At 46.5% G+C, this 487,587-nt stretch overlaps 19 protein-coding genes and 1 long non-coding RNA gene across 35 annotated transcripts; 10 read left to right on the top strand and 10 right to left on the bottom strand.

The window, feature by feature from the left end:
- Nucleotides 1–313: 313 nt before the first annotated feature.
- Nucleotides 314–49,300, top strand: DENND4A (DENN domain containing 4A). Of its 3 annotated transcripts, none has more exons than XM_058033169.1 (33): nt 314–397; nt 9,082–9,167; nt 13,740–14,072; nt 14,627–14,876; nt 15,925–15,994; nt 17,557–17,726; nt 18,408–18,646; nt 20,510–20,576; nt 23,646–23,704; nt 24,337–24,481; nt 25,032–25,207; nt 25,669–25,769; nt 27,060–27,278; nt 27,525–27,670; nt 30,719–30,852; nt 31,715–31,850; nt 32,389–32,595; nt 32,692–32,820; nt 33,090–33,234; nt 35,139–35,258; nt 36,694–36,834; nt 37,702–38,789; nt 39,562–39,772; nt 40,527–40,621; nt 41,394–41,569; nt 41,689–41,835; nt 42,292–42,502; nt 42,742–42,996; nt 43,504–43,621; nt 43,776–43,802; nt 44,280–44,442; nt 45,313–45,377; nt 45,603–49,300. In XM_058033169.1, exons 3-33 carry the CDS (start codon nt 13,765–13,767, stop codon nt 45,737–45,739), a joined length of 5,655 nt encoding a protein of 1,884 aa, XP_057889152.1. In that variant the 5' UTR covers nt 314–397; nt 9,082–9,167; nt 13,740–13,764; the 3' UTR covers nt 45,740–49,300. The 3 variants fall into 3 exon arrangements, with proteins under 3 accessions (XP_057889152.1, XP_057889150.1, XP_057889153.1); XM_058033167.1 differs by lacking the exon at nt 314–397 and adding an exon at nt 802–978; XM_058033170.1 differs by lacking the exons at nt 314–397; nt 43,776–43,802 and adding an exon at nt 802–978.
- A 951-nt stretch (nt 49,301–50,251) lies between these two features.
- SLC24A1 (solute carrier family 24 member 1) lies at nt 50,252–64,953 on the bottom strand. Its single transcript, XM_058033529.1, has 9 exons — nt 64,033–64,953; nt 62,628–62,687; nt 62,023–62,131; nt 55,727–55,810; nt 53,410–53,510; nt 52,592–52,795; nt 52,140–52,229; nt 51,146–51,312; nt 50,252–50,501 (listed from the first exon to the last, which is right to left on the bottom strand). Exons 1-9 carry the CDS (start codon nt 64,951–64,953, stop codon nt 50,252–50,254), a joined length of 1,986 nt encoding a protein of 661 aa, XP_057889512.1.
- A 3,269-nt stretch (nt 64,954–68,222) lies between these two features.
- INTS14 (integrator complex subunit 14) lies at nt 68,223–80,087 on the top strand. The gene is made up of 12 exons (XM_058033490.1): nt 68,223–68,455; nt 68,553–68,827; nt 70,051–70,158; nt 71,950–72,105; nt 73,095–73,213; nt 73,634–73,776; nt 74,510–74,602; nt 75,074–75,218; nt 75,472–75,605; nt 75,708–75,826; nt 76,204–76,269; nt 77,113–80,087. Exons 2-12 carry the CDS (start codon nt 68,606–68,608, stop codon nt 77,362–77,364), a joined length of 1,557 nt encoding a protein of 518 aa, XP_057889473.1. The 5' UTR covers nt 68,223–68,455; nt 68,553–68,605; the 3' UTR covers nt 77,365–80,087.
- Nucleotides 78,107–89,724, bottom strand: HACD3 (3-hydroxyacyl-CoA dehydratase 3). Its single transcript, XM_058033491.1, has 11 exons — nt 89,609–89,724; nt 88,927–88,969; nt 87,823–87,896; nt 85,778–85,942; nt 84,361–84,412; nt 83,887–83,997; nt 83,143–83,270; nt 82,532–82,644; nt 81,940–82,046; nt 81,019–81,150; nt 78,107–80,085 (listed from the first exon to the last, which is right to left on the bottom strand). Exons 1-11 carry the CDS (start codon nt 89,693–89,695, stop codon nt 80,009–80,011), a joined length of 1,089 nt encoding a protein of 362 aa, XP_057889474.1. The 5' UTR covers nt 89,696–89,724; the 3' UTR covers nt 78,107–80,008.
- Nucleotides 89,725–91,390: 1,666 nt separating this feature from the next.
- Nucleotides 91,391–116,275, top strand: DPP8 (dipeptidyl peptidase 8). The gene is made up of 20 exons (XM_058033489.1): nt 91,391–91,430; nt 93,438–93,707; nt 95,240–95,352; nt 96,245–96,418; nt 97,246–97,414; nt 98,603–98,713; nt 99,055–99,183; nt 100,589–100,650; nt 101,702–101,802; nt 103,123–103,300; nt 104,500–104,659; nt 105,411–105,490; nt 105,879–106,031; nt 106,539–106,674; nt 107,432–107,577; nt 108,059–108,205; nt 108,607–108,759; nt 110,625–110,767; nt 111,437–111,548; nt 112,104–116,275. Exons 2-20 carry the CDS (start codon nt 93,449–93,451, stop codon nt 112,224–112,226), a joined length of 2,649 nt encoding a protein of 882 aa, XP_057889472.1. The 5' UTR covers nt 91,391–91,430; nt 93,438–93,448; the 3' UTR covers nt 112,227–116,275.
- A 16,457-nt stretch (nt 116,276–132,732) lies between these two features.
- Nucleotides 132,733–219,608, top strand: IGDCC4 (immunoglobulin superfamily DCC subclass member 4). The gene is made up of 20 exons (XM_058033488.1): nt 132,733–132,841; nt 161,945–162,274; nt 169,019–169,160; nt 174,180–174,313; nt 189,959–190,093; nt 192,639–192,794; nt 193,322–193,732; nt 194,433–194,597; nt 195,591–195,728; nt 197,160–197,330; nt 197,907–198,140; nt 202,367–202,474; nt 202,752–202,935; nt 203,568–203,695; nt 203,901–204,071; nt 204,573–204,710; nt 205,202–205,307; nt 206,221–206,455; nt 213,357–213,521; nt 215,107–219,608. Exons 1-20 carry the CDS (start codon nt 132,733–132,735, stop codon nt 215,632–215,634), a joined length of 3,888 nt encoding a protein of 1,295 aa, XP_057889471.1. The 3' UTR covers nt 215,635–219,608.
- A 3,820-nt stretch (nt 219,609–223,428) lies between these two features.
- On the top strand, nt 223,429–318,739 carry IGDCC3 (immunoglobulin superfamily DCC subclass member 3). The gene is made up of 14 exons (XM_058033499.1): nt 223,429–223,549; nt 233,393–233,698; nt 279,856–280,000; nt 282,622–282,752; nt 287,196–287,333; nt 293,413–293,571; nt 300,882–301,047; nt 309,798–310,045; nt 310,582–310,746; nt 315,461–315,649; nt 315,904–316,008; nt 316,998–317,136; nt 317,339–317,546; nt 317,639–318,739. The coding sequence occupies exons 1-14, from the start codon at nt 223,483–223,485 to the stop codon at nt 317,801–317,803; spliced, it is 2,331 nt and encodes a 776-aa protein (XP_057889482.1). The 5' UTR covers nt 223,429–223,482; the 3' UTR covers nt 317,804–318,739.
- On the bottom strand, nt 318,732–353,905 carry LOC131089004 (uncharacterized). The gene is made up of 3 exons (XR_009115205.1): nt 353,838–353,905; nt 352,572–352,639; nt 318,732–320,024 (listed from the first exon to the last, which is right to left on the bottom strand). It is a non-coding gene; the product is annotated as an uncharacterized LOC131089004 (long non-coding RNA).
- Nucleotides 353,906–354,330: 425 nt separating this feature from the next.
- PARP16 (poly(ADP-ribose) polymerase family member 16) lies at nt 354,331–359,599 on the top strand. Its single transcript, XM_058033711.1, has 6 exons — nt 354,331–354,522; nt 355,418–355,555; nt 356,329–356,535; nt 357,605–357,776; nt 358,124–358,265; nt 358,888–359,599. The coding sequence occupies exons 1-6, from the start codon at nt 354,331–354,333 to the stop codon at nt 359,030–359,032; spliced, it is 996 nt and encodes a 331-aa protein (XP_057889694.1). The 3' UTR covers nt 359,033–359,599.
- A 2,344-nt stretch (nt 359,600–361,943) lies between these two features.
- LOC131089141 (gonadotropin-releasing hormone II receptor-like) lies at nt 361,944–368,231 on the bottom strand. Of its 3 annotated transcripts, none has more exons than XM_058033705.1 (4): nt 367,859–368,231; nt 366,128–366,640; nt 365,660–365,861; nt 361,944–365,386 (listed from the first exon to the last, which is right to left on the bottom strand). In XM_058033705.1, exons 2-4 carry the CDS (start codon nt 366,632–366,634, stop codon nt 364,980–364,982), a joined length of 1,116 nt encoding a protein of 371 aa, XP_057889688.1. In that variant the 5' UTR covers nt 366,635–366,640; nt 367,859–368,231; the 3' UTR covers nt 361,944–364,979. The 3 variants fall into 3 exon arrangements, with proteins under 3 accessions (XP_057889688.1, XP_057889689.1, XP_057889690.1); XM_058033706.1 differs by having other exon boundaries at nt 366,128–366,637; XM_058033707.1 differs by having other exon boundaries at nt 367,787–367,872.
- Nucleotides 368,232–377,913: 9,682 nt separating this feature from the next.
- On the top strand, nt 377,914–389,049 carry CILP (cartilage intermediate layer protein). Its single transcript, XM_058033703.1, has 9 exons — nt 377,914–377,991; nt 379,492–379,615; nt 380,441–380,524; nt 381,295–381,348; nt 382,812–382,997; nt 384,106–384,420; nt 384,527–384,635; nt 385,074–385,231; nt 385,827–389,049. The coding sequence occupies exons 2-9, from the start codon at nt 379,558–379,560 to the stop codon at nt 388,379–388,381; spliced, it is 3,519 nt and encodes a 1,172-aa protein (XP_057889686.1). The 5' UTR covers nt 377,914–377,991; nt 379,492–379,557; the 3' UTR covers nt 388,382–389,049.
- MTFMT (mitochondrial methionyl-tRNA formyltransferase) lies at nt 384,205–399,002 on the bottom strand. Of its 3 annotated transcripts, XR_009115209.1 has the most exons (11): nt 398,873–399,002; nt 398,230–398,442; nt 397,728–397,850; nt 396,818–396,920; nt 396,192–396,267; nt 395,553–395,644; nt 394,937–395,018; nt 394,545–394,627; nt 394,014–394,232; nt 392,148–393,078; nt 384,205–384,233 (listed from the first exon to the last, which is right to left on the bottom strand). XR_009115209.1 is itself a non-coding variant. In XM_058033710.1 (10 exons), the coding sequence occupies exons 1-9, from the start codon at nt 398,995–398,997 to the stop codon at nt 394,032–394,034; spliced, it is 1,098 nt and encodes a 365-aa protein (XP_057889693.1). In that variant the 5' UTR covers nt 398,998–399,002; the 3' UTR covers nt 391,235–393,078; nt 394,014–394,031. The 3 variants fall into 3 exon arrangements, 2 of the variants coding, with proteins under 2 accessions (XP_057889693.1, XP_057889691.1); XM_058033710.1 differs by lacking the exon at nt 384,205–384,233 and having other exon boundaries at nt 391,235–393,078; XM_058033708.1 differs by lacking the exons at nt 384,205–384,233; nt 392,148–393,078 and having other exon boundaries at nt 393,792–394,232.
- A 4,131-nt stretch (nt 399,003–403,133) lies between these two features.
- SLC51B (solute carrier family 51 subunit beta) lies at nt 403,134–409,404 on the top strand. The gene is made up of 5 exons (XM_058033715.1): nt 403,134–403,292; nt 406,648–406,747; nt 407,428–407,568; nt 407,976–408,066; nt 408,778–409,404. The coding sequence occupies exons 2-5, from the start codon at nt 406,708–406,710 to the stop codon at nt 408,989–408,991; spliced, it is 486 nt and encodes a 161-aa protein (XP_057889698.1). The 5' UTR covers nt 403,134–403,292; nt 406,648–406,707; the 3' UTR covers nt 408,992–409,404.
- Nucleotides 408,781–414,131, bottom strand: RASL12 (RAS like family 12). Of its 3 annotated transcripts, none has more exons than XM_058033713.1 (6): nt 414,073–414,131; nt 413,104–413,220; nt 412,969–413,025; nt 411,824–411,897; nt 411,550–411,740; nt 408,781–410,793 (listed from the first exon to the last, which is right to left on the bottom strand). In XM_058033713.1, the coding sequence occupies exons 2-6, from the start codon at nt 413,210–413,212 to the stop codon at nt 410,409–410,411; spliced, it is 816 nt and encodes a 271-aa protein (XP_057889696.1). In that variant the 5' UTR covers nt 413,213–413,220; nt 414,073–414,131; the 3' UTR covers nt 408,781–410,408. The 3 variants fall into 3 exon arrangements, with proteins under 3 accessions (XP_057889696.1, XP_057889695.1, XP_057889697.1); XM_058033712.1 differs by having other exon boundaries at nt 413,104–413,306; nt 414,073–414,113; XM_058033714.1 differs by lacking the exon at nt 414,073–414,131 and having other exon boundaries at nt 411,536–411,740; nt 413,104–413,417.
- Nucleotides 414,132–414,275: 144 nt separating this feature from the next.
- Nucleotides 414,276–417,483, top strand: KBTBD13 (kelch repeat and BTB domain containing 13). Its single transcript, XM_058033704.1, has one exon. It carries the CDS (start codon nt 415,700–415,702, stop codon nt 417,080–417,082), a length of 1,383 nt encoding a protein of 460 aa, XP_057889687.1. The 5' UTR covers nt 414,276–415,699; the 3' UTR covers nt 417,083–417,483.
- A 2,270-nt stretch (nt 417,484–419,753) lies between these two features.
- On the bottom strand, nt 419,754–432,210 carry UBAP1L (ubiquitin associated protein 1 like). Of its 3 annotated transcripts, none has more exons than XM_058033748.1 (6): nt 432,125–432,210; nt 427,962–428,116; nt 425,962–426,714; nt 424,851–425,060; nt 421,814–421,915; nt 419,754–420,937 (listed from the first exon to the last, which is right to left on the bottom strand). In XM_058033748.1, exons 2-6 carry the CDS (start codon nt 428,091–428,093, stop codon nt 420,803–420,805), a joined length of 1,332 nt encoding a protein of 443 aa, XP_057889731.1. In that variant the 5' UTR covers nt 428,094–428,116; nt 432,125–432,210; the 3' UTR covers nt 419,754–420,802. The 3 variants fall into 3 exon arrangements, with proteins under 3 accessions (XP_057889731.1, XP_057889732.1, XP_057889733.1); XM_058033749.1 differs by having other exon boundaries at nt 427,962–428,113; nt 432,125–432,198; XM_058033750.1 differs by lacking the exon at nt 419,754–420,937 and adding an exon at nt 422,576–422,604 and having other exon boundaries at nt 421,825–421,915.
- On the bottom strand, nt 431,534–435,908 carry PDCD7 (programmed cell death 7). The gene is made up of 5 exons (XM_058033751.1): nt 435,197–435,908; nt 433,982–434,120; nt 433,416–433,652; nt 432,714–432,801; nt 431,534–432,346 (listed from the first exon to the last, which is right to left on the bottom strand). The coding sequence occupies exons 1-5, from the start codon at nt 435,884–435,886 to the stop codon at nt 432,229–432,231; spliced, it is 1,272 nt and encodes a 423-aa protein (XP_057889734.1). The 5' UTR covers nt 435,887–435,908; the 3' UTR covers nt 431,534–432,228.
- A 190-nt stretch (nt 435,909–436,098) lies between these two features.
- On the bottom strand, nt 436,099–455,336 carry CLPX (caseinolytic mitochondrial matrix peptidase chaperone subunit X). 3 transcript variants are annotated; one of them, XM_058033523.1, is made up of 14 exons: nt 455,214–455,336; nt 451,517–451,677; nt 450,043–450,160; nt 445,608–445,762; nt 444,686–444,845; nt 443,476–443,517; nt 442,822–442,998; nt 441,515–441,679; nt 441,124–441,212; nt 440,415–440,579; nt 439,507–439,806; nt 439,295–439,387; nt 438,961–439,067; nt 436,099–437,913 (listed from the first exon to the last, which is right to left on the bottom strand). In XM_058033523.1, the coding sequence occupies exons 1-14, from the start codon at nt 455,281–455,283 to the stop codon at nt 437,823–437,825; spliced, it is 1,893 nt and encodes a 630-aa protein (XP_057889506.1). In that variant the 5' UTR covers nt 455,284–455,336; the 3' UTR covers nt 436,099–437,822. The 3 variants fall into 3 exon arrangements, with proteins under 3 accessions (XP_057889506.1, XP_057889507.1, XP_057889508.1); XM_058033525.1 differs by having other exon boundaries at nt 437,825–437,913; nt 438,911–439,067; XM_058033524.1 differs by lacking the exon at nt 443,476–443,517.
- A 1,057-nt stretch (nt 455,337–456,393) lies between these two features.
- Nucleotides 456,394–467,098, top strand: SPG21 (SPG21 abhydrolase domain containing, maspardin). The gene is made up of 9 exons (XM_058033292.1): nt 456,394–456,465; nt 459,366–459,459; nt 462,810–462,971; nt 463,760–463,840; nt 464,445–464,590; nt 465,032–465,140; nt 465,581–465,688; nt 466,050–466,190; nt 466,484–467,098. Exons 2-9 carry the CDS (start codon nt 459,397–459,399, stop codon nt 466,604–466,606), a joined length of 933 nt encoding a protein of 310 aa, XP_057889275.1. The 5' UTR covers nt 456,394–456,465; nt 459,366–459,396; the 3' UTR covers nt 466,607–467,098.
- A 251-nt stretch (nt 467,099–467,349) lies between these two features.
- Nucleotides 467,350–479,915, bottom strand: ANKDD1A (ankyrin repeat and death domain containing 1A). Of its 4 annotated transcripts, none has more exons than XM_058033287.1 (15): nt 479,663–479,915; nt 477,207–477,310; nt 476,485–476,583; nt 475,819–475,917; nt 475,269–475,373; nt 474,934–475,032; nt 474,418–474,516; nt 473,183–473,281; nt 472,741–472,839; nt 472,423–472,521; nt 471,748–471,846; nt 470,385–470,480; nt 469,191–469,392; nt 468,365–468,496; nt 467,350–468,122 (listed from the first exon to the last, which is right to left on the bottom strand). In XM_058033287.1, exons 1-15 carry the CDS (start codon nt 479,913–479,915, stop codon nt 468,061–468,063), a joined length of 1,746 nt encoding a protein of 581 aa, XP_057889270.1. In that variant the 3' UTR covers nt 467,350–468,060. The 4 variants fall into 4 exon arrangements, with proteins under 4 accessions (XP_057889270.1, XP_057889274.1, XP_057889273.1 ...); XM_058033291.1 differs by having other exon boundaries at nt 476,449–476,583; nt 479,663–479,850; XM_058033290.1 differs by lacking the exon at nt 473,183–473,281 and having other exon boundaries at nt 479,663–479,847.
- Between the last annotated feature and the right edge of the window lie 7,672 nt (nt 479,916–487,587).

Here is a 487,587-nt window from a genome sequence, read left to right as displayed (position 1 = left end):
GAGCCACATCTAAACCCTTAAGCTAAACATCCAGAACTGAGGTAAGACTGAATTCAAGCTCAAAATTGTATGGTTGGAACCTATCCCTAATCATCACTTTGGTATAAAATTAGGAAACTCAGGGTTGTAATGGACAAGGTACCAGAAAAGTAGTATTTATTTCTGTGTGGGCACAGGCAGGACTCGTTCTGTTGCGCTCAGCAACATCTTGACACGCTGCACTAATCTTAGCTGCACGCTCTTAAAAGATTATTTTTGTCTCGAGTTCTTTTTCTAGTCTTTGATGCAACAGCCTGCTGCGGGTTACATCAAGCCTGCAGAAAATCCCTCGGTTTTCTCATCCCTTGTTTTCCAGACAGCCGGCACCTCCTCCGGGTCCAGGCGACGGGCGCCGCAGGTGAGCCAAATCCCGGCCTATCTGGGCCGGAGATTAATTTCGGTTTAAATTAAAGATGCTGTCTAGATTAAAATGCTGAGGTGGGGGGAGGCACAGTCGAGCCCGTGGTCTGCGCGCTGCGTTTTGGGCGCTTTCGCTTAGGGAGCCCCGCTCCCCCCTTCATGGCTCGGAGCCGCCGGCGCCGCGTTCCGTGAGGGGGAAGGCGGGAGCGGAGGGGCCGCGTTCCGTGAGGGGGAAGGCGGGAGCGGCGGACCCGCGGTGCGAGGGGGAGCGCTCAGAAGGAACCCGGTGGGCGGCGGGGCACGGCCGCTCCCCCCTCAGGAGCCGCGGGACCCGGCGGGTGCCGTCCCGCGCCCGCCCCGCCGCGATCACGGGTCGCCGCCCGCCTCCCCCGCCCCGTGACAGCCAAGATGGCGGCGGAGGGGAGGGGGGATCCCGCCTGAGCCGCCCACACGGCGGGAGGCGGCGGGGGCGAGCCGGGCTCCGCTGGGATGAGATAAGGGCGCGGGCACCGAGCGCGCTGCCCCCCGAATCCCTTCACCACCCGCTCCTCGCCCTGGGGAGCGCGGCACCCGCCTGAGGTGAGCGTGGCGGGGCTGTCACCGCCGCGGGGCGCGGGCCGGGGGGTTCTCCGAGGCGATGCCGCGGGTCGGGCGCTGCCGCGTTCCGGGGCCGCCGGGGAAGGGGCGCGGGGCTGTCAGCGGGGGCGGGGAGGCCGGCGCTGGCGGGCCGGGGGCTGAGGCGGCGCGGGGGCGGCGGTAACTTTCCGCTGGGCCGCGGTGGGAGGGGGAAAACTTTCTCCTTTCTCCTTGTGCCCGTCGGCTCGAGGCTCCCGCCAGCCCCCGCCGGGCCCGAGGGGCTCCCCGAGCGGCGGGGCCGCGGGGCCGGCCAAGCCCTCGCCGCCGACCTGCCATGTTGTACGGGCTGCACGCCGGCGGGCCGGGGTGTGTGCGTGTCCCCGAATCCGCGGGCGTGTGCGCCTTCCCCAAACCCTGTGCGTGTGTGTGCCTTCCCCAAACCCCTGTGTGTGCGTGTCCCCGAATCCGCGGGCGTGTGCGCCTTCCCCAAACCCTGTGTGTGCGTGTCCCCGAATCCGCGGGCGTGTGCGCCTTCCCCAAACCCCTGTGTGTGCGTGTCCCCGAATCCGCGGGTGTCTGTGCAGTCCCCAGAGCCGGGTCTGTGCCTCCCCAAAGCCCGTGTGTGCGCGTTGCCCCGATCCGCGTGTGTGTGTGTGCGTGTCCCCAGAGCCATGTGCGGGTTTTCCGCGCAGCTCCGCTGCGTCAGCCGGAATTGCCCGGCGCTGCTCAGCCCCACGGTGCGCCTTTCTGTCCCGGCTTTCCCTTGGGCAGCCTGGGTTACCCTATACCTGGCTTGATGCAACGCGTTGGAAGCGGCCGTAGAAATCAGCCCTGGCATTTTTATCGTCGTTCTGTCATGAGGTCTGCGTGTGGCACAAGTTGCTGGCCAGGGAATGATGGCATTCAGTAACTTCCCAGTGATGGTTGCTATTCCGAAGTTATTCCAAACAGGCTGTGTTTAAAAATGTGCCGCTTCTACTTTGCTAAAAATGAGGTCTTGTTTTTCTGCCTAGTACTGAAACTTAATTTTTTTGAATTAACTTGAGTGGAAGTATGGTGTTCTGGGCAGCTTTTTACTTCATTTCACAATTTTTTCTGGAACTGTTGCTCAACTGGAGGTTTCCGTAAAAAGTGTTACATTACAGTACATAATATTTCACTTTTTGAATGATTAAACACAAATATGTTATCTTGGCAAGTGTCTGGTGGTTTAGGGGTACTAATTGAGTTAGTCTAGCCAAGAAAGGTCAAGGGGGAGTAAATGGATTATTTCTAGTTTGTGTGTCTAGCATGCAAGTCTTACTTTGTAAGAGTCTCTTGCTTTTCTCATATTTAAAAAAAAAGTCTTATATTTAGAGTACTGGAGAAACTTCATCTAGCTTTTAGAGTATTGAGGAGTCTGTAAGTTTATTTAAAGTGAGCATTAAAGTGGAGCTCTGGTAAAGGGAGCTGTTTTTTAGGGGCTATCATGACTTGGCATTGAAATAGTTTAATTATCAAAAACAGAGCATTAGAGTTTCTGTGGTTTGCTTCAGGAAGGGGAAAATTGCATGGGACCTCAAAGACAGAACAAAAAAGATTAAGCTTCTCTACAGCCTTAAGAGCTTCTGTGATGTACATGTTTTACTTGTGGAAATGTTGTGCTCCAGCTGGATGAGTACTTTCCTCAAGTTTGAGTGGCTTCTGCTCCTTTGGAACAGGCTTTACCCAATGGCCTCTTCTAAAAAGTGAATTTATTGGAAAGCAGCACAAAATAGAAGATCTACTTCTGCAAGCAGTAAGACAAAAAGCACCAGGACTATTTTCTTTAAACAGGGACTTATTTAAAAATATTTTCCCAGTATTTGAGATTTTCATACCTCTGAGTATTGATATTTTTTGTAGCCATATGGTTGTAGGTTTGTGTTTCAGCTCATTCTGTATGACATAACCCCAGTATGGTGCTTAATGGAATTACTATATGTGTTAATGGCAATATTAGCAGTTATCTAGTTAATATAGCCAGAGTTAATTATTAGTTAGAAAAAGCACAAATATTGACATAGCCTGGCACACACTCTAGGGCTCAGGTGCACGCAGCTGATGCAGGTCAAGCCTTAGAAACAATGTCAATAACCTGCTTCTATTTCAAATTTGTGCTTGAAAGGGAAAGTAGAAAGGTAGGGAGTAAAGCCAGCTGGTCCCTAAGGGGTGTGAGGTTGTAACTAATACAGCTGTTCTGTGTGACTCTGACAGAGCTGTGGGCACCACCACGCCAGAAGCCAGTCTGTCAGTGTTTAATCTGCAGGATTTTGCACTGAGGGTTTACTAATTTCTAGGTTAATTCCTGCTGTAGTGTGTGATAGCTGGAGAAAACTGTCTTGTGACTCTTCAGGGAGGAAGACAATTCCTCAGCCAAGCTGGATGATAATGGGGTTTGGTAACCTTGAGGTTTTAATACAAGAAGAAGAAATTTGCAGCGTCACTTAAATATTCAACATCCTTTTTTATTTCCATCATGCTCCCCAGCAGCTGAGTTGCTGTTAGTTTTGCAAGTCATAGTAGGTTGAAATGCTTTTTATAACTCTGGCTGCAGAAACATTTGTGCTTCCTGGCCAAACACAGGCAGGTTGGAATGGGAATAGCACAATAGGTACTTAGTCAAAAGCTTTCTCAATCTTAAATTTATTTCCTGAAGTGAAGACTTGCAGGAAGCCTTTGTTCCGTTTTTTGTCCTTTCCTCAACTTTGACCTGAGTCTTTAAATATGGTGTTGATATGACCAGAAGTTTGGAGGCCAAATGTTGCCCAGTTGAGGTTGGATTAAAAAATAAAAAGTCAATATAGCTTTGTAATGTTGTTCAAATTTCTGTTTGGTGGTTTCCAGCTATGTTGCTGTGTGACAGGGTCCTAGTGGTAAAGGTTTTGATACACGTGTTGCTGTAAAACTGAGGTATTTTCTCTGAAGTTTCCTGGAAAGAACCGTAATACTGAATAATACTAATAATGAAAGGAGCAAAAAAAAAAAAAAAAAAGACACTAAAATAATTTCTTTATGACTGCCTTGACAAAGCATGATGCAATTTGTGATGATTGGTGTATTTCCAGTATGTTTATCTTGCTTGTTGCAGTGTTTTAATCAGTTTCTCTGGGATGTATTCAAACTTCAAACTTTTGTTAAGCTGACTCATAACAAATCCAAACAAAAAAAAGCCCAAAATCCAAATCAGGCTGTTCCCTCCCCACTTTGCAGTCCCCCTCCAAAACCAAACCTGTGAAAATGTAGGACCCTTGAAGAAAGTTGAGGTTGAGCTTGCCCTCATGCAGGGGTGCAGGTGTGGTGGGCTCAGCTTACCTGTCCCTTGTCCTTCTGCTGTAGCTGCACTGGGTGGTGACAAGAGCACAGAAAATGCCCTTGGTCTCCTCACTTATGCATCAATTCTGTATGGCAATAATATCTGCTACTGCAGACACAAATTGTGATACAAGTTTTTGGCACACTAAGAGCAGCAAATCCTGTGGAAGCTAAAGCCAGCTATGCCTTATTTTAATTGATGACAGCCAACAGGTAGGGGATGAATATGTGTAAGCTGTGAAGGCATCACTACTGTTCAACTATTGTTACAAATCAGCTGTTTCTAGCACTGCTACTGACCAGTTAATTACTTGAAATTAATGAGGCTCTTTGCTGTATGGCATAATAATCCTTGGATGTTTTCTGCTGTCCTTCAGTTCAGGTTTAGTCTGGTTTGAAAGTTTGGTCTGTGGCTGCTCTGGAAATAGGCTGCTGATGCTTATTAATTGCTCCCACAGACTCCAGAGTCAAAATTAAACCATGCAGGGCAGTGATGCCCAGAGGTTTGATCTATAACACTCATTTCAGTAGCAGTGTGTGATGCAGAACTAGCCACTGGTAGTTCCCTAAAGAGCTCAGAAACAGTACCAGGAGGAAATTGAGAAGTGGAAATGAAAGACTTCAGAAAGTGTTGGCTGGCTTGACTATTTTAAATGGTGTATTTTTACCTTTTCAATATATTAGATGTAAAATATATTGCATTATCTAATACATATATGAAAAATGTCCATGTGTCTAATGGGTATTTTAGATAATGGTTACTGTGGAGGCTGATACAGAGTGAACTAAGTAATAATGGCAGGGGAGTGAAAGGAGGAGGAACTGTGGTCTAAAAGTGGGATGAGAAGAATAAGGAGCATGTTAGAAGTTAGCCAGTTATAGCCTCCCTGTTTAATATTTACCATAAATCTTGAATTTTAAAAATCTGGGTCAGGGAAATCATTATTACTAATTAATAAAGTTATTTCAGTTTGGCGATCTGAAATGAAAGTGAGCAGGCAATAAGTGTGATGTGTAAGTACATGTATGTAAATAAATAAAGTCCCAAGAGATGGCCTCCACCTTGTGTGCAAGCTTTATGCAAACACAGAGAGGGCTTTTGTGGGCTGGACTCTTGAATTTTGGCTTTGGCTTGAGCTTCAGAAGAAACCTGTGGGCCTAAAGAGTTATTCTCAAAATTCCTAACTTCAAGATCAGGATCAGCAGTAGTTACCTTGGCATGTCATTGCTCCTCAGCTAATTTATGGTGATTTTCTGGAGGAGACTCTAGTGTTGTTTTTTATTGCTTAGCTGGCTGGGAAACTGTCCCAGCAATAGGTGGTAATTGATTGATGTATTTGCAGCTGAGCTGGTAGTGGTACTTGCACACTTATTTTTCTGTGGAATAGATGCTGAACATTTTGGTAAGTGGATGTAGAGATTTGCTGGTGAGAGAGGTTTTAGTGAGGTTTTCCATTAAACCTTTCCAGGGGGCTCCAGATGATCTGCAGGCAGCAGTTGCAGTCTGTCCATGGCTGTCCCTGCCTATAACTTGCAATGTGGTTGGGTCCCGTTTTCTCATGTTACAGAACATTTTTGCTGGCCAAAGGAAAAAAAAAATCACAAAAAACGTTCTAAGTCTCTAAGTTGTTTTTAAGTGTTGCAAAAAGTGTTAGAAACAATCCCCACCTGTCTTTTCTTCTATCACATCATGAATTCAAAATTTAATTTGGATAGAGAATGGTTTCAAAACAAACCTGAGGTCGGCATGTGTGTCCAAATGCGGCAGGGTGAAAGCAGGTCACTTCTGTCACTCTTGGTTGGTGGGGTTTGACATTTTCAGTGTCAGGTTTTGGGTTTGAAGCTCAATATTGGAAGACTTTCTATTCTCATTTGCCTTTATCTACTGTGTCAAGAAAAATAAAACATTTTGTTTGGGGAACTTCTTTTATAAAGTTGTTGTGTAGTAAATAGTTATACAAAAACATGAACAAGCTGCTCTGCTGAACTCTGCTTTGGATGAAGTAATATTTACATTTTATAGTGCTTATTTTGGCTGTCCTCCCCCTGATTTTCTACAATTTGTTTTCTGCATCCCTCCCTACAAACACAGTTGTATTTCAGAAATCCTTTCCATTCTTTGGTGGTGCCTTTTGGCCATAAATACTGTAATCTAGAAAGAAAAGTGGGAGTTTTCAAACTGGCCCTACTGAGATTTGTCTCTGTCATGAATCTTGTGGGATACAGAAACATCTTTCCTGAATTTTTGTAGGCAGGATTGAATTTCACAGGATTTTTCTGTGGCACAACTGAAATGCTTGTTAGACCCTCTTAATAAATGCTTTTATTTGATTGAGACTACAAACAGCACTGAAAAACAAACAGAGTGTTTGGTGAGTGAGGGAGAAATGTGTAGGAGATGTGGGACATGCCAGATCTCACCCTCAGGGTGAAGTCTGTTCCTTCCTGCCTTCTCCCTGGCACTCACTGTGTTCCTCCTGTGAGCTTTGGTGCTGTAGGTGTCCAGCTCCTGCTCGCTTAGATTCATCCTCCTGAATCTAGATTAGCCTCTGAATTTAGGCCTAATCTTTCTTTATTCCTCAGCACTGCTGAGCAAGTCTGCTTGTCCCTCAGTTCTTGGCTCCATTCCTGTTTTCTTCTCCCAAATTCATGATCTTTTGTTTTGTCCCTGTGCTTTTATCCAGCACTTTGCTGTTTCCCGGCACCTCTTAGAGATCCTTTGTTGCCAAGTTTTCTGAGCTCTCTTGATTATCCCCTCAGCTGTTGGATCAGAGATGTAAACCATGACTTGGTGCAGATGATTGTGAATGGGCCTGCAAAACACTTGGTAGCATTTCCAGTCCAGTGATGCAGGACAGAAAAATCTTAGGTTTTCTCTTGGGTTATTGTCGATTTTCTTCTTTTCAAATAAAAATTGATGCAGTCAAAGGGAGTTTAGTGGAGGCTGGTGGCGCTCTGAGAATTACTGTATTGTCTAACATCCCTGAGTGCAGATGTGTGCAGTAGGCTCTAAAAAGTAATGCCATTTATCACTTTAGCCCTGTTTTCTCTGTTGCTGTTTTTTGTGGAACTGTAGTAGGAAATGGGAAGAAGAAGTCCAGACATTGTCCTACTAAAAATGAAAATGCTGTGAGAAGTTCTGTTTGTATTTGGGTAATGATGTAAGTCCTTAGCATTCTTGTTTCTTGAAGAAGTAGATCCTTTATTTGATATGTAGAGGACAAGAAACTAGTTGTAAATAAGTTCTGCAAGTAATAGAAAATAGACCTGCAAGTACACTGGCAGCAGTTCTGGCTGTGTTCCTTGTGATGCCTAATCTATATTTTTTTGCTTTCATTTAAGTCTCCTCACTGGTTTTCCAGAGAGCTGACTAGAAGAGAAGCATTTGAAGTGTCCGTGGGGAAATTAATCATGTGTTAATGCTGCCTGCTTCTTGGGCTTTTTTCAGCTGTGCTTGAGATCTGCAGGTGATCCCAAAACTTCTAATTTCTGGCACTCCTGGAAGCTTGATATTAATGATTGTATCGTTGGAGAAAATCCTGTTGTGCTACTCCTGCATTCTCTCTTTGTAGTCTTGAGTGGAAATGTTCAAAGTCAGATACTGGAAAGTACCTGGCTGTAAGTGGGGCAGGTCCATGGTGCTGTGTGGGCTTGAAGTCACTGGGGCTGGATTCACTCTGGGCTGTCAGAGCAGTGAACTAACAATGCTGATTGTTCCTGTGAGATCTTGAAGAAGTGGCCTTGTAGATTGGTGTTACAAACAGGACCTTGAACTTTGTGATCCCAAAAATACAATTCTGATAATCTAATTCCCCAGATTTTTCCACTTCAAGAGTGGAAGCAAATCTTTCATGGTTTGCATCAACCCTCCTGAGATGTGTTTGTTCCCAGCCTCTCTTATGTTACACTGTTTGCTGCAGTCTTCTCACCATTCTCTTCTGAGAGTGTTCTACAAGTCTTGGGGGAATAGAAGCTTCCTTTAAAGAAAGTTCACTTTTGACTGCAGCCTTGCTGGTGCTAATGACTTGTTCTGGGAGCCCTCAGTGCCTCCAGTGAGGTGCTGTCCTCAGTCCTGTGGACTTTGAAGCAGCAAAACTGCTGCTTCAGAATGCTCAAGGTAGCACTGGGCTTGCAAGTTCCTCAGTGTGAAACACAAGTTCAAGCTGTCTGTGGTGATACCCGTGTTTAAGACTGGCCATGGTGGTGTTCACCACATCTGAAGAAAAATTCTGAATTGTGGCAGTAAAGGGCGAGAAGACTGTATCACCCACTGCTGGAGGAGTTAGGGTAAGGTGACTCGCTGACAGATGCTGATTGTGGAGTAAAAAGGATCTGCCTAAATATCTGAATCTTGCAAAGAAAAATGGTTTGAAGTAGATTTTGAAAGGTTCTTGGGCTGAGAGAGCACTTTGATAGCTGGCTAACACCTAGGAATGGACACAGAAGGTATTGATTGTCAGAAAATAATGGAAGAGGTGAAGTAATTTGAAGTGGCTGGCTCATCTCTTCTTTGATTAATTTTGATTTAAAGCATTAAGTGTTGTTTGCATTCTTAAAATATCAACCCAGCATAAAACTTGATATTTTGTTTCTTGGCTTTAAAGTCTGGTTTAATTTACTTTTTTAGTGAAGTGATATGTAACCTTATCTTAGCCAGGAGTCCTACAGCAAACCACAGTGTTCATTTCATGTGACTGGTGCAGTGAAGTGTGCAGAAAGTAAGTTTCAACAAATGTGTTCATTGTTTGATTCTTATTTTTACTGTTTCTATAGGGAATGAAACTTTAACAAGAAGTCTATGTTAAAGCCTGGCTGACAGCAAGAGAGGAAAAGTGTAGAAGCAATGCCCTGATGAAAAGGTAGGGAACACATTGGTAGAGTGGGCAAAAGGCTTGTGTTCTGCCTTGGGAATTCCTGTGAAATTAGAGGGCTGCTGCTTTGTACCCAGGATCGTTTGCTTGCTGTGAAGAAAATATTGAGGGGGGAAAAAGGCTTGTCTGACAGTTTTGCCAGGCAATTTTGGCAGTACAGAGCTGGGGTGAAGTGTTTTTGTTGTGTAACTGCAGTTACTCCCATGTCTTGAGACGTTGAGCTCCCATGTGATTTGTGTGGTGTTATGTCTGAGAAGTGGTTCTGAGCAGCCAGAGCAGGACTGACTGATGCAGTTAACTTCACTTTGCTCCTGCCTGCCCAGCTGACACATCTCTCTGGGCTGGTTACTTCAACAGCCTAGTGCAGCAATGCACAGATGAGATGAGATTCTGGGGGCTGTTAGAACTTTACTGGCAATTTTTAATAATTAGCCTCTGATTTGTGTCTCTGTTCATCTGCTCTTCATGTTCCTTCAAAGGAAGTAAGTTCTTCGAGTGTTATTGTATAATAAATATTTAAAAAAATAAATCATCAGCGTTGAACTGTTTTAAAGAAGATTGCCCTGCACTCATTTCCAGTGCACTCTAGGAGACATTCATTGCTTGCTTACACATGGAACCTCTTTGGAGTCAGGATTACAAAGTGAAATATCACCTGGTTTAGACAGCAAAGGGATCTAATAAGGAACTCAAATTAATAAGCAATTTAATATTCTCAAAGGAACATGCAGGAAGGAATGAGAATGACAGCAAGGCAGATGAAAAGATTACAAAGCAGTTGTTGTATTTGTCTGCCAGAGGTGGACTGGCAGAAACTCTTTTAAGGGAGTCAGAGGGTCCTTACTGCTGCCTGGGGAAGTTGGCTCCTGGAAAGAAACTGGTGTGGCTGGAGCAAGTCTTCTGGTCTGCAGGCAGTTCTAAGTTATCTCTGCAGAATTCTGTGGGGAGGAGCAGGTTGTAGGGATTAGATCAGTACATTTTTCCTTGCAAATGTTGTAGTGCATGTGTAGTAAACTGTACTTGGTGAGGCATCGTGCCTGTTCCTGCTGCACAGATGGAATATATGGCTCATCCACATCAGTTCTGGTCATGTGATGGGAAAAAGCTGATGTGTGCTTTCCTCTTATAGTATTTCAATGAGGAATGTGATCTGTTCAAAAGGCTTGGACACTGAATGAATTACAACAGTGGTGACAAGCAGCAAAAATCCTCAGTTAGTATTTCCTGAATGTTTATGAAAAAATAGGATGTTAGAAAATTACATTGAATAAACAGTAAAGATGTGTTTACTCTTTGTCTTTCAGCAAAGTAATCAAGCTAATAGTTTGTGGATCTGAGAGATTATCTGTTTCTCCTGATCCTACATTTTTAGAAGTTACAAAAAGCTCTCTCATCTATATAGTCATGATCTAGAGTGTGTGTGTTTAATAATTTTTTTACACATGTCTTTATTTGCAGGGGTATTTTGATTCTTTCTGATCTTTATGGTGTTTAATTTACAGTCGTATTAATTATATGACATCCATTAAAAATCATTATCGTGAAGTGGCTCAAAGACCATATATTGCATTAATTTCCAGGGACTTTTGTAAGAGATTATGGTTATGATCCCATGGCATTGCCTTCAGTGTGCAGCCCTTTGTCCCCAGGTTACTGAAATGTAGAGAAGCTATGGAAGCTTCTCAGTGTGGCACTCCTAAGTTGAATTTCACCTGGAACTAGTTGTCTCAAGCAACATTCTTCTGCAGTGTGACTTTTTCTGCTGTGTTTTTCATGTTTGTTTGGCTTGGGAGTGTTTTTGCCCTCAAAGATGACTTGCAATGTGGTGAGATGTTATAGGGAGATGAGTGAGGGTAAAAAGATTACAATATGGAAGTTGTAGGGAAAAATCTGTTTCTCCCTGATGGAACATGAGCAGCATTCCTGACCTCCCACACAACACAACCCCAGGGGTGGAGTGGAGATCGCATGGCCAGGCTGTGTTGAAACCCTTGCAGAGGAGAGAGCTCCTGGGTTTCCTAGCTGATAGAGCCACAGAGCAGCTGTAAACCAGGGGAGAGAAGGAAAGAAATCTCTCTCCTTGGACTGATGCCTGTCCCCATCCCAGGGTTATCTCAGGTGCTGTCCTGAGATTCACACCAGCAAGGCACAACCACCAATCACTGAGTAAGATACACAAGTAAAATCACTGTGGAGTGGCTTCATGGTAGGAGTTTCTACAGAAATTCTCCATCAGTTTATGTGAAGTGCTCTTCACAGAAGGATTATTTGTCACTGAGTTAGCTCACAGTTTATACCTTCTTTCTAGGGTCTATAGCATAGAGTTTGTATAGATCTGCTCTGCCAGTACCCGATATTGAAAATTTGAGTATCGCAGTAGCTCTAGTAAAGTCTAAGTCAGCCTTAGACTACAATACCACTCAAACGTTTCTTTTTTATCCCATTTTTAGCTGTATGCATTTGTACTAAAAACAAAAATAATAAAACCATTGTAGAATCCCTGAATGGTTTAGGTTGGAAGGGACCTTGAAGATTATCTCATTCCCCCCCTGCCATAGGCAGGGGCACCATCCACTATCCCAGGCTGCTCCAAGCCCTGTCCACCCTGGCCTTGGACACTTGCAGGGATGTGTAAATATGAAGGGATAATTCATCATCAGCCAGACCTTTTTTTCCCCTCAGTTCTGTAAAATCTGCATTAAATTATGAAAGTCTTGCTGACTTGTGTATTACGTGCTATAACCTTAGGAAGCAAATTTATGTGATAGCAGGTGTTTGTATGTAGGGGATTCTAATTTTAACTATCTCTAAATGAGGAGAGCTTGTCCCAGTTTTTCTTGAAAGTGCTTTTGGGAATAAAGGAATGTTTGAATTTAGGACTTTTGGTATGAACTTTATATGGAATAATGGTGAGGTTTAAATAGTGTAAAGGTATGATTCTTCAATATGTTTTTATATATATGTACATACACATGATTCTGTTTATTTGTAATGCTAAACTGGAGTTTAATAATTTGTAGTGATTAAACTAGAGTAGGGCTGTTAATACACTGGAGTTATAGGTCCTGCTTGCAATTTTAACAGCCATCATTTGTATAATTTTTGATTACTAAAGTGTTTAGTAATCAAAAATTACACATAATTTCATTCTAAAAGGCATACTGAATCACTCTAGAAATCAGTGTAGTTCTGTGAAATGGTGCCGGTAAGAAAAGGAAAAAACCTCAATGTTACAATAGCTATAGTGTAGTTTCACAGAGCACTGTTAATGTCACAAAATACCTAGAACTTCTCTCATATTAGCTGAAAGATGTCAGTGCTTGGTCTTATGCCAGAGCTTAAGGATGCTTTGTTAAACATCTCCTTCTCTGCATGCATTTGTTCCCAGCCTGCCTGGGTTTGCTGGAGCCAGATGGACAGAAAGATAATAGGCAGCATATGCAGAGGTTGAGTTTGTGTGTCTTGAATATATCACTCAGGGAGGAGTTTGAATTTGTAGTTATTACTTTCATATATATGCTGAGTAACATATTCCAGATGTGTTTGAAATAACTGGATGTAGGTTAAGCTAAACTCAGTTTTGTAACTGCCTTCTCTCTTCAAACACAAGTTGAAGTTATTATCAGACTGTTGCTTTCCTGTATATTGGTGATTGCTTGCCAGTAATCACGTTTGTTAAAGCGTCCCATAGTGCTTATTAGCCATATAGAAAAAGAAAAGATAATTTGGGGGTTCTTCTTGGCATTTTCTAGAACAATGTGAATAAGCATAAAATAAAAACCTGTGCCCATTTCCTTGCTATGTTAGAAGCTTCTCAAGCCAGTCCAGCAAAACACAACCAACCTACAAAATGAGAGCAGGAAGAGGGAATTGCCTCTCTTGTGCTGGTGGATGAGGTTGGTAGGGGTGACCAGGCACAGCCTGCCATTCCTCCTGCTTGAGCAGGGGCTGGTGCTGGAAATCTGAGGCCAGCTTGGAACAATTTGATTAAATACACATTATCAAACTGGGACATAATTTTCCAAATTACCAGTAAGAAATGTCTGAATTTATTATGTTTGAGCAAAAATCCTGGTCAAATCCAAGAGTCATGATGGCATGAAGTTTGATAAGTCTTAATACTTGCTACCTAGAGGAAAGAATAAAGGGAGATAAAGCAATGGGAATAAAAGTTACCTGAAAACTGAAGGCTTCTGTCAGCCATTCAAACTGTTTTAAATTCTGATTGTTCAGTTTCAGAATGTCAGCAAGCTCTTGAAACTCCTGTGTGGTAATAGTTTCTCTTGCAATAAAATTCTGCACCCAAACAAAATTAATTCAACAAAAGGGAGTCTTAAATAGCTTGTCTGGTTTTAAAAGTCTGGAACTTGATGACAGTAAACTTCCTGAAGCTACTCTAGCAGAATTCCAGTGCACATGGGCGTCTTGGAAAAACATTTTTAGCCTATTTCTCAATGTTCACGCGAGAGCAGAAAGCATTTTCTTTATTTGCAAGCTATGATTTTCTGGTTTTAAAAATAGCCATAACTTTATCATTTCTGACCTGTATTTCTTTCTTAGAAGCTGCAGCACCTTGTGATGGAAGATGGAAGACAAAGGGGCCCGAGTTGCTGATTACTTTGTGGTCGCAGGACTGACGGATATCTCAAAGCCCCTGGAGGAGGAGATCCACTTCAATGATGCCTGCCATAAAATCGCCAAGCCGAAAGAGCCCATCACAGACGTGACAGTCCTCAACAAATCCCTGGGGGAGGAGGTTCCTCAGGGCTATAAATGCATAGAGGTCACTCCCTCGGGCCTGTCTGCAGATCTCAATAATGGCAGCCTCGTGGGACCCCAGATATACCTTTGCTATCGCCGAGGCAGGGATAAGCCTCCACTCACTGATTTGGGGTGAGTGCTTTCCACTGAGTGCTTTTCACTTTTATTTGACTAAGGAACAGATAAGGCAGCCTTACGGAAATGCCATACTTGTTAAATACAAGGGAAAACTATAAACAGGAAGGTATTTGTTGACTTGAGAATACTGTAACCCAGTATGGAAGGGAAAATGCATGCTGAGTGGGTTTTAATGACAAATTTAATCCTTCCCATTCTGGAGTTTTCAAAGCCATTTATAATTTTTAATGTTTGGATTCGGATAAGGTGCTTAACCTATTTAACACAGATTGGAAAGAGATAAGTTATATGACATTCTTAGGATCAGGCAATGAATCTTTAGTAGAAGTGAAAATAACACTATTTTGCAGTAAACAAAATGTAAAAGCAATTATACATGAGGAAAACCAGTATAGTTTCATAATGAAGCTTTTCTGTTAGAATACAGTTGGAGATAATGTGACCTGAACTTGTCAGTAAAAATGTTTTGTTCAGCAATGAGACAAGAGCTGTGATTAAAACTCAAAGTGTTTTTAAAATGTGACTTTTCTCCTTCCCCTTTTACCTAGGGTTTTATATGATGGGAAAGAAAGGGTCAAGCAAGGCTGTGAAATCATTCAGAGCACCCCGTACGGGCGGCCGGCCAACATCAGCGGCAGCGCCTCGTCCCAGCGCGTGTACATCACCTACCGCAGGGCTGCTGAGAACATGACCCAGAACTCCCTGGCTGTCACAGACATCTGCATCATCATCCCCAGCAAGGGAGAGACTCCTCCACACACCTTCTGCAAGGTGGACAAGAATCTGAACAACAGCATGGTAGGATTCAAAAGCTGGGCTTTGAACACTTGGTACTCACTGATGTGACCTTTGTGGAGTACTTGTGGCAGCTCTTGGAGTACCTGTGAAAAATCTTCATAAGAGGTCTCCAGAGATAAATCAAATATTGGAAGAGTTGGAGGATTGCATTCCTTTGTTCCTACTTGGAACAAAGCCTTTCTGGAAGCCTTAGAGCAAATGTTTGGGTTTTTTTAATGCTGACTCCAGCATCTTTCGATTGGTCCTTTAGAACCTGTTGTGTAGCTGTGTGTAACTGGAGGTTTTACAGATGTGGCTGTTTCTGACACTGCTTTTACTGTTGTGGTGGGAATTCCATATCTAGCAACCAGCTTCTGTTTTGTTTTCCAACTCCTCCCTTTGCCTCCAGTGCTATTTTATAAATGTTTTTCTCCTCAGTAGTTTCACAGACTTCTTATTTAAAGAAAGTTGTAGTGAGTGATGTTGGAAGCTGTTGACTATAAGCACATTTAAATGTTTAATATGGTTCCAAAGCCTGACCTGCTAAAATACTCAGGTTTCATACAACTTTGAATTGCAGAACTGAATATTTAGGTGTTTCCTGGTTAAATCTGCAGCCCCATGTGCTGGCTCTTGCAGGGTCCTCAGAAATTGGTGTGCTGAGAAGGATGCTGACTGCTCTGCAAGTGGGATCATGTAAAAAAGATCAAGATCGTGGGAATTGATTTGTGCTTGCTTTTAAATAAATGCCTGTAGGCATTAGCTAGTGGATTTTTCAGTTCTGATAGTTGCCATATCTGGGTTGACTGGGTTATGGGAGTGTGCTGTCTTTTGGAAGTTGTTACACCTTTCTCCCTTCTGTAAAAGCTCTGTGTTCCCCCTATGGGTGCTGCTCTTTTCTTGTTCTTTCCTTATGGCTTTCCTTATTCCTTATTTTCATGTCCAGAAATTGAGAATTTAAATATTTATAATTATCAACATTGTTATTAGTTATAGTCAGTTATACTCTGTATATACTGTTGTTTGTTATGCTCCATCACTTAATCCAGTAACTTCTTTTATTTTACAGTGGGGCTCAGCCGTCTATTTATGTTATAAAAAGTCTGTGGCAAAAACCAACACCATATCATATAAAGCTGGTATGTAACTACTGTGTAGCCTTTTTTATCTTCAATTCAGAATGTCCAGGCTCATTTGTCATGTAATACATTTTGTACTAAAGAATTGACACTATCTAGCCATTATTCAAAAAGGAATCTTTCCCTAAAGAATTCTTTTAAAATCATGTCAGAAAAGAGGCCTTAGAACTGGGTATCGTGACCATGCTGTTTTAAAATTTGTGTTTAATTTGGAAGCTCATGTGTGTTTTGATAGGATTCTACAAACCTGGGTGTCTCCCATCTCTGTGTGTGTTACTGGTAGCTGTCTCTTAAGGACATGTGTGTATAAGCAGAAGAAAATATCACAGAAATTATTTGATGCATTTTCATGATTGCTTTCTTTAAGAAACATTTTGAAGAATCCTGCAGACTTCCACACTGCCTCAAGCATCATTGGCACTGAGCTCTTTAAGTATTTTTGGATCGTGTATCATCTTTATTTTATTGTTTTATTTATAAGACAGAATTAGATTTGGTATGACTGGTGAAACGTGTTAGCTTTGCATTTGTTGTTGGGTTTTTTTTAAACCCTGATTTTGTTTGGCACACGAGTCATGAGCATGATTCACACTGAAGCTTTAATCCACTTACATCCCTTCTAGAGGCTGCTCTCTGTAAACAGCAGTTCAGGACGTACTAAAGGGTGGACAGTACATTTGTAAACAAATCAAAATTTTAAAAGGCCTCACATCTAGTGATAGCTTGCACAAGATTTTGATTCTTGCCGTGAAGGGATCCGCTGCCCTTTTTGGTTACAAATTTTTATTGCTTATTAATATTCCATTTCTGTTAGAATAGTGTATAGAGATTGTGCTGTCTAACAGAGAAATCCTAAATCCTTTGATGCAGTATCCATTCTCAGTGTGGCGTCCCCTGGGCTGGCAGTCAGACAGGATGGATTGCTGCAGCCTCCCCTTGTAACTGAGGACCTGTGTGCTAAAAGCCTCTGCTTCAGGTCTTCATGTTTTACAGCTGTGTTTAAATAAGCTAAACACAGTGGCCTGGCAGCACAAGAGCTGAGTCCTCAGCTGAGGTGGATCAGCTTAATTGACTTGATTCTTTTGGTATTAAAAAACCATCTAATAGCAAACATACATTTTTCAGGGAATGTTTGTTGGCCAGAATTAATTGGTGTTAGAATTGAAAACATCAGTCTTTTTCCTCAAGTATTCACATTACCTTTTTTTAAACTAGATTTTAAATCTTTGCTCATACTCACGATGAATGTGAACTATTATATAATAACAGGTGAGATACACACAGCCTGAAAACAGGAAAAGATAAATCAGTTATGAATAGTTTCTAGAATGGAAAGTAGGATTTCAGTGTAATGCTTTAGTCAGGTGATTTTCCTTAGGTTATGGGGGCATCTGACCCTTCCAGCTATTCCCTGTGCCTAATTATTTACACCTTGACTCATCTTCTGAAGTTACTGTGTGCTCATATATGAATTTTCTGGCAATTATTTTATGGAATGAGCTATTGCAAACCTGTTTCTGCTGGCTTTTCTATAACTGCTTCTTTGCTCATTCTATTTATAGGTTTAATATGCAGATATCCTGAAGAAGATTATGAATCATTCCCATTACCAGAATCTGTGCCTCTTTTTTGTCTCCCTATGGGTGCAACGATTGAATGTTGGCCATCTAACAGTAAATACCCTCTCCCAGTTTTTTCTACATTTGTACTAACTGGAGCTTCTGCAGAAAAGGTATTTTGAAACCTTGAAAAAAAAAGTTATTAATTTAATTGAAAAACTCAGTTGTTTATCTATTCAGGATGATGATAATGAATGTTTTCATAGAGGAGCTTGAATCTATTCTCTTTGGCTTGATTCCAAGACTGCTTTGAAGAGTGACTTGCAGTAGTTCAGTTGATCATAAACCTGAGCTCCTCTGCGTTCCTGTTAGCCTGTGAAACTGGAGAGCTGTAAAATTGCATTGCATATACATGCAAGTAATGCTGTTTTTATTGCAAGCATGGAAACGACCTTGCATGTACATACTTGTTCTGAAAAGTAAATTGGATGTCAGGGGATATGGCTTTGAGTTGTGTGTAAAGGATTCTTAAAATAGCTTTAAAGGCAATTGGAGGAGCAGTTGACTGCAGTTGTACTCTTTATAATCATTATGTTTCTCTCAAATAAATTGTTTTGTAAATTGCTCTTTCTCATATGATATTAAGTGTTTTAATTAAATAATGGGCAGTCTGGATTTTCACAGCCATTAGAATATTCCAGAATGGGTTGCTTCAAAGGATTGCCATCTTTTGCATTGATGTATCTTTTCAAACAGTAATGCAGACTGGATTTTCTGTGTGTTTGGGGTTTCTTAGACTGCTTTGAGGAACGAGGCAGAATTACTGACTTCACATCCACAATGTGTGTTTGCAGGTATATGGTGCTGCTATTCAGTTTTATGAACTGTATCCTGAAGAGAAGCTCACAGAGAAACAAAAATCTCAGCTGGGATTAGCAGCTGCTGTCGAGGGCAAAGACACGTGCAGAACAGTGCAGACAAATAAATGCATCTGCCTGCTCTCTCACTGGCCTTTCTTTGATGCTTTCAAGAAGTTTCTCACCTTTCTGTATCGTTACTCCATTTCTGGGCCACATGTCCTCCCCATTGAGAAGTAAGTCATTTCCAAAATTCATAACATTAATTGCAGTTGAAAGGAGGGTGGGTTTTTTGTTCTAAATTTCCTGTAATATCCTTTTTACTGTACTCAAACATTAAATGTAATGGCTGCACTTTTCTCCTTTGATTAACGTATCTTTACCTACTTTCTGAAAAAGTCTAGATTTTTATTTGTGATTTAAGTGCCTGCAAAGGTCTCTGAAAGCTCTTTTAATTAGCTTTGCACCCTTTAGCCATAGTGATTACAAAGAGCAAGATTATAAATCCTTTCTTAATCTTGCACACATCAGGTTAGGAGAATTAAATGAGTAGATTTGCATTTTTTCAAATGCCTATTTGTATTGTAATGAGAGATGAAAAAGCAGATTGAATATCTTGTATTTGTGATAAATAAACTTAATTTCTTTCTCACATAAAGGATTTCACATTACAAAATGCAGAGGAAATCCTTACACCAAGAAATGGTCAATACTTGCAATTGATATGTAATGCCATGTAACATTTCTAGGATAATCTAATCTTTTAATGCAGCAGATTTCAAATACACTATTTACTTTTCTATTTTATTACACATCAGTTTTTTTCTGCTTCAATTTAAATATTAACTTTCAGGAGACTTTGACTATGTGGATTAAGTATTTCTTGTGATTGCTTATCCCCTTCATTATTACAGTTCCCATCACTGAACTTGTTTGAAAGTTCTGATGGAGTAAACTTCCAATGATAAAAACGTGTGTGTGTATATATATATTTGTTTTGTTTTTAAGCTCAGGAGTTTGATGTTTTAACTTTTGAGAATGAATAAAATAAGTAGGTATGAGAAGTCCTTTATCAATTTGGATTTTATGGGTTTATTTGAATTTCTCTGATTTGTAAACTGATCAGTTTGCTGTGGGTAATTTAAACATAGGATGCTAATGTAGTATCCAGCCTACTTCCTTTGGCTGTTTTAATGATGATGAAGGTTTGTTTGTGCCTGAACATTTTCAGTCAGCCCAGCTGCTGCCAAGAGCAGCTTTCCCTTGTTGTGTGGCATGTTCCATACTTTGGCCACCATCTTCATACACTGCTAATAAAATAAGACCCAAATCAATGCTTATTTCTACATTTGTCTGAATTTCTTCCAAATGTAGTTGCCTGTGTCATACTACTGGTAACATTTGTAGAAATCCTGGTAAAATGTGTGCTATAAGGTGAAATTTAGGATGGAATACCTGTTTCTCATGGGTTTTTACCCCATGTAGCTTCTTTTAATGTGGAAGTGTCTCTTGTGTAGAATTACACTTCTAGAACTTGTGTAAGTTTAATCAATTCGTGAAACTGAGAACTTTGTCAAATTCAAAAAACATTTTTCTGTGTTTGTAGTATGTGTAAAAATTTTAAAGCTTTTTCATCAGCAATTTTATATAACATTTTGTATTTATAGCTGAAGAAAATGGATGAGCTTAATGATTCTCCTTGATATTCAGCCATGAATATTTTTTTGCAAGTAACCAGTTCTAGTCTCTGAGGTTTAGTGCTATTTCAAACTCTGTCAGAAGTAGGATTTTAAAATGGGGCCGTGATGTTCAAATATCAATATTTCTACTAATAAAAAAAACCTTGTACTTTGTCAGTTTCAGAAACAGAGTTTGTATTCTGAGAGAGAATCTGCCCTCCCATTTTCTTGTGACCAGTAGAAAAATAGGTTTTCAAGGTCAAAATATCCCATTAGGGTTTAGGTGCTGGGATTTTTGCTCTGGTTTCTGAGTATGTGTCATTTTTATATAATAATTTCTCTTACTGTCAAAAATTTTGTCTTGAGGTGAAGTAGTTTAAGCTTAATTTCTACTAAATCAGTATTTTTCTTTTCCTGTAGACATATTTCCCATTTCATGCATAAAGTACCTTTTCCATCCCCTCAGAGGCCAAGAATTCTAGTTCAGGTAAGTGTAATTTTCTTTAATAACTGTGTCTAAGGTGAAGATAAAGCAGGTTAATAAATGGAAAGTGTAATTTTTGCGCCCAAATTATTTTTGTTCAGGATTTCTTTTTCCTAAATTCATATACATAATATGAGACTTCTGTTTCCAGTTTAGTTAATGACTTCAGTGATTTATAATAAGAAGCTGGTTAGTGAGCTCAGAACTTTAATTTTTTTTCAGAGTATATGGAAATTACTGAAAGACTACTCCAAGTCAGCATCTGGTCTGACTTTTGCAATAGCTTTAAAACTGTTTTCTTCTTGCTACTGTATGAAGGCTGAGTGTAAAATAAATAAATAACACTAAAATGTGAATGAACCAGATGTGAAATGTGCATCCATGATTGCCCCTATTCCCAAGGGCTTTGTGCTCTCAGTGAGGGCTGCCAGAGCCACACCCAGTTACAGCCCCTTTATCAAACCTGGCCCTTGCTCTGTCCTCCCTGCAGGGCTCTGTGGGAGGGGAATAATCACAGGAATTGCTACCTGCTCTTTGAAATCTCAGCCCTGTCACTGTTGGTAGGAGAGAAAAAATCCTGGTCTCAAGGACTTCTCAAGTGTTATTAAATCTCTATATTTCCTCCTAAAGGGGCAAAATGAGAGGTGTTAAAAATTTTATTGCAGAGAAAAGAGCTCTGTTGCAGTCATAGTATTCTACCAATTGTGGTTTTGATTAAATAGTTACAAAATGATGCTATTCTCTGTTATTACTTGTATAACATAAAATATAGAGAGCCCTGTGCAGTTCTGAGCCTTAATTGTGTAGCCCATATGGTAGTGAAGTCTTTCAGAGCAAATACAATCCTGGGTTATGTCTTTATAGTACTGAATATTGAAGATCCTCTTTAGTGTATTCTAAAGGGGTGATATTTATTACTCTTACTGGAAAGGGATTAGAGAACATTTATACTGAAACTGTATTGGGCCCTTCTCACCCTTTTCTTATGATTTTAAGGTTCAATTCAAAACCAAGCATTTTTACTTCTTGTTTTAGATTTGGGGTTTTTTTAATTCATATTCAATAAAATGTTTGTGCTAGGAAATACTAAACACCTATTTACAGAGATTATAATTGTGTTTAGAGAAAAACTTTTAATTTTTTTGTCTGAAGTTTAAGGGAATTTAGTCAAAGTATATATGGGTTTATATCCTGGAATGAAGTCTGAAGATCTAGTTATAAGTGATGTGAAAATTATGTCTGTTATACCTTATTTTCAAAATGTTATGTGCATTAAATTAGTACAGCCTTAGGAGCTGATAGTACAGATGGAGAAAACACTGCTTTGACAGTAGGCAGTGGTAATTGAGATCTGTGAATAAATTCTTCCTTCCAGCTGCTTCCAGGGACTTAAGTTGTTTTAGAAACTGCACTGAATAAAATCACAGGTGATTGTGCCTTAGACATCTCCTCAGAATTAGTGTGGGAAATGCCTGCATTGAAAATGGCAAGCTTTCAGGAGTCCATTTCTCTCTGAAGCCTGTTAATGGAAAATGTGGTAGTCTTTTGCTAAGCAATTAAACTTCTAAATCTCAAAGAAATTATAGCCATTAGTAAAACACTCCAGAATGTTCCTATTTGCCAGCTTCCAGCTGCCAGTCTTGATGGGTTCCTTCTGACCCAAGATCTTTCCTTCTGACCTGAGATCTGCTGGACTCTGTGCTGCATCCCCTCATTGCACAGAGGTTGCTGTGCTAATGTGTCACCACCTGCAGACTTCAAGAGCACATGGAAAAATGTTTCTTCCCCTGGGGAAGGGGGGTAATAATTGCCCCTCCTGCCTGAGGGAGATGTGCCCCTTGAATAGATGCTTCATTGTGTTTATGTGCTTTTGCTGGAGCACAGAAGTCAGAGAATGTCAGGCTGATGCTTCCTTTCAGAGGGTGTTTATGAAGGTTTGCCTCAGGCTGGAAAAATGAGTCCTCTGAATTCTGCCACTGCACAAGCTAATGGTGCTGGTGCTCCCAGGGTGACTTACTTGACGAATCCAGCCTGTGGTGTGGCCATCCACATTTGTCAGGGAAGTGGGATGTCAGAGGTGCAGGGAAACAATATTGCAGACTCTCCTTATTAACTCCCTGTGTTTGGTGGCTCTCCAGGCACAGCATTAGGTGACTTTGAGCTTCTAAGTCATCAGTCTTGTCTCCTGGCTTCTATTACCTGGTCACCTGCAGTGGGTCTAAGGTGAAACACATTCAAACCTGAAATGTTACTAAAAATGGTCTGCACTTGCAGCTCAGTTGTACAACTTACTATGGCTGAGTTATTACTGCTTTTAAACAACAGAAAATGCAGGAGGATTAATCCAGCTGGTATCTTGTTACTCTGGATTTACTATGACTGGAAACATCAGCTGGGCTTTGATAAATTAATTGTCTATTGCTATTTTTGTACTTACCTGAGTCTTCCTATTCATGCTGAATATGTGAATGATTTGCTTGATGCCATGTCACTGTAAGAAAGAAATGTGATTTAGTAAGATATTCTTGCATCTTCAACTAATGCACATTTTAAAGATTCTATCAGAGCTGAGCAGTTTCTACCAGCCGAGGGCTTAATTCTCTCTCACATGCCTTCTGAAGAAAATATAGCTTTACATTATGAGCTGCCATCTCTCCCCTTTATGAATTTTTATCCCTATCTTTACCCCTAAATCCAGAAAGAATTCCCCCCAGCTCCTGAAAACTGTATATGAAATATGGGTTCTCACAGCCCTTAAAGTACAGAAGGCTTCATTTTTCAGCAGTTAATATATTCAAATTTTTGCAGCATTAGCTAGTTTAAAGTCTTCTTTATGAATATGCAGTGTATTCAGTCCTGGCCAAGAAAGGAAGATCATGCTTTGCCCAGTTTTTACTAAAAGATCCTGATGCATATCATTGCACAGCACTTCTTAGAGGGATACACAACTGGGGTATACAAAATTCAGCTTAATTTGGATTATTTTAGTGTTCTTTGTTATAGTTGTGTTATTTCTGATAAAAATTTCCAAAGTTCAGAATAGAAATAATGTATTTTAAAATCTTTTCCCAGCTATCTCCACACGATAACTTGATTCTTAGCCAGCCTGTGTCATCACCACTCCCACTAAGGCAAGTAGCAGTATCTTGTTAATTCTCAGAGGTATTCTGATTTGTGTTACAGAAAAGATTTGCTATTTTGAGTTGCAGTTGTGTAAATTAACTCACCTTGTCTGGTGCCTTTGGAAGCTGGTGGATCTGAAGTTTATTCATGTGATTAGACCTGCACCCTGACAAGGATACACAATTATTAATGCATCTGGTTTCAAATAATTTTAGTGGTTCTTGAGGAAGAATATATATTGTTAGATCCCCTTTTTAGGAGTTCATCCCTGGGCTCCCAAGATAGTTCAGTTTTGTTTTGGATGGGAGTTGAAGGAATTCTGTTACTGTCTTGACTTCCACGTCTCAGTGCAGGAGACTGATTTAAGAAACACATGTTGTCTCCCTGTAAATTGCTTCTCAGAAAGAAAAATTGTTATGCCTGTGTCCTGAAAATAGTCTAGACTGAGTCAAGTCTCGAGGAATCATGGTTACTGTTGGGAAATAACTGTTCCTCACTGGACAGTGAAGTGTGCCAAGTATTCTACCAAGTAATCTTCTCTAAAAGAAAGATTTGCAGATTTCCATTTATTTTATTATCAAACATTTATTTTTTTTTACTGTCTCTTGTAACTCACCGGTGTGTTTATGTCCTGTAACAGTGGTGGCAAGTTTTCTACACTACTTCAGAATTTAGGACCTGAAAATGCAGTAACTCTGTTGGTGTTTGCTGTGACAGAACATAAAATCCTCATCCACTCATTGCGACCTTCTGTCCTCACAAGTGTGACAGAGGCATTGGTCTCTGTAAGTACCAGCTTTTAGTCATGCACCTGTAAAAGGACAGAAAGAATGCTTCTGAGATAACATCTGGATTTTGTATTAGTGCTGTTAAAGGTTGCTTAAAAATAAGAATTAAAATAAAGATCACTAGAGAGGAAAATTGTTGTTGTAACAATATCCTATGAAGATAGAAGATAAATTGTTGTTGATTTTTGTGTAAATATTGTAAATAAGTGTTTGATCATCATAGTGCATTAAGTTAGAGTTCCTGATTTTCCCAACTAGCACAGTGTCTGTTCCTGTGGAATTTTAAATGCAGGATTTTCCCTGCCTGTCATCACTAAGCATTGTTTGCTGCCTCTATGTGCAATCTGTGATTCTGAAGAGCTGTTTCCTACAAACTGAATTTTAGAGAAAAGAGTGAGGTTTCTAATTAATAATCTACATCTAAGATTCTCAGTAATAGCAATCTGCCATGGTAAATAATGTTGAAGTTAGTGAAGTGTGGTTTGTTCCTGCATAGGCTGTATTGCACATGTTTAACCTGTGGTTTTGTCTCTGCATGTTTTCCAAGATGATATTTCCCTTCCACTGGCCCTGCCCATATATTCCCCTGTGTCCCTTGGCCCTGGCAGATGTGCTGAGTGCCCCGTGCCCGTTCATAGTGGGAATTGATTCCAGATACTTTGATCTCTATGATCCCCCACCCGATGTCAGCTGTGTTGACCTGGATACCAACACAATTTCTCAGTAAGTTTTCATCAGCAGTTTTTATTCTCTGTATATTTTTTACTGCTTTCTCTTTTCAAAAGCTAAAACTGGCTTTTTGGCAAAACCTGGAGGGGTGTTTTAGTTTTTCTTTCAACTTCTTTTCCTTCTGTCTGTGCCAGTTTAAGTAATTAGAGCTCAGAACATGGCATGAGTGGTGGTTGCTGGTGCAATAACAGGTGCCTAATACCATTAATCCATCTCTGGTGAGTTGTAACTGGATTGATTTCAGTTCTGAAGAGTGTGGCAGTGTAATCATCACCCTGAAATACGGGGCACTGGTTGGATGGCTCTGATCAGATCTCCACACAGTAAATCAAATTTGACTTTGTTAGTTGGTTTGCAATCCTTCTCAGTCAAGTTTTAATGGAGTGAAACTTCCTTCTCTGGTGTGATGGAACAACCTCAACACATTTCAGTGAATGGCTTGTTTTTTTTTCCAGAACTGGAGACAAGAAAACTATTGCATGGAAGATCCTACCAAAGAAACCTTGTAAAAATCTGATGAACACTTTGAATACTTTATATCAGCAACTGGCAGAATGTGAGTGGGAAAGTACATAGTAAACTTTACACTGGGCACAGTGTGCCACAAAAACAGATAAATGTAGCTATTTAAATATGTTCCAAAGTTATCAGTTCCACTAAATATTTATTTTTACAGAATAGCAAAATCTGTGCTCTAAATCCAGAGATTAGAAACTGTGTGGGGAATTCTGGGACAGAAGAGACTTCACATATATAACTATACTGAGGACAATACTCAATAGATATCCGTTCCTATGAATGTTAGCCTCATTAAAAAAAAAAAAAAAAAGCTGGATAGGGGTGGTTTTAGTGAAATTCATTAAAAAAAAAACCCACTTTTTTAAAAGGCTCTTTATACAATCCTAGCTGTTGAGCTCGCAAGAATTTGTGTCCTGATTATAGCTTACAGAAACAGTTTATTGGGATATGCTGCACAAAGAAGTGTATAGCTGATGGGTGGTGAAAATTATCTGATGCTTCAGAATTTTGATACATTTTTCTGCAAGGGCTTTTTAGAAAAAATTCTAAACCTTATGTTCTGTATGTAAAAATAGAGTGGTAATGAACTTAAATCTTATTACAGAGTAGGTTGCTTAAAAATGATATCGAGGTAAGGTTGGCTGTAATTATATGATGTGGAAAGACAGTGACAAAATGATCCTTTCACTTTCCTGAGATGTTATTAGAATGTTACCAAACTCTGTGTGTAGCAGTGAAGTCTCAGCTAGAGTTCTGATGGCTTTAAAATGTTGATGCACATACTTAAAGAGCACAGGTTTTTGTAGAGCCACATTTTGTCTGTAGCAGCATTTTGCGGTGCTGTGTTTCAATGGCTCCACTTTGCCTCTTAAGTGGTGATTTTCTGTATATGTCAGTAATGAATGTGCATTATCTGCTTTTTGAAATGAAAGGCACAATCAAAAAAAATACATCTCATCCATGTGTTTATCCTGAAAATATGCTTCTTTAATCAGCTCCTGTCTAAATTTTTCCATGGTTTTACAAACAGTTTTCTTTGAGGGCTTTTTAAAGCTCTGTCCTCACTGGTTCCCTGGTACTGTAGTAACTCCTGTGCTGAGCAGGCCAGTGCATCCTGCTTTTGGTGTTAGCCACAGATACATGAGGTACAGAAGGTCAAGTTGAATCCGCTGTCTCATGTCCTGAGTGAATTTGGATATATTTTAACCTATTTTAAATGTAATGGAGTTCACTAATCACTGAATCTAGTAAATTAAAGAGAATATTTTTGGCTAGTATTGAGAGGGGGGAAAAAAATTAAAACACTATAATGTTGTTCTGTTTACAGTGCAACAGCGACCAAGAGAAGATGCATTAATGGAATTGGCAATGAATGATTATGATTTTAATTCTGGGAAGAAATTGCATCTGTTAGATTTGGAGATCCAGGAAGCATTTCTCTGTTTCATGGCTTCAATCCTAAAAGGTTACAGGTCTTACCTCAGGCCAATAACGGAGGCACCCTCTGAAACAGCCACAGATGCAAGTTCTCTCTTTGAACTACAAGGTGAAAAGTTATAAATTTGTTTTGTTTGTATTAGTTTATTATTTTATATTCTCTTTTATCTACAGAATAAAACATTGGCATGTTAGTGTTGTAAATGGTGGGGGAAAATATAAGTGAAGACAAAATTGCACAGTAGTGGCAAAGATTGCAGGAAGCTTTTTGCACTTGGGTAGAGCTACCAGTGAGTTCTGGTGAAGGCTTTTCCCTTCTGTGCATTCTGACAGTGCTGCTGATTGCACTTTGCAGGGTTCCTGAAGAGCAGAGACCGTTCCCATCAGAAGTTCTACACCCTGATGACCAAAACCCAGATGTTCATTCGCTTCATTGAGGAATGTTCTTTTGTCAGTGACAAGGATGCCAGCCTTGCCTTCTTTGATGACTGTGTGGATAAAGTAAGCAGATCTTGGTGTGCCTACAGTGTTTAACTTCTGCTGTTGTCTGCCTATCTACCAAAATGCATTTGAACTGCAAGTTTGTTTTTGCTTTTGTTTTCCTATTTTCTCATCATTGTAGCCATTTTCCTTTTTTATTGGGCTTCATTTCCTTTTTTGCTTCACATTCTTGAATGTAAATGAAATACCATGAGAACAAATTAGAGGTGCTAATTTTCACTGGTATGTACACTTCTGAAATACTAGCTTGTTGTAAGAAGTGCAAGAAGGAGAACTGAACTGAAACCCAGAATCTTACATCCCTATTTTGGTGGATGTTTTAAGAAGTTCCACACCTTGTTGCCATCTTATTGGTGACCTGTACCGCTCTGTTCTGGGACACTGCTGCTTAAGCAGGGTGCAGTTGTCTGGGATTTCCTGGAAAGTATGTCACCTGCTGTTTGTTCCTTGGGAATTAATACTGAAGACTGATAAATGCTGTTTACAGTTCCTGTTTATGACTTTTTTTTCCATGGAAGTGCAGAAGAGCTAAAAGGAGCTGTTTTGAAAATAAGCCTGAAAACAGTGAATTTTAAGAGAAATGTGAAAGCATGAATAATGATATTTAAGGCTCTTTCTGGTTTTTGCTAGTCTCAATATTTTAGTAGTAACAGTTTTCAAAACTCTGTTTCCCAGTTCTATAGTATGATTTGCAGGTATTCATGGCTTGTAAATGGAATTAGTTACAAACATTTCTGTAATGTTGAGTCAATCCCATAGCTCTGTTAGAAACCCTTCATCACATAGTGCTTGCTTTGCCATGTGCCAATTTGTGCATGAAACAGGAGCTCTCCTGGACAGAAATAGACCCCAGTGACTGAACTGCTGAGCAGCACTTGGTTTCCTCTGTGCTGCAGTTTAGTTCTCTGGCTGATGTTAAAAAGGATGTTTATTCAGAATGCAGTGACTGTAAGTGTCAAATTCTATCTGATGCATTTCATTTTATAGAATGGTTTGTGAGGGTGCTGGAGTTGATGCCCTAAACTAAAGTTATCTTGTCTGGGAACTCAGACATCTCTTTCCAAAAAGTCATGCTTAGGTTGCTGATGTCACTGTGAGACTGCACATAATCTGTGGAGCTGTTGCAGCTTTCACCTTTTAGAAAAGGTTAAGTAGCCATTTGTACAGCTGAAACAGAGACTTGTCTGTCCTAGTGCCAGGTATTTTGCTACTTGATGCCCTGGACAGCTTCTTTCCACTATAAAAATGCTCGTGACAGTTTGGTGAGAGCAAATTTTCCAGAATGCACGTACACTTCCCCAGCTTCCATTACTGGCAGTGAGGATTTTATTCAGGTTTATTAATGGGATGGCTACTTCTGTGCCAGGGATAAGAGTGGGGAAACTGTGGCACTGGCATTGCAATGATTTAAGGATTTGCTATGGCTTTAGAATTGCTTGTGAAACTGGATATTCACTGACTGAGGGAGCAGGTTCCCATGTAGGATTTCTTTGAACAGTGATATATTTGCCTCATCCCTTTTCTGCTTCTCCTCCCTGATTTCTCCTTATTTCTGATATTCTTACCAGCAACATACAGAATCAAAAGGTGGAAGTATAGCAAGGGCTGCTGTACCAACTCAAGCTGTAGCCAAGACCAGATATCAAAGTTAAATTGTTCCAGTAAAGCCAATATTTATATTTAATCTTTTATTAGGTGAACCAGTAGTTGACAGGGTTTTGGATGAGAGAGTGATGTCATCAGTTGAAAGGTGATACAGTGCTTTCTTCTGGGTAGTTACAGACTACTGCCTTGAGACAAATTTTATGTATGTGAAATTAGTTATCTATAAAATATCAACTAAGCCCTATCTTAAATAATTTGTGAGAATAGTTTAAGATGAAGAGTAATCTCTTCTATGTTATTTGGTCCTAGACAAGCAGCAGATTGTAATTGATTACCCATTTTGTCAACTGAAAGATACAGTGTAATTGTCTCACAAGTTTTCATTTTTCCAGGAATTCAAAAATTACCTCAATTCAACACACATTTAAGCTACTGACTTTATTATATTTCACTAGTAAAACTTGTAGCTGTGGGATTTTTACATCCTTAGAAGTATTTAAATTGCAAGTAAGGTTTCGTTTACTGCTCCTTCTCAGGAGCCATATGTTCTTGCTACTTGGCTGGTTCAATTTGCTAATGCTTTCCATCTGTCTCATGCAGCAAAATGTGTAATTAAGGACACCTCTTTGTATGTTTATCAAACTTTAAATATTCAAGAATTTTACTGAAACTACTTGATATATTTGCACCTCACTGGAGGGAGAGAACTGTGGAATATGCTTCTTTTTATACATTAACTCTCTGTTGCCAAATTCTTAAGGCATAAAAACATGCATTCTTGGGTTCCACAGGTTGCTTATTCATTTCTTTGAAGTATTCTACCATTTGGCTGTCATTTGGTTGCCATTTAAACCATTTAAGTAATTTAAATTAGAAAAACAAAGCTGTGTCTGTCTCCCTTAAACTTCAGTAAGGTCACACGTTTATATTTCATTCTCTTGCAGTGCTTGTGTAGTTCTGCAGTCTCTGCAAACTGTCAAGACATTAAGTGCTGTGAGGTGACTGCAGTTGTGGATGGTGCTAGTAGTAGCTTCTGTATGCATCAGACAATTTGATAAAGCTTGGTATTGTTTTTAGTGGTTAAAAGAGAGGAAAATACCTTATTTTCATATTTAAAATTAAATTTCAAGTTACTCCTGCTGTTGGAAGCATAGTTCTAGGAATGGTTGTGTTCAGAAGGATTAATCTCTGCATACTCCTTAAAATATTTACCTGGAAACAGGCAATTCAGACTATACCATTAAGCACTCATTATTGAGTTGGGATGAAGTTCACAAAACCAATGCCACACTTATTATTGTCATTGTAACTTTGCAAGGTGTCCTTTCATTAAAGTGCTACTCTTTGAAGCTAATGCAGACTGTCCTGTTGATCATACAGCTGTTAACAGCAGAAAATGCAATGCCTCTGGTAACTACTTTTTCTTTTACCTTCCTCCTCCAGGTAGATATGGACAAAACTGGGGAAACACGACTTATAGAGCTGGATGAGTCCTACAAGAGTGAGCACACAGTTTTCATAACACCCCCTGAGATCCCTCATCTGCCAAATGGGGAAGAGCACCCTCTGCAATACAGGTAGCCTGAGGACACAGCAGGATGCCAGCCAATCCTAACAGCTGCCCTTGTAGAGTCTAATTTCTAGGTTTTTGTGAGAGTCAGCAAGTACAGATTTTTCCTGTCCCTTTATGTTGCTCATGTAAAAGATGTGTGTGAAATGGCTGTTGTGGCAGTTCTTTAGAAGTTTTAATTTTGTGTGTACACACAGAAACAATAATAATTAATAAAGCTGGTAATGATCACATTTCATTGTGCTGCCTGTTGACACCTTTTAAGCTTAAAGTTGAGATTAGTGGACCCAATCTTCCTTTTTTGTCCTTCTGCTATTACTGATAATGATACAAACTGTGGATACTCTTTGGAAGGAGAGGGTACGTGTCAAAGAATTGCTGAAGACTAGTGTTACTAATATAGTAATTGTGTCAGAGGAGTTTGTTAGTTTCTTCATTATTTCTGAGAAATATTTCCATATCTAATCTGATTTAATATTTTAGATAGTTTGATATTGTTCCCATTGATTTTCATAAGCCTCAGTCATGTGATGCTCACTGGGGCTAAGCCACACAGATTATTTTATTTTATTAACTAGAATCAATACTAATGCATTTGACACATTATTTAAAGAAAATGTTATGACAGTAAATATGTTTGTCAGTTTAAGTTGCTAACCTGAATAACAGGTTGAGTCTGTTTGTGCAAGCATATGAACCCATGCTGAGGGATTAGTGAACCACTTCTGTCAGAGATGTCATGAAAGGTTTACTTTTGTGTTTATTTCCTGGGAAGCCTCTGGTGCAAGTGTGTAGTTGATTTCCTTTGCTATTATGTGATGTGTTTGCTTTGGAGCTGACTTACCAGAATTGACACTTTTGTCTTACAGTTATAATGGATTTCCAGTATTAAAGCTAGAATTGTTTGAACGACCTGAAGGATTTCTCAGAGCACCAAATAACAAACTGTCCTCAAAAGCCAGTAGCCCCAACAGCCCATCACCAATGTTCAGAAGAACTAAACAGGTACTTGCTGGTGTTCTTGGCATGTGAGGTGCTCTAGAAGGGGACAGCTTGAGTTTGGGTTGTGACAGCTTGACTGGCTGTGCCTGCAGCCTGGTGGTTCTTCAGTTCTTCACTGATCTGGTGACTGTAAGGTCACTGTGTAAACTGTTTGGATGTGCTTCTTGCCTGCACCATACAAGGGCCTCTGTACAGGTTGTTGCTTGCTGTGCTGTCCCTGCCCCTTCCCCTTTCTTCACACTGTTCTCCATGAATTTTCCATGTCCACTTCTTGACTGCATTTCCCTGGCCAGGACCTTGAGGGACTCTAACTTTCAAAGTAATAGAGATTTAAAGAAATGCAAGGGTTTAGCAGTGGAATATTGCACAATGACTGTTGTTGGTGTCACTCTCACTGCTTTCATATTCCTTTCCACTTTATTCTATTGTTAATATTACCGTTGCAGTTTCCATAAATATAACAGTACATGTTCGGTTTTTAACGTGTAGCTTTGTGTGATGTAGATATAAACATACACAAATAATCTGTGTTTCTTTCCAGGAAATTAAATCTGCCCACAAAATTGCCAAGAAGTACTCCTCCATCCCCCAGATGTGGTCCAGGTGTTTACTCCGTCACTGCTACGGCCTTTGGTTCATCTGCCTCCCTGCCTATGTGAAGGTCTGCCACTCCAAAGTCAGGGCTCTCAGAACTGCCTATGACGTGCTACAGAAAATGCACACCAAGAAAATAGACCCACCTGACGAGGTAAAGCAGCCCCAGCTGCAGAAGGAGCCCATGGGGGCTGCGTGGGGTGAGCCCAGGGCAGTGCTGGGGCCCAGGCTCACAGGTGTGTGTTTGCAGGTGTGCTACCGCGTGCTGATGCAGCTGTGCGGGCAGTACGGGCAGCCCGTGCTGGCGGTGCGCGTGCTCTTCGAGATGCAGAAGGCTGGCATCGACCCCAACGCCATCACCTATGGCTACTACAACAAGGTGTGCTTGAGAGAGGATGGGGGGGACAAAAATGCATTTTGATCCAGGCAAATAGAAGGGAGAAAAATTACAGAGCACTTCAGGTGTGGTTCTGTCACTTCTTGTGAGTTGGAGAAACCCAAGACAGAATCATTTTGTGGGTTTTGGTTTTGTAGGTTTAGAAATCTGCTGTATTACTGCCAGTGTAACTCAGTCTGAAATTTAATCTTCTGTTTTCACACCTCGCTGTTCCTGAAGATGACGACTTGATTTTGATATTTTCAAAATAGGCTGTTTTGGAAAGCACCTGGCCTTCAAGCAATCGAGGTGGCTATTTCCTCTGGATGAAAATACGAAATGTTGTCTTAGGAATAGCACAGTTTAAAAAAGCATTGAAAAAGCTACCAGCAAGTGCTGCACATACATCTGTTTCTGGTAAAGTTTTCACATCCTTCTGGTTTTTTTATTTTCATGCTGATGAGGAAGTTTATTTCAAAAATCTTTCTTTTATGAGCTTGATAAAACTGTTTTAGAGAAAAAAGGCAGTAGTTCCTGTGTAATTTTTAAAAGCAGTCTCCTTTGCCTTTGAATCTGAAATAATCTATTCACTTATTATATCAGCTATTTATGAGACAAATGGAGACAAAATATGAAACTGAAATTTGTTATAATTATCCTAGTTCATCTAATAACTAGTCTTATAATTGGCAGAAAATTTTGTCCAGCCTGATTGGCAGAAAATTTTGTCCAGCCTTGCTTTTTTAATTTTCCCCTTTTTTTTATGTTAGCTGAGAGGCAACTAGAACTAGTCCTTGAGTTTGCAGTACTGGTTGCAGGTTCTGCCTACCACCTGCAGTGATCATGTTTGTTTTTATTTAGAATATAAGTAAAATATGTGAGGCTGTAAATTTTGGGGGTTCTTTCCTTTTCTTTCCAGTGAAAACTTAGGTAATGTGAGCATCAAATGGTGATATGGCCATGCCTGTAATTGGTATTTTTTAAAGGTACTGCTTTCCATGGTATTTATAACTTCCTGGTAGTAAAGTACAATAGTACATTGTAAAGTAGCAGCAATGCAGTTTAGTTTAGGGCAGGCTGACCTTGGAAGACCTTTACAACATACTTTTATAAATGTATGTGGGTCATCTGACTCAGCTTTCAAAGTCCTTCCATCCAGGGCTGTTCTGTAATTCCAAATGTGTACAGATAAATCTTTGCCCTGACAAACAGAACATATATGATGGCCTTATGGCTCGATTATTTCTCTGGACCCCAGAGACTCCAGTCCTATTTCTGGCTCTATCATTAACCTCATGGATGGCCTTGAACAATTTTGCTTTATTTCTGCCTGTTCTTCATGGAGTTGAGCTTCCTGATAAACCACTTCATTGAAAGGCAGCCATGCAAAGCACTGTACAAGAGCTTAGCAATGTTGGTTGCAACTCAGACTATGTAAACCAAGGAAGTGTAAATAATCTGTAATGAAATAACTGTCACTTATATAATTAATAGCATTTGCTTTTGACATCATCTGACTTTTCAAGATTACTTTGCATGAAACCTCACAGCTGGAATGTGTGCTGACTCCTCAGGAAATCCAAAAAACTCCCATAAATTCCAGAATATTTTCTTATATTTACCATAGCAACAAGGTTTTTACCCTGTCTGTTGCCATTCAGTGCAGCCTCTTTAGGGAAAAGAGAGAAAGAAACTTTTAATTACATTGGACCCTCTTGATCCTGGAGAGGGACCATATTAATTATACCTGGGCAGTGTTTTGGCTTGAGAATGACCAGATAAGTGGCTTGAATGTTTGCAGGGGGTTTTGGAGTGATGGTGGTTAGTTTCATTTTAATCTGTTTTTGCAGACAAACCCATGTTTGCCACCGCATTGTTTAAATCTTTTTATCTAGAGTAAAACCATGTGAATCACATGCATTAACATCTCTGTTAACATTAATGTTTCTGAGAAACATTGTACACTAAAATGAAACCATATTTAGATGCCTCTTGTAGCTCTTGAAAAGATGTGACCTTTTGATCAAATAAACCAGGCAACAGAATTAAAATCAAACAGTGCTCTAGTTCAGTATTTAAAAAGAAAGGTTGCCCATTACCCCTTTAATTTCATCCTCTAAAGCATCACTTTAGTTTATACTCTAATAAGCCAATCCTTTTTTCTTTTTTTTTAATTTGGTGGTAAAATGTTCATTGTTAATTGGAATGTTCTTGATAAGAGGCCTTTGAATTACTGTTGGTATTCAATTTATTCCCCTGAACAATGTCACACTATTAAATGCCATAACTGTCTTTATTCTGATGGTGCCCTGCACTGATAGGGGGACTTTCAGACACTGCCAATAACACATCACTCAAAGAAGAAGCCAAGCAAGGGAAAACTTGTCTTCAAGACATCCAAGAACAAAAGGAGGACAAGAGGGAGAGTGACTCCAGTTCGTGTACGTATCTTGTGAATACAGATATCTGGTTCATTGGGGATAAATAAGGATTCCAGCAAAAGCTAAGTGGGACAGCTGATTCCTCACAGTGAGTGAGTGTGATAATGCCAGTTTATGCCACTGCCTGAAGTTCTTTCTCTAAGTGTAATTTTCTGGATGTCTAATGGTTTCACTTGGAAAATTACAGTTCTTTTTTCTCTCCTGTTTCAAATAAGTGATAATGGGAACATAAAGGCTTAATGATAATTATAGCCTAATGTTTTTGTCTTTTAAAAAAATGAAATTGCCTCATAGGCATAATCTACAGAAAAGCATTTTCTACCAGTCTGGTTTCTTTATAAATCCTGTAATAGGAGAGCAGCTGAAATTTTGCAAGTCTGAGAAGTCTAAATTACCCAGCTCCTTGGAATTCTCAAAGTTTGGGAGATGTATCAGAATTTCTTCAGGTTTTGCATCTGCTGCTCTTGTTTCCTTCAGCTGCAGTTGAGCAGCATCAACTTCATGCAAGTACATAGAAGATCAGATTGTGTAGTAAAATGGTACGAGCACTACAGATTCCCATGTATATTCATGGAAAATACCCTTCTTAGTAAATGTTCCCCTAATAATATAATTATGTACATTTTTAGTGGACTTTCTGCTACTATTTGGGTTAACTGTCCCATTATCAAGTGATATAAAAGTCTGAGGACATATGGACTAAGTTCAGTGTTTTTACCACAATCTTCCTTCCAGCACTAGTATTTTTTCCTTCAATTTTCTTGAAAAGTTGTCTTGCCCATGATCATGAGAACATATATGTAAGATTACAGACAAGTTATTTAGGTTTAATAAAGCTTTTGAGGATGCAGAAAATGAATTTTCCCTAATTTATTACTTTTGGCCATAATTAAGGCAAATGTAGCCCTCTATAATATGATGTGCTAAAACATTTTGCACTTTTGAAAACAGCTTGATAATATTAAACTTGTCTGAAATCCTTTAGAGAAGTAATTCTTTATTTTGGGTAGTCACCTGCAATGGAGTTTTTGTTTCATATGTAAAAGAGTTGAATATAAATAATTCACATTTACTTCATTTCTCCTGTGTAGTCCTGGGGGAAATGAGATCTGTGTGAAGCTGAGCTCTTGCAAAGGCAGGAGAAAAAATACTCTTACACTTCTTCTATGCAAAGGTGGTCTTAATCTTTACAACCACAAGATATTTTAGAATTATTTTTGGGCTCTGTGTAGCAAAGCTTATGGAACTTCTAGCTTTTGGAGCATTCCAGAAGTAATGCTGAGAGTTAAATTTCCATAGTGAAAACCTGTGCCTCATGGGATGAGTCAACAAGGTGCTACTCAGTCCTCTGTGAGGTGTCCACTGGGTAATGGGGACTTGAGGTTTAAGGGATGTTCCTTGGATTCTACAAAACTCTGTCCTTTTCTGCCTGCAGTGTCTGAAGTGGAGAGCACAAAAGGGAGTGGGGACTGCCTGCCCAAGCTGAATTACCAGAACTCTGGGAACGACAAAGGCACTTCCAGCATTGTGCGGCTCAACGGCACCATTGACAGCACCGTGGCACAGGGGAGCAGGGGTGAGTGCAGGGGGAATACACATCTGTCCAGTCTGTTACTCATGAGTTCTGAGGAGTGCTCCTAAGTCCTGTTGTCCACTAAACTTGCAGTATTTTATTGCTGTAATAGCAGTGGCTGATGAAAAGTGGGGGAGAGTGTTTTGGTTGGAGTCAGCACATGCTGTGTCAGGAGAACGCATGGCAATATTCTGCACTTCCAGATTTTCTTCTGTTCTTTGCTGTAGTTTAGCATCTACTTACAAAATACCAAAATCTTGGGTTTTTTCATATAATCTCCAGCAAGTAATTAATTCCTTCAGGATGAACAAGGGGTTTCTATGCAGTAAAATTAAAAAGACACTTTCAGACATTTTCATGAGTCTTTAGTAATGTCAGTTCTGGTTATTATAATACTGTCAGCTATGCTTGAAATATTATAATGTACTTTAAAGTCTGCATCTTTATGCTCTGGCAAAACAATGGAGATTTCTCTGACAATAATTCCTTTTGTTTGCTCTGTTTCGTAAATCATGAAGTTAGAATGTGATGCTTTTTTTTGCAATTTCCTTGATACCTGTGCTATCCTTAGCTTTCAAACCTTGTAGTAATGTCCCCAAAAGAGGGAAGTAAATACAATGGAGATCTGATGATGTCTCTCAAAATGATCTTTAGGTTCTATGATTTTATTCCCTTTTAAGTGTTTTATTGTCTGTCCCTTCCTAAAATTAGGATGGTCAGTTCAGTATTTCAACCTCTAGCACAGCACAGTGAATTCCATCTCTGTGTTGTAAAGTGCTGGAAAGATGAGACAGATTTGCATTCTTCTGTACTTCATTCAGTTTTCTTGTACAGCAACAAATAAAGCACCTTGTTCCATTTGTTTTTCAGAGAGTTCTGTAGGGTTGCTGTTTACATCATCTTTTGAGGATGCCAATGAAGCAGAAGTTATAAAAAGCAAATCCTTAAGAAAGAGACATAAAAGTGCAGTGGAAGCTGACTTAAGGGAGATGCCCTGGGAAGGCAGGAACCGGAACCTGAGTGGGGATGGCTTAGTGGGACTCATGATGAACAGAATCAACCAGGAAGCAAACCCTGGAGAAATGGTTGAAAAACTGGGAGCTGATGCCAAAATTCTATCTAGTGCATTACAGAAAAGCATAAGGCCAAAAACTCTTAATATCAGATCTTCCTCTTTAGAGTCTAAGAGAGAAAGCCTGGAGAAAGAATCCAGTGATGAAGATGCAGCCTTTGATTGCAGTTTTACAGATAAAACAGAGTCTCCTGTTATCTTTGATCTGGAAGACCTGGATGGAGAACCTGAAACACCTACAGCAGTGAAAACTTCCAGTGAAAAATCTAAAAAATTACAAAGGAAGAGCAGCTTTCCAGTAAAACCAGTTGAAAAAACAGATGTTGAAACTGGATTTGATCCATTGTCTCTGCTGGTTGCTGAGACAGAGCAGCAGAAAGAGGAGGAGGAGGATGATGATGACAGAAGTGTCTCTACTCCATCTGCAAGAAGAGATTTAGCTGAAGAAATAGTCATGTACATGAACAACATGAGCAGCCCTTTGTCCAGTCGTGCCCCAAGCATTGAGCTGCAAAAACCCTTTGATGACAGAAATGCCAATAAAAGGAGCCCAACCATTATCCAGCCTTGCAGGAGGTCCAGCCTTCCCCCAAACTCCCCAAGGCCACCCAGCCTTACCAAATCCAAGAGCTACCACGCAAAACATGAAGAAAGGCCAAGGGACAGGCTTTGGTCTTCCCCAGCTTATTCCCCAAACAGCCCAGCCAAGGAGCAGGACACAAGCAGTGCCCTGACACTTGTGTCATCACCCTCGTTCAACCTGGACACGCTGCTGACTCCCAAGTTTGATGTTCTGAAAAGCAGCATGTTCTCTGCTGGAAAAGGAGTTGCAGAGAAAGCAAGCAAGTGGTACTCCAAATTTGCAATGTATGCTGCATCTGCAAAGGTAAATGTTTATTAATAATTTAAGGAAAAAACTTTGTAAAGGTTTAATTACCGACTCACATGTGATGAATCCCTTGCATGACATGTCTCCTTGTCGACTGGGTACATTAAGTTGTTTAATCATGTTTGGTATACCAGAATCCTGATTTTAATATCCTGAATAAGATTTTAGTCTAGGTTGGGTTCTGAATATATTTAATGGGAGAACATAAGTGTGTTGACAGAACAAAGACTGCTCTGTCTTCCCTGTTTAACCTAAAGACGAAACACTAAATAAACAAATACTGGCTTGAAGTCTTTATTGCTCTTATGAGTAGGGGGAAATCTGGTTGTATTGGTTGCCAAAATAATTTCAAGCTAGTTTTGATCTGAAGTCATTTGTTAGAATGTTATTTGCTGCTACCAATTCAAACCAAAACTACTTTTGTTCCCAGTCCTTGGAATGGAGAGAGACACTTGCCTTGTCCATCCTAATGTATTCCTACAGCTGATGATAATTCTTGTAGGAATGGAGTGAAAAAATTATAGGATTAAAACGGTTATGATTTCACTTAGTTATTTTTGTTAGGCGAATCTTTAAAAAAGAATCCTGGTGTGGCTATTTAACCTAGAGAGGGACTTGCCTTGTCTTGCATTAGGTCTGATACAGGTCTGTGATCCTCCAAGGAGGGGAGGGTCATGCCTGGAATTTACTGGGACACAGAAGTCTGTCACTTTTTTGGGGAAAAATGTTTGCTTTCCTTTTGTTTTCTCACTGTAACTTCTTTTCTCAGGATCAAAATTCAGACCGAGCAAGTGTTTCATCTCTCGGAGCTCTGGACTCAGAATCTACTTCTCTCACTGATGAAGATGTCTGTAATGATTTTGAAAGTGCTTCTCCTCAGGAGAACACCACCTCAGAAATTAAGGGAATTAGCATCAGCAAGACAAGCCTGGAAAGCTCAGCTTCCCATGACAGCTCAGCTAAGCAGTTTGACCAGTGTGGTAAGAGACAGCTTTTGCATGGCATTCATCAATCTGAGCAAAAACATTCCAGTTTTAAAACTTGTTCTTTCATAATTCTCAGTTTAGGAACACCCTAGGCATTAGTCCTTTTTGTGGAAGAAGTAAATTTTTCTTTTACTACCTGAAAACTTTTACTCAAATGGGAAATCTTTTGAGTCCTTGAGTATTCATGTAAACACCGTAGTTGTGTAAGTTGTACAGCTCCAGAAAACATCCATAGAAACATCCTAATGGTAACTTCATTGGTCTGGTTCTGTTTTCTAAAAGTAGTAAAAATACTTTTTAAAATCTGTTATTTTCTAGAAGCCACTGTGGAAGCTGATTATCAGACAGACTGTAGATTTTTTTTCTAATCTGTGCTGGGTAATTGATCATGACTGTTGTATCACTTTCTGATATAATTTAGGGTACAAACAGCACTGCTTGCCCTTCCCTAGGTTTTGTCCACACAGAAGGTGTGGCTATGAATTAAAATTTGTTTCCAAGGTACCAACTGTTGGTTACAGAGAAAAGTGAACATATGGAAATAGTTTGTTTGTAGCTTTTATTTTTGCCTTGGTTGGTGCTGGGCAGATGGCAGCCTCACACTCCACAGTTCCGTACCAGTGTATCTCATTTGTTGCATCTTCCATCACACATTTTATTATAACTGCAGTATTGTTTGAGCAGAAAAACAGGGTGCTAAAAATACATTTTATGAATAACTGGTACTTTGGGTTTCTTCTGTTAACAGGTTCTCTTTCCAAGTTCCCATTACCTGACAAATCAGAGCTGGTGTCTTCCTGCAGCACCAGCAGTACCAGCGTGTTCCAGAACTATGCCATGGAGGTACAGGATGATCTACTGATTTAATTGATGGACTTGGAACATGTCTTTAAATATGAATATTATCTGTATCTCTGGTGAAGTTCAAAGCTCCAAACTAAAGCACTGAAAGACAGATGGATATTTCTGTCACAAAGTAGATTTAATTTCAAATCCTGCTCTAGAGAGATCTTTATTTCAGTCACATCTTTTGGTCCTTTAAGCTCGAGTTCTCAAGATTTTGCTTTTGGGTGCAATTGAATTCAGGTATCTAAATCCCTTGTGGAGATAAATTTGTTCAAAGTGAAAATAGTAAGTGAAGTAGCCCTGGACATTTAAAAATGCAGAAGAGAGAAGTGGCTACTTCTTGGTGTAACTTCTAGTAAGAGAACTTTTCACTGTTAGGCTGTTTGAGGTGGCTCTTCATTATCTTCTTTGGTCCCCCCTTTCCTCCACTGGATTTAGGTTAATGACTATTCATATGCATCTTTTTTTTCCCATTTTTATAATACTGACAGTCACTACAAAAGCATATTTAAATACTAATCATAATTTATGTAGCTGCATAAATATTCCTTTACTTTTATGCTTGCAGATTATAGATAACATGTTATTGTTAATATTCTTAAACAGCTGGTTGATTTTAATCTGAGAAGCAATTAAAGCATGAACTTGTATGCAAGTGGGAGGAATATTCATCAAAGGGCAGAGATTTTGGCTGTAGTTTTAAGTGCCTTGTGACACAAAAGTAGCTTTGGGAACATGTTCTAGAGGGTTCTGTTCCTGCCCTGTGCAGGTCCTCATCTCGAGCTGCTCTCGGTGTCGGACTTGTGACTGTTTGGTTCACGATGAAGAAATCATGGCAGGCTGGACAGCAGATGATTCAAATCTCAATACCACGTGTCCCTTCTGTGGCAATTTATTTCTGCCTTTTTTAAGCATCGAAATCAGAGATCTGCGGCGGCCTGGACGGTAATAACAATATTGGAATTTTCCTCAATTTTAAATGCTCATATTGGGATGTGGGTTTTTTTGGGATTTAGGTTTCTTGGGGGGCTTTTTTGGATGTTAAGCTTTTGCTTTCCCTGCAGGTATTTTCTGAAATCCAGCCCTTCTACAGAAAATATGCAGTTCCCATCCCTTTTCTCCAATCAGAGTGGGAAGTCCTGTAACACCACAGCCACTGTTGGCCTCACTACATCCCTGATGTCTGTCCAAGAGGATATCAATTCAAATAGGTAAATGTGCATTTCCTGCCTAGGAATTCCTCAGCTTCTCTGTGCATATGCATGTATTTTAATCAACTGAAATAAATTTGTTATATTGTTTGAAAAGGAGAGATTGATTTGTGAGAGGATCTCTCTGCTGCCTCTCCCTTATCTCTCATCTGCCCACATCATACTTTCTCTGCCTGATATGCATCATTTCATCCCTAATACAAAAATTCATGTTGGTATTTGTAATTCTGCAAGTTTTATGAACTCTTTAGAAGATGTTTGTGTTCTTCATCAGTGCAAGAGGGAATAAAACTTGCACTGTAACACAAATGAGTGTGGTGACTGACAAGGCAGATTTCAAACTGTCAGGTCCATTATTTCCAGTTTATTTCTGTCTGTCTGTGTACATGTTGGAGCACTCACAGTAAAACAAAAAGCTGAGATTCTTTTTTCTTCTTTTTTTTTCCTCTCCTCTAGCAAATCCAAGCAACATGACAATGTTTATGCCAGAAGTATCCAGATCCCCTCAGGAAGAAGGCAAAATGCCTCTGGGTCAGAATGTACAAGTCACCCTGTAGCAAGGAGCATCAGTACTTTTGGTCCTTTGGAAGAAGACGAGAAGGAAAACCAGAAGATCAGCCATATCATTCCTACTGGTAGCCTGCCTGCTACTTTGCAAGGACCAACTGTGTGTAGTTTTTCTACCTTAAGTCATTTTTTCATGTTTGCCATCGATTAGAGATGTGTAACAGCATTAACCTTCCTCAATTGCAGTAAATGCTAGGTTGTATTATTTAAACTAATGCTAGTTGTAGCTTTTAGATGTTGTTGTGTGTCATAGGGAGCAAAAGCATTTATAAGACCTTGTAAAGACAGTTATTTTCATTACATTAGTTACAATTGATGGCATGTTCTCTGTTCCTGCAGGATCCCTTGAGCCTGGAATGGCGCTTGCCTAGTCCTGATCCTATAACAGTTCCTTACCTCAGTCCTCTCGTGGTATGGAAAGAGCTTGAAAGCTTACTTGAAAATGAAGGGGATCATGCAATAACAGTGGCAGACTTTGTAGATCATCACCCCATCGTGTTCTGGAATTTGGTGTGGTATTTCAGGCGCTTGGACTTGCCCAGTAACTTACCAGGATTGATACTTTCTTCAGAGCACTGCAATAAGAACTCCAAGGTATGGGATCTGATAGGAAACACAGACACGTGAGAAATGGCTGCTTTCCCAAGTAGGAAATCATTACATGATTGAGTAACTCTTGGAAATTTGTCATGCACTATGCTGAGCCCAGTCCTGAATTGGTAAAGAATGTGTCAGCTGAGGGCAGATGCTCAGAACTGTGGAACATGTGCTCAGCAGTCCTTGTGGGGGGCCAGTGTTCGGCTCTTACTCATCCCACTGTAATTTGGGATCCTCGGTTTCAAGGGGGATAAGTTGCTAGACAGTTTTGTTGCTATTTGAGTAGCTAAGCAGTAGAAGGAGGAAGTTGAGATATTAGGGCTGTAGAAAATAGGCAAAACACTTGTTTGTCATGTCACTGATTATCTCATTAAGCTTTCTGTATGTAGTTTTAATAGCAAAGCTTTTTACCATGAGACCTAGAGACATGAAGATACATGTTAAATACAGAATTCCTCTGTCATGACTTTGTAATAAAATGTTTTTGTGCATTCTCTGGTTCAGATTCCACGGAACTGTATGTCAGAGGACAGTAAATATGTTCTTATTCAGATGCTATGGGACAATATGAAATTGCATCAGGATCCAAGGCAGCCTCTGTATATTCTGTGGAATGCTCAGAGTAAGTTTTGTTCTGTGTGGATTTTGGTGCTCTTTTTTAAGAACAATTTTCATTTTGAACAACTGAAGCATCTGTGTTGAGAAAAGATGTCTTTGTGGATTGTTCACACGAGCTACAATAGTGATTTTTGATCATACTGCTTTTTGTCTTGCAGGTCAAAATCGCACTCTTTTGTTTGAGAGTGAGTGTTAAGCTTGGTGTTGCTATTCTCAGTTTGGGTGACTTGTTTTGGGAGGGAGGCTGCTTCTGTGCTTAGCAGTAAACTGCTTGAACAAGTTTTACTTTTCCAGCATTTCTGTTTCAAATCATTGACTGGTATTGCCAGTGGCTTTTTTTTCACTGGGATGGGAGGAATGAGAGGGAATACATTTCATTGATGTTGATCATCCATTTAGCTCGTGTTCTTATTTTTAGAATTTGCTTACTCAGAGTTTTGTTGCTGGTATTGGATCACACACCTGAAAATAGCTCATGGCCCATTGCATCCATTGAGTTTTTTATGTGCTTTTTGTGTTCTACATTGATAATTTTTGACCTGATGTTTTATTCACTGCATACATGTCAATATTTTCACAGATTTTGTGGCCTTTTTTTTACAACTCTGTACTTGCTACACAAAGAATTTGTTTATTCTTACAGCCTTTCTAATGTTTTTCAGCCCAGAAGTACCCAATGGTCCAGTTATTGCAAAAAGATGATGACTCCTTTAACCAGGAGCTCTTGAGGAGTATGGTGAAAAGCATCAAGATGAATGATGTGTATGGACCAATGAGTCAGATACTGGAGAGGCTCAACAAGTGGCCACATGTTAAAAGACAGAGGTAAGACAAACCAACGTGCCTAGCTGGAGCAGAGTTGGGCAATAATCAGCTTATTAAGGTGAATGATATTTTCCTAGTGTGTTTTTTTTAAAGAAAAAAACCCAGTGTTTTTCACCAGTGTTTTCAAAATTTATCACTCTGGTAAATTTTTTTTATGGTAACTTCCACAAACTTAGTTTTTACATTTTTTTACTTTTTCTTCTCCTTCTCCCCTTTACAGCCACCTCTTTTTCTTACCTCTGAACAGTGGGAACTAGGGATCGTGTATATATCTGTATATTTTGTTATTGAATGTTATTTATAAATTAGTAGGTGTTTTAAAATAAAAACCCTACACTTGTTTCTAGGGTGTACAGAAAAGGAGCTAAGAGAAGTTATGTTTCATATTTAGGCAGGGGTATTTTTCCATTAGCAGTGGAAATGGTGAACATTAATTTCTGTGAATTTTCATTTCTTGCCTGGATTTACTGATTTATACTAGGATATACAACAGGCTTGTCAACAGCTGGAGCACTGACAAGGTGTTTATTTGCTTCTCTGCCTGCTTTTTCAAGCTAATGTGAAAATGCAGAAAAGCAAATTACTTGCCAGGTTAAATTTTGTGGAATTTGGTTGAGTGTTTAAGTGCGTGTTTCTCTCTGCATGCACTTGGTGCAGCTTCCAGGGGACCTACCATGGGTGATGTCCATGAGGAATCCAGGGCATTCCCCAGAGCTCAGAAATTATAATATTTTGGAGGCACAATCAGGAGTTATGTTCAAAATGCCGTTTTTTAAATAAGTTGTCTTTAAATGCTTCAATCTATTTTTAATAGAGATGGTTTTGTGCTGTATCAGTGCAGTATGTAAATTGGGGTTTTTACCATTTCAGGAGCCTTTACAGAGAAATACTGTTTCTTTCACTTGTTGCCCTGGGAAGAGATAACATTGATATAGGTGAGTTCTGCCAACTATTCAAATGAGCACAGATGATGAATTTATGCAAACTTAGTTGTACAGCTTCCAGAAAAAAATAATCTGTAGATTAGATGTGTGCCACTCTGTGATAAGTGCCAAATAAAAAGGACTTTACAGATATTTTGTGCTGATAAATGCAGCTGTTGTGGCATTTGGGTGGTGTTTTTGAGCTTGCTATCTGAAGTTGTTTTTCCCTTGCTGCAGATGCTTTTGACAGAGAGTACAAAATGGCCTATGATCGTCTCACCGCTAATCAGGTGAAGAACACTCATAACTGCGACAGACCACCCAGCACTGGGGTGATGGAATGCAGAAAGATTTTTGGAGAACCATATCTTTAAATGTACCTGGCTAAAGAGGTGATATCTATGACGTATCCCTGTGTACAATAACCACTTCAGTCACAAGGAACATCTCAGTCTTCAGTGTTCAGGAATGTGCGACAGACTGCGGCACGAGGCCTCGGGAAATTCGGCCTGGCTGCGGTTGTGGAGATGGACAGAGAGCAAAATGGGCCAAATACTATTTCCCTGTCCTTGTCCTTTCTGCAAATCAGTGTGTGGAGAGGCAGGTTGTAAACAAAATCAGTTCTCTGACTTGGGACGACATATTACAGCTCCCTTTAAAAAAAAAATAAATTAAGTAACAGGTGGACAGAAACAATGCACTGAAACTAATGTGAGCGAAGGAAATTCTTCAGAATCTATTGTTTACATAGAATATTCATGATGTTATGAAGAGCATACAAAGTTGTATTATACATATTTTAAATTGTTTATAGTAAGTTGATATTTTTTTAATTTTTTTAAATTACTGGAGTGAATTTTAAATGGACTTGCTGCAGAAGCAATACAGTGCTTATTTTTTTTGCAGTACACTGCTATTTATAGTAACTTGTCCAGTTACTTTTTGAAGAGTGATTTGTTTTTAAAGCAGAATAGAAAATGTTAACCTTCACCTATACAGTACTGGAGATCCAGGATTTCTCTCATGCACACTTGGAAAACATGTTACCACAGCAGTCAGAAGGAAGGTATGGTAAATTTTGCAAAACTCTAACAAATACACTGATGTCTCTGTGAAACACTTCTGTAGAAATCTCCTCTTCCTCTCCTGTTCCCTTCCCTCCCCACTCCCTAGGAAAGGGAAACCACATTGAAGAGTCCTATGGATTTTGTTGTGGAATCAGCCCATCTCAGCTGTTGGCATTTGTTGGTGTGGCTCATTCCAGATGTGAGCTGGAGCAAATGCCAGCCTGCAGTGAGTTCTCCATGAACACGCAGCGCTCAGAGTCTCAGAGGTTGTGTTTGAGGCACTCAGTACAGCACCACATAATGCCTATCCAAAGCTGCTAACTCAAGTACATCCAGCAAACTTGCCACAGGGAATTATAGGGAATGTAACTTACTGGGGCGTATTGAGCTTAGTTAAACATACTTGGAATGTTCTGTCTCTATTTCACAGAAAAAACAACTTTTTGTTTCCTTTGTAGAAAACTGCTATATCAATCCTTGTGGTGGAGTCATGGCTTTTGCCTCATGTTTTCTTGTTCTAGACATTTAAAAAATGTTCTGTGCTCTCAGTCACGTAGCAACTCCTCACCAGAAGGTAGGCTACAGGGAAAATATCAGAAGTCTTGCATGGAGGTGGGAAAACAGACATTGAACTGTATAAAACACCCCAAACAAATTTAAATCATGCTTTAACAAATAGATTTATTTTAAGTAATCTTAATTATTTTCCACGTCTAATTTTAGTTGTTGCTGTTATAATACTTCCAAATATTCAACTGTTACATTAGATTTTATATTGCAGTCTGCCTACCAGTAGGTGTTTTTAAAAACATCTTTAGTGTGCAAGTATAATAAACCAGCAATACTTAGGCAGAAAGGTGATAAACTTTAAAGCTAGATTTACTTTATTAAGTGAAATAGAGCAAGCCTTAATGGCTTAAATGAAAAGTAATGCTGCTATGAATATGAAGCTCTGTAACCTCCTCCCAGACCTCTGTAAAGTTGTAAGAAGAAGCTGCCCTAAGAAAGGATTTCAAACCTGTAGAGCTGCAGGTATGTGCTGATGATAATTGCAGGATGTAGTCTTGGATACAGCTTCCATCAGGTAATGCCTCTTCTCTAACGTGCTGCTAATTATGTAGCTGACCTTCTTGAACGTATCCCCCCACCTGAGGTGGAGCTAGCAATGCTACACTTACAACATCTTTCACATTTAATTTATTTTAACAATTTATGATGCTCTTTTTGTACTGCCACGCTTGTACAGTACCCTTGTGCATGAAATGAAGCTCCTTTTTTCACCCAGGTACAAGGTAGAGATATCCTCTTCATTCCTCTGAACTATTGTGAAATAAACAGGCTATTTTTGAACACATTCCCTGTAAGTACCCCTTAGTGTGCATGGCTGCTCTGTACAGTAGGAATGCTGCATTACCATGGAAATCTTGCCTCCAGTAGTTGCTGTACTTAAGCTCATAGCTGGGTGTGCTGTGGAAGGTCGTGTTCCCAGCTCCCTGCAGTTCTGTTTCCCATTTGCCACTGGGGCAGCCACTGTTCTATAGGATCTTCAAGCCATGAAAGGAGAGAGAGCAAGTGCTTTTTCCAGAGCTGCCGTGGGGTGTTAGAGGGGCTGAGCTATGACCCAGCTTCCCACTCCCGTTCCGGGGTGGCCGAAGAGCCGAGCCCGGTCCCCATGCCCAGGACACGGCACAGGGCAGCACTGTCACACGTGGCCCTTCCTCCATCCTCGTCCCAGCCTCCTTGTAAGGACTCCAACTGCCTCCAGACTTATAACCCAACCAGTCTGACTTCTTTCCAGCATCCCCACACTGGCAGGGGGTGGATGCTGCCCTGGGAGCAGGGCTGTCCGTGCAGCCCTCACACAGTCCCTGGGTCCTGCATCCCCGGCACGGCTCTGCTGAAGCGCTGCCAGTGTTAATTTGGGTGTGCTTTGAAATTATGCTATCATGTAGTAGCTCACCAAGTGAAATCATTATACTTAATGAATTGTTTTATAAAGTCTGTTGCAAGTCAGTCCACTGTAGAAATGTATAAAAACAGAGTCAGAATAACAACATACTATAAGTGGGAAATTTTCCTCATTCAAGTCACAATGTTCCAAACATATCCTGAGGTCGATAATTTTTAGAGCATCATACAATTCAGTGTTGAAACAGTTTTCAAATCTCATTTTCCTTTATTAGAAAAGCAATTTGACTATATTTTCCAATACCACAAAGATGAATAAATAAAATATTTGAGACATATTTTCAATTTAAAATTTTGTATGAAGTTAATTTTCTCCTTTTGTGTACTAAATAAGGCTTATGTCCAAAACCTGAAACAAAGGTTTTACATTTGCAGTGCAATATATATTTTGCTTTACTTATGGTTCCACTGGAATAATTATTGGAGATGAAATACTGAAATGTGAATAGAAATTGTGCTGTTTCTCTGACACTGCTGTGTCCCATTTGAGAAGTCTTGCTGTTGGCACAGTTACAGCCTGATGAATTTGACTTCCACTGGCAAATTAAATGATTTGTATCCCAAGAAAGAGAAAATTCCTGCATGTAAAGTCTTAGTGTAACAAATGGGAGATGCAAATAGTAATAATAGAGAGGGGTATTTCTGGATATTATCTCACTGGGATTTAAAAATGGTACTTTGTTAGTCTGCAAGCAGCACTTTTTAAATGAATGGTTGTAGATTTGTAAATATGTAATGTTTAAATTTTATTTACCAAAAACCAGTATGTTGGATGTTTGCTTTGGTTTGTAGTTCCTTTAAAATATGCAAAGTCAATGTTCACAATGTTAAGGTTTTTTTCTGTCTCATCCCAAAAAAAAAAGACGTTTTACAGTGAGTCAATAAAAAGCTTAAAATCTTTCTGGTTATTTTCATTAACATTTTATTAGATTGATTAGAGTGACAGAAATGTCTGCAACTCTTAACCACATTGTGTGCTCCCATGAGGTGTTAACAATAAACCTCTCAGGTTTGGTGATGTCATTGGCATTTTTTCATCTTGTCTATGTAGAAGTCAGTGTTAACAAGAGGAATTAGTGCTGGGTAAATAACCTGTAACTGTCAGAGATTAGTGTCAGGATGAAAACAAACCCCCAGCATTCAACTCCTTTGTTGTATTTGATTCCTGGCTTCAGTTTTGATTGGGAGTAATGTGCTGTTCTAACCCCTGAGCCTTTCAGTCTTTTTTGCAGCAAGACCCAGGTGCCATCACACCTGTACCAGTGGCACTTTACAGGAGTTTTAGGCACTGCATTGCAAGATCAGGCACAGATCTGAAAGGAGCTCAGTGCAGTTTGAGGGAGGTCTCTGCTGCGATGCAGTCTGAGTGTCCACACAGGGATTTTAAGCAGAGCAGTTCCATAAAGACCCAGCCACATCAGTCTGATTCTCCTCCCACTGAAGTAAAATTCATTGGTTTCAGGGAGTTTGGACAGTTCACTGACTAATTTTGAGCATGTTCCTGAAAATTTCCTGCCATGAGTAAATATTCTGGTGAGTGAAAATCAGCTCCTTTACCTTGAGAGGATCAGCCATAGTGAAATTTTCATGCATCTAAATTGTATCGGCCTTTCCACGAGTGCCTGAGTGTGTGTTATTTAATATTGGTCATTTAATACTGTTCTGATCCTAAAGAAAAACAGTAGAGGCTGACACACCAGTTAAGATGATTTATTTTTTAGCATGTTAAAGGAATCTTATTTTCAGTAAGTTTGTTACAATTCTGGTTGCTTTTTTTCAGTAGAACAACTGCTACCTCAGCCCCCTTTTGATGTTGCTGGATCCTCACAGCCATCTTGAAGTGTCCACATGTCATACAGACACTGGGCAGGATATTATCTTGTCCTCTAACATCACACTGATGATCAGAAACACAAAGTAAAGAGCAAACATGGTGAGCCCCAGTAATTTGTTCATTTTCCATTTACAGATAGCAATAGAGATAATCACAAACAGGAGCATGAGGAAAAGGAGAACAATTGCACAAAACAAACCATTGCTGCTGACTGCCACAGGGCTGAGGCCATTGAAGATAGAAAAAAGGAACCAGGGAACTGGTAGGCTGCAAGGAAGGGAAAAGTAATTGAAATAAATGTTTTAAGGCAGTTTGTTATCTGCATCATAACTAAGCAATTTTTCCAAACTGGTACAAGGGGAAAAATGCATTATTGTATTCAATATAACTCAGCATAAATCTAAACTGGATGTTTTTCCTGTCAAAAATACATTTGGATAATGCTTGCACTATCATAATGCAATCCAAGAGTAAAAGGGTTTGAAAATAATACCTAAGAATTAAGTGCCTTGGTGAGCTATAATAAAGAAATGTCCTGATGGTTGAGGATGGGAGATGCAGGCGCTGATACTGACCTTCCCCAGGAGATGAATGTCTGAGTGACCAGGTAAGGCTCCTGTACAACTTGGACATTAGCCAAAGATGTCTTGCATTTTTGTCTTGAAAAATTGGTAATTTTGTGTTGAATGGTGATTTGGTTAATTGGGTGAAGATAGTGGGCTGAGTTACAACAGTTTGTCTTTCCTGGTTGGGTTTGGATTTGGGTTGGGTTTCTTCAAAAGGAACTGGTTGCTCAGCTGCCCTTCACTTAACTACAGCTAAAATGAAATTAACTGAGGCACGTTGGTTTCAAACCTGGTAACTTTGTGTTTCAGAAGAAATGCAGCTCTTGGCATGGCCCTGGTACTCACCCAACAGTGATGTCGAAGATGTTGCTGCCCACAGAGCTGGACACAGCCATGTCCCCCAGGCCCTTCCGGGCCACGATGACACTGGTGATGAGGTCAGGGATGGATGTGCCTGCTGCCAGGATGGTTAACCCCATAATCTCCTCTGAGATCCCAATTGTCTCACCAACCTAATCAACACAATGTTGGGTAGGGCTTTAGCAGTGGAACATGGAGTGCAATTGCTCTGTGCAGTGTTAGGGTTTGTGCCATACTTGAGTTAAAATATTCCAAGTCCCATAAGTGTGGCAGCATTTTCCTGATTTATAGGACTAATAATTTCCATTTTACTGTGTTTGTTGGTTCTGGGTTTGCTCTGTAGTTTAGGAAATCTGACCACATTGATGCCAGCACTGAGCCAAGGTCAATTTTCCTGTCCTCAGTCCTCCTCTTCTGGATGTTGTCTGCCTTTGCAAATTTAACATCAGTTGTGCAAGATCTAAGGGCCTTTGGAGATGACAGCCCTTGGATTTATGGAATGATCAGATCTACTGTGCATGTGCTGTATATCACTCAATACAGACTGGGGGGCTGTTCCTACAAGATGGAAATGTTATTTCCCAGAATACAAAGTGAATATTAAGATGGGGGAGGGAAGAACATTTAGCATCTTCCAGAATCAGAACCTATATTTTCCTAGAATTTTAATTAGGTAATGGATAATTATGTTCTGCACAGAAACATTCATTAATGAAAAGTCAGAATTAAGATAAATCTTGATGGTGCTTTTACTGATGCACAAACTCTGTTAGAAGCTCTCAGAAATGAATGCATCTTTGTCAAATCAAAAAAAGGACATCGAAAATTCCCTTTTGGGTTCTAACAAAACAAAGTTTCTACTGTTGTGATGGATGACTGCAGCTGTAATTCATCAGATAAAATGTCACAGTAATACTGTCCCCTCACTCCATCTACTTGATCTGAAATGGGGATTTGCAGGAAAAACAAAACCTCTCACCTGGTGAGCCCACCACACCATGAGATAAGAGAATGCCGCAATCCAGAGGATGGATCCAAAAAATGTGATGACAAAGAATTTTTTTGATTCCTGTTGAAATCAAGTTTGGAAAGAAAAAAGAGAAGTTTCAGGGAAGTTAATAGTCCCCACTGAAAACTATTCACCTGAAACACTTCACTGCAATTGATTGCTTAACTTGGCCCCTGGTCTCTGTTTGCTCTTTTTCAGCTTGATTAGGTGACCTGTAGTTGCTAGAATTTGTGGTTTATTAAATTAAGTCTGGAATGACATTACACTGCAGCTGGGGCTCCTGTCCCACTCCCTGCAGTAGTTACAGCCCTTCAGCTATGCAAAGACTCCAGACATGGGAAAATGGACCCAGGGACTCTGGCCCAGAGGAAATCTGTAGCTCAGTTCATGACTCCAGGAGCAGAAGGAAGGTGGATTCTTACCGAGTTTCTGACATCAGGCAGAGTGCTCCAGAGAGGAAAGACAATGGGAAAGAGGAAGAGGTAAATTGCTTGTTTTGTCCTTGATTCTGGCCATTCCAGAGACAAGGGCTCATCGTTTTCATCACTCTCTGTGTTGTCACTATCACTGTCCTCCTGGCTCTCAGAGCTGCTGTCATCTGAGGTGTCACTGCTTGATGGGGGGGGCTGTACACAGAATAAAAAATCAAAAAGCCAATATATTTTCACCCAAGGAGCAGAACAAGGAGCTGCAGTTACTCACTGTGGCCTCACCTGAGCAGAGCTCACATTTGTAACCTGCTGAGGGCAGCCACAGCTCTTGTGGGACAGGACCCAGGCACACCCCAACCCAGCACCTGTGTATTGTTAACTAATGGGCATCCATTAATTAGAACCACCTTTTAGAAACAAATATTTCATGTCCTTGAAAAAAACTTTTATTCATTGGAACTGCCCAATCACCCAAAAGGCATTTGGGGAGCAAAACAGAACAGTCTGCTGGTGAGCACAGGACAGGCAGGTGCTCTTATCTCTCCTTACCCTGGAGTACCCTCAGAAGAGTCACTTGAGGGGTCAATACTATCCAGTATCACTTGGTGTCATCGTTTGGACCCAATTTGTGTTTGTAAGCCAAAGTGTTTCAGCCAGCATCTTAGATTACTACACACAGAGCCTATTTATAGATGGCAGTGACATGGGCTGGGTCCTGTCCCAACAGCTCTGGAGAGGGAAGGGAAGGAAAGGACATGAGAAGGTCAGCCTGGGTGGGCACTCAGTGCCTGTGCTCCTGATTTGGGTACCTGTCCATCCTGTGGCACATCTGCCTTCTGTGTGTCCTTGCTGGGCTCAGACTCAGTGGCAGGAGTCACCTGGACGTTGCTTGGTGCTTTCTTTCCCTCTTCTGCAAGAGCAATAAGAAGGAATGCTGGTTTCAGTCATCCTGGATGAGTGCCCAGCATATCAGGGATCACCTTCCCTGTGACCAGCAGAGGGTCTCAGCTCCCTCCCACAGTGGTGGCATTTCAGGTTAAATACCCTCAGATTGCTTTGGTTTGTTGTGTGTCCTCCCTGACTGCTGTGATTGTGTTTAGTAAATCTGGGCAGAATCTGGCCCACCTGGAACAGAGTGAGACCTTGGTGCTCCTCTGACCTTCATGCAGAACTGCTGTAAGGGGCAGGGAAATGCTAATTACCTCATTTACAGCTGATGGGCATTTCTTGGTTTCTTTCTGGATTCTGAAGTTTGTATTAAAACCATCCTTAAAACCCAGAAAGGATGTAAAGCTTTGCTCCTCAGGTTTCCCCCAAGCTCCCCCCTCCCTCTGTAGAGCACAGCATTCTCCAGGGACCTGATACTCTTCAAGGCTTCTGAGAAATGACCAGGATGTGCTGCCAGACTTTAATCCCTGATCTTTTGGTGGGTATTCAAAAGCAAATAGGAAAGTGCTGACACATGCAAGGAAATAACTGCAATGTCCTGCTGTTCCTGCATTAACCTGCATAGCCAAGAGGAACACAGAAACCTCTGTGGGAACAGCAGAAATATGGATAACACGGAGCAGGGATGAGGGAGTGAAGTCAGTGTGGTATTTATAGCACACACCAAGAATTTACTTGGGTTTTAAACGGTGTTTCTCTCAAATTTGGGCTCATTCACTTCTGTGAGGTGCTCAAGTGCCTGGGTGGTGTGGAGCTGGCACTTTCCACACCAAAGTTTCTTGGTGTTCAAAATCTTCAGCCTTGCTGGCAGCACAAATCTGTGTTGTAGCACAGGTCAGCTCTGGCTCCACAGCAGCCTTTGTGTCAGGAGTGACTGACAGAGGGCAGGTTAAATGTTGGATTAGAAATGCTTCCCTCTGAGGGTGGTGAGGCCCCAGCACAGGTTCCCAGAGAAGCTGTGGCTGCTCCATCCCTGGAAGTGTCCAAGGCCAGGTTGGACAGGGCTTGGAGCACCCTGGGATGGTGGAAGGTGTCCCTTGGCAGGGGTTGGGATGGGATGGTCTCTAAGGTTCCTTCCAACCCAAAGCACTATATGATTCTGTGATGCTGTTAAAGGAAGTGTGGGATCTCAGCACAGCAGTCCTGATGTGCAGAGTCACTGAGACAACCCTTGGGGGGCTTGGAGGTCCTGGAATGTTGCCAGAAGTATCTGGTGGCTGGACTTTGATCCTGCACAGGGGACGACACCTGTATGAGGATGGGAGGATCACACTGGGATAAATGGTGAAGGGATAGGTTAATTATAGTGTGAAACACAGGTTTTAGAATTTCAGTACAGGGGGGTCTAGAGAAACAAGATGGAGGAATTAGGGCGTGTCCTGTCCTTCTTCTTCTTCTTCTTGGCCTCCATCTTCTGTGGTGGTGGTGGCACTTTGGGATTGGTTCTTACTAAAAGTGCACTTGTCAATAAGGGTGAAAGGTATTGGGGAAAGTAGGTAAATATCTTATACGTAGTTTTGGGTATAAAGATAGGTGACCGCCCTGGGGGCTCTCAGTGTGCTCATGGCTGGCTGCTGTGCAGACCTCTGTCGGGCCCAGAGAAAATCTTGTAGATAAAAACTCATAAACACTGGAGACCGAGAAAAAACCTGAAGACTCTTTTTGTCCTTTGGAGCATGGGCTGTCCCAAGGCCATCCCGAGCCTTTCCGGGCCATCAAAAACAGCCGAGAACGGGACAAGGAAGGGTGCACAGGTCCTTGGAATTGATACAGACACAGTGTCGATTATTCCCTCTGGAGGAACCTTCTGTGCCCTTCTGCAAGCATGTGAAGGTACTTGGTTTTAACCAACACCTCATTTGCAGGGTCTGCCAAAGAGCAGCAGCACCCAAGTGTCTGCAGTGCCCTGCTTTCCCTCCTGCACTGTTCCATGGCCATTTGCAGTCCACCCTTGCAGCTCTCCCTGCCCTGCCTCACTAACAGCTCCTCTGGGGATGGCTGCGTGCATCAGTCGATTCCTGCTGCATTGTTACAGCAGCCATCTGTGCCCAGAAACAGCACAAAATTTGTGTCACACCCCAGAGTTTCCTTGCCTGCCCTTGGGCTTTGCGTGCTGGGAAGGGGTGAGGGCTTGCAGTGCAAAACAAGGCAAACAGTGCTGGCTCTTCCTGCACTCACCTGGCTGGGAGCCTTGTCCTTCCAGGGTCTCAGCCTTGACCTTGGCCAATTTGCTCAGGGTGTCAACCCTGTCTTTAAATTTTGCTGTGGGTGAGAAGGACACGATCATCAGGGGCTGTCACTGCAAAGCCCCCCTGGCCCTGCCTCCCCCAACACTCACGAGCTCTTGCCCCCTTCCCCCTGCAGGTGCTGCCCCAGGGGTTGTTCTAGCTGTGAGCTCAGGTTTGGCTGCTGCTAGGTGCTCATAGCTGTTGGATTTAACTGCTTGGTGCTACAGCAATTACACCAGCAATTTGACAGAACTATTTAAGGAGACTATAGAGTGATGCCTAAAGCTTTTAGCTTTTATATTTTCCAGATTCTGTACTGCATTAGTACATAACTCTGAACTTCATATACAGTGTTATCAAGTTCTCTTTACAGTTCAGACAAAACTCCTTTTCCAGCCCCAGAACCAAGGATACCATTGCAGCTTCAGGCCCAAAAAGTGCAAACAACAGCAAACTGAGGAGAGCAGCCTGGGAGGATGGGGCTGCATAACCTGGAGCTGCAACTGGATAATTAACTCCAATATGGAAATGGACCAAAACTTATGAAAGTGTGGAAATGTGTGACCTGCTGTCCATCTTGGGTGTAGCCATGGCCAGGCTCTTGTACTGCCCAAGGTGTATCCTTTGAAGGCCTTTTAATAAATCCCTACTTTATTCCTTTAACACTGTCTAGCCTCTGTTCTAGCCAGCCTCTCAAGGCATCAAGAGGAATGAGAAATCCTTTTCAGGTCAGTAATACAAAGGATATCTGTACTTCATAGGAATAAAATGCAGAAAGAACAGACGGGGAGTTTCAGTGCAATATCATCATGATCACAATGGACTATTGATTTTTTGCCTAGGCTAGATTATGAGCAAACTAAAAATCACACCTTCCTCCTGCCATGTGGCTGTTGAAGAGGCTTTAGGGTGCTGCTTACAGCCTAGGCACCTGAAGGGAATGGAAAATAAACACCTTTTGTGTTCCCGTTCCCTGGAAAATGATTGATTTTTCTAAGTATACACAAGTGTCTCCTGCTGGAGCTGTTCTAAATTCCTGGTATCCAGGTTCAGCATGGTTCAGGCTGTCTGAGAGATGTTCTTCACCAGCACAGGTCTGGTGCTCTATTTCTGGGACTGCTGAGAGATTCTTCCACTGTGAACCAAGCTCTGCCTTACTCAGCTGAGCTGCTTTTTTTATTGATTTACAGTGAACTGTGGAACTGTGTGGCTCTATAGTTGTTTTTTACTCAAATGTCTTACTGCTCTCAGTGAAAGTGAACAAGAATGGGCTCAAAGAAAAGCCCCATTTTGCTCTAATCTCTGTCCTCTGTTGAGCTGCACACACAATGACTGAGGGTCACTGGGTTTGCACATGGGCAGTAGCCACAAGAATTGGCCAATGCTGTGTTTGGCTTGTGTGCAGGGCTGTAAAATAATTTTCTCTGAAAGTTTTATCACACTGATTTAATCTACTGTGTTGTTGACTATGCACCCAGAAGGTGCAGTTGTCATATTGCCTCAAGGGTGGGGCCCTACCATTTTATTAATCACTGTGACACTGAGATAATAGAAATAGCATGTCCAGCCATGTGGGCAGAACTATTGTTGTGAGCTGAACCTTGTGAAAATCAGTAACTTCTGCTGTATGTCCAATAACTGGGCCCAGGCCAGACAGGAAGACCTCAGGGGACAAGTCCTACACTGGTGAGATTCCTGCTGCTGTCTGACAGAAACATCTTTCACCAGCTGGGATTTCCAATGAGCACTGGAATGGTTGGACTAGGATGAAACCATCATGGAGTACCAGAATGGTTTGGGTTGGAAGGGACCTTAAAGGCCAATCCCACCCCCCTGCCATGAGCTGGGACAACTTCTACCATCCCAGGCTGCTCCAAGCCCCATCCATCCTGGCCTTGAACACTTCCAGGAATCCAGGGGCAGTCACAGCTTCTCTGGGCACCCTGTTCTGGGGCCTCACCACCCTTGCAGGTAAGAATTTCTAATCAAATGATAATTTCTTCTCCTTGGAAAGGCTGGCTGGGACTCAAGAGCCTGACTCTTCCATGCTCCTTGTCAATACTGAAGGTCACTGGAGGGGATGTGAAATGTTGGCTTCCTTCCCCCTGTGCTTGTGCACAAGCACATCCCTCAGTGCAGGGGTGACCTTTTGCTCCCAGTCTCCTCTAAGCACTGGGCAATGCATCTTTCTGTTTGGCTTTTCCCTGAAGCTGCTGCAGAAGCTGCAGTCAGCAGGGTCAGGCTCAGCCTGAGATTATGGAAATTCCAGCTCCTGGCTCGCTGCCCTCAGCCAGGCCCCAGGCTGGGAGGAGCCCGGGAGCATCTCTGTCAGGATAAACAGATTAGGCCCAGGCCACTGGCCAGTTCTCATGAGATCAGCCTCCTTTAAAAGGGTGGTAATTCCTCTGGCACACAATTCCTGCAGGAGGGACTGAGACTGGAGGCAGAGCTGGCTCTAAGCTGGCCAGATCTGCAGGTCAGCATGGGGAGGAAGGATGTCCATGGGCTGTGCAAGGCAGTGTCCCTCTCAGTCCCCTGGGCCATTCACTGCTGGCTGCTCTGTCCCCAGGGCTGAGAGCCCATCACACAGGACATGTCTGTGTCCAGTGGCCCTGAGAGGCTCTCCAGGAGAAGTCTTGTCCTCTGAACTGACAGCATCCAGGGTGGACTTCAGGTAGCAGCTGAGCTTCTACCTTGAATTTGGCTCTTACGTTTAATTCACTCTTTGGCTCTAATATTCACTCTAACAGGACTGGCAACACAATCAGCAGGGAGGATTTTTTCTTTACAGTTTGGCATGAGCCTGAAGGATTTGGAGATTCTGCTATATAAAAGTGGAAGTATAAAAAAAGTCTTGTGATTCCTTTTTGCCCTCTGGATCTGGAATGCTAATGAAGCAAGGAGAAGCTGTAGCTGCATTCAGCCTTCTCCAGCCTGCAACAGTGCCCATTGCTCTGGTCTAATTTTCAAAATCATTACCCTGTTATCTGGGGCAGAGTGAGGGCACACAGCTCTGACAACCTCTCTGCTGGAGCCTTCTGCTTCATTCAAAAAGAAATGTAGGTTTCTGCTTTGTTCCCTGTGTGACTAGAGTTTAAAGAGTCTGGTGGTAAGGCTAGAGGTTCAGAAATGAGAGGGTTCCTGAGCATTTCCAAAATCCTCACTGCCTTTACTTCCCCAACAGTTCCCTCTGGTCTCTAATGGGATGATCTGGAAAAGATCTCACGCTCTTCTTCTACTCATTTTCACAGGAACTGGGGAAAAGGACAAGAGAACAAACTTGCTAGAAATTCCTAATTTAAAAAAAGGCACATTGAAGGTAAAAAGTTCTTTCAAAAATATAATTCAGGATGCCATGTAAATATTAGAACTTCCAAAGTAAACGCGTAGTCTCTCTGAGACAAAGACTTAAATAATGATACCTTCCTAATACAAAAAGAAATAACTCCACATTCTGAACTCAATCCACTCTTCAAAAGAGAAATTTTGTTTCACACAAGGGGTGTTGCAGCTTTGTGTTTCACACTCCTGCATTTCCAAGACTTCTTTCCCTGATATTTGGGATTGGAGGCCCAGTGCTGGCAGCTTTTCAATGTTTTGGGCCTTGCTGCCCTGAAACCACTTCTGTGCTGCCCAAATAAAAAGCAAGGGCAGCTGAAAGAAGGAAACCCTACAGAATCCTGATTGCAGCAGGTTCAGTGAGGAACTGCTGAGCAACTGTTGGCAACCTTTTCCTTCTGTTGAGTGTTCATTTCCACAGCCTGTAAGTGCTGATGCCACAGGCCTTGGCAAGAAGGAACAAGAGCCCTTGAGGGAAGATATATTGCTTTGGGATCATCTTTTATGTGGCAGCCTAATTACAGAAATGTGCCTGGTACAGAGAGAGCTGCACACCCAGCAAAGGGAGGGACAGTGTTGGAGATCCATGGGAAGCAGGCACAGCTGTCCCCAGGGTCCCACAGGGCTGCAGGGCTGTTAACACAGGACGAGGAGCTATTGACATATCAGAACACAAGCCCTCATGTGCCTTGCAGGGTCAAATCCTTTTCCAGATCCTTCCTTGGGATGTTATTCCATCTCTTTGGCCAAGCTCCTCAAGGCACTTAGTTTTCTCAGTCTGTGCATAAATTCCTTTTCTCCAAACTCTTTTCTTTAGGTAGGAAGTTATCAGATTAAGGAGTATCTCCTACAAGACACACAGGATTTGACACATTGGCTCCTTGATTTTTGAGTGCTGAGCTGTTGTAATATCAGTAATTTTATTGTTATATTTTGTAAGGTGGTGTCCTGTTTCTCACAGCCTTGAGTGGAGCAGGCATGTAGCTGGGGCAGAGGTTTTGCCATTAGCTCAGTGGCGTTATTAAAGTAGAGGCTCTGGTTTATAAAACCCTTCAGGAGAGGCTGTTGCAGCCCATCCCCGCGCGGTCCCTGCAGTATCAGGCACAGATACACACGGCCACACTCCCATCTAGTGGCTGCTGCACACACACAACTCATCCTGCCGGGCCGCCGGCGCAGGCTGGATATCGGGAAAATTCCTGCACCCGAAGGGTTCTCAAGCCTGGCACAGGGAGTCACCATGCCCGGAGGGGTTTAAAGGATGTGTGGATGGGGCACTGGGGGACACGTGGCCTTGGCAGTGCTGGGGGAACAGTCGGACTTGATGATCTTAAAGGTCTTTTTCAAACTAAATGATGCAGTGATTCTATGAAATGAGTAGGCAAGTTCTCTTTGAGAGAAAATCCAAACTGGTCGCCAGGTCCTGTTTATTCCATAGTCACAAGGCCTGGGAGCAGTAGCCTCTTCAGCAAGGCCAGGGGAAAGCTCCCTGTTCTGGGCTGAACTGGCTGGGGCTCTCCTTGGCCTTGGCTGCCAACCTCAGCCCCTCAGAGCTCTCCTGCTGAGGGGTCCCAGAGTTTCACCAGGGCACCAACCTGGATCAGAAAGCCAAACTTGTGGTGGCCTTGGGTGGGCAGATACTGCACAGAGACATTTAGAGGTGTGGGATGAGAAGGTGCTGGAAGGTTTTTGAGTGGCAGCAGCCCCTCAATTCTGGCACGTTCTGATGCTCAAGGCAATGGCACATCCTCTTGGAAGGTTTTGGGTCTATGCTGGTGCTGTTGATACAACCTTTTGGAGGCACAGGAGGCAAGGAACAAACCCTGATGAGTCTGGCTCTTGTTAGGCTACTGCTGATAACACATTGGGTGCCTTCACTGGAATCTGTCAAAGCAGACACTGATCTGCCTTGCTGTCCTCCTCCAGCCTCCTTGTTCCCTTGATCAGTTTGTGCAGCTGGGATTCTGATCTGGAGAGTCCTCTTTGTAACCTCTGTGAGGGACACGAGAGGTGTTGATCTGCTTAGCTTCAATCTCTCTTTGAATGAGCAGCAGATAATCTCTTTAGAACAAGTAGGGCAGTGGAGGGGTGGGGCATGTTCTGGGCTAGGAAAGAAAATCTTAAAGATGTTTTTTATTAATGTGCTTCACCCCTTTGAAAATAAACCTCCACAGTGTGATTGGATTAAAGTTAATATAAAGCAACACATTAAAAGGCTGTGTACAAACACCCTGGTCTGTCTGGAGATGAGGCTTCCTGGGCAGTTTAAAAGAGGTTTTGGATCTGAGCTGGTCATTCCCTGGCCCTGGGGAGCTGCCCATTGCCTGCACAGGGCTGTGGGCACACTGTGCCATGGCAGTGATGATTGGTGGGCTTTCAGAGGTGTCAGCCTGAATCACACAGAATTGGCCTCACCATCAGGATTAGAATCTCAGCTGGGATTTTAACCACTGTCAAAAAGAGAATTCCTCAAGGGATTTATCCTCTTTTTGTGCTGCTCTTTCAGGGCTGGGATGAGGTCTGAGCTAAGAAGAGGAAGATGGGATGTGCTATGGGACAGGGGGAGCCTTTAACTCACATTAACTGCACTGCAATCAGAGAGACAGCAGAGATAGAGGATGTCACCACTTCCAGGGATCCCAGCAGCAGCTGCCACCACAGCAGTAACCAGCTGGGCACAGGAAAAGCAGACATGGCAGGACCAAAACATGAGGTGTTTGTCCTTGGCAGCCACGCAACTGGAAGGGGCACATCCCACTGTCACAGAGCTCCCTGCACCTGACACCACCTGTGATACTCAGCTGCACCCCAAGGGTGAGTTACTGACCCCAAAATACTGATTGTATTCCCAGTGAAACCATTCAGGGCTGTGAAGCCAAGGCCCTGTGGTGTGGAGCATGCACTCACCTTCTGCCAGGGGGTCCAGGGTGTGGATCATGAGCTGGACGATGGTGCCGCGCATCTGAGAGTTGTGCAGGGAGGCCGAGCTGCTGCCCCGCTGCAGGGCTGGCCCAGGCTGTGGGAAGGCACAAAACCACTCAGTTCCAGCTTCTTGGTCCTCTACACCAGACAAGGCCTCTCCAGGCCATGGGGCAGCAATTCAACAGCAACAGAGGAATCAGTGCTCAGTGTTTGCTGAGCAAAAGAGAAAGGACAGACCCCACCAGCTGCTGCTATGACAGCCCAGGAAGAAATTTGGCCATGAAATCAGGTAAGAAGAGTCACTGTCTGAATTTCTATATGACTGTTTTATAGCAGAGAATGAGCAGCACTCTTCTAGTTAAATCCACCTGGGAAGCCTGAGCTGTCTCTTAAATTTTGTAAAAATTCCTTAAAGGACAGGATTCTGCCAGGTGTCTCCTTGAGCAAACTGTGGCCATTGTGCCTGATATGGTACAGGCTTTGGTCCAGGTTTCTTGACACAGGAGTTGACACTTTTATTTATGACCTGACATAGGGGAGAGATTCAAAATACCATTACTTCAGATCCCTGTAAAGTTTCTTAGACCTACCTGAAGCTTCCTCACATCTGGTGGCTTCGTTGTTCCATCATCTACAACTGCCCTGCTTGTCTGCAAGTAATGAAGAACAGAAATGACCAATCACCTCTGCTGCTTCGAGATCTAATGATCCTCCAGGCTGCTGCCTCTGGGGAAGTGGCACAGCTGACACAAATGTCCATGGATGCTACTGAAAGAGCCAAAGCCATGAGCCTCCTTAAACCCATTGGCTTCTGAATAAAGCAGGATTCTACCTAAAGCCTCCCAGCGAGGATGCAGGCACCTGAGGGCAGACTCACAACTGATTCCTGTAGCTACAGACAGACCCAGACTGCATCCCCAAACATGTGTATCCTTACTCATTTTCCAGCAGAGAGAAGGTTCAAAGACAGGGTTTTTTTACAGTGATTAGCATTACTTTCCATCATTTATAATTTCTGTGATTAATTTTTCCCAAGGGATAGGTTCAGCAGCTCTCTGTCATGCTACTAAACATTAGTGAGAGCTCTCTGCAAACTTCAAGTGCAGGGCTGGATTCAATCTGTGATGTTTGGTGATGTCCACAGTGATGTGTGTGTGTCACTGCAGTTTCTTGCACATGTATCCCACTGAAATGTAACCCAGGAGCTTTCAGGACTCCCAGCTGTGAGGACTGGCTGAACAACAAACCAGGAGTAGGAAAGAGAAGGAGTTTCTTGATTCTGCACCACTTCAGCTACCCTGACTTTCCTTATCTGCTTCCTTCCTTTCCTTAAATGATGTGGAGTGCCAGGATCTGAAGGTAAAGCATGCTTGAGGGCCAGGGACACATCTGACTAGCAGAGCATGCAGTGCCAGGGGAGAGTTTGAAATCTGCTGCCATGGAATTGGGTTTGGGCACTTCAATCTGTGAATGCTGCCCAGGAGAGCAGGCAGTGGTTGCTAAAGCTGCCAGATGCCTTTCTGTGCTGCTGATCAGGTAAGGAGTGATACCACCAGCATCCCAGCAACACATCTGGCTTCAGAGAGAGAAAAGAGAATTTCCTCCAACATCTCTCAGTTGCAAGAGGCTGGGACAGAAGCTTTTTCTACCCTGTGTACCAGAATTGTCCAACCTTATTCCCAGACCAAAAATGTGTTTCTGCAAGTGTTCTTGCTGAAACTTCTTTTGAACAACAAAGTAAGCAAAATCCCACACACCTTTGAAAGCAGCCAAGAGATATTTAGTAATTGCACAGGCAGAACTCCCTGTTAGTGATGGTCTCCACTTTCTTAGATCTCACTAGTTTGGATTTCCCCCATTTTAAACCCATAATTATTGACCAGTACCTGCATTCTGAGGTTTGAATATGTGCTTTGTGAAGGAGATGCAGTTTTTCTTTGTGGTTTACACTAAAAGTTATTTCCAACTTGCCCTCTGAACTCTAAGGACACCAACCTTCCGCATATGCTCTGCTGATGCTGCCTGCACAGCATTTAGCTTCTTTTTCAGCTCCTGCTTCACCCATTGCTCCAGGAACACGTTATGTTTCATGGTGAACACGTATGTGGCATAGGCAGTCAGTAAAAGGAGGCTTTCCCACCAATCAATGACACTGTCTAGGAAAAACAGGATGAGCATCAGTAAGTCTACAATGTAGAATGTGATGTCTCTAAATAAGGGCCACCATGTCAGGTGGAGTATCTGCCTCGAGAAGAGGGCACAGGTGCCAATGACAAAGAGGATATTAAACACTGCTGAGCCCACAATGGTACCGATGCCGACATTGCTGTGTGAGATGAAGACACCTATGAGGGACGTGAAGAGTTCTGGTGCTGATCCACCTGCTGCCATGAAGGTGGCTCCAGCCACATCTTCAGAGATCTCCAACTTCTCAGTGATCACTCCCAAAGCAGGGACAAAATACTCATCACACACTATGGCCAAGGCCACAAATACATACATCATGCCAAAGATGTGAAGTACAACCCACCCTTGCCTGCGTTCTTCCACACTGAACAGGTCCTGGGGATATTCTCCTTTGGACTCATAGGGTGGTTTTTCATCTGGGGAGCTTTCACTGGAATTTTCTTGCTGTGGTGTTGTGCCCACTGACGTGGTGACGGGCACAGCTGGCTCAGGATCCACATAGATGCAGTGCCTGATTTTGGGTGCTGTGCCATTGCCTCTTACAGCAGTCTTGTTGCTGGGGAGGTCCCTGGAGGTCACTTTGGCAGGGTCCGTGGGCTGGGGGGCTCTGTGTGATGCTGGAAGGGCAGAGGGGCTGGACTGGAGCTGGTAGAAGGAGAGGACCAACACTGTGGCAAGCAAGAAAAGGATTCGGTTCCTCCGTAGCCGCCTCCTGCGTGGTAAATGCATTTCCTAAAGGTTCCAAACTCAGACCTGTGTCCAGAAGCCACTGAAGACTTCACTTGGTCAGCAGTTTGCTGATCTGGAGCATCAGGATTGGAACTGCAAGCACAATTTCTAGCTGATCTGGAGCATCAGGAGTGGAGCTGCACAGCACAGAATGGGGAATCCTGCAAAAGAAAATCTAGTGTGAAAAACAAAGTACTGCAACTTTCCAGCATTTGGGCAGCAGCCCTTCACTGACTGCTTGTCTATTTTTCTATAAAAAGAAATGGATTTAAATGAGTAAAGAGAGATCTAGATCCAGATTTCAGTCTATTTATTAATATGACTGTAGGCTATGCTGATTAATAATGAAAGGTTTGGCTTAAGAGAGTGGAGTTGGCTGAGGCAGTCCAATCCAAGCTGAATTCTGGTTCCACCAAATGCCCATATCCAGGAGCTGTTAAGGACTGCATTGAGCAGAGTCCAGTTGTTATTCTGCAATATTATCAATTGGGTCAGTGTGGTGCAGGAGGAGTGGATACGGCTTCTGTCAAGGAACCAAATTTAAATTGCTAAAAATGATGCTCTGAAGACAAGACCAAGCTGTTCAAGTATCCCTGCTAAACCAGTTATTCACCAAAACAACCTCAGGGGGATGGAAACTGGTTTAGATGTGATGCTGCTCCATGGCTTTCCAGCCTTTCACTCTCCAGGAAACCATCCAAGGGTGAGGTTTTTCCTTCAGTTTGAGCAGAGGGTGAGGAGAACGTGGTTCTAGTAAAACTGGGGGTGCTGAGCAGCCATTTGTTTCTATGACTACATCTTTTCAGGGCTTTCTGAAATCAGAACTGGCAAAGTGGAATTGTAATCATACCTTTTATTAGGGGGTAATTAGCATATCTTGCATAATTATGTGAACAGCATTTAGAAAGGGGGAGAAATTGTAAATGTCAGAGTGACAGTGCTTGCAGCTGTGACAGCACAGGAACAAGGATTTGGGGCTGGACAGAATTCACTCTTCAGCACTGCTTGAATGTTTTACCTTAGAATGACACTCTTCATAGATTATTTTTTCCCCCAGAGTGGGCATGTTACATTATTCTTTAGCTGTGAATCATAGTTTTCTAAACCATTCTCAGATAAGCTCTTCATGCAAGTTATCACACAGTCACCCTCTTGCATAACACCCAGGGAAGTTAACAGCCTAAATTCCTTGCAAAACAGGCAATGTTAATTTAAATAACTGGGAGAATCACTAAGGCAACTGTAAGAGAGGGTTATGGGAATGCCTAAATAAATAGATAATACAAGCTTTGCTTTTCATACATAAAAAGAAAATAAACATACATGTGGCAGAACAGCACAAGAGGTATAACAAATTGCATGTTAAGAGAAAATAACTTTCCCTAACAAAGACAGGAGAGTTAAAAGGTAGAGAGAGAATACAGTTATGCACACACTCCTATTTTAAAAGCTCCAAAACAAGCTGCTTAAAAGATGTTTTGCAAACAGAAAGAAATCCAAAACTAGGATCAGTTCTAAGAGCTCTGCAGCCTTTCACAACTCCTGACCAGAAGAATTCAGAATTGTTTCTCTAGTCTTCTAAGTTTAGGTCAATTCCTGATAAACTCCTTTTCTAACCTCCTGTCTCAGTAACACGAAATCCAAGCAATCACACAAAGCTCCCCAGCCTACCTTCCAAAGGTCTGTCCAGGACGAAGGGGAGTTCCAGAGGCTGGGTGTAGTGCTGGAAGCTTCTTTGGTACTTAACAGCCAGATGGGAGATGCTGTTGCAGAGAGAGGCAGGTGAAAATGATCCCATTTTCAGGATGTCTCCTCTGCTGGCAGAGTCCCAAAAGAAGAGCGGGTCAGGTGTGAAGGACATGTTAGTGGAGGAATTCCCAATCCAGTTTAATACCCACAGCCTCTAAGAAGATTAAATAGTATTGTATAGATTTGGGTCTATCTCTGAACCTTTGTCTGCTACCACAGGTTATTCTCAGTGTGAGGACAGGTGATTATCCCCTTCACAAACTCCTGCACTGAAGCACCAGCCATGGACACGGATCACCCTCACGGCCCTGGCAGCGGCTAAATCACATTTACAAACACTTTTAAACATGGAACACTTTGAGGCATCTCCTGTGGCTGACAGGCCAGATGCCAGACAAGCAGCTCTGCTGGTCTTTGCCACAGTATGTGACCATTTTGCAATGCCAGAGCAAGGTTTAAAACTCATTGTCTGCTGGAAAATCCCTCAGGGCCTGTGCCAGGAGCGCTGAGGCAGAGGGAGAGAGCAGGGGCCTGGGACTCTTCTGTGGCACTGATATGGTGCAGCTTCACAGGGGAAGAAATAACATCATCTCTAGCCAAGGATTTAACAGCCACAGCAGTCTAATAGTCAGATTTATTGCAGGGGAATTAGAAATGTGTGATTTGATTTTGGGTCTCTCATGGCGAGAAGGACATCCAGGTGCTGGAGGATGTCCAGGGAAGGGAATGGAGCTGGGGAAGGATCTGGAGTGGTTGAGGGAGCTGAGAGAGCTCAGCCTGGAGCAAAGGAGGCTCAGGAGGGACCTTGTGGCTCTGCACAGCTCCTGACAGGAGGGGACAGCCGGGGGGTCAGGCTCTGCTCCAGAGAACAGGGACAGGAGGAGAGGGAACGGCCTCATGTTGCAGCAGGGGAGATTTTGGTTGGATATTAAGGAAAATTTCTTTGCTGAAAGGCTTGTTCAGCATTGGAGCAGGCTGCCCAGGGCAGTGCTGGAGTCCCCATCCCTGGAGGGATTTAAAGCTGGATGGATGTGGCACATGGGGACATGGCCTATGGTGGCCTTGGCAGCGCTGGGACAATAGTGGGACTTGACGATCTTAGAGGGCTTTTTCGGCTAAACTATCCTGTGCCTCTCTGATAATTTTAAAGCAAACTGTTGTCTGAACACACAGTTTCAGGAGTACACCCCAGTTTTGCACTGGAGTTCATTGCCTCCCGCTCCCCCACTCCCACAGGTGCAGAAGCGGGAGAAGGAGGCGCACTGCCCAGCCGGGATGCTTATCCATAAACTCTTCTCCACACATAGCGGTCATTTGTGGCGCTATTTTACGTGGGCACCACATTCCCCCAGCACGGCCATCCCACATTCCCGCTTCCCACGCGGGGTCAGCCCTCACGGGCGGACTGCGTGAGGCGCGGCCCTTCCCGCCCGGGCCGCGCCATCCGACCGGACGATTTCCGTGCCGGACGCATGGTGGCGCGGCGGGACGGGGTGTGCAGCAGCGTTTCCCTTCCGCCGCCGCCGCTCGGCCCGGAGCGCTCCGAGACAGCCCCGCTGAGGGCGAAGGCTCGCGGGGAGGGCTGGATCCCTGCCCGACCGCCCTCAGAGCGGCAGCGCTGCGCCCTTTCCCCAGCGAGGCTCGGCTCCTGCCGTCTCCAGGCCTCGCGCTACGCCCGGCTGGAAATGCCGTGCGGGGTTCAGCGTGCATTCACCTAATCCGTGCTCAGCCCCTCGTTCTGAGGGGGACAAGGGTAATTGTCGCTCCTGCCCGGGCTCAGCGTGAGGGGGAGAGACGCGCGGCTCCCCAGGAGCAGCTTTGGTGGTGATTTGTGCCTTCCTCCCCTGCAGGCAGCTGATCCCGGCCGAGCCCGCCCGTGAGGGCGGCCCAGGGGCGGCTCGCCATGCCCACGGTGGTGGTGGTGGACGTGTCGCTGTCCATGACGCGGCCCGTGTCGGTGGAGGGCTCCGAGGAGTACCAGCGCAAGCACCTGGCTGCCCACGGGCTCACCATGCTCTTCGAGCACATGGCCACCAACTACAAGCTGGAGTTCACGGCCTTGGTGGTGTTTTCATCCCTCTGGGAGCTCATGGTGCCCTTCACGAGAGACTACAACACACTCCAGGTAGGGCGTATGAACACTAAAGCAGTAAATCGTCGACATTTTTAAAAATCAGCCAATTGTGCCATCAAAACAGGGTGAAGTTGTGTGATTTGGTGTCATGCTGTGCACAACGTTGTGAATTGAGTGAGTTTGTCCTCATTTTAAGGGCAGGTGAAATCAGTGTGCTTTGCCAGTTGCACTTTGCAGGTGATCACTGAGGTGTGGCTCATTGGTTCTGAAATGGAGTGGAGGTAAAAATGGGATGGAGGGAAGGGCTGCCTGATGAAGCTCCCCAAATGGGTCTGTAATGTCCCTGTTTTTATGTGTGGTTGTTGGTTTGCTCTTGGTAAACAATGCAGCTGACAGGACCATTTAGAAAGGCTTTGGTAGAGAGAAGCTGCTGCTAAAAGTGTGTTGAGGTCAAAACAGTGCAAGAGTGAGAATGAGTGATTTTAGGCCTCAAAGATGGGGTGGGATTTGGGAGGAGGAAATGGGAAGTGGAAAGTCCAAGAGGGAAGTTTCACATGAATGCAGAGTAAGGCACTGGAGCCTGTGAATCCAGTAAAATTTGTACATTTATAGCTGACCCGCACAGGCAGGGGGAAAGGACACATTGCTCTCACAGGGCACCATGGTTTGGGTTTGTCCATTGGGCAAAGAGATTTTTAAAGCTGTTCTCTGTTATGTTTGCAGTTTAGCAGGAGAGTGCCAGTGCATCCGCTCTGATTAATTTTCACTTCCCTAAGAGTTCATTTGAGGAATTTTACAAGCCAGGAGCCCAACCAGCTCCTTTAGCAAGTTCATCTCACAACTGCACCCTGGTGATGCTAAGTGTGAGGTTTTAATTTCTAAGAGGAAAGCTGGTTTATGGATGCAGATGTGAGTTTTGGGTTTGTCACTCTCTCTCTGCCAAAGAGTTTTTGGAAATAAACTCCTTGTGGTCTCTGCTCTGACACCTGGGAGGATTTTTCTCAGCTAAATGTTTCGTGTTAGATGTTGCCTCAGGTTTTCACTTTTTTAAGACATGCAAAGGTGTTTTTTCACTGTTAAAGAGCTGTGCTGATAATATTGCAGTTAATAATATTAATACAGTTAATATACTACAAATAAATTAATATAAAGATAATATTAATACAGTTGATAATATGTTGATAATATTGCAGTTCCTTGAAAGGCAGGAGTGCCTGCTGGTGTGCCTGGCAGGGATGCTCCCCCAGCAGTGACTGTGGTGTTTGTCTTTGCAGGAAGCCCTCAGTAACATGGATGATTATGACAAAACCTGTTTGGAGTCGGCGCTGCTGGGGGTTTGCAATATTGTCCAGCAGGAGTGGGGGGCAGCAATTCCTTGCCAGGTAAGGCTGATTGCTCTGGTTTAGGTTTAGTTCACTGCATGTTCAGTTATCCTTGGCAGGGAGATTGGAACTTGGTGATGTTTAGGACCCCTTCCAACCTGAAGCATCCTGTGATTCTGTGATTGATTCTGTTCCTGTGAGTTGCACATAGAAATGTAAATGTAATTTGAAAGTTTGGAATGCTCTCAGGCATGCTTTGTGCAAAACCACAAAGAATTAGTATTTTGGCTAAACCTGCAGTATGAACAGAAGGTGAGCTTTATAAAAATATTCAGCAACAAATAAAAAAAATGGGGCTGTTTCCTGCCCAGTGTGTTCTTGTGGTGCAGTGGATTGTGAAACGTGGCTCAGGAGCACTCTGTGCAGGCCTGGTGTCTGATCTGGATGCAGTCTGCTGTCCCAGGAGCCTCAGTGCATTTGGAAAGGGTGTAGTCCCACATCAGGAGCCTCTCCCTTCCAGTCCTTGATGGTTTCCAGGGCTTTAACAATCCCAGCTCTCAACCAACAGTGTGGGGCTGCTGCTGCTGTGTTTTGATCTGACTTCTCTCCCAAATGAGTCATTTGCCATGCAGCTGCTCACAGCCCCCATTCAGCCCTGCAAGCTCTCAGCCTTCCAAATCTGCTGCCTTTTATGGCAGAGTTTGCCATAAAACCCTTGGTTTTCTCAGACACTTGATTTAAGTTCAGTAATTTTGCAGCTCAGTGAGGTGGGGAGATGCCTGAAGCAATATTCCTAAAGGAGAAAAAGGATAGAGGTTTATTGGTGAGGCGCTGCTTCATCATCCAACATGGACAAAGGGCACCCTGGGACAGAAAAGAAAACAAACAACAAGAAAGATGTGAAAACCAGACAGAGCTTAGATCTCAACTGTTTTGTGTCTCATTTGTGCCATAGCTGATTTTACTGGCACTTCAGTTGCTGGGTGGTGGAGGGCACTGAGGAATGAACTGTGCAGCCTTGGAGTAGTGGAAAACATCACTGGTGAGCACCAGTTCTGAGGAGACACTGAGAGAGACTGAGGATGCAGGGAGAATACAGATCTGGATGTAGCAATTACACGTGGAGTTTCAGCTGGGTTTGATTTTCCTTACCTAGCAGCCAGAAGTCATGCCTGCTGTTGCCATGCAGCATTGAAGGAGCAGCTCTTTTACTCCTCTGGAAGCTGGGTCACAGCTGAGTGTAAATAATCCCATTATTCAGTGTAATTAGTGCAGGTTTCCACAGGGATTGACTCTGGATGTGCAGTTGAATGAAAAAGTGTGGTTTTGATATAGTAATTCTGCTGCAGAATGTGAGGATAATGCAGCTGTATTTGCAAAGCATTAAGATCACTCAACTTCCACTACAAGCCATGGAAACATCACCTTTTTTGAGGTTTCTGTGGCTTGTAGTGGAAGTTGAGTTGCTCTCCAGATTTTGCAGAAGAAATCCAGAAAAGAGGCTTTATCATTCATCTGACAATAAACCTGGAATCCTTGAGTCCAGCAGCAGGAGGCCTGTTTTTGGCTGTGTAGCCACTGTGCTTGTAGTGTACACTTAAATGTATGAGATTCAAATGTTGGTGCAATTACCTAATGCCAAGAAAACACTTATTTACCATGCACATTGTGTAAACCATGAGGGTTCAGTCTTCAACTTCTCCTTGATGTGGGGCTCCTTCTGGAAATTTTGCCCAGCTGGGTGGAGGAAACCTGCTGGGATAGGGAGTTTGTGTGGGAGCAGGTGCTGCAGGAAGGCCCCTGCAGGGTGCGCGGTGATGCTGGAAGTGTCTCACTGTCCCGGTCCCGCAGGTTGTCCTGGTCACCGACGGCTGCCTGGGCATCGGCCGGGGCTCCCTGCGCCACTCCCTGGCCACGCACAGCCAGCGCAGCGACAGCAACAGGTTCCCACTGCCCTTCCCGTTCCCGTCCAAGCTCTACGTCATGTGCATGGCCAACCTGGAGGAGGTGATGGCTTATTCTTTGTTGCATTGGGAAATTGTTGGTCCTGTCTGAGCTGACGGCCAGTTGTGTTGATGTTCCCGTGCTTAAGGTTTAGTTGACATTCTGGTGCTTAGTTACGGGTGAAAGAGAATTAAAGGTTTATTATTGCACTGTTATTATCTACTGCTACTGCTTTATTACCATAGTCTTTATAAATCATGTCAGTTTGTCCCTGGGGAATATTATGGGATTTTAATGTCTCTGTTTATATTACTACTGCATTAATCACATTGAATGCTTTTGGGGCTCTTCTTAATCTACAGTTAAGTTCTTGAATAAATTACTTGTGCTGCAAAGATGCTTAACACTTAAGACACAGTAGCTGTATGTAGAAATGTGAGAGGGGAAAACTGAAGTCTCCAAGCCAGTGTTCAAAACACCTTCCCTTAGTTTTGAAGGAAAGGTGTCAATTTTCTTCCTCCTTTCTCTTTCTCTTGCAAATTTCAATCCCAGCTTTAAAAATCTTCACAGGAGTTAGAATTCTGCTGCATAAACATTTGTTTAAAAAGAAGCCTATTTGACTAATATTCATTAGATTGAGTTTTATTAATAGCATTGCTTTTGATTTGACACCTGTATTCTTGTGTCCTTCACAGAAGGGTTTTGTGCTTAGGCATCAATTAGATATCTCAGCTTCATGGTCTCTGTCAAGGATGATCCTTTTGATTAAGCTGGTGGATTGAAGCACTGTTAAGGTCTCAAAATAACTGGGAAAATATTTAAAATAAATATTTAAAATAAATCATCTATTTCTGATAAGTAATAAGAGAACATTGCCTGGGAGACAAAGAATGTTGGTTTATTTGGAAAGGAGAGAGAGAACAAAAAATCATGGGAGCATCCAATCAGATGCTTTTTGCTGTGTTGTGTATATTTTCTTTAAAAATACTGGTTAGTACAAAAGAGAATAAAAAGAACACTCAACAAAAATATTTTCCTTTCTTTTTCTTCAGCTTCAAAGCACAGATTCCTTAGACTGCCTGGAACGGCTCATTGATTTAAACAATGGGGAAGGGCAGATTTTCACCATTGATGGCCCCCTGTGCCTGAAGAATGTGCAGTCCATGTTTGGGTGAGTGCACTTGTAGATAACAGACTTTTGGGAAGGTCCCCAGTTGGTATCTCAAAAGAAAAACACAAACAATAAGAAATCTGATGGTATGAGATGTTCTAATTAAACTCTTTATTTTTATTTTTTGATCTTGTTAACTGTAATTTCATCTTGGCCTTCACTAGTTGTGGTCAATATTTATTTAGTCATTGTAACCAAACTGTGGCATCTGTTTATGCTTGGCAGATAGAAGACAGTAATTTCCATAATTATTGTTCATTTTCCATGACTGGGATAATGCTGCTTTGTTTCATAATTTAGCAACATTAGAACTATTGAATTAACTGTAGTTAAAAAAGGTTTGGGAGCTAAATTAGTGTGCCTTAGACAAACTATTTTCATTTAATATGTATTATGTTTTCCTTAATAACTGTGTTCTAGAAAGCTAATAGACCTGGCTTATACACCATTCCATGCTGTCCTCAAGTGTGGCCACTTAACATCTGATGTGCAAGTATTTCCCAGACCAGAGCCTTTCATTATAGATGAGGAAATAGACCCCATTCCTAAAGCAATTAATACAGGTAACAAATCTTTGATTGCTTTTTTACTAAAATCCATTTGATTTCTGCCCTTTCGCTACCACCTCTCATCCCGTGGACTTCATCCATTTCATCCACTTTGTCTCTGCAAGGATCAGTCTCCAATTGTGTAATTTTTTGATGTATGTGTGACACCAGGGAACAAAAATACCATCCTGCTTCATCCATGTGGGGTGCAGTAAGGTAGAGGCACTTTCAGAGCCCAGGGTGACAATTTCTAGGGGTAGAGTGTGGGAAACAGCCACAGGCTGCTTTCCATGAACACCCTCATAAGCTTCAGTGAAGACAAATTATTTAAAAGAAAAAAACTGTGCAAAGAAAAACCTTCCCAGCCCTCCCGTTAGTGGACACAGCTCCCATGAGCAGCAGGTATTTGCTTTTTCTCTTTTGGAATTTGTAAGACAGCAGTGGATTGTGTGCATTGTAAATATCAAGGGGCTCAGTTCTGTAACTGTCCAGCAGCACAGCTCGTGGGCAGCAGTTAGCAGTCTGTGTGTGCTGAAAATCATCTTCAAAAGTTGTGTGTTTTATGTATTTCTAACTTATAAACACCTTTGCACTCCAGTTCAGTATGGGTTCTCTTGTGCCACCTTTAGGCATTGCTTCAGAAAACCTGGTGGTGGTGATGTTCAGTAGCCTCTGAATACATTTCAGTTATTTCCAATTATGACTTAAACTGTCTTAAATCTGATTTAAATCTGTTATCTCCCTGCAGATCTAGAAATTGTTGGGTTTGTAGATATTGCAGACATTTCCAGCCCTCCTGTCTTGTCCAGACACTTGGTACTGCCCATTGCACTTAACAGAGGTGAGCAAGTTGGGTTTATTTCAGCAAAAACTACTTTAAGCTTCCCTTGTAATGAGGTTTGGACAGGTTTAATGCAATCACATATTTGTGTGGTTGCATTAAAATTAAAACCTTGACCACAAGCTCTCTTGTTTTACATCCTGTGTTCTTTGTGAAGTTCATAGAGGGGCCAGGGTCCTTCCAACATCATTATTAATAGAACATGCTAAACATACAGTTCAGAATAATAATGAGCCATGAAATACGTGGTGCAAGATTAATATTTAATGCCCTTGAGTACAATGCAGTGGAACATTTATGTATCATTAGTGTGCCACTTTGCCCAAGCAGTTCATTCTGCAGCTGTTTGTTCTACAAAAGTATTAATTAACTCTTGCAGGCAGACAGTAAAGGGTGGTGTCATGGAAACAGATCTCTTGTGTTTGAATTTATTCTCATGTTTTCTCTTTGTTTGCTTTGATTCTTCCCCAGAGGGGGATGAGGTGGGACCTGGGATCACAGATGACACTGAAGATGAGAATTCAGCTAATCAGATTGCTGGGAAAATCCCCAACTTCTGTGTTTTATTACATGGCAGCCTGAAAGTGGAAGGCATGGTGGCTCTCGTCCAGTTGGGGTATGGAGCTGGATGTCTGCCTGAAAAATCTCTTACTTTGCTCATTTAGGCTTTATTTATAAATTATGCTTATTTATATCTGTATTCTGTGCAGAACTCTGCACTGCTAGACTAAGCTGTGGATTTTTAATTGCAGATTTGTTTCTGTCAGTACAAATTGCAAACATTGAGCCTCCACACAGTGAGAGGGAGGCACATTCTATGCAGAGGGGTGGAAGATTTTCAGCCTTTGAGGGTTTGCTCTTTTTCACAGGCCAGAGTGGTATGGAATGCTTTATTCACAAGCTGATAGCAAGAAGAAATCAAACCTCATGATGTCACTCTTTGAACCTGGTCCTGAGCCCCTCCCATGGCTGGGGAAGATGGCACAGCTTGGCCCCATTTCAGGTGCTGGTCACACTCCTCTGAGTAACTCTTAAACATGCAGTGCTGTGTGAATGATCTTGGCAATTTTTGGTTGCTAAGTCTATCATTTATTTTTTCTCCCAGATGCAAAAGAAAATCCTTATGGAGAGGATGACAACAAGAGCCCTTTCCCTCTGCAGCCCAAGAACAAGCGCAGCTACGCTCAGAATGTCACTGTGTGGATCAAACCCAGTGGCCTGCAGGTAGTGAGCCAGGGTGTGCTGCTTTACCTGGAGCAGCAGGAGCCATCTCAGCAGGAACTGCAGTCTGTGCATGTCTTGCCCATTTAGAGTAATTGCTTTATTGCTTTTCTTTCATTTTTATAAACACTGCCTCTTTACAATGTCATGATTAAAATGCAATCAGAAAGCATAGCTTGTTTAATGAGAGTTGTGTCTCCAGTGGAGCATCTGGCTTGGTTTATTTGATTTAGTATAATTACCAGTTATGTTTCAGCCTTTGTGAGCTGCAGTTTTGTCAATGGTCAGGATAATTTATCCCTAAAGAGTTGGGGGTTGTTCTGCAGCTTCCCCCAGAAGCTAGCAAGACTTTTGAATTTTTTTTTTCTTCTTTTCTGCAGACAGATGTACAGAAGATCTTGAGAAATGCAAGGAAACTCCCTGAAAAAACACAGACCTTCTATAAAGTGAGTAACATTCCAGGGTGGCCAAGTTTGATCCACAGTGATGGTGATGCATTTGACAGAGGAACCACAGTGTGCTCTGTTCAGGCTTGCAGTGCTCTGCAAAACTTACAGGCTGGTTGGGTGAGACAAGGGGGTCTCATTTCAATGGTCTGGCACTACATTTTGTGGCACAGATGTGTCATGTCCACAAGTGCCCCTCATGACCTCTGCTACTTCCATGGTGAACTTCTATGCTGTTGTCCAGGCAGAAATGAACAGGGATCAGAGAGGAATAGGAACACAGATGTCATTCTGAGTCTTGAAAATGTCTCCTCCATTTTATCTATAACTGAGGCAGAGAATGACAAAGTTCCAGGCACATTTGGCCACACCATAATGATCCATAACCAGACTAGCTGGAGGTAATTATTCCTCTTGCAAGCTTAGTGCTGAAGCAGTTTGGTATTGCAGCCTCCAGAGACCTGAAGAATGAATATCCTGCCTAAGTGCACTAAGCACTGTTCAGTTTATAGGGAAGAAAAATCAATGTATCTACATTTGACTGGACACTGTGGTCAAAGGCAGCAGTCAGTCAGTGAAGCCTAAGCTGGAGCCCTGCTGGGACACAGACAAAGCAGGCAGGTACAATAGCTGAATGCACAAAAGGAAGAAGTGGAGGTTTATAGGAAAGGATCAAGGGAAGACCACTGTCATCTTCAGCCCTGATTTTCTATCATCCATGAGCAGCTGAGCACTTTCCAGCAGCTGTACTGTGAGTAACATCACCTTTAAAAACAGATACAAGAAACCCACGTTTGATGTCGAGGCTTGGAGTGGCTTTAAAAGGGTTCTGTGTCTTTGCAGGAGCTGAACCGTTTGCGGAAGGCAGCTCTGGCCTTCGGCTTCCTGGAGCTGCTGAAGGGCGTGGCAGACATGCTGGAGCGGGAGTGCACGCTGCTGCCCGACACCGCCCACCCCGACGCCGCCTTCCAGCTCACACACGCGGCCCAGCAGCTCAAGGTGGCAAGTACTGGGGCCTCAGAATATGCTGCCTATGATCACAACATTGCTCCTCTGCAGACTGACTTTTCCAGTAGCAGCACTGAGAGAATGTGAAGTCTCCATTTTGGGAGCTTCTCTAGATTAAGGCTCAAGCAGTTCAGATTTTCTTCTGGCCTGTTCAATCGCTGTTTGAAGAACTTCCTATCCAAATGGGGAAGTTTTGCATCAGTGTTCTCTAAACAAACGTAGCTCGTTTGTGGTGGCTGTTAGTCAGACCTGGAAACTGTGGAAAGTGTCCCAAACCCAGTGGTGGTGTTGGATGATGGGTAGAAGTTATTTAGTACATGTGAGGAGAGAAAAAAAATGCCATTGGCAGCTCTTGGATTTTGGCCTCCCCAAAATGCAGTTACTACACAACTGAACTCGCTGGTGAAAATATCCTAAAAGGCAGCTACTACACTTTAAACATCAACTTGATTAGTCCAAAGAAAGGTGTGAAAAGCACCTTGCAGGATCAGATACAAAACTGATTTTGGGGCGTTGGCCCTGACTTTATGCCCAACTTGACAGACTGTTTGTACTAAGCATTATCACTTGCATTGCAGTGCTTATGCTTCTGAAAGTAACTTGATCTTGGGACATATGTTTTTTTTATTTGCATAATACAAATAAAGAGTAATTCTTCATGAAAATTTAAGTTGGATTTGTTCCATTTTCATAGTGGGCGGTGTGGCCCAAAAGGCTGACCTGGTGAAGGCTCAGGTCCCAGCTGTTTATCTCAAGTTAAATATCAAATTATACAACTTCTCAGGAAGTTGTATAATTTGAAAGAACAAACAACTGAACTAAAACAAAATTTGGTTGTAAATCTTTATTAATAGAAACACATTCTTTCTGAAGGACTAAAATTCAGTAGTGTAAGATCCATGACAGCTTGCACTAGGTACCACAGTTTCACTGATGAATACATACGGATTTCATAACAGAGGTTTAAATGCCCAGAGAAGAAATCAAAGTATGAAAGTGATCCTTGCTGTTCTGTTACTCAGCTAATTCAACCCTTTCACATACTTCAAACATAGGTACAGTGTGTGCTAAGTGAAATATTGTGTAAATAGTGCTCAACTCTCCTGAGTAAAGTAGGCTGTGCTTCTCCCAAAGAGAAGTTGTATCACGCCTCTTGTTGACAGAACACAATTTGTGAAATGCAGCGTGGAGCTTGTACTGCTTCTATGTTAGTCTCATAACACTATTTCATTTACAGTAACAAGCACTGGGTCCATATCACAAACCTTCTGCAGTTTGTTACTTTTAATATATATAAAATAATTTTCTGGAGGGTTCATATTGTTTTGCAATAGAAAAAGATAAATAGTAACATGGCACTAAGCTAATCTCAGCTTGTGTCTGTCCTGGATTGCTGGCATTGCTCTGCAGTGCCTGAGGCAGTGGCAGTTGGGAAACAACCTGTTCATAACCACAGTGCAGTTTGAACTAAACTTGCTGTACCTTTCTAAGCTGGGTTAAGGAGGCCAGAGGAATCTGGGATCAGCTACAGGAGGCTCAGTGTGAAGAAGGACATGCTGAAATAAAGTCAGCTGAACCAGAGGTTTCCAGGTGAGCCAGCAGATGACCTGAAATGTGGGGGGAGCTTCTCTTTAGTGGTGGTGGTTAAAGCAAGCAAAGAGAAAAGGGTCCTTCAAACCTGCATGGGACCTCCCTTACTAAGATTTGATATGTGCTATCTAAATAATACAGTTTATTTGACCCCCCTGTTCCATCCCCCCAGGAGCCAGTCAACCACACACACCAACTTCTCTGCTGCACCCCTAAATGCAGGTAGAAGAGTGACTTTGCTGCCCTGCTGAAGGCTGTAAATACAGGAGCCACAGCCCTGGCAGGATGGATCAGAGGGGCCCCATGTCCCATGAGAATTCCCCATTCTCCCTTTGCATGGGTTGGATGGAGTTCTGTTGGGATTCACATGCCAGGGGAATGCTGGTACCTATGTTCCCTTGTTTTGTTACATTTCAGTGCTTGCTCTACCAACCAGGGAAGCATTTCTGCCCTCAGTGGCAGCTTCCTTTCCCTAATGAGTGGACAGGATGTGTTGCTACAGGAATACATATTGCTATGGTCCACACAGAGCTCCTATTCTGTCAAGGCTTAACTAGAAACAGACTAATTTGTAGCATTTAAATCAGCATTAACTACTTCCAGTTTTAATTCTGTACTATCAATAATGCTGCAGAAGAAAAGGGGGGTTATATACTGAGCAAGTTTATCCCAGTGGCTGATAAACACCCAAACACTGCACAGTGGCCTCAGACTGTGCCTCCTCCTGCCATCAGGATGCCTCCCAGGAACAGCACAGGCCAGCAAAGAGCATATCCCACATCAGAAGCCCTATCTGCATGCAATATTGAAAGAGCAAATCTCCAATTAAAAGATAAACACTATTTCTAGTTAGTGCTGCTCCACTGATTATAAGCATATCATATGCAGATAATAGGATTTCTTTCTAATATGCTGGTTGACAGGATACACGTTTAAATGTTCAATGGTAAATGCCATGCATAGATGATGGAAAGGGAACAAAATCCAATATAAGGGAATGTTACCTGAATTCACTATGAAATCATGAAATTTAGCGTGGTCATTTCATTTTACAAAATTCTTGCATTACAGTGGATAAAACCGTAAGAATTAGAGGCTTATCTTGTCCCCAAGTGAGATAAGAAATCATTGCAGTCCTGCTTCACTTCATCTTTCTCTTCTTTGGTCCAAGGTGCTGTTTCCTTTGCTTGTAGAGGTAACGGTAGTTTACAAATACCCCTGGGAAAGAATGAAGTGTTTAGGTAGGACATCACTGCCTCTTTTTATGCTAAATGGCTGTACCAGATCTAAAGGAAAAATAACAGAACCCAACTAACCCAACCACCACACAACAAAATAAATTATTTAGGGGTGTGTGTAGCAGTGAAAGCTAATGCAAGTATTGTCTGGCTGGCTGAGGCAGGACTTGCTGCTCAGGTTGTTTGGCAAAGAGCTGCTTAGAAGGTTTGTTTGTCACCTTTAACATGAAGTTGTGACACCAGCTGTGCAGAGCTCAGGAGGATGAACCAGGTATTTCAGAGTGAAACTCAATTGAAGGGTGGCTTTAAGCAATGTCTGTGAGCAGGAGAAATCTAGTGAAAGTTCAGTTTAAAATTCTGGGTTAGATTGTGGTGAGTTGTGGATACCCAGCGTGGGTGTGGGTACCAGGAATTTAAATTGTGTTTACAAATTAACACCAGAATCCAACAATGTCTCAAGCAGGTTTTCTTCTTCTTTTCTTTCTATTAAAAGAGAGTTCTATATTTTTCCTGGGAAAACATGAAATCATGTTGCATTTGTTATTATATTGCAACATTTAACTAAATTAATTTGAAATTATGTTTAGATTGCCACTACATAATTCTAAAGCTCAAATACCTCCTAAAAGGTGAAACTAAGTATACTATGGTTATAAATGCATGTAAAAATTATTTCTTTAACCCAAGTTTATGCTGCTAATTTGTTACCAAGATCACCTTTTTCTCATTAGGGGTGTGTTCCCCTCAATCACTGACAAATTTACATGAACAATCCACAAGGATAACACTTAATCTCAAGCAATTTTGTGTTGCCATGGTCTCCAAGATGCAGGAATTTCATTTTCTTTGACAAATCAAGTTATTCAGGGGAAACTTTTTATTTCAATACTGAGATATAGAATTAAATACTTACCTAAAAACAAGGCTATAAGATATATTTGAAGCACAAATGGAAACTGGATTGTGACATTCAGTGGATTTGGCAATCCCAGGCTAAATTTCCCTGTTTCACTGAAGATTGGAATGGATTGAACAATACAGACAGCTGAAAGCAGAAGGCCACCATCATTACCAAGTACAGATAAAATGTATAATTACCCAGCCCACACCAACTATTTCAGCATAGTCCCTTCTAATTTGCCAGTGCTGATTAATGACAGCAATTTTGAAGGTGTTGAACATGCAGGAGGGTGGGAAGCACCTGCCTGAGGGGGTGCAGCAGGGAACCTTCCTGGTGAGACTCTGTTCTCAGGCACAGCTGCAGCGCCAGGGCCTGTGCCAGCAGGACTTGCCATCCAGAAATACCCCCAGCAATGAAACAGGCACACTCCTCCCCCTGCCTGGTGTTGGGCAATGCCCAAAGCTCCTCCTGGCTCACAGACACGGGTTTGCAACACAGGAATAACAGGAATAAGCCCCTGCCTGTCCTCTGCAGTCATTTACAAGAAATATCAAGACCTGGGAGCTGGTGTGAACCCAGGCCAGACTGAGCAAGTCAGGCCCAGCAGACAACGCTTTGGTTCAGCAGAGGGAAGTGAGCACTGGCCTCCTGTGCAGCTTGTTCTTATTCCATTTCTTCGTGCAACCCATCATTGCCTTTACTTCCCCCTCCAGGAAGAGAGTCTTTCCTCCAAAAGGAAGATTTACATCAAATTGAAAATAATATCTGATTCAGTATGAAAGACAAAATGCTTATATTTGGTTCACCTCAAAGCAAATCTATTTATCTGTTGCTCTATTTTACTATTTTAAGTCCAGCTGCCAAAAAAAAAAGAAATTGAGCTATTTTCCCAGCCTTGAATTCATTATTTAGTAAACTGTTTTAAGGAGATACCTTCTGCCAAGCCCCCTAAGGGGTAGAGAGGGATCCAGGCAGTGTAACGGAGCCAGGTGAGTGGTTTCCATTCAATTCCAATGCAGGAAAGCATGTAATAGGGATACCTACAGTGTGAGGAGAAACAAACACTTTAAAATGGTAACTACTACTAGAATTGGTCTTGTGTATCTACACTGTGTGCTCAACACAATTCCCAAATGACACCAGAATATTCAAGGCACTGTCCCTGTGGATGATGATGGACACACAGTTATTGGGCAGTTTACAGAGCTCAGGCCATTCTGAACACAGGCATGAAGGCAACTGCCTGGTTGCCTAATAAAACCTTCAAAATTACTTTGGTTCAAAGATAAAGGCCTCATTTAACAATGGAAATTCAAAGCATCAAAGAAATAAACAACAGGGCAGTATCACTTCCAGACTCCAGCCCTGCCTCAGCTTTTGGCAGATGAAGGAAGGCTGTGAACAGTCCATGACTCAAGGGCCCTCTGGGGCCAACTCTTCCAAAAAATACAAAGATCAAAATCTTCTTTCTCAGGAACAACCACTTTGTTCTGTGCACACTTGGTAGGAGGAAAATCCCACCAACCTGAACAACTCAATGATACTCCAGAAATAAAATATGAAGAACACCACAGGTTTGCTCTGCATTTCCTCCAAGGTTCCAAGGATAACAAACAAAACGAAGTTTCTTCCAAATATCTATTAAAGAAAAACATATTAAGGAACATTTACTCTTCATCAGAAGGAAGGGCAAGTCCTTGCTGACAGAAACACAAGATATCTACTCCTCACACTTCTGAGCATACAACTAACTCACAGCTGAGCTGTGACCTACTTCTTACAAGTAAGAATCTTGCCCTGTATTTAGGTCCAATCCAAGGGATCCAGTCTCAAATCAGCCATCTAATTTTTATGCACAACAACCACAACCAGGATAAAAAGGGCACTGGCACCAAATCAAAATCATGTACTTTTATCAGCTTCTTGCTTTCGCTGTCCTGCACTCCCTTACCCAGGTGATGGAAGGAGACAGACAGCCTGTCACAGCCAAGGCATGGGTTCCTGCCTTGTGAATAAGAAATCCTCCAGTCCAGTGCCAGGAGTTTGCATCACTTATTTTAGGAGAGTCTCAACACTTGTGTAAAATAAACATTTACTTTAAACATAAGTGCAAGGAGAAGAATTTAGAAATACAACCTGCACTATAGAAGGGATCAGCGGTGATTTGACCAGTCCTATTAGTGAATTCATGATCTCCATTAATGCCAGGGTCTGACAGAAATACATCATATCAGAAATAGTGTGAAATGTGTCATAGAAGGAATCTGTAAGACACAGAAAACCAACCATTTTAGAACAAATGAATTTCCATGCTCAGGAAGCCGGTGCAGCAGCACAGCTTGTGATAACAGGATTCTAGCTGTTTTTGAGAAAAACATGATGCATAATTACATAAGTTCTTTACAGGCCTTATCTTGAACTCACAGCAGCTGGGGCAGAAACACTGCTCCATTTCACACACAGAAGGATCAAGAGCTATTTCAGTAATTGCTTTACAAAAATGGAAATAGTGCTGTACCTCAACAGAATGGATTGTTCTTGCTACAAAAACAAAATATTCTGTCCAGATCATTTTCAAAAACATTAACATTGCAGTCAGCGAGACATTTTGCTTCAGCTGATTTTGTTAGAAGTGATCCTGGCAGAGCACAAGTATCATTCACAGAGTACACAGCTGTGACTTACAAGGGGACAGTATTTTCCTGCCCTTGACACTTTGATGACCTTTGAAAGGCTTTCATTGTGCTCTTTGGCATTGCACTCGTGGTTTAGTTCCTAAAGATATCTCCCTTTAGATTTTGCCATTTAAAAGGTCTTAAAAACAACACTGAAAATCAACTCAAACCCTCCAATATAAATAAAATAGTGTTCATTACTTGCCTTTTCCTAAGATGAATAGTCGTACTGTCATGTTCACAAAAATCCAAGAGAATCCCAAAAACTGTACAAGATTATACATGACTAGGTATCCCTTCTTCAGGTGTTTGAAAGCTAAAATCAATAATAAACACATCAGGTGAGCAGAGTGCAATGGTAACAGAGCTGCATACCAGGATTTCTGAGAATAAAGCTTATAAGGAAAAGGGAAGTTATTGATTGTGATAAAAGCACTGTTGGGTGCACTGGGGGTTCTGCTTTTGCCATTATCTGCCAGAACTCCAGAACTTGCTAGTCAGATTTTTGACATTCCTTGGAAACTTCAGTCCATTTTTATTAAATTTCTAATAGCTCACAAAACAAACATCCCCCTCCAAGATACCAAGCCACTCAAAACTCCTTAAGAGTCAAGGTTCACAAAGTGTGAACAAACTTCCTAAATCCCACTTTACCCATTAAAAATATGCAGTTACTTACGGTCTTTTGGGACTCTGGATTCTATTTTCATTTTGTTAATCTTTTCTTCTTCCTTAAGATGAAGGATAAGGTTTTAAAGACTTACTGTAATTAGCAAGTGATTTGTTAACTATACTACTGCAAAGCTGGTGGGTTTAAAACTCAGCCAAGCACTCAGTAGCTAGAAGGTTTAAATTTTCACCAGCATAAACCAGAACATTCATCATCCAGAAATTATAGTACAGTAAAAGCCAGAGGGTGTTAACCAGTTATCCTGCCCTCACCATGTGGTTTGTTCTAGTAATTAGATGCTTTTGCTGAAAGAGCCTTGGCTCTCTCTGTTAATTCTCAGTTATGACTGTGCTGTGTCTTACATGATCCACCAGCAACCTGAGGAGAACAAAGAACATCCAGCCCAGGTTCTCTGCCTGCCTTTCCCAAAGCTCCTGGGCCTTGGCACTGCAGTGCCCCTCTCTGCTCCCTGCTAAGCTCAGAGGGGAACAGGGCAGTGTTTGTTGCAAAAAGGATTTGCAGGAACGTGGTCTGTTCAAGCCTTTTCCAAGTCCATCTTGCACCTCCCCACTCAGTAAGCTGCTCAAGCTCACCAGATGGTGGGAGTGCACGAGCAGGGCCAGCCAGGGGCTCAGGAAAGCCTCAGCAATCCCTGCTTCCCACACAGACAATGTCCAGGACTCTCTCCTTTGGGCTCCACATGGCAGGGTGACATGATCCTCTGTGGATCAGCACACCGGGCAAGGGGCACATGCAAGGAGCCAGCACACAGCCTCCAGTTCCAATTCTAACCAGAAACGTGCCTATTTCCAAATCCCCACTTACAATTTGAACCACTTAACTAAAAAAGCTGGTGTTGAATGGTGGGTGCTGCTGCCTACTACCTGTTCCCAACAAACCTCTTGTGTAGAAAAGCACGTTGGGTTAACATTCAGGCAGGGCAGTCAGATCCCCACACAACACTCACCACAGCTGGTCAGCGAGAGAGGCAAGAAGGGCTCCTTTCTGCAAGGGTTTATTCCAGCAGAGTATATCACATGTGGCTGAAGGGAACCCGGCGAGAAAGAGGGCAGCCACTAGCGCAGGCAGCTTAAGAAGGGGAAGGGGTGGGGGGCGGAGATAAGGGCAGGGCAAAGGGGGTTGGTCTCCTTAGCCACCAGTGGTACCAAGCCAGTGAGGGGACAGGCAAAGGGGAAACCAGGGGAAGTCCACGTGGGAGTCTGTCTTTTCCTCCCAGGAGGACTCGTCTATGGTTAGAGGAGAGAGTTCATGGGATGCTACACTTAACCAACTCTATATAGAAGAGCAATAACAATCAGCATGCCAGGAACTCCTGGTAAATGAAGAATGCAGGTTCAGGCACAGGAGAACAGCTGCCCTTACTTTGTAAGTGGCAGCACAAGCTCCAGGTGCCCACAGGACTCACCTTTTCCTTCAGCTCCATCTCAGCATCCGACTCGTCCAACCAGCGGTCGAAATCGGGCGCCAGGAAGAGCGGGCGCTTCTCCTGCTTGGTCAGCCTCTCCCACCAGTTACTCTCCTTCTTCTGCACAGTGATGTTCACCTGCCTCTGGGTCATCCTGCACACAGGCTGGGGGCAGACACATCAGCAAAAGTCCAATGAAACAAGCTCTGAGGCTGAGTTGGTAGCCAAGCTCCCCTTATCAAGGAGGCAGGGATGACACAACTGTGGTGGCACAAATGTCTCTCTGCCAACCAAGACATGGAAGCAAAGGGCAGTCCAGTTGAAGATGGCAGCTGTGATAGCTGCACAACTTGATGAGCAGCCTGCCCATATCACAGCACCACTGCATCCCACCACAGAGCTAGCAGAGACCCCAGTGCCAGCCTTCTTAGACAGACCCCTGATCTTGGCTTTACACCTTCTTGCACTTAGTACTGTGAGCCACCCACCTCCTATAGCCAGCAGTAAAAATAACACTGCCAGCAGCCATAGGTACTTGTCTAAACAGGGGACCCCAGGTGACCCCTGCTGCCCCGAGAGAAGGAGCTAAGAGCCTTAGGGAATTCCTGGACACAAGGTGAGCTGACAGAGCAAGCAGTGTGCTCACTGCCACCCCACAAGGCCTCTCCACCTGCACAAAGGCAACCCAGAACCTCTCCATCCTTACAGTCCATAGCACTGTCACCTTGGAGCCCATGGCACTGTCACCTTGGAGCCCTTCTGACCCCTGAGGCTGCTCCACATGGCACTGCCTGTCAGACCAGCTGAAACTGCTGCACAAGCTGCACTCCTAACTGAGCATGTTACAGCAGCTCTGCTCTGTCAAGGCTGCCTGGATGCTCCTCAGACATCTGAAGGCTGCTGCTGTAATTTACAGCTACTACACCTCATCCTTGCCTGCCACAGGCTCCATTTCTCACTGCTGGCACCAGCAAGGGGAACTCATGCTGCACATCAAAACTAAAGGAGAAAAACCTGGACTGTGATGCTGCCTGGTCCTGACCATCTGTAGTTACAGAGTTCAGTCTGTTCTCCAGTCCCTCCACAGTGACTCAGAGTGACAACTTTTGGAAGGAGGCTGCTCTGCAGAGACAAGGACTTGCCTTCCAGGCCTGGCTCACAGCAGAGCCTGTGTCTGCCAGCACAGGAGACAGGCACAGGCAGAGACAGGCACCTCTCCCACACTGTGGGCCAGGCAGATGATAAGGCAGTGACCAGACCCTGGAACCAAGAGCTGTTCACTGTCTGCCACTCCACACCTGGCAGGAGCCACACCAGAAACATGCCTGCTGACAGAGCCTGGAAATTTCCCCTCTGATGGTCTCCTTCCCTTCTCCCTCCCTGCTGAAGAGCAGAGGTGAACGGTGGCTCCCAGTCTGACTGGAGCTATCCCAAACTCAGCCAGGAATAAGCAGCACAAATCCTGCCCCAGGAGCAAAGCCCAAGTTCTCCTGTGCCCCAGGCTCTGAGAGTGGGGACAGACCTCACAGCCACCTGTGAGTAACACAGAGGGACAGCTCCTCCCACTCACTGCAACAGGGATTAAGGAAAGACTTCTCCAGCAGGAACCACAACATACCACAGCCTAAGAAATCTGCTCAAGCCAGAAACAAATTCTCCTGATTTTCTTCTTTTGTCCAGCTACAAAAGAAGCCATGAAACATCATACTAACTGCACAGTGTTCCCCTGAGCTCCAGTCAAGGTTACATCAGACAACACATTGCCAGATTCTCCCACTTTAAATCCTTAAAAAAACTTAAAACTGCTGTGGAACAAGTGACAAGCAAGTGCTTACTCAAGCTGGTCCATGCAAGCAGCAGCTCCAGTGAGGTGATTTGCATTAAAACAAGACAATGGCACACAGGACTGCCACAAAGCTGGCTGTTACTGAGTTAACAGAAAAATTTGAACAGTACATTGGGAACTTTGTGCACAGCCATTTCCCTTTCAAGTTCTTCAAAATTTATTTTTTCTTTGCAAGAACTAGAGAAGTAAAAATACCTACCTTAGGCTCGACTGGCTCGAGGAATTCGATCTCAAATTCATATATGTTGTCTCCTTTGGCACCGTGACCCTGGGCTAAAAGACAAGAATTGACAGTCAGTGTGGTTCCACACACTCCACCTGCAAAGGATGCTTTGGACACAGAAATATTCAGCACTTACTCACAGCACTTTCTTCGTGCTTTCCTCAGAGGCAAGAGGAAACCACACAATTACAGGGAAGACACCAAAACCTTGCTTGGAGGGGCAGATGCAGGAGTCAGCAGCTAAAGCTGCTGCAAGTCTGCCCCACGCTGCAAAAGGGTCCCTGCTGCAGGAAGCCAGCATGTCAAATTCCCAAAAGAGGGGATCAAAAGGCTGCTCAGGGATAACTCAAACCCAGCAGAAAATCTCCTGCTGGGGGATCCAGCCTCTGCACAACAGAGCACCCAGGGAGATGGGTGCTGCTGGGTCAGTAGCAGGGTGATATTGGGAGTCCCTCCCAGCAGCAGAAGGGCACTTATCAGGGTTTGTTATCTCCCACATTGATCCCCTCCCCAGAAAGGCTCCAAAACTGCACACTGTGTACAATTCCCACCCTTCCACGCTGTAAACTGATCCCAAGGAGAACATGATGTGCAACACCCTCCTATCAAATGGCCTGGCTGTGGCTCACCGAGGAGGCAGCAGCTCCTAATGAGACATCTTAAAAAATTCTGTCCAGCTGCAAAAAAAACATCTTTCAGGGCAAGATCTGCTTTAGTTTCCAAATGGAGCACTAGTTCCTGATGTGGAGGCTTGATAAGAATTGCACACAAGGTCTTTGTGAAAGGAAAAATTGCTGTGAGTTATCTCCAGGGTTTGGCTGGCCCAGGATGGGAAGGATATATGGAAATTCCACTGGTATTTAAATATGGGGAGGTTGGGGTTTTCTTGTTAGATAAGATAGGGCCTGTTGTGGTTACCAGGGCTGGAACACAGAGGTCTGTGGGTGGGAATGTGGCAGATCTGGACATGCCCAGCACAGTGGCTCCTGCCACTGATGGGGACCAGGCACCCCGCCATGGGGACAAGTGGGACAGCCCTGGGCTGGGGGCCAGGCTGAGACCCCCCGATGGAGCCCCTACCTCTGAAGTGCAGGACATTATCGGTGATGGTGATGTCCGGGTTCTGCGGAGGGAGAACATGCATTAGGTGACAGCTCACGGGGTCAGTGCACCCACCCGGGGGGTCCCCACAGCCCTGCCCGGACCGCCGAGCCCGCAGCCGCTGTCCCCGCGGGGATCCGCAGGTCAGCCACCTGGGGGTCCCGCAGGTGCTCCCCGCCCGCAGGTGATTCCCCCGCAGGTGAGCCCTTCCAGGTGCCCCGCAGGTGATTCCCCCGCAGGTGAGCCCTTCCAGGTGTCCCGCAGGTGATTCCCCCGCAGGTGAGCCCTTCCAGGTGCCCTGCAGGTGATTTCCCCCGCAGGTGAGCCCTTCCAGGTGCCCTGCAGGTGATTTCCCCCGCAGGTGAGCCCTTCCAGGTGCCCTGCAGGTGATTCCCCCGCAGGTGAGCCCTTCTAGGTGTCCCGCAGGTGATTCCCCCGCAGGTGAGCCCTTCTAGGTGTCCCGCAGGTGATTTCCCCCGGGGTCCCCCAGGTGAGTCTCCCTCCTCACCCAGTTCCCCACAGGTGTCCCCGCCCGGCGTCCCCCAGGTGTCACCCCCCGGGTGTCCGCAGACGTCCCCTCGCGGGTGTCCCCAGGTCAGTGTGCCCCCCGCAGGTGCGTTCCCCCGGTGTCCCCGGGTGTCCCCGGGTGTCGCGGCCGTACCCGGACGTCGCTGAGGTCCACTCGCAGGAAGAGCTCGCGGTGCCGCTGTGCCCAGTGCACGTGCGGCCGCAGGCTGGGCCCCGCCATCGTCCCGGCCCGCACCGGCCCGCGGCGCCCCCGCGCCTGCGCACTCCGACCTCCGCCGGGAGGGCCCCGCGCCTGCGCGCGCCGCGGGGGGCGGGCGCGGCCGCCATGGCCGGGAGCCCTCAGGGGTTCCGGGCCCTTCTCGGTGGGAGTCCTTGAGCCACAGTGTCTGCTGGGCCGGGAAAGCCCTCCCGGATCCGGTCTGACCATTCCCCAGCACTGCCGAGGCCACCGTTAGCCATGCTCGCATTTACGCGGCTTTGAAATCCCTTCAGGATGGGGACTCCACTGTTGTCCCGGGTAGCCTGTGCCACAGGCTGTTCAACAGCACTTTCTGTGAAGAAATTTTGACTGATATCCAAACTAAACCTCTCCTGGCACAACTTAAGCGTATTTCCCTTGTCCTGTAGCGTGTTGCCTGGTAGAAGAGACTGACTCCATCCCAGCCATGACAGGAGAGGCTGATAAGAATTTAGCAAATAGCAATCCTGCAGCTGTGCAACCTGTTTCAACTTTTACACTGTCATTATTTTGTGCCCCAGAACTTTCGGCTGGCCCAGCACTGGCACAGGCTGTTCAAAGAAGCTGTGGCTACCTCATCCCTGGAAGTGTGAAAGGCCAGGTTGGATGAAGCTTGGAGCAACCTGATTTTGGCGGCCCTGCCTATGGCTGGAACTGGCTGAGCTTTAAGGTCCCTTCCGACTCATAATTCGACCATTCTATCATAATAAGGCTAAAAAAAGACAGCATTTCCTTGTTATTTTCAAAAAGCCCACCACTCCCTCCTCAGCAGCTCACACAAGGGCCCCTTACCCACAGCCATCCTCATTCCAAGAGCAAATCCATTCTCCTTCAGCCCCATCCTGCCATGGCCTCTCCCTGCCTCAGGGTTTCCGTGTGAATCTCTGCTGTGGAGACAGCAGGTCCCTGGCCCACCCTGGCCCTGCACGGAGGATTCCACCCTCTGCCAGCCCCTGGTGCTGTGAAGCTACCACAGAAGGTGAGGTGAGCTGTAGCAATGGTCCCAGGGGCTTTATTTGGGAACACAAACCCCACAGACCCTTTGGGGCAATGTGTGGGGAAAACCAGCCCTCAGCTCCCAGTGTTACCCCAAGCTTCCACCTGCACGTGAATTTAGGAGGGAGCACCCGCAGAAAGTTATTTTTTCTGGTTTATGGGGATTCAAAAAACATTTTCCTTTGAAAAAAAAAAGGGACTGTCCTTTGCAAAGGGAAATTTGGGGGTAGAACCATTGGGTGGGGGCTCACTGCTCTGGATCCTGCAGTTGTTTTGGGGGGCTCACATTGCTGGAGCCTGAGTGTGTTTTGGGGGTTCACTGCACTGGAGCCTGGATGTACCCAGTGTTTAATACTCCTTATTACAGCTGGGAATTTCTTTCCCCTGTGGGAAGCATATCAGTGTGGAGGTGGCAGCATTTTTTGGGCAGGACAAAACCGCGGTTTTTGAAACTGCAGTGTGTCCCTGTGCACTGGGGGGTTGCATGACCTGCCTGTCGTGCATGGTGCAGTGCGTGTGTCCCAGTCGCTGTGCAAAGGTCCCCGTGTCCCACGTCCCGGTCCCCGCGCCCCGGGGGATGTCGCATCCCCGCCCTTGTTCCTCCGGGCCGGGAGGCGGCGCCGTGCCCGGTGCGGCGCGGTGCCCGTGGCCGCTCCTGGAAGCGGAAGCGGCAGCAGCGGCCCGGCAGGGCGGCTCGGCAGCAGCGCCGCCGCGGAGCTCCGTGAGTACTGGGGGAACCTCGGGGGCCGGGTAGGGGGCTCCGCTCCGGGGAGGAGCCCTGGGGGCCTTGGGACTCCTGAGGAGGGCGAGAGGAGGCGGCTTGACCCGGGGTGGCCCCCCTTCCGCCCCCGGCCAGGCCTGGCCGCCGCCCCTGCCGTGGAAGGATCCCCGGGTTCTGCCCGCCTCCATGCCGGGATCTGTCCTCGGCCTTGGGGGCGCCCCGGGATGTGCTCCTGGCCGTGGAGGCTCCCCCGGGATCTGCCCCTGGCCGTGCAGGTTCCCCCGGGATGTGCTCCTGGCCGGGGAGGGCCCACCGGGATCTGCCCCTGGCCGTGGAGGGACGCCCCGAGGTCCTTTGTGGGCTGTGCAGGGTCCCGCCGGATCTGTCCCCTGCCGTGGAGGGAGCCCCGCGGTGTGCCCGCCGCACCCCGGGACCTGCCCCGGCCATGGAGGAACCCCCGGGAGCATCCCCCGGGCTGACATTCCCGTGCCAGGTGGCCGTTCCCACTGCCATTGGCTCGTTAACGTCTACTGCTCTTCGGTTTCTATCCCTTTTCCTGCGAGATGTAGGTCGGGTTAAGAAATAGCAGCATCTGGGGGTAGGTGGGGAAAGGAGGTTCTTTGTTGGAATTCTTCAGATGAAACGAGATTTGCAATTCAGGTTTGAAGGTTCATTGTCAGCTCCTGACGCTGTCTCGAGCACAGCACTGCTCAGTGCCTGCCTCGGATCCTTCTTCCATTTGGACAGGGCTCTTTTGTTCTGGATTTTTGTGCTGTAAATAGTGTGAGCAGAAGAAAAACCAGTGTTTGTTTTGTTTATGTTGCCAAAGGTGAAACTAAGCTATTTGTGTTAAGATGGGTTTGTGTCAAGGTGCAGATCACATCTTTTTCACTCCTTTGGGGAGATGTCTCAGCTGCTCTGGAGAGCCATGGAGGAGCCAGTCCAGCAGAAAGCTCTGCCAGCTGCCCAAGCCTGTGCCTTGAGCTCCAGCAGTCCTCAGTGCCTGTTTGCTCGAGGGAAATGCTTTATTTAGGCTGTGTTAGTGTTTTCTCAGGCCAGCATGCTCTGCCCCAGCAGCATACACAACACTTGTGCAGTCTTTCCAGGCTATATATAGACACCCCCTCCCTGCCTTTGAGGATTGACAACCCTGCACCTTGGGCTCTCCAGGAATGAACTATGTGACAGGAGTTCATAGCTCGGATCCTTTTGGAGCTGCCCTCAGCTCTGGGATTTACAGTGGGAGGACTTGGTTTCCTCTTGCCAGACGTCTGGGCTGACAGTTTCAGCTCAGATACACTTTGTAAAGCCCTGCAGGAAGAGATATGTGCTGAATTAACAGCCTGTTGGGCAGATAAGGCTTGTGTTGCAGATAAATCTGTTTGGGAAATGCTTTTTTCTCTGTGTCCCCTTCTGGTATTTGTAGCTGGGACAATGTAATAGTGGTGATCTCTGCTAGACCCTTCTGAACTTAGTCTGAAAGGAGATACAAACAAACCCAAGAAGTTATGGGAGAATAATGGGAATAAGGACAAGCTGCCTAAGCCTGTTGTGTGGCCTGATGGTTCCAGATCAGCCACCAGTGTTATTTCTTCTGAGCCGTTGTGTGTCCCAGCTCTTGCTGCTCTCCTAATGATCCCCTCCTCTGGTATCAGTGCAGTGAGGTGATTTGTGGAGGTCTTGGAGGGAAAGAAGCAGGTGGGAGCTTAAAGGGGAAGAATTTATCCACTTCGTGACCTAACATGAGTGGTTGGTATGTGTGGGCACGGGAAACACAACAATAAATCTGTGGCTCCATGAAGTTTTTGGTCCCTTCTGAAAGGCTGGGTGGTGCCAGCCTGTTTTCCAGAGCAGAAAAATATTTCCTAGTTCTCTTCCTTGTGCTGTGGGTTTTATTCCCCATGTGAAAGGATGGTTTTCTTAAAGCATTTCTGCCATGGGGAGCATTTTGGGAGTGTGCAGTGAGGGTTTGCTGGAGCTGAAGCTCTGCTGCTCTGTTTTTTCCAGAAACATGCAACATGGCAGCAGCCATGGAAACTGAACAGCCGGGCCTGGAAATCTTTGAGACTGCGGGTCGTGAGGAGCAGGTCCCGAGGGAGGAGCAGCCAAAACTGGAACCTTTCTATGTAGAGAGGCATTCCTGGAGCCAGCTTCGGAAACTGCTCACAGACACACGGAAGTATCATGGGTACATGATGGCAAAAGCCCCTCATGACTTCACCTTTGTGAAGAAAAATGACCCCGAAGGACCGCATTCCGATAGGATCTACTATCTGGGTGAGCTGGCTGTGGCAGTGTCACTGCAGGGCTCTCTGGGATTGACTGTTCCTGACAGCTGGCTGTTCCTGGCAGTTAAATCTAAAGGGATTCCATGCCACACTTGCTGGTCAGAAGTCATGATTGTGATTGTAATAGCTCATTAAAACTTGTGAGTTCATCTCCTGTGGGAGTGGCATGATTGGAGGTGACCCATTAGGCCTGGAAAGGAGCTGGGAAATGTCCTTTGGGGCATGTTCCCAGGCTGGAAGTCTGTTCAGTCCCTTTTCTGTCACTCCAAGTCATACTCTCTCCAAAAGCTGTGCAGGAGCTTTATCTCCTTTCAGAGATAAAGAAGCCTTTGCAGAAAGGTTTATCTCTTTTCTCTTATTACAGCTGTTGGGTGGAGCCTTGTTCTCCTTCAAAGCTTTCTTCCAAAGCAGAGATTTTAAGTGTAATTTTGAAAGTCCTTTGTGCCTCAGCTACCGATGGAGCAGGTTTTCCAGGAATCCAGTGGGGAATAAATAGCAGCATAGGTCAGGGGCAGCTTAAAGAGTAAATACTTTTCTCAACATTTTTGGTCTTAATAATAAAAAACTTCATGTAGTTTGTTCTTGGATTCAGTGCCTCACTTGTGCATTGTTTCACTAATTAATGTTCACTTGATAGAAGTGATTTGGCACCATAAGTGATACTGTGAGCAATCCTCTGAGTGGTGTTTTGGAGCAGGTCTTGTGGTGGGGGAATGCTTTTGTCAGGACCTGCAGTAGCTGAACATAAATCCATGAAAACCTGGATTAGAGAGAGAAGCAATGGCTGAAGCAGAGGACTAAGAGTCAAAGCCATTTTCTAGCCCCAGTGCTTGTCACTTAGGCTACTTGCTTAAGCTCAGGTTTGTGATTCACAGAGTCTTTGCATGTGCTGTGCAGTGACATAGTCAAAAAATTGCTTCTCTTTTTTTTTTTTTTTTTTTCACAAGATGGGGGTCATAATCCTTGGATAATGCTGAGTTCAAGCACATCATGGGTGGGTTGAAGTTGATTCCCCTAGGATGAGCTCTGCTTTCCCAAGTGCCACTTCCTGAGCTATAGATCTGGCTTGGCCTTCCCTTGGAATACTCCTGGCTCTCTCTGGGCTGATCCTCATGTGTCTGGGCAGGAGCCTTCAGAAATCTGAATATCACTGAGAGAGAAGAGCAGGACAGGGATGTTCAAACCTCCCTAAAGGTCACAGTCTGTGTATCCCAGACAGAGGGATTGGCACAAAAGCCCTCCTTGATTTATAAAGCTTATGGAGTAAAAGGGCAGTAAGAAGCACAGAGTGCTTTGAGCAGCATGGGGTAAGCCTGGGTGTCATTGTTCTCTGCCTTCTGTGCTCTGTGACTTGCACTTTTGTGAAGCAGGGAATTCCCAGAGTGAGGCTGCAGTGCAGAGACCATCAGTACTTCTGCTGGTAGGAAGGGCCTGGGAAACTGTTCCTGGGCATCCTATGAGAGTGTTTGGGTTATTAACAGAAAGCTAATATACTTTTTTTTCATCTCATTTTCACAATAGCAATGTCTGGGGAGAACAGGGAGAACACGCTCTTCTACTCTGAAATTCCCAAAACCATAAACAAAGCTGCTGTCTTGCTGCTTTCCTGGAAGCCTCTTCTGGATCTTTTTCCGGTGGGTCCTGGTTTCTTTCTTGCTTCAAGCATGTGGGATTTGGGGTTTTCATAGTGAAAATTTGAAGTTTATTGTCTTAGAAATGTAAAGATTCTCCTTGTACATGCGAGGCGTGCAGCCATCCCAAAATGAAGCACAGTTTTCTCCTCAGTGTTTAGAGTTCCATCCCCTCTGTGTGCTGGATGATTCCTTTGCTGGCAGAGATGACAGGTGCTAATTTGCATCAAGTCCTGTGCTGTGAGATCCTGGGGATTGCTGAAGGAGCCTGGAGTCTCCAATCACTTCCCTGCTGTCTTGCAGGAGAAGTGATGATTCCCCCAAGGATCAGTCAGTGGCTCCGTGACTCATGCTGGAGCAGAGGATCCCTTTCCCACTCACTGGGATGTGGATTCCCTTTTCCCTGCTGCACATAGCAAGCCTGCACCATCCCATCCCATGCACCGTGGCAGGCTGGAGGAGGTGGGACAAACCCCACATGGAATGAGGTGGATTTTTCCCCGTGTTATTTCCCGGGGCTGTCAGCCAGACGTGAAACTCCGGCTGTGCTCTCCTCCCACCAGACCAGTCTCTGCATGTCTGTGAAAGTGAGCAGAGCCTCTCCTGCTCATTCTAGAAATAACAGACCCTCAGTCTGAGCTTTCTTATACCAAGCAGTACTGGGAATAATGCCGGCCTTGCTATGGTAGGAGTGGCTGTCAGTTTATATTTGTGTGGGATCTGATCGTGGCCTACAGCTACGAGTGCTGATGGCAGAGGCAAAGCAGGAGTGGGCTCCCAGCCGGCAGCAGGATTCTGGAGGAGGAGGAGGATGTCTGCTCAGCCATCTGCTGCTGGAAGCAGGGTAAGGCTTGCAGAGCAGAGGTGTTGATTGGGCTTCTCTGCCTGTTTTCAGGCCATCCTGGACTATGGGATGTACTCCCGGGAAGAGGAGTTGCTGCGGGAGAGGAAGCGGATCGGCACCGTTGGGATCGCCTCCTATGATTACCACAGAGAGAGCGGCACCTTCCTGTTCCAGGCAGGGAGTGGGATTTATCATGTCAAAGATGGAGGCCCCCATGGATTCACCGTGAGTTTCCTCCTTTGGCTTGGAGTGAGAGCAAAGAGCAGACCAGCAGCAGTTATTGCACTGGCACAGGAAGTGACCTTGATAACCCTGGAAACAGGGTTATCCACAGGGGTGTGTGTCCATGGTAGTAGATACTCAAATGCAGGGCTATAAGAAGTGGTAAAATTGTGGCAGCAGGGCATGACACCAGATTGTTTGATTTTTCATGACTAGCAGTGTCCATAAAAAGCAACAAAAGGCTCTGTGCTCTTTCATGGAGTCAGACATCGCATCAGAGACAACTTTTGTCCCTGGGCTGCAGTTTCCAAGTCACTGTTCTGTGGTCAGTGCTGAATGTATTACACCATTTTTACACCATTTGACTGTACAACTTGCAGAACAAGCAGCCTTCACTCTGCTGAAGCTGGCCTTCAAAGCTGAAATTATTATTATTATTAAAGCCTGGTGTTTGTCTAACCCTGTTGTCAGGGGTAATTTACTGTATCTTGAGTTGCTTTTAGAGGACAAGGTTGCATGTTCTGCCGCCCTCTCTTAGGGTGCTGTTTTTAAGAGAGTGCCAGGCTTCTCTACACAAGCTCCCCTCTGTTTTGGGGCTGATCCTCAGCTCTGGGGAAAGAGGCCTGGTGGGACCATAGCAGAGGCACAATTTTCCCTATAAAATATCTGCACAGTATTTTTCTGTGTGTGAAGTGGATAGATTTCTCTCTAAACATGTATTAGAAGTCAGTGTTCCACTGCTGTGGTCTTCTGAAATCCAGGTTACTCAGTGGTGTGTTCCTGTGTTATCATATCTTACTGTGTTTCTTTTTCTTTTTCATTCCAAATAGCAACAGCCTTTAAGACCCATTCTGGTAGAGACCAGTTGTCCAAATATCCGGATGGATCCCAAGCTTTGTCCAGCTGATCCAAATTGGATTGCATTTATCCATTGCAATGATATCTGGATATCTAATATAGAATCCAGGGAAGAAAGGAGGCTGACGTTTGTGCACAATGGTAATGCATCCTCAATTAAATCCCTCTACCTCCTCTGCACTTGTTCTTGCTAGACTGCATTGAGCAATGGCACTAAAGGTTCTTCTGAAATGGGGGCAATGGCCACTGTTTTCCACCTTGTTTATCACATTTATAGACTTCCTGTAGTGCAGATACTGTGGGATGATTCTTTTCCCTGCTCTGTGCAATCTGGCAGAATGAGTTGTTTGTTGGATGCATATGGAAGGGCTCTTCTCCTGAAACACAGCACATTGCTTTTCACTGGAACAGCCTTTTTTGTGTGGAGGAGCTGTGGGTGGAATAGAGCTGGAGGAAAGTTTCTGTCAGTGAAACCAGGCTGCAGAGACTTTTAGAAACAATTTAGGCAGTTTCTGAATAGCACTGGGGCTTCTGCTTGCCCCTCATACTCAATAACTTAGGTTCTCACTTCTTACCCTCTTCAACTGTGTTTTAGGCATTTATCCTGGAAGAAAGAAAATGGGAAATTGTGGATAAAATACTTTTAAAATCAATTTAATTTTGTATTTAAACTATATCATTTAAATTTTAGTAAATTGAAATTTCCAACACTTCATAATAATGCTTTAGACTATTTAAATGCTAAATATTAAAATATTATGTAAGTACAGTAAAAATAAACTGTAGCAATGACTCCTTCTCAGATGATAATTATTTATGGAGTGCTGCTAAGTTACCTCCAGGGTAACAGGAAAAATATTGAAGCCCTATGGATATGTCATCCTGTTGAGATGTTATGTAAGTCTGTTACTTTTGGTTCGTACAGTGAATGAAATACTGATGCTTTCACTTTTCTGAATGTTTGTGTCTTCAGTTTCAGTCCTTCAGAAAGGTTTGAGGTTTTGATTTTCTTAAGTTGTAGTTCCAATTCACTGAACTCAGGTAGAGAGAACATTTTCTTTCCTTGCCTAATTGAGAGCCTGATTAGGTAGAAGTAAGAAGAGAGAATATCTTTCCTTTCCGAAAAGAAGCTGCCATGTCAGAGAGGATTAAATCCTCCCTAAATACATGAACAGAGAAGGCTGGAAGCAGAAAACAAATCTGCTGAGAAGTCAGATTTATTATCATGTACTTGTTCCCTGGGGGTGAACTTGGGCTGTGTTTGGGATAATGCAGAACTGGTTTGGTTCTGCAGCACATCATGAACTAATTCTTTGTGTCTTTTTTTAGAACTGGCCAATGTTGAGGAGGATCCAAAATCTGCTGGCGTGGCTACTTTTGTGCTGCAGGAGGAGTTTGACAGATACACTGGCTACTGGTGGTGCCCAAAGGCTCAGCCCAGTAAGTGTGGGGATCCAGGGTGTCTGACAGGCCCTGTCCAGTGCACAGCTCTCTCTTGCTCTTACTTACCTTTATGCAATTCAGAAACTGTCTCCTTTGGAGCTGTCTATATCAGTGGGCAGATTACAGGGGCTTTGTGAGCACTGGGGGGAGAGGCTCCCTTCTCACAACAGTGGTGGGAGTTGTAGGAGTCTCAGTGTTTTGCTTAATGAAACATGAGTCACAGGCTTTATTGGGTTTTTCTTCATCCTTCCAATCAGCTCAGGCTCCTGAGAGAGTATTGATGCCTGCAATAACTGATAATTCTGTTCTGTAATTCTGTAATGTTAATTCATTTACAGCACTGGATGGGGGTAAAGTTCTTCAAATTCTTTATGAAGAAAACGATGAGTCAGAGGTGGAAATTATCCATGTCACATCACCCATGCTGGAGACAAGAAGAACAGATTCCTTCCGGTACCCCAAAACTGGTGAGACCCTGAACTTACACCCCTGTTTTATTCCATGTGCCTGACAGCAGTGACTCTACAAGCCTAGAGCAGAGAAGTGTTGAGTAGTCTTTGAATTGGTGTCTAGGTGGTGCAAATGTGTTTGGGGAAGCTGCTCTGGAGGCTGGGTGAGTCACTGGTGACTGTGCTGATACTGAGGGCTCTGGGTGTCAGGAGTTGGCAGGAACCCTCTCTCATTGTCACTGTTTGAGCCACTCTCTGGGATCCTGGACGACCTGAGTTGTTGAGGAGTTGATTGTCGTTACAGCCCTGTGTTTCTGGGGGAACAGCTCCAGAATTACAGCCTTTTGGGGTTTTGGGAGGGTTTCTGTTTAGTTGCTGGCAATGCCCTGGCAGTTCAAGTTCTGGAGGACTCTGATCTCCAGGACTGCTCTTGGACTTTGAACAGCAAACCTATCCTGGTGCAGCCTGCCAGGAAAACCACCTGAGGTCACATTTGCACACAGGTGGGTGGTCCAGAGGCTTCAGCAGTGAAGGGCTGAGGGCAGGCTTGAAGTGGAGTGCCACTGGAAGCAGGGAAGTGGGATTTAAGCAGACCTGCTGAGGGCTGATTCACTGTCAGATGTGGGGCATGTTTGAACAGTTCAACCTTTTGAGATGTCCCGCTGTCACAGCAGGACACATTGCTCAGGTAACAGTGGTTTGCTCTCTTTCCTCGCTCCTTAAATCTTAGTAATTGGCTGACGTTCTCAAGCTGCAGAATTCAGTCATATCTTGTCAATTCCCCAATTCACTGGAAAAGCTTTTCCTGATTTACTGCTTGTATCAAGGATAGAGGAAGGCTCAGTGTGAGGCTGGGAAGCAAGAGGTGACACCTTGTGGTTTTTTGGTGTTTGTGAATGCTCAGATTTCTGAGAGTATTTTGCCATGGCTCTATATAATGCAAAGAAAACAAGGTAACAAAAGCCCAAATGCCTCAAACAATATGTAGCTTTATTGTCATAATGGCACTGGTGATGGCAGTAGGGTTTTAGGTGTTTAGTTTTCACAGATGCTCTTTAGGACTGGATCACTTTCTATGTACCACCTTGGAATAGCAGCCAAACAGTGAACCAAAGCTTGCTCTGCTATCCCAGTCACTCCTGAGCATTTACATCCTCCCTGGAAATGCATCCACCGACTGTGGGAGAGAGGACTCACTGGGACAGTAGTGTGACTCTTGATCTGTTTGCAGGATTACATCCTCTGGATCTCCCCACATTTGCAGTTTCTTTTTTCCCTGCCTGGTTCTGTGCTATCTCTCAGACATGCAGGCTATTTGATCCAAGAGCATTCTGCTGTTTGCCTTTTCCAGTCCTGTATGAATAACACCACAATAATACACAGCAAACAATTGATGCCTGACTGTTAACATCTGTTTTTATAGGTACAGCAAATCCAAAGGTCACTTTCAAGATCTCTGAAGTGACAATCAATGCAGAAGGCAGAGTAAGTCTATGTTCTGTTTGTTTGCCAAATACATTTAATTGCTGTGATTTTACTCTTTTTTTGTAAAATTAATTTTCCAGTTCAATACAGAGGAACTTTCCTGGTTGTGATGGCTTCCTGGCTTCTCTGGGGGCAGTGCCCTTGGCTCATCTCATGTGCAGATACTCAGTGTGCAGCAGTATTTCTCAAGGCTGTGCTTTTCTTCGCTACCACTGGTGTGTGAGCTCAGCTGCAGAGCAGAGTGTTGTAGGTCTGGGTGGTTAGACCTTCTTATGTGATTGGTCTCTTGATTGGCTGCAGGTATTGGGAAAATTGGATTGCAAATACAGTATGTCACCTTACAAAAGCATGAACATATGGGAAGAGATTGAACTTTGCTTTTGCCCTGGGATGTTTTAAACAGATGCAGAAATTTCCACAGCACAGACCTGTCCAAGATCTTTGGACAGATGGGAAATTAATCTTATCAAACAGATACATTAGCAGCCATAAATTACTGGAATTCTCCCAACTCTTGAGCTACTTCAGCCATCAGCAGTCACCTGCTGGGATAGTGATGCTGGTGTCAGCCAGTACAGGCAGGGAAAGCCTTCAGGACCCTTTGGGTACCACTGGGACTTATTCCCAAGCCCAGCAGGGACAGACTGCAGCACTGCTTTTCATGGATTAGAACCACATTGATAACTGGGTGTCATGCAGCATGTTCAGCATCTATCCATGCAAATCCTACAAAAGAGCTCGGTACAAATCACCTCCCCTTTACAGAGGGGATCTGAGAATTCAAATGAGTTGTGAGAGATGAATGATGGGTTTGTGAGCAGCATCCAGATTTCTCTGGTCCCAGCCCTGGCTGTCCTGGCAGTGTGCAGCTCTCCTGCTGTGCTGGGGTCTGGCTCCAGACGGGGTTCAGTCCCCTGTGGTGCAAAGGCTGAACAATCTAAATTGCATGAGCTGCACAGAGAAAGTCTTCTGTGTCCAGGCTCTTGTCGTGCATGAAAAACTGGTTGTGGGGGTTCATCTCAGTGTCACTGAATTGCTGCTTTGTCAACAGATTGCAGATGTTGTGGATAAAGAGCTAGTTCAGCCCTTCGAGATCCTCTTTGAAGGAGTAGAGTACATTGCTAGAGCTGGGTGGACGCCAGAAGGAAAATAGTGCGTATGTTAATCCTGTCTCTGCTCAGAGGGTTTGGGGTCATACAGTCAGAAGCAGATTGTAGTGGTCTCTGTCTTCTTCCAGCTTAAGCCTGCTTTCACTTTTACATTGCTACCAACTTGTTTGTGCAAAGGGGACCATTTTTCCAAAAGCCAAACCAGAGCCCTCCTTGTGTCTTTCTCTGCTCCCTGGCCCTACTGCTTTGGGTTTGGGCACTCGCAGCCTTTGGTGTGTGTGTCCTCTCAGCATCCCTGTGAGAGAGAGTGCAGTGCTATTATCCCCATTTTACAGATGGGGAACTGAAGCCCAGAGAGGTTAAGTGCCTTGCCATGGTCACGCAGGAAGTCTGTGGCTGAGGAGAGAAATGAGCCCAGGTCCCCCAGGCCCTAGGCTAGCGCCCTAACCACTGGACCATCCTTGCTGACCAGACTTACTGATCAGAAAACCTGCTGTAAGTGCTACTTACATTTGCATGTCATTTTAACCCTGTAGATGATGTAGTACAGTGTTTCTAACTCACCAGAAGCTTCTCCAAAAGGATATTTCACTGAAAGGGTTGTCCAGCCCTGGCACAGGCTGCCCAGGGCAGTGGTGGAATCACCATCCCTGGAGGGACTTTAAAGCTGTGTAGATGTGGCACTTGGGGACATGGTTAGTGGTGGGCTTGGCAGTGCTGGAGGAATGGTTGGACTCAATGATCTTAAGGGTCTTTTCCAACCCAGATGTTCCCATGGTTTTAGAGAAGTGCACTCCTCCAGGTTTTGAATCTAAGGATGGCTTTCACCTTTTTAATTTCTTTCCCATCCAAATCTGAAAGAAAATCCAGGGACACATTTGCTATATTATCCTGCTTTTTGCAGGATTATTGTTGGAGCTACATATAAAGCCATCAGAATATGGCAGGGGCTGCTGCTGGTCCCTTTAGGTGCCGGTGTTATTCTCTGCCAGGTGTAGATCCAACAATAGTATTTTCACAAGGACCTTGAAATTTCAATTGAAATTTTTTTCTGCTTCATTATTCCTTCTGATTTTTCTTTTCTCTTTCTCCCTTGAAGCACAATTCAAATCGGGGAGAATAGCATGAGTTAAACTTTTGAACTTGCAGTGCTTATGCAATATTAAAATGAAATGAAATAGGTTCTTGTATTATGGAAGAGATTTGTTTATGTGGGTGAAATTTTGCACGTGACTTAATCTGCAATTGAATATTCTTGACTCCCTCAAAACACCTAGTGCTACTGAGTGTCTGCTGGGATTTTCAGACCTGTGCCATACTCATGGTTGCATGTTATTTTCTCTAATATCTGTGTCCTCAACAGCATCTGGTCCATCCTGCTGGATCGCTCCCAAACTCGGCTTCAGATAGTCCTGATCCCTCCTGCGTTATTCATCCCCACAGAAGATGATGCAATGGAAAGACAGAAACTTATTGATGCTGTACCAGATTCTGTTACACCTTTCATTATTTATGAAGAAACGACAGACATCTGGATAAATGTAAGAATTTGAATTTCAGCTTTCTCTGACAGTTTGTAGCATTTGAGCACTGTTGATGTTACTGTGCTGCCAAGGGGATTGATCCCATCTTGCAAGTTCTGTGCATATTCAATGCTTCCTGCTGTAAAAAACAGGATGCAGAGAACAGATTTGGGAGGTGAAAACAGACCTGCTGTGCTTGAGTTGATGCAGTACTCAGAGCCTGGAGCAGAGCCCAGGGCTCTGGGTGTTCCCAGGTAGCCCCTTCCCCAGTGTCACTGGCACTCTCCAGCTTCTTGGTGCCAATTGTTAGCACCAGCAGTGCCACCAGATGAAATATTCTCCAGGCAACAAACATGGATCAAGATGGCACTGGGTGAACAGTCCTGAGAGTCAGCTAACAGGCACTGAACCCCTCCTGAACTACATCTGGTCTGGTGGAACAGATGAAGGGTGTGATGTTCTGGGAGGTGAGCTGCAGGGCCTGTGCTGAGAGCAGTCATGTGTGTGCCTGGTCACTGCTGTAAACTGTGCCTCTCCTCACACTGCTGCACAGAAAGATGCTGTCTCTGCAGTGACATCCCGTTGGAGGCGTGCCTGGGAGCCTCAATCACTGGCACATGGTTGCATCTTTCAGAGAGCATTTGCACAAAGCCTTCCAGTGAATGGTCACTATACTGCTCTCTTAGATACCACATTCTCTCCTTACTGACTGGTTTCAGGATGGTGCAGTGAGTTTCCCTTTCTCCATTATTTTTACTGTCTGAAGTGGTTCTTGACTGGCAGCTCATACTGTGAAGAAAAATGCTCCCAAGTCCTCCAGAGATTGTCCCTTGCAGCAAGAGCTGGCATGTTGATGAGTGGGAAGATGATGTCAGCTCATCATTCTTTGAATAATCCTTCACTTGCAGGCAGCACAGGACAGAGGTCTGCAGAGCTGGACCCGCCTCTGTGTCTAAGCTAGAAGGGCAGGTGCAGAAAAACTGAATCAGTTTGGTGACCAGGATATAGAGTTAGACTGGCAGAAGGCTGGAGCTGCAGGGATGTGGCACTGGCTGCAGACCCCCCTGGCCCCACGTGTGACTGGTTCTCCCAGTAAGGAACAGTGCTGCATCCATTTAGCCTGGACTGCGTGTTCTGAGTTGAGCAGCAGGAGGAACATATTTTGTGTGACTGCAGAGTCCTGCTGACAACAATAACCCACTGTTCTGTCTCCTCAGATCCACGATATCTTCCATGTGTTCCCTCAAAGCCACGAAGATGAGATCGAGTTCATCTTTGCCTCCGAGTGCAAGACGGGCTTCCGGCACCTGTACAAGGTGACGTCGGTTCTGAAGGAGAGCAAGTACAAACGGTCCTGTGGGAGCCTCCCTGCTCCGAGTAAGGGAATTGTTCTGGGGCTTTAATTGGGCATTTGTTGCTGGCCTGTGAGGAAATAAATGTCCTTCCAGCTGGCAGGAATTAGGGTCTTATTGGAAACTTCTGCTATTGTCCAGGAAAGCACTTCAGTGCACAGTCATTCCTCTGGAAATTGTACAGGGGTTATTCTGTTTTCAGCATGCCTTAGTTTTAACCCTGATCCTTCCTTATGGACTAGAAGGAAAAGTTTCCAAAAACCAGATGGGAAACAAGCTCCCTGTGATACTGTGAGACATAGTTGGTTTTCCTCTTCCCTGCTGGAACTTGGTCTTGCTCAGACGCAGGAAATTGCTGTGTGCAAAGCTCCCAGAATGGTTTTTTCCACAGCATGTGTTCTTAAATTCACAGTTTCATGCTGTGATACTTAATTTACTTAGTATGTGTTGAAGGCACCTACTGACCTCTGTATGCACAAAAAATACACTTAATTTTACTAGAGGTTCTAGTTTCATGCAACTGTTGCGGGTCTTTTTCCCATATAGCATTATATCTTGGGCTGATTCGATTTCTCTAAATGCATCTGACTTCTTTTCCTTGCTAAACCTCCCTCATTCTAAGGGAAATAAAATCATCTTATTAAAGCAGGGTTCTTGCAAAATTCTCCATTTTTAACAACCCATATTTCCTTTGCCTGCCTATTATTCAGTATATTTCTATGCAAGTGACAAAATATTTTTAGTAATAAAAATCTCTGTACATTGGCTATTTGCAGGTGACTTCAAGTGCCTCATCAAAGAGGAGATAGCAATTACCAGTGGGGAATGGGAAGTGCTTGGCAGACATGGATCCAATGTAAGTCTTGCTCTTGCTTCATGGATATCCTGCCACACACACAGCAGGGAGATGGTTCCTTGGAGGGATCAGCATAAATCTATTAATCCAGTGTGGTTTTAGCCAAAATACACAGTATTTCTGTTCTGTGTAACTTGTGAACTTGCACAAGGAGGGAGGGAATGGTCCCCAAACCACTGCTCTTCTAGCTCTGAGCTGGATGAATTCTTTGAGCATTTGAATCAAACTGTCAGAGTTGTAGACAGTGAGAACAGTATTTTGGTTTGTCCCTTGCAGATTGCTGGGCTCTAACTCAGCATTATGGAAGTGGGGCAGGAGGGACTGGGGGAGACTTTGGGGTGGTCGAACTGGATATTGAGGGATGTGCTGTTTGTTTTGTTCCTGGCAGATCTATGTGGATGAAGCCAAAAAGCTGGTGTACTTTCAAGGCACAAAAGATTCACCTCTGGAGCATCACCTGTACGTTGTGAACTACGAGAACCCCGGGGAGGTGAAGCGCCTGACGGAGCGTGGGTACTCGCATGCCTGCTGTGTCAGCCAGGTACCTGTGCCTGCCTGGGCTCAGCAGACAGGGCAGTGGTGATACATAATAAAAGCAGATTTTAGGGTTGTGCCCTCCTGTACGTTGTACAGTCAGTGTGTAAAACCATCCTGGAAACCAGAGTTGGCCTCCCGGTTCCATTGCTCTCCAGCTCACTTCAGGCAAAAGGAGCTGGGATGAATTGTTTGAAACTCTTTGAGCCTGACTCCCTGCCTGCAGTGGACTAGAGAGCAATCACCAGAGGAGATGAGCCTGAGCAGCATTGGCTGGAGTTCCAGGAATCCATCCATGGCCCAGAAGAAGGTGTGTGACAAGCTCCTCATGCCACTCTTTGATTTTCAGGTGTGTCTTTGGGTTTGGACTGTAGTGTCTCAGAGGCAAAAGTGCTCAGATTTCTGGTTTAATTTGGCCCTTAAGCATCTTCTGAAAGATCTAAATGCAAAATAAATGATCACTTGCTTGTGGCTGTGCACTGAGGAGTCCAAGGTGTGTTCTTTTTCTCTCCAGGACTGTGACATGTTCATCAGCAAGTACAGTAATCAGAAGAACCCCCACTGTGTGTCACTGTACCGGCTGACAGGATCAGAAGATGATGCAGCTCATAGGACTAAGGAGTTCTGGGCTACCATTTTAGATTCAGCAGGTAATGGCATGAGTGAGGAACAGAAAAAGGACAAGCAGGATCACAGGATGAAAGATATCCCAGTGTATGCTTGCTTGAGATTTGCTGTTGTGGCTGACCAGCCTTGTCTCTGAAACTCAGGCTTTTATGAGGAGTTCTGTGAAGTACAGAAGGGACATTTTCAGCTCAGCAACAAATGGATATAAACAGACCATGAAGGAATTTAGAGTGGAAATTACCAATTTTCTCCTGCCAGTTTTAGTTCAGGGAGGGATTTAAGTGCACTCACTTGCTCTGTGTGATGTGCCTGCTAAAGAGTGTGTTCCTGGGGAGGGAGGTGCACTTCTTAAATAGTGAGTGCTGCTGCCTACTCGTGTCTTCATGAGACAGCTCTTGGGCTGTAATCTTCCACTGGGTCTCTGTTGCCTTTCATTTCTCCTTACCTGAGGCATACTCCATGTCCTGTGCTTTCCATGTGTTAATGTAGGGAGTCCTAAGTGGGATTAGGAAGGGATGGGACATCTGTAATGGCTGTGTCAGGGGAGAAGAGTTACTGTCATTCACAGGAGAGCAGGGATGGCAATGTGATAGGGCTCAGAGAGCTCACCTGGGGCTGGGGCATTGCCAGTCTCTGCCTGGATCCAGCTACACTCACTGGAAAGTGTGGGAGAGCTCCCCTGGGATTGCAGTGAGACTGGTGAGAGGACAGTGGTGCAGCAGAGCTGTGTTACTCATCCATTCCTGTTACAACCAGGCTCTCTGTTCCCTCCCATGGTAGGTCCTCTCCCTGATTACATTCCCCCTGAAGTGTTCTCCTTTGAGAGCTCCACGGGGTTCACACTGTATGGAATGATGTACAAACCCCACAACCTGCAGCCTGGGAAGAAGTACCCCACAGTGCTCTTCATCTATGGAGGCCCTCAGGTGAGTTGGTGAGCAGTGGGATGGGCTGGCAGGGATCACTCCACTGCTCTCCTGAGGAACACTTCCTGCTCTGTGCTGAGGGCAGCAGGTGACATTTTGCCTGTTTGGTGAGTGGGTGCTTGGCCAAAGGTGCTGTAAGGATTCATTGTTCCCAGGTCATGCATCCAGGCACTGCCACTTGTCTGAGGACAGGTATGGAGTAGCAGAGCTGGAACTGGGACAGAAGGGATTTAGGTAGTCCTTGTTCCCAGTTCTGTCTCACTGGACCTCAGCTGAGCTCTTCATACCTGTGACACAGAATGGCTTGTTTTACTGGGAGAGGAGTTTATTGCATAGCAGAGAGAGGGAATCCTGCAGTAGGGATCTTGAAAACATTGCATTATAAAATTGTTAAAAGCACTTAAAGGAAGGTAAATATAAATAAAACCTGAAATTGGATTAAGAGGTGACCTCTGGCTTCTGTGCTGCTCTTGTATTCCAGGTACAGCTGGTGAACAACCGGTTTAAAGGAATCAAGTACTTCCGACTGAACACCTTGGCCTCTTTAGGCTATGTTGTCGTTGTCATTGACAACAGGGGCTCCTGCCACCGAGGGCTGAAGTTTGAAGGAGCCTTTAAGTACAAAATGGTAAGTGGGCTCTGAGTCTGGCTCTGTTCTCAGCCAGAGATGGGTTTGAGTGCCAGTGTTACTGGTGCTGAAGGAGCCCAGCACTGCCTGTGTGACACTCCTGGGGTCTGGGGACAGGAAGTGTGTATCGGTGAGAGTTGAGGGAGGAAAGATGCTTGATGTGGGAAAGATAAAATGTCATGGTTTGAGGTTGTGAACCAGCTGCAGCCTAAGAGAAGGGTGGTTCATAATGAGGCTGTGACTCCTCACAGATACAATTTGCAGCTCACATGAAGCAGGGCAGTTGCATTCTGAGCATGGATCACTCCTGAGTACCAAAGCTCTGAATGTGGCTACCTTGGGCAATCCTGAGAATGTAACTTTTGCCTGTAACTAGCAGAACTTTGTCTTTGCCCTGCCAGGGACAGATAGAAATCGATGACCAGGTGGAAGGGCTGCAGTATTTGGCATCACAGTACGACTTCATCGACTTGGAGCGTGTGGGCATCCACGGCTGGTCCTACGGAGGCTACCTCTCCCTAATGGCTTTAACACAGAGGTCAGATATCTTCAGGGTATGTTCATGCATTGAGTACTTACTCTGGTGGTGCAGACAGAATTTTTCTTTTAGTAGTGTGACTTCCATGGGTGGTGACAGCACAAAAACCTTGGAGTTTGCTCTAGACAAGCTAAGACACAGTGCAATGGCTGTTTCATTCAACACTCTTCTGTTTGGGTGACTTCAGAGGGAAGTTGCTTTTCTAGCAACTGTTGGACTGCTGAGCTTGCAATGACTTAGTTGTGCTCCTGTACCTCTCAGCTTATCTGTGCTGAAGGTACCTTAGTTAGTGTCAACTGCTGCCCACTTCTTGCCAGCTGAGCTCTTTGTGTTGTGAACCAGGTAAGGGAAATTATCCTGGTGAAAAACAACACCTCATCCTCTGTTTGGCCCTGAGAGAGTAGTTCCTTTGCAGACTGATCTATTCCCAGATCAAATTGCCCAAGCTGCTGCATAGCAGTGTGTTCTGAAGCAGCCAGGAGGACAGCCTGGGGAGGGGAGAGGTACTGGAGAGAGGTTCTTGTGCCTGCCTGACTTTAGACAACTATAACAGCCAGACTGCCTTTTGGGTAGCGGTGTAGGAAGAGCTGGTTATTGCCCTTGAGATGTGTTTTGTTCTTTGTGGCTACTCTTGCTTTCTTTAAGTCCAACCTTAATATTTCTGGGACATTTAATAATTACTTGTCTCAATCCTTTAACAATTGTTGTATTTCTACCTTTACACCTGCCTTGCAAAAGCGTTTTAGCTGATTTTGTGGTGGTTTTTTTTTCTGGGTATTTTTTTCCATAAGCCTCTCTGCGAGCTGGTGGTAGCCTTGCAGGATAGTTTGTGGAATCCTAGGGTAGTTTGTGCATGTTTATGTTAGACATGCAAATGGGCCCAAACCCACAAAACCTCACAGAATGCACTTCCCTCAGCATCCCTTGCAGGGGATATGCTTAGAGTTGCTTCCAGTTTACCTGTAGGCTCTTCCTGGTTCTCAGCACACATGGATGGTAGCTGAGCTGTGCTGTGTGTGAGCTGGGGCAGGGACAGCAGGATTGCTTTGCTCCTTCCACAGTTACAGTGGGATGGAGCCGAGGAAGGGAAGGACGTGGCCAGCTCAGGGGGCAGTGCTGACATTACCAGCTGAGGGGGCAGTGCTGCCATGCCCAGCTCAGGGGGCCATTCCCAACTCAGGGGGCAGTGCTGCCATGCCCAACTCAGGGGGCAGTGCTGACATTACCAGCTCAGGGGGCAGTGCTGCCGTGCCCAGCTCAGGGGGCAGTGCTGCCATGCCCATCTCAGGGGGCAGTGCTGCCGTGCCCAGCTCAGGGGGCAGTGCTGCCATGCCCAGCTCAGGGGGCAGTGCTGTCATTCCCAGCTCAGGGGCAGTGCTGACATTACCAGCTCAGGGGCAGTGCTGACATTACCAGCTCAGGGGCAGTGCTGCCATGCCCATCTCAGGGGGCAGTGCTGCCGTGCCCAGCTCAGGGGGCAGTGCTGCCATTCCCAACTCAGGGGGCAGTGCTGCCGTGCCCATCTCAGGGGGCAGTGCTGACATTACCAGCTGAGGGGGCAGTGCTGCCATGCCCAGCTCAGGGGGCAGTGCTGACATTACCAGCTGAGGGGGCAGTGCTGCCATGCCCAGCTCAGGGGGCCATGCCCAGCTCAGGGGGCAGTGCTGCCATTCCCAACTCAGGGGGCAGTGCTGACATTACCAGCTCAGGGGCAGTGCTGCCGTGCCCATCTCAGGGGGCAGTGCTGCCATGCCCAGCTCAGGGGGCAGTGCTGCCGTGCCCAGCTCAGGGGGCAGTGCTGCCATGCCCAGCTCAGGGGGCAGTGCTGTCATTCCCAGCTCAGGGGCAGTGCTGACATTCCCCTCTCTGTGGCACTGGCAGGTGGCCATAGCTGGAGCCCCCGTCACGCTGTGGATTTTCTACGACACGGGCTACACGGAGCGCTACATGGGCCACCCGGAGCACAACGAGCAGGGCTACTACCTGGGATCCGTGGCCATGCAGGCTGAGAAGTTTCCTTCTGAGTGAGTTTCCTTCTGGCTCTTGTCTTCTTTTTCCTACCAGGAAAGTTCAAGCCCCATAGACACATTTTTATCTCCCTGTTCTTGGTATTTCTCTAATCACAAATGCTCACATTAAATAATATTTAAAAAAATAAAGAAACCAATACACAACACTACTAAACTTAATACTCAAATGAAGTTTTGCATAATTACAGACCATTTGCTGTAAGCCTTTTTATACTATATTTTATGTCTAAAGAAATGACAAACATATCTTAAGTTTGATTAGCACTTTAGAGCTACATTAAGCTAAGCAAAAATTAGTTAATTGGGATGTTTTTCTATGTTCTGAGGCTGTCTCAGCAGAGCACGATGGGCCATGGGCTTTCTTGCGGAAGAGTTGAAATCAGCAAGGTTTAAGGCCTCATATTGTCCAAGCTAGGAAGCATTGCTGAGAAATAAATAAGATATTCAGATTAAATGTCTGTCTGTAATATGCATGTGCAGGAAGAACTTTCAGAGGAGGAAGGAGCAGGTTTGAGAAATGTGTCTATCCAGAGCAGTTTACAACTGTGAAATTACTGCTTTCAATGCAAATACTCTTTTCTGGGGAGTGTTTTTGTAGGGGTGTGTGTGGACTGTGAAATGAGTGGGATGATGTCTAGAACTGTTTGTCTCTTGCTTTCCCAGACCAAACCGCTTGCTGCTGCTACATGGATTCTTAGATGAGAACGTTCACTTTGCACACACCAGTATTTTGCTCAGCTTTTTGGTGAGAGCTGGGAAACCCTATGACCTACAGGTAAGGCCAGAACCAGGGTGTAAAGGTAATAATGTGTGTGTCTTGGAGGAGTCCAGAATTGGAACTTGTACCATGGCTGTGCTGGACACCTTGGAATTCTAGGAGTAAAATTGTAGCATTTGAGCCAAGCATTTTTTTAATGTTAATATTTTATGAATTAACAAAAAGAAAAAATGGGCAAATAAGCAGTTAAGGCTGTTCCTGAGAAGATCTGCACCTGGAAGGCAGAGCAGCAGTGCTCATGAAGGGTTCCGCATTTAATTAAACCCTGGTGGCTCAGTGCAGGTGGAGGCCAGGGATCCCACACCACATTGCAGAAGTGGGAATGTGCTCTGGCCAGGAGCTGCCTCTGCTCAGCCAGGCTGATCCCCTCCAGCACAGCTGGATTCCAGTGGGTTCTCCTGAGTTCAGACAGTGGAGGATGAGGTGTGTCAGTTCAGGTGCAGAGTTTTTGCAGGGACATTCCATGGACATGTGCAGTGTGGCTCTGGGACTGATTTAGACATTGGCACCTTCAACTGGCGTGGATATTCATGACTTCATTTTCCATTTCAGATCTACCCTCAGGAGAGACACAGCATCAGGGTGCCTGAGTCGGGCGAGCACTACGAGCTGCACCTGCTCTATTACCTGCAGGAGAACCTGGGCTCTCGCATTGCTGCCATGAAGGCCATGTGACTGACCTCAGAGCTCTGCTCCACAGCTGCTCTCCGGACAGGGAGGTGTAGCAAGCTAGAGAGAGTAGAATGGAACGTTGCTTTCTGGTGCCTGCCACACGTACACACCCTCACAGACACTTTTTTAAAAGTCAATTTGGTGCCATACGGGAAATTAAAGTACGCTGATCTAATAACTTTAGTTATTAAACTTTAGGTTTAAGCTGTAAATAAAATCCAATGTCTGTGGTATAATACAGTACCATGGGTGTTCTCTTGGGGGATGAGCTGAAACTGAAAATAACGTACTTCTATAGCACCAGATCTTCACTTTTTAGAAGAATTATGGCATAATTGATGTATTTTTACAGTGTGTTCCTTGGTATCTTATTACATTATACTGGATGATCTACTCACTACACAGCAAGAATTTACCTGAATGGTTACAACTTTTATTAATTTTAAATGCTATCATATAGCTTTTATGCTTTGTGAAAAGGGATGTGTCTCACTCCTTAGAAGGTGGTCACAAGTTGGACACATCCCCTGTCTAGATGTTAAGTGTTTTTTAAGAAGAAAGACTTTTAAGCTGCCTCTTAAGATATTTAAAGTTTGGATTTAGATCAGTTGATGCCAGGTTCTTTGATTCCTTCTCCCGTAGGATAAATCATTCTCTTTTCTTCCAGCAGCTTGAGAACCTATCCTGATTGTACTTGATTTCAGTGGAGAAGTGAATTGATACTTTACTGTGATATGGGCATAACAATCTTTTATTCTGAGGTGCAAACTAACTTAAGTTAAAAATCAGAAACTGTAAACTTTCAAACAAGCTTCCAAGTGCATCCTGTTGAGATGTTTCCCTGATGTTCACTCTGGAGCTGGGTTTGCAATACTCCTTCCTCACCCTTACATCAGCATGATATGTATGCATCCTGTTACAATGTAGAAATTCAATACTCTTATTCCAGGGTCTGCAGAGTATGTGTGGGGAGACCTTACATGTGAGGCAATATGAGCTGTTCTGTTGACCTTCCTCATGTACAAGGGGCTATTTCCCAGGCTCATGCCCTGTCCAGTCCCCTGTTCCTGGGTCCTTTCTAGCACTACTGTGCATGATGATGATGATGCTGTCTTTGAGAACCCCTTTCTGTACAGCTTCAGGTAACCCTCAAGGAATTGCAGTCCCAGTTGTGTTTTTGCTACTGAGGTTTTAACTAAGCAGCAGGCTTGGCTGAAAAGCATAAGAGTATGAAGGCACTTTTAACTGGCAACAGGTAATTTAGGCTAGAAATCCATAGAAAATTTTTTTCTTTAATCCAGAAAATTCTCCCTTTGGGACTTGCCTCTGAGACTCTGATAAGTTTTAATGGTTTTCTTAGAAACCCAAGAACTTCCTTTTCTTTCTGTTTTGGTCCTAGAGAGAAGCAGAGCATGATTTTCTTTTCATCTGCTGAAAATCTGGAATCGGTCTTTACGCTCTTAGAACTCCACATGTTGTAACCTTGTACTTTCCTGGATTTTGTACTTGATCCCAGAACTCTGGGATTTAGCAGAGTCTGGCTGTATCGGATCAAACTGCATGGTTTTCAGTTAAACCAGGAGAGCTGGGGTGGTTGCATGGCTGTAAAAACCGTGTGTGAGAACAGGATCTGGTTTTTGGGATGCACAAAGGAGCCAAAGACAACAGGCTGCAGGGAGCTTCCTTTGCAGTGGGGAGCCTTGGTTCGGGCTGCTTGCTGGTTTTCAGATTTAAACCACCATTAGCAGGTCAATAACGGGTTGATTTTGGGAAGGAGGCAGAGAAGGAGCCCAGCTCCAGGAATGTCTTCTCTTGATGTCTTCTCTTAGCGGTTCATTGTGGCTGAAGCAAGGGCAGCGTCCCTGAGGAGTGTTACAGTCAGCACCGAGAGAGGAGCACAGGTGCAACACAACAGTGGGTAAAGACAAAAATAAGCTGTTCCTCTGGAATTCCATTGTGTTCCCAACGTGTTTATGCTGTATTATATATACATATATCTATATCTGTTCATATATACATATATGTATAAAATTACCCATGGATAGTATTCACCTTTCCCAAGGTTGTTTATATTTTGTTCAATATTAAATTAACTTGCTTTTTTGGGATCTTTTTGTTCTTTTTTTAGAGGTGATTACCCTTGAATGTAAATGTATATTATTTTTAAGATGAAATTGATCCTTTTGTTTAAAAAACAGAACAAAAATGGCCTTCATCAAACAGTGCTTTTTTGGGGGACTGAAGAACTAAACATTGCGTGAGTAAACTGGGCTGGATTTGGATTTGAGGCAGGATGTGATTATAAGTGCTGACATAGAATTTTTAATAATGCATCCTTCCACTGTTTAAATATATACATCAAAAAGCTATTAAAGTACAGTATACTGTAACTGCTCTGTTTTGCAACATAAATTATGGATTCTTTCTTTTTACCATTTTCTTTTCTTTTTACTGTAGTTAAGCACTTTAAGACCCCGTGCTCTCTTATCCTGTGGAAGTGCTGGAAGGATTTATCACCAGAGTTTTGTAGTTCTTGCAAAAGGGGTGCCTTAGATGAAGTCTGATTCCAGCTAAATTCCCAGTGGAGAAAGGCCCCGTTGTATCAAGACTGCAGAGGTAGGAAGGTGTTAGTGCTGAGGGACTTTGCATCCTTAGTTTTGGGGGGAGTGGTGTTCCTGCACCTCATATGGGGAAGTGTTGGCCTGGCCTAGGAGCAGGACAAGGCTGTACCGTACGGTCCTGGAGATGGGAATGTCACTGAGGTTTCCAATCTGTTTGATATTTGGGATTGTACTTCATCACTTCCTGCATGTTAAAAAATCTCTTGGTTAACATGAGTTTTAAGCAGAACTGATGAGATCCTGGGGGAGCAAATGCAAGGGAGGTTGTGGAGCAAAAAGCTGTGAGGAGGAACCTTTGCTGTGATTCCCAAAGCAGAGGTTGCTGTGTCCCAGTGGAGGCCCCTCTGCCTTCCAGAGGCTCTGTGTCTGCCCTGCTCTGAGCAGAAGCAGGACTCAGCCTTCCTTGCATGGTGGATATTTAGTGTCACAGGTGTCTTTGACATGAATGTTTTCATATGTTTAAGAACATATATGAAATATGGGGATCTGAGTGCTGAGATGCTGAAGCTGTAGTGTGTTGGTGCAGGCAGTTTCCTGTCTTTTGAGGTGCTTGGGTTTGGTTATGTTTGTTCCTGGTGAAAGCACGTTCTTTCACCCCATTTTAGTGCAGCTTCCAGTGATGCCTTGTCAGTGTGGGATGTGCAAAGCTGTTGGGTTTCACCCCCACCTCCTTTTGTTCTCAATGATCTCTTTTTATTCAGAACACAGTAAAATTAGTATCTACCCAGAACTGCGTAATTTTTACAAATTCAATGGAAAAATGAGCTCAAAGCACCAAGCAAAGCTTTGAAAATAACTAACTTCATTGTATTAGAATGGAAAATGCATTCCCTACTTACTAGTGGCATTTGGAAATAGGCTATGGAAAAACTTTCTGAGTGGGATAGTGTAGTAATGCTTTAACCCTGGAGAACCTGTGCCTGAACCTGGGTAGGAAATTATGGAGAATTCTCACACTCCAAGTTCCAACCCATATTCCCTGCCAGGAGAGGTGGGTTGTGCTCCTGCTGTGTGTGTCTGTATATCTGGCTGTCCTGGTGCTGCTGTGACACCCAACCCTGCCCAGGCAATAACAGAGTTTGAGTAAGGGAAACATTGGCCAGGTGAGGGCCCTGCCTTGGGCTGCCTGTTTCCTTGAGTGCCAGAACCCCACAGAGACTTTCCATGTGCCCCTGTGGAAGGGGCAGAGAGCTCTTCCTGCGGATTTTCCTTGGCTGTTCTGCACAGTAGAAGTTCAGGTGTTTAATTTGAGAACATGAAGTGCCTGCTGTTTGTGTTAACAGAATTGCATGTCTCACTCCAGTGGGTTTATTGGGCTCCCTCCCTCCCCTCCTGAGCTCCATGGCTTTTAATCATGTAAAGTGGAGACATTAGTTTTGCTGCGTTTTATTACAAAACCTTTGTTGCAATAAAGATGCTGCTAAATAAATTGAATTAAATGTTGGGTTTTTTTCCACCCTATTTTCAGCTGTCTCTCTCCTTGATTTAGGAGAGTTGTGCGTAATTAAATCTGTGCCCTGGTTCTGCTGTGGAAAGCAGCAGTGATGTGTGTTTGATGCACGTCGGGTGTTCCACAAAAGCATCTGCCATGGTTCCTGTCCCTTGTGGTTCGGGAGATGGATACCATCAGAAGGATCAGGCGTTTCCTTGGCACAGCCGTGTTCCCTCTGCTGTGTTTCCATGTGAATGCTGGTCACAGCCCTCGGCAGCCACCAGCTGGAGCTGTCGCACCGGGGACTGCAGGCGCAGCCTCGCCGAGGTGGGACAAGTGCCACGGGGAGGAGGTGGCCCCGGTGCCCCGGCAGAGGAACGTGTGTGACTGGAATGAGCAGTGCGGGAGAAGAGATGGCCCTTCGTGCAGTCACCTTGTGCTCAGCCTCCTGTTTGTGTCTCTGAGCAGAATGGGCTTTGCAGGCACCCCAGTTCCATGTAGTGCTATCCCAGAAGGTCAGGGGGTGGCTCAAGGCAGATAAAATTCATGTTTGCATTCGTTCCTGGTTTTTCACCCACAGAGAAGCACCCCCTGTTCTGGAGGCGGGGGGAAGCACTGGCTTGTGCTCTGCCCCATTCCTATACAAGGTTCCCAGTTTGCAATCCTTAGTGTGCATCCGTGAAAGCTTCTGAAGTGTGAGGGGAAGGAGTGAAGATTTAGCAAAGTTCTTTCAGGCTAAAGGCGTGGTGTATTTTTAGTGTTTGGGGTCACAGTGCTGGTCTGGGAGCGGACAGCAGGAAAATCTTTCCTGTTGTAATTGTAATCTGAGCACAATTAACCCTCCTGTTATCTTATGGGATTAATAACAAAACTGCAAATGGCAGCTGGGAATAAAGGGCTGTGTTTTCCTCCCCAGCATCAAGTCTTTTCTCAGGATAATAATTTTCCAGACTGCTCGTGCCAAGCAGACCTATGGAGAACCAGTGCTGGTTCCGTTGAGTTCCTCGGCACAGGCACACAACACCACTGGACTGGCCCTACATGGCTGCACATTTCCAAAATCAGGATTTCCTCTTGTAAAAGCAAACAGCAAGAGACTGCTCCAAGGTGAAAACCAGCAGCAAGGAAATGATGACCCAAAAGCAGCAAGGTAGGGACCTGTGGGAGGAAGGAGTGGTGGTGCAGGGGCGGGAGTGCATTCCCTCCCTCAGCTCTTGGAGCCATGCTGTTTGCTTCCTGCTGGAAGAAAAGCCCTTTTGCTTTTCCAGCAAAGATAGTTTGAACAATTTGCTTTCACCATTGCCCTCCCTCTTTTCCTTTCTATTCTACTTGCAGTTTTGTTAGAAAGAGATGAGTAAATACCGTGTACGTTTGTGTGGGAGCTGCGGTGGCTTGTGGTTTTATGATTTCCCCCCCAGCTGTGATTCATTGCTTTTTACATTTTTTAATCTATTCCCCCACACCCCCTCCTGCTCTCCCTGTCTCCTTGCAGCCCAGCAGCTGTCGTTATCAGTGAAATGACTTGACATTATTTTGCTGTACTTTGTTTCTATTCATTGATTTGTTGAATGAAAACTATTTATCTGGCACTGACACACGAGATTGGAGCCTTTCAAGAAGAGGCAACTCTGCAGTATAATTTTGCTCCAAAATGAGCAGAGCAAGAGCTCTGTGTTAAACCAGCCCAGCTGAAATCCCTAGCCCCATGACGGAGCAGAAGCAGCGGCTGCACAGCCTGCAGAGGTGGTGTGTAGGAAAAGCATCTTTCCTTATCCTGCCTGCCCTTGGGAAGCCCTGCTGGGCTCTTGCCAGAGGCAAGTGAGGGATTTCTCTAGAGCTGGGGATACAGGGAGGTGCAGGAGGGGAGGCAGGTGCTGGGCAGCAGGTGTGCAGTGTCTGACTGGGGCTCCCAACATCAGGAGGATGTGGAGGCCATGGAGATGCCCAGAGAAGCTGTGGCTGCCCCATCCTGGAAGTGTTCAAGGCCAGGTTGGATGGGCTTGGAGCAACCTGGGATAGTGGAAGGCATCCCTGTCCATGGCAGGGGGTGGAATGAGATGATGTCTGCAGTTCCTTCCAAATGAAACAGTCTCTGATTCTGTGATTCCAGGATTTTGTCTGGGTGTACATGAGTTGTTCCCTCGGCATGATGAGCACCGCAGTGCTGGAGCAGAATCCAGACTTGCTCCTCTGCCTCCTGTCTTCTCTATCTGCTTTGAGTTCCTCCCCATTTCAATATCGGGCATCCAGGGAAAACCACCTTCTGGATCCCTCCTGTGATCCAATAAGCCTGGAGAGAGGGTTGCACAGCTCCAAAAACAGGTGCCAGTGGCTGCTGTGATTTTAGTTTAAAAAAACCCTGGGCACTGTTACCTCGAGTGCCAGGAGCTGGTTCCGTGCCAGCGCTGCTCAGAAAAATCCCACCTCCTTGGCTCCATCAATACCATCCCACAGCTTGAAGGACAGGTTTTGCCTAGGGAATACGCTCTTGTTTGAGGGATTCAGGATCCCTTTTTCCCACAGAGCCCTGGCTCCTTTCTTCCCGGCACAATCAGCCCTCTTGCCGCTTTTCTTGCCTTTTCTTCCACCGCTTTCCCACATTCTGTTCACACCTTCATGAATATTCAGAGGCCATTGGCCATATGAAGCTATTGAGAGCTCTTGTTAACACTCCTCCTAATGACATGCACCTTCAATAGAAAACAAAAACACAGATAAGAGCTTGTTAGCGCAGACCCTTGTTCCCCACCTAACAAGGTTTCCATTGACTCGGACACTTGTGGTGACACATTGCTTGCTCTCACTGTTGCCTCTTTTGATTTGCGACTGGCTTTTACCGAGGGGTTTTTTCCTTCTATTTTTTTTCCCTTCCTTTTTCTCCCTTTTTAGATTTTTTTTTTTTTTTTATTGTGCGGTTTTAAGCTAATTAAGAGGAAGGTCAGGCTGCCGGGACAATGCGGAGCGGCGTGCGCGCAGCCCCGAGCGGCGGCGGGGCCCGGGCTGCGGCGCCGCGCCTGGGAAAGTTGTGCCGCGAGCGGCGCAGGAAGAGCCGAGCTCGGGTCGAGAGGTGATTAAAGCTCGGCGAGAGGCTCTGGAAAGGGGCCGGGACCACCCGCCGCGGTTCCCAAGGGCTCCCCGGGTCCCAGCCTCACTGGACAACCAAAACACCACCCGCAAGGCCAGGCACTGGGGTGACTCTTGCAAAACTCGACATCATCTGTGAGATGCTCCCAGTGATGCTGCTCCCAGTTCGTGGCCGATGTGCACGGAGAGCAGAGCCCCAGAGCCGCATCCCCGGTGGCACCGTCTGCCGCGGGGCTTCTCCCTGGGACTGGAATCCCATCCGCCTTTGGCGACTCTTTTCTTCCCTCCTCCAGTCGCGCTTTGCCTCCCTCCCGCCGTCACGGAGATCTGCCAGGCTTTCATTAGCTGGGCCCACCCATTCGATGCCATGAGATGACTGGCTTCTTGTTGTTGTTGTTGTTGGGTTTTTTTGGCCACACCTCATTATTCCTCCTATTATTAGGCTCTCGCGGCGTTGTTTGTCATCTTGTCAAGGCCCTGGAGTTTCTATGGATACTGGTCCCCTAAGTGGCCGTGCTATCAATTAAGACAGCTCCATGTCTGAACTCTTCCAGGGGACTTTGTGAAGATTCACAGATAATTTCCCTGATTTCCCCGCAGTTCCTTACGTAGCTGCCTTTTCCATTACCACCGCTTGGTCAGAGCTCAGTGTATTCAGATTTTTCAAGCATCAAAAGGCAGGATTACTTGCTTGGCTAATAGAATTAGCTAGAGGATGATGGGGTTAATAAATCACCAGATTAGATAGATAGATAGATAGATAGATAGATAGATAGATAGATAGATAGATAGATATAGATATAGATATATATTTATGACAGGGGCAATAAATAAGCTATAATGAGATAATCATCATAGTGATGTAAGTAAAAGCACCAGCAACAAAACCTGCCATGGAATAAAAAGATGTATACTTTATTATATACTTTTTTGGGCTCCCTGGGAAGAGGAAAGAGCCTCTTTTTCTTCCTCTTCGTGCTCAGCTTAAGGACTGACAACTGTGCAAAGCTGAGAGGATGCTGAGCATTTCTTCTGAAAATAAGACTGCTGAAAGTTTCCATATAGAGCAATTTAAAATTGTTTTCCTTATGAAAAGCAGCATAAGCAAGGAAAATAAAAAGCATAGCATTTCCAGTGGGAAAATTAGACAGAAGAAGATCATGCTGAGTTGATCAGGACTTTACTGGGAACAGGCTGAGCACAAGGAGCAGCTTTGCTGAGCACCTGGCAGTTTCTCCTCTCCTCTTGCTGTTCTTTGAACACCCAGTATGTTTCCTTGGATAAATTTGCTTCACCTACTGATTTTCTTTCATGGGCATTCTGCCTCCATGCCTGTACCAGCTCATTTTTGCTCTCCCTGTGCAGGTGTGCAGATCAGGGGCGTGTTGCTGGAGCTCCCTCACTCTCAGTCAGTCACTTCATTTTTCTGTATCTGTAACTATAAAATGAAGGTATTTAATGATTTCTCAGAGGTATCAGGAGGTTTCCAGCCTTTTAACCAGAGAGGCTGAGCACTGTTTGCATTTACTCTCTGGTGAGAATTAGTATCTGGGGGCAGGAGGCAGCAGGGAAAAAGTCTTTGATTTGGATTTGAGTTTTGGCTGGTGATTATGATTCTTTATATGCTCTAAACCAGTTTATCTCTCCCTAGGTGGATGTGTGCTGCCAGCAGTGTGATAATATCCATCGAGGGCCGCCCAGAGGTACAAGGAATAAACCCATCCGTTATTAGCTAATACAGGAAAGTGATTCGATATGGGTCTCAGAAGCTGGAGTAGATAAATAGGATGATAAATGTTGGCATTAGCAGACGTGACTGACTCCTCTCTCTCTGTGATTTGGTAGTGCCCAGTAATTAAATAGTTGGAGTTTAATGTATTTTAAACTAGAGCTGCAGCCTGTAAATCACGGAGATTATGCTCTTCCCTGCTGTGCACTCTCTGGGTCGGGAGGAATTCCCATTCCTGTGCCGCAGCTGTCCATGGCCCGGCTGGGTATTGCATCCGTGGGGACAGCCAAGGCAGCACCAGCCCTGCTGCTGCCCTGGGGCAGTAAACACATTCCCAGAGCCTTTCCAGCCCAGCAGGGCATGTTCTTCAGCCCTGGAAGGATCCCAGCCCATGTCCTCTTCATCCTGGGTTGTCTCTTCTGTTCTGGCTGGAGCACCTTCATGCCCATGAGCACATGCAAACACACCCCAGGCTACTGCAGGGCAAAGCATCCCAGAGAGGTCATTTCCTCCCAAAACCTGTGCTGTGCCGCTGTGGGAGCAGCAGCCCCCTGGGGTTTTGCTTTCAGACATGATTTTCAGAATTACTGTTTTCAATTTTTCCATACTCATCATCACATTTCACACCAAGGTTGACTTTTCTTTGCAGCCAGACTATGACCTTGCACTAAATTAAAGTGGTTGGTTGTTTTATATACAGATCATCCAAGAAGGAAACCCAACCCTTTCCAATGCAGCTAAAACTGTACTGAACTAAAAGTTACTTTTTCTCTATATACACAACTATTTTTGTTTCTCGTCCTTTGTTGGCCAGACCTGAATCTTCTGCTGGCGGTTGGTTGTATTGTGCAGAGTTTCCCCATTAGCAAAAGACTAATTTAAACATTTCCATGCAATTCAGCCATTTTATGCCTTTTAACACTATTTCTGGATTAGTTCAGGCTTTTACTCAGAAATTTCTCTGTGATAACTGGCCCCATATCCAGACATGGTTCTACCAGAGCCCTGCTATGATGACCCTGAAATGCTGTCTGGAACCACAGCTGGGATAAAACCTGTCCCTGCTCTTCCTGCATATAATTATTTTTAATAAAATCTATTTGTACCTCAAATTATTTCCTCTTCCAAGCATTTTATAATTAAACAATTACTTTTGCTGTATCATTGCAAGTTACAATCTCTGAGGTTTGCCTGCTGCTCTGCATGGAGTGGTAGTGAGTAACTTTCCTCTGGGGGAAGGATAAAAATGAGTTCTGGTTTAGCTAAAATAGATGTTTCTTTACTCTTTTGATGAGCAGAAGCTGATTAATTTCAACCACCAGCCTGAAGCAACAACTCCTATTGTTTTCAGCAAGATCAGCAGCAGTTTAACCACTGATGAGCAGGAATTATTGGAGAGGAGGTGTGTTTTGGAAAGCATAAGGTACCTTTCCCACTGGGCTTTGCAGGGAACTGGATCATCTGTAAATCATCCTGTGGCTTGTTTTTTCCTTGCAGCTAGAAGTTGAATTTCCTCCTGTCTGGTCCTCTACAAAGCAGAGTCCCTGCCCTTGCAGCTAATGGCACCTTTGGTTGCTAAAATTATTTTACATAAATAGAAGTAACTCAAAGGAGGGTGGTGTGTGGAAAGCAGTAGAAGCCACCTGGTCTGGATACAAAGGGGATCTGGTTGTTTTTAGCCAAGTGAAGTGGTAAAATGGAAAATGCAGCTGGATGTAGACAAATGCTAAGTAATAATTATGGGCAGCGAATGGAAAGGGTGGAAAACAGCAGGATCACATCAAAGGTGGAACAGCCAGAGAGGAGGCAAGAGGTACTGCAAAAATCCCTCACCATGATCCAGATAACCCTGGATGGAGTGGAGCAAAGTGCCCCCAGACCCTGCTGTACATCAGCAAAGGAGCCAGGGGGGCTGCAGAGGTTTCCCATGTCGACAGCCAGCCCATGGCTTTGCAGCAGGGACAGTGAATGCGGCTGTGTCTGAGCAACTGCTCCACACAGCACTTTTGCTCTGGCACCTCTTTTAAAATAGAAATGATGGTCATTACTGCAAATTTGCTGAGTTAATTCATTGGGCTTGTGTGTGTGGAGTGGCAAAGAGGAAAGCAAAGGGGTCCACGTTTGCCTGCAGCCATCTTTTATGGTCCAAGCAGCCAATTTTCTGTGTAACTATAATAAATCACAGCGACAGACACACAGGATGCTGCTGTCTTTATATAATTATTCCATAAATTGCCCCATTTTCTCCCCCAGAAAGGCCTCCCAGTCCCTTCTCTTTGCTGGAGCATGTTGTTATCCTGAACACAATACGACAAATGCATTTGAAGAAGTCACTTTGTAAGCAAAGGGTAAAGAGGGAGCCTGCTCCTGTTTCCATTGCGTGGCTCTTTGCTCCAAGGGGATTTGCAAAGCAAGGGAAAAAACCTTACAGCTCAGGAAATTGAGCATGAACTCCAGGACTGAAGGGAAAGCATGGCTGAAAAGCCAATCAGCACAGAGCCCAGCTGGCAAGGGAGTGGCAGGCTTGAAGGGCATGGCAGAGGAGAGCTCTGCTCCTCCTTTACTCCACTGTTCCTTGGAGGTGCCTCCTGCATTCCCTGGCATTAACTCCCATGATGAATTTTGAAGTCCCTTGCTGCAGTGACAAAGGGAAACTTTGGCATCTCTAAATTGTCTCTCTGCAAGCGGCATTTTAGTCACTGCTGTAGACAGTGCAAGGTCAGCCCAGCAGTCACCTTGATGACCAGTGCCTTCTCAGCCATCCCAGCTCCTTCCTGCTCAGATTTGCTTCTGAGAAGCTTTTAATTCTCTTCTTATTCCTTTTGCATCCTCATTCCCTGCCTAACTGCAGTTTCAGGCTGCTTAGCTGGAAGGCATAGACCAGGGCAGGTTCTGCCTGCAACAAGTCAGATAAACTGTTCTCCTGTGGGCACTCACCAGTGTAAAACCCCCACAGTTTGTGTACACCAGGACTTTGGGGACCTCTTGGCTTGGCTGGTGTTTTGATAACCAAGCTTGTGTTGTTTCTCTTTCCTCCTGCCTGTAGAAGATACTTCTTAAAAACACAGCAAGTAGAAAGGAAAGAAAAAAAAAAAAGATCTTTTTCCAACAAGGATATAAAACTTCCATCAAATCGACTGTGTCACTAGAGACCCAAAGCTAATAAGTTGATCTTACAGATGTATAATAAACTCATTTATTAGGTTTTTATTTTAGGAGTTGGTGGTATTAATTAGATTGATATGGCCCATAAATCACTTGATTTGGCTGAGCCCTCAGATACTTGTAATTTAAATTAATACAAGTGCAGCTTAATTAATCTGATTAAATCCTGGGACAAGCGAGGCAGTGTTTGCAGTATCCAGGAGGACATCACAAGGAAAAGGAGTATTTTAAGGCAAAGCAGCTTCTTCACTGCAGGGTCAGTTTTGTTCAGCTGGTGAATCAGGGGACAAGAATGGAACTACAGGAGATGCAAGCCAAAAAACAGACACTCTGGCTTTGCCCTGAGACCTGGGAGCTGGGCAGGACTCATCACAGCTTCTGGACCAGGTGAGGGGCTGGCCTTCACAAATTCATGGCAACTGCTCTGGTTTTGGGGAGTCCTGATCTTTTTTCATCCTTTGGCCTCAATAAATGAATTCTCAGAAGGTCAGTTTAAGACATTAGTGAGTATAAGCCACCGGCTGATCTCTGTTGTGGTCACAATCTGGATTTTTTACTCCCTTCAGTGCTACTGAGAAGAGATAACATTTCTTTCCAGGAGGGAATAATCCATTAATTGGTTATTCTTGCTCAAGGGACTGAGACCTTTCCAGACACGAGCTGCTGTGTTCCCCAGGCCAGGAGCAGACACAAACTGGGAACAGAGCAGGCAGAGGTGGAGATGAGCTGACGTGTCCCACTTGGGACTTACCTGCTCTGCATTCCCTTCCCATCCATTCCTCCTTGGGGATGATTCTGAATAGTGGATGATGATTTTATTGTGACTTGCTTCTAGAGAGGATGGAATGCATCCTCCTGTGGGACACTTTGCAGGGTGCTCTGACAAGGGTGCACCCATCTTCTCCCCAGCATTGACAGTTCCTAAACCTTTTCCAGATGGGTAACACCAGACACTCAAACAGTGTTTCCATCTGTTTTTTTTCCAGAATGCTCTGTGCTTACAGCTCTCAAGACTGATGTTCCAAGTCTGTAGGGCCCAGGCATTTGCTGTGTAGCCTTTTCCCTACACTCCTGCTAATTTGCCTTAGTCTAAGTGAGCTCCCCTGTGGATAGGAGTGGAATTCAGACCCTGTGGTGCACCCTAGCCTTGGTTCCTCTGTTGTCCACAAGCTGTCCATGTGGGATGGAGGTACAAGTTTGGTGTTCACAGCAGCTCCCCAGAATGTGGATGAAAGCCCTTGCAAGGCTCCCATGGTATGTCTAGCAGCAAAGCCCCAGCCCAGGGCTCCTGCAGCCGCAGGTTGTTTCTGTTAGAGTGTGGATGCCATAAAATATGTTGTCTTTAAAAGCAGGAGATAATGCTGTTACAGCAGTTGGATTAATCTAATATTCTCCTTCATCTTCAAAAGAGAATTGCCTAAATAGCCAGAGAGGCACATTTTATGAGTCCTTCTTAAGGGCTATCAATCAAACCTTCCAAGAAAGGCACTGATGCCCTTTTGCTCACAAGAGGGAAATTGGATTCCCCACGGCTTTGCTTTCAGTCTGCTGTAGCCTTGCCGTGTAATCGCTGCATCGCAAAGGGCCTGGCCATCATTTTCTTCTACTGGTCTGAAGAAAAAACCCACATGGAGGAAGCCTGTAAGAGGAGAGGGAAAACAGCCCAATTAAAGGCAATGATCTCTTAGCTCTCTGCCCTCTCTCCTGCCTGCATGAGGCAGATGTAAAACAATAGCTTTATTTGTGCAAGTTTTAATTGGGTAGTTCAAAGGAAGCAGCGGAGGCTCTTTTGATCTCTTGGTGTGTTTGAATGCCACGTTGCAACGGTGCCTGCTGGCCACGGCAGTGACCTCTTGTGTTAATTAGTGTTTATCTGAAATCGAATTAGCTCACAATTGGGAGAAAGCAGAGTGAAAAGCAGGGGATAAGCAGAGATTTGTGCCGTTCCCAGTTAGAGGTAAAAGCAGGTCTGCTGAAGTTGACGTTAAAATAACTCCGAGAACATTACAGTTTTGCTTTGTTTTTCTAACGCTCTTGCTCAGATGGTCCCATTTCTCTTCCTAAATACCCTGTGCTGCCTTCATCTTTGCTGAGTCTGCTGGTCCGCGCCGCTCATTGGAACTGAAACCATAAACCAACAGCGAACAATGATGCATTATTTATAGGAGACCGAAGGCTGTGAGGTTGACAATAGTGCAAAGCTTCTCTTTCTGGTGGTCAGTAATCCATAAATAAATACATCATCTATTTAGGTTTGCAGAACTGTGTGATGGATGGGAATAGCCTGCATTATACAATAAGGGCACCAAGGACCTTGTGAAAGCCACCACCTGCTTTTGGAGCAGATTGGCCATTTCTGAGTAAACTCTTGATGGAGGCAGGGGGTGTGAGAGCTGCCCAGTCACCTTTTTGGGGAACTCCCTGGAAGGTAAAAGGAAATAGGGTTTAGAAATGCATGAAAGCATCAGGTTCTCTGTGTGAAATATTAGCAAGGACAGAATTTTATAGCTGAAAGTATATTACTGGACAGGTATACAAGCTCAATTTCTGAGTTGAGAATAGCCAGGGTTGTGAAAACATCTGTCCAAACATCCATGAACATCTGCAGGCCTTCAGTGTGTTGGACCAGCTGAAATCTCATCGTCAGATCAGATCCAGATCTCAAGGTTTTTCAAGTGCAGGAACGGTTTTATTTCAACCTTGCTTTTCACTCCTAATCTGCTTTCAAGTATCACCAGGCTGGATTTTCCTGCTTGCCCCCATAATGAGCTCATCAGTGGGGGGCAAGGCAGCCCAAACATTCCATGGTGACACTCTGTGTCCTTGGGTGTACAGCACTATATTTTCTGGGATTAGCCACAAGAGGGTGGCATGAGGATGTGCACCAGGCAGCCTCCCTGCTTCGCCGCATGGCATTTTATAGCCAGCTCTGAGATCCAATAAAACTTTGGAACAGATCCTTATTTTTGGCACATGAGCACATTTCCCACTACAAATGAGCCTGCCGAGTGTTTCTGAAGGCAGCTCTGATGGAGCATGTTCCTTGATGTTACACGTGTTCTTTATGCCTAACCCAGCCTCAGTTAGTGGGTACCTTAGCAGCATTAAAAATTTAGACTATTTAGGATCAAAACTTTTATTGGTCCTTGGTAACTGCTCTAGGGAGAAGTCCACAGGTGTTGTTTATGAGCAAATATTATTTTTCCTAGTCCTGTATGTTTACAACACAGTGATGTTCCGCATGACTGCTTTATGGCTCATTGGGATGGTTCTAGTAGGTTTTTATTTGGTTGTAGCTGACAGTGAATGAGCTGGTTAATAAATACACAGCAAAAAAAGTCTGTGACAGCAAGGGAGAATAACTGAAATGAAACAGATTGATTTAATCGAAAATCTCAGCCTTGGTATGTTTTTTTCTGAGTTGGACTGTCAGCAATCCAACCCAAGTCACTTGTCTCGAATGATCACAGAATCCCAGAATGGTTTGGGTTGGAAAGGACCTTGAAGATTATCTCATTCCAACCCCTGCCATGGGCAGGAACACCTTCCACTAGACCAGGTTGCTCAAATCTCCATCCACCCACCCTGGTCTTGGGCACTTCCAGGGATGGGGCAGCCACAGCTTCTCTGGATAACCTATGCAAGGGCCTCACCACCCTCACAGGGAATATTAAACCTAGAAAATCTAATCTAAACCTACTCTCTTTTATTGTGAAGCCATTCTCCCTTGTCCTGTCACTCCATGCTCTTGTTAAAAGTCCCTCTCCATCTTTCTTGTTGGCTCCCTTCAGAATCAGTTGATGTGTCTCTGTGTAAGGCAAATTCACATTTGATTTAGCAAAGCCTCACCCATGGTTATAAGTCCCAGGAAGAACAAGAAACAGGGCACCAGGACATCCCAACAGCAATACAAATCAAAGACATAAAAACCCAGTCCAAGTTTGATCTGCAAACCTTAGTAAATGCTGAGCTTTTGTACCCTATTTTAACATGATATTTTTCCATGTGCAGGCACAGGGATGATATTGGTACTTAAAATCCACTCTCCTCTCATTCCTGCTCCATAGCCTGGCACTGTCTACATCATAACTCCCCCATCCTGGATCTGTGCAGGTTTTTTCAGGGTGTGAGTCCCTCCTCACCCGTGGCTCTGGCTGTTGGACCAGGGCCCTTGCATGCAGAAATCCCTTTTGCCATGAACACATTTTAAATACAAGCTTCCGAATCTCATTACGTGCTGCCTTTTCCATTCGTTTTCCTCCTAACAATGCACCTGCCAATATCTGCCCCTGAGCTCCATTTTAAGCAGCATTTTCCATAGTTAATGTCACACTCTTGCTCCCAATCTATCTTTGGCAACTGCTGACTGCCTGCAGCAGGACCAGAGGAAGAAGGAAAGCCCTCCCTGGGTATAACAATAACACAACACCCATTCCTGGAAGAATGATGAGATAGGCTGGGTAATAAATATTTATAAGAGCAAGTGTAATGAAATGGATGTGTAGGATGCTGAGTCTCCCTTAGGGTTTGGTCATCACATGTTTTTTTCCTCTTTTCTTTCTTCCCTGTGATACAGAATTGTCCTGATGTCCCTGGGTTGTTGAGCAAATTGCTCATTGTGTTGCTCACTTGCACCATGCATGTTATTATGTGCAACCAGCTGCTCCTGTTTGGCATTGCTCATGCATACGGAACAGGAGGCCACCGTCGCTTTCCTCATCTGGAAGTCAACGTTCCCTCCAGCACTGAAGTTGCTGCCAGACCAGAAGAAGTCTGGGAACAAAGTGAGTCCTGGTGGTAAAGGTCCCTGAGAGACTCCTTTTCTGGGAAGACCAAGGGTGAAGTCTTGCAGTGAGTTTGAGCTGATCCAGCTTTGTACTGCTGTTGAAAACTTCCTCATGTCTGTGTCTGTCTATTCCCATTGCTTTCCTCGTGCTGGCACCAACTCCTGAGTGATTGCACAGGGAGCTGGAGCAGGGCCCTGATTTTGTTGTTAATGTTGTCGCCAATTAAGTTTTCAGCACCATCCTTTCCTCTGTCCAGCTCCAGGCTCATTCAAGCACTAATGCCGTCACAAAGGAAAGAGCAGCCAACTCTTCTGGTAATTAGAGCTGCTTAAATCCGTCATAAAATGTCAACCTCACACTGCAGACACGTCTGGAGTCAGGGATGGTCAGAAAATGGAGCAAGGCTGCATTAGAGACTGGGAAGTTTAATCCTGCTTAGGAGAGAAAGGATCTAAGCTGTGAATCTTCTTGCTTCTCACTGCTTTTTCTCTGAAATACCTTCTCCTAGTTGTTCAGGTTTCTTTTATTTTAGGGTGACTTTTTATGGAGCAGGCATTATTCTTTACCTGCATTTGTTTAGTAACTCATACAACTACAACCTGGTAGTCTGAATCCCACAGCTGCCAGCTGGAAGGAGACATGGGCTTCTTCATGTGGGTTTGGATTCAGAGGCTGGAGAAGTTCTGATTCAGAACCCTCTGTAATGTGTTGCTGTGCTCCAAGGTCTCTTGCACTACTACAGCCTTACAAGAAGCATGGATCCCCCTTGGCTACAGGCTGTCTGCATGGGAAAAACACTAAAAAAATGAGGCTTTGACCATTAAAATGGGACTTTACACCCTAAAAACTGTGTCTTTGGATGTTCAAAATTCCTGCTGAGCTACATAAATTTATAGCACTGTTTGCTGGATTTCCCTAGTGAGGTGTTATTCCTGGGATCTTATAAAAACCAATACATGTGTACGATACACTGTCCATACACCTGACTCACCAAAAAATTTTTGTAGCACAGAAATAGTGTCTCTCAAAGGGGGAACAAAAAGCTGAACTACAAACACTTGCCACTTACTGCTGCTACTTCACCTGTCACACTTTCTTCTCTCAAGGTATGGAAGGCTTGCAGCTATTGAAAGGCAAAAGTGCCTCGTCAGCAGGAACAGGAACACTGGGGAGTCTCTGTAGCACATAAATGGGGGGTTTGCTGGCCTGAGTATTGGAGCAGAAGTGCCATTGTCTGGGAAGGAACATCCCTTCTGTTGGCATGCCTGCTGCCACTTTGTTCTTTAAGGACTGACAGCCAGGGAGTTATCTGATCCTTCCCAAACCTACTGAGTGGCTCTTTAGCCAGGCTCTCCCTCTGGAAGTGCCACAGGGAATCATTTCACCTCTGCGAGCAGATGCTGGGACTTGGTGTTGCTCCTGCAGAGCACAGGTGGTGTCAGTGTGAAGGAGTTGGTGCTCGGGGTGATGTTTCTGCTGCTCTCTCAGTTCAGGGGCTGTTTGCCAAGTCGTGTTTTTTTCTTTTCCCCAGGGACAGATATTCAAAGAATAAATGTTGCAAGCTTGGGTTTGTCGAAATACTGGTTTCATTCCTGTTTCCACAGACATGCAGGAAGACAAAGAGGTGCCAGAGAGGAATCAAGTAACACTAAGATCAGGTAGAGAGCTAAGACAGGGGTTAAACCTGGGTCTTTCAAAGCCTGGCTAACCCTAGCTTGTTGACATGGAGCTCGGTCAACACCTTAACACAGGCAAGTGCTTTTAGCCAGAATTTGCAGTGTTTTGTAGACAACTAGCAATTTTCCTTGTTTATATTAATGTCAGATTTGCCTCCCTGCAAGGTAAAGTTTCTTCCTTAAAGGGAGGGAGAAAAGTCTGGGTTTTGAAGAAAAACGGGCAGGGATGTGTCTGAAGGAAACCACTGGCAGACACAAGCAGATATTTCTTTACAGCCTAGTTAAAGCAATTTGACAGCACCCTTAAAACCACTTCACACATAAAGGAGCAGGTGGGAAGGACTCAGAGAGAAAGAAGGGTTTGTAATCTTTACCTCCATGCTGGACTGGTGCAGAAAAGGTTGTGGATATTACTACCCACTTTCATTTCCATAGGGAGGTGAGATGGTGCAGGAATGGGGCCAGTGGAATGCTGTGGCCTTATCACGCACTACTTCCCAGCAAGGTGCACAGTGAGTGCCCACCTGGTGTTGGGCAAAGCCCCTCTGCACATCCCTTCAGAGTAGGGGGCTGCTGCCTCTCAGAGCTTGTCTGTATTGGCAGTGCCAATAATGAACTTGGAGTTGCATAACTCACACTCCCGGGAAACCTGCTTCCCACCACAGAGCCTTTCTGGTTTCATTTAAGTTTTTATAGTTCATTATACTAGTTAATAAATAGGAGGGTGTGGATTAAAAAGGTTTCTTTTTTCATATTCTCCATAACTGAAGCTCCCTCCACATTCCACATTGCTGTGATAAAACGTGCCAGTGTGCTGGACAGCTTTATACCCTTTTGGAGGGCAAAGCAGACCCACTCTGGATGCAACTGCCCTTGTGTTTGGTGCCAGGTACCACTGCCTAAAGGACTTGGTGTCATGTGCTCTCAGGATTAAACCTGCACCTGTGGCTTTACGCACACACATTTGGTGCGAGTTTGTGTCTGGGACCCAGCCAAGCCAAACGGGGAGGCAGCAAATTTGGGCTCCATCTCTCATCTCCTTGCCTCATTTCCACTGCTTGGCTCAGCTGGTGGGTAGGTCCTGCCTCTCTCCTCAGCGATGGGGTGCAGACATGCCACACCATGTATTTTATTTGCTTTATTTTTACAGTCGGCTGAGCCGCACAGGCAAGGTTCACGACCAATGAACAATATACACCTGAAGGAGTGTGGCTCGAAACTGAACCCCAACAAAGCCACGGCGATGCGGTTACTGGTGTCCGTTTGCCTCCGCTGCCAGCCGGGCTCGGCGCGCTGAGCTCCGGCAGCCCCGACGGGCAGCGGGGCGGGGGAGGCGACCCCGGCAGCGCCGTGAGGGGAGCGCGGCGGCAGGAGCTGCGCGGTGCCCTCCGCGCTCACCCGTGGCAAACCGGGGAGAAAACCCTAAAGAGGTGGGGGGTGGAATTTTAATTTAAAAATACACATAATATGTTACAAATGTTTCTGGCTTGTGGAGCTGCTGGCGAGCGTAAGAGTCCCGCACCTGCCGTCCACCCCCTCAGGGAGCGGAGCCGCTCCCGGGGTCGGCTGAGGCATCCCCGGGAAGCACCGTGAGGGGAGCACGGCTGCTGAAGGCGGGCCGGTACCCTCCACGCTCTCCCGTGGCAAAAGCGGAAAAAAATACTAAAGAGATTGAAGCAAGAAATTATTAAAAAACGCCACATAACATGTTTTAAATGTTCGTGGCTTGTAGACCTACCGGCGGGCGGAGGAGCCCGCACCTGCCGTCCCCCACCCTGAGGGAACGCGGCAGCTCCCCCCGCCGCGGGCTGGCAGCAACCTGTTGGTGCGGGCGCTGCCGGGCGGCGGGAGGAGCCCCTCGGAGGGGCGGCCGGGCCGCCGACAAAGGCGGAGCAGCGGCAGCCCAGGGCCGCCCCCGGCAGCGGGGCCCGGCGGGCAGCGCGGGGCTGGGGCTGGGGCCGGGGCGCTCGCACAAGATGGCGGTGGGGCGGCGGGAGAGCGCGCTCCCCTCGTAGATGCGGCCGCGGCGGCCCCTGCTCCCGGCGCCCGGCGGGGCTTACATGGCGCTGGAGGACCTGCTGCTTTGTCTCTGCTTCTCCGCCCTCGCCGTCCTGGCCGTGCAAGGTGGGTGAGGAGGGAGAGGAGGGAGGGAAGGGGTCGGTGCCCCCCAGTCCGCGGGCGGCTGCGGTGCCACCTGCCCTCACACGGGTAGCGGGCGGTTCCGCGGGATGCGTTCCCTGGCCGGTCACCCGCTGTACCAGCCCTCCTTCCCCTTTAGTGGCCATTTACCCCAGACGTCCTTAGTGGCCGTCCTGTCCCTCTGTGGCCATTCCCCCCCTCTCCCCATCCCCTTCTTTCCTCCAAGTCGGACGGTAGCTGTGCTCGTGGCACATGCCTAGATGGTGCTTCCTTTGGAGTCATCATTTGGGGGGTGACATTGGGAGCGACAGCCTCACACTTTGAGGGTGACACTCCCCACAAGAACTCCCGTCAGCGTATGGGCTGGGGGGGACAGCAGACCAGCAGCAGCATTCCACGGCCTCTGCCTGGACAGTGGCAAGTTTCCGCCAGAGGAACAGTGGCTGTGCCCGGGTGGTGGGGAATGAAGAGCTTGTCCAGCACAGGGTGGCCCAGAGCAGGCCCAGGTGTCCAGCAAGGCTATGGAGGGGCCCTTCGCTCCCTTGCCCTGCTCCTGCCGGCATGGGACACACGGGTGGGCAGATGTCCCATTGGCCAAGGAAGTGACCCAGGAACAGCCGTGCTCCTCACGCTCGTGTTTTGCAATGGTTACGCAAACGGCGCCGTGCGAGGGCACACGTACGCGGCCACCGGGCGTGTTGGTGGCTTTCTGTGGTTGCCATCGAAGTTGGCATTGAGGGTCGGCTGAGCTGTCAGACCTTGGGATGTGGGGTTCCTTATCTGTGTGTGCACAACCCACAAAAGGTTTTGTTCTCATCCCCTAGAAGGGTTTGGAAAGGTACAGGTTGGCAGAACTGCACCAAAAAATGTGAGCGTGTGCCAGGGACTTGCTCTTGTTTTAAATCCCCCCTAAACAGGGTATTGTGGTGGAGGAGCCATCCCCATGTCATTGTACATTTTTATTCCTTTTATGATGCATTCAGGTTCAGCAGAGCATAATAACAGCACGTGGATGGCTGCAGGGTTGTTTTTCTTCTCTTTCTTTTTCCTCAGAACACTGTGAGCTCCCGTTAGGGGTAGGTTATGATTCAACATAGGTGCAGCTTTATGGTGACTGTTGTGGAAGTGAATAACGGTCCATGTAAATGGCCCATTGTCACCAGTCAGTGTTGGTTTTCCTAGATGGGAGGGAGGCTGTGACCCCACCAGCAGTCAAGCTGGACTGAGTGGGAGCTGTGTCTCCTGTGTGTTTGAACTAACAGCTAAGTGGGTCCCAAGGCTTGTAATGGAGAACAGTGGTTTAAAAAGAAAAAAAACAAACAAAAAATGGGGGGTGGTGGAGTGGATGTTGTTTTTCCAAACCCACTTCAACAAGAAAACTTCAGATACTTTGAGAGAATTTGCAATTGTGGCTTCTTGGTGTTTCTTGCAAGCAGTTCGGCAACTAGTGAAAATTGTTGCTGTTTGTTTTCTAACAATGGGACACATCTTATGCAGGGAGGCAGGGAGTGTGTCTGCACAGTCCTTGGACGTGCCGCTGGGTACGTATGGATGTGCTTTCCAACAGGTGGGTTTGATTCTGAAAAGAAAAACATGGACTTGTTTCAATCTGAAATTAATTTGGCAGAGAGTTGAAATGGTTTTGGGAAAGTCTGTGTTTGATCCCAAAGCCACATGTGTTTTGATCCAAAGTTCAATCCTCACTGGGTATGAAGTTCGTAGGAGAGAAGTAGAATGGAAAGCCTTCCCCCCCTCTGGACTTGATGCAAGCAGTGCCAGTGTACACTTGCTGGGGATGTGATCCAGTGTTTTTGAAAGCTTTCTGCTGTCTGACTTTGAGCCTGTTTTCCCTTCAGTAGCAGGAAAGGGGTTTAAGGAAAAAAAACAAGCACTAAACAACCCCTTTTCAGTTAAGGGGGCTGTGCTGGTTCCTTTCCTTGGGGCTCTCTACAGGGGACGTGTTGGTGGGAAGTGCGCTGAGCTTTCCACGCGAGGGATAAGCTGAAATCCATCTGGTTTTGTGTAGTTCGGTTTTGCGGTTGAGTTCTCTCGCTATTTCCTTTTTCGACACCACCTCACTTGAGTTGAGATTTGTTTTATCCTTCCTGTCGCGTTCGCCTTGGCAGCGTGACCCCGCAGCCGCTGCCTGCCGTGAGAGCCCGTGCCGGGGAAATCGGCGTTCCCATTGTTAGGGATCGCGTGTCCCTGCTGCTCCTTGCAGGATGTCACCTGCCCGCGGCTCCGCCGGCCCTGTGGCCGTGGTGTTGCGGTGTCACCGGGATGGGCAGTGCGGGGCAGGGGTGTTTCCTGCAGCCCCAAGAAACGGGGCGCGCTGACAGTGCCAAACGCGGTGCACACGGCGCTGGCCAGGCTTCACCTGTATCCCGTTTCCAGGGGCGGCGTTCCCGTGCCGGAGCTTGGAGCTCGCTGCCCTTGTGCCGCGGCCCTTGTGACAGCCAGTCTCCAAGCCAGGCAGGGGCTGCTCTAGCGTGGGGAATGCTTTTGCTGGCATTTCTCTGTTTCTCTTCTAATGTGTGAAGCTGAAGGAGAAACTGCTCAGGCTTAATTCTGGTTTTGTCTCTCCTGTTTTCCCAGGTTTTTCCTTTTTCGTATTTTTTTGGGTTTTTTTGCCTTCCCTGCCTTGAAGTCCAAAATGAAGCAGAACGGGCTCATTTTCGGGCATATCCCCCTCTTTTTGCAGCAGACTTTCTCCTGGCAGCTGCAGCAGATTTGATCTGCTGTGAGGGCCCTGTGGGGGTGGGTGACTTCTGGTCATACATGAGGCACTTCAGAGTGGCGCAAGTAAGAATTGGAAAAGAAAATATTTGGCAATCTGCCTTTCCCTGGGGATGAAAGGAGATTATTTTCCCTGCATGTAGCCTGATTTGGAGATGGAGGCAGCTTCTGTGGGACAACACAGGTGTCTCTGCACTGGGAGCACCTGGGCTCCTGAGTTTGCAAAGCGCTGGGGGGGGCTGTAGCATACAGGACATCCCTCCTGAGGACCCACTGTGATCCTGGATCAGTTACTTCATCTGCTCTGGCAACCTCATGGCCCACTTCAGCCAATGAGATGCTTCTCTCTGTCAAAGGTGAGGATGAAATCCACCAATAAGTATTCAGCACATATATGGTCTTTTTCACTCTAGTGCACAGCTATCCTGAGGGCAGAGCACTGTGCTGTCCCACGGGTTTGTGACTCCTGATACCATATTGCATGCTGGATGATTTGAATTCTTACCTCCCTTGGAGCTGCTTTTCCAAAGGCTGGCTCTTCTCCCAGGGAAAAAATCCAGGTGCTTGTGAACCAGTCTGGGCATTTGCAGTGTAAGAGATGCTGCTTGCACAATTTACACGCTCCTCTCCTGGTTAAATGGCTTCAAGGCCATTAAGCCTAGTCATGGTTATATAATTAAGATGGGAATTAATATTTAATCTGATTGTAATTTGTTGCTGGAATCCATCCCAAACTGTATTTCTGCGTGAGGTGAGTGGGTACCTGAGGGAAAACTGAGGCCAATGTTACATACAGGGTATTTTTTGCATGGAGACTGGGAATTACAGGTCTGCCTTGGGTGACAAAGAAGCCCTAACCTTTACAAACCCTGAGTGATCACAGTCATTTTGTTATCAGTAGGAAGCAAATGTTTGTTTTATAGTCAGCTGTAATAGTAGAGGGGATATGGTAAATCCTTGTTATCAGTACTTGCCAAGTGCGTGTTGGGCCAAAATCAACTGTGGTGCAATTTCGTTACTTTCTGGAGAAAAACTGGATCCACTTGCCTACAGTATTTTTAGCTGGTTTTTGAAGGTGAAGAGGTGTAATTATCTCATTCAGTCATCTGTCCATCTCCCTTTTCTTTTTCCCAATAATTCCTGGACCTGGAGAATTCAGAGTTTTTGAAAATAAGTGACTAAGTAGAGGAGGGAGATGCAGTTTCTGCATGGACCGAGGGACAGGGACTGGAAAACCCACTTGAGGAGGAACCTGAGTGCCTCAATGGTAGCAAGAGCTTTAAGCAGATCGTGAATCTTTTTTTGGTTAGGACTGGGCAATCCACTCTCGAGACACAAAACTGCAGGAAATCACAATCTCAAGTCCTTGTATTCCCTTGTTTATTTATGAAGTCTTTTCTGCTGTAAAACATGACTTATGATTACATCAACATACATATTATGGGGCTTGGTGTCTGTTTTGCTTTCCTCACTTTTTTTTGGAAAGCACTTCAAAACACAGGATTGGGAGCTGCTGTGACTTTGGCTCTTTTCATTGTCTTTGTGTTGGTCACTCGCTGCCTCTGCCTCAGTCTCCCCACTTGTTCCCACTGAGCAGAGGATGCTGTTACACACTGTAAACATGAAGAACACCATCACTCTAAGTACCCTTCTTGCATTTATTAAATCCCTTGAGTAAGTGGCCTCCAAGTGCTGCTCGTGCTTTTCTGACTTAACAGCTTGTTGGTGAGAGGATCCACAGTTGCTAAAACTGAATCTGCCAGCTTCATAGAAAGCAGCATTAAGCTGTGTTCTCACAAGCCCTTCTAGAGCTGCCAAACTCTTCACCAGACATGGGGAGAAGTCTGAAGAGCTTCTAATTTGTCTGGCTATCACTGGTATGCTGAAGTCATCCTTGAAACACCATTGAATTTTCTAATTCTGAAGAATAATGGAAGCTTCAAGGAAGAGGAAGAGCTGGTCAGTGTTTTCTTGCAGGAAGGTAAAATCTGCTGGAGTTGCAGCTGCTGAGAAGGGAAATTCCATGGGAGAGCCAAAGCAGGTGTCTATGTTCTGTTTGCAGGTGTCAGGACACTTTGTGAGTGTGTAGGTGTTGGAGCTTGTCCCTTGGACGTGTTTTTGTTCGTGTCACTGATGCCCACTGCTGCCTCTGTTTGAGTCAGATCCTCTGCTGCTCCTAATCCATGTGATCCTGCTGTTGTGATATGGGCTTGCTTTATCTGAGAAGTCCAGCAGCTGCTGTGTCTTATCTCCGTGGGTAATAAACATACTTTGTGGTGGTTATGATAAGCAATTACTGTGTTCCAGGGAAACTTTCATATCAGATGTTCTCAAATTATTCAAAAATCTTTATCAGCGTTTTAAACACAATTGCCTGTTATTGCCTTATGAAATTCAGCTGAGCTATGGAATAACCTGGTTTATTCTATCTTTTTTTGTTTTTTCATGTTTTAATTATTTTTCCAGATCTTTCATGGAGTTTTTGAGGACAGGTTATTAATATCAAAGTGTGTTAATGAAATGTGAGCATCCTCAAGGTTTGCTCTCAGCCCAGATTGGTGGGAGAATTTAAAATCTAGTATGTGAAGTATTGCATTTGTGCTCAGTCTGCTGTGGCTCTTTCCCTTGTTCCAATAGACTTCCCTGGTCTCATTTCCTGCTCAGGTCTTTGAACCACGTTCCCTTTGGAGTTGAGATGGCTTAGCACCTTGTTAAATGTAAGACTTTGGGAAATTAAACAGTTAAAGTGGTGCTGGGATGGCAGAACTTGGTGGGATGTGGAAGTGATGCCAGGCTGGCAGCAGGGGTGTGATAAAGTTCTTTGTGTGTTTCACTGTGTGCTGGGAAATGTGCATCCTTGATCGTTTCTAAATTGACTGTCGATAGATGATCAAGTTAATTGTTGTGACCAAAAGGTCATTACTTAATGAAATGGATTTCCCATGCCCTGTCAATGCACTGGGAGTTTTGGCAAAATCTGACTGTCCATGCACTCGGGGCTTTGATAAATCTTCTTTTTTCAGAAGCATCATCAGTGATTACAGGTTCCAAAATTACCTCAGGTTTTGCACTTAAGGCAGGACTGTCCTCTCTGTGGCTCCTGGCTGGCTGTTGAGTACAGCTGCAGAATGGGTGCATGTATTTTCCACACAAAAGTGGAATTTTCCCTGATATTATAACTAGTCAAGAGTTCACTGATTATTTTTTTCTGCTCATGTGAGAAGGCTTTTTTGTTCTTTTGGAAATCTTTGTCTCTTTTTAGCTGATGGCCTAGTGAAAATGTGCTCTTGCCTTTCTGGGGTTATCTGTGCTGCTTCAAAGGATAGGTGAGCATAGTCCTCCTAATTATATAGACCCAGAGGGACTGAGCCTGTTGGAGCCCATCTCTGTGCCCTCGCAGTCCCACCTGTCTGTCTGTCTGTCTGTCTGTCTGTGGCAAAGCCTTGAAAGAGTTTGTAACAAAGGGACAGGGAGCTTTTCATGGAAAGAAAAACCAAACCAAACCAAGGGCTGGGGAGGGCAGAGAATTAGCAGGTGTTCAGGCTGATGCTGGGGGGATCTGCCCGTGGTTTGGGGATGGGGCCTGGCCCTGTGTGGGAGATAAGGGGCTCGTTGGAGGTTATCTTCAGCAGAGGGGTCCAGAGTGCGGTGTGGGGTGGAGGAGCTGGGGCTGCTGGCTGGCCTCCATTGTTTTTCTGCTTGATAGGTATTTCCCCTTGTCACAGAGGCTGGGGCAGCCCTGCTGTTGGAGAATTCAGGCTGTGACAGGAGGGTGATCATATCCTCCATGGGTCTGTGTGGCTTGCAAAGGCATTTCTGAAGGCACTTTGTGTTGTTCCATAGCAAGGCACCTTGGGAAAACACCATCAGATAAGATAAAAGGGGAAAAAGGATCCCAGGATCTGATCCAACACCAGCTCCTTTGCTGGGTTGGCAAAAATTGTTTAGATTTTCCTTCCCAAGAATGGTTTTGTAAACATAATACTGCCTATTAGCCATGTAAATTACTGTCATTGGTGGCAATTGTTGTGATGGAAAGATAAGTATCTTGAAACTCTGGTTTGATTTACCCCTCCTGTCCCCTCAGCTTGCTAACCAGTTGTTTGTGTCAATGCTGATTGTGGCTTTTGTCAGAGAAATCAAAATATTGATCAAATTTATTTAGCTCTGTGTTCCCTAGGTCACAGTAAATGTAACTTTTCTTTCTTTTCCTTTGTGCTCTTTTTCTCTGTACTGAAAACAAAAGGAACTGTTCCTCAAGAAGATGAGCCACACGTTCCCAAAGTCAAAAGTCACCCACTTGAAGAGGGTCCTTAGGAGCAGGCTTCCTATCTGCAGGCTTTCCTCAAGAGTCTGTCAGTGGAAAATCTGGCGAGCAGCATTACCACAAGTACTATTGTGGAGTTTTCTTTACATGCAGAGTGGGCAGAGATGGGAGTTTCTCCCAGCTGCTGGCAGAGAAGAGCTTCCCATTTACTTCTTGCTTACAGCTCTGCCAGGATTTGCTGTTTAGCAGCAGAGGAGTTAAGTGAGGGGTGAAAGGCTTCAGCAACACTTCAGCATCTGGGCACGAGGCTGAGCTGTCACATCATTCTTTGTTTTTACTACCAGTGAAGACACTTGGGATAGTTCAGTGTGTTTAAGGCAAGCAGTATATTGTGCTGCTTTCTTGTGTACTGTGGCAAGCTGAGACGTTTCTTGTGCATGCAGGTCCTTGAGTCTTTCACCTGTTTTCCATCCATAATCTCAGCCTTCTGTAGTAACAGTAGTAAGCCAGCCCTGCTTTTCTCAGCAGTCAGGTGTTTGCTCTGCTGGGGAAGTGTTTTACTGCTGCAGTTCAGAGCCTGACTTCTTGGACCTGGACTGTGCAGGTCCCTAGGGCACCAGCTCCCCCCTGCTCAGTTCAGAGCTGCCATTCAGCTCAGACAACCAGTGCTGGATGTGGCTTTCCAGATGTGATGGGATCAGAGCCAGCTGAGGCAAAAGTAAAGCAACCTTCATCTCCCAGGGTGTCTCTGTGCAGTGCAGCTGAGCCATTGCTGAGGCAGATTTGGGGTGTTGCAGCAGGAGGCTCACATGCAGGAAACCAGAGGAAGCATCAGGATGGGGCCCATCTCTGTAACTTCCATTTAGATTTTAAACAGAAGGGCTAAGTTGGTATTTGGTATGTGGTATGTGCAGACCTGCAAATGAAAATTCCTGAATACTTTTTTGTGTATTTTAAAATTTGTGAGGAAATGAGACTCATAGGGAGTCTTTTCTTGTCACCAGAAGCTTGTTGGACTGCAAATTTGACAGAACTAATTTTTATAGCATTTTCTAAGCTGAACTAATTGTGTATTTTGGAAGGAGGAAGACAACGATGTGGATGTGTGTTTTTATATAGATTTCATTAAAAAGGTGACTTGGATTATCCTGCAAGTTATCTGAGCAATGTAAAGGTTTTTGCTGGAAAATGCAAGTGATTATAGGCTGGTGACTAACAAATAATCCTTGGCTAATATGGGTTGGGCTCAATTAATGTTAATCCCTGCTCAACAGTAGTAAAAGTTGGATAAAGGAGATTTTGCAAGGCTGTTGTTGATCTGAATGTGAGAATGATCACACAGCCTTCCCTGAAATAAACCTGGCTCTCTGGAAGAGAAGTCATTCTCATCATTTGTTTCTAACACTAGAGAAGAGCTATTCAAAGTGGCCCAAAATTGCCAGGTTATGAAGATGAGGATTTCTCCTGTGCTGGTGTTATGTGCTTAGGCACAACGGACCTTGTTAAAGGAGGAACAGCAGTAATTAGTCTAGATTAATGGAAATAAATCTGGTTTTAGTAATAAATGAGGTTGGATTCCTTGGTCCAAACCAGCCACCATCTATAGTGTTCCTCTAGCAGTCGGGTGCACAGAGGCAAAACTCTCCTCACTGTTGAGAAGAGTGGGTGATCTGGGGTGTTTTATTGAAATCTCAGTGTCAGTCCAGGTGTTGTTTTTAGATGTGTTTTGGGGAGATAAGCAGAAGCCCAGAGACAGCCAGGGAGAAGCATCACATCCGAGCCTGGACCCCCATTGATCCAGGAGGGCCCCAACGTGGTGTGGCAGCCTCCACAGGAATTCTGCTGCTCGGATACACGCTGTCACAAGCGTGTCCTTCACCATTTGGAAGCAGACCCGGGCCTTTTACTGCTTTGTCCTCAAACTGTCAGGTTTCAGCTGGCTGCAGCTTTGGAAAACAGAAAGATTTATGTGCTCTGAAGAGAAACTTTTGCTGACAGTGGGTAAATGCACTGGAGATGCTGGAAAGTTAAACAGCCAAGCAGGTATGAGGCATTTTTGAAGTAGGTTGTGAAATATATTTTCCTCTGTTATGATAGATGTGAGTTTAAGTTTGGAAATGGGAGGGCAGATTTCCACCCATTCTGACCCTCAGTCCTAACCATGTTCAGAAGTTTGTGCTGCTCCCTGTTTTCCTCCACCTTTAGGTGCATCCTTGTAGCCACAGATATGGCCATTATGTTGCTGTTTTTCCTAACACAATCCCTGAGCTGTAAAAGTCACTTTGCTCTTTCAATAATAAATGAGTTTCCAGATCACAACCAGATACTGCCCTTTCAAACAGGACTAGGTAAGAAGTTAAGAAAGTCCCAAGGTGGTCAAGTCCTTGGTAAGATCATGCATGTCTAGCTGTGAGCACCCTTTTCACTTAACAGTTTATCATCTCCCATTTTATTATTTTCTCTGTCAAACCTGCCCTTTTATCTGCTATTGTCCCAGCAAGGCTGGCTGGCTGCATTGATAACATACCTGTGGGGTTAAGTGATAAGAGAAAGAAGCAGAGCAGGTCTAGATAAAGCAGGGGTGGTCCACACCCATGGAGGGAGCTGGTGTCAGACACTGCAGCTGTAGCCAGGCAGTGAAGCCCAGATGGGTTTTGTGACTTCCCAAAGGACAAGTGGTGGGTGGTGACAAGGCCATCCCTGGACAGGCTGGTGCTGTGTCAGGACTGCCCACGCTGTTCTCTGCAAAATTAACTCCTGCCCTAAGCCCCCCTCACCTTTGCCTTGTGTTCCTGTGCTGTGTGGGGGCTGTTTGTGTCCTTGTGTCCTCCCAGGGGGGTGACACCTCTCTTGGGGCAATGCAGCCTTGCAGTGACAGTCGTCTGCACTGAACTATTAAAATGTACTTTTCCATTAGTTCTCTTTGTTGCTGTTCTGAATTGTCTTTTCTTCCCCTGTGTGCTGGCTCATTATTTCTTATTAATTCATGGTTTGTGCAATTACCTGGGAAATGCAGGAGAGTTGGCAGGAATTTGACGAGCCTGACTTTTCTTCTTGGAAGTAGATGACTTTTTTCCAATGCAGCATGGGAGGGTTGGTTCTTGTCCTCTCTGAGTGACAATTTGCACATCCAGGCCTTTCTGCAGGGGCTTTGCAGGACAGGTTGGCTGTTTGCAGAGAGCTGGAAAGCACAAGGAGCAGGGAGAGGATCTATATGTGTATTTCCTTGTGTACCTGGTAGGATTGAAACCAGAGCTGTTCTTTCACATTCTGTAGCTGCTCTGCATTTATGGCACTTTACACCCTGCCCTGAAGACACTCACCAGTCTTGAATGTAGCCTATCAAGAGTGAACAAGGAAGGCTCTTTGCTTAACTTTAAAAGACAGAATTGTACCATAAATAGTTCTAAATACATGCCAGGAGATTTTGTTTGTTGTGAAAACTCTCAGCTCAGTCTGAGGAGTGCATGTGTCTTGAAGTGACACCCCTGCAGAAGGGTTCTTTGCCCCTTTTTTTTGGACACAGTATTTCAGGTAAGAACAGAGATGTGATCTGGTCCCTTTCTGCCATCACACAGCAAGATAAGAGGCCTGTCACTGATTAAAATGCAGCAGTTTGTCTGCTTGTACCTTGTGTTTTATTGGCAAGTCTGTTGTGCCCCTGGTTTTCCCATACGAATTCTTCTCTTTTTTAAGTGTTGTCTTCATGCACTGACTTCCCAGCTGCTAGGAGGGACCTCTTCTTGATGGAAGCTGGACTAAGCTGTTTCCTGATGGCTTCACAGCTAGACTTCAGGCTGTTGGTAGAGAAGGAGCTTTACCTGCCCTCCTCCTTCCATTTTTATTTTCAGGTGAACTGCAAAATCTCATTACCCATGGCAGTGGTAGGGCTTTGAAGATTTCTGACCTAATTATCTCCTTTGCACTGTGAGTAGCAGTAAAATCCCTGTGCTGTCAGGGGGACTTTGCTGTTGTGGCAGCTGTGCTTGGGCTGCCTGCACATTCCCAGCTGAACAGGTGCTTTCCTGCACGACCTGGATGGGGTGAATGAGGCATAAGTGAGGAGTTACCACCTTCTGGACTCCATCTGAGGCCCTTCAAATGCCTTTTTTGGGTAATGTTCATGAAGGTCCCACTCAGAAGGGGCTGGACCATTGTCTATGGAGGGACTGCTTGGTTGTGGCATGATGTGTAATTAAGAAAGTGGTGGGTTAAATATAGCAAGTTTCAGTGGTGTGTGAGGGCTGTGATAGAGCCATGTATTTGCACATAATTTCTGAGACTCTCTTAGAGTCATGGCTCTGTATTTATGCCTGGATACAAAGAATTTTCTGCTGTTGGAGTGAAACGAATCAAAATATTAACTCTAGCTATTCCCACCCTGCAACTTTAGTGAAGTGTTGCTACATCTCTTGTGGGCAAGGAACTTGTGAGGTAGACGTGGTCTAAGTAACACTAAACTGTGTAGCAAGAAGGCAAGAAAAAGGAGTGTGGGAATATTTGGTGCCTTGATCATCAGTTGAAGGCAGAGGGATGAGAAAGATCTTTGAAGATTAATATCTTTGATCTTGAAGATGATGAAAAATTCAGAAACCTTAGCGTATGCTCCATCCTGGTATAATTTCTTGTGTCTTTTTGGGTCAGTATCTCTGTGCTTCCTGTACCTAATGGAAACAGTAAAAACCATGGCTAAAAAGGATCAGGGTGTTAGTTTGTTTTCAGATGCTACAGTAGCTGTCCCTGAGGGGTCTGTAAGAGCTGTTTTCTCTGACCTCCTCCCTGAGCTGTTGTTCAGAGTCATCTTCCAAGTTTCTGTGTGGTTGTGGCTCAGTGGAAGGCAGCAGATCGGTTCCTGTGGCAAAACTGGGACCTGTCACAAAAGCTTGGCAAAATGCTGCTTCCCCCTGGCATGGTGTGAGGGTGTGAGTGAGCCCTCCCAGTACTGATCTGTTGTGAAGCCAACCCGTCTCCCCAAGGCTCCTGCTTATTCCTAGCAACTCTCCCTGTGGCTTGTGTGGCCAGAGCACTGATTGCTGAGTAAAACGAGTGTGCAAAGTCAAGTAATCCTTGTACATCTTGAGTATTGCTTTCCCTTTCTGTGGTTCCAGATAGCAGCTGGGAGAAAGTTGGTTTGGAAAACAAAGCTGTTAGGAACTGTTTGTTTAGACACAAGGCAAAATGAAAGTGAAAAACATAATCTGTCTGTCCCCCTCCGCCTCCCACCTTCTTTTTGTTTAAAATGTCCACATGCTATTTACTTTCAATAAACAAAAGATGTTTCTTATAAGCTGGTGTTTACTAGTAGGGGTATGGGATTTATTAGAAAACAGAAATCCCTTCTCATGCCTATGTTTTCAAACTGGAGCAAGAGTTCATAATTTTATAGACCTTTCAAGAACAGATTTTCTAAAGCAAACAGTGAAGAGCTGTTAAATTATAGCCATGTAAAACAACAGTGTAATAGTGTGATTGCTCAGTAGTAATGGCTTTATTATTCTGTAACAAATAGGAGTGGTTTGGGCTGCTGGGACATATCGTGGCTTTTCTGAGATAGCTTTGGAGCTGATTCAGAGGACAAGCCCATTTTAGATTTTTCTTTTCCTCATATTAAGGGGATATGGAGTATATGGGTATTCCCTTAGCCTAGCTTTCTTCCAGGATCAGGGAAGGTGCAGCTTCCAGAGAAGCAATTCAGAGTTTCTCTCCAGAGCCTGAGAGCCACCAGTGTGTCACAATGTCCCTCTGAGTTAGACAGGGTATCACCCACCAGCATTTGCTTGGGGCGTCTTTGTAACTTGTTTTCTTTGTAGAGGGAATGGGAGAGGATGCATTCTCCCCAGAACCTTGGGTGATGGGGGCTGTGTCGGGGCCTCTCCTCAGGCCTGTCTGAGGTCACAAGCCATGCGGGACTCCCAGGCAGTGCAGTGTTCAGGCCAGGGCTTTGGGAATGAGCTTTGGGTGCTGCTGAATTCTTCAAACCCCTGGGCATGAGCAGAAATGTCCTTGCAGTGCCTGCCACTGTCATGTCTGGATCCTGTTTGGACCTCATCTGCTCCTTGCTTCTCACATGAAGCTTGAGCAAGTTGGGGTGCTGGATGCCTGGCCTTGCCTCTGTGTTCCATGTGTCTGTCACCTCTGGATGTGATGATGGTGCACATGTGTGTGCTCCCTCGTGCAGCTGTGCCAGCTGTGGCTGTGTCAGTCACTCTGTCACTGCAGGTACTGAGTGTGAGGCACGAGAGGCTGGGTGGTCTCAGCTGGAGCTCCTGCTTTCTCCAGCCCTGCAGTTCCCTTGTGTGTGAGGATGCCTGCCTGGAGCCTGGGTGACAGATGCATGCATGGTGCCCTGGCCCTTCTCCAGCTCCCAGTCATTGCAGTGACCTCTGCTGAGACACGTGTGTTGAAAGGGACCCATCTCCTCTGTTCATTCCTTCTTTTTTCTTTCTTGTTTATTCCTTTCTTTCTCCTGGTTCTCAACTTTTGCCTGGTAGATTAGGTTTATTTCTGGCTGCTCTACACATGTGCCTGCTGGAAAACTTTGTAACAGCTTACTTGGGCTCTTGGATGAAATTATCTGTGCAAAGAGAGCCGTGGCTTGTAAGGAAATAGCTTTACAGTGACATAGTTTTAGTGCTGCAGTGTGTCTCTGCTGGTTTTCGGGTTATTCCTGGGCTAAAAATATGGCTCATTAAGACTTCTGTAACAGGATGCAACCATATTTTAAAGATATTCCTGTGTGTTATTGCAAAGTGATTTAACTGATACTGCATTTGGAGACCTACTTTGTAGGATTTTTTATCTGAAGTGGAAATGAGTAAAAAATTAAGTGTGTGTGTTTCTGATGGTGAGGATGTGGTACTGGCATGGAAGGCTGGGATGGCTTGGGGGCTGCACTGGTGCCTGGAGCTGACTGATCCAAACCACTGGACCAGCTACTTCCATTTCTGGTCTTCCCTGCCCCCAGACAACAAGACAGTCAGAACTGCATGGAAAAGAGTTTTACCACCTATTTCATTTGAAGCTGGATGCACTTGAGATGTGTTGAACAAATGGACAGTACCCTTTCTTCTCCCTGGGGACAGCTTTTACATGGATGGGAAGCTACAGATGGGGCCCAAGGCAGAAATGCAAATAGGCAGGGCTGTGATACGAAGCATTTGGCAGCATCGCAGGCTTAAAAGCTTCGTCCCCACGGCTGCTTGATCCTGCTTTCTCAGTTGTGCTGACACAGCTGGTTGTGGGCTGTACTGTGAACTGTGCGAGTGGAGCTTTGACCTCAAAACTGTGGGATTAGGGCCTTTGCTGCTGGCACCGTGAAGCTGGCCCAGCCCAGAGCTGCTGTTGAGAAGCCCTCAGAGATGTACTCGCTGTGGTTACAGCTTTGCAGAGAGGAGCAGCAGCGAGCACAAACAGCTAATTAGTTTTTCTAACGCTCTTTTGTTTGCTTTTGAAGACACGAGTCCTTGGTTTGCTTGCCGGGCTCCTGTTCGCTGTGGTGACAATGTCAGCACGGCTGTGTCAGGCTCGGGTTACGCGGGGAGAGTTCAGACAGGTTTGGTTTCAGTACAGGTCTTGTCCCTGAGCTGTTCCAGCACTTTCCTGGCAGGAGGCAATCGGTGTCAGAACAGGTTTGGCCCTGAGACTGAAAAAAAAAAAATGGGTTTGAGGGGCAGATCTCCCCCAGTAATGAGTTCAGTGGTGGGCTGACTGTTTTTTGTAGATGTAAAGGTCAGATCTGTTGCCTGGGTCATGTAGAAAGGTTTTGTTCTGAACAACCTGCTCCTGATGAACTCCCATCTCTGCGGAGCTGCCAGGCACTGCTCTAAACAGTGTTTTTCCTACATTTTCCTAATCAGTGAATGTTGGAGAGATCACTTTTTCCTAAATATTCCATTGTTGGGTGTTGAAGAATTTACTTTTTAGGTATGCTCATTTAAGGCTATGAAGTTTTGAGTTCATACCAGCAACTTGGACAGCTTTAAACCCCCTGGTTTTGAGCCTGCCCTACTTGGAGTTTGGTTTTAATCACAAGTTTTAACAGATTGAGTCTATTGAAAATATTCTCAGTGAAACACCCTAATTTTTTTTTTCTCAGAAGCCGTTAGCTGTCTTCAAGAAACAATATTTTAATTGAAGCCATGATAAAAGCAGAGTGGCAGTGGTTGTTGTAAAGCTTAATTTATTAAACAGCCTTGTTTTTAATGCAAAAAAATCTGTAAAGAAAAAAAAAAGCTATGCGCTTTAAAACTGTCAAAATAAAACCTACAACTTTGAAGTCTTAAAATACTTTGGGAAATGCTGAATGTTTTTGACTGGTTATATGGAACAGCTGAACTGACTTAACTGGAACAAAATTAGAGGAACAAAGAGGTTTTGTTTCCAGAGTGTATTCTTTGCCCTTTGACAGCGCTGTCTGGCTCACACTCCGAGTTAGATACACGGAGCAGGTCGCCGTCAGCTTCCCCCCTTCTTTGGTTAGACTTTCCACATAGGCAACCCCACTGGAACAACAATAATATTCTTACAAAAGAGCAAAAATTACTGGAAGATTCAGGGGCAAGGACAGAATCTGAACCTGCCATTACTGTTGGGTTGGTTTTTTTGAAGGAGCCTAGGTCTCATATTGATGGTGACACATGTCAGTGCTGAGTTTGGGGGTAACTTGGGTTAGCAGGACTTTTCCTGACTGGTGATTGATGTTGCATCCCACACAACTGGACTTTCTCAGCATGGTCTGGAAATAAGAGACTTGTTTTCCATGGAAGATGCTTTGAAGATCTCCCAGTGAACTGTTCCCATGTACCCAGCAGCTTTCATCACCAAAAGGGTGGGAGGCTGTGCACAGGGGGTATCCCTGGCTTGGTACTGGCACTCTGGCTCTGGGAGCTGCTCATGTGCTCTGTTCTTCTGTCATTCCAGGCTGTTTGCCTGAAAACAGCCTTTCTGAAAAGTCTGTCTTCTGTTAAGGAAGGGCAGACAGCAGTGCGAGATGAGCAGCTGAGAAACAGGGCTCTTGTTTCCATGCAAATATCCTATAAAGAACAAAAGAAGAGTGTTCAGAGGTGGGGTCTGCCAGCAGAAAGGCTTCAGAGTTGTTTTCCATGAGTAGCATCAAGTCCATGTGAATGTAATTTTTACACTGTTGTTGCTGTGGGTCTCATGGGTGAGTCACAGATGCTGCTTTTGTTTTGGACTTCTGGAGGGCTAAATCCTCCTCTCTGTGGGAATTTTACTGCTGAATTTGCTACCAGAGAATGAGGGCTTTTAGGATCTGGTGCTGAAATGAGTTACCTCTAGTTCCCAAATCTCAGCTTACACACGAGGTAGGATGCAAATGAACACAAGAGGTGCCTTGTGTGCCCCTGGGTGTGCCAGTGTGTCTGGCTCTGAGGATGCTGAGGGCACGTTTCACTGACTGTAGGACTACCCTGTGGTTTCTTGCCCAGTGCATGGCAGAGTGCTTTCTTCCCTTTCTGTGGCACCTGGGCATGCTGGGAAGGTGTCAGAGGGTGCAAAGCCCTTCATGCCAGCTAACACCACTAGGAAAACAACCAGCGTTGTGAGCAGCAGCCTCAGCCTTGCTGGAGTTCACCTTGAAGGTCTTGAGGAGGAGTTGGGACTGGAGATAGAGACAGCCCTGTGATGTGCTTGAATTGATGTGTCAATGGCCAAGAGCTCTTGGGGACCTGCTGCCATTCACTGCAGCAGGAGCTGGGGTGATTTAAGACTTGGCTGCTCAGAGCTCCCTGTAGTAGAGGGAACCAGATTGATAACAAAGGCAACAGGAGTAAATGTACATCTGCCTCTTCCATCACTGCCCCCAGCAAGGCAGAAACCTCCCTTTATCAGCATTCATGTCCTTTTCAGCTGTGGGTATCAGGTTGAGTTGCAAGCCAGTTCAATGCTGAAGCAGATGCACACTGAATTTAGTAGCTTGCTTAGAAATAAGTATCAGCAAGATGTCAGAGAGGTTAGGCTCATTATGAGATCTCATTAATTCTGTGAAATACCCTGTAGAGAATATATTAATATTCTTATTCTGTTGACATATATTAACATATATAATAGTTGTATAATTGTTACTAATAATTATGATAATAATAAGCTTCTACTGGTAGACAAGTCAAAATGGATATTCGGAAGTCCCTGTAGGTACTTCTAACCCACAGTTCATGGACAGAGGTGCTGATGCCTACAGTGTGGTGAGAAGTGGCAGCTCCTCTACCTGCTCCTGCGTGGCAGTAATGTCAGCCTGGAGGCCAGATTTCACAGGTACAGTGGCTGTCTGTGCTGCTTGGTGGGGTCAGGCAGTTTGGGTTGGGAAGTTCTTATGCTTTTGGCTGGAAATTACCGTCCCTACCCTGACAGTTGCTGCCATTCAGCAGAAGCCCCTGAATTTGATGTGCCTGCTCTTGTGCCATTGCAGTGGTGCAAAAGTAAAAATCACCCTCAGCCTAAAACATTGGTTTGTGAAGCCCATTCTGCTTTGCCCTGCAAAGAGATCACTGTCAGTGACAGTCTCATCCAGGGGTCTCCTTTCTTACAAACTCCAGGCTTTTCAGATCGCTGCCCTAGATGAGATAAAGGTCTTGGCTGTGTGTGTTATGTGTGCATAGTTGCCACCCTACTAGGCCAAATCTTGCCATTAGTTCTAACAGAAAACCAGAGGGTGCCCTGATTTTTAAATCATGAAAAGAACTCAAAGACACATGGATCTTGAAAGGTTCTGGATTAAAATGTGTTCTTCTGTTTTCTTAAATATAAGACCTGCTAACAAGCACGTGGAGACCCACAGCGATTACAATTCAAAGCTTGGTTCAAAGGGTAAAGCTCCTCTTGATTTATTGGAGAACATTACTCTGTGGCATATCTGGAAGCCAGATACAGGGTGACAAACCAGCAGGATTATGGCAAAGCAGTAATATTCAGGATTGTCCAAAGAAAGATTAACTTTTCCAGTCAGCTTTTACTGATGCAAATTGCCACCCGCTGTGTTGCAATAAAGAGCAGAAATAACTAAATATGAAATGCTGACTCGTAAAGGGGAGTCATCTAAAGTGCTTTGTGTTGCAAAATTTCATGAAAATGGTTTTGAAATGTTCTGCTGCATTTACCTTACAGAGAGGGCAGTTGTGCCAGCTGGCAGGTGCTCTCAGCAGTGCCTCATCCTGGAGCTGTTCGGGGTGGAGCCTGAGCGCTGGAACATCCCGTCCAGCTCACAGGGGTCAAAACAGGATTGTTCCCACTAGTGCCTTTTTTTCCTTTTTCTTTCTTTTTAATAAATAAATGTTAAAAGGTTTTGTCCAGTGCAGGTATAAAAGTCTCCAGCTTGGTTTCAGTCTCTTTTTTCTGGTCAACAGTTCCAAATCACTCCCTTCCCTGGCAGGGGGATGGCTCTCTAAAGTACATCTTAGGGTTCCTGGTCTTTAGGATCAATGTGAGTTGTGTTCATTGAAGGTCTCTTTCATTAAGTTCATATTTTACAATATAAAGGGCATTTTTCTTCCTAGTGTGACCCCATTGCTCTGTGTTGTAGGTAGCTTGCATCCTGGTGCCCAGTATTACAGTTCCTGTTTCCTTTTTGAATTGCTCTTACCGCTGCTCCCATTGTTAATCCTTACCTGCTCTGGGTTTTTATGGCATGTTGGATCTTTCTTTTTTTTTTTTTTTCTTTTTTTTTTTTTTTTTCAGTAGCTTGCATTAAAGTTCTTTAAAGTGTTTTTTACGGCAGACATCTTGGGCTTGATTTTTTTTTTTGGTGTTTGTAAGGCATCCAGTCCAGTTTTGTAAGCCTGTCCCAAGCTAAGCACTACAGCCAATAGACCTTGTCCTGCTAAAGCTTAGAGGTTATGATTTCCCTGAGTTTTGCCAAGACTCTGCTGGGCTGGGTCCAAAAGGTGAATTCAGACACCACCCTCCTTCTCTAGAACTTTGTTTCCAGCTTCAATCCTTGTGTTCTCTCCCTTCAGTCTAATTAAACCCCGCTGTAACAAATGCTGTGAAGCCAGCTGCCATGCTTTGGCAGGTAGCAAGCACAGGGCAGCAAAACCTCCAGCTAATCCATCCATGCTATGAAGTCATAAGAATCTTGTTAATTTTTAAAAAGCCCTTGATGCCCACTAATCCAAATCAATTTTAATTTCTTTCATAAAGTCATGCTTCCATTTAAGCTTCAGCTAAGAATTACAGCTAATTTGTTCGATTTTATAACAGTATAATTGAAAAAGTGATTTTAATGTCCTGGCAACCATATTCCCTTTCTTTGGTTGTTAATGAAAGAATCCATTAAAGTTAAATGATTTGGGCACAGATTCAAGTTGAATCGCCTGAATATTCTAGGGGAGTGTTTCTGACCATCTGCTGCTCTGTCATTGGCGTTTGTGTCGTAAATGGGACCGAGAGAAGGACTTCACAGGTCTTGTTCAAACCATTAAGCGTAAAATATCATTTTAATTTTCTGATCTCAGTGTAAATAGTGGAAATACTCAGGAGAGTTGGGTCTGCTCTGATCTGTGGGATCCTGCACTCATTGAATGTCGCTGCTGAGCAGCGCTCCCACATGCTTTCCAGGGGATCTTGTGGCTGTTTGTATTGATTACAGTACATCGTTCAGCAGCAGGTTGTAAGTTCCTTTTAATGACAGGCAAGACAACTGGAAGGGGAGCCTGTGAAGGGGAGGCACACGTGCTGGAGAAGTGTTTTTCCCTCTGCCTGGAGTCACACTCGCCGTTTCCGTCTGGCTGCGATCGGAGCGGTGCGTCCTGGGGAGGGTTGGTGAGCATGAACAGACACAACTAATAAATTACAGCAGCTGCTGTCACTCCTGCCTCCTTTGCAGAGAGCCAGGGTGGGCGAGCTGGGGCTCTGGGGCTGAGCTGGCACTCCAAGCACACCCAAGCCTGGTACACCCAAGCAGGAGCAGAGTCAAAGGGCTTCTGTCCTTTCTCTGTAACATACTCTTCCTCCTTCCTTTGCTGCTGAGCTTTCTTGCTCTCCTTGGTGACATGCAACACACCTGACAAGCTGGGAAGCGAGATGGACAGTGAACCAGACCATGAAATTCAATGGAGGTGCCCCTGATTCTCAGTGGAAGTGGATGAGTCTTTGGGTGCACCATTAAAGCTGGAAGTCTGCCTGTCTTGCAACATGAAAAAAGAAAATAAAATTACAAGTGGTGTGTTTCTTCTGAAATTGTGAAGTAGAGCTGGAGATCTTTATAACGAGGGAGAAGCAGGGTGGGCTCTTGTCTGCTTGCTCCGCAGCTATACACTGCATTTTGTGTGTAAAATATTGAGTTACAAAGGCTAAAGAATTGTCTGGTAGAGAGGACAGGATGTATTAGCTGGGAAGTTTGGCTGCTGGATTTGGACTTGGAGTGGGGACACTGTTTCATTCCTCTTCAGCTTTTCCCAAGCTTTAGCATTGGGTATGCTGCCTTTTTTTTTTTTTTTTTAATGCTGTTGGGTGGTGAGAACTTGACTGATAAAATATTCACTGTTGAAACTGAACATTTTTCAATTTAATGTATTTATATTTGTATCTTTGGAATATGAGAAGGCATTAACCCGGGGGAAAGAGCTACAAAACACTCTTAAACTGTAGCCCACAGGTGAAGGATTTTTGTGTATTTATTTGTCAATATTAGTATCTGGTTAAGTGACTATTCCCAAGAGGGATGATACTGAAGCTTGTATCATACTGCATACTTTTAGCTTTCTCAGGCATGAAGAGATGAAAGTGTATCCTAAAAGTATGCTAAATTGAACAGTTGAAGTATAAAAATAGGTAATGTTGTAACAGGAGATCTTCTTTCAGACTCCTCTGTGTCCTTTGCAGATAAAGTGTATGTATGATGAAGTAAAATCAGGAACCTGTGCATCTCACCAAAGCAAAATAACTGGGTTTCCTTTCCAACATCAGTGAAAAATGCAGGAAGTCATTATGTGTTTAAACGGGTGTTGGTGAGATCATGCAAATCCAAGGCAGTTGTTTTAGTCTACAAATCTCAGGCTTATTCAGCCTGGACCCTCGGCAGCACAATTACAGTCACTGCAGCAAATGGGCCTTCTGATGTTAACACCAGCAGATAACAAAAATAGCATTTAATAACTTTCATTAGAGTTAGTGTTTCTAGGGCTTTGGGGCTTTGCTCTTTCCAATCATTTACATAATTTGCAGGTACAAGCTGCTATGCCAGACTGTCCATCTGATTCTCTCTCTGATCAGAGCATATTAATGCACTTGTTTGATGGTCTGTTACCAATAATTACCTTGGATTGCATTAGGAGCATTTCCAGCATTGCAGCTGGTCTGTATTTTTCACTAAGTGTATTTCAGGGCCCAATTACAGGACTGTGATGTGTTATTGTTCCAGTGCACTTGTTCAAGCTTGTGATTTTAATGTGCCTCCACACTGTAAATCTCTGAATGCAAACCCAGGGCTCTGTCCTGAGTTCCCCATGTGTCCCATGCTTGCAGCAGCTTCTGCTGGGATCATCTCAGCTGTTCCTCATTGGCCTTTTTAAGAAGGGGAAGATGAGGGCCAGGAGATGGACATTGCCTTGGAGATGTTGGTAGAGCAAAGCCTGAGGTTTGGTGCTCTGTGTGGTGGGTGTGGAGTGGCTGAGAAAGGAGCAGGAACAGCTCAGTCCTCCCTGGATCAGGCAGTGTGGGGATTGTGGAGAGACTTTCAGGGATTTTAGTGTTTAAGTCACTTGGGCACTTTGAGCATCCTTCAGTGCGAGGGAGGCTCAGATTTATATTGCTCTACATGGGGCACCTCTCCCTGTTCCACTGTGAGACACCTTGGGGAGAGGACCTGATAAAAGCTGAATTTAGCAAATCTGGATTTTGAAATTCTAGGCTTCCTTTGCTTCCTTTGCCTTCAGAAACCCTTCTGGGGTCAGAGGGGAGAAATGTGAACACTTAACTTTTGTGAAAGTCAAGCACTTTACTGTTATAATTGCCATTGACAATTCAACACAATGAATAAATTATTACTGCTATTGATTTGTTTCATCTTTCTGGACCATTTGTTACAGGGGATATATCAGAATAACACAGTCTCAATGAGAAGGAACTCAATCTTGAGAGCTGGTGCGGTGTTTGTTCCTATCTGTTAGGCATCATCTGTAGACAGGTATTTGTGCAAATCTGATGCTTCTGTGGAAGCAGGAGAGCACTTAGTCCTTTCTAGAAATCAGTTGGCATTTTACTAGGTTGGAGTTTCCAGGGCTGTGTGGGTTGTTGGTTTTCATGGTCTGGGTAGCTAAAATGAACAGCTTCAGTTGACTTCAGTGTTAGGAGCATCTTCAAAAATACTTCCATGCAGACCTTCTCAGCTGTTCTTTTTCCTTGGTGTATGTTGCATTTTTACACAAAGGTATTCACTTCCCCATGTGAAAAACTTAATCCCAGCCCAAACCAGCACATCTGCTTACTGTAATTACAGCTTTAGATGATATCATTCTTTCCAGGTATGGCCCATAAACAGTGTTGCACGTGTGTTAGATGTTTCTTTCATGCCATCCCTTCTGCTCTTTTGTTTTGAACTGGGGATTTGAACAGGACAAAGGCCAGAGGCTCACGCCCAGCATTGTTCATTGGGGAGAGTTGCATGCTCCAGCTTTCCCTGCCAGTGTTCATCCTGGGTCTGAATGTGTGCCAGGACTTGAGGGGTGCCAGTGTGCACCCAGGCCCAGGCTGAGGGGTGTCCAGGACATGTACAGACACCATGGCTGCAGCTGGATGTGTGCAGGGTGTGAGGGGGTTGCTCTTGGCACAGCCTCCTCCCCGGCCCCTTGATGTGGGGACAATGGGACACTCTCCACATGCCGCCTGCAGTGCCGGGCTGGCACCCAGCTGCTCATGAAAGGCTGGGATCAGCTTAGTGACAGGGGATGATCTGAGAGTCCCTTGCTGCCAGCTGGATAAATACTCCTGCAGCAGTGGGAGATGCTGCATTATTAAATAAACCATCCAGGTTGCTTATATGCAGAATTAGGATAAGGTTGGCTTCCCACTGGTGAGCACTGCTCAGCACTGGAACTGCTCTGCTGCGCCTGGATATCAAGTGTGGATAAAATGGTCTTTTCAGCAGCTCTGGAGATTAGTTTTAGGAGCCTTCTGTTCCAGAGAGGCTTAATGGGTGTTGAAGGTGTAACTTTCTTATTCCTGTTGCTATTACAAGGCGGAAAGTTCCAGTAACATCTGGTAACTAAGTAGGGAATGTAGGGATCTTGACCCTTCTGTCTCACAGGCCTCCTTACGGTTTGGTGGAAGAATGCTTTCTATTTTATTGTGCCGTGGGGAGGCTGAACAAGTGATGCACAAGGGGATTTAGGTGTCCAGCTCCTCTTTCAGCCTCCCATTCTGTAGAGATCATGGGAGTGGGGTGCTCCAAGCCCGGAGCTCCTCCGGTTCTGCTTTCAGTGCTGGTGTTGCTGAGCACCCAGCATGCAGACTGTCGGAGACCTTCGTCCAGATTTCTTTCTGGGTCACCACTTGCCAAGTGCAATTGCCCTAAAAACGGACTGAGACCAAGCTATTGACTTGTAATTGTCAATGCATAAAGTTTCCAAGAAGAAAGAGAGCTTTGTGTGGCTTTAATGGGGACACACTGAAGTATAGTCACTCTTTGAATTAGACAATGGGAACGTAAAGATTTTCTACAGCTCCTAAGAGCCTCTGAAGAGCATCGGCAGAAGGTTACATTAAGCAGAACAATGGCACAGTAGTTGGCTTGCTGAGAGGTAGGAAAACCCTTTGGAAGGAGTAACTTCACTTTTCTTCAGTGCTGTTCGCTCCCAATTAAATAAGATTAATTGTGCTGTTGAGTTCCAGGAGTTCAACATCCAAAATAAATACATAAATTAAGGCAGGCGACAGTGCAGAGGCTCAAATGCAGTTTGAATTCCTGCCACCTCCTGTGGGATGTGGAGGGGAGAGAGGAGCCCTTTCCTCTTACTGCCTGATATCCCACAGAACACACACGACGACCGAGTGCTCTGCTCTCCTTGCCTGAGCCACTTTCTTGCTCCTGGGAAGGTTTTCTTTGGCTGGATCTCTGCAAGGTGCACAAGCCAGTTTCAAAGGGCCAGATGTGTGTGGAATAGGAAACATGCTGGCCGGGCTCCAGGCTGTGGGACCTGCAGCACAACAGCGGCTCCCCAGGAAAATCTCTGGCTGCCAAGAACTAGAAGTGATGTCAGCTCTGGAAGTGTGTCAGATTAGAAACCCTTGTACTTTGCTCCCTGTGAAGTATTAATCTCCCAAGGCCTGTGTCGTAATGGGTCCTGTCTGGCTTGGCTCAGCTCTCTTTGTTTTGGGCTGGGAGTGTTGGAGAGGTTTCTCAGGAAGGCACTGGAGGCTGTCAGTGGTTTGGCTGCTTTGGATGGGTGTCCTTGAGCTGCTCCCAGGGCCTCACTCAGCTATGCTAAAGATGGGCCTCCCCTGCCTTGAAGTGAAGGTCTGAGCCTTGGAATTGTTGACTGGGCTGGGGTTTGTAGGAGTGGTTGTGCCTTGGGATCTTGTGCATGCCTAAATGTCTTTGGCTTTCCCCGGGTGAATGAGTTTCTTGAAGAGAAGATAGAATTGATAGAGATGTGCTGTCAGTCTTATGGGCCTTACTCAGGAGTTGTGGATCAGGTGATTTCAGCTGTGCTAGAAAAGGAACACAGATATGCCAGTGTACTGAATCCCTTTTGGTTTATGCCTGAATGTTTTGTTTTCACAGTAATTACTAAACCACGACTTGTTCTCCTCTGCACAAAGCCATTTGTCTCCTGTTGAACAGTAACCTTTTATTTGCTTGTGCTGTGTAGCAGAGCTCTAGGACATGTTTACTAATGATAGCCAAAATTTCACCAGAACAAGCTTCTCCCTTGTCTAGGTTTTTTCACCTTGATTTAAGTGGTTAAACCTCAGGGAAGGGATGGGAAATAGCCTTATGTGCAAGGATACAAGTGGGGGTTTGTGCTGTTCTTAGTCATGGAGTGAAAGCTCCCAACTCCATGGGTTTGGAGTACTGCATGTCCTGGATGTAAAAACGCTGCTGTGAGGGTCTCACCTCTGCCCAAGTAATTGCATTGTCAGCAATCTGTCAGACCTTGCTGTGTTGCTCGCTCACACTTCACCTGCTTAGTTATAGATTTGAAATTAAAACCCAACAGAATCTGTTCTTTTTCCCCTTTACTCAGTGGTACGTTGGGCTATTCCTGCCTCCCTTTGATGTTGGGGAGAGGAGATAATAGGAGTGGGGTTTGGCTGGACGCTGAGATGTGCGACTGGGGAAGGGCTGTTGGCTGGTTTAATGTGGATTTTCAGATGCCTGCCTTGGATCAGGCTGGCAGGGGCTGTGCTCCCATGGAGGGCAGAGGACAGCTTTGTGCCTTGAAGATTTGACGACCTTTGTTCATTTGAAACGCCCTGTTTTTTTATGCCACTCAACAGGAGACTTTTTAATTTACTTCACTGGGCCTGGATGCTGGAGGTGGATGGATGGCTGATGGAAGTGAGGAAATAGATGGGAGAAAAAGAACATTTTCTCCTGGGCTGTTTTTATACACAATATAGCCTAGGGGTTAGCAACACAGGGGAGAGTGAAAAAACCCTGCAGAGCCTGGGTCAGAAAATACAATTTTCATGGGAACAAAATGCTTTTAACTTGCTACATCAAAGACCCTCCATTCCAGAGCATTCTCTGTGTTTGAATACATCTGCATTCCCCCAGAACTCTGTATGTGAATGCACAAGTATGTCATGTGTATCTACATGTGAGTGTGGACTTGCACATACATTTATGATCTGAAAGCTGTTACTGCCCACCTTGGAATAGCTCAGCAGCTGAAACTACTTCCAGCAGGAGTCAAAAGCAAAAAGCTGTTTGGCTCCAAAGCACAGGTCTGTAGCTGGAACATCTGCCTAGGACTGATGTGTAAAAAGCCCTTCTGGCTCCTGTCTTGGAAGCCCACCTTGACTGCATTCATTACAGCATCACCTCTGGCAGGTAAGAGAGTGGAGGTGAGCTGCACAAGCACGTGGCTCTGTGCTTAACCAGGGTCCTGTCCATTTCTGTCACTACAGGATGAAGAATGGAGGTTGGAAATAGTCAGCAGCTTCTGTAAGCACTTAACATTCCTGATTTCATTTGTCTTTGATCTCACTTGGACTAATTTTACTCTCTTCTGATCCCTTCCCTTGAAGGGGCTTTTATCTCATTGTCAGGCTTGCTAATTTAGTGGGGTGTTTTGAACCAGACCTCCTCCTACGTTTCCAGAGCCTGGAAGGTTTTTTTTTTCCTTAATCAAGGAGTGTTTATGCAGTTTATGCAGAGTGTTTATGCATCTTGGGACAAAAGTCATACTGGGGCTTTTTGCAATGCCGAGTCTGCACTCTGGACCCTGCTGCTCAACCACTGTATGTGCAAATGGCTTGTCACCAAAACTTGCAGTATTTTGGGGCCAAAAGGGCAGGAAGGCGGGCTGGATGATTTGGGACAGGTCAGAGCAGTCTGGCATTGGGTGGGAACTTCGTTTGCTCAGCTGGAGGCCTTCCCAGCAGGCTGTGTAAGTAATAAACAAGGAGGGGTGGTCACACATGTTTGACCAACCAAGTAGAAGCTTGGATCCCAGTAGATTTTCACTCTGGGGAAAATAACTGCATGATTTAGGGATATAGAAACATCACCACAGGGTTTTGAAAAGCAAATACTTTTTTTTTCTGTGATGGAAAATGTGTTCTGTTCTTATTCTGCTACAAGCAGGTTGAGTTGACTTTTTAAGGAGTTGAAGTTTGAGAGGATGATAATTGCTTCTTAATGTGGGAAGATGCACTGCAGGCCCCTTCTCTATTCCTGGCTGTCCCCTTGCACTTCACCTTTGGAAGAGGAGGAGTATTTTCAGCAAAATGCCATTCTAGTTGCTGTCTGAAGAAACTAGAAAATAGGACAGATATACAGGCTGTTTTCCCAAGTGATGAACAGGAGCTTCTAAAGATGACATATGTAAGGAAAGGCAAAGAACGAAGACTTTACCCAACAAAGTTTTTAGTACCTGCTGTCTTGCATGAAAGGCTTCCAGAGGCAGTGTCTTTCCAGTACATCCTGGGCAGCCTTTCAGCCTTGTGTTCCCCTGGGAACCATCCATCCTCCCAGGGAACCACTGAGTTCTTTACCTTGCTGTGATCCTCAAAGGACCTGTCTGCCCTAGGAGACATGAATGGGCAGAATTGCCCCTACAGAAGGGCACTTGGTGGCATTTGCTTGACCTGGACCTGCCAGGGCTGTGCTGGCTGACAAATCTAGGAATTCCATTGTGGTGTATGCACACTGAAGCTCAGGGGTGTCTGCTGCTTCTGCTTGTGCTTTCTCCTTGCAGAGTGTGAGATAGCAGCATGGTGGAAGCATCCATGTGGGAAAACCCTAAATGCAGGAGCTTGCAGGTAGCTCTGTGTTGGCAATGGCTGCCCCTTTGTCATGGAGTACAGTGCCTGGCTGTTGTGCTGACTGTGACATGGGCATCTCTGTATCCTGCTGGATTTGTCTCTGGGAGATTGCCCCTGGATGTCCTAGAGCAGGTGACAGAAGAGGGTCTGTTCTGTCCCATAACAGTGGCAGTCAACAGGCAGGGTTCTTGTGTGGCCTCCTGGTCACTGAAGGGACAGAGCTGGCCAACACCGAGTTCTCAGTGGTTGTACAACCCAGCAGCAATGACAAACCTGACAAGTTCCCATCCCCACGGGCACCGAGTTGGCCACGCATGGGGACAGGGTTAGGCCCTTCCTTCAGGGGCACCTGTGGTTTCCAGCACATGCCTTGAAATAATTCCATCTCCCTGCATATGTAATTTTGCGTGTCATTGCCCCTAATTGCATGCTTAACACACACTCTTTTTAAAGTGCAGCCCTTTTATCAGCAGTAGGTAGTAGCAGGTTTAATAGGGTGTTTGAATTCCTATAAAATTAATCTGTAGCCTTCTGCGATAGGAGACGGGCAGGGAGCCATGTGGTTCATATCCAGTGTTGATAAACTTGTTATAGAGGCAGGAAACATTTCTGATTGGAGCAGTGACAAAATAATTTGGAGCAGAGCCATAAAAAGAGTGGATGGTGATGGTTTGAGCACAGCAGAGATTGAAATTGCTGGTGCGTGGAAGCAGCGCTGCCAGCTAACATTGACTTAGTGTCTCTGGAGAACTCTAACGGCAAATGCATTTTATTAATGGCAATATTCTTTTAGGAAATGCTGAGCATTGTTTCAGAGGTGGAGCCCCCTCGAGTACGTGGGTTTGGAAGTCAGCCAGACCAAGATCTGTTCAGCTGAGCTTGTTGCTGGTCACTGCTCTGGCCCCCGGCTGCAGCAGGAAGGTTGCCTAAGGGCATGTGCTGGGTGCTGTCTGCTAACTGGAATATCCTTTTCTAGTGCAGAAACTGCATCCATCCATTCTTGCTCTGGATTCACCTGTATGGGATAAAATGCTCAGAGACAGCAGGTCATGTTTTTAACTGTTCTTTTATTGTCTTTCATTTGAAATGTGTTTCCCAGAACATGAACATCAGTGGGAGTTGCTTCTTTCTCAGGGACTTGAGCTCTTACTGCCAGTAAGAGGGGCAGCTGCTCTAACTAGATTGTAGTCATTGGCATTGCAGTGCCACATGGGGCTTGGATACTTTTCCTTGCACTTAATTGTCTTGTGGGCGTTGATCAGCCTTGGAGGAGGCTCTGATGTGTAAGTGAGAGAGGAGCCTGCCATGGCCAGCCACGGTGCTGCATTTTCTGTGCTTGCTCTTGCTGTTACCACCTCTTCACCTTCTTCCAGCTGCTTTCTGCTTGAATCCAGCATGGAAACAAGTGTGGACAGCAGGGGTGGCTGCTGGGCCCATTGAGAATGGCAGAAATGGTGCAGGTTGTACAGCCATAGGGATGGGGGATGGAGAATGCAGTGAACAGGAGTCATGGACTGTGCTGGTCTCCCAACAGGGCTGAATTTCACCTCGTACCTCCAGCCATGGTTCCTTTGCTGTGTAAAACTGGGATGTGATTCAGTCAAGGAAAGTAACCCCACTGCCACACTGTCTTTGCTTTGCAGGGAGGCTGTCGGAAGGGGATTCTCTGGAGCTGAGCTGTAGTGCTGGTCCTGCAAAGGTGATTCTGGAGCCAAACCAAGTGGTGGTTTTGGACTGCAACCTGACCCCTGTTGAGCAAGTGATCAATATCACCTGGAAGAAGAATGGGTTTCCATTAGTGGAGCAAGAACATCTCCATGTGCTTCCAAATGGATCACTCTTCATCTCATCCCAGGCTGTGGCAAAGGACAGTAAATATCCCGAGAGGGATGGTGCTGAGGGCAACTACTCCTGCGTGTCTCACACCTCCCTAGGGACTGTCACCAGTCAAATAGCTGCAGTCAGATTTTCAAGTAAGTGTTCTGGGGGGTTTGTTCATTTTCTTTCCTTCCCCTCCTGGTACTTGTACAGAAATCTGCTTCCCCAGGAGCTTGAGATAAAATGTCTGTGAAATAAAATCATAATAATAATGTATAGATAGGAGTGGGGATAGTCCACAAAATAAGCAGTGGTGTATTCCTGTTATCCCACTGTTAACATCCTGTGTAACTCTCCCAGGTAAGTGCCATCAGCTATGAATTAAAAACAGGACCCTCCTCTTTCCAAAAGACAGTGCTTGTTTTTGAAGAGAACTTCAGAGCCCTGAGTGCAGCACCCTGTGCATGGAGAGGTGGCTGTGGGGGGATATGACTGTGGCAGCTTGTGAGGTGAATATCTCTTTGTATGGAAGAGATGAAAGAAAGGGTTCTTCAGGGCAGTTTTTGTTTGCATTTGGAAGGACACTCCAAGATCTGAACTGCTGAATCTCTGCACAGAGTTCAAGAATAAAATTCCTTTATATTCAGGCTTGGCTCCTGGGGGCTATTTTAAGTGAGTGCGAATAAATGATTCCTTGACCTGCCAAATAGGTGAGGCTAGAAAATAATGCAAATACAGTAACACTTATTTCTAGTACAGTGACTTGTGTATGTTAAATGTTGCTAAAAACAGCTGCACAGGCACACCATAGGAGTTGAGGGGGGGTGAAGGTGCCCAGATAATGTCCTGACATCCCCTTTACACTGGGATGTTTTTAGGCTCTGGTACCCCAGACAGGGCCATGCAGGCTTGGCCAGGGAGTGTTTCAGTCTGTGAGCACTGTGCTGTAGAAACCAGAATTGCTGGTGAAGCTTTGCCAGATGAGGGGAGAATCTTTGACTTTTGCAACACGTCCTCTTTTTCTGCTCAGAAAATGTTTAGCATGCAGTCAGGGATCGTGCACACAGGTATTGTTTGGGAGGAGCTGTCATTAGTCCAGATGGATTTATTTAGGTGCTCCTGCCTCAGTCCCAGACAGTCTGAGTTAGGATATATTTATTCCCTTTTAGGGTGACTTACGTTGAAGTGTGCACTGTGTCTCTTGCCCAGTTGCAGTGGGCTGTGTCTCTTTTATGGTCCTGGGTTTATTGTTTGGTGTCTTACGAGTTAGAGCAGTGGAGACACCTCGAAATGGGGAGGCTGACTTAAATTGCCCTTCTCTCCTCCTGGATTTTTCCAGAAGAGCATAAATGGGTGATGCCTCTCTCCATGCCCTTCTGTGTTTGTCCCAGAAATGGGAAATTTCAGGTGAACTCTTTCCTTATGTGTACTCATAGGTCTCCTTTTATTACCATCTGCACAGGGAAAATGCAGCTTCCATGGCACACATGTGCACCTGCCATAACCCATCCATTTCTGAGCAGGGAGCAGCGAGGGAATTGATTAATGAAATGCATCTCTCACTTCGATTTGTTCCGAGGGCTGGGCAGAAGCACTTGCTCCATTAGCATTCAGCTGGAGCAAGTGAGGATTGTAAAGGCTTGGGTTTTTTTCATTTTTTCTCCTGCTACTGAACATGGTCTGTCCAAAGCTGGATGGACTTATTCTTTGTGCGATTGCCTTAGGGACTGCTAGTCAGGACAGGGCAGTAGTAGAAAACCTGTTCAGCAGGTGGGATGTGTTATTCCTGCCATGAGTTTGTCCTTCTGACTTGCAGGTGCTTTCCTTCCCTGGAATGGGGTTCCCATGCAGGGCTATGGGGCTGTCTGTGCCACTGAGTCTTGCAGTAACAAGTAGGAGCATTGGGTGTTTGTAGCACCTCCCTTGCTCAGTACTGGTTTGGTGCTCTTGGTGTCATCTGCTGTGTTTCAGGCTTGTGGGAGTCCACTCCTCCCCCTGAGGGCCCCAAGAGCAGCTCTGGCACCTCTGTGTAAGGGCTGCCAGCTTCCCAGTTCAGGGAGGGGATGCTGCAGGCAGCAGTGAGCCCAGAGGCTGGAGGAGGCCTTTTGGAGCAGTCAGGTTAGAGTGGTGGAGGTTGAATGGCATGTGAAGGCTGTGACAGTGTAAGGATTTCCATCTTTCCACCATGATCCAGGAATTCAGCTCATTGGCATTTTGCTGGATAAACATATGGCTCGCTGCCCAGTGTTCCCTGGCACCCTGTGTGCCACCAGGGGACCCATGCCACTGTCCCTGTCCACACCTCGTGGCAGTGGTGGCCATGGCAAAGGGGGAGGAGCAAGGCTGTGAGGGCTCCTGTGTGCCTGTTAAGCAAGCAGCTGCTCAGGCTGATAAACTGGGTTTTCCTGCAGGTTTTCCTGAGCCCCATGTGCTCCCACATGGAAGTACCAGGGGCATTATTGTAGTTGTGGGAAGGTGTAGCTTTCTACCTGTTAATAACTACATTGATGAAGATTTGTTAAAGCTTTTAATTTAGCTTAAACATTTTGTGCAAGGGAGGTTGTAGAAAATTACAGTAATTGTGCCTGTCAGATGAAGACGTTTGCTGTGCCTGGAGGGAATGGACCAGCATTGCATGGCTGCTGGCAGGGAGCACGGGAGAGGTTTGGAGTGTTCCTGCACCTGGAGGGACAGGCCACAGCAGGAATTAACACACAGGATCTCTCATCATCCTCTCTCCACATGGACAGTCTGTCTTCTCTGTGGCGCCCTGCGGGTCTGGGATTTGAGGAATGGCACACTAGGATTTGTTCTTACTTTAAGGATTTATTTTATAGATTTTATCCTATTTATTTTGTGAATTAGGGGCATGGGTGAGTGAAGGCCAGGGACTGTAGGCAGAGCCACGCTGGGCAGAAAAACTTCCTGCAGATGAATGCACAGGCTCTGGACCATCCATGACTTTAGATGTGGATTTAGACGCTGTTTTGGGTAGGTGGGGAGCTGGCTCCTGTGGAGAGCAGGAGCAATCCTGTGCTGCCATATGGCCCTGCAGACGAGCGCTGTGCTGGCTGGGCCTGCGCCGTGCTGGGGGAGCCGTGGCAAATTGCTCCCACCACTTTGTTAGCGTGTTCCTCTCCCACCCCCAGCCAGTCAGAGGTGAGTCGTTCAGAGAGGGGTAGTCTGGGTGGTGTATGAGATCTGAGTGGGGGCTGAGGTTGCCCCCACCTTGGAAGTACCTCCTAATAATTGTAGAAGGTACAAAGAGGACGAGCACGCAGAGAGTCTGGGGGCAAAGCGCTGTGGGAGAGAGCAGCGAGCCCCTTTCAGAAGGCTGAATTCCTTGCATAGACTGCATTTTCTGCCTGGGGTGTAGTGTTGCTGGCTGGCAGCCTTTCCAAGCCCACAGCCTCCTGCACGGATCTCGCTGCTGGGAGAGGGGGAGGGTGCTGTGTTTCACCATCCTGCAGTCACCCCTGGGCTCAGAGCTAAAAGCCTTGGCACACACGGCTTGGCTCCAGCTGGGTTTAACATGTCAGTGGGGAGGGAGCTGCCTGCCCCTCTCCTGGAGGTGCAGAGCCCAGTGCTTTGGCTGTCGCTGAGGGCAATTTGCTGTAATGCTCTTCACCTTCTCACCTACAGTGGGTAATTTTTACTGAGTGGCCTATTAAGGTGTTCAGGATAATCAGTGCAACACGGCTGGGAGGTTTTGGCGCTCAGGATAGCTTTGCAAGCTAAACCTTAGCTGAGAAGTTGAAAATAATGTTGAGTATGTGTCGTCTTTGTCTGCCTTTTCCCCTCAAGCATCTCCTTTCGCTGCCTCCCTGTGGGAAAACCTCTCACTTTGCAGCACTTCTGCAGCAGCAGAATTCTTCTGCCCAGGATTTGTTTGTGGGAGGAGAACAGCCCCTCCAAGGATGCTGTGGCCCCAGGGTGAGCAGTGTGTTGGAGCCTGTCCTATACTTGCTGTGACCTGCACGCACGTCCGTGCAGCGTGTCCAAGTGACAGGAGCTGCTCTCCAGTCCTCTCCTCCCTTGCCTGATTCTTTTTCCTCCCAGCCCCAGCTGTTGGCAGCACAGCTCTGAGTTGCACTGGAGGTGCTGTACGTGTCCTGCCTCATCCATTCCACCCTGGTACTCCTGAGGATGAGAGAGGAGGAACACAAGGGATCACAGCATGCTGTGGTGTTGGCCCCAAGCTGGTGCAGATGCTTGTGGAGCAGTGATCAGCCCAGCCAGCAAGTCTCTCTCTGCCTGACCCTTTCAGGGCTGACATCCATGGGTCTTGCTCAGTTCTGCATCAAAGGAACTTTTTCACTTCTCTTGCTTTGAATTGGTGTTACGTTCTGTGCTTATAAGGTCCCAGTTGAAGTTCCCTGTCCTCTCCTTCACAGAGGACTCTGCAGGCTGCTTCTTTCAGAGCTTGCAGGGGTGATTTTTTCCAGCCCATCCCTGTCCCCACTGTCCCTAACCTTGTGCTGTGAAAGGAATATGATGGAGCTGCTCAGCCTCTGAAGCCCACCCCAAGAGTTCTGAGATGGTTTGCTGGGCATTGCCATGGTAGAGCCCCCAGCCCCACAGAGCTCTCAGCCTGCTGTGAGACAAAGCCATGGCTTTGCCAGGAGCTGTGACTCCCCTTGGGAAGTGTGGCTGTTCCTGTGTGCTCCAAGAGGGACACTGTGCTCCCTAAGCAGGGGCACTGTTTGGTCACACTCCTCCACATCCTAGTGAGGTTCTGTTGGGGATGCTTTTCTTGGCTTTTGAAGAGCCATTCCAGCACAGTGGGCAGATAGGGCTGGGTGGAGGTAAAGGGAAGGATTTGGTTCTCAGCTGGGAATTTAAAGCTTGTAGGACCAGATCTGGCAGGTGATAGCCACGAATAACCAGGACAAGTTATTGCCTGGTAAGCCAGGGAGCCCAGGAGGCTCTGTCACCTTTTGTACACCAAGCTGATGCCACTTAATAATGAGCAGCAGAGAGACAGGTGATGCTGCTTGAGGTGGAGGAAACAGAAATGCTAACAAATTTCTTTTTTTAGGATTCCTACCTCCCATCATTATCTTCCTGAGTACATGGCCCTCCAGAGCCTGCCAAAATATTCTCATTGACACCTGTAGGATGAGAAGAGAATAATGGGAAAGAGGATTAAGGGTATCTGCTGTCAGGAGAAGGTTGCTTTGATGGTGCCATCCTGAATATGCACTGGCATTTGATGGATTTTCTTTTAAACTCTTGGATTCAGCAAGTTTTATTAACATGAGCTTAAAAGGTTTTGTAATTTGTAGAAATTACTCTGTGGTGAAGTGGTCTGCAGTGTATATTTGAGAATACTAAAGCAGTTGGCTGAATTAAGGCCTTACATATTAATGTATTTTTCAATTTTTTCCAGGAAAACATTTTTTCATTCCATTTGTATTGAATTGAAAAACGAAACGTGGCAGACAGCTGGTGGGAGAATTTGGTCTGTAGCTGCTGCGGAGAGCAATGAGTTGCTTGAAACATGTGATAACTATTTAAATTAAAGAAAAACACTAATGACAGCTGAGAATATGCCGAGGTTAAAATGGGTCATGCAAAAGCATTTCATTTTCCCAACTGTACATACTTTCTCAAGCTCACACTGCAATAAGGCATGTATATGTGTGCATGGATGTTTGTGTGTGTGAGAGATGCAAAGAAAAACTTCAAGTTTGGAGTCCTACAAAATCCAAAGCAGTGATGGATGTTCTTGGAAAGCAGTGGTGAGACAAGCACATAATTGTGTTGGAGGGCCAGGAGGTCGCTCAGGGTCCTTCTGAGCACAGTGCTATGCTCAGCCCAGCATTCAAGTGTGATTTCTTGGCTGAAATTTATGTTTCTTGTTCCACATTTGGGGTTTCTGGCACTTGTGTTAGAGCATTGTTGGATGGATTTGTCCAGCAGGGTAGGTTTCACAGCAAAGACAGTTTAACAGAGATTGATAAAGCAGAAGCCATTTCTTCTAGGGGCTTTCTGCCCCCATCCAGGAGCCTGCATGAATATTCAAAACTCTGCCTGTGACTGAGATGCCTTCAGGTTATGCTGTTGGTAGGACAGATGCTGACAGCCCTGGGGGAGGATTTCTGCTGCAGGGTTTTGCTGTGTGCATGGAAAGGTTGGAAGAAGAGGCAGCTGTGGATTATAGTCCAAGAGCAATTCCAAACCTTAGTGCTTTGTCTCCAAAGCAGTCCAGCCTCTTTACTATGGAAAGACATATATAGAGAGAGGTGAGCCTTGGAGAGTAAACAAGTATCCTGGCATGTATGAAATCCATCCTCCTCTTAGCAGGGTGTCTGGATCCCCTTGGCTGCCTCCCATCTGCTTGAATAGAATAAAGTTGGTTTTTGCAGGTAGGAGAAGGAGGGTCAAAACTTTATGGGCTCTGCCTCTGGTCTCCAGCACTGCCAGTCAGTGGGCAGCTGTTTTGTGTAATTTGACATCTGGCTTGTTCTTCCTCTTGCCTTGTTTTAATTTCCTGTGGCTGCAGGAATGCTACAAGGCAAGGGGGAAACTCTCATCTCTGGGGTTGTGGCATTTCCCCTCTGTTTCTCATTCTGTGTCCTTCCCAAGTGGAGCAAGGGAACATACAAGGAAGCAATTTAGGAAGGTAACTGCTGAAGCTGCCAAATTGCCTGTCTTTCTCTCACACTGTTGCCTTAAGGTGGAAAATGAGGCAAGAAACAAATTTACACATTGAAACCTTTCAGTTACTGTTGTTAGGGTTGCTGAGGGTCTGTAGGAGCACAGGATAGGGAGGAATTACATTTCAGGCTGTCTTCAGGAGAGAAAAGCCTTTCTCTTAGCTTATACATCATGACAAGTTTGCATTTCTCAGCAGAAACACTGAGTTGTTAACTTTCCTTCCCTCCTTCTTTCCCCAGCACTGTCACGCTTTTTCCAGCAGCCGGAGTCGCAGACAGTGGAGGAAAATGGCATGGCCCGGTTTGAGTGCCGGATCGAGGGGCTGCCCTCCCCTGTCATCACCTGGGAGAAGGACCATGAAGCTGTGCCAGCAGAACCCAGGTGATGCCCTGCTTGCTTTCTTGGGTCAGCTTGAAAAAAGAGCAAAGCAAAACCTGACCATTTAGGATGTGGAAATCATTCTATAAAATGGCAGAATGACGAGAGAGGTGATAGAAAGGTGATAGAGAGGTGATATCAGGTTTGGACCTGATAACTAATTGATATAAGAGGAGTTATTCAAGGGACCAAGGAAAAAAGGTCCATAAACATCTGAATAAAATGGACTTTCCCCCATATATTCAAACTACAAAGGAAAAACAACTCCTGATACTGTGCTAGTTATTACAGCTCAGAACCTGCACCCTGCAAAGGCCTGTGTGTACCCAGGATGGGGCATGGCAAGGCATGGATGCTTTGGCTTGTCCTCTTGTGTGAAATGACATGGAATTCGTTGGGTTATTGGGGCCTGGGGTGAGGAGTATTAACCTGGGCGTATCCAACTGAACTCCATTATGTGGATTTTCTTTGATTTTGGTTATGATTTTAATGGGAGGTGTTTTCTTTTGCCTTACTCCCATGTTTAAACACCATCTAGTAAAAGATGCTGAATTTTCTTTTTCTGGAGAAAAGAGGAGAGTCCTGAAGCATGATACTTTTTCTTTCATGAAAGTCAGTTACAAAGGAAGGGATAAACCATTAGTTGTTTGTCTGTAGACATCACTTCTGCAGGGAATCAGTAACTGAATTGTCCTTTAGTTCTTAAAAACTCCTTTTCTGTTCTTCAGGAAGAGGTGTTTCCCACCCAGAAAAGTTAATCCAAGTGGCGGAAGAGGAAAAAAAGAGGGAGGTGTTTGGGGGGAAGTTTAGAAATGCTTTTGAAGCAGTGGCTATTTCTGTAAGAATACCCACTTATATCCTTCAGTCTGGAGTGTGGCATCTAAAAGTTCATAGGAGGCTGTTATGAAGAAAATTAATAAAAAAGGAAGGAAAAAAACCCTAGAAAATAAGGGATTGCAGGAGAAGTGTGTCATAGATACAATGGCTTTTTAATGAGACAGCTCGATGGATATTGTGAAATTACTTGCTCAGAGATTGCTTTCATCACGGGCAGCCTGAAAATTGTTTTCCTTGTAAAAGCCAGGCCATAATCTCTATCTGCAGATCTTGCTTTTTAAATCATGTTCTAGCTAATATGCTTTTTCAGAAGGATTTGCTTTTTTTGTTGTTGTCTAGTTGTTGTTGGATTTAATATAACCGGCTTTCGAAGGAATTAAGTGAATTCCAGGAAATGTTGGCTGCCAACCAGAGCTCTCTGTTATCCTCCCTGCATTGTGCCTAAGGATGGGATCTCAGGCTGGCCTGATTACTGTGGGCTCCCTCCTGTGCACACTTGGGATGAGCCTGTGAAAATGGAACCCTTTGGCTGGGCAGGTGTCAGGGTGATGATTTCATACTCCAGAATAGCAGGGCTGGGAGGGTGTGCAAAATCAGGCTCAGGGACTGGAGGTACAGCCCTGGAGTTGTGCTTCTACATCAGTGTTTGTGATTTAAGAAGGATAGAATAATCATGTTAAACTCACATTGCTCTTCCCTTTTCTTGCTTTTCCTTTTCCTCTCTCTTGTCTTCCTTTCCCCCTCTTTTTCACTCTTCCCCCTCCACTTTTCTTTGTTGTTCTTACCTCTGGGCACTCTTTTCAGCCTTTGCCCCTGGATGCAGGTTCTAGCATGGTGCTACTTCAAAGGTACTGAGAGCTGATCTTAAAAAAGTATTTTAACAACCTATAGGGTACCATAGTGCTGATTGGTGTTTTTGGAATACCTTTCCTGTCCCTCTTCAGGACAAAAATCTAAATTACCTATGTGAGTAAGGCACAGATTATTTTGCAGTTCTGGCTCTGAAGCACAGTGAGTAAACACAGTCTTAAATCTGCAGCTGCTGCTGGAAGGTGGCTCACAGGATTTCTCTTGATTGCAGTTGATTTGGGGTGTGTGCAACATCTCTTGGCATAATCTCTGGTTTATGTGCTGGCTGGGTTTCACATCAGGCTCCAAAATTCTGTTTATTTTCTCTAGAGCCAAGATGAGCACTTGCTGGGAACTGGAAGTCTTTGGAGGTCTGCACAGCAAATCCATAACCTACAGACCACATACTCTGCAATCACAGTATATTTGTCCACATTTTGGCTACGTGAGGGTTTTATCTTTGTGTAAAGTTTTATTTCTGTGCTGTGCCAGGAATGCCTTGACATGGCTCATGTTCATGTACAGGACTCTGGAGCTGTGAGCAAAAGGGCTTCCAAACTGAGCCTGCAACAGAGCTGCAGGTTCCTCACTGTGCTCAGGACAGCTTTGGGCTGTCCTAGGCACCTTCAGAAGGCTGAAGGTAGGGTGTGCTGGCAGTTTACCAGGCGGAAGATAAGAAAGGGAGTAGGGCTGTTAATGCTGGGATGTTCTCTGAGCTGTAGGGCTGCAGGGTTTGGACACGAGGCAGTGATGCTTGATTTCAGCTCTTGGGCACTGCTCTGGTGAGCAGCCCTGAGCCCCTCAGTGCTGTCAGGGAGGGGAAGAGCTCTCTGGGTGTGCCCTGCTGTTCTTGCTGCCTTTGGAGCCGTGGCAGTTGGCTCTGCTCTGAGTGTGCTGTCCTTCAGGGTAATCCAGGTGGGGGCTTGCCTTTCGCCCCCATCGAGGCAAGCTTCTCTGAGATCCTAACACTGCAGCTATCAACAGCAAAACTCCTGGGACTGCCAAGGTTCCAGCGTTTCTCTTGCTTCCAGGGCCTTTGTCTGTCTGTCCTTTAGCTTTTGTTTCCTGCTTAATCCTTGGTGAAGGTGAGCAGACAAAAAGATTTGCGCTTTGTGTGAAAAAAAAGCTCTGACAACTGTCTGCTCTGAGTTATCAGGCAAATTTCCTCACAGGGAGCCTGGGGATGGAGCAAATGCCCTTGCAGGCTGCCTGAAGGCTTCTACTTCAGGGCTGCTGGGAGCCTGAAGAGCTGGAGGCTTTGTGAGCAGCTGGGAGAAATGGTGGATAGAGAAATGTGCTTTTCTTCCCTCCTTGCTTCCCCAGCAGAGCAATCCTCACTGCTGCCACATTTTTCCAACAGGATGTATGGCACTGAGTAGATCTCTACCACTGGACTGTCTCAAGCTCTTTTCATGAAGTCTCCCCATTAAACTCCCTTGTTTCCACATCCTGCTCTCTTTAGAGACACAGTGGCTTGTTTTGTGCCCTCAAGAGAAGCTGTGTCCTGAATGCCCTGGTATAGTGACCCTGCTCTGAGAGAAGAAAGGCCAGAGATCAGAGGTCTGTCCTAGCCTCAGTGAATCTGTGATATATCACTGAAGTGTCTTTTTGTGGCTGGGAGATGCCTTGCCTGGTGTTTGAAATATGTTGATATTAATTACAGACTCAAATAGCAGATGCACGACAAAAATAAATATTATCGCAGTAGGAGGCTTTCCCTCCATGGAGCTGAGAGGATGCAAATATTTGTCATCCTTCTCCTGAGTCCTGATGAGGCATCCTGATGAGGGCTTTTCGGTATCACCTCCTCTGAGGTCTTTTGGGGCTTGATCCTGAGCAAAATGTCTTTGTGAGTAGCAGGAACGTGGCTTTAGGGATGTAAGGCATTGCATTTGGGTATATGGGAAGCTTCAGCCGTGTGTCCATGGATCAGGCTGTAGGATTGTTTCAGGGGAGACAGAATGGTCACTGGAGGAGCTCTTGTAGCTCTTCCTTCTTCATCAGCTGTGAAGGACAAGACATGATGAGCTCAACTGCAGTAGCTGAGGCCCAGGATTGATGCAAGACTGACAACAGGAATATTTGTCTCTGGAATAGACTGCTTAGGGCAAGGAGGTGTTTCCATGGGTGCAGATTTAGGATAAATGTCTGCAGGAGCAGGCATGCTGTTGGTGACCATGGCTTGAATGCAGGATGAGTAACCTGTTAAGGTCTTCCTGGCTCCATGATCCTTGCTCATGGCACTCCAGCTGTCTCAGCACCTGGAGAACCACAGTTTGACTTACTGTGATCTTTGTGGATGGCAGGACTGGCATTCATGGTTATAACTTGCCTTTGTGCTGTTCCTGTGGAATAGCTGTTATCCCTCCCCTTAGCAATTGCCTTTGAATGTGTCCTCTTCATAATGAAGACTGATAACCCAGAGCTGCCTGTCAAACCTCGGCAGCTCTGTTTATAGAGGCTTGCAATTAAAAATGGATCTCATATATAATTAAAAAGGATCACGTAGGCTTTGCGCCTTGCATTCAAGAATAAAGAGGCTGCCATCTAGGAATCCAGGCAGAAAATGGAGATGCTGACAGCCTGCTCCTACTTTTATGCTAATTGCTAATCATCTGCTTTGTTCAGTGTAATGCAGCAAGGATTGTGTTCATGTCGTGAGCAGTGTAGCCATTTCACTCTGTGGAATTGTTTCCCAGTAGCATCCCATGGGCAAATCAGAGGATACTGAATGCCCAGCTGTGAGTTTGTCACCTTGTGAAGGCCAGAAACTTGTGGAGGAAGGAAAGGAGCAGAAATGATGCAGGTTCAGGTGGCTGTGTCATGGCTGCTTTGGCCCATGGAGGTGCAGCTCTGTATCAACTGGTCCCTTTTCATGTAATTGAGGTGCAGCAAGAAAAAGATGATGTCCAGACTTCTTTGCAGTGTGTTTTTTGTCTGGCAACCAAACCTTTGTAAAAAGCAAGTGCTGAAAATGGCTGTAGCATGTGCTCAAGCTTGGGGACATCTACAAATGTGTATGTAGAAGTGTGAGTGTGTGGAGTTGGTTTGTACTGGCCAGTTGATTTGTGTCAGCAAAGTCCTGTTAATCTGGTCTCCCAAGAGCAGCTTTTAAATTTGGAAGACTCCAAGGTGATGGATAGGTCTGTACCTGCTGCTTTTTGAGAACCACAGGTTGGGTTACTCAGAGGTTCCCTGATCCCATTCTGCTGTCATTGCCAGGACCTGCACACGAGAGACGTTTTGGGAGAAAAAGAAGGGATTAAAGGACTTTGGGGTGATGAATATCTGGGGTAAGACATAGCCTGTCTCACACTCTTCCTTTTGGTTACTCAGGTTTATAACTCTTCCCAATGGTGTCCTCCAAATCGTGGATGTGCAGGAGAGCGATGCTGGGATTTACCACTGCGTGGCAACCAACGCCGCCCGAAAGCGCTACAGCAACGACGCCACCCTCAGCGTGGTGAAAGGTGAGGTGCTGCCAGCAGCCTCTTGGCTGGGTACAGGTCTGCCAGGTAATCACTGTGTGTGGTGGGAGAGCTGGGCTCAAATACCAGTGACCATCTCCCCTCCTGGTGTGGCTCTGCACGTGGCCAGCTTTGGTTCAAACTTGCAGAGAGGCATTTCATGAAAGGTTTCTCTTTGCTGGTGATGGGGTAAGGAGACTGTGTTGGGAGGACTCCTTCCTGCTCTGGGGTGATTAGAAGGGATGAGGCAGTCCATTTGCTCCTTGGGGAGGGCAGCATTTTTGGTGGTATTCTCTGCAGTGGCATTGGATAGCAAGAGAAACAAGGGCTGGCATGGACAGACAAAGCTGCTTCCCAGGCAAGCGAGAGAAGTAGCTGGAGGCTGGAGTAGCTGGCAGGACACTGTTTATCCAGGGTGCCCAGCACAGTCCAGAGGAGGCTGAGCACAGTGACATCCAACTTGTGTTCTGTGTCCATATTGCTGGTGCTCTGCTGAGCTTCAGAGATCATTATGTGTTATTGGGGAACAGCCCCAGCTGGGATTTCTCCTGGTGATACAGGCCTTTGGAGCAAAGCTTTGGCTGTGAGCTGTCCTTCACCTCCCAATCTGGGCCTCAGCCTCTGAGTGCATTTTGCTTTGTAAGCCAAGAGTGCAGTGGGCAAGTCTGGACATGAGGAGGACATAGCTGAGAGCCTGAGTGCAGTGGGGGTCTCCAGGCTCCAGCATCCTTCCCAGCATGCCTGGCTGCCTCCCCAACTTTGTATCATCCTGTCCTGCAAATGGACAAGCTCACCAGGGCTGGGGGTCTGGCTGAGCTGTCCCTTCTCTCTGGACTGTGCCCCCTGCCACATCTGTCTCCTGTTTGTGCTGACCCCGGTGTATCTTGCGGGCAGCTTTAACCTTGAAAGCTCTGAAATCCTTCCCAGCCCCTTCTGTCTTTGTTTAGGATTGTGTTGCTTGGCATTCTGCTCCCAGTGTATTTTCCCAGCGATGGCTTTGCTGTTCATCCATCAGCAGGGAGTGTAATTAACTGTGGAGCCTGAGAACACACCTCTGATCAATGGATGGTGTCATGGAGGTAATCTGGGTGGAATCTGCAGAGAATTCGTGAGCGGTTGAATGCTCTGTATCTAATTGCCAGCCCCTGCCAGATCCTCTGTGTGTTTAATGAAGCTGGGAGCTGAGGGGAGCGCTTCCTATGGGCACTTCCAGCTCCAGAGACAGCTCCTGTGCTGGCTCTGGTGTGCTATTGATAACTAATATCGATCAAGCTGCAAAGGTGAATTTGATGTCCTTGGCATCATAACTCATTCTGCATAATTGCATCTTGTAGCTCTGCAATGTTTAATCTGCTTTGCAAATGGAGGCAATGGAAGAGGTTAAATGGGAAGCATTCCTTCTGGAGCACCAGCCGGCCTGAGCAGATTTCTGCCTGCAGTTCTCACCCAAATCTCTCTTCTGCAGCACCACACCACCCGCTGGCTGCTAAAACAAATATGTGAGGTTGAGTTTTTCACCAGATTGAGCTGATAGTGATGAAAAACATGCCTGTTAAATCTCTGGGGTTTTTTATAATTGGGGAGAAGTATCTCTGAGACAGATGGGAAACTGCAGTGACCTGTGCAGGCTGTAAACTCCTTCATGAGTGACTGGCATGGTATTGATCCTTTTTTGTTTCAGCACTTCACCATCAGAGCACATTTTTGGATGCCTGGACTGGCTTGAGGAGTCTTTTCCTCCCTGATAATAGTTGGAGTGAGCTGGTCGGGCAGAAATCCTTTCCTGATTGTGAAAAATAAAACCAAACTAAACTAAAACCAAGAATCCTAGGGAAAAAAAACCCAAAATAAACCAAAAGACAGACAACAAAAGAACAATAGACTGAAGTACCGTTATTTAGTGTTGCTTATTTGGAAATTTTAGGGACCAAACTCCCTCCTTGCTCCTGGCAAGAGACTCCTTTGTGCCAAGATAAGGTGACAGTCCAGCCTTTCAGTCCCACTGCCAGGGCCCCTGGAAAAGGTTTGTGCAGTGGGACCTTGTGTCTCCTTATCTGCTGTCCCACTGGCAGCCCTGGCAGTGCTGTGTTATGATGCTGGAGGCTGTGCTCCTGGTAGATTTTGGGGTCTTGCTGGTGATAATCCAAATTCTTCCAAGGATCAGGTCTGGGAACATTTTGTGTTCATGCCTTTGCCTTCCAGACAGGGCTGGATTTGAACGAGCTGTGCATAGCAAAAGAATCAGTTTCCCTATAGCTCTTCTGCCCAGTTATCCTGTTCCTCCCCCTCCCTCCCTGTCCCTTGTACTATGGCTGGGAATTGTTCCCTCTCCCTTATTAAAGGCCTTTTCCCAGTAAAAACAGCAATTAACACAACCCCTTTCTGTCATATCTGCACAGTCTAAAAACCCCAAAAGTGTCATTTCCCTGGGCAGTGTGACTTCCCTGTCCTGGGGGGAATTTGGGCTGTGCTGTGTGTCTGTGGCTGAGCACATGCTGGCCGTGGCCAGGCAGGGCAGGCGGGGCTGCAGATGTTTTGGCTGTGCAGACTTCATGGTGCAAATTTCCAGACCTTCCCTGGGGAAGCGGCGTTTGGAGCTGGAAGGGAAGAGAGCAGACGGGACAGCAGGATACTGTCACGCAGCCCTGAAACAGAGCCTGCTGCTGAAACAGGGATAGCTTGGGTTTTCCCCTTGGATCTCCACTGCTTCCCAGTGCACAGAGCGCTAAACACATCTGGCGGCTCTGTCCCTTCACCCCTCACCTGGACAGGTGACGAATGAACCCTGTGTCTCTCTCTGCCAAAAGGGCATTAGGAACTGGCTGTGGGATGCTTTCCCAGGCCCTGGCTGTGCATGCTGCCTTTCCTTGGGGTCAGCTGGGTCTTGTTCCTTGTAGCTCCTTTTTCTGGAAGCAGGCTCTGGAGCCCTACTCTGTAGATAAAGAACTAATTCCTTGTGTGTCCTGGTTGTGTTCCCAGGTTCTTGACATGCACACAGAAGTGTTGCCATGCTTCATAAAGCAGCTCTCAAAGAAGAGTAGCAGAAGGGCTTGGGGAACATGACGTGTGGTCTCAGCAGGTCACTTTGCCTGTCACTTCGCTTTCTCCCTCCGTGTCATGCACATGCCTGCTCTGTGTGTTTTCATGGGAATAGGGACTCCCTCTTGCTGTGTATTTGCCCCACAACTGGCACAATGTAGCACAAATAACAGTCAGAAGCTGTGCTGCTGCAAGAACAGTAGGTTTTTACAAAGATTTGATCTATTCTGTTTTTAAATGTCACAAGGAGTGTGGCTCCCCCTAATTTCCATTGCATCTTCCCCATTGAATGATGGGATCTCTTCTCCACAGCTAACCCAAATTTCACTTCCCTGCAATTCATCCTATTAGTTTTAGTTGCAAAGCATTGGGAATCTTGAAAAAACTGAAATTTCTCCTTATTTTTTAATGCCTTTGAGTATAAGAAGTATGGTGTCTCCCAAGTGACCTAAAGAAAGTTAAAAATCTTGGCAATTTTAGTATAGAATAGTTTTCTCCCACTGGAGTGGGAGAAACAAATTTGAGATCCTGATCCCAGAGCTCCTTCACGTAGATCTCAGTGTTTGTGTCTTTTCGTATTTATTGGTTATTGCAGAAGGATTGTCAAAGCATGGTCCTAGGAGCCAGGACTCCTTGCTTCTCTCTCCCTCTCTGTTGTTGGGCTGCAGAGGAGAATCAGTTCCTCAACTGGAAATTTCTGTAAGTAGGGATAATGTAATAAATAGCCTTGGAGTTACCCTCTTGGAAAGGATGGCTCAGTCTGGAGAATGATTATGGGCATTTGGTGCTGGAGGGCATCTAGGGGCACATACAGAGAGAGGTGTGGACATGTATCTCAGTGTGGGTGTGGGATTTCCCTCCTCGTGTCCTCTGGACCCTGTTCCTGGTCTGTGCATGTGGGGTGGCCGTGACTGCTGTGACATGTGTGGGAAAAACCTCTACCTTAAACCAGATAGGCAAGAATCAGAATCTCCCAGTGCTGCAGTAATGCAGGAATTGGAGAACAGAGCAGGGTGGTGGGTGGAGGTCTGGGCTGGGCAGACCACGGAGGAGTCTCCCAGCAGCTGAGCACATCCCCCGCGAGCTGGGATTTAGTGCTGTGTTATTAGAGATGACACTGCGAGATTGCCATTGGCAGAACATCATTTACGCTGACAGTTGTAGCAGCTTGCTGCAGCAGTGTCCCAGGAAATGGATTTTTCAGCCAAATATTTGTATGAATGTGATAACAGGGACAGAGCTTGGAGGCAGCTGAAGCACCTTGAGTTTTTTTGTTCTTTTGGTGTTTGTGCTGCAGTAGCTTGCAGGTACCAACATAGAGCCTGGGCTGGTTCCTGCTCCAGAGGGGTGTAGGAAATACAGCTCTTGACTGGGATGAGCTTTAGGGATGGAGGGGAAGGTGGTGATGAAGTGAGCAACACTCGCAGTTGGCCACCACCTCGCAGAAACAGACGTGCTGTTACCACAAGTGGATTTTCAGTCCCTGCATGTGCGAATGACGTGCTGGATGCTGGCTTGGCACTCAGCCTGAGCCCTGGCCGCGTGCTCTGCTCCCCTCGCGGCTTCCAGCACAGGTACTGGGCAGCCAGGGGACAGGGAACTTTGGATTTGGGTCAGTGCTGCTCTGGGCTGGCCTCCCTGACTGCAGCTGGGCATTGATCCTGTGTGTGCTGCCAGCAACAGTGAAGGGCAGCATTAGCCAGAGTGGAGGCATGGTCCAACTGGGATTAGGGTGGTCTTCCTCCAGCAGGAACCCATTGCAGGGACAGCAGGGCCCTGTGTGGTTGTGGGGGCAGAGCTATCCACACCTGTGTGTGGGCACGGCACACTTCTTCTGAGAGGCATGAGTTGTGGGCATGCGTAGGGAGAGAAAGTGTGGGGTGGGGTAACATAATTGCATTTTTGCTGTGAGTTGTTGGCATGATCAGCAAGTGATGCATCACCTCTGGAGAAAGAGACATCCGAGTTCCAACCTGCAATTGCCATGTTCCTGTTCCATGTGCCTCCTGTGCAGGACATAGAACTGTCACTTTTCCCTCTGTCCTTTTAGCATCCTGTTTTCCTTTGCCCTCTGGTCTCTCACTTCACTAGCAGTTAAGCAGGACACTGCTCTCCACTTGACATCCCAAAAGCTCAGCCATGAAGACTCTGTTTACGAGTATTTCACAGCTCTGGTTTCCTGGGAAGCAGGTATCTGAAGCTGTTTGCATAATGCATCTGATGGATTCTGTAAAACACTGTTGCTCCTGCCTGTGGCAGAAGGTGCTAAGCAAGCCATGGCAAGTGTGAATTCAGAGGATGGCAAGATCAAGGAGGAGGTACACAACACTTCCTGCTTAATAAATAGATCTTTAAAGCTAGAAGTGACCTTCTGCCTAACAAGCTGTAAACTTAAACTCCATCTCACTTTACTGAGCCTGTCACTGCTGGTGGGTTTCAAGCACATGTGGAGCAGGATCGAGCCCATTAATATTGGGTGAAACTTTGAAAGGCTGGTGCAGATGTGTGTCAGGCACCCATCCAACCACACAGCTCTGCCTGGCTGGGGTTCCTACAGGGCCAACATGCATCACACCCCTCACATCGCCGAGGGAAAGCTGCTCATAGCTCCAGTGTCAGCAGCCTGCTGTGGGAGCCCAAGGGGAGTTCCAGCTCAGCTGTCTGTGAAGTTCTGTGGGGCTATGATGTGCCACACTCCTGACAGCTCCAGCAGCCCGCAGTGACAGAGGGTTTGATACAAAATGCAGAGCCCTCACCTCCCATTAAGCACAATAGCTAAGCCTGGGGATGGCATCGAAGTGAGTGGCAACAGAGGTGTCAAGGATAATAGAGCAGAACAAGGGATGTACGGCTGGGAATAGGTGAGCTGTTTCCAGGTCCTGAGGGGAAACTGCTCTAATCCACATGCAGTGGTAGCTGTGCATGATGTTTAGAGCTGTCAGATGTGGCCAGGCTCATGTGTTACTCTGCTTTCAGCTCCTGCAGACGAGGGATGTGTGGATTCAGGTGTGGTTTATGGTCCTCTGGTGTTCTCCACATGCATCCCTTACTAATTCAGGTCTGCTGCACTTTTGAGGCTTCCTGAAATAACAGCTGGTATTTGGTAAGGCTTGGACTGAAGCATGGTTTAAGTGGTAGGCTCCATTCAGTTTTCCTCTGAGTCCTTTAGTGGTGGTGCAATCCTGTGGTGCATCAGCACATCTGCACTACAGGGATCACACCTAGCCTGCCCTGGAGGATGTGGGACAGGCTGTGACTGTGTGGAGAGGCTGGAAAGGAGCTAGGAATAGAGACCATAATTAGGTCAGCAGCTTGCAGTGGGCTGTGGGACAGGAAGGTTGATGTGCTTGGGCTCCTGATGACACTGGTTAATTATTAATCATTGGTGTTACAGCTGTGCCTCAGCAGCTCTCTGAGGTCAAGGGCTGGCGGTGCCCTCCGGCGCTGACAGCGTCCAGCAGCAGGAGTGAGGATGTTGGAAGTGTCTGGAGGCATAGCAAAGCTCATGGGGGTGTCTAATCCCATTACTTTTGACACAGGACAGACATGTCCCTGTCTCCAAGAGCCACCAGTACCTACAGGGGTGCTGAGGAACAGGAGTGGGAGGAGTGGGCCTGGGTGGCAGGGGAGGCTGAGTCAGGAGCAGAGCTGGGCTGCTCTGAGCCCTCACTTGGATTTCTTGGATGCTGGGGATTGCTCAGAACACAACTGAGAGTTTGCCTTCGGTATCAGAGGTGTTCTTGCCCATCTCTGTTCCTGGTGCAGCCAGGGGACAATGCCAAGTAGACTGTGGACAAGAATGAGGAGCAGGAAGAGAGAGGAAGGAGGGGACAAGGAGGGGCAGGTGGTGCTATCAAACACTGTCTTAATGCACAGCCTTACATCGGGGTTCTCTGTGGCACCCAGCAAGTGTCCAAGCAAAGGGCTCTGACAGAATCTGTGGATATCAGCAACAATCTTTCCCCATGGAAAGCCAGCTTTTCTTCTGGACTTTTCCTAGAAAAACAGATTTGTATTGTCCTGAGTGAATGCAGATGCATCCATCTGCTTTTAGTTCTCTCCCTTCCAAGTTGGCAGTCTCAGTTTGCTGCCAGACTGTTTTACTGTGGGCTCCCAGCATGTTGTGTGTTCACAGCGTCACTTGTGGGAAGCATTCTGTGTACCTGGCAACAGGGAGAGCCCTCTGCAAGATCCCTTCCCAAAGTGTTCCTCTTTTCAGAGCTTCTCTTGCAGAGGGAATGGGGCAGAGCAGGAGCCATGGTCACAGAGGAAGCAGGTTGTGCCCTCCTGCATGGTCCAGGGCCTCCAGCCTCATCCCTTTCTGCTGCCACTGGATGTGCCTGAATTGCAGATGGATCTGATATCACAAATAAATCTGAATTGCAAATAGGTCTGATGAAGTAGGTGTCAGCCCCTGGGAAACATCAGCCTCAGAGCACAAGGAGGAAGTGACTGGAGTGAAATAGCTCTGGTCACTGAGGCAGGGTGAGTAAGGAGGAGTTTCACAGTGACTTGTGAGCCAGAATGGTCTTCTGTTGACCATGTCTCTGTGTCATTGCTCTGCAAGAGGTAAGAAAATAGGACTTGTGGCTTTTTTTTTCTCCTTGGAGGTTCCTCATGCATCATTCTGGAAAGTGGTGTGCTGCTCTAGGATAATGACAAAGAGAGCTGGTATAATGATGGTTAAAAAGGCATGAGGGTGTTCCCACTGAATCCTGGAGGCTGGCAAGCTTATGTCCCCAGGGGTATCTCATGATTGGGGGGGTGTTTATATTTAAATAACGGATACTGTGGCTTTTGCTAAGGGGCTTCTGATGCTCTCTGGCTATTACTTTTGCACCTTCACTTCTGTGAATAGCTGTGTTATGAACTGTGAGCAGATGGAGTCCCAGAGATGCTGAGACATGTACCCAGAGCAGCACAGTGGGTTAGTGACAGAGACCATGGGAGACGCTCTTGAGCCACTGGACCAGAAGCTGGGACATCATCCTTTCTGGTTGTCAGACATGGGACATTCCTGGTGCACTGAGGAGGTTCCTGTTGCAGTGGTGACTTTACAAAACAGCCTCTTGCAGCCTTTGTTTTTCTAGTCACTGGGTTTGGCAGCTGCATGGGAATAGCTGGAGCTTGCAGTGCTTTAAAGGCTCAGCTTGAGCAACATAAGCTGTCTGGGTTTTAGGGTTAGGGCAGGGAGGCTGCTCTGTTCTCCACACAAAGACTCTGAGGTACCTCTGCTCCTTTCTTCCCTTCTTGTTGGCCTGTCACCTGATCTAGAGGCTCAACTCCCTCCATACACTGAGTAACTTTCTTACAGGGAATTTGTTTGCACAGAAGTCTGTGAAAATGTGCCAAGACAGACTTATTAATCAGTAGTTACTACTAAAGTGACACCGTCCATGCTGCTCTAACACGGCCTTTCTGTTAGGTCTCAGCATCCACTGTGTCCTGAGCTGGGGTTTCCTATTGCCTCTGCCACATTCCAGCTCCATGGGCTGCTGCTTCTGCCTCCCAGAAACTCAGTGTGATGCATCTTCAGGCTTCTGAGGACTGAGATGCCTGAAGGCCTGAGGTGTGCTGCCCTTTGGGCTGTGGCAGGAGCCAGAGGAGCCGCAGCTCTCAGAGCTCGGTGCAGCTGCCGGCACGGCCTGGCTGCGGCTCGGAGCGGTGCAAATGGAGGCGCTCCCAAGCGCTCGGGGAGGCGAGCAGGAATGCGTCCTGCAGTCTGGCTGGCTTCCGTCCCTTTTGGCGTGATCAGGAGCGGCTCCAAATGCGTGTACGCAAACACAGAGCCAATGTTGACAGCTTTACAAGAGCTGGAGTGGTGGGCAAAGCACACTCCGACTGCTTTGCAGCACAGCTAAGTGTACCCTGGACGTACAAAACTCCGTAGCCTGAAGGACCAACGATTTGGGGAGTGGGGGAAGAACTCCCCTAAAAATCCAAGGCAATTTCTGGAAACCTGACACTCTTCCTGAGCTTCTGGTTACAGAGAGTTCAGGGTGTCAGCTTGTGGCTGAACTAGTACATTAGAGGATTTAATTTCTGAGCTGAAATCTGTCAGCTGTATAAAGAAGTTGACAGGAGTGAAAGAGGACTGCCTGATGGCCCCTTTGCTTGTCTGGACTGGGATCTGTGTGCTCCCTCCCAGGGCTTCCAGACACAGACGTGGAACTGGGGAAAATGTTGGAAAGGTTGTTTCTCAAGACAAATGAGAAGCTGTTCCTAGAGCAGCTTCTCCTGCTATGCTCTGTGGAGAGACCCCAGAAGCTGTGGCAGGTGGTGATCTGAGGAGTACATCCAGGCAGTAAATGGACAGTCCTTGTCCAAATTTATCTCTCTGCACCTTTTTTTAATCAGGGAAGTGTATTTAATCTGTTATATTCTCTGTTTTTCACGTATGTGCAAACAGCAGAGGAGCAAGTTTAGTAATGTGTAGGTTGGACCATATATTTTTGGATCTGTTTGCTGATTTATTTCTTGAGGGATTTTGGGATCGTAGTTTGAGATACAAATGCTGCGTGTGCAGGTCTTTTAATACCACTGAAAAATGATTGAACTTCTATGTTTTAATCCCACATGTTTCTTTGTGTGCTGCTTCAGAGATGACAGGATGTCACTGCTCTGCTGCAGCACCCTCTTAGTAAGGAGGAAGAGAGACTCCAAAGAGAGGCATTCCAAAGCATGGAGATAAATTCTTCCCCATTCAGCTTTTCAGTTCAATGCTTGAATTGACAAATGCATAATTGCTTACACAACGTTTGGATGACATGAGGTAAAAAGACAATACAAAACTGATTTATTGAGCTTATCTGTATTGTTGGGCAGAAATAACCTGTTACTCCAATACACTGAGCAGTGAAAGCCAAGTTGCTTTCCAGCCTCCCTGGATGACTTGTGTGCTGACCCAGACACTCCACAGGTGCCTGGGAAGGGAAAGGAAAGGAACATTTCTGTGAGCACTGGTGCTGACACATTGTACTGGGACAAACTCTGCAGTCCCAGTACCAAAGCACTGTCCTTGCTGTGGTTTCTGCTGAGGCACACACCTAAAAGATCCTGCAAGGCTTGGGGACAAAAGGCTGCAGAGAAGGAATTCTGAGTGCACTAAAGTTGAGGGATTGAGTCCCTAACCTTGTAACCAAAAGTCATCCCATCCCTTCAATGACAGGAAAACTTGGATCCAAGCCTCCACAGGCACTGATATAGCAAAGGTAGGAGAAAAACTCCAGAAAGTAAATGGTAATTTTCAGAAACGGTATGTGCTTTCATTTGGGGATAAGAGGAGGCAGTTTTTTGACTTAAGACACTTGGGAACACATGATGTAGGGTGTTAAAAGGGCACCACTCACCTTCTCTAGTCACTCCACTCCCTTCTCCCCGTTCGTTTTGCTTTCCTGTTCACAAAGCTGTGCCTTGCCATTTTCAGGTTAGAGCAGTTAGAAAATAAGAAATGCCTATTGCTAAACATGCTCAGCTGTGAGATCTGACATTGTTTATATTGCCCTGAAAGCAAATATTCCACGTGTTTGTATACAACCTGGCTGGAGTCTTACATGCTAGCTATCCTGTCCTGAAGTAGAAATAAATTACAGATAAATTTCCTGGACAGTGTAAAGGGAGGAGAAAGGCAGGTCTGGAGGATGTTTTTCTCCTCCACAGTTGCTGTCAGATTCTTCCCTAACAGTCCAGGAGGTCTGTGAGTTACCCAGGAAAAGGGAGAGAGCTGGGCAGTGGGAGTAGGACATGCTCTGCAAACACAGTGCCTGCATTTTTGAAGGTGTGTGCTTTGCAATGGGTAATTTGGTCCTCTATTGTCTGCAGAATAACAGCAGTGACAGCATTGACTTTCTCTAATGAACAGCTGCTCAGTGCTAGGATCTATTCCCGGAGGAGGCTCGCAGGGATGAATAAGGTTTCATGCTCCTCCTCCAGAGAGGGTGAGAAAGTTCGCAGAACAGAAGATTGCTGCTTGATTGTCAGAGATCTCCAAATCTTGACCTGCTGACAGCTGAGAGTTGAATGTGTCGCCATGCAAGTCATGTTTAACCTTCCAGCCAAGGCAGGGTGTTCATGGAACTGGGAGAGAGGTGTTAGTTCCCATCCAAGAAGTCGTCCTCTTGTCACTGCAAACGGCCATCACAAATTGGCTGAACAAAAAGCATTTTCCTCCTGTTGCACTGCCTGAATTCTTTGCTGATACTCTGCACTAACAAGAGCAGGGAGGCAGGAGAGGATCACTCTTGAATTATGGATGCATTAAAGGCAGAGCCACGTTATGAACTCTTGGAGATGGAAGTCACTGATGGATATTATAACTCAAGCCATAAGCTCAAATAAACATTCTGAACTTTGTCCCAATCAGCTCCCCTTGGTGCCTCCCTTGACATCCCTGCTCAGAGTTCACCTTCACTGTGAGATGACACAATTGGATTTGTGGAGATTGGGCAGCCTCAGGAGCATTCTGAGGTGTGTCTTGCCACTCACTCACTCACTCACTCACTCACTCACTCACTCACTCACTCACTCACTCACTCACTCACTCACTCACTCACAGGTTCCCTGTGCTTCCCTCCCCACCTCCTTTTCCATTTATGACACACATCATCATAAACGCTTTGTTATATTTCCTCTGTGCCCGCCCTGAACTCAGCTGCAGGCACTGAGGGATGCCTGTGAGAGCAGTGGTGCAACAAAGTGGAGCACCCAGGTTTGGCCTGACTCCCCTGTTTCATGACAGGAAAGTAGAAAAACACATAAACTGAGAAGTCCTCTGTAGTGAGTCATTTGGAAACAATAAACTGCAGGCAATATTTTGAAATATTTCTGCAGCTGATAAGTAAGTCTGGGCTCTTGGTATGTGGTAGAACCTTTGTTGTCTCCCTGTGCAGGGGTTAGCAAATTGTGCAGGAAGAGGGCTGCCTTCTCAAACTCTTTCAGTGCCCTAAGAATTTCCCTCAGTTCTGTGCACTACTCACAGTGATCCCAGAGCCATTCTTGGCACCCATAAGTGAAAAGAGGTAAAATTGATCCATCTGATTCAGAAGGGCAGAAAGTCCACAAAGGCCTCAGTGATGGAGAGTTTTGATGTGAATCCATGGGTTGTGCCTTGGGCTGTGCAAAGCTTTTGCCTGCAGCAGCTCTGCTGCTTGGAGAGACAAAACAAAGCTGGCAGAGTGGGAGAAATCTCAAAGCCCAAGTTTTAAATAGCAGCTCTGTGAAAGCTTTTCATGCCCCAGAGCAGCCAGCTCGGCGCAGGTGCATTCAGTGACCTGTTTTGTTCAGGCAGTGAAAGATGTCTTGGAAACTGCAGCTCTTTTTTTCTTTTGGTTCTGACAAGTCCCTCTTGACCTGAAATTGTCTTAATGGCAGTGGAGACAAAAAGCCTCATGTTGGTTTTACTCTTCGATGTGTGCTGGAATCCACTATGTGGAAGTTTCCCTGGTTAGCTGAGTACTGTTCTTGGGAACTCCTCACTGAAACACAGTTTGTGGGAGTGAACTTGTGATCCATTGTGTCCAACCAGCCTAGAGAGGTGGCAAGGGGAAAATGTGCTCCAAAGGGGCTTAGTTTGAAGAGAAACTTGACTTGTGGACTTGCCCTGAGACACCCACAATGGAATACAAAGCTGGAGAGAAATGTTTGTGCAAGAAGTGTAAGGGGCATTCATCCATGCACACACCCAGGAATGCACTGAGAAAGCAAGCAGAGCTGTTTATGTTTGTAATATAATTTTCAGTAATAATCAGATATAAGGCCTGGGCTAATATATTTTCCCAATAGTTTTTCAAGGCTGAACTAAGGTAAAACCTCTCTCCTATTGACTGACAGCACTACCAGGCAGCTGTCAGGGACCAAGTGATACAGGACAAGTGCCTTCAGGTGAAGCTTCTGTAACTTGTAAAGTGCCTCTGCCAGTCAACACCTGGGGCCATGCACCTGATGGAGCAGATGAGTGTTTAAGTCCGGTTTGAGCAGCTTTCTCTCTTTCTCTGCTCTAAGGTTGGTAGAGAAAGCTGCTTGGAAATCTGGCAGGGAATATATTACCATCTGGCTAGTGTTATTTTTTTTTTTCTCTAGATTTATTTTTTCCCCCAGCAGTGCAGAAAAAGACAGCTTTTTGCACACAGACATGCCTCAGCCATGTCCTGCCCAGCAGGTATGTGGCAGCCAGTGGTGTTGGATGAAGAATCTCACTCCCAGAGTAGGATGGAGATCCTACCATGGATATTCCTGCTCCCAGGATATGTGGTGTCAGCTGCTGCCCTGCTCCTTTTCAGCAGAAGCTGCCGTGGTCCTGCAGGCAGCGATTCGTGTCCAGGGTGGGTATATTGGGCTTGCTGAGCCCTGTGCAGGGTGAGCTGAGCCTGAGCCTGGGCTGTGTGGAGGTGTGTGCCATATGGGGTAGATACCTCACATTAACAATGTGCAGAGCAGCCTCACCCATCAGTCTGGGCCTCACTGAAGTCCCTGTGCTCAGTTCTTGTGCAGGACTAATGATTACTTGTGGATTTCAGTGCTTTGTTGAACTAGAACTGGAGTTAAAAGAAAGCTGCTGTTGCAGAGAGCCTTGGGTTTCTCTGATCCTTGAGCTTATGTGCCTGGGGTGGAAGCTCTCAAGCCAGTTTTTGCGTTAAGCCCATTTTCTGTCTCAGTAGTTCAGAGTGACCTGGATTTTGATCTGATTGTCAGTGACTTCTCAGAATCCATATCCTGTCCCTGTGCTGTCTCCCAAGTTGTCACCTGCTGCAGCAGGTGTGCTGGCTGTGAGGCTGAAGATGGCATGTGGACAATGGGAGCAGCAGTGGATGTGATGGAGGAAAGCTCTGGCCAGCTCAGAGGGAGACTGGGTTTGCCTGTCCACACCAACCCCTCTGTTCAGGGTACTCATTCCACTGGAAGGAGGACAGCTGGCTTGGCTCTTCCCTGCCCCAGGGCAGCTCCTCTTGCTGCTGTTTGCCCAGGGCTGGGATTGCAGGTCAGCGTGGTCCGGCCACTGCCCCAGGTCAGGCACTGTGGGCGCTCCTCGGTCTCTGCTTCCATCTGCTGGACAAGCACTGGCTCCTGCTCGCTCCTGGTTTCCCTTGGTGCCTCAGGGATTCTGCTGGCTCCTCTTGACCGTGCTCACGTAATTCTAGAGATGGAAATCCCTTTCACGCACGTATGGACTGCGAGAACATTTCAGCCTGGAACCAATGCTGCTTTGGCAAGGCTGCCCTGCCTAGATTGACTGGCACCGAGCCTGGGGCTGGGCTGAGCACAGCACATTCAGTGCAGCCCTGTGGGCCTCCTGCCATGCAGGCAGCTCTGCCTGTGAGGCTGAAGCTCTTCTAGTTTATATCCCCAAGGAATTCAGATATGAGTGAATTGTTTGGATGCTGCATGAATGGCCAGTGAGGGTCTCCAGAAGTGACCAGAGCAGGAGGTACAGGATAGCATGTAAAGAAACTGGACAGGGAAGACTTTGCTTTCCTTGGACATCCCTCAGCATCTGGCAATCAGAGTCCCAGTCAGAGTATCCCAGTCAGGAGCAGTTTGGGCTGGGGACTGCAATGAGACCATATTTAACAGTCCTGGTAAATGTCTCCTTTTTGAGCTTGTGTGAATCTCTTGGGTTTTGAACTCTGCAGCACCTTGATACACTGAGTTCAGAAAGGTCTTGCTTTTATTTGTTTGAGACTTGCTGCCAATAACTTTCATTGCAGGCCTAATTGTTACTGGCACTATGTGACTCCTCTACAGTTATTTCTCCCTTCATGAGAATGACAACAAAAGTGTCCCCCAGAGTTAGGGGTATTTGAGAGAGCTGGAGGAACTGGTGAGGGTCATGAACACTCTGGTCTGCTCAGGAGTGCTCCGGTTGTTTTCATCTGACAACAGAAATTTGGCTGCTGCAAAGGCATTTCCTTAACCTTCCCTTAACCTCTGCTCAGCAGTGGGCAGACACAGGCAGAAGGTTCATTTCAAGCAGAATATCCCCATCCCATTCTCAAGGCATTGTGCAATGCAGCCTGGAGACCTTCCTGTAAACCTTGCTTGATTTAAGTGTTGGCTCTGGGTCCGTGCACGTACAAGCTACACAGCACTGTCTCCTCCAGATGTGGGATGACTGATCACTCTTTGTGCTGTCGGGTGAAGGCCAGGACGCAGCCATGACCTCTCTGTGTTGCAGTTTACAGTCCAGCATCTGGCTATTAGAATTTCTTTAGCCAAGTGACTGGATTCTTTCTGAGCTGCTCCAGTGCCTTGGCAGGGTGAGTGTTGGTGTTGCTCTGTTTGAGGACAGCAGTCTTGCTTCATCTAATGAACAAACATCCATGTAGCAACAGTTCATGACGGTGTTGGGCTGAAATTCTACTTGTTTTCCATGTGAAAATGCTGTTATTAGAAGCCATATGATTAGAGTAAATTTTGCTGGGCAGATTGTTTGTTTTTTTAGTAAAAATTCTGTAGTCAAATAAAAGCAAGACCTGTTTTTCTCCCCAAGTTGAGCCCAAGCCATTTCCACACATGAGACTGCGCAGGGAAGCACAGCTAGGGAGCCAGGACTCTTTTTTTTCTGGGAAATTTGCATCTTGGAAGGACAGACTTTTTTTTAATTTTTGACATTAGGTTCCCAGGCAGCAGGAGGAGATGTCACCATCGTCGCTGCTCCGGAGAACACCACGGTGGTGGCTGGGGAGAGCGTGGTGATGGAGTGCATGGCAGCTGCTGATCCCACCCCCTTTGTCTCCTGGATACGACAAGGTGAGTATGAGGGACAGGACTAAACTTGTGTTATCCATAGGAACCTGTGGATACTTCAGTCTAAAAATCTATTAAAGTGGAGAAATCTGGGACAGGAAGGGTGCTTGTAACAACATACCTAATGACACAGGTGGTGTCACAGTGTGGGGTGTCCTTGCTAAAGTGGAATTATCAATTAAATCTTGAAGGTTACAAAGCACACAATTCAATTTATATTTGTTTGACTTGTGCCTGGATACCTTTTGATCTAAATTAATCTTTCTCAGGTGAACTGGAGCAGTAAAGGTCATGAGATGGGGTCAGGTGCCACTCCTCCCCGGGCTCCAAGGTTACTGGGGATTCTGTGGAATCTGCCATTGCACTGGAGAAATAGCTTGTATTATCTTGCAGCATTATAAAACTTGATAAGATCTGTTAGTCCTTGGAGTAACTGGGACTGTTACTGGGAGGTTTTTGTTGAATGGAGGGATTGAGGAGCTGCTTAGGTCTCATCAGAGGTGTATGAATGAGCTGGGCTGGCAGATGTTACCCAGGGCTGATAGCCAAAGTCATGAGTTGGATGCCAGTGTCACTTCACTGAGAATCACATCCATCAGATGTGTTTCAGAGGCTCTGACTGAAGACATTCTCAGCTCAGAGGCTGATTCTCCCCTAGAAAAGGCTCTCAGTCATTTTCATAAATCCAGGTCACGATTTAAGAGTCCTCTCCCCTGTAACCATTTATTGTGGTTGGTTTTCAGCCCAGATTTGTCCACAGGCAGTAATTTTAGCATATAAAAATATTTCCTCTTCCCCACAAAAAAAGGAGCAAAAAAACCTCAGAGGATACCACTTTGGAAATCAAGTGAGCAAGGCTTAAATGTTATGGCTGGATAAACTAGAAATGTTTCTAGTTTATCCCATGTGCTTTATAATTACAAATGCTCAGCATTCCCATGCTAGATCACTTACTGCTTTACTGAGAGTTGTTGATGCCCATGGTAAAGTAGATAATATTAGAGTTAATTATTAGAGTTAATTATTAGAGTTATTATTAGGAGAGTTTTTCATGAGGAAGGAAGACAAGGGTGGAGGGGAAGGATTGGTGAACCGGTTCTTTCCATGCTTTATTTTCAAGTGTTTGCTTGGTCCCAGTCTCCTTCCTTGTGTGGACTTTCAATTTAAAAGGATGGAGAAACAGTGCAAGTCATTCTGAGTTACACAAGTTTATTTCCAAGCTTTCATTTAGGAGCAGAGTGGGTTACTAGACCATCAGTCACGTGGGGAATACTGAGGATGTACCTCCAGGTTGCCAGTTTGGCTCTTGCCAGCCTTGGTGGTGTCAGCTAAGTGCTACCATCTGGAGACAGTTTTCCAACCCACTGCCCCAGTGCAAACGGGATGTGCAGATTGTGTGCTCTGAGTGTGCAGCCACTGAACTGTGAGGCCATCTGAAGATCCCCCCAAAGTGCAGGGAGGGGGCAGAGGATCTGCTCTCAGCCACATTCCCTACTGATGGTGCTAAGTCAGTGCAGCTGTTCGCAGTGGAGGTGGGGAGTTTGTTCTGTATGAGCTCCAGGCTCGGCTGAAGCTGGAGAGGTAAAGACAGGCAGTGCTGGAGAGGTGCTTCTGCAGGTGGAGAGAGACAAGCTCTGGTGGTGCACAGGTACTGCACAAATTGCCTGGTCCTCCCAGACTGAGGATTTGTGCCAGACCTCCCATTCAAGCCTCTCCTCAGCTTGTTCCCAGCTCTTGGCTTTGTCTTCCACACGTTCTCAGAGGTAGCAATGCCATATCCCTGAGATTCTCACCTCAGAGTGATGCTGAGAATATGCAGTGCCCAGCACCAGCCTCTGCCCTGTCTGTAATGCCGAGGAGCTCAGGGCTACTTGAAGTTGTAGAAGGACATCTTGGCTTCTGGCCAGTGATACGGAGCTGCCCTTTCCTCCTTCCCTACTCAGCAGTGCTGAGCACCAAGCCTGGAGAGTGGGGAGAAGGCAGCTCATGGCCCATGTCTCTGACATAAGCACCAGAGTCCCAGGGAGCACCAGGTGTCTTTCTGACACCTCACAGCCAAGCTGTGAACAAGGAGTGGATCAGGAAGCTCAGTAAATTTGGATTCACATCCAGAACAAAGAGGAGGAGGGGGAGCCCCTGAGTTGTCAGTGATTCAACAGTCTTGCTGACATTGCATGAATGAGTGTCAGTGCTCATAAGGGTCAGCAAGCAGATCCAGCAGCTTTTCCAAACCGTGTGTTAGCACAGCTTTCCCTTGAATGTGCTATTCCTAGGGCTCTCATTGCAGGCACACCCTAGGCATCAGAGACTGCTTTGACCCAAACCAGAACGTTTTGGATTATTACAGGCTAAACTAAACCTTGAGGCAATGTTGGCTTGAGCTGCCTGTCAAGCACTGAGGAGTGTCCCAGCAGGAATCTCCCTCTGTGCTGGGGTTTGGGATTTGGGGGTCTCTCCACTCCCCAGCTGCGATCCTGGCATTGCTTACAAGCCCTCATAAAGGGCAGCCTGGGCTCCCTCCCGCATTTGTGCACGTTTCTTCCTGCAGATGGAAAGTCCATTTCCACAGATGTGATTGTGCTGGGCCGGACAAATCTCCTCATTCCTTCCAGCCAGCCCCATCACTCCGGGGTGTACGTCTGCCGGGCCAACAAACCCCAAACGCGGCAGTTCGTTACCGCCGCAGCTGAGCTCCGCATCCTCGGTGAGTAGAGCAGGCAAATTCTCAGGCACAAATGCTGACCAGTTTGCTGTGGGTTGCATGGATCAACATCCAGGAGATCCCCAAGGCTTTGTGGTCTTTGTGGCCTGTGCTGGGTGAAGTGGGAGCCGGGTTAGAGCCAGGAGGCCCAAGCTGGGATAGTTCTCGGTGGGAGTGTCACCTCTTTAATTTGGGGTTTAGTTCCTGGTATTTACTGAACCATTTTATGCCTTATTCTTGTTCTCCAGGGTTCCCCCTTGGAAATCTCTATCAGCAATTAACTTTCAGTATCCTAGAAGCCAGCAGGGAGAACAGCCTAGGATCAGAGAATGCAGCACATGATTGATACAGAATTTATTTTTCCTTTTGGACAGAGTCTAAATTAAGCCTCTAGAGTCTGCCTGGCAAATCCCATCTTGTAAGCAAAGCTGCTACTGAATAAAACATAGCACCGAGTGGGGAGGAGAAGGGATTTGCTTTGCTATTTTTTCCTCCTCCTTCCTGCTTTAATTTTTCCTCTCTCCTCCCAGCTACTCCCAGCATCTCCCAGGCTCCTGAAACCATCTCCCGCACGCGAGCCAGCACGGCCAGGTTTGTGTGCAAGGCAGAGGGAGAGCCAGCCCCCACCATCCACTGGCTGAAGAACGGGGAGCCCATCCTCTCCAACGGGCGCGTGAAGGTGCAGAGCAGCGGCAGCCTCGTCATCAACCAGATCGGCCTGGAGGATGCTGGCTACTACCAGTGTGTGGCTGAGAACAGCCTGGGCATGGCCTGTGCCACTGCCAAGCTCTCGGTGATCGTGCGGGAGGGTTTGCCCAGCGCTCCCAAGAAGGTCTCGGCCGTGTCCCTGTCCAGCACCACCGTCCTCGTGTCCTGGGAGCGGCCGGAGCACAACAGCGAGCAGATCATCGGCTTCTCCTTGCACTACCAGCGGGCTGTGGGTAGGTGTCACCTCCCTGGGCAGCACAGCTGTGTCAAAGGTACAAGGCACAGGTTCGCCTTCTTCCCCAGCTAGTGACAAGTGTGAGGCAATTCCCTTTTCATTTCAGGTAAGGGAATTTTCTCCCGGAGTCGGTATCAGCTGTTGCCATGCCTATGGATTAGCCAACATAGTCTAACTTCTTGATTGGCAGTAGTCTGTCCACATAGCTGAGCTGTCTGGATTCCATGAGACCAGGCACTGCTGATTTTATGCACACTGATTTTGTATGCAAAGAGTGTGATTGCTAACAGTGATAGCAACCAGCTGCACTGTGTACAGGGGGAATCACAAAATTATCCACACCCAGAATCTGAAGTGAGGCACTGGCTCTCTTGGGGTATGTCTTCCCAAACAGCCAGCAAGCCAATGCTCCTGCTGAACTGTTGCCAGAACTCCTCTGAAAATTAAACTGGTAACTACAGCTGCTTCAGCATGGATTAAGGAGTTTGAGTCAAAATGGAGACATCAACATTGAGGCATTGGAGTTTCTGCCCAAAAAACTCATATAAGAGATGAGGCTGTGCAGGTGCTGGGGAAACTGGAGAAGATATAGTGATTTTTAAAGTGGATTTAGTCTGCAGACCTTGTGAATTAAGTGATTTTTTCAGGGATGTCTCAGCAGTTCACTGACCTGCTGATCAGTGTTTCCTTGGCTCTAGGAACAGATAATGTGGAATACCAGTTTGCTGTCAATAACGACACAACTGAGCTGCAAGTCAAGGATCTGGAACCAAACACCAACTATGTCTTCTATGTGGTTGCCTATTCCCAGCTCGGAGCCAGCCGGACGTCCTCTTCCATCGTTGTCCAGACCCTGGAGGATGGTGCGTTCAATTAGATGGTACTGGTGCCTAGGAAATGTTCTTGGCCTGGTTGATGGTGAGCACTGAATGTGCTACAGAGTGGTAGCAGCTCCTAGAAACCTAAACCTGCACCCTGGTCTCATCATCAGCTTGGGTGATGAAGGATATGAAAATACCCTGGCTGATGGTGGGGCCCATGAGAATCCTTTGGGAATTGCAGGCAGCTCCTAAGGGCTTTCACCTAACCCATGTGATATTGCTCTAAGCTTCATTCTGGGTCAGACTGGATTTCAACTCAGAAGAAACATCTATTGCAATTTGTAGGGGTGGGAGGAGCCTCGAGGTCGGACCCCTTAAGAGCCAGTAGTTTGTGTTGATCTAACCATTTATCACATAGCATTTTGTGAGCAGTAAAGGCAGAGTGCCAGAAGCACAGCTGCCCAACGGGAAGCCATGCACAGCTTTCAACAGGCTGCAGGACAGAGGCAAGCAGAGATGGTTTTGGCAGACCTCGTGTGCATTATGTGCTTTTAATGCTCCTGACATGGTGACCTGCGTGGTCCCATGTGTATGTCTGAAGCCTGAAAGGCTGAGTTGAAAGCATGAAAGCTGCCTGCAGCCCAGAGCTGTGCTTCTCAAGGGAGTGAGGATTCCCAGGCTGCAGTTTGAATCTGTGAGCCATTTGCTTTTGTGTCTCCTTTGTGCTCCACGTACAGCACAAGCTGAGAGCTGGTGTGTGCCACCCTGCCCAGTTTGCCCTGGGTATGGGTCCCTGGGAGCAGTGTGGCTGTGGCCAGCAGGCTCTGGTCAGCCTGGAAGTGGAGCAGCCAAGCATCTCCCCTCCCCAAACTCTCCTGAAGGGCTGTGGTGTGTTGGTTCCCGCAGGACAGACACCAAGTCACCGGTGGCTGTGGTAGAGCCAAGTCAGTGGCCTCCAACCAGCTCAGAGAGCTGGCAGAGATGTGTTGAGGTGTTGCTGTGGTCTTTGCTGACTTCTCTTGGTTGTTTACCCAGTTCCCAGTGCAGCCCCTCAGCTGTCCCTGTCGAGCATGACTCCTGGTGACATCCGTGTGACGTGGCTGCCTCCTCCTCCTGAGCTGAGTAATGGCAAGATAACCAAGTACAAGATCGACTACTGCACCCTCAAGGAAGGTGAGGGAAACACCATTTGGGTGTTGTGTTGTCTGCTCCAGTGGTGTTAACAGCCTGTAATGTGAAGGGTAGGTGGTGCAAAGCTGAAAATAGGGACCCATTTTACCCAAGGGAGGAGAACCCTTTCATAGCCTGGCTCTGTCTGGTGGTTATGGCAGTGGCACTTCATACCACCTCAAGGTGCCTTTTTGTGTGATTGTGGACGAGCCATGTCCCCAGGAGAATGGCCTGACCCATGTTTGAGCTGTCCCAGAAATGTCTGCATGAGCAGCCCTTCACTGCTATCTGCACTGTGTTTTGGGGAAAGAGCTTTATGCTGCTTGGTGAAGAGGAGTAAATGCTTTCAATTTCCTTAAAATGGAGTCTAATCAAAGTGATCCTTGTGAAAAAAAAACCCCTAAATAACCTGTCCAGGTTGTGTTGCTCTATTACCGAGTTTTATCTGATTTTATTTACATTGTCAGGCACACTAAGCAGGGTTCAGCAGGGATGGTAACATTTACATCTGCTGGATGTGGCTGTTCCAATTCCACGTGTGCTTGCTTTGCAAATCCTTCTGGGTATTTGCTCTTAAAACTGTCAAAGCTCTGCAGCTTCTCACTTCCCAGGGTCGTGATTCTTCCTGAGAGAAGGATGGCGAGTGTGATGAGGTGCTGGACATGTTCCCATGTATTTGAACTGGCTTAGTAGTCTGTGCTGTGACTCCTGGCTCTGGTTCTTTTGCCTTGAGCCTGCACATGGCTCAGTGGCATCGTAAAACCTTGGAAACACTTGCAATCCAGGGATCACACTCAGCAGTATGCTGTTACATAGCAGGGACAGTGCTCCTGCCCGAGTTAACGCCAAGGGAAGTTGAAATCAAGACCTCTGTGTACTCTAAACAGGCCACATGAATCTTCAACAAAACCAGTTAGCTGATACAGTGAAAATCCCAGGCTAGTCTCAGTTTAAATTTCCTGTTACCTCCCTTATGAACTTGGGTGGGCTGAAGAGGGAGCAGTAAAATCTCTGTCTGGCATGGATGAGGGTGTGAATTTTGTGGAAAGCAGGGCTGCTGGACAGTTCTGGTTCACATTAAGGTGAGGGTTTAAATACAGCAGTGAGAAGCATTGGAACATGCCATCAGCTCCCATTAGCTGTGCTCATGTTCCACCATCACATCATCAGAGCAAGGTTTCTGACAGCTCCCTCTGGGCAGGCTCTGGTGCTAAAGGCAAGCTGCAATTTGGAATGTAATGAAGGGAGTTGTCAGTCAGAATATCTGCCCAGCCTTACAGTTTTTTTCTGATGGCATAAGACTGCTCTGGGCAAAGCCAAGCCAGCCCAGGGCATGCAGACCATGAGGAGGTAACGAGGCTTGTTGCTGCTCAGCTGTACTTCCCTTGGGCTGGGATATCCCTGTTTTCAGTGGTGTCCCCTTGGTTCCAGCAGATCAGGTCACCTCCATCGAAGTGGGTGGAAATGAGACCCAGATCACCCTGTACTCACTCCATCCCAACAAAGTGTACAAAGTTCGGATCGCAGCCAGCACCAGTGTGGGATATGGGGCCCCTTCCGAGTGGACCCAGCATCGGACTCCTGACAGAGACAACCAGACACATGGTAGGAGGCTGGGGAATGCCTGGGATTTGGGACAGGGTGGGAAACTTCAAGCATTTTCAGAGATATTAATTTTCCTTTGGGAATTACAGCCATTGGTTTGGGTCAGACCAAAGTGCTCATCTTTACCTTGCCACTCAGCAACCCCTGTACATCTCACTGCTTGCCTGGCAGTGGGGCTTTGCACCCTCTATGTGCAGCTGTGAAAGTTCTTTAAAAAAAAGAAAACAAACAGAACTCCAGATCCCAATGTTAACGACATTTGGGAGTGAATAGACGATTCTGCCAAACAGAGCTGAGCCATACCAGACTCCAGCAGTGGTTAAAGATGGTGATATCTCAGAACACACTGAGAAACCCCCACAGTGACTTTGTGACGTTGTTTCCTGTATCATCCAGCTGGGAAAGTCAGTGGTAGAGTGTGACTGACTCTCTACTGTCAGGGAGTGGAGAATTCCCACTCAGGACAGCCTTTTCCTCACACTCTTCCCTCGCTACTGAGGACCAGGAGGATTCAGTAGATCAGGGAAATGGAAACATGTGGCTCAATCTTTTTCTCTTGTCTTTTTCTTCTTCCAGTTCCATTTGCCCCAACAGAATTAAAGGTCCGAGCGAAGATGGAGTCTCTCCTGATAACGTGGCAACCCCCAGCAAACCATGCCCAGATATCTGGCTACAAGCTCTACTACAGAGAGGTGGGCCAAGAGGAGTCCAGTGATGAGAGCCCTTTGGATGGTGCTGAAGATGAGAGCTGGGATGTAGGACCCATAAAACTAAAGAAGAAAGTGAAGCAGTACGAGCTGACTCGACTAGGTTAGCTGGCTGCATCTTCCTAGCACTTGGTGTGGAAACCCAGGGCCTGTCTCTTGCTCTTTGTAACATCCCAGGATGCTCCCAAGAATGTTTGCATGACTGCAAACATACATACAGCCAGGGCCATCTGAGGTGTTTTAAGATCATCCAAAATCCTTTCTAGAGTGGGGCTCTTTAGGCTTGTATTGAGCAGAGTTTAAAGCACAGAAATTTCTAATGCAAATTTAGCAGGGATTTTAACCAAGTTACCAATATACTTAGTATATGCTAATAAGTGGTTCTTAATTAGTGTTTTTATTGTGTCACTATAAAGAGTGCCAAGATTGAAATCTTCAGTCAGGACAATTATCTCTCCTTCCCTGTCTGTTTCTAAGGAGCTCTATAATTGCATGCTGTTTGAAATCTCTGTATTAAAATGCAGAGATGGGATAATTCACAGCATACTAATTTTAGCCCAGTATTCTGTCCCACTAAAGGAAAAGGGATGGAAGAGTGTCCATGAATGGAGAAGATCTGAGCAGCAGTGAGTCCTGCCTGCCTGGCTCACTGTGCTTGGCATTTCCCACAAGGGATTGTGTTCCTAGCATCTGATTGTATTAGTTAATTGATTTGCCCATTGATACAGGATGGAGAGAGAAGAGAGTCATGGCAGATGCATCCTTGAAAGAGGCTTTCTGCTTCCCAGAGTTCTTCCATCCCCCACTTTATGCTTCACCCTGTTACTGCCAGTGAGTGGAGACTGTAGGGTGCATGTCTGTTGTGCTGGTTCATCTTACACTTGTAGCGTATATATTACGCACAGTGCAAAGGTCAGGCTGCAGCACCTGGAAGGGACTGTTTGTGCCATCTCTAAGTGGAGTTCTCCCAGCTCTTTCACAGCCATCTTGCCATTGAGAGTGTTAACAGTGATGAGTTTCTCTTAAGAATTTAGGTCTGTAATTATTGCGCCGAGGAAACCACATGTGAACATCATCATGTGCTGCTCCAACCACTGGCAAGTCAGTCGGTGCAGGGGCTGGGAGTGGGCTGAATTGGTTCCAAATGCTCTGGCACGATGATGCTGAGAAGGTTGCTTGTTCTTCTGTAATTACTTCCTTGAATTTGGGCATCCGTCAAGCACTGATGGTTTCCGTATGATCTGGCGGCTGTGTATCGGCTATCGCAGGCTCGGGTTCCTCCCAGCCCAGGACGTTCCCTCTGCTCCCCTTGGGCTGTTGAGTGATGTGCTCCTGCACACAGAGTAAAGGCAGGGTCAGGAATCTGGCTGTGCTGAGGAGGGGAGGGGCTCTGCACATGAAACAAGGAGGAGTGGTTGGGATTTAGAAGGGTTTTGTTTTATGGCCCTGTACCACTAAGGGCTGTAGCTTGTAGGCAGAGCGGGCAGTGGTCTCAGGAAGGGCTGGCAGCCCTAATGTGATCTGGACTGATTATGAATTAGCTGGAGGGATTTCTTAGATCAGGGATGTCTGCCTGGAAAGCACAGCCCTGGAAACCCCTCCTAAGATCCCTCTATAAAAATAAATATCCAACACTGTCTCTTGGTATTATCTTCAAGAGTCATTGAGTCCAACTGCCTGGGTACCTCAGTGTTAATCAAAAATGAAAGCAAATTCTGTCCAAATGTCTTTTAGACACTGACAGGCTTGGGGCACCTCTCTAGGAAGCCTGTTCTGGTGTTTGAGGTGGTGTTAGGAGATCCCAGGTTGGGCACTGGGCATCCCAGGCTGAGCTCAGATGAGGTGTGCTCCATGTCAGTGCAGACAAGGTCCGGAGTGGTCACTTGGCTCCACAGCTCTGTAGTGTCACTGAAGCCAGTGCTCTGTCCCTTGCCTTGGTTTGAGGTGTGGCTTGAAATTGGAGACCTCTCCCATCTTGTGCTGATGCCTGGAGCAAACCATGTCTCTTTAGAGTGGTATCACTAATGGTACTATGTGCCTTGTCTGAGAGGTGTGTGCTGAAGTCCTGTGAGAGAGGTGGGCAGCTGGTCAAGGGCACACAAGAAATCCAGCAATTTCATCAGTCCACAAAATCAGAAGGAAGCTTTTCTGAATCACCAGGAGGGGTTTTACCTGAGAAATTCTTAGTGACTTCCATCGATGTTCTAGCACTTACTCCCTGTACTGAGGTGCAACTACCAGGGCCATAATTTATGTGAAAAATAAATGGCAGGGATCTGATCCTGTCTTCCACGTTCCCATGAAGGAAGATTGCATTCCTTTGGAAGTAGCTCTCTGGAAATAAGGGTGTTTTCCCACTTAAAGGAAAGTATGGCTTCTGGCACTTGGCCAATATGAACACCTTGAAATGCTGAGTGAAGCAACATATTTAGCATATTGGATATATTATGCAGCCGTCCAGATTAGTGATTTAAAATGATCTGGACTAGATTATTCTGCTTATATTTAATGTATGATGGAATGCAGTGAAATACATCTGTTTTCATGCTGCCTACCAGCTTCTTGACAGCTTGATAGAGTTTTATGTCTGCCTGTTCTAAGAGCTTGAACATCTGGGCCTGTGTATAAAAATTGAAGCCAATCCTCTGACTGAGAAATCCAAAATACCCCTATTTTCAGGATGTGAGGTGCTCGATCTTGCAGTTGAGCTCCCCTGGCGTCACGTGTAAGCAGCTGCTGTATTGATCCTGCCCAGGGATGGAGACAGAGAACTTGTCCTTTCCTTCACTCCCTTCTCCAACAGGACCTGCCCACAGCTGCCTCACATCTGTGAGCTTTTCCTCATCATTTTGGATTGCACCATCCATGATGTGCTCGTGTTCCAGTGAAGCTCAGCCCAAGGCTCAGCCAGAAGGGGAGTGTGGTGATGGCAAGAGATGGGCTGGGCGTTCTTTGTTCCACTGAGCCTGTGGTCCCAGCCCTTTGGAGGTTGAGTGCCCTTTGGCCTTATCCGCCTTGTGTGGGCTTGAAACATTTTTCTGTGGCTGGAGAGTGTGGAAATGCAGATCAGGCTGTCTTGGAGGCAGACAAAACTCTGTTTGCTTTTGGGATTCTTTGGGGGAAAAAAATGTGGCTGAACTGTTTTTATATTCTGAGCGTGAGTGTGTGTTGTGGAGCAGAGAAAGCCTTTGGTAATTGGTACCATCAGCCTTTGGGAGTGTAATCAGAGCAGTAATAATAAAATTGGCATCAGTAAGAAAGGTTTCATTCTGCTTACGTTGTCTGGCAAAGAAAGCAGTGATCTGTGAGGTCAGGGAATGAAGAGGCATGTCCCAAATTAACAAACTTCATCAATGTGCTGCAGCCAAGGCAACAAAAGGCAGTGTGGACTGCTCTGGCTGAGCTCCTGAAGGGGCTGACTGCTGCAGGGAATGTCTTCTTTGAGAACGTTTTATCTCCCAAGTTGTTTCTTTGATTAAACATCTCCATTAAAAATCAAGAAGCTGATGAAAGGCTGGAAGAGAGAGGGAAGTGTTTTTTGGACCAGGGCAGCACTGCTTGGAGACAGAAATCCCTGTCCTGCAGCTCAGTTTGACATTCCCCACAGTGTGAAGCTCTCTGATGGGAAGAGCGTGCAATGAGGACCCTCAGGTTTTTGGTGTGGGTTTTCTGTGCACTGTTGCTTTTCTGATTGCAAATTGGGAAGCTCTACTCTGAAGGCAAAACAGACACCACACAACAAAGGCTGCCAGTGACTTAACAGGGCGTTTGAAGACTTGCTGGAAGGAACATCCTCACAGCAGTGAATAAATCAGAAAGGACTTCAGAAAACAGGAGGTGCATTTTGGGGGAGGAGAGAATGTCCTTACTCCTCAAGAATAAACAGTGCAGAGCAGTCACTTCTGTGGTAGAGAGGGGAGTCAGCATGTGTAGGTTTCTCTAGCAGTTTGTAAGAAAAAAAGATGTAGAGATCCTGAGTAGATTGCTAGAGGCCAGGACACTGGTCAACCCTTGAGGGCTGGGGCAAGTCCATTTCCTGCTGATAATTTCTGTCAAAAGCAAGGGGAGAACCAAAAAGCAGCTGTGCTGATAACATACTGAGAGAGAGTGTTTGTGTGTGGGAAGCCTGTAAGTGGAAGGGAGACTCCCTGCTGTAATTTAGATATTAGGTGATATTTACTTAGGTATAAGGTAACAAAAATATATTTATTATGTTCAAGCTATTTTCTTGGATGATGGGAAAAGCTGGCAAGATCAAAGAAAATATGTCTGACTAGGGAGGGTTGGTGACAAAAATAACCCAAGGCAAACCCTGATTGATTTTTCCAGCTCCTGGGAAGCTGTATGAGGTGAAGCTGGTGGCATTCAATAAGCACGAAGATGGGTATGCAGCGGTCTGGAAAGGCAAAACAGAAAAGGCACCCGTGACAGCAGTAGGTGAGAAATGCCCTTCAGTTGTTGTGTCTCTTCTGCTTGGCAGAGGAGGGGTGTAGGGATTACAGAGAATGAACTTCAAAAAGGATAATTCCAAAATAGGGTAGGTCATAACATAAGGGAACTTCCTTTGACTGTCATTGCAAAATGCATGGGAGGAATTGGGAAAGACAGAAAGGAGCAAAATGTCCCCCTTCTCATTAGGGTTGTGGTTGTTCTTCCACTGGGTGTGAGTGGCACTATTGTACGCCTCCACATCTCTCTTTGTGCTGCACCATAGATCCCCCAGTGCAGAAGGGGCCTCCATTGCCTCCAGTCCAAGTCTATGCAGAGTCCAACAGCTCAACTTCCATCTGGCTCCGCTGGAAGAAACCTGACTTCACAACAGTCAAAATTGTCAACTACACCGTGCGCTTCAGCCCCTGGGGCCTGAAAAATGCCTCTCTTGTGACCTACTACACCAGGTAAAGAGGGTTCATCTGCCATGGGTTGCTCATGTCAGGAATGAACACAGGGCAGGAGGAAGTTGCGTGGAATTTACAGAACTTAGCAAAATCCTGGGTGTTCCGTGTGCTGGGAGTATCTGCCATGGTCACAGATAATGTTCAGGACTGCTGAGGTGTGGCAGTGGGACTTGTCTTGACTTCAATACCAAGAAATCATTTACTGGTCTCTGCATCTTTTTTGCTGTGGTTGGACTTTACACACTTGTTAACAACATGGCTGGGTGCAATTATGCATTCATGATTTGTTAGATGGTCCTCACAAGTTTAGTCTATAAACTGCTAGAGTTTAAGCAGTTTTAATAATTTGGGGATGTATTTTACATCTGAATACTTGTGCCCATTTTTAGCCTCTCACCAGGCTGTTTTCTACTTTTCCCTGCAAGTACATCAGAAATGGTCCTGGAGACTGGGAACCATTTTGCTCTGTCCCTGGGAGCTGAATGTTCTTGCATTCAAATGGCTGCAAGAGCTAGAAAATCAAATACTGTCAGATTTAGGATAATCTCTTAGAGTGTTCCTGGTGGGGTGTCAGGGTGACATGGGAGAACCCTCAGGTGTTCACAGCACTGTGCTGTGTCCTCTCTCTCCAGCTCAGATGAAGACATTCTCATTAGTGGGCTGAAGCCCTACACCAGGTACGAGTTTGCCGTGCAGTCCAATGGCGTTGGCATCGATGGCCCCTTCGGCAGCGTGGTGGAGCGCTTCACCCTGCCCGACCGTGAGTGCTCATGGCAACCAAATCCTCATTTCTCCTGGCTTTCCTTGAGTCTCTGTCAGATCCCTCCCAATGTGCCCCTCAGAGATGTGATCTCAGACCCCCCTGAAGGTCTGACAACCTTGAGTCCATGCTGGGAGGCTCTCTGGGGATGAATGCTCTGCTCCTCTTCCTCTGCTCAGGCTGGCTCTTTATTTGTCTCTGCCAGGGCCCTCCACTCCCCCGTCTGACCTGCGGCTGCACCCTCTCAACCCCTACGCTGTCCAGGTGCACTGGTGCCCACCTGTGGAGCCCAATGGCATCATTGTGGAGTATCTCATCCTGTACAATGCCAACAACACGCAGCCAGATGACATGTGGACCTTGCTGACACGAGAAGGTGAGCGGCCTCCAGGGACTGTAATACCCCTCAGTCCTCCTGCCTCCTTTCCTCTCTCTGGAGCCCTGGTTGCTCAGTCCTGCTGCCCTGATTTCTGCCTCATTTGCATACAGACAAATATTCAAGAGCTCATTCTGGCAGTTTTCTTGAAGCATATGCTGTACCTGATGATAGCAGAGAGTCCATGGACATGGCTACTGAGAGACATGAAATCATACATGTCTGGGGCTGAAACAGCCATTATCATCCAGGAAATAACCTACAGATGCAGCCTGGCAGCCAGCAATTCCTAGAAAAATGTGTGCCAGCAGCATCATGAGTAGTATTTTCGGATCTGTAAGCAGGAAGTTCATTATTACTGAAGAGGTGTATGAAATGCACAAAAATGTCACAAAATCCCTCACTTCTGAGGGTCGAGCAATTCCACAGCTGCTTTTCTGTAGCCTCTGAATACTCTTGAAACAGAACCTTTTAAATCTGTTTTGCTTTGCTTTTGGTCAGGAAACATCTTCAGCACTGAAGTGCATGGCCTGGAAAGTGATACCAGATACTTCTTCAAGATGGGAGCAAAGACAGTGGTGGGATCTGGTCCCTATTCCAACGTGAAGGATGTGCACACCCTCCGGGAGAAGCTGTCTGGTATGAATTCCTCTTAGCCCAGGGCAGGAAGGGAATTGCCTGGCTGGAGACTGATTTGTCAGCAGTGACATTTCTGTTTACCAAGCAGTTGCCTGGTGTTGCTGTGGAGGATGTGAGACAGGATTCTCTGCAGGGCAGTGCAGAGGATCACAGCAGATCCTCAGATGTGCAGCCCCAGAACCCATCCCACAGCCAAACTTCATCTCTTCCCCATCCTGGTTCCTCTGGAAGGGCAACCTGCATCTTGCTGTGGTGTGACATTAATGAATATGCATAGGTGCCACTTTGCTTCAGGTTGATCTAAATTGTCACTGCCAAGGAATTTTATTGTTTTATGTGTATAGAATCAGAACCACAGAACAGTTGGGTTAGGAGGGCTATTTAAACCTGTTTGGTTTAGTACAGCTGGTGCTTCTCTGAACATGAGGCACTTTGTACCCTCTTCCTGCTAGCAGTTGAAATGATGTGGCTGTCATTCCTTCCCCTCCTAGATGTCCTGGATATCCACTCTGTGACAGGGATCATCGTGGGGGTGTGCCTGGGGCTGCTCTGCATTCTCTTCTGCATGTGTGCCAGCTTCCGCAACAGCAAGCACAGGTGGGTGCACCTCAGGTGGAGGAGGCTGCTTGGAAGGAGACAAAACCACTGTGAGCTGCATCTCCTGTTCAGCTGGGCAGCTTGGGATGTGGTGTAGGGGACAGTTAATGCACAGCTTGGATCTGAGGATGGGTAAGGAGTATATTTAGTATAATCTTTTCATTGATTTATTTTTTTCAGTAGTTTCTCTTCAGTTTACATTCTTAGACTAGTAGGGTTTTTTCCCGAGGAAGAAAAAGCCCCAAGAAAATGGAAGGACCAGTTTATTACCTGTGTCTGTCAATGTGGGTAGTATTTTGCTTCTGAGGTTGGACAGCTCTAGGGATGTTTGGAAATGGTTTGTTAACTTCCATCTGGGAAAATGAAAGACTTCACAGTGAGTGACAGGCTGGTTTAAGGAGGATTGGATACAGCCCAAAGCCCTCTGCTATCCCAGGGGTCTGGATCCAGCCACAAGCCTTTGGAAAGACCATGAGCAGAAAACAGCTCAGTTGTTCAGAAGAGCTTTGAGCTCACAGCACATCTCAGAGCCAGGAACAAACAGCTTCTGAAGTCTCATCCTAATGTGGCCACTAAACTTTCCTGTCCTGTTGCATCTCTAACCTGTAAAGCATAGGTGACAGGAGTGACACAGCTCCCCATGGACCAGGGTAGGTGAGCACCTGAATGTGCTGGGACTTGTAGTGTCTCCTGCCCTTGGGTTGTGCTGGCAGAGGGACAGCTTTGCATCCCACAGTGGGATTGTCTGAGCTTTGGCATTAACCAGGGTGGTGCAGAGGTATATCTGCAGTGAAAGGTGTTACAGTGGGATGTGATGATAAAGGATATCCCCAGGAGTGGCAGGGCATGGCTTGGGCCTCATCACTTGCACAGGGACCAGCTGAGATGCCAGTTCTTGTTTGTTTTCCCTCAGGGAGGCCCTGCCAGGCCTGGATTCCCAGGCTGCTGGGAACCACACGTACTACCACCGGAGCAGGCAAGGGTTGGCCTCTCCCAGTGCCACCTTGGACTCACATGAGCTCGAGTCCCTCATGTCCCCACTCCCTGAGGATGCATCTGTGCCCCTGGGGGACATCACTGAGCTGGCAGAAGTGCACAGCCTCATCCACACGAGCCTCCCTGAGGACATCTTCCATGGGAAGAGGAAGGTAAGGACCCCTGCACATGGAGACTGGGCTCCCACCTTTGGCAAGAGCCTTTGATTGGTGTGTGGCTGCTGGGAAGCCCGGGTGGGATCCTGTCCTGGCTCTGCAGTGCCAGAAGTCTTGGCTGCAGGCTGGTGTTGGACAGTCACACATTTTCCCTCTCTGTAAAACTTGACTAGCTCAGCCTTGGCTGTTGGATATAATTTGGGATCCCTGTGCATCTACCATCCCTTTTCATCTCCTGGGACAGTGACCCCTCAATCTGAGAAGCTGCTGCCAAACTTGGTGCTGCAGAAAGCTGTGGTATTCGTGCTGCTGTGGCATGTGGATGGTAGGAGGAAGTGTGATGTCTAGAGCAGACATGTGGCCTTCCAGGATTCTCTTTTGCTTGGACTAGAAGAAGCTGTCTCCATAAATAGTGTGTTCATTGGAACACTCTTGAAGATAAACAAGAGGTGAAATTGTGGGGTTTTTGTGAACCTTATTTTTTGAAGTAGTCTTTTCCTGCCCTTCTGCTTGGTTTGCCTGACACTGCATTGTCTTTCATTCCTCCCTGCCCATTTCCTCTTCCAAGCTTGCCTGAAACATTTCATTCCATTAGGGAACCTTTAATTGGCCTAATTTAGTTAATCTGTTTATGTCTCTCTTTGTAGCCCTGGGAGAGCATGTAAAGTAATTAGGAGGTTCAGTAAAACAAATGCATTGTGAGCACATGGGATTTCAGGTTTGCATCAGCGATGCACTCGTGTGTCACTGGAGGCAAGGTGAGCTCAGGTGCCTGGCTGCCCACGAGCCCTGTCCGTGTGCTGGAGGCAGTGCAGGTGGGATCTTTGTGCAGGTGGGGTCTTTGGGGCACACAAAGTCTCTGCTGGCCTTGCTGCCCTACGAGCTGAAGCCGTGCCCGTGGCCATCCCTGCGTGCTGTGGCAGATCAGTGCTCAGCTGGAGGAGAGGCTGTTTGTTTGCAGCCAAGCCACATCTATGGATTTTGGTGGAATGTGGCTGCCTGTCTGGACCCAAGCTGAAGAGTGTGAGGAATTTCCTACAACTATTTCAGTTAAATAAGGAACAAATGTTTTCAGTGATGGGGACTTACCCCTGAGAACAGGTCAGACTGGGGGAAGTTCCTTCTTTGTGAGGCCTTTCTGGGGGTAGTATATCCACATCTCTGTTCCAGTGCAGCAATCTTGCCTGCAAGGGCTTACACAAGATCTGAATACGTGCAGAATGGGGCTGGAGAGGGCAGTGCCAAGGCCTGGCCACCTGAGACTCAGCCTGAGAGCTTGGGGCCCTCAGAGTGGGCAGTGCCCAGCAGCAGAGTTACAATCACAAACCAGAGCTTTGGGGGAGATGGACTGTTCTGGCTGTAGAGTTTCCATAACTAGATGGGCCACTGAGAGATAAATTCACTCAGGTTTGTGGGTTTTTTTGATGGATGTGGCTTGGGAAGCAAGGGTCAGTGGGAAGCAGCCACCCGGAGAGCAGCGTTGTCACCCGTGCCGACCAGGAGGGTGACCCGGCAGGTGAAGGACAGCGAGTGGTGGCCGGGAGCAACAGGCTGTTGTTGCTGGGAGTGGGCACTGGAGGGAGATGTGCTCCCACGCAGGAGACCCTGCTCCCTGCACTGCCCCATTCCTGCTGGAAGTGCCACCTGAGCACCGTGGCTTCCTTTCTGTACTCCAGTGAGTATAATCAAGTGTGAAAAGAATATGGCCAACAAATACCTTTATGCTGCAGTGGCCAAGAGGCCCCATGGATGGTGATGAGATGTTACCTGGTTGGGCAGTCAGGGAGTTGGGCAGGTCTCAGATCCATGGCTGGAGTGGTGCACACATGCCTGGTGCCCACAGTGGATGTAAACCAAGTCAGGAGCAGTTGTGAGTGTTTGCATTTCCCTGCTTGTACACAAAATGCCTCTAGTCGAGGCTGTGGAGTGGGTGGGGGTGTCCTGTGTGCTGCAAATAGCTTCCCCCAGCATCCATTAAAGCTGGAAAGCCCCAGGGACCCTGCCTGGAACAGAGTGTTGTGGGAGCTTTGCACCCTGCAGTGACCAGCTGCCTTTGTTGCCTTCTCTTTTCTTCTCTCATGCTGTGTGAAGTTGGGGCTGTGAAAATCCATGGCAAGGAATGCAAGAGAGCCACAGGAAAGAGAAAATCATTGTGGAAGGAAATTCCTGTCCAGCCTGGCAAGGGGAAGCTCCCCAGGGTGTTCTAGGTTGGATACTATGACTTGCAGTTCTATTCACTGAAGAGAGGGAGTGAGAGCTGCCTGAAGAGTCCCTTTTGTTTGGCAGCATATCATGTCACCACAGAGCTGGGGATGTTGGCTGGGGCAGACCCTTGGGCTGAGGCTGCTGGCACTGCGGGGCAGATTTGTGTAGCTGTGACCTCCAGTTGTCTGCTTGTCCCTCTGTCCTCAGGTTATGCTCCTGAAACCTGGTTTGTGTTTGCTGGCTGGCACTTGCATTGGCTGCTCTGGGCCTGCAGGCTGTTCCCAGGCTGACTCATTACTTACCATTCCATGGATTATTCTTTTTTTTTTTTTTTATTCTTGTGGCAGCCTGAGGTTCCAGCAGAGGTTGGATGCTCCATGTTAGATAGACACAAAGAAGGGACTGTCCCCATGCCATATGGAGTCAGAAGTGAGTGAATGTCATTTTACAGGTGTGGGGACTGGAGAACAGACTGAGGGCCAGAAGTCTTAGCTGATTCCTGCAAAAAATTGTGAGTAAGGGTGGTGAGATGTCCCTTTGGTCATTTTCAGGTCAAGATCAAAAAACGTTTTTCAGGTTCCTTCAAATGTAGGACTGTGATTCTTCTTGAGCTGTTACACATAGTGCTGGAGGTGCAGGATGGTGCAAGTGGAAGGTGAGACAGTCCCAAAGGAACCTCCTGGGCCCCCTGTCCCTGCCTGCAGGACAGCAGGGTGCTACTGCAGTCAAGATGTCAGCATGGGACCCCTCTGGATGCTCACAGCTCCATTAGTACAGTTGGCCATTCAGTGGTTCATTTTCCTTCCTTTATGTGTTTCCAGTGGTCACAGACAAGGATTTCCAAATACACTGCCAAGTGATTTTCCTCCATTACTCTCATCCCCTTGCAAGCAGCCCCCAGACTGATGCCCTCAGTAGCCCTGTTACAAATGACACAGTCGTGCATGGGCTGTGGTGATGCAGCCTTGTCTCCTCTGACAGATGGACTGAGGATGATAAAATGGCTCTGCTCCAGACATCTCTGTCACTGCTGCTTGTGGGCCAAGCAATTTAAAGGGTGGGGGAGAATGTTAAAAAGCATCTGCTTTCCATGCAAGACTTCAGCTTTTCATTGAATGAAGCCAAACCCAAGCATTTTGGTTTGGAAATGTTTGCTGTTGTCGTTCTTGTGAGCTGGAGCCTTCCTTGCTTGCAGCCCTTCTCCTTCCCTGTGGGCCTCCTTCCCACAGGACTGTGTTTCCCATGAAGCATCCCCATGACTGGGAGAGCAGAAGCTGTAACACATCAGGGAACTTGGATCTACCCGGCTTGTTTGTCATTTTCACGTTGAAATTTTTCTGCATGGAAAAGAAGTCCCAATGTTTTCTGAGAAGCTTCAGACGAGAGCTGTGCTCCTGGTGACAGCGAGCAGAGACTCCTTTATCTGCTGGCAGAGCTCTGTGTGTGTTGCATCCCAGATGCAGGCAGGGCTGTCGCTGTGTTTGTGTGACACGGAGCTTTCCCACTCCCACCCACTGCTGCTCAGCAATGAGCCCTTCCTCTCTGCTGCACCACTCTCAAAAGCTGGGCACATTGAAATATCCTCAGCCTCGTTTTGCACAGGGCTTCAAGCTACTTTAAATAACCATCCTAAAAAAACAGGGAAGGTTTTGAGTTGAACTTTTGCTGTGTGTTCATTGTCAGCTCATATATTTGCATGAAATCATGACTTGTCACTGAGAAGGTAACACGATCTAGGCATATTTTTACCAGTTGGAGTTTCTATAAAAAGGCTAAAATGAAAAGGCTTGTTTGCTTTGATAAGGATTTAGCTGTAATGGAAATGTCTTTTATTGGAAGATGTTTTTATTAGTTTTCATTCTTGTGTTTGCAGTGAAGTGACAAAGAGATTCTTCCCTCTTTATATTAGTATTAGACTGACACTCCTTGCTCCTTGCCTTCATTACTGTGTTGTAAAAACCAAGACAATATTTCCTTTCTTAAGCCACCCACTATCTCCCCTTGAGTAAAAAGAAATAGTATCATTTATTACACCAAAAAATGCTGCTTAAAAAAGCAGTGAAGCTTTCAGGCACACAACATTTCTTCAGGTCTGTGATGAAAACAGTCCTAGAGTTAATTGCTGCTGCCCAATCTTAGAGGCTAAGGCCCAAGAGGGATTTGTCTTTTGCTGGTTTTTTTCCCCCTCTCAAACATAATGTGCTCGAACAACATGTGGGACACAGGCCATGTTGTGTGGCTGATGGTTTTTTCTGTTTGTTGAAAGTTGCAAACTGGTACAAAACAAGTTTGTTCTTCATTGCAGCCAATTTCAGCCAGAGCTGAACAGGCTGTTCCCAGAGTCATCAAAACCTATGTAAACATGGCAGATTGACATTTCCGCTAACAGATGGTCCATGGGGGATTGCAGTAGAGCTGCCTGTTTCTCTCCACGTTTTTTGGTATTCACAAGATGCCTGCAAGAAGGTTTTCGAGCTTGCTCTGTGTGTGTGTCTGCGTATGATGCTCAGATCTCTCTGATGGCAAATATGCATGCAGGCATCTCTAACAGGACACACATTTGGTGCATGTGTGCAGATTTGTGTAGGTTCAGTGCTGAAATTTCCAGGCACTATTTGCTCAGTAACGTATGTTCCTTGGAAGAGGCACAGAAGCCATCAGTCAGGGATGTAGCTGCAGAAAGCCTTTCAGATGGCAGCAGAAGCAAATTGAACACGCTCCTTGAGCACTGGCATGTGGAGATATTCCTTATTGTGAGCTCTCTGTGATCGCTTGGTTGATTCTCGCTATTAAAGCGTAGTTTAATGATTGTCCACTTAGAAACAGAGCAATTAGGGAAGGCTTTTGGCTCAGAATATATTGTTGAGGATTGCAGAGAGAGAAATAGAAAAGATGCTGCCTCAAGCAGCCACATCTAAATTAGCAAATGTTTGATAGCCACAGTGCAGAGCTTGGACATCACTGTTCTGCAGGGTGTTGGCATATCAATGAGGCCTTTCACTATTTGTTTGCTAAAAATTTGCTCCTGAGGCAGCAGCAAAGCTCCTGTGACTTAGGGGTGGTGCTGGGATGTAACATGGCTCTGCCTCCCACAAGGTGTTGAGCCATTTGGGTGCCTGAGTGAGGGTGGACAGAGGGCTTGGGAGCAGCTCTGGCCACCCTTCAGCACATACACAAATGTCCTTCTGCCAGCCCTGGCAGCACGAGGTAGCATTTGCTTCTTGCTAAATAGCTGACTTAGGAATGCCTGGCTCAGATACAACATCTGGTGGTGTATTTCTACCTAATTTTCAGCCAGATGGACCGAGGCACAAGGAGGTCAAATGACTCACCCAAGGTCAGGCTGATGTCAGAAATCTCCTCGCTGTCTCAGCTGGACTCACGCTATGTTGGTGGTTGTTGGAATAGATTTGGCCTAAGGAGCAGCCACAAATGAAGAGCAGGAGCCTGGGCTTCTGCTGGCAGTGAGCAATAGATTTATAGATGTGCAGGGTATCTTCACCCTACACAGCCATCATGCTCACATCACCAGTATTCTGTGTGCATGTGTGCAGTCGCTGTTGTCAGGTCAGGATTTTCTCCTCTGCATCAGCCTCTCTTGTTACCCACACATCTGTGGAACAAGGCCAGAGATAATGGGCCTGTATGGTCCTTAAATCTGAGTTGTGTGTTTACGTGTATATGTGTGTGAGTACTAGCAAGGCTCAGCTCAGGTACATGCAGGACAGCCCAATAAAATCAAAACCTGGAAAGAAAATACTTTTCTGCCTGTGAACTAATAGTCTGAGCTGTTAAATAACTTCAGCTCTTAAAGACACACATTTCCCATACACAGAGGTGTGCATTCAACAGTTTATTGCGAGGGGAAGCTGAAAGAACCCAGAACAAATTGCGTTCAGCCCATATAATTTAATTAGATCTACAAACAAGGTAACACTGGTTGCCCAGGGGATTTAAAGCTGAGCAAAGAATTGCTTGGTGGTCTGTTGTAAAAAAAAAAAAAATTAAAAAAAATTAAAGCCCCCAGTTTTGTGCCCCTGTGTTGATGAGGAATGGCAGAGTGTTTTCCCAAGTCCTGGCTTGGAGCAGGACTCTTGTCTGGGCTGCAGAGCGAGCAGTTTAGCAGAATGTCCAGCAGAATGTCCAGCAGAATGTCCAGCTCCTACTGGAGCACACAGGGCACTGCCCACGGGTGAGGGTCCTCCTTTGTGCTGTGGAGCATGGCTCCTGCCAAAGCAAGGACTGTGGTCCTCAGCTCCAGATTTCCCTGTCCCTTTCCAGCTCTGTGGTATTTCTCAGTAGGCTTGTTCTGCTCTGGGCTGTTGCAGCTTTGCAGGGAGTTGATTTTAGTGGACCTCTAAATGATGTCTGTGCCATGATTTACCCACTGGCCTCTCAATTTGAGAATCAGTGGAAAGCCCCTTATGCAACCAGTTGTGAACCATCTGGCATCTTTTATCCCTGTGCTCTGCATCAGCCCATGTAACAGCAGTAAAGCCAGTTCTAAGGCAGGGAGTGTGTGAGTCCATTGCCAAGCATTTTTATTTTGATGCTATCAGAAATGTCCCCCACATTTATGGTATTTTCACAACTTGCACTTTCCTTTTTCAAGCTGCTTCTCATTTCACATGTATGAGGATAAGAATCTATCTGTGATAACTGCATCTTTTCTCCTGCCACTTTTCTCCTGCAGTCTTCATGGAATAAATCAACCAACCAGGCCTGGACAAACAGCATCACCAGATATGGGGACACCATCACCAAAGAGCCTCTCTCTGCTATCAATGGGTCACTGAAGCTCCCCTCCAGCACGGGGCAGAAGCTTCTCTTACAAGCCCTGGTTTATGATGCTGTGATGGTGGGTTTCTTTGCTGCTTTGTTCACTTGTGGGTTCTCATGTGGGTTTTCCATTTATGTTCTCCATCTCCCTTTCTCCTTTTTGCAGCCCCTTTCTGTGGGCTTGTTGGTCTGGTGATGGCCAGGTGGGGTCAGAAGCTTGGTTGTCAGCAGGGTTGTGGCAGTTCTGGTTCCTGAGGACCTGGTGCCAGGCACCAGCAATCTGCTTGGAGTCTTTGCTGTGGCTGTGCAGCAATCAGCCTGAGCGAGTTAGGAGCTGCAGTGCTCAGCACAGTCATTAAGATCTACAGCATGCTTGCCTGACAGAGGGATTGTGTTTTTGGCTGTAAAAGTAGTCAAAGATCAAGGGTTGATTTAAGCTCCCTTCTCCAGATAGGGCAGAGCAATTTTCACTGCACTTTTGTTCTGGGAGGAAATCCTATTTCTGATATTGCATCACTGGAATAAAGATGCACTCCTGTGTTTGGGAGAGTGTACATCTGTGTAACTGTCTTAGCAAAGCAAGCTGACACCTGTTCAGACTGACTCTGTACCAGAAGATTTCTTTGGTTATTCTTTGAAAAAGTTCATTCCTCCTCCCCAGCAAATACTTCTAAAGTAGCCTACCTATGTTTCCTTCCTAGGCAGTGGTGTGAAAATCAATTATACACAGGATGTAATTAACATTGTGGATAGAGTTAAGACAATGTTTTACAGCCCAATTACAGGGCAGCATTTACAGCACAGCTTACCCATCAGAGTTTGTCAACAAAAGAGAAAAGTGTTAAAATATGTAAATGATGCTCAAAGTTGGCTTCAACAGAAAGCGCAAATTACACGTGGGATATCACTTCCATACTCTGAATTGTCTTCTTGCTGCTACATCACACTCAGCCCAGAATCCGAGCGTTGATTGCCTAGAGAGCTCTTTGTGAGCTTCTGCAATAATTTGTCTGGTAAATTATTGAGTGATAATCTCACAAAATGACCTGCTTGTCAGCCAGATTTGTGGAGATCTGTAGCCTGCACTCCACTTAAGCACTGCGGAGCAGAACTTATTGTTTTCTTTCTGAATTTAAAATGCTTGAATTTACACATACTTTTGTAGGCTGTGACCAGGGCTTTAACAAACACACACTTTGTGATATGTAGCCAAAATTAAATGAGGAAAGTAAAGGGAGCCCCTTGATCCATCTCAGAAGCCAGTTTCCTACAGTGCTGCCCGCTCAGCCTCTAGCAATCTGGCCCTTAATATGGAAACAGACTGGTGAGATTTGAAAATTGTGGTCTTTGACAGAGGCTTGGAGAAATGGTTGCTCCAGCCTGCCAAGAAACTCTGAGCAAATCACTTCTCTCCTTTGGGACTTGCTTTCTCAAACGTAAAATAGAAATAATGATCCTGAGGTGATTTGAGTTGCTTCTTAAGACCTAAGCTCTGAGAAACATATAAAGATAATGCTTAATAGAGGCATATGTACATCCCATTGCACTCAGTGGGATTAAAAATAAATAAATTTTAGTGCTTGGTTTGACCACAGCCTCAATTATCTGAATTTCACTTACTTTACCTTTTTTTTCGTTTTAATTTCTCTCCTGTTTGATAACAGAATGAAGCAAAGAAAAGCCACCTGCCTGCTAGCCTCCACCAAGTAGAAGCAGAGGTCATTGTCCATTCTGATTTTTCAGCCTCTGACAGAGACTACAGCTCCCAGCTGCACACCCTGGAGAGTGAAGAGACAGAAATGGAGGACCGGGAGCCGGAGGAGCTGCCCCCAGCAGAGCTGGCTAATCCCAGCTCCCAGCAGGACACTGGCCAAGTGCTGGTGGGCTGCATGGACAATCTGGAGGCTCAGGCCCAGGCTGAGCTGCTCTGTACCGACACAAACACTGACAAACCTGAGGCTGTGTGCATCCATGGGCTCACCAATGGCTTCCACAGGCATGGAGAAAGTCTGGGTTCGGAGGAGAGTGGAGATTCAGATTCCACCCAGGAAAGCAGAGGTGACGTGCAGCCAGTCAAGTGCCAGTTGCTTTCCCCGGCGCCTGAGGAGGCCCTGCTCTGTAGTAACTCTGGTTTAACCAGTCCCTCCTCAGCATCTGAGAACATGGCACACGTCCACAGTCACAAAGAATGAGCTGGGCTGATTTTGATCACAGCAGAGCTGAAGAGAGGAGAGCCTGTCGCTATGAGGTGCTGCCCGCCTTCGGCTGGCTGAGCCCAGCAGGAGCTGGGCAGGTGCAGCATCTCACCAGAGCAGGGCTTGGACCTGTTAGCCCTACAGAGGCCTTTGGGAAGCCAGGTGGGTCGGTGAGGGCCCATCTTCCTCCTGCTGGAGCCAATGAGGAACTGGGTGTTGGTGGGAGCAGGACTGAGCCATCTGCCAAAGTGTGAGTGGAACCACGATGGAACAGAGCCTTCTGCACCAGGCTGGGGCTGGCACTTCACCATAGCCCTCGAGGGGACTGGCAGGACGTGACTACTGACTGCCTGGCAGCGTGGGATGAGTTCTGGCACAGGAGTCCCAGGAGCGGGTGGAAGCCCCAGAAACAAAGGCAGTGAGCTGTAAGCACCAGCCTTTTCTGCCCTCCCGTGGTTAGAAGGATTACCAGGCTCTCTGTGTGTGCTACCACAGTAACTACTACTAGCAGGCTGATGTAGTGGCCTTTTATTACACACTCTACGAGTGCCTCTAACAACTTGTACTATATAGAACCTTCTGCAGCGTCTGGGTCTTTTCACCAGCCTGGGCTTTGTTTTATGTAGGTTCTTGTACCTAATATTTTAGGTACACATCTGTCCTTTTAATGTACAACATGTATTTTTATTTCCTTGGAACATCTTTATATTATTTAATTTTATAAAGTGGAATAGTGTGTGGTATAGAGTAGCATTTTTACTACTTCTCTCTTTCTTTATTTTTTCCTCCCTAACAACACAACTACCTCATGTCTGTTGGAGAAAAAAAAAAGCAGTAGATCTACTCATTTGTTATAGTCCATTATAGGTTTTAACTTATTCTTATACTGCCTTTTTCTAAAGAATATGTTTGCACTGGTTGTTGACTCTTCTTTAACACGTAGTGCTGCAGATCTGATGTCTCTTGCTTTGTTTCTTGACACCTTCCCTACAGCCAGAGAGTTGGGTTGTGTCTCTCTGTAGGACTGTGTTTTGCAGCAGCTGCCAAAGGAGACTGCTTTAGCTGGCAGGATGTCGATCCATCTTTCCTCAACAAGCTTATACTAACAAATAGAAAGAACCAGCAATGGCAAAAGTAACTTGTGATACTGGGGCCATGTATTTATTTTCTCTTTTTTTGGGTGCCCGTGTGGAGACATCTCAGATGGTTTTGATTTACAGAGAGCAGCACTCAGCCTTCTGTAAGTAGTGGACTTGCTGAAAGCTTTGGATGACCAAGTGAAATTTTCCAGTCACTTCTGATAGTCCTGGCCAAAGTGCATTTGGGTGGTTTTTTGAAGAGCAGAGCACCACCAGAGCTTTAAAATGAAATCTTTGGTCTCATACCAGTCAGTCTGGCTTGAAAATCATCCTGTGACTCTTCTGCTGATGCTGTTTGCTTACTGCTGACATGTGTCTCAGCCTGGCCCTGCTAGGGGTGGACTTTTCTCTACTATTTTAAGCTGGTCTCTGTCCTGCTCCAGGCTTGAAGGGTTTGACTGCGAATGCTACAAGATTGGACCAGCTGCTCGGAGTTAACAAGGATCGGTAATTCTGTTCACGAGTATTTGGTGAATGTTCTGCCTTCCTGGAGGATTCAGATATCTCACCATTTGTTTAAAGAGTGAAGGAAAAGATGCCTACCTTCCTCTTTTCTTACTAAAATTTTCTCCAGGGTATATGGGGAAACTGTGTGCCAACTTGAGATTCCTGTCAAAGACATTGGATTTTGTTTTTCCTGGTGATGACTGGATGGAGGTACCACTGCTTGCAGCATGGAGAACCTCACTTCACCAGCACCCTGCAACCCTTTTACCTCCAGCTTTTCAGCAAACGAGAACCTCCAAGCCTCCCTGTACTGTGATGGGAAGGATATCGGAGCTTCCACTTCTCCCCAGATGGCAGCATCTCCTCCCAGTATGACACACTCTTCTGGTAACCAGCTGTATTTCCAGTCATTGTGATTGCTCTGTTTCTCCAGCTTGGTGTCTTGAGGAGTCTCATAAATGCTGTTCCATGCTGTGACTAGCCATGACTCTGGAATGCTGTGGGACAGAGACTGGAGATTAGTGCCAATGAGCAGGTGAAGGAAGGAGTTTGTGTGTGTGCAACTGGAGTGAGGAAAAGGCAAGGAAACATAACTGGGCAGAGGAAGTGTGTAAATAACCTCCAGAAGCCACTGCCACAAGCCTTTGAAACTCATGACTTAGCAGGGTTACAGATAAGCAGTGAAGTGTTATTGCAGGCAATCAGGGCAATTGACAGTTCCCTGGGAGCGGATGCAGCCGCAGAGGTACAAACCCCCAGCTGGGCAGAGCGGGGCACATTGTGCAGGTGCCCTCAGGTCCCAGTTCCATGAAGAGCCCTTGCCCTTCCTCAGTGACAGAACAGGCCCTGCACAAGCCCCGCTGCCATTGCCACTTTCCATCCAGAGGCATGGAAGGGGATGGAGCTGATGTAGGAGTGTGCCACAGTTTTGGAGGCACTGCCTTGTACATGCACCCCCTGCTTTGCCTGTAGAGCCTTCAGCAGCCCTGAGCTGCCTGGGAGCTGTCCCTGCCTGTCACTGCAGCCCACACAGCAGGGGCACCATTGCCCTGGATCACTTTGGGCCAACCACCAAACCACCACAGCAATTACAGAGAGCTTCGGGGAGATGCAGCAGACCACAAACAATTTTGTTTATGTGTCCCCAAAGCACTTTTGTCACCTTATTCTGAGGCTTGTTCTGATCTCATTACACTTCACCAAACTGTACCAGGGTGTGAAGCTGGCAGTGTTTGGCTGTCCAAGAACTGTGGTGGCCACAGGCTGGTAGGCCAGACCTGAGTTGCAGAAATCCAGATAGTTTCCTTGGAGCCAAGAGGTCACCACTGACCAGCAGCACCAAAGCTGTCCCTGGATGAACACACATCCACACAGAGTGCTGGGTGTCCTTGTCCAGCTCAGCTGTGCCCCAGGTCTCCCCTGCCCTGAACGTGCAGGGACCTTTCAGTCTCAGCTGGAAGTGAATCGAAGAAGACACATAATACACATTTGATGTGTAAAGCTGAAACAACCAGTGCATATATTTTTTTATCATGAAATAAGTAGCTTTCGTGCAGATTTCTCACAGGCACACAAACTGTTGATACCTTTAATTACCCATCGTGCTTAATATCTCTTCTTGTACCCCAGGCTCCTTTCTCCATTTTCTTCCTTTCAGTAACACTAAAGATTATTGCTGTTCAAATTTTTTGCTGGTGTATATTGTTTTACATTGTTAAAATGTCAGGTTTGTCTCACTGGCATAATTTTCTAGTATTAATGTTACTGTTTGGCAACACAACTGTATATTCCCCCTGCTGCTGTGAGAGTCACAATTCTCATCCTTTTATTTCTTTTCATTTCTTGTTATGTGAAACATGCAACTCAGATAAAAACATCTATCAGCTTTTTGTTGACTTGATTTCTTACTTAACAGGCAGCAAAGTTCTGGTTTAAATAGTTCTAATGAGATAACTTCTAATTTAGAGTTTGAGAATTCTTTTTCATTACTAGATAACAATCAGCCCATGAAATATTGCTGTGTAAGAAAACAACCATTTTACTAGAACACTGTTTATGGTTTTGATCTCATTAGTAATAGGTGTTTTGAAGGAATCATTGTGTCTTTTCTAATCAATACTTTTGTTAGGAAGGAAGTGTTTAACCAGCAGAAATCTACCATCTACTTCTGTTACTGTATTCCCTTGCTTGTATTTTCAAGTTAAATTTCATTTTCTGCACCGTGCATAAAGATGTGTAACCAGAACTTGATCTTGTTTGAAGGTTGTGTCTGTGTTTGGTTCCATACTGTACTTTATTATAACTTTCTTTCTTCAGAGACTGTTCTTACTCCACAAATACTCTTTAGTGTTAAAGTGTAAGACATTGTCCTTATATTCCTTAACTAATGGGTTGTTAATAAAATGTTTTTTAAAAAGAGTGGAATTTTACTCACAATTAAGTCTGTTCCAGCTGTGTGAGGCTGTACCTCGCTGGCAGAAGCAGTGGTGGGAGCAGAATGCAGGATTCATGCTCACACCACTTCAGGACAGAGCTCATCACCGTGAAGGTTGGTATTGTGAGATGATAGTGGTACCTGGTTCCTTAGGGATTCTTCTGGAATTTCAGACATGAGCAGAGTTTGGATTCATTCAGCATTTCTGGATGCTTGCTCCTTCCTCAGGTTTGAACTGATTCCTATAGGAAAAAATATTTGTCCAGTTTCATGCTTCATCTTGCTGGGAATTTTTTAATGGTGAAAATAAGCAGGGGCATCTAGCAATGAGTGATGAGAGTTCTCTTGGGTGGCACAATGGACTGAGCACTTGGTGGCTTGTGTCCAGCAGGATTGGTGAGAGGATATCTGCCAGTGCCCAAGGACACACTGTTAACCTCCCGTGCATCTCCCTTCTTCCTGGGATGTGTTCCCTACTTCAGTACATAGTTTCCATTATTACTTTATGCTGCCACGACTACAGAGCCATAAAATCTCATTTTATCTGCATTACAGAGGTAATAAATCTGCACTTAGCACAGTGTTCTCTGATAGTGGTTAAAGGGAACTCTGTCAGACTGTGTAACTCTGATGAGTCTTTCTCCTAATGATAGGTAACCCCACAAACGAGCAAGGAAGGACCTTGGAGGGGTGATGGGTGACTGCAAATCACTCTTCCAGCTCCCAGTTCACAGGATGCTGATTGGAGGCTGCTGAGAGGAGCCACGGTGGGATGGAATGGAGGACAGAGATGGACGGACACGGCAGTTACAGGAGAGAAGTGAAGAGAAAAGTGTCAGGTTTCGTTTCTTTCTCTTCCCAACCTTTGTCACCCTGACACACTGTGTAAGGATGCACTGCAGTGGGCTTGGGTTTCTCCTGGTCTCAGGTAATTCAGGGAGTTACAATTGCCAGTGCAGTGTGTGGCCCAGCTCAGCCCTCTGGAACGTGGCACAACCGAAGACAATGGGCTGTGTGATGCAGTGAGGTGGCCAGGACTGCTTCACAGATTCTCAACAGACACAGAGAAAACAGTTTTTGCTGCTTCCTGAAGCAGGACCCGGGGTGGTTCCACCACTGCTGGCATGGCTCTGGGCTCAGTGCCTCAAGGTGGGTGCCACAATTTTAGCTCCCACTCCTCTTTGCTCACTGACCATGAAGCAGATGCTAAAACCTGCATGTACGTATATAAGGGAAAAGCTCCCAGACTGTTAGCAGGCAGGGTAACCACAATTACACATAGAATAATAAATGGAGTGAATTCAGACAAGTTAATCTCCCACTTCATCCACTGAAACTACTAATGGTGTCTTGGGGACCTCAGTTTGCAGTTAATTGGTGTAAATCAGGAGCATGATTGGAGCTGATGGAAATTTGCTGTGCAGGGAGTGAGGGGTGAGTGATGCCCTCAGAGGGCATTGTGGAGAGGGAGGGCAGATGGACAGACAGATTCTGTGCCCCTCAGCAGCAGGGGGGACAGAGGAAACCTTTTGACTGCTCTGCAGGAAAGGGTTTGGAGCCTCGGTTTGGGCTGGACACTGTCCCTCCTGTAGCCCTGCTGCTTTTCCAAAGGCTCCGATTTCTGCTCACAGTGTGATAAGCAAATTCCTGCCTCCAGTACAAAGCAACTTTTCTAATCCCTCATGCTTACAGAGCATAGAAAAACGTGAGTGCTCTGAATTCCTGCTCTTAGGTGGCTCCAAAAGCTCCAAACCTGCCTATTCCCTAAAAGATCTTATGGTTTTATGTAAGTCCTATTGTTTGGAGTAGTGGATGATTTCTGAATGTGCCACCAGCATTGTCACCAGTGTCATTTGCAAGGTGTGAGGGTGAAGCTGGTGATACCCTAAACATGTACCTACCTCCCCCAGCCCCTGAGTCCTGCCAGGGCATTTGGCAGCAAAAGCACACAAAATCTCTGGTTCACAGCAGAAGCAGCCCTGTCAAGCACATTGTGCTCAGCTTCGCTTGGAATTATTAATTCCCACAAGCCATCCTCAGTAATAGCTGCCACAAGTCCATGATGGCTTCAAGCGTTACATAAATGCTGATGGGGCCCCATGGCAGGAGCCAGGGAGTCGGAGCAAGAGCACGGCTGGTGCCAAAAGGTCAGGGACAGCACAGAAATTCAGATGTTACCGAGAGGCTGCTGGAGCCAGAGCAAATTCTTCCCCAGCGAAAGGAGGCTCGCACAGCTCAACCCTCTGCTAAACGAAGGAAGCTTTAATGTGGAGCAGATGTAATGACGTCTTCTTTCCTTGTTAGCCGACTCCGACACATTCAGGGCGCACCATCCAGGGGAACCTCACATTGCCTCTCTTCACAAAGGGTTTTTCACCAGATTTCTAGGAATGGTTACAGGGTTTAGTAACCCAGTCCACAAAATCTGGTTTTAGTCTGAAGCAAGAAATTAGTTAGGATTGACTTTTATTTCATTTTAATTCCTTTTTGCCAAGCAAACCACACAACACTGAGCTGTCCTTGCAGAGATGGCTTTTGCTGCTAAAAGTCATTATATAAGTTTTGTTTGTGGAGAACATGGGCCAAGGGACAGGATAGGATCAGTTGGAAGGCAGAAAATACCGGGTGGGCACAGGGGCTGAGAGCCATGTAAGAACATGTTATCGTTATTTCATACCAGGAGGGCAGACAAATTATCCTGCTGTGGCAGGATTTAGGAGCAGACTCATCCCTTACTGGGTCCTTCCTCACTGGGGTGCCTTCCAGGGTGAGCAGGCTGGCTCAACACCTGCATTACTGACTCAGGTAAGTCACTTAGGATAGCGTTAAAATCAGGAGCACAGAGGTGGGACAAGCCAGGTGGTTCTGCGTTCCTGCGAGGTTGCCCCAGTGAGGGGAGGCAGGTGATGGGAAGGCCCCTGATGCGTCCCTGAAATCCCTGGAGCTCCGTGAAGGGAGCCCTGGGAAGTGAAAGCGGCGAGGGGAGATGCGTGAGGGGGCTCTGGTGACAGGGAGCGGACACCCTTGAGGGGTCTCTGGTGAGGGAGACACATGAGGGGAGAGCGGTGACGGGAGACTCCTGAAGCAGCTCTGGTGAGGGGAGACCTGTGGGGCTGCCTCAGTGACGGGAGAGCTGTGAGGGGGCACCGGTGACAGGGCTTCGGTGTGAGGGAGCTCCGTGAGGTGGCACTGGTGAGAGCAGCCCTGTGAAGGGAGCCCGTGAAGCGGCACCAGTGAGGGAGAGCCGCGAGTGGGTTCTGAAAGACAGGGCTCCTGTGAAGGGAGAAACGCGAAGGGGCTCTGGTGAGCGAAACACATGAGGGGAGATCTGTGAGGCTCGACCCGTGAGTGGGTTTTGAGACGTGCTCTGTGACGGGAGCTCTGTGACGGGAGTGCCGTGAGGGGGCTCCGGTGAAGGCAGACCCACGAGGCTCTCTACACATTCCCCGCGGGTCCCGGGCGCGGAGTGGCCCCTCACGGAGCCGCCCCCGCCCCTCAGCCCGGCCAGCGCTGCCGGCGCCCCGGCGAATGCGCAAGATGGCGCAAGGCGCTGCCCGCCCGCCCCCCGCCCGCCGGCGGCCCCGCTCCCTCAGCGCCGCCCCCCGCCCGCCCGGCGCGGCGGCGTGTTCGCGCCGAGGGCAGCACCGCTGAGAGCCGCTTTTCCCCTTTTTTCCCTTTCCTTTTTTTCCCCCCCTCTCCCGCCCGCCCCACAGCTGGGGGTGGTTCTCGCCTGGCCGCCCTCCCTCCTCCCCTCCCTCCTCTCTGCCGGCGGGCTGCTCCCTCCCCGTGGGGCGCAGGGAGGCGAGCCCGCCCGCCCGGGATGCCATGGCTCCGCCGGGCTCCGCGCTGCCCGCCTGCCTGCTGGGGCTGCTGCTGCTTGTCTGCCGCGGAGGTAAGAGCCGGGCTGGGCTGGGGGAGCGGGCGGGGGCGCGGACATGGACCTGCCGCCGCCGCGCCCGGCACCGGCGCCTTTCCCCGTGGCCGCTCCGTCCGTTCGTCCTTCCAGCACTCCGCGTCCCCTCATCACCCCTGAGATGGCCAGGGCATTGCTCGTCCCCTTGTCCCTCGCCATCCCCGCCGCCGGTCCCGTTTCCCCTCGCTCGTTCGCGGTCACTCGCAGCCCCGCACTCTGCCCTTCCCCGTGGCTCGGGCCGCCGCGGGGGCTGACCGGGGCCGAGCAGCTCCGCGTGTGCCCGCCGCGGCGTGGGGGTCCCCGCGGGTCAGCGTCCCTCCGCGGGAACGGGGCGCGTTCCTCCCCAAGCACGGGTCGTGGCTTGGGGCTGCGGAGTCCCGCACCCATCTATCCAGCGCCTTCATCCCCAGCCCATCCCGAAGTGCTCCCCAGGAGCTGTGCTTCCAGTTGGAAGCCCCTTGTGCGGGGGGCTCTGGGGAGGGACGGTGGTGTTTGTGGAGGCCGAGCCCCCACCGCTGGCGCTGGGGAGGGGTGTGGTGGCTGCCGGGGCAGTGGCGTGGCTGGCCATCCACCCTGCCCGGATCGTGAGAGCCGCCGGGATCGTCAGCGGGAGGGAGCGGGAGGCAGCGCCCGACGGACGCGTCGCGTTCGGTCAGCAGAGGCTGTGATAGCGAGAGATGTTGGGAGACAAGTTGCAGGGATGAGGGCGAGCAACTTCAGACCTACAAGTATATTGTGCTCTCCTGTAACGCCAGCTCTGTCCGCATTGGTAGCACGGTCCACCTGGCCGGACTACAAAAAGAGCTTTCCCTGGACCTACTGTGCACATGTCCTGCGGATAAATGGCAGTGTTTTTCTTCTACTGGTGATGCATGGGTCTAATCTGACAAAGATGCTGTTCTGCAGCAAAACACCCGTGTGCGTCCTGTTCTAGTCTCTCTTTAAAAGCCTTCTAGATAAGGGAAAGTAGGAACTGAGCAACCTGGGCTAGTGTAAGGTGTCCCTGCCCATATCGGGGGGTTGGAACGGGATGGTCTTTAAAGTCTCCTGCAATCCAAACCATTCTGTGCTTATTCTATGAATTATTTTTAAAAAGCCCTGTAAGCAGCCCAGCATGGTTAGAGGGAGAAAAGTGTGTCTTAGATTTATCAAAGATTAGCTGCTAGGGTGTTTGGAAAGCAAAGCTGTGGGTTAGTCGTATCATAAATCTCGCCACGTGGTCCGTAGCAACCGCGCGAGGAGGAGAAGCTAGTGGAACTCGCGGAAAATAGAAATTATTTGTGAAGTGGATGTAATGAAGCAGGTCTTGTTATTGTGTTAAGATTCCTGAGTAGTACAATGAGGATTTTTAAAAAAGTTTGTTTTGTTTTGTTTGGTTTGGTTTTTTTCGGTTTTTTTTTTCTGACGGAGGAAAGGGAAAGAAGTGAATGCTTGAAAGCAGAACTTTAGCAACTTGAATTTGCGGCTGGGTTATCTCCTGCTGCTGTCCAAATTGCCCCGTGTGTTTGTTTATGCTGCGCCTCGGCGGGTCAGCGGCTCCTGACTTCGGGGTGTGTTTTGCTGGCCCTGCTGAGGAGTGTTTGGCTGCATTTTCAAAGTTTTTTGGTTCTGACGGTTTTTCCCCCCTCCGGTGGGTTTCTGTGCTCTCGGCGTGGCTAACAGCGAGGTAAGGTGTTTGTGCGCTCCGCTGAGTTCAGTGAGCGCTCCCGCGTCAGTGTCAGCGGCGGAGCAGCCTCGCCGGGGATGCTGTGTGGGAGCAGTGCCGCGCTGTGCGGGACACGATGCTCCGCTCCCAGCCCTGTGCTTTTCGAGCTCCCCAAAATGCTGCTCTGGCGACTGTGAACCAGGCACTGGGAGCTGCTGGTCAGCCCGCGGGAGTGGGCTCAGCAGCGAGACAGTATTTTCTTTTTTTTTTTTCTTTTTCTTTTTTTTTTTTTTTTTAATTTCCTGGAGCTCTTTGTTCTGGGTGGTGGATAGCTTTTGTCTGTTATTGCTGAGCCCGGCATTCAAAGGCAGGCATAGGATACGAGAGGCTCCCCGGCTCTGCTCAGTAACAGCCTTGGAATTAAGCATCGTCATTTATGTTTAAGTAGGCTTAACTTCTAAATTATTGAAGCTATAAGCTTTCACTAATTTCTACTCTGTATGGCTTTGTTGTCTTTTTTTCAGACGAAAAAAAATGATTGCTTTCTACTAAATTGGTGTAATACCCTGTCTTTTTTCTTAATATACATAGAGAGTATCAGGTATCATTTCCCCAGTAACGCTCAGAGACTCGGTATGAAATTCAAGCCCACGTTTGGGCTTCGTCTCTCTCGGGAGTTCAACAGGAGAATCTCAGGATGTGGTTTTCCCGCGTGGAGGCAGCAGACAGCCCGTGAAAGGGGGCAGGCATTGCACAGCTGTGCCAGTGTGCACCACCTTTGGGACCTGTGCTCAGGGCAAGGCTGGCACAGGGGTGTGACTGTGCAGCCACCCGTGCTCGTGGCACTCAGGCGCCTGCTGGGGCCATCAGGGTGCCCAGAGTGAACTTTGGAATTGTATAAAGCCAGGTGAGAGAGGGGGCAACAGGACAGGTTGCTCCCCTTCTAGTCTGCCCCACCACCCCCTGAGAATGGAGTTAGAATTATTAAGCTGTTGTAACTGTGCTTCTTGTTACCTGTCAGGCTCTGGATCTGGCACAGAACAAGTTCCCATGCTCACTTAGGAGCTTGCAGAGGGTTCCAGGGGAGAGGATCTGGGCAGAGAGTCCCAGATCCAGGATTACAGCCTGGCTTCCCATCCTCTCCATCCTCTTCAATCCCAGGTTTGGCCCATGTGCTGTCAGCCTGGCACGGGCCAGCATGGTTGAGCTCAGCAGCAGCACTGCCAGGCAGAGAGCTGCAACACTGCTCTCATTTTATTTGTGCAAACAAGAAAGTCTCTCTCCCTCTTTCTGTCTGTCTGAACTTTTTTATTTATGATTTCCTTATTTCTCAAGGGTCCTGTGTCACAGTGTGTGAAGTGCCAAGCAGTGACCCCATGCAATGCCAGCCCTTGCTTTACAGACCCTTAGACTCTGCTCCAAAGCCATGCACTTAATTTTGCAGCCTGCAGCAGGTCTGGGACAGAAGATGCTTTTTTCTTGGTCCCTTTCCCCCCACAATGTTTCAAGCTTTACACTCCTGGCTCATGATATTGTCCTTTTATTTAACTAACAAAACAATGCAAGAATCTACCTCTGCAGATTAAGAATTCCCATTTAAATCAATTGTGTAACATTAGTCAGAAACAGGAATAGTCCATTCAAAATTATTTTGACATCACAAACTTATTTGAACTTTAGTGGAGCTTTTAGTTTTACAGAGTTTAGAAACTAATAAATTATGTAGCAGGGCTCATGAAAATCTGCCCGAGTCTGCTTATCCAAAAGAATATCCAACATTTTGGTTTTGCAAGAAAATAAAAATAATTGTTTACACATGTTCAGGAGTCATTGGCAAGCTTATAAAACTGATGGTTAAGAAGGCAAACATGTCAATAATTGCACTTTAAGAGACGAGAGAGGCAAATAGGCAAGTGCAGGAGGAAAGCACAGAGCACACTGATCTGGCCCTGCTGTTGTATCAGATAACACCGTGGTATCGCACCCTCCACTTGAGAGCAGCCCAGTCACTTAACAACCCAGACCTGCTCCGTGTTGGTAATTTAAAACCAGAGTTTCAGAGCAGAGTCAAGGATTTGCTGCCTGGGGTTTTTTTGTTTTTTGTTTTTGGTTTTTTGTTTTTTTTTTTTGTTGTTCTTGCACATGAGATTGTGTTGATGAAGCTGATGGCAAGTCAGGGGATGTGGGTCGTGGTGAATGGTTCTGCTGAGCTGTGAAGATGCTTTTGCAGAAGGGTCGTTGCTGCTGAAACCTGAGAGTAGTGAAAAGAGAGAGAAGAGCTCGTGTTTCAAGGTGCTGGTTTTGGAGTGAGCAGGGATCCATGCAGTGCTCAGCTCCTTGAGAAGAACAAGATGCTTTCCTCCATCCTGAATTTCAGGGTGGGAGGTGATAAGGCAAAAGGGATGGCAGGGAGGAGAGAGTGCTGAGTTTGCTTTTTGTAATTGTATTGATACTAATTGTATCCCCTGGATACAATTAAGGGTTTCAAAGTTTGTCGTGTGCACACTAACTTTCCTGCAGAAATACCTTTCCTTCCCTTCCCTTGCATGCCATCCCAGCCTGCCAGAACTCAAGCTGAAATTCAAGGGCTTGGTGGCAGGGCTGTGTTGGCTGGGGGGGTTTGGCACTGTGATGCCAAGGCACCTGTGGCTCCTTTGGCAGCCTTGTGCCATCCTGCCAGCCCCCATCTCTGGTCCGTGGGCACTATCACTCACTGAGTGGCCAGTCCATTCCCTGCTGGCTCAGTGCCAGGGCCTGGCTGTGGGGACAGCCCCCTCCCTGATGCTTTCCTGAGGGTCAGGGAATGAACCGGCTGTTCCCCTGTCCTGTGTTAGAGCAGCCTTGGGAGCTGAAGCCTGCAGGACTCTGGCTCTGGCACAGCATTTCCCGTCTTGGCTGTGCCTTTGCTCTCTCTTTGTGCACGGTTGTTCCCTGCTCTGTGTTTGTGCCGCTATTGCCCTCTGTGGTGAGGCTGTGATCTGGTCAGGGCTGTGAAATACTTGGGGAATGCAAATAACAGTGCATCCTACCCATGGCTTGCTGCCATGCTCTCAGGATGCCTGGCTGGATGGAGCTGCTGTGGGTAATTAGCTCAGGAAAGGTCTTTGCCCTTTCCAGCTATACCAACAGTTTTTATCCTGCCTTCTTTAGATATGGGGGAGCCCACAAGGGTTGGGGCTTGTCCTAGAAAGGCTCTTTATGCTGTGAGTGCTTCCAGAGTGTTCAACAAGCAACCTCCTGGGAATTGCTCAGTCTGGTCTCAAACATCTGAAAATTATTTGGGGCAACTTCTTTGGCTCTTCATGCTCCTTGACTTCCTCAGCTAAAATTGGTGTCCCCAGTGAGGGCAGCAATGCTGGGTGTTTTTGGGTTCTCTGTCAGGTGTCTGAGAGGTTGTGTTATCCCTCTCTGTTAGGAGGTCAGGGACCTCCTGCAATCGTTTAACGAGTGGATGTGGTTTATGCTCCCTGATGGAAAAATCGCTTTATATAACCTCCTGTCCAAAAGGAAAGGGAATAAAAAATTCTGAGCTAGTAAACTTTACTGCCAGCAAGATGTGGGGCCTGTTACAGCCTATTCTCCTCTTCTTTAAATGTAAATTTTCTGGATGCCCTAAAGAGCCAATTTGCACTTTACTGCAGTGCAGTGCTTTTCTCCTTAGGGTCTGGGTCAGGCTCAAGGAGATTTAAGAGGGCACCAGCTGGATTTTTAGGCTGCCAATTTCATCAGCCTGAAGCTTGTTATAATCTGTTGGAGAATATCTTTCAGGTCCATATATCTCTTCCTTCCATATCCTTCCATTTGCAGAAGGATTTGAATGAACAACAACCCACCACTGGAAAAACAGGAGCTATTTTTCATGTTCATGGCCCAACCTGCATCCAGGTTTTTGGTCCTGATACTCACCTATGAAATCCCACTAAAAGCCTCTGGTCTGCCCGTCTTCTTTTGACTTTATTGGAGCAGGACTGGAGTGCTTATCCTTGGTGGTGGTTATGCTGCTGATTAAGGCTGTGTTATGCTGGGAATAAACGCAATAAATCAGAGGGGGCAAATTTGTGCTGATGTGAGGCAATTTGCAGGTGGATGTCATGCTGTTGGTGAGATGAGGAAGGAGCTGGTACTACCTCAGTCTCCCCAGCAGTGCTCCCAGTGATGCTGCACCAGGAGAAGTGGGGTGGACCCAACTACTCCCACAATATCTCGCCTTGCCACAAGCTCAGAGCGGGCTGTTGGCAGCTTATTTCATCCCTCTGTGATTAATGTTCCCTGTCTAGAACAGGAGTAATAATACAGGCCTCATCTGTCAGGACCACGTGCTCCCGGGGCAGGGATGGCCCTGCTGGCTGCGGCTCTGGATGGGCTCCAGGAGGATGAGCCAGGATGTGACTGAGGTCCTTGGCCATGGATGGCACCGCTAATTAGAGCGGTGACATTAGTCACTGAAGCACAGGAGGGGAAGCCAAAATCATGTTTCCCAAATGGAAAAGGACAATACAGGGGTATAAGCAAGTTCTTTTGACACCCTGAATGTGCATCACAGTGTCAAGTAAAAAATAATTAAACTTAATTTTATTTTAAATGTACTTCAAAGTGTCTTTTAAGCTTCCCATTAATTCGAAGTTCTTTCTCTCAGCGCTAAATAAATCTCCTGGTTCAAAAGCACAAGTGCTAATTGGTTTCTCTGAGTATGCCTGGCTTGCTTGATCAATAGGGAAGTAGTTTTTGTTAAATATTTGCACATATAGTCACATATTATATTGCTCAGGGAGATGGTAAATGTTTCTCAAAAGGAGACTTGTAGAATGAGGATTTCAGTAATTTTCTTGTGGCCTTTATGTCAGAGCTAATCACGCTTCCTCCCTCCATCCCTTTGCAGAAAGCAAAGCAGTTTTCCCTCACGCGCTGCCGGCGTCGAGACAAGCGGGCTGTTCAGCTGCCTGCCCGACGCCCCGGCTCCAACTGCAAACTCGAGCTGCCACCAGCAGAGCTGTACAGTTCCTGCCTCGAGCAGGGACCGCCTGTGAGCCATGCTGCCTTGCAGTCTGTTTTGGGAGGTACCTGGGATTAGAGGGGTTTGGATACATAGCCAGCAGTTGGAGAGGGATGGGACTTTCAGACTCCCTGAGTGAATGTGCACAGCCTCAGCAATTTCCTTGCTGTCTCTCAATTAATTGCACTTTTACTATTTCCATGTGCCTTTGGAGTGTCATTTACTTCCAACTTTGCAGCATCATTTCTGTGCCTCACTGGTAAGAACAATCAGTTCTTTATGCTCATGGAATTGGGTGGGTTCCTCTCTCCCACCTTTATCCCATTCCTTATCCTGTCTGTGCTCTCCCTCTGGCTCCTCTGAGCTGATCTCTAGAGAAAACACCAGGAATCTTCTTATCCCACTATGGAGATTCCACTGGGAGCATCTGTCCCTTTGTCTCTCATCCTGAGTGTCCTGGGAAAAAAGGACTCTGTGTTCAGAGTTTGCCTTTGAGACAGAGAATAAACAGAGTTTGGCTTCTCCCAGATCTCCAGGTGGGGTGATCTAGCTTCCCCCCATGCATCTGGTTAGTTGGTCACCTGGCTCTGAAACTTCAGGAAGGAGGCAGCAAGATTTCTTCAAGTTTTTATAAGCATCCCATGAGAAAAACCCAAGTTAAGTTGGAATTTGGGTGCTTCTGGACACTGCAAGGTGTCTACAGGTAACAAACCAGTTGCACAGTGTCACACCTCAAGGCACAGTCCTGCTCTTGAGTGCAGCCCAAGGAGACCCCAGGAGCAGTGCCTGTCCCCACTCCAGCAAGTGTCTGAGGAGCCCAGTCCTAATCAGGAGCAGCATCACTCCTGCAGCTCGAGCAGCCTGGAGTGAGGATGCAGACCGAATGTTTATGGAGGCAAACATGATTATCTCCAATCACAGGCCTTAATGATGGTTGTTATAATGACAGCAATTGTGGGAAGGGCATGTAATTATGTTGATTCTTCCTTTTATTGTACATATAATAATAAGCTGTTTTATCTAAGAGTACAGGGGTGCTGGGGGAAGATGGGGCATTTATTTAATTATGGATTTTTTTTCTGATTGCGCATTAGGCTAAATCCTGAAATCTTCAATTTTCTGGAGTCACAAGTCCCTCTTGGCTCAGCATCAGGATGTGAGGGTCCTTATCCTACCTAACTCGCCAGAGCACCCACACAGGGAATGGGGCCCCAGCGTGGTGTTGAGACTCTGGCCACTTTGCAGAAAAATGCAGAGCATTCATCTAATTCCTTAATTTTCACCAAAAAAAAGTAATTGATGGGTTTGTGCTGGCTGCAGTCTGACTTGCTGAGAGGACCCCAGGGCTATCTCATAAAAAAGGAGTCACAGTGAGCGATAGATCACCGAGATGGCTGGAGCTAGCCTGACATTTTAAGACTTAATGGGTTAATAAAGTGTGTGTTTTAGGTGCCTGTCACTAAGTGGGGTTTGTCCATTCCTTGCACACACTCATACCTCGTTGGCAGTACCTTTGGCCTGGCCCTGCAGTACCACTGCTGTCTTTGTCTGCTCCGTCCATCTGCCTCGGCTCAGGTTGCACTCAATGTTTATCCCCCGTAATCCAATTTAAGTTGCCGTAGAAAGCAGTGGGGATTTACAGGAAGAAAGAAAAAAAATCTCACTGGGTTTGCAGAGCAGAAAAGACAGACTTTTTTTCTTCTCTTTCTTTAGTGTAACTGCCTCTTCTCATCTCTGTTATTCTTACTATGCATTAACAGTCTGCCCTTCACCCTGCTTTTGAGCCTCGTGTGGGGGGATCCTGTCCTTGGTGGGGTCTCTATGAGGGACAAGTATCACAAAGCCTGTACTGTGGCTGGTGTTTGACAAGAGATATTGCTTGTGTGCATCCCAGTTCTGTGACTATCTGTGGAGTTGGTTCCTCTGGGTCCATGAAAGAGGAAAGAAGCTGTATCACAGGTTGGGAAACCCCCACCTTGAAGGGCCAGTGCACAAGTGAATAGCTCTCTCTGTATTTGGATGAAACTAGTTTTCTTACTCTGCTGGAATTTCTTCACCATTGCTCCTCTTTAAAAAACCTGAGTTCACCTCTGTCCCTTCATTTACAGCCTTCAAATATCTATATAACTCTTGTTTCTTGGTCTCTTTTTGTCTTTCATGTCTACATATATTTTGGCCAATCTTTAAGCAATAGTTCTATTTCTGTCATCTTCTGTAGTGTCTGGTCATGACTACAGGGCAAATTGTACCCTCAAAAGGTGTGCTGTGACCAAGTGAAGCATAATGTGCCAAAGACACAGCGTTTAAATGTTCTTGTGGCAAAAGAAGTAAATTAGGACGTATCTGTGTCATGAGAAGTGAGGGTTTGCCTATTGTTGGTACAAATTCTGCAATAACTTATCTCTCGTGGACATCGTTTAGCGTAATTGCTTTGCGAGAAACCTTTTGTGTGGCTGAGCCGGAACATTGTGCATTTGTATTTTGGTGCTTAACTTGCTCTTCATTAAGGGCTGAATAGCACCACGCATTGCCTGTTACAGCGTGAGAGAGACCAAGGCGACAGAAGGGCGCGGTGTTGCGTGCGAGAGGCAAACAGCCTCCTGCTCTGCCAAGCGGGAGAAGTGTCGGGAAGATGCCGGTGGCAATATGGTCTGGATCGGGAGCTGCTGATCCCCCCCTCACCCCCGCCGGCTGTGCTGCAAACGGGTCTGGGGCACGGCACAGCCCCTCTGCCTGGCTGTGTGGGGAGAGGAGTGGCTTTCCAGCACTGTGTGCTCTTCTGCTCCTGGGCTGGGAATGGCTGATGCCCTATGTTTGTGCAAGTTTTAATTGTCTAATGCTGCACACCTGCAATGGGAGTTGAAAGGCAATCTTCAGGGCAGTATGGAGTGGAGCTAGGGTTTGGCAAGCTGCTGGAGGGCTGTGCCTGCCTGTCCCCTGCACTGGAGCCTCCAAAGGCAGCCTTGAAGGACTTTGCCTGTGGTTGTGCTTTAAGAAATTGCACCCCGAGGTTCAGAGCAACTTGGGAGGCAAAGCGTGCCTGTGGGTTTTGTGTTTCTCGGAAACACTTGCACTTTGTAGCACATTCCAAATGTTTCCATCATCCTATTTCCTGCCACAGCAGTTGACTCTTGCTGCTGCTCCTGGACATGCTGCTGACTCTGCCCTACTCTCTTCATTTTAGATTTTGGCCGTTCCTCTGAACTGGCGTTCGTTGTGGAGCCTAGTGATGACATAGCTGTGCAGGAGCAACCCTTGATCCTCTACTGCCAGGTGGAGGGCATCCAGCCCATCACCATCACGTGGCGGAAGAATGGCGTGATGATCGTGGACAGTGAGAACGCCTTTATGTTGGCCAACGGGTCTCTCTACGTCTCCCGCTTCCAGAGGCTGCGGGGAGATGGCTCCTCAGATGAAGGCGAGTATGACTGCATGGCACAGAACCACTACGGGCTGCTGGTGAGCCGCAAGGCAAAGATTCAGGCAGCAAGTAAGTACAGACACTGTCCCACCCCCACCTCACAGGGCAATCCCACAAGGGGCACTGGCTTTGTTGGGAAACAGGAGGGCAGCAGGGTGGGTGCTGGGTTTTCATGGAGCGGGGATTAAAGAGAGGGAAGAGAGAAAAACCCTGGAGCTGGTGTCAAAATCTGGCTGACATCTAATCTGTGTAGCTGTCCAAATGTGAAAGAAGTGCTCATGAGCTTTCTTGGGTAGAAAACTAAAAGCCACCTTCCAACAGCAAATTCTCTGTGTTGGAGGTGTAAGTTACATTAAAATCATGTGGTGAAGTAGTCTGTGGTTTGTGTATCTCCTGCAGTGAGTTTGGAAGCCTCTTTGCTGTGCAGCACAGCTGGGCTCTGCTTGGCAGGCAGCACTTCCCAAACCATAGGCAAAGACCTCCTGAAGGTCATGGTATCTTTCATTTTGTTATTTAATGCTGGCAGTGTAGAGGCAGCAAGGTCTTATTTACTACCTGGTGTGGCAGTGCCTTTGGGGGCAAGGCTAACAACACCAGACAGATTGTCTAATGGGGGAGCCTGGAGGAGGAGAGAGATGAAAATGCCAGTGAGGGAATGAAATTTAAAGGTGGGGGAGGAAGAACTCCAGGGCAGGCTGTGACTCCAGCTCTGCACGCTACTTGACATTAGCCCATTGCTTTGCCCTGGCCAGAGCAGTTGGGTCCTGTTGGATCTCCTGGTTCTCCCTTGTCAGCTCTGGTTGCTGGTTGGTGTTTGTCCCAGGACTGACACCCAGCAGAGCTGGGGGGTCCGTAGTGGCTTCTATCCCTGTTGTGTTGGTGGCTTTCTTTGCCCACAGACTGTCTGGGGGCTCTGGGAGTGCAGCCACTGATCCTTTTTGCATTTAACCAGAAGTTGCTGCTGGATGTAATTTCTGTGTGAGTGTGAGGATGGGTGTGTGGTACAGCCGCGAGACCTGACAGAACACTGGTTTGTTAAGTTTTGCTGAAGGGTTCTCGAGCTTGTTTGGCTACTGCTCTTCCTTCTGTGCAAGCAACTTACTAATGCTTCTGTTGCAATTGCAAATATCACCATGATTTTTTGGTGCAAAGCAGGAAAAGTCTAAGGCAAAGTCTGGGGCTGAGGTCTTGTCTGCCTTTCCCAAACTGGGGGCCTTTTGGAACGCTGCCGCCTGCTCCCCGCAGTGCCAGGGCCGGCTGGCAGCCCACCAAGGGAACACTCCAGCCCTTGTGTATAACAATTCCCGAGTACATGAAGTGGCCATCTGCAAACCTAGCTTTTCAGGAGTGTAAGAAGTGACATTGTCCAGGAGCCAAGGGCTTTGGGGCCTTGCCAGATTAGCAGCTGGATCTCAGACTTGTCAGTCTTGTGGTGCTAAACCTTGGAGCACTTTTGGTGAATGGCTCTGGCATTTATGAGCTGGAAGCCGACTCATGCACAAGCACAATGCCAAACTTCTTGGACCTGTAAACTGGAGACATGAGAGCCAGAGGAATTACCTTTGAGATTGTGGATTGTCAATAAACACTGTTATCTTGGCTCCTGCATCAATATGTATGTGATGTGCTGTGCGTCCCTGAATAGCGTTTCCTTTTGTAGCCATAGTTTCACATGAATCAAAATGAAAAAGGGATCGTGTTGAAAATGCTCTGGACTCTATTCTAGCTTCAGGCTTGGTTCGTTGCCAGCTCTGAGAAGAGGTCTGGGTGAAGCCAGCACAAACAGGCCCCCCCTCCCGGCCTTGATGCCACAGGTGCGTGCAGATAATGGGAATCAAACAGGATGTTGTGGGTAAATGTAACCTGCTGCTCAGGGCAAGCTCCCCTGCTGTGCCTGAGCCGCAGGAACACACACTTGCACTTAGGAGTCTGCTTAATCGTAGATGAAATCTCCTGAGAATGAATCACGGTTGTACCCTGAGCCCCCAAGTCTCAGGGTGGTTATACACAAGAGACAGTGATTTTCCTTGCTCCAAGTCCCAATCAGCAAATCAAAGGAGAAGGGTAATTATCCCCATTTTAGGGACCTTTGCATCGAAGGAATGGGTGCTGGCTGCCTGGAAGGGAAAGGGAAAAAAAACCAAGCGCTAAGCAGACCTTTGCAGAGCAGAGTAAATACTGCCAGTGGGTAAAACCTCATCCCAGTGCTGATCTCTTCTTCCCTCTGAGCCTGACATCTGAACACAAAAGCAAAGGAGAAATAAAAACCTTTCACGAACAAAAATCTTGAAAGTTGATCAAGGCCATGCTACAGAGGAATAAAAGAGATCTGACAGAGCGGAGCCCCTCGAGAGCTCTGTTGCACTTTTCGCTGTCTTCAAAGGCAGGCTGTTAGTCTCGTATCACCCTTACAGACCCCGGCTTTGTATTATTGCTTGGAATATAATCTTCTTGGCTTGGAGGAATGTACATATTTGCATTCAGGAAATGTGGGCTCAATATCATATTTTTATGTTTCAAATTTACTTCAACACTTGGCATTGAGTAAAATTTAACTGGAAGAATATGCTGCTCTCAGCCACTGCACGTGAGCCCTTGATGAGCTCAAGGTGCTAGCAGTTTCCTCACCAAGAGGGCACATCTTAAACCCTTCCTCCTAAAAATTAACTCATTAAATTGATTTCATTAAATTCTGGGGTATTTCTGTATGTCGCCATTGTTAATCAAAGATACTCAGTGGAAGGAAGCAGACCTTGGGTGGTTCATAGACTGGCTGGTCAGGTGCTAAAAACACTGATAATATTTTTGTAGTGTAACTTTTTTTTGAACAAGCACAAGTGTGCAAGAAGCCTACGTGTGACTGAGCTGAGCAGGGAGGCCCTCAGCATTTCTACCCTCTGCCTAACACCCTGGTTGGAATTCTTTCAGTTGCTGTTTCTGTGTCTGTTCAAACCCTGGTGTGTTAGTTTAAAAGGTTGTGGAATGCAACATGTTTTTATAATCTGATCAGGTTATTGAATACAGATCCTTTCTGTCTCTCAATGACAGTTCTGTAGTTTCGCATGACTCCAAGCTGTCTTAATTAAAATCAGTTTCATATCAGAGTGTTCTCTGGGGCACAGCTTGGCTGGGTTTTCACAGGTCTCTGAGGAGCTGGATTTCCCCTATGCATGCCAGAAGCTGAGCATGCTTTGGCTCTCTGTGGATGAAGATACCCTCTGAGCAATTTTAACATCCAGAGTCCACTCCTCAGGAAGGTGGGCTCCCGAGAACACAGCCACCTTTCTTCTCATCACCACCCTTTGCTTAACTTGGCCTCACTTGCTCTGATTGTGTCATCTCGTGGCATTTCCAGCTCTTTTTGCCAATGCTGTAATTTGATGGACCTGGCTCCACATCATCATAAATCACAGCCCAGCCAGTGGAGTAAGACCCATTGATTATATTACTCAATAACAAGCAGTTATCACTAATTGGAAATCACCATCAAACTGAATATCGGATCAGGCTCTGCACATATCCAGCTTGAGAGTAGAAATTTTCCCTGTTTGATCTGATGCTATAATCCCCCCACCCCAAAAATAAAACAACAAACAAAAAACACACCTAAAAAAAGGAACAAGGGGAATTAAGTCAATGGTGCAATTTACACCCAATTTCCTGAAGTTTGGTGAATTGGACCTGCCCTGTATTTGAAGTACTGCAGGACCTGATAATAACTCTGGACAGATCTGAGCTTGTAAAGGCATTTTCTTCCCTATGTCTTGCTGCAGGGTGACTGGTTTGTAGTTAAGCATAGCAGCACACATCCCTATGCCCTTCTCTTCTTCCTGACCCCCTTTCCTTCTGCGTCCTGTCCCAAATTCTGCTCCTGCATCCCACTGTGTGTGGCTGTCTGTGGCACTTACCCTGCCAGCAGGAGGGCAGGATTGATAGCTTGGGCAAGGCAGATGCTGTGACTCCTCTCTGCATTGTTCCCTGCAGACAGCAGCAGCAGCTCCCCTCACCCAGCCTAGGGACAAGCATGCTGTCCCACAAACACACTGGCCACTGTGGCCTCGAGGCCAAAGGTCTTCAGGTCATCAGCAAGATACAGAAATGGGGAGGGCTGGTGCATATGCAAACTTGCAGGTTGGTTTCCCTGCCAAGCTGTGTGGCTAGGGGAGGAGGTTGGGAACCCAACAGGGATTTTAAAGCAGCAAAGATCTTCCCATCGTTTCAGCTCCTCTGCACAGAATATATTCAGGGTTTAACCTGCAGCCCCCTTTCCAGGCTCTGGGGTGGTGGGAAGAGCTGCTGAGCCCAAATAATGGCAGCATTTATAAGAGTGTAGAGACAAGAAGGAAGTCTAAAAGGATTAGGGAGAGACAAAGGGGGCTGATTATTTTATGGGTCACAATACAAGGCATTAGAGTGAGATCACAAAGGGATGTAATTACAAAAGAAGGCCATACTGGGGGGGATCAATCCAGGATTAGAGTGGGAAATGTTTTTACACAGTTTTGTTCCACTCATTATGAAGTTAGCATTTTAAATTAAGGTTTAAATAAGGTGGCACCAAAGTTGTCACCAAGGTATTTCCTGGGCAATGCCACTGTTCGGATGCAGATTGTGAGTCTCAGCTCAAAACATCAAGGCAGACCTTAAACACGTGGGTTTGCTGTTGGTTTCTCTTGTGCCTGTGCAGTATCTGTGTTGTCAGCAGAGCCCTACCTATGGCTTGTGCTTAGGACTAGTTAACCTGTTTTTGCTGTTGGAGGTGGAATGCTTTTGTGACTCCTTGTTTTACTGGTGCAAAATGTGCTGGAGGTAAAGGTCTGCCCTGATGTCAGTTACAGCTCTGGAGATGTCTTCCTTTTACTCCCAGGAACTTTTTTGCTAATGGTTATTTGAATTTTCTTGCAGTTTAACTCTTGGTGTTGTGTGCCAAGTTTCCTCCATCCATAAACTAGATTTTTTCCCCCCCCTGTTGTGGCTCTGCTCATATTTATTGCCCTTTCTTCTCCAATGCTTAGCAGAAGGGCTCAGCCCTAATGCCAGTGATGTTTCTATATTGTCTGTGCTTTGAGTGCTTATGGCAAGCCCAGAGCAAATTCCGGGCTTGCAGCAGTGGGTCTCAGAGGGGAAAAATACCCATGAGGAATTACTAAAGGAAAAAAAAAGAGAGCAAAAGAAATTAAGTAAAGCAGAAACACTGTGAGAGGTTTCCAGGAGATGGATATGATGGGTGAGTGGGTTATTTCCCTCCATCAGCTCTTTTGGCTGCCCCAGGACATGCTGGTTCACGTGATGCTGCCTCTCACATCTATACTGTTGCAGTACAGTTGGCCCTGTGTGTGCTGCAAAACAAATGTACAAATATAGGAGTCACCAGGGGAAAATTGGAGATTTGACTGGGAATTTTAGTAGATTTGCCGGATTAAAAGAGTTTGTCACTTACCACCCACTGCATTTCAGCATCTGCATGTAACAGTCAGGATTCATCCTGAGACTTGAGCACATTATAAGACCATATTTCTTTTGGCTGCTCATTTCTTAGCAGTGTGATAGTTATTTAAATATCATCTTGCACTTCTTTCCAAGGCTTCTAACGTGGATGCGCCAACCTTAGCTCCGGCAGCGTTATCTCTCATATAGGGGGTTTGCACTGCAGGCAGTAATGTCACTTAGTCATTTATAGAAAGCTCAGGGGAAATATATCAGAAGAATTTCATTAATGGCAGCACTGTTGAGTTATTTGTCTCAATTAACTCTTGGAGCACAGCTGAGGAAGTTCTGACATCTCTGCAGCCTGCACCTGCAGCATGAGGCAGTTCTCTGCTTCTTTTTTAAGGTGGGTTGAAGCTCTGTGATACCTGCAAGGGCAGTCCTGTGGGGACAGCACAGTGCCCAGCCCTGTGTGCCTGTACCCTGCTCATCCCTCTGCCTGCTGCTCTGCTCCAGCCTCTCCTCAAAGTATTGGGCCACTCTCCTGTATTATTTTAGTCAGGAGGGCGGGTCTCTGCTTATATGGCTTGCATTCTCATTTTGCCCTACAAGGGTCCCAGCTGGCTATGGTGTGGCCAGTGACATCCGTGTACCTGCTGTGCCTCAGTTTCCCTTCTCTGAAGCCAGGATGTGTTTACAGTCAGTGCCGTGATTTGCACACTCCTGTGAACACCTGGAGGGCCAAACTGCTGTTTTGTGTTTGTCAGGGACCCAGGTTAGCTGGCCATGGTGTTTCACCTGCACTGTTGTTTCTCTCCGAGGGGTGCACAGTGCTGGGGCCAGACTGGGGCCCAGGTGAGAGAGGAGCTGCTTTTCTGCCACTGTTCATTGCCAAGACTGTGAGTAGGAATCAGTTTTGGGGGGCATTTCACCAGAGCAATCAATGCTCCTGATCTAGGGAGTAACCTTTGAATATCTGGGGTCTTTGGGTGCAGTGTGATATGAGTGAGGTCAGACCTCACAAATCCCTCCTTATGGGTGAGTCCCTGCACAGGTGCCAAAGCTGCTTTCCCAGAGCTGGCAGGATGGGACCCGGGAGAGACATCAGCCAGAGCTTCCTGACATCAGGGGATGCTGGATCTGACTATGCACCTCCTCTTCCGCTCTGGTTTTGGCTTTAGCCACCATGGCAGCCCTGTTGCTGGGAAGGGAGTCTGCTCCACTCCTCCTAGGCACAGCATATGGTTTTCAGAGAAGTTCTTGCTTTAAACCCAATTTTACAGTTGGGTTGACTGAGGCAAAAGGAGGTCAAACGATTCGCCTGAGGTCACCCAATAAGTGGCTGGGATTAAATCTCAGCCCAGGACGCTGCCCGTTCCCAGCGCTGGCTGTGCTGGCCGGACCAGATGGCCTCTGAATGCGGCGTCAAGATCCTCAGCTTTTCCCCCACCTCATTGTTCTCCATTGTGGGCTTCTGAATGCAGGACCTTGAAAGTGAGAGTCATTTGGATTTGCTGAGTCCAAGTTATTCTGTTTAATGACATGAATTTGCAGGAGGGGTTTAAACACACTGTTTTCTACTGAGGTTGGAATTTTGAAGAGATTTGCTCTTTGCTTTGGTTTTCTGATGTTAAAACTCTCTCTGCCAGACCAGCTAAAATTGGTCCCTAACCCTTTCAGCTGTCCTGCTGCTGGTTCACTGACTGCAGAGCTGGCCTATCTTTGTACCTGTGCAGCTTTCTCCGTAGGTCTCTTGGGTCCTGATCCCTGGTGTAATTCCCCAGCACCACAGCTCTCTGGTCTGTCTGTGCAGTTTGTGTCTTCCCCCTTAGCTCGGTTCTGGGATCACAGAAAGGGGTCTGTGCAAGGTGCTGCTGGATGGACAGTGTCATGTGTTTACCTCTGTGAATCTGCAGACTCTTGTGTTAGCTCTGGAAAAGGAGATGCTAACATCTCTCTCCTGATCTGGTGTCTGTCCCATACGTCACTCCTGACAGAGGCCACAGATGACCTTAAAGCAGAGCTTTGAAGAGCATTTTAAAGATGAGCTCCATTCCTGCTCTCCAAGCTAAGGAGCAGCTTGGAAAAGTGCATCTCTATTGGATAGCAGGTGTACAAGTGCCTGGGACTGGGACATAGAGAACAGAGACCATCTGCCCATGAAGCAGCAGTGCCTGGGTGTGTGGGGCAGACTGCAGCTCTTGGGGCAGGGGGTTCTGCTGCACCCACACATCCCTCTGCATTCCCTCTGCATTCCCTCTGCATTCTGCCTTCTGAGGGAGGGCCACTCACATGCCTAAGTAAGCTGGCACCTCTTGAGCATGCCTTGATTAATGGTGTTTTTTTGTCAGTCCTAAGAGGCCCCATTATGTCCCTTTGATGCTGCATTTTGCACTTACCACTGTCACTGAGCTCAATGACTAATTTTCACAGGTCAGGGGAGAGGGACAATGGCTCAGGCCACATTTGGAAGAAACAAATGAAATTTTACTGCAACTGAGAGCACTAATTAAGAGTGAGGATCAATTTGGGTGTACAAAAGAGATAGTTTTAGGCTGCTGATGTGTAAATGAGTGGTGGTGTTGCAGTAGCAGAGAAGTTCAGTGTGTGCATACTTCAGCTGTAGCATTGTACTCTGCTGCATTTGATCGATTCTTCTGTGCTTATTCATCAAGGAAAAACCAAGTGTTTTCCTGCCTGCTGTGCCTGGGAAGGGCAGGGACAGCAAACCTGCCAGATCAAGTCATGGCTGATCCCTGTGAGATGTTTTTGACCAGGAGTAGGAGCTTGTGTTTCTTCAATTGCCTTGCTCATCTTGGAGCATGGCACTGCAGGTTGCCTGGTGGCTTTTGAGCGCAGTGCATGGCATTCCCTGCCCAGCTCTGTGGGCAGGATGATGCCCATTTTCATCCCAAGCCATAGCTCCCCCTACCAAGGATTGCACTGTTTGCTGAGACTCAGAGGAACACTGATTTGGAGGTGTCAGAGAGGGAAGGGACACGGGGAACTTTCATTCATGAAGGAGAATGTCATGGATTCAAAAAGGAGGACAAGGAAAACCAAGACTGCACAACCTGGATTCATGGCTTCACTAAGCATTGCAAAAATGTGATTCCAGTTTTCCTAAACTTTCACATACAACAAAAAGTCAGGGCTAATGTGTATTTGGGATGGGCTGGTTGCAAATGTCCAGGTGCACAGGCTGTGCCAGTTAAAATTAGCTTGCAGATGGCTTTGGTAAAATTGTGAGTATTTTTGATTGGATGTGCCTTGGGTAGAAAAGTAGGAACATCAGCTGCAGCATTCTTTTGCCAAAAAGTTCTTCAGGGCCTTCGGGGTTCCCATGAAACAAAGCCTAAATGAATTTAAATCCAAACAGATTTATGGTACTGATCAAATCTCCAAAATGATCAGGTGGAAGGAAGCAGCAGTCTGTCTCATTTCCCTTGTTATTTGGTGGTGTTTGCCCACAAACATATTTTTCCCTGCAGCTCAGCATCTTCCCCAGAGGGGAGTGGGACATTCAGCCTCAGTCCAGTGATTTCCTCTTGTCCTGGGCTCTTGTGGTGACATTGCCTGAATGGCCAAGCAGTGCAGCCACATCCCTTTGGGTCCCAGCATGGCAGCTCTGTCTGAGGTGAGGGTGCTTGCCAGGGCACTTCATTTCCTCAGAGCAGCAGCCGTGTCCAGCTCACCACAGTTTCCCACGGCAACGTGTAAAGGGGCGGGAGGGAAAGTCCTGACTGCATCTTTCATTAGTGATCCTAATGCTCAGGAGAAGAGACAGGGCCCCAAGGGGGTCAGCTTGAACTGTCTCTCAAAAAAAAAAGGGAGGGGAAAGAGAAGAAAAAGTCTTCACATGCTGGACTGGCCATTGGAAAGATGACAGCAGAAATAATAATTTTTTAAAAGCTTTTTTGCATAACCAAAGATAAAACAGCTTTCTTGTCCCTTGGGACATCCATGGGTGCTGTAGACCTTCACAAGGGCTCAAACACTGCAGGCACCCACCACCTCTAAGTGACAGGGTTGGTCAAAATCCTAAATACAGAGTCTGGTGCTACACTTAAAGGAGCCAGACTTGACTGTTTTACCGAAGCAGTGTGCTGCTGATGCCTTGGGAAATCTGGCTGTTGCTACTGATCTCAGACAACTGTGTTTCTCTAGGAGTTAGAGATTGTGGAACTGGTCCTCCCCAGATCTCCCCATCCCCACTGGGTTTGGGGGCCCATTGCCTGCTCAGTGTCCTTGCCCAGCTGGTGTGGGGCACCCTCACCCCACTTGAAGCTGTCAGAGCTCGTTACCAGCACAGGCAGCTCCTTCCCACCGCAGTGGGGCCGGGGAGGCCGGGTGCCTCCGGGCGGCTGCTCCGTGCTGATTGCTCTGTGCCTAATCAGGGCTGAGGAGTTGGGGCACTGCTGCACCTCACGCCGCTGCCAGCTGTCGATTTTCATGAGCCTCCTGGCTCTGACTTTTCTGAGACCTTTGAGCTTGAGCCTAACCATCCGGGTACCAGCCAGAGGGGTCAGAAGTTCTTGCATGGGAAAACAGAAGTCCCTGCACTGTATATATTCATATGTAAAAGCCTCTTGGAGAAGGAGTTTTAAAAGCTGGCATGGTGTAGGTGCACGGGAAGTGTTTGTGTTGTGCTGGGGAACATGTATGAGCCTTTCTGCTGTAGACAATGGTTTGCATGTGTTTGAAGCATCTTGATGATTCACACTGCTGCATCCCATGGGGAAAATGGATTTGTTCTCCTACAACTCTCTGCCCAAGGGGATCCTGCTTAATTTTTCTTTTACTAACTAGGTTCTCCCAAGAATGAGAGATTACCTGAACTTCCAAAAGCATTTCCAATGTGTGGAGAAGTCTGGATGACTCACAACTTTTAATTAGCTCTCCTGACAGAGGCAAGGATCCCTCCCTTTCTCCCTCCTTCCCTAACAGAGGTGGTGATTAGAATTACAATGAAGATAATCCAAACTGTATGTGTAGGGTTTTCAGTAAGCGGAGAACAAAGCAGGACATCCATCTGGTGAGTGTGAGCCCATAATACCTTTCTGCTCATTTCTCCAGTGCAACAGGAGCTGCTTGGGACGGAAGCAAGCTCATTATTTTGGAAAGGCTTGCTGACACGCAGAGCGGGACTGGCTTGTAATCTCTGAGGCACTGAAACCACTGCTCAGGAAGGAGCATTGCTTTTAATTTTAAGTCTACCTTTGTATTTCTTCTTGTTAAAATCTGCAGCAATGAGGGATACCGGCCTCTTCTGAGCCTGTCCTTAATTAGTGTGTGAAAGAGAGATGCCCTTAGTTTTAGCAAGGCTAATCAAAGCTGTAAGGGAGTTTTAAAAGGCAGCCAAGCTAAGCCTGTCCTGTGCAAACATTCCAGCAGCAGTGAGGAAATGCATTAGCTGGGGACAGCCTCCTTTTAGAGTGATGCTATCTCCCCTCTCTTAAAATCTCTGTCTGCCAGAGCTCCTGCCTCAAAACTTCGGCTTCCCTTTATGTCCTGTCTTTGCAGTGGGACGCTCGCCTGTGCCATGGGATTGGCTTTCCCATGCTGTGTCCTGCAGCAGGCAGGGAAGAGGCAGAGTTTGCAGCAGAGAAAAGCACTGCTGGGCCCTCAGCCACAGTGCTACTGTGCTTTGCGGTCAGCTGGGTTTTGCCAGGCTGCTCCAGCACGGAGAGCGGACGGGTGCACTGTGAGAAAGGAACAACAAAAAGCCGTTGTGGCGGAGCAGCCGGCGCTCCGAGCTGCCGCTCGCCGCCATGCCGGCAGCGCAACGCATGCCTCGACTCCTGCCATGGCAACAAGTTCATCCTTAGGCCAGGACAACGCTTGGCTGCAGCGTGGCAAAGCGGCCAGGAGCTGGTCCAGCCTGCGGCATCCGCAGCAGAACTCAGGGAGACAGGAGGGATGGGGTAAGGTTTCATGCCTGCAAGGTGCTTTGCCAGTTTCAGAATTCAAAGCTGGTGGTTTCCATGACCCAAAAGCACAGGAGAGCTGCAGGGAGATCCTTCTGAGGTCACGAGCTGGGCAGCACCCGTGTGTGGAGTCGTGATGGCTCTTACCCTCCAAAACAAAGAGCTCAGGAAAGGAGATGGAGATGGAGAGCCCAGACCCAAGGAATCGTTGGCCAAACACGAGGAATCCCTTCCTCTTATTAGCTTTTCAAGCACTAAAAAAATCCCCACTGTGTACCAGAGCTCAGCACAGCCTTTGCTTGGAAGGAAATGTCTTTTCAAGCCGGGATGCCAAACTTGCCGCGGGCAGCCCCGCGCGAGCCAGGCGTGCCGGTGGAGTGCAGCTGGTGCGGCTCAAAGGGAAAATATGATCAGCTGTTGAATGGCAGAGATTTGAGACGTCACGCCAAGGCTTCGCGTTTTGATTTTGTGAGGCATACTGTGAAATTCATAGGTGGAATATTTCTAGGGAGCTGCTTTGCTTCCTGCAGGAGAAGCAAGGTGAAAGAGTGGAAAGTAAATGATGTTCTGTATTGACAGCTTCCAGCGTTAAAAACCTGGTCTGAGCTGTCTCTCCGCTCTTAAAATCGTAGCACTTGCTCTGGGTTCTTGATATTAAAAAATAAGGAATTATTATTTCCTTTAGGTCGCCTATTGATTTTTCGCTGATGCACTTAAAAAATGTTCCCAGTATTTGTGATTCGTGAGGAAAAAAAGAAGCTTGAAAACATTTTGCTTTTAGCATAACGAGAGCTAAGGTTGACAGAACTGTGAAATCCTGGAAGTTGGGGCTTCATGGCATTGCCAGACATCAGAAGGTCCTTGATGACATGATGAGAGCTGGGAAAGCTGAATAAACTGATGAGCTTCTTCCATTCTGGTCCCTTGTCATGTAAATAGGCTCCAATCTGCATGTCAGATCCCTAGGGGAAAGGAGTGTAATAACATTAAAAATAAGGCAGCAAAACCCCCAAGGTGTGTGTGTGTGTGTTAGCAATCTTTAAACAGGCAAAAAATGTGCTTGGAGGAGTTTGGATGGGGTGAGAGGGCTCCTCGTTACTGCTCTGCTTTGAATGCAAAAAGGTGACTGCCGTGGCTTTAAAGAAAGTACTTTAATGCTACATAAATATAATTGCTTCGATGAAATGTCTTTAGCCTCCTGAGGGAAGTTGTAGTCTGTAAGCCTTTAGATATGAATGGACGACTCTGTAATTGCTATTGTTTCGGAGACACATTAGGAAGGCCTAATGCTGATCGCTCCTGGCATGTTGTGGAAGCGGAGTAATGGCAGTCCCAGGCAGCAGGCAGGGACAGGGGATTAGTATGCATTTTGCAGGATGAAAAACTGACAAACGCTTCAGGACTGGAAGTTTTTTTCCTAATTAGATTGCGGGCTTGTAAATTGTATTTGATTTTTTTTTCCTTCCCTCTTTTCCTGCTGATATGCAGAGTGAAGGTATCTAATTCCCGGCAATTTAGGCTTTGGATAATGAGCTTGAAGGCAACATCTCAGAGGAGTGCAGAATTGATGGGTTAGTACATCAGCTCTGGTTAATGCAAGCTCCTGATTCTGACACGGTCCAAAATAGCTGGTTCAGAGAAAAGAGTAACATAGGGGAATTGAGAATAGGTATTTGTAGTTTTTTAGAATTTATTAGTTAAACATGGGGTATTCTGGTACATGGGTTGTGCGTCCATCTCTGGATTGGGAGCAGCTATGTTTAAAAAATCAGAACTTTGGCTTAAGAGATGACTCCTAAGAGATAATTTAGGTTGTGTCCTGGTTTTGGAGACTGTAAACATCCTGTTTTCTAGCTCTTCTTCCCAATATAGGGTCAGGAAGACTAGCAGACTGTTCTGGCATGGTAAGCAACTAGGCAGGAGCTGAAAAACCTTACCCTATCACAGCAATTCTGGCATTGGTGGTATTTTTCCTGAGGACAAGTGAAACCAGGAACCTGAGAGGCAGCAGGATGTTTCTTTCTGCAGGAATATCTGTCAGGTAGCAGCCAAAAAAGAGTTGAATTTCTGCCCTTAGGTTGTGTGAGTGTCTTCTCTAAAATGCTGGTCTCACACCATCCCATGTGCATCTCTGACTTGCTTTCTGAAGTTGGTTCTAAAATGTTTGGGAGCTGCTACCCAAAAGATCTGGAGAGAAAGCCTGGAAATAACTCTCCTGGGACCACAAACCAGAAGAAATGGGGTTAGGTTGTTCATCATTGCCCTATCCTTGTGTAGGGACTGATGCAAACATCCTCATGTCCAGTGTACCACGAGCATCCTGTTACAGAACAGAAAGTAATAATTTAGTGATGATTTCCCTTGAATGCTGAGCCTCAAGTGGTAAATCTTGGTCCTACTTGGGATTTATTTTCATTCTGGAGATTTCTACTGCCTTCAGAAACTTCATGTACAAGAGTGGGATTTTATGGCTCTAAACTGTTTGATTTTAGAGAATTGGTTTTTTCCCCCGGGGACTTTTTTTTTAAAATGAAGATGAGAGGAATCATGTAATCATTGACGTACAATAGATTGTCCCAGATTAATAACACACTATTTTTCACAGTGAAGATGATCCTGTCCTGCTGTAATTTACTCTCCATCCTGGCATGCTGTTAATTAGGATGAATAGTTATGTGAAAAGTAAGTATTCTTTTAGCCAGTGCCAGCTTCTATAATAAGTTGCCCCAAAACCACGAGGAACGAGCAGGAGTGAGTCAATGAAAATCCCGACATAAATTGACTTTTTGTGTCCTGGCAGTGTTGGCTGAAAGCCAACAACAATAAGAGCCTGGCGTGCCAGAATTCTCAGGCAAATAACACTTTTCCACTAGAGCATCCTTCCGAGACACCTTCCCAGCAGCCGTCCTTCCTTCCTGCCACTCATTCCCTTGTGTCCAAGGAGGCTGTCGAGGCGGTGAGCGAAACATCTCGGTGTTGTGACGGGGTGTGATGAAAACATGAGTGACAGAGTGACATTTTGACAGCCTGACTTCAGGTTCCTACTGCAAATGTAAATACGTTCATTTGAATCCAATTTACACAACCAGGAGTTTTTAATGGAAAATAAAGGAGGGGGGTGCTTAAAGGTGACTTTTTTGGGATTCTAATCCAGGGTATTTGTGGACTTCTTAATGGGTTCAGCTGCAAATTTCCATGGTGTTGTACAGGTCAAAGTGGTCTCCATCCTACTTTGCTCCAGTCATGTGTTTTTATATCAAATTGCTTTGTTTTCTCCCAGTTTAATGCTAATTCCCGTCTGAGTTGAGAAATGTGGTTCACTAAATGTACCTATTGAGCAGCTGATAAAATTGAACTGCAATCCCATCCTCAAATCAAGGACTCTTTAACAGCCAATAGTCCATTTTATCTTTTTCCTAAGGGGTCTAATCTGTTGCTCTTTCTGACTCGGAGACTTGCTGTGTTTTCACTGGAGAAAGTCACTGAGTGTCTTGTCAGGTGGGAACAAGAATGGCTGAATTGCTCTTCAAAAGGTGATTTATTTAGACAGTCTTGGTACCTTGGGGATTTCTAATTCCTTCTTAGTGCTTCTTGCAGTAATTCCTTCCTGAGATTTGGGTGAGTAGTACTGGAAGATGCAAGCTCCCAGGGAAACTCATGAGTGTGTTAAATCCAAGTTGTCTTTGCAGGATTGAAAAGAGACCGAAGCTTTCCACTTGTTGTATACACATCATTTGTTGTTTGTGTTCTGTAGTTTGTGTCAGAGTCACCTTGTAGCTGCTGGTCTTCAAATGAGTGGTTTAAACCCTTGGTATTTAACAAGTATTGAAAACAGATTTTGGGGAGTTTGGTGGGGGGTTTTTGTTTATTTATTTGTTTGTTTGTTTGTTTGTTTGGGTTATTTTTACTGCACATCTGTTAGTGTATGAGGATTTTTGTCTATACAGTACTGCATTCCTGGGTCTGTAACTGGAGTGGATGAGTTATCTTGGCTAAGAACCAGCAAATCTTTAATTTTACCCACAGCTACAGAGACCACACAGACCTTGTAGCTGTAGGTGTTTGACTTGGGCTGCCTTGGGACAGGGAGGTGAGAGATGGATTCCTAACAAAGCCCAAGTTTCATACCTGGAGTTTTTGTTCTCCAGGGACTTCAGCAGTATGCATTGCTGTCGGTGCATGGAGAATGTCACCCAGGATTTTGAAGAAGTAGCAGATTGCTTCCTCCTTACACTGAGACCTGTGAACACCCATGAGGGATGCTAATTAAGCATCTGCTTCCTTCTCAGCTTTAAGTGAAAGGGTGGCAAGTTAAAGTGACAGTCAGACCTCATTTATCTTAATGAGGAGGGTCAGGAGTTTAATGGAGTTTTGCTTAGTGAGGGTGTTTCAGCCTACTTTGTGTTTGTTTGGGAGGTATCTCTGCATTTTAGGTCTACAGGGCTTTTTAGCTTGGCTTGGGTGGTTTGCTGCATGGGATTCAAGGGCCTCTGCAGTCTTAGAATAAATCCAGGAGCTTTCTGGTGTGTCTGCTGTGATTTTGTAAGTGATTGGGATAATGGTACAGTGGATTTTGCAGGTGACTTCCCTGTCCAGTGTGGGCTGTGTTGCATCCACCTCAGATGTGCCGTGCTAAGCGACAGTCACTTTGAAGCTCTTGCCTGTAACAGTTTAGACATTTAGCCAATGTACTTAGCAGACACCAGCAAAAAAGGGGGATTGTTTTTACATTCCAGAGTCTCACCTTGTACTTACCACTTCTGAGGTCTGTTTGACACCACGCTGACATCTTTACAGTGTAGCCTTACTGTATATAGATGGAGTAATCAGGCAGTCACTCAGGGCTGCAGCAGCTAGGCAGAAGTAAAGCTCTTTTTACTAGTTCACGTGCAGCACCACGCTGTGTGCATAACCTCATTTCTCAAGCCTGTTTCCTAGGTATTGAGCACAGACCCCAGCAACACCTACCCCTTAATGGAGCGGAGCTCCAGCTGGCCTGTATCAGCACAGCTCCTGCCCAGAACAGCTCCATCTACAAAGGACTACGCCAAGATTAGTGAGGGGATTCGTGCAGGGCCAGCAGAGCAGGTGAATGGTATCACTGTCATTTTTCAGAGGGGACAGGAAGGAGCAGGAGGGGTGGGATGCTGCTGAGACAGTCCAGAGCTGTGCTGCAGAGCTGATGTGGAGCGTGAAAGCCTGCAGTCTCCTGATGGGGCTGCGTGCCCTGCCTGGGGAGGAATTCAAACCTGCTCTGCTGGAGTCATTCGTGCTCATTCAAAGCCAACATCAAAAGGTCCCATTCTAATTCGATGCTTTTTAACACACAAATGGCAGTAAGATCATTAATTATTGCACTTAAGCAGCTTCAGTGATTTAACACTTTGTGTTTGTGAGTGTCACAGAGCTGGTGAAATCTTTCTGGTGCTGTAAGTGAAGAGCAGGGTGTTGCCAGCTGTTGAGGTTGGATGGTGTTGGAAGCAGACAACAACTACCTGCTCTCCAAAGAGCTACATGTGTGCTGGGGAACACACTCCATTTGGCCCAAAATATTTTCATGTCATGGCTTGATGGTCTGTGAGAGCTCTCTGCTTCTGCCTTGCTGCCCAGGTAGGCAGGATCATGTCTTTTGGAACAGTGTTTTGTGCTGTGGGAGTGTGGAGCACCTTGTCTCATCAAGACAAATGTCTCTGAGGTCTCCTGTAGATAAACCTGTGTTGGATTCTCAGTTTGTGAGGTGTTCAGCAGCTCTAACAGTGTTATTTTTCCTCAACCAAGCCCAAAGCAGAAGGACTGGAGCAAGGAGCATTCCTAGGAAAGGTCCCCCTCCACCTTGGGAGATGTTGGCTCGAGGCAGAGGTGCTTGGCTTGAGCCCTTTCGAAGCTGAGGAATTCTGCAGGCAGCTTGCAGCTGGTTCTGCGGAACATGGCTGGTGGGCAGCAGGAGGGCCAGGCAGTTATTTTCCATCCCGCCAGGTTTTGTCATCTACCACTAACCATGAGGGGAGAATTTCCCCCCTCCTCCAGAGTTCGAGATCTCATTGTTCCCAGCACCTGAGGCATGCAAAATCCCCCTGCCATCCTGGAGGAAGGGTCCAAGGGTAACCATGGCTGATTAGTGAGCCCTGAGCAAACTACGGGCCAAAAAGCTCCCAGACGTTACTGTGCAGGGAGAGAAAGTGGACCCTGAAAAGGGGGTGCAGCTCCTGGCCCAGACATCAGTGCCTGTGACAGCCTTGCTTCCATGGACTGTGACCACCCAGCAGAGCAGGGCTCAAACTGGGAGGCTCAAATTGGACCTGGGATAATCACTCTGCATCTGGGTTTGTGTTTGGCACGCCAGGGGGGTACACATCCCTTGCTGGACTAATGAGACTAGGCATATGTGACATTTTTATGACTCCATCCCAAGCTATTTCCTCCAAGTTTTTAGTGTTAAATTGGATTGCTTCCCCCAACCCCCTGGTGCTGTTGGGAAAGCCATCTGCAGACAGAGGACTGATGCAGAGATAATGCTCCTGGGGTGGGTCTGTCTTGAGTTTATAGCTCTTATGTCTTTCCTTTAGGGTTTCTCTGACTTTTTGCCAGGCACAGACACATTTCTGTGGGCATTTTTCTTGCTCCTGCATTAAGATCTGCTCAGCCCAGCACATCATGGATCACACTCTCCCCACAGCCCTCCCAAGGCTTTGTTGCAAGAGGTGTTTTGGAGCAGATGTCCCAAAAGAGCATTTCCCAAGTTCTCACCCCACTAGAGATATTCTCAAGAGAAACATGCTTCAGTTTTATAATGCAGATGAGCCTCTCTTTTGCCTTTCTCTTTATTTTTTTCCCCTCCAGTTTTCAGCCCCGAAAGTAGGCAGTGAATTCCAAGGCTTGAGGGAAGCAACCACACAAAAGCTTATTACAATCCAGGCACATTGTGCAAGGTGAGGATTTGCAATTTTAAGCAGAGGGAGAGGGAATCATCATGATAATGACATATAATACCTAAAGTACCTATAAATACAGATGTATATTTATATAAAGCCTCTCCCAGCACACGAGTTCCCTGTCTGGCCGGGGTTGCCAGACCACCCTGTCCTGCACAAACAAATGAGTTAGAAAGTCCGAAATTCCATCCCTGCCTTTCGGGGCTCGTCTGGGGAATTCCTGAGTAATGGAGGTTGAATTGGGTCACAAGGGCAGCGGGGAATAAATCTTCAAAGGTTAGCTCTGGCATGAAGTCTCCTTTTTTAGGCATGTAAGGGATTCTTTTGTTTTGCTTTGTTTTCCAAAGGCCCCCCCCGGCAGGGGAACAATACCTCACTGGGGCCAAGCCTGGCCGGGCACAGCCCCGCGGCATTGTCCGGGGGGCCGGGGAGGGGGCCGGGGGGAGAAATGACATCTTAAAGAATGGTGCTTCTTCTTATGGACACTTAGTAGATCAGTGTGCATTCAATTAACCCTATAAACCGTGCAAGGTCCAGGGAAAGAGCCTTTCAGGCATTATGGATTGAAAGTATTAAGGGGGATGGGGGCAGAGCTGTTGGTGAGTCCAGTTTAAATAAAGCCCATTAGGCAGGGGCAGGGTGGTGGGGGTGGAGAAAGGGGATGTTTTTCTTCTGAAAATGAAATTCATGCACAGTCTGACGTACTGGTCTGGATTTTCTTTCTAAAGTTCGGAAATCCTTGTGCAGCTCAGGCTGGGTGTCCTGGTTAGACATTTGGTCTGACTGTCTTTGGGTTTGCTGGTTTGGGAATGAAAGGATCCTACCACTAGAGACTGTCTTGGGTGGAAAAAAAGATGTTACATTAGTATTTTCTTCCTCCTCAAATTTTAGCTCAACCCTGCGTTGTGTCCTAAGGCCTCAGCTGTAATAGCCTGTGGGACATCCCTGACCTTCCTGAGTGCATGTTTGATGGTCCCCAGGGTATGAAAACATCTAAATGCTTCTGTGAAGGACCAAAACACCTTGGTTTTTCCAGTTGTGCCTCTGACATCTTGCAGGGTCACTACAAGGCACTGATGTGTTTAGAAAACACATTATTTATTCCTATGAATGTTTGGAGGACAGTCAAATCTTGAAACTTTTATGTGCTCCATCATTCACCCCAAGCCCCAGTGCCAGTCAGGGTTGATTAGCCCCTCCAGGATGAGAGCAATATTGTGAGCAGAGATATGGAAACAGCCAAATTTCTTTCAGTGCATATGGCTAATATTCACCTGGAGAAATCCAACCCATTTGTAGATATTAAACCAGTCACAGTAATAAGTTCAGTATGTTTTTCAATTTACTTTGCTGCAAATAGATTTAATTTACCAACTGCAGAGTTTTAGATGGAACTGCCTATATTCCTGCTATTTTATGCTATGTTCTGAATATATTATATGTAAAGTTGTAAATTAATAGGCCTGTTTATGATTTGTTGCACATATGACATGGACCTGCAACTAAATTAACAGTGAAGTCTTAGTGTTGCAGAGTTTAATCATATTTGCAGATGAATTAGCATCTAATTCCTCTGTCCCTTCCTTAGTGTGAAGTACACTGGAAATGTTTTCTCCCCAAAGATGAGAGTATTTTCTATTGTTCTGAGAGCTGATCTGTGAGATCTGCTGGACTTGCAGCTTATCTTGGACAACATGGTGTTGTGGGCTGCAGAACCTGTAAATCCAGGCTGAGCCTGTTGGTTGGCTGTTCTTAGGCTGGATGTTTCCTGAAGGGGGCCCGGGTCAGGCAATGTCAGCTGTGCTGATGTGTGTCAGTTGGGAGTGAACTCCTGATTGCTGGAGGTGCCATCATACTGGTGAGCCAGGAATGTGGACTGCTGGGGCTGCAAAGTAAAACTCCCTGATTTTTGGACAAAACAATGCTATAAAGTAGCTGTGGTTTTGCCTGCTAGTGAAGTGTGGTGGTGCCAAATAAGGAGGTTATCCTCCCTTTCTCCCTCTGCTCTGTATCAGTTTCCTAAAGAAATAGCACCTATGTAGCTCCTTTATCTTGGTGCTTTGTGCCATGTGCTCCTGAAGATCTGCTGAAGTGTTGGGCATTTTGGAGGAAAAGAGTTGCTTTAGGGCTCAAAGACTTTCCTAAATATGTGGTTCCCTCAAGGAACAGGTACATGCAGAGCTGGAAACTCTTTGAGATGATGTGTCTGTGGAGAGTGGCGTCTGTGTGGGCTCCTGCCAGCACCCTGGGGCTTTTCAGCAGCTGCAGTACCCATCTCCTTGGAGTCTCCAGAAGTGTTAACTTTTCTGGGATCACAGCCACAAAGTCAACACTTGGTGGCATTACTCTCAGCTGTAAATTGTGTAGGTGCTTTGCTGCTCCGCTGGATTGAGGGCTCTTTGCACAACACCTTTGGAAGCTGCCTCCATCCTTGGCGCGTTAGTAGCATCTGTTGATGTTTTTTGAGCAGCTGGAATGAGATAATGAAGTCTTGCTTTATTAGTTCTTTTTACAATTATTCTGACCAAACTAATGGTTTGCTTTCTCCCTGCATTGCACTGATTCACTTTTAAATAGCACTGAGCCCTTCCCTTAATTTAAAAGTAGCTTCTAACTGCATCACAGTGCAGATCACGTCCTAGAAATAAATATTTCTTCTTTCCTGAACAAATATAGACAGAGTCAGCAAATATGAAGCATCTCTTTTTCCTGTTGTCACAAAACTGTGGCGTTCCTGTGACTGATCTGTGCTTGCTCGAGGGTGTGCTTTAACAGGAGCACATTTGGGATATAAAGTGGGGAAGGCTCTCAACAGCTTTTAATTGGAGTTGTTGCTTTTGATGGGGCTGCACTAATTTCCAGTGGCTTCAAAGCTGGTGGGGAGTGAGGAAGGCTGGTGAAATCCCAGCTCCATCCACGGGCGGTGGCAGGTTTGCTGCTGCCTCAAAGGGACGTGGTGAGATGCTGCTGCACTTTGGGGAAAAACAGGAATTAAATCCAAACGACACCGATCCATGCACCGAGGCTGTGTGTAGGAACTGGAATTTAAATTTGTGTCTGTCACTGCCTAAGAAAGAAATCTGGGCCGTGATGAGAGTTTGTAAGGGGAAACCAAGCTATTCCCCCTCAGAGCCACTTTCCTAAGCAATGCCTGGTTGCCAGTAGCTTCCTGTCTGTTGTTAGTTTTTCTTTTCAAATACAATTTAGTTTCTGCAGGCCAGTGGCTTTTAATGATTTCCTTTGAGCCCATGCATCCTCTGGAGCAGCCCTCTTCTCCCTTGACATTTGATGTGGGAATGTGTACATCAGTATTGTTACTTAAACAATACCCTTCAGGCAATGATGCTGGGCCCTCAGATAAATCACAGATTAAAATGAAGCAGAATTGCTTGATAAAAAGTCTGCAGTGTGCTGGCATGCAGGGAAAAAACTGCACAGAGTCCAGGTAATGGGAAATTCGGTGCATTATCTGAAGACCCGTGTAATTAATGAATAAGAAACCTGTTTACTCTGAAAATAGATGGCAGAGTTGCTATAATGCCTTTCTGCTTTGAATGCTGAACAAGTATCTCCAGAGGAATAAAAGCTTTAGCAGCTCAAAGTCACATCTCAACCAGAAAGGCGGGTTGGAGATGGCACTGAGCATCTGAACTGTTTTCCTTTTATGAAGAATATGAAATAAGCCTTCCTTCTAATAAACACCTCATTTATTTTCTTTTGGCTCCTAAGCGATCTCGTTTGCAAATCGTGGTGCAGACGGAACAATTAGTGGATTCGATTCAGTGCACATGCCATTGCCAAGCAGGAAACGAGCACGCCGGGCATGAATAGCATCAATCTGATTTTCAGGCATGTGCAAGTATCTGGCACTTCAGAGAGCTTTGCAAACAGGCTGTACTTCTGGTTTTCCCCTCTCTTTCCCTCCCAGTCATGCTGCTGCTGTATTTGTGTATTACAAAAGGCTCATGGCTTCCCCGTTAGGGCTGCTGGAGGCTTGGTAGGCTTTTACTGTGCTCAGTATTTTATCCCAGCTATTTTCCACGTGTGGAAAAACGCACCCGTGCAGGTCTTGGCATTGCAGAGTGTGTTGGGAAGGGAAGAGCTGTCCCTTTAACCACGCAGAGCATGTGGCTGTTTTTAGTTAGAGCTCTTTTAGCGAGTTGTCTCAGCACATCAGGGCCCCACTTTCATCATGCCTGGCTTTTTTTTTTTTCCCTTCTCTTTGAGCCCTAGAAGTCAGAGGCCACAGGGGGGGTGACAGAAAGCAGTGACCTCTGCATAAGCGAGGGACCAGATGGCCACTCCTCTTCCTCTGAGCCTTTCTCCCCTGGCCCCAGGGCACAGATCTGTGACCTTCGCTTTAACTGAATGCCCAGACTCTGTGACTGGGGCTTTGACATGCTCTTTAATAGGCATACATTATCCCTCTATTGCTAAAAGCCCAGAAAACTGGGTTCATTTAGATGGAATTTAAGTAAAACTGTTTGGATTGGTCTTGCTATCCCCTAGCTGCCTCCTGCTAAATTGTTGATCTTAGTGCTAATGAAGGGAAATGCACTTACAGACAGTCTGGGAAGCATTTGATTTGCAAAGTTTAGGAAAAGCCAGTGTTTTCTGACAAATGAGGTGTGCACTCGTGGTGTGAGCTCACTCGTGTGCCCACCAGCAGCGCAAGCAGCGCTCTGGTACTCTGACCACGTGAAGCCCTTGCCCTCTGCTGCTGGGCTGGGTTCAGTTTTGCTCTAAGGTCTGTCTCTCCCAGTTAAAGAAAACTTCAGATGTTAAACAGTGGCAGAACATGGGTTTGTAGCCTCTTGCAGCATTTGCAGGCACAAGGGGGAGATGTAATCACTAATACTTAATAATTCTCAGTTGCAGCCTTACACACTGGTCTGATTCCAAGTGTGAGCCAAGCTAGAGCATTACAGTGTGGTAACATCCCATGGCACTGAGCACAGGATGGCTGAGAATAGGTAAATATAGCCCAACGAGTAGAGGTTCTACTGGACCCACTGAAAATGGAGAAAAGACTTTATTCTCTGAATTTGAAATCACTGTGTTTGTCCTAACTACCTCAGTAACTGAGAAGTTCATCTGATATTTCTGTCTGGTCCCGTAGGTATTATTAGAGGAGGCCAGGCTCTCGTTAAATCAATTTGCATAATGGTAGCTGTGCTCTTCGGGAATGTCCTCGGGAGAGAGTGGAAATACACTTTTCCAGCACAATGGACATTCAGAGTTGTGTTTTTTTGCTAATGACCTGCAAACATCGCTGCTGATCAGGCGTGGATGGCCTCCAACCTCTCCCAGGCAAGCGGATGCTGAGGAGGGCTTTTATTAATGCCTACCATTTCCGAAGGGTTAAGCACATGAAAGTTATTCCAGGAATTTCCTTTCCAGGGCAGACCTAGGGAGGTAGGTATAAGCAAAGGCCACTTCAGCCCTGCTGAAAGTGATGGATGCAATTCTCTTTGAAGTTCCTGGGAGCTGCACTTCCTTGCTGCGTGGCTGAATTGAATCCAGAGATCTTCAACTGTGAATCTGTAGCCACAAAACACGGTTTTGTGACATCTGCTGTGGTTCATCAGCTACTGCAGGTGGGAAGGGGAGAGCAAAAAATTTTCCAGGAACGCTGGTGCGGATGATACCCGAGGTTTGCCTGCTCGCACCTCATGTTCCTGTTTTCAATTAAATTAGAAAGTATTTGTGGATGAAGTGACCCATTAGTTGGGTAATAACACTACCTTATCACGCCTGCTTATCAGTATTAGTTATGCACTATAAAACCCATCCCAAAGCCCTTGGGGGAATCAATTAAAGTGGAGGGGGCAGCTTTGTGCACATGTGTGATGGAGCTGCCGTGAGATGCGTGGGTGGAAATTTGTGCACCAAACTGTTGCACTTTTGGGGCAGAGAGTGTTTGTGAGCTAGCACACCAGCCCTGCCTGTAAGCTGTCAGCATCACACATCTTTGTAGCCTCTACCAATTCCTCTCTGAGCAGAAGAAACAGGCCATAAATTTGCTGATTATGTGCATTTAGGCAGAGTAGCTCCCTTAATGGCCTTTACGATGGCTGCAGCCGCCAGTGATGGAGTTTTGCATCCCCAGCTTCTAATAGTAGAGGGTTGCTTGTTCATGCTGTACATCCTGTTAAATAAATCTGAGCCAGTGGTAACCGATTGCTGATATTAAACTGCAGAGGGAGAGATTGAAAATATTTTCCCTGTCTGCTTGGAAAGCTTTGGAGAGCTTTGTTCAAGTTTAGAGGTTTATTGTGTTTTTTTTAAAGAGGAGATAGGAAACACTGTAAGAAATAGTCTTGTCTGTCTTTGGCAGTGTTTGAGCTGAGCAGCAAGTAAGGGAAACCTGATTTAATGACATATCAAATAGAGAGCTGCTCATCTGATCCCTCTTTGAAATGCTGCTGAGGAGTGATCAGTGCCTGTCTGCATCAACAATTAGACCTTATAAAGAATTTAGGCTCTGGTGGTACAGGGAGCTGTGGTGGCTGATCACCTGGAAAGGACTTGATTTCCAGGTAAAATCTCTCAGTGGAGTGAGTGAATCTGCTGAGGTTTCAGCTGACCAAAAGGAGCCAGAGAAAATCAACCATCTCTGGAGCCTTTCAGGGCTGCAATGGAAGGGGAAACGTGGTGATTTGACATGTCCATTAGGTCTGTCACCTCTGGGGCTGCAAAATGGCCGTGTCCCTCTCAGCCAGCAGCAAGGAGAGGTTGGAGGGGAGAGCCGAAGTGTGGGCTGATGTGGGGCTCCTCACCACAACCCCTTCATCCCCCCTCAGCCTCCCCTGAGGCTCACTCTGAGCATCCTCTCCCTGCTTTGAACCTGAGGAGCCGTCACACCTTAGGGTCAGACGAGGGGCCCCGTTAGTGGGCAGGGGGAGGTGGAGGGAGCAGGATGTCATTTTGTCATTAGCCAGGCTTCAAAGGCAAGCAGGCAGCGGGGAGGGGGGAGAGGAGCTGCGGGGTCAGGGGGGCTGTGAGCCCCTTGCCCAGCCTCCCTGCAGGCCCCTTGCCCAGCCTGCCTGCCGGCCAGCTCACCTGGTGCACAGCTGCTCCGGGAGGAGGGGGCCCAGGGAGAGCAGAGGGGTGGAGGAGCCTTTTACCCCACAGCCTGCCAAATTTGGTGTGCAGGTTTCAGGCTGGGCAGGTCTTTCATGGTGCTGGGATGATGGTGTGGAGCCCTGCCTGTGTGAGGGGCTATTCAAAGCCCCCTTGGAGCACTGCTGCCCAGAATGATTTAGTGGGGTCCTGAATGTCTCTTGGAGACTCTGGAACGTGATTTAGACTTGCTGGGGGTGCTCATATTGGAGGCTGGTCATAAGGCTCCATGTCCTTGTGTTCATACATCCTGCTTTGGATAGCTTTCAGTTTTCCTGAGTCAGGTCCAACACCAAAAAAATCAGCGGAGTGGGTTAAAAATTACAAGATTGCCAAAGGATAAGAAAATTACCCTCATTTTGGTGTTCTGTGAATTTGTGCTATGGATGTTTTGAGAATACTTTGGGGTCCCCTCTCAAGGCTTTCCTCTGCAGCCACCAGGGATGGGGTTTGTTTATTTCAATAAGCCAAGATCCTCCTGCCAGTCCCCACAAGTGTGGCTGGGGAGGAACTCTGGCCACTGCAAGGCTGGGGATCAAAGCACATGTGTGGGCAGTACTGGGAGGCTTCTGGGATCGGATGGTCTTTGACCTGCCCCTGCCAAACCTGAGGGTCCTGATGCACAGGGCACATCAGGAGCCAATGGGATGAGGGGCAGCAGCTTCAGGAGCAGCCAGAGCCAGCAGAAACATGGCACAGCTCTCAAGCTCCTTCCATCCCACGCCTGATCAGGCTTGTGTGCTGGTAATTAGGATGTTTGCTGTCATTTCTGTGGGTGCGACAATGCATATTCATCAAATATGTAAATTAACACATTAAGCTATTTGCATAAATCTGATTCCAACAGGATGGTGGAAATGAATTGCTGTGAGAGCAGCTCTGTAAATGATTCCCTGATACACATGTCACACTGGAGTTCTGCACACTCTCTGTGGGTGCTTTGGTGATGCAGAGCAGGGTCCTGCACACTCTCCATGGGTGATGCAGAGCAGGAACTTGTTTGGGTTAATTAGTGCAAGAAGTCCAGGCATCCCTCCCTTTGGAGCAGGACTACAGCTGCATTGACACTGGCAGCCCTCAGGTGGCCTCTCCTCCAGCAAGGCTGGGTTGGAGGGGTGGGCAGGCAGGTGAAAATTTATCCCTGGAAACAGCAAAGCTGGCTGTGCACTAAATGTGCCAGTGGTCTCCAGTGAACAGGAGCACACACACAAAAGTTTGCTTGGCCTTGCTCTGAGCTTTGAGATTCCCAGCAAACCCTCGGCACAGGCACTGCCTCCAACACATCTGGTACTACCAAAAGGAAAATACATAAGACCTGTAACCCTTGCCTGCAGTAGCTTAACAATACCTCTGAGTATTGCTTCAAATACATATAATAAGTCTGAACTAATAAAGTAACGAGTTTATGAGCTTTTTAAAGATTTTACTGGATGAACAGTGAGCCTAATAACATGATTCAATTTCTTAGTATAAACAATGTATTTGCTGTGACCTCTTAAAATATTCCTAACTTTAACTGCAGAAAATCCAGCCTATGATTTATATTTCTGACTGCTGGAAGCTCTGGCTTTCATTATCTGTGTACGCTGCAAATCCAATTATGTAATATCACTGAGATAAGGCGTGTAATGTTTCACATCTAATTGTTCTAACATGCAAATTTTTTCCAACGCTGGTGTATGTTGGATTAAGAGGAAGGCAAGGGCTGTGTTTCATGGGTGTAGGGTGTGTGGGTGGAATGGGGCTCTCTGCAGGCAGGTGGATGTGTTCACCTGCATGTGTTGCGTGCAAGGTCTCTGAGAAGCTCTCTGGGAACCACAACAGTGATCTCATTTGGGTGAATGAAGTGTTGGTTAAATGCAACCAAACAGCAGCCCTTTGCCTGAATGGGGAGAACTGTGTATGCCTGCAGAATATTTCACTGGTCCAAGCATTGGGACTCATTTTTTCCCCTACCTAAGACCCATGCCATGGGATTTGACTATCCCTGTGTTTCAGAATGAACAGAACAGCTTGTCTGCAGCCTCCTTGCCCTCGCCAGGGAGCAGCTGTGAAGTCAGGGTGTGGGCTGGATGCACCCCTGTGCCTGCTGCCAGACAGACTGTGTCTGCTGACAGTCATGGGAACCTGGTGATTCACTATATGTGATCCAAATTTCACACCCATTTTCTAGGTGGTTTTCATCCATGGGTAGGAAAGAGACCACAGACCTAAGTTCTGGTACATCTTGTTAAACAGCAGCTTGTGTGCTTTGCCCCTCAGGTATTACCATCACTGTCTGAACATCCTTGGACACATGTGCTCATCCAAGACTGTGTAGACTTAACTTCAGAGGTGGCTGTGTCCTTGTCCCTTCCCATGATGGGGTCCCATCCAGCCTGCACACCCAGTGAATGAAGCCACTCAGGACTAGACAACACTCAGATCTCCCCTGTTACTTTCTCAGAATGCAACCAAGGAGCATGTCCTGACATGGGAAGAGGATGGCATGGAAAGAGGGAAATGGATGTCATCTGGGAGACCCAAATTTTTATCCTTGGGACCAGAACAGACACTTACACAGACATTTGCCCACATTTGCAGGAGGGCAGGCTTTGATGTCCTTGCTTGTTGACCACGGCACTAAGAAACATGGAGATGTGTCTAAAAACTAGGGGGTTTTTAGTAGGATTTGTCTTGTCCATGGTGGAGCTGGCTGGGGGAATTTAAGGAAATCATTTTAAGCAAAACATTGGGGTTTTTTGGCCCAATGCACTTGAATGCATGAACTTGTCTTACACATTGATTGGGAAGTGCAGGCAGAACTTCTCAGCCTCTGCTCTTCCTTTCGGCCCCTCACACTGTCCCTGCCAGGTTTTGGTGCTGCCATGGTGTTGGTGACATTGTCCAGATACTGGTTCTGGTCCTGGTATTTGGCTCTTGTGAGGAAGTTTTCCACTCACTATCTTACAGCCACTGGGCATTGTGCTCTGGACATGAATAGGTCCCTTTCAACCTTGTTTTATTCATCATCAGCAAAGCATGAAATTACAGTGGAAATGCTAATAGATTTCCTAACAACTTGGTATCTACTTGGGTGAAACAGTTATTTGTTGACTAATTAGTAAGTTAATTGTTTTATATTTTATTGAGGTCAGGTTGCTGCTTTAATGTAGAGGGAGGAGGTGTGGGCTCTTCTAAACAAGATGCTGCTTTAATGAGCAGTTACTAAAGAGTGGGCTAAAGAAGTGCAGGGAAATGGTAATGGTGTCTCCAAAGGAGATCTGTGGAGCCAAAGGGATGAGATTTGGGAGCTGGGACAAATCCTGCTGGTGTGCTTGGCTTTCTCTGAGACCATTAGCAAAGCAGGCTTCTCAGCTCCCAGAGCTGCTCACAAGCTTTGGGCACACTAATTAAAACCATTCCTGACGAAAAAAAAAAAAGTATTTTGCAGAATGAAAGGAATGACCTCTCCTTCCTGGAGTTTATGATTGAATGTATGAGTAACCTGGCCTTGGGTTTCTGGGGCATGAAGTCTTCTCCCTGGCTTGATTTATGTGATTTAAAAAAAAAAAAAAAAAAGTTTCCTGTTCTCTTCATTAGTAGTTTGCTTTCTCCTTTCTTCCCCCTCCTGACCCTGTGCTCGTGGCCAGGAAAAGTTTCCTGGAGCCTATCCCCAATGATCTGCAACTGCCTCCATCCACATATAGGTTATCTTTTAAGGTTGTTTCTGAATCCATTTGTGATTGTTTATAAAGTATTATTCTGTGTTGGGCAGCATCACAGGGAAGACCATGAGAAACACTATTGCTTGCAGCCAGCCAGCCTGTTTTCTGCTTGCTCTCCCTCCTTCCAGCTGGAAATACAGTGTGGAAATACTGCTACCTGTTGATGTATTTGTGTGCTGATAATCCTGTGCTTTTTAAAAAAATTAACTTAAAGTATCTCCAGCCTGCTCTGTAGTCTCATCTGTTTTGGCCATACACCTGTAGCAGTTTGGCAGTCCTGGAAATGCAGAGTTACAAGTGAGAGGTCTGGGTCCAGAGGGATGTGCAGGTAAACCTACCCTGTGCCCAAATTCACCCAGTTTTCTTCTCCTCTCCTACTGTAAAATTAAACTGAAAAAGGCAGGATAGATGCCAGTAGATAAAGCTCATTGCAAAAAAATAACCTAAACAACACACCTCATTTTAGTTGCTTTATTTTTCAGTTGCCTGTTTTTGTTTTTTTCTCAGATGACCAGGTAGCTTTTAAGTTTTGGTGATGGTAGTTTTCCTGTGCTGTATCCAATAACCCTCTGCATGGATTGCCTGGCAAGAACAACCCCTGGGCAGCCAGGGAAAAGGAGTATTTTTACTGCCTGCATCCAGGCATGACTCCAGTGTTTCATGCCACCACCTGAGCTAGGATGGGCTGTGAATACAGATCACACCTCTCCTTTCCCTATTTTTCCCGGGCTTCTCATTGGGAAAAGGGCCTTTGCTTAGAAGCCACCAGGGAAGTGGGTTATAAAAGTTTTATTGGTGAGGCAGAAAGATGTTTCCACTCTTGCTGTTCCTTGGGAAATAAGAGCAGGAAAGACAGATAATGTTTCGTCTCTTTATTAGATTGGGAAATCATCTATAAAGCAGAGGTGTATTTCAAACCAAGCCCCCCACATCTCTTGTTAATGCCAGCTCAGCAGCATCCAGCTGGGTGGATGAAGGGTTTGGATGATGTAGGACTTGGAAGGGATCCTGTTTTAGTGGATGAGAGCCCCAGAGGAGTCAGATATCTGGTGAGAAGACCAGAGCCACCAGCCTGGGTGCCCTGCACTCAGCCCTCGCAGTTCCTTGCAGCAATGCCACCAAATGGTAATATTCACCTGTGATAATCTGCAGGCTGGAAAAACTCATCCTTGGGGGAAGGTACCTGCCTGGTGGGTCGAGGAGAGCTTGTGCATGCTCAGGGGTTGTTGGTAGGACACTGAGGGATAGCAGTGAACCGTAAAACGGCCTTAAAAGTGGCAAGTCCAAGTGAAGCTATGCGGCTTAAAATGTTTTATCATGGCGCATGCCAGGGCTATTAGTCCCCTTCTGTGCTTCTGTCAGGCAGCGTGGCAACCAGCAGTGAAGTTTTATCAGATATTAAAACCTGCTTTTGAAATTTCTCCTAGAGCAGAATGCTAAATCAACCTCTTCACAGTGATATTTCTTTTTTTTTTTTTCTTTCTTGTGCTGTTTCCTGACTGGCAGCTTTACCTTTACTTCCATTTCTCTCTCTCATTTTCCATCAGCTCTATCTGTAACCATTTTGTGTTTTATTGAGCATGGATAAATAGTGATGCCTTTTAGATGAGTGATATTTTCATCTGAAGATGCTTGTTTAATATAGGCCTCCACTCAGCTGTTACTCCAATGGTGCTTTGTGTTTACCAACAGATTATTTCAACTAGCTTGAATTTGGATGCAAATTTTGCATGGGGAGGTTTTCTCCCCTTCTCCTACCCCAGCAAAAATTCTGCCTCTCTTGTGGTGGGATATTACAGACCTGGAACATGCTTCAGAGGCACTGTGAGCTGTGTAAGGGCTGCAGCTTTGCTCCTGGGGCTGAGTGTAACCTACGCTTACCATATGCTACCACCCTCCCCTTTAGGTAAAATGGGGGGGTTTCTGCCTCCCTGCAAATGATAGCAGAGACTGTAATCACTCAAGCTGCTGCCATGTGGGTCTCAGTGCATTTGGGAATAAAATTTTCTGTCTGTGGGGAATAGGTCATGAATCCAAAGTCATTAGAAAGGGTCTGGATTTACCCTTGGTGCTGTAAGCGGGATCTCAGCTGTCAGTGACAGTGATGGATCCCCAAATACCTGCTTGTTGCAAGGCATCACTGCCACCCCCAGAGGTTCACTGGGCTGTGCAACAGCAGCTGGACCTGGGGAGGCTGAAATGGGCCTCAGTTGTTAAAAGTTTAGGTTTTACATGGTCTGAGGTTTGTCACAGCAATTCCCAGGAGGTCTCTGCTGGTTCAGCTCACTCTGGGGAGGTATGTGGTGGGTTTTTGGCACTGATGATGAGTGGCACTTACAGAGACTGGGTTCCCATCAGTTCCATGAAGCCAGTGATGGAGAGCAGAAACAAAATTCCTTCCTGAAGGTTGGTTTTTCTGTTTGCACCCAGATGGAGGGGGCAGATCTTTGTTCATTGCTCCAACCAGAGCTGAGTCCCTTCAGAGAGCTCTGACCTGCATCAGATATGGATCAGCATTCAGATGTCCCCAGGGTAACATCTGGGAGTTTTTGGAGGCACGGTTGTGTTAGGTGCAGGGGAAAAGGAGGGGTTGTGTGTCCCCCTGGGCTGAAGATGCCCTCTCCAGCACCACTTCCATGCCTTGAGAGCACTGTGCATCTTTAACCCTCAGAGGTTTGTTCTCTTGATCCTCATCCTTGAGAAGGTGCTCAGGCAGCCCTCTGCTGCACCAGCACTGACTTTTCCCTTGTGATTCATTGCCAGGCTCTGCACCCTTGTCCAGTACCATGGTGCTTAGGGAATTCAGACACTCATGGCTGCAAATGTTCCTTTGGGACCTGTGTCCTCTGGGCTCCACCCTGCCAAAACTATCGGGGCTGCTCCCAGAGAGAAGCACTGCTGCTGAACCTGGTCCGGAGCACTCACATCGATGCCACCATGCCCTGCCTGGTGCACGGTAATTTCCCACCCAGTCTGCTCCTTAGGGCATTACAGGGACATTAGTTAATGAGGCTGGTTCGGAGAGTGTGTTCTGAGTTAATCTGGGCTGTCCCCGCTGCTGCAGAATTTGCATCTGGCCGGGGTTGTGCATCTCTCAGCCGAGCTGCCAGCACTGCATGAAAAGGGCAGCGCTCCCAGAAAGCCTCGCCAGCAATTTGTGTTGCAGATGAGCCGGGTTGGCTCGCACCGGGCCGGCCCTGCTGAAGCCAGCCCCGGGCTGCGGCTCCCGGCTTCGGGGCGCGCTGCAGCTGCCTCGCCCCGCTCCCCTCGCCGCCGCTCACCAGCCGAATTTCTCGCGAGCGGGCCACGCATCTGCATTAATTTAGATGGCTTAATGTGGGGAGATCATCAGCTTGATTTCCCCTGTGGCTCTGGGAGTCAGCTGGGGCTCCGGGGCCTCCCATTAGCGGCCCAGCCCGCTGCCAGATGGCGGGTGATGGCTTGCGGAGGCTCCGGAGCTGACGTGCCCCATTGTGCGAGAACACAAAAGCGAGCCGGGCTGGTTGTTTTTTTCTTACCCCCCTTTCTGCTTTCATTTTCCTTCAGTGCTGTCACCCTCACAGCTAATTCCTGCAGCTCTCTTTATTTATTTATTTGCTTGGTGGTGGCGAGGGCTGTGAAGTTGCTGACAGTGTTTTCCATGTGGATGCTCCTGCCTTCCACCACGCAAGTACCTCAAGGACTTTGCTTCTCCTGTCTTTTATTCTCTGCCTGCATATGCATGCGGTGCACAGTCCCATGTGCATGCACACTCATGGAACATCCTCTTGGACATTTGGGTCACATAAACAAGTTATTAGGGTATTACAGTGGGTCTCCTGGGGGGCCATTATATGCCATGAGGTTTTGTTAAAATAGATTTAATTGCCTTCCTGAATATTTCAGGTGTTCCAGCAGTTTTTCAGGTCTCTTAACAGTCTGTGCTACAATCACCTGTTTGTTACAGAGTTTTCATCTCTTTTGTTAATACTGGAGAGGAATCTGTTTTGGGCTGCTGTGTTTTTTCTGATGAAGATGCACATTTCAGGAGGGAGAGGACTGATGCCTCAGGTTTGGTACAGGACACACTGAGCATCCCTGCAAGGGCCCCCTGAAGATCAGGCTTGCAGGGCTTTGGCTCTGATTCCCCCAGTGTGCTGCAAACATAGGGGCAAAGCTCAAGTTCAGAGCTCAAAGTCACTAAAAATGCCCCTCTGCAATCCCTCCTTTCAGGTGCAGTGTTTGACCTCTGCCTGCTCCCTAAAACCCACATCACTTTTGCAGTGCTGCTGCTCCTTGGCATTTATCATCACTCCAGCCCATGCAGCTTTCCACATTCATGTGGGCATCCCAAACTTAAGCTTTAATTAAAATGAAATTTCCTGCTGACAGAGAGCTTAGGTGGCTAAATGATGTTAACATTGGCACCTGGATGGGGAATGAGTCTGGGAAGTAAATGAGAACAGCAAGTGCATGAGCAGGGATGGGGACAGAGGAGTCCCAGGTTGCAGGTCTGTCTGGCTGTCCCATCACTGACAGTCTTTGAAGGTTAATGCTGGTATTTAAATTTGAATTGTGTGTCTGCCTGAATATCCAGCATGCCTTCTAACTCTTCCTCCTTTGGCAGGAGCTGCAATGTCAATGTTGAGCTCTTCTCCAAGCACTGGGTGCTGGGTTTCTTTTTCAGCACCTCCTCTTGTCTTTTGTCCATGATGCTGAATTTTGTTGCCAGGGGTTGTTTGCTAGGATGGGTGGAGATCAGTGGAGGATGTAGGGACTTTGTGCACTTGCAGAGGGCTTAGGCATGGTAGTCACAGGGGAATCTGTGACTCCTAGTCAGGAACCACTGCTCAGGGAGTCTGGCTGCCTTCCCCACCCAGCCGGCCCAAGTAAGTTTCAGGGTGCACAAACACAGGAAGAAGCAGAAAGATTTGGGTAAAATATTTGCAAATTTTACAGTAGGAAATAACACAGGCTCTTCCAACTTCTCTTCCCAACAAATTGATAAAAACCCTCCTTGTAGCCCTTCAAGCTGATAGCTATCCCATCCAGGAGCATCCCATGGGAATGCTCTTCAAAGGGTTCCTGAGCCTCACTGCCCTCTCCTCCTGTTACCCAGGGCTTCTTGTTGTATCCTGTGCCCATAAATGGTACCAAAGGTCCTTGCAAAAAGAGGAGAGGCACCACCTGAGGTGACATGTGTTTGTTTAATCAAGGATAAAAAGCAAAGAAAATTGGAAGCATCTGAAGTATATATCTGAATGCCTTCACAAAGTGCTCAAAGCTGAAATTTATTTTCACTCGACTGCTCATTTTAAAAATTCCTCACAGAAAGGACTTGGTTATTTCTCTGTGGCAGTAAGAGATGCATATGCAAAGTTCTGTATGTGGTTGTGACATAACATAACTTGTTTATGTGACAGTACAGAGGTTGGGTGATGGCAGATCACAGTTGTGGCTCTCCCATGGGCACAGTCAGATTGTTTTTCTATCGTATTGAAACCTGCTCTTGTAAACCAGGAACCTCGCCCAGTGAGCAAAGCCCTGCATGGTGTGGCTGTAGGTGCAATAACCAGAGAGCCGTGTGATGGCCTGGCAGGAAATCAGTGTGTCCCCTTTTCTGTCACTTTGCTTCCTCGCCGTGATGCTCTGGGATGGTTTGGTGCTGGTGCTGCTTTCCCAGGCAGCGCTGTCCCACGGGCCGTGCTGGCAAGGACGTGCTGGTCCCGGAGCGGCACCGCAGGCCGATGGCAGCGCCGCCTCCTTGACCCATGACTTTCCTCCTGCCACCTCTTTCCAATGAGTCCTCAAAGGTAATGAGTTTAATTTGATAAACTGGGCCCAGGGTGAGGTGTCACAGTGGGTTTAGAAGATAAGCCTCCCTGCTTCTTATCAACAAGAAGCCAGTCTTCCCTGGAGAACTGTGTTTTCTGGAATGCATCACTGCTCCTCGAGTTCAGTGATGGTCTGATGATAGCAAGGAAGATAAAGATGGTGAGATTGGTGGTTTGAAACTCTGCTATCATTTTCTTCCTCTGTGTCACCATCTTCCACATCCTTATCTTTAACCATTCTCTTGTATCCTTACTGCCAGGATGGTGATGTGTCTCCCAGGCATATTTAGGGTGCACAGGGAGGAGAAAAGGTTTGCTGTGGGGGCAGAGGTGCTTTGAGATAGTGTGGCTTCTTCACATTGACCTGGCATGAAATGGAAGTTGCCACCTTGTCGTGAGAGTGGGTGTCTGGAAGGACCCTGGCTCACAGACCTGTGTTGCCACCCCCACAGCGTATCATAAAATCATTGAACCCTAGACTGGGTTGCGTTGGAAGGGACCTTAAAGATCATCTACTTCCATCCTCCTGCCATGGTCAGGAACACCTTCCACCAGACCAGATTGCTTCAAGCCCCGTCCAAACTGGCCTTGAACACTTCTAGGGATGGGGCATCCACAGCTTCTCTGGGCAGCCTGTGCCAGGGCCTCCCCACCCTCACGGGGAGCAATTTATTCCTGTCGTATGTCCACATACATGCACATATGTGTATGCACACTGCTGTGTCTGCTCTGACAAGCAGCGCTGGGTACAGCCCCAGGTGCACCCATCCCAGCGGAGGCGCAGGAAAGGAGTTAACACTCGCTGCCTCGTGCACAGAAATACAATCCCCATCTCCTCTGAGCTCCCAGAGAGAAATCGGTGCAAACATCAAACCGCACGTCCTGGACCGTGGGGCCGATCCGCCGCAGCTCTGAACTTTCTCTTTGAGGTGGTAATGGTTTGGCTGGCAGCCAGGAGCGGCAGCCGTGAGCGGAAGGGGGGACTTCCAGAGATAAGCTATTTTCAGCCAACGGGGCTTCTCGCCGCGAAATAAATAGAAAAAAGAACGAGCTCTACGTCTGCGGTCATGTGTCCTGCTTTCGTGGATTTGGCCTATTTTCTGAAGAATGGTTGTAATTCAGCTTGAATTTCCCCTGGATTGCTGCCAGCAAAATAGGAAGCTGTTGCTATTGCCAAGGAGCGAACAGGAATTTATATAGTAAGTCAGCCACAGGGATGAGATGACAGCTAACGGCTTAGCTGCTGCTAGGAGGAAAAGCAGACCTGGGAGGAACCTGGATTTTCTCAGGATCACAACAGTTCAGTCCTTTCTACAGCTTTGACATTATCCCCTTCAATCTGGACTGGGCAACATCGAAGCACAATATCTGTGCTCAACACCAAGGGATGGGAGCAGAGCAGCTTTCAGCATTTAGAAAAATCACCTGTGTTTGAGTGAAATTCAGAGTTAAAATGAACAGAAAGGAGCTTTAGAGCAGTTCTTTGCAATGCTAACTCTGTGCCCCGCTTGCTCTGGCTCAGTGCTATGATCGTGCGGTCTCTCCTCTCCCTGTGCACAGGGGATGCTGAGTATTTCCCTTGCTGTGATGTAAGGCAGCTCCTCTGTGGGAATCCAGCCTTTTGCGATTATTTTTCTATTTAAATAACTTATTTAGTTATCGTGTGCACCATTTCCATTTCTGTTTCATTCCTTAATAAAGAAGGGGAGTAGTTTATCATGCTCGGCAGAGTATGGACGTGGTGAAAGACATACTGTTCTGAAGGATTTAAAGTTAATTTCCGTCGGACAGAGGGACCCTTGTTTGGGGTACTTCCACAGCCGCCTTTCCCCTCTGCTCTGGCTGCCTTGGGTCCACAGGGAGCCTTTGCCTTATGTCTTTGGGAAGCTCTTCCCCCTGCTGGACCCCATGTGCTGGGAGGTTTGCAAGTCTGTAATGCTTTGGAGTCTGAGGGGTACAGCTTGCACTCAGGCCTGCTGAGTGATGGGACACACAGAGAGGTGCCTCTGGGTGCCACAGAGGCCATCACCTCTGACTGCCCACTCCATCATGAAACCAGAGTCCTCATGCTGTGCTCGGGTTTTTGCCAAGACCTATGAGATACTTTGTATGCACTGCCACCCCTTGGACCACCAGATTTGGGAAAGGGATCATCTTAGAGGCAGTTTCACCTCTTCCAGGCACTCCCCAGCAGCTGCCCAAGGGAATATCTCAATCTGTGCAGCAGGCAGAACGGGCTGTATCTCAATTTGCCATGGGCTTGGCCATCCCAGCCGAGCCAGAGCAGGGTGATGCCCGTGGCTCAGCAGCACTGAACACTCACTGAGCTCCCTTGCCCAGGCAAAGCTCCCACCTCAGCAGGGCTGACCCTGCTGCAGCAGAAGGAAAATGAAGAGGGAATTGCCAGCACTGGTGCTGTTTGCTGTCGGCCCAATAAAAATGGCACCTTGCCCAAGTCTTCTATAAATCACAGGTTCCATTTGGAAAGGAGATTTCTGTGGTAATTAATGAGCCAGTATAAAGACATTAAATGGAGAATGTGTAGTGATAGAAAGGCTTGTCATTCACTGAGCCATCTTCCCCCATGTGAATAACCACGGGGGAACAAAGGCCAAACTCCTTATAGACTGAAGTGCACTATCTCTGATAGCTGGGAATGAAGTAATTCTCTGAAAATAACAAAGGCACAGTGAAATACATTAGTAAACTAATTACAGGAGAGCTGGTAAAAACAGATGCTGAAAATTTAAAGCTATTACTGGAATGATTGCTGGCAGAAAAATGGGGGCTGACAACAAAAAATTAAAAAATGCATCTCATTTAAAATTCATTAGCCTGTAAATCAGGACAGCTCCCTGTCTGAAGGCGAGGCTGATGGCATTTCCGTGGGCAGTGGTGATGAAAAGCTTCCTCGCCTTCACCTTTACGGATTCCACCAGTGCCTCCGGAGATGCCAAAACAGTGTGCGCTCATCTGGGAGCACAAAAAAGCAGGGAAGCTGCTGCCTTTGCTCAGGGAGTCTGAGCAGGGATGTTTCTACTCAGAGGTGTTGTGAGGGCTGCTGAGGATAGCACCTCGTGCTTGCTTGGCTCGCTGCCTCTCCGAGCTGATGAAAAGCAGGATTGCTCGTCCATCCGCGCTCGATATTGGAAGGAGTTGGCTGCAAACAAAGTGGTCCAGGGCCAAAACCAGCTGTGTGGGAGCTTCCTCTTTTACTGTCTCCATCAATATTTGGGAGAGGGATGGAAAACATCGGTATTGTGCAACAAATCAAAATGGTAACTATGTAATTTGTCTTAATTGCGTGTGTCAGAGTAGGAAAAACACGAGGAGCTCTGGATGGGAATCTGGCATGAGAGACCTGCCTGCTGGCAGCATACTGCACGCTTTGCTCTGCCCTTGTCGAGCCAACCTTTCCCAGAGGCTTGTGGACAGCTTGCCTTTCATTTTCTCATTACTTCAGGGGTCTGCAGGGGCACTTGAGTGGGATAAATCATTGCTATTTTGCAAATAGAGCAAATGTGTGCTTCAGAGGAAAGTCCTGAAGAAGCCATTGCTGTGAATGCAACAGGAGGGGGCATCTTCTGTGATGCTGGAGGGGAGCCCTGCTTTGTGGTGGAGGAGCCTCGTGTGATGCTGGGGTTTCTTAAGAAGTCACCCCACAAAAATACAGGAGCCCTTTGTGGTGTGTTGTACCTCTGGGCAGGTGTCACAGCAGCCAGTGTTGCCTGGCCAACATCACCCTTGGTGCTGGGGCCCTGTGCAGTCGACAGATAACCCCTTCCTGCACTGCAGAATCACCAGCCCCATGTGCAGTCCACCCAGGCAAATTAAGAGTTGTTTATGACATTTAATACTCCCCCTTCCCTCCAGCAGCAGGGCAGCAGGACCACAGGTTTGGCTTCACAAATGGTCGCCTCAGGATACACTAAATGCTGTCATGAGCTGGAGAGCAATTTCATCTTGAAAAATTACTGCAATAGAGCTCCCTGATAAAGGTCTCTCCCAGCAATGCCTCCCTCTTCGCCAGCAACTTCTTCTCTCCCTGAAACCAATTTGAGAGCGCTAAAGGGGCTGTTTATTAGTGATCCCCTGCAAAACAAGAGGGTGCTGGAAGATGGATAACCACCCTGGGCCGTCTGCTGTGCTGCTTGTGTAGCAGGTAACATGATGGGAGGCTGCCATGTGCTCTGAGCATGGAGGGAAGTGAGAAATTTGATCCACGGCATTGCCAAGGTGCATCTTTCAACGTGGTTTATAAGGAAGAGCATTGCCTCATGGGCAGAGTGTGCTATTGGTACTCAGGGGAGGGATGATGTTGGATTTTGGTTGTGACCACGTGTGGCAACTAGTGCCTGTCCCTAAAATAACCAGTGACTTTATAGGAAAGGTGGGAGGGTGCTCAGACAGCCCTGGTTTCTCTCTGCACCTCAGAGAGGGTGTTAGTGCTGATGCACAGGGACTCCCTGCTCTTGCTTCCAGGCTGGGATGATTTCTGGCTGCAGCCACATTCTAGCAGGTCTTGGGTGTCAGGAGGCAGCATTTGGGCAGTGCTGCTGCGTGAGGGGAGAGCATGGCAAATGCCAGATGCTCTCAAGGGTTTCCTCTGGCATCGGCAGCTCCCCTGGTGCTCTCTGCTCCCCTAAGTTAAGACAACAGGGGTGGTGGGCTGTTTAATGTTGGGGACACTCCCTCATGTGCTTTACTGGAACAGTGTGAGGACAGTCTCTCTCTAGAGGTGCGGCATTTTGTGAGTTTTATAGAAATTGTGAGATACTGCAGTATAAAACAGTCCTTGGGCCATAGGGCCCCTGTTCATTTCCATGTGTGGTGCAGAGGCTGCATTTATCCAGTCAAAAATCTTTCCTGCTCACAGGAGAGTACCCCTACATCAACAACTGATGGTGATATGGTTAATAAGTGAGCTATAATAAACACCATGAATATAGTAAATTCTGTAGGACTAAAATATGGGTTTGGAGACACTGTGATTGTGCAGGAGAGACTGGGTGTGCTGGCAATGAGCAGCACATTCAGTCAGGCTCAGGAAGAGGAGTGGAGCTGCAGTGCAGGCATTCAAAGGGTTTCCAGGTGCCACCCTACAGGGACCTTTTCAGGAAGAACCCATCATCCTCCTCACAGCTTGGTTCCTTCACTTGTGCAGGGCTGGTAGAGCAACCAGGGGCTCCTGAGGATGTTCCCTCTGACCCCTGCTCTGCATGCAGTGAAGATGTGTTCATTACTTTCACAGGATATTTATCATCCCTAAGCGGAAGCAGCCCCTACAGGGCTCTGTGCTTTTTTCTGCTTCTGAAAGCAGCAAACCCAACAATAAGTCATGGGTCAGTAGCGTCCATCAGGGCTGTTCATTGCGATGCAGCGGGGAGGTGACCTGAGCTGGATTTGGCTCACAGTCATTTAATCTGTTATGCAAAAAGTTGAGAAGCCACAGTCCCAGACCAGACAAAAATTTGCCTCCTGGTTGACTTGAGTAGCCTCCTGCTATTTGAGTAGCAGATTTCCCCCCTACTCTTCTTGTAAAATATCTGTTGCATGTTCCCTCCCGTGGGCAGCTGCTGTGTCCCACTGTGAGGCATTATCTCTGTTGTCTCCCTTTCATCCCTGTCCCAGGAGCTTGGGATGGGAGAAAAAACCAGGCCAGGTGGAGACTTTGTTGCTCAGCTAGAGAGGTCTGTATCATGTGCTGTCTTCTCAGCCTATTTTAAATTCTTCCAGTCAGCGTTGATTGCGGGTGAAAACAAGAGACATGAGGACGCAAAATGCAGAGAGAACAGAGCCTGCACCGTCCTCCATTCATGCTCTGAGCCATCCTGTTAGCTCCAGGGGAAGAAAACAACAGCCAAAGCAAACGAGGAATAAGCACTTGTTTGCAAATATTCCAAATAAAAAGTGTTCAGGACTGACCATTTCCCTGTACCTCTGAGCAGACCGAGGTGGGTCATCCTTCCTCTTTTATCTCACCTGGTATTTTAATTCCTCTTAAACAAACTACATTCCTCTAAAATGTCTTCCTTGCCTCAAACTCTCCTGAGTCTTGCAGCTCATATTCTTTTGAGATCTGAGGCTCAGCATGGACAATAGAGATTTGGGATTTTCCCCGCTATGATTAGTGGACAGAGGCAGAGAGGATTTTCCTCTGTGCTGGGAGAGGCACGGCTGCTCTTTAATATTTCCCTCCCTTTCCAAAGCTGAGAGAAAGGCGATTTTTCTTCCCTTTAGATGTGAGCGAAGGGCCCCGCTCCTGCTACTCCTGGAGAATTAAATAGATAAATGGGCGGCGCTGTTGTTCACGCTTCACTATGCACAAAGCAACTTGCATTCAAAATTGGGCTCATGGCAGTTCAGCAACAGCCTCGCACAAAAGCGTCATTAGACACGCAGGGCCGGCTCGCAGGCGCAGAGGCTGCTCTGCAGCTGGAGTAGCCACCGGGCTGGCCTGCTGTGGGCTTGGCTTTAGCTTTATAAAAATGCATCTTTGAAAAGTACCGGAAGAAGATTCAGTGTCTTTTTCTTAAAGGCTTGGGCAGGCGTTGCTGTTTGAAGGAAAGGGAAGAGAGGAGAGGATGGGATTTGTGGTGTCCACACGCCCCCCGTCTTTTGTGCCGACTCCTTCTCATTGGCAAATCCTCCATTTCCAGAGCCTGGAGAGGACAAATAAGACCTGAGTCTGCAGAGCCTTCCCCTGTTGACTTCTTTGAGAATGTTCCCTGGCAGGTTGCTGACTTAGTGGTAAAGGTCTCTTAAGCCAAGAGGGAATTGAAAATTTAATCCCTCTGCTTGCCTTAGTACTGGTGGCTTTCAGGAAAAGGAGTTGGGTGCTCTGTGAGTCTCATAGATATTGAAGGTTGGTTCTGTTGGTTCTGCTGGAGCTCTCAGCCTGATCTGAGAGTGGTTCATGTTTGGCATTAATTGGCATGGTGTTCATTGTGTTTTAAAATACAACCCTGGCTTCTGCTGACCTGAGGAGGAATTCAATTTTATTAGTACATAGAGAAATTCAGTATATATCAGCAGCTCACTGTATATTCAGTATCAGCAGTCGTTGGAATGGAGCCAGTCTTGGAAGGGGTCAGCTTGCCTATGGCTTGTTCTCTGCTCTGAGCAAATAGTTTGGCTCCCAGATTTCACCTTCCTCAGCTGTAACGGAGATAATGAAGCTTGCACTCTTTGGTAGGAGCATCTGGAAGCCCAGGTACTGGAGGTACACCCCCATAAAACTCTTGTTCTTATACTGTGTTAACTGAGAGGCATTTTAACCACATGCCTACATTGGAAAAGGTCTGAATTTAACAGGTTGGTGGCAGAAATGTGAAGAAGGGATCTTCACTTGTGTGCTGCTATTTGTGGACTGTGTGGCATCTGCGATGGTGTGGGTGCTCACTCCTCCCCAGCATCAACTTGTGTCAGAGCCAGCCTGGGTCTCTGTTTCCCCATAAGTAATTTAAAATCAAGAGACAATTTGATTGCAGAACTAGCTGGCCTTCCCAAATGCTCTCCTAACACCATGTTTGGCACTGAACCTTTCAAGTCTTCCTCCTCTCCTTGTGCCTGCACAATGTTTGTGTTTTAATGACTCTAAAGGCCTGGGATTTGCTTTGACATACCAAGTTAATGTTTTCTTTTTCTATATCAAATCTAGGTCAATCTCTGGCTTAGCACTAATGCTGCACTGAGCAAAAAAGGATTGGCCACTAATGGTTTCAATTTAGTTTTTTATGGAGTAGAGAAAATTTCACTCGATAGCTATTTTCATTTTTATTCCATTGGCCTTTCCACCAGGCCTGTTGGGATGGAGAAAGTGCTTGTGATTTGATTAGAGGAGACCCCAGAATGAATCCTCCATGAATTAATCATGGATGATGAGGATGAGAATTGCTCCTCACCTGTGTCCATCGGATATGCCTTCAGGGACTGCATCCCAGTGGGGATTAAGTGGTGGGCAATCCCAAGCATGGTGGTTTCTTTATGGTAGAGCCTTGCCTGTGATCCAGCATCATCCTAGTTGAGGTCCTTAGTTATATAACACAGGGGAAGCAGAGAAGAAGAGTAACTCCTCTGCTTCACGTGTCTGTGTGACTGTAGACAGTCAACATTAGTCTGAATCTAGCCTTGGACAGCATCTTTTGGAGGAGACTCCTCCAGGCCTGCAGTGTCAAAGGGCTGCCAGGACCGTTCCCTGTCTGCTGCAAGCCCTAATTTTGTCCTTCTGTGCCTTGTGGCAGTTGCTGTGTACCACAGCCAAAATCCAGGTGGGATGATAGCAGAAGCACTAAGACATCACAGCTTGGAGCATTAATGTGGAGCAATGAGTGTGCATGTGATTTATGTTATTTTTATGACTTGATGACACAAGGAGATGGCAGAGGGAAATTTAATGGGAACAGGGTGGCACTCACTCCTCTGATGATGGTAAAAAAGGCCTGGGGTAGCACCAGTCCCTCCATAGGCACATGGATGCTGCATTGCTGGATGGCAGAGACCGCTGGCAGATGGATTGGTGAGTGCCTCCCCTCTTAGGAGCTCGCGGGTGAATATTGTGATTGCATGTATTTATTTTTAAAATTATTATAGCCATTAGCATAGAAATGAGCTGCAGCTCCCTGGCTGCTGGCCAACCCCACCCGGGCTGACGTGCAGCTCTTCTCCTTGGCGGCTGGAACAAAAGCGCCCGGCTGGTAACGGGGTCCTGCCGCTTGCCATGGGAAGGCAAGTGACAAACAGGAGCCAGCACTCTGCTGCATGAGTTTGTTACAGTCAGTTGGGACGTATATAAAAACCTCACATGGGTCAGCAGAGATTTAGCTCCTCCAGGCAATGCCCTGTGAAGCAGTTGAGCTCCTGTCCCTCTCCTCTCCTTCTCCCCAGTGATTTATTCCCAGGCTGAAAACCCAGTAATCACTCACATTGAAGTTTTGTTGCTGTTTTACAGGAGATGCTCCAAAAGTCTTTTGTCTCTGCAACTGTAAATAAACTTGTAAACCTGTTGTAAAAATAGCATTTTGTAGCTCAGTGCATGAATTTTTAATGCATCTTCTGCAAACCAGCTGGTCTTGGCAAGGGTCACAGTGTTTCCTAGGCATTTAACATAAAACTGTGCTTCAAAGCCACATTATAGTGTCGTCGAAGAGTAATATTTTACTTAACATCCTCATAACTGAATTATTTATAACTTGCCATGTTTTATTCATGATAAATATTAATACTGGTGTCTTTAAGAGTAGAGGTTATTGCTGCAGTTTTACCTATAAGAGGTGATATTATTGAAATAAAGGAATGGCGATGAATTCTTTAGCCAGCAGAGTGAAGTCTGTGCTGGGCTGTTCTCATTCACACCTCCCTCTTTTATCAACCCTGTCAACCACCAGAAAACCTCAGTGCTGAGCATCTGTACATTTGAAAGGAATTTCCCTACAGGCATCTGAATCCCTGCTTTAAAAAAAAATTTTAGAGAGCTTTGTGTCATTCTCAGTAATTCTTGGATTCATTTCTTGGTGAGGGTCCGTAAGCTTTGACTTTGCAACAATGCTCGCCCTGGTCTGGGTCTCCAGCCTTGAAATGTTCTGCAGGCTCCCTTGAACTCCCCTGCTGCAGGCACCCATGGATCCCCCATCTTTTGAAGCATCCCTTGCCACCTTGAAAGCAGCATCACCTGGCGATGAGAGACCTCCTAGCAGCCTTTGGGCTCCTTTCCATGTCTGAATGCTCTGAGCCATGATCAGTCTCATTTCAAGGCTAAATCTATATGAATTGGGTAAATTGCCATTGCACTATTGGGCTCCATCCTATAATCCTATACCAGAGAGGATAATTGCATTGGCTTTTATCTTGGGAAAGAGAAATACAATTTTCTGTGATCTTTCACCTTGTGCTGGTGTGTCGCCATCTGGCTGGAACATTGCGCAGCCACTCCCTGGTCTGGCTCCCAGTGTGGGGCTGGCTGCCCATCCCACCCTCATACGTACAAAACCTTCCCAACCCTGCAACTGTGCAGGGCTGAGGCTTTGCTCCGTGCTACTCCATCAGCTTAACAAATCTGCCATCAGCGGGTTGAGAGCGGTGGTTGCGAGAGCAGCGCAGGTTAATGCAACACATATTTAATGTATGATTGCTAATGGCCATCTCCCATCTGCCTGAGCCCAACTGCAGTTTGCAGATGAATGATTAAGCTGCCCTGACACATAGGCAGCTTGTTCCTTAGCAGACCCACAGTCATTGCACTTGATGCTTGTAAAAGGGGATGAGGTTTCCTTGCTGGGGAGAGGGGTGTCATCGGGCTGGGCAGCAGAGCAGGGAGTTCTCCTGGAGTTTGTTTTGTATGATAATGACAGAGACCTTCCTGTGGATGCAGCACTTTAAATGAATCATGAGCTCAATAACCACTGGGATGTTTATTAGCTTTGAATATGTTTATTGCAGAGTCAACAGGCAGCACCTTCCAATTAATTAATAGTAATGATTACGGTATTATTTATGTAGCTCTAACAGCGTGCCAGAGTGTTTCCACACGGTGGTTACAGCTGTGGCTTGCTGGAACAGGCTGGTCTGTATTCACCCTGCGTGGGCATGCTGGGGCTCATCATTTGCTGTCGGGTGGTCCCAGCCCCAAAAGCCTCGTTTTGCTGAGCTCTTGGCAGCTGCTCTTTCTTTTGGCTGAATCCTTTTTCTCCCCAGCCTGGGGACGTGGCTGTTCTGCTGTGGTGCTGGAAGGCAGAGTATGCAATGAGCAGGAGCACCTGCAAACAGGTGGAAATCAAGGGCTGTATGTTTCACTACGGTATTTTGGCATTCTCCTGCTCTAGTTATTTAAATAACATGAGTTTAGGAGGCAAGCTGTACATATCAGAAGGATATTTACAACAGGTAAGACATTGATGGCAACAGAAAGAATCCATCTCTTTTGATGTGGACTAGGATCCAAAGACTGCTCAAGCTATTGGGAATGACCTCCGGTAAGTGCCAGTGCAGTGTTTGTGTTTCTCGCTGCCCTGGCAGACCTTGTTGAGCACAAGGGTCTTGGAGCAAAGTCTGCTGTTCTGGTTGAGCCAATCATTTCAATGTGCAGAAGCAGGTGGGATACCCAGAACTTCCCACTAGTCTTGTTTTTCCATGCAGAAGGTTAGGCTGCAAGCTGGCCTTCTGCCCTTACATTACATTACAGTTCCATTTGCATTCTGTGGGAAATGAGAGTGTGTTTCTAGGTCATGTAAAGTTGCTGACATCTTCCAGTTGAATCTTTCTTCACATGTGAATAATGTTGTCTCTCTTTTTGTCTTCCAGCAATGTCTGACTTCCACATCCACCCTCAGAATGCAGTGGTGGAGGAAGGTGGTGTTGCAAGATTCCAGTGCCAGATCCATGGCTTGCCTGAGCCAGTCATCCTATGGCATAAGAACAGCATGCCAGTCAACACAGACAATGAAAGGTAGGACATGTCCAAGCCATGTGCTACTGGCCTTTCTCCAGGTGGGAAAAGATGGCCAGACTTTCTATTGCTTCCACAGTGGTGCTCAGACACAGCTAACCTGGGCTAAGGGTCTTGGCCAGTGTTTCTACCATGGAACACTCTTTTATTTAGTGTGTTGTGGCTTTTCTGGTTTGTAGGAGTACTGACATTTCCCAGGAGAAGTAGATAAAGCTGTTAGCTGATTTTGAAGGGCTTACAATGACCGTCTCTGATCAACCCTGCTCCAGGTTTATTTTCCAGCATTGAGACCTGCCCAGCAAGCCTCAAAGAGCTGGGTAGCTTTGGCATCCTTCATCTCTCCATGGCTACATTTTGTGTAACTCTTTCTGAGACAGATCCATGACTTAGGATCTTGCCCATGGGTCCTGGACTCTTGCAAGTGCTGAATTTCACTGTGGCTGCCATTCCCAGGTGGACTCCCTCACGTGTGGCAACTGCGGAGCTCTGCAGAGAGCTTCCCACAGCACCCTGAGCTGCCATTTCCCAACAATCTCCTAAAGAGAAACTCCAGCTGCCTCCCTTCCCAGCCTAGGCCTGGAGCGGCACGTCGCCGCTTCCTGTGTTTGACAGGCGCTCCCTTGGCGTCGGAAGCTCCCTCATTGCCTCAGCAGGTTTGGTGTGCGGGGCAGCGCAGCTGGCAGGAAACGCGTGCCCGCTGCCGGGAGACAATCGCTCACAGCACACCTCGGCACACACTGACGCCCCTGCCTTGGGAATAGGCGAAACCAGGAAGCTGTAAATGTTTTCCTGAAAGCCCCTATTTTTAAAAATGTCAGTTCTGCAGCAGAATGTGGTTGGGTTCTTTGGAGGCAGGAGAAAACACAAGGGCTGGAACAATGCCTGACCTTCTCAGAGTGGCAGTGAACTTACGGTAGAAGGACCCAAGAGGCCCAAATCTGCTGTGGAAAACTGCAACTGTCAGGTTGTTTTTCCTTGCATTTTTCAGCTAAGCTTTTTTTAGCCCAGTGCAAGGTTGATTTGTTGAACTTGATGTCCTCTGAAGGCTTCTTACTCATACAGGTGCTGAACTGGGGACATGGTAGAGCAGAGCCACTGATCCAAGGTGGCATCAGCAGAAGTAAGGGGTGGAGAACTGTGCTGGATGCCTTGTGGCATCCCAGTGAGATGTTGCAGGACAGGTGAAGTTCCCCTGAAGTCCTTCATGCATCACTGATCCTTTGCATTTGAGCCCAGTTGTGGAGATATTCAGAAATGTGGCAGGGACTTCTTTTCTCCAAGGCTGAGGAACCCCAGGGCTGAGAATCCAAGACTTTTCTCCAACCCAGAAAGGTCCAAGCTGTGCTTGTTCCTGCTGCTTCTCCTCTGGGGAAGGGAATTTGCCCAAGCCCTGGAGGATGTAGCCTAGGAACAGTTTCCTTACATTTGTGTCCTGATTTTGAAGAGATTTGGCTTTTTGTAGGAGTAAAGTTATTGGGGAAGTTTTTCATTGTCAGCTCAGTAGATTAATCTCTGACACCAGAGCCTGGGTGATGAGAGTTGCTCCTCTAACTGAATTGGATTTCTGCATTAATCATGCTTGGTGCATTTCTGCGTATAAAGTGTATATAAATTTGTATGCCGAGTCTTGCACTTGGAGGCTTTGAAGGCAGAATAATAGCTTTGGAATTGAATCTTCTAATGCTGTGGGCAGATTGTTAACAAAAATGAAGGCTTCTTGTAGTATAATTCATCCAAAACAATGGGCATTTTAAAGTGCCACAGAGATTGCAATCAACTTGGGGCCGTGTAGAACTGATTGCTGTCGTGCTGCCGCCGACACGGAGCCGCACGTTTGGAGCGCGGCGCGGGGAGCAGGTTATAGGCACTTAACCATATGCTGATATGGAGAAAGATATTCTTCATCTTCCGGACGGAAATGGATTATTAACTCATCACAGTGTAATGACTTACTACCAGCCAATTTAAACAAGTGGTTGCCAAGCAACCTGTAATGTATGTGTACATATATGTGTGTATGCATGCGTGATTTAAATGTGTCTGTGTTTTAAAGATATAAAATATTTATTGATGTTTACATTTACCCGCACAATATTTATTTTAAACATACCTTTTCGTGCATTTGAGGTTTTAAGGTCATATGGATTTGAGTCCTGGGCCTGGAGTGGGGAGCATGGAGCACAGGTTTCTGATGCCTGTCCTTGGTCACTGTGCTTCAGCTGATGAGTGGTAATTCCCATGTCATGATAACTCTAATGTTAGCTGTCTTCACATGCAAATGCACTGCCAGAGCTATTCCACAGCTTAAATAGGAAGCATCCATTTTGTAGCCTTCCAACAAAAATCACCATTTCTCAAAGATGCATCAGGAGATAAATTATTTTCATTTATTCCCCTGTAAAAGAAGACCAGAGGCTCAAGTATCCAAAAAAACCTAAGAACTGATGCAGAAGCAGGCGTGGGCTCAGCCTAAAGAGGTGTTGACATCCTGGTGGTATTGGATGTCTGGGATGGCACTGGGATGCAGGGAGCCAGCCTGCCTCGCCTGGATTGGGTCTGCAGCCTGCTGTCACATCGTGTCCTGCCTTGCAAGCTTTTGATTCTGTTTTCTCTTCCCACAGGTACACGCTGCTCCCCAAGGGGGTTCTCCAGATAACGGGGCTAAGAGCAGAAGACAGTGGGATATTTCACTGCGTTGCCACCAACATTGCTAACGTGAAGTTCAGCCGGGAGGCCCGGCTCACCGTGTCAGGTTAGTGCCAGCTACACTGTCCTGGCTGCCTTCCTGCCTTCTTCCCACTGCTGTTCTGGACCAGGACAGTTTAAGAGAGCTTCAGGCTAACACACTGAGAGGCATTCCTCTGTCCAGCCATAACACCTTCCTTGTTCTGGATTGTTAGTTGTTAAGATCCCCTCCAGTGCGGGACATCCCAGATTCCCTGTGGAAATGGAGATTGCATCTTTGGAGATAACAGGCAGGAGAAGTCTCCCCAGGGATGGTTGAGTGGGTGTTTGTATCTTACATGCAGCCAAAGGTCTTTCCCCTGAGCTGTGATGCTCCTGTCCATCATATACAGGTAATTGTTGGTACCCAGAGCTGGAGGCTTTCCAGCATACATCTCACAGCTTCCCATCACCCTCCAAAACACTGCCTGGCCAGTGGTTCTGGAACAGACTTAACACCTGTACCAAGTGTCATATTAGCCTCTGCTGACTGTAAAAAGGCAGCACGTGTGAAGTGGGGTGAAGCTGAGGGAAGAGTGATGCTATGTATATCAACTCTGATGGGAAAGAAAGCAGGTTAACTGGTTCTGAAAGACCTAGGAGCTTTGGGTACCTGCTACTTATCTGCTTGCTTGATCTGTGCAAACAGTAGCCACATAGAGGGAATAAAGAGCAGTAAATTATCAATGTGGTGAAGTTCTTTGTGTCAGTTTACTGGCCTGAGTTATTATTTCTCACAGGGCAGAAAGCTCTCGTTGTTCTCATCTGACCATCCCTCATTGCAGATGGATATTTTCCAGGTTTCCTGTCCATGAAACATTTGTGGTTTTTTCTCCTCCTTAAAGCAGTCGGATGATGAATATGGGCACCGTGTGTAAGTGTTTGTTGAAGGGTTTGGACCATGCTTCAGTGCCTACACTGCTGTAACTGGACATTTGCATGGAAAACTCATTGCACTGGGTTAAACCTCCATGGAAAAGGTTTATGCTCTGTGGTGTTTGCTAAGAACACACAAATATCTGTTAAATCAGGACAGCAGGTATGTGTTAGCATGTGAACCCTTGGCTTTGGCACGGCAGCAGAGGCTGTGGTGAGCCACAGAGGTGCACGGGGCATTGCTTTGCTGGTGTGGGTGTTGTGTCAGTAAATACTGAGCTAACGTGAGTGCTGCTGTGCACATGGCATTAGGCATGATGGGGTAAGCAGAATTCTTGCAAACCTTTTGTATCTTGGGAATGGTCTCTCTGCTCTTCATGATGGCAGGAGGGCTCCCACTTTTCCCTGCCGGGCAGCAGCTTCAGCCATTGCTTCACCAGCAGAGAAGCACTAGGTCAGCCCCCCTAAGGTTTCCAATCCAAGCCCTGGCTTGGGAGGGAGGAGGGGGTGGTGAGAATGGGCTCTGGAAGCCTGTGCCCTGCAGGGTACTGCCACGGCCCAGCAGGAGAGGAGGAGGAGGGTGGCTGCCCGTGGGGATGAAGGAGCCTGCTTGCAGTGCTCTCCCTCCTCTGCCTGGCGGTGGTGGCGGGGCTGCCAGCAGTGAGCAGCACAGAGATGTCTTCCAGTCCTGCTGATTGATTACTTTCAAGTGCCTGCTCAGCGGAGCTGCTCCCGAGGGGGCTGCCTGCCTCTCTGCACTGACACCTTTCCAGTGTGAGCTGTGGCTCTCTCTGCTGCTGTCCTTTTGATCAAGATCTGGCAGGCGACGCTCCTGTCCCTGCTGGAGTGCCTGTCACTGCTGGCAGTGCTGGGGACCTCCCCATCCTCACTGTGACTGCTGCTGGCAGAGTCCTTGGGGACCACGGTCATCATTAGAGCCTCTTCCCCTTTCAGAATAAATCCCTGTGCTGCCGTGAACCCTGCTGAGCTCCAGCAGCACTCGCCTGCCACGAGTCCTTCATTTTATCACTCTTTCCTTCCTGACCCTGCATCAAAGAGCTGGTCTGATTGAAGAAGGAAACCTCCTCCTTGATGTTGGGACATGGTTGGTCCCTTTGTGCAGTGCTGACATCTGACTTCTCTGTCCCAGTCCCTGCTGGCCCTGGAGCTGTCACTGCTGTGGGTGATGGGCTCAGCAGCAAAGCTACGGGGCCATTCCATGGCCTTTGCAGAAGGTGAGCAGTGGTGGAAATGCCAATTCCAGAGTTGGACAGCATTTGCCCAGACTCAGGGAGCTGAATCCACACTCAAAAACCTGAATATCTAAGACTCAGAATAGAAATCAAAGAATGTGATATTTAAATATTTTGTTGTCAAAGTAGTGTGTTTCATAAATTCTGCTTTGAGCTTGGCTCCCATCTGCTGGTATTCTTGGGTGACCTTGGACAATTCATTTCATTTCTCCGTGTTTTGAAATATTGAAATCGCTATATAATACGCTGATAATACCATATTATTCTAAGCGTGAACATTTAGTATTGTGATTCAGAACAATAAATCTACATGGGTTTTAAAGGCACTCCAAGGTACTGAGGGGAAGGTATTGTTTTTCAGATCTCTTGGGGTTAACCAGCCGGTCATATGAATTTATTGTGCATTCTGGTTCTCATCAAAAAAATCTGCATTTTATGGCTTGCAGTGAAATGCATTTAGTGAGAAAGTCAGCTCTTAAGTCACACTGACACGGTGATTTTTCTTGGATTTTGCCCATTTACACACAAGCTCGGAGTCGCTTTATCGCTCCCTGCTTAGCCCCCGTAGGAACAATTAACAAACGAGCTGCTCTGATCTGTGCTTGCCCTTGGACCACTGTGGAATCCCCCTGCTATGCCCTGATTCCAGCCCCTGAGCTGCTGTGAACGGGTAACACTCAAAAGTGCAGGAAGAAATTGTTTTTCTTGGAGAAAAGCCCCTGTAGATAGATTTTGGTGGATCACTTCCCTGTAACAAGCATTTTGAACATTGGGAATGCTTGAGTTGATCCCTTTGGCAAAGCCCAGCCAGGGCTGTGCTCCCCAGCCCTCCCTGTGCCCCACTCCTGCCTGGGGGCAGATGACCAGCCCAGGTATTTCTCTTTGCAGGTGTCCAGAGCTTTTTTTTACAGCCAGCAGCTGTAAGATTGATGGAATTCCTTAAACACTGCTTTGACCTCAGCAGTTCTGGAGTATTACCCAGCTCTCATCAGAGACAGGGAGGAAGACTAATGCAGAGATTTTCAGTATTCCTGTTTACTGATGGAGAACTGAGAATATCTCTTGGGCTCCTCCTCTCCTGCTTCCAGAAAATGGGAGTAAAGGCTGTGGGGACTTTTGGCTCAGGGATAAGGCACTTTTCAGGGACTCAGGAGATGTGGGTTCAGCTGTGGTATATATAACACAGGATGACGTTTTTGTCCCATGCTGTCATTCTGTCTAGTGAAATGTGTTTCCTTTTGCCTTTCTTGTGCCTGTCTGATGTCCAGGGTCCTTGCATCAGGATTTTGTTCTATTATGGGTCTGCACATCCATCTTGCATGATGGGTTTTATTCTTGGTTGCTGCCACTTGGTGCTACTATAGTGCAAATAAAGGATTAGTGACTGTATCACGAGCAGCAAATATGTCACAGTTGTATCAGTGCAATGAGATGCATCCTCTCCTTGCAGGAAAATGGTAGGAAAAAGTAGGGTGCAGTCATCAGAGAAGTTTCCTCTCAGAAGGCTCCTCAGCAGGAGTCAGGGACTGTTACCTCCATCACTCCTTGTCCCAGGACAGGTCTTTTGAAGCAAGTGACACCAGCAGCAAGAGAGGATGCTCACAGAGACAGAGTTAGGCATTGTGGTCTGTATGGATTACTCTGTGGCTTGAAATGCTGAAAGATAAAGCAACTCCCTAATTTATTTGCATTCCTGCTGTCTTTCATGTTGTGTTTTCCTTATATACCATGCACATCTTCTCTTTGCAGTTCACAGTGCAGTTCCTTCTTTATGTTGCTGATATCCAGGTGTTAACAGGGCTGTTTGTGGCTGGATCATTTCTTAAAGGGTTTTCCCCAGGAATAATCAATGCACACTTAAAATATGTTCAGTGTGACTGTCACACAAACACTGTGCTCCTTTTGTTTCATGTACATCTCAGATTTATTGAGGGTTACACCAGCCACATAATTTAGAATCCTGGAATGGTTTGGGTTGGAAGGACCCTTAAAGATCATCTCATTCCACCCCTGCCATGGACAGGGACACCTTCCACTAGAGCAGGTTGCTCCAAGTCCTTGCCCAGCCTGGCCTTGAACACTTGCAGGGATGGAATCCGCAGCTTTTCTGGGCAGCCTGTGCCAGGGCCTCACCACCCTAACAGGGAAGAATCTCTTCCAAATACCTAAACTAAATTTACCCTCTTCCAGTTTGAACTCATTACTCCTCCTGTGACTACAGCTCCCGATGAAAGAAGATATGTACTTGGAAGAGATGTGCTTAGAGGATGCCTGAAGTCCTTGATGTTCCCTTTAAACAAGAGGCCATCAGAAGCATTCTGACGATGGTGCTGTCGTTGCAGGCTCCCACTCCACCGTGTACAAGGACCCCATGATCCTGGTGGGCCCGGAGAACCTGACGCTGACCGTGCACCAGACGGCGGTGCTGGAGTGCATCGCCACCGGCAACCCCCGGCCCATCGTCTCCTGGAGCCGCCTGGGTAAGCCCTGGGGTCACTGGGGGCTCCTCCTCCTCCTCCTCTCCATTGCCATCATGTGGGAAATAGGTAGGTGCCACTGACTGTTTCATACAACAGCTGATTCACCCTCTCCCTTCCCACAGAAGGTAATTGTAGGCTTGAAGTGCTTTTTATCCTCATGTCTACACTTTGTTTTTTCTCTCTGCCAAGATTCTGTTTTCAGCTGTTAGAGAAGTGGGCTGGTTAAACCTGTAGATGTTTCATGAAAGGTGATAATTTTATCTTTTCTCAAGTGACAGCATCTTCTGCTGCTGCATCAAAAACATCACCACTGTTGGCCTAGAGAAGCAAAATCATACACAAACACATCTTTCACATAAAAACAGACTTAAAAGAAATTTGCTGCCTGTTCAGGGAGTTTTAAAACAATTTTAAGGGGGAGAGAATGTTTAAAGTGTGTCAGAAGCCCTGAAAAAACAAATGCTTGCTGCTGGGGTCCGTGATATGTTTTTAAATCAGAATGGAAACCAGAGACAGTGTCTGATGGCATCCTGCAAGCAAGGAGGAGCAAAGGACTGTGTTTCTCTAAGGTTTATTTTAGGTTCTAACTTTGTGATGATAACTTAGAAACTGTTTTGCTCAGAACAACACTTCCATTGCCCTACAGAAACCTGTGCTGAGTGAAGAGCTGATGAATTTTGTTTTATCTCCCAGAGCTTGTAACTCTGTCTGCTCAGTGGGGTTGGGTTCAGTTGGGATTTCTGGAGATCCTGTGGTCCTCGAGGTCACATCAATTTTGGGATGCTCATCTCCTGGTGTCTCTCAAGGTGGCTGTGAAGCACAAACAGGGATAAGTCTGTCTCATGCTGCTGTGCTGGATGTGGGACTCCACCCCCACAGCTCTCCAAGGGTCATGGTCAGCTCATGGGCAGGGTGATTTCCCACTCCAGAGCTGCCTGCCAGGGAATGAGGACTTGCATCCAATATCAGCTGCACGTTTTCCATGTTTTCCCTCCTTGCATCCTCTAGTGGCTTGTAAAATCAGCCTTTGTATGCCACTAACTGGTATTTTTGCCTCCAGAGCCATAACCATCAGATTGATGCTGTTTTAAAAATTCCCCAGATACTCTATATCACTGGTTTGGTTCTCTTGGACGCAAGACAGTTCTATGTTAGAACTCAACTATAATAAACTACTTTATAATTGCCTTAATTATAAGTGCTTATTGCCTTCTTCAAAACACTTGTCTCTATAGAGCAATGCAATAATGAAGATGTAATAGCACCGTGAAATGTTTGTCTGGATGGTCTGAGCTCAGCATTGCCTTCCACCAAAAATAAATACCCTCTCCGTGCTACTTTGTAGCACAGTGGCAGAATCAGAGCTACTGAATGGGAAACAGATCTTGTTATTTTCCCTTCCCTTCAGCAGGAATGTTTCCTGTCCAAAGCATCACAAGGTCTCGTTTAAGATGACAGTGATCCTGACAGCGACGCGGTGCACGGGCTCTCTGATGACTTGGAGGCTTTGTCATCTTTTTGTAGCCATTTCAGGAGCACTTTCATGTCTCCTTGTCTGTTTGATCACAAGGAAGAAGAGGGGTTTGTGCTGGACAGGGAGGTCCTCAGAGCATCTGTCAGCTCTGGCTTCCTCCATATGAAGGTCTTCTTCCTGAAGTTCCTCCTACAGATAACTCACTCAGCTTAGGAAAAAAATATCTTTAATCCATTTGCAGAAATTAAAAAATCAACAGCCACAAAGTCTTAGAGAGATCCAGCTGATTTAGCAATAGGAATGCCTTAATTCAAGCAAAAAAAGTCAATTCTGTGTGAGCATCTTTCTTGCCTTGTAGAAGTAAGGAAAAGCTGTGGCATTGCTGTTGTGCTGGGACTTTGCACAGGGCACGTTGCCTTTTTGGAAACTCTCTGAGCCCCTTTGCTCACAGTTTTGACATTGTGGCATTTCTTCTGTCAAAAAGGAGCAAAAGAACAATTTTGCTTTCACAGCTTTCTGGTACAGGGGAAAGCAAGCCATAAACACCATTTGCACTTCTTGCTTTGGCTTTGCTAAAACCTGGCCGGTTTTCAGTGGGAAAAGCAGCTAGCTATATTTTGCTTGAAGGAAATCATTCAAATTCTGGGCCAGTTTTTGAGTGTCACACAATCAATTTTGAATTTAATTTCTTTGGGAATATGTTGTAGCCCCTGACCACAAACAGAATTCCTGTGTCTTGCCGTGCATGAAATGTCAACATTCATTAGAGAGCAGGCTCTGAGAGAGATGTAAAATCATTAAGGGTTTGTTCAGGGAAGACAGGGCTTTTCCTTTCAGAGCTACGCACTTCAGGCTTGGACCTGTATGTGTGCGCAAATGAATATCCTGGGCACTTACTGCAAAGCCTTTTGAATGAGCGACGATTTTAATGTATCCTTACCCTTTAACTGACAGGCCACTGAGCTGGCCTCCATAAAAGGTACCAAAGCAGAATAATAAACTATTTAGAGAGATACAGAAAAGTGAGGCGAGAAAGAAAGGACAGTGATTATCTGATAGCGTTATACAGAAGTTGTCAGAAAGGGCCGCACAATGGGAAGGAAATTACTAAAGAGGGAGCCATTCAAGAAGTAAACTATACAACAATTGTAGGAGCCAATTAATTGGTAACTTATTGGACACAGAAGCTTGCAATAGATGGCTGACTGGTTGACAGGAGCACCGTTCCCGTAAGTGTTTAGAAATAATAGAGTAAATTTCACCACTTCACATACTGAATAGTCAACTGTTGCAATGTACTCTAAATATGCTAATCCACAGTGCCCGGTGTCCTCAGGAGCAGGAGACCCATGTGTCTAAAAAGTGGAAGGCTACTATGACACAATACAAAGAATTCACAAAAGACCTAAATGATCAACATTAGAAAGTTGTTACTTTCTTTCTACTTGCTACTTATAAAAGAAAGGCGTTCATGTTGTTGCATATTCATATTGCCTGGCACGTTTTAAGGGGCTCTGTAATTGGTGCTGGTGTGCCAATCACTCGGTTAGCAGGCGGAGAATGGGCTCCAGAAAGCATCACATTCACCTTGGAAAAATAAATAATGGGGCTCCCAAACTGCAGGCATCCTTCATCTAGATTTCACTCCCATGGGGAACCTGAAGTACCTAAAGGAAGGCTGGAGGAGGACTTTTGCAAGGGTGTGCAGTGATAGGACAAGGTGGAAATGGTTTTAAGCTGAAAGAGGGTAGATTTAGATTGGTTGTTAGGAAGAAATTCTTCCCTGTGAGAGTGGGGAAGCCCTGGTGCAGGTTCCCCAGAGAAGCTGTGACTGCCCCATCTCTGGAAGTGTCCAAGGCCAGGTTGGCTGGGGCTTGGAGCAACCTGAGGTAGTGGAATGTGTCTCTGCCCATGGAAGGGGGATTGGAACAAGATGATCTTTATGATCCCTTCCAAACCAAACCATCTTATGATTCAGTGAAGTCTCTACTTGTCTATAGCCAGAGCATCTTTTGGGAACATCTCCCATTTGGAGAATGGTCTCCTTGATTAATTAGAGGTCACTCTGCTCTTCACAAGAGCTGAACCTCCCCCTTTTGTCCTCATCAGCTGAGGGATCGAAAGAGAAAACCTGTCAGGCATTTCCCTCCAGACTGGCCTTTTTTCAGCCCTCAAATTTTCTGCTTTTGACTTCTTTAAAAGAAGCAGAAGGTCATGTTAAATGAGCAGTGGTTTCAAGCCTGCCTGGGTTCTGACAGCTCTGGGAACTGAGCAAGTGTTGGCTTTTGCAGTCTTTCAGATCTCCTCCATGAAGAGATGACTTAGTGGTGGCAGGTGATGCCAGGAAGGTGGATTTGCAGGGTTTGGATTGCCTGATCCAAACCATTCTTCAGGTCTTCCTGTAAAGAAAACAGGGTTAAAATAAATAGCAACCCTTGCAAAGCAGGTGTGAGTCCCTCAGCACAGCGGTTCTGCAAAGTGCTGAGCTTTCAGGATGCAAGGAATTTCTTGTGTAAACACTCTGTATTATTTATATGTGTTGTCAGTGTTTGTAAGTTGGAGTAGATATTAGCTGAAGACCTTCTAGCTGACTGCAGGATGGCTCAGGCTGAGGGAGGCACAGAGTGAGAAGGATGGAACAGACTGGGAAAGCAGAGATGTTTCTGTAGAAGTCCTTTTCAGTGCTTTTGGAAAAGGAGGGGTTGAGTGAGAAGTGTCTGAGGTGATCAGGCACAGTGATTTTTGTTGGCTGTTAGAGGTGGCCACACTGACCCAAATGGCAGATCCAGCAAGGCTTCTGAGCTTGGAGGGCTTTGTTCTCCAGGGAAATGAAAGATGTGTGGACAGGAGATGTTTCCTCAGACCACCAGACTTCTAATAGCTGGAACTGGAGAGATAACTGAGGGCATATTGATACTGGTATTTGGACTGGGTGGTGGGGAGGTGGGAGCACCTGCTGCAGGCTGAGTCTCTGCATGCTAAAATGATGGAGGACATTATAAATAATACAGTAAAACTGCTGACATTCAAGTCCCATTTCTGTGGTATTTCTCAAGGCACTGAGGTGATGAAGGATCCAGGTGTGACCACTTCACATCTTTCACTGGTCCCATCCCTCCCTCAAGAGAGAGATTTGATTTTTACACCTGTTGTAAATACAGACTTCTGAAAGGTCTAACTTAAAAGATGAAATCAAGTTCAATTTGGATTTAATTCAGACCTCTTTACACTTCAGTTCAAATGCTGTTTGGAAGGAATGGTTCCTTGTTATTGCTCATTAAATGTGGGACTGGTCATGTTTTACTGTCCTTTTTATGACTGAGCCATTTACTGCAGCGGTGGCTTGGCCAGCAGTGTGATTCTTTAATGACATTGTTTTTCTGTCTCTAAAAGATCCAAGCATTTTTCTTTGCAATGCAAATAATGAAGAGGTCTGGCATTTCCTGTCTAATGAAGCAATGAAACTTTAAGCTTCAAAATTTCCTGAAAAACATGAGTATGGAAGTCTCATGGGGAGGCCAGGTGGGGCCATCACCAGGGCTGGTTCTTGCTTCTCTGGTTTCTGTAGGTTCTTTAAACTCCTCCATGAGCAAACTTGAGAGAACTGAATCCCTGATTCCTGTCTGATGAAAGGGTGCTCCCTTTAACTGCTCCTCCAGTAAAACTCCCCTGCCTTGCCCCTCTGCTCAGATACCCTGACATGTGCTAGGCCTGATTTAGAGCTGCCTTTGTCAGACAGTGTCTTAAAACACAAATCAATGAAACAATAGAAAGCAATAGCCTGATACTAATGAAACACATTGTAATTAGAGGTGGCTGGGAATTTTCCAGAGAAAATAGGATAAAAGTGAATTCCCTGATACTGAACTATTTCATGTGCCTCATATCCAGCACTTGGGGTGGGGGCAGCCCTTTTCAGTTGCCCTTCCAAGCCACAGTAAATGAGATCTAACCACCAGCTGAGAGACCAGCTCCTCAGCCTTGAGCTAGTGTGTGTTCAAGGGCCAAGGAATCAAAAATCCAGGGTTCTGTTACTTGCAGAAGCCATAAAAATCCATCAAGGGTTAACAGGTAAAGTGTTGTAACTTCTGGGTGAGGTAATCTGCAGGTCATAAATTCCTGGTGGCTGGGAAAGTGCATCAGGGAAGCACTGGAGTAGGTTAGCTCGACTTCTTCATGAAGCCTTTCTGTTGGAAATAGGCTATTGAGCTAAGTGGATCCCTGCTCATTCTAATGGAAGAACGCAGGTAATGGCTCAGAGATGATTTAACTTGGTTTAACCACTCTGTTGAACTGTGTTCTGGGTACTTCATCTTAATCTGAACACACGGTTGAAAGCTTTCACTTTTCCTGTGGTGGTACTTTGGGTTTTTAAGCAGCAAAGAGTGATTTGGGGCAAACATGTAAATAAGGATCTGATTTCTGCAGAAGGCAGTTCTGATAAGAGCATCAGCTAAATCCTATTGACTTTACTTGGCACATGGCAGTAGCAGAACATGGCACCACTCCATCAGTACTTAGATTGGATATCACTGAGGGCAGTGCCCTGGAGAACCTTGCCCAAAGGTCCAGAATGTGACTCTTGTCCTTCTCCCCTTCTTTCAGATGGGCGCCCGATTGGCGTGGAGGGGATCCAGGTGCTGGGCACAGGAAACCTCATGATCTCGGACCTCACGGTGCAGCACTCTGGCATCTACGTGTGCGCCGCCAACAAACCCGGCACGCGCGTGCGCCGCACGGCGCAGGGCAGCCTCGTCGTGCAAGGTGAGCCCTGGCACCCCGAGGGCTTGGGGTGGACAGGTCCTGACTTCACTCCTCTGGTGGTACCAGGCAAAGCACTTCTTTCCTAGACATGTGGTTTCCCAAGTGAGGGTGAGTCTGTGTCCCACGCAGGTGAGTCACAACCAGGTGTGGTTCAACTGAGGCATCAGCTGTTCGGGCTACAGTGATCTCTCACCCCATCACAGGCATTGGCTTAGCAGACTCTGGTTGTTACTTGTTACCATACTTGTGCATCTCAGCAGAAAGCCTGAATTCATCAACCAAATTTGTCTCATGGACCTTAGTGATACAAGGACATGGTCACTGTTCTCATACTGGATGCCTCTGAATGATAGATATGACTCCTGCGGTGATATGCAGCACTGGATACCACTCACAGAGTATTGCTTTCCAACTGAAATGGCACCAGTAAGTCTAAAACCATTTCCAAAAGGTCTGTGAGACTGTTTCATGTAGCAGTTGACACTAAGTCTGAGCCAGTTGCCAGGACCTAGTGAAGCACCCTTTGGGGGCTGTGCCCATGGGATACAGGTTGCTCTTCTTCCTGCAGCAACTGTCCTGAAATGCTACTTGTAAAGGGCAGTTCAGCCCAAAGTAGAGATCAGCACTAGGGAAAGCACACAAATCCCTTCCACATGCTCCATGAGACCAGTCTCCATGGTGAGGGGAGCCAGGCAAGCATTTGAGAAGGCAAACCCAGCTGGCAGCTCGCTCTGAATGGCAGCAATCCGCCCCTGATTACAGGCACTCACCTCCTCTTCAAGCTAGTCCACTTAAAGCATCTCACGCTCTCATCAGTTCACTCATTAACTATTGACTGATGATATCCTGAATCTAAAATTACACACCTCCTGCCGGAGCTGCTAATTGAACCTTTCTGCTGCTGATGGGGAAAGTGCCCTGCTCCAGCCCTGATGCTCACCCTGCTCCAGCCCTGGTGTCCCCGGCAGATCGCGGGAGTCACAGGCAGTGATCCCGGAGGAGCAGTGTGGAAAGGGGTAGAAAGGGCTGCCTGTGCCTCCCGAGCCCCAGGTGCTGATCAGACAATGAGACAAGGTGAAAACTCACTGTTTCTATTGCTCTTGGATTTCTGGGTGAGCCGTGCAATGAGGGGACCTCCCAGCTGGCACAGCTATGAATCCCCTTATTAAGAAACACCAACCCCAGCATTAAAAGCAACCTCTCTGTACTGATACAAACCCTTTAGAGCTGCTGCAGGACAGCTCTGCACATAGTGCATGTAGGAGATGTCTCCTAAGCCCAAATGCCAAGCTGATGTCCAGGAGACAGGGAGACAGACCCAAAACAATTTACTTGGAAAATCAATGAAGTTTTAAAAATTCAGCTATTGAATATGGTTGGCTGCACTTGTTAGCAACTGAATGAGAGGGTGAAAGGTAGCACAACTTCTCATTACTACAGATAGCAGTTTTTAGTCTTTTTGGAGATTTGAGCATCAGCTCTTGAGCAACTGGTCTAGTGCTGGAGTTCAACTGATGTAGAATTACTGTGGATTTTCTCCTGGCAAGCCAAGATGAGAATTTGTCCCTAAAATGTCTCTCAAGGGCCATAGGAGCCCAGTCTTTCTGTGGAAGCAAGATGCTCCTGCATTCAGCATCAGCAGAGAAGCTGGCAGTGGTGTGGAGAAGTGTGGCCAGTGTGTCCTTGGAGTAACCCTTAGACAGGACCTGCAGTGCCCAGGACCCCAACCTGTATTGCCCACCCTTAAAATGCTTCATGTCTTTTAGGGGAATGTTCCCCAAGCAGGGTAGGGGCAGACCCTGGCCAGGCAACTGAGCTCATCCCAGGTTTGCCCACTCTCCCTCTGGAAGCAGTTTTTCCTGCCTCTGCATCTCATTTTGCCTGAATTTTCCAGCTGAGAGGTACAAATGATTGCTGTTCAGGTTCATCTGGGAAGAAAACAGTGATAATGACTGACATGGGAGACTGTGGGTTTTATCTTTGTCAAGATGTCAGCGATGCAAATTACATCCGTAAAGAGAAGAAAAGCAAAGAGCGGGCTATCAAAAGCCTGGTTGGAGAGGAAGTTAGCACAGGGCTAGGACAATACGGCATCCTCAAAGCACACCAGGCCAGGTACTTGCTGCCTTTATGCAGGGGCCCTTGAAGTGCCTAGAGGCACAAATTAACTTGCCCCAGTCTTTTGAAGGCGGGACGTTTTATAGGTGGGAAACTGTAGGAGAAAAGGCGATGTTTCCTGTTGTAAGGCAAGGAGTTAGCAGGAGGCTGGAACTGAGACCACGTCCTCCCTCCTGCTGCCAGCAATGGTCCTTGTCCCATCCAACAGTTTCATGGGCACAGGTGTCCCAACACAGGGCTCTGCTCTTCCTCCAGCAATAATGTCCTTTCCATTGCAGATTTTCCTTCAGATTATTATCTTCCTGGGAATTCCTCCTCCCTCCAGAGGAGAAGGCGTCAATCCCCCACTCCTTCCCTCCCTACCCTCCCTTGGCCATTTAGGCTCCTTTGATCTCTTTTGTAAGGTTCTCACACAAGAAAGTTTCCATTTTCCCTTCAGATCCCAGCGCAGCCATTTGAATATTGCTTTGTGCTGGGCTTCCAATGAAAGTCTCACGGGGGGAGTTGTCGAAGGGCCGAATGCGGCGCCGACTGAAGCCAAGGGTGTGCGTGTGTGTGAGGCGAGGGAAGAGCAGGCTTCAGTGGCAAGGGAAAAAATATATCAAAGCACTTTCCCTCTACCTCCTGTGCAATCTTTTGTGCTTTATTATGTGTTTGGTGTCATAACAAACTGATGGGCTGTGAATGGCCAGATGGTCACCAGTGTTCTCCACTCCACGCTTCATTTCCTCCTGAAAGCTATGCAGAAAAATGAGATCCCATCTCATAAATGAGGGCCCATCTTAAGGACATGGGTTTGAAGGCTCTGCTGACAATGCCTGCCTTGTTTGCCTTGCTTGCTGTTGGCAGGACTGGGCAGCGCTCCTTGGTCCAGCAGTTCCGGCGACTGCTGCGCTTCCTGATGTTTCTTCCATCGTTCTTGCTCGCTGCCATCACAAGCCTTGGCTGGGGCTGGAATTCAGCAGCACATGTATTGCAGATGCTGTGGTTTAGGCTTGGCTCTGTGGTACTTGGTTTGTCCTTGAGTTTAGCCCTGAATTCATTCTGCAAACCAGCTTCAGTATGTGCTGTGTGAGTCAGTGTCCCCCATGGAGCAGTTCCCTTCCTGTCCACATTTTCCTTCTCAAGAAAAGCCACCACACAGGGACAGGTGGGCACTCAAATCTTGTCTGTCAGGATGCTGGAGTGAGCTGGGGTGTCTCATCCCTGTGGACCATTCTTCCAGGACCACACTTGTGGGTGACATGGGAACATAACATGCTGCCCTGGAGCTCCAGCCTGCACCTTGCTGGGACAAGAATTTCATGAGGGCTGAAAGGAAGGCTCCATGACAGCCTGCTTGAGGGTCCTCTGCCTGTTTTCCAGGGGACATGGGCACAGTTTCCATCTTGGGCCCTTCCAGTCCCATCAGTGCTGCTGTAAGTTATTCAAGTAAATATCTGAGTATCCCCTAGAGTGAAGAGAGAGAAGCCGAGTGAGCAGCAATTGTCTTAAATCTCCTGTCACCATTTGCTGTGCTTGAGTGACTTCCCCATTGACCTGACTTCTCCTTTATACCCTTACTGTGGGTGCCAGTAGCCTAATTTATGAGGTTTTGTTATTTCCATGTTATTCTTCATTCTCTTCACCCCAGCCTCCCTTCCCAACCCTGCCACTCCGTTCAACTTGAGAATTAATGACACTTCCTACTGGGATGCAAGAGGCACGGGTTGGTCTGGCACCAGAGCATTGGCTGTCACTGCTCCCTTAACCTTAGGATCTCCTCAGTGATCCTTGGGACCTTCTGTGAGCCATCAGGCACTGCCATAAGCACCACACCACAACCGCACAGCAAGACAGCAAAGCTCCCTGATATCTTGGGGGACACGCTGGTTGCTGGTCCCTGCTGGCTTGTCCCAAAAGAGATGGAGCTCATTGGGGTCTCCTGTTAGAAGCTGCTGTTGCAGTGCATCTCCATGCTATCACAGTTTGCTGAGCACAGTAAAAGCTACTGAATCACTTTGTTAATGATTCTGGGGGTGGTATTAAGTGTTATTGCTTTTTGATACCAATGTCATGCTTTAAATATTCATTAAAAATGCATGATCCCCTCCCTCCCATTAAGTCCTGAATAATCAATGCTCTGGTTTCTTCATACTTCACAAGCCAGGGCTGGATCCTGCCCACTCCTCCTTGCCACGTTTGAATCCTCTGCTCTTAACAGTGATCTCTATTAGTATCTTTATTAAATCTTAATGGAGGACTGAGAAACGCTTGCTCTGGCTGCCTGTGATGGCCTTTTGGCACGTAGTGTGGAAGGGGCAGAGGTGTTCAGGCCACTGCGCCTCCATGCAGGGTGGGATGGGCCCTGGCAAGATGCTCTGTTAATTATGAGTGATGAGGAGGGTGAAGGGCTGGCAGTGGGCAGGGCTTGGCTGAAGACAAGGCTGGCAGTCAGCAGGGTTGGCTCCTGCTCCTTCCCCACTAACCCAGGCATACTCTTGGATCCTGTCAAAATTGTTTGGAAGGGCAGGGGAGAGGACCTGGGAGAGGAGAGGAGATGGTTTTCTGCCCAGGAAAGGAGCTATTTATCCTGAGACCACACACCAGCAGTTTCCTGAGGGCACCTTCCTCAGAGCACTGGTTATGAACACAGGTTGGGTGCATCCTGGTCCGGGTAGCAGAGGGACACCCTCTCAATCCATGTCCTTTAAACTCCATCTGTTCCCAGACCATGTCCTCTAACTCCATGGGTTTCTGTGTTCACCTGGGCCATTTTGGTACTACAACTTCACACTGAGACCTCAATAGGACAGAGCAATATCTGGGGAAAGCCAGGAAGAGCAGAACAGCGGAAGGGCAATCTATGTCTTGCAGTGAGGGATGCCGTGGAACAGGGGACAGCTCGGCACAGCAGAGGCGGGATCTTGCTCCCCAGAGAGTTAAAGTAAGTTAGGCAGGGGCTGGGGTTGTGTTTAGCAAGGCTGCAAAGAGAAGGGATGGCAGAGGGGAGCAGGGACCCGAGGCACCCGCGGGCCATGGCACCAAGCAGCGTGACTGGCGCCGAGCCAGCGGCCGCAGCTGCGCGTTCGTTACCCCGAGTCACACGCGAGCCCCTCCAATTACTGCCTCTTGACACGGGCTAATAAGGGAGGATAAGGAGAGCCGGCGGCTCTACAAGGGTTATGCCGGATGCTTCTTTCCATATTTCAACTTTGTTTCTGCTGAACAAACGGTGGGTTTGAGATTTGATGAAGCGAGCGGGAGGCAGAGGCAAAAAGCCAAGAGGATCTTTAATGAAGCTGCAGCGAGGAGCTGGAAGGTGGCTGTGCCCTTCCTTGGCATCGTGGGTTTGCACCTGCGAGTGCTGCGGGTGCAGCTCGGCAGCCCAGATGAAAGCAGGGAGGTGCACAGCCACTTGCAAAATAATTGCTCCTGCAAAACTGCGCCAGCACAAAGCGGGGGGCAGGAGGCTGAGGAAAATCAAGTCTCTAATGCTCTCACTGTACACCACAAAGGGGCCATTCATGGCAGGGATGAGGGGTTTTCCCCCTGTTTATCCTTGCTTCCAACTTTTATTGAACCCATCCTGAGTTTTGTTTTAATCTGTAAGTCTAGAGCAAAAACACAGAAGGGAAGTAAAAGGGCAAGAGATTGATTGGCACATGGGGAAGTTTAGCAGGAGGTTCTGGAAGTACGTGTCCATTGGGTTGCTGGGATCAGGTTCATTAGTGGAGCCGAGCGCTGACAGCGGTGGCCTGACAATAAACTCTGCTGGCGGATACCCTGTACCTGTAACATAAGTCAGACCTGCCATGCTCCACTTCCCTCTGATTATTAAAAATGAAGGAGGGGGCTCCTTCAAGGGGGATAGGCTATGCAATGAATTCTTCTGTATTCCTGCTTGGAGGACTTAGAATCTGCACAACTGGACTTTTACTCGCACACAAGCGCCTGTCCCTGCAGTTTGGCCGTGTTACCTCTTCCCTTACTGGCACACAGCTGAGAAAGACCTTTATCCCCCCAAAATGCTGCAGGAAACCCCAAGGGATGTTTTGGCCATGCTCAACTCTTGCATCCCCACCTGCAGCCTGAGAAATATCCTCCTCAGTATATTTCTCTAGACCAGTTTGCTCCCTTCTCCAATCCCTACATCTCTGTTCATGGTACAGCCACCAACCCCAGGCTTAGAAAACGCCAGTGAGCGGCTCTGAATGTGTCTGAATAATCTTTCTTTTGTCAAAAAAATTTAATGTCAGCCATCCGTTATGTGATGTTAGTCAGTAAATTTATTATGGAGCTGTGCCTCTTATCTGTTTGTCTTCATTGTGTCTGCTGCCGGTTCCACCTGATTTTAGGTTTCAGTAGCAACATGCAGTATATTTATCACTTTGCCCTTTGAAGCAGAACTGCTTGAATAATCTCACCTATTTGGCAGTGTCTGTCAGGTCCTGCTTTCTGTAGGCTGAAACGGTGGTTTATTCTCATAAATTATTTTAAATCTAATTTGAGCTGCTGGAAGGAAGAGATCGCATTCTGTTTAAAAATGTTACTGCCAAAGGTGAAAACGTTTGGTGGCAAGGTGAGCAGCAGTTACAGGCATGGTGTAGTCTTCTGCAAGGCTTGGCAGGACCCCAGAAGTCCCAGGCTGAAGGTCTGGAGACAAAAGGTTCCCTAATCTTCTGCTGACAGGAAAAATTGGCAGCAAATCTGATATTTACTGCAGAGAGAACATCCTGCCAGATTGCTGTATGATATCCATACATTTCTTTCCATTTCAAGCAGTTTGCTAAAGCCATTCAGGTCCTTTAGACACAGCCAGGGTGTTGGTTGAGCTCTGCTGTTGAGCAAACAGCACATTCTCCCGAGCTGCAGCACGGGGGTCGCTTTCCCTGGGAGACCAGGGAGAGGTGAAGGAGCTTAAACCTTGGTCCTGTTTGCCTGAACCATGCAGGACTCATCTCAGCTTTCTGATCCGGCCTTCAGGTGCCTCCTGTGAAGCCATGACTGTCAGGGTGGGCAACCAAAAGGCAGTTTTGCAGTGCTTACAGACACACCATCCAAACCAGAGTTATCTGCTGCCTGTGCTGTGGGCTGGACAAGTATTCCACGTTCCGGGGCAGTCAAGGCTTATTGACAAGGTGGTTTTTTGTACCAGGATAAAGTGGGATCATCAGGACTTTTCTCACCCTCTTTCTCCTTCCTCCTCTCAGCCCCAGCAGAGTTTGTGCAGCATCCCCAGTCCATTTCCAGACCCGTGGGGACTACTGCCATCTTCACATGCGTGGCCCAAGGGGAACCCCCTCCCCAGATCACGTGGCTGAGGAACGGGCAGATCCTGGAGACGAGCGACCACATCAAGCTGAAGAACAACAACAGGTAGGTCCTGGTGCACTGGGCTCTGGCACTGCTGTGGAAATGGGAGTGGGAGAGATGCTGGATTGCTTTCTATATAGCAAAGAGCCGATGGGAAGGTGGCAGTGTTCTGAAGCAGATCTGTGAATTCAACTTGGGCTTTGATAAACTAAAACACTGTTCCAGTCCTGCTGGCTGCACCTTACAGTATTACAGTTTGGTGCTCCATGAATTTTTGTGCCAGGACATCAGCATTAGACTTTGACTGTTGATGCAGGAACCCAGGAAAAGTTTTTCTTTTGTCCTGATTATCATCTGGGTATTTCTGGAAGGGCTAAATGTTGTTCCTGGAGCTGACAGGGACCACATAGACTCTTCAGTGGAGGAACTGTGCTTTAATGCCTGAACATTGACCTTCCTGGGCGTGCAAATGCAAATATATTAGAAATAATATTTGTGTGGAGCCTGACTTTCACTAAATTTTAGCCTTTTATCTCACCAGGGAAGAGTGTGTTCTCTGAGTACTAAATAACTGCATTTTCCTGTGAGGGGATGGGGATGTTTGTACTGAGGAAATGATGCACTTAGTGTGAAAACTACCACTCAACAATGTAGTTTCTATGGAAATAGCATGAAAAAATATACTACAAAATAATAGCACCTGTATTGTAAAGCTGATGTATTGGTAGAGGTTTGTACTCTGTGGTGTCATAGAGCTGCTCTCTATATTAACAAATGTGTCTCAGGAAAGCAACCACCCAGCCTCGCTGGAGGGTCTGGACCTTCAGTTTTGACAGTTGGGAAGTGCTGTGCAGGCACCATGACTTGTTCCTCAGGGGACAGGAGTGAGTTTATTTTTCTGAGTGTCTGTATAATGTGGCTTTTTGTTGTCTTGTTTGAAGGGTTTTAAAGCTTTGTTACATGAGTGATGGAAGGATGTGTGATGCAAGAAGGATAAGGTGTGAGTGGTAATAAAACCATCTCAATCAGCAGAGGTTTTCTCCAAACTGAAAGTTTTTAGAGCTTCAAAAAACTTTGTATGTGCACACACAGATGACACTCAGCTCAGGCGTGTGGTCTTCTACTTCATGGCATGGCTTTCTGAGGCACGTCTGCCCTTTGTGGTATGAACAGAGCAGAAGGGGTAGGAGGGAACTTAGTGCATCCCTTTTTGTTGATGAGGAAGTGAAGTCAAAAGTGATGAAGTGATCGTTAAATCCATGGCAAAAGTGACACTGAATCCAGCTCTGTGTCTTGCTCAGTTGTTTTCCCTGTGAAATCATTCCTCTTCACTTGAGGAGAGCAGGAGTCAGGTCTTTGGTCATGGTCACATCTCCTGGCCTGGTCCCTGTGCCTGGAGCTGTGCTACTCATGCCCATGAACTGCAACTTGGTGAACATCTCTGTAATCGTTTTCTTATGGGAATCATTTAATGCAATTTAGCATCAGTATTTTCCACAGCAAGCTGAATGAACAGATTTCAGCATCTGGCACAGGCTGAGGGAGCTCAGCCCATTCCTGGGGCTCACCTGACACGTGGCATCTTCTCAAGATATAGTAAGTAATGTGATTGTAAAGCTGAGCCCTCAGGCTGTTGTACTCAACAGTGTTGAACTTTTGTTGTCCTCCACACTAGTCTTGGTCGGCTCCAACCTCCAGCTCCAGGCAAGTGGCCATGCCTGGTGGTTTCCAAAGCTGTCAGTCTGAAAATGCCCTCACTGGTGCAGCAGGGCTGGGAGCTCCAAGACACGGAGGAGACACATCAATGGATGATTTTTTACCTGAGCTTTTTCAAGTTTGCCCTTGTTTTACTCTCATGGGCATAACTAAGTGCTGTAACCCACTTAGTTCCAGGCAGAATCAGTTTGTGGTTATGTCTTGGATTTATCAGTCTGTTGCACTTGGAAAATATTTGTCTGTGTAAAGATGGATCTCGAATACACTAGTGATGAAGCTACTAAACTACAGCATGAGCTTTTTAATTAGATTACATGGTTTCCTAGAAAATTCATTTGGATTAAAACTCTGCTTAATGTTGTCATAGAGGTCTGAATGCCCCCTAAGGGATTTTTAGGAAAAAAGCAGTAAATCATCCCAAAACATATCATGTGCTAATTGATTGCAAAATGTGTCATTGGGAGCAACTTCATTTCTGTAAATTAACGCAGCCAAAAGCAAGGTTCAGACCTGCAGAAGATGGTGTTTGAGATACTGCTCTATTCCTGCAAGCTTGGGGCCCTGTGGGCAGCAGCACAAACCCACAGCCAATGGATCTGTTGCTTCCCAAAGCTGTGAAGGGCCCTTTTGCATCTGCCTCACCCCACACTGTCACTCCTATGCAGTAACTGCAAATCCAAGGAGAGCATACCCTACAAGGTGAGGGGACTCCAAAAACCCTTCATTGCTGGGCTGCAGCTTCAGGACTGGATTCACTGGAGATTGGATGTGACTGCTGGTACAACATCAGACATTCACTTGCTAAGCAACTTCCAGGCTTTCAGCACAGTAAAATCAGCCTCACGGGCTGCATCCAATAAATATCTCATCCCTCGTGGTCCCTCAGATGTGAATTCCCATCACCTGATGTGTTGACGGTTTCTGGGCACATTAGCATTAAAGATCAGCCTTCTGCTGTGCCCTCTCCAGAGGTGGTTGTTATGTTTTGAAAATGCCAGCTGTGTGGGAACAAAATAGCCAATCGATGATTAGCAAAAAATCAAAAGCAGTTCTGGGATAGCGGATAATTGTTAATGAAAAATGCATGAAGGCTCAGGCATAGGGAATTGTGGGCCTTTCCATTAAAAGCTGTGAATAAAAATGACTGAAGGAGCTGACGATGGGGCTGCCTTGCCATGCAGCCCCTGGGCTGGGGATGCAGCCGATTGCTGTCAGGGTGAGGGGCTGAGCCAAGCTCTCTGAGGGAAAAGCTGATGGAGCCTTATGGTCTTTGGTAGAGCCATCCCTGTGTCCAGCAGTGGCAGTCTGTCCTTCTATGCTGATCAGAGATGCCCATGTTGCTCCCGGAGTGATTCTGATAGATCATGATCCAAATGCCTGACAGGTATAAAAGGAAGTTCTAGCAAAATTCCTCACCAGCCCATCCCAGAAGTGGAGTACTGCTGCAGAGGGAAGGTGTGGTTACTGGCCAAGTTGGGCTTGTGTAAAATTAATTTACACATGGGCTTGTGTAAAATTATGTTTCTAGGTTATTACTTCAAAATTTACAAGGAAGCATGAAATAGCCTCCAAATTACCACTGTGAAAGGTTTATTGCTTTTCTTTCTTTGACCCAATCAGGTTCAGGGGGTAATTTTCAGCCTGGAAGTGTATCACACTATGGGGTTTATATTGCCATAATAGCAAGGAACAAAGGCCAACATCTTCAGAGAAGGCAGGCTCTCTAAATATTGATTTTCCAAGAAGATTATATTTACAAATTGTAATTAAGGGACTTCATTTGTTCCACCGGAAAAAGGCTTTGTTAGAATTTGGGCTCAGGTGGCATTCGCTCTGCTTGGTGACCTTTGTAAATTCTTCCTCACTGTTTTGCCCTTGGTTTAGTGCTCTGGAAATGTCTCACTTCCAGGGCCATGAATGTTCAAGGCTCATTGGGGGAAATACTCCTTCATAAATAAACATCAGGACAACTTTGCTCTTCTTGCACTTCTCGTGCTGTTAAATCCCAGTGCAGAAACAGAGAGGGGCCTTCAAGCACAAACATCCCAGCACCTGGGACCTGACAGCCCTTCTGGTACCAAACCCAGGGAAACCAGAGGCTGTCATTCCAAAGGTGGCTTTTTTCTGTAAACCCCACATTAGCTGGGTGTGGAAAGGTGCAGATGGGTTTGTACATCCCTTCATGGTGCACTCTCCCTACAAACACTTCAATTTGTATGGTTTTGACCACATAAGGGAGGACAGGCAAGCCTGCAGTTCCTTATGCCACGGGTTTGAAGACGGTTGTGATTGAGGGGAGAGTGCTCTGTAGCAAATCATATTTCAGTTCCCAGAAGCATGACAAATAAGTATGTGGAGGATGGGGATGTGAACCCGCTGCTCCTGATTTAAACATAATTTATGGGTTTGACTTTGGAAGACACGTGGAAATGGCCTTTGCAAGGAGGATGGCTGCACAGATGCACAAAGCCCTCTAAGCAGTGTGGAATCAGCGTGATCCCTGCACCAAGCAGGGATCCTGTGCTGGGATCACACAGCCATATCCCACAAAAAGGGCCTGCAGCAGCCCTGGATCAGCCAACGGCAACAGGCATCAGCATCTCCTTCTCATGTGGCTGTGATTATTTTGCTACCAAGCTGCCTGTGTAATTTCTCTGTGTGCTGCTCCACTGAGCTGCTCTTGAAGTGCATTGAATCAGGAGTTAGTGTTTGTTCCAACTGTTGCACACAGCAAAATCCATCAGCAGAAAATGGTCCTTACACGGGAGGCTTTGAGGCAAGACTGAGCCCATAGTGGTGTAGCCTAAAATTAGTGTCCCCTAAATAAGGCTGGGTCTTTTTCTGTTTCAGTATCTGTGCTGCTTGCTTGGGAAAAGTTTGGGGGACTTTCAGTTTAGCAGCAGAGAGCTCTCACAGGTGTCTGCACTTGCAGTCCTACTAATACAGGCTCTGCCCTTCCTTCCAGTAGCTTTTTCTGAGATATTTTTTGTTTCCTCATGGTCTTGAAGATGTAAAGGCTTCTCTGCTTCCTGGGGCAGGATTTAGTTAAGTCTGTGATTGTACCCTGTGGCTCATTTAAACAGACTGTGTGGTTGGGACCAGCAACAGCCTTCCAGAAGCTGCTCTTGGATGAGTCTGAAATCTCAAGACTGGGCTGGGATCCTGGCCAGTGAACTGCAGTACCTGCAAAATAGAAATGAGTCCTTCTGCATAACCCAACCCAATTTCACCTAGGATGTTCTGTTTGATATTTAATGTCTGGACGTGTAAGAATATGTGTAGAATATATAGAATAGAAGGCTGGAATGATATGCAGTGTTTGCTTAGTGTCACTTTTCAAGTTTTTAACCTTAATTTCCAGTGTGAAAGGCAACCTTCAGAATACAGGGGATTTCTGCAAAGCTGGGGGGGTAAAGGCTCCTTCCCAGTGTGGTACAGGCCAGCAGCCCAGGAACAGATCATTCAATGCAGCACAGCACAACACAGGTCATGACAAACAGCCAGAGCAGGGATGGGGCATCTGAATGTGGCACTAGTGGCTTTCTGTATCTGCTGGCACTCAGAATGCTGTCCCTGCTAGCCACAGCCTGCTCTCTGCATTAATTTCATCACACACCCTCCTTTGTGCGCCTGTGCGCGCGCGGGCTGATGCCCTCCCAGATGGGCCCCTCTCCTTTGTGCTCCTGAATCGATGAAGAGCCTTCCTTCAGTTCGCAGACTTTTTCAGAGGAGCCTTTGGAAAGCCGATCTCCGGTCAGCGGCCTGGACCCCTGACCCGAGCCAGATCAGTCATCCTGACTGCCTATGAACTGGGGAGACAGCTTGGGAATACCGCGGCTTTCGAGCAGCCTCTCGAGGCCTCTCGTTTCAGCTCAGCCGGGTGTGAATCTGCAGCAGCTCCTCTCCCCACTTCCATCAATGCCTGTCAGGGCATTGTGTGGGGATGTGATGGAGCCCTCGGCTCGCCGAGCGGCTCTGGTGACCAGCAGAAAGCCTTCTGGCATCTCGCCTCGTCTGACGTGCTCGCGGCGCTGCCAGTCTGGCACTCGCGGGAAAGTTTTCCAGCAGCAGATGTCCCAAAGTGACAGATTTTTTCCGTGTTGACGGGAGGAAATAAAAGGACACTGCATATTTCAGATGGTTGATGCACAGAGACGCTCTGCGCCTTCTCACACGGCAACTACAGATCTTCCTTTTGTTAGAGCTTTCTTAAAAAAAAAGAAAAGACAAAAAGCAGCAAAACCTGGACTGAATACTGACCCTGCTGCACTACATCCTCCACATGGGAGGTGATTCTCATGGAGCTGGTGTTTAGATGCTGGGCATTCTGTTCACCAGTTTGTCCATGCTCTCACAGCCAAAAATCCAGCTGTTTTAGTGTCCTGTTACCTGTGTATCATTGACGTGGGCCCCAGGTAACGGATGGCCAAGGCTCTCATAGCACAGCACATCCAAACACAGCCAAGGAAATCTCAATGAAAATTAACTTCTTAAGCCTGAAGCAAATTTCCAGCTATGTGCCATGCCAACTTCCCAGAAAATACTCTTTATTTCTTTTGACTTGACTGTTCATGACAGAGACTGCTCAGCTCTAGGTCCCAGTGGCCAAGTGCCATCCTTCCAGGACCACTGGCATCCTTCACATCATCTGTGTCCTACATGAGGAGCTTTGCTCACCCCCAAATCCTCCCAGGAGAGAGCTGTCTCTGGCCCCAGAATCACAGCACTGCCATCAGGCTCCTTGCACTGCTTTTCAGCATAGCTCCCCTCTTCCTCCCTCCTTTCACATCTTCCTCTCTCTAAGCAGAGCAAGTAAATGCACCTGGAGGCAGCGGAGCCTAAATACCCCTTGGTCCAGATCTGCTTTGTGCTTGGGAAGCTTAAGGCTGCTCTTGGTCCGTGTGGTAGCCCAGCCTGGCTGCTCTGGGTGCCCAGATGCACAGCAGCCACATGGAAATAATCCCTGCATTGACGGGGCAGAAGGAAGTGCTGCTGCTCCTTCCACACATCTGCTTTGTGCAGGGCTGGGAGTGCAGCTCTGGGATGGCGTAATTCTGCCTTCTGCCATCTGTCCTCACAGGAGTCAGCCCTTGTTGACACAGCTGAGCCACACATCGGGTCCTTCCTCCCCAAGCCCTCTCCCAGCTCTGCCTTTCTCCTTCCATTTAATCAGATACGTTGAGCCCGTGGCTATGAGAGGAGCTTAGGGCTGATTCTCGAAAATCACCATATCAGCTGAAACCATCACATTTGATATTCCATTTACAATGTTTCCAAGGAAACAAAGGCACAGGACATAAATAGATGACTGTTAAACATTTGCTCACTCACCATGGCCCCCGATAATTTGCAAGGCAGAAATAGAAATGTTAAATCAACAGCAATAATAAATTTTAATATATGAAGACCAATATTTTGCTGCAATTAGAAGAAGCATTTGTTCTGACATACAGGCAGGCAGTGGCAGGTTATTTATAATTTCCACTTCCAATGTTCAGTTTTTCATTTACATAAAAGGCAGCTTTGATTGCGATTCCCAAAAAGCCTTGAAGTGTCCCCTGCATCAGCAGGGATGCTTGGGATTTACTCATGTGCAGTCAAGTTCCAGGTCCACCTAGAATTCACTGCAGGAGAAGAAAGTAATTTGTTTCTCCTTAGAAGCAAGTAGTGGATGTGGATTTCATTAGGTTTCAGTCATTTCTTATAGAAAAGTAAGAAAAAGCTCATGTGAGCTTCTAAAGTTTTCCCAGGGATGTCTTGTGTGTGAGAACACCCTCCCAGGACCAAAGGCATTGTTGGCAGATTTTACCATAACCTGAGCTGTTGCCTCAGAGTTTGGTAAAAGAACATCTCCAGTGTTAAATGTGCCTTTCCAGCTCAGAGCTGTACCCACTGGTGGCAGTGACCATGCCATGCCTTAGAAGGGGGATACACTTGATATTTATTTATATAGGAAGCCTTGTGTCTGATGGATTCACATCCTGAATCATGTTGTTCCTGGCTTGGCTTGGAGTGGAGCTTTCATTGATGGGTCCCTTTTTGTGAGCAGCTGTTATTGAGAAAAGCTGCTTTGCATGTTCAAATGGCAAGACAGAGCTTATATGGCACACAATTATTTCTGAGTCAGTATTCACTGGTGTTGTTTTAAAGATACTGGGTGGTGCAACTTTTGAGCTGGCCCTGAACTTGCTCCAGTTGTCCACAGCCATTGCTGGAGGGTCCTGTAGTGCAGAAATGGCCTCCAGTTCATGTGGCCACATGTACAAAGACTCTGGCTGTCCTTGTGCAGAGATGGGCACCATGCTCAGGAATGCTCATTTGGGAAGCTGGTACATGGCTGGCTTTTCCCCCTCCTGTAGGGATGTTTTCCAGGGTAGTCAGTGCCTGTCCTTTCTTGGATGGTGAAAACACCATCTAAACCTGATATGGAAGCCCCCAGGGGCAGGCTGGAAGAGCTGCTCTAGTTGTTTCCCTGGAAGGCAGCAAGGTTCACACACAGAGGTTCTGCAGACAAATGACTTGCTCATAAGCTTTGGCTTTTGGCTCATGGTGATGGTGTTTCTGGAAGTGCAGAAGAGGCAGGTGAGGCTATAACCCTGCTGGATAAATCAGCTAATCCTGGTGTTACCCTTAGACAGCTCTAATGTGTTATAATGCAATTAGAGCATCACCAGAGGGCTTTCTGGCTGAGTTTGATTGGACTTGGCTTAGCCTGGATGGGTCTCACTGGTGTGTATTGGAGATAAGCCAGTTAAAGCTGTTTTGGCTGTGTGGATGCACTTGCCACAGAGTTGGCTCTGTGGTGTGGCTGGGATCTTCCTGAACCCACACCTTTAGATCCTGCTGCTCCCTGTCCCACTCTGCGCCCACATCTGGCTATACCTGAACCACAGTATCTGCAGTCGAGACAGATAATCTGCCCAGTCACAGGGAATGACACATCCACCTCCTGGACTTCTCCTTCCCCAAAAGCACCAGCCCACAGCTTCCTGAAAGCTTTCTGTGGAAACAGAGGCTGTGGGATGCCCTGCCATGGGAGCCAGCACAGGGACCATGGCAGTCAGTGTGATGCTTGTCCCTTTCATGTCCCCACACAGCACTCTCTCCATCTATGGGATCAACCAGGCGGATGAAGCCATCTACCAGTGCCTGGCCGAGAACAGCGCGGGCTCCACGCAGGCCAGCGCCCGCCTCACCGTGCTGTGGGCTGATGGGCTGCCCAGCCCTCCTCAGAGCGTGAGGGCAGAGACTGTCTCTGCAACCACCATCCAGGTGTCCTGGGAAAAGCCCCTGCAGAACACCAAGGAGATCATTGGCTACGTGCTGCACATCCGGAAAGCTGCAGGTACAGTGCTACACCCACTGCCCTGAGCACCCTCAGCCCTCCTGTAATTCAGCTACACAGCCCACTGGGTGAAGCCAGGTCTGCACTGTAGTGGTCCATTTGCCATCAGTGTTTTCTCTCACCTCCCAGTTTCTGAAGGGTAGAGCTGAGGCTGTAAATACACTATAAATACCTGCAAATACTAAATATACCATTGTAATTATAAAAAGGGTGGAGAGGATGAAGCTGCATAGTCAAATCTTGCTGCCCATGTAGCTCTCTGGCAAAGCATGCAGAGATCAGAGAATCACAGAATGGTTTGGGTTGGAAGGAGCCTTAGGATCATCCAGTTCCAACCCCTGCCACAGGCAGGAACATCTTTCACTAGACCAGGTTGCTCAAAGCCCAACATTACCAGTTTCAATGGCCTTATGTAAGCAGAAATGTGTGTGAGCCGGTACATATCCACCCCAGGGACCAAACTGCTTGAAACATTTATTCTCTTTACTCCTTACAAAGCCTAACACCACTCAGTTCTCCCTCCCTTTGCATTTCAGACCCCGTAGAGATGGAGTACCAGGAGGCTGTTAGCAAGAGCACCTTCCAGCAGCTAGTGACTGATCTGGAGCCCTCGACCAGCTACAGCTTTTACATAAAGGCTTACACCTCGCGGGGTGCCAGCAAAGCCTCAGAAGTGACGGTGGTGAGCACGCTGGGGGAAGGTAAGGCACGCTTTGCGCAGGGACCCTCAGATGCCGACGCCCGCTGTGCGTAGCAGCAGCGCCGCTCACCCCGACACCGCCCCGCAGCGCTGTGCCACTGTAGCCTGTGGTGCTGCTGCTCCTCGTTCCTGCTGCTCCTCCTCCTCTGGGATATTGTGTAAAACTCACTTGTATCCTTGCAGGGGGGTTGACTGATTAAACACAGCATCGCATCTCCCAGCTGATGTTGTAGCAGGGGGTGAGTGCAAACCTGCCTGGCCTCATGCATTGCAGCTGCTCTGGGCTGTTCCTAAACTCCTTGCTACATGCAGACTTCCTGCTCAAGCAGCATCTCATCATCTTCCAGCAGCTCTGGTACTCACAGCTCTTACTTGATAAGTGCCACACTGGCAAAGATTTTATTATTTCTGCTCTATCCAGGGCAAATCACACTAGAGCTGAGCTGTCCTGACCTACAAATCTGTGCCCTGGAGCAGCTTTCTGTTTCAGTGGGAAGTTAGGGTGATCTCTAAGGCTTTTTTTTCCCTGACTTGGCCACCAGTTAGCTTCCCCAGTAAGACAGTGGGTGTTTTAATATAGCATCCTTGCACAAAGGTGCCAGGTAGAAACCACAGCCCCAGTGTGATATGTCAGTCAGAACTGGAAGAATGTTTTCCTAGAGACTCATCTATTTCTGAATCCTGGCTTGTCTCAGATATGGAGACTAATTTCCTAGGAATCATTCTTATTCAGTAATTATGAATTTCCAGCAGAGAGGGCCTTGGTGCGAGGATGCTATTTAGGATCAAATGGAAGTGTGTTGACTTCCAGGTGGGGGATCCAGTTCTCATTCTCTTCTCAGCCCTTGCAGATATTCATTACAGAATTTAAGCAAAAACACCAGTAAATCCTCGCCCGCTGGGTTGTTGCTCTGCGAGTTTATTTTCCTTGATACTCTACAGGGAATCAGTCACCCTTGGAGTTTGTTTTTCCTCACAATTTAGAGGCAGAAGGATGGGCTGAGGCAAAGCTTGAAACTCCCTGACCTGATGCTCCAAGTTCAGCCCCAGAAGCTACAAGCCAGCCATGCTCTACAGAGCTTGGTGACTCTGCAGAAGTCCAGGTCAAGTGAGAGAGGACTTTTTGTCATTATTACCTTCAATCATGACAGGAATAGTTAGGTATCTGGTAATGGGATCATAAATTTCCTGGTTCTCTGAAGTTTAAGGTATCTCTGTCCTGGTATCCTTTTTAAAAAGGCTTGTCCTGTATAACAAAGCTTCAGGAATTAGCTCCCTGTCCTGGATAGACAAGCTGACTTGGTTCAGATCACTCAACCCCAGCCTATGTTTGCCTTGTAGGAAAGTAAGGAGATATTTACAAGCCGCAGCTCTGGCTTCATTTGTTCAGTTTTCTTCACTCGGGTGCCTGTTGCCTTCTGCTCACAGAGGAGAGAGCGGCTCAGAGACCCAGGGTCCAGTGGCTTTTGTCACCAAATTCAGGTTTCACTGCAGATTTGTCTCTTCTCATGGCCAAGCCATTTTACCCTGTGCCCTCCCAACATGCACAGGAGAGTTGAGTCCCCCCTGAGCTCGGGGAGCCCCTGGATCTGTGCTGACAGCTTCAGAAAAGGATGGATTTTCCAAGATGCCATATCCAGCAGCCAGGGACAGCTCAGTGGAGCCTTGGCAGCAGAGGTGCTGCCAGTTGGATGCTGATCTGGGTGACCATGTTATACTGGTATTGTTTGGAGCAGGAATATGAAATACTCTACAGAAAACAGAGGAACAGGGTTACTTTTGTCTTGGGGCCATCAGCTTCTCAGGGCTGGCAATACACTGAGAGGGCGCTTGGCTGAAGCCTCTGATGCTTTCTAGAGACACAGTGCTCCTTCCTTTGTGCCAGTGCTGATTTTGGATGGAAAGTAGAAGGGAAGATGCTGTAGAGAAGGGACTCGAGTGAACCTTGTCCTCCTCCATAAACCTCACTCTCTGGGAAGGCCCTTCTGCCTCCTCCCTGCCGTTCTCCTTTATGCCGTTTCACAAATGCCATGGTATTTTAAATCTCAAACGCTCTCTGCTTCTTTAAGCAGCACACACTCCTTGTTCTTGTCTTTTAATGCTTTTTAGGGTTTTCTCCAGGACTTTTTGACATTTTTCTAGGATGAAGACTGTTCCTTTAGTCATCTTCGGCTAAAGACGCCTTCAAGAAGAAAGTTGAAATGACCTGGGGAAAATTCCAAACAGCACGGAAGAGGAAAACAAGTTTCCCAGCCCTTAGCATGAGGGAGATGCCTCACTTATATTAGCTCCATATTATGTCTAATATCTACTTCTGTGAAGCACCTATCTGCTGGTAAATATATATGTATATATATATTTACACACAGACAGATATATTCCATTGTATACACTTATTTGTGTAATCACATTATAAACAGCACGTGCATTCTGCGAGTGCCTATACCTATAATCAGTATTATACATATATATATATATATACTCAAAGTTTGAATAAATACATTATATTCCATATTTTGAAGGAGAGATATTCTTGTGGTTTTTATTAAATGTAAGGCTCTGCAACCATAAAATAAAGCCAACTCTTCACAAATCAGGATGGCCCACATCAGTGTTTCTTTGTCCATGGGATAATGTGATCATTTCCTTTTCTGCGGTGTTTTCACCCGTGGCTGAAAAAGTGATGCTTTAAACAAGGGTCCAACTTCTCAGAGCGGGGATTTTTGCCCTGGAGGGAATTGGGAGAATAAGAAAAAAGGAGTATTTAATTGGATTGCAAAAATACGCAGCCTTGGGAGGAATGGCACATTCTGATATAAATAGAATTTACTCTGTGTTTTGCACCCAGGAATTGTTAAATTCAGCTTTCCCAGCAATGAAATGCACATCAGAATAAATCCTATCAAGAAGGAATACTTCAGCCCATTTTTTTTCACATTGGCAGCACTCAAGCAGGATGAGATCTCATTTATGTCACCCAGAACACTGGGTCTTTCCTCTTGAATCCACGTGGAGATGCGTGGCAGTCAGCAGGGACTTGTTCATCTCCATGGGCTTACTCAGAGGCCATCAAGCAAAGCCCCAGCAGCCTGAACAAGGACATCAGTTTGGGAAGAGACAGGATTGCCCAGACCCTTTTGCTCAGCTGGAGAGGCATCCATCCTTCCTCTAAATCTCCGCGTGGGAAAGCTTGAGCTCTCAGTACCCAGGAAAAGGCAAACAGTTGTGCTGTGCAGTTTTACTGTTAAATTGAGGAAATGCCCTTTTTAGCTCTCATCAGTCTTAGACTGACGTGGCCACGTTTCATCTGCTTTTCCCCATCACTCACTAATGGTTGTGCTGAACTCTGTGCCAAAGGCCGGGTTTGCACAGCTCATCCTTAGAGACCCTTTGGGGAGAAACAAGCCAGAAAGCAGCTTCAGTTCAGTGCAAGCCCAGCAAGCCTTGTATGTGGGAACTGCTGAGCTTGTAATCATTTGAGATTGGAAAAATAGCTCTACCTCAAAGCCTGGAGGCTGCTGGAGAAGTAGAGCTGTTCTGCTGGACGATTTTGCTGTGGGGTGAGCTGAGCTTGGTGCCCAAAACCTTTTCTCCCTCCTGGTGCTGGTGCTGGAGCCGAGCCCTGGGCAGGGCAGAGCCTGTAGCACCTCATGCTTTGCACCTTCTGGATGGTGCCAAAGGTTGGGGAACTGATGGGAGAGTTTAGCCTGGGGGTGTTTTGTGGAAATGAGAAAAAAACCAGCAGTGAAATGTCCTGCTGAGACACATCTGGTATTGGTGTGAGAAAGGGAGGGAAGGAGGGAGGGGAAAACATAGACTGTGTGCCCCAGTGCTGCCCAGGGCACAAGGCTGGACTTGGGGCAGAGCCAGCTTTGGAAAACCCAGGTATCACAAGAAAATTGGCTTTAACTTGCAGATCTCTGTCTCTCAAGCAAGACTGATGGGGCAGGATGGGGTCAGGCAGCTTTCTGGGGATCTGGAGAGGGAATAGTCTGACCCACTCTGCAGCACACCCTGAGAATAAGGGCAGGGTTTTGGGGCATGTTCCTGGTGGACTTTGAATCAGCAGCAGGGACATCTTCTCAGCTAACCCCCTGTGTGCCCCTCAGGCCAGGTAAGTGCCTGCCTCCAAAAACAAGCCAGCCCCAGCTGTGCAGGGATCTCAGGCTGCTCAGCTGTTTGGGGCTGTTGATGAAGATGCTCTGGTTCTCTCCTGAGTCCCCAGCATAGTCACAAATCTCCCTCCTAAAGCTGATGGGGAGAGGAAGCTCCCTGCATGCCAGTGCAGGTACCTAGAAAACTTTTAAGACGGATGTCTCCAGCTCCATCCCTTCTGCTTCCTTCCTGCCAGCGGCATTAATCACTCTGAAAGGTCTGTGCCTCAGGGTGGAAGGCAAAAAATTGGAATTTGAGAACGTATTGCCAAAGTTGCTGCATTCCTGCCCTGACCCGGCCAGACTGAGCATCATATTGCAACCAAGGTGTAAAAGTAGTTTCTGCTTGCTGATCTTAGCAGAGGGAGCCCTTGCAAACTCCTACAGCTCCCTGAAGAAGTTCAAAGCTGTTAAACCAGATTCTGGTCTGCTCAGATTTTTCTCAGTCTCAGCTGGCACATTCTTTGGAGCAGTGACTGCAGGGAAAGGCTGCTGGGGAATTTCTCATCACACAGACTGAAAAAGCACTTGCAACCCACTGTCTTTCTCTCTTTGTTTCAGTCCCAGCCATGCCATCCCTCTTTATTAAAGTCATTAACAGCACCACCGTGCAGGCAACGTGGGAGCCCTCCATCAAACTGGGCCAGCACGAAGGCTTCAAGCTGTATTACCGCAAAGTCCACCTCTCCCAGTACACAGGTCCAGTGCTCCTGGCCAGCAACATCACAGCCTACAACATTACCCACCTGGGTGAGTATGGTGACACCTTGATCCATGTCCCCTCCCCACCCTGTTGTGATTCGCAGGAGAGAGCTCCTGCAAATGTGTATCCCAATCCCTAAATGCTGCAGCTGTGCCCCAGGTTTTGTGGGTGCATTCCCAGCAACAGGTAGTTGTTCACAGCATCTTGTGTGCATTTGGTAAGATGTTCCTTTCCCAGATAAGCATCACTGGGGGAGATAAGGCTCATGGTTGAACTGTCCCTCTTGTGTCCCCCTGGGCAGATGCATCGGTGGTGTATGAAGTCAAGCTCCTCGCCTACAATCAGCACGGGGACGGAAATTCCACTGTCCGCTTCGTGTCCCTGAGGGAAACTGTGGAGAGGACAGGTGAGATGGGACCTGGCTCTCACTGCTGGTTTGGGAAAAGCTCTGCAGGAAGGTGGTGAGGCCAAACTCATCCTGCGTGTCCCCTGTGGCATTACCCTCATCTCACCTTCAGCCACTCATTTATTTTCAGCATCACAGATAATGTTGAGGCAAAACTCTGCAGAGCTAAGAGCACCTGGATGGCTTTTTTACCAATGGGGGGAAGACAAACCAAATGTTTTGCACACACCAGGTTTGTCCCCTAAGCTTGACTCAGAGGTGAGGCTATGAACACGAACAACCCCCAATGCATAAGGTACCAGCTGCCATCCTCAGGTGAGATATGGTGCACTGAGCATCTCTGCTCTCCTGGAGCTCTCCTGGATATTTTGTCCCTCGCTGGTCAAAAGGAAGGACACGTGGCTTTGGAAAGGGAAATGGCTGCAGAGTGTGAGCTCTGTATTATGTGGCAGCAAAGGAGAAACCTCTAGAGGGAATCTCTTAACTGATCACACCTTTCATATTCACCTATGTTTAAAAAACATCCTGCTGCTCTTGGAAGACTTTTAAGCCTCCAGTGGGAATATCTTCAAGAAATAGTTATTACTCTTCTGTCTGTGCTGGAGTAAATACTAATCTCACTGGCATCTGTCTATTCCATCAGGTTTCAGCCTGCTCTGGTGTGGTGCCTGCCTCTTACCTCCCACTTTAGCATGGGGTATTGCAAAAATTAACATCAGAGTGTGTATTTTCCATTAATTGTGTCAGGTAATAAGGATGGTTCACTACAGATATTCCAGTCCTGCGCTTGCTGTGTCTCCCTTCCTGCAGTGCTGGGAGCAAGGGAGGTGCATAGGCAGGCAGTGAACCACTGCTTCCCACGTGGTTCTACTCTTCCCATACACAACTTCCACCACTGCCCAAGGCTCTGACTTTGGCTCTGGGGTCCCCAAAAGCTGGAGGAGCAATAAAAGAGTAGCACCACTGACCTATCCACCTTTTCCTGGCAGTGCTGAATCCTCCCTGTGACTGCATGAAGGACGAGCAGAACAATAAAACCTCCACGACCGGCATCATCATTGGGATCCACATCGGCGTCACGTGCATCATATTCTGCATCCTCTTCCTTATGTTTGGGTACCGAGGAAGGTAGGCATGCTCGTGCCACTGCTCACATGGGGTGGTGGTCCCTGGTACTGTGAGTGTGCCCACCAGTGCAATGTTGGACTTTATAGGATGGACTGAAGGATGAAGAAATGTAGCAAAGGGAGAAGGCAGATGCCAGCCTGGGGGAGGGAACAGAGGATGAACCACCTCTCTCACTCTCAGGCTCCACCTTTTTTTTTTTCAGGCTGCTGATGTGCAAAAATGTGCAGGAGCAGCTGTCAACCCCTCAGATCCCCCGGAGCCAGCGCACTGCCACGGGCCTTGTCCTGAATGGGGCCACTCGGAGAGACAGGGATGACCGGGACTTGAACGGAAAGCAGCTGGACATGAATGAGCTGGAGAGGTTATTCCCAGCATCCCCACCCCAGGAGCAGCAGGAGAAGGGAATAACGGTAAGTCCAGCAGCATGGGAGCACACCTAGCTGTGCATTGGAGAGCTGTCACTGTCACTGTCACTGCATTGTCCCCTTCTCTCTCTCTCCAGTCGGCTCACAGCCTGTCAGCCCCCCACGATGAAACCCAGATCTCCACACTCCCTCTGGATGAGTTCAGCATCATTGAGGAGCAGCCAGACCCCCTCCCACAAAACCCCCATGCCAGCAGTCCTGCTGCTCCAGCTCCCAACCACGGCTCTGCCAATGAAGGATAAAACTGCCAAGACTCAAAGCCTCTTGTAGGAGTTACCAGAAACCAAACCCACGGCTGGTGATGTCTTTACGAGTTGTCAATCTCAGGTCAATTGAAGATTTCTATGGTCTGATTGTTATTTTTTTGTTTTGCTTTATTTTTATATATATATATAAATATATATATATATATATATGTATACAGCCTTTTGGAAACTCTGTGAAGTTTATCTTTCTGACCTCTCTTGAGCCTCTCAATGTGTTTCTTCCAATGATGGCTGTCTGGAGACTGGTCACGATGGATTTTTCCCACAGCTGCTATGTAACAGACTCCTTGGCAGAGTTTGGCAAACTCTCCAGTCTCTGACAGACTGGGGATACAGTGGAGCCCCCATCTCTTGGCATCCCAGACTTTTTCCTGATCAGCAGCTTTAGGACTACTTTTTGGATCTATTTTTTATTTCCAGAAGACTGGATTTGGAAAAATCCTTCTAACTTGACTCCAAAAATTGAGCCTAGGAAGGCTGTCTCTCCGTGGATTTGATGATTTTGTACACTTTTGCTATTTCTCAGGATAATTTTTTGATGATTGACTCTAAATAATATGAAAAAAAAGGAAAAAAAAAAAAAGAGTGTGTGTGTGTCAAAGGATGCCTGAGGGCTACTGAAAGACTTGGACAGACAACCCGAGTGAACTCAGAACCTACCTCAACCGGAATGAATGTCTTCTGGGAAGCAGAAATACCTTCGTCTTCCTTCGTGTTCAAACAAACAAGTAGCATAGCACTTGGTCAGTACAAGCATGGTCCTACCTCAGCAGTCACGCTCTGTACCCGCCACCTTGGTGGCTTCCTTGTTGTCGTTCCCATGTAAAGCACTTCCAAACCTTTGAAAGCAATGTTCTACCTCAAGTGTGAGAGAAACTCGTGTGGTGTGTGTGTGTGTGTGTGTGTGTGTGTGTGTGTGTCCTCCCCTCTCCCTCAATTCCTGCCTCTCCCACCCAGCCCCACATGAAGCACGATGCTTCACTGGTGTTATGAGCTTTACTTTTGGGGGCTCCAGTGTGAATTTGTGTGGCAGAGATTTGTGTTGTGGTTTTTTACTTTAAAGATTGTTGGGGCTGTCACAGATAAGCAGCATGATGCCCTGTGGCTCCCTGGCACCACTACCTTCCAGGGCTGATTTGGGCACTGCTCCATCCTGTGTTTGAAGGGATGGGGTACGCAGATTCCAGAGCTGGGGCTAGAGCACCCTTGTGTCGCATCAGTGTGCTGCTCCCCAAGGCTGATTCCCAGCAGGATGATCTACAGCGTGTGCTGGCACAAGCAGCACAGAACACCCTTGGGAGGTGGGAACCTGGACATCACTGTCTTGTCCCAAAGCCCACCCAGCTATCAGGAGCACCTGTGGGGAAACCCCAATAGAGCACTTCCCCAGTAGAGCACTTGAGATGCTCCTGAGCTGCCCCCAGCTCCTCCAGCGCCATTCCAGCCACAGAACGTCCAAAGGATGAGTGGAGCCAAAAAGGCTCAGTTCCTTGGGAGGGACAAGGCAAGGAGGATGCTGGGGGCTGCCAGAGCTGCTCCTTCCCCATGCCCAGGGTGGGCAGAGGAGCTCCTGACACCAAAGAGAGGGTTTGTCCCCTCCAGAGATCAACCACCAACCTGACACTGTGGAGGTTGGGTTGTCCTGGCATGGTGCAGCCTTGTGAGTCAGTGTGTGCCCGGCATCGCCCATGGGTGACATAGGGGCACACATGGGGGACAGGGACACCACGTGCCAGCTGGTGCCAGAGGGCAGCCCTTTCTCTGCTGTGTGAAGTGGTTAAACCCTGGCAAATGCAAAGGTTTGATCTCTTTGTGTAGGTGGTGGTAAATCAAACGTTGCTGTATTCGCAAGGACAGTGAACAGAATCAGGAAAGGAAATTAGTTTAAATTTTTTAAAAGTATGAATTGTATTTTTTTAAATGGTACCAGTGGGAGAGTCCCTTGTGTCAAAAACACCCCATCACCTGCCCAGCTGGCAATGGGGTGCAACCAATGGCTGTGTAAATAGTATAATATACAGGAGGCTGAGCAAATGCCTCTTCCCTGAGCTGAGTCCTGGTGCTGGGCAGGGTTACCTGGGAGCAGGACTCTGTCCTCATCCAGCTTGGCCCAAGAAGATGTAATGGCACCAACCTCAAGAGCAAGGAGCTGTTCAGGCTCGGTGTTCCTAGCCCTCTTCCATTAAAATTCGTCCTCCTGTAGACATCATGCAGAACAGAAAAGATGCAAAGGGTTACATTTTGGCATTAACACCCCCAAACAGCCTTTCCCTACCCCACCAAAGAGGCTAAATGGGCTGTCAGATGATCCCTGCTCACACCTGTGATGCTGGACCTGGAGACAGCCTGGGGAGGGACTGTGGGGGGACAGCGCTGTGTGAGACCAAGGGCACAGCCCACCCACCACAGGAGCCAGGGGATGCTGGGGTTAGGGCAAGGCAGGAGGGAGGAGAAGACACCAAACAGCTCAAGTTATAACCTCATATCAAAGACAACCTGATCCTCTCCTGCCATCCCGCTCCCCCTCCAGCCCAGATTCTCTTTTTATTGTTTTTTTCATGTGTGTAACGCCGCCGTTCACATTGAATAAGTACCGTTGCCAAAGTGAACACAGAACCTAGAGTAGTGTTCAGCTCAGACTTCCTGGAGCTGTGAACATGCTATTAATTTAATATCATATTATTGTGATATTGTAATAGTAACAAGTATTTGTCACTACTTCCTTTTATTAAAGGGAAATTCTGTGCCATTTGACTAGTTGGAATACAATAGTATGTCAAGAATAGAGGTTTTTTTGTTGTTTTTAATTATGCAGAAACATGGTGGCTTAAACCAATGCAGATTCTGTGTTGGTTTGAGATGGTTGAAGATGGATGTAAATCTTTAAGGACTTTTTTTTAGATGTTTAGCTTTTCCTCTTTTTTGGGGTTTCTTTTCTGCTCTTATCAATTCCATTGGGACCAAACACAGACAGTTGTGGCAGCTCAGTCCCTGGAGGGATGAGGCTGAAGTCTGGTGATCCATGAGGATCCATGGTCTTCCCTAAATTATCTAAGTCCACCAAACTGGGCAAAAACCCACTCAGAATTGCATATTGTCCTTGTGCCTCTGGCTGCCACTAAGCTGGAAAAGCGACACGTAACAGCCCCACTCGCTGTACTGCAGTGCTTGAACGGGGCTGGAGGCAAAACTGTCCCAACCCAAAACTTGGAAAAACATCACCTAGCAAATGTCTGGCCCTTAATCTGTGAAATGAGGAGGAAAAAAGAATTAAAACAAGAGCTTGTGTTTGGTTTCAGCATGGGGGACAGTCTGTCCTTCCTTCATCCAAACTGCTGCCCCGGTTTTGAAGGAAACTGACAGAATTTTATTCTGTGTTCAGCGCACAGTTGTACTCGGGTAGACACGTTGTATTTGGGTGCATGTGGGACAGCAGGTCCCTGTGTGTGGCAGATGAGCTATGCCACAGGAAAGGGGTCGAGGCATCATTTGATGTCCCCAGACCAGAGGCTGAGGCAGCCAGACAGTCCCAGGATGGTTCCCAGGGCCTTTCACCATCAGAGCCCACCTGCCAGCCAAGGGCAGCACTCCCTTCACACTCCTTTACACACCACAACATTTAAGGAACAGCTTGCCAGGTTTCTTATTCCTTTTTTTGTCCCTCCCAACTTTTTCCTGTTGGGAGGAATCAGTTCTACCCAGAGATACAACCACTGGATGACAGGCAGGTGTTGGATCCAGTGCAAACTGCTGGAGACTGCCTGTGTTTGGGGTAGGAATCTGATCCTACAATATTTTTTTAATAATTACACTAATTCAACCTGTTGCCTTTTGTCAGCTGATCCCAAAAACCCTCTTATTTTCTGGCTATGTGAGATGAAATTATGGGAAGGAATAAATATCCAAAAGCTGATTTTTTTATTTTATTTTATTTTTGGTAACCCATAATGGGCACAACCTATTCTTGAAGATCTCAAGTTAACCAGAGACAGCTGCTTCCTCAGGGATAGTATCCACATTGTCTTTAGTTGAACAGGGAATAGTTTTATGCTGTGACAGGGTATTTTCACACTGTTGGATTCAGGTATTTATTTGTCTATCATTATCTTTCTTCTTCCTCGTTTTGTAAAGGGGCTGATACATTTAAGTGCTGGACCAGTTTGGGAATTTTAAAGCTTCCACCCAACATTATATCAAGGGACTGTAGGTTTTAAATTGGCAATAAGAGGAGAGAAGCTACGAAGTGTTGTTGCCTCTGGATAGTGAAGGGAAGAGTTTTGCTGCCTGTGGGGGTGTTCCTCTGGGATAACCATCCCATGGCATTTCAGGGGGGATCAGTGCCGTGTCTGAGCCCCCTCTGACAGCACTTAAGTCTGGGAAAATTGGTTAAAAAAAAAGGAAATTAAAAGCTTATGAAAACAAACAGGGGGGAGCTCCTCACTTCATCTGTGCAAACAGTGTGTGGAAATCTATCCGTCCCCGTGCGCGCCGGAGCAGGCAGGTTACAGATCCCATCCAGCAACTTGATGCCAGCTCATTTATTTCCCTCACCCGCCAAATTAAAAAAGGGAAAGGAAAAGGAAGGTGCCTGGCTGGAGCTGTGGGCAGGGAGATGGGGAGGAGAGAAGCACCAGCACCAGCCGGCGAAAGCGCTGCTGGCACAGGGCCATGGCACTGAAAGCCCTGGAACACGGGGAATCAGGGAAAGGCTCCAGGCTCACTCCAAGGGCACAGCCTGGGCTTCGGCATCGCGTGGGAAGAAGGGACAGGGCCGGTGCGAAGCCCAGCGAGTCGGGGACAAGCCTGATTTCACGGGGCTTTGGATCAGGGTCTGACTTAAAAAGCAAAGAGGGATTTGTACTTTGATCCTATTTCCATCATTTCAACTTGCAATATCTTTACGTTTGTAAGAAAGTCATAATAAAACCAATGCTAAACCTTTGTCCCAGTCCTTTTTGGGAGTCAGCTGTTAGCAGTAATACTAAAAACCCAAATTGCAAAGCACTTTTCTACTGTTTATTTTCTACCTTTCTTACTTTGAACTGTCGTGATATTGAAATCCCACTGATCCCACGATTGTTAGCTCTGTATTAAAAAAATAATAATAAAACCCAGGTTTTTTGTAGTTTGCTCTGTTTAGATTTTAGCCTGTGGCTACTTGTACAAGGAAAATAAAACTAGAATAAATGAGCCTGTGTGGAGTTTTCTTGTCATATGCAGGGCTGTGGTGTGGGGATTGTTCAGAGCAACTTGGGGCATCACCACTTCAGTGGTGATGAATCTGGTTCCTCTCAAAGAGCATCTTCCAAAATTTAGCATTTAAGAGCTGAGGGTTTTTTTATTTTGATGCTTTGCTCATAAACTCCAGCGAAGCCATCGGCAGAGTCCTTCTGGAGCATGGGGGCTCTTTGGGAACTGGGTAAGATGAGACCTCTAGGGTCACAGTGTGACACCTGTTCTTAGAAGTGCAAATCAATTTCCAATTAATCTTGGCTCTTGTTCAGCTATTGCTGCAGCTACTTTTTCCATTGCCTGCAGCGCTAGGTGAGGGTGGGGAGGCCCTGACACAATTGCCCAGAGAAGCTGTGGCTGCTCCATCCCTGAAATATCCAAGGTCAGGTTGGATGGGGCTTGGAGCACCCTGGGATAGAGGAAGGTGTCCCCACCCATGGCAGGAGGTGAGAACAGAATGATTATTAAGGTCCCTTCCAAGCCAGACCATTCTGGGATTCTAAGATGCATCCTTGCCCCAAAATGTGCTGTGAGCCACGAGCCACCCTCCTGCCACTGTCCCGTGTGCTGCTCCTGCTGCCCTCGATGCCAAAGGACAGGCAAAGCAGAGGCTGTGGGGAATGAAGGAGTGAGAGTGAGCCCAGCAGCTCAATAAGCAGTGAGTAAAAACTTGCTCCAAACAACTCCCCGAAGCTCTCAGAAGAGCTAAATTGCAGCATGGATTGTCTAAATATATACTTCATAATAAATACCAGCATAAAACCTGATTTTATTTCCCAGTGGCAACACAAGAGGTGAAAAAAAGATCAGAGTGGGCTCACTCAGGGGATTTTCATGTAAGTTCAGTGAAATCTGGTACTGCAGATAGCAGCTGCAGAGTCAAGGTATTGTATAGAGCTTGTGGCTTTCATTAAAAAGGATTTTCCCTGCCTTCATGGCAATAAAAAAAAAGGTTTGACAATATTAATCTGAAGTCTTAGAAACTAAGGAAATAAAAAACCCCAAGCAATACCTTTAAATCACTTTGATTTTGGGCTGTTGGAAATATTAAGAGCCTTCAAAAAAACCCTACTTGAGTGCTCAAAACTCGTCTTTAGTAGAAGCAATCTCCTTTTGACCACGTGCATTCAAATTTCTGCTGGAAACATCTCAAATCAACTCTTCAGCTACAGAAACACTAAAAAAAAATTAAGTTGGGTGTTTTCACTCCAAACACCACATTCCTGCCTCAGATTTCGCTGGAGATGTTACTGCTAATGTCCTAGTTATAACTCTGCCAACACAGGAGAATTTATAATATCCCATAAAGCCCTAACTATCAGAAAGGTCATTTTGGCATTAATACCACTCGGGCATCACCGCTTCATTTGCTGACACTTTTACAGAGCCACGCTTGATTCCAGCACGGCTGCTGTAAAACCTTTACAGCAATGGCCTAAGCCTCCAAATATCATCTTAAAAATCAAGAGCTGGAACATCTTCATCAGCAAGTGCAGGCAGCTTGGAAAGGGTCCATGCTCTCTCTCAGTGTGGGGTTCCCCAAAATCCAGGGTGAGCACCCAACCCCACTGCTCCAGGAGGGATTTATTCCACAGCTCTTACCTCCAGCCCTGTTATTCCCAGCACCTTCAGACCCCACCAGTGCTCGCTGCCTTGGCTAAATTAAAAGTCTCCTAATTTCATGCAAAATTACCAACCCCTTGCCTTGCCCAGAAAGCCATTTCCTTAGCGCTAAAATAGCTAAATTAGTCTTGCTCGGCCTCGTAAAGGAGCTTGTCTTGTTTATTGAGCGATAAATATAAAGGTACAGTAACTAAATTCATCAGTCCCTAAACGCAGCCGTTGGGAATGGCCATTTCCACCATCCAATCTACGGCTGCATGAATATTTCAGAGTCCTTTTTCCCTTGGGTGCTCGCCTTATCTCTGGAGCCTGGATATTATTTTCTGCTTTTCAGCTTTTTGGATGTATTGGAGGAAATGTCATTATTTGGACCTGGGTGGATTACAGTTGACTTTCCTAAGCCAATTTATATTGGCAAGCTGCTGTTTTTAAAAACCCCTATAAATCACTCCCATGAATTTTAATAATATAACGTGGTTTCAAACATGCTCCCTTAATACGTGACACACTATTACAGCCGGCAATCGCTCCTCAGGTTGTGAACTCCGTTCTGCCGTCACCTTCAGCGAGCGCCGCGGGGGACGAGCGAGGCCTCGGCCACAATCATGGAAATACCCACTCCTGCCCCAAATACCTTGTCATGGCAGAGATTGCAACTTAACAGTGAGACCTCAGGGAGGCTGGCACAGAAATCATGGGGGACTATTTGATGATATTTCCCTAAATAACGATATAAGATCCACACCCAGAGTGCAGCCCCAGGCTGGGATTTGTGGCTCCAACTGCTCCATAACCTCCCACACGCCAGGAGACAAGGCTATGCCTCCTCATCACCTATGGGCTTATTCTGATGAGCTCTGTCCTCTTCTTGTGCAAATTATATTCATTTTTTCCCATTCCCATTGCAACAACTCCATGGTGTCTGCCAGCTCTCAAGGGGTGTCTGTCAGTGGAGAGTGGTCTCCTGGCCAGAAGAGAAAGGGTTAAGAGGGATAAGGAATAAAAGCCAGGGCAAAGGAGGGACCTTGGGAGACCTTTGCTAAGGAACATCCGGGATCACATGGAGGAACTGATGATGAGGTTTGGTGCCCCACTGGTGGCACTGGTGATGCCCCCACTGGAGAGCTGCTTGTTCACGTTGCTTGGTGTTAGTTGTACAGAACCAAAACATAAGAATATTCAACCCTGGAAGTGTTCCAGGCCAGCTTGGAGCAGCCTGGTCTAGTGGAAGGTGTCCCTGCCCACAGCAGGGGGTTGGAACTGGATGGTCTATAAGGTCTCTTCCAACCCAAACTAGTCTGTGATTCTGTGAATATAATAAGAGCATCTGCAAGAAAGAAGATCTGTAAGGGATGGACTATTTGCAGGCAGGGAAAAAAATAATGAGCCAGTCTGCTTTTTGGCTTCCAAAAGCAGTGAGGGCTTCCCAGCACAGGATGCAGCAGGATGGGGGTAAAGGGGGTACAAGAACCTCCTCAGACCTTGCCACTGCCTGCTCGGCTGCTGCCAGCACCACTGAGACCCAAAGCAATCCCTGGTTTAATATTCTTGGGAGAAAAAAATAAAAATCCCGTTTGTTCAGGGAGCAAACAGGCTTTTCAAAGGCTTTAGCTGTGATGATTTCCCCTGAAATGTTGTCACGTTCATCATTAATCTATTTTTTCCCTTTTCTGTAACTTAACCTGCGACAAGCCGACATTGTAAGTGCTTGATTTTCCAAGAATAAATTACAGTTTCATAAATGGTATTTTGCTTCACTGCTCAATTTGCAAGTGAAATGATGCCAATTGCTTTGTTCACAGGATTTTATCTAGCACAAACAATACCATCCTCGAGATTTATTTATTTTTTAACCCTCAAGTTATTTTCGGAGCCTATATAACAGGATACATGGAAAAGTACACAACAGCCCATATGTTTTGGCATTATCGACTAGCCATGAGCAGATACAAGGGCCCACGTGCCTATAAAACATCGATCCAGGAATGAGATGTCACACACAGAGTGAGACACTGCCCAAAGAGAAAATAATCCCTTAGATCAAAAATATTTACAGTTGCCCCATGCTGGGCTAGAGCCCTGAGTGACTTTTTATATGCATGATTTATGATTTGGGCCTGGGAAATCAGCTCCCCCCAGCTTCTCCCAGGGACCACCAAGTTGCCTCATGGACCAACACATCCCCAGTGGGGTCTCCAGAACATGGAGTACCTCAGTCCTGTTGAAAATATGGGTTCACAACAGCTCAATTTTTTTTTTCTTATATGATAAAATTATGAGAAATAGGAATAAAATGAAAGCACCTTGGAGCTATTTATGTTTTTTAAATGCAGAGAAATTCTCCCTGCTGGGGAGGCCAGCTCTGCCCAGGGACAGCCAAGCCACACAAGCTGGGACATGTCAGCATTAAACCCAGTAAAGCCTTTCATCAAGGGAAGGAGAAGAGAGAAAAAAATCCCTGCCGCAGGAGCCGCAGCGGAGGCAGCGCTCGTGGAAAACGCGGCCCAGGACCCGCAGGATGCGCTCCGAGCGCCCCAGTGCGCCCAGGCAGCGGCTGCAGCGCCGCGGGAACAGCCTGCGGACAGCCGGCATTTAGGGGGAAACATCCCCGGAATTGGGGGAAAAAGGCTGGGATATGGGGGGAAAATATCCCCAGATTTGGGGGAAAATGTCCTGGGGTTTTGGGGAAATATCCTCGAGTCTGGGGGGAAATGTCGTAAAATGTGCCGTAAAGCACGACTGTCGTAAAAGGTGCCGTAAAGCGCGAATGTCGTAAAAGGTGTCGTAAAGCGCGACTGTCGTAAAAGGTGCCGTAAAGCACGACTGTCGTAAATACGGCATTAAAGCGCGACTGTCGTAAAAGGTGCCGTAAAGCGCAACTGTCGTAAAATGTGCCGTAAAGCGCGACTGTCGTAAAATGTGCCGTAAAGCGCGACTGTCGTAAAACGTGCCGTAAAGCACGACTGTCGTAAAACCTGCCGTAAAGCGCGACTGTCGTAAAAGGTGCCGTAAAGCACGACTGTCGTAAAACCGGCCGTAAAGCGCGACTGTCGTAAAACCGGCCGTAAAGCGCGACTGTCGTAAAATGTGCCGTAAAGCGCGACTGTCGTAAAATGTGCCGTAAAGCGCGACTGTCGTAAAATGTGCCGTAAAGCGCGACTGTCGTAAAACCGGCCGTAAAGCGCGACTGTCGTAAAACCGGCCGTAAAGCGTGACTGTCGTAAAATGTGCCGTAAAGCACGACTGTCGTAAAACCGGCCGTAAAGCGCGACTGTCGTAAGTACGGCCGTAAAGCGCGACTGTCGTAAAAGGTGCCGTAAAGCGCGACTGTCGTAAAATGTGCCGTAAAGCACGCCTGTCGTAAAACCGGCCGTAAAGCGCGACTGTCGTAAACCGGCCGTAAAGCGCGACTGTCGTAAAATGTGCCGTAAAGCGCGACTGTCGTAAAACCTACCGTAAAGCACGACTGTCGTAAAAGGTGCCGTAAAGCACGACTGTCGTAAAACCGGCCGTAAAGCGCGACTGTCGTAAAATGTGCCGTAAAGCGCGACTGTCGTAAAAGGTGCCGTAAAGCGCGACTGTCGTAAAACCGGCCGTAAAGCGTGACTGTCGCAAAATGTGCCGTAAAGCACGACTGTCGTAAAACCTGCCGTAAAGCGCGACTGTCGTAAAAGGTGCCGTAAAGCGCGACTGTCGTAAAGCCGGCCGTAAAGCGCGACTGTCGTAAAAGGTGTCGTAAAGCGCGACTGTCGTAAAAGGTGCCGTAAAGCACGACTGTCGTAAAAGGTGCCGTAAAGCGCGACTGTCGTAAAAGGTGCCGTAAAGCGCGACTGTCGTGAAACCGGCCGTAAAGCGCGACTGTCGTAAATGCGGCCGTAAAGCACGACTGTCGTAAAAGGTGCCGTAAAGCGCGACTGTCGTGAAACCGGCCGTAAAGCGCGACTGTCGTAAATACGGCCGTAAAGCACGACTGTCGTAAAAGGTGTCGTAAAGCGCGACTGTCGTAAAAGGTGCCGTAAAGCGCGCCTGTCGTAAAAGGTGCCGTAAAGCACGACTGTCGTAAAACCGGCCGTAAAGCGCGACTGTCGTAAAATGTGCCGTAAAGCGCGACTGTCGTAAAAGGTGCCGTAAAGCACGACCGTCGTAAAAGGTGCCGTAAAGCGCGACTGTCGTAAAATGTGCCGTAAAGCGCGACTGTCGTAAAAGGTGCCGTAAAGCGCGACTGTCGTAAAACCGGCCGTAAAGCGTGACTGTCGTAAAATGTGCCGTAAAGCACGACTGTCGTAAAACCTGCCGTAAAGCGCGACTGTCGTAAAAGGTGCCGTAAAGCGCGACTGTCGTAAAAGGTGCCGTAAAGCACGACTGTCGTAAAAGGTGCCGTAAAGCGCGACTGTCGTAAAAGGTGCCGTAAAGTGCGACTGTCGTGAAACCGGCCGTAAAGCGCGACTGTCGTAAATGCGGCCGTAAAGCACGACTGTCGTAAAAGGTGTCGTAAAGCGCGACTGTCGTAAAATGTGCCGTAAAGCGCGACTGTCGTGAAACCGGCCGTAAAGCGCGACTGTCGTAAATACGGCCGTAAAGCACGACTGTCGTAAAAGGTGTCGTAAAGCACGACTGTCGTAAACGTGTCGTAAAGCGCGACTGTCGTAAAAGGTGCCGTAAAGTGCGACTGTCGTAAAAGGTACCGTAAAGCGCGACTGTCGTAAATACGGCCGTAAAGCACGGCTGTCGTAAAAGGTGTCGTAAAGCGCGACTGTCGTAAATACGGCCGTAAAGCACGACTGTCGTAAAAGGTGTCGTAAAGCGCGACTGTCGTAAAAGGTGCCGTAAAGCGCGACTGTCGTAGAACCGGCCGTAAAGCACGACTGTCGTAAAAGGTGCCGTAAAGTGCGACTGCCGTAAAAGGTGCCGTAAAGCAGCACTGTCGTAAAGCCGGTCGTAAAGCGCGAGTGTCATAAAAGGTGCCGTAAAGCGCAACTGTGCGAATTGTTCCGAAGAGCCGAGTGTGGCTGAAAACAGCCAAGTTTCACCGAAGAGCTGAGTGTGGCCGGAAATAGCCGAGTTTACACCAAGAGCCGATGACAGCCGGCTGGAACTGATAGCCGAGTATAGCCAACTTGAGCCGCATTTAGACAATGTGCCAAATACGACCGAGTTTAGCCCAACCGTGGGGAGTTCAGCCGAAGAGCCGAACTGAAACGAGTTTAGACCAAGAGCCGAACCAAGCCAAATTCAGCCGAGTTTCATTAAACAGAACCGAACGACGCCGCAGTGCTGTGCCTGCAGTGCGCCTGTGCAGACGGCAGGGGGCGCTGTATAAAGTATAAAATATCAACTATCTATAAGAAGGAATGCTCTATGTCATGTGCAGCAGTAGAAAATTTCAGGCTCCCAGGGAATAAATAGTTTTCTTTCAATCATTTTCATTTTGGAGTTTTTTTTACTCCCAGGTAGCCTGAAAGTTACTACTGCTGCTTTTTTATTCTAAAGCTAGAAAGGAAAACCAAGATTAGAAATACAGGGAAAGAAAGAAAGGAAGGAAGAGAAAGAAAAAAAGAAAATAAGGAAAGGAACTGAAAGGAAGAAAGAAGGAAGGAAGGAAGACAGACAAAAAAACCCCCAAAAACCAGGAGGGGCAAGGAGAAACCTAGGGGGAAAAAAAAGAAAAAGAAAAGAAAAAAAACCCAACAAAAAACAAACCCACAGAAAAAAACCTCGAGATGGGCGAGAAAACCACCCCCCCCCCCAAAAAAAACCCCAAGATGGGCAAGAAAAATCCCAGAAATACCACAGTAAAAAAAAAAAAAAAAAAGGAAAAAAAAAACCAAAACCAAAAGCAAACAAACAAAAAAACCCAAACAACAACAAGATGGGCAAGAAAAAAACGCAGAAAAAAAACCCAAGATGGGCAAGAAAAAGCCCAGAATAGAACCCCAAGAAAAAAAAAAACTGAAAAAAACCCTAAGAAAACCCAGAAAAAAAAAACAGAAAAGAACCCAAGATGGGTAAGAAAAATCCCTGAAAACAGACCAGAGAAAAAACCCAAGATGGGCAAGAAATAAAATCAGAACAAAAAACCAAGATGGGAAAGAAAAATCCAGAAAAAAAAAAAAAAAACCAAAATGGCAAAGAAAAACCCAGGAAAAAAAAAAAAAAACAGAAAAAAAAAAAACCCAAGGGGGGCAAGGAAAAACCAGAAAAAACACCAAAATGGGCAAGAAGAAACGAAGAAAAAACCCCAAGAAATGCCAGAAAAAAATCAAGGAAAAAGGGAGTAAAAGCCCCAAGAAACAAGGCAAGAAAGAGAGGCAATAAAGGCCACAAAAACTCAAGACAAAAAAAAACCAAAAACAAGACATGCCAGAAAAAGGTACGAAAATGGTTCAGCCAGGTGCGATCAAGGTGAGCGGGTTCAGATTCAGGTCCAGGAGATGAACAAGTGTCAGATTAGCTTGGGGCACTGCTGTGCAATGCAGCCGTGACAGGATTTATGTTTAAATATAGTTTAAATAAATTGGGGATTGTTTGGCTTTTGTTGGGGTATGGGCTGGAGATTTCATAAAAAATATAAAACTAGAAATGCAAATATATCATATATATGTCGATATCAATAAATATTTAATAAATATAAATAGAAGTAAAAGAAATCTATTGTGTCAAAAGAATATATCTATTATTATATAAAAAGGTATTCTCTCCAATATATATAATATCTATAAATATAACAAATGAAAATTACAAATATAGATGTGAATAGAATTATGACAAACAAAATTATTTTTAAAATTTTAAATGTGTTTTAAAGAAAGGGGTGTCTTTGCTTTTTATTTCGTTAGAGGCAGGGGTTTTATTTTAAATAATATAAGTACTATAGAAATGTAAATTGACATACAGAAATATATAATAAATATATAGAGATATAAAGATATAATACCAAACTATGAATAGAAATCTATGTAAGTAACATGAAGAGATGCAATATATAATATAATTTTTATTATACAGTAATATAAATTCTAAATATAAATGCGAATATAATTGTGAAAAATATATGATGGGGGCTCGGAGCAGCCCAGGTGTGAGTGTGAGGATGATGGGGGCCCGGAGCAGCCCAGGTGTGAGTGTGAGGATGATGGGGGCTCAGAGCAGCCCAGGTGTGAGTGTGAGGATGATGGGGGCTCAGATCAGCACCAGGTGTGAGTGTGAGGATGATGGGGGCCCGGAGCAGCCCAGGTGTGAATGTGAGGATGATGGGGGCTCGGAGCAGCCCAGGTGTGAGTGTGAGGATGATGGGGGCTCAGAGCAGCCCAGGTGTGAGTGTGAGGATGATGGGGGCTCGGAGCAGCCCAGGTGTGAGTGTGAGGATGATGGGGGCTCGGAGCAGCCCAGGTGTGAGTGTGAGGATGATGGGGGCTCGGAGCAGCCCAGGTGTGAGTGTGAGGATGATGAGGGGCCGGCTCCTGCCAGGGCGAGGCTGTTTTAGGGGGAGGCTTTGCCTCAGCTCCCTTTTGCATGGAGCTGCTGACTGGAGGGGTTTATGGGGCGCTCCCGGTGCTGTCTCATGGAAGGACTGCGAGAGCTTCTCACAGGGTCGGGGGGACACCTGGAGCCGCGCTTGGGTACGTGGAGCATCGCTTAAAGGAGGCGCCGAGGGACAAATCTTTGTGCCGGGGAGCAGCAGCCGAACAGGTGAGCCCGTGTGGGTTTGGAGCGGGGAGAAAAAAATAAAAATCCCGTTTGTTCAGGGAGCAAACGGGCTTTTCAAAGGCTTTAGCTGTGATGATTTCCCCTGAAATGTTGTCACGTTCATCATTAATCTATTTTTTCCCTTTTCTGTAACTTAACCTGCGACAAGCCGACATTGTAAGTGCTTGATTTTCCAAGAATAAATTACAGTTTCATAAATGGTATTTTGCTTCACTGCTCAATTTGCAAGTGAAATGATGCCAATTGCTTTGTTCACAGGATTTTATCTAGCACAAACAATACCATCCTCGAGATTTATTTATTTTTTAACCCTCAAGTTATTTTCGGAGCCTATATAACAGGATACATGGAAAAGTACACAACAGCCCATATGTTTTGGCATTATCGACTAGCCATGAGCAGATACAAGGGCCCACGTGCCTATAAAACATCGATCAAGGAATGAGATGTCACACACAGAGTGAGACACTGCCCAAAGAGAAAATAATCCCTTAGATTAAAAATATTTACAGTTGCCCCATGCTGGGCTAGAGCCCTGAGTGACTTTTTATATGCATGATTTATGATTTGGGCCTGGGAAATCAGCTCCCCCCAGCTTCTCCCAGGGACCACCAAGTTGCCTCATGGACCAACACATCCCCAGTGGGGTCTCCAGAACATGGAGTACCTCAGTCCTGTTGAAAATATGGGTTCACAACAGCTCAATTTTTTTTTTCTTATATGATAAAATTATGAGAAATAGGAATAAAATGAAAGCACCTTGGAGCTATTTATGTTTTTTAAATGCAGAGAAATTCTCCCTGCTGGGGATGCCAGCTCTGCCCAGGGACAGCCAAGCCACACAAGCTGGGACATGTCAGCATTAAACCCAGTAAAGCCTTTCATCAAGGGAAGGAGAAGAGAGAAAAAAATCCCTGCATGGGAAATATTAATGTTGCAAGATTTGGTTAACAGCCATGGCTTCTGCTAGGATTTCTTTAATCTGTGTTTTTAGGGGAGACCTTTGTAGAAAAGCCTTCATTTGGTATAAGACAAAAAATGAATTGAAATAGTTGCATTAGGGATGGAAACCTGGTGTTTGAGGTGTTTATGCTCACTAATAAATTGGGATGAATTTGTGGAGAGCCTGGATCTTCATCCTTTAACAGATCCACCCCACTGGAGCTGGCTGGCTCCTGGTTTTCCTGCAGTTGATAAATCATTTAACTAACACCACAGAACTCTGAATCTGCAGGTGATGTGGACAGCAGAGGCAGAGTTTGCTTTTCTAACAGAGAAACTGAGGCACAGAAAGAATATTTGTCTTCCCCTTCAGATACGAAAATGTGTTTGCTTTCATCCCTCCACTGCTTCTCACCCCACTTCCCTCATCCCCCTGGATGAGACACTGGGAAAAGTTTTTGCTATTCCCTTGCAAATGGATACTTCAAAACAGACCCAGACCTTCAGAGGCTTTGGCACTGAACAACGATGAATTTCTGGTAACAAACCACATCACAAAACAGAATTGTCACCTTTTGGGCCACCCCAAGAGGCAACATGGAAATCCCAGTGAAATGAAACATTCTCAGCCGGACAAAATGTGTCCCAGTGTCCCTGTTGAGGCCATCATTAGATTGTTACAACATGGAAAACCAAAATAAAACTGAGTTTAAAAGAAGCGAGGGCTTGCCCACCGCAGGTACGGTGTGAATGTGTCCCTCCGCGGCTTCCCCACACACAGAGCTGCCGGCCAAGCGCTGCGGGCTCAGGGGCTGGGCCGCTAATGGCTTTAAGCGGCGCTAATTGATCCGTGCAGGCACTGTAATTACGGAGCGGGGTATGGTGGCAAAACACGGGCAGAGCATTAACTGCTGCGAAGGGAAAAATCCAAATCACGGGTGAATCGATCTTCAGGCAGCCGGCACTGACAGCCCCGGCCCTCAGCGCTGAGCATTTTCCAATGCGCTGAGCTTTTCTGCAGGAACGTGCTGATTTCAGGAATATTTGATGGGAAGAAGGGTGGCTGTTAGCTCTTTAAATCTATTTCTTTGCATTTTGCCTTTAAGCCCAGGCTGAGCCACTGCGGGTTTGCCCCTGCTGCACTGAGCAGCCCCTAATCCAAAGGTGCCCAACAGAAAGCACTGGGTATCTTTGCAATTAATTACCCTTAATGACAACCTCCAGCAGCATTAGCGCAGGGTGTTGTATGAGCCACCATGAAGAGCTGCTCTGTGCGTGCAACAGGGGCCCACTCCCATCCTTTTCCTAATGCAACTTATTGATTATTCTAATTAAAACATGCGTTAGCAGGTACTTCTGATGGTGAGGGGTCGTGTGAGGCCGAGGGGAGAGGGAGCAGCCCCCAGCTCCTGCCTGCAGACAGGGGCTCCCAGCAAGTGCCTGAGGATGGAAAGTGGAATGAACAGGGGAAGGACAGAGGGCTTGGTCAGGGGACAGTGCTGGGAAGTGACAAGGTGTAGGAAGATGACATTGTTTTGCAGTAATCTCCCAACCTTTGTTAATACTGCTGTCACAGCACTGACAGGCTGTGTTAATTAAAATGAATGGTACATGACAGAGCAATAATTCCATTATTTCTCCATGCTTGCACCTTCCTGTGTTTCATCCTCCAGGAGCAGGGGAGGGAGAGCCGGGGGCACGGTGCCAGGACCGGTGTCCCTGAGCAGCTGAAGGTTCCTGACCTGCTGCCTCCTGTCAGGGACGTGGTGCCCACAGCAGCAAGGTGCTCACGGCTCCACGGCTGCCGGTGCCCTCCTCACCCTGCACCGCTGCCACAGCAAATCCCTGTCCCTGCAGCCGGGAGGGTCCACATGCCCCATCCACCCAGGGACACCCTGAGAGCAAGGAGGCCCCTGGAGCCACAAAGAGCATCCAGTACAGGGACAAACCCTTCCCTCCCACAATCAGCAGCCACAAGCAACAGACAGGCACGGACTGATGGTGAATCAAGGGTTTTGCTAAAATGCCTCTTCTTCAGAGACTGTTCTCCCGCCTCCCACACCTCTCCCTGCCTCTGTCCAACAGCATTCCCAAAAGACTAAACACCTTTGGTTTCCATGGCAGCCTGATTTTCAATGAGCATCCTTCAAGTCTTAACCGGAAAGAAAGTGTTTCATTAATGCATACAGGACACACTGGCATCTCCCCGGGGCGACAGTATCCTTCCCCCAAAACTAACACCTTCTGCCCATAGTTTGGTTTTTTTTTTTTATTTTAGTGGATTGATGGACTGATGGAGCCATGGGAAGGGGCTGGCCAGCTCTGCCACTGACTCATGGAGCTTGCTTAGAGAGAGACTTGGGCTGCTCTTGCTTGGGGAAAATTAAAGAAATAAAGTGATGCTGAGCATCGGGAGGTGGCATGTGGAGCTTCCTTCCGGAATGGCTGCCTCCCCTCCAACCCATTGCAGGGGGACATTCACACCTCCCCAGCTGTCCCCTTCTGAGCTGTCCTTGATACCAAACTTCTGGTTTTTGTTTGCCTATTTCCATCCAGACTCTGCTTCTGTCTCCTGTTAAACACAAGCTGAGCAGTTTGCACAATCACAATTTGCCATTTCTTTTGGGCTTAACCCCATTTAGTGGCTCTGTCAGGCAGATGGTGCCCAGAGCTGGAGAATAGGAAACTAAGGAACTAATGATTTGAAGCAGGGCACTTCAGTCCTGCAGGATGTCATAAGAAAGGGTCAAAGGACATTCCCTCCAGCCCAGGGGTGCCAGTGCAGGGCAAAGCAGGATGTGTTTGCTATGTGATGTCCAAATAAAGTAACCGTTATGCAGAACAAGTGAAATTTTTTAGCAGAGGATGCCTGGGGGAGGATGTGGAGGATGCACTGAGGCAAAGCAACCCAACCTTCACTAGCCTGGAACCTTTCAAAGGTTGTTTAAGAGACCCCAGGTCACGGCACAGGCCTGGCCCTGGCGTTTCCCAGCGCACAGGATAATTGCCGTCCAGCCGTGACGTACCCTCTCGCTGACCCCGCCGGGGTCCCAGCCACCCTCCAGGATCTGGCAAGGGCAGATATACGGCAGGACCTCAGGGGGCTCCTAAAAGCAGGTCACACCAAAACAATACAGCTTTGTCAGAGGCACAGGGGGAGCGAAGCCGCAGTCAGCCCCGACTGCTGCCGCAGGATTTACTGCCCGCAGATGGGACGGTGGTTGTGGATGATGCACCGAGCATCGCCCTGGGGCAGCCAGGGAAAAGAGAGCTGGGAAAGTGCCCCCACACTTGGTTTGGTTTCTGCTTTGTATGTGCAGCATCATCTTTAGCTGCAGCAAAGGCTGCTCTCTGGAGATCAGGATTTGGGAAGTCTCAGGCGGGTCCAATGCTTGGCTGACGTTCCCTGCTTGGCCTCATTCCCCCTCCAGCTGGGGTGTCTAGTTCCAGAGCCTGCAGAGCTGATCTGAGCTGCAGAGCAGGGTTTGCCCCCAGAGAGGTTTATTCTGCTCTTACATCACCCTACCATGGGAAGAGCCTGCCCATGTGGACTAAGGCATCTCAGAGAGACCTGGACCTCAGTCCTCCATCCCTGAAAGGAAAGCAGGATGCTGCCATGCCAGAGCATGTATTTATCCATCATATTTACCCAAGAGCTTAGGAAGGAGCTAAAGGGACATGATAGAGCCTGTCCATGCACCAAAGGGTGGTCAAAGAGCACCAAAGGTAAATGCAGACAAAGATGCTGCATAGGATACAGTTGAGATAAAAGGTATTATTTCTTAGAATATCATCTAATAAAGTTAAATTAAGCATATAATAACTGTCCATCTTAGCACCTCCCTCTCAACTTCTTTTGAGAGACACACTTCATTAAGACACAAAATCTTCAGACACACTTAAAAAACCCCACCCAATGCATTTTGCCTTGCCCAGTGCTAATAAAGCCTTCTGCATTGCATGGGGCTTTTTAATAGAGAAAAGCAACTTTTCCTAATTCTTCTGCAGAACAAGGGTAGTTTTCACAGCCAAATTACAGAGCAGCCTTGCAGTTCTTTGACTATCCTTGCTACACCAGTCTGATGCATTTCCACAGCGCAGGGCAGCCCACTGAGCCCTCACAGCAAAGCCTCTGGCACTTCCATGAGGCAGCTCTCTGCCAGGAGAGAAAACCCATTAGAGCTCCCAAGAGCAGATACACGTTGGCAGCCGGCAACATCATTAAATGAATATTCATAAATTATTTTGCTACATAAACAATATTAATATCACACCTTCCACCTTCAAAAGCCTATTGCAGGCAGGGACTCATTAAGACTCCAGCAAAGACCACTTGCAGACTTTCAGTTACATGGAAACTCAGAGACTTTATTAAACATGAGCAATATATTTATTTTAATAGAGTACAAAGCCTGGATTTGGCCACCCTAAAACACCACTCAGAGCACCGAATCTCCGAACAAGCCGATCAAACAAGGCTAATGTGTGCAATATATCTTGGGTGAGTAATATACAGCCACATTTCCTGCTCCATTTACCCAGTTTTAACTACACCTGACCTACTCTTATCCTAATAGAAAACGGCTGCTCTTCTCATTGCCCGTCCTCCACACATGTTTTTCTGATAATGACCAAAACTAAATCACTTCCCTTTCTCCTAAGTGCTGGGCACCAGCTGTCTTGTGACATTTAACTACAACAAGTCCTTTTGCAGGACCTCCAGGTTAGTTCCTGGGGCCCTGGACCTCCGTTCCTGTGTCCTGTCTCCTGTCTCCATCCGGGCATCGGAAATGAGGCATTAGGTGAAGTGCTGGGTCCTGCACTGGGTTAAAACAGCCCCATGTGACATGACAGCTTGGGAAGAATGGCTGAAATGCTGCCTGATGGGAAAGGAGCTGGGGGTGCTGGCTGACAGCAAACATGAGCCAGAGTGTGTCCAGCGGGCAAGAAGGCCAATGGCACCTGGCCCATATCAGCAATAATGTGGCCAGCAGAACCAAGGCAGTGACTGTGCCCCTGTACTGGGCACTGCTGAGGCACCTCCGATCCTGGGGTCAGTTCTGGGGCCCTCACTCAAGACAGACAGTGAGGAGTGTGTCCAGAGCAGGGAACGGAGCTGGGGAAGGGCCTGGAGTGCCAGGAGCGGCTGAGGGAGCTGGAGGGGCTTAGTCTGGAGAAAAGGAGGCTCAGTTGTCCTCAGTGATCTTAATGATCTTTTCCAACCTAAGTGATTCCATGATATGATCCCAGCCCCATAGGATTTCCCTATTTTGCCACACCAAGGAGGCATGTGAAGGAAAACCCGGGAGCTCTCTCAGCTCCTACTGTCACTCTCTTTGTGAGCCAAGGTCTCCCTGCAGCAGCGAGGATGCTGCTTGTCAGCAAGCACAATGCATCAGTTCATGCCTGGGTGAGAGGTTCCCCCAAACCTGTGAGCATCCCCTGAGAGAGCAGGTTCAGCTTTGGAAAGGAGAAAAATCTGTTTCCAGCAGTGGTTTTGCCCCCCATGGAGCTTAGCTGAGAGTGATCCATCGAGGTGGATTTAAAGCTTCCTGAGCAGCATGTTTAAATGGCCAATTTGACCAGAAAATGTGCTTGATTCACAAGCGCTGGCTGTGTTTCTCCAGTGCTGAGAAATCACAGCCATATTTCATTATTGTTACTAATTGCTATAAAGTATTATGGGGAGGCGATGGCACAGGCAGAAAGAAATATAAACCCTTTGCAGTCTATTGAGCCCAGAGAACATTTCCCAAGCTTGCTTAGGGGTGCAGAAATCGGTGCTCGGTGCAATAAATGAGCAAAAGCATTTTCCGAAGGAATTAGCGCATGGCACGAGCAAATTGCAGCAATTGTGTCTCTTCTTTCTAAGCACTGAATTGCCTCTATAATTCCCCATCATTTAGTTGCATAAATCTTGCACAAATAAACCAGCAATTTGCATATGCACAGAAAAGAAATTATAGAAACACAAGGAAAGATGTTATATTTTTCCTTCATAAGCTGGAAATAAATATGCATTGCTTACTGCCTAAGCTGTGTTTGGCCCAGCTCAGAAATAAAAATTTAGGAAACCCTTTAATTTCAATAATAAATACGTATCAGAGGATGAAAAAAATATAATTTGCGGCATATGGAAGCCACAAGTTTCTGGGTTGTTGCATCATGAAGTGCGACGGCAGAGCCATGTATGCCTGCAGAGGATGCAGCATGATCACAGATCAGAGAATCCTAGAATGGTTTGGGTTGGGAGGGACCTAAAGATCAGCTGGTTCCAACCTCCTGCCATGGGCAGAGACATCTCCCACCAGACCAGGCTGCTCTACACCACGGGTCACACCAATGTCTTCAAGACAGTGGCCAAGGGATGCTCACCAGAGCTGACAGAAGAGCAATGCAGAGGGGTGAATGCAGCTGCCTCTGGTGCAGCTCAGTAAAGCACCTACTGAAATAAATGCAGAGGCTCTTGTGGAAGCAAACATCTCTTGAAGATGACACTTCCTTTATGCATCATCTTGATTTTCAGTCACAAAATGCTTATATTTGTTGTGACTTCTATGGAGAACTCTGAGGTTTCACTACCACAGAAACCCCAGGGTCAAGGCCAGAAGCAATTAAATTATATCTCTAAATTATTGAGCCATATCACACCATCTGGCTTTAGACCCACTCGGACCAAGGCACCAGTGGGCAGCAGGGGTAGGAGCAGCTCTGTTTGTCATGCTGGTGGAGGCTGCCCAGGGGAGCAAAATAGCTGTTTCCGATTAACTCCCCGTGTGACTGATCTCATTCTGGAATAAGAGGGTGTTATTCCAAAACACCATAATCCTCTTCCAAATGACTTAATCACGTTTGGAATAATGTGCTTTCCTTCCAAAACATTCATATAGGAAAAAAATCAGGGGTGAAAAAAATCAATCAGAAACAGCCCTTTGTAATAACACCTTGTGCAGAAGAGTTCTCAGTGGGGACATGTGATACCGTGCTGGTTTACAAAGATTTAATAAATCACTATTTGCAGTAATTCCTGCAGGCTGGGAGAGCGGCATGACTGAGAGGCACACAGCATCTCCTCTTCCTCACTCCAAAGCTACAGAACTCCAAAATGATCCCACTATGCACTGGTGCCTCAGGCATTCACCCATGTGTCTTGTGCTCCCTATGGACCATTTATGGCTGGAGCATTGCTGCAAACGCAGTGCTTGGGGATGGTCAGTCAGGCCAAGTTGGAAAGCAAAAGTAGGTGGGAACAACCAGACTGTGTCCCAGGAGAAGGTGCCACGAACATCCACGGGCTCTCTGTCTCTCTGTCTCTCCCTGCTCTGCATCTCCCACACCAAGGGCAGGAGGGCCCTTGTGTCAAGAAGGAGAAAGAAGCAGTGACTTAGATGAAAGCATGAGCTCTCACATCTTTCATCCATTAACTAATCATTCCTCCTGCACAGCACATGTGCCAATTCATCATAGGTGATCAATACCTTCCTTGAGGCCCCAGGATGATGAACGTCTCTGCTGATATTCAAATGACCTTGAGAGAACTGGGGCAGCTCCCTCAGGCACAGGTCAAAGAGCCAAGACTGAAGCATCATGTAAGATGATACATGGTCCCAAAATCTCTCTCTAAGACACAGAGAAATGTTTTTGGCTAAAAAGCTTCTCTAGAACCACAAAGGAAATTTTTAAGTCATGCAGACACTGGAAGATGATGCTGGATCAAGCAGACCTGGATTTTGTGTGCCAGGCCAGAGCAGAAGGCTGTGACAGCTGCCTTCAGAAGTGCAATGTGGTTCCTATCCTGCGCTCTTGCTCTGGGCTTATGGTCAATTCACAGCGTCTCTGTGTAGAATTAAGATGGAGTCACAAGCTGGGACCTCCATTCTTCACAGAGACCAAGAGTTGATGTACTCCTGTGTGGCTCCTTTCTCAGGTGCAGTCCTTTGCTCAATCCCTAAGGCCATTACCTGTGTCAGGGTAAAGACCAAATCTCCCTCTCCAAATCACTGTTCACCTCACCAACTCAGCAGATCCCAGGAGTTGACACCCTCCTGTGTGAAGAACTACTGTCTTCAGCTACAGCTTTCCTCTCTGCCCATATCCAGCCATGCCAGCAGGAAAATAAACTCCAGTCCCACTCCATGTACACTGCAAACTAGGGCTGCCCACGGACTACACACAACATGTAGGGTTTATTTTTCTCAGCAGAGGAGAAGAAAGATAACCATAGATAACTAAAGCAGCTTCTCACCTTCACAAACCTGAAAAGCAATCCCTTAAGACAGTTGTTTGTCCTCCAGAGCTCCATGTTTTGCCCCAAAAATAATTGAAAGAAATGCTGAGAACTGGCAAAGCTCCTACAGTAGTTGTTTGCGTGATTTAGGTTAAAAATAATTGCTGTCCAGGCTTATCTGCCTGACATAAGTAATTAGATCACAGAGTACTTATAAGCTGCCATTTCCTATGAGCATATTTTAACATGGCCTTTATCGTTTGACCTTTATATCTGCAGAGGCTTCATCCGCTCCCTGCTGCTGTGATGGATTTATTTTTGAAGATTGGGCTCAGGCTTGCCAGTCCTCGGGCGAGGATGCAGCACAGGAGACAGATTACAGCCCCAGCAGCTTCTGCAGGGAGGAGGAGAGAGCCTCTCCTTATGTGGAGATGTGCCAGACCCAGACCCTGCTGCAGCTCCACCAGAATTAATCTCCACAGTTAAATTTATTGTTTGCACCAAGAGAAAGGGAACAAGAGAAAGAGCACTAGAAAGGGTTGGGCAGTGTAGAACTGGGGGAACATGGAAACACACCACTGAAAGGGAATGGTTCTTATCATAAGAGATATATTCATATATCTCATATATTAATGCTTTCAAAAAAAAAAAAAATTCATAGATTTTCCCCTCAGAAATGGAGAAGTGTGGTGATCTCCTCTTGTACATCCCAAAAGCAGGAGTGTGCTTCCTGGCTCACGGGTGAAGCAGCTCCCTGACTCAAAGCTCAGAGAGGCCAAAAGCAAAGTGCTAAGAAGAAAAGAACCCAAGAGAATAGATCACTGTCATTACTTTCAGTCACAAAGACAGCTACAGGGAGACATTGATCCTATGCACAACAAAACCTACAGATATAGAGGAGGACTTGAGTCCTCCACAGCTGAACAGCTCTGAATAAATTTTAAAAAACCAAACAAATCTAACACAACATCAACTACTTTCTTTCCATTTTTATAAAGTCCAGACTTGGGTAGGTTCTCTCTTCCCATCAGCATCCCTTGAGAAGCAACTTGACTTTGTTGGAGATGTCAGACTTGTAAAGTAAGAGATTTCATTTTTACACCTCACCCAATTTTTTAATGAAATATAATTTCCTTTTAAAAGACAAATGCAAAACTTCCCTCACAACTGGTGGATATGGTTTTCTTTTATTGTCCAAACTTCCTTAATGACATACAGACCCTAAATTTGAGGGGATTCAATATTTGCAGAGCCTTTTAATATCTTAATGGATGGCAATCTCCTTCCTGTCTTCACGCAGATAACGTGAGACACTGAGATGAGAGTTATTTTGGGAGAACACACAAAGAGGTTGCCTTCCTTAGGGGACCAGGCTGAAAACCCTGGAAGCTGCCAGTCAGGCACTCTTCCTGCTGAGTTTCAAATTATGAAGCAGAACAGTAGCACTGAGCCTCACCTCCATCTGGCAATGGTGGGAGCTCTCCTATCCACATTCGCTAGCACTCCACACCTTTGGAGTAGGTGGAAAGGCCAACGGGAGAGTTCATCCCTTGCCACTTGATAGGACATGACATGGATTGAAAAGTTGCTCTACCACCCATTCAACCAGTGCTCCCTTCCCACCACATCTCGAGCAAGGCCCCAGTCCATTTGCTGTGGTTTTCTGCTGATGGCGTGAGGTGGATTTGAGCAGCTGAGAAGGACCATCAGTCCCATATAAAAGCCAGAGCTGTTTTAGACCTGCTTTCAGAAGTGGTACAGATGGAAACAGCTGCTGCAAACCAGTTTCCCATCAGGTAGGCAAAGCCAAAGGTCTCTTCCACATTCCACAGAAGTTTGTCTCATCTGTGAGTTTGTCTGTTTTAAGGGGAGGCAGAATATCTCTTAATAGGATTTCAGGACTGGTTTATCTATCAAGGACAAAATCCCACAATGAGACGACATCACTGAGAGATTATCCTGTGTTCTCTGAAGGAGAGAGCACAAGATTATCCTGAAATAAGGCTTGTTTCTGTTGAGGTAATGAGAGATAATTAGTAACCCCTTTTGCATAGCTGGGTGACCCAGAGAGCACTCCCAAAGTAGAAAAGCAGCAGCATTTCCAAAGGGAAGAAATCCAAGGTCTGACATGGACTCAATCTGAAAGAAAAACTTCTGGAAAGGATCAGGGCAAGGCCATGAATTTATGAAGTAGTTGTTCGGCTGACTCTAATTTTTAAAGCATTATTATCCTTTTAGCAGGGCTGTCGGGTAGATGGAAGCCAGAGCCAGTGTGATGAAGAGCAGCTGAGTAGCGATTTGCAGCAATTCCTCCTGCCTTCCACACATTTTTCTGCAGAGCAGCAAGCCAAATTGCTTGTAACCAGCTTACTGCAGCCTGAAATGCTGCAAAAAGGGAAATTTCTGGGCTGGTGGTGTAAGGAATGAAGAGGGAGAATGAAAAAGGAAGAGAAACACCAATGGCAGGTCCTGAGATCGACTGGCCTTCCAAAGCCCCAAGCCAGACAGGTGTTGGAAACATTTACTTTGAGGTCTTGAATATTCTTTCTAGACTGACCCAAACAGGGCAAACCAGAGTAATTTCTGCAGATTTAAAAGCATTTTGTGTGCCCTTGCAGCAAATCCTCATCTTGCTCACAGCTGTATCATCTGCATTTCTCCAACAAAAGCATCCCTGTTGGATGCAGCACCCCTCTAACCTTCCAGGTGCTCAAAAGCCACCGTTTAAGTAATGCAATCAAAACAATCCAGCTAAAAGCCTTTCTTCTGGCCTAGACTGACATGAACTGTTCTTAATAAAGCTAAAGTGGGACAACTAATGGGTGCTTATTAGTACAGGCAATGGACTATTCATTCACCCATATAGAGAAACTAATGGGGATTGATGGCCAAAATACAGGATCAGGATTTACCTCTATATAAACAGCTGATAGGCTGATGATCTGATTAATCTTAGGTATCAATGGGGAAAGTTCACACCTGGCTACTAAAGAGATAAACAAAATATGTGAAAAATAGCATCATTGGGTCCCTGGGAAGGTGTCATATTATTGCTGGTATTAGGTGAGATTCCAGAGACGTCCACCTTTCCAAACAGCACAGGTTTGGGAGCAAGTTAGAAGATGGTGTAACCCAGACAATGCAAGAAAGCAGCTGGAAAAACCTCTGGATGAACCTTCACACTCAGAAAGAGTAGGCTTAGATTAGATATTAGAAAGAAATTTTACCCTGTGAGGGTGGGAAGGCACCAGCCCAGAGAAGCTGTGGATGCCCCATCCCTGGAAGTGTTTAAGGCCAAGCTGGAGGGAGCTCTGAGCAATCTGTTGTAGAGGAAAGTGTCCCTGCCCATGGCAGGGGAGTTGGAATTAGGTGATCATTAAAGTCCCCTCCAGCCCAAACCATTCTTTGGTCCTCTTTTTTTTTAAACCACCTTGGATACAATCCTACCTTTTCCTGATTAATCTCCTCCCTTCAGCAAACACTTCCCAAGATTTTTCTAAAACCCAAGATTTTTATACCTTTGCCCTAGAGCTGGTGGAGGAATGGTGTGATTTGCTGAGCTGAGGGAAGGGCATGGTCACCTCTGGGGCTTCTAAGTCACTCTTCCCTGCAGCAAAGCATTCCCTGATTTCCATCCTCCCATTTCCTTCCCTTTGAAAGGCCTCTGACCGGATCACAGATGGCAATTCCTGTGTGACAGATCCTAATGTCATTATTGATGACAAACCAGATGTCCAAGGAGACATAATGCTCCCTTTAATCCAGAATTCATTAAGAGCCTCACCTTTGTAGTTTAGGGTGAGTGCAAAGGTATCTTCATTGGAAGGGGTGGGGGCCACACATTTTTTTTCCTTGTGCCTCAGTTTTCCTTTGCACAGCATGGCTGGAAGTGACTAAACCAGACACCAAAGGCATCCTGTTCTCAATAACAGCATCATTAAAATGCTACAAAAATCTCTCTTGAACTTTACAAGGGCCTTGGAAGGGACATGCTGGATGTGACAGAGTGTGTTATGAACCTCAAGCCATTACAACATGCTGCTCCTGCTCCTTGCTGCATTTTAGGTAAAATAATTCTTAGTCAGAAAGAAAGAATTCCTAGTTTGGGTTATGGAGCAATCCAAACACTTAATGTATCAGTTTGTTTCCTGCCAAATAGGAAACAGCTAAATATTATATATTTTTCCATAGATTAAGTATTGTATAGCAGTCCTGCTATAAACCACTGGATTAAAGGGAATGACACGGGACCAGCATAAGCAGGAGATGCAGTGTGGACCACAGGTAGTTAGCAGCAGGTAAAACACCACAGGTGACTTGTTCCCACTTACATTTTAAAACAAGAGCTCTTGTGCTCGTTATCTCTCTTGGAGACAGGGGAAAAAAATCCCAACAGCCTTTGTGGCAGTGAAGACAAAGCTCTGCTCAGTAGGAGATGTTCTATACAGCATAATGTATGCCGGGAGCGATCCCAGTGCTTTATGGGCCCGCTTAGTGTGAAGTGCAAAACAGGCTTGGGGCTGAGGCTGCATTATTCATGGGGGACCTTAAATATTTCAGTGTGAGGCTGAGGTAGGGAACAATGTAACAATAGTGTATTGTCCCCTTTCGTCCCCTAAAATCATTGTTTGTGTTAAAGAAGGCAAGCAGGGAATCTTTCCCTTTCAGTCTAATGCCATGCACTGACACATCCCAGGGAAAAGCAGGGTAGCAGTGAGGCAAACCCCACAGTCCCTCCAAGGGAGGGGGAATTGTCCTGTTGTCTCCTAGCTCCCAAGGAAATATCAGTTCTGTCTTTAGAAAAGGAACAACTCAGTGCTGGACATATATTTTTGGAGATGATTCACCAGTTCTGTGCGTGAAGGGACACATCAGCAGGTGGGTGTGCAGACAAAGAAAGTTTCTGGCAGGTTTTCCCCTTCGAAGCAGCAGAATTATTTCCACACCACTCTCCTGTGTATGACTTGCTTGATCAGAAGCAATGGCTGTTTTTTAGCAGGGCAGTGGGAATAACCCGAAATGGCAATGTCTGGGGTAATGCGGTCAGAGCAGGGGAGGGCAGAGGCAGGTGAGGAGGCAGAGCTGCCTCTGCGCAGATCCGCTGCTGCCATCAGCCGGCAGCTGCAATCCAGCACAGAGCCCCTGCCTGGGACAGGAGCTAAGGCAGACACAGCACACACCTCTCTACCAAGCCCCTCCTTGGCTGTTTTCACGGAGAAGAGGCATCCTTAGGCTCAAAAAAGAGCAACGCAACAGATGGGATGCTCAGCACAGGGGAAAGCTGGACCTCTCCAGGCAAAATTTGCCTTTAAATGCTGCTTAATCCTCTCCAAAGCCACAGAGGTGAGAGTCACAGGAGCTTAAAGACAAGCCTCGCTGTGTCCCAGGCTGGGTATTTTGGAACTCTGCAGAAGTCGGATCATGCTGGCAGCTCCTCATGGCAGCACAAATTCACCAGTGCTGAATTTGGACCAGAGCTTCAGGGTCCAGTTCTCTTGCAGACAGCCTGGGTCTTGCTACTAATCCCTATAGATCTAGTCTCTTGTTGAGACTCTTGAGCAGAGTGAGCTTTGGCCAAACTTCAGATAACCAGTTATTTCAGATAACATGATTCTGGCCAGCGCTACATGAGATTCCAGACCTTTCTCACTTCTGTTTCCCTTCCTGCAAAGATAAATCTTGGCAGCTGTCTCTCGCACGAGATAAAACAGAACCAGCTCCCCACATCTGACACAGCTGAAGTGCAATAAAATCCCTGTTTCTGCTCCTTTTGGAACCATCAGAAAGAAATTTGAGTGACTTCCCTGACAGTGAGAAATCCTGGTATTTCAGTTTTGATGTTTAAACTCATCCATATTCCTTCTCAGCTTAGATCAAGGTTCACAGCCAGAAATTCACATTCCATAGCCACAAAACCTTACACTAGTCCACTTTGTTTATTTGTGACCTGTTAGACGTGCTGTGCTATCTACGTGGAGTAATTTGCATCCTGTTCCTTCCAAAACAAAGCTGCACAACTCTTCCTTTGAAACCAGCCCTCCAAAGGTGGGGAGACAATATTTCTGAGGAAACAGCCCTTTATTTGCAAGGAGATGTTGCTGCCTCCAGGACAACTGCTGCACATGGACAAGTCTCTTACTACAAGGCTGATATGACCACTTTGCAGACTTCCCTTTTGTTTAGATTAACTGATAATTACCAGGCACAGCTGTTGGGTTTTTTGGGTTTTTTTTTAAGGAGATAGAGAACACAGAGATTGGTGTTGAAGACTGGGCACAACCTGCACACAAACCATGCCAGAGCACTCAGCTTTCTCCAGCAAGAACATTCCTGAGAGCCAAATCCGGATGGAACCCTTGCACTCCCCTGGGTATTCCCATATCATTTATCTCCTTAGCAAAGCTGCAAAGCTCTCATTTGGGATGTGGGGAAGAGGCAACAGGTCTCCCCTTTGCTGCAGGGGTGTCCCTGCAGACCCACACAACCCCTGTGCCATGACAATGGTGCAGCACAGACACTGGGGGTGCTGCCAGCCCAGCTCCTGCCAGAACTGACCCACAGCCCCACTCCTGACCTGGCTTGGATTGGAGTGCATGACCTAGAGGTGAACTGCTCTATATCCCATATCCAGTCTCCCACTGAGTTTATTTTCTGGTGTGGCAGATCAAAGACTGCTGTAAGGAGAAAATCTATCAAAGGCTCAGCACCCCAACATAGATCCAGCTCGCTTTTATGTTTACTTTCAACAAGCATACTCCTTCCTATTGTTCAGCAATTGCTTTAAAATGGACAATTATCAGATTTCCCTATGAATGGGAAAAGTCAGGCAATCATAAATCTTAAAACATGCTACTATCTGCAAACTGCATGTCACACATTATGGAAAAACCAATCTGTGGAGGAAAGCTATTACCGAGTGACCATGTTTGGGCTCAGCAGCTGGTTTTAATTTCAGCAGAGGATCCCCTCTGCTTCCCAGCATCCAGCAGCACTGCTCTCCCCACTGCTTCCCTGTAAGCACTGCAAAACTACAGTGTTGGCCTCACACTACAGCAATTCAGGGCGGCAATCAGCAAGGAGAACTTCTGCATCTTAGACAACTGCCAGCCCCTCACTGCATCTACCTTGGTTTTCATCCCATCCAAGAATGGATTGGGTTGGAAAGGACCTTAAATATCATCAACACTTTCCAATAGACCAGGTTGCATCCAGAGTGTTTGGAAGAAGTGAAAAGTTCTTTTACTTCCCCTATACAATGACCTACACAAGGCTGAACCTGGTGACACACTGCCTTTCATGTCCTGGTACCTCTCAAATGGCACAGAGAGTAAAAGAATGGACCAAAAGATAAAGGTTGGTCTTCTGGACAAAGGAGCAGAGTGTCATTCAGGAATTCCTAGGTGGCATTCTGGCTCTCTCCATCAAAAAGCATTGGAATCTAAAGCAGCCATGAGGACAAATCTTTGTTCTGCTACAGTTTACAAGTGACTTTGGATAAATTCCTTAACCACCCTCAGTTCCCATTCCCCGTGCTAACTGGGATACTCATGCCCAGTTTACTGGGATGTCTCATGAATTATCTGATATTTGGGAAGCTCTTAAATCCATGTAACTCACATGTAACAATGAAATGTGATCCTGCTTTTAGATCAGAACAACAATAATTCAGAACTGAGCACATTTTGTTTTGATTTTCCTAAGACTGAATTCACTGAGACAAGTGACAAAGAAATATGATTCACCATATTCATGACTACTTCCAAAATGGTTTACTTTAATCTGAGCAATTGGAAAAACGTTAAAGGCAAAACTGCTTTACCCAGCTGACTTTAAAAGGTTGTTTCATTCCACATTTCTGTTTTCAATAAACATCCCAGGATAAAAACATCCCCTGCAGCAGATCTATGCAAAGGACAAAAAGGCGTTAAATCCAAAGTGGGGGCGGGTGGAAGAGATAAATAGTTTACTGCTATTATCTTTACCATATGTTCTATTCCAAGTGGATACACATAAACAGCATGCAATCTTCAAGCTCAGCTTTAGACTCTTTGAAGTGACCTGACCATACTACTGATTTATTTCAAACTAACCTTTCTCTTTGAACCTTAGGTCAAGGTTAATTCCATAATAAAACATACCTTATACAGCTGGCTGTTCCAGTGGTGCTAGCAAGGAACGAGGCCCTCAGTCATAAGCATTTGTTTCACTGAGTGTGGTATTGTATTTCTATTTTCCCTTCCCTGTATTAATTTCCTTCACAGACCCTAGTTAAGGGGAAAAAAACCCCTCTTTTCCGGTCCATGAGATCAATTTTAAACACACTGGAATTAAATGAAGACATTTAAGCCACATTTCTTTGCTGAAATGCATCTGCCAACACCAGAAACTATTTTTATTACAGTCTATGTTTAATAATCAGATCTTCAATTTCATAAGAAGCCACACAGCCACGTTATTCAAACTCCTGCACTGGCAACGACCCTTTCAGTATCTTTTATGAAACCATCTCTGCACTGAATCACAGCAAATCACCAAGGATAGCTTTTCTATCTAGGAAAATAAAGTGAGAAAAAAGAAACACATTTCAAGGGCCCTTCTCAAAAAAAACCAAAGGAGAGCTCCTTGCCAGTGCCCCAGCCAGTCTTGCCTGCCTGTAGGTATAGAAGCATGCCAAGCAGGGGTGCAAAGGTGTGGGAGAAAGCTTGGAATGTGGGATGCACTCACTAAGAAACGCTGAGGGGCACAACACATTGTTCAAGCATTGCTCATCAGGTTTTTTCCAGAGGACTGGAAAGATGCTTTTCAATTTCAATCTCCAGCCCATGGCACACACTCACAGCAGTTAATTAAAAAGCAGCAACACCGAAGCTAAACCAGCAGCTGTTCCACATTTCTCCCGACTCCAGAGCCTTGCCAACACGGTGCCTCTTGGAGCTATTGGGAGAGGGATGAGTAGAAACCTTTTTTTGGGTTCGGGGTTTCTGCAAGGCACAGGCTAAAAAATCTTATCTGCTGCAGCTAACCCTGAGGGGAACTGTGCTTTCCCTCCAAAGGAACAATGATGTTATCCAAGCTTATCCTCCCACATTTTGCAGGCCTGAGTCTACAGCAGTTGATGTTCAGGATCACCAACACACCAAGGCACACTTCCCTTAAAACAGCCCCAAAAGCTTTCAGCGCTTCACCTCTGGCTTAGGAACAGCTCTGTAAAACAGGGTTTAGCCCCGTGTTCAATGAGTTTGAGCAGGCAGCACTCTCAGGCAGCATCAATACAGCAAACTTGTTATCTCATCAGTATCTGTCATTGGGAACGCAGCTGAGCCTGCTGTAATGGGAGCCCCATCCATTTGGAATCCCAAAGGTAGGCATCGGTTTTGGATCAATGCTCTCACAATCTCCATTAACTATTAAAGCACCAGTGACGTTTTAGATCTATTTTGGGTTCATTTTTTAAACAATAACAAGGCCATAGAAGGTCTTTCACTGCATTTTGACTCTCTTAGAGTAATATAAAAAGGGGTGGCACAGGAAGCCCAGCATCCCCAGAACTGATGTGGTTCCAAGGAAAACCTTTCCCCTCCAGCTCTCCATTCCCATTTCACCACAAGGTCTTTCTTTTCCAGCTTCTCCTCAGGGACTACTGCCTATTCCCACTCCTTAATCACATGCCAGGACACTCCACTTCCAACAGCAGGGCCCCAGCTGGCAGTGTCCTGCATGTCCTGTTCTTGACCCCATGCTCTGTCCCAAAACCAGAGCCCTGGGCAAACTTGGAGGTAAAAGATACAGGATGCAGAAATTCCCAAACAAGAGACACACCTTTTGCTGTGTGGTGTGTCATTACTTGTCCCACAGATATCAAAAGCAATAGTCCCCCTGTTTCCTCTAACACAGTAATTGGTATCTTAAGTGAGGGCACAGGAATTATTAATATCAGCTCAAAAGCTCAAAATAACAACGTAAAATTCCACCTAAATGCATAGAAAGAGACATCTCTACCATTTTCTAAACTTCTTCAACAGGCACCAAAAAATATTACATCTAATGATTTATTAGTGAATGAAATCAGCCAATTAGACAGCCAAGGACTGATTTTGAAAAAAAGGATCACACAGAACAATTTAATATCATGGGAGATAATAAACATGTCCTGAGCTGGATCACTGAATGATGTTGCTAACAGCCTGTCAGAGATATCAGATATTTAGAGCAGAATAAGGCACCACATCAGATAAAGTAAAATACATCCTCTCAAGGATATAGAAATATGGAAAGGAATCACTCCAGCTGCATTTCAAGTCTGGGTAATTTCCATAACTCCTGAGAAAAGGCTTTGTGTGGTGTTAGCTCTCTTCTTAGGGCACCCATCCATGCTGCTGGCATGTGGGAGACCCTCTGGAGCAAGTTGGAAAATAGCACAGATCTCACAGACTGGACAATGTTCTAAAGATAAAAACATGCACAGGTATCTACTAAATTGAGTAATGTAAACTGAAGGCACCTTTAAAGTAATTTTGTCTACATGCTGTCATTAAATATGTCAGACTCAAGCAAGTATTTGTACTGCCCTAAAAATGATGGCTTAATAGTACAGACTTTTTGATGCAGCTGCTATGGAAAGGTGCTTTTCTGGATAAACTAGTAAAAAGCAAGTAAACAAAGCTACAACTCAATTCAATTATATCTATTATTGTGAAATATCTTACAATTTAATGCAACAGTGCACAGGCTATGATCTATCTGGTTATATCCAAAATTTTGAAATTTCATAATTATTAAGTGTATTCAGAATTATTAAAAATTTCAAGTCATTCAAGTGGATGATTAAGAATGGGAATTCTGCACCTTGGGAATCAAGTTCCCTTTTTTTTTTTTGCTTTTGACCAGTTTCACCTTAGACAGGATATAACACAGCTGGTGTTCCTCTTAAAGAAGGCTGCCAATTGCAGCTCCAGCTAGATCTGGAAATCCAGCTACAAGATGAGAGCCCAGTAAAAGGTATGCACAACTGACCTTAGCATTTTTCTGAGCATCTGTGCATGCCTGCATCAGTTCCTTCGTGGATATGTGCAATATCCCTCCTGAATGAAGAAACCAAGAAAGGTGTTAGAAGACTTCAAATATTGTTATACATTTCCAAAATTTTACTCAAGATACCAATATCTGATATCTAACAGCATTTGGGCTGAGGAGGCTTCCACCTTGATGATGGGAATTTCTAAGACATTTTGGGACTGGAAAGAGGCTTCACAGCACTAACATCACACCAGCATTCCAGGGAGGAACACTGAGCCTCAATTTCAAGCAACATAGGGAATGCAACCTGATGAAGAGGTTCAATTAAAATGTGAATTCCTCTCCCTTAATCCTGCAATGCCAGTCTGCAGAGATGACTCAAACAAACCTGGATTCTTCCTTGAGACTACAAATTTGGATGACAAAGGGAATTGTTGAGGAGTAATGACATCAACATGTTTTTGACTTAAGTAAGTCTGTTAAAATTAGAGCTACATAAAACCAAATTTGACACAAAAAACAGTCTCCTTAGATAACCCTTCTAGTTAATCTGCTCTTTCTCACGAATGCAATGCCCAAGATGGGAGTTTGTATCTGCCAGGCCCCAGCAGTTGAGGGCAGGGCCCTGGGACCCTCCCTGTGCTGTGCAGAGGATGGGGCACAAGCCACCTGACATGGCCACTGTGCAATTAACACCCCAGCACACTGTCAGCGTCCCCCCTCTGTCCCCTGCCATGGGCTCCTGATGTGCTTGCACTCTGGGTATAAAGAGCTGGGGTCCCCCTCCATGTCCTCTTTGCCCCATGGTCTTGGGGCCTGACTTGGTTTGTATCTGAGGTAAAGGTGACATTTCCCCTCCTGACCCATAAACCCTTCCAGTCTCTGAGAGGAACATGCAATTGCTCCCTTTACGCCCTCCAGGTCACTACCCGAGAAGATGCTGCTGTACCCTGTAGGCCTCTCGCAGTTTCCACCTGAAGAGAAAGCACCATTCTCCCATACCCCTCTCCCAAGTCTCTACCTGTGAGGGTGACCCCATTTTTCACTTGTACCCCTTTTCCCAATCTCTACCTGAGGGCAAGGTGCCATTCCTGTCTATACCCCTCTCCTGGTCATCCCCTGAGGGGAGGGTGCCATGGCCCACTCTACCCAACCCTTGATCAACACCTGAGGGGACGGCGCCATTTTCCCACGGCACCTCCCTCAGTCTCATCCTGAGGGGAAAGCACCATTCCCTCGACATACTTTTCTTCAGGTCATTACCTGAGGCAAAGGTGCCATTCCCTTTCGTACACTCTTCCGATTTCTGCCTGAGGAGAAGGCGCTATTCCCCACGAACCTTCTCCCGGCCTCTGCCTGAGGGGGAGATGCCACTGTGTCCCTGAACCCCACTCCCGGTCTCTGCGTGAGGGGGAGATGCCACTGTGTCCCTGAACCCCACTCCCGGCCTCTGCCTGAGGGGAAGATGCCACTGTCCTCTGTAATAATCTCCGGTCTCTACCGGAGGGGAAGGCGCCATTCCCCCAGACCTCCGTCCCCTCTCCCCATCCCCACGTAACGGGGCACAACCGCCCGCCGCCCTGGCTCCCGGAGGCGCACCGACCGGCAGCTCCGGAGCGGCGCGGGGCGGGCGGAGGCGGCTGCGGGGCGGGGCGGCGGGGCCACGCCGCGGCCCCGGCGGCGGAAGGGGCGACGCCGGCGGGGCGGGCGCTGCCGCCTTGTCGGAGCGGCCGGTGCTCGGCAGCCCCCGCCGGGCATGTCAGCACCGGGCCCCGGCCCCGGCGAGGCGGCCCTGGGCGCCAGGGAGGCGGCGCGGCGGGACCCGCTGGCCGCCGACCTGCGGTGCAGCCTGTTCGCCGCCGCGCTGCAGAGCTACAAGCGCGATTCGGCGCTGAGGCCCTTCCCGGGCCGCTACGCCAGCGGCGACAGCAAGGACTTCGAGGGGCTGGTGAGTGCCTGGGGCCGGCCCGGGGAGGCTGCCCGAGGCGCCAGGGCACCTGCCCCGATGGGGAGCACAGGCTGCCCGCAGAGGTGAGGGCAGCGGCGCCGCAGGGTCACGGATCAATCAGGATGAAAGGTTTAGCCAGTCAAGAAATCCGGGTTTAAAGTAGTATTTGGGATTCTGACCGATAAACCCACACTGGGAAACGCCCAGATCCGGTGTGGACAGCACATGAAGTAACAAGCCATAGGTAACAGGTAGGGAGGCGACAGGACGAGAGGGAGCGGCCTCAAGCGGCTCAAGATTGAGGATTCTGGAACATTTCTACCCTGAAAAGGTGGCTGGGCATTAGCACAGACTGCCCAGGGAAGTGATGGAATCACCATCCCTGGAAGTGTTCAGAAAACACGTAGATGTGGCACTGGGGGTCATGGTTTAGTGGTGGGCTTGGCAAAGTTAGGCTAAGGGTTGGACTCAGTAATCTCAGATGTGTTTTCCAGCCTGAATGTTTCTAATACTATGTGAAGTGTGATGAGAGCTTGCCAACGTTACATTCAAATTCATATTGAAGGATTTGCATGTTGCATGACTTGAACACTCCCATGTCAGGTGTACTGCACATGCTGCTCTGTGATAGATTGTTTTCTCTCAGGAGTGCGTCTGATTGTTCCTGTACAAACCCTACAGATAGCGTTTGTAAATATCACTGTTTGTAACTTGCCTGCTATTTGCGTTCAGAGCAATTGACAAACTTCCCCACAAACTGGAAACAAATGTTTATATCTCAAAACAGAACTTGTTTTTCAGTTGGTTGGGGTGAAATATTGTTTCGTTTTCACTAGAGGTCCCTGTTTAATCGCAATGGCACTAAGGAGCCTGTGCTGAATGCCTCTGTTGTTAGCTTGCAGATACCAAGGCTCTACCAAGCCTCAAAGAGCTTCTGGAATCTGTTCCAAATACAGATACAAGGACCTGGGAGCTGTTTAGTTGGATTCTATCATCTAAAGTCTTCATGATACAAAGTACTAAGAAACAGGAGGTAAGTTTTGAATTCTGAAAATCTAAATTAGAATTTGGCTTTTGAGGCAAACTTGCTCTTCAGACACTATTTCCTCCTCCCAGAATTAAGTTGGTTATTGTGAGAGCTTGACAGCTGAACATAAATCCATTCTTCTCTGTATATAGAGAGGAATGCTTTAAAGTAAATTTTCAGGAACACTGGTTGGAAGAAAGAGTTACCAATGTCAGTAGTTGATGATGGACAGTGATTGTAGTTGATTACTGCAGCTAACATGACATGCACGTGCATGGTTTAGGCTGAGAGAGTCCAATTTGGGTGTCATGGAGCTGGGTCCTGCTTGTCACTGAGAAAGACAACTCTTGTCTTCTGCCCCAAAAAGGGAAAGGTTCAGAGCCACTCAGGCACTTCTGTAACAGGGATCAAAATAGTTGTAGAGATTAGCAGTAAGCTGAAAACAGCTTCTGTTTTTGTTTTTTTCCTCTTGCAAGATCAGCTGATGAATATATTAATAGCCAAAGCAGAATTGTGATATTGTCCTTGCATAATAAATTAATTCATAATTACAATTCAGGTTTGGGGTTTTTTTTCTGGAGACAAGATTAAGGATTTAACTTCAATAGCAAGAAACTGGCAGGATTTTTACTTACTTACTCCTTCTGAATTGTGAGAGTGTTGAATTCTAACTCAGAAAAGCATAATCAGAATCCATTAAACACTATGAAGGGACGGGAAGCGGAATTTCCAGTGAGTAAACTAACCACATAAACCAACATTGATATTCTGTTTTTAAGTACAAGAAGATCCAGGAACTCACAGGGATGTCTGGGGCTGCAGTTCCTGCTCCAGACTATCTCTTTGAGGTCATGTACTGTGATCAAATGGACACTAAGTTTGCTGAGACCAAGGGAGAGCGGGACCTTATCTACGCCTTCCACGGGAGCCGCCTAGAGAACTTCCATTCCATCCTGCACCACGGCCTGCACTGCCACTTGAACAGGGTGAGGCTCCTGCCATTGACACCATCTTCCCTTGCTCACTTGCAGCTGGGTGTGCGTTTTAAAAATAGGCCCAGATTCCTTTTGGGGTATGAAATGTGCTGATGCTCTTGTTCTGCTGTGTTCATTTCAGTGTAGGCCTTCGCAGATGGCCGTGTTGGATTTTCTAGTGCAGCCTGAGGGTAAAAACTGGAAGTGGCATGAAACCCTTTTCACCAGTGTGACAAATTATGACTGTCCTTTGCTTCTTTATAAGGAAGTGTAATTCCTCTGAAAATCCTGTCCTGTCTGACAGCCTGCAGCTGGGAAGTGCCTGTCTGCAGAGACGGAGGATAGTGGAGATTTTCTGCCTGGCCTTGTATTCAGCAAAGTTTCAGGTGCTGCTTGCCACTGGAGCCTTCTTAAAATGGTCTGGTTCAGGGAAACATCCCACAGGATTTGCACCTCTTCTGATTTCAGTGGAAGGGAAGTTGAGATTCCTGGCTTTTTGTGTCAGCTGTGAGGCAGCTTTGACACAGCACCTGCTTGACATTCCAGTCAACCTGGATTGTGTTTTTTCCCCACATTCTCAATGAGTAATGGTTTACTGGGTACAATGGACTTACTGGAGTAATAATTTTAGCCAGTGTGGCAAATTGAAAAGTTCTTTCCTCTTTTCTAGTAAAGCATGGATTTAAATGAAGTAAAGCCTTGCCTTGTTTGGGGAGTTTAGATTACTTGAATGATGACAGTCTCAATAAATCGATGAAATGCCTTTTAACAGCGGTGCAGTCATGTTGATGTAAAATACTTTTGCTGGCAAACTAACTCCAAATCCGGGAAAGCATGAATCTGTCCACACCAAGTGCTCTGCCAAGCAGCTAATTTGAGGGATGGGAGAGGGCAGCAGCCCCACCCCAAGGAAGTTGTGCCAGGACAAAAACAGTGCATGGACCAGGCCCAGCATGGGTCAGAAAGGCCTTTCGTAATTTACCTTCAGGAGCAGAACTGCCAGTCTGAAAGGAAAGAACACTTGTATGTTGTTTGAGGTTTGCAGCACATGATTTTAGGGTGGATTTCTGCTCTGTTTCAGACATCCCTGTTTGGTGAAGGCACCTATCTGACCAGTGACCTGAGCCTGGCTCTGCTGTACAGCCCTCACAGCCTCGGCTGGCAGCGAAGTGCACTGGGCTCTGTCCTCAGCTGTGTGGCTGTCTGTGAGATCATTGACCACCCAGATGTAAAGTGTCAGGTGAAAAAGAAAGGTGAGGCTAGCACAGTAATAACTGTGTAGCAGTTACATCTGTCCTTCATGTTGTTTTTCTTTCCCTGTTAATATCAGTGGCTCCTTGAGCACTGGATGGGAGATTTACCTCCTTGTCACCCTGGTCTGGGCCATAATGTCATCCATACCAAGGATGACTAGGAGTGGTATAGCCTCAAGCAAACTTCTCACTCTATTCTTGGATGCTGAGGGATTCAGGGGAATACCAAGACTAGATTTTTGGTTATCTCATTCCCATTCTTCTGGGGGGTGTGTATGGGGGTGTTGGTTGTTTACTTTTTTTACAGTTACTTGAAGTTCTTCAATTTTTTTCTTTTCCCAATTCAGATTCAGAAGAAATAGACAGAAAAAGAGCAAGAGTGAAAAACAGCGAAGGGGGAGACGTACCACAGAAATACTTTGTTGTCACAAACAACCAGCTTTTACGAGTTAAATACTTGCTAGTGTATTCACAGAAGCAGCATAGGAGGTAAGAGTTCAGCTGTCTAGAGGGATGAGCTGCTACAACAGCCAGATAAACACATCTCATTGTTGAAAAACAACAGAAAACAACCAAGAAAGATATACTGCACTGCCAGAATTTGTTTGTAGCCCTGTTTCCTATGGAAATAAGTCTTACAGCATCATGTTGCCCCTGCCTTGCTCTTTGACATTCCCAGGCTCAGCTAAATTTGCTTTTTTTACCAGACCTGTAAGCACTTAGAGTCTTTGAGAGGTCTAATTATCTGCTTGTGGCAGGAATCCAAGAGTGAATGTCTGGTGAGTGCACCTCTTACAACTGCCTCAGTTTTAACTCTGCCCTTGTCTATCCTAAGTGGCAGTGTTCACTCAGCTACTCAACACATGTCTACAGGCCAGGCAGCTACAGCTCCAGACCACAGGGAAAGGTGTGAACATGGGGAGAAAAGACAGGATTGTGCACAGAGACTTAAGGAAAAGGGATGTGGTGGAAATCAGGCTGCCTTAGTTACAGAGATTGTGGAACAACTTTCCGTTTTTATAAGATTTGCTTAAAATAATGAAGCCTGAAGTACTTTTTGCCAAGATATTTGTGCATCTCTGACAGAATTCATGCCCTTTTCCCCTTTCAGGCCTTCTAATGAATCTTCCTGGTTCTACACCCACCGTTTTGCTGTAATGATGATGCTGTACCTGCTGTTGCTGATAGCGATAGGGGCCAGCAACTCACCAACCTTCATCTACTACTGGCACAGAATGTTTGACTCGGAGAGATGAACCAGCCGAGATGATAAACTGTTCATTTCACCACGTGCCTTAACAACAGCTGATCTGCAGTGCACTGCCTGTCTTCCAGAGCTCTGGAAATAAAGGTGCCCACTTCTGTCACCAATATATTAATCCTCATGGCATCTCTGCAATTATTCTTATTTCTGTGTTCCTGGGATTCATGAGGATGCCTAGTACAGCTGAAAAGGATCACTGTGGTGCAGCTTAGCATGAGCCAATTGTTAAGGGTCCATGGAAAAAAGGTTATTTAAGATTAATGAAAACTAAGCATAGAAACACTCAGGTGTAACTTATTTTCTGTCAAGCTGAAGTATGTTTGCACAAGTTGGAAAGGAGGATTTTTCTGGATGTCAGGCAAAGCAACCTGTTTGGGAATCTTATCAGTGTGTTTTCAGAAACTGAATCTCGTGATGTTTGGCATGTATCAATGCAGATGGAATTACTTTTAAAATTTTAAAACTAACTTTGGCCAGGAATTTTTATATTTGAGCATAATGATTGTAAGAAAAAAAAATCAGTAAGAAATAAAACAACCGCCAAATGGAAGAACTTAAACGGTTTCTAGTATGTTTTTTTCCCCTCTGTAGAACATTGTTGTGTTTTAATCCCAGCTGGCAGCTAAGCACAAATCCAAAACATAGTTACTGCTCTGCTATGAGGAAAATTCATTGTATCCTGGACAAAACCAGCACAAACATCTACAAGGCTTGTGGTCTCAGCCGTGATCTATCTTATCCTAGCTTACTGTGCAGATTAGACAACCCAAGGGTTTTCAACATCAATACTGAATAAGGATTGTTCTTACCAAACTGAGGATTTGTTAGAGAATACACCACGTGCAAGTTAGCAATGCAACATACACAGGGCAATGCTCTCTCCTCTCTCCCTCCTGTCAAGTCATTTGTGTTTGCTGTTTGTTGTGTTTGCAAAGCAACCTACAACTGCCTGAAACAGAAAAGGGAGCAAAGCACTGTCCTCTGATTAGTGACTGGGCATGGGGTAATCCCATGAAGACCCAGGGATTCTAGGCAAAGAAAAGTCAGATAGGTGCCACAGTTCAGTCTTGCAGTCCAGCCTTTAGTAGATTTGATATATGCAGATTTTCATTGCACAGTGAACCCTAACCACAAAAAAAACCCCAACTCATCACATATTTCCAGCAAATGAGTATGTGATTACTAGCTTACTCATTAAATATTTCAAAGAAAATCTCTTATTTTTCTGATGTTGTTCTGGTACCTAATTGCCAGAAATAATGTCCTGGTAATCAAGTTTTTTAATTCAAGGCTGAGAACAAGTTCATTTACAGCAACCCCTCTTCTTGGTGACTGGAGCTAGACACATTTATCCCGGTTAATTTTGCTGCCAGAACAAATTTATTTATTCACCATACAGCTTGCAAAACAAGAACATTATAATCCAATTCCCCATTGCCTTTAAGAGCCTGTTAATAATGCTCACTGTCAAAGGACACTGCAGCGCCTCAGCCCAAGAAGTGTCCGTGCTAATTATAGCAGAGATTTGCAATTAAAATATACATAAACAAATAATTTATTGTGCAACAGGTTCAACTACTTTATAGTTTACTCCTTGATATTTCAGTGCAGAAACTTGGGGTTTGGGATGTGCAAAGAGGTGGGAATATTTGCCTATTTTTGTCTTCAGCATGTTATATTAAATGTCGTGCCATGTAAATATACAAGTTTAGGGGATATAATGTGCCAGCCAGAAAACCTGGAGGTATTTTATGCTGTCTAAAGGATACTGCTGTGTAAAAGCCTGGTTTGTTTGAAAAAAAACCCCTTCTTTTGGAACAGATGGGCTGTTTGGGGCCCTTTGGAAAAGGAGGAGGTTGAGCAGCAGTTGTGGGATGGCTGTCTGCTGCACTGCAGGGAAAGGCACAAACCTGGGAGCTCCTGAGCCAGATGAAAAGAACACAGCAGGGATTTAAAACTCTTTTCTTTGGGTTTCTTTGCATAGGAAAGTTTCTGAGAGTAAGCAGAAGTAATAATAGTTCCAGGCTATGTCCCCAGAGAGCAAGCATTGTGGGGGCTCATGGCAGACACGCACATCCAGCTCTGCAATGAAATCAGCAGGTATCAAAGGAAAAAAAGAAAAAAAAAAAAAAAACAAAACAAAACCAGCTTTTTCTGCTTTGATCAGTTTGAATAGACCCCAAAAAAGGAGGTGGTTTCAGGTGGGGGCTGATGGATGTGTCTGGAGTATCCCTTGGAGAGCTTGTAGCCCCATTCCTCATGCTCAGGCCTGCAGGGATTCTGGGCACAGCCTCATCATTGCTTCAGCTCCACAGCTGTGGAGCGAGGCAACAGCAGTGGGAAAATATTTTAAATACATTTAAGGTGCTCAGATCCTACCTAGCAGCCTGGCAAAATACTTAATATCCTACTCCCACGCTTGTTTTCGGAGCTCCCTGCTGATTTCAGCATGTGTTTCCCAACGTGGCGAGGGGCAGTCAGCTGGATTAATGTGGGTATTGTGCTGAGTAACTAACAGTATTATGAATTAACCCAAGGTTTGTGTTAGCCTCTTAAGCCACTTGCGTGGCTCTTTGAACATGCACAGTGCTATAAAAACACTAACAGGGAATGAATCAGAATTTCCTCCCAAACAAAGGGCCGCTGTGTTTGAAGCAGGCGGCCCAGGGTGAGGTCGAGGAGTTGTAAAATACAGAGCTACCTGCTCTTATTAATATGTTCATTACATTACTGTGGTGAATATTACGGAATTGTTACCAAATTAGACAAATCTGATCCTGCCTGGGACTGCAAGAAGTGTGGTAACGTGTTTCCTTGGTGGGAATGAGCAGGTCTTGAGGAAGCAGGAGAATTTTCCTCCAACAAGCATAAATAGATAATAAATATAAAAAGTATTTTCTCTCTCTCTGTCTCTCTATTTTATATATATTTATATACAGAGATCTCAGGAGCCAGCTGAGGAGAAGAGCAGGTGCTGTTGGAGACAAAGGGTTTGAGGCAGTGGGGGGAGAGAGAAGGAAGCACCACAGAAAGCAGAACCACCCCTGGGTTGGGGGGAAAGCCAGACTTGGGGATTCATGCTCCTAAGAAGCGATGCAAGAATCTTGTGCTTTCTAAAGTGTGAGCAAATACAAGAAAAGCAGAATCAGAAGTGCAGGAATATACAAACCAGGCCTGGGCTTTGGGCCACCTCTGGCAGGACCCAGACTGATCCCAGCTTCCCCAGGGAGGTGTTGCCCACCTGCTTGCTCCCCCTTCCTGCATGCAGTGGACACATGGCTCAGCAGCACACGTTTCCAGTGACATTTTCCTTCTCTCATAAAAGCTGTCACTTTGGGCACCTTGCCCACACTCCAGACTCCACAAGATGTCACTTTGAACATCAGCAACAGGAGGGAAGGTATGAAAGAGATGGGCAAAAGGAGCAGCACTATGGTGCCTGCAAGAATCCAAAAGAATGTGCCATGCTTCCCCTAAGGGCTAAGGTACATATGCTTGCCAAAATTCCCATTTTCCTACTCTTCATAGAGATGTTTTCCAATCTAAATTATTGCAAGATCAGAGTCCCCCTGAAGCCAAACCCACTTTTGCCTTTTCACTGTACCCATGGGGTGTAAAATCCTTCCCACAAGGAAAAAAAAATATTGCTTGCTCCTCAGAGAAGATCTCTGAGCTCTCCTGTTGCTGGGCAAGAGGAGACGTGTATGAGCAATGTTGTATCTGTTTGCTCCCACTCAGCAAAAAGTGGATGAAGACAATTTTCAGTAGATTAAAGACATTTTCCTACTTATTCAAGGCTTGCCAGAAAACTAACGCACCTTCAAGGTCTGCCTCCCATCAGCAGTACAAACAAAAGAGACCAAAGGAGTGTCTGATGAATAAATTAGCTTCCCCTACTGCAAGCCATTCCCATCACCTTACAAGAAGCCTTTTTTGCCAGTCTGGCATCAGGCACCCCCTGCTCTGTTAGCATTGGGTAATTAACTTTGAGCAGAACGAGCCCAGGAAAGCCAAACTGCGATTACGCATCTCATTGGAGTTTGGATGCTTCCTAAACGGCTCATGCTTGTCCCCTCCAGTTGGTCTAAGCTCCTGCAGTTCTAATTGATTTTTTTTTTCCTCCTTGGGCTACATGTTTAGCATAAATAATAATTAGTACCAGAAGGGCAAGGGCTGGATACCCAAGTGCAGTTCAGCATCACTGTGAGCACTGTGGCTTCCTGTGCCCTCATTGCCCAGCCTCAGCCAGCCTGCAAGGACTGCTTGCCACCCCTCTAATTTCAATGATTTGTTAGCTGGTGAACTGGGAGACCAATGCAGATCCTTTCTGGCTGATGGGGAGCCAACACCTCTTAGAAACAGGGTTGAGAAAAAGCCCCCTCAGTGCCCAAAGGAGATTTGTTTTCTAGAGGGGAAGACATCTCCCAGCTCCCTACACACGCAACCACAGCAAGACAGGGGTTGTTTTTAAAACAAAGCTCTTTCATCCTGATAAAGTCCAGATGCTCATTCAAAGCTGCAGTGGCCACAAAAATAGCCAAGAAACTGCCTCCTGCCAAGTCCAGAGCTCCTGAGCTATCCAAAGCTTTAACTAAACTAAGAAAACAACAACCCACCTGGCTTAAAACTGAATTTCTCTTCAAAAGCAAACCCCACATTTAATAACAACCATCAGAGAATGAAAAAAAAGAAATAATCCACTATTTCTAATTACCTGGAAAGGACAACACAGTTGAAAAAAACCTCATCTCTTCAACCCACACCCAGAGAAGAGACTTCTGCCTTCACAAGCAATTTTTGGCACTATGATAGAAAGCAAACAACCCATGTTACTCACCACAGCTCAGCTGATCCCTCCAGAAGTCCTCCTTGCCCTCATTTACCTCCATCTGGCACTAAAGGTGCTGGTGGAGCCCTACCAGCTGCATCCCATCCCTTCCATCATTGGGACACCTCGAACACACCTGTGGGGTGGCTGCACCTGCTCTGCCCCAGCAGAGCTGAGGGGCTGGTGTTGCTTGGGGCAAAGCAAATGTGGCCTGCATGTGGCCTGCAACCTGCCAGCCTGTGCTCTGGACATGGGGACAGAAAGGGGCAGTGTCAGGTCTGGTTCTCATTACCCCAAATACTCTCTCTCCTGGTTTGCCCACAGAGCTGCTGTGTAATGATGTGTCTGTCTGTCTGTACCATCCCCTTCACACCAGAAAACAGTAGCAGGGCCTGTTTTCCCTTCTGGCTCTCTTCAAAAGAGAGAAGAAACTTCACCCCACCCTGCTGTGGTTCTTTGTACCACTCTTGCCTGAGTCCCTCCATCCCCACAGCACTCCCTCCCTGCCCACCATGCCTGGGGTATGAATGCCCCTGCATTAGTCAACCTTCAGATATTTAGATCTTTCCCAGGGCTTGTCACACAGCCATGGGAGAACCAGGCAGGTTCTGAGTCAGGAGATCTGAAATTTCCAGAGAGCTTTTCCTACAATGGGTGAAGAAAACAGAGTAAAAGCCTGTGATCACACCTTTGCAGGCTCAGGGTGGCACCATCCATGCAGCTCTACAGCTGGGTGTAGGTGCAAAGGGCACTTGAAGATCAGCCACTCCAGAGACATGACCTGGGCCACAGAGGAGATGGTAAATTTCCTCCCAGAGGTTGATGCTGGAAGTGTGGAGAAGCTTGATCCCAGAATCAGGGCTGGAGCATGTGTCAGGTACATGTTTTTCTAGTTGTCACACCACTGCCAGAATACAGCAGAACGACCAGAAATACCCCCAAATTTTTCACCCTGAGTACAGGAAGAAGACACATTCTCATTTTCTGGCCAGAAATCCTCACCCACTAAAGGTGAGTAGGGAACCTTGTCATGACAGTCTCCAAAATGGTCTTACAGGACAAAATAGTCCCAAAGCTGTGCTTGCCATCCCCTTGTGGGTATATCTCTTCATCAGACCGTGCTGACAGTTGTCCCGTTGGAGCCCCCTGATGCCACCCCACCATTTGCAGCACCATCCTTGGTGTTCTTCTCTGAGGCTGAGATGGGTTTGTGTCTCTTTTGCCTGGTGATGGCTGTTTCAATGCCCCTGAGACACAGCTGCACGTCCTCCCGAAAGGAAGGGGTGTACAGTCCATAAATGATAGGGTCAGTGCAGGTGTGCAGCAGGCCAAAGAGGAAGAAGCTGTGGTTGACATACTCCGGCATCTTCTGGATCATGGCTGGCTGGAACCAGTACCACAAGCCCAGGAGATAGTAAGGGGTCCAGCAGATGATGAAGGTGGCAACAATCACTATGGTCATCTTGAGAGTCTTCATGCGTGCCTTGGAGATGTGTTCGTTTTGATTTCTTGTCAAACCTGCCAAGGAGAGTCAAAAAGATAATTGAAGATAGGGGAAAACCAAAACAACATAACCATCCATGACTCTGCTTCTGCCAGAGAGGGAAGACCATCTCATAATCTGGTCCGTGTCCCACAGGAAGCAGAAGACAGCAAGGGCTGGGGTCAATAAGTGTGCAAAACCTCTTAGTTGGTTTGTGCAAAACTTCTTAGCTTTCAAAGGATGTTGTGACACACCCAACAATTCCAGGATAGAGAAGTTCAGTCATTTAAGGGCTAGGATCTACTTACCTTTATTGACCTTTAGCTGCTTACTGATCTCCCAAAGGATGCGGATGTAGCAGACGATCATGACGCTCAGGGGGGTGATGTAGAGGGTGGTGAAGGTGAACATGTTGTAGACAGTTTCCTCCCAGTGTGCTCGGAAGCTCCCATGAGTAACACACTGGGTGAAATTCCTTCCTGGGATTGTGTTCAGGTGGAAGAGGAAAAGCTGAAATGGAGAACCAAATAAAAGCTCAGAAAGAATTTGGAATAGAGCACCACATCCTAGAGATGCTGCTGGCTGTGCATGGAGAGCACCTTCCTGCTGGTGTCAGACTGGGAGACAGGCTCTGGGCACCAAACTCATGCCTTATTCTGGCGCCTGTGGAGTCCATGGATTGGGATGGACTGGGTTGGGGATGTTGGGACGGAGAAGCCTTTTTCCAAAACCACCCCAGCCTAGGCAAACTCCATGGGGAGCACACTGAACTTTACCTGGGGCAAAGCCAGGAGCACGCTGCCAGCCCAGGCAGCACGGAGCAGCATCCCGTTGCGGCGGTGAGCACGGGAGAAGGGATGGAGGATGGCTGCGTGCCGGTCCAGGCTGATGACCACCAGTACCAGGGCAGCAGCATACATAGCAAAGAGCTTGAGGAAGTTGAGGATCTTGCAGGAGATGTCCCCTCCATACCACTGCACTGTCACGTTCCATGCTGCATCCAGAGGCATCACCATCACTGTCACCAGCAAGTCGGCCAGCGCCAGGCTGAGGATCAGTGGCTGCACGTGGGATTTCCTCCTCTTCCTCAGCAGGCTGCCCAGCACGGCTGCATTGCTGCCTGCTGCCAGCAGGAAGAAGATGGCTGTGATGATCACACGGACCTTGGCTGCTTGGGTGAAGCGGGGCTCCACCCAGTACTGGGGGAACGCAGAGGCCGAGACATTGGTGTCCTCCTGCGTGGTGGGGCAGTGGGGAGATGCAGGGAGCTGCTCCTCGCTCATCCCCTGCTGAAACACAAGCAGCAAAGTGAACCCCATCTTAGGGGCTGTGTAGTGCTGCAGCTTCAACAAAAGTGGGGAGATGGTGGGATCTGCACTGGAGGTACCAGTAGCAGTCTGTCCCATTCCATCTTGTCCCATCCTGTCCCTGCCTGTCCCCTCTGTGTTGCCCATTTTGCAAAGTCACTGAGTTCCCCCACCACAGTGACCTAGCCTGGCCACCCTCTCTGGCTGTAGCTACAGTGACTGCTCACACAGACATATATTTTTAGCTCTTTGCAAGGTGGCTGAGCAGCTGGGAAAGCAGGAGTGGTGGCCAGGACCATGGAACCAGTCACTGTCTGCCAGCATCCTGCTGGGAATAGGTCATACCAGAGCTGGCTGAGCCTGTGCTGGGGCAGCTGTGCTCAGTTCAAGGACTCGTCCTTCCAAAGGGAGTTTGTAAGCAGGGCTCAGTTTTTTAGAAACCCCAGAGCCCTTCCCATTAGTGTGTTAAACCTTAATTATCTACCTCCATTTCAAGTGCCAGATCTGGGGTCATGGGCAGGAGCAGCTGGGGGTGACCAGGCAGGAGAAGGGGCATCCCACACTGTCCAGAGTCTTACAGTGGCTCCTGGGAGAGGATCACAGTGGCATTTAGCAGGCTGGACCTTCCCAGGACCCAAGCAGCACCAGCACAACACCTCTGTCCCTTTCCCTTCTGGAGGCAAAGTAGGAGGAGGAGGGAAAGGTAGAACCCTCCCTAAAACAGGGGTGGCTGGGGAGTGATGAGCAGTGTGGTTGTCCCCCACGCTTGATTTCATTGCCCTTTTTACCCGAGTAGAACTCACGTTTTAAGGACACAGACACTTTCAGTTCCTGTGGTCACAAGCTGTTTACAGTCCCAGCTGCAGGTACAGCACATCTCCTACTGTTTCAAGCACCTTCCTGTTTGCTGATTCCAAAATAAAGTATTCCTTACCTTTGTACAAATAACAGGAACAGCAGAGATCAAATCTGTCTCCCCAGTTCTGCAACAACACCTTGCTGCAATGAGCCCTCCTCCAGCCCCACCACACCCCCCTGAGCCCCCTTCCCCTTGCTTCCTTCACCCCTCCCTCCCCAAAGACCAAGTGAACAAACAAGCAGCAAAAAGAAAGAACAGCTAAAAAGTACCAAGTTGCTTCTCTGGAAGAAACGAGAAATCCGAGAGCAGGTCAGGATTTATCCCAGCTGATGGGAACATACCTGGCATACGCATGCCCTGATGCTGAGAGAAGATGCTCCGTGTCTTTCCCACGGGTCCCCCTCCGCTGCGGTGCTGAGTCAGGATGCTCCAACGTTTCCTTGCATCAGATCCCTGCAACAAACCTTGAAGCAGTAAAATCTCCCCTTGCCAGCAGGCAAGCCAGGAGCGACGCTGCTGTTAGCACAGGCATATGCAGGCATCTGGAGATGGGAATGCTGCTGCAAACACTCCCTGCACCTGCAAACCAGGAGTGGGGCACACCGAGGCAGGCACCCATGGGCAGCCTGGCTCAGGCAGCCACCATCAGCCCTGCCCTTGTTAGCTTAATGAGCTGCCCACTTAATGAGCAGGCAGTGGGGATGATGACAAAGCTGCTGTAATGCAAGAATCAGCCAAAATTCAAAACGTTGTGGCCAAACGTGGCTCTATCAGGGATAAGTGCCAACACTCCCTGTACTGGTTTGCTATAAATACAGGAGAATGAGTTAATTATCCTGGGAGTTAGTGATGAACGTCCCGTTGCTCAGACAACCAAGAAACTCGCAGACATGCACACATGCACCTCAGAGATGCTCCTGGACCACACGGGTCCAGGGAAGCATCACAGGTACATGCTTGGACTGGAAATGCTGCAAGGAGGGAATTAATAAGGGGAAATGTGGTTCATTTTGCCATTTTAATGAATACGCTTTTTTTCCTGCAGTCTATCAGTTTCCATCTGGTTCTTTCTGTATTTCTTGCATCATAACACAGTGAGAGGGGAAGGACCTTGGGAGGGACAAAGAGCTCAAAAGAGCTTAAAAAATATGAAGTGCAATGTGAGGACAGGGAGGGAAACTGAGGACATCCTGCTCTTCTGGAGCTGTGGGGGTGAAAGAGGGACAGCCCCAAGCCCTGCTGGGGCCAGCACTGGCAAACACACTCCCAGGGGTTTCACTGGGACTTTATTGACATGCAGACAGACCTTCACATTTTCCAGGCTATTAAATTAAAGAGTCCGTGATATACAGGTCCCTGCAGATCCCGGGCTGGCAGTGGTGGCTCTGCATTGTTCCCCAAGAAGAGGAGATTCCCTTTCTGGAATAGGTTTTCCATTATTAAAACTACTCCCACTTATTTCAGGAGGAAACGCCTGAGCTCTGAGGGTGGTTGCACCATCTCTGAGGCTGCTGTGCTAGCAGGAGTGTTCCTGGGCACAAGCAGAAAAGATATTTTCCCCTTTTCCAATTTGACTCTTAAACCTTTGTGGGTTTAAGAGTCAACTTGTGTGGCAGAGGAACCAGCTCCTGAGACCAGTGCTGCAGGCACTGGACCATGTTTGCCCTGGAATCCCCTAAACTCTCCATCACTTCTGCATGGAGCTGTCAAAAGGGATCAGGAATGAAACTCTGCTCAGAGTCACAGAGAGCAACTCCTACATATGTAGTGCTTTCCATACAGGGGGAAAGAGGAAAGCAGACCCTGCTGGCACTGCCAGCGAGCACCAGCCAGCCCTGCCACATAGGATGGGACTGTCCCCATCACCTCCTTACCTGACAGGGGCACCACCCACCAGTGCCTTGGAAACAAGCCTGGCCCTTGGAGGACAAATACCACAAAATCTGCACAGAAGTTGGGTGGAAGCCTGTTTGTTCCAGCAGCCACCTCCTCCTTACATTAGGCTCCTGCTTAAAGCTGAGATTAATTAGGCCCCACACACTCATCCTTATTTTCTGTTCATTTAGCCCTTTGCACCTGCATGAAAGCAATTAAGTAGCAAGTCAGGAATGTATTCCCTGTTTGTCCTTCATCCTGGCCGATGGCCTTCTTGTCTAGAAATGTCCTCTCCATCCCTGGATGTATGATGCAAGAGAGGGACAGGATTTTTCTTGGGAATTGTAAGCCTTGTTCATGACACAACAAAGCCTTTAGTCCTGTTTGGAGAGGATTTTTTTAGCATACCATCACACAGAAATGTCCTGGGCATGCATTAGCAATAAGTCTTATTTTAAGGGTGGGGTCCCTTATTGAAATGACTGCTTTTCTCCAGCATTTGCACAGTAACCCCCTTGTGTTTTCTCTCTCTTTTTCTTTTGCTCATCTCCTCAAAGGTCAGTTTGGATGTTGTCTGCATGGCAGCCTTCAGCCGAATCTCTGAACACTGGTTTAACGATCAGAGAGTTTTGGTGTCCAGGATTAGGAAACAGTGCTGGCAGGCAGGGCTTGTTTCCATACATCCCAGCTTGGCTCTTCCCGAAATCTCCTCCTCTTGGGATGCTGCCCCAGTACATCCCCAGAGCTGCAGTCCAGTGCTGGGTCATGGGGGGACAGAGCTTCCCCCAGCGTCTCCAAATAGGACTGATCCCCCCAAATCCACATGGATCATCCCAGGATGCTGGAAAAAACAGAAATCAGGAACCACACTGGGTGATACAGTTCCAGTGACAATTTCTGCATGAGCAAACCTTGAATAAAAATGCAAGTGCTGTGTTTTTCCATCAGACACCCTGTATATACTGGGATCTATCTCATCAAGAGAGAACAGTATGGGATATAATTTCCATTAACCTATAGCAAACACAGGGCAGGGAACCTGCTTCTGTTTATTCTGATAAATCACTGCTGGGGGCTTGGCTTCCCAAAGAGAAAAACTTGTATTTTCCTCTCTGAGAGAAACTCCAGCTGCTGGTTGTTGTGGGGGGTGAGGATGGGAGATTCTTTTGCTGGACTCATCACCCACACCCTCTATCCAGGCAGGTGCTTCTGCCAGGCGGGGTGCCCAAAACCTTCCCTTTATTCAGAAAAACCTCATGATTTCAGAGTGTTTTTAATGTTGGGGATTCTTTTTCCCCCCCTGCAATTCTTCTCCTCCTCCTCCAAACCTTGAATTGTCTTAGGAGCAGCTCATCCAAGGAAATTTTTGTCTCATACTGGACTCGAAACAGAAAGTCTAGTCAGGGACATCTGACATGCAATGTTTTTGTGAGTAAATACCAGCGTCCATGAAGTCATTTCCCGGGGTTAGAAATGAGCTCACCTCTGGAACAGCTTCTCTTCTTACCCAAAGTTCACAAGTCAAGCGATTGGGAAGCTCCCAGTTTTCAGCCTTTTCATTAAATAACAGCATGATAAAAATTAGCACGGTGCCACTGTGCTGTAAGTTACAAACAGGTCTGAAACAGGGCATCACCCAAAATTCCCCAAAATCTCTGCAGCAAAAGACAGAGACACAAAGCCCAGTGATCACCAGGGATAAACCAGCACCTCATTCTGCCTGCTCAGCCAGCCCTGGCTGTTCTGTTGAACCTGCCAAGGAGGGATGGTAATTGCTGCCCCTCCTGGGGATAATCTGGATCACTCCATCCCCCTCCTAAAAACCTGAGTTTAAAGCAGAGGGAGAGATCTGTCCTGCCTTCCTGGCTCAATTACTTGGTAAACTGTGCCTTTAGACCATTTCTTGGTGAGACAATGCTCTGTTTCTGATTCAGCTTTGTATATCAAAACCTCACTGATAAAAACCCTTCTTGGGGGTTTCACACCATGGGACAGGGGTACCAGGAAAAACATGCTCAAACCTGCTGCAATTCCCACCTTTCGATAGCCCAGGCTGGTGCTCCTGATGCTGCTGAGCTCAGATGCCCAGAGCATCATTCCCAGTGATTCCTCAAATTTACATCTTTCCACTCAGAGCTGCTCTCAGGGTCTTTCCTGCATCTTTCACCAGGACATGTCAACCTAAGTAACATCCCTTTCCTCATCTCTAAACTGGAAAAGAAAGAGGATGGAATTTATCATCTCAGACCAGATCCTGAGGTCAAGCCTGAAGAAACATGGTGGGATCTGGTGCCGAGCCCTTTCTGCTCAACACCAAGGGATAAAATCTGGTGTTTTGTGTGCATCACTCTCCCACTCAGCTGAGCTTCCCTACAGCAGCTTTGCTTTCCTGTCCAGGCTGGAATTTATCTGGGGATGAAATTATTTGGGAACTTTCACCTGGTACCCCAGTCCCCAGTAAAGCAAGAAAATCACCCACAGGGTCAGCGGAGGGGCCATGGGTCCCCTTCAGCTTCAGCATGCACTGACCCAGTCAGGGCTCTCACTGCCCTAGCGGGATTTTTTTTTTGAGCTGGAAGAAATTATGAAATGCCAATGTTTTCGTTGTGACTAACCATGGAAGTGAACAATTTTGCCCTTGTTTTTGGACAGGGTTTAGTGGCTCTCCTTGCCTTTGCCTTCTGTGCCCTCTTTTATCCTCTGCTTTTTTATTCCTTGTGGGACCTGTCCATAGTGTTGCTCCAAATATCCTCCTCCCTCCAAACTCTCAAATAGGATTGTATGTCCCCAGGCCATATTTTGGTGCTCCCTTTGGATGCTCCTTCCCAAACATTGGCCAAATTCAAGAGCTGCTCTCCTTTGTTGCACTAGGGGAGAGGTGAGATGTGGGGAAAGCTGACATCCCTGTGGGACCCTTGGCAGTTACACAGGGCATGAAGGAGCAAAAAGCAGGGAACACCTCCCCTGACTCCTCTTTCTCATGAGCTTCATATCTCCAAGCAGTTTTCAAAGCTTAAAGATACTCCTGGGTGAACTTTATGCAGGCACATGATCCTTCTCTATGCTTTTAGGAAAGGATCAGTTTCTGGGTGGGGAGAGATACCATCAATGCTAAATTTGATGAGCCAGAGGGATATAATTTCTGCTCCCCAAATCTGCTTTTACCCTCCCTCAAGCAATCTGCTCTGAGCCAAGCTATGGGGCTGCAGGAAGCCAGTGATTGTCCCTTAGGATGAGCATCAGTGCTGACATCTCCCCCCATGCAGATTTGGCTTCCCAGGGAGGTGTTTCTGGGAGCCAGCATTCAAGTTGCTCCTGTCGTTTCTCTGCAGAAGTGCTCATCTCCCACGCTGCCTTCGCAATCTGCTCCCTGCAATTTTTGTCTCAGATGGGACAAGGTGTTCACAGCAGGAGCTGCCAGGCCTTCCTCCAGCAGCTCTTGGCCCCACCAAAGCCTCTGGTGTGCTCCCGGCAAACACACATTTACCCTGCAGCGAAAGCTGATCTGGCCACGTATTCCAGGGGGAATCCCAGCAGCGCTGCAATTAGCTCGGCAGAGAGCGGCTCTTCCAAGCATGTCCTTGGCATAGTGCATGAGGTCATGAGATACTTTACATCTCCGGTCGCCCCCATGACCACAGGCACTCCAGGAAGGGGAGGCATTTCCATGCTCTCTTTTGCCAGTGGGGATGCTGGCAAACCCTTTTGGAGCTGAAAGCTGGGGCTGGATCAACCCCGATTAGCCCAGCCCAGCACGGCCCCATTGCAGAAATTAACCTGACAGAAATTCCCACATGGTTCAACAAGGAGTGCCCACTGCCCTCACGGCTCCATCTCTCTCTGTCCATCCCGTGTAGAGGCTCGTCCAAACACTAAAAAACACTTCTTAACTCAAAGCTTCACTTTCACTGCCATCACTGTTGCCTCTGGTCTGACTTACACAGCCTACACCTCTCCAATGTGCTGCCAGTGCAACCCCTGCAAAATAGGATAAAGGCAAACTGGAAGAACCAAGCCACAAGTGTGTGATCTGCACACTCATGGATCAGGCAGGATTTTGCTGGGTTTTAGGAAAAACTGGCTGATGTTTTGCTGGTGTAAATCACTGCAAACCTGCCCACTTCAACTTGGTTTATAGCAAGAATATGGAAGAAAAGGCACAAATGAGACCACGATCGCCATCCCATGTGTGGGAGGCTGCTCCCTATGCCAGCATGGGTGCACAGCCTGGAGTGCATCCCAGCCCAAAGCCAATACCCATAAACAGGAGCAATAAATCAAGGATTTCTTCAGGAGAAATGAATTACCCAAATCAACATGGACTTTGACACAGGATGGTCTTTGTCCACCCAACCCTGTCCAGAGTTAAAGCAAACAGCTGGTGGACTGTGGGTTGGAGCTCTGCTCCTGTCCTTCCTTTGCAGTGTAAATGTCCCCATTGAGGTGCTGTCCTGGCTTGGACCTGGCCACATTCCCATTCACGCCTGTTCCCATCCTGCAACCACTTTTACATCATTGATCAGAGGTTGTGCAATAGCTCAGGCCCTGCCACATCTGTGGGCAGGATGTTCCCCACGCCATGGTTCTGCCCTGCAAGTGTCCCTGAGCAGTTAAAGCTCCAGGGAGAGACTGGGATATCCATTATTCATGGAGGGCTTGAAAATAATGGCCTTCTTCATCTCAAAGAGAGTTTCTAAATGAGTCAGTATTCTTATCTTAATTTCCCCAGCTCAGACACTTAATTAAAAAGGGATTCACTATTGAGGCACTTCTGGCGCTCTCACAGCATCATGGTTTCTGCCTCTCCAGGCTCTGATGGGAAGGAGAGACAGCAGATATGGCCATGGCCATAGGAGGGAAATACCAGTGAGACCCTTCTGCAGTCCAGGACATCCCAGTGAGCAGAGAATCCCTCCCCAGGGTACGTGGGTCTATTTGTGCGCAGCAGGGTGGAAGGTGACAGTCCCTGGGCACTCCAACAGCAAATATGCCCTGCAAAAGCACTAGCAAAAGCCCTTTTCCTTTACAGATGGAATCATGGAACAGAGGGCACTCTTTTACATGTCAGAAGTCAGTTGTGTTGTGCTGGTGCCAGCGCATATGTGGGGGCTTATCCCGTGGAACAGACCCCACAACCAGCACAGGCACTTACTGTCTCCTCAGTCCTGGCTCTTTCACCACTGCAGAAAAAACCTTCCTGAGCTCCAGAGCTAAAATCAGCCCTTCCCTGGATCCTGGCTCCCCTGATGTCCCCACTGTGTGCTGCCTTTTGTATCTGTTCCATAAATGATGTTTATGGAGCTGAGCACTACTGAGCCCCAGTAGAAGCTTTAGCTCCCAAGCAAATCCTTTCAGAGGGGAAAAAGGTCCACTCACTCCTTCTCTCCCAGTCATAGCCTGTAAATCCTCATCCGCACAATGAAAACAAATTCCAGTAATTCATTTTTTTGGCTCTTTTCCAAAGATTTTAGGCAGCTGGAGTGCAATTTTGTGCTGATGAAGCGGTGGAGGAGGGCTTAAGTGAAACAATATTGTGGTGGCTGCGAGGTTTGCTGGTGTTTCAGAGCTCAGAGGGAACCTCAGGGACCTGCCACATCTCCAAGTTCTCCTACAAACCATGGAAATCGCCACTCCGGCTCCTGGGATAGCAAAACAGGATTTAAAAAACAACATTAGCCACCCCTGGAGCATGGCTGGAGAAGTGCCGGGAGCCAAGTGCTTAATGAAATCCCAGCTCCCAACTCTCCCTTCTAAACCACGCAAACTTCCCCAAAGTGTTTGGGATGGAACAAAGTCATCAATCAGTTATTTTAACTCCCATCTCCGTAAACAGAAGCAAGCCCAGAAACATGCAGCAGGGGAAAATAACCGTCAGCTCCCTTTGGCGGAGCGGGGAGGGCGCAGGGAGGGAGGACGAGGGCAGCCGGCAGGGAATTAGGCATGGCCTTGGCCCAAAAGTGGATTTATGGGCCCCACAGAGCATTTTGCAGACCCCACAGACTGCAAATTCCACATGCAGCCCTGAGAGCAGCCCCTGCAGCCCTGCTATCTCCCTGGCATGGTACAGTTGGCTTTTGGAGATGGCCACTCTGCCCATGCTGTACTAGAAATGGTGGGAGGCATGAAGAGCCAGGATGAGCATTACTAGCCAGCTTTCCCCTGGATTTACAGATGACCATAAGAAAAGTTATGGATACAATCACAAAGGAGTGTGGGAGGGAGATGCTGCTGGCACCATCTGCTGTCACAGTCCTCTGACACTGCCCCAGCCTCAGCACTGGTCAGAGGCAGCATTAAGCGTGGCAGCATTCACATAAAGACCTTATGGCTTTGACATTACACATCAGTGATGAAACCATGGAAAAAAACTATGAGATTTGGGTAGGCTCCCCAGCATTAATCCAGAAGGGGAATGAGTCCAAGAGGCTGTGGATCTGTTATCTGATGGGAAGGAGCAGCCTTAGGCAGCTGAAGCCACTGGTGATGGGCAGAAAGACAGGAGCAGTTTGGTCAGGGATGCATCCCTGTCACTGGCCACAGGTACTACAGCCCTGCAGACCACCCCAGGCATGGGGCAGACTCTCTCCACCCCATGCCTTGGGCCATTGTTCACCTCCAGGCAGATGGAAAGCCTCTCCCAGAGCCAGTGGTGCTCAGCACTGGGAACATCTGGGGCTCTTCTCATGCTGTCCCCTCCAAAGTCAGCCACGTGTCAGAGCTGCAGCAAGGGATGGTCAAGCCAAGAGAGACTGTACAAATGAACTGTTCAAGAGACTTGGGGTTTGCATGGACTCACAGGTCCCAGACCTGCTCCTAAATCCACACACATGTCTCCAGAGCTTGTCTTGAAAGAGACATGCTAGAGAGAAAACAGCCACGCTGAGGAGGCTGCAAAATCCCCTGCAGAAATGCCTGCACCAGGACTGGGTTAGAGCTATCATCCCATTTCCCTAATGTAAGGAATAACAGTTTATTCCTTTTGCAGAACAGCACATTTCCTTACTCAGCAGTGCGACCCATAAAAATCGATGCCAGGATATAGGCAAGCAGCTGGTGGGACTGGAGATGTCTTGCCAAGGCATTGGTGCTGGGCTTAGTGTGGGTCAGCCATGGTGGGAGGTGGGTTCCATCTGGGGAAGATGAATTCCTTGCTCTCTGCCTCTGCACCTTTCCCACATCTTGTCCTCATCACAGAGGAGAAACACAGATGATCTTCATGTTTATGTCAGAGGTCTGGAGCTTCCAGCTCACTGGGCACTCTCTGTCCACCATATAAACATTCTGCCATTTTTGGCACACCTCAGGTGTTTTTTCCTTTTCCCTTGTAAACATAAACAGGAGCTGGTGTAGGTCACCGCTGATTATTTTTTATGTGACATCTTGATCTGTGTTCCTCCTGCACCACTCCCTCTGGCAGCAGGGCTCACAAGGATTACTAGGAGGCAGCTTGGGACACCACTGACCCCCACTGGCTGCCCCAACATCCATGCCCATCTTTTGGGGGTTGCTCCTGACACATACAGCCCATGCTTTCACACCACATTCCTGCAGCAACCATCTGCAGTCCAGTGGCTCCAGGGCTGCATGCATGGGTGGCAGTCACTTGCACAAGGCCACGTGCTTTGTCAACACCCAGGAGCCCTGTGTCCACAGACACTTGCTACAAGTTACATGAGAAAAATGCAGCTGCAGAGGGAGGAAAAGCCTGGAAGGCTGAAGCCAGACTGGGGCAAGCAGGAAACTCTGGTTAGGGGTCATTGCTAGATCTCCCCATGGCTTGAGATGCAGTCACATTTATTTACAAGGATGGTCCTGCCTCTGCAGCTCTGTGCTACCCTGGGTGTTCAAACCAATCCCACTGGCTTTGTCCCACATCCTCACATCCCCACAGCATCCTCATCTGATCCCTGCCAGAGCCAGCACAGGGGCAGAGGTGGGCAGGCAGTGCAGGGAATGGTGCCCAGCTGAGTCCACACCTGCAAAATGGGGCAAATCCATGTGCCCACTGCTGGGTGGGCACGCCGTTTGTCCCAGACCAGGTAAAGCCAAAAAGCATCCCCAAAACTCATTGTCTGTTCACTGTATCTCCCCTTTCAACACTCAGCAGCATCTATTTCAGATCCAGCCCCCGGGTGAACCCCTAACAGTGACGGTGCTGTGCTGGGATGCGGTGCCCACACCAGGACGTGGTACCCACACGGTGCCCTGTGCCACCACCAGCAGCAGCCGCCACGCCGTGGCACCGCCACAGGTTTGTGTTTACCATCACCTTATTAAGGGATTATTCAGGCTGCGGTTTCCTCGCGCGTCCGATCTGTTTGTGCTCGCGGCCGGTGGCTCGCTGCCATCCCCGGAGCTGCACGCCGGGCTATATAAGCGCCCTGGCTGCCTCGGCGGCGGGCGGCTCGCACACAGCCCGGCTCCGCTCGGCGCAGGGGACGTGTCGGGAAGGCGCAGCTCTCTCTTCTTCCCAGCCGGCTGCAAATCCCTGCACACGCAGCTGACAAGCCCTCGTCTCGCCCGCGGATCTCAGCTCGGCTGGCGGCTCTGTGGCGAGAAGACGGGACTCTCCTTAAGTGGGGTTTTTATGGCTTTTTAGGTAAGAGAAAAAAAAAACCAATCCTGCTGTTTTCCCTTCTATGGCAGATAGTGGTTATAGAATTCTTTTGTGTTAAGGCGACGTAATTAAGAGTAGCTGTGATTGAAGGTGAGGTGGAAATTAATTACTGGGCAGATGACGGCACAGAGGCTGAAAAACATGGATGGGGATGCAGTTCCCTGCGTCCCGCTTCTCCCTTCCTCATCCCAGCTAACGGGCTTGGGGAAGGGTTACGGGACGGCTGGAGCGGGGCGCTGGGGGCTCTGCTCACGTGGGGCTGTTTCATCTCCCGCGGCCGTGTCCCACACTGGCTCGCACAGCCAGACAGGGGACACAGCTCAAACCTCCCTCCGCCAAAACCCGGCCGCTTGAACCCCCCTTTTTCAGCATTGTGTGTCTGGGTACAGAGGAATGTATCCCAATCCCAAACCCAGTGCTGAACAAGTTACAGTCAGCTCCAAAAATAGTTGCCAAGTGGGAAACAGGATTAATTTTTTCCTGGTTATTGTCTGGCTGCGAGTTCACGACCCCACCGTAAGCCCACAAAACACCGCTCATGTGTTGCTTGTTATTTTTGCTTGACTGGGATTTGCTGAGCCATAATCAAAGTATTTCCTAGTCCCACATTCCCTGGTCCCAGAGGGGATGGTTAGTACCACTTACAAATAAGTGTTCTCACCAGTGACTGCTCTTTGTCAGCCCCATTTTATGGGTAAACTGAGGCACCAAACGGCTGGGGCAATATTTTCCCCTCCTCCCAGTTCATTAATTTTAGGTGCATAAAATAAAGCACCTGGAATTCCAGCTGGTGTCACTAGGGATAACACCAGCTTCACAGGTACTTTCAGAAATTAAATACCCAAATACCTGATGCTCTAGGGCAAAGGGACTCACTGAAAACAAAATCTGAAGTGGCTGAGCTGGTGAAGAGTGACACAAAGCCTGTCCCACATCTGTGCCTGTGGGAAAAGGAAAATATTGAGCTTCTTGCTACATTTGCAGAAAAGACTTGGCTTGTGCATGGGTTTTTCTGCTTTCAGAGGTGCTCAGGAGCCTTCCCTCTCCTCACACTCTGGGATGTACTGGGATAAGATGCTATCCTCACACTATGCCCAGTTTGCAGGCAGAGGGATGGAGGCATGGGGCTGTCCCTGCTCCTGTGGGGAGCAGATCTGGGTGCTGGGGGGCCTCCAGAGCTGCATGGGCAGTGAGAGATCCCTGCAGAAGTATTTAAGCTGTTCCTAGGCATGTTAAAGAGATGCTGTTACAAAGCAGTGCTCTGCAAAATAGATTTGGGCTCAGATGTGATGGTGAGAAGCAGGGGGGATGCAAGCACAGATGTGGAGCCCCTGCTTCTTCCCACTGGGGAGGTAAATGAAGAGCTGCTGGGGGTGGGTGAACAGAGGGTATAAGTGCCCCTGTGGCACGTTTTGGGGTGGTTCAGCCTGGGAGAAGCTCCCCAAAAGCAGCAGTTTGACACAGTTGGGCTTGTCTCTGCAGGAGTGGGGAAAGCGTGGGACGGCTGCGGAAACTCCAGGAATCCCCTGGTCACCTCTGGAGACAGCGATGGTCACCATGAAAGGCTGGATCCTCCTCCTCCTCTGGGGAGCCACATCTGTTTTAGGTGAAGGTTAAACATTTCCATTCTGGCCACTGCTCTGTCCCCTGCCCACGCCAGTGCAGGCACGTCTGCTGGCAGCCGCTGAGGCAGCAGCCGCAGCCCGACATCGATGCTGGGCGCTGCCCTGGGTCACTGCGGCGTTTGCCCGGCCAGACAACTTCCACACAAGCACTGGCTCCCATCCAGCCCCAGGGCTTGAGCAAAGCCTGTCTGCAACTCAGTGAGCCTCTGGTTGGCCAGGGATGAGCTCCCCGGCCCACTGATCATGCTAGGATCACCCCTGCCTGCTGTCTCTGAGATCCCATAGTGTCCAGTCTGCACCCAGAGGAGCACAGGGGCAGAGCTGGGCACAGGGGAGAGCTGGTGCTGGGGCTTAGCTTCCCAATTCCCAGCAAGCACCCCAGGAACCAGCCATGGCCATCAGCTCCCCTCACCTCAGGCATGCAGGCGGCCAGCAAGTTCAGAAACCAGCCCTTGTCCCATAAAAACAACCAACATTATCCACTTTGGATTAATTTTTTTTTGCACGTGGACAGGAGGGACATATTTTATCTCTCCAGCTATAAAAAGATCAGTTGATCTGAGCTGCTCCAACACAGGAAGTACAAAAAAGTTTTTCTGGGTGATAAGGGAAATAGAACATTTGTATCATATCTGAGCTGCAGTGATGCTGTGGGACATATCCATTATGTCCCTGTCTTGGTATCTGCTGCACTGCATCCTACAGGAGCTCCAACCAGCCACAGTCCAATGGGAAAGCTGTAATATTGAGCCTAAGGATGTCCAATTCCTTGAATCTAATTTATTCTTTCATTTATTGACCCTTAGGACAAAGGATTCTGAAACCAGCCCTCAGCAGGATCCAGATAGGACAGAGAACCTTCAGCCCGCTGGTAATGCTCAGCTTGGAGAGTAAGTTAATTCCCACCTTGGGTGGATTTTCCTCACTGGACAATTTTCCCAACAATTTACAACTAGCCAGTATTATTTGAGTAGAAGACGACATTTAGGGGTAGAATCATTCTATGATTCTATGATTTAGGCAATGGAATAAATGTTAATCATCCACGACCTCCTGTAGGCTTTTGGCTATCACTGACACATGCTGTTGGCTCCTCTCCTGGAAAAGGGAAGGTCAACGTGTGACCACAGCCCCAGCTCCTGCGGGAGGCACGCGCAGGCTGGGAGGGTGAGAGGAGCCCAGGGATGGGCCAGCACATGCTCTGACCTGCCCCTACCCTGCCCAGCCTCTCCCCACACACTGGGCGGTTTGTGACACCATTCCTTCAGAATTAAAGCCTGTGGGGCATTAATTAACCTGCAGAGCCCACTCTGCTCATTAATCCCTGGGAGATGCCCCAACCTCTCATCTTTACTGTCCAGAACTAAGAATTTAAATTTCAGCAGGCTGAAATTTAAAGGGCTGGCCATGCTGGTCATGCTGAAGGATTTGGGGATTTTCCCAGCAGTTTGCCTAACTCCCAGCAGCTCTCTTAGTCACTGGGAAGAATCAAAGCACCAAAACTATGAACACTGAGAGGCCCCTTCCACTTGCTGAGAGGTATATTTTTGAAGCCCACTGGCAAAATAGTTTTCCCCTGAAGGTGGATGGCACAAGGCAGTGATACTGGGGCTGGCTCCCTGGCTAGGAAATCCTGCCTGAATCTCCCCTCTGCCCACAGGTACGAGGAGCAGCTCTCGCCGGGGAGAGCCCACCTTCACCTACGTCAGACGCAGTACGTTCCTGCTGGCTGGTGCCACGGGCCAGCCCTGTCCCTTCCCACACCCCCACCAATGCTCCATCCCTCAGCTTCTCCCTCATCCTCCATGTTCTGCTTTTTCTGCTGTCAAAACGCTACTTAGATAATGCCCGGGATTCCCCTGCTCATTTCCTATCATCAGCAGCCCTGCAGATTAAAGCAGCTGATCCCAAACAAGCTTAGGATCTTGCTGAGATCCCGCTTTAATCTGTTGCACATTCAGTTTTTGCTTGGGGCAAGCACAAATAGGCATTCATCCACAGGATGTGATCTCGTCCCCAAGCCCACCTCCTCCTGCATGCCTCAAATTGCTAAATAAGTCATGGATCCCACTACTTGGGATGCTGAACTAGACAGAGATGCTGATGTGCCAACAGATTAAAACCCTGCCCATTTAAGTACTCCCAGACAATACGCTCCCATATCTGCTCTCATTTAAAGGGTCTTTTCCACCCACCTGCTATTATAAGCCAGGATTGTTTTCAAACACCCATTCACAATTTGAACAGTCCAGCCCTGTGCCTGTCTGCCTTTCTAGGAAACAAATCAACCTGCTCTATTACAAACTGTGTGGAAGAATAGGTATGGGAGATGACATAGCACACGTCTCCAAGAAACTGCATTTTTAGAAACTTTAGTCACTAATGCATCCTCATAAACATTATTAGAACACTGTCATTTTTAAAAAAGCCCAAACCACAGACTTGGAGTGGATCTCATCCATTCAAAGTAGCTTAAATTAATAACATCTAGTAGCCTGTTTAAAAAAATTCCTTTAAAAATATAACCTCATATTAAACTCCCAATGTGTTTTGCAAATTTTCTGTTTTACCAATCAGCTGCCTCCTGACATGTTCAGCCTGCTCGGTAGCATCTTAAGCTTCTGGTTTGCACTCAGTAAAAGTGGTGCTCACAATAGGACACACGTTGCCCCTATAGAAAACATATGTTGAAATTTGGTTAAAGACATTCAACATGATCATACCAACAATTTTATCCTTTTTTTTGTAACTATTTAATCATTTAACCTTCTATTTAAACATTTAACCACATTTGAAACAGACAAGTGCTGTCCCCCAAACAACATTTAAATGAGAATGTGTGTTTGATTTCCTTAAGCCAAAGTTATTCAACACTAAGCATGAGCTGCCTGCACTTTGCTTCCCCTGGGTTTATCTTAATCATCCTGAATTTGGAAGCCTGTGGGGAATTAAGCCAGAAGCCTTCAGACGCCTTCTCATGCTTTAATTCCCAGCTCCCTGAACATGCTTTAATTCCCAGCTCCCTGAACATGCTCTGAGTTTGTTTAATCCATGTGGTATGTAATATCCAAATGTATAGTCTGAGCTCTGTAGAAGCTGCTAAAAGCCAACTGCCCATTTTTGGGCAGCTCTGTGTGTAATGTGCCTCTCAGTAACACACCACTGATGTTATTCAAGGTCCACTGGTGCAAGATTCAAAAAGGTTTTTGTCTCCATGGTCGAAATGGAGCGAGTGCTCAGCCAAGTGTGGCCAAACCGGGGTGCAGAAGCGCACCAGATCCTGCCTGGCTGAGCCTCTCTGGGGCGTGCACTGTAATGAAGCAACTGAGGAAGGGCGGCTCTGCATTGGACATGTTTGCTCAGGTGCTCCTCTAAACTCACTCATGGGCAGGGGAGGATGTCATGGTCTCACCACTGCCCAGGTGCTGAACTCCCTTTGCTGTCATTTTACCATCTTTCTCTCCTCTGACAGAATTTAGTGATTTCCAAGCAGGGCTGGACAGTGCAAAGAGCAGAGCAGGGTGACTTTATAGCCAAACAGAAAGATAACAGGGATTCACAATATGTTGGGGATATAGAAAAAAAATCCCATTAATCTTTTTATAACAGCAGCACTCAAGGTAGAGTCAGTGACTGCAGCTAGCTATCTCCATAAAACCTCCAGGAAAGAGATGATTCAGGAATATCAAATTGCCATAGTCCCTGCTGAAGAGGCTTGTAATTAATTATATTATTCTTATAATCTCCTTTTAACCAAATAATTCTGAAAAAATTCTGAAAATACGTTTTGTGCAGAAAAGTTGTTTCAGGTTTTCCCTGATTTCTTACATTTATTTTCATCTTTGAAATATCAGATAGTTCCTTACAGGGATGCTCTGTGATTGTAAAAGTAATGACCTGAGCCTTGAGAAAAGACAGATTATTGTTTAGGATTAATCACTATAGGTAAATGAGACTAGTATAATACTTGTGAGCCCAAATGTTAAACCTATTGGGTAATGCTCACTTGGCAATTATCCCACATTCTGCCCAAGCCAGGATACCATTGAATAAGGGAAGACAGCTTTTGGGATAGACCAAAATCACAACTTCTGAGCATACACTGGTAACAGAAACCTAGAAAGTTTATGACATTGAATTTGTAATCTTGCCAGGGTTGAGCTAAGAGCTCACATGCTGATCTGGATTCAAATTCCCCTGAAATTCAGCCCTTTGGGGAAGGTAAATAACAGTTCCTAGCTGTAATTATATCCACGTGGCTGCTTTCTACTAATTGTCAGGTTCAAAATGACATCGTCCCTGCCTTTCTAATGCACAGCTGTGGGTAATCAGGAAAAATATGTTTTGGATACAATTTACTCCTTATGCAGTACTTGCCTTATTGCATCTAAATGAAAAGCAGATGCAAGAACATGCTGTGAGTGTTGTGGGGACTTGGGGCTATTTTTTGACCTGTCTGCTTCTCGTCCAGCCTGCAACATCACCTGCCCCATGGGCCATGTCAACGCTGACTGTGACACTTGCATGTGTGAGGATGCCACGCTGCATGGGAAGGTGTCTCTCGAGGATGGGTCACCTGCTGCCGATGCCCGGGTCTACCTGCAAGCCAAGAAACTCAAGCTGTTGACAACGGCTGATAACAGAGGCATGTTTAGGATCCCAGGGGTTTGTCCTGATGGCAAAAACACCCTTAAAATAAAGAAAGCCAAATATGCAACAGCGACTGTCACCGTGCCCGAGAGCAACCGGAGAAACCTGGCGATGCAAGTGCAGCTGCACCGATCAGGTAGCCCCAAAGAGGGGGGAGGCAGGAAGCTTTACCCAGGCACCAGAAATACACTGTGGTTTTATGAGAGGAAGAGTAATGAGATGGCATTTTCCTTCTCCTGCAGGCAAACCCTATGTTTTCAGGAGCCCTGAGGACAAAGCCAGGAGAGTGGGACAGAGTGTGTCACTCTGCTGCGACGCCCGAGGGAGCCCAGCTCCCGACCGCTACCTCTGGTGAGGAGCTTGAATTTGATCTGCCAGAAGTCTTAGCTATCCCATGGATGCCAGTTTTAGCTCCTTACAATCTCCATAAATTGGGGGTTAAGTTATAAAACAGTTAAATGCACTGAGAACTGATGGCTGCAAGTGATCCTCTTCCTTAAGATGGCACAGCAATTTCATCTGCTGATGGATTCACTGGAAAAATACACAAAGAGTTTAAAAACCTCATCAGACACAACTGGCAGCTCTGCCTCCCTGCTGGCTGTCCAGCAATCACAGTACTGCCAAAAGTAGGGGGGAAATTTTTAGGTGATGCCACCTAGCTGAACTAAAACCTCAGGGAAACTGAGGCAGGAAATCTGGCAAAATCCACATAGTAGGATGCAGGATTAGGCCATTGCTGTGCTCCAGCCAGATGGTCAGTCTCTGTCCCTTAACTGTTCCTGGCAGGTACCACAATGGCTCACTGCTGGATCCCTCATTGTACAAATATAAAAACAACCTGATTTTGAAGAACCTGAAGAGAGAACAGTCAGGAGAGTATTTCTGCAAGGCCAGCAGTGCCGGGGGGTCAGCAAAGTCCCAAGTTGCCAAGCTGGCTGTCATAGGTAAGAGAAAATGTGCCTGGTGTTCTCCAAGCAGCTGGGGAGGTGTTGGTGTGCAGGAACCAGAAACTGTTATACATCTGGTAAAGAAAAGCCACAGGAAAAATTCTTAAGGTTTATGTCATTCATCTGTTTGCAGACAAGCTTTAGTGAGCTGGTTATGAACCAGACGCTCCCTACAAACCAGAGCTCTGGCTTGCAGGTGGCCTATCAACCTGAACCTGCTCCTGTCAGGAGATTTCTCATTGTACTTGCTGCCTGACATGGGAACATTTCTGCTTGTTTAGGGTTGTTTTTAAAGTCTTGGGATATATTCTAGTCTTGCCATAGTCAAAAAGCCAGGCAGCAGCAGAGCATATAGCTGAGGATAACGAAAGTTGATAAGCAGGAGCAGGGAGGATTCTGCAAACAGCTCTTAATCAGGGTCCTACAGCTAAAGTTGAGCTACTTGCTTCACTGAAATGAGTTAACCAGTTAACCAAAATCCTGCAAAAACCTCACTGCCTTTAGAAGCAATGTTTAGCTCTGAGGTTTCAGACAACATAGTGATAACTGTACAATTACTTCATGCTGCTCATTAAGAAATCCTATTCAACAGGAAGACAAGAGGCAGCCTGTGACTCCCAACCCCAAAGCCACCTCATCCGACTTCCTCACGATTGCTTCCAAAAAGCAACAAACTCCTTCTATTACGACGTGGGCAAGTGCCCAGCAAAGACCTGTGTGGGGAAGCTGGATAAGGGACTTCGGTGTAAGGACAATGTCTCCTACTGCTGTGGGGTATCCAAGATGGAAACCAGGGACATCTCCTGCGATGGCTACACGCTTCCCACTAAAGTCATCGTCGAATGCGGTTGTAAAATATGCACCGAGACCAAAATAATGGTTCGAGGCCGAGCCACAGCAGCAGATAATGGTGAGCCACTGAGGTTTGGCCACATCTACATGGGGAACAAGAGAGTGAGTATGACTGGCTACAAGGGAACCTTCTCCATCCACGTCCCAGCAGATATGGAGAGACTGGTTCTAACTTTTGTGGACCGGCTGCAGAAGTTTGTGAACACAACAAAAGTTCTGCCCTTCAAGGAAAATGGAGGTGCTGTATTTCATGAGATCAAGCTACTGAGAAAGAAAGCCCCTGTTACACTGGAATCCACCGAAACCAATGTGATTTCTTTAGGGGAAATGGAAGAAGATGATCCAATTGCTGAATTAGAAATTCCTCCCAACGCATTTTATAGGAAAAATGGAGAGGTCTACAGTGGCAAAGTGAAAGCCAGTGTGACATTTCTGGACCCAAGAAACGTCTCTACAGCCCCTGTGACACAAAGTGACCTGAACTTTGTAGATGAGGAAGGAGACGTATTTCCACTCCGCACGTACGGCATGTTTTCTGTGGACTTCACAGATGAACGGGGCACTGAGTCCCTCAATGCAGAAAAGGTGAAGGTTCATTTGGATGCTGCTCAGGTCAAGATGCCAGAGCATGTGCAAGAGATGAAGCTTTGGTCCCTGAACCCAGAGACAGGGTTATGGGAGGAAGAAGGGGACTTCAACCTTGAGAAAAGCACACGGCGCAAAAGGGAGGAGAGAACCTTTTTGGTTGGGAACATGGAGATCAAAGAGAGGCGTCTTTTTAACCTGGATGTCCCTGAGAGCAGACGGTGCTACGTCAAAGTACGAGCCTACAGAAGTGAGCGATTTCTGCAAAGTGAGCAGATCCAAGGGGTTGTGATTTCTATTATAAACTTGGAGCCAGAACCAGGGTTCTCCTCCAACCCCAGAGCATGGGGCCGTTTCGACAGCGTAGTCACTGGTCCCAATGGCGCCTGTGTGCCTGCCTTCTGCGATGAGCAAAACCCCGAAGCCTACGGAGCTTACATCTTGGCAAGCCTGGGGGGTGAAGAGCTCGAAGCTGTGCCCTCTGCTCCCAAACTCAACCCTGCTGCTATTGGGGTCCCACAGCCATACCTCAACAAGCTTAACTACAGGAGGACAGACCATGAGGACCCCAACATCAAGAAAACAGCATTCAGCATTAACATGGCCAAGCCAAGCCCTAATTCCCCAGAAGAGAACAATGGCCCTATTTATGCCTATGAAAACCTCAGTGAATGCGAGGAAGCTCCACATAGTGCTGCTCACTTCAGGTTTTATAGGATAGAAGGAGACCGGTATGACTTCAATACTGTTCCCTTCAATGAAGATGACCTCATGAGCTGGACTGATGACTACCTGGCATGGTGGCCCAAGCCCATGGAATTTAGAGCCTGCTACATTAAAGTAAAAATAAACGGACCCCAAGAAGTGAATGTAAGATCTCGTAACATGGGTGGGACACACCCACGCACCATCGGCCAGCTGTACGGCATCCGGGATGTGCGCAGCATCCGCGACCCCCAGCAGCGGGACGTGTCGGCAGCCTGCCTGGAGTTCAAGTGCAGCGGAATGCTCTTCGACCAGGACCGCGTGGACCGCACGCTCGTCAAAGTGATCCCACAAGGCAACTGCCGCCGAGTGAGCGTCAACAGCATGCTCCACGAGTACCTGGTGAACCACCTCCCCATGGCCACCAACAACGACACCAGCGAGTACACAATGCTGGCACCTCTTGACCCGCTGGGACACAACTACGGCATCTACACAGTCACTGATCAAGACCCGAGGATCGCCAAGGAAATCGCCCTGGGCAGGTGTTTTGATGGCACATCTGATGGCACATCCAGAATCATGAAGAGCGATGTCGGCATTGGGTTGACTTTCACCTGTTCAGAGAGGAGCACGACAGAGCAAAGCATCTTCCAGTCTCAGAGGAACTTGGGCCAGCAGTCTCCAAGGGACCCGGGCCGGCAGTCTCCGAGGGACCCGGGCCGGCAGTCTCCAAGGGACCCGGGCCGGCAGTCTCCAAGGGACCCGGGCCGGCAGTCTCCGAGGGACTCAGGCCAGCAGTCTTTGGGGGACTTGGGCTGGCAGTCTCCGAGGGACTCGGGCCGGCAGTCTCCGAGGGACTGGAGCCAGCAGTCTCCGAGGGACTCAGGCCAGCAGTCCATCCTGGTTCTGCCAGGGCAAAGCCCTGTGTACCAGAGGCCACCGGCAAGCCGCCGTAACAACCAAGCCAGGATCCCGATGACGGGTCAACGTCCCACCTACTAGAGCTGAATAGGAGCATTGGTAAAGTCACTCATGTTCAATTAAATATGATTTGAAAGTAACATCAACCTGCTAAATAACGTAATTGAAGGCTGGTAGGTGCCATTATTTATGAGACATAATTAAGGTGCCATTTTTTTTCCCCCACCAACAAGAAAAGACGTAAGGCGAGAATTGGGGGCCAGCAGAGGTAGTGAGTTTGTGTCTTATTAAATGCATCCATAAAAATCTTCTTTCTGCCTGACATTAAACAGCTTCACATGATAGCCTAAAGAGAAGACTAAACATATGATTCAATTAAGTCATGTACATAAAACGTTCTTCTGTTCTGCATCTGCAGACTTTGCCAGCCCAAGTACCTGTACAGTAGTTGGTAACATGAAAAGGAATAAACTGATTTCCTCATACTGAATTCAACTGCAAGGTTTCGTACTTGAAATGTAAGTATTTTATTTATTTCTAGCTTGTTTTAGAATGACTGTATTCAAGCTAAACTACTGGCAGCTGCATTTCTAAGAACTCACACGCTCAATAGCACAGAGAAGCCATTTGGATTTGTAGGCTCCACATAGATACAGATAAGTTTTCTCTTGCTTCTTGCATTGTTTGACAAGAAAATCTATGCTCTTTGATAGGGTAGGTTAATAAAAAAAGTAATTTTGTAACTTTGACAACGTGTGTCACTTTTGTGTTTGAAATGCCCAAGTAAATAAACCACATGTAGAGCTGAGCGAAGAATAACCTGCAGGATTTCATCTTTCTGTTCACAAACAGGTCACAACTTTATGAGACGGATCCTGGATATGTGTGAGGGGTTTTGTGCATGCCTGGTTCTCCTGCAGCTCCAGGGTTTGCCCATGGCATGCTGCAGTCAAGGAATCTCTCCCCAGCTTAACAAGTGGAGAGGCAGCAATGGTTCTGGGAGAATCAGAGCAGCAGGTCTGGGCAGGGATGAATTAAGGAGTGGCACAAGATAGAGGGAAAGGAAGGCTGGGAATTTGTGCTTTAAGGATGACAGGAAACCAGGCAATATAGAGCAGTGCTGGGTGCAGATAGGGAGAAGATGGGCTTCCCTCCACACTCAGCAGCAGTGAGCATAAGGAGCTGGGAAGAAGCTGCTCTTAGCTGAAGGTACAGCTGGCCACAGAAGGGGTCAGTGATCCCTCTCCAAGTGACCTATTAAATTGTCCTTTCCACCCCTACCCTTCCTAGAGTGAAATCAAGGACCTCACAGCATGGAAGACACCTTGTGTTTACAGACAAACACTGGCAATAAATTTTGGGGTGCAGACAAAACCAGCAAGTCTCTGACACCAAAACTCCCACCAAGAGAGATCATAAAAAGGTGGGCAGTGCAATTGGATGCAAACTGGAATTCAAACATATGCTCCAACATGAATTTCCCATTCCTACCTAATCCCCTCCTATGGATATGAAGCCAGTTCGAGGCCTATGCTGCCATACCCACTCCCATCAAGGGCATCAGGAATCTTCCGACAGTGTTTAGCAAGCTTGTTCTCAGGTCCAACACAGGACAGGCTGAATTATGCTTTAACAGGTTAAAAAAAAAACCTTAATAATTCACCTTTTTATGCAAATTGACAGTTATCAAAGAAAAGTAAAAAAGGAAGAGCTGTGGAATACTCTGGCACATCCTCTTCATACCAATGAATTTAGACTCAGTGTGTTTTCTTTTGTGTCTAGTCTGCTGCAAGGGCTTGGCAGGAGCTGGAGCCAAGGCAGCCAGTGGGGAGCATTAGCTTGGACCTTCCCACAGAGCTCTTGGCTTGTGCAGGGAAATGTCTCTTCCCTCTGCTCCCCTCCTCCTCTGCAGACAGACAGCCAAATCCCAAACTTTGTTTCATCACTTTGAAAGTGAAGTAACACAAATGGCTTCTACAGACAAACCCAGGAGATAAATGGATGAAAGCAGGCTGAGGATCTGATCCCTGTGCTGCATGTGGGCTTGCCAGTCAAACACAGCAGACTACAGGGCTTTTCCTTCTGGGGAGAAAAGTGTGTTTAACAGCACTGAAACAGTCACGGCCCTACAGCCTGGAACAGCCAGAAGCTCTCCAAGTTTCCCCAAACTGTCCCCCTCTGCAGCTTAGCACTGACTTGGAGGAACAAACTAATCTGTGCACTCACTGAGTCCCTGAGCTCTCCCAGGAGGCTTCTGGCAGACTGTGCTGGACACAGAGCAAGACAGAGGTTTCCATCACGGGTGCTTAAGCACTACCAACAGAAAACAACCATGACATAACCACCACTCAGTGCTAACACTTCACTGTTACTGATGAGCCACCATCCTAAATACATTAAGAAAAGTTTATATAGGAGCAAAGCTACTGCAGGGTCCTGGCATCTGCTACTCACACAAATTTTATGCTACAGTTCAGTGTCAGTTCTGACTCCTCCAGCTTGTGTTTATGGTCAGTGAATGGCTGTGTCCTTCCTGCAGCATGCAACCAAATGCACACTCCCACATTTCAGAGAGCATCAGCTGGAGGAATGCAGCAAGGCTGGGACTCAGCTCCTCCCTTGGCCTTAGCCTTTGGACCACCAACCTTGAGGAACAGGCTGAAGAAGACCTGGCTCCTCAACACCAGCAGGTTTGTGGCTAATGGCAAAGCATCTCCCATTAAGGTCACTTAGTTTCCAATCCAGAGATAAATCCAGTGACCTATCCCTCCTGTTTTTGAAGGAAACTATTGCTTCCCAGAAGCCATCAGGACACTAGCAGATAGGATAAACAAAAGGAGAGAGATTCTTGTCTGGCCTCAACCAGCAAATTATTGGGGGATTTTGCAAACAACTTTATAAAAAGGCTCAAGTACTTCTCTGATTAGTCACTTATACTTTTTATTTATTTGTAATGTATTCAGAAAACAGGAATAAAGAGGTTTCCTAGGAAGCAGGGGGAGTAGTAAGGTTGCAGAACATGAAACAGATGCATCTAACCGTGAGTCACCAGCATCCTAGGAAATATCACTCCCTCTACTAACATTTATTTGAAATCCATGATGAAATCATCCCTATCCAACACCAGAGCCCTTCTGGTGCCCAAATATTTTGCAGTTCTGCCAGTAATTTGGTCCCAGTGATGTTAAACTGAGCCATAGTGGACATTGGGTCTGTCAATACCTCTGTTGCTTTCCCTCTCTCCTCTGAGAGGGGGACAGCTGTTTTATTTTCCTAAGATCCCATTCCAATAGCCAGGGTAGCTGTACTCAACCCCATCAGTGGTACTGGGGATCGAATCACTGTGTCTGTGCTCCAGAGTCAACCCTGACATGCTATTCCACACCTCATCAGTGAATGCCCTATTTTTGTTCTGTCTGTTCTGCAAAAATAATCAGATTTTCATTACTTACTGAGTTAAATCCCTGCAGAGCCAGGTGAAAGCAAAGTTTCCAAAGAGACATTTTGGCTAACAGCTGCCTGGGGAACACCAGTTCCATTTAAAACTTCTCTACCATGCCAAAAATAGCATGCCGAAGACTTTCTCCATAAAAAAATAAATTAATCTTACCTTCTTTTGCTCCATAAAATGACTTGGTAAAGCTGTGTATATTCAGAGCTAGGACATTAGCTATTAAACAACTCAGAATGGCCTTATCTTTTATAACCTCTCACACAGAAAGCAAAAGAAGCCTTATAGCAAACTCTGCACAGATCAAAAGATTAAATTACAAGTACATGGGATCCTGGCTGAAATATGGTTTAGACATTATTCACTATTAAACAACTAACTGAAGGCGTTCTGTACCAGATTTTCACCATCTTCTGTCCAGCTGTCCTTGGTTTTCACCCAAAAGGGATGCAGCGAGCTCCATCTACAGGGATTCTGGGCACATGCCACCTCAAACTTCCCAAAACACAGGCCAACTCTTGCTGTTGCTTTATGCTTTAGTGAGAGCCAGATTATTGTCTGCCAGCAATAGGTCTCACACCGGACGTGACCTAAAACTGAGGATGAGAGATGCACAAAGGAGTTAAAAGAATTTTCCTGGTGTCACTGCCAGGAAGCAGCTATTGATTTAACACTTTGGTTATCTAAAAGACTTTAACCTGGACTATTCTGCCTGAACTTTTGTCACTGTATTCTTTCTGTGGGAGTCATGCCTCGCTGTTCATTTTGTTCAGGTTATAATGAACAAGAACTAATTTTCCAGTGCCCAAGGAGCTGAAACATCTGAAAAGTTGGATCCTGAAACACTGAAATTGTTGAGTCCCAGTCAAGTAACACTTAAGTCCAAAATTCTTAATCATTAGTGCTTAAAATTATCTCCAAATTGTGGTGGTGGGGTTTTGCCATACAGTGAGCTAGCAAGCCCCAGAAAACTCTCCAAACCACCCACTATCCCCACAAACCCATAGAAAACTCAGTGACCCACCCACCCTTCTAGTGGCATAATGCAATTACTAACATTTCCAGACTGATCTGAACAGAATAAAAACAAAGTGACTCCACAACTTGCACTTGCAAAAGGTAGCAGGGAGCAAAACACAAAAATACATAATTTTCTTGGAAGCAAACTTGCCAGGTTTAGAATTTCTGCAGCACAAACTGCAGAGTCTGCGGTCAGGAACAACAGGAATTCTCTACAGGAGCCTGACTTCCACCTTGCTGTTGTTTCCAGTTTTTGACTCTGATTCATACGCTTGGATTTCTTGGAGGACCATGTGTTTTGGAAAACCTGTCAGAGGCAATTAATTGATGATCTAATGGCAGTAGAAGAAAAATACAGCAGCAGCTGCTTTAACAGATGCTTCTTCAGAAACATTTAATCCTTGTGATATGACATTTTTCTAGACTTTTTGCTTTTACTTCAGTAGAACTCAGAAAAAGCAGGAAAAAGTTAGCAAATATTAGAACAGCTCCTAAGATACAGCCAGTCTTTGCTCTGCTTTTATGCTCAGTGCTGTATTACCTCTTCTAAGACAAGAAAGTGCAAGAATCACAAGTTTTGGGGTTCTTGACATGAAATACTCCTTGTATATGCCATTAAGCAAAGACAGATTGAGGAAAATCTTGGATTAGATTAACTCCTCATCAGGTAAAAACCTCTCCCACCAGAAAGTGAAATAGCAGAACATAAATTTTCTGGATGGAGGGCACAAAAATATTAAATAGGATGTATCTCAGGATATGAAAACAGAAAGGGAGGGGAGGGAAGAAAATTGTGATGAACAGGGAAAGATTCTCTTATGTTCCCAGCTAAGTTATTCACCTCAATGCAAGGATACAAAGTGAATTTAGGATCCACAAGAATATCAAACTACAGTCTAAGTCCCAGTGAGCATTAAAAAAGCTCACTGGATTTTAGTATTTCCAGATTAAAGTAATTGTCCAAAACTTACACCTGAAGAAAATTATACCGAAGTCCTCAAAAAAACCCCCTGAAAATACTGTATAAAAATAAATTTATTTCTCAACAGTGGAAACAGGGATTTATTCAGTATCTACAGCACTCATGGAGATTCTCTTCCTTAACGGGAAAAGAGAAGTAGTATCTTCAGGAACCCACCATGAAAACATGTAGATGACAATAAGATCAAACACTATGGGAAGAAATACCCTAAATAAGTTGAATGTTATAGTTGGGCTTTGAAATATTTCATATTAACTTACAGACATTAAAAAATACATTTATTGCTTTATATCCTGTGCCAATATTCCCCTCTCTTTCAGAGTCTTTTTTGCCGTGTTAAGTTTGAGTGTTTGAAATCTGCATTCCCCATGAACTGTTCTTGGATTCTGCTGGAACCAAGAGTGCATATATCCATTGTAGAAGTCAACTGCTGTAAGCTTCTTCTTTAAAACAACTGTTTTGATTCCAACCCAGCCTTCCTAAAAACAAAAACAAACAAAAAAAGCAGTAAGCTTCTTCCACGTTTAAAGCTATCTTTAGCTCCCATAGGCTGGCTCACAGAATACATTTTATTCAATGTTAACAGGCTAACAAGTCCAATTCTTGCTTGCAAATGTGCAAAGCCTGTTCATGGAAATTAAAAGTTTAAGGTGTCAAATAAAACATCTGGTCCTGACCTAAACTAGTACAGAGACTAACAATGGATAATTAAGACAAAAGTTATGCACCACACAAATACTAAAACCCTCATCTTTAGGGCAGTGAATATAAAACAAATAGGGAAAGCCTACCTTGCAGCGAGCTATCAATGTTTGGGACATTTTATGGAACAACACTGAACCAGGAACAACTTCACAGTCATTTTGTATTTGATCTAAAAGCAAAGAAAGATCATCCTGCATTTTTATGCCAAAAAGTACAGAAAATATTTGAACCACTTCTGTTCCTTTGAAGCTTGATAACCATCTTGAGTCACTATTTTGCTGAAAAATATTTTATTGTATTCTGTGTTTTATTATAACCAAATGAACAGAAACAATCAGAACAGTCATTCTCTGGCACTACTCCATATCTGATCCATGAACACTCACTAAGCCCTGATCAGTCACACACCTTGGCCCACATGGCACTCAGATTCTTAAAGAAAATGGTTTTAAAATTTTAATAATTTAAGAGTAAATACCAGAAAAACCAGGGATATTATCCACTTCAACAAAATCCAGGAGTTTAATGGCAGTACCCTTCCAGAGTGTCTGCAAAGGAAACTGGAAACAGAAACAAATTACACATTCAGAATGTTTTCACATTTCCAGGCTATTTTTTCCTCAGGGAAAATACCTGTGGTAATAACATTAAGGGAAAATTTAGCTGTATGTCTAGATAGGAGATTTTCCTTATCAGACTCAGTTTTCCTTACCCCACCTCAACTCAAACCATTAGCCTATGCAGAAATGAGTTAAGCAATGAGCTACAACAATGACTTTAGCTCTTCACTGTGGCTGTCTGCATGTTTACTGCCATGCAGAGCTCTCACTGCAGCATTCCAAACCTCCTCAAATACATCAGGGAAAATCTCAGAGCTAAGGAAACAATGTAAAATTTTTGAGCTGATTTCACACTTGGGATCAAGTCCATGAAAATTCTCCTGCACATTAATTTCACTTCTAATGACAGGCTACCAGGACTTTCAAAAACAGGCCAAAATAACTAAAATTGGGGTATAGTGATTAGTTAAAATATCTACACCAAACTCAGCCATGCTATAGGACAGAAAAGGGCTGCAAAAAATCCAGTCTCACCATACTCCCTATTGCACGATGCAGCTGAATTATTTGTGCAGCTCTTTGCTCTTCCCATTTTATACAACTCTTCGCTATAGAGATTTTAGGAGCTGTGGGGAAAACAGAAATTAGAAGACTTCTTAATTTGCTTTGTATCTTTTAGCAAACAGCTGTACTACTTTATCCTATTTTAAACCTCAGTTTTTCCTGACCAATAGTGGATCTACCATCCAGCCAAGGCAGCTCAGGCAAAAACTGGAGAAAATATTTTGTAAACACCTCAATTTGGATTATTTTTTATTCTCAGTTGTTCTCTTTATTTACCCATTGCACTGCAAACTTATACCATGCTTATAAGTACACTTCAAACCCTTCTGTCTGCATTACAACAATGAAGAATAACAAACTCAGATCTTGTGACATCAATAGTGATTTTGATATTATACAAGTAACTGGAAAAAAAAATAATGCAGTAACTCTCAAGAATTCTGAAGCATTTTTCTCCTGTATGACATTTTTAAGCCAGTGAAGGCAGTGAAGAGAGCATACTGAGAAATGAACCTAAAAAAAATACAACCCAGCATGGCAGAAAACTTCAATTTTCCTGCTGATCAAGGAAAAAATGAACAAGTCACATTAAAAACAATGTGTACCTACCAAATGTTACTCCTTCTTTTGGCTGCTCTTTTTTATTTTTTAAACTTTCGGGCAAGTTCTTCAAAACTGCTAACAGCTGTAAAATTAAATTTTGTACAGAGTATTAGTCAAGCTAAGTTTAATCAATAATAAACAAAGTAAAACTTAATCTTTTAACAGTGAAACTGTCCTGTGAGCTTTTAGAAAATTGGCTCAGTATATTCAGAAAATGTAAAGACATGCATATTCAGAGACAGTAAAGACATCCTTCCCACTGAATAACAATGAAAAAACGCAATTATTTTTTTATGGATGATCTCTTCTCTGATATTAATTCCAGAAGAGAACAAAAGCTGACTATTCAAATAAAAAAGCAGATATTAATTTAAAGAACCTGCACTGTTTCCACAGACAGCATTTGGGTTCTTCACTGAACTGAAACACAACAGCAACAGACAGGACTGACACTGACACCTGACCACAGACCACTGAGCTCTCCTCTCAGCAAAGTGCTCACAAACACCAAGTTTCACATCATCCTCCTCCTCAACTTGAAGCCAGCTCAGAACAAGATTAGTAAGAATTCTGTTGGCACACATTAAAAGCAAAAGTACCAGTCAGAAGTGACACAGCTGGCAGGACTTTACCATGTTTGCCCCCATCTCTGCCAACATCCCTTCCAGCTCCTGTGCCGTGCAGCGGGGAGGAACAGCGACCTCTTCTTGCTTAATAATTGGACCTACATCAAACCTGCAAGGTAGAAAACACACAACCTTACTGGAGAAGCTGAAGCTTAATTAGCAGTTCAAAACTCTGCATTCAATACATTAGTTGCTAATTATCCTTTTTTATCCCCTCTAAAACTATTTCTCAGATGTCATTTCACATTATTAAATGTTTGGTTCACAAGACAACACAAGGAAGAGAATACCAATCTTGGCAGCAAGATTTTCCTCAGCAAGCTGAGACTGATATGAACACACAATTTACAGTTCAGAACATGAGATCTAAGAAGAAACAATCTGAAATACTTAAGAAGAAACTTGCTCCACACTTTCCTGAGATCTATTATTAGACAAGCATCTCAGAAAGAAAAGGTAACCAAGTAATGTATTTTCACAAGCCTTTTCAGCTAGAGCTTGGGCTGAAAATAAAACATATAATCTTCCTCATGCCTAGATAAGTAATTTCTTGTCTTCTGTCCACTTACATGGATGCTACAGGGGACTTTGAAATCTAAAAACCAGATATTTTCTGTCCTGTCATACCAAGCCTATTGATAAAGCTGTGTGACTGCTCTCTGTCTGTTCCCTGTGATAATGCTAAGAATTAGAGAACAGCCCTGAAGTGCAAATTGCACACTGATACAAATACTGTAATTGTGGCAAATGTCATATAGCTAGATGAACATTTTTAAGTGTTTAAAACCTTAATTACATACATTAAAATAAACTGTGATTATGTAGAATGAGCTAAATGATGACTTCTGTAGTGATTATTTAAAGCCCTGAGAGGCAACAGCAACAGTGAGTTATCTGCAAAGGACACCAAACCCACCTTTTTGGTCTTATTTCCATAATTGTCACCCCAGTCACCTTATCACCATGAAGCACTGTGTGGACTATGGGTGCAGGACCACGCCATCGTGGGAGACAGCTGGGATGGACATTCAGCACCCCACTGGAATGAAATATTCACAGGTTAGAACAGGAATGGTACCTGAAACATACGTAGGTGGAGTGCAACGTATATTACAGTGAACTACTATCAGCTCCTATGTTCTCATATGTTACTGGCTTAAATATGCACCTGAAGGAAAATTCACACTATATAAACTTCAGTTTCTCAGCGAACACAGAAAGAGATGTGAGGAATAATCATAAATTTACACCCATGTGTCAAAGAACGCTGAATTTCACCATGACAGCAATAAGGCTCAGGCTAAGCATATGAACTCAGGGAAGCTGACCTCACCTACTGCAAGTCACAGATGGTGCCTCAAAACGAGAGTGTAGCTTCACTAACGAAGCAGTGACAGATGTCCTGTCCACACACTTACTATGGGAACTGCAGAATGAGCTCCTCGCTTAGAAGACGTCCAAAAGATGCCACCACACCCACATCAAAATGCCCCGCGGGTCCCGTGTGCGGCCACTCGTGCACAGGCAGCTGGAGCTCCCTGGCACAGCGCCTGACGGGCAGGTCCCGGGCCAGGCGGGAGGGCAGGGTCACCACCTCCAGCCGGGACACGAGCGAGTCCTCGCTGGGCTCCCTGGGGTGGAACAAGGTGTTGAAGGCGTCGTGCAGGCAGACTGAGGCGAGGGCTGGGTCACCTCCACCCCTCGCTGTGCCCCTGTGCCAATTCCCTCACTCCATTATTCCGGTCCCTGTCCCACGCTCAGGTTCCCTCCCCCTCCCTTCTCTGCCATCCTCCCTGCCTAACCCACGGTCCCTCCCGCGCGACTCCACCTCATCCCTCAATAACCTCTGAGCCTCATCACCAGCCCTAATCTCCCATCCCTCGGTGCCCACCCGTCTCTCACCCTCCCCAGCCCCTGGCGTGTCCCCTCAGGCTCCGCGCCCCTCAGGGTCCATCTCCCCCCTCAGGCTCCTCCCTCACGTCCCCGTTTCCCGTGTCCCCTCTGCCCCTCCCTCCCCTCCCTGTCTCCCTCAGAGCCCTCTCCCCCGTGCCCGGGCGGTACCCGGCGGCCCGCAGGGCTCGCAGGGTGGTCACGGCGAAGCGGTCGGTGCCGAAGAACAGGACCCGCCATGGCGGCCCCGCCGCCCTCACGCCCTCGCGGCAGGCGCGCAGCAGCCGGGCCCGCATCGCGGGGCTCCCGCCGCGCGCGCCGATGACGCAACGGGACCCGCCCCGCGGCGGGGCCGCTCTCAGCGCTGCGGCGGCGCCGCCATAATCATAAAATCACAGAATTATCAGCGAACCTGAGTTGGAAGGGACTCAGAAGTATCATAGAGTGCAACCTATAGCCCTGCGCAGGACACCCCAATAATCCAGAGAGGGTGTGGAGTTCCAAACACAGTCCAGCTGTGTCCATGCTCCGCATGACCCTCCCTTGGAAGGAGGTTGGACTGGGTGATCTCCAGAGATCCCTTCCAACCCTAACAATTCCCTGATCTTGGTGTGGGGTGGTGGAAGCCGTCAGGGCTGCCCTGACAGCTCCAGCCTCACAGTGTCGATGATCCTGAGTGGTGTCACCCGTGCCCCCTTAACCCTGACCAGGAATTGTCCATGCTGCCTCAGTGCAAAGATAATGCAGAAAAACGTCAGGGACTGGAAGGGGTGTTGACCCCAAAGCCACTGATCTGGCTCTGACAGCATTTGAAAAACAGAGTTCAGTTTCTGACTCCACGGACAGCTTCATTTTAACAGTGACAGTAACTCAGAGAATGTTTTCTTGTAAACTATGGGGTCAGAATCACCACTTAAAGAACTGTCTCCTCCCATAACGTTAGTATGAAAATATTTTATCATTCTGCTAAGTACATTCTTTCCCCCCATGGGAAGATGGATTATTTGCGTAGCTTTTAATGTAAATCACATACACAAATTCCCTGCTTATCTAAATCACAGTCTGTCCTACAATCTTTGACACTAGGAATTTCTGCAGCATGGAGTGTGAGAATCTGTAAATGTCCTATATGCCTGGGGAAATATGTAAATTATTTGGAAAATTGATGGCAGAATTTTATGTCGGATACATGAGGGAAGGATCCATTAAAAAAGTGAAATTTTGTACTGCACTAAGCAGTGTTGTATGTGTTCCTTCCCTTTTTCATGTCTGTTTGCCCATCGTTAGGGTTTTCTTCTCTCAGACATTGAAGATGCCATTGTCTCCCGTGGTAATAAGGAGAAAAGAATGAAAAATTGCTGTTGCAAGTTAAAAAAAAAAAAAGAGTCAGGCCATCCTAACTGGGGTGCTTACATTCCTGTACCCTGAGAAAAGGAGAATATGCTACCAAATACTGAGGTAATTTCCTAATCAGTATGGAAAAATCAAATGCTCAAAAAACCTTGCAATTCTCTGTTAACCGGGAAGTTCCATGAACATACTTAGTTTAGTCAAAGGCAGTACACGTCAACTCTGGTCACCTCATCTTAGTGCATAAATGAAAGGTTATAGTTAAAATAAAATATAAACAAGAGGCCAGCGAGGATGAAGGAATGGCTTGTGCTTGAGAAGAGATTAAAGCTCCCAGCTTGGTTCATGTTGGAAAGTGGCTTGGAAAGAAGGGAAGGTGAACAGCCTGATTTATCACAAACAGGGAACAATTCGTCATTGCACAATAACTAAATGATTACAGACATTCATGGCTGTCAGGCTCCAAACATGAGGAGTGCTGTTCAGCACAGAGTGTAATTTCAGGCCTTATCTCAGATGGTGAAAAATTTGACCTTGTGATATCTCAGATGCTGAAAAATACTCATGGTTTCCAGAGGCAGCGAGGGAGATTGCTGGAAGAAAGGCTGGAAGGAGATGTCCTGTGTGGTGACCACAAATACCAGTTCTCTGAGGTCCTGAGTGAAGCCCTGGATTTGTCACCAGCACTTCAGAAAGGCCAGGGATGTACGTGTATGCCTGGATTGCCCAAAAGATGTGAGTTTGAACCCAGAATCCAGCTGCTGCTCAGCGTTGATTTCCAGGTATCAGATCCAGGCACTGGACATGTCATTGACACTGTCTATAGAGTTTCACCTGCTGTTCCTCCAGGACTTAAGCCCAGAGATGGATTCTCACTTCTGGCTGTAGTTAACGCTCCTGGAAATGCTGTAACTCCATGCTGAGCTTTTGCCAGACATATGCACAAAGTGATTAAAGTTTCATTTGCAGTGAGTTTTTGAAGTGGACTTAAATTCCTTCCAGTACACTTGCTCCCACGTAATTCATCCTTGGCTCTGCTGTGACAGCACATTTCAAACACATCATGGCTGTTATTCATTATTATGCCTTCAACGCAATGTTCGTGAATTTTAACTGAAGATTTATTTTGATATAAATTTTTTCAGAATGACAGCAACTATCTGATTGTTTCACAAAAAGAAAAAAAAAGTTGGCATTCCTGCTGTATTTGAACTCTGCTTTTGTACATGGAAAGAAAAAAAATCTCCAACCCTGAATGTTTAGTTATTCTGTAACCAGGCATTTCAGGTCAAAGACACTGAAAGGATCAAAAAAGATAAGCAAAATTAAAACACCAAGGTCAGATAAATTCTTCCCAAGAGTAGTGAAGGCAAATCTGAGGAGGAAACAGAACACAAATCAGATCTTATCTCCACTTTGCTTCCTGGCAAAAGATGCTGAAAGTGTCTCCAAGAAGTAAAAAGTTATCTCACAATGACCAGTGCCAGTGTTGTCAGGAGAGACACAGAATCAAGCACACCCTTGCTGGAGAGGAGCACTCCTGAGCATGTTTGTGGTTCTCTGGAAAAGGAGAGGATTACTGGGCACAAGAGCCAACTCTAACCAGTGGGGAACTGGTTTCCATATACATCATGCTGAGTCCTAAACATATCTCAGCCACCTAGCTGCATCCTGACCCTAGATATATACATCAAGCCATGTAGAAAATTGGCATGAAAAGGAACCTTCTGGGGTTTTGCAGTCACCATCCTTATGTTAGTCACCTCTTCACCATGGCCAGTGTCTCTATCCCTCTACTCAGAGATTGTTCTGTGGGGACCAGGTGTCTTCTTTGAGCTTTCCCAAGGCCACAGGGTTTGATTGTGAGACCACTTATGTCCTATTCCTGTGCACCCTGGCAAGAAAAAACTCTCAAAGATGCTAGAAAAGTGTTCCCCACACTGGCGTCACTTCTAAAAAGCTCCAGCTGGAATTGAGAAGGAAAGACAGCACGATTTACCATGTGGTAGGATGTCCTGCCTGGACATGCCTCCAGCAGCAGGGAGCAGCTCTTGTTTCCTGGGGGATGCATTTCTGAGCTCCCATCTGATTGCTGCCAGGCTGAGGCTGAGCAGTGAAACATCTCTGTTCGGGGAGCACATGTTCTGCTGGGTGTATTTCACAGGGGCTGCCCAGGGAAACTCTGGATGTGAGATGGGATTCAAAGGATTAATCACAATTAACAATTAACATTGAACAAAACTTCAGTGCCAAAGATCATAAAATCATAGAATGGCCTGGGTTGGAAGGGACCATAAAGATCATCCCATTCCAATACCCTTGCTGTGGGCAGGGACAACTACCACCAGACCAGATTGCACCAAGCCCTGTCATACATGGCCTTGAGCACTTTATTTGAAGCTGAAAACCACCAAGAACAGGACAAACACGTGGATACTACACCTGCCATCTGCAGTTCAGCTGGAGCTAACCAGAGCTAGCTGTGTGTCCCAAGCCCATTGGTGAGATGCATCTCTCTTGCTTTGCAGTGTGCAGCTCCATCCATGAATCAGCTCCCAATTTCAGGGGGGAGGAATCATCCTTTCCCAACGTGGCTGTCACAAAAAGCAGCACATCAGTCTGCAGAGCCTCTTAGCAGACTAATGACTTAGCCAGGCATTAGCAGTACCTGTAAAAGTGGGATGGCAAAATCTCTGACTGCTGCTTCAAGCTTTGCATGCAAAGTTTTTTCCTCTGGTAAGATGCTCTGACAGCCTTAGAATGGCCATTCACTGGAAAAAAAAAGAAAAAAAAAGGATAATATCTGCTTTATCAGGACATGCTTCCTGTATGCAATGAGGACTGAGCCAAGCAGAGTGAACATTATCATTTATTTTCACTGAAGAGTAACTTATTACTGAGTGTCATTCTACTCAGCGTGCTCTTCTAATACTGATTATGCCAATAACCTGAGCAAATAAACTGGAAGTTGCTACAGCTCATACTTTGGCAAAAGGTCATTCACCTCGTGCTGTAAATGGTCCCACTAAAGAGGTGTGTTTTTCAGGGGCTGGAGTGTACCTCACCTGCTGAACTGGCCTTCACACATGACTCAGGAGCAGAGTGAATCACAGCTGGTAGCATACCCAGAGCAGCAGCACAGGGAGCCCTGTATTACCACGGTGCTGGAGGAGATGTCTTCGGATGACAGGGCTTAAAGAAGAAATGTAGCTTCCTCCCTGCTGGGAACTCCACGTTTCTGGTGAGTTAGCAGAGATTAACTGGCATTCCTGCTGCACTGGCTGCTGGGTTAATTTATAGCTATCTGTAAAAAAAGGATTATTTATTTATTCCAGTTAGAAAGCTTGAATCCTTGGAAATTTTAAGAGAAGGCAGACTTTTTAAGGAGAGACTGTCTGAATGGCGAGTAAGAAGCAGGCTGAGGTAACCCTGATTATTAAAGCAGTCAAAGAAAAATAACTTAGATATATATAATATAACTTAGATTTTTTTTTTCTTTAGCTTTTTAAAGGTTTTAGAGGTTAAAAAATAGCCCAGACTGCCTTCTTGCCTTAATATTTTAAATATTAAACAATTCCTTGTGTTCCTTAATGGGGCTCAGACCTTAATGTGCCTTTATAAACCCTACCATCCATTTGTATGTCTGTGGTGTGACATTGTATATATATCCTCTATGAATCCCAAGGACAGGACATCCCACTTAAATACTGTGTTTGAAATAACTGACCCATTTTAACACAATCTGCTAAGATAGGACAACCACCAGAGAGAGAGTCTGGATGACAAGAAGAGACTAATTTAAAAAGACTGAGATGTTCTAAATGCATTGTCCCATACTGTGTAGTGAGCTTTGAATATGGAGCCCAGAGGGACATTATCGTCTCAACAGAAGCTGTACTTGATGGTCTTTCCAAAAGATTTCCCCCCATCTTTACTTAAACCAGTATAATACGTATCTAAAGACTTCTCATTTGCAGAATGAGGGCAAAATGTGTCTTGGTGAGCAGCCATGAATATCAGAGCTGACAAAAACCAAGCCCAGGGTGGATTCACAGCACCACGTGCTGTGCCCTGGCTGGGAAGAGTCCACGTGCAGCTGTGAAGGTGTGTGTTCCTGTGTTCCCACATGGCACAGCCCCCTGGCTGGATTATGCCAGCCTTCAGAACACCAATCCCTCAGCTCTGCCTTCTGCATGGGACATGTCTCAGATCTTCAAGGGCTTCCATTATGAGAAATGGTTTTACCATTTAAGTGCTGGGATCAATGCATAGAGCAAAAAGCAGTCCCTTGACATTTTCCTGTAATATCTTGAGATTTTGTTGAATGCCAGCAAAGTCCACAGATCCACAGGAGGATTTGAAATAGCATTGTTGTGTGACTCTTTGTTCCTGAAATACATAATACTGTACAGATTTTGCAGCTTTTGATGTTAAAATCCCATTTGTAAGAAGAAAGAAATTACAAAGACATTCAGGAGTCAATATATACTCAAAATAACACAGGTAAAATGTTTCTTGAGAGGCACTGGCCTCTTTGTTCTTTCTGCCTCCTTCCATAGGAGCATAAAATGGATGCGCTCGCTCTCATTTGAGCTTCCCCTGTTGTAAAGCTGGGGAAGCAACCTCAGAAGGGTCTTGGGTGCCTTCAGAGGGACAGGAAAACAAAGAGCACACTTGGAGTTGCAGAGGTCTGGATCTAAGGGCTCGTCCCTGTCCATCAGCCACCAGAGTCACTGCTGGATGTGCAGCAGGGGAGCAATGGAAGAACATCCCCCACCTGTCCCAGCGCTCACCCACGGTGGGATGTGGGCAGCAGGGCAGAGCAGCTGTGTGGGGGAGGCTGCAGGAGATGCCTTGAACAATCTCTTCCAGGCTGCAAGATCCAAGCTCCTCAGAGCATGTCCAGCCCAGCTGTGGGAATCACTGTTTTCTTACTGGGGAAACTGGTGGTTTAGGCTCACTCTCTAGTGGAGTAGACACACTGACCTGAGAACACTTTGTTTTGTAGCTTTGGTGAGTGAAACTAATTTTGTTAATGTGATATAGATGTAAAAGATCTCTAAAATAACAGAAGTTTCTCTTAAAGACATTTTACTTAAATGTCCTATTAATGCACAATAAGGGTCCATTCTGCTGCTGTGTTTTACCCACAAAGTTCTGGCCTCCCATATCGGAGGAGATTTGGCTGCTGGTCACTACTTGATGAAATAGCAAAGTACTTCCAGCAGCTTTCCAGCATCCCTGCTGTGCACAGACACCAGGAGGTAGCCCACAGCTTATGAAACACCTTGGGGGAAAATCAGCAACATGCTTGTCAAATATCCCTCTTTGAGCAAATGATTACTCAGAAGCCTTGCACAGCAAGATTTAACACATTCAAGTGCCACTTCTTATTAGGGTGTAGCTGACTTGTAACTTATTTTCATTGGCACCAAGGCCTTATTTCCTCCTTTGTAAGGGGTGATCCATGTGAATAAGCTAAAGGTTACCTGGACGGAAGGGTAATTGGCACACCTAACTGCAGGGAGCAGCTTTACCCATATTTTCTGAAATACAAAGTGGACCACATACTTGAGAGTCCCCTCCTCTAAGAATTGCTAGCAGGTGGTTTTCTGGCAGCAGGGAGTAAGCCTGCATGCCTGGTTAGCTATAAAACGTGAACTTTGATTTGTGAAGACATTGAGAATGGGGGGGAAAATAGTAGCAATCATTAGGTCTATAACCGACGGGACAAATGTTTCCCTGAGGAGTCAGCAGCAGCGTTGTTGACACGCCTGGCACAGTGGAACATGCTTGGGAAGCAAGTTTCAGACAGCAGCAGGCCACACAGCAAAGGCAGGTAAAAGCTGGGAGTATCAGGCTGTCATAAAAGTCTTCATATAATAATTAATGGCCTGTGGGGCCAGAATGTCTGAGGGATGCAGGTGTGTTGTGGTGTGGCTGACCTGCCAGTGGGCGATGGCCAGTGAGCCATGGGCTGGGGAGAGCCACCTCAACATCTCACCAGCTCACAGTGGGCAGCCAGGAGCCCCTGCTCAGGGCAGGGCCCTTCGAAGGACGCTGAAGAACTAATTTGAAGGAGCAGCCATAAAAGTTGGATTGATGCCACTAATAAATGAGGGACTAAAGGTCAAGGAGGACTTTCTGTTTCCTTGAGGGATGGGAGACACTGTAGCCTCAATGGCAAGCCAGCCTTGCCTCCTCTTGGAGCTCAGCCTTCCACTTCCTCATCTCCACGCCCATATTCTGCCATCCATGGGTTGGCAATAGGTAGCCACATGCAAAGTATATGTTCTCTAGGGATTATGGCAGGGGAGTAAGCAGGGAGGCTTTGTTAGCTGGGGAGGGGCTGGCTCACAGCAGCTGAGCTCACATCTCTACAGCTGAGCTCACCTCGGGCAGCAGATGCAGTGCCAGACCCCTCTGCTGTCACCTTGGTGGCCCAGGGATTTCTGCACCCTGTCCTGGCAGGTCAGACTCACGTTCTCAGGAGGAAACAGATGCTGGGATACATGAGATCCCCTCTCTGAAAATAGCTGGAGTAGGGAGGGGAATCAGGTTCTCTGTCAACTCCTTAGTCTCTCTGTCTTTTGCAGGCATCTCCACGCTGAAGAAATACTGTGAAGGTGTGATCCATCACATCTGCATACACAAATATGAAGTTCTTCTGGATAATCCCATTTTTCCTGCTGCAAGGTAGAGTCTTGGCTTAAAGGATAATGGTGTGGGTAAAGTAGGTGCATGTCCACATGTGCAAAGACCTTAACTTCTTGGAAATATAGTTTCTTTCTTTCTTTCTATGGGGCTATTTTCCTCAGTGTACACCAGCAGCAGCCTGACTGAGCCAAGGAAAAAGTTGCACTCCTGCTCCAGAACTGGGTGTCATTCCCATCTGCATTCTGTGTGCATGTTCTGTGCTTGGGGTTGGCCACACTTATATGTTGGTTTCTGTGCAGAAAGAAGCTTTTCTGATAAAAATTACTAGAGTCAAGCTGTGTATACAAGCCAGCCTGATAAATAAGAATTTCTTGCTGGAGGACTGCAGTCCAGAGTCAGATTTCCAGGACTGGTCTGGGCAAGGCAACTCTTTGGTGAATTGTGGCACATGGAGCTGCCTCTCCTTGGTGGGAGATGGGGGATGGAGAAAGGCCTTACCAGCATTCTGAAGTCTTTGCAGCCCTGCTGCCTCACCTAATGGGGTCTGCAGCCAAAAACACTCTCCACTTCTCAGTGCATGAGTTCAGGCTGTGCACTCAGGGCTGCGTTCTGCCTGCTTGGAGAGACATGCTGGGCAACCCTGGGAGTGAAGGGGAAGGTCACCTCCAGTCTGAAGAGCTTCAGTGAGTGACTATTGTGTCTTTGTCTTTCCACCACAGCTGAGGCAGAGCACAAGTACCTCCCAACCACCCTGGCCAGCACACACATGGATGAGCACACAGCAGGCAACATTACCCTTCCACTGGGCTTGGAACTGGAAGAGCTGGAGGAGCTGCTCTGGTTCTTCCGCAGAGAAGACCGTGAGTCCCATTGGTGTTCCTGGGCTGAGACACAGTCCTTGGCTGTCAACTTTCTTGCCTAACAGAGATGCCTGAGGAGGTGATTTACCCCAGACACACAAACCCTCAGTCTTGCCTCTGGAATAAGCAGGCCATAGGTGAAGATAGGCAGGAGGCTTTGCTGAGATTGTGTCTCTGGGGTTCAGCCTCTTTCCAGGCAGAGCTGCCAAGAGAGCAAAGGTCTCCTGTGATTTTGGCAGGGTGGAGGGAGCAGATTGACATAGCAGCAGGTCAGTGTCATGAGGATCAACTTCAAAGCCACAAAAATCAAGGACAGAGCATCTTGGATGTCCTCAGAAACCCCTGTCCAGGCTCTATGGGTCACACTGTGCTGTGCCTGCTAATGCTGCCTCTCTGCTTTCCCTCAGCCTCAACGTGGAATTACTCTGTACTTGCGCTGTCCCTCGCGACCATGATTTTGGGTCTCGTTCTTCTGACCATTAACATTGTGCGAAACAGGTGAGACAGGAAAATTTGACAATCTTTTGGTATGTGGTGGTGCCCTGAAAGCCTCCCAGGCAAACAGCCACAGGGGTTTGGCAGGGCAGGACAAGCCCTGAGTGATGGGGAGAAGAGCAAACTCCCTTTGAACCATTTGCTCACTTTGTGTCACTTGGAACAAGCCCCTTCTCTGGGCCCTGGATGGAATAGAGGTCTGCACAGCTCTGCCCAGCCCAACAGGGCTGCTGGGTGGGAAGTGATGGTAACTGGTGTGAGGTGCTCTCCCCTAAGTACAGGGGCTCTGGAGCAGGACTCCCAGCCTTTCCCCATCCACATCCCCACACAGCTCCCCAGTGGCTGCACAATCCCACAGCTGAGGAGCAACTCGCTGTTTGCTAGGGCACGAAAACGTAGCACTGTGTCAGATGAGAGAAGCGCTAAGGCTGCGAGCCTGCCTCGCTCTCCCTCTAGTGACGGCTGGCTGCGTGCTGCTCCTGGCGTCAGGAGCTGGGCGCTCTCCTAGTGAGAATCGCACAGCCGTGTGTGCTCAAACACTTCAGAGCGCTTACCTGGCACAGCTCACCTGGCGGCGCTTGCCCACAAGCAGCTGGCGTGTTCCAGGAACACGGTGTAAATTGATGGCTGTGACTCTCACCGGGGTTGGTGCCCTCAGATGTGGGCTGGGCTTGCTGCTTCACTTCGTGTGTCCTTGTTGTGCCTTCCCTGCAGGAAAAGGAAAATCCTTGTGAACGGAGAAACAGCACAACCCACACAGGAAGCTGACCTCGATGCCAAGCAAGCCCTGATGCCTGTGCAGGAATACAACCTGGCTGAGCCACTAAAGCAGCAGCCAGGGCCCCAGAGACCAGGGGACGTGATGGTGCAGTGGAAAGATGGGACTGTCACATCCCTGTACACAGAGACGTCTGAGGAGGCCATATAGTGGCAGCTGGAGTCAGCCCATTTAGGCCTTAAGGAAGGTATCAGAATGTCTCAATTCGCAGAGGTGCCAGTTTAAAAATGCAGTTTAGCCTGGAGAAAGAAAAGTGTGAAACAAGAAAGCAGCAGAGTTGCACCTGCAGGAGGGGCCCTGGGCTCATCTCCTGCCTGGCTGGTGTTCCCCCACTGCTCTGGCTGCTTCCAGCCTTCCCTCCAGTGCCAGCTTCCTCTCCTCCCTCAGGTGCTGCAAACAGGTTTGACCTGAGCCAGGGAAGTAAGTGGGAAGCTTGGCCTGCAGTCAGCCAGGGAAAGCAGCCTCACTTCCCATCAGGAAAACAGCAACACTGAAGCTGAGACATTTTTATTCTTTTCAGAGTCCTCTTTTATTAAAATACTTTCCAAAGTGGTTGATCAAAATGCCATATTGAATCTGTCAGTAAGGTCATATATATATATTTATATGGCTATATGTACAAATATACACATGGATATTTTACTCTGCAAAGTAACTGCAAACTCCAGGGAGAAGCAGAACATTTAATCTGATAGAGCACCTGAAACCAAACATCCAGCCCTTGACCCTGGCTCAGGCACAGGTAGAGCCTGGTCTGCTCCAGGATTCCCTTTGTGTCCTTCACTGGGCATGCATAGAAACCATGAAATAATTTAGGACATTATTGGAAATACATCAGTCTTTTAAACACAGACTTTGCAGACCATGTCCTTGTCAGCAAAGCATCTCTTTGCAAAGCCTTTGGAAAGGGATGCTATAGTGTAAAAAGCTGAGCAAAAAAGCAGCAATTTTGGTGTGACTTAGCTTGATGTGTGGATATGGGTTACAGGCCACCTGAGGCCTTTAAGCAGCTGAAACATTATCTGCACCTTTTTTATCTGGATTTAAAAAAAATAAAATTTTCTCCTACTTATTGCTTAGTCGGGGACCTGTGGGATGAACGAGATGGGTTCCATTCCATTAATGGATGGATTCCATTAATCCATGCTGGATTAATGATTAGTTCCTCATTCCTGGCTCCTGTAGTTGTGAGCCAGGTGCCCAAGCTGGCTGGTGGCCGTGGAGTTGTCCCTTCCTGTCCCAATGGTATCCAACAGCTCTGGCTCCTCTGGAAGCTGCTGCATCCTCACAGAAAACTGGGCTGGCCACAGTGGCAGTGGCAGGACAGGGGACAAACACCGGGCAGGGGCAGGCACAGCGATGCCACAGCCCATGTCAGACCCTTGGCACTTTGCCTGCTTGCCAGGTTGGCACTGCTGGCTTTGCCCCAGCACAGAGACCAGGGCTGCCGTGTGCCAGCGGCTGCTGCAGGGCCGTGAGTCCATCATGGAAGGTCCCAGCTCCTGTGGAGGTGGGGGGATGGATGAGGGTCTCTCTCCTCCCTCTCTGCAGCCCACAGGGACGTGTCCTAAAATATCTTGAAGCCTTTCAGCAAGGTGAGCGTGGGAGCCTTCCTTTTGCTCTGAGCTCGCGAGGACTTGACGGTGACCAGCTTGGCCTGGGCCACCGAGGGCATCTCCTTGTAGTTGACGGGGGCGAGGGTGTTGAAGGTGCAGGTGGCCAAGCTGTGGTGGGTGGGCAGGGCCACGGGCGTGGCCACGGGCGGGCAGGGCCGCTCCTCGGAGATGAAGAGCGGCCGCACGGGGAGGCTCCACTCTGCCTGGCGCCGCACCTCCCGCACGGCCTCGTGGAACACGTGCTGCACCCGAGCGAAGTCCTGGCATGCCGACACCTCATGGAAGAGGCACCCGAACCTGCTGGCGAGGGACATCCCTTCTGCTGAGAGCACCTGCCTGGCGAGAGCAGAGGGGATGGGTGCAGGATCCCTTGGGGCACGGCAGCCACCCGAAAAAGGTGCAGGTAACACATCATGCATCCCACACCTCCTTCCCAGAGAGCACCAAGGTAGCACCTGCCCATCCCTGCCCTGGGACATGAATCTAAAAGAGTTCTGCTTTTCCCAAAATGCCAGAGTAATGGCCTCTTAGTGTCCCTGGGGAATCACACAGCTTCTCCTGGTAGGGATGTGTTCCAGCGACCCAGGGGTGGGTGTGATGACAGTGCACTGGGAAGCAGGGAGGAGGAGATGGGGCAGGTCCTTGCTGTGGGGAGGGGGATACCTCCATCCTGAGAGCATGATGGCTCCAGCAATGCATGTGACTCAGGGGCCCGTGGGACCACAGAGCAGCACAAAAGGCCAGAAAAACATATTGGGCACATCCAGTCCTGGCAGTGGGGCTGGAACTACAGGGCTCCAGGGAAAGGAAGGGCATGTCCAGAGGGGCTTCTCTGGCTCAAGCCCTGCCAGGGAGGGTGACGCTGCCTCGCCACTCAGCCAAAAAACATCCTACTGAAAATACCAACAGGCTCAAAATAAACACATCAGCCCTGGGGCAGGAAATTCAGGGATGTGGGAGGATGTTCAAATACTAATGGGAGTGGAAATACCCGTGAAGAAATCAGATTTGGGTTTTGCATCCCAGCAGGAGGGATGGGGATGTGCGAGCTCTCTCCCTGGGGAGCAGGCAGCCTTACCGCGTGCCCGGTACCTGTACTGCTCCATGTCCAGCTTGTTTCCCAGCAGGAGCACGGGGCAGCGGCGCTGGCAGCCCCGCGCGTGCAGGGCGAGCACCTCCAGGTAGCGCTGGCAGCCCTCGAAGCTCTTCCTGCTGTCGATGCTGTAGACAACCAGGAAGGCGCTGGCCCAGCACAGGTAGCGCTCGCAGTTCCCGGGGCCATCCTGGTGTGGGAGGAGTGGCTGAGCTCCAGTCCAGTCGTGGTCCAGCCATGGTCTGGCTGGTCAGCACACCCCCAATGCCTTACCTGGTCAGCAGTGTCCATCACCTTCAGGAGCACAGGCTGCTGGTCCACCAGCTCCTCCGAGGAGTAGGTGTCCTCTGCAAGAAGAAGGGTGGTTGTAAGGATGGGCTGGCACATCCTGTCTTCTTCAAAGCCAAGCAAAGCCCAGGATGCTTGGGATACCATGGAAAAATTTCAGCCCTGATGAGGAGCATCCTCCACCAATGCCTCCCACCTTACTCCTTCCTGAGACAACATTATTTTGGGGGACTGGTGGTGATGTTGCTGGGCAAGCCTGGCTAGGAGCAGTTATTTCTCCCCATGTGCTGCAAGCGTGGGCTCCCACAGGAGAAGGAGGGAGGGGAAGGAGCTTGGCACAACAATCGCTGCACCCAGGGCTCAGCCCTTATCTAAAAGCCACGGCCTGATGAGATAAAGCGAGCTGGGGGCTTGACATGGGACTGTTTCCCAATAAATCAAGCGAGAGGAGTAGTCCTTTCTTTTGGAAGGAGGGCAGGCAGGGAGAGCCGTTGTGCCATTCCCCCAGGAGAAAGATGCTTTCTTTGGGCCAGCTTTTAACCGATGCGTTTCGGAAAGGTTTTGACGTGGGAAGATAAAACCACATTCCCAAAAATATCTGAGGAAGAAAGGATTTATCCTTCTTTCTAAGAGTCACTGAATTATTAGCGGCTGGAGTTGGTTCTTGGACAATGTCCATATCTCCTTAATGTCCCCGATAAATCACTTATGGTTCTTCCCCACAGCCTGGAGTCAGGCCTAGGAAAATAGTTATTAATTACTCAAATGAGTGGAAAAAAAAATACCCAGAACTGCTCACTGCAAAACTCAGCCCCAGGGTTGCCTGCTGTGCACCCGTCCTCAATTCCTCAGCCTTTTCCCTGCCCAACAGACATGAGATGCTCCTCAAAGAGCCTCAAGAAGTCAGCTTTTGGTTTTTTGGGGGCAATGCGAGGAGCCAACATTCCCATGGGAAGTCCCCCCAGAGAGGGCACTGCTTTCACCTGTTTTCACACATGGTTTTGGGTCAAATCCAGCCCTTCTTGTTGTTTTTTATATAATTTTGGGTGGGCTGTTTTTTTCTTTCCCCTAAATTAATGGAAGACATGGGAGATGGGAAGGATGCTCCATGGGATAAGAACGTGCCTTACCCAAGTTGGGATCATATTCACTGATGAACCTCTTGGTTAGAAACTTCACGGTCAGAGCTGCAGGAGGTGAAAGAGGCAGGTGAGGCAGGTGTCCCCTGGCGGCAGCTCCCCGATGCCCTGCCCTGCCCGTCTCACCTGACTTGCCGGCCCCTCTGCACCCCAGGATGGCCACGTTGCACTCGGGGAGGGCGCTCTGGGGCGGCCGCTCGCTGCTGCCTCGGGGTTTGCCGAACATCGAGGACATCCTCGGCCCTGCGGGACAGAGCGGGGGAACGTGGAGCACCCGCTGCCCCGTCGGATGGGGACCTTCTCACTGCCTGGCTCGCGGGTGCCCCAGCCTGGGGGAAAGAAGGGCTCAGCAGCACCAGGGTGGGAGATCCCCTCTCCTCCATCCGCATCCCGAGGCTGGCTGGCATCCTCATCCCACAGTGGCGGCCAGCACCCCACCGAAAGAGAAGGACACCCCAGCCCTCTGCCCACCCCTCACACCCCAGAAAGAGAAGAGAAACGCAGCCTCCCACCTTAAAACCCACGGCCGGAGGGGACGCGGGGCTCTCCGTGAGCGCGGGGCCGGGGCAGCAGCGGCCCCTGCACGGCCGGGGCTGCGATGAATGAGGCAGGCGGAGGCGAGCGCGGCTCCCGCTGCTCGGGCTCCAGCCAAACTCCTTGTAAGGAAAGCTGCCACGCCGCGGGGCCGGACACGCTGCCCCGGCCACCCGGGGACGGTCCCCGCGGCAGAGCACACGCGGCACCCCGAGCTGCCCCGGCTTCGGGCAGGGACCCCCGGGTCCCAGACCTGCCGTGCCTCGGCTTGGCGGCCACCTCGCCGTGTCCCGGTACCTTCCTAAACGCGCAGCATCTCGCCGTGCCCCGGCAAGCCCAAGCCCGGTCCGTCTGTCCCGGCTGAGGCCGGCGCACTCATCCCAGCTCCGGCAGGCAGGAGCAGACCCGGAGCTGCCCGTGCAGCCACTGCCCGGCTCCTTCGGACACAACCAAGCACTGACACCTTCTCCTGCCGGCAGAGGCTTTCGAGGGAGAGAAATTCCCTTCTGCCACCCAAAAGCCTCGGTGCCAAGAGGAAGAGGGAGCCCGGGGAGTACTCACCAGTGCCCGTACCAATCCATCAGCCGGCACCCAGCGGCTCTGAGCCCGAGTGGGTGGCGGAGGCTGAAGTCAGCGTTGTCATGGCGATCACAGCCATTTGGAATAGGGCTCGATGCCCGGGAGCACAGGATGCGGCCCCAGGGCCGGCCCCGAGGGACTGCGGGGGGGCCGAGGCTGCTCCGCGGCCGTGCGGGGCTGCTGCGCCCTTGGGAATATTGCCCGTTAATACAGGCAGGGTATTTTTAAGCCTCCCAAAATAGTCTGGGAGTGTGGAAGCCCCTGCAAACCCCAGGGATGGGGAGGATGGGGATCACAGGGATAACTCCCCTGCGGGAAGCAGAGCTCCTCTGAGGACCCTTTACCCCAGACCCCCTTTGGTCACAGGTCTAGGGCGCTTAAAAGCAATTGGAACTAAACATGGTATTTTAAGCTGGATATCCATGAGGATCAATGACAGTGGTGTAAGTGCAAAATTCTTCTGTTCTTCCCTAAACTTGGATTTTTGGGGGAACCCGCTGTGGCCATGATCCTGAGGCAACAGCTTTGCCATCATGCACTGCCTGGAAAGTTCCCAGCTGCTGGGATGAAGGGGTTAAGGAGGGAGCAGAAAATAGACCTTCAACAGGATGAGCTGCTCAGGTTAAATTATTCATCAAAACAAAACACCAGCTGCAAACTAATCACAGGTAGTGATGGGGAGATCCAGGAAGGAGCCCCCAAGTGAGCCCTGTTGTCAGCCTTCCTTGGCACCCCATGGCGGAGCTGAAATGGGATTTCTAGCCAGAAAAATCTGTGATTAGCACACTAACAAGTGATGTGCCACAAATAACACTTTTCCTCACTGTCAAGCTCTGTGTCAGTAAACAGGGGTTTATCTCTTCCCACAGCCAAGTATTACGGGGAGCTGAGCAAGCCCTGAGGCCAGAGGGGAGGTTTTTGGTGAGAAGAGGTTGCTGCACTTCCTTTTTCTCACCTTGAGATCCCCAGGTGAAGCACAGGCTGGCTTATGGCTCCTTGCAGCTGGGATGGATGTTGCAGATGCTGCTGCCATGGAGAGGGTCACAAAAGAAGGTCTCTCTCTGCCCATAGTAACACTTGAGGAACAGCCAAGCTCCCTTCCCATGGCTGAGCTGGGTGGCAATGGGATTTGCTGATGTTGTTTACCTCCTTGGGCTGTAAACTCCACATTTTAAAGGGAAAAAAACCCACTGTGGCCAGATGTTCTTCCCAGCCATGCAAGTGTGTTGCCCTCCCACAGGCTGGGGACTGTTCCGTAGGGCATCATAAGAAGGATGCTTGAGAGTGGAGAAAGCAAAACCTGGTTTCTCCTGAGTGGCTGGGCGTATTCCATGGGATATCCAGGCACCTCTGCCGTGCCCAGTGCTGGCTGGTGACACTGGAACCCTGCCTGAGCTTGGGGGTCAGCTGAGCCTGGTGCATGCCTTTGAAGGGCCCTGGTCACGAGCTCAGCTATCTTTAGCCCAAGGTATTTATATTACAAGGCCACCGGGCAGCTCAGCAAAGGCATCAAAGGCTGGAGAAGGCCGAGGGGGCTGCGCAGGGGCGCGGCACAGAGGGGCATCGGGTGCTCCCCCACCCCTGAGAGCTGCTGAGGTCCCAGGCGAGGATGACCCCGGAGGAGGAAGGTTCCCAGGCAGGACCCCCGGAGCGGGTGCGTATCCGGGTGGAGGAGCAGTCATTCTCGGTGGAGAAGGCCTTGCTGGTGGAGAGCAGCGAGTACTTCCGTGCCCTCTTCCGCTCGGGCATGAGGGAGAGCACGCAGGAGGAGATCGGCCTGGGGGAGCTGAGTGCAGCCGGGTTCCTCGCCATGCTGCGGGTGCTGGCGGGCGAGAGGCCCATCCTTGGCAGTGAGGAGACCTTCCAGGCAGTGGAATGTGCTGCCTTCCTGCAGGTGAAGCCCTTGGCCAAGTACCTGATCCACTCCATCAACTCTGACAACTGCATCCTGCTGTACCAAGCCGCTGCCATATTCGGCCTCCTGGATCTCTTCCACTGTGCCGCACTCTACATCAGGGACAGCTACGCTGAGCTGGAGGAGTACCTGGACTGCCTCTCTGATGACCTGCTGGCCTATGTGGAAGCCCTCCTCCCCAGCACCTTTGTGGCAGTGGGAGCCCACACACCCACCTTCGAGTTCTTGGAGGACCTCTCCAGGACCATCTGCTACCTGGACGAGGAGACCAACACATGGAGGACCCTCTCCTGCCTTCCGCTGAGTGCCAGCACATTCCTAGCCGGCATGGCAACCATGGATAACAAGATCTACATCGTGGGCGGCGTCTACGGGGCCAACAAGCAGGTGGTGGAGAGCAGCTTCTGCTACGATGCTGATGCCAACACCTGGAGCGAGTTCCCCAGCCCTCACCAGCTGCGCTACGACGTCAGGCTGGTGGGCCACGAGGGCTACCTCTACGCCATTGGTGGTGAGTACGAGAAGATCTCGCTCAAGTCCGTGGAGAGGTACGACCTGGCCTCCAGCACCTGGACCTTCGTCTCTGACCTGCCGCAACCGAGCACGGCAGCGCCCTGTGCCCAAGCCTTGGGGCAGATCTTTGTTTGCTTGTGGCAGCCACTGGACACCACTGTCATCTATGAGTATGATACCCAGCAAGACGTGTGGCTTCCCGTCACCGAGCTCAAGCGGCACCAGAGCTACGGGCACTGCATGGTGGCCCATCGTGACAACCTCTACGTCATGCGCAACGGCCCCTACGACGACTTCTTGCGCTGTGTCATCGACTGCTTCAACCTGACGTCCCGGCAGTGGAGCGCCCTGCCCGGGCAGTTCATGAACAGCAAGGGAGCTCTCTTCACCGCCATTGTCAGGGGTGACACCATCTACACTGTCAACAAGATGCTGACGCTCCTCTACTCCGTGGAAGAGGAGACCTGGAAGCAGAAGAAGGAGCGGGCAGGTTTCCCACGCAGCGGCTCCCTGCAGACCTTCCTCCTGCGGCTGCCAAGACGTGACCACGACATCGCGACGTAGCTGCTCCCGTGTCCCATGTCAGGATGCTGTCCTTGCACATGGCCTCAGCTCTGCACTCACTCCTGCCCTGGGCTCCTCTCCTCCTCCATGGAGCTGTGCTCAGGCCCAGGGATGCATCATGTTGGACCTTGGAGGTGACATTAGACCCTGCCAGAGGGAAAGGGCAGCTGCTGTCCCCTCTTCCTGCCCTGCACGGGCACAAAGCCCTGTCAGCCATGAGCTCACAAGCCAGCTGTGTGCAGGACATTGTGGCTTCTGCAGAGGACAGATTCCATAGAAATGCCAACATGGGATTTATTTATTCTGACTGCACTCTGAGGGTGTGCAGCATTCCACCTCCTCTCTGCCTTGATGGGAAATCATTCATTACATGCTGGAATTAAAAGGAAAGCTATAGAAAAGCTTCTCATTACTGTGTTTTTCATTTACTCTTGAGTTTGGGGTTTTTCCTCCTGTGCTTCAGAAGGAAAATACCTCCTAACAGGGATCTATATCAGGACTCGCTTCTGCCCCTGAATGCTTTTTCAGCTGTGGCTCAGTTTCAGAGCCTTACGTGGGAGTGCAGTTCCCACAGAGCCCCATACTCCCCTGGGAATTCTCTGTGGTTGCAGCAGGGTCCTGGTAAGAGGAGGGGAGATGGGGAGTGAAGGAAAGCAGCTCCTGGGCATCAATGTGCCAAGGGTTTGCTGGGACCTGGGAACCCTCAATCACCCCCCTCAGGCCCCAGCACAGACCCAACGGGGTGGCAAGTGCTGGCTCTCACCAGAGACTTGCTTGAGCCAAGTCAGGGTCTTTTGAGGACATGGCAAAGCTTGGAAGTACAGAGTGCTAGGAAGCCATTACATGGCGATACCAGGCTTGCAGAGCTTCACAGCCAGAGGAGCTGTTCCCATCAGATCCCACCACCTGATGCTGAGGGCTCACAGCCCTCAACACCAGCTCTGGGGACAGCTGGTAGCACAGAGCTCCCCTTTGTGACCACGGACCAGGGCAGCAGCAAACCCAGACCCCAGCTCAGCTGGTTTCCCATCCATGGGGCAGGCTTTGGGCTGCCTGTGCTGTCCAGGCTGGGAGGGAACGGAAGGGATACCAGCTGGGATGCCTCAAATAACTCCGCTGCTGATCCCGCCAAGTTCTCAGCATTTTCAAAACAGTTCCCGCATTTGAGAAGAAACCCACTCAACGCAACTGCAAACCAAAACAAACCAGAAAACCCCAGCCTGCACCCACAGCCAGATGGAAAACCACTGGATGTGCCTTGTCCCCATTTGCTCTCTGCTACTGGGCCAGGCCACCACCCCGATGTCACCCATGAAGGGACTGCTGCTGGTGGAGCTGCAGGCCTGGTGGGGGCACAGGGGACACCAACAGACCTGTCCCTGTCCCCTGCACTGTGGGCACTGGGAGCTGAGCAGCATTGCAGTCCCCAGGTGGAATGTTACAGCAACTTATCAAATAATTTTCCCCTTCCCAGACAAAGCCAATTAACATTTCACAGAATTCTGTGAATTAACATTTCACGTTGTCTTCTCCTGGGAGCAGCACATGGAAACATGTTGCTTTAAAACAATTTTAAGCTGAACAAACAGCTTAAACATCCATTAAAATGAAGTTAAAATAATTCTGTTACTAAAATATTTATGTTGGGCTCCTGTGGCCAACCTTAGACCACAGAACTTGGCAGGCTCACCCATTCCTTCCAGCTCAGACACCAAGTGATACAACTTCCTCCCCATTTCCACATGCTGCTCCACAGTTCAGGGCTTTACAAAGATATTTGTCAACAAATGCAAAAGGTTTTAAGATTTTAAGTGTAGCACTTGAGGGAAAGTGTGAGTCTTGGCAGGCAGTTGAGTATGGCATGGATGCTCCCAAGAGCCATTTGTTGCATCCATCAGTCCAGACTGTGATCCAGAAAGTAACACAAGATAATTTTAGGTGCAAAGGAAGGAAAAAAGATACATTTCTTACCTCTGCAAGAAACGATCCAAGATCCAGGACCAAGCAAACCACTAAGGAGGGCGAGAAGCTGCTCAGCCTTTGCACAGTGAGTTGGCACAATGCTGCCAGTGTGCTTTGCTCCACCAGCGTTCAGCACCACTGGCACCAGCACAGCACCCTTATCCTCCCCTTTCCATCCACACGGTGTTCACTCTGCCAAAGATCACAGTTGGAGGGACACAATCTGCCTAATCACAGCTTAACCTTCTGCAAGTCTCGTTTTTAAGGTGACATCATCTTGGCAAGGGGGAATGCAAGGAAAAGCTGTCTGTAGATGGACTTGCCTTATATGGGCCGTATCAAAAATAAAAGCTTGTATAACCAAGGGAAAGCAGAAGGAAAAACAGAGCTGGGAGTTCCAAAAAGAGCCTGTGAGCTCCCCAGGAATATCTCCCTAGGACATACAGGGTGCCACATTTTCCATTTCAATGCCATTAAAGAAGAGCAGGAATAAAGCATCCTTGGGGATGGATGGGTCAACTCCCCCAACACCTGGATGCCAAGTTTCCGTGTTGCACCCAGGCAAGAATCAATGCATCCATGGAGAGCTGTACCTTCCTGTTGCTGTCTGGCACCCATCTGGAGATCCAGGGAGAAGGGACATAGTGTTTTACCTTGATGGCAGCACATTGTGCTGGGAGATTGTTTGGAAGGGTACAATGGAAAATGGTACAAATGCAAGTAAGGATTTTCTCTGCTGGGTTGTGCCAGCTGGCATCCTGACAGAAAAAGACAAACATGTTGCAGAAGAACCCCCCAAGCATCTTTACTCAAAGAAATTACATCTGTTTCTAATTCACAGGAAAATAACATACTTCATGTGAAAACACTGTCCACTGTTCCACTGCCAAGCCAAGACACACATCCTGTACAGTGATCTGAATCTCCCATTCTCAGTCCTTCAGTTACATACAGAAATTCCCTTGGGCATACAGATGTTCCTGATGCTGATATTCATGCTTCACTTCATTTGGAACCACTGTCTTCACAGTTTAGGGATGCATCCCCTGAATTTTCCTGATTTGGGCAGAGCATGAGGGCAGTGAGCAGCTCCCCATCTCTCTGTTCTATCTCGTGAAGTTTCCTGAGGACAAACCTTTGCCTCCACCATTTTTCATTGCACTGGATAAACCTCATGTATTTCAGAGCAAGGGCAGCTTGTTTTCTTTCTTTATCCACATGGAACTGTGTATTTTCCTCACATGTCTGGTTTAAAAGGAGAAGCTAATGCGATCAAAGTGGATTTCAATTGACTAAGTCAGCTGAGACTCTTCCCAAGCCAGGACCAACACATGTTCCTGCAGGAGCCTTCAGATTTTAGGAAAACAATTTATTCTGTTGATTTATATAATCTTTTAAGAATCCCCACTTTGTTGTAGCTGAAAACCTACACCCATCACCCCAGGTGGAGGGAGAACACTGGTTTGGTTTGGTTTTTGCAAAAATCTAAGCCAAAGGCAATTTGGATCTTCTCTAATCTGAATAGCTGAGATGATCAAGGGTGGGGACGTGTGGGTGAGGAGATAAACATTCCTGCTATGCAGTCAGTGCCTGCATGACAAACACTCTTATGATCGATGTCCATAAAATGAGACTCCAAGGCAGAGCTTTGAAATTGTGTATCTGGTGCGTCCAGGGGTGGGGATGGAGCAGCACAATCACCTGAGTCCTTCTGGTCTGGTGTGAAGAGGGGAAGCTGTGACTGCTCCAGGATGCTGCTCAGTGCGTTTTCATCACAAGCTCTTCCAGCGCCCTCTCCCTCTGATTCCCACAAAGCAAAAGAACTTCTTTGATTTCATTTTGCTGGAAGCCCATATCATTAAACTGAGCCAACAGATGCAAGAATTCAGCTGCCTGGAGGAAGAAGGAGGAGAGAAGAATGATGCTATCATGGATGGATATATTGTGTAGCTGCAGAAAAAGCAGTGCTGTGGGACAAGGCTGCACTCAGAAGATCTGAGTTGTATCACTGTGACACCAGATTGAGGCCACACATATCCCTGGTAGCACTGAAACTTCTTAAATAAGAAATATTTAATAAAGTCAGCCTCTAGTTTCACTATTCCCTATAATGTTTGTATCAATTCCATGCAGTGTTTGCCTGCACTATGAAGAGAGCAGGGAATGGCAGTGAGCACAACAGGAATTAATTTGTCCTGCTCCCCCTCTTTGGTCAGGCTGGGCCCCAGCACCACAACATCACCCAGAGCTGTGTCCTTAATAAATAAACCCTTCCCTGACACTCAGACCCAGGTGCCCTCCCACTGCCACTGCCCTAAGGAGTGGTGGCACGGCAATCCTACAGGCATTGGCATCTTGGCAAACACTGCCAGCCTGGATTTCATGCAGTTCTGCCTTCCCAGGCTCTCCATTACCCCCAGGGGGAGTCTGATGATGGAGACAAATGCCCAGTTCTCCATGGTTCTCCTCCCTGGGGCTAGAAGGGAGAGCTGGCAGGGCTTGAGACAGAGTGGGTGCTGGTGGGCTCAGGATGGGATTCCCTGTGCAGAGGCTGAGTGAACATCATTCCACACAACAGGGAAGGGCAGAGAAGTGTGAAGGAGCAGGTGTCCTCCCCCAGGGGTCCTTATGGTGACACTGCCCTAGAGGTCTGGCCCTCCATGAGGCTGCAGGAGGGCCTGTGGAGGCAGAGGGAAGCATGCAGCCCACTGAAAAGGAGAGCCTGGAGGACACAGCACAAAGGGCTGGGCTTTGCCATCCCATTCTGACCTTCTTCTCCGAGTACTGGAACATTTCCATGGCTTCCTCCACCTGCCCTTCCTCATAGCCCTGCTTCAGCAGCCGATCACAGGCACCCAGGTAGCTCAGGAACTGCAGAGGAAGACAGACAGGTTAATCCAACCTTGCAGGCATGGGGAGCAAGGCCAGTCAGGAGCCCCCCTGCCACCTCCCAGGGACACACCATGAGGGCACATGAGCCACCACCATCTTGCCAGTTCCCATCTAATGTTCAGCCAGGGTGGTCTGTCTGTCTGTCTGTCTGCAGGATTTCCAGTGGGAGACAACATCTTGGTCCCCCCTTCACCCTCCCAGGGCAGGAATGGGAACAAGGAGGAAACCAAACATGTGAACACTCGAGATGGAGAGCAGTGGCCTCCAGGGTGAGGCAGGGCCTGTCCCGGTGGGATGACTTTGCTCAGCTGACCCCACATCCCTTTGATGTGCTGGGGTTCAGGCACCCGTGGGTTTGCTCCAGGGTCCAAGAGCAGAGCCCACCCAGGGGAGACCTGTGTGCTGTCATTACTGAAGTAAACAGTTATTTTTGGCTTTCCTCGTTGTTCTTGGAGTGCTGACAGCACAATTCCCAGCAGCATCTTTTAAATACTGCGAGAATCACTCACTGTCCAAAAACATATGGGACAGGCAATAATAAATGAGCTATACAATAGCAGGGGGAATAAAAACATCCCACAGGTCTCTCCAAAGAGTTTTCATTCAAGGACAAGCTGATTCATTTCTCCCCAGACTCACCAGCACACAGACCTCCACCTTTCCCAGCACTGCCAGAGACAAGGAGAAGGACTCAGTAAAGGCCATAAAACATAGGAAAAAGACAAAATGTCTCTCAAACATTGAGTTGATCTATTTTGGCTGAACAGCTGGGTAGGGATTTTCAGAAATGTCAGCCTTAAGGAGCCCAGTAACTCAGAAAGGAGACAGGCACTGGTCATTGGCACTCCTCACCTCATGTTATTTCCCTTGTTACCAGGCTAATGACAACCCCAGATCACTGCTGCATTCTCTTCCCCTGTTGTGGCAGAACAGCCACTCATCCACAGCATAACACAGACAGTCCTGGCAGCCTGGTCAAACCCAGCATGAAATCAGTGCCTTTGTCAACTCAATGTTTTTTATCATTAAAAATATTATATATATATATGTATCCTCAAGACTAAACAATAAGATTTTTTTTAACAGTGACCAGCTGCTGCTTTTGTCATGTCTCAGCTCACATGTACATTGAGGGCTCCATGGACCAACAATGCATTTTGAATTGACCAATGATCATTGATCAAAATTGCAATGGTGCCTTTTTGGCCATGATGTCCTACATGATGAACCTCTGGCATGCTGGGGCTACTAATCCTACTTGAGCATTTCAGAGAAGTTCTTCCACCAAACTTAGGAAAGCATTGCTTCTAAAGAAGGCTACACAAGGCCTTGCCTTCTCTATCATGGGGGGCTCTGCCAGTTTCTCTTGACACTACAAGGAAGTTGAGCAATTTTTGCATATCATCTGGTACTTCCATCAATCCTCACAGTTGAAGTAGTCATTGTCACACCTCAAAACCTCAGGCATCACCAGCAAGCAATGAAGAGCACAGGTCTTTTTGACTTTAACTGGAACACATTTTCCAGGAAGATTTAGACTAATTTGGTAGTTTGGTACTTGTAAAAAATGCATGACAAGTCAGGCTGCATTGGGCATAAATGGGAAAGATGGGAACTGCTGGTGAAGAAGGCATGGGATAGTAGGCAGACCTTGTCTTTTGGTGCAGTACTCTCTTCTCCAAAGGAGTGGGAGTCCTGGTGTTTATACAGAAGGGAGCAGGCTGTACCCATTTCCACCCTTAATAAGATGCACTGTTTCTTCATTTTGAAACCAGCAGTTGCTACAGGACACCCTCGCATGGCTCTGTGAAACAACATGGGCTGGGCTCTGCCAATGTCTGTGCCCAGATGAAACCTCCATGGATTGAAGACATAAAGCTTCCCTTCCCACCTCAGCTCACCTGAAACTCCAGGGAGCTCTGGGGAGCTGGGCTGATAGGGAGGGAGCCGGAAGCTGCAGGATGACTCAGCCACAGAGCAGCTCTGTCCAGGCTGGCCCATGCAGCTCCCAGGGGAATGGGAAGGAGACTGGCAGCCAGCAGTGGCTGCTTGGTGCTCTGCCTGCTCATGCCCTGCCAGGATCTGCTCCTGCTCCCGGGCCTGACAGCCCCATGGAAATTCCTCTTGCTCAGCTGTAATTAAGACCTTTCTCTCTTTGCAAGAACTACTTGGATAATTTAGCCCTAAAATCCTCTGCTGGGATGGGCAGTCCAGCCCCAAGTTTGCCAAGGGAGTCAGAGCCAGCAGCTTCCCTCATGTCACGGATGCTCTGAGCCCACCTGGACCTTTCTGACATTCATCTGGACAAACAGAGACATTGGGAATGGGGATGCAGCACAGCAGGCAGGGATGTACTCACATACCAGGGGTAGGAAGAGGCTGCATGTTATGTTTCAATAAATTTCAGGTTATTCTAGAGGGTTCCTTGGGAAAAGAGCTCTGGGACTCTGCTGCAATGTCTGCATGGATTCCGTGCTTGCTCCAACACGGGGAAGTTGTGTTTTGGAGAGAGCCCAACCAAATCTCCAAGGTATTCCTGCAGTCCCACTCTGACAGGATGAGCCATGGCAATAATCACACGAATCCAACAGCTAGGAAAAATGATGTGCAAAAAGTTTCCATATATGGGGGCAAAATTTGTACCTCAAAAGGACATGATGCTTCACACAACAGATTGAACAGATAACAAAGCCAGCCATGATTATGCGCTGAAAAGCTGAGGGCGGCTCATTGCTATTTTATTACAGCAAAAGTGAAATCTCATGGAAAATCCTGTCAGCTGTGGTCCAACACCAAAGTGGAAAGGCAAGGTTGTCAAAAATCTACCCCAAAGAAGACAGCCATGCCTTTCTCCACGAAAATCAAGCTTTCCTTTACCAAAAGCTTCTCACAGTGCTGTGCCAGCTCCACCAACCTGACTTAAGCTTTGCCTTCCTGTCTTCTGGAGGGTGAGGATGGCTTTCTGGGTGGGGTAGCCTAGGGCTATGACGGGCTCGATGAGGTCTCTCTCCTCTTGGCTCAGGGCAGAGAGCAGGTCAGCCGAGGAATCTGGCTGGGATCTGTGGCAGCTCAGAGGTCGTCCAGGCGTGGAGGCAGGGGGGAGGGAAGTGTAGGGGCTGAGGGACTGCAAGGAAAAAAACAGATGGTGTTATTGCTCCAGGTCATGGAATGAGGTGAAACAACCCGGGCTGGGGCAATGCTTCTGAATGCTGGTGGTTACCTTGCTCTCTCCAGAAGAGGAAAATTCCCATACAAGGAACATCAAATGAGCATCAAATGAGACTGGACTTAATTAAATCCAGGGTCAGCTACAGATACAGAAGAGTGCTCAGGGTGGGTGTTGTACAAATACACATGGGGATTTAATCTCCCCTTAATTATTCCATGTCAAATGCAGCTGCATATAAATAACCTGGTCATTCAAGTGTCTGATGGTTTTATGGCAGGTTTTCAGTAATTCATCTCCTACACCTCTCAAGCAGCTGGATTAGATTCAATTTCTTAAAAGCAGGGTGGAACTCAGATTTAAGCTAACAGAGTACTACTTACTCCATCCTTTCACATCACTGTCTCTATCACTAAATGATCTGTATTTCTAGTAGGAAGTCCAAAGTTTCCTAGAAAAGACATAATGACTGTAAGGGGATATTTCCCTACAAACCCCGCTTATATCTGTTAGAATGGGATAATGTAGCAAAAAGAAGACAACCCCCCCAAATATTTCACTCTTTTCTTAGTGTTTCAATTGAGAATCAGATTAGACCCTACTCTGGAAAAACACAGATGTTTTGGACAGAGCAAGTAAAAGTGTACCCAGAAAGCTTCTTTCAGCCTCAGTGACAAAATCAAACCCTTTCTTCACTTCTTGTGAAAACTTCAGCAATTCCTCATGGGTCCAGTGTTTCCAAAGCCTCATTTTGCTTCCTTTTTCCTGGCCAGCCCCCAGTCAATGAGACCAATTTGATGCCCTCCACCTCCCTCATCTCCCAGTGATGAACAAAGGGCCACCAAAGGAAGCTTCTCACCGGTACCGTGGGCTTGTGCTGCTTGATGGGAGGGATTGGTGAGGCTGTGTCTGGAGGAGCTGGCACAGCAGTGCCCTGCTGGGACACGTCTGGATCTGGCCTGTACTTGACGCTGCCGTTGGTGCCGGGGCACTGGGGCAGCAGCCGTGGCACCAGGATCCCCCTGGTCCCTGTGGCAGCTCTGTTCAAAGGATGCACCAAAGCAGCCAGCTTCCTCCTGGCAGCTTCTAGCTCGTTCTTCATGTTGTTAAATATCACCATGGATCTTCTCTGCTTGCTGGGGTCTGGGCTGGTTGGGCTGTGGACACTGTTCTCTGGCGAGGGCTCCAGCAAGCCGGGTGAGGTCTTTGGTCGGGTCTGGTAAAAGCCGGGCCGCGAAGACACACTTCTCGCAGAGCTTCTCCTCCTGGAGAGGTGTGACTCGTCCTTGTCATTCTCTTCCCAAGAGGTGGAGGAGTACTCATCATCCGAGTACTCGCCCTCGTCTGAGTGCCAGGTGTCGCTCTCGGTGTCGGACAGGGCCGCCCTGCCCCGGGCGTGCCCGTAGGAGCTGTCGGCAGCGCTCAGGCTGATGGAGCGCCGCACCGCCCCGTCCCGACCCCGCCCCCCGTAGCTGTCGGCAGGGTCCACCAGCAGCAGCCAGCACGGGGGAGCCGTGGGGACGACTTCGGAGGTGACTCGATGGCGGGAGGTCTGCTGCTGAGAGGCCACCTCCACCCAGTACAGCACCTTCCTTTCCAGCGAGAAGTCGTGCTGCAGGAGAGCAAGAGACAGCTGGTGAGGACATGTGAAACCAGACCAGGTGGCATGGAGCAAACCATGCACTCCACGAGGCATCTTAAGGGCTACAGTCTTCCCACATCAGCTGCTATTTCCCTGAGTACTAGGGCTGGCTGTAGGATTGGGCAGCGCCAGCCACATCTCTGCAGGGAATCCCCAAATTTATATTTGAAATAACTCTTATCTATGAAGTCATTACTATAGTGAGTTGCACCTACAATTCTTTGGAAAAGTATTTTATGCTTGGAGGTGTTTGTGTCACTGTGGAAGGCAGGAATGTGCAGACATCCCAATTTTAGGCAGCTGCAGAGAGGCACTGCATCCAGCCACAGGCTGCCCCCAGAATGGTGGCAGAGTTTGTTTGTGACCTTCATTAGCAGCGCTTGGCAGAGCCACTTCAGGGGCTCAGAAGCCACCAAGAGGGCAGATGCCACCTCGGGCAGAAGCAGAAGCAGCCATGGCATTATCTAGTGGCGCCAGGGTCTCGGCTGCTCCCCAAACAGAGTTGTCATTTCCACATAGTTCAGCTTAAAATATAAGTGTGTTTGTGACTGAAATCTGAGGGTTTTCCTGGAACAAACAAGCCCTGCCCGTCCCAGAGCTCTCCAAACAAGGTCTCCTCCTGACAGGCAGGCAAGTACATTCACAGCCCAGGAATGCTGTTTTTACTGTTCTTGCCACTTGGGTCAGCCGTGGACCCAAATCAGCCTCCCCAAGGAAAACACCCTCACGTCCCTCCATAAGGATCAGCCTGGACCAGCAGCACAATGGTTTGGCTCAGAGGGAAGCATCAAATCATCACTAAATAGGGAGAAACACAGGGTATATATATATATATGTATATAAACTCTATCTATATGCTTCTGGCATAGGCAGTATTGCCTGATTATAGCTGGTAGATTTATTGGTAAATATTTAATTAATATCATTAATAAATGAGACAGTAATAACTCCAAAGGAGGAAACAACCCCAGAGCAGAGCCTGAAGTTTGTCCTCCTATCCCAGAAAAATCTAACCTTCCTTCTTAGAAAGGATTTTTAGAAAGCAACCCCAAACCAACCCCATCATCACTGCTACACACCACAGATCATCCTCACCTCCTCCCAATATTGCTGCAAACCAGCCAGTGAGGAGGAGAACAGTTAGCTTTCCCTTCTTTCATGGGAGCACTGCTGGTTTCCTTCCAGCATCCCCCAGCAGTGGCTGGGTGTGGACTCACCATGGTGCTCATGAGGATGTCGGTGCAGTCAGGGAGCTCAATGTCTGGGGCAGTGACTAAAGGGATTTCTCCCTCTGAGTCCCCACTGAGGCTCATGGCTGTCCGGAAGGGAACTTCATCCAGGTAGTTCATTGCTGCTGCCTGATTTCTTGCTGCTGGAGGAAGGGAAACAGAAACTGTAAGAACATCTCTTAAGGTGGCTGGAAGGAGAGAAAGATGAGCTCTTTCAAGTGCCAGCTGGGTAAAAAAAGATTGGCAAAATCTTATTTACTGACACCAGGAAGCTTTGTCTGAACTAACCTTTGCTATTCTCAGCTTGAGCCAGAAGGACTTGACCAAGCTTATGGCTTCCTTTGGCAGAGATCCTGAGCATTTTTCTCCTCCATCTCTCCCATCCCTCCTGTCTCTCCCTCTCTCTCTGTTGCCATTACACACTCCCTTCCCCAAGCTGGGGATGGACTGGGCACTTTTTCCAGTTACAGAGGGAGAAGGCACAGCCAAGGAGGACACCTTGCAGGTCTCCCCTGTCTGCACAAGCTGTGGTGACAGGGCTCATGCACATGGCCTCGTGCTGCTGAGCCATCACACAGAGCATCCCGAGGGAGCTGGGGTGAGGGCATTCCTTTGGGAACAGCTTACTGGGAGCCAGGCAAGGAGACTGTGCATCAGGCAAGCTTGGGAACTAGGAGGATGTCAAACAAGCAATTTTGAACATTAGCTTTTAGGATCCATGCATTCATTTTTAAGTGTGGTGATGGTTTTAGATCAGGAATTGCAGGGGAGAGAAAAATTGCCGGTGAATTGGGAATGCTGTCAGGAAAATATTACTTCAATATTTTCAATACTCCATCAGGTCTCTACAAATGTCTCAATTTACTAAAAAGCCATTACTTGCTACATGAAGCCTCGAGCTTTCAGCTTCCCAGTGATGACAGTGTGTAAAATCACTTCTTTTATAGATTATAAACTGTTAGGAGCTGGTAGCCAGTCTTCACTGAGTTCTGGTACTGGCAGCATGTGCCTGCTCATCCCAAAGTCCTTAGCACTCATCCTCGGGTCACACAGTAAATATGTATGTGACATCCTTAAGTGCTTTTCCCAATTATTTTTTTCCTTTAAAAACAAACAGCTTCTATGACAACAAGGATAAACATTCCACTAAAAGTAAATATGCTGAAGAATATACACAAGGATGACAGAACTGCCTGTTTAAAGCAAAAATCAGTCTATAATGGGAGATGGGGTTCAGGGAAGTTTCCTGTGTTGGCAAAGGACTCACAAAGAGCTTCCAGGCCAGAGAAAGTGACACACACAATCAACATGCACAATCACTCAGCCAGTGATATCAGAATGACAACAGGGTTGTCACTTTGCTGCTTACGCCAGGAGCCTTTAATGCCCCTGCAGAAGCAGAGCCCCAAAGGAGCTTTGTGCTCCTGCACATGTCCTGCCACTAACACACAGCACAGGCAACGTGCTGGGATCCCACGTGGAGCCAGGCCACCTGCTCAGCTTAAGAGGGCTCAGCCTAAGGGACAATCCACGTCAGCACTGACTAAGGTGACGCCTGAAAACATCTGCAAGCAAAGCCACCTTCCCTCAGCTTTCTGCTACTCCTGAGCAGCTCCTGCAGGCAGGGGGACTGACCTTCCTGCAGCTTGGGCTGTAAACTGGCTCTCCCCAAAATCCCAGGGTGCTCAGGAAAGTGGTGTCTCAGCATCTGTCACCCAGAATGGCTCCACTCAGGTTCAGATGATACTTTAAGGGATGGTGATGGGTAGTGAGTGTGTCTGAAGCCACAATGAAGAAAATATGAGGATTATGGTACTGTAGCTCTCTGTATTTGACTGCCTAAGTACTGTGCTTTAAGAGAGGCTCACAGAAGTGTTAATCCCCAAAACCACAGTTTAGAAAACAAGAAGTACTTTGGGGCAGGAGCAATCACAACAAAAATGCTACTAGAAAAGGATAAAAGAGGATCAGTCATAAACACCAACTCCCACCAGAAGGGAACTCCTACAAGGGCTCTGACCTCATGTTCTCCAGAGGAGCCCTGCCCACTTTCATCAAATACAATGGCCAGTGCATGAACCAGTGCACATCTGGAAAAGGATGTGCCTAAACAGCAGGAAAACCCAAACTGCACCAGGACCAGGGGAGGAATACGTTACAAATGAATCTTGGAAACTCACAGCCAACATCTCTCTTCTGAGCTACACTAAGTTTTTAAAATTTAAAAACAGTGGGAAATATTATATTCAGAAAAATGGGAATGAAGTCTGAACACACACTTTTTAAATTAATACCATGTGTCCATGTATTTTATAAGTTGAGATTTTAAACATTCCTCCCCATCTGTGGCTTCAACAACTTCCTCACTAAAGCTATGAAACATTTTAATGCAGATGTCATTAGACAGGAGCAAATACACAGAACATACCCAAAGGTGGATCCTCCCCTGGCATTTCCAAGCCCTGTGTTTATTAGCAATATGAAGCAGTCCTTACCATCAGATGAACTCATGGAGCTCTCTCCTCACAGAGCAGGGAGAACAGGGCTGCTGCTTTGCTGCCTCCTTATCTACTGCTCAGCTCTTTAAATTCCTGCAGTGTCAGACAAGCAGCTGACTTGGACAGCTTTAAGATAATCGTAGCTTAAGCAGCTGGCCTGTTCCATCAGACATGCTGATGGGATAAGGAGCCTAATTGTTTAAGCAGAGCATCCTCTGGTCACTAAGCTGCATGAACTGAAAGTGTTGGGTTTGTATTGGTTTTATGCAGTTGTTTTTATTTTTATATTTGATCTTGTGCCTTTTCATCAGGGAAGACTCCCAGGATCTGACTCAGCCTTGGGTCTGGAGTAATGAGATGCTGGAAGTGACATTAGGGATGGGAGGATGCAGGGAAGAGCAAATCAGAACAGCACCTGCAGAGAACTTCATGGCAATCTGTATGCTGGGCATACAGAGCAAGAACTGCAAACTTCTGCACTCATGTTCTGCCAGGAACCACCAGTTTGTGTCTCTTACTGACAGAAACCAGTGCAAAGGTTCAGCCAGGACACTACTGACATTACCCCTAAGGCCCAGGTGCTGGATTTAGGCAATGACACACGTGAATTACGCACTGCTGTGACGCCAAGAGGCAAAGCATGGAGAGATTAACTCCATTCCCACACACTGGGGCTAGCAAGAATAAGGACTGAAGCTCTGGAAAGCTGCCACAGCAATCTGTGCAGAACAGCAAAGCTCCAAATCCATATGGCCCATCACAGTTACAAGCAAACTGTTCAGAACATGGAAAGCTTTGACACCAGGTGTCACCTCTGTCACCTTGCAGGAGGGAGATTTCCTTCACACAAACCTCCTCCCAACAATTCTCTCCTTGCTGGAGTTGTATTTGATGCAAAGTACTCAAACAAATCTCTTCCCTTGCGTGAAAATATTTTAAACAAAAATCCATTTTTCTCCATTTGTTCTGTACAAAATAACCAACTTACAAAATAAAGCTGTGGTTTTTAATCAAATATTATAGACATATACAAAAATATCTATATAGTCAAAACACAGTACGTTAGACTGCAGATTTTATTGGGTTTTTTCCAGCAGGCTTATTAATCAAATTTGTATTTATTCACATGGCTGTCTGACCTATTTCACCACAAATGGGAATTTTTTTCCATGTTTTGGTATCAGCTTTAGTCCACAAAAGTATAATGTCAACAGCTGCCTTAATCAACCTTGAAAAACCCTGTCTTGTTTGTACTTCAGAATTCGTTTAAACTTGTAATAGGTTTGTCTCTACACCCAAAAATACAGGAACTATTTTGACAGTGATGCTTGACATGCTTCATTTAAGAAGAAAAACATGCTTACTAATGATCTCTTCTTTATTTAAAAATTTCTTCTTTTCTGAAGCTTTCATCATCCTTTATAAAGATAAAAGTCACTAAAAATATAATGTTAATACTGGCACAAATACCACCATCAGCAATGTTCCTTTACTAAGACTGAGATTTAGCAATAACTCACAGCTGGATTGTAATTCCACACCACGAGAGGCCTGGCAGCTCTGGGCTTGCTCAGCTATCTCCCTGCACAGTCAATTAGCAAAAACAATTCTTAAACTTTGTTTCAAGATGTTCTAGTAAAGACTTTGCAGTACCTGGCTGCCGAAAGAGAGGGTGAGACTTCCTCTTTGGGCCCTCTCATATTTACACGCAGTAATAATGAAGCAATCCTCCAACGTGGAAATAATTTATTGCAAAATTATCTGACAGCAGTGGCCCAGGTGTCACTGGTGGGGAGACTCGGGAGAACCCATCCTGGAGGGATGCAGCTTCCTTCGGGGTGGTCAGCTGGCACCAAGTACTGATCCCATTCATGCCTTTAACAGAGAGAGCGTTGTTTGAGAGGAGACCTGGGGTTAATTTGGGGTAAGATTTATTATACACCCACACAGATATTACTGATTGATGCAAAACCCACAATACCTGTACTCTTAAACTTGTTTTTCAAAAGACAAATGTGAAAATTCAATGTTCTGGTGTTAAATTGAATGGTTATGCATGAAGTGCTCTCTGCCTCACACGGGCATCTGTTGGATATGACTCAAGCAAGAAACTTGAAAAAAACAGAACAATCCATTGCATAACCATATTTGGAAGCTGACAAACCAAAAGGGGCACTGAATTTACAATTGCAAAAAACAGTGTTTGCCATCTCTGATGATAAAATCCTTTCTTTGGTTTTACCTGATCTGGATTAGAGCTGCTACAGAATGTTCAGCTTGTAAGTAGTAGTCTCTGAAAGGCTGCAGCAGGTGGGCAAGGGGGAATTCAGCTGTAAAACAGAGACACAGAAATTGTTCAATAAGCCAGAAAAACCTTCCATTCTAGTCAGTCTCAGAAGCCCATAATGTGCAAAATCATTTGCTACTGCCCAACTGTAATCTAACATCAGGTCCTTAGGTAACATATAAAACTCAACTGTTTGTATGTTACACATTTCCTGGTCTGTACCACAGCTGTCAAAGGAAAGCCAAGACTAGCAAAACTTCCTGACTCCACCATCTAAAAAAGGGGAACATATGGACAATCAATCTTTACAGATTACCTGAGTCACACTTATTGAAGCACCAGACTAAAGCATCTATGGTGCTGGAAATCTTCAATCCATTCTGTTTATTCTCACTTCGGTTTCATCTAGAACCTCTTCTTGCAAAACAACACGAAACCAGCTTGAGATGTGCTGCAGTCCATGTTGAAGAGCTCAGCAGCTCCTCTTACACCACAGGTGTTAACAGCACTATGTTTATCCCCCATTCTCAGACCATAAATTACTCCAGTGTACGATTCCTTTCCAAACTAGATCTGTGCCTGCATTTCAAATCCAGTGTCTGTGAGATGGGGATGTGATGTGGAAAAACACTGTTAAGAACAGGAGGCAGAATTTACCTGGATCCCCAAAGAGCTTAGAATCCATTTCCAGTTTCTGCTGTAGTAGTTTCTCCCTTTCCTTCTTCTGTTTCTTTTCCATTTCCCTCTTCCTTTCCTCCTCCTGTTCTCCCTCCAGCATAACCCTTAATGCTCTTTCCTCAGCTTCATACAGTTCTGTGCGAGTTTTGAGCAACGTTTTGAGACTCTCCACCTGATTTTCAAATGCTTCATCTGCTGAAGGAGGTGGACAAACACCTGAACAGAAAGAGAAGTGATTTTAAGTTTTCAGATTCAGACGGGGGTTTGATACCAGACTTGAGAGCAGAGCTGGGAAAATCTCAGAGGAATATGAATTTAACCTTGTTAACAGACAGAATTCTTACTGGAATAATCGTTCTTCCAGAAAGAGCTTGGAAACATAAAAACACAACCACTGAATTCAGCACTTTGTACCTATTCTTGTAATTAAAATCACAATGAAGACACAGCTTTTTGAAGCTGTACCTTGCTAGTCAGCACAGGGCACCCTCATCTTATTTCCTGTGTGTGCAATTAAAGAAGTTTAGAAAAATCTCGCAATGAACCTTTCCTGGCAGCAGCTTCTTTCCTCAGCTTCCGAAGCTTCTCCAGCCCGCGCAGGACGTCCGTCATCCTCTTTGTGTCTGCCTGTTTCTTCCTGACTTCTGACAGGACACTGTCAGCAGCAGCCTTCAGCTCTTGTTCCTAGGAAAGGAAGGAAAAAAACCAGATGAGATCTGTGAAATATCCCTCAAAGATACAAATCAAATGGTATTTCCAGAGATTAGCAAAGCACTGGAGAGCAGAGTGACTTCACAGCAACAAATCAAGCCAACCATCTAGCCTTGCTTTTTTATGAAAAAAGGGCTAAAATACCACAGATTTCAGAAAAAAAAAAATGCTGTGGAACTCATAAATTTGGGCTAAATCACAGAATCATGGAATTGTTAAGGTTGGAAAAGATCATCAAATCCATCTGTCAACTCAGCACCACCACCATGTTCACCAGTAAACCATGTCCTCAAGTGCCACATCCACACATTTTTGAACACTTCCTAGATGATTTATGAATGATGAAAGCCTGAGAATCTTTAACCACAGAAATTTAGAGTAAATATTTTACAATAAACAGAAACCATCCTGATTCCACAGTTCTGCAATTAAGAGCATTAACCTGCCACAGTCTGACCACAAATCCTACCTCAGCAGCTGCTCTGGACCAACCCAGCCCAGATCAGCAGAAAGGGAATTCTTTAGCCAAAAACAAACAGAAAGGTTTGCACTTCTCAACCAGTCTAATTTGAGGTGGTATTTTTTGCTTTGGAGATGTTTTACTTCCCCATAACATCAAAAAGCTTGTAAACCACAAACTTTAGAAGGATGAAAGCAGGAGGGAAGGCTGATGGATACTGAAACAGCACTGACCACCACAAGGTAGCTGCGTGGACAGGCCGACACTTGGACCACAGAGGAAAACCTCCAGGAGTTCAGAAACAACTTAAACCCCAATTTCATGTCAAGGCCTAGAAGATGAGGATGGCAAAACCGAGATGCCCACCAAGACTTCAAAGCAAGCAGGGCTGCAGGCCTTGGAAACAGCACGTCTCTCAGTACGCTGAAGTCATGGAGCACCTCAGCGGCACCCACTGGAGCAAGGGGGCCAAAGCCGGGTGTGGGAAAGGCACAGCCCGCCGCGACCCCACTACCGACAGGTCCCCCCTGCCCCACCGCGCTGCCCTGGAGCCCCGGCGAGAGGCAGGGCCAGGCACTGGGGACCATACCCTGTTCTTTTCCTCCACCTCCTGGATGCACTTAGCCCGCCACTGGTCGATCTTGGCCTCCCGCTCGGCGGCCCGGGCCGCCGCCTCCTCCTTGGCCGCCCTGGCTTCGAGCTTCCTCCGCTGCAGGCGCAGCCTCCTCTTCCTCGCCCTCTCGGCCTTCCTGCGCAGCGCCTCGCCGTAGCCGGGCTCCCGCAGGGGCCGCACGACCTCCCGCAGCTCCCGCAGCGCCGCCTCCGCCTCCTCCCGCGCCCGGGCCCAGCCCGGCTCGTCGCCCTGCTCCTCGCTGCGCCGCAGCGCCCGGCAGAGCGCGGTCACCCGGGCCACCCGCGCCAGCGCCGCCACCGCCACGGCCCGGGCGCTGCTGGGGCTGGCGGCGGCGGGCGGCGGCGGCGGCGGGGGAGCGGCGCGGCGGCGGCCCAGGAACTGCGAGAGCCACAGCTCATCCTGCTGCCGCTGCACCGCCTCCTCCTCGGCCGCTGCCCGCGGCGGGGCCGCCGCTAAGTAGGGGACGCCCGGCGGGAAGCGCGGTCCCCCCTCACCCGCACTCGGCGGCGGCGGCAAGAAGAAAGGCGGGGGTGCCACCGGCCCTACCGCGAAGGGCGCTGGGCGGACGGAGGGGCCGGGGAAGGGCGGCGGGAAGGCGCGGAAGGGCGGTGGGAGGCGAGCAGGGAACGGCGGCGGCTGCGCCATGCTCCCGCCGCAGCCCTCAGCGCGCCGCCATGACAGCGCCTCAGCGCCGCCTCAGCACCGCGCCCCCCTCAGCACCGCCACAGCGCCACAGCGCCGCCTGGCGGCCCGGAGGACCCGCCCCGCCCGCATCGCGCTCCGCTTAAACATTAAATTTCTAAAACTCCTAAAACTCAAAATATGCGGGCATGGCGTCAGGGATGACAACTCTCCACTGCTTGAGTATTCGCTTTTATTCAAACGCCAGAGGTGAAGTACAAACTGTAGTTACACGGCATTTTTATTTCCTTAAAAACAGTTCTTGGTTACAGAATTCCAAACAACTTTCAAAACTAAGTTGTTGAACAGTTTCACCTAAAATGTGGTGGTTTTTTCTATCTGTTTAAAAAAGGATTTGAATTAAAGGATTCAGAATTAAAAGCTGTTATGTTTTTTCACTCTACAAAAAGGAAAGTGAGGATGCAGTTACAGATAGTTCACCACAAATTCCCATTGCGATGGGACCAAACTTCTAGAAATATCCTCAACTCCAAACACAGCTTTCTCTGAACCACTAGTGGGTCATTTAACCTGAAAAGATCTCTAATCCCACGGGAAGTATCTGTTGCACCTGGCTACAATTGCATGTCACACTGCTGCTAGGGAAGAACACAAATATTACATAAAAGTTACATGACAGAAATTAATGACAAAAATAGGGTCAATAGATTTTCTGTATCCTTTCCTGTCCTAAAACAGCCACTAGACTAAAAAGAAGGATGAAAGTTTTATTTAAATAGTGTGAATTAAAGTTTTAGGGAAACTCAAGTCCACGTTTTTACTGAAGGACAAAACAAAGTTTTAAGTGACAATTTTAATTCCTGAAACAAATCAAAAACATACAGGTCCTTTAGTGTTTTTACAAAGACATTCCTAAAGGATTGAATTAATTTTGGTGGAGAACAGAAGAGGGAGGATTGCTTGCTGTGAGACTAAAATCAAAGACAAACCCACAAGATGCAATACTAGCATTTGAGAATATAACTTAAAAAGCACTGTCATGTGAACAATCACTACTGATTACAGCAAAAATATTATACATTTACTTCTTTCATCTCTTAACATTATAAGATAGGTTGGGCAAATACCTGGCACCAAAAAATTGATGCATGATAGTTCCAATACGTTAAACAAAATGTACTATATTAGAACATTAATATTTAAAAATTTATGGCGACTTCTCATCCAAATTTAGATGGTTTTACTGCTTCCTAGGAATCTTGTTTACCCCTCTGGAAAACCAGACTTCACCTTCTTTCACAGTATCCAAGGTGATTAAAGCTCCCAATGGAGACGTGAATGGTATTATTGGATATTCAAATGACTGTAACAAACCAGTGTCACATTTCAGCAGAATCTCCCAGCAGTGTCACAAAGCGTGTCCCCTTTTCCAAAGGGCTTCCTCACCCACCAATGTAACAAGCCACTCCAGTGCCCGCTGGGTCTCACACCCCAGCAGGACTCTAACACTGACCTGAACAGAACCCCCTGTGAGCCGTACCAGGAGCTAAGATAGTTTACTCACCCTCTACTAATTATTAATTTTGATTTCCCACTTGTAGAGTAACATTATTGTTAAATCTAACTATTGGCAGCACCTGCGCTGCTGGTTTAGTTTCTGGCAAGGGCAGTGCAGGTGCTGCTGCATTTGCTATACATTTTAATTGAACAAGTGTAATATACAATTCATAGTTGAACATTATGCCATCCCAGTCCACACTCTGTCCATCAAATCAAGGTGATGCTGCAGTAAAGTACACGATCTGATTTAGCTAATGAAGTTCCTCAGCAGGAATTGTATCCGAGGCAGATCTGGTGCCTTTGGGGCCAGGCTGGAGCCAGAGGCCATCGCAAGGAAAGAACCGAGTGAGCTTTCTGCAGGTCACAGTTCTGACAGTGTTTAATGGTTTGCAGCATCTGCCTGGCGAGGCCAGCCTTCCTCCTCCACTCCAGAGTCATACTCCTCTTCTGATGAGTCCTTGGTGGGAGCCCTAGGATTGGAAGGAATGATCAGATACCTTAGACACAGAGGCAAAAAACAAGAGGCACTTTCCACAGATTCTGACAAACATGTCACATGCACAGAGCCCCGTGACAAAGTTCTGACCTTCTGATCTGGAAATGCTGCTCTGCACATTTTCAGTGCCACCAGCACACAGGCTGATTAGCTGAATTCAATTAGCCTCCTGGCTTTCAGTAAGTTGTTGGATTTAATCAATAAATTTAGTATTCCTGGTGCTATACAAAATCACTTCAAGCAACCATCAGTGTAAAACTTTTCACTCCAACAACACAAGGCTGAACCAAGCTTCAGCACAGACAAGGTGCTGGAATGAGTAAATGTACCTTAGTGGAGAAAGCCACTCAAACAACATTGTCTTGGTTTCTATCACTGATACAGCTCCTAAATTTCAGACCTGAAATTCAGAAATTAATTTTTTAACCAGTTTTAACCTGACCCACTCTCTCTCAATTCCATCCTTCATCCATGGAAATTGTTGGATTTTTTTTTTAAAATGAAGATTTGTCCAGTGTTTTCAACATTCCATACCATTACCATACTCTTTACAACATTAAATTGATTATTTTAACAGGAGTTCAGCAAATCAATAAATGTGCCTTTGTGGCTCTCCACTGCTGCAAGAGTAATGTAGAAAATTGTTGCAGCCTGGAGCTTGTATGAAAACCCCACATCTGTGGTAAGGAGTAGGAAGAAAGAAACTGTTTAATTTCAGAAATTTCAGTACAGTCACAACTGAATTTCAAATTTTTACTGTTACCTTAAAATTTACTTCCATTTCTACAGGTATACACACACAAAAGTAACTTCACATATGTTTATTTTAAAATTTCTGCTTAAAAACTAAAGCAATACAAATTCAAAATCTCTAGGACAGAACAGGCACTAATTCAGCTGTGCACAATATACAGAGCATTGAATCTTTTTTAGGTTGTGTGCATGGATTTGTGCTCATTCCATCAGAATACCTGTCTAGTTGTATTACTGGTCTGTTCTGCTACTTCTGTTACCGTTTTACCTAATGTATCCTGGCTCTTTTTTGCCTTCTACAACATCTTTGTCAACTTCCACACATACGATGTCAGAATTGGGCACTTCAAACATGGGCTCCAGCAGCAGCTTTTCCTGCAAGAAAATAGAGGGGAAAATATTTCTGTAGAAGAGGGCATACAGAAACAAGTGATTTTCAGAGTCTTCTTGGAAGAACTCTGAATACTCACAGCTTTAGAAAGACTTACTACATCCATGTAAGGGCCAGAACTAAGCGTGGCTGTCACTGGAAATGGGCAAGATTAGGTCCATACACACAAATCCACGAAGTTTCACTTGTTTATAAGATTTAATTTACTCACCATTATAGATCGAAGTCCTCTGGCACCAGTTTTTCTGTCCAGGGCCAGTCTGGCTATAGCCTTCAATGCATCTTCAGTTACATTTAATTCACACTACACAGAGAGAAATGGGAATAATTTCATTTATAACTCAGTGTGGTGAGTACAAACATGACTGAAACCACTGTATTTATAAAAATGAACACCAAGAGTCACCAAATGAGAACTCAAACCTTATCCATGCTGAACAGTGCCTGGTACTGAGGAACCACAGCGTTCCGTGGCTCCGTCAGGATCCGCACCAGGGTTTTCTCATCCAGGCTGTGCAGGGGAACCACGACAGGCAAACGTCCCACAAACTCAGGAATCATGCCAAACTCGATGAGGTCCCTGGCTTCCACGTGGCGCAGCAAGCGATCCTTCTCCTCAATATCCTCCTGTGGGTCAGACTCTCCACTGATATTGGCAAGATCAGCGGCTGCTGCAGCCCTTCTGCCTTTCCCCAGGTTAGATGGTGTCCCAAATCCCAGGTACTGTAAAAACAAGCATGTGCTGCTTAGAGAACTGTAATAACTGAGTGTTCTTACTCACTTTCCATGAGTATTAAAAAATCTGCAGTGACTGATTAGGTCATTACGTACTAATTTGAGCCCTACTTAGAGTAAAATTAGACCCCTTGCATACAATCAGTTTCTTAAAAGATTGAATTTCCTCAGTGAAGGATTGATACATCAGTACAAGAGCAATTTTCTCTTAAAAGAAAGAAGGTTATCAACATGTTCTTAATTTTACAAGCATCAGTGACACTTCATAAGTGAATCAAATGCAGGCAAGTTTGCTTACATGGGAAGCTACGCAAATTAACATGAACAATAACTTGAATTTCAGTCACTCCTTTAGTGTTAGAGACAGGAGCACATTTTGTCAAAATGCTGCAGCCAGAACCTGTCCCCAGACATTAATCTACAAAACAGTGAACTGCAGGATCAGGTACTTTAAGACGATGATGGTTTTCAGCACCACTTGCTGAAATAAAGAAATTTAGTGTGTTTACAAATACAGCAAGACCTGTAAAAGTCAGTATTGTGAACAGTGATCAAGATGACGATTTTTCAGCCTGGATACAGCCTGATGCACTCACTTTTTCATTTTTCCTCCTGCTGATAATTCTGTCAAGACCATTAAAAGCACCAGAAGCTACAAACAGAATGTTTGTTGTGTCAACCTGCACGGTTTCTCCACGTAGTTTCCGAGAATTCTTTTCTGGAACGTTTACTATTGTGCCTTCAAGTAATTTTAGCAAGCCCTAAGAAGGAAAGAAGAAATAAGCAATAAAAAAATTCCATTCTGGAGCATCATGCAAAGAGACACACCATGATATGTTCACTTCAACAAATATACTCATATTTTTTGCTCCCTTTTGCCTTTATAGTAACAGTAAGTGTCAAAAAAGTCAGTTTTCCCTATGAGACAATCCCACTCAAGGACAAAAACATTCCTTTAATGTGGGTCCCATGCACATTATGCATATAATGATTAGCTGCTTTAAGGGTTTTGTTTAAATAGGAAATGTTACTTGTCCTTGCCTGGAACTAGCTATCTGAATATTATGAACTGGCTGTCTAAATGCTGCAGAGACAGTTTTGAACTAAAATGCTTCCATGAGGATGCCTCAAACTGCTTTTGAGATTATGTTTTTTAATGAAGTCAAGAGGAAAGATGTATCTTTTGAAGGTGAATAATTAAGGAAATGAGGAACTATGACTCCATACATTCCCATGCTGTTTGACATGACAGGATCCCATGTCCTGTTCACTCAGGAAGTAAAATCACTCCATGGAAATATTTACCTGTTGAACACCTTCTCCCCCAACGTCCCTTAACTGATGGATACCAGGAACACTGCCAATCTTATCTACTTCATCCAGAAAAACAATTCCTGCAGGTACAGAGAATGGGAATAAAAACAAATCTACTTTTAAAGAAAGAGTTTACAGAGAATAATAACATTTAAGGGAGCAGCAGCTTGTTCTACTTCCCAACTGCAAAAGCATGTGTAATTTTGTCAAATTGTGGACAAAACCAAAAAAATACACGTTGAGCTCTTTTCAGGTTTATTCTACCTGATTTAAAATTTGGGTACATGCAGCAGGACACAAATTTCAGGAATACTGTTGGTCTCAAAAGCTTAGAGCACTTCAACAAAACAAACAGTCTCTGTACCACACATGAGAAGCTTACCTTGCTGTGCTTTTTCTATGTTGTAGTTTGCATCTTGCAGGAGTTTAGCAATGACAGATTCAATGTCTTCTCCCACATAGCCAGCTTGAGTCAAGGTGGTGCAATCACAGATAGCAAAAGGGACATCTAGGCATTTAGCCAGAGTCTGAGCCAGCAGGGTTTTACCTGGTAAAATAAAAGCTGCATGTCAGAACTGACACACATTTCTCTTTGAGCACACAAATCCAAGTACCTGGACAGGGACTTCTAACAAGGGTGTGTAGTGACAGGACAAGGGGAAATGGCTTTAAACTGAAAAAGGATGGGTTTAGATGAGATATTGGGAAGAAATCCTTGGCTGTGAACGTGGTGAGGCCCTGGCACAGGGTGCCCAGAGAAGCTGTGGCTGCCCCTGGATCCCTGGAAGTGTCCAAGGCCAGGCTGGACAGGGTTTGGAGCAACCTTGGATAGTGGAAGTTGTCCCTTCCATGGCAGGGGTGGAACAAGGGGAGCTTTAAGGTACCCTCCAACCCAAACCATTCAAGGATTTACCACAGGATCATCATTATACTTATTAAACATTCTGAATCCTACTAGCATCTTAATATAAGAATATTTTCCAAGGGAGATAGCTTTCATAAGCAGTGGTTTTTACATTGGCAGGCTGTATTTCTTGATTTAGTTTAATAATACACATTTAAGGCAGCTTGAAATGCATACAGTACCACAAAATGTCACACAATATAAAAACCATAATACATGTACTTGCAGAGTTTAAAGATTAAATAAATCAGTAGTCCTTTGCAGACACTCAGGGTGCAGTGCAAAGTCCAATTGCTCCTGCTTTGAAGTTGGGAAGAAACAGAATTAAAATATTGTTTAGTGAATGTTCTCCCAAGAAGTCTGCAAAATGCCATCACTTCAGCACAAACACTCCCAAGTCTTATGAACGTACAAAATAATCTCTCTTTCCAACCCCCTGCAACTAATCTGTCCCAGAGGTGAAACAATACTAACTGCAGCATCTCAGCTTGCCAGCTGAAGCAGTGGAACTGTAACTGCCACTTTTTAGTCAAAGTGGCATCCTTTATTCAGTCAGTAAATAAAGGTGTTAAAAAAAAAGAAACCCACACAACTACAGCTCATTCCTTTTTAAGGCCACAAGCTCAGCATGTTAACATGACATGAAAACACTGGAATCCAAATTTGAAATTAACTGTTTAGTTTTTTCATAAACCAAATCTAAATAATCACAGAAGAGGAAAATCACCCATTAACAACAAATTCCATGAAAAATGTGACACCTATAGAAACATGCAGCTGTATACCTGATCCAGTTGGTCCAAGCAGCAAAATATTACTTTTTTCAAGTTTAATGTCATCATTGGCTGAATCTAGTACTTCTCCTCCCCGTTTTTCCTGAGGTATCTGCTGGTTCATCTGTTGCTGCATTGATGCTCCCAAAGCATTACCATGAGGACTGATTCCAGCAATCTGCAGGAGTTCTGAAGAGAACAATAACAGCACTGTTTGAGCACCAACAAGCTCTGTCACTACTTTAAACACACAGTAACAGCAAGGTTCTTCTGCAAACCTAGAATTCTCTCTGTACAGAAGCTTACAGAGAGGAATGCAACAGAAATACAGCACAATTATTGCACAAACAGGAGTTCCAACCACACTTTTGTAGAGGCATATAGGAAAAGAATTTCCAATAGCACAGTGAACTACCTAAAAGCATTCCTCTACATTAAAAAGCCAGAGAAAGTTTCAGTCCTTATAAATTTATTCACTTTTACTATAATTTCTTATATTTCTTTTTAACATAGAAGAAGAAATAAACCCAAGCTGTTGATTTCCATGACAAAAAAGTACAAGCACTGGACTTCACCCAACATTTCAAACTAGCAGTCACTAAAGACTCTTCTCCATGTCATAAAGTAGGTATTGCAGAGGAGGACATGAGGAGAGGGTTCACTTACTTGTAAATCTGTACTCATCCTCCCGTCTTCTGATTTCTAATTCTAAGAGAGAGGATGAAAACAGTCATAAAAAAGTAAGTCTATAAAAGCTTGTAAATTCTCCACCTCTTGCCCTCTTCTGAATACATCTCATCACTGTCTATGAATGTATTTCTGACAAGAAATAGAAGAACAAGAAATCCCCACAAGAGCTATCTTTTATTGCTGTCAAAATTAACCCAAAACCCAAACATGTTTTTGAAATGCCAGCAAGATATCTACTTCTAAAAACAACAACAATCTATTACCTCTAATTAGATTTCCACTTTACAGCCAATTATAGAAGGGAAAAAAATAGAATAACAATTTTAGTTTGAAGAGGCTTCCTTAAACTCTCCCTGAGTGTTACAACATTCCTTGTTATAAGGCAGAACTCTGAAATATGTAAACATTCACTGTCAGTCTCTGTGGGTATGGACCATGTTATCTCCCTGAGGAGGGTCAGGGATGGTGCCAGGTACACAACTGCCCTTACCATTACCAGAACAGTGCTACCAATGTTCCCTCCTCATTTAAAAGACTTAATTAAAAAAAAAAAAGAATATTTCTGTGGTAACTTTTGCAAGACAGAACAAAACACCTTTTAAAAAAAACCACCGAAGGTACACTTTGAGTCAGAGATGGCAACTTAATCCTACTTCTAAAAATAAATTAGATCAACATAGCTGCACACTTACTCAGCAGCAAAAGTACTGCCAAGAGTAACTCCATCTACACCTGCTAGATATGGAACAATACTGTGGTGCCCAGCAGATGCTGCCAGCAGGAGTAAGGGAAGTTAGAAATCTAAGTACTCATCAGTTTACCTATACAAAATATCACCTTCCTGATCTGCATTGTTGCTGCAGCTTCAGCAGCAGATTTACTGTTAAGTAGTAAATGAGATTAGAAAGAAAAAATTAGGAGACTCACTGCAGAAAGTTAAAGGAGAATACCCCATAATATGTATCAGCAAAAAGGGCTAAGCAGTTCATATGGAAATGCTTAAACCTTCTGATTACCATTTAAATAAATCATAGAAGTTCACAGTGAAAATTATGTTTAGTAGAAGTTCTTATAATTTCAATTATAGAACATCTAGTGTCAAGGTAGAACCTTGCTTAGATTTCTCAAGTTAGAGCCCTGAAATGGTAATTGCTTTGACCAGAAAAATACCAAATATCATACAAACCTCTTGGTGTTAAAGAAGTCTGTTTCTCAACTTCTGCTTGTTGTCTCAGGTTAGATGGGATATTATTGTAGATTCTCTTGTAATGATTATACACAGCAACTGAAAGCACCTTCTTGGCAAAACACTGACCAACAACATATTTGTCGAGGTAGTTGTAAATCTGCAAAACAGATTAACCTTAGTAACACTTCTAAATCATCTTGCAGCAGAAAAGGAAAAATAGTATATTGTGCCAAAGATAGACTTTGGTCTGAATGGTTACAGATCTGAGAAATAGAAACTAACATCTAAAATACAAAATATATTCCTGTTGATAAGTTCACTTAAGAAAACCTGATGCTTACACACTCATATTGTGTTAATACATAAGCCCATTGCTTATTTTCACCCAAATTTTTAAGAGGAACAGAAATTTTAAGAACACTTATTTTCTTAAAAGAGGCCTATCAAGGAGCTGTGTGGAGTAACCATTACAGTCCACCAAGAACTCAGAAACATAAAAAGGTTTCCTCACTAATCTCCAGAGGCAAATCAAGTGACTTCACAGGGACCATGGCCACAAGTTTATCAGCTGCAGCTCTCACCCAAAGAAGCTGCTAAAATAAAGACACAGAATGCAAGGCCACAGTGAGAAAAAAAAGTTACTATGGTTGGTGAAGGCTGAGGTCAGCCTCAAGGACACAGGAGAAAATGAAATCACAAGCCAAAGAGGAAAACAAGCTCCAATACCTTTATTGGATCTACTTGTTCCCTTTATCAGTGCCCTGCTGGGTCACACAGCTCACAAAGGTTTAATCTCGAGCTAATCATCTTTATTGTTTGTTGCTCTGTCCCTGCAGCCATTACACACCTGATGCAGATTAAGGGAAGCATTTCTCCGTGCTGCAGCAGGAGGGGGCTCTGGGTGGAATTAAGAATGTACCTTTTTCGGTGGAGGGGGTGGCTTCTGCTGGAATGCCAATTTCACAGCTTCTGCTGCTGACTCGGGCTCTTTAATGATGCTCTTTTTTGTGTCTGCCTCTGACAGGACAACAAAAAAGTGGTGACACTTTTCACACTTCACAAAACGGGTGGAAGCTGCAGAAAAAGTCAAACAAAGCAGTGAGAGGAATTGCTTCTGTCCCAGATCATCACACAGGACAAGCACCTGTAAGACAGCACAGCCTCCCTGTGTTTGCACAACACTTCTCCCTTGCTCACCTTAGAACATTTAAAAGCTACTATTGGCCTATGAAATTTGACACAGAGAGAACACAATTTGCCCCCCAAAAAAATCAGAATGCTGGGCAGCAACCAGACAATGAATTAAACACAAAACTCCTTTTGATACTTCTCCAGTAGCATCACACTCACTTATGAGAGAAACAAAATTAATGAAGGCTTTAGCTGTGCAGGAAATGTTCCTAACTCTCAAACTGACAGCAAAATAAGATATTGTGGTTAGGCACAGACTAAAGTGCAGGGAGGCAGTGCAGAATATCAAAGACAGCACTACAGGAGGGCTCTGGCAGCTGCTGCTCTCTGCATCCCTCTGGCTTTGGAGCACTGTGGAAGCACAGGGGGTCACCCAAAGGGCTCATCCCAACAAGAGGCAGCTGTGGTATGCAACAAACCATCAAGGACTTTGATGTTTTGCAAGATCTTCTGCTTATTTATTTTTACTGTCAAGACTAGGACAAATTTCTTTCAAATTCCAAAAGCTAAACCCTCCTACTGCTGACTTTGTGAACTATGTCTTAAGAAATCTGCAAAGGTTGGTTTCATAAGCCTGAAAATGAGAACCTGCATTGCTCTTCTTTTCCTCTGGCCAGGCAAAGCTGAAATAATAAAAACAGACAGTAGAGAAGAATAATAAAAGTAATTCAGAATAGATCCTTTCTAGCCATATTACTATGCTGCTAAATGCAAATCATGAGCAGTAGGATAGATTTAAAGAAAATATACTAGTAAATGAATTTAATTAAAAGTAAAGTAACTGTAGAAAAACAACCCTGTGAAAACTTCAATGTCAGAACTTCTGAACTCATAAAAAGTTTTTAGAAAATGGCTTGAACACTGAAGCACCAGCTGACTGTAACAACACCCTCTAGCAATAAACAAGCTGCTTATTTATAACTTGTTGTCTCCCACAGGACTGGCATCAGCAAAAGAGGAGTGGGTGGGGTTTTTCTTGCCATTAATCCCACCTTATACCTGGATAAGCAAGACCAGCAGATTACTGTAAGAATGTGGCAACTAATACTGTGACCAACACAGCTTTATTAACTGTACTTCAAAGAAATTCTGGGTAACAGCCTGGAAGTTCTCCTGGCAACCTTCCAAATTACTGTTATCTGTTATGGGAATGTGATAGAAATCCACTTGCACAAACCCATTCCTCTTATGTAACCATTATTTAGCAACAATATTGTAGGGAAAAACAACTCAACCTTTCTCCTAGGGCTCACTGACAACACCTCTGATATTTGTGATGACCACAGTGCCATGAGGCTGTTCTCCTTCCTTATACAAGGCTTATTTAGCATAGAATAGCCATGAGAATGGTTGGTCCCTTTACAGATCCACATGAATATTTAAAAACCCCATAAAATAAGGAGTGCACTGTAAGAGTAAAATGGGGCATCTTTAAATTTCACTAAAAAAAAAGTACACAATTGAGTTGCAGGCAACTTTGCTAATCCTAAATACTGGCATGTTTTCATATGTGATTTTAGCAAGCACATAAAAGCACAACAAAGAACATCCATGGCAAATTACCTCCCTGTCACTAAGGTGTCTGCAAATATTTACAGTGTGCCAAAATGCAAGTCAAGTGTTGTTTTTAATCAGACAACATTGCCACAGAGGCTGCATTAGCACAGGCACTTATAAAGTCTGTGTGAGCTGACCTTGCCAAAAAGAAATAGCAGATTTTTACAAAACATACAGGAAACAGAAACAGTCAGAGGCTTAAAATTGTAGGGTTGAGATAACGGGCTGCTATCAAATTGCTTTAAGGTAAAAAATAAACCCCAAACCAGGAAAAAGAAAGCAGGGAAGCTTCTGAGAATGTACAATAGCAGGGAAGTGCTGCTTGGAGGGTGGAGTAACCTGATGGCATCAGGTGGAGACAGTAACAGCAGCATCCAGATAAGGCTTCTTATGCCAATCAGCTTTACAGCTATTGGATTTCACTCCACATCTGAGGATCAAGTCTTATTTCACTGATCACAAACTCTCCTTACAGACTTTCACAACCCAAAACAATAATACAGGAACTGCTGAGAAAGGAGGGCAAAGCAAAATGACTTTGTTTGCCTCATATTTTCCCTTCATTGTTAATTACTGGAAAACCATCGCCAAGCAAATCTTTCTGCAAGATTTGCAGATACAAAGAGAAGCTCCATCAAAAACAAACTCCACTGGAAAACCAGCCTGTCACACTGCCACTCACTGGCAATTAATTTTCTAATGAACATGGCTTTTATTCAGTGTTTTGCTTTCCTACTTCTCTCAAAATGACTGAAAATCTAATATTTAAACTGAAACAAATGCTAATTGCATGTTTTCCTTTGGTTTTAGATATTTATTTAAGGCTCTGCAGGTTGTTAATTCTAACCAGAACTGTGCAAATTCATCATTTTTCCTGACTAAGCAACAACAAAAAAATCAAATTACAGCAGGCTTAATAAAACTTGCAACCCATTCATTTTGGGCAGAACGGGACAGATTTATTTTTCTTAGTTTTTGTTTTCTTTTTTCAAATAAATTTTAAGATAATTATAACTTCTGTTTTCCAGCTGCCTTACAGAGTGTGGTTGGGAAACAGTTTGCTCTAATTAACAGACTAAACCAGAATAACACAGGTCCAGAAAAAACTCCACAAGGACTCACAGAACTTTGGGAAAAAAGTGTTTCCAGTCCCCCCCTGTTTATAGAACCTGTGTTATTCTGATGCTGCAGCTCAAGTGAGTTCACTACTTGGGAATTTTAAATAGCATTTATCAAGGTATGTTCTCCCATGGTGTGGTATGAATAAATCAATAAATCTGTTCCCAAGGAAGTTTCCAGGCACGCTTAAAGAGTTCCCAGCAACACTGACAAAGCACTAAATCACATCTCTGCTTTCCAGGGATCGTTCTGGGACAAGGCTTGAATGGTATTTCCACACAAAAGCACAAACTGCAGCACCAAGGGAAACACACAGTGAAGTGAGAGAGTTTCAAAAACATCTCTGCCTGCTCATGAATCATAAGAAGGTAAATGAGATTAAAAATCCTTCTAGTTTCCAGCCACACCTAGTCCAGGGAGAGAGCACACTGAACACAGACAGGATCAGGTTTCCAGTTCCATGAACTAGTGCCAGGTTTTGCAGAATATCTTGTTGCCTATAGTTTCAAACAAACTGGAAAAACAACCTTATTTCTGGGGAGGATAAGGACTGAGGACTGATCCTTTCTCTAAAGAAATCTATTGTCATTATTATAGAGCTGCTTTGTGATTTATTGTGACATTTGATCATTTTAAATATTATTTTATACGAGTAGCAGGAGATCACAGCACATCCACTCATTATTTCTGCCAGCTGTTCTAGTAACAACTGCTGAACACTTTTATGCTGACTTTGTGTTAAGCCTCTTAGTGCACAAGTCTGATTATGACTTGAAACTTCCTCCCTTGAGCCCCACCACCTAACAGTGAGTATTTGCTTTCTGACAAAAGTTCTTGTTTTCTAAGCTGGTCTCATCAGTGCAGAAATAAGGTATGAAATATCTTCAAGACTGATAGAACCTAAAGAATAAATGGCATTAATTTGGATTATATTTAAAAAAAAATAAAATAGGAGCAATTGCTGCTGGAGAACAAGGATTTTGGATTTTCTAGCTGGACTTTCCAGCCTGCTATTTGGAATGTATTATAGCTCTGACTTTGCCATGGAAGACTGTTCTAGTAAGCCATCTGTCAGATACTAATTCCTCTGCTGGATAAGCACTTTGGGTATAGTACATGCAGGATTAAAGTTATATTATTTAGGAAAGAAAGGACAGACATTACAAATGCACATATATAAAGTATATACTTATATAATAAAGATATGAAAGTATCTGTAGTTCAAATGGTATTAAGTATAAAATGCCAAAAACTATTTTAAAAACGCATATTCCCAGATGTAATGTGAATTCCAGTACCACATCCCCACACATGATGGGAATTACACAAACGTACCCACAGAGACAATAAATGTTGGTTGCATCAACAAGGCCAAACTAAGCATAACAAAATTTGTGACACCATGGAATTAGGCAGAAAGGATTGTGTTAAATCACAAAGTCACATCTGTGCCCATGTAAAACAAGGAAGATTTAAGGAAAACTTACACACAAAGGTCTCCACGTGTGTGCACAAGTCCCCACACTTTGGGCAGCGCAGTTGGTTCCCTCCTTTCCCAGAGCTTCCAGAGCTGGACTTTTTACCACCACCCTCACCAACAGATTTCTAAAAGAGATTTCCAGACAATTAGCCCCAAACAATGCAGCTGGTACAGTAAGCATTTAGCAGCGTGCTTCTGGAAGCAAATAATTTGAATTTTGCAACAGCTGAATGACAAAGTAGCTATTGTCAGGATTTTTAAAGGCTTTGAAATATAGAAGAATGTGACATAAATACTTGGAAGTGTTTTACATTTACAAATTATTTACAAATACATCTGCATTTTGCAGCTCTGCCAGTCTTGGATGCCCATGGAAGAGGTTCCCCACACCTGCATTAGAGCTGATGACTGGCACTAGAACAATAACAAGCTGTGTCAAAGGTGTTTTAACAGTGTATTTTAATGTTTTAATGCCAGACAAGAAAACAAATCATATTTAGAAAGTATTTTATTATCTCAGCTGCGTGGATTCTAAGGGTTTCTGAAGCCACAGCTCCTCTCATTTCCTTGGCAGGTGTAGCAATCTGTGCTAAAACATGCATTTCAAAGTGCTTGGAAATACTGCAGTTTTTATTTGTATCTGTATCTGTGCCTTCATACTCTGATTAATACAAGTTATTACATTTTAGGAAACAGCAAAAATCTCTCTTCCCATTTCTAAAGCAGTTCTTCATTTTTTAAACCTATGCTGCCTACTGATTTCTCCTTAAAATCCTTTTCAAGAAAAAAAATAATTAATTTCTTTTATCTTCTTTATTTATTTTTTAAAAAGTTTAATTGCACCTTCAGAACAGACCTGTGCCACCTGGACAGTTCCTCAGGTTCACAACACACACACTAAGGCAAAGTAATTGCCTGTGAACTCTCAAAATGTTATTTGCTGACTAAAGAGCAGTTTTATTCTCAGGTAATCATTTATCTGAAGAAGCTGTTTATTAACCATAATTACAGAGAATGACTGGGATAAAAATAGACTACAACTGACTAACAAGAGGTGAGCTCATGTCCTCACTGACTTGTCTTACTTAAGACAAACCAGTTCTCAACCCAGAAACATTTAAAATGGAATTTTAAAAAGTCTATTTGGGAGCACCAGGCTTTTGAAGGAGAACAGCTGTGATTACTCCTCTTTCCTGAAATCCTGTTCTTGATTTATGACATCCAATAAAGTTTTCATGTTTACACTGGGCAAAGAGATTTATAAAACTGGGAAAAGCATTGTGGGATGTGGACAAGGTTTATCTCCTAACAAATTCACAATACAATTTATTTTTTCTTCACTGCCAGTTACAGCAATTTGAAGGATTAGAAATGTCAGGGGTTGGCCAAAATTTTAAGATTAATTTTGAGTAAAAAAAAAAATTTAAAATGCAAGGGACATTTTACATAAATTATTCAAATCCCCAGTTTGTGGAAATTACCTTGTTTCCATCTCCAGAACCATCCTTGCTTGCACCATCCTTTGAAGCAAAATATGCTGGTGTTTCTGAAAAGTTTCTAAGAGGAATTCGTTTTAGAGAACAAGTTTCAAAAGTCCCAAGTTTTCCTAAAACAGGGATGCGTGTACGACCACAAGTAATACCTAAAAAAAAAAAAAAAAAAAAAAAGAAAGTTAAATACTAAAATACTCCTGGTTTAATTCCATTGCTATCAAATCTCAGAACTGATTTACTTTAAGTGGAGCTAAAAGGTTTGGGCAACAGAATTCAGCTCTGAACAGATTTTAATTAACCAAAATAAATGATCTTTGCCACCCTGATGTTCACCTTGTTAAAGCTACCTTGGTTCTCCAAAAGACCCTAGAATAATTTCAGTCCTCTAACATCAGACAATGGAGAGTCCTGTTGTGGCATGAAATAGGGAACATCCCAGTTATGAAACTGATCCTCAGAATGATAAACACAATCAACTCAGCGCTTGTATGGTGAAACAATCCAAGCCCCTGAGAGAAACCTCTGAAAAGTCTCTTTGTTATGCAAAGATCAGGTGTTTCAGACTCAGTGACTGCACGGCTCCACTTGGGAACTCCACTAAAAATTCGCTTCCAGGAATCTGAGGCACCTCTTGGCAACAGGAATCGTGCTGAGGGAAACTGAGCCGTGCCCTATTTGGCACCCACCGACAAACTCAGCACAACCCGAGCTCTGCTGAAACCCCTCCCTGCAACGTGAAAAACCCTCCCGAGACACTCAGCAGCCTCTTCCTCCTCTTGCAACACGGGCAGGATTGCATTTCATGGCAGGCATGACGGGAGCCAACATATGTTGTGCTTGTGATTTCAACATCAACAACAGCCTGGAATCCACATCTCATCTCATTTAAAGTGGCAAATTTCTCACTTGGCTCGCTGGTTCTGATAAGAACTCTGTGTTTTACTGACAGCAGAGCTATACAGCAACAATGGCAACTGCAGACCTGCTGACAACACACAGTTTTATTGTTAAGGGATCAGAGAACCCTATGGAAAATCCAGAAACTCTTAAAAAAAAAAAAGAAAAAGTAAGAATGGCAAGAAGAGCACAGCTCATTTGTTCTGAAAGAGGAGACAACAGCAACCAAGAGATGGGAGCTTAGCTGAAAGAGGATACTCTGAAAATTCACCTTGTTACTTTAATAAGAAGGGAGAAAAATAAAGAAGAGGAACCTAAATTGACCAGGAAAACTCTTACAGGATCTGCAAGTCACAATGAAGATGACAGAAACAAATGAGATTTGAAGCTGGTTTATTAACTTACACACTGCTTAAGAGTCCCTAACCTGAAGATGACTTGTACTATTTTTAACATGACTAAAAATTAAGCTTTTAAAAATCTCTTAGCAGCATTGCTTCTGTCTGTAAACGTGAGGGAGGAATAACAATCAATGAGCTTCCCCATTTTAAATTCCTCTGCTCAGTGCCACTGCAACACATTTCAGATTACACAGGGTAAGCTACAAAAACATCACAGCAAAGCTGAAAACACTGGCTGGCTCTCAGAAGCAGTTGTGCCTTTTAGTGAATGTGCAGAGAACTCTGAGAGCCCCGTGTGCCAAGTGCACTTGTCAGTGAGGAACAAGCTGTGTGAGTGTTTACAGTGCAAGAGCTGTGCTGAGCAGCTTCTTGGAGCCCCATTCCTCACAGGTGGTTCCTTCACTGAGATTTGGTTTAGGAACTGAGAAAAGACCCCTTAAAAATCAAACAATGACCACCTCACCTCCCTTGAGCAAAACCTGGAGTCACACAAGTGACACGGGGGGGATTTGGCCTGTGGAGAAAGGGTGAAGCACTCCACAAAAGCTGGAACATTTCAATCCTCATTTTAATTCAGGGTGCTCTTGTGAGACAGAAAATGCACTGAGAACTGTATGGGCTGAACTATGAAACCTTACACAGCACTGAGTACTGAGCTGTGAAAACTAAACCAGGGGAAAGAAATCATATTACTGCTACATCAGCTTGTGGCTGAGCATGAAAAGCCACGCGTGCTTATTGTGAGGTCTGAGTGGTGTTTTTGGACAAAATATCATTGTATAATTACACAATGAAGCAAGAAGAAAGTCATCACCACGACTTCCTTGGGTCAATAAACCCAGAGGGAGATTTCCAGGGGAAATCAACATTCCAGCTCAATGCCTGGCAGCTGCCACTGAGGGATCCAGCCTCTGATAAATGTTCCTAACCCTAACAGCTGGCAGGGTGTGCACACACACACCTGGCAGGATGGGCTCACACACACACACACCTGGCAGCATGGCTCAGGTGATGTTTTTTGGAGCACTGACTTCAAGGGATGCGTCCCTAGCTGCTGGCAGCCATGGAACCGATCCAGGTGTGAGTTAAGAAACGATGAAAAGCTCCTTAACACCTTATTAATTGACACTTGACAGAATAATTATTGACTTTTGGGGCAAGCCTGGGGGATCTTGGAGCATCTACTGCCCGGGAAAGGGAAACTGTGACAAACTGTAGCTGTCCCACATAACACTCCACTGATTACACTGATCTGTGCACTCTGAACTCTCTCAAGTTTGCACCAACCAGCAACAGCAAACAAAGCACCTGCCAGATGACACAGTTTCTTATAAAAGACACACAAAAGAAAGGCACATTTATTTTTAAACAACCTTCATTGAAAGCTGATGGATCAACAATTGTATTGCTCTATCTGCATTTTATTCTCATTTGCTCTTTGACATAATACTTTCAAATCTTAGATCTGACTAAAAACCCCACAAAATTTTTAAAAGATAATTCTGTAATAAATTCCAAACAGTACTTGCTTCAAAGTTGATTGTTTCAGAGGGGTTGCATAAGGGCAGACAGGCTGGATTTGAAAGCACAGGTCAGAACCTTTCAGCACAGCTGATATTTGAGATACAAATGAAAAGGCACCTACAGAGAGTTAACTCACCTCTTCGGGGCAGTAAATGATCTCTGACTCATCAGGCTATTGCTGAGGGTAGAGTAATTGAAAATAATGTTGCAAATGTGGCAACAGAGAGATCTTTCAGCACAATTTGGGGGTGCTCTACCTTTCACCAAAGCAGAACATGGTTTGTCAGCTCTCAGCACCCCAAGAATACCATGAAAAAGGTAAACGAGGAAAAACAGTAAAAAAGTAACAACCTCCCACAGCCCTCAACTTCCAGTGAGCAGCTGGCACAGTCTCGTCCTTCTACCAAGTTGGAAATAATGAATTTTGCTAACTAAGCCCATCTTTATGAGAAATATTTCAAGTTTAGGCTACCTCAAAGGTAGGCTTTTACTTAATTAAGGAAATCAAGCCATTTTTAAGCCAATTAAACACATTTACTGGCACTGCGGAGTAGCACACACTGGCCGGCAGCTGCTGAGCATCACCCCTGCTGAAATAAACTCTTTTCTCGCGTTACATTTCCCCACAGCGAGGGCGAATTCCCCGAAACTTCCCGGCACGTAACGCTGCCCTGGCCGCGGCCCGCACCGCGCGGGTGCCCCCAGCAAACGGCTCAGAGAGGGGAAAGGGGAAAGGCCGCCGTGCCCGCCGCTGTCACGGCGCGATAAGGGCAGCGCGGGGCCGGGGCTCCCCTCAGGCCCGCGGCCGCAGGGCCCGACCCCGCCGGGCCCGGGGAGGGCGGGCTGACCCGGAGCGCGGTTACCTCTGCGGGCGGAGGGCAGCGTGGAGCCGAAGAGGCGGGCGGCGGCGGCGCAGCTGTGGCAGGCGGACATGGTGCAGCGGCCGCGGGCCCGGCCCGCTCCCCCCGCCGCCGACAAGGCCTCGCTGGCGACGGTCCGGCCCCGCCCGCCCCGGTAACGCCCCCGTGACGGCGCCGCGCGTCATCGCGGGACTGCAGATCCCGGCGGGCATCGCGCCGCAGCGCGCCCTGCGTGAACGCACTCGCCACGCGGGGTATCATGGGGAGTGTAGTCCCAGCGGCGAATGGGTGCGTGGGTGCCGCGTGGCATTGGAGGAAATGTAGTCTGCGGCCAGCAGTGCCCCCCCGCCTCTCTCAGTCTGTCCTAGGCACGCCGTCCAGGTGTGTTTATTCCCGGTGATTCCGCCCTTTAATTCCTCTTTCCAAATACGATATGAAGGGAATATTTCCCTTACATCACAGAAATGGGGTTATTTAAAAGCCTTTCGTGAAAAGATCAGGCTGAGACAAGAGCAGGAAAACTTCAGGCAAACTGAAGCGATATTGAGAGCAAATAGAAAATGATGCCGCGTGTTGTGGGGTGGTCTTCAATCAGATTAGAGCAGTGTATAAATATATATTACCTAATGGAGTGTATCCTTTAGGCAAGGCCTATGAAGAACACACCTATAACTATAGGTCTGGTTTTTTCAGCTCACCTTCAACTCCTATTTGTGACATACCAATTAAAGGGAGCTAATTGACTCCACCTGCTCATTAGAGGAATGACTCAGTATCACCTATCGCTCTCCTCAATTAACCTGAGCTGCCCTGCAGCGAATAAATTGCCCGAGAAGATGCGGCCCATCCCTGGGGGAAGTGTTCAAGGCCAGGTTAGACGGGGCTTGCAGCAACGTGATCTAGCAGTCCCTGACTGTGGCGGGGTGGAACAAAACGAGTCTTAAAACGTCCCTTCCACCGCAAATTATTACATTAATTATCACAGCGGGCACGTGACTTCCGCCTCAGTAGCGATGGCGCCCGTCTCACTCACTTCCGCCTCGGTAGCGATGGCGGCGGCGCTGTTTCCGCCCCGCCCGCGCCCCGCCCCGGGTCACGTGGGCGGCACGGCGCAGCACCCGGAAGTGGCGGCCGGCGGGTGCCCCCGGCTGGGCGCGCGGGGCGGGAGGGGCAGAGCGGCGGCGGCCCCGGTGCTCCCGGTCCCGGTCCCGGTCCCGGTCCTGGTCCTGCTGCTCTCCCCGGGCCCTGCCAGCCGGTGAGCGCCCAGCAGCGATGGGAACCGCGGGGGTCTCGCTGTGGAGACGGGCCTGCCCCTGATCTCAGCGCTCCGCTCCGGGGAGGGAGCTCTGAGGGGCCGGGTGGGCGCTGAGGCGAGCGGGGCGGGCTCTGCTCCTCGGGACGGGCTCCGCTCCCCTCGGGACAGCGCCGGCCCGGTGGGCACGGGGCACCGTGCGGGGCGGGGATGTTCTGCCCCTGAGGGAGGGAAGGGAGAGGGCCGGGCCGCGGCCCGCAGCGAGCCCGGAGCCCCCCGGGTCTCCCGGGGAAGGGGCTGCCTCGGCCGGTGCCGCCCGAGCTGAGCGGGTGGGGTTTGTCCCTTCTCCCTGCAGAGCTGGGCAGCCAAGGCTGGGTGAGGAGGGGAAGGAGCTGGGGGCAGCTGGGGCAGGGTTGGTGGGAGCGGTGTGGGGGACAGGGGAAGGTGCTGCTGCCACATCCCGGTTACCCATAAATCTTCTTTCTCATTGTCTTTTAAAATCAATAATGAATGGAGGATGTCATTAGTGTAGCAGAATAACTCACGGGGAGACTATTGCCAAGTGCTCTGAGCACATCCAAGATTCTTCCACAGGAATTGGCTTTAAAATGTTGAAGTTCCTCATGTTTGGTTTTACTAAAAATGAACCTTGGGTGTTCAGAGGCTGATCATGACCAGCATCAGGCTCTTTGTGGTGTGAGTTACCTTCAGTAGCTGAATCTCTGTTTTGAGTTCAGGGTTCAGCTTCTCTGTGGCTGGAAAGCACGTGCAGTTGTTGCTAATGTATTTGCGTGTACAAATGTAATGCTGCATTTCTGTGCAAAGGAGAAAAAAAAAACAATTTTAGTAAAACAAGAGTGTCTAATGCAAGTTTCCTGTTGCCTGGAAAGAAAGGCAGCCCTTAGGAGTGGCAATCACAGATGCTCCTTCAGAAGAAAGCTGGTGGCAATCTGCCCAGGTGTTGGTGACCAATGGCTCCCTTCCATGGGTGATAACAGATGAACTGGCAAGTTCAAGATTTGGGTTTCAGGTGGACTCCGAAGTCGCTGTGGTACAAACCCGTGACAAGGTGCAGGGCCAGCACAAAGTCCTCCTGCACGGTGCCTTGTCCTTACCATGGCACAGCTCTGTGCTCCCAGCCCCAGCACTTAGCTTTGGGGTGGCAGGAGCAGAGGGGTGATCACAGCAGGAGGAGGTTGCCAGCCCTCTCTGGCAGCCAGATTGAGCAGCAGGAAGTCTCCTCTCTGGTGCCTCTGTGTCCGTGCAGGGCCCTGACTGTGACTTCTGCTTCTCAGCCCTGCCAGTGTAACAGTCCAAGACAATGTGTGTTTTAAGGCATTTCCTGTCATTTGTCTGCCACAGTTTTGTCACTCTGTTGTTTGCTGAAGTGCTTTTAGGAAGCCATTGATGTGTGGTTGTGGGAAGGAATTAGTGTGAGCTGTGGTTTCCTCTCTCCAGTGGCTGCAGACCCCAGCCCAGGAGAGCATCCTTTCCCCTGCTCTGCTTTGCAGGTTCTTGAACAGATACTTTTTACCCTAGCTGTAATTTCACCTGCTGCCAGACTCTGATAGAGAGCAGAACAGTTGGTGCAAGCACCAGAATGAAACCACACAAAATTTAAACAGCAGCCACAGCTGAACATCCCACCTCAAGCCTTTGAACATGGGAGGTGTAGCACGTGCTCTGTGGAAGGTGTGTGTTTGCAATTTAGAAAGTACTTTCCCTTTTAAAATTCATGTTTTCTGCCCTTGGAAGATGGCAAATGAAGACTGAAAGATGAGGAAATTGTAGCTCCCTGTTAATCCAGCTGTAACCCCATAAACTGGTTAAGCTGTCCACCAGCAGCTCTCCTGCAGGGACAAATGAATTGCAGTGACTCACAGAACACAACAAAGTCTTATTTTATGAAGAATTAAGAAACAAAACCTATTGATTTAGACTTGGCAACTGTTAAGTAACAAGAGCAAAAGTTTCTTTGTTTTTCTATGTTCAGTGCTGTGTGTGAATGCATGAAAATAATCTCCCAAGGCAGCTGGCGTTCAGGGTGAAGCTATTGAGTCTGCAAGCTTCAGAAGTGTTTGATGCCATTTGTTGTATAAATGGAAGCTAATGGTCTCTTGCTGCTTAAAAAAGGAAAACCCAAACAGTTAAATCTTGGAGCTACCTCAGTGTTTATTACTAATTAATGGAGTATTATAAGATACTCATTATGTATGCTTGGACATTCTGGCTGGGGAGTGAGTTAGTGGCATTCCTATGTGGATCCAACTCAGAATCAATTTGTGCTGTATTAATTGGTGTGTTTCAAGGATTTCTTCATTGGTAACTCCTGACAAGAGCCTCCTTCTGTGTGGATAGAATTAAAATTTCAAGGATTTTCTGTAAATTAAGCGTTGGATCAGGTGATGTTCCTGATGTGTTTTGGGACTCGTTTGGGTCACTTATACTCAGATGGAAAAATGTGACCTGAATACTGAGTAGGTTCATGAAATAATGTCTGTGGTGTGAATTCCTGAGTGAATTGTATGAATATTTATTAGCTATAAACTTGGAGTGCCTTATCAATTTAAAAGAAACCAAGAAGATGCTTTAGGTTTTGAAGGCACTTAGAGCCTGCAGCACAATTGACTTTCTCTGCAGCTGTCACACGGGAATGCTGCTACAGAAGCATCATCATTTCATAATTAGGTGGTGCAGTAAGGCAGTCAGGTGACTGCCTCTTGGGAGAATAATTGCATGCTTTGATGAAAACTGAGCAAAAGTGAACTTGGTGTGAGTCAGAGGTAGTGCCATCAACTGATCAGAGCAAATCAGCCTGCACTGCTTTATTTACACAGCACAGCTTTTGAGAGCTGCCCATGGTGAAACTGTGCTATTGATTTCTCATTCTCTCTCTTTTGCAGGCTGACCCAAACTGAGTTTTTTCTAAACATCATGGGAGAGATTAAAGTCTCTCCTGACTATAACTGGTTCAGAAGCACAGTTCCTCTTAAAAAGGTATGTACATCTAGTGGGTGAAATATCTCCTCTCGTGTTTTAGGGGGAGAGAGTCAGTGTGGTTAATGCAGAGCAGTTGTGGCTGTGCTATTGATCTGCTTTATCTCCTGAACTGTTGTCCCACATGTCATGTGAGTGCCTGAAAGCACAGCCTTCATCTTCACATGCTTCTTGGAGGTCACTTCTGCCTGTGCTGGGGAGCAGACTCTCAGCTGTGAGCCATGGCCGTGGTACCTGCCATCCCAGTGCCATCCCAGTGCCATCCCAGTGCCATCCCAGTGCCAGCCCTGCTGAGGAGGGGGCTCCAGGGCAGTGCTGTGTGCCACCTGTGTGGCCTCTCAGAGCTGCCTTGGGCACTGGGCTGAGCTGCCAGAGCCACCCCCACTGTTCCTGCCCATTGTCCTCAGGCCAGAGCAATGTCCAGGGCACCTCCCCAGCAGTCAGGCAATGTCCTTAACCACGGGGGAAAAACCCAGACAGTTTCTTCTGCTTAGTCACACTGCCCAACCACTTTCTCCTCTTGCTTGGATTTCCCCACTGCCTTTCCCTGAGCCCCAGGAGAGTGTTTGAGGTGTGCAGGGTGGCAGAGGGCATGCAGTGCAGTGTGTAACTGCTGACCCACTCAAGCCCTGTGTGCCTTCTGCAGGTCAGGCTTGCAGGGCTGTGGTCACAGAGTGACCTGCAGCAGCCCAGACTGTGCCAGGCAGAGGGACAGCCCTGCCTTGGCACCCTGCTGCTGTGGCACAGTCACTGCTGTGGCTCTGCAGGCTGAGCAGCAGTGCCCTGTCTGGCCTCAGGTGTGTTATGGTTTGATTTTGGGCTGAGCTGACTTTGCTGTGATTCCCTTGCCTCCATGACTGTGTGGGCTGCAGAAGCACCTCTAGGGAAGGGCTGCAGGATCCTCACTCATTTTTGCCAGTTTGTGTCCTGCAGATGAGAAAGGTGCATTGCTGCTGACCCCACGTCGTGCTCTGTGGTTGCCCTCAGGCAGAGCCTCACTGGGTCACCACAGCCAGGGCCAGCAGAAAGATGTGAGGGTGCTCTGAGGGTCTGCTTGGTGGGATGCAAGGTGGTGAATGGAAGGAGCTGGAGGTTTAATTCCAAGGAAACATGGTTCTGCTGCAGCTCAGGGCCAGCAGCCATGCCATGGTCAGGGTTTCATAACTGGGGATGTGTGTAAGCTGAAGCTGATGGTGACCTGCTGACCTTCAGCCTCAGGAATGCCTTACCCTCCTGAGTGCTGCTGTCTCCTCAAGAGGCAAATGATGCCACAGGGCTGAATGTGGGGTATAAAGAAATAAACAAACGAGTCCTGGTTATTGGAGAAAGAATTTTAAAAAAAGCTCAATTTGAAAATGTAATTAGTCTCTGAAGCAGTCTAATGCATTTGCCTGCACTATCCCCTCAGAAGTGCAAAGCATGTGCAGTACAGAGGAGGGAATGACCAGCCTTGGTAACTGCTCTCAGATCAACCTAAAGAGGCAGAGCCAGAGCAGTTTGTTGGAGAATGTGCTGAGATGTTTCTCCTGACAGGCACAGGAAATGCACAGCTCCATCTTCTTTCCTGCCCTGGTCAGATATAGGAAGTACAGCAGAGAAAATAACATTTTTTTTTAACCTAATCTGCTTTGCCTGTGTGTCTCTATTTGCATACACCACTTACTCTTATCTGAGTCCTTCCTGAAAGTTTTCATCAAGGGACTCCCTGGCCCTGCTGAAAAGTTCTGCTCTTTGTTTTGAGGCAGTGCAGGTTTTACCTTGTGTGAGCTGTAGCTGATCTTGATTCATCAACCAGAACAAGGAAAAGGTTCTGACCTCCCAAGTCAGGAGTTAACCACACTGCTGCCTACACAGCTCAGGAGCTGGGGTTAAACTGTCCAGCATGTGGCTGGAAATCAACCAGAGCAAGTGCTTAAACCATTGATTCACTGTCTGGGCTCAAGGAAAGAAACATTGTCTGTCTGCCTCGGCTCTGCTGGCGTGAGCTACCTTTGGTGTTGTTTTTTCAAAGACTGTGGTGTGCCTTTGGAAACACTCCTAAAGGTAAACCTGGTAGGAGCCACCCAGAATGGATCCAGCATTGCTGATGGAATTACAGCTGAGAACAGCAAGGCCTGGAGCCCAGGGGCTGTGTGCAAGGAGTTGTTGTGGTGGGGATTGGGAGGGCTTTTGTGCAAGGTTTATGTTTAAATGGTTTCAGTGGTCTGGAGGCTCTGGTATGCAATCTGTCTGTTTGTATAAAGACTTTAGAAAACAACATTACCATGTGATCCCTCACATGCTCCCAGAGCCTGAAATACTGGCTTTATTAGGAGCAGATTTGTTAGTCAAGCAAATCTGATTTGTGATACACTGTTCTCCTCTGATTGCTGAGAGGCTTAACTGCTGGGTTGGAAAAGCAAATTGTGCTTGTATATTACTGTTCAAAAAGCTATAAAATCTTGATATAGAGGAGATGCATTCTGGCTGCTTAACTCAGGCTTTCTCCAGAGGTTTGTGCTTCTTGATCTGGTACAAGATGCAGCTTCTTCTGGCTTGTGGAGTTGAAAGAACATCTGGAGTATAGAAAGCAGTTTCTGGTAGAACAGGCCTTGTCAAAACAAGTCAGGCTTTGGTGCTGCTAGAAAAGAAGACCCAATTCTTAACACTTCTGAAGGCACTAATTTTGCTAGGACTTGTGGTACTGTATGTGGAGCTGCTCATTAAGGATGGCACCTCATGTGTGAGTAATCTCCCTCAGCCAGCCCTGTGTCCTGGGCAATCCAGAAGCTCCTGAGATGCTGCCAGGTGATGGAAGCATTTTCCCCTCCAGGTCAGCCCTGCAGTGCTGCCCTGGGAGCTGTGTGTGTCTCTGTTTCTGGCAGGCAGCTCTGAGTGTTCCAGATCAATAATTTGTGGTGCTAGCTGCTTAATTCCACAGCTCTGTGTGGTTCCAGACCTGTAACATCTCCTGTCTGTGGATGTAAATATCAGTGGTTGTTTAAAAAGCTGTCTTGGGGCAGTGCTGGCTCTTGCAGCCTCCAGCTGCTGTTCTTGGTACCCTGAACTGACCTCCTGGAGCTCTCCTGAGCATGTGGCTCCTTTCCTGAGGTGCAGTTCATTATCCAGCTTATGTCACGATACACAAAATATTGTCTGATGGTGTGTGGCCACAGTTCTGTTCCAGCTGTATCCACATGGTCATTCCAGTTAGAAAACAGCCTGAAAGCTATTATGAAGAGGAGTAAAAGAAGGTCTTGAGTATTATAACATTTACTAGCAGTTGGAAATTTCTAGAAGCCATCCTGGAAGGTGGCAGAAGAACCTCACCTGTCTTGTGTTTCTCCTGCCCTCTGTGCCTCTCTCTCCAGATTATAGTGGATGATGATGACAGCAAGGTCTGGTCACTGTACGATGCAGGGCCAAGGAGCATTCGCTGCCCTCTCATATTTCTCCCTCCTGTGAGTGGGACTGCAGATGTGTTTTTCCAGCAAATTCTGGCACTGACTGGATGGGGCTACAGAGTTATTGCTGTGAGTATTCTCAGTCCTGTGTCAAAGGTGCTGTACTTGTGCTTGTTGCTCTGATTAGAGGTTGCATAATGAACTTCTTAGTTTTGACTTGGGGAATCCACCATAAAACTTGGTGCTAAGTGGCACTACAGAGTAGTTAGCATATGGATCCAGGCTGGAATCTGCTATATGTCCACAGCAGCATTTACCAAGACCTTGTTGACCTCTCAGCCTACTTTTCTCCTTGTGTGTCCTGGACACCAGTACTTTTTGCCTCCAGCTGCATCTTTGTTAGCCCTGAGGCAAGCACATGAGTTAGTTCAGGGTTTCCATATTTTCCTTTGGGAATGTGGATAACATGCTTCTTAGACTGTATAATAGCTGCAGATTCACTCCTTAAATCCTACCAGCCTGCTCTTCTGGGGCTTCTCAGCTCCTGAGCTGAATGTTGATTTGTACAATATATTAAACAGCCTGGCTTTAGGAGTGCCACTGTCTTTTGCAGCAGTTAATGACTTCAATGTCTGTTACATGCTGCAAAACCACTGAAGAGCCACTCCAGCCTCCCCTGCCCCTGATCCCAGAGTGAGGCAATGCTGCACTTTCCCCAGCAAACTCTGCTCAGTGGCACTTTGTGTGGTTTTGTGTAACTGAGGGGGAGGTGTTGGCACCCTCGGGCTCTGGGGACCTTGAAGAGGAACTTCCTAACATGGGAGAGGCACAGCACTGTCTTGAAACCTTTAATGTGAGAACTGGTACAACTTGGAAGCAGATTGATCTCAGTTTTTTCTAACTTCGTGCTATTTTAGTTGCAGTATCCAGTGTACTGGGATCACCTTGAGTTCTGTGATGGATTCAGGAAACTCTTAGACCACCTTCAGCTGGATAAAGTGAGTGCTCTGAGACAAGGCAGTGGACAAATTGTTGCAATAAAAACCTGATGTTTGAAACAGTCTCATTTAAGAGCCAGTGCAAAAAATAGGATACAAAAATACACCCTATAAATAAAGAGGCTGTGTTACAATTTCACATTTGAAACTAGTTTATTTTTGAAGGTGAATGCCCTTGGAAATTGTAATACTTGGCCTAAATTCAACTGCTATTCCAGGCCTATGAAATTGTATGGGTTAACTTCATTTTTTGTGAGATGCTGTGGAAGTTACCCTTCCTAACTCACATAGTACAGAACACCACAGTCAAGTCTGTTGGGCTGGAATAGCTACGGAGAACAAAGTGAAATATTTGGGTTTTTTCTTCAACTTGATGAACACAAAGAAATTAGCACTGTGAGTCTTTGGGAAACATTTCCTTGTGTTAGTATTTATCACATTTATATTGCACATAAAACCAGGAAATGAATGGAACAGTGATTCTTCCAAAAAATGGGTTATGAGGACAAGGTAAACTTGAACGACCTATTTTTGTAATGAAACACTCTGCTCAGAGGTCACATTTCATCATCTGTTTGGTTTTGGTTTTTTTTCCTTGCATTAGGTTCACCTTTTTGGAGCTTCTCTGGGAGGCTTTCTGGCTCAGAAGTTTGCTGAATACACACACAAATCTCCCAGAGTCCAATCTCTGATCTTGTGTAATGCCTTTAGTGACACTTCTATTTTCAATCAGACGTGGACAGCAAACAGGTAAAGCAGACAGACAAGCAAGCAGACTCATGGCATTAATTTTTTTGCAGTGAAATGTCACATTGATTAGTTGGATATGTGTCTAACCTGATTCCAGCCTGGGGAGGGAGGTGTGGGATGGAATACTTGTGACTTTTAAAAGCACACCACAAGGAGAGTGGGAATGTTAACAATTGAGAGTGTGGAATTAGACAAATTGTTCTGTGATCCTCTGTGGATGTGTGGATTTAAGAACTCTGCCTTTTGTCTAACAAAACCATTTAGAGCAAGAATAATGTTGTTCATCGTGTTTTTTTGCCATGTAACTAGAAGTTTCTTCAAGGATTTAATTTGAAGTTAAAACACAAAGCTTCTGCAAGGAAAGAAAGCATTTACAATACAGCATCTTGATGTTGAGTCTTTGGTGCTTGAAGATATTGTTCCATCTTATTTCTGTTTTAGCTTTTGGCTGATGCCTGCTTTTATGCTGAAAAAAATTGTCCTTGGGAATTTTGCATCTGGTCCTCTAGATCCTGAGATGGCTGATGGGATTGATTTCATGGTGGACAGGGTAGGTGTGCTCTGCTGGCTGTGGTGTCACTCTGCAGTTACTGAGGGGGAGGTTGGAGATATTTCTGCTGCTTTCTTCATTCACTGACCCCGGAGGGAGGAGTGGGAAGTGGATCTTTAGCAGTGTTGACTGTCACAGCCCCAGCAGTTTTTGATTCACTGACCCTCTACCTTAGTGCTGTTTATTTGTGTCAATCAAGAGGAGTTAAGGAACTGAGGTGGAAAAGGAGAAAATGCTGGGATAGATCTGTAGGCCACACTCTGGGGACAGAAACAACTCATGGAATGTGGTTTAGGCATTTGTCTCCTGCAGAATAACACTAAATTGGAATTACAACCTTCATCCCTTTAAAACTATCTTCTCCTTGGCTGTATTATTAATACTGCATTAACTTCCTGCAGTGAAATATGTTGTTAATCAGTGTTTCTCTCTCCTGCAAGCTGGAGAGCCTGGGCCAGAGCGAGCTGGCCTCAAGACTCACCCTCAACTGCCAGAACTCCTACGTAGAACCTCACAAAATCCGAGACATCCCTGTAACCATTATGGATGTAAGTGAATCTCAATTGTTTAGTTAAACACTATTTCCTCCCTTTGGCAGGTGCAGCCACACTATTCAGTCAGCAACTTAGCAAGCATTTGCAGCATGTAACTTCCTATTTAGGGAAGCCTTCTGCTGACTGGGCAACGCTGTGACTTTTCTGTGCTGCGTTATGAATTAGATATTCTGTGCCATATGTTTCAATATTACAGTATTGGCTTGCTAGCTGTCAGTGCTCGGGTTTGCTTGTTTTGTTTCATTAACACCATTCCACAAAGAAGCTGAGGGTCTCCTCTAGGAGCAGCATGCAGCAATCTGATGTAACAACACAATCTGATGTTCAGAACTCACTGCTGGGACTTGTTGCACAGGTGTTTGACCAAAGCGCGCTTTCAACAGAAGCAAAAGAGGAAATGTATAAGCTTTACCCTAATGCCAGAAGAGCTCACCTCAAAACAGGAGGCAACTTCCCCTACCTCTGCAGGAGTGCTGAGGTCAACTTGTACATTCAAGTGAGTTCCTGAATTCAATCTATGAACGTGTTTAGCCACAACAGCAGAAGGAAACTCCTGTTGAGCTTCTTTTGTTACTTTACTTCCCTGTGTGCTCTGTGCTGTGGTACCAAAGGGCAGGGCTGGGAGCAGCTGTGTCCATGCTGAGCCAGCTTTGGGGGTTTTCTGTCTCTGAACTCCTGTACTCCAGAGCCATGGTTTCACCCTCACAAAAGTTACTCAGAAGGAATGTTTCTATTTTACAAAAACACTGCTCCTACACCTGTCTCTGTGTTGTTTCCCATGCCCAACAGATCCATTTGCTGCAGTTCCACGGCACCCGGTACGCAGCCATTGATCCCTCCATGGTCAGTGCAGAGGAGCTGGAAGTCCAGAAGATCAGCCTTCACACCAGCAACGAGCACGAGGAGCACTAGGTTTGGGAGTGCCAGTGGAACAGAGGCATTGGTTTGGTGGTCTTCCTGTGTACAATCAGCTGTTCCCACTCTGCCTTTCCCTTGTGTTAGCCGATTATCACTGTGTGATTCCAACAGGATCAACAGTCGGTGAACTACCCGTGGACAGCAACCTCCAGCAGTGTAATGGGATAGATCTGTTTCAGTTTTAGTCTTTGGATTCAAGGAAGCATCTTAGAAGACTACACTTTTAAAAATAAAAGACATTTTTTCTACCAAAGTCTTCACTGTATCATGTTCTTAAGCAGAACGGTATTTCTTTTTATATTTTTCACTTGGCTGTATATATTACCACATGCAGATTGTGTACTTATAAGCTGACCTATATTTTTGTTGAATATTTGATTTAAAAGATGTTTAAGTGTCAATATTGCCATCACTTATGTGCTTCGTACATTGTGTTGTAAGTTAGTTTGTTTCTATTTGAAATAAAGCATTTGAATTTTTAACTTTCTTGCTGCATAAAAATGGTTTTCAATAAAACTTCACTTTCAGCAAGTGTCTCTTGTTTTGACTCCAAGAAAACAGCAGCTGAGCTCACTGCAGTCCTGGTTTGCCTCTACAAACACCTCTGGAAATGAAGAAAACCATCACCACCTGCTTGAATTCCTCTCAAGCTTTAACTATAAGGTTGTACTGGTTTAGCTCTAAGAAAAAATGCTGTAGTGTTTTTTTAATAAAGATAACAAGATATAACTTGCAACTTTAAAGGGTAAAATCTAGATTTATTGAAATACAGACATTATTTTCCCCTTGAGATGCTATAAAAAATAAATATGAAGGATTACATGACAAATGAAAAGATGTTTTGAAAAGGTCAGTCACCTATTTGATTTATAAACATACACGTTAATGTACATTTATAAACAGCATATGTTTATCTTCTTCTCAAACTTTTTGTGAAGAGTCAAAGCATTAAAAATCACGACCCCTCATGTCCAAAAGGACCAAAGAGTGGCTTTGATTTTGCTTAAATTCTCTTCTTATGGGGAGAATGTATGGACATGCCTAAGACATGAGACACCCCCACAAATAAGGTATGTAAAGAACATTCCTGAGAACAAAGCCTTTGCCCCCATTAACTTAAAAACTTGACAATTGAAAATTTATATACAAAACTGTGCTGTAGACAAGTTACAGTAGAACTGTAATATTTCCTGATGCAGTATGGCAAGTAAGGCTTGCTCACCAAACTCATTATAGTGCCCAGACCGTTTGAAATTGCTGATAAAAATCTCCCTTCTGTGAGGAGGCGTTTTTGACCATGAGCATTTGTTTTACCCTTGTCATTTCCTGTCCAGAAGGGTGCAGCAGTGCCAGCAGTTTGTGGCAAGAAGCCCTTGGGTTCCATCTGCCTTCTCTCAGCAGCAGAGAAGTGTTTCTCATCCAGAGACCAGCTGAGGATGCTCCTGGTGTTACATTGCTGTGCATTTCCGTGGAGAGGTGGAGTCTGCGTTTGCTTTTTTCCTGATGCTTTCTGTAAGAGAGAATGATCTGCTGCACAGAACAATAAAGCCATGGCAGGATCTGTTCATTTATCAAACCTGAGAGAAAGAGATTGCATGTAATGGAAGCAAGGGGGCAGAGCAGGTGCTTTCAGCTCCTGTGAGTTGGCTTTGCTGAAGTTTTCCTCTGTGTATTTGTCTAAGCACAGAATTTGGGTAAATTAATTCAAATAATGCTCAGTGTGTATTATTCAAAGGAAGACAAAAGTATTACCTGCTAAATCTCTTCTCCCAATCCCCACCAGGCCTTCATAGAGTCCCTTGATTGGATTTTCTCCTGCAGTGATCACACCATGGAGCCAGATCAGCAACATTCTGTGCCCGTGTTCCCTGTAGCTTTTAGTGCCTGGATCAAAGCACAGATGAAATCCCACACTCAGAGTGCACAGCCCTGACCAGAGCAGATTTCTGCCCTGGTGGGTTTGCACACCCCTCCCTCCTCTCTGGATTTTACTAGGAGGCCGTAAAGCATGGTTTTAATTCCTGCTTGTGATGGGATTGCTGGATTTATGTGGAACTTAATGGAGTGGCTATGGCTGAGCTTGGGTTTGTTGCACAGCCTTTCATGGCAATACAGTTTCTGCCTTCAGAACCCAGCTTGGCCCCTTGCTCACATCATCCAAACTACAGCCAGAACTAGCAGTGATCTGTTCTGACCCTCAGACCCTGTTTCTGCTAATGTATTTCTTAAATTCTAAAGAATTCACTTCACTGCCTTCTTGCTACTCAAAAAAGTAAAACCAGCAAGTTTCTTCTGTTCTGTAGAACAAGAATTGTAGCAAGAACTCACAGGCCTGCCAAATGTCTCCTAAGGTGTGAGCAAAGAACCACTAATTCCCCTGCTTGCATGCCTAATTCCTAGACAAATTACAGTGTGTATGTAATTCCACATTCAGAAAAACCAGAATTTTTAACCTAATCTTTTGGTTGCTTCAAATAAACCAACTGGTTTTCTTCATGCTTTGCTCTTAATGCAGCTTTATCTCCTAGAAACAGAGTCCAAGGAAAGAAAGGGAAATACCTGGGAAGCTTTTTTATACCTGTCCATTGTTGCTCAATGGCCCTAAGGTGGTCATCGGTGAATTTCCAGTAATGTGCCAGCTTCTTCCATTCCCCGGGTTTGAGGTACTTAGTGGCTAATCTCCACATGACTGAGCGGATGTGCTGTGTTTCCAGCCTGTGATCCTGCTTAAAGGTCAAGTGCTTTGCCACCCATGAGCCGGAGTCGCTGCTCAGGTTGCCCTGCAGAGCCAGAACACGGGTGCTGCAGCAGTGCCTGTGGTGCTGCAGCCTCCACACCCTCAGCTCTGTGGTCCCTGCGAGTTCTTTCTGGCACAGCTCGAGTTTTTCCTCCCTTAATTCTCATTTCACTCTGTGCTCATCGGGGTTGAAACGCCGTTAATGGCCGCTTCGCTGTGGAAGCCCATGCGGATCACAATTTGCATTTCTACATTCCCTTTCATCTGGGGTTTGGGGCAGAATCATTTAATTAAATCTGCTTCCCTGCAACATCAGCTGTGCTCACAGTGCTTACATGCCAGGCTGCATGACACTCTCTAGGGCTGCATGGAAGCCAATGCAAGGGCCTGAGCCACTGAGCATGACCCTGAAGCTGCACCTGAGCCACAGGCACATGCTCTCCTTTCCTTCCTTTGCTTCCCCCTCTGGAGCACTGCCATGGAAGGACAACCAAAATCTTAAAAACATGCAAGAGATGTGACATTGGGCTGTACTTTCAGCTCACTCTGCTCAGCTTGGTTTGGGCACAGGCTTGGGGTAGGCAGGGTTTCGGAGGGGAGACTGGGGCTGAGAGGCTGCACTTTGAGGGAGAAGTTGGTTGTATGACTCCAGCAAGAGCTGTCTCCTTCCACTGCTGAAAAACTCTCAAAATCCCATTTTGGTGACCTGAGGCCAAGCATTTTTTCACTCAAGTCCTTCAGTTTCTCCTTCTGGGAAAAGGAACTAATTCTATCCCTTTGGGAGCAGCTGTTAAATAATTTTTGGAAACCTCTATTCCCAGCAGTGCCACCTGGGATTTCTAACAGCAGAGGCCTTTTTAAATAAGGAAAACCTTTAGTAAATGCTGTTGGCATGGTGAGGACTTCTGTTTTCCTTAACTAAGGGGATGAAAATAGAGGTCACAGGATGTCCTGTATCTCTTTTTCTTTGACAGCTGGTATGTGGAGTGTCAATGGAGAGGAGAAAGCACAGGGGCTGTTGTGTAAGCTGCTCACCTTCTCCCATTTGTAAAATCGATCAGCTTTGATAATCATGTCCACCAAGATGGTGTGATTGCCTCGGGCAGCAACATCCAGAGATGTTTTCCCTTGCTGAAATTAGAAAGGAAAAATGAGCTGGAAAAGACTTTGCACCTTAGGAGGTACAATCTCCATGACTTGTTCTCCACCTGTGAACTTCAGATGTGAGCTGCTGTCAAGCTCCTGCATTCAGGGCATGGGGAGTGGTTTTCCAGGCTCTGCAGCATCTCCTCTGGTGCTACAAGGGATCTGCCTGTTTTGCAGGAGCCACTGGAAAAGCTTCACCCACCAACTGGAAAAGCTGCAACCCACCAACATGAGAGCAACCATCAGAGAACCAGCTCAGCTCTGCAGTCCAAGGTACTTTACAGCCTTTTGCACAGCAGGTTTGCTGACACATGAAACCAAAATGATTTATACAACCTCATTAACTTTACAGGCTCCAGATACACATGATTAAAAATGGTCTCTTAGGAGAAGCACAGGCTGATGAGGCTATGAAAATGTGGCTATGTTCCTTTCATGAATATAATTTTGGATTGGGCAGGGGAGATTTGTATTTCTATCTAAAATCAGAAGGCAGAAAAGAACGAGGTTTGAAAGTTGCATGAAGGAAAGCGAGCCAGCCCAGGCACCAGGCATAACAGGAAGAACAGTTCTGGCCTCAGATGTGAGCAGAAACCCAATTTCATACAGCAAAGTGTGAATGAGTCCCCTGTGCTGCCACTGCAGTTCCACAGAGTGCTGAAAGGTGACAAACATTTACCACAGCTGAAGGCCAGTTCAGCCAGGTGCCTCCAGGTCTGCACTTGCTCTTACCCACGGCAAATGGCAAACCCTATTTTAATCCCTGCCCACGGGCCTCCAGCATTTTTGGGCACATGCTACATTTTCAGAGCTCTTGAAATTCATTCTGCTGATTTTATTAGATGCCAAAAGCCCCAGAACTGTGCCAGATCTATACCAAACAGATCCTTTCAACCTATTAGAATATGTGTGCTGTAATTTTTCGGGTATATTACTTACCATTATTTGAGGAAATCTTTGATATTACTGTTCATGATAGTACAAATAGAAGGAACCAGAACAACTTTGAGGAAGAAAGCATTGTTCATTGTGTTATCTATTTTCTACCTGTCTAAGAACCAGTCACTTATTTCCTGGAAAACACACCAAAATTACCTACTCAGCTGTGTTTTAAGGGCTTATCCCTGGAAATACCTAAATTTTAATATTACTAGCCTGCCTTGAAAATTATGGAAAACATTAGCAAAGACCATCTATGTATATTTTCCCTCCATACCCCCACAGAACCTGTTTCACCCATGGAGACCTTTACCTTGTCTGTCAGCTTCAGATTAACTCCTGCAATGAGGATCATCTCAGCAATGTCCTGCCTGCCATGCTCTGCAGCGATGTGGAGTGAGGTCTGCTGCCTCTGCAGAGGGAGGGAGAAAGGGCTACACTCCAGAGAAGGACAAGTGTGTGGCTGGAAGGCAGAACACTACCAGGAGGAGCTTGGGAGTGTTTAATGGAAACCACTAAAACTGAACATAAAATGTGTCAATTTTATGGTATCATCAGTAGAGAACATTGCTACAAGTGTGAAGACTAAACAAAACAAGCTACACAAAGCCCCCTCATTCAGAAAATTACAGTTTGGTGAGACAACCAGCTACCTCCAGGCTTGCCTCCTATTCTCAGCCCTCTAAACATTTTGCAGAATATATTCCATCTTGAAATTTCCCCTACCTGCTTCCAGCAAGGATGAGAGAGCCTGCCTAGACTATGCAATGTTGCAGGGGACACAGCACTGCCCTCATGTTGAACACCATCAAGTGATTACCACACTGCAACAATTAGAATCATTTCACAGGTTTCACATTTCCTAAGCTGCACTTCCAGGTTCTCCACATTTTAAAGCACTCCTCTTTAATCCTGTCCCCAGGGTGATAAAATCCCCCATGAAACTGGTTCACATTTCAAACACAAAGAACAGGAGCTGCAGTCTTACATTATCTGGAATGTCAAGGTCACACTCTGCACTGATGAAGAGCTTCACCATGGCTGGGAAGTTCTGCAGGACTGCAATGTGCATTGCTGATGCATTTTGCTGTGGAAAGAAGATTCTGCACTTAGGGAGAGCTTAGCTCATAGCACTGAAAGGACCATGCTGTGCCCAGCATGTGTTGTTCTATCCCAGCTGCCAGCTTGCACTGTGGGCTGACAAGGATACTGCACTGGTCCTTCCAGAGTTGCTTTGTGCTCTTGAGCAGCTCCACAAACTGGTTTTACCTTAATTTTAGTGGTGAGAGCATTGAGAGGGACTCACATGATTGAGAGCATCCGTGTGGATTCCAGCATCCATGAGGATCCTGGCTATCTCCTCATAGCCATGCAGTGCTGCATAATGAAGGCAGTTCATCTTTTTCTGAGAGGCAAGTCAGAAGAGAGGAGTGGTACTCAGGGATTCTTCCCAGAGGCTGCAGTTGTTACAGACTACCCACAAAGAGCTCCCTGCTCCCTCCTGCCAGAGTCCCATGGCCCAGCACTGACAAATTCATGGAGATTGTCTCCAGCCAAACCAGTCACAGGGAGCTTCACCTGCCTCTTAGTACAAAACCACATTTACCTTCCTCCAAAGTCCCTGTGCTATTCCTCAATGCAGGGCTCCACATGACCTCTATCTATGATGAGTGACCTGGGAAGCCACAGGTGTGGGCACAAATCCACAAAGTAGGGTTTGGGAATGGAGTGACCTCCATGGAGCTAACCTGGGTTTGGGCATTGACATCAGCACCCACTTCCACGAGCAGCTTCACACAGTGGCTGTGTCCCCCCTCAGCAGCCAGGTGCAGGGCCGTGAGTCCTTCCTGCACAAGGCAAGAAAGGACACAAGCAGCATTTCTGTAGACAAGGCTGAGACAGAGCAGCAGAACGAGTCACAGACTGCACCCCATCTTCTGAATCCATGACATGTTACAGTACCAGTTCTGAGGGCCAGGGATCTCCAGTTGATTGTTACAAAAATAGAGGACACAATTATCTGCCCTGGAAATACCAGAGTACTGATCTGTCCTGAATGTCACTGGCTGTGGGCCACAAGACAGACATAGTGTCCACCATCTTTCCTCCCCTCCAGCCCGTCAATAAACCAAAAAGGATTTCACACAGACAGCAAAGACAAACCATTTTCCTGGAATAGCCCAGAGATAGAACTTGAAACCTGTGACCCTCTATCACTGGTTTTCCCTTCCAAGGGTTGCAGCTCATTTCATTACAAGAAAACAGAAGCAAGCAAGCAGAATTCCTAAGTGATTTCATCTGGTTTTATTATTGCTCTTTGCAGAAAGGGCAGCTCATGTGGGGGTAGACAAATGCTGCCAGTTACCACAGAAGGTGGCTCCCCCTTTCCTTCAGATCTTAATCACAATCAAATACACTTTTCAAAGACAGTAATCAAATAAGACTAAAAAAAATGCTGATAAACTTAATTGGGAGTGTGCCCTGGAATAAATAACAGTGATACTAAGCCAATATTTGCTATCTAAGTCATTAACTGTGTTCCAGCCACATAATTTTCCAGAGCGGATCTGTCAAAAGAGAGATCTCAAACAGAAGGTCCATATGTTCAGTGACTAAGTCAATACTTCAAAGCATGGTGAAGTTTAGTTAAAACACACTCAATAACCATTTAGGCACTTGAATGTACAAGGGTCAGGGAGAGAAAGGGAGATTAAATGGAGTGATAAGGTAGGTGTGCAGATACAGCAGGAAGAGAAGGCAACACTTTAAAGCCGGAAATTGGTCCAAGACGGATGTTGCCTTTCACTGATGCTCTGCAAGTGTGACCTGCCTTTACCCACATAGGCTTTAGATAAAATCAGCTATTTTCTAGACCTCTACCATCAATACTGGCTTTTCAGCCTGATGACTGTGGCAGGAGAGTATTTCTAGGGGGGAAAAGGGCAAAACTGATGTGGTTTTGATTTAATTTAAGTGTACTTACTGAGTTTTTTTCATCAAGGTCCACTCCGACATCTATAATCTTCTCCAGCACAGAGAGGTGTCCATTTTTAGCAGCTAAATGCAATGCTGTATTTTCTTCCTGAAAGTAAACATTACTTTATAAACATATGTCTCACAGGACTGAGTGTTCATATACCACAATCTTGCACAGAGTGTATCCAGTGTGGCTGAAAAGGAGGTTGTAACCAGTAGCACAAATATGAAGCAATCTTCCTACAGTTGCAGCAGCAAGGGAAAAACCCCTCCTACCTTAAACTGAAGCACGGTCCACCAGGCTTGCTATGTATCCTGCCTGAAAAGTCCTGGAGAGAAATCATGAACCAGGCAAGAAAATGGCTTGAAATGGATAGGGAAGAAAAGCCCTGACACACCACAGCCATAGTAACAACTATGGACAACTTGCCTGCCTGAGCCTTATCTGGGATTCTGTTCCCTGGTTTTCACATCTCCTAATTCTTAGACTTCACCTCCCTTGCACGTGGTTTTGAGCCCATACCTTGTCTTTGGCACTGTGAGAACAACCCAGTCGAATGAGGAACTCCACCACCTCCAGCTGCCCATGCTCTGCAGCCAGGTGAAACGCTGTCCTGTCCATCTTTGGGAGGAAACAGAGAAACACAGTCCAAAAGGCTCAGAAAGCACAAGATCACATCATCTGCTGCAAGAAGCTTGACCAGAGCCAGAATCCCCATCATCCCTAACCTCACTCTGCAGGAAGATTTCAGGGAGTCTGACTCTGATTCTCTTCCCAAGACTAAGGGCAATATTCCTGCTAAGTTCAGCACAGCAAGACTAGACTTCACAAAACAAAGCTGTGAAAAGCCTTTCTACCTTGTCTGTCTCATCCACACACATGTCCTCCAAGTCCTCCATGATGAACTCCATGACCTGGATGTGTCCCCTCTGAGCTGCACAGTGAAGCAGGTTCCTGCCATTCTGGAGAGAAGACAAAGGACTGCTCATTCAACAAGTCAAATACTGTAGGACAGTCAGTCTGACAAACTGCTCCTGTTAGCAAAGTCCCATTTCATCCTCCCTGCACCTCTAGGACTAAAATTCCTTGTGCTGCAGACAGCAAGTTAAGACTGAAACATTAATCCCCCTTTACCCAGACAAGGTCTGTTTTAGAATACAAGGACTGCTGATTCACTAAACCATTTCCCATTTTTGTAACACTTCCACATCAGCACTGCACAAACATGAGGTGAGGAAGCTGTGTGCATCTCCAGAGCTCCAATTATTACACCTGCTTCAGGGATAAGTCAGAGTGCAGATGGCAGTCCCCAGAGCAGATGCTGTCACACATGACTGATCTCATAGGTAAACCTCACTCTGTCCCTCTCTAGAGCCAAGTGATGGATCCACATGGGGAGACTCTCACCCTATTGACACGGTTAATCTTGGCCCCAGCATTGACAAGGATCTGCAGGACACGGAGGTGGCCAAACCAGGCAGACAGGAGAAGAGCATTCATTCCAAACTGGGCAAGAAAGAAAGATACTTAAACTGCAGCCATCCCCATCCCCATCCCCACCCTGGAGGGAAGCTGTCCTCTTAGCTTAATGAAGTTTTCCAAATCTATTTGCTTCTCACTAGTATATTTTTTTAGTTGCACTTTCTCCAATTATTATTATTCCTGTCACAGATGTTCACAGCAGCTGAGCAGAGACCTGCTTCTTGGCAGCTACTACCTATTTAAAGGTATTAGCCTGGCTGTATGGGGAAGAGAAAACTTTTTGGCCGTCACTGTCATCCTACAAGCCCCACCAACACAATCAGAAGAAGCCAAGCATCCCCATGCTCTATGGAAAAATTCACAGATTCTACCAGCCTATTCCAAGTCACTGTGCATGCAAGGAAAAGGCCACAATACAGAGCACGGACACATGTGCCAACAAGGCTTGTCCAGCAGGTGCAGCGTGCCACCCTGTGCCACCCACCCAGGGCCAAGGTGCAGTGTGTAACTGCTGGCCCAGCACCCAGTCCCCAGCACTGCCCCAGCACCAAACACATGTGCAGCACATGCAAGGCAGAGTGGCCTCTGTACACTGTCCTCGTCATCCACAGGGGCGCCGTGATCCAGGAGCAGCCGCACGGCATCCACGCTCCCGGCTCCCGCAGCCCAGTGCAGGGCACTCCGCTCCGCCTGCAGGCAAGGACAGAGGCAGGCAAGGCTGAGTGTGCACAGTGTGGCTGTCCACCAGCCCTTCTGAAGGCCACAATAGCCTTGGCCATCTATAGAGCCAGAATTTCTCACACTGTGCAGAGTGTCTTTGGACCCAGCCCTCTGTCTCTGCTCTCCTGTCAGCAGACAGGTGTCAGTCACCTTCTGCTCAGGAGCTGCAGTTCTGTAATGACAGCACAGAGTGAAGAATATTGCTGACAATAAAAGGACAGATTGAAACACTAGGGATGGGGGCAATCCTGTATCTCCATGAACCTACTAGCCAACAAGGAAAGACCTGCACTAGAAACAGAGTTTGTCCCACAGTCTTACTGTACAGAGACAGCAAAATCAGAGCCTTTCACGGCAATCATGTCTATCTGGCAATTGCAGCTTTCCAGTGTGGCCAGGATGATGGTTCTGGGGGTCTCTGTGTGTTGTGAAAACTGCTTGGTTGCTACAGGCCCTATTTGGAACTGGGTGTTGTATTTTAAAGCTTTGACAAATTAAGCAGTTAATGAGAAGAGTAGCATTAAGGAGCTGCAGATCTGAAACATGCCCTCAGCACTTCCTGCAGCTTGGAGGTGGAAAAACCCAGGACTTACATTGTTTTTGGCTTTGATGTCAACTCCTCTCCTGATGAGCTCCTCCATCCTGGCTGTATCATTTCGCTTCGCTGCATCATGGAACTCCTTCTCTGACTGAAGCACTGCAGCAGAGCAGAAGAGTGAGCATTACAACAGTGCTGGCAAGGGGCATGGAGCAGCATGCCCCAACAAACCTCCCCTTCATCTCACCGGCCCCCGTGGCTTCAGGGAAGGATGACTGCAGAAAGATTCTTCCAGCAAGAATCCCAGCCCTACAGATGTTGGCATGCTTGCTGGATTTATATCCTACCACTGTCTCTCCTTCCCTGTGCCACAGCAGTGCTCTTCCAGTCCTACCCACTTCTCTTCTAATTCAGTGTCTCTGCATGGATTTGCTCCAGCTGCAAAACCTTTTGCTCCATGAGGTCCATATCCTCTGGGCACCCTCTGATCAGTGTGAAGGCTCTGAGATGACACAGACCCTTTCCTCCACCCTTCCACCTGCATGCCACTGCTCTACAAGGAGGCCTTTACACATGGTTCCCCCTCCAGGCAACCTGAACCAGCCAAGCAGCACAAAACTGCCAGCCTGGCCTGTGATTAGTGTTGCATCTCTTAATAAACCATGGCAGCTCTGCTCATAATTTACCATGACTGGCACTACTTGTCCTGCACAGTTAGGCACAATTTAAGAGCGTTTACTCCCCATGCTGGGCCTTGCCCCAGCAATCTTCTCCTTCATCAAATAAACCTTCCTGCCAAGAAACAAGAGCAAGGCTGTGACTGCCACAGCCCAACAGGGAGGCTCTGAAGGCTTTTGGCAAGGCTGGTGTCAGTGTTTGTTGGACTCAATCTCTGTCCTAGTGCTTTTGGGGAATTCTTTCAAGAAGGGCTTGAGTCAGACCCTTGGTCTGTCACATCCTACTGGAGAGTTGGCCTAGAGGGTCTGCTCTCCTCTACACTTCTCCAGAGCCCAGGCTGCAGCTTGAGGGACTCAATGACAATTCAGTTTGTTCCAACATATCAACTGCATATTAAACACATGCCATACAAAAGGCATCAAAACATATTATTGTTCCCATTCCACCACACCGAGGGAGAAAACCAGGAGACTTGTTGCCTGAATAGCACAAATAATCTCTTTGGAGGGCACAGAAGAAAGGCATCCCTACCATGGACTCTCAGAGCAACAGAGGTATAACCTCATCCTCCAGTTTCCATTCCCCTTGCCTTCAAACAAAAGAACTTTAGCTCAGGAAAAACACAAATAACACAAATTTTAACTCTAGACAGGATCGTTCAACAATGTTTATTCACTTAACACTTTATCCACCAGACATGGGAATCTGAGAGTGTGTATTCAAGAGTGCTGGATCTGCTGCTACAATGAAGGCAGAAGGATTTGGACACTGATTTCTGCAAGAAACAGGATTTCCTATACTCTGTATTAAGACTTTCTTATCACCTTGTCAGCTCTGTTAACAGGATTGCATTTCACCCTGCATGGACCCTTCATTTAAGGGGAAATATCAAGAGAGCCTGTGAAAAACACTGAGATTTTGTTAATTATTAACACCAATGGCTACACACCACCTCCTTGCACATGCTTATCCCCCTTCAGTGGAATAAATCCTATGTTTCAATTAAGCAAATGCTGCTGACCCTGCTCTCCAGGTGACAGAAATGTTTTCTTACATTTTATGGTCACACAAAGCATCATTTTCAAAAAATGTCAAACCACCTTATTCTTTGGATAGCTGTGAAGATGCAATAACAAATCTGGCATCGCTAAGGCTGTAGAAGCCACAATTTATTTATTTTCAGCAACACATGAGTAACAGCTTGATGATCTGAGTTTCCTACTTAAGATCCACAGTGTCTCTGTAAGTGTAAATGCACTCCTCATCATGGCAGCAACATTTCAGTGGATATTTAGCAGTGTTCCTTCTTTCAAGCTCAGATTCCAGGGTACTTCACAGCTTACTGAATAGGAATTCAGTTGTCATAAACAGCGTGGAAAACATTTTAAATTATTTACCCTCAATGCAATGCACCAACTCACAGGCAGTTTATTATGCAAGAGATGTAGAAAAGCAGCAAAGGAGGAGAAAGACGTGCAAAGAAATGTGCAAAACCTATCCACCGAGCCCTGCCTGGGGCTGCAGGACACAAAGACAACTTGGGATGGGACCGAGGGACCAAGGAGGCCAAAATCCCCAAGTGCGGGGTACCAGAGTTACGTGCAGCATCTCAGCGGTGCAAGATGCTTTGAGACAACAGCAGTCCTGAATCACGGGTAGGTTTAACCACCTGCTTTGTTTCCTTGTGGATTTTCAGGTGTCCGGTTCTATCTTAAGGCATCCCGGCTCTGCCCCTCAGCCCCGCCGGCTCCCGCCCGCCCCTCGAACACGAATCGCCCCTCACGGCGCTGCCCCCCCACCCCGCTGGGGCAGCCCCGGCTCGGCCCCACTCACGGGTGTCGCCTTCCGACGCTAAATCGTCCCCCATGTCGCGACAGACCGGCCCCGCCACCACCGCCGCCTCAGGGCGGTCTGAGGCGCGTCCCCGCCGCCACAGAGCGGGCTGACAGGCGCGTCCCCGCCTCCTCGCAGGCCACCTCGCCGCCGCCGAGCTGCTCTTTTGCTGCTCTTTAAAGCTAAAGCTCATAAAAGAAGCCCACTTCCCGGCAAACACGGTATTTTCGGGCCGTTTGGGGAGCGGGGACATCCAGCTGCCGCCATTTCGGCCAGGTGCCGCCCTTCACCTCAGTGCGCCTCTGCAGAGTGCTGCTGCTTCGAGGTGGTGGGTGGTTTAATTTAAAATTAATTTAATTCAAAATTAATTTAATTCTGTTTCCAGAGCAGTTTGGGAGGAGAGATATTTCTAAGCAGTCGAAAATACGAGGGGTTCTTTTTGTTTTCCCGTGAAAGCAGGGCTCAGGGGTTGATGTTTCCTGGGAATGAGGTGCTCTTGTTACCACGCGTCCCTCAGCAGGTGCCGGAGGGGGCAAAAGGGCTTTTCCCTCAGAGTTTAGTGAATTCTCCAGTTTCAGCATCTGGACTGGTTTTATCTTTTATTTTGTTCTCCATTTTGATAGTATGATAAGGAAGAAACCAGGGTGAGATGAGGTTTTGGGGATAATCAGATCTGTTTCTGTGGGTCCCCCACAGTACTCCTCCCCTGTAATACTGCTTCCATCTCTGGGCTCCCCAACATCAGAAGGACATGGAGCAGCTGGAGTGAGTCCAGAGGAGGCCACAGAAATTCTCCAAGGGTCGGAGCACCTCTGCTCTGGAGCCAGACTGGGAGAGCTGGACGTGCTCAGCCTGGAGAAGAGAGAGCTCCAGGGAGACCTTATATGAACCCCATCCCTGGAAGCATCCAAGACCAGGGTGGGTGGGACTTGGAGCAGCCTGGGGTAGTGGAAGGTGTCCCTGCCCATGGAAGGTGGTGGAACTGGATGATCCTTAAGTCCCTTCCAGCCCAGACCATTCTGTCATTCTTTGCTGCTGGTCTCAGGATAGGAGAGGTGACATCAGGTTTGTGTCCCGTCCCTAGACCATGCTGGCCCACAGATGGTCTTTGTCAGGACCCCTCGGAGAAGTCCCTCTGGACAAATATCTCTCTCTGTACCGCTGATTTTGGCTGTGAGCTCACTGTGGTGCCTGTCACCACATGAGGGTGCCAGTGCTGTTCACCTGCCACGACTTTCTGCTCTAGCAGTAGAATTCAGCGTGCAGATGGGGCTGTTCCCTGGGCTCGGGACAGTTTTGGGGGACATCCCGATCTCGGGCACCCTTGTATGGATCCGTGCTGCTCCTGTGAGAGAGCGTGGGGCCTTTGGTGTGTTGGAAGATGGGGGGAGGCAGATAAGAAGAGACCTGCTTCTCCAAACATGCCACTCTGTGCACACCAGAACTGTCTTCAGGGCAGGGAGACAGTGGTTTCCATTTCATTGAAACCCATCACCGATGGATTCAGTAGCCAAGTGCTTGCTGATGCAGTTGGATCACTACGGCTTGGCCTGCCGAGCTGTGAAATGCAGAGGTAGACCCTAAGCTCTTGAGCAAATACAGAATGTGTGGAGGTTTATGGATAGCTGCTTCTCTCAGAGATTTGGATTTGTGTTTTGTTTGCCTTTTATTCAACCTGAAGTTAAAAAAAAAATACTCTCTGATAGGAAAAGTGAACATAAGGTCTGTCTGGATAAAGGGGAAGCCCTTCTTTTGTGCAATAGCTTAGCTGGTAGAGCATCCTCCCCGAGGAGAGGGGAAAGCTGGGCTTGATCCTTGTTTCTGCCGGAGGGGAGATGCAAACCTCGGGCCACACAAAACCCCAGAGAGCGCCATAAACAACAGGCTGCAGGCATGTCTGATGCGGACAGTTTTTCTTGCTCTTTCCTGTTACTTTAAATAATTAATGATTTGATGGAGCAGGGAGTGGGGAAGGCAGGTGTCCCGTTTCCCTGGGGAGCAATCTGTGCACCCGGCAAGACGGAGTCTTGCGCTTTCTCCATGAATATTTAAGTGTCTTCAGACAAACTGGAACGGCGCCAGCAGGAGTGACTGAGAAGGGCTGAGCCCTTCCCACTGGGTATCCTGGTGCCTGGGGAAACAGCCCTGAATAGGGCAGGGAATAATCCCTGCTTGCGCGGACTATGGAGGTAGTGTGCATCCCAGCCTTAGATGGGACCTCCGGCTCATGCTAGCCTTTTGTTATGCTGTAAGAGATCCTTGGATGGAAAGCTGTCTGGATTTAAACTGCCACTGTTAATGTCATTGTCTTCCAGAGCTTGAATCAGCCAGGACTCATCACCCACGGCTCTCCTGCGGGTTAATGCTGATCTCGGAGGAGGAACAGCGCAGATGCACTGAGAGTTCGCATCTGCTTGTCAACGTGGATGTTTCCAGCAGGCACAAAAAAAGGCAATGTAGGCAGTTCCTTCTGTCCTTCCCAAAGTGGTATGTGTGCAGGGGTGGAAGGGACCAAGACTTTCTGCTGATACTAAGTACAGAATGCTGAGACAATTTGTTAACGACACTGAACATTCACCTGGTGATCCATTTATTAGCTAACAGACCTAAAACAGCTCTTGGATTTTTCCACTAATGTTGTAGCATAAAGAATGACAGGAGGAGGAGGTAATTTGACCCCTTTTTGCAAAATATTCCGGACATTGACCCCATCTTCAGGATGGTGTTAAAATCTTCGGCTTTATTTCACTTGAAGAATAATTTTAGCTGAGCCAGCTTTGTGCTCTTTCTCACTTAGAAGTGAAGCTCTCTGTCAGAGAATTTTGTGCTCTTATTTTGCAGGCACAATTTTTAGGCACTGCTTTAGGACAATCATTATTTTTGATCACATTCAAAAATCATGGTTAAATCCATGTAATTTTAAAATGTGCCTCTGTTAGCTCCCTGGTTTAGTTGTATACAGTGTGATTTTCAAGCCAGTCAGATTTGCAGTTAGCTGTGTAATACAGCCCACAAACCAGTATGTGTTTATGCAGAAACAGTTGCTTACCTAGAGGTTTAGCAAATTGGACTTTAATTTATAATCTTCCTTTGGAAACAAAACTGGAAGGTGACTCCTCCTGCCTGCAGCTGCCTGTAATTTGGGAAGCCAAGCTTCTGCTTCTCTGAGCTGCCCACAGAAGGGGAGCCTGGCTTGAGGAACAAGGAACAGCTTCCATCCCTGGAGGATTGTCTTTTTTGGCATATGCTGGCACAGACAGGAAATTGAATACTGCATGGGAGAGGGGATGACCACGTTCCTCTTTCAGTGCTGAGGGACTGTTTCTACGTGACAAACTTGCCAGTGTGCTGAGATAGCAGCCATGGGCTCTGCCTGGCAGCACCTGGATCACATCTTTGGGCCCTGTGGTGCCCAGCTGCATTGATGAGGAATTGAATGTTTGTGCTTCTTTATGTCCCTGCTGTGGGTATTCACAGGGGACCAAAAATGCCAGTTCTGTGCTCTTTCAGATATGTCCCATTAGAATGGAATACACGTTACAGCTCTGGCTACGTGGCTTCATGTGTGGCTCCATCTTATTTATTTTTTGTCTGGGTTTGGCTTTTAGTTGTTCTGCAGACTAGGTTATTTTTGGTGCTTTCTTTGATAACTCTGTTCCTGTGACATGCTGCGGAGCCAGAACTCCTCTGGGAACATCCCAGAAATGCACACAAACATCAGCCCTGTAGCTTCTAACACTCAACATATGGAGCTTTCAGGAGGGCTAACGGGACTCCACAAACCCACTCTGGAAGCCTGAGAAGGGTTCCAGCAGTTTCCTCAAAGGCTGCATTCATTTCCTTGCAAGGCTTCCACAGAGGAACAGCTTGTTAGGGGGACCTGTGGAGCTTGGAAGCTTTGCCAATAATAATTCAGGCCCAATTCTGAAGTCAAATATTTAGCTAAACAGGGACTGTCTGATGACTGGATTAAACACAGACTGCATCTGAGTGAGCTCGACATTTCAGGTTTTTGTCAGTGTCCATTTCATGAGCCTATAATTCCATTTTTCCTGTCTTCCCAGACTCGGCTCATGCTGTGTAGTGTTTCAGACAGCACAGAATGAGGTATTTCAGCAGAGCTGTTGCTCCTAGCTCAGGAAGCAGCCTGAATCACAAAGTGATGTTCTTTGCTTTAGGCTTAGGAATAATCCAGTATTATGGGATTGGGAGGAAATCATGTTAGAGAAACTGAAGGGTTTGTTTGTTTGTTGGTAAGAAAAAGTCTCAAGGAACCAGGCAGAGATGTCAGACAGGGCTGGTGAGTGAGCCTTGCCAGTGCACTGCATGGTGCTGACACAGATAGCTCAGTCCATATTAACAGCAACTGGAAGTTTGAGCTGGTGATTTGGCACTTCCCTCTCCTGTCACTCTCACTTCCCAAAGCCGATAGGCCTCTAAATCCCTTGTAAAGATAAATGAGCTTAAGCTTCTATGTAGCTTTGAAAGTGAAGCTTACATGTAATTAGCGCTGTGGCAGAGGTTGTTCTGACCACCAGGCCACTCCTGCTGATCCCTGGCCTCCACATGGAGTTTACTGACATATGGCCACTACATCTTCCAGCTCGATATATTCTCCTTCCAGCTGTGGAGAATTGGGCTCACATCTATCCTGCAGGAATATGTCAGAGGCAAAAAAATACCTTCCCAGTGTCTTTTGTACCTGAATGATACCTGAGAAATAACTGTAGGAGAAAAAAATCTGTTATTTCTGTGATGCTTGGCTGAGGGAAGTCTATAGGAGCCCATTGTGTTCAGACTTGGTGCCTGAGGACCAGGTTTGACCAGTAACGTGGTCTTAAACAGTAGTATGGTCTTAAAATATCTACTGTGTGACCAAAAGCAAATGTAGCAGGAAAGGATCTAAATGCAGAATATTCTTTCTTGAATTTAAGAAGAGAAATGCTGTGGTGGAGCTGGAGTCACTGCCCTCCCTTGTTTGAATGTGATGGTTAACTGAGCAAGTGTTTGGTTATGGGAGGTGGGAACGGCTGCCTCGGATAAACCAAGCTTTAATCGGGACACTGAATCCTAATCCCCTCACTGACATGCCTGCAGGCAATGTTTTTATTCTCACTTTACTGCATGTGTAAAAAGAGGGAGGATCCTCTGCTTCCTGGGCCTCTGAGGATTGTCTGGCTCCTAAAGGCAATCTCTCCCCGTTCTTTTCAAGACAAAAGTGCAGCTGAAATGTAGGATCTTTTAACCATAAACCCAAAGTGCTGAAACCTGCTTCCAGAGGCACAGCCCTGAGCTGCTCTTATGCCATGCTGAAGGACTCTGTGCAAAACTTGAAGTGGAACAGAAAATTGGGTTTGAGGATTTAATAAAAGCTAAGTGGAAGCAAAGGGTTGCTCAGTGATGCCATTGCTCCCTTCTAATCTGACCCCCATGCAGTCCAACAGGAGCAGGCAAGCACAGTGCAGCTTTGGAAGTGTTTCATTTCTGTCTCTCAGCAATTTTCTTCCAGAGCCCCAAACATCTGTCTCTGCCTCCAGCCACATGCAAGTGCACCGGGAGTGTTTTGTTCCAAGCCTAATGAGTAATTTTATGGTCTTGGAATTGGAGGCAGGGGGAGGGGGCTGGGACAGCAGCCGCAGTCTTGTGTTCTACAAGGAGCTCTGCTGATGTCACATTGTAGCCTGATGATTTTTACTTTACCGAAGCCCACCAGGCTTCCCTTTAAAGTCCTCTGCTGCAGTTGATGGTGATCATGCTCTGACATGGGCTTCTGCATTCCCAGGGCTTCCTCACTGCTCGGCTCAACAAGCAACATGGAAAATAATGACACCAGTGGAGAGAGGTGGGGGAGCTCAGCTGGGCGTCAGCTCCTCTCTGCCTGTGGGGAGAGCACACGTGAATGCAGAGAGCACACTTTGCCTATCCTGCTTCTGGCTTCAGTGCTCAGGAGGGATGAGGGAACAAACAACCCCGGGCAGATGTGTGATCACATCACTCAGGTGTTGAGCAGATGGTGCTGAGATGTGGTGATACACGTGGTCTGAGAACAGGTACAGAATGAACTGACTCAAATTGTCACTGATATCAGCAGCATTTTTAAAGCACAACCCCAGCTTTCTCTTTGAGAAGGACAGGGTTATCTGTAGAGAGAGATAATCTGTACACAGCACAGGAAACACAAGGCAGATGTTGTCATATGTTTATCATATATTTCCACCACGAGGTCTTCCTTTGGGACAGGCTTGCAGATCCTAGGCCCTGGAGCAGGACTTGCACATGAAGGGACCATGCTGTGTTTATCCAGGGCAGATTATAGAGAGCTCTTCCTCCACCTGCCCAAGCTCTCTTGGTCTAAAAAGCAAGTTTATATTCACTCACTGTGACTCAGCCATAGAGTCTGACTCATTTTCTTGCTGTTACTCATAGAAAAAAAAGCCAAATGGCAACCAGTCTGTGCCTGTAGCCACCTGTAATTCTCCAGATTTCTGCTGTTTTGCTCTGGATGAGTTTCTGTTTATCTACACTAACACACTTACCTTGCTGAAGCTTTTAATACTTCTTTCTACAGAGGAAGACTGATTAGAAAATAAAATTTTCTACCCCTAAAGCGAAGAGGAAGTGTGCTGAATCTCCATGGCTGCTTGTGGAGTTCCTGAAATAGGACTGTTTCAAGTGGACACTTCACAAAGATAGTAGTAACAGGATGGGACCAGATAGAGCAACCACCAGGCAGAACTGGGAGCAGCTGCAGAATTGCTGCAGCTCCTGAGCTGACCTCTGTGGTCTGGAGGAGGTTGCTGGTGGTCTATCTCTTAAAGGTGCTCAGTACTAGGAGCTCCTGCTTTCAGCAGTGATGACGTGTTGGTCACCAGAAATCTGTCAGACCCACTCTCTGGGCTGGACTCCCCACTGCAATGGAAGAACTTGAGCTGCTTGGGGTTCTGTGGGCTGCCAGTCCTCAAAGAAAGGGATGGTGTTACTTACTCTGTGTAAGCCTCTGTTGCACTGCCAGCTCAGGAGTCTCTGCTCTTTTCAGACCTGGCTGTTGTTCACTTGCACATATTTTGTCCTCTCATCAGGGTGCAGGGAAACACCAGGCTGTGGTTCCTCCTCTTGCAGTGTGATAGGTGGCTTATTCTGTGCTAGAGACAGAGGCATGAGTCAGAGTTGAAAACCTCACCCAGGAGAAGCTTTGGCTGTGAGGTGGGAATTGGTGCCTGCCACTACAGCTGGGCCAAACCCAGCCTTGCCCATTGCAGCTTCATTCCATGTAAAAGCTGCACAAGAGAGCACAGTGCAAAGCTCCAGGTGGGTGGGCTGTCCAGAGGACAAGGAGGTATCCTGGATATGGAGCAGGGCTGTGTTAGAGCTAAGGCAGTTTCCTCTTGGTTATGGGAAGCTGAGGTTCCAGTCAACAGGCTGAGGCCACCCACCATGGGGTTCTGCTCCTTCATCATCCTCCTGGATCCCATCTTAAGAATTCTGATAAGAATTGTTCCACAAATTCTCAAATGAAAAGCTGGGATTTTGGTTATTTTCTGGTGGAAAAATACTTAATTGGAAATATTCCTTGGCATGCTTTCAGCTGTTACACTGCCTTCCCCTTTCTGAAAATATTGCTCATTTTGAGTGCAAATGCTTCTTGTGAGGGTTTTGGGGGTTTTTTTGGGTTGCAATCCCTCACTTGGGTTTCTTTTCACCTCAAGCAGATGATGGGAGTTGGCCTCTTGTTACATGGCACTGAAGTGACGTCCTGGGGCTGCCTGTGTGTGCCCTTCATGGCAGAGCATGGCTGAGCTCTCTGCAGCAGCTGTGGCATGCAGGGAGCGGGCACTGCCCTGTAGGAGCGGGCACTGCCCTGTAGGGAGCGGGCACTCCTCTGTAGGAGCGGGCACTGCCCTGTAGGGAGCGGGCACTGCCTTGTA

The sequence above is a fragment of the Melospiza georgiana genome, chromosome 13 (assembly GCF_028018845.1).
Source record: "Melospiza georgiana isolate bMelGeo1 chromosome 13, bMelGeo1.pri, whole genome shotgun sequence".
Classification (NCBI taxonomy): domain Eukaryota; kingdom Metazoa; phylum Chordata; class Aves; order Passeriformes; family Passerellidae; genus Melospiza; species Melospiza georgiana.
This window is presented reverse-complemented; position numbering and strand designations above follow the sequence as displayed.

Coding starts and splice junctions, on each gene's coding strand:
- CLPX (XM_058033523.1), bottom strand. CDS start 455,283: ATGTCCGCCTGCCACAGCTGCGCCGCCGCCGCCCGCCTCTTCGGCTCC. Junction 445,763..450,042: donor ACACGTGGAGACCTTTGTGT/GTAAGTTTTCCT, acceptor CTTTTTCTGCAG/CTTCCACCCGTTTTGTGAAG. Junction 443,518..444,685: donor GACTTCTTTAACACCAAGAG/GTTTGTATGATA, acceptor CCTCTCTCTTAG/AATTAGAAATCAGAAGACGG.
- PARP16 (XM_058033711.1), top strand. CDS start 354,331: ATGTCAGCACCGGGCCCCGGCCCCGGCGAGGCGGCCCTGGGCGCCAGG. Junction 355,556..356,328: donor AAAGTACTAAGAAACAGGAG/GTAAGTTTTGAA, acceptor TCTGTTTTTAAG/TACAAGAAGATCCAGGAACT. Junction 358,266..358,887: donor TCACAGAAGCAGCATAGGAG/GTAAGAGTTCAG, acceptor TTCCCCTTTCAG/GCCTTCTAATGAATCTTCCT.
- PDCD7 (XM_058033751.1), bottom strand. CDS start 435,886: ATGGCGCAGCCGCCGCCGTTCCCTGCTCGCCTCCCACCGCCCTTCCGC. Junction 434,121..435,196: donor AGGTGGAGGAAAAGAACAGG/GTATGGTCCCCA, acceptor TTCCTTTCCTAG/GAACAAGAGCTGAAGGCTGC. Junction 433,653..433,981: donor AGAAGCTGCTGCCAGGAAAG/GTTCATTGCGAG, acceptor CTTTCTGTTCAG/GTGTTTGTCCACCTCCTTCA.
- CILP (XM_058033703.1), top strand. CDS start 379,558: ATGGTCACCATGAAAGGCTGGATCCTCCTCCTCCTCTGGGGAGCCACA. Junction 380,525..381,294: donor GGTAATGCTCAGCTTGGAGA/GTAAGTTAATTC, acceptor CTCTGCCCACAG/GTACGAGGAGCAGCTCTCGC. Junction 381,349..382,811: donor CTTCACCTACGTCAGACGCA/GTACGTTCCTGC, acceptor ATGTTATTCAAG/GTCCACTGGTGCAAGATTCA.
- IGDCC3 (XM_058033499.1), top strand. CDS start 223,483: ATGGCTCCGCCGGGCTCCGCGCTGCCCGCCTGCCTGCTGGGGCTGCTG. Junction 233,699..279,855: donor GGCAAAGATTCAGGCAGCAA/GTAAGTACAGAC, acceptor TTTGTCTTCCAG/CAATGTCTGACTTCCACATC. Junction 315,650..315,903: donor CTACAACATTACCCACCTGG/GTGAGTATGGTG, acceptor CCCCCTGGGCAG/ATGCATCGGTGGTGTATGAA.
- SLC51B (XM_058033715.1), top strand. CDS start 406,708: ATGAAGTTCTTCTGGATAATCCCATTTTTCCTGCTGCAAG. Junction 407,569..407,975: donor GTTCTTCCGCAGAGAAGACC/GTGAGTCCCATT, acceptor GCTTTCCCTCAG/CCTCAACGTGGAATTACTCT. Junction 408,067..408,777: donor ATTAACATTGTGCGAAACAG/GTGAGACAGGAA, acceptor CCTTCCCTGCAG/GAAAAGGAAAATCCTTGTGA.
- DPP8 (XM_058033489.1), top strand. CDS start 93,449: ATGGCAGCAGCCATGGAAACTGAACAGCCGGGCCTGGAAATCTTTGAG. Junction 95,353..96,244: donor CTCTTCTGGATCTTTTTCCG/GTGGGTCCTGGT, acceptor GCCTGTTTTCAG/GCCATCCTGGACTATGGGAT. Junction 101,803..103,122: donor TGGACGCCAGAAGGAAAATA/GTGCGTATGTTA, acceptor TGTCCTCAACAG/CATCTGGTCCATCCTGCTGG.
- IGDCC4 (XM_058033488.1), top strand. CDS start 132,733: ATGCGGCCGCGGCGGCCCCTGCTCCCGGCGCCCGGCGGGGCTTACATG. Junction 190,094..192,638: donor TGTCTCCTGGATACGACAAG/GTGAGTATGAGG, acceptor TTCTTCCTGCAG/ATGGAAAGTCCATTTCCACA. Junction 194,598..195,590: donor TGTCCAGACCCTGGAGGATG/GTGCGTTCAATT, acceptor TTGTTTACCCAG/TTCCCAGTGCAGCCCCTCAG.
- MTFMT (XM_058033710.1), bottom strand. CDS start 398,997: ATGCGGGCCCGGCTGCTGCGCGCCTGCCGCGAGGGCGTGAGGGCGGCG. Junction 395,645..396,191: donor AAAAGAAGGAGTAACATTTG/GTAGGTACACAT, acceptor TTTTCCCCACAG/CTCCTAAAATCTCTATAGCG. Junction 395,019..395,552: donor ATCGTGCAATAGGGAGTATG/GTGAGACTGGAT, acceptor TTCTGTTTCCAG/TTTCCTTTGCAGACACTCTG.
- KBTBD13 (XM_058033704.1), top strand. CDS start 415,700: ATGACCCCGGAGGAGGAAGGTTCCCAGGCAGGACCCCCGGAGCGGGTG.
- SLC24A1 (XM_058033529.1), bottom strand. CDS start 64,953: ATGCATTTACCACGCAGGAGGCGGCTACGGAGGAACCGAATCCTTTTC. Junction 62,688..64,032: donor CAGCAGAGCATATGCGGAAG/GTTGGTGTCCTT, acceptor CATTACTTGCAG/ACAAGCAGGGCAGTTGTAGA. Junction 53,511..55,726: donor AGGACAAGGCTCCCAGCCAG/GTGAGTGCAGGA, acceptor TTGCTCTTGCAG/AAGAGGGAAAGAAAGCACCA.
- SPG21 (XM_058033292.1), top strand. CDS start 459,397: ATGGGAGAGATTAAAGTCTCTCCTGACTATAACTGGTTCAGAAGCACA. Junction 459,460..462,809: donor GCACAGTTCCTCTTAAAAAG/GTATGTACATCT, acceptor CTCTCTCTCCAG/ATTATAGTGGATGATGATGA. Junction 465,141..465,580: donor TTGATTTCATGGTGGACAGG/GTAGGTGTGCTC, acceptor CTCTCCTGCAAG/CTGGAGAGCCTGGGCCAGAG.
- INTS14 (XM_058033490.1), top strand. CDS start 68,606: ATGCCCACGGTGGTGGTGGTGGACGTGTCGCTGTCCATGACGCGGCCC. Junction 72,106..73,094: donor GCATGGCCAACCTGGAGGAG/GTGATGGCTTAT, acceptor CTTTTTCTTCAG/CTTCAAAGCACAGATTCCTT. Junction 73,777..74,509: donor TCCTAAAGCAATTAATACAG/GTAACAAATCTT, acceptor ATCTCCCTGCAG/ATCTAGAAATTGTTGGGTTT.
- UBAP1L (XM_058033748.1), bottom strand. CDS start 428,093: ATGAACTACCTGGATGAAGTTCCCTTCCGGACAGCCATGAGCCTCAGT. Junction 425,061..425,961: donor AGCACAAGCCCACGGTACCG/GTGAGAAGCTTC, acceptor TTTTCCTTGCAG/TCCCTCAGCCCCTACACTTC. Junction 420,938..421,813: donor TCCAGTACTCGGAGAAGAAG/GTCAGAATGGGA, acceptor TTCTTCCTCCAG/GCAGCTGAATTCTTGCATCT.
- HACD3 (XM_058033491.1), bottom strand. CDS start 89,695: ATGGCGGGGCCCAGCCTGCGGCCGCACGTGCACTGGGCACAGCGGCAC. Junction 83,271..83,886: donor ACTATTCATCTTAGGAAAAG/GCAAGTAATGAA, acceptor TGTGTCTTACAG/ATTCCTTCTATGACACATTT. Junction 80,086..81,018: donor TCTTATAGCCTTGTTTTTAG/GTAAGTATTTAA, acceptor ATTCTTTCCCAG/GGGTATTTGTAAACTACCGT.
- RASL12 (XM_058033713.1), bottom strand. CDS start 413,212: ATGTCCTCGATGTTCGGCAAACCCCGAGGCAGCAGCGAGCGGCCGCCC. Junction 413,026..413,103: donor CAGAGGGGCCGGCAAGTCAG/GTGAGACGGGCA, acceptor CACCTCCTGCAG/CTCTGACCGTGAAGTTTCTA. Junction 410,794..411,549: donor CTGGACATGGAGCAGTACAG/GTACCGGGCACG, acceptor TGCTCTCGCCAG/GCAGGTGCTCTCAGCAGAAG.
- DENND4A (XM_058033169.1), top strand. CDS start 13,765: ATGGAAGACAAAGGGGCCCGAGTTGCTGATTACTTTGTGGTCGCAGGA. Junction 38,790..39,561: donor TGTATGCTGCATCTGCAAAG/GTAAATGTTTAT, acceptor TTCTTTTCTCAG/GATCAAAATTCAGACCGAGC. Junction 40,622..41,393: donor TCCAGAACTATGCCATGGAG/GTACAGGATGAT, acceptor TGCCCTGTGCAG/GTCCTCATCTCGAGCTGCTC.
- ANKDD1A (XM_058033287.1), bottom strand. CDS start 479,915: ATGTCCCCGCTCCCCAAACGGCCCGAAAATACCGTGTTTGCCGGGAAG. Junction 473,282..474,417: donor ACCTTGATGAAAAAAACTCA/GTAAGTACACTT, acceptor TGCCTTGTGCAG/GAAGGACTCACGGCCCTGCA. Junction 472,840..473,182: donor ATGTCAATGCCCAAACCCAG/GTTAGCTCCATG, acceptor CTTGCCTCTCAG/AAAAAGATGAACTGCCTTCA.
- LOC131089141 (XM_058033705.1), bottom strand. CDS start 366,634: ATGAGCGAGGAGCAGCTCCCTGCATCTCCCCACTGCCCCACCACGCAG. Junction 365,862..366,127: donor TGCTCCTGGCTTTGCCCCAG/GTAAAGTTCAGT, acceptor TCTCCATTTCAG/CTTTTCCTCTTCCACCTGAA. Junction 365,387..365,659: donor GCAGCTAAAGGTCAATAAAG/GTAAGTAGATCC, acceptor TCTCCTTGGCAG/GTTTGACAAGAAATCAAAAC.